General features: G+C 38.4%; 7 protein-coding genes across 26 annotated transcripts; 4 read left to right on the top strand and 3 right to left on the bottom strand.

The window, feature by feature from the left end:
- Positions 1 to 76918: 76918 nt before the first annotated feature.
- LOC129725321 (mitochondrial-processing peptidase subunit beta) lies at positions 76919 to 79063 on the bottom strand. The gene is made up of 4 exons (XM_055680975.1): positions 78848 to 79063; positions 77741 to 78607; positions 77322 to 77669; positions 76919 to 77260 (listed from the first exon to the last, which is right to left on the bottom strand). Exons 1-4 carry the CDS (start codon positions 78911 to 78913, stop codon positions 77120 to 77122), a joined length of 1422 nt encoding a protein of 473 aa, XP_055536950.1. The 5' UTR covers positions 78914 to 79063; the 3' UTR covers positions 76919 to 77119.
- Positions 79064 to 79554: 491 nt separating this feature from the next.
- On the bottom strand, positions 79555 to 81394 carry LOC129727348 (2-(3-amino-3-carboxypropyl)histidine synthase subunit 2). Its single transcript, XM_055685109.1, has 2 exons — positions 81095 to 81394; positions 79555 to 81031 (listed from the first exon to the last, which is right to left on the bottom strand). The coding sequence occupies exons 1-2, from the start codon at positions 81254 to 81256 to the stop codon at positions 79778 to 79780; spliced, it is 1416 nt and encodes a 471-aa protein (XP_055541084.1). The 5' UTR covers positions 81257 to 81394; the 3' UTR covers positions 79555 to 79777.
- A 9798-nt stretch (positions 81395 to 91192) lies between these two features.
- On the top strand, positions 91193 to 211332 carry LOC129718661 (F-actin-monooxygenase Mical). 10 transcript variants are annotated; one of them, XM_055669655.1, is made up of 20 exons: positions 91193 to 91328; positions 93063 to 93541; positions 165071 to 165413; positions 165511 to 166957; positions 167025 to 167381; positions 167555 to 167625; positions 191765 to 192013; positions 192928 to 193425; positions 193484 to 193643; positions 193707 to 194222; positions 194286 to 194401; positions 202016 to 202165; positions 202229 to 206143; positions 206203 to 206496; positions 206578 to 206610; positions 206807 to 207053; positions 207113 to 207200; positions 207258 to 207562; positions 207628 to 207821; positions 209685 to 211332. In XM_055669655.1, the coding sequence occupies exons 3-20, from the start codon at positions 165072 to 165074 to the stop codon at positions 209688 to 209690; spliced, it is 8988 nt and encodes a 2995-aa protein (XP_055525630.1). In that variant the 5' UTR covers positions 91193 to 91328; positions 93063 to 93541; position 165071; the 3' UTR covers positions 209691 to 211332. The 10 variants fall into 10 exon arrangements, 1 of the variants encoding a protein (XP_055525630.1); XR_008726993.1 differs by lacking the exons at positions 202229 to 206143; positions 206203 to 206496; positions 206578 to 206610; ... (3 more) ...; positions 207628 to 207821; positions 209685 to 211332 and adding an exon at positions 194529 to 201382 and having other exon boundaries at positions 202016 to 202155; XR_008726995.1 differs by lacking the exons at positions 202229 to 206143; positions 206203 to 206496; positions 206578 to 206610; ... (3 more) ...; positions 207628 to 207821; positions 209685 to 211332 and adding an exon at positions 194529 to 201382 and having other exon boundaries at positions 91257 to 91305; positions 202016 to 202155.
- Positions 211333 to 225552: 14220 nt separating this feature from the next.
- LOC129724857 (RYamide receptor-like) lies at positions 225553 to 534660 on the top strand. Of its 4 annotated transcripts, none has more exons than XR_008727974.1 (8): positions 225553 to 226421; positions 296247 to 297020; positions 297124 to 297237; positions 297709 to 297907; positions 518935 to 519003; positions 519458 to 519759; positions 525035 to 525123; positions 534059 to 534097. XR_008727974.1 is itself a non-coding variant. In XM_055680112.1 (8 exons), the coding sequence occupies exons 2-8, from the start codon at positions 296377 to 296379 to the stop codon at positions 534089 to 534091; spliced, it is 1386 nt and encodes a 461-aa protein (XP_055536087.1). In that variant the 5' UTR covers positions 225553 to 226421; positions 296247 to 296376; the 3' UTR covers positions 534092 to 534660. The 4 variants fall into 4 exon arrangements, 3 of the variants coding, with proteins under 3 accessions (XP_055536087.1, XP_055536096.1, XP_055536077.1); XM_055680112.1 differs by having other exon boundaries at positions 519458 to 519695; positions 534059 to 534660; XM_055680121.1 differs by having other exon boundaries at positions 519458 to 519754; positions 534059 to 534660.
- LOC129724885 (rRNA 2'-O-methyltransferase fibrillarin-like) lies at positions 486136 to 492127 on the top strand. The gene is made up of 2 exons (XM_055680164.1): positions 486136 to 486548; positions 491222 to 492127. The coding sequence occupies exons 1-2, from the start codon at positions 486275 to 486277 to the stop codon at positions 491776 to 491778; spliced, it is 831 nt and encodes a 276-aa protein (XP_055536139.1). The 5' UTR covers positions 486136 to 486274; the 3' UTR covers positions 491779 to 492127.
- LOC129724877 (toll-like receptor 4) lies at positions 523569 to 524693 on the top strand. Its single transcript, XM_055680154.1, has 2 exons — positions 523569 to 523702; positions 523764 to 524693. Exons 1-2 carry the CDS (start codon positions 523680 to 523682, stop codon positions 524638 to 524640), a joined length of 900 nt encoding a protein of 299 aa, XP_055536129.1. The 5' UTR covers positions 523569 to 523679; the 3' UTR covers positions 524641 to 524693.
- A 9892-nt stretch (positions 534661 to 544552) lies between the features above and the next one.
- LOC129724817 (putative uncharacterized protein DDB_G0282129) lies at positions 544553 to 574899 on the bottom strand. Of its 8 annotated transcripts, XM_055680023.1 has the most exons (9): positions 574777 to 574899; positions 574022 to 574717; positions 573455 to 573684; positions 562538 to 562761; positions 561180 to 561484; positions 549213 to 549520; positions 548764 to 548913; positions 547926 to 548598; positions 544553 to 547273 (listed from the first exon to the last, which is right to left on the bottom strand). In XM_055680023.1, exons 2-9 carry the CDS (start codon positions 574030 to 574032, stop codon positions 546895 to 546897), a joined length of 2280 nt encoding a protein of 759 aa, XP_055535998.1. In that variant the 5' UTR covers positions 574033 to 574717; positions 574777 to 574899; the 3' UTR covers positions 544553 to 546894. The 8 variants fall into 8 exon arrangements, with proteins under 8 accessions (XP_055535998.1, XP_055536008.1, XP_055536016.1 ...); XM_055680033.1 differs by having other exon boundaries at positions 562538 to 562758; positions 574022 to 574895; XM_055680041.1 differs by having other exon boundaries at positions 562538 to 562758; positions 573461 to 573684; positions 574022 to 574895.
- Positions 574900 to 576716: the final 1817 nt, after the last annotated feature.

Here is a 576716-nt window from a genome sequence, read left to right as displayed (position 1 = left end):
GGATTGGGATCGGGATTGGGATTGGGATTGGTATTGGTATTGGGATTGGGATTGGGATTGGGATTGGGATTGGGATTGGGATTGGGATTGGGATTGGGATTGGGATTGGGATTGGGATTGGGATTGGGATTGGGATTGGGATTGGGATTGGGATTGGGATTGAGATTGGGATTGGGATTGGGATTGGGATTGGGATTGGGATTGGGATTGGGATTGGGATTGGGATTGGGATTGGGATTGGGATTGGGATTGGGATTGGGATTGGGATTGGGATCGGGATTGGGATTGGGATTGGGATTGGGATTGGGATCGGGATTGGGATTGGGATTGGGATTGGGATTGGGATTGGGATTGGGATTGGGATTGGGATTGGGATTGGGATTGGGATTGGGATTGGGATTGGGATTGGGATTGGGATTGGGATTGGGATTGGGATTGGGATTGGGATTGGGATTGGGATTGGGATTGGGATTGGGATTGGGATTGGGATTGGGATTGGGATTGGGATTGGGATTGGGATTGGGATTGGGATTGGGATTGGGATTGGGATTGGGATTGGGATTGGGATTGGGATTGGGATTGGGATTGGGATTGGGATTGGGATTGGGATTGGGATTGGGATTGGGATTGGGATTGGGATTGGGATTGGGATTGGGATTGGGATTGGGATTGGGATTGGGATTGGGATTGGGATTGGGATTGGGATTGGGATTGGGATTGGGATTGGGATTGGGATTGGGATTGGGATTGGGATTGGGATTGGGATTGGGATTGGGATTGGGATTGGGATTGGGATTGGGATTGGGATTGGGATTGGGATTGGGATTGGGATTGGGATTGGGATTGGGATTGGGATTTGGATTGGGATTGGGATTGGGATTGGGGTTGGGATTGGGATTGGGATTGGGATTGGGATTGGGATTGGGATTGGGATTGGGATTGGGATTGGGATTGGGATTGGGATTGGGATTCTTAACATTTTTAACATTTTTAACATTTTTAACATTTTTAACATTTTTAACATTTTTAACATTTTTAACATTTTTAACATTTTTAACATTTTTAACATTTTTAACATTTTTAACATTTTTAACATTCTTAACATTTTTAACATTCTTAACATTTTTAACATTCTAAACATTTGTATTATTTTTAACATTTTTAACATTTTTAACATTGAACATTTTTAACATTTTTAAAATTTTAACATTTTTAACATTTTTAACATTTTTTTGCAATTTTTACATTTTTAACATTGAACATTTTTTACATTTTTAACATTTCTAACATTTCTAACATTTTTAACATTTTTAACATTTTTAACATTTTTAACATTTTTAACATTTTTAACATTTTAACATTTTTAACATTTTTAACATTTTTAACATTTTTAACATTTTTAGCTTTTTTAACATTTTTAACATTTGTAGCATTTTTTACATTTTCCACTGTTCCATTTTTATGAATTTCATATTAATAAATTTGAATATTAAATAATATTATAGAAATAAAGATATAAGAAAGTACATTAACAATCGTTACGTCCGAAAACTGTCGGTAAAATTCCATGTTTGATCACGCTTTAATTGTCCCCATCGATATAAGAACAATGAACAGATTAAATCCTAGCGGATAATCCGCATCACGGAGATTCAAATCGACAATAAAAAAGAGCTACAAAAAATAAAGCAATAACTAGAGCTGAATAACTCCGCTCATCCAGTGACGGTGTAAGCTGGGAACGAGAAAAAAACAAAGAAAAAACGAAACGTCACACGAGAGTCACTTCCGCTGACAGGAGGTTTAAAATTAATGTCATCACGATGATACGGGACCGACACGTGCAGCCGGATAGCCGGTTTGAAACGTCCGCACCCATCGTAGAGGTACACGTAGGCGAAAAATTTGAAGCTTCATCAGAATTGTCCAGCCATCCCTAGCGCGGAACCCCCGGATGTGTGATTTCAGAAATGGCGACCGGGTCGGCACCGGAACGTAGCAAGAGCCAGCGGCCACATCGGTCGGTGTTTGAATTCTGACACTTACTTGATTGGATAAGTTTGTTAGTGAGAATCGGGACGCGAAAGGGACGGATGCGACTGAGGGCGGGAAGTCAGGATAAACAAACATGGGCGAAAAGTTGGGCGTCTTCGTTAAATCGCATCCGCTCCCGGTATCCTTCGGTTGGTCAGTCTGCAACGGCGCCGTTCCAAAGCAATTCAGGTAATGGAATTATACACCTTCCCGTGATTGAACCACGCTGTGCTGGCGAAGAGAAACGACGGGAATCATCAAATACATTTCAGGTTTTATTGAACGTCGTCTATAAACAGTGCCGTATATTAGTTTGAAGTTGAACCACAGCACGAGCGGGGCGAAGAATTTTACACTGAAGGCTTTCGATTTAATAAATTCGATACTTCATTAAGCTATCCTTCCGATTAATTTCAAACAACGTTTAAGCTATGCGGTATAAAACCAGCAGGACAAAATTGATTCGAAACAAACATTCGGTGTAAAAGCATACAACAAAGGAACCACTAAATTGTGCAAAGTAAGGCATCCATGAATGAGTCCTGGGGAGTCCGAATTTCGTCGATTGTGACGAGGTTAGTACACCGCATACTTCCGGCGATGTTTCGGGCAGAATAATTGAAATATATCGGCAACGTGACCTGACTGCTGATAAAACCACCAAATAAATATATATGAGGCGGGATACCAACGGGGGGGGGGGGGGGGTTTCAGCTTTGTGTTGACTGAGGGACGCTGCTTCTGTGTTCTGACCCCGACCCAGGTCGGGTCTCCGATGCGATTCGAAGCGCACCACGGCTTGCATCGCGGACACATTGTTGCTCGGAAACGGTGCTAACTGATTCCGAAGCTGCATGTTATCACGCTTCGCTGCGGAATGTCGTTCCACATGTAACGGTTTCCTTACCGCGGGAGTTGACCGTGTTTCGGTCGACTAGCATCCTATCGCATCATACGGATACGGTTTCAGCAATGTTGGTTGATTGCAGGAATAGACACGCTAAATAGAATGCGATTGGAGCTGCCGTTTGAAAAAATCAATTTCAAACTTGAAGGATTTTACGCAAACTCATCTTTAAGGGTGGTAACATCCTCTCAGATTTCGGTAAACTTTGACAGTTTGATGATATCGGTTATACAAGCAACAGTTCGAAATCTTACCCAAAAACTTCTGCAATAATATTTGAAGTCAGTGAAGAAACATGCACGAGAAGACTTATTCAATATTCTGCACTGCATGGAAAAAACCTCTCGATGAAATTGTTCAAACTCTTTACCGAGTAGAGATTAACGCTAGTCTCGCTCAAGAGTATGGGAAAAAAGGTTACTTTTTACCAAAATTCTACTATTGATAATTTTATTTTACTCATTTCACATTTTTTGACGTTCAGTTTGCTAACTCGTTTTTGATCATTCCGACTTTTCTAGCACTTATTTCAACGTCTTTCGGCTTCTGACTTGCCGCTTAAGTGTTTTTACTTTTTTTATACTCTAAACTTTATACTTTATACTTTATATTTTATACTTTATACTTTATACTTTATACTTTATACTTCATACTTTATACTTTATACTTTATACTTTATACTTTATACTTTATACTTTATACTTTATACTTTATACTTTATACTTTATACTTTATACTTTATACTTTATACTTTATACTTTATACTTTATACTTTATACTTTATACTTTATACTTTATACTTTATACTTTATACTTTATACTTTATACTTTATACTTTATACTTTATACTTTATACTTTATACTTTATACTTTTTACTTTATACTTTATACTTTATACTTTATACTTTATACTTTATACTTTATACTTTATACTTTATACTTTATACTTTATACTTTATACTTTATACTTTATACTTTATACCTTATACTTTATACTTTATACTTTATACTTTATACTTTATACTTTATACTTTATACTTTATACTTTATAATTTATACTTTATACTTTATACTTTATACTTTATACTTTATACTTTATACTTTATACTTTATACTTTATACTTTATACTTTATACTTTATACTTTATACTTTATACTTTATACTTTATACTTTATACTTTATACTTTATACTTTATACTTTATACTTTATACTTTATACTTTATACTTTATACTTTATACTTTATACTTTATACTTTATACTTTATACTTTATACTTTATACTTTATACTTTATACTTTATACTTTATACTTTATACTTTATACTTTATACTTTATACTTTATACTTTATACTTTATACTTTATACTTTATACTTTATACCTTATACTTTATACTTTATACTTAATACTTTATACTTAATACTTTATACTTTATACTTTATACTTTATACTTTATACTTTATACTTTATACTTAATAATTTATACTTTATACTTATTACTTTATACCTTATACTTTATACTTTATACTTTATACTTTATACTTTATACTTTATACTTTATACTTTATACTTTATACTTTATACTTTATACTTTATACTTTATACCTTATACTTTATACTTTATACTTTATACTTTATACTTTAAACTTTATACTTTATACTTTAAACTTTATACTTTATACTTTATACTTTATACTTTATACTTTATACTTTATACTTTATACTCTATACTTTATACTTTATACTTTATACTTTATACTTTATACTTTATACCTTATACTTTATACTTTATACTCTATACTTTATACTTTATACTTTATACTTTATACTTTATACTTTATACCTTATACTTTATACTTTATACTTTATACTTTATACTTTATACTTTATACTTTATACTTTATACTTTATACTTTATACCTTATACTTTATACTTTATACTTTATACTTTATACTTTATACTTTATACTTTATACTTTATACTTTATACTTTATACTCTATACTTTATACTTTATACTTTATACTTTATACTTTATACCTTATACTTTATACTTTATACTTTATACTTTATACTTTATACTTTATACTTTATTCTTTATTCTTTATTCTTAATACTTTATACTTTATACTTTATACTTTATACTTTATACTTTTTACTTTATACTTTATACCTTATACTTTTTACTTTATACTTTTTACTTTATACTTTATACTTTATACTTTATACTTTATACTTTATACTTTATACTTTATACTTTATACTTTAAACTTTATACTTTATACTTTATACTTTATACTTTATACTTTATACTTTATACTTTATACTTTATACTTTATACTTTATACTTTATACTTTATACTTTATACTTTATACTTTATACTTTATACTTTATACTTTATACTTTATACTTTATACTTTATACTTTATACTTTATACTTTATACTTTATACTTTATACTTTATACTTTATACTTTATACTTTAAACTTTATACTTTATACTTTATACTTTATACTTTATACTTTATACTTTATACTTTATACTTTATACTTTATACTTTATACTTTATACTTTATACTTTATATTTTATACTTTATACTTTATACTTTATACTTTATACTTTATACTTTAAACTTTATACTTTATACTTTATACTTTATACTTTATACTTTATACTTTATACTTTATACTTTATACTTTATACTTTATACTTTATACTTAATACTTTATACTTTATACTTTATACTTTATACTTTATACTTTAAACTTTATACTTTATACTTTATACTTTATACTTTATACTTTATACTTTATACTTTCTACTTTATACTTTATACTTTATACTTTATACTTTATACTTTATACTTTATACTTTATACTTTATACTTTATACTTTATACTTTATACTTTATACTTTATACTTTATACTTTATACTTTATACTTTATACTTTATACTTTATACTTTATACTTTATACTTTATACTTTATACTTTATACTTTATACTTTATACTTTATACTTTATACTTTATACTTTATACTTTATACTTTATACTTTATACTTTATACTTTATACCTTATACTTTATACTTTATACTTTATACTTTATACTTTATACTTTATACTTTATACTTTATACTTTATAATTTATACTTTATACTTTATACTTTATACTTTATACTTTATACTTTATACTTTATACTTTATACTTTATACTTTATACTTTATACTTTATACTTTATACTTTATACTTTATACTTTATACTTTATACTTTATACTTTATACTTTATACTTTATACTTTATACTTTATACTTTATACTTTATACTTTATACTTCATACTTTATACTTTATACTTTATACTTTATACCTTATACTTTATACTTTATACTTTATACTTTATACTTTATACTTTATACTTTATACTTTATACTTTATACTTTATACTTTATACTTTATACTTTATACTTTATACTTTATACTTTATACTTTATACTTTATACTTTATACTTTATACTTTATACTTTATACTTTATACTTTATACTTTATACTTTATACTTTATACTTTATACTTTATACTTTATACTTTATACTTTATACTTTATACTTTATACTTTATACTTTATACTTTATACTTTATACTTTATACTTTATACTTTATACTTTATACTTTATACTTTATACTTTATACTTTATACTTTATACTTTATACTTTATACTTTATACTTTATACTTTATACTTTATACTTTATACTTTATACTATATACTATATTCCTTATACAGGTCGGACTCGATTATATAGAGACTCCATCATATATTGACTCGATTATATATAATTTTAGACTGGATTATATATAGAAGCAAAACAAATTTTTCTTGAATTTAAAATATGACTTATCTAAAGCCAATATATCGTAAGAGAATATCTGCAAAATACGTAAAGCTTGATAAAAAGGGGAAAACAGAAAAAAAAATTAAAAAAATTAAATTTGGAATATTTATAACTTTAAAAATTTTACTTTAAAACTAAAAATACTTAAACAATAATACCTGAATAAAAGCAATTTCAAAAATAAAAAACCTAAATTATTCCACATAGCGGTCAGACCCAGCCTTTCTCATTCAATTTTTTATTTGTAAAAATAGATTTACATGAACGCTTCAATCCAATAAATGTATATTCACACTTTAGGTTCTAAAATATTGATGTTGTAATCTTTACATATAAAAAATGCACTCAAGTCTGTCTGCCTGTCTGATCCATATAGGCCCGAAAACTACCGAACCGATCGACGTGAAAATTTGTATGTAGGGGTTTTTGGTGCCGATAAAGGTTCCTATGATAGTTTGAGACCTCTCCCTCTTCTGGAAGGGAGGGGTCCCATACAAATGAAACATAACTTTCTGCACAACTTAAGAACAAACCAAGCAAATGAAACCGAATTTGGCATGTGGATGTTTTAAGGGGTAACTAATATGTCCATAATAGTTGGATGAAACACAAACTTGTGCACATCTCGAGAACTAATCAACCAAATGGAACAAAATTTGGCAGGTAAATGTTTTTAGTGGTAACAAATATGTACATAATGGTTTGAAACCCGACTCCCTCTTCTATAAGGGAGGGATCCCATGAAAATGAAACACAAATTTCGCACAGCTCAAGAACCAATCAAGAAAATACAACCAAATTTGGTATGTGAATGTTTTTAGAGGTAACAAATATGTCCATAATGGTTTGACGCCCCTCCCTCTTCTGGAGGTACATGTTTCTTCACAAATTTCTGCACATCTCACGAACTAATCAACTAAATGGAACCATATTGGCAGGTGAATGTTTTTAGTGGTAACAAATATGTTCCATAATCGACCTCAGACAACATTTTGGATTGTAAGATGGCAACTTCCGGTTTCTGGAAAACAGCCGAAAATGGCCGATTTCCACCCAATATAATAATATCCGGATCTAGAATAATACACAGGAGCTAGAATCGACCACAGATAGCATTTTAAATTCTAAGATGGCGACTTCCGGTTTCTGAAAACAGCAGAAAATGACCAAATACCACCCAATATGAGTTTTTCTTTAACCAGTATGCCGTTCAAAATCCAGAAATTGTATCCAAATGCCATTATGAAATCCAAAATGGCGACTTCCGGTGTCGGAAAAACAGCGGCAAATGACCAAATACCACCCAATATGGGTATTTCCGGAACCATAATGATGCACTGGAGCCACAAATCGACTTCAGACAACATTTTGAATCGTAAGATGGCAACTTCCGGTTTCTGGAAAACAGCCTGAAATGGACGATTCCCATTAAATATTAGTATTTCTGGAACCAGAAAGATGCACAGAAGCTAAAAATTGATCACAGACACAATCTTGAATTTTAAGATGGTGACTTCCGGTGTCTGGCAAACAGCCGGAAATGACCAAATACCATTCGGAATTACGCCCAGATGACAGAAATTGATTTTACAGGCAATTTTAAAGTCCAGAATGACGACTTTCGGCTTCTGAAAAACAGTCGAAAGTGACCAAATATCACCCAATACGAGTTTTTCTTTAACCAGTATCCTAAATACCATTTTGAAATCCAAGATGGCGACTACCGGTTTGTGAAAAACAGCCTAAAATAAACAAATACTATCCAATATGAGTATCTCTGGAACCAGAATGATGCAAGGAGCTAACAATTGACCTCAGGCACCATTTTGAATTGCTAAATGGCAACTTATAGGCAACAGTCGGAAATGACCGAATAATACTCAATATGGATATTTCCGTAAACGTGATGATGCATAGAAACCAAACATTGACCCCGGACACTATTTTGAATTTGAAGACGACCACTTTTAGTTTCTGGAAAACAACCAAAAATACCTTCCAATATGGGTATTTCCGGTGTCAGATTGATGCCAGATAGTCTGCTGATACTGACAGAATACCACCCAATATGAATATATTCAGAATTAAGGCGATGTACAGAAGCCTAAAAACGAGGATGTTGTCATTTCGATAAAACCAATCATTTCAAACGATTTGTCTTTTGACTTTGATCATATCCTATGGCCGATTCGTCGTGCATTTGCAGACTTTAAACACATCGCAAGGAATCAATGAATTTAGAACGTTCAAATAGTACGACACCACATTTAAATTATGTTGAGGCCACATATATCGATCAAAGCAGGTATAGTTTTAAATAGTCTTTGAATTTCTCTTCTTTCCATAACTTTTGAGCCACATATCAAATTGTTATGAAGTTTGTTATTTGTAATTTTGAGAGATGACTCCTTCGTATGACACTAGTTATGTTCAAATAAGTCATGTAATCTTTGAGATAATAGACTTTCGTTGTTTTATGACCAATTTAATACGTAACGGTTGCTTAAGTTCGATTATAATCAAATAAAATGGGAACGTATAAGGCAGCCAAATTTTGAAACCACATGTTCAATCATAATTCATCAGTTAACGCTTAATTAGTCCGCTCATCTGATAATAATAATCAAATCGGTTGTGTAGTTTCTGAGATAATGAAGTTTCGTGATTTTCACAAGTCGGCACATTACAAATGATGTGACAGTTCGATTACAGTAAAATTCAATAGGGTCTTCTGAGGCAGCTAGACTATTCATTTGACACTAATTTTGTGGAAATCGGGTCGGCCATCTCTGAGAAAAGTGAATGAGTCCAAGTAGTCTTCGGAATATGTTCCTTTGCACCGCTGGATTTCACATTTTTAAACATAACAGGCAAAGTAATAGTCCGATTGCAAAACAAATCAATAAGGTTTTATGGGGCAATTAGACCTTCCATTTGACACTGATTTTATGAAAATCGGTACAGCCATCTCTGTGAAACATGAGTGAGATTAAACAGTCTTCAGAACACGTTTCTTTTCATAACTTTTGAACCACAAGTTCAATCTTTATAAAATTCAAAACTTAAGGGTTTTCTAGCTAGCCCGTTCATTTGAGACCAATTTTTTTCAAATCGGTTGTGTAGTTTCTGAAATATTGATGTTTCATGATTTTCACATTTTTAAACATAACCTCTAAACTAAAAATCCGATTACAATAAAATTCAATAGAGTCTTATGGGGAAACAAGACCTTTCATTTGCAATTAATTTCATGAAAATCGGTCCAGCCATCTCTGAGAAAAGTGAGTGAGAATAAAAATCTGCACATACACACACACACATACAGAAAATGCTCAGCTCATCGAGCTGAGTCGAGTGATATATGCCATTCGGCCCTTTGGAGCACTTTAATACTTTCGGTTTTGCAAGTGATTGCTATACCTTTTAGGAGAAAGGCAAGAAATGAAAAAAAAAATAGAAAAATTTATTTTTTGCCTTTCTCCTAGAAAGGTATAGCAATCACTTGCAAAACCGAAAGTATAAAAGTGCTCCAAAGGGCCAAATGGCATATATCACTCGACTAGTTCGCGAGATGTGCAGAAATTTGTACAGAAACATGTACTTCCAGAAGAGAGAGGGGCGGCGAACCATTATGGACATATCTGTTACCTCAAAAAACATTCTCATACCAAATTGGGTTGTGTTTTCTTGATTGGTTCTTGAGCTGTGCGAAAACTGTGTTTCATTTGCATGGGACCTCTCCCTCATAGAAAAGGGAGGGGTGTCAAACCATTATACACATATTTGTTACCTCTAAAAATATTCACCTGCCAAATTTGGTTCCATTCAGTTGGTTAGCTCTCAGGATGTGCAGAAATCTGTGTTTCATTTGTATGGCACCCCTCCCTTCCAAAAAAGGAGGGGTGTCAAAGCATTATGGACATATTTTTGACTACTAAAAACATTTACCTGCCAAATTTGGTTCCATTTAGTTGATTAGTTCTCGAGATGTGCAGAAATTTGTGTTTCATTTGTATGGGACCCCTCCCTTCCAGGAGAAGGAGGTGTCTCAAACTATCATTGGAACCTTTATCGGCACCAAAAACCCCTACATACAAATTTTCACGTCGAACGGTTCGGTAGTTTTCCAGCCTATATGAATCAGACAGACAGACAGACCGGACTGCATTTTTATATGTATAGATTACAAAATCAATTTTTTAGAACCTTAAGAGTTAATATACATTTATTGGATTGAAGCGTTCATGTAAATCTATTTTTACAAATAATTAGTTTGAATGAGAAAGGCTGGGTCTGACCGCTAGGTGGATTAATTTAGGTTTTTTAAATTTAAGAAATCAAATACAAAAAAGTTGCAAATCTACATATACTTTTATAATTTGGTTTAAATAATTTTTCTTTACATTTGACTGCAATTACATCAGGAATAACTACAAGATATGTATTTTTTTGTGAGAAATGTGTTTTCTGACTTTTAGGGGGATGAATCAACAACAAAATTCTTCTTATTTATTCGAAAACAACAAACCATTTATGAAAAATATATATAAAACATTTTTTTTCTTTGATTCGATTATATATAAAATTCGATTATATATAGTAAAAAAAAATCGTAGACTCTATATAATCGAGTCCGACCTGTACTGCATTCCTTACACTTCATTCCTTATTTTTTATTCCTTATACTTTATTCCTTTTTTCCGTATTCTTTATTCCTTACACATTATTCCTTTTACTTTATTCCTTATTCCTTATACTTCATTCCTTATGCTTTATTCCTTATACATCATACTTTATTCCTTAAGCTTTATACTTTATTACTTATTCCTTATACTTTATTCTTTTTTTCCGTATTCTTAATTCTCTACACATTATTCCTTATACTTTATTCCTTACACATTATTCCTTATACTTTATTCCTTATACTTTATTCCTTTTACTTTATTCCTAATACTTTATTCCTTATTAATTATACATTATTCCTTATACTTTATACTTTATTCTATATGCTTTATTCCTTATACTTTATTCAATATACTTAATTCCTTATGCTTTATTCCCTATACTTTATTTCTTATACATTATACTTTATTCCTTATACTTTATACTTTATCCCAAATACTGTATTCCTTACACGTAATTCCTTATACTTCATTCCTTATTCTTTATTCCTTATACATTATACCTTATATTTCAGTATTTGTACTTCATTCCTTTTACTTTATTCCTTACATATTATTCCTTATACTCTATTCCTTTTACTTTATTCCTTATTTCTTATACTTTATTCCTTATACCTTATTCCTTATACATTATTCTCTATTCCTTATACTTTATACTTTATTCCATATACTTTATTCCTTATACTTTATTCCTTATACTTTATTCATTATACTTTATTCGTTATACTTTATTCCTTATGCTTTTTTCCTTATGCTTTATTTCTTATACTTTATTTCTTATACCTCATTGCTTATACTTTATTCCGTATACTTCATTCCTTATACTTATTCCTTATGCTTTAATCCTTATACTTTATTCTTTATACTTTATTCCTTATACTTTATACCTCATACTTTATTTCTTATACATTATTCCTTATACTTTATTCCTTATACTTTATTCCTTATGCTTCATTTACTTTATTCTTTTTACTTGATTCCTTATACTTTATAATTTATACTTTATTCTATATGCTTTAATCCTTATACTTTATTTATATATTTTATACTTCAAATGAAATCCCGTAACGAAGTTGATTTTATTGCTATTGTTCCTTTCCTTTCGTTTCTACACTGTATTCGACCGGGATGATGCTCAGAGTTCAAAATGGAATCCAAGATGGCGGCTTCCGGTTTCTGAAAAACAGCTCAAAGTGGCCTGTTATCATGCAATATGTGTGCTCCCGGAATAGAAATGATTATCGAGATGAAACGGTTAAGCTACTTTGATGGTAATTTTCGGTTTGTGGTAAACTGCCTAAACTTATCAAATACCATTTTTCAATAGTGCAAGAGTTAGTATCCTAAAGCTGCAATTTTCCGAATGTGGGCTAGCACTTCATCAATAGAGAGCTATACGGTGGGATTTCGATTTTATCACGGTCAAAAAGACACTTACCGGTAAATCTAGCGAAACTTAAGCGAAAAATACGGAAGATGAGGAACCTAGTGCAATTCAGATAAATCGGGAGCGCTGTCTTGGTGAAAGAGCACTTTTTACTTCATCATATGCGACCGTTTCATCCTGATTTCAACATCCAATCGATCCAATAGCGTCAAAATATTGATTATTGACGTTCAAGTTAGTCAAATCATTCTATGGTTTGCGAATCCTATAACAATTCACTGGTTCAATGTTTATTTTTTGGGCCAAAGGATACTCTTCAGAGTAGCGATTGAGCTAAGGAGTTCGGTGGTGGACCCAAGATTTATCAATTGTACGAATCTCAGCAAAACGTGCAATCAATTCAAAATTTTGCGTCCGAAGTTTGACGCGTTAGTCTTTTAAATCAATTGTTAAAAAATGCGGCACCCATCGTGCGCACAATTTAAAGCTAGCTCGCTTTAAAGTGCACGATTTCATGAATTTTCTGAATATTTTTTTTTGAATTGCCGACATTTTCTCATGTTCTACAGTCGTTATGTCCTTTGCCTTGTGAAGCAGTAAAAAATGCTATACAACGTCAAAATTGAACCTTTATTTAAACTTACACTAAATTCAAAATGCACAACTGTCCAATGAGTTAAGCCTTAAATCAGCTGCAAAATCAGTAAAATGTTTCTTAAAACAAGATATTATAAAAAAAATTCTTTTAATTTTGGTAAGGGAACATCCATAAATGACGTAGCTTTTTTATAGGTTTTCTTGAATCCCCCCTCCCCCATCGTAGCATTTCGTCACAAAGTCAAGACCCCCTCTAGATAATTACGTAGCTTTATAGCAACCCCCCTCCCTCTCATGATATTTTCTGCCTGTTTTTATTATCAAAAACACATGAATGAACAAGAAAAAACAAGAAAATAGAAAAAATAACCCCAAACAGACAAAACAGGGATAGAATAAAACAATTAGGAAAAAAACATTTTTTTTTTAGTTTCATATTCGCTACGTAGCTTGGCTTGACCCCCTGCCCTCCCCCTCGTCACATTTCGTCACAAAACTGCAAACCCCCTCCTCCCCCCTCAAATGCTACGTCATTTATGAACGTTCCCTAAAACATTTCACTCGGATAAATAGTTGAAAGCGAATTATACGAGTGATAGCTCTGAGCTGCGTTTTGAATAATGTAAGAATAATTAAAGTTAAAAGTTGTTTCAAAAATTTATTTTTGCTTTGAAAGTTTAAAATCGTTTTTTTTTTTGAACAACCCTAATTTAGCAAGAGGCACCTGAAGCACACAACAGAAAAACACAAGTCTAAACTTTTACCACACAAAACAATAGCAGAATTTTTGAAAATAAAAATTTTCACTTCCGTTACGGTCGCCATGTACAATTACAACCAACCCCAATCATAACAGTACAAAAAAAACTGAAGTAAAAGTTTCCAATCGAAGCACATCCAGTCTTTCTAGAAAACCGAACGACGAGAAAACCCATCAATTGCCAGGTGAACAATCCTCCCACCCTGCTTCCCACGTCGCAGCACCCCCACAGAGCGCCAGCATCATCATGATGATTGATGGCGCTAAAGGCTTGCTGCCAATAGCCAATTACTGGCCCAATCGAAAACAATGCAACAAGCAACCACGGCACGAAATAGCTGACGCTAGCCAATTGACCAAATCGACCGCAGATATGTTTCGCGTTTAATATTTACAATCAATTAAGTGGCAGCCAGGCGCAGTTTAGTATTTGTCGATTAATTAATTAGCTCATCAGGGAGCGGAATCGCGTTCGCCAAGTGCTACGCCCGGGTGCGCTTCGTGGGCGGAGTTTGTTTGTTATTGTTTTTGTTTTCCGCCCTGCTTGCCCCAGCCAATTTCAAAACTAACAAAATGTTTCGCATTGTAATTTGTAACGCGTTTCCCGATGGCGCAAATAGAATGACTCTGATGATGGAAAACCATCGGAACAAACTGTTTCAAATGTTTTCATTTGAGCGAGGTTTCACACATTGAAGTAACTCTAGAGCATTTGTTGATAATTCATTTGTGGCTGCCAACAAATCTGATTAGTCAAATAAATGTTTACTGTGCAGCGTGATTGTTGAAAATTCAGTCTATTGTGACTGGAGTCTATGATGCATGAAAAAATTCTACTTTATATTTGAAGCTTAATTAGAAGGTCGGAAATGTTAAAATCTATTAAAGTTTTCCATGTTATACTCAATAATATTCCATGAACCCTCACCTCTACGAGTGTTGTTGCCAAGTTTTCCAATTTCAATTTTAACAGCATAATTTATGGGTTCGCCTGTGTTTGTCACGTGTGAGTTATTAACCAGTTTCGGTGAAATATTCCCAATTGAATCCTCCGCCAAATCCTAACTCAATTTACTAGCGAAAAAAGATAATCAGATGAAGTTCGATATTTCTCTTCCCAACCGGTTCACGGCAAAACAGTTCCTTCCACGCGGTACAAAAACGAAACTGCCGGCATAGTCAGCATGTGTTAACAAAGCTATTCGTCACAAATATATTTCATCCTTTCCCACTCTCAAAAAACCTATTCAGCCGAAACGAACATTTAGCATCGCAAGCCGCCTCTGTTTTTTCACTAGAAAGTTCATTAATAATTTAATAAATACTTTTGCACCGGCCAGAGAATAGAGCACTTACACTGCCGTCCATGGCGAGAGCAGCGTACCGTGACGGGAAGGGAAAGCAGATGAATAAGTGAGTAGCGATAACTTTTCGTCAACTTTCATTTAGCCATCATAATTCAATTACGCTTTGGAAGCTTAACAAACCATTTCGTTCGCCGTCAACGGTTCGGTTGGCAAAACTTCCCGTTGGCGGGGAGCGGGGGTTCCCGAAAACCGGCGGCTCTGGGAGCGGTGTGATTTTCATCGGTCGGAAGTTATTGAAAAATGCCTGTTTCCCAGCGGAAAGCACGCCAACGCCGACTTTTAGCAAATGGTCGTTACCAATTAGAGTAATTAATTTCGTAGCGGCTCGCAAAGTCGAGGTCACCCTGTCATGAAATTCGTTCCGAAACACAAGTTCTTCTGGTGCAACGATGTGTAAGCTAGTGATTGTGTGAAGTTTTCGGATGCTAAGCGGGGGAATAATTTCGGATGACAACGCAATTGCCATCGAAGTCTCCGACGAACAGCGTGTCGTAATTTTACGTTCCTACGCAATAATTGGCTATTAATTTTCTAGCTGTATGAAGTTTTAGCAGAGATCAAAACAAATAGTTCGCAACAATAGACTTAGTTCTGCTATGAAGCAACGAGCTTTTACCAATCTGCAAGCGTGAATATCACGAAAAGAGGCCAATTCAAATCGCCAGAGGTCGGTACAATCGATTGTACATGTGATGCAGTTTGTTATTGTTCAGAATTTGCAAACGACGATTCCCAACGGACATTTAAAAACGTCTAACAGAAACAAAATAAATTGCTCTGTCATAATTCATCAGCGAGTCGAGGCTTTTTGTGCTAGCGACTAGTTAGATTTGCACTGCTGAAAAAACCCTCAAGGGCAAGATTTTTTTTTAAATTTTGAAACTGCGTGACAATGCGTCTCCATAATTAGGTCTGTGATGGAGACGCATGGTGTTGCAAGTAATGAAAATCAGTTAAACTCTGAAGCATTTTCGTTAAATTATTTACTCTTTGCGAGCAGTGCAAACAAGAATCAATAGCATACAAACTTGCAAATAACCTAGCCAATTGTGCAGCAATTGTTTCTAAAAATGTTTACTCTCCACTTTGCATATTCACCGGCCATCGAGAACACTAACGACACAGGCGCTGCGCTAGTGCAACTGTCACAGCATGAAAGCAGCTCGCCAGGGATTTGTCAAATGTCACATCGCTAATGTAATGGCGCAATCTCTTTTCACTGTCCTTTTGTTTTTGTAATCTTACTTCCGAAATAACGTTGACTATTTTTGCAAGTTCAATATGAGAGCGTGCTTTAAAATGTATTCAACGTTTTTTAGTGCATGAACCAGCTTTCCAGCCTTGTCCAACCAAGTATCATTTGTGTTTTTCCGAAGGAAGATTCCTATTATGACAATAACACAATCCCAGTAGTGCTGCCCTGCCGAATGATTCATGCTGCCACCCGGAGGATGACAGAACTGATGTTTCGGGACGCAGCCGCGGCAACTGTACATAAAAGCCGGAACTGAGAAGATTTTCCACTCTGACGACAACTTCCTGGCTTATTCAGAAGCGACAAAAACAATAGAGTTGCTGCGATTATTTCCAACTATTTTGTGAATAGAAAATGTTTCTCGAAATTTCGAGCTAAGAGATGATACAAAAATTCTTTTATTTCTGAAACACTCAGTCTGTCTCAGTACAAGGAAAACCTGACCAACTCTAGCCGGTTGACATCCAAATTAGGCTTACAGCTGTTGCTGGCACAGATCCTGCTGCCAACGGAACGTAGCATTTGAGTTCGGAGCTTATACAGCAAACAAATAGCAAATAGACAGCGCGTTGAAAGGGAAGCGAAACGTAAACAAACAAGGTACCGTTTTGTCCATGTTTGTAGGCACCAGCGAGTACGAGGAAATTGCGAACTGCAGGACAGTTGGCCGGGTCACTTCCAGTCCTGTCTGACATCAGCTGTCCAGCGTATAAGGTCGAGCGTAATTCGTCCGGTACACATTAAATAGTGGCCCGAGTTTCGCTCGCAAAAATAACCCCATAAACCACTTGCAAAGTCTAGCTTATCTGTCCCATGTGGTCACGAGCAATTTTGTGTTTTTGGATATCCAGTAAAGCCACAGCAACAAACGGAACTTAAAGGGTTTCCTAACCTAACGCTACATTCTAGCCACACCAACCGTTCCGAAACATTGGCGGTTATTTCGAGGATATTCGCTACTTACTGTCCGAGGGCCATCTATGGCAGGGTCGTTCCGCTTCACTAGATTGACTGCAGTTTGAATAAGGGTTAAATTGCAAACGGGATCATGTTTACAATTGCATAAATTTACTGTCGCACACGCTGAATCTCCGTTCTCTCCGACCCCGCGCAGAGATAGTGATGCAAATTCAAACAGCAAAATTACAACGTTGAATCACATCGGTAGCGGATAGTTGCTCTGTACAGAGACCATATTGAAAGCAAAACTGCACGCCCCGATGATGATCGGTTAACGATTTAAATCGCGGAAGGAGAATGTAGCGAACGCTCGTTCACCAGCAAGGGGAGGGATAATGTCCTCAATGTTGATTCATCTTGAAAGCTGTTTAGTAGAACTATTTAAGTGATTATTTTTGTGGCGTGTGATTTTTTTTTACGAAATATCCATTTTTCCCCACATATGTTCAAGTTAACAAATTTCAATCTGTTCACGACCTGACCGGCAAATTGTGTGAGTATCACTGATTAACACAGATTATTAAATTTTACAACTATTTGAAACTAACCTTACCTGATTACATAAATTAAAAGGAGTACGAATAATACTGGTTTAACAGAAATAAAGAGATTTAACAGACGGAAATTATCAATTAAAAATTATTTATTTTTAGATTTTATAAAGTACCCAGATTTCGTATTAGGTACGTAACTAAGTTCTCGCTCCGTAGCCGCAAGGTTACAGAGTCCGCTTTGGTAAGCGGGTGGTCGTGGGTTCGAATCTTAATAGAATCAGGCCATTTGGTTGTCAAAGGACTTTAGCATGGGTATTCTCATGCTCCCCACCACGTACTCTTCCTTCAATCTGAATTCTACAGTACCTCTGTTGACTCTGCTTCTAACAAAAATAAGTCCCTATTATAATAAAACTGGTCTGATTAACAGATGAAAGTTCTCTCCAGGGAATTGTAATTAGGCGGGTTTGTTAGGAGACTCGGTATAGTAGAGCAGTGAGCTTGAAACAGAAAGGTAAAACTTATACACAAGCACGTATATGAATGATAAGCGTGTCATTTACTTCAATGCTGATACTGCCAATAATATAAAGTGCGGAGGAAACACAGTATCACAATATCACAATAGATCGAATCTCTGGTTGCAGTAATGAGTCTCCACAGAAAAACAGTTCTCGCTATTTGCTGTAAGTTCGGGTTTATTTTCACTTATTTAATTTATTTATTTATTTCGTCAATCATATATGTAGACTAGTTACATTAATTTCTAAACTATACACGAACATAAAACAAATTAATTTTGTGTCCTCAGCCTCAAGGACTTGAAATACTGTTTCAGTTTATACCGGGGCATCGTGAAGTCAATGGCTTCGCAGTGTTGATTATAAGAATTCATCATACTATTCATAGGTCAATTTTTTGCGTATTCCGTACGATGATGGTTAAGAGCAAATAAACTACGGTGTCGAAGTTGTCGAATGGGTGCATAAAAGTTCAATTTAGAAAGTAGTACTGCTGAGTCAACGTTCTGCGAAACGATATCGTTTACAAATGAAGCCATCGCGTACTCTCGCCGTTCTTTTAATGTTTGAATGTCAATCAACATGCAGCGTGCTTCATATGACGGAAGACGATGTGCGGTCCAACCTAGCTTACGAAGAGCATATAGTAGAAACTGCTTTTGTACTGATTCTATTCTTTCTTCATGTACGCCAGGACGAGGAGACCACACAATGCTACAGTATTCCAGTATTGACCTCACATAGGCAATATACAACGTTTTGATAGTGTACGGGTCTTGGAAATTATAACAGAAGCGTTTGATAAACCCTAACATGTTGTTTGCCTTGTGTATGATAGTGTTGTAGTGGTCGATGAAATTAAGTTTAGAATCTAAGATTATTCCTAAATCCCTAAGTTTATCACATTTCTTCACATTCTGATCCCCTAATGCAATTGCAATTTTGGGTGTTGTTAATTTTCTGCTAAAGGATATTACATTGCATTTTTTTACATTTACTTCAAGTAGGCTTTTCTTACACCAGATGTAAAATGTGTGGATTTCATTTTGAAATACATTGATGTCTTCTTGATTTTTTATTTCCAAAAACAGCTTCATGTCGTCGGCATATATTAGAACTTTAACATTTTTGAGGATGAAGGAAATGTCGTTTACGTACAAAATGAAAAGAAGTTGTCCTAAGTGGGAGCCTTGGGGAACACCTGAAGTAACTTGAATGGGATTTGACTTTTTTCCATTCAATTTTATTATTTGTTGCCTGTTTGTTAAATATGATTCAAGCCACTTCAGGAGACCAGACTCAATTCCAATTTTTTGCAGTTTAAAAAGTAGCATTGGTATGTCAATACGATCAAATGCTTTGCTAAAGTCTGTATAGAGAGCTTCAACATGGTTCCCATTATCCATTGCATTCAATGAGTAATCTACGAATTCAAGTAAATTTGTGGATGTAGAGCGGCCTTTGAAGAAGCCGTGTTGTTTGTCAGTTATTCGATTTTTGACTTGAGCAAATATCTTTTCATTGACAATTGCCTCAAAGAGTTTTGGAATGCAAGAGATAATAGAGATTCCACGATAATTACGTATGTCAGATTTACGCCCAGATTTGAAAATAGGCACTAAAAATGAGCTTTTCCATATATTTGGGAAGACTCCAGTTTCCAACGACATATTGGAAAAATTTTGCAAAAAGATTGCAATTTTTCTCCGAGTTATCACCAACATGTTCATCGAATTGCATTATTGATGGAAAATTGTCTGATTTTAGTTTTGTTTTGACGTAATTGAAGAAGTTCTTTGGACAAGACTTAATTTCTAGTTCAGTTTTTGTATTGAATTCTTCAAATGCATCACTGATTGCAAAGTTCAGTTGATCACATATTTCCAAGTAAATTGCTAGATTTTAACTGCTATTGTGCTTTTTGAAAATTTTGTGAGCTTTTTGTTTGCGGTTTTTTAAATTTTTTATTTGTTTGTTAAACCAGACTGGATATTTAGTGTAAGCGTGGCGTCGTTTTTTCTTCAATGGAATCTCATGAGAGATGATGTTGTACTTTGTAAAAGACGCTAACAGATGATTCGACATTTCCTTCATCTCTAAAAGTTTGTTGCCAATTGACACAGTTCAATTTGTTTTTAATATTTGCATAGTTCGCGAGTTTGAAATCAAGGACTTCCTCATACTCACAGTCGTTGGGTCTTTGATATTCATGTAAAAATAAAGAATATTCAATTGCTGTGTGAAACTTTTCGTTTTTCCACAGTGGGTTAAATGATTCGGTCACACAGAAATCTTCATGGATATTCGTTAAGAGTAGGTCCAAATAGCAATTTTCACGGTTTCTTACATGGTTAACCTGGTTCAAACCTAGTTTAGCAATTTCGTCAAACATGAAGTGCAAAGTGATGTTATCTCCAACGAACGGGAGTAGGATGCTTTCGTTTTCAGGGTCCAAGATGAAGTCAGCGGTGTTTTGATTGATTGGCAAAAGATGCCATTTTGTGCTATTGTTTTTTTTTTTGTACCACAACTTATTTTCGAGAAGCTATATAAAATGTTACGTTTTTTTTAAAAGCCAATATTATTATCTACAACGTTGCCGAAGACGTCACACCGGTCGAAGAAACCGTTTTAGCTCTCAAACTATTTGTAATCATCAGTACCTCGTTTACATTGCTTCTCAAAAATGAGAAAAAATAGCACAAAATGGCATCTTTCGACCATAGAAACATTTGCGGGAAGTATTTCTTCTCTCCTTACATTCAAATGAAACGATGGCTGAAGCGCATCGAGAGTTGAAATTTTTTCAATTGTTGTTAGAACAACATGCCGTGATAGGTTTCGTCTCTTTTTTACTTATTTATTTATTTATTTATTTACTAGCTGTCCCGTCAAACTGCGTTCCACCCATTTTCATTATTCAAATAATTTCAAACGCTTCAAATTGGTTCCACTTGCATTCAAAGATTTAACATTCGTTTTGTTTATAGTCTACAAATGCATAACTAATCAGGCATTGGATACGTTCAAACACGAAAGAACAAGTTCATTGAGCAGACAGTATATGCAGTAGGGAAAGCGAAAAATAATCGAACTGGAAATATGATACAGATTTGGAAAAACATACCGCATCCCGACGGGACTTGAACCCGCAATCGCCATGTTTCCGGCATGGTGTTTTGACCAAATTAACTGCGGGGGACGGTGGTACTGTGCCACAATCTATATCGTATCACATTCCACTGCCGACTTATTCTATTGCTCTATCCTAACTACACACATTGCTGTGCAAGCGTTAATTATAGACTGAAAGGAATGTCTCATCACACACAGAAGAGTCAGCTGATGCAGCTGAAAGAACAATCGTTTGAAATAATTAGTTTTATTGGAATCAGAACACGTTTACCTTTCAGCTTTTGTACATCACTTCGATTCTAAAAATACCCATATTGGATGACATTCGGTCATAATCAGCTGATCTCCAGAAAAAAATAATCATCAACTTAAAATTCAAAATGACGTGTGGAATCAGTTTCTGGCCTCTGGCCATCAGTTTGATACCGGAAATACCCATATTGGATGGTATTTAGTCATTATTGGCTGTTTGATAGACAACAAGACCTATCTCACCCTGAGAGGAAACATCTGGCAGGGCACTTTGTATTTTACTTCCCCACCAAGGGAGTAGGCACCAAGGTGGAGTTTCTTTCAAACACCAAGTTCCCCAAGAAGGTGCCATTGTGGCTGACAATCAGCGAGAAGGAGATGTCAAAGTTGCTCTAATGCTGTTGTTTTTTCGCTCTGGGCTGGCCGTAAACGAGGAGTTTATAGTACGAAGTGCCTGCCGGAAGTTGCGTCGTTCATCAAGAAATACCATAAGCTTCGGCCTTCTCCTGGAGCTGGCGTCGGCTCACTACTCGAAGCGATCTTTTGAGGAGATGAAGCAGCTGAATATCGATGTGGTACCCAAGTTGGCGATCCCGCCCAGCGTTCCCAAGCTGTGTCCTATCGAAAATTTCTGGGCAAGCCTGAAGCGTAAGATCTATTCCAACAATTTTGTCGCATTTTTCTGTTAACAATTTTGACGCATTTTTCTGTTAATTTCCTGTTATTAAATGGGGTTCATTTCTGTAGTATATTATCCTTGAATGCGAAACTGACACTCGATTCAATGATTTATAGCAAGCCATCTCAAGTAAAATTCAAAACACATAGTTAGACAGGTTTCACTTATTTTTGGGATCCAGTATTTTCCAGTTTCATTTTCAGCATTCTTCCAGATTATTTGAAAACTGTTAGCAAGTTTCGAACGCTTTCATTGCACATAAGAGAAAGAGAAACCTCTGGCACGAGAAGAATAAAAATTTCTTTGAAAATTATGTGCAGTCTCCAAACAGCGTATGTTTTGCTCGCAAAACAAACGAGTAGCACCCGATCCCTGACTCTCAGCGCCTTTCCGTCTCTTACATCTTTCAAATATTGGAGACGTGCACAAGAATCTGCGATGTAGCTACAATCGGACTACACTGTTGACACCGTAAATGTTTCATTTGACTTTCTGGATTACACTTTTTCTGTCCCGGACAACACCCGAAAAAAACAGAGTGTACTGTAGGAAGTTACCAACACATTCACACGTATAGTCAAAACTTGTTTGTTTTGGTTCTCGTTCCACGTGGTAAAGTCTCAGGTATTTTTTCAGCACATTTGCGAGATGGACATATGAAATGGAAATGAGACAAAATGACGATGGCGATAATGACCAAAACAAAACGAATTGACAGCTATTCCATTATTACGCATACCAATGCAACTACACTGAAAATGTTTCATTTGAAGCTGCAAAGTGTAGACCGGAACAGTGCAGCTACACCGCGAAAACGAATTCGACATTAGTAGTTAGACGATCCCGGTCATGCTTCTGCGTCATCGGTTCGGCTGTGTATTTGGTGAGAGCATATCGGTGTTACCTATTTATTTGTATTTGTATTTGTATTTGTATTTGTATTTGTCTGTATTTCATCTGACATGGGTAGTGTCTTAATGAATAAATAAAAATTTACAAAATTGTCGAACGTGAAATCTTATTTCTAAAACGACTAGAAGTTTCACTAAAGTCGTAGTGATCCTCCACAAGCATGAAAGTCCGAATCATCGAGGGTATCGCCGCATCATATGCATAGGCAGTACGGTGGAATCTTTCCTGCAGCAGTGACCGGTACCGGAGAGGACGTTGAGCCACACGAAAATCCAGCGTGGAAAGTAGTCGAGGGGAGTTAACTTCTCCATTGAGCAACTTCGCAACGAACAACGCCTGTTGAATTTTTCGCCTTTTTTCAAGTGTGTCCATGTTTAAAAGTTTGCATCTGTTTTCATATTCAGGAAGAGCTAGGGGATTTCGCCATGGAAGGTGACGTAAGGCCAGTCGAATAAATCTTCGCTGAACGCCTTCAATTCTATCGATCCAGCACGAACCAACAGGATTCCAGACAATGCAGGCGGTCTCCAGAGTTGGTCTCACCAACGCACAATACAAGGACTTCAAACAGTATGGATCATTGAAGCCTTTGGCAACTTTCGAAATGAAACCAAGTTGTCGATTGGCCTTGGCAATTATCGAGATGTAGTGGTTGTTGAATGACAGTATTGGGTCCAGAACGACTCCCAAGTCATTCATTTTCTCAACCCTTCGGAGTGAAGTCCCGCTAATGCAATAATCAAATATAATCGGTTTTTTTGAGCGATGGAACGTCATGACGAAGCATTTTGGTACGCTCACGATTAGTTTATTGCGAAAGCACCAGTCCGTGAACAGATTCAGCTGATTTTGCAAACAGTGGCAGTCTGCAATTGAACGAATCACCAAATATATTTTCAAATCATCAGCGTAAATGAGTTTGCAACCCAGACGCAATTTCGAAGCAATGTCGTTGAAAAAAAGCGTAAACAACAACGGACCTAAGTTGCTGCCTTGAGGCACTCCGGATAAATTGCAGAAACTCGAAGATACACTGGAGTCAACTTTAACACGAAGATCACGACCAGTCAGATAAGATCTAATCCACGATAACAGCCTCGAAGAAGATCCAAGACGAAACAGTTTGGCCAACAGTATATTGTGATCGATTTTGTCGAAAGCCGCCTTCAAATCTGTGTAGATTACATCCACTTGAGTTTTGTTCTCCATTGCAGTAATACAGGTGCTGGTGAAATCCAACAAATTCGTGGTAACAGATCTCCCAGGCATGAAACCGTGCTGATCATTAGAGATGTAGCTTATAGACTGGCTACGGATGACATCACTAACGATTATTTCGAATAGCTTTGACGCTGCCGATAAGCTTGTTATTCCTCGATAATTTCTTACGTTTCTCTTGTCGCCAGATTTGAACACGGGCAACATGAACGATTGCTTCCAAACTTCGGGAAAAACTCCATCGTTGAGGGAGCGGGTGAAAATGGCTGCGGGTGGCGCAGCAAAATCAAAAGCACAGCGACAGAACATCACCGACGGTATACCGTCAGGCCCCGGAGAATGAGAACTTTTCAGCTTTTTCGCAGCAGAGATAACCATTGCAGGAGTAACCACAAACGATGTCAGATTAATGCAGTCCATAGGAACGTCTGATGCAGCAGATTCAGCTTCGAGCTCAGAGGCAGGAGTTTCGTCGAACACCGATGCAAAAAATTTTGCGAAGAGCTCGCAAGATTCGGCAGAAGATTTCGCTTCAACGTCATCGAAGACCACGTTGCACGGCACGGTAGAGTTTTTTCGTTTACTATTAACGAATTTGCAGAAACTTTTCGGGTTACGTCGGAGGTTAAACTGCATTTTCATGACATAAGCTTCGTATAAAGCCGAGTTCAGCTTTCGATACGCTTTGCTGGCGCGCTGAAAACCAATTTTGCTGTCAGAAGATCGTAGCACGCGATGCTTTCGTTGGCAAGCATTTCTTTCGCGTTTAAGTTCACGTAGCAGTGGGTTACCCCAGGCAGGCGAAAAAGGCCGTCTCTTTGATGGAACGTTCATTTGCAACCATTGCTGAATAAATCGAACAAAAACTGGCAGCCATATCATTGACATTCTGACAAGCATTTAGGCATCCCAGTCAACAGTAGAGAGGTAACCACGTAATTCACCGTAATCGATCTTGCCAAAGTTCAGAATGCGCTCATTGCAAAATGGATTCCGATCGTCAACCCGGCTCGTTTGTTGAACAGGAACAGATATTTCCAACGGCGGATGAGGTGGGTCAATGGGCAGCAGTGGTGCAGCAGCAATGTCAACAGTTGTTTTGCAGTTAGAAGAGCAAAACACAAGATCAAGAGTGTGATCATATTCGTTACGATGCCAATTAGCCTGAGTCATATGCAAATATTCCATTCCGTCTAATAAAGTAGCACTTGTCGAAGATATAGTCGATGTGTCAACCAGGAGTACGTTACCATCAGTCGATTTACACCACTGCAAACGAGGTTGATTATAATCTCCGCATATCAGCACCTGGTCAGCAAACGAGGCGTGGTCACATAGCTCGTTAACAGATATCACTATAGACACTATATATATAGACCTGCGTAGTGAATGACAGCAGCACTGGAATCGCTAGAGAGATAACCACGCTGGTTTTTTATATTCTTGTTATTTGTTTGATACAAATTTTTTGTTATGTTCATTTTGGCTCGCACGTTTGACAGTTATTTTGGCTCGCTGCGATTCAGTCCGCAGGTCTATATATATAATGTTTATAATGTCACATGTTCGTCCATCAACTGGGGATCACGGCTGCGGTCAGGTGGAATGTATACAGCCCCAATCAGCAACCGATTACAAACAACCATAGCTTCAACAAACACCTGCTCCAGTATTTCACCATGACGAGTACGTACTAGAGTGGAAGTGTGACCATGATGAACTGCTATCAAAACGCCACCAAAAGTCGTTTTATTACTATTAATGCGATTGCGATCACAACGGAAAACATTGTACGATGAACCGAAGATTTGCAGGGAGTCGATGCAGTCACTCAATCCGGTCTCAGTCAGTATGATGACGTCGTAATTGCTGTCTGTGGCAGCTAGGAGCAGGTCGTCAATTTTAGTCCTTACACCTCGGACGTTTTGGTAGTAGATCCAGACACAGTCAGTGGGGGCAAGAACGGGGGCAACGGTGACGGGCTGCAACATAGGACGATTGAGTGGCTGAGAAGGAAAATTTTGAGACGGGTACTCGCCTCGTTGTCCACAGGTTTGGCTGCTGGTCGACGAGAGTTTTTTGACTGGTCCATAAACTCCCTGAATACTAGTCCTTCTAGCCAAGTCGAAGCAAGTTGAGCTCGTTCTTGTAATGACGGGTGCAATCCAATTTTGAATGAAACGAACGACATGTTCGAGACATCCTTCCCTTTCGGTACCAAACGAATCACGTCGCACGGCGAAGAAATATCAAAACACCGGGCCACAATTTTTTGCACGTCATCGGAGGAGATAAGTGGCTGAAATCCCGACAAATACAACCAAAGCTTTGGTGGACTGGCAGCAGGTACAATAGAGCCAATAGAGAGATCACTGAGGTCGATAGATCTTTTTCCGCGATCCGTTATCAATGATGTCGAGTCGTATTGTTCCACACGAGGGCGTTTTATTCCGGGTTTAGGCCAAGCTCGACGCGATGGTGTAAGCAACAGGTTAGTTTTACTACCACCTGCATTCGAATGAGACAGTGCAATACCATCGAATTTCTTGTCCAATTTATCTACCGCATCAGCTAGCAGCTGGACTTGATTTGATAAATCTTTCGAGGGATCCGTAGCAGCAGTAGAACCACCCTGGGAATTTTAATTGTCTCCCAGGTACTGTCTAACACTTCGACCATTATGCTCAGTCCGGCAATCAGTGCAAATAAACATTGCCTTACCTTGTGTGAAAAGGTCCCGGTGGGTACGACTGTTAATTCCACAACATTGTTGGCTGATGTGGAAGTATGCATCACAAAAGCCACAGCGTATCGGTTCGATCTCGTTCACATCCAATTGGCATTGTTTGCACATCTTCTTTGCCATCGTTACCGGTTGATTCGCACCAAATAATAACGTTGAAGTAGAGGCTAGTGAGATAGTTTATTTGGCGGAATTCAATGTCGATTTTTAGCGGCGTATCAATCTAATTTTCAATGTCCCACAGCACAGTATGATCACAATCGATTTAAACTATGTTAACACAAAAATAACGATTATTGAACGAATTTTACAACGAAAAACAACGATTTAAAAATCAACTATCAAACGAGCGGTGTTTACATCTACAGTACACACACATACGTATTACAAGCTGTTAAAACCAAATGAAACCATCAATGCGGAAAGGTACGAACAGGGAACAATACGAGCAAATGCACGAAAAAGTGATTCTACTGCATGACAACGGTCGGCCTCATATTGCCAAAGTCATTAAAACTTACCTGCTTAATTTACCTGCTAATGCGCCGTATTACTTGATTCATTCGACGACGTACCGTCTGACTGATCATCATTTCTACTCATATGAAGAAATAAAAAATAGCTTAAATCATGGATAGCCTCAAAATACGGACATTTTTCTAGTAACGGTATTTTAGCTCTGCTAACAACAAAGATCTTCATTCCGCGTCGAACACTCGACAGAACGGACGTGCAAAGTGGTCGTTCTATTACAATCCGGTCCGTGTGTACGAATAGCCAAACAAAAGAGTGTATTATTCGCGCTAAAGGCCAAGTAGATTGTGAGTTGTGTCGCTACGTTCTGTACCCGGCTCGCAACTTTGGCTGTATTGGTGCAAAATACCAGCTGCAGTTTTGATCTGTGCACAGTGAATAGATCTTTCTAATTCAAGGCCATCATTTGACAGTCGAGCCGTGTCGCTGTGCTGAGTGGTCTCACACCCGGCTCACTGCTGGTGGCTGTATTGGTGCTGCTGTACTGGTGCTGCTGGCTGCTTTGGGTGCAGCTTCGAACGATCGGACAACCACTGCTGGAAGGAAGAAGTAAATAGGTACGTGTTCTTGTCGGCGCTAGTGCGCTACATTTAGCGCGATGGATATAGATCCCTCGCCTCCCGTGCCACCATCCCCGAACCCCCTTGACCCTGACCCTTCTGTTACCCCCTCCCCTGTTCATTCTCCAGTCCCCCCTCGCCCCAGGCTTTACCCGGACGGATCTCAACAGGGCAGCTATACTGTTTATTTTCGTCCAAAGGCAGGAGTGAATTCAAAGCGATTAAACATACTGCAAATTTCTAAAGACCTGACGAAGGGGTACAAGGCCGTGACCGAAATTTCCAAGGTCCGACCTAACAAGCTCCGTGTCGTGGTCAGTGATCTGGCACAGGCCAATGCTATCGCTTGCTCTGAGCTCTTCACACGCGAGTATCGCGTTTACATACCCGCACGAGACGTGGAGATCGACGGTGTCATAACCGATTCGAGCCTGTCTGTCGAGTGTATCCTTAAAAGCGCAACCGGTTGCTTCAAAAATACCGAAACACAGGCGAAGATTTTGGATTGTAAGAATTTGCGGTCCATGTCTCTCGTCGGCGGTAAAAAAGTTTACACTCCGTCAGACTCGTTTCGCGTTACGTTTGCCGGATCTGCACTCCCTAGCCACGTCTCGATCGACCGGGTTCGTCTGCCTGTGCGATTGTATGTACCCCGTGTTATGAATTGCACCAATTGCAAGCAATTAGGCCACACAGCCGCCTACTGCTGCAATAAGGCACGATGTAGCAAGTGTGGGGAGACTCATGCGGAAGATTCTTGCAGTGTTAATGCTGAAAAATGTATTCACTGTGAGGAAAACCAGCATGAGCTCTCCACATGCCCGGTGTACATCCAGCGCAGAGATAAAATCAAGCGGTCACTTAAGGAGCGTTCAAAGCGTTCTTATGCTGAGATGCTGAAGAAGACCGTGACCACTTCTACCATAACATCGAACCCCTTTGATCTGTTGTCCTCTGATGAAACCGATTCTGACGATTCATCAGCGGGAACATCTTATGCCAATCCTGGGGAGTCTGGGAAGAGGAAAAATGTTTCTTCTCCTAAACTTCCCCGTAAAGGTCCTAAGATTTCCCAAAGTGTAATGAAAAGTACGAACAAACCAAACAGTGCTGCGGAAAAACCGAAGCAAACTCCTCCTGGGCTTGCAAATTTGAGGTCCCAGAAGGAGTTCCCAGCACTGCCAGGAACATCTAAAACCCCAGTTGTTCCTTTTGCACATCCAGTTGCTGAAACAAACTCTGGATTAGTGAAATTTTCTGACATTGTGGACTGGATTTTTGAAAATTTCAATGTACCCGATCCAATTAAAATTTTTCTTACAGCATTCCTCCCAACAGTTAGATCATTTTTGAAGCAGTTGACTGCCCAATGGCCCCTCCTTGCAGCGATTGTATCCTTCGATGCCTAATTCAACTGCGTATATGAAGGATTCTATCTCTGTCTCACAGTGGAATTGTAAAAGTATTATACCAAAAATTGATTCGTTTAAAGTTTTGATAAATAAAAACAAATGCGATGCATTTTCCCTTTGTGAAACTTGGCTTACTTCAAATATTGATCTCAACTTCCATGATTTTATTATTATTCGCCTTGATCGAGACACCCCATATGGAGGAGTACTTTTAGGGATTAAAAAGTGCTATTTTTTCTATCGTATTAACCTCCCCTCGAATCCAGGCATCGAAGTTGTCGCATGTCAAATGACAATACAAGGTAAAGAGCTTTGTATTGCCTCAATAAATATTCCTCCCAGAGCACAGGTTGGGCAACGGCTGCTCTTTGATTTAATAGAACTTTTTCCCTCGCCACGTTTGATTTTGGGAGACTTCAACTCTCATGGCTCGGCTTGGGGTTCCCCATACAATGATAACCGCTCCTCTTTAATCTATAACCTTTTTTGATGACTTCGACATGACTATTTTAAACAACGGTGAAATGACACGTATCCCGAAACCTCCAGCGCGCCCAAGCGCTTTGGATCTATCCTTATGTTCGACGTCGCTACGGTTGGATTGCACATGGAAGGTAATCCTTGATCCTCACGGTAGCGACCATTTGCCTATTCTTATTTCAATTAATAACGGGTCGACTCGCATGCGACCAATTGACATTCCGTATGACCTCACACGGAATGTCGATTGGAAGTTATACGAGGAAATGATTTCAAAAGCGGTCGAGTCGATTCAACATCATCCACCACTTGAAGAATACAACCTCCTCGCGGGCTTGATTCTCGACGCCGCGTTGCAAGCCCAAACGAAGAAATATCACGGCGTAACGATCAAAGAACGGCCTCCCACTCCGTGGTGGGACCAAGAGTGCTCCGATGTCTACACGCAAAGATCCGACGCGTTTAAGGCCTACCAGAAGGGAGGTATACCTGGCGACTATTTACGGTTTTCGGAGCTTAATACCAAGCTTAAAAGTTTGGCTAAAGCAAAGAAACGCGGATATTGGCGTCGGTTCGTGAACGAGACGTCGAGGGAGACATCGATGAGCACTCTTTGGAACACAGCCCGAATATTGCGGAATCGCGTAACGGTCAACGAAAGCGAGGAGTCTTCTAGTCGGTGGATATTTGATTTTGCCAGGAAAGTATGTCCGGACTCTGTTCCTGAGCAAAATATTGTTCGCGATGCGTCTCCGGGCCACGACGTGATAGAATCACCTTTTACGATGGCAGAATTTTCAGTTGCCCTCCTGTCCTGTAACAATAACGCGCCTGGGTTAGATAGAATCAAATTCAACTTGTTGAAGAATCTACCCGGCAATGCCAAGAGGCGCTTGTTGAACTTGTTCAATAAGTTCCTGGAGCAAAACATTGTACCGCAGGATTGGAGGCAAGTGAAGGTGATCGCTATCCAGAAACTTGGGAAACCAGCTTCTGATCACAACTCTTATAGGCCGATTGCAATGCTATCCTGTATCCGGAAATTGATGGAAAAAATGATACTCCGTCGTTTAGACCATTGGGTCGAATCAAATGGTCTACTATCAGATACTCAATTTGGCTTCCGCCGTGCCAAAGGGACGAATGATTGTCTTGCGTTGCTTTCAACAGATATTCAGCTGGCGTATGCTCGCAAAGAACAAATGGCGTCTGCGTTCTTGGACATTAAGGGGGCTTTTGATTCCGTTTCTATTGACATTCTTTCGGGTAAACTTCACCGACAAGGATTTTCTCCAATTTTGAACAATTTTTTGCACAATTTGTTGTCCGAAAAGCACATGCATTTTACGCACGGCGATTTGGCAACTTTTCGCATTAGCTACATGGGTCTTCCCCAGGGCTCATGTTTAAGCCCCCTTCTTTACAACTTTTATGTAAATGACATCGACGAATGTCTGGCAAATTCATGCACGATAAGACAACTTGCAGACGACAGTGTAATCTCTGTTACAGGAGCCAAAGCTGCCGGTTTGCAAGGACCATTGCAAGATACCTTGGACAATTTGTCTGCTTGGTCTTTACAGCTAGGTATCGAATTCTCTCCGGAGAAGACTGAGATAGTAGTTTTTTCTAGGAAGCATGAACCTGCTCAGCTTCAAACACAATTAATGGGTAAAACGATTTCTCAGGTTTTGGTACACAAATATCTTGGTGTCTGGTTCGACTCTAAAAGCACCTGGGGTTGTCACGTGAGGTATCTGATGAAAAAATGTCAACAAAGAGTGAATTTTCTTCGTACAATAACCGGACAATGGTGGGGAGCCCACCCAGGAGACCTTATAAGGCTTTACCAAACAACGATATTGTCTGTCATTGAGTACGGGTGTTTCTGCTTCCGCTCCGCAGCAAACACACATTTGATCAAACTGGAGCGAATACAATATCGTTGTTTGCGTATCGCCTTAGGTTGCATGCAGTCGACCCATACGATGAGTTTGGAGGTCTTAGCTGGAGTACTACCATTGAAAACCCGCTTCTGGAGCCTGTCTTCTCGTATTCTAATCAAATGTGAGGTCTTGAACCGTCCCGTGATTGAAAATTTTGAAAGGTTAATCGAACTTCATTCTCAAACCCGTTTTATGACATTGTATTTCAATCACATGTCCCAAAATATTAACCCTTCTTCGAATATTCCAAATCGTGTCGACTTATCAAATACTTCTGATTCTACTGTGTTTTTCGATACATCCATGATAGAAGAAACTCGTGGAATCCCGGATCATTTACGCGTGCAGCAGATCCCTAAAATTTTTTCCAATAAATATCGAAACATCAACTGCGACAATATGTACTACACTGACGGATCACTTCTTGATGGGTCCACTGGCTTCGGTATCTTCAATAACAATTTAACCGTCTCCCATAAGCTCGATAATCCTGCTTCTGTTTACGTCGCAGAATTAGCTGCAATTCAGTACACCCTAGGGATTATCGAAAAAATGCCCACGGACCATTATTTCATCTTTACGGACAGTCTCAGTTCCATTGAGGCTCTCCGATCGATGAAAGATGTTAAGCACTCTCCGTATTTTCTGGGGAAAATACGGGAACATCTGAGTGCTTTATCCGAAAAATCTACTCAGATTACCTTAGCATGGGTCCCTTCTTATTGCTCGATACCGGGTAATGAGAAAGCGGACTCTTTGGCTAAGGTGGGCGCAACAAACGGTGATATTTATGTAAGACCAATTGCCTTTAATGAATTTTTCGCATTTGTACGTCAGAATACGATCATCAGTTGGCAAAATTCTTGGACCAAGGGGGAACTGGGAAGGTGGTTACATTCCATAATCCCCAAGGTATCGACGAACCCGTGGTTCAAGGGGTTGGATGTAGGTCGGGATTTCATTTGCGTGATGTCCCGGCTTATGTCCAATCACTATAGATTTGACGCGCATCTCCGTCGTATTGGGCTCGGGGAAAGTGGTATCTGTGCCTGTGGTGAAGGTTATCACGACATAGAGCACGTTGTTTGGTCATGCCCTGTACACCGTGACGCCAGGTCTAGATTAATAGCTTCCCTGCAGGCCGAAGGTAGGCAGCCGGCTGTTCCTGTTCGTGATGTCTTGGCGAGCCGTGACCTATCCTACATGTCCCTTATATACGTTTTCCTGAAATCCATCCACGCCCCAGTTTAGTCCTATCCCCTTCCGCCTACATCCAACCAAACGACAAGAACACGTTAAGACCCCGGATCCGGAAACAGCAATCAGACCCGCACGATACTCCCAAGGCCCGATGGAAACAACCCAATATGCCAGTCCGTAATATCTTGACCCAGCAGCGGAACAAATTTAATATGCTGCTTACCTATGGCAATGAAAACCATCAAACAGCAAACCTGTGCTTTTAATGCAAAATATTCTAGCTTTAAGTTAGATTTAGTTTCAGCTCGTAGTCGGCAGCGAGGATAAAAAATTTGCTTTTAGTTTTTAAGATACTTTAGAAAGTAAGCTACCAGATATAATTGGCGCCGTTGAACATTGAATTGTATTTGTGCCGTGTCAAATAAACTATAGATGAAGAAAAAAAAAAAAAGATCTAGCTAACGAGGGCCAACACTTTGAATGATTTATAGGTTACTTTTTGTTTTCTTCAAAATAAAGCTGCATATTTAATAGATTTCAAAGATTTTATAGATTGTATAGAATTTAAAAGTTTCATAGAATTTAGAGGTTTTATAGATTTTTTACAATTTTTTCTTGCAAATTTTAAAGGTTTTATAGATTTTATCAATTTATTGATTTCTTAATTTTCTTTTTTACATTTTATTGATTTTATTGATTTTTTAGATTTCATGGATTACATAGGTTTCATATATTTTATAGTGTTGGGTTTAACTCCACTTCAACACGAGCTAGGGACGCTGAGCTTGCCTTGATCAAAACGCGAACGGTTTCAACAAAATTGGCGATTTTATAGATTTTGAAGATTTTAAAGATTTTATAGATTTTATAGATTTTATAGATTTTTTAGATTTTATAGATTTTATAGATTTTTTAGATTTTATAGATTTCATAGATTTTCAAGATTTTATAGATTTTATAGATTATATAGATTATATAGATTATATAGATTTTAAAGATTTTATAGATTTCATAGATTTTATAGATTTTATAGATTTTATAGATTTTATAGATTTTATAGATTTTATAGATTTTATAGATTTTATAGATTTTATAGATTTTATAGATTTTATAGATTTCATAGATTTTATAGATTTTATAGATTTTATAGATTTTATAGATTTTATAGATTTTATAGATTTTATAGATTTTATAGATTTTATAGATTTTATAGATTTTATAGATTTTATAGATTTTATAGATTTTATAGATTTTATAGATTTTATAGATTTTATAGATTTTATAGATTTTATAGATTTTATAGATTTTATAGATTTTGTAGATTTTATAAATTTCACCAATTTTATAGATTTAATAGATTTTATAGATTTTATAGATTTTATAGATTTTATAGATTTTATAGATTTTATAGATTTTATAGATTTTATAGATTTTATAGATTTTATAGATTTTATAGATTTTATAGATTTTATAGATTTTATAGATTTTATAGATTTTATAGATTTTATAGATTTTATAGATATTATAGATTTTATAGATTTCATAGATTTTATAGATTTTATAGATTTTATAGATTTTATAGATTTTATAGATTTTATAGATTTTATAGATTTTATAGATTTTATAGATTTTATAGATTTTATAGATTTTATAGATTTTATAGATTTTATAGATTTTATAGATTTTATAGATTTTATAGATTTTATAGATTTTATAGATTATATAGATTTTATAGATTTTATAGAGTAATATACTGTGTTAACTCAGACTACTTAACAGAAGCCTGCAATTCTCCTACTCATCAAAACTCGGAGGTCACCCTAATCGAACAAAACTGTAGCACATATATTTTCAATACAAAAATTATTGTGAAACAAAATATCAATATTCATTACAGTTCGATTCCTGCCACACTCGAGAAAAAAATTACGCCACATTTCAACTCACCAAACAATATGTCAATAAATTAATAAACGTGAACGCGCGACAATACAAGTTCCACATTAACTGAGCTTGTGTTGCACGATTAAATACCTCCGAATCGCAGCAGCATCATGTAAAACAGGTAAAACATGGTTGCGAAAGCTTATTGTCCGAAGCTACAATATGTCATGTTTTTCCCGCCCATTATCGACACCATTTATGCAATAGAATCGTTTCCCGTGCCCGGTTTCAACATTAATTATCGCATCGATACACAATGAAAGGTGAATTAATGAACAACTTTCTCGGCGGAGAACATCCATCCGGGCTGGCGAACGAAACCGCGCAATCCTCGGCTGACAATCAATTTAATTTTCGAGTTGTATTTTTATAATGTTTTTTTTTATGCTCTTTGAAACGAAGAACGCCGATCGCGTTGATCGTTTTAATTCTGTAATTATTCGACCTCTCTGACAAATTGTTGGTGAAAGCGCGCGAATTGATTGACTATTTGTTAATGTAATTAATTCGGTGATTAAAAGGGAGAGATAATGTTTTTTTAACATTTTAAATGTGTTATGGCAGACTGGCGTAATAGTTGGAAAGGTAGAATCTCATCCAAGATAATAATATTTATTACATTTCAGCCCCGTTTTTTCGTCGTACGCCTGTGCAATATAAGTCAATTAGAACACCCCGGGGGGTAATAATCAAGAAATAAACAAGCGCACCTGAAGTAATGAAAATCAAATGTCATTTTCACGAATGAACAAAGACACGGTCATCCCGTCAGGAGCGCGAAGCCCGCCGCCCGAAGCCACGGCAGTCTGTCTGGCCTGTAAGCCAACGACGGGATCATCCAGGACATGATGGCTCTACAAAAGCCATTAGCAGGGACCGTCGTTCATGTGCACTGTCCGCACCGACGGTGCGATGCGATGCCGAGATTCCTGCTGGGGAGTCTCTTATTTCACGGTGCATCCGTCCGTGATTTGATTCGCACTGATGACAACTTTATTATAAGTGAGCATTATTCATATTTTCCCCTATCTTACGATCGAGATAAATGGTCCGTTTCGCATGCATTCTGGTTCACCCTAAATGTCAAAGGTGGGCCATCCGAAAAACGTACTCATGTTCGGGTCATGAAATTTTAATAATACGTGAATAATATTAATCTTGTCTCCCATCGCGTTGCCATGGTCGAGCCGGTCAGCATCGGCCCTGACGGTCACATCCGTTGCACCTAAATAGAAGCGCCGAAATCTGCAGTAGTGAGACACCACGGCGGACTAAAGACACACAAAGCGGCATTGTGTAATATTTTTTAATCTTTGTCAAATTACTCACCGGAGAGTAACCGTCGGTCGTCCACTGGCAGTTCTGGATGACGTTATCCTGATGGCCGAGCATCAAAATTGCATCGGCAGTCGATGCTTGCTTATACCATGGCTTGCGTGAAACAGAAGTCCATCATTTTGGCACCGGAAATTAGGCCCCCAGCATGTAAACGCTTGAGATGTGTGACCAGAGAGAACAAAATAGAAACAAAAGCCGCTATCAATCAAATTTTCATGCTTTCGTTATCATCGCGTCGTTTCACTTTAAACATAAATTTAAACAAACTCCCATGAAGAACTTCGAAGAACGATATCAATTGCTGCAATTAAAGTCTAAGCTCTCCGCTAAGGGAAGCAATAAAATTCATATCCAGATCGTAAAATTCAGCCCACGCGTTAATCGCGCTAAATAGGAAACGGAATGCCGGCAGCGCCGCCTTCCATCTAAATCCACGCCGCGCGCCGTGTAGATTGGGAATTTGAATTGGTGCGCACTTCCGCGCCGGTTGCGAGTGAGTGGTTACGGAATGGCACTCGACCGGTTGTCCTACACAGCACCAGCACAAAACGGGGCCCGAGCTCTCGTCGAGGATAAACATCAACTTTGATTCATCAGCAATAAAAGTCAATAATTTACCCGGCAGTAAATCACACCGCTCTGCCGTTGTGCCGAAGCTGTGTATCTCGGATCTCCTGTAACCGTGATTGTGTGAGTACGAACTCGGATGTGGGACTGGTGAAACGTCGCTAAATGCTGGGCTATAACGGGGTGGAGATCCATTAATATTGTCGTTGTTCTAGTAGTAACGTTAGATCTAACGTCTTACTCAGGCTTCCAAAAGCTACAATAGACCTTTTATCACGAGGTCTAATTTCAATGATAAGCATCTGATGCTCAAATATCATATTCAAAAGAACAGCGCATTGATGTTTGCCTATTCGCGGGAACTTTGGAGACTACATTTCGTTCCACACTTTCACATAACTTTCAAACTAAACATTCATCCGCTATTTTTATTTGACTTTTTGATTAACTTCTGAAGGCTCTTTGACATGTTTCTGATGATTTTCGACAACTTTTTGATTATTTTTCGATTTCAAAAACGAAGCGTAATGTTTAAGTCTAAGTTAAGTATAGATAACTTTCAGACCACTTTCTGTTATCATTTTCAGAACTTTAGTCTTTGGCACTTTGCTATGGTCAATCTTCATAAAAACTAAACTTAACACATCTTCAGTAGCTTTTTACAGTTTTCAATTCAACTCCAGTTCAAATATGATTAAATAATAATCTCATACCGGCTTTTTCATAATATTTTTGTGGGGTAAATTTTTGAGAATTTCATAACTTTTGACATAGAATTACGTCCTACGGCAACATAGGGGTGCAAATTGAAAAACCGAAAACATCGAGAGCGTTAAGAATCCTTCATCCAACGGATTTTCTTCATTCTTACAGCAATCGATTGAAAAACTAGCTGTGCGTCCACTAAAATACGAAAAAATGATTTCGCATTTTTAAATGTACACCAATTAGAGTTGAAAACTAGGCTGGATATCAGACAAAACTTTCAGTCTCAGTCTGAATAAAACTAAACAACCAATCACCTTTATTCTCCAGCACAGCCGACACTAAAGTATACAAATGGTTTGACTTTCTAAACGATTTGTTATCGTTGTTATTTTGCTCGTTCGACCGCACAACGACACACCCACCAGAAGTAAAACTATCAGTAATCACATCAAAAAGCTAGCATGCAGAAATTTAATCTTCAATATCTATCCAAGCACTATAACAAGAACTCAAGAGGATGCTTTATTGGTACCTGGATCGACTAGCAGTAGGCAGAGCTGCGACAAGTCGCAACGCAAGTGGCGGTTACAGTCAGTTTTTTTACGCGGGGAATGCGTTTCAAATTACTATGAAACCGGATAGAAAAGACTGAATTGAATTGAAAAAATAACGTAGAAATCCATGTCAAACCGTTTGAACTTTAACTGAATATGATATGGTCATTCAAAAAGCCAAAATGCAATAAAAAACTAACCGACGTAGCACTGAAAACAAGCTTCATCATATTTATAATTTGTGATTCTGTCCGGATCTAGCGCGTTTGCTTTCAACCGTTTGGATACTGCTAATAGTTTGTTGTGCGTGTTTTGGTAGAGTGTGTTAACTTGTAATATGTGACCATAAACTAAACAAACTTACCGGAGTCACTAATTTGACACTCTAAAGGCACTTTGTAATATTAAAACCTGTTATACATATTTTCTTGTTCATCTGGCAGCATATCTTTCAACTTAATTTTCAAACAATTTTCCCGAGTTGTGTCGTTACATGCAACTGGTGGTTTATTCACAGTATCACAGATTTCTAGTTTACTAGCTCAAAAATTGTAATATAATCGCAATTAGTGAGAAACAATTCTATTTCAAGGACTTTTAGCGCCACTTTTTTTTAAGAAAATTCAACATTCATGCAATGAAACACGGTGTTGGCGGCATGCTTGGCAGGAGAAATGAAACAATGTACTTCGGGCTGGTGTATTTCGTAACAGCTTCAGTTTAGTTTTAGCTCCGGAACTAGCGTGCTTGAGTAGCTCTCTTGGAAACAGCAAACGTACAGAAGTCTGAATTTGACAGCTTCACCGCTTGTTTTCGGTGCAATCGTAAATATATGCTAATGTACTTCGCGCTCAATGTTTGTCTGTGTACCTGCAAACAGTGTGCAGCGCAGTCCGTCCTCTTTTTCAAATTCCCTCATTCTATCAAGTACACCACGCTGCGCACTAGAGCAGCCCTATACAAAAGCTGATTCCTTCTCTTTGTCCGTAAAATTTTTATCAATCGTCAATTTTTAAAAGTAATTTTCTATGACACCTTGGCTCTCGGTTCGTTTTTTTATGCTTTCCTGATAAGGCGGCATCCATAAATTACGTTACGATCATAAGGGGGAGGGTTAGTATGCTTGAGCGTTACGATTTGTTACATTGCGGAGGGGGGAGGTATCATCAGCGTTATGTAACAAAAAATCTCTGGAGAGACTCTCCAAAAACTAGCATTTCCATTAAGCAAGGTTAGGGTCAGCGTTAGCGTTACGTTTCGTTAAAAATGGGGGTGGGGGTCCGAAAATTGGATTTTTCGTTACGTAATTTATGAATGTCACCATTTCAATATTCAATTTAAGATCAGAATGATCTTTTTTCTTGACGATTTTTTGGCAATTTTTCACCACATTTCAACAACATTTTTTTATGTTCAACAAATTTGTATGCCTAATACAAGTTTGTTTTTCGATTCGAAACAGTTTTTGCTAGTTTCTAATGGTTTTAATCAACACCTTAATAACTTTTTGATGTTACTTTTCGGTATTTGAGTCTATATTTTCTTACAAAATTCTAGGTAACTTTCACCAATTCTCAGATGACTTTCGATTACCATTCTAATTACGTTTTGTCAGCAGTCTGCCGACACTTCAGTACTTTATGGGACGGCTCTTTTAAAACTTGGTGAATTTTTCCGTCAATGTTCAGCCCGCTAATCAAAGAAAATTAATTTATTATTGGGGCAACACACAGGTGTGTGTTGTTTATCTCAGCGACATGCAATTTTTATACCACACGGATTTGTTCAAACCAACATACTAAGGTAAGGCTGTTGGGGCCACGCACAAATGTGTCTAATTTTCGCAAATGTTCTCGCTTGTCCACGGAAGGGGGGAGGAGGTAATGACGATGTTCACGTGAACATGTTTTTTATCAAAAAAAATGAAAATCGGCCAACAAAATACAATGGTTTTTAGAGTTGATGTCAATCGGATTTGAAATGAATTTGAAATCATTTTATTTGTGACTTTACGTTATTCTGAAAAGATTCTTCAGACATGTTGAGAACGTTTCAAGAATTAGGATTTATTTTTGTTTTCTCTAGTTGGCAGAGGTACTTTTGAGTTTTTATGGGATAATTTGAAATCGTTTTTCATACACTTTGTTTTAATTCTTTCAGGCACGTTCAACTAAGCTCACAGCTAAATTTGGATTAAGTTTTGTGAAAGGGCTCATCTATCAATGAAACCATTTTTGGCGAAATTTACTTTTATTTAGAATCGTCCTCCAACCATTAGGCTGAATGAGAATCATTTTTCTTTTGGACTTTTCCTCTCGTTAGAACTACTTTATTAATTTAAACCAAATTTAGGATCATTTTAATTTTCGGTTTCATTCAAATCCCCTACAATACTAAAATAGGTTCTCTCGACGTTAGATTAACTTATTTGAAATCTGTTCAATGGTCAAAACATAAAAATCTCGCGTCAGCTATGAGACAGATCGCGTCTTCGATAAAGTTAAAAAAGGAGAGAATTATGTGAAGACGAATTGTTATTGTATCTTCAAGTATCACTTACACGATTGATATTACATTAAACAGATTTTAAATAAGTTAATTTAACGACGAGCTAAACCTTTTTTAGTATTGTAAGGGAATTTGGGTAAAATCGACATGCTGATATTTTACGTAGATCAGATACCTACTAATCGATTTCTGAGACTTTTTTACTCAATATAAGATATAATTTGACTACCACTTTTAGATATTAGCGCGATTCTGAGCTCAATTTTGGTTCATTTGCGTTTTTAGCATTTTCTGGTCTTTAGAAGGCGTTTTTGGCGATTCTGAGCTCAATTTGGGATCATTTTCTTTTTTGGCATTTTCTGGTCTTTAGAAGGCGTTTTTGGCGATTCTGAGCTCAATTTGGGATCATTTTCTTTTTTGGCGTTTTTGGCGATTCTGAACTCTATTTGAGATCATTTCGTTTTTGGCGTTTTCTAGCCTTTAGAAGGCGTTTTTGACGATTCTGAGCTCAATTTGGGATCATTTTTTTTTCTGCCTTTTTCTGGCCTTGAGAAGGCGTTTTTGGCGTTTCTGAGCTCAATTTGGGATCATTTTCTTTTTTGGCGTTTTCTGGCCTTTAGAAGGCGTTTTTGGCGATTCTGAGCTCAATTCGGGATCATTTTCTTTTTGGCGTGTTTGGCGATTCTGAGCTGAATTTGGGATCATTTTCTTTTTTAGCGTTTTCTGGTTTTTAGAAGGCGTTTTTGGCGATTCTGAGCTCAATTTGGGATCATTTTCTTTTTTGGCGTTTTCTGGCCTTAAGAAGGCGTTTTTGGCGAATCTGAGCTCAATTTGGGATCATTTTCTTTTTTGGCCTTTTCTGTCCTTAAGAAGGCGTTTTTGGCGATTCTGAGCTCAATTTGGGATCATTTTCTTTTTTGGCATTTTCTGGCCTTTAGAAGGCGTTTTCGACGATTTTGAGCTCAATTTGGGATCAATTTCTTTTTTAGCGTTTTCTGGCCTTGAACTAAAATTCAACGGATATGTTTTGGTTGCAAAAAAAAAATTATTTTGAGAATTATCGAAAAACACTACAACAACAAAATATTTTCTGACGTAGGACTACGTTTTACAGCAAGGCACGGTAATTTAAAAATACAACTACGGAAGAGGGATGAGATTTCAAGTGCTTATTCATCAGCCACTCTTCATCAGATTCTCGTGTTTGCAAAAATCCGACTTTTGTATACCATTCGGTGAAAGGGAAATAATTAATTTACAATGACAAGCAATAAAAAAATTAGAAAATGTGTCAACGATATATGTAGCGTAGTAATCATCATATCTAGAGCTGAGTTAAATTACTTTACGGATAAAATCACGCATTTTCAACATAAATGCGGTTCAATTCTACCATAAAAGAATCACTTCCTGGAGCCTTAGCGGAAACTTTCAGCTGGATACTCCACTGATGGTGGTCATGAATTTTCATTTCAATCTTGCTTAACATTTCCGACCTTAGTCGTGGAAATTGCCCCGCTAGATGGAACATAATTTACGATCGAGTCTGAATGATAGGATCCGCGCGCCGGTGAGGAGGCATATTATTGCAGAGTTAATCCAAAGTCGCTAGACTTCTGTGAAGGAAAAAACATTCCCGTACGATTGAGAGTACTGATAGAAATATTATTTCATCCAATCCGAATAAACGCTTTTATTGGAGTACTGAGTACTGTGAATCTCTCACCATTCTTATTTCGCAGCAATACTCGTGACAAACCTTCCACCACGGGTATGTAAACCGTACGTGTGCAGAAGTAACCTAAATATAGACTAAAATGTATGAGCTGCCAGGATCACATTAATTTTGTCATTTCATTTTGGTCGAGATGTACAGTGACGGGCGTACCGCGATTTCCCGTGCTAGTCGACAGCATTGACAATACCAGGCTAGGATGGCCTTCCTCCGGGTGATGATCTCCAGAAGCAGCACAAGACAGACGTGGCTTGCGAAGTGGTACAAAGACACATTTTTATGCTCCATCCAGATTTTGTATGTATATTGTTTTATTTATGGCACAGTGAGCGCGCGCGGTGTCCTGTGTTTTGCTATATGCGTGATGTTAGCAAGTCCGGGCAGCAAAGTTGACGCATCCTGCGAAGCTACGCGAGCTTGTGTCCGTCCCTTTTCGCTTGATGCAGATAAATGAATGCCATTTTTCTACCCGCACGATGCTTGATGAGTTTTATGCAAATGCATCACAAACCCACCGAGCGACGCGCTACCCAACGAAGCCCCGCGTTTCCCTTCCGGCCTTCAAAAAGGATACATTCGTGTAGCAATCCTGACGCCAGCCAGCAGCGCCACACGCCCCGGAGCCTGCCTTTATGAGTGTCGAAATTTGCAAGCCACCGCCGCGGAAAAATGATTTGGTTATTTCTGCTGGCTGATATTGTTGGAATTAATGTTTGCATGACTTATTCCGCTGTTTTGTCACGCGATTGTGCGACGTCAGAATCAGGACACCGAAAACAGGGCAAATTTATTCCGGCACAACACTGCGGGGTGAGTAATCTCGGTTGCACACATATTTAAGCAGAACCCGGCAGCAAAACTGGCACCAACATTATTATCATAAAATCCGGTCGATATTAGATTGGGCGTTTGATAATGTAGGCACGATTGTAAAGCAAACAAGTAATACATCGAGCAAAACTCGGCAAACTTCTGAACATTATTGGTAAGCTCTACAATCAATAAGAGCGACTTTTTCTCCGAGCAAAAGCCTCCCCAGCAGCAACAGCAGCAGATCAACTTCGTAAACTTGCTATACCAACATTGGTAAGCACCAAAATAAACTCAATTTATCTTCATAACGAATTATACATGCAGAATTAACCAACAGGTTCTAATCAAGAGCCATTTGCTTCGGAATACTTTTTCAACTAGAAGAAAGAGAGAGAAGCACTACTATATAGCAACAACGACACTAAAGAAGTCGACAGTGAAACCACCTTCAACCCACAACAGTATCAACACAGCTGGTGCACAATCCTCCGCACTTACCTCCTCCGTAAAAAGAACTTTCCCAGTTCTTTGTTTGATAGATGTTTGTTTACCCGAAGCCACCTGCACACCTTCCGCAGGAGGCCGGCCGTACGGAGACGCAGAAATGAATCACTTTGCAAGCACCCAGAGTTGTTGGGTAGACCGGGCGGTGGTGGCCGGAGGCTGATCCGAGATTGTATGGGTAAACACACAAATGCCGGTCAGAGTGTTTGTTCAGTTTACTTGGCCACTGTTGTGGTGGCACTAAAATTGTATCTCCTCACAAAAGTTACGAACGAAAACAATAAAGAATAGGTTACGTATTGCTGAATAAATTAGCCAGGTTCAGTCAGGATGAGGAAAAGTGACCAGCAGGGAGACAGAAGTTCCGGTTTTTTTTTTTGTTTTGTACTAGCCCGGTTGATGAAATATACTGTGAAAGTAAAAAACTACTATTTTCAATTCTGCCGGAGACGTCATACCTATCAAACACACCGTCCTGGCTCTCAAATTATTTTGGTTCATTAACACCATTTTCACACAGGTTTACTTTTTTTAAAAATAAGTCTTGTTAAAATATATTACTAGAAAAGCTTAAACCAAATCGAAAATGGTCGATTAACATCGATGTCTTATGTGGCTTGAAGTTGCTTTACTGATCCTGTAAATATTCCCTTTGTAGTGTCGAGGCATTTGGGTCTTGAAGTAAAACAACAAGCAGTTGGATTCGTGGCTCCAGTGGAACATTTTCATATTTGACCGAAAAAGTAGTCAAAATTACAAGATTACTCACGGCCTTCGATATTTCTGAAAGAAGATAGATTCAGGCAAGCGATTAAACGTATATTCACGAACAAAACAATGGATTTTTAGACTGAAAAACCTTAAGTCCCGTTGCCGCAAAACAATAGCGCATTGACTGGTTGCCAGCTGAAAGGTTGTTTTTGATTATTTCTGCGACCGTTCGTGCACTATCAAAACAGAAAAACGTGCAAAATGTTATGTAATTATACTGTAATAGACACGTTAAAGAAATTTTTCAATTATTTTATAACTTGGTAGTAAAACTACGGTGGGCGGTCTTACCCCACAGGGTGGTCTTACCCTGTTTACCCCTACAATACCTCAATAGTTTTTGATTTAATTCGGAAAATGTTTCAATGATTAGTTGTCGTTATGTTTCAAACGGTATTTTTAGTACTAAATATGACCTCTCACTACCTCTCCAATTTTCAATTTCCGGCATTTCCGGCACTTCTAAACTTAACTTTTCATTTATTATTTCATTTTTGACTTTCTCTAGCCTCTAGGAGCGTATCCGAATAAGGCTGGGCTTGATTTAAGATTATTGGACTTGTCTGGGCTTTAGTAGTGTTTTCGACTAGTTCCTTGATTCTTATTTGAATTTGGAACCATTTTTCAAAATGTATGGGAACTTCTTTAGCTTTCATTGGAAGCAATTTCACCGTTTCCGAATCTAGATCTAACCTATTATTATTACCTTTTCATTTAATTCAGAGAATGCGGAAGCTGAAGCGCGTCGAGAGTTAAAAATAAGCTGCACTAACTGAGACCGTGTGCCTTGATTGGTTCCGTAAAGTTGCTTTTGTTTCGATGTAAACTAAAACCCTTCGAAATCGCTGAATTCTCTTGTTGAGAATCCATGCCAAACGCAGGAACAGCTTGCGTCAGTATTAAGAGTTACTCGCCAAACCATTTCCAAACGATTAAATGCTTTGGGAATGATACAAAAACAGGAGGTGAGTGGGTTCTCTTATGACTTGAAGGTAAGGGACGTTGAGTGTCGTTTCTTTCCCGTGGGCCTGTGAACAACTGCTCCAGGGTAAAATAAGAAAGGCTTTACATCAACGAATCATGACGAGTGATGATATATAGATTCATTACAGCAACCCGAAAAAAAGGGCCCGATCACTCTACTACGTTGTCGTCTCGGCTGAATATACACGCTGCAAAAGTTATGCTGTGTATTTGACGGGACCAGATCTGAATTATTTTCCATGAACTGTTCAAACTGAACGAAACCATCACTGGGGAACGGTATCTACTTCAATTAATGTATTTTGCCAAGCTCGGCGCGAGAAACGATCACAATACGAGCAAAGGCAAAAGTGATTTTATTGCATGACAACGCTCGGCCTCATACTGCCAAAGCCGTTAAAACTCACAGACAAAAGCTCAAATGGAAAATCCTTCCTAACTCACTTTAGTCCCTAAATATTGCGCCGTCCAAATATTACTTGTTTCGTTTGGTGGCCCTTGTTCTGGCTGATGAGTTTTGCTCATAAGAAGACATCGAAGAATTGCTTGTTTCGTGTATGAAAAAATCAAAAGATGAACACTTTTATCGTAATTCGAGCTTTGCGAGAAAGATAGGACAAAATTATAGCTAGTGTTGGACAACAATATTTAGAATGATTCATGGGGAACTATTGTTTCAAAACAAATTTGCATTTATTGGCTAACGCTATCGTTTCATGCATGGTTTAGAGGTGTTTTTATGCTCGGCTTTCATCGTATTTAATCCATCTATGTTGATTTGTTTTGTATATCCAGTATTATTTCCCAAGCTTAGAAATCTATTCATGGTTATTTCTATATAAGTGAGATTTCACTGTTTCTGTGTGTTCATCATTAATTTTGATCGCCGAGTTATTATTATTGTTCTGAAATGATTTTTTTAACTTTACTGAAACTCGATACTACTACGGGTTCATTTACAGTCCTCACTATTGTTATTTTTCGAGCCTGATTTAATCATTTTTTTACATACTTATTCCTAGAACTTAAAAACGATTGCCGGCAGTTCCGCATAAAATGGATAAAATCGAATTTGAATTATCGAAAATGGGCCACAAATTATCAAACATCTCCTGAAAATTCTTCTGAAAGTCAGAATTAATACAAAAAAAAATAACTCAGAACCGCCGAAAATCATACCGGAAAGCACCAAAACTGAACTTAAACTTGACTTTTTTCTGATGATCCTTTTGGAATCAATATTGTTTCTAACGTTTTGCGACAATTTTAGATTTTATTTGAAATCACGTCTTATTGAGCCTTTGGTTCGCCAAAGATTGTTAGTTTAATTCAAGATCATTCGAGTAAGGAAGATTCCGACAGGCCGGGATGCATGTTACATGTTTCCTATGTTTACATAACAAGCCCATCGAGCCAGTTTCCTGCTGCTCAGTTTTTAGTGGCTTTCAGTTTTAAGTAAACCACCCGCCATATTAGCTCCATTTATGCGAAAATTTGAGGAATTTTCCGAGAACATTCAGCGGAAAACATCTTATCCAGCCAATCTGCATCACAAACATTTATCAACTCTGATCTACGTTAAAAGAGATTGAGTTAATCTGACGGGTGTTCCACTATAGGTTAATAAAGCAAAGGAGTCCACTATAGGTTATTTTATTACTTACGCAACATTTTTAAACCGAAAATCAAACAAATTTCTGTAGAAACTTAAAACTTATGTACATTAACCTATAGTGAACCCCTTCCCTATGGTGGACCACTCGCCAGATTAACTCATTTTTCGTGAAAATTCGAGGAATTTTCAGAAAACTTCCATCGGAAAACATCTTTTTTAGCCAGTCTGCACCCCAAACATTTATTAATTATGATTTATGTTGAGAGAAATTGAGTTAATCTGACGTGTGGTCCACTATTGGTAAATAAAGTAAAGGGGTCCACTGTAGGCTATTTTACCCTATCCAGCTTTCTCCAGTTCTATTTTAAATTCTTCCAGTTTTTTTTATTAAAACAGTTGGGCATCGTACTGCGTATACGGAAGACCGTAAAATGTGCGCTGAGTAGCTAGGATAAATTAACCTATAGTGGACCGCTTTTCTATAGTGGACCACTCGTCAGTCAGTCTGCTTTATGTTGCTCGTATGATGATGATGGTCCCGCCACATACCCCTACAAAGGTTTGAGCTGGACGATTTATCTATAGATAATTAATGTAGTCACATTTAAATCAGTTATACAAAAAAAAAAACGAACTGATTTTACCTCCAGATATAAATTTCTTCAAAAACTGATTACTTGATTCACATCGGTAAGAATGTGAAGAGCTATAGAGCTACACAAAACTAGCACAGGGTTTTCATGACCTTCAGCCAGACTAACCACAACTACTTCATGATTTTTCTCTAAGCATTGTTAAAGAATCCATTTATATCTGAATTCCGCGCGCGAGGCTCAAACTTATGTAGTCACTTTCTATTATTTTTTAAAGCTACAACAACATAAAGGAAAAAATCCATCATCACCACCGTGACGAACACAGTAGTTTTTGTTATTACATTACATATTAAAAAAGATCTAATATAAAATATGAATAAAATTTTACAACACAATCAGATCCGTTCGTAAAAACTTCGTCAGTTACATTCTTCAATAGAACAATAAATAAATAGATAGGTTCCAAAAATATATAGTTCATCCAAAATAAATCCGTTATTTAAACTTCGTCAGATAAACTCTCGTCATTTTATAAAAGTTTTAATTTTCGTTCTGTACAACAGAAACTTTCACGTGTGAAATACATTGTCTCTTGAACTCCGCAAGCGTTGGTGCACGTTTAACATGTCTTGGCATCGAATTGAAAAAAATTATACCTTTATAAAACAATGAATTTTGTGAAGCTCTTGTTAGAAAGAAAGGTGTTCTTAGTTCATCCGCGTTTCTAGTGTTATATCTATGAAAATCTCTTCCTCTTTCAATTCGATCACACAAATATTGAGGTAGCAAACCATTAATTATTTTGAAAATGAACACCATAGACAAATAAACAATTCGTTGCTTCACGGATAACCATTGCAAAGCGTCCAACATAAAGGTAGAGGAAGTTAATCTATCACAATTTAAAATCAAACGCATTATTCTATTCTGCAAACGCTGTAACCTCAATAATTGTGTGTTATTGGCCAAAAACAAAAAGGTAGGGCAAAAATCCAAATGTGGAGAGATGATTGACTTGTATAGCTGTATTTTACTACTAATCGTTAATTCGTTTTTCAAACGGCATAGAATTCCATACTTTTTGGCAATTTTCTTGATGACATTGTCAATGTGAGCGTTGAACTTTAGGTTGTCATCAATAATCACGCCAAGATATTTCATCTCCCGAACGCGACCAATTGCCTCATCATCAATCAAAACAGAGACATCGTCATTTACAACGGTGCGCGAGAAAATCATATATTTAGTTTTATCTATATTTAATTTCAATTGCTTATACTTCAACCATCTGTTTAGAGAACGTAAATCTTCGTTCAAGTGTGAAACGGCTTCTTCTACATTCTTAGCTGCAATGAATAATACGGTGTCGTCGGCAAAAAGATTGATATCACAAAAACGTAAAACTCGTCGCATGTCATTTATATACATAATGAACAAAAGGGGCCCTAATACACTTCCCTGTGGAACTCCAAGATCATTCTCCACGGGACTAGATACCGAATCATTAAAAACAGTCCGTTGAGTTCTGTCAGACAAATAGCTCTCAAACCATCTGAATGCAGTACTCGAAATTCCAAAGCGCTTGATTGTGTTCAACAATAAGGGCCTAGAAATTGTCTCAAAAGCGCGTTTTAGATCCAAAAAAACAGCAAATATTGTGTCTCTATTCTCTAAGTTGTCTTTCCATTTTGCTAGTGCTAAGTTCAACGCGGTTTCACACGAATGGCCTTCCCGGTAGCCAGATTGTTCCGGAATTAATAACGAGTTACTATTTAAATATTCTAACAGCTGACCTTTAACAACAAGTTCTAATATCTTTTCTAACGTGTGTAACATGTTGATGGGACGAAACTCTTCGGCTTTAATCGTTCCAGCAACCTTTTGAATCGGAACAACCAACGATTCTTTCCACACTTTAGGCACGTACCCAGTTAGCAATGATTTATTAATAAGGTTCAGCAGAGTGTGACCAATAACATTGAAGCAATCTTGAATGACCCTAGCATTTACATTGTCTACTCCAGCCGTTTTACCTAATGAAAAACAAATATTTTTAAGGTCATCCATTGTGATTGGGTGAAAACCATCAAATCTACTATTAACGTTAGTCGGCTGTTTTATTTCATCCGGTTCATCGACCAGTTCAATTGATTGATTGATCAATGAAACACTATTGATGAAATAATCATTGAACTTACTAGCAATTACTTGTTCGGTTTGTTCTAATGTGCCATCAAAAGTTATGGACCGCGGTTTATTATTACTAGGTTTCAATAAAGATTTCAAAATTTTCCATAACTCTTTGCTGTTGTATTGATGCTGAATAATCTTCCTCTGTATATATTCACAACGCGTCTTTTTTAACGTTTGTGAATACTTATTACGCGCGATCGTGTACTCCTTCCAATGATTCTGCCTGTTAGACCTACAAAACTTTTTGTACAATTTATCCCTCTTGCGTTTAAGGCGCAAAAGATCAAAATTGTACCAGCTGTTCGAGTTTTTCAGAGAAACTAATTTGTGTTCAACTAATTGATTCGTACACGTTTTCAAGATGTTTGTAAGAACAGCTGCCGAATCATCTAAATTACGGCCCGCGATTGGAAAATCCAAGCTTCTTTCAACAAGATTCGAAACAGCCTGTTTCGAATATTTTCTCCAGCATTTCAATTTTATTAAATCATTATAATCATTCATTATATCTAATACATTAATCATCAATGTCTCATGATCGGTTATTTTCAAGTCGGAATTCGTAACTGAACGAATAGAATCAAAATTGGAATAAACATGATCAATTAAAGTTCTACTTCGCTGAGAAATGCGCGTATATTCGTCAACACTTTGTTTTAAATTGAAAGATTCAACTAAGCGCTTCAAATGATTCGAATTTGCATCATCACGCCAGTTAATATTGAAATCACCAGCCAATATGTTCAATTTACTAAAATCAAGAAATTCCTCAAGCCAGTTTTCCAATATTTCAAGGAAACGCTGGTCACTGGTATTAGGAGAATGATATAAAACACCAAAATTACCCAACTTCATGCCACGAATTACTGTAATGCCCAAGAACCAGTTACCATCCTTAGCTTCGTTTCGGCAAAGCTCGAACTGAACCGATTCTCTGACATAAATAGCAACACCGCCAGTTTGTCTAGAGTGTGATAAACAAGCAGCAACGTTATATCCCGGAATACTATATTGATCAAATGCTTCAATATCGACAATATGTGTCTCTGATAAGAACACTAAAAGTGGACGTTTATCTTCAACAACCTGACGTAATGCAACGTAGTTTGTTGTCAACCCTGCAATATTAAAATACAGAAAATCAATGTGATTCACACTCTTCTTGGAACTTGTTTGCTATTTATTGAAACGCAAGCTGCTTCTCTTTTGATTAAAAAGTCTTTTATAAATCACGCACTCTGAACTGAATGCGGCATGGTTGACGTCCAAGTTCATTTTACGCTCTCTATTCATTTTTAAACAATTAACGCATTTCAATACAGTAGACGTGCACTCAGATGTCTTGTGCTTTTGGCTACACCTAGAGCATGTATCACAATTTTTGCAATCCATGCTCTTGTGTCCAAATTCTCCACATTTGAAGCATCTCAACACGTTTATCGCGGGAAGTACTAAGCATCGATCAAACTCTACATTCACTTGCTTAGCAGCTAATAAGCTATTATACGCTTCTAAATCAACTTCTATTACCGCGCTATACTTGTTATAAGTGAAGCGTGGATTTTCAAAGGTATTTACTACTTTTATATTATTTATTGTGATGCCTTCATTTTGACTCTTTAAATAGTCAATGAAAACATCAGGAGAAAGATTCTCGCTCATGCCCACTATTTTCAATCTTGGCACCGATGTGGGTACAACAGCGCTGTAATTTTCACCCAGATTATTTTCAATGCCATTTTTCACATTTTCAACATTTTCGCCAATAGCGCATTCAACAATAATGGAACCATCTTTACCGTTCCTAAAATTACTAACTTTGTGTGTTTTTGGATCTAAGTTAGTTTTCAAAAACTTCCGAGTTTCCTCGCAAGCTTGTTTGGACTCTTTAGGTTTAATCACAATAACCGGACGAGTCTTAGGTTTGGCCGGTTTAAAACCATTATTATTATTACTATTACTAATCATTTGACTTGTACTCGTTTTTTTACTTTTACTGTGTCTTTTAACGACTTCCGCAAATGTTGCGTCGTCATCAAAGACATCATTTTGATCGTTGTTATCATATTCAATTTTGCGCTTTTTGCCGATTTGGTCCGATTCAGAAGGAACCGGCCCATTCCGCGCGCGAGCATCTTTCATCGCAGCTATATTCTGACGCGTATTTAATTCCAAAACTGAGTTATTCAATTTTTCAAATTGCTCACAAAATAATTTTTCAAGAGACTCATTAACATTTAATCTCAACTGTTCAACACCGGCACTCAACGCGTTGTTTATCTGGGCCGATATTTGGTCTCGCATTGCAATGACCGAATCAGTGAGAGAAGATAATTTCTTCATCTCTTCTTCGATACGCTTGACGTCCGAAACCAAATGCTGCCCACCACAACACTGGTTTGATAAACATTCATCACACTTGAAGCAAAGGTTATCGTTATCTGTTATAATCTTTGCCGTTGCCTTGGTGAGTCCAGTGCACTTGTAGTGAAACAAACGTGCACAGTTGAAGCCCACACATTTCAACGGCAAATCCGATAGGACAATTGCCGTTCCACAGCCAGAACAAATCATCGCACACAACACACGTTAACACGGGACGCTATACCAACAGACATGCAGGGAAACAAGAGATAGGCAAAAAAAAATGATCACCACCGCAGCTAATGCGCTGGGGGGATTTTATTTAAACAAACTTTAATGCGAACAAGCTGCTTAAGCAACTGTTCTTGTACTTAGCCTTGTGTAGATTCACTACCGAAACACGTTAGAATATATCTACCGTGAATCACTTCACTATTTCACACGTAAAATAACGATTAAATATCACCACAAAATAACACGAACTACTCTGTTCGCCATCAAAGAGATGTGCGTAATATGTAAGCGATAGAAACATGACGTTCTTGGCAAAGTTTCTTGGCTTGAGACAACCTAAAATTTTGTCGAAGACACCTTGCAACTATCTTAATCTGATTAAAAAATAAATTTTCTTTCTCACTCTACTTACTTACTTACTTCAGCAGCCTAGAGCCCTCCCGTGCCGTATCAAGAATTTTCCTCCATTCTACTAGCGGATCTGCGAGTATCGAGACGTCTAGGAAATTGGCGACGAGTAGCCCAGGACCGACTCGTCGCCAATTTCCTAGACGTCTCGATACTCGCAGATCCGCTTCAACCTGGTCAAGCCATCTAGCATGTTGGGCCCCTCTATTCCTGGTGCCGGTGGGGTTCTTGAAGAGAACCGATTTTACCGCGCTGTCATCCGGCATCCTCACGATATGCTCGGCCCATCGTAGCCTCCCGACTTTCGTCAGGTGTGCAATGGGAATCTCTCCAAGTAGTGTCTGTAGCTCGTGGTTCATACGCCTACGCCACTCTCCGCTTTCGGTTTGTACTCTACCAAATATTGTCCGCAACACTTTCCGTTCAAATACGGCCAGTGCGCGTATGTCCTCTGTGAGCAGAGTCACGGTTTCGAGTCCATAGAAAACTGCGGGTCTAATTAGGCTTTTGTACATCGTCAGTTTCGTGCGGCGGCGTGTGCTCCTGGGTCAAAGCGTCCTGCGAAGAGCAAAGTAGGCTCGATTTCCAGCTTGAATACGTCGTTGGACCTCCTTACTTGTTTTATTGTCGGCGGTTACCAGAGATCCCAAGTATACGAACTCCTCTACCACTTCGAGTTCGTCGCCGTCCATGACCACCGTCCGTGGGAGGCGAATGTTAGTTTCCTTCGAACCTCTTCCTATCATATACTTGGTTTTCGACGCATTTATTTCTAGTCCAACTCTTCTAGCCTCCACTTTTAGTCTGGCGTAGATTACCTCCGCCGTCGCTGAGTTTCTTGTAATAATGTCCCGATCGTCTGCGAAGCCTATGAGTTGACTACTTTTGCTGAAAATCGTGCCTCTCGTTTCGATGCCCGCCCGTCGGATTACACCCTCAAGGGCAATGTTGAACAGTGTGCAGGATAATCCATCTCCGTGCCTCAACCCTCTGTGCGCTTCGAAGGGGTTCGAAAGTGTGCCCGACACGCACACGTAACACATCACTCGGTCTAAGGTAGCTTTGATAAGTCGTGTCAGTTTGTCCGGAAAACCGTAGTCGTGTATTATTTGCCATAGCTGGTCTCGATCGACTGTATCATACGCTGCCTTGAAGTCCACGAAAACATGATGTGTGGGCACGGCTCCCGGCATTTCTGAAGGATCTGCCAGAGAGTGAAAATTTGATCCGTAGTAGCGCGTGCTTGTGTGAAGCCCGCTTGATACTGCCCTACGAATTCTTTCGCTAAAGAAGATAGACGGTGGAGTAGGATCTGGGAGAGGACTTTGTAGGCAGCGTTGATCAGCGTAATGCCGCGGTAGTTGCTGCATTGTAGCCGATCGCCTTTTTTATAGACGGGGCATACAACTCCTTCCATACATTCCTCCGGTAGTCTCTCTTCCTCCCAAATCCTAGAGATTACCCAGTGGAGTGCCGTTGCTAGAGCCTCTTTTCCGTGTTTATAGAGTTCTGCTGGGAGCCTGTCCTTGCCGGCGGCTCTGTTGTTCTTAAGTGACCCAATTTCCCGTTCGATCTCCAGGATATCAGGAACTGGGACACTACTGTCGTATGTAGGTACTCCAAGGATAACTTCCCTTCCGCCTCCTTCTGTTGCTCCGCTATTGAGGTGCTCATCGAAGAACTGCTGCCGCATATCAACCACCTCGCGCTCGCTTGTGATCAGGTTTCACTCCAGGTCCCTACACATATCTGGACTCGGTGTGTAGCCTTTACGGAATTGGTTCACTTTTTCAAAAAACTGGCGTGTATCGTTAGCCCGAAACAGTTGCTCCAGGTCTTCACGATCTCTGTCCTCCTGCTGGCGCTTCTTTCTCCGCAGAATCGTGCTCAACTCATTTCGTGCTCATCGGTATTTGGCCGCGTTCTCTTTTGTGGCGATGCTTAGATAATTTTTCCTAGCTCTTTTCTTCCTCTCCATCGCTTGCTGGCATTCCCCGTCAAACCAGTCATTTTGTCGGCTCGACGATACCACACTTAGTGCCGTGGATGCGGCCTCTCCAATGGCCGAGCGTAACTTCCCCCACCCATCGTCGAGAGTCGAAGCACATAGCTCTTCCGTGGAAGGTAGTGCCTCCTCAAAAAAGCGCGCGTAGTTCTCTGCAGCCTGCGGGTTGGTCAACTGCCGGATGTTTGGCCGGGGAGGACGGTTCTGACGTGTGTGAAATACCGTGGATAGTTTTGAGCGCACATGTACTGCTACTAGGTGGTGGTCTGAGTCGATATCCGCAATGTTCCGTAATGTTTGAGAAAAATCGGCCATCAATTAGAACGTGGTCAATTTGATTTGTTGTACGGTGATCAGGTGATCTCCAGGTGGCTTTGTGGATATCTTTGCGTGGAAAGAAGGTGCTTCGTATCACTAGGCCTCGGGAAGCTGCGAAGTTGATGCATCGTCTGCCGTTGTCGTTCGTGTCGGTGTGTAGGCTGTGATGCCCTATCACCGGTCTATACATCGCTTCCCTACCAACCTGGGCGTTCATATTTCCGATGACGATTTTGATGTCCCGTGACGAGCAGCCGTCGTATGTTGCCTCCAACTGCGCGTAGAACGATTCCTTCTCGTCGTCAGGTCTACCTTCGTGCGGGCAGTGAACGTTGATGATACTGTAGTTGAAGAAACGACCTTTAATCCTCAACAGACACATCCTCTCGTTGATCGCCTTCCAATTGATCACGCGATCCTGTATTCTGCCTATTACATAAAAACCCGTTCCCAGCTCGTTGGTTGCTCCACCGCTCTGGTAGAACTGGGCCTTGCCTCCACGGACTTTCCACACTTTCTCACCTTTGCGACAGATCTCCTGCAGAGCCACGATGCCAAATTTGCGGGGTTCTAGCTGCTCGAGCAGCACCCTGTCTCCGCCCACAAAATTTAGCGACTTGCAGTTCCAGGTACCGAGTTGTCCGTTTTTCATTGCTTAGGTCCATACCGAATGCTCCGAGTTATATTTTCTTGAATGTTCGTAGTGTAATTGTTTTGGTAGGTTGCCTTACTAGGGCTACGCTACCGAGTCTCGTGATGTGGCTGCCATCTTGGGTGTAGCGTTCTAGACAACACGTTTCTTTATTCAGCCTCCCGCTCCGGGTCAGACGCTGTTATGAGCCGCCCCTAACCTGGGAAACAGACGCTCAGAAAGGCTGAGCTTTCCTCCGAAGAGGTCAGCCCACCTCCCCCTTCCCTGTCAGCATACGACCAAGGTCCCACCACGGGTTGGTTACCATGATCTTCGCTTGGTTACTCGTATCCCGGCTGGTACCACGGGGGAGTAGGGACAGGAGTTGCTGGGCAGGATGCTATGGACCACAATAGGGTCTATTTTATGCCAACTAGTACGGGTTGTACTGCAGGTACGCTCTGCCCAGCCGTTTACCAGCTCTATCTCACTCATTGGTGGATTAATCACCCATAATGTAGAATTTAAAAGATGCATTCTAAAATATCCTGAAACTTTTCCGACGTTATGTTACGTTATGGCTATAATCAACATTTGAATCACTATTTAGGTCATAATTCACACAAACGACAAAATAAAACACTGTGTAAAGGAGATATTGAGCTTTAGTGGCATTTTTGTACAAATGCTTAGTTTTCCATCACATGTAAAATGACAATATCTCAGTTTTCCGATAAAATATCAAGGATCTTTTTTCATGAAAATTTTCGTCATGAATCCCGCTTTCCAGTAAAAAATCAGTTTTTGACTGTATATTTTTTGTATTTGTTTAATAGGGTTTTTTTCTAAAAAAATTGGGAAAAATTTACTCTCTACGATGTTTAATGAGCTCTGTGAATCCAATAACTGGATGCAATGCTAAACCAAGCAATAAATATTCAAAATTAACCCTACAAAAATAAAAATAAAAATATGGAAAAAATGTGGGAATCGAAAAAATATGGAAAAATGTGGGGATCGAATAGAATTGCAAAAGAGTGGTTTCGTAGCTTAAAAAGCCATTTTTTATAAATCACGTTTGGGCAACTTGAAAACAATTTTTTAGAAAGTCAAAATGTTCTACACAAATGCTGTAAATAACATTATCTTTTAAATTTAGGGCTGAGCACCTTGACTTTTTTAATATCGATTATTTTGGGACAGCCTAATGTCGGTTAGAACTATCATGGATGGACCACTTTCTTCAGTGGACCACCCTGACAAAAAGCTGTTTATTCTCTTGATATTAGGTATAACTAGGGTAAAGCTACCTATGATGGATCACGTCCTTCAATGAATCACCGGCCAGGTTTAATTAATTCGTGCGAAAACTCGAGAGATTTCCAAAAAACTTTAAGCGGTAAACATCCTACTCAGCTATTTGTAAATTCCAATGTATATCATGAGAACAAACAGTTTTTCGTCAGGGTGGTCTACTGAAAAAGGTGGTCCATCCAAGATAGTTCTACCCTAGGTGGATAAGAGGTTTTTCGATAGAAAATTACCGAAAATCCCTCGAGTTCACTCGAGTCCACTAAAGTAGATGGTCCATCCAGAATAGATTCTTCTTTTTTTTTTCAATTTTGTAGAATTTTTTGATAACCGCTTTGATTATTTTCAAAAACATTAAGACGACTTTTCAGCATAGCTCTAGTAACTTTATGCTGCTTCTTTTGCATTTCTTCCTATCAACTTGTTTTGCCACTTTCTTGATAATTTGTCAGTAACTTTTTGGGAGTTTTTGACAACTTTTCGACAATTAAATTTTCTGAACGAAATTTAAGTTTTGACTTTTTTATTCCTTTATCGATTTTTTGTAGACCTTCACACAGCCAACTTATTATTTGTAACTTATTTTTGATTTTTGATTACTTTTGACGTAGAACGACATCTCTCAGGAAGTTCAGCTACATAGGGTTGTAAAATGAAAATCTAGAAACGGAAAAGGGGAAAAATATGTCCAATTTTAAATGCTTATAAGTCGGCTAGTTTTCAATAGATTTCCTTCGTTCTTGCAGCAATTGATGGGAAAGTCTTCTATACATGCAGATTCCGACCTCTGATTGGTCGCTAAATGCTCGTTTTCCCTTACACTATCGACAACCTAGTTAACCAGGAATGCACTCTTTGAGTGAATAAGAGTCAGTCTTTGCTCAGACCAATCATTTTACTAGTGGATGGCGACTAGTAAGGTACTAACTATAAGTAGCAGCGGGTAGCAGCATTGCGGCAACGGATATCAGCAGCGGTGATGGTGGCAGCGGTAATGGTGGCAGCGTCAACGGTAGATGCAGCGGCACTTCCCCCAGTAAAAGTTACCTTTATGCGGTAGCGGCAGCATCAGCAGTATGCGCATTGGCCTTTCTCTCATTTGTCCAATTTACCGTCAAATTTCTACGAATTTTGAAAGTAAATCTATTTGCTTCTTGATTTTGTCGAGTGATTGAAAGTTCTACGTTGAAAATATGGTAAAATTTGATGAGATGAATATGGGTACAGAGTTGAGTATAGGAGCGATTACCATAGTCTATCGTAATCATACTGTCTATCATTCAACGAATTCACGATCACTCCCAAATGCAAGAATTAAAGTGTAACAATGAACAGCTCTATGTAGCTCTACGTCGATTTTTTCTACAAAATTTTCAAAACCATTGATAGCCTGTTATTGTTTTTCAACAATTACGATGTTTGTTCAACAACTTCATGTTACATTTTAATTACTTTTTGTTTTAGTTTTTCGTAAATTTTAACTTTTATAAGAAATACTTAAACACTTACGTCGGGATATATAAAAAATTTAATTTTCGAGCAACTTTATGCTAATTCTTTGACATTCTGCCAGCTCTTTGACAACTATTACTTATCTAATAGAAAGAACAATTATTTGTCAGTTCCTTTTGAATGTCGCACAATCTTTCCGCCGCGGTCCGTAAAATGTTCGAAAACAAACCCGTAGATTAATAATTCATGTAAAATGATTTCCACGTAATTGTCCTATCATTTTCCCCGGCAGCCGCTCACTATTATCGAATATATTCGCGAAAACGCAGCACAAACTTTCTCGTTCTCGTAAATTCTCCTCCGGCAAGGTGTGCAGTTTTTATGCTGTCTTCTATTTGGTCGGCACCGACACCCGGCTAGGTGTGGGATAAAAAAATGAGTTATGCTTCCATTTCATTAAACTTTTGCCCTAAACTTTATCCGAGCTCCTTTTTATGTCATCACATCCCCTAGATTACACGTTTATTTTGAAAGTTTTCACTTTTTACCGGGCGTCCGAAACTGTTCCCAGGTTCTTGCTCGGTTTGATTGCGGGGGGGGGGGGGTTGAGTGAGGAGCAAAGTTTACGCTGCCTTTCAGGGTACCTATGCTCGGTTTCTTTCACTTTCATCGAAGCCCCGTTACAGTCGGTGCTGCTTTTTGTTTTCCCGACTTCGTGGTGCAGGAAACTTTTTGCACTGTCACAATGGTGTCCCTCTTTGCTGGAAAGTGATTTCTGACTGTTTTGCTGAAATAGTGGTTTTCTACGATATGGTTGTATCCGGATCTTGTAGGGTAACAAAAAATTTAACTTCATACTTCAGCTTAATTCTTCAAGCCATGCAAAAAAGTAGTCATGAACATTGTCTGTCCCAGATTTTGTAAAAACCATGTAAATTTATATAGTTTTTTTAAGTGTGTAAGATTCGTCGTGTTTTAGTTTTTCAATTGATGCAAGATTTTCAATCGGAGACATTAATAATTCTCTACAAAAAAAACCCTTACTGCGTATTTTTCACTATAATGACTTCCAAACAAAGCTGAAAATCATTAGCAAATCAATAGTAAACCGCTTATGTCATATTTTTCTCGGAGTCTGATAGAAAGTAAACTATGCAGTGCAATCTCGCTTTCCTCTGTGCCTTTCTCGAGTTTATCCAAATGCCGTTACAGTAATAAATCGTTTCTGTATGAGAAATTATTGTTCTTTGCGAGAGTACTGCAGAAAACAAACAGCTCCCCGTACCTGACGCTCAGAAGTACCTATATACAAGCTTCCAGGCAAGATCTTCTTCAATTCAATTTGCATAGAGAAATCAATTGAATTTATTATTCACTCAAATGGTTCCAATCCAAAGTATAACGACTGTTACGGAGCAGATTCCCCAGCAACAACCAATTATCCTGTGAGCCAACTGATGAAACCGGAGCACACTAGAACATCGATTCCGGAGCTAGTCGTACAGAAACAAATTCATGCAAGGGCCAATGAACAAAGGGATATCGTTCATTGTCTTGCTTAGTAAAGTGAGTGGTTTCCTTTCTCGTGCATTCTTATATTAGGGGTCTTCACATCGAGCTCGTATACGAATACCGAGCCGTAAACTGCGTATCTTCCATTACTCGTCAATAGAGGTGAGTATTTTTACGGCTGGGTATTTGTTTACGAGCTCGACATGAATCCCCCTATTATATTCTGTAGTACTCCGCCTATTTAATTGCATTCTGTTATACTTCATCATATTTCATTGTATTAAATTATTAGATGGAGACTTTTTACGAATATAACGAGTGTGAAACTTTTGTCGGTAGGCACGTAGAAAAAAATAATAGGAGGGTGGTATCCAAGACACGACCGCATAGTTGACGTAGGGCTACAATAATTTTAAAATTTTATGTTGAAGCTATGTTTGATTTGAGCTCGTTTTACTTTTGTAGATTGCTTGATTTATTTTAACCAATTTAAGCTTAACATTTTCCAAAAGGAAGGAATTTTGGTTCGGGTGGTAATATCAAGTATCTAGGTCGTCAGCCCAAATTCATCAAGCGACACCTCAAAAGACTAGAAACTACAACTAGTTCATTGGTGGCCATTTCTACTTTTAAGGTCGTCTTTGACCATTTGAAAAGTCAAAAAAGTCATGAAAAAAGAAACGTTCATTATTGGCATGGTTCGATTTTGGCAACAGAAAAAAATTCTGGCGTGTTGCCAAAATCGAATAGGGTCTGTATTTTGATTATTTCTTTGCAGCACTCCATCTTAGAAGAAAAAATATTCTCTTTAACACTCACAATGGTCCAGAAACCAAATTTAGGGGGAAATGTGGGTCTAGAAATCTATAGCAATGTTTTAGAGAAAAACTTTTTTTTACAAAGTTACTTAAAATTGTTGGAGCTATAAAATTGTAGAACAAGGTTTTTTATCTACAAAAATAAAAAAGTTAGATACTTGATAGCATCAAAAACTCACCCTAATTTTTGATACTTTTCAATAATATAATGATAATATGTAACAATTTGTAGAAGAAAGTTTTTCTCTAAAATATTTCTATAGAGCTCTAGACCCAAATTTCCCCCTAAATTCGGTTTCTGGACCATTGATGAATACCTTTCATTCTAATACAGCGAGTTTTCTATAATACGCGAAAAGGCAACCTTCTATAAAATATTTATTGAGTACGATTTAGTAGAAATTAAACTTCCTTCTATATCTATTTGTCTTGTTGAAATTGGCTCACTCACCGATCACAAAGCGGCAAAGATGTCACATAATTTTTTTTCCTGCAGTTACAAGCTCGATAAAAAATATCGATAACGAATTACAGTTTTAGTAGAAAATGTATATTCACAGAAAATTTTAAATTGACATAGAATTTTATGAGCATGTTAACATTCAATTCAGGTCAATTTAAACATTTTATCAGTATACAGAATTAATCAGAAAAAAAATTATCAGTTTCAAGATACCAAAGAACTACGAAGATACCAAGTTATATGTCTGTTATCTTCGAAAATAAACTGGGCTAGAGTGATGCACACCATTAGCCTTAGCAATTAATGTTTGCATAGCGTTGTTCAATTACAAGTAAGGTTATGGGAAAAAATATTTTCTTGCAAATGCTAATTCAAAAAAATTTTCAGTTGAAAAATACAAATACTAATGTCGGAACTCTAATATCAAGATGAAATGAATTTGGCTTTCCTCTATACCGCCACCGTGGGATGCAACTAGTATTGTCATATTGGACTAAATTCATTTAGCTATTCAAAGATCTGTACGGAGCATTTTGGTTTTCTATTGTCTTTTAAATACCCTATATTCCCTATATGTCTTTTAATACCCTATATCCCCCTATATTCGTCCCCCGTAGTTTAATTTGTCAAAACACCATGCCGGAGACAGGGAGATTGCGGGATCATGTCCCGTCGGGATGCGGTATATTTTTCCAAATCTGTATCATATTTCCAGTTCGCTCATTTTTCGTTCTCTCTACTTCACATACTGTCTGCTTGATAAACTTGCGTGTTAACGAAAAAAAGCCGTTTTTAAAAATAGAAATTCAGTTCGAAAAACCCTATGTTCCGTTATTTGAATAAATCTGGAAAAAGCAGAGTTTAGAGTTCAAAAAAAAAACAACGCATTTTGTTGTCCCCGGCGGCGCAGCGTATTTTGCGGCACCCGAAAAATCATATTGAATTCTGATATTTGCTGCTATACGATACAAGAAGAAAAAGGAGAAGACAATTCAAACGGCAGTTCGATTGTGTGCCACGCCCCACTGTGCGTCAACAGCAGCAATGTAGTTTTCACTTGGTTTGCCTGCACAAAAATGAATATCGAGTTTTTCTGCACTGATAGACGACGAGCAACCAGCGCATTGCTCGGTGCAGTACTGTTGCATGTGCCATCATGTTTCCTTCAAGACATCAGTTTTATTAACATTAACATATTTATTAACAGCAGAACGTAATACTGTCTGATAGTGGAGGTGGTTACGAACTTTCCGAAAAAGCTTTACCTTCAAGACATGAAAAAAGTCTAGGCTCATGGAAGCTAACATTAGTTGACCTATTGGGACGGGGAGATTCTTTCAAATTTTTTTTTTGCCACTGCTATACTGGATATCACAGCAGGCAGTTGGTGTCTATTCATGAAGTCTGTGCCAGGCGTGCTCGCATATGATTGGTGCATTGTTGGTGAAAATTCGACCTTGAAACTTTTATTCAATTTTCACTGTTTAACAATGAAGTGATAATGATAACTGAGGAATCACAAAATTGTCCATCATTTTATCAATCCAACGACATATTGACTATTGTGATCCATCATCTGGTTACATCAGTATAACCGTTTGAAATCTTTCATTCCGACGTTACATCTTGGTTTTAGTTTTCGCGGAATGTATCTCGATATAGTGCGGTTAGACGTAGTCCTACGTCAAAATAATGCTGGAGTTTTTCTAGGAATGCTCAACCCACCAACCGTCTGAGACAAAAAATCTAACCGATTCCAAATATTCGAATAATCCGTGACTGCTCGAAACCCACCAGCAGGCCGCCGCTAGGGAATTTGGATTGTGTTTGCTGTCAATTTTTTTACGGCTTTTCCGATAACCGCTCGTGCGGGGATGTCAAATGTCAAGTCCATCCAGCGGGTATTAATTTATTGCCGGCACCATTGCCAGCATCACCGTCATTGTGTTGCATTGTACCGGTACGAAAACCGGTAGGTTTGGTATTGTTTTTGTTTCGTGATTGAGTGGTAATGCAATTATCACCACACCATAAAAATAAAACAACCGCTCGACAATCTGGACTATTTGCTGCGCAATGAATATCTACATGGGTGTTAATTCAAAAACAACAAAAGTATTGAATAATTGATTGATAATCGAACTACGATGGGTTTGCGTAGTCAATCTGGCTCTATGGTAATGATTGAGGTTATGGCTCTAATTTCCAATCTCAGTTGTGTTTTTTTAGGGAAATTATGAAAACAACGAATTACGACTCGAAATTTACTATATTTTTGAGCAATATGGGCAAATTGGATTCGATTTGGACATCATTTTATACACTAGACCTTCTGTTTTCATGCAAATGAAACTATTTGCAACCAAGTTGCTCACTCGAGCGCGATGGCCGTCATAATCTTGCTTTGTTCCTACTCACATTCTGCATCGAGTAACTGCAAGCGCTGATTTACCACGATAACTATCGTGTACACCAACTCGCTAAAGTTCGAGCCTATACAAATACACTCAGGTCCTCATGTCCATCCCAAATTTGTATGACAATTCGTAGACAAGACTAAATCAAGTTTCAATAGCATAAAAACCGTTCTAAAATGTTTGAACTTTGTTCGAGTATGATAATGATCATTGTAAAGGCCAAAATTCAACATTTTATATTTCAGTATTAACACCAAATATTGGGATTTTGATGTAGAATTACGTCTTACGGCAATATAGGGATGAAATTTAAAAAAAAGAAAACAACACAAGAAAACTTCATTTCTACAGCGATCGATGGGAAAGATAGCCATGCGTCCACCAAAATGCGGAAAGTTGTGATTATGTCAACGTACATACGACACACCTTCGGAAGTTTAACTTTCAGTAGTCACGTATAAAAGCTAGCATACAGAAATTAAGTCTTCATTGTATAACCGATCACTGCAGCAGCAAGAGGATGATTAACTGGGAACTGAATCGACCAGCGATTTCAGATATCTCGCAGCCTCTTATTGCGGACGGACCAACAAAGGAAACCGGCGGACTTAACTCTGGTGGTTGTAGATCGCCTTTCATAGCCCTAGATTTTAGATCTCTCGTCTGAGCAGGAAGCACTATCATACGGGAATGTTCTTCATGAAAACAAAAATCAACCATCTTTTCGAGGAAAAATATCGTCGTTTCGTTCAAAACATGCACAACTCATAATTCATAGTATCGAGAAAAAGGGGTTTGAAAATTTGGAACTTCTAATTCTCATTGAACCTATTTGGGAGTATTGAGTATTAGGACTTGTGAAAGCACGTAAAAAGGTAAACCATGAATGATAGAGGGACCTGTTTGATGAAAAAAAAATCCACTTTCGCATATTGCTCACCCTGTATTATAATTTGCCTTAAATGGAAAACCGTTATTGAAATGAGGTCGATATCTTGTGTCGTTTTTGAGTAATGGGTAAAGTGTTCTTCCAACTCGCACAAATTTTGAGTCCGGGAGGTTCAGGAAGGTCCAGAAAATAATCATAAACTAAGCTCAAATTCGTCCAAAAGAGACCTTAAATGAAAATGTTTAACTAGGCCATCCCTGTTTTATAAACTATATCTGATTTGGCTTTTTCTCAATTCGGGAGACGTTTGCTCGCCAGGCTTCAAATGGTGAGTTGACAACCTGAAAGGAGCACCAAACATAGCTTCGGCCCTCACAAGTTATTATCTCACACCTCCACGAGTCATATGATTACACTAGACTGCCGATTGAAACATGGATACAACTGGTTGGCCCAGGCAACTCGGGCAATGTTGTCATCCGATAATAGCTAAATGAGAAGGTGCGACGCGATCATTGGCGCGTAAACCATATTCCGGCGGTAGAGGGAATGCTTCACCAACCCGAGCGTTTGTTCACCAAGATGGTGTGGCTTAAAACAGCGTCTGATCTCCATGTTAGAAGCGGTAGATCAACGTCCTGGTGGTAGCGTGGGACCCTAAACAGAGCTGACACGATTGTTCCCCTGGCGAGACAGGGGGTTGGGAAAGGCCCAACGAGCCGCCCCGGAAAACATCATGTTACCATGTTACCAACTACGCAGCCGATCAATGCAAGGATGTACAAGTTGAGGATAAAAGGCCGATTTTTCAACTACAGCATCATCAACGTGCACTGCCGACATGAAGGAAGACCCGAAGACGAGGAGAAAGCATTCTACGCGCAGCTGGAGCAGGTCTACGATAGCTGCCCACGACAGGACGTGATAGTCGTCGTTGGGGACATGATTGCTATGGTAGGACGGGCGGCATTGCAATCGGACTAGTAAGCCTGCATGCCGTGTCGAATGATAACGTCCACCGGTGCGTAAACTTTGCGGCCTACCGTAGTTCGAAGCACCTTCTTCCCCCCGCAAAGATATCCACAAATCCACCTGGAGATCACCCAACCAACAGACAGAGAACCAAATCGACCATGTTTTAATCAATGGCAGGTTCTTCTCCGACACCATCAACGTTCGCACCTACCGAAGTATAACACCCGCCGAAGTCGAACGCCGCGACCAAATATTGAGCAACTGCGGGACGCAGAGGCTGCACAAGAATACGCGCAGCAGCTGGAGGCAGCGCTACCCACGGAAGAGCAGCTTGGCGCAGCTACTCTTGAAGATGGCTGGAGGTGCATCCGATCCGCCATAGATAGCACTGCTGTAGCGCTACTAGGTACAAGGGTTCCGAATCATAGAAATGACTGGTTGGACGGGGAATGCAAAGGGTTAGTCGAGGAGAAGAACGCAGCACGGGTGAGAATGCTGCAACACCGTACGAGAGCGAACGTGGAACGATACCGACAGGCACGGAACAGCCATAACTCGATCTTCCGAAGGAAGAAGCGTCATCAAGAGGACCGAGATCGCGTAGCGATGGAAGAGCTGTACCAAGCTAACGACACTCGGAAGTTCTAAGAGAAGCTGAACAGCTCCCGTAAAGGCTTTATGCCGCAAGCCGATATGTGCAGGAGCTTGGACGGTAACCTCCCTACAGACGAGTATGAGGTGATCGAAAGGTGGAAGCAGCACTTCGAAGAGCATCTAAACGGCGATGCAGTAGAGCGCGAGGACGGTATGGCAACAGATCTTGGTGCACGAGCAGAAGACATCAGGATTCCAGCCATCATCTCCTGGAGGTGGACGAGGAGATTGGCCGGCTGAAAAACAATAAAGCTGCTGGAGTGGACCAACTTTTCAGCGAGCTACTGAAATACGGTGAAGAAACACTGGCTAGAGTCGTACACTGGGTCATTGTCAAGGTTTGGGAGGGAGAACAAGTACCGGAAGAGTAGATGGAGGGTATTTTGTTTCCCATCTACAAAAAGGGTCACAAGCTAGAGTGCTGCAATTACCGCGCAATCACTCTGCTGAACACCGCCTACAAGGTACTCTCCCAAATAACACATTCCTAGCTCTTCTACGCCAAGACGTCAAAACTTCAAACTGCATAGGGTAACGGGGGTATTTTGGCCCACATACATATTTTGGCCCACTCGATAACATTTTACGCATTTTATCTGATAATTTCAATGAATATTAGAAAACTATGCATGCAACATTGAATAACACACCTAAGAATCATACTACACTATAATTTTCGGCGAAAAACTGGCTCTAGGTAGTGTTATTTTGGAATTAGTTCTTACATATTCAAAGTCATGGCTGAGTCAACCCAAAGTCAAGAGAAAGTGGTAATATACAAGTCAACGTCCGGAAGCTATTGTAACAAATATGTATGCTTTCGAAACATTTCGTTATTGTAGTAACATCAATAAAATGTCATAGAAACAGTTTGTATACTCTAACATGTTGGAAAAAGTTGGAAAAGTGGTTAAACGCGTGGCCGAAATATGTTTGCCTCTTTCTGAAGCGAACATATTTTGGCCATGCCAAGTTTTGACATCTCTTTGTTTACCGTTCGGCCGTTGCACGTGAACAAAGAAGCAGTTTGTGACAATTTACAGGTAAATACTTCTTAATTTATCACATTTAACGATATGAAATTGGATGAGAATGCCTGTTAAACCGCTATATGCCAAATCATTTCATTTTTAGATGCCTAAAATTTACAAAAACTCACAGCAGAAGGATGTTCCCATCAAACCCACTATTTTTGCTCTAAAAATACCGATGATGATCTTAAATATAATTGGTCCGAACTATTTCCATACACGTCTCTAGATATAAAGGTGGGCCAAAGTAAAAATTTGGTGGACCAAAATATGTTTTTAGTACTTCGTAAAAATTTTGATATTTCTAGGATATTTTTCAATATATTGCATTGTTGAACGGTGTATATTAAAATAGACACTTAGCTTTCAACAATGGTATAATAGAGTAGGTATTTATGTTGAAAAATTGTGTTTGTTTTTAATGAACTGTGCGAACACTTCCCAAAGCTGGCCAAAATACCCCCGTTACCCTATTTGACCCAGAACTGTTGTGTATGTGAAAGAGGATAAATTGAACTTCACGGAAAACGTTTGTTTCATTTGAATTTACATGCAAAACATGACTAAATGATTGAATTAAAACACTCATAAAAGATTAATAAAATCATAGTTTTGACACTATTCTGAAAAAATATGCTTAAATGATACTATTTTGAAGCTATGTGCATGTGAAACATCAGAAAATAAAGGGTTTTTATGGACGTATGCATGGCCTCAACGTAGTTGTTGCTGCTATTTTGTAGATTCAATTGGTAGGTCATTGAAAAACAGGTTCTTTATTATGGTGTCGCGTTGCAAAAATAGTATTTTTTTTCGTATTGTGCAAATGTTACAAACTGTAGAAAAGTAGTATTCAGGATTTTCTTAGTACTCGATGAGCCCTTTTTTATTATATGCTAGTATGTGAAATTAGTGCATTCTACTCAAAGTTACAATAGGGTCAAAGTTATGGTATCTCGTTACGAAAATTTTATGTGTTTTTATAAAGTTACCAAAAACGAGTTTTTGTGCTTTTATCAATGTATATTGATAATACAGCATGGAATCATGATAAATAATAGTCATCTGCACAAAGTTATATCCACCTAGAAGTTAGGAGTTTGCTTATCACTGGAGTTAGATCATTACATATCCAATGGCAATGGAAACCCATGGGAAATCACTAGAATGGTTTTCAGATACTATTAAAAATGTAGAAATATCTTTGTGCTTGAAAATTAAAATGAATTATGGAAACGCGAATAGATTACAATTTCAAAGATAGTATAAAACAGTGTATTTGACTATTTTAACCTCAAATAGACTTATGCTGTTTCCTAAGCAATTGATTCAATTGCTAGGTTTAGTGTCTAGTTTTTCTTTGCTTTTTGGTGTAAATACTGCTTTAACCAACCATGTTATTTACGAAAAACACATTAATAATAATCATTGCCACTTGACAGAGAATAAAACAGAAACCAATATACTCTGGTAATGTTTTTACTTCTAGTCAAAAATTGGAAACGTATTATACCCAAACGATATACCTAAATATCAGACGATGGAAACTCGTTGATCTACAATGCTTAAACCTCCGAAACACGCAAACTATTAGGCCAATTACACTTTACTTCGTTCCTTGGGGAGCTGCTGAATTACACCTTTTCAACACACGGTGGCCTGTGGCTGACAGCCACCTTAATAAAGCTATAAAAAAAACTTTACAACATTCATTCTATCTCATCAAACTCTAGGTACATTGTAAATTAACAATATTCCTGCCAAACTCACTCAATTGCTGATGATTACGACACTACCTAAGATTTCAACACACAAGCCACAACTAACTCCTAAAAACGGATTCATTCGTGTTTTTCACATATCTTTTCTTACTTCAAGTACATTTTGATATTTTTTTCTTGAAAACCTCAACAAATTTGCAATTTGAGTGCAATTTTGAGTAAGATTGTAGCAGAAAAATTCAAACAAGACTAGTTGGTCGCCGAGGTTTCAGTAGAAGGGCCCAATGTTTCATAAAGATACAGCTATTTTTGTTTGCCAGCCGAAAAGTGGAGGTTGCGGAGTGTTAGCTTTGCATAAACTACTTGTTTCCCCTTGACTTCTAGGAAAACTGTATCAAAAAAAGGTTAAAATCTGAATGAGATAGCAAGATCGCGCCGAATGACCTATGGTAGAATATCGACCATTTTTGATTCGAATGAAACTTTGCACACGTATTTGGCTTAGCAAACTAAGCATTTTTCACAGATGGAGAGATTTTTTACACCCATGAGTTACATTCTAAAAGGGCGTATGCCTTTTGGCATAGGTTTTATTCGAAGCATTGTAGCCCAGAAACCGTTGTTTGTATAGAAAAACTGTCTGAGAATGAGTTCTAGGGAATTAAAAATGCACCATAAAAAATATCCACTGTACAAAAAAAATTGTTTTGACCAAAAAGAATTAAAAATAAACATCAAATTTCAATTTAAAAAAAAGAGTTGAATTTTTTTTTATTTTTTTTTAAAGAAACTTGACGTTAATACGCAACTTTAAAAAAAAAGTCCAGGATGGAGAAATGAAAAATAATTCTTTTATGGTAGATTAATTTTTTTATAAAAATTCTAATTCGAGCATTTTTCAAAATATTTGTATTCTGATGATTTCAAAAGATGCAGAGAGTCATTTTTAATCAAAAAGCTCTTGGTAGTAAACATTCTAAAGGCATCGGTTTTCGAGTTATTTTAAATTTAAGCTCGAAAATTTATTAATATTTCGGAAAATACACGTTTTTCTTAATTTGTCCTTGGTTCTTCAGCAAAAACCATACGTTCATTGGAATGCTTGATCAAAAATATACAATTCATTCTTTGACAACAAAACGATTGGATAAATAACTCAAGCGCTAAACCTTAGCCTACCTACACGTTCCCCCTTGCCGAATGTTTTAATAAAAATATGTCTGTCGTGCAACACTACCTACTTGTTAACTAATAATAACTGTCTGTAAAGTACGCAACCAACAACTACTGGGTTACCTATAATATCTGTTTTCGTATAAAAATACGATTGCACTACTCCAGATGTGTTAGTAACAGTTTGCATTTTGTGAAGATGAATAAAGTGAAAATGGAATACACCAAGCCCAAATGCTGTAAACCCTTTCCTGATCATCGGTGCTCATCAAGCTTACGCAAATTAAACGTAAACATTATTGCAAAATTAAAAATATTGAACAGTCAAGCTCATTTTAATACGTCTTTATCAATTTGTGATTCGTGTAGTTATTGGAATGATAGTCAAGCCACCATTCATCCCTTCATTGTTTACTATTCAGAATCTGGAACACTTTAGAATATCAGCTTCACCATAATATCGGAAGTACTCCATCATGATACTGTTGCGGTTCAGGTGTTCATTGCCAAATTAATGAGTTTTTTGAAAACAACAATAGAGTTGAAAAAAGCGATATTAATGTCTGATAGAGCTGCTTCACAATATAAAAATAGTAAAAACTTTGCAAGTCTTTGCAAGTTCAAAACTAAATATAACGTCGATGCAGAGTGGCATTTTTTGCGACTTCACATGGTAAAGGCCCATGCGATGCAATTGTTTAGCTAAAGAACATGAACATCCCATTACAAGCGCAAAAGAATTGTATGATTGGTCTAATCAGAAAAGTAATAAAAATTCATCAAAAATGTCATTTAGTTGGGTATAATATGAAGAATATGAACAAGGAGTAACAGAATGGAGCAATATTTTCAAAAATATCTATAATAATAGCTGTCACACAAAAGTATTACTCTTTTGCTCCGATTTTCAGAAAATAAGATACAAACGAAGCTGTTTTAAAATGATGACGAATCGTTTACTTATGATGTATATAAAATATAAGGTGAAACTAGTTCTGTAAAGTATCTATGTCATAAAAAATATGTTCCTAAGATAATAAAACTCGAAAAAAAAATATTTGATTCTTATATATATTTATATCACTTAGAACATTTAACTCTTTTCTTGAGAACCGTTCGCCCAATCGTTTTGTTGTCAAAAAATGAATTGTATATTTTTAATCAAGCATTCCAATGAACGTATGGTTTTTGTTGGAGAACCATGGACAAATTAAGAAAAACGTGTATTTTCCTAAATAATTATAATTTTTCGAGCTTAAATTAGAAATAACTCGAAAACCAATGCCTTTAGAATGTTTACTACCAAGAGCTTTTTGATTCAAAATGACTCTCTGCATCATTTAAAATCATCAGAATACAAATATTTTGAAAAATGTTTGAATTAGAATTTTCATAAAAAAATTAATCTACCATAAAAAAATTATTTTTCATTTCTCCATCCTGGACTTTCTTTTAAAAGTTGCGTTTTAACGTCAAGTTTCTTAAAAAAAAAAATTAAAAAAATTCAACTCTTTTTTTTAAATTGAAATTTAATGTTTATTTTTAATTTTTTTTTGTCAAAAAATTTTCCGCTCCTTGTTCCGCCTTAGGATCTGAGTAGCTCTAGTGAGTTGATGAACGGTGGAGTGACCCTGCCTAAAACCGAACTGTTCTGGGAGGAAAATATTATTTTGGTTTACGATGGTTTACGGATGGGGATCACATTAGCTAACTTTAGATTCATCGGGAATGATTGATGGAAGATCGACGACTCTAGTTAATACTTCCTAGACGGCAAGCTCGTGCGGGCTAACCATGGCATGACCCATATTGTGAGAGTTGACAAAATGCTGACCAAGTGAATTGGCTTTTTCAGATGCTGTTAAAAGGAAATGACCGGGGATTGGTGTTGGGGGTGATAGAGGGGGAATAGGTCTCGGTTTGGTTTTCAAAATTTTGGTAAGTCTCCAGAACGGCTTTCCACGGACTGAGAGGGAGCGAAGATGTTGAGAAAAATGTTTGTTTCTTAAATCCACCAACCTGGCTTTGATGATTTTGTTGAGACGATTAATATTGGTCTTCAGGTGAGGCAGGCCAGAGCGCTGGTACTGTCGTCTTATAGTATTACGGTATTGAATATATCGTTTTGTTGTGTTGTCTAGGTTCAGAGAGTTACTCACAAGACTAGAAGCCGGTACATGTAGATCCCGGGCCAGGGATAATGCCTCATCGATGGACTGAAGACAGTGGCCGATGTTTCCTGAGGACTCAAGCTAGACGCTGTAGTCTATTGCGTTGTCCACACATCGCTGGAACCGTGCTCAATCGACTCGATTGTAGTTACGTCGAGAGACTTGGAATCGGCTTCCGGACGAACACATATGATTCGCATAGATTCTCTAGGATTCCTCACATTGGATTCGTGAGCGTCCTTGAATTAAGTTCCTGAAAAAAGAATCCTCAGGAATGACCTGTATATGGCTCTAGGATTCTTGAATAAGAATCGTGAGTGGGAATTCTCCGGATCGTGTTTGGGATTCCTTTCACGATTCCGTCACCGAGTTAATCGGTATCCTGGGGATTCTTACTCAGGATTCTCTGCGTGTTAGTGAGGGTTAGCAGAGTTTCCAACTTCGACTACCACTGAGAAGTGGTCCGAACAGGTCGATGGTTGAGTGTACTCCGGATTTGCTCAACCGGGTGGGAGCGGCCGGACCTAGGATGTTGTAGTGGCCTACTTGTAGGTCGTTGAAGAGGATCAGGCCGTTTTGGTTGTGTCGACTGTTGCCCCAGGCTTGGTGTTTTGCGTTGAGGTCACCCGCAATGATGAACTGCCCCTGCCTCCGAGTCAGTTTGATGATGTCGCTTCTAAGGTTCGTTGCCGACCCGTCTCTTACGTTGACTTGCTTGGGACAGTAGGCTGCGATGATGGTAATGGGACCGGCTCCAGTGGTTACTTCTAATCCCACGGCCTCGATGACCTTAAGTTGAAAACTCGGTAGCAGATGACAGCTTATTTCACGCCGAAGAGCAATAGCCACACCTCCTCCAGAAGAATATGCTCGATCTAGCCGTACAAATCGGAAATCGGGAAGGAAGATGTTCACCGTAGGTTTGAGATGCGTCTCCGTGATAATAGCAATGTCTTTTTTGCGTACGTTGAGGAAGTCAACAAGCTCGTAATTCTTGTTCCTGATGGAGCAAGCGTTCCAGTTAGCAATCTTGATGATTTCACGGTCCATATTGGGAAGTGATCATCACCGCAGATTGCAGTTGTTCAGCTCTACTTTTGCAAGTGTGAAAAGTGTTGATGCATTCCACGACCAGTGAAAAATATTGCTCCATGGTGAGTATGGGTTCGTTGTCAGTTGTGCCAGTTGCAGCTTGGGAGAAAGTCATCGCGAACGAGTTCCCTTGGAGACCTGGTGGGGGTGAACGGCTACCAGGTTTCGTTGCTTCAGCATACGTAGAGGCAGCTGTGACTGGTTTCGTGGTGGGATTCAGCGGTAGCGGGGCGAGCAAAGGTATGAGGTATCGGGAGCCAATGGCAGGGAACTCTTTTGTGTTGTTTGGGGGCACCTTTCGGCGACCTGGTTGATTGTTGGTGGAGGCCCGCTTACGAACCTCGATGAACTCTGCTCGTTTCTGGCACGTTCTACTGGTTGCTTTGTGGGCAGCCCCACAGTTGGCGCACACCGGATCGGCGGTCTCCATCAACTGGCAGGCATCGGGAGCGTGCGTTTGGCCACACTTGATGCAACGGTACACCATATGGCAATTTTTAGTCCCGTGTCCAAACAGCAGGCAGCATTGGCTGACGTCACGATGCACTGGTTGGTAGCGCTCCCAGGCTACGATACTGTGAAAAAGTGCTTGGATGGACTGCAGGTCCGCTAGGCACGTTGAATTTTTCTCCAGGTTTACGAGATATAACTGATCACGGTACTTCCGAGTTTTGTTGTGACGCGTCATCTTATGGATCTGGATTGGTTTGAGTCCTTTTGCCTTCAGTTCATCCAACAGGGTTGTAGTAATAAAGACGATTCCCCGAATAAAATTGATATTCGAACACTTTCTTTTGTATTGAAAAGTTATTTTCCTAACACGAACATCAGAAAGGAAGAGCAAATGGTTGCAAATATAAGTTTTCTGGTATAAATACGACATCGATTGAGCTGTGAATTCATTCCGGTTTCGAACGTTGGCGAGGACAGTTGGTGGCAACAAGGAGCCCCATCAGCAATACGAATAGGTGGCATATAGGAGTCCCCAGCAAAATGGAGCATCCACAAGTCGTCACACCCGTCGATCGCAACAAGGAGCGGTCGATGGAACCAAAAAGAAAGAGACAGAAAAAGATTACCCCATGCACGTGGGCTAATAACGGCCTGTCAGCATCTACAAAATATAAAACGATAACATCAAAGGATAAACAAATCACCGAAAATCACGACAAGGGTGTCAACTTCCATGTCAGGAAGACCGCGGAGAACAACCTTGAGGGGTTTTTCGCTTCTACTTCGGGATCCGTGGCGTTTTCCAGGACAGCGAATTTGTTGTTGGCCAAAAACTTTTTAGCCGCCTGATCAGGCGTATTGTCAGGCCAAGGCCGTTTCCCCGTACTGGAATTGGTTTTTGATTTACCCATATTAGGGTTCACCGTAGCGTCGGTTTCCAACGCGAACACACAAATTTACGAACGAACGTACAAAGCAAACGGAGCGAAAATTAACTACTGTACTGCTCAACACGATAGCAGAGAATCAAATTTAGTGGTTTTACCGAAGCCCCTCTGGAAACTAACTTGGACACTAGAGGGTTAACACATTTTCAAAGTGTATTCGAACTTATTGAACACCCTGTATAATGGAAAGTTTTCGCAAACTAATCAAAGATCTACAAAACCTCGCCAAAAATGGCATAGGAATTGTGAACAAAATTTGTTAAACAGTTGTTGAACAAAATCATCGGAAAGCGTTCGAAAGCCGCTAAAAAATACGGGAAAACGTCAAAATAATGAAACAAATCTATTGACGAGCCACGTAACCGTAGTGAAAACCAAGACTTGAAAACAAAAAGGTACATCAAAAAGTAATCAATAATTTGTCAAAAACCATCAAAAACTTTTCAGCAATTGTCAACAACATGTCAAAAAACATCAATAGCGAACACAAAATCATCAGCTAAGTCTTGAGGACATTGCATTGAATTATTGAAGCCGTTGAAAAAGAAAAAATAAATAAAAATATATAGTTATTAAAAAATTGGTACAAAATTATCTAAAAGTCCTCCAAAATTTGCCCAAAATAGAAAACAGAGATGAGAATTGTTGAAAATCGTCAGTCGTTAGAATATCGTCAAAGAATCGAGGAAAATGATTAAAGAAATATTCCAACCAATTGAACAGAAATCAATTCTTCAAATGCGACTCTCGCAATTTTTGAAGAGCTGAATGGTTCAACTTACGTTTTGTCTAGTCTTGCGCCCCTCTTAACCATTCCGCCCTGGGAAGCAACGTTCACATGATGAAATGTCGTTCCAATAAAAATGAGATCAAATTTGAGTTGTCTGATGAATAGGTACATTACGTTCGAAACCTTCTAGCGAAATTTGTTGCCCCTATGCTATGTTTCCCCTATGCAAAAACATTGGGCTACACGAAAAGTAAACCAAAAAAATCGTTAAAAATGTTAATGTGATACCCCTTGAAAATCAGTATAGCATCAACATTTTTATTGATTTCTGGCTCAATCAAAATAAAAATTGACTCGTCATCTTAGCAAGTAATTAGAAAACAATAAAAAATACGGCGTACGATTTTTTATTCTTCAGTTCTGCTACCAACAATAATGTTATTCCAAGTCGGGTGAAAATTTTCAAAGATTACAATGAACTATCGAATCAGCAGTTTTTCGTTTCTGTTTATCCTAATTTGCCCCCAACTGGCAGGTGCGTGTGTGTGCTGTGCACCACGGAATATAACCCCCTCTCTGACACTGTCGACGTTTACACTCGAACCCAGCTCATCGAGCCACGGATACGCATGTAGTCGGGCAGATTCTCGACTGGACCGACGGCTGCAACGGCTGGGCAACGGTCATAGATGTACTTCATTGCAACATCACGCACGTTCTGTGCGTTGACGCTCTGAAAATATAAATTAGATTACAATAGAAATAATTTTAACCCAAAAATAGTTGATACTAACATCGATCCTCTTCTCCAACTCATGCAGGGGAATGCGCCGGTTGTAGCACAGCATCTGGCGGCCGATGTCTTCGCAGATTGGAGTCGTTCCATCCAACTGCAACAACATGTTCGTCTTCAGCAGGTTCTTTGCCCGGTCAACCTCACTTTCGGTAACCATCGTGCAGAGGCGCATCCACTCGCCCTGCAGATTGTACATCATATCCTCGCACTTAAGCGGATCGCACACGAAATAGATGCCCCACAGGCCGGTGTCCTTGTAGCACGTGTTAAACGATTGGAAGTTGTGGCAGAGGTTGTCCTGGGCCGATGCTGCGGCCAAGCGGGACGCGTTGTTGGCACCACCGCCCTGTTGATTGACAAGAAAAAACAAAGTTCAAAGAGTCAAAAGAACGTAAGGTTGAACAGGGTAAAACGCACCTGTGAGCGGTCCCACGCTCCAATCAGCGTATTAGCAACCATTAATGGGACATTGTCCTGATCGGTCCATCCGCAACCTTCAACCGCAATGGCAACATGTGCCAATGGCAAAGAATCGTCACGTACGCGGACTTCCGAGCCGGTAAACCGGCAGGGCGTCAACAGTGGCGCCTTACCATCGAAGGTGCTACCAATTTTGCCCAGATTTGATTGAGCCAGCTGTACGAGATCCCTATGCTTGACACCACCTGCAGCGGCCAGCACAATCCGTGGTGCCTTGTAGTGGGAATCGATATAAGCCTGCAGATCCGACTTGCCGATCGATTGAATATTCTTGGTCGGTCCTAGAATGGTGTTACCTAGGGGTGTTCCCTGGTAAGCCGTGGCATGCAGATGATCAAAAACGACCTCCTGCATGTTGCTTTCTACCTCCTGCATTTCCCGCAGGATAACACCACGCTCACGTTCGATTTCCGCCTCGCCGAGCTTGGAGTTCTGAATGATGTCCGAGAGAATCTCCACCGCTTTCGGGACGTCTTTGGATAAACATTTGGCGTAGAAAACGGTCTGCTCGCGAGACGTGTACGCATTCAAATGGGCGCCCATGTTTTCGACCTCCAATTCCAAATCGGTTTGGGAACGCTTAGAGGTTCCCTTGAACGCCATATGCTCCAGGAAGTGAGCGACTCCATTGTTGCGGTTGTCCTCATACCGCGAGCCAGCGTCGATCCACAGTCCGACGGTGGCGGTCTGCGAGCCGGAATCCTCACTGGCGACACGCAGTCCGCTGTCCAGCTGGGTTGTTTCGGTTGGTGGAACGTTGACCAAGGCAGCACGGAAATCGGCAGCATTCGAAGACTTCAGGCGCTGCAAGAATGAACTTGATTTGTAGTCTAACCTCACACTCAAAACAAATGCAATTCAATAAATGTTCCGAACGATTTTATGCGTAAATTCACTGAATAAATCGTCAAATCAATGTCTAAGCGTCGGTAGAAGTGTTGATACAATTTTAATTAAGACTAAGAAAAATAGTTCCGATTCCAAGAGTAAAATTACGTAATTACACAATTTATTCTTTGCGTTGCAAAATGTCTTTTACCGTACCTGAATCAGACGAGTTCCGTTGCCAGTCACCCGCAGGGTGTTGGCCATTTTCAGTAGCGATGCCATATCGGATTCCTTTTTTCCTGGTAGCAGGCAAGTGTTGTTGATACTGAAAAAATCACCAGCTCCTAACTAGATGGAAAAGTTTAGGAATATTCGTCTCGATCGTCGTTCTGCAAATCGCGCACCTTCAAAATTTCGATTTTACGTTGACAGCTGTCATCCGGAAAGGATGACATAAATCGATTAAGTTGCGTTTCTTTGATATTAAACTCGATGATTAAGGTTGTTCAACTATATAGATCGGCAAATTTAATTGCCGTGATTAGTGAAAATCTCAAACGCCTCGCATTTAATCTTCGTAATAACCTGAGAGTAAAAACCATTAAATTATCACCAGCATATTACCTTTGTTCAAAAATGTTTTTATATAATAACGTATATAATAACGTATATAATAACGTATATAATAACGTGTTTATATAAGAATATTTATTTGAGCAAAACAACCTTTTTTATTTACTGATATATTTTTTTCGAAAGAATCTTAAAGATTGATTAAATTTGTATTTTGTGGAAGTTATCCTTTGATTAACTATTTGATGTTGTAAAAATTGAAAAATTTCACCTCATAGAAACGAAATCCAATTAGACGAGAGCCATCTTCAAAAATAAAAGTTGTTTCGTATAAAATAAACTGAAATAAACCAACTGTATTTCAAAAGTTCTTTCATTTCTTGAGTGCTGTATAAAAGCTGGTTTCAAATTTAAATTTCATTCGGGTTGTTATACTCGCTTGAAAAATGCTCCTGCGATAATTTATAGTTATCTTCTGGGATAGCTAGTAAATATTTTACGAAAAAAAAGCTAGTCGTTTGTCCTTAACAACTCAAGCAAATCTTAAAACCTTTTTTTATAAAATCCAACATTTTATTTCTCTCCCAAATCGTTCTCATACTTGATAGGAATTCCCCTCCGGCCTTCCACAATTACGGCCGGAGCATCGCGGCCCAAGTTCTGCCCCAGTCCCTGCCAGCTGCGGTTCTGAAAGGCATCTCCCGAGCTTACGGTAGCCACCTCATTCCGACCTCGCAGCAACAGTTGCTGGCAGTTGTTTTCATCAACGGTTGCCTCGTTATTGCGCACAGTATTCCTCACCGACCCGGTCACTAAGCTAACGTCAGCCGCCTCGGAATCGATGGCTTTCGGATCGAACGGTCGATACAAGCTTCCAGAGGGTAGAATCTCCGCGAAATCCGTACTATACCGGGAAGGAAACTGTCCGATCCAGGCGGGGTTGAATGCCAACTCGCACTCGAATACCGATACCAGAGGTTTGAAAAAATCTCGAGACGTGAAGAGGTCATTCTCCGGGCAGCCGACCAGCACGAAGCAGTCAATTTCAGCGAAATTCGCCAACTTGGCCGAATTTATTTTCCCCACAGATATTATGTAGGTACGAATGCCACGTGCCTTCGCTAGTTGTTGAATCCTATTAACGACATCCAGATACCCACTTGCAGTCAGCGTCGCTACAACTATTCCTAAAGAGCGGGCATCTTTACATTTTTCAATGTAATAGAAACGACGACGTAACCATTTACAGTTTAACGGATCAGCCAAAACTAAGCTATCGCTGGACGGTTCATAACGGAACCATTTTTCCGCTTTTACACTATTCGAAATGTTGAAGAAGCTTTGATTGTCGTGTCCAATGAAAACACAGCACGCATCCTCGGTAGACAATCCTTCCAGTTTCCAGCTAAGATTGTTCGGTTCCTCACACGCAGCCCGCTGACAAATTGTTAAGTATTTGAAGTATTCCCTCAATTTATCCTCAATCGAATCCATACAGTAAGCAAAGCTAACATCATAGAAAACCATCAATTTGGTTTGCACATCCGGGAACTGATGCTGAAGTGCCTCCATCAAGCGATCCGCATCAAGACGAGCTCGGAGAAATACGTAATGCGTGGGCAAACGCACTGAGCGACTCAGGCATGCGTGTCCAAAATGAATTATCGCATCGGCCGAAACATGGGAAGCAGCGATTTCATCTACGCAGCAGCTGCCATAAGAAGTGTCTCCTAAAATAAAAAACTCAGCATCCTTAACCGCTTGCTCCAGCTGTTCCGATATCGTTGAACTGAACGGCAACAAGGCATCGGGGAATTGGAGACAAATCTGTAATTATATAACATTTAACGCTGGTTTAGGCTTAAGAACTACATAAGTAGAAGAGTGTACTTTTGTGTACTTCTTTGCCAATATCCAGTCACTGCACTGCTGCCGAATTTCCTCGTTCCAGATGCTCTCGATGTTGACTTCTGACGGATGCTGGTCGTCCCCTGAAATCTCCAGCTGACGTTCGAGGACCGCCGCGTCGTTTGAACTGAATGCCACTGCCATTAGATGGTCGATTTCTAAATGATTAAAAGGACGTAGTACTTTCTATATTTTGCTTTTAATTGAATAATATTAAGAAACAAGGAATCACATTTCGTTTGTTTACTAATCAGCGAACTCGACTTCGAGTCATTCACAGGGTTGAATTCTATACCGGTTGTAATTGGTTTAGCCGGGCCGATGAAATTCAATGAAATATGTACAGGTACGGCTGAAATAGACAGGTTTTGGGTTGTTTTTATGTTATCCCGCAAAATAAAATACGATGTATTTTGCGGTGAGAACAATAAACGGACAATGTTTTTTATTGTAACCATAAAAAACATGGTATTTTTACTGTAAGCTTGCAAACGATTTTTGTCATTACCATGTTTTAACATCGTTTTTCGTTGTTTCATCTACCACCGACAATATTTTTACCATGAAAAACATTGTCAGTGACTTCTAAATGTATGGGAAAAATGCCTGAAAAAATGCTGTTAAGATACATAACAACACCCCTTTTTCATTGTAAAAACGAAAAAACAATGTTTTTTATTGCTCTGGACAATGATATTTAATGTGAAATTTTACATTTGTATTTGATGATAATGTAAAATTGTCGTAATGGAAAACGTAGTTAAATTATGGTATAATTATGTACAAATACAGCAACTTTTAAGGTTTTTTGATGTTATTTGTTTCGGGATGTTAAGTTTTTACAGGAATTGGTAGGTACATAGCGTGTTGGAATTCCATTTTCTTACTTTAAATCTACCGTTTAGTGATAAAAATCTCAATTTTTAAAGTTTCCCGCTGCCTAAACTCGGGATAACTCATTGCAAATAGTATCTTGATAGGTTAAAATGCTATCTACAAATCAGCATCATCGAACAGTCATTTTAATCGCTAATCCGCTTAGGAAAAAATAAACTTTCAAACGAAGAGCAAAAGAAATCCAGCTTTCCACAAGCGGCAATGGCGGATAGTGGGCGCAACCCACCAGTGGGCTATACTAAATATCTTTTCACCGGTTTCCAACCAGTGACACTCAACTCGAAGTCCGCACTTTGCATCAGGTGGTATTTTTTACCTTAGATATCAGCAAAACCATGAGTTTTTCTTTAAGGGCTTTGCATCGAAAAATTGACGAAATCTAAAGAGTTGAAGCTTATGACTTTTGCGATGTCAATCAGTTAAAAAACAAACAGCATGCAATATTTTTTGTTGCAGAAATTAATGAAGAAGTTGTTACAGAAAGCTTTCAAGATTCATATAAATTTTTTGTTGGAAAAGATGTTAAGTAGAAAATAGTAAATTATCATGGAATTCATGTTGATTCGTCTCAATATGTTCTGCCTAATGACAATGTCTACGAAAATAATTCGGAAACAGAATAACTAAACAAGATGCTGGGAAATCAGCGTGCAAAATCGACTGGATTCCAATTTAATATGATATATTTCGAAGAACAAGGCAAAAAAGCACGACATTTCACCGATTTACCGAACTACATAATTCCGAAACTTCTCTGTTAGGTTAAATTAAAGGCTTAAATCAATCTTTAGGTGCATTTGCAGACCAGAATCAATTCAACCTTGCTTGCAATCTTAAAAAGAAAAGTGCGTGAGATGAAATGTACAAAGAAAAAAATCGTTACTTTGACATGTGATGGTATGTCCATAAAAAAGGAATTGTCTTACAGCGCAAAAGCAGATCTTTTTTATGGATTCCCAGACGAAGGTATCTGCAGGAAAATTGAGAAAAATAGTTCCAACGTACTAGCAGTTGAAGCGATAGTTGTTATAGTCACTGGAATATAAAAAAATGTATTACCTTAACTAGAAAACTAAGTGAAAACATAGATAAAATTGTGAGCGCATTGTGAATTGAAGCCAACAATTTACTAACTAGAGTACGGTTGGGAAAGTAAAAACAAGTAGAGATTCAATATAGTTTTAAATTCTAGTGTTACGCTGCTGTCGAAGAGTGCTAGCAGTATCGCCACTACCGATTGTCTTGATGAACGTACACGAAAGGACACTAAGCGAAATTTCACCCAACTTAAACTCAAGTGATTTTAATTTCGTACTGTCTAAATTTCACACTTGACTTCGAGCAGGGACACCAAATGCATTTAAATTGTTGTTTTAATTCTGCAGATACCAATTTCAATTTTACAACTAGCCGTACGTCTTTGGAAGCTTTTTCTAATAAACCGCAACTTTTGAAGAAATAATAATTATTATTAAATTTTGGATTCCCCTAAATGTCATAGGCGCATTTAACAAAAAATTTGACATCACTGCATTCGATGTTGCTCAATCGATGATGACAACAAATTTTCGCACGAACAATAAACAAAAATATATCGTAAATCTCGAAGAGTGATACATTTTGTGGACTAGCTAGAGTGCTTACTGCTTTAAGCGCAGTATGCAGTTCAAAAAGAAATTAATTTTCCTATCTCAATCCCATGTAAAACTCAGGTACTGAATCAGGCAATGAAATTTCTTCTGGCAGCTAGTACGCAGCTAAAAAGAAATCATAAACTGAAAGGGAAAAGAAAGTTCACTCGCTGTGAACACTGCTGTGAAGCAAAATGTCACCTGTTCTTATACGGAATAATGAACACTAGCATTATTCAGGTACTGAAAGTGTCAGGTAGTTGGTTGGTCGTCTCACACCCAGCGATGCCAGATTGGAAGACGTTAGCCTACATTCGAAATATTTTTCACGTTATAGTTACCGGAGAAGTTACGTGAATATTTTCCACTATCGTTTTCTAGTGGATTCTACGTGATTGTCATTTGAGTTCATCAAGGCCTGGTGAGATGAATTATCCTTTGAAACTTATTCAGTAGATGCATGCATTTCATGTGAGTTTCACGTAGAATTCATCTACTGGTAAACGACGAATTTGCTTACCTGAGTGATTTATTACGCAACATATTCTGATAATTTCTAAAACCCGTTTCCTAGCTCATAAAAATTAGAGAAATGAATGAAAATTGTACATTTCGTACATTCGTTGTTTTGCATTCGTCTCGATTAGACGCAAATTGTTTATCTCCTTTTGAGTTCGCAAAATAACAATACACGAGTTATCGTACGGGTGTTTTTTTTTTTCGATTAGTTCTTGTGTGCGATAAAAATAGCCTGCAGTATATCGGCAGAAACATCTTCTGCACACTGGTAGGGGCAGGCTACCCCGCCAGTGATCTGATACGCAGCTGATATATCAGCAAGAATAATTCTCCCGCACCGCTGTTACCCCGCTAGCAGCACGGACCACCATACGAACGAGCGAGTGGAAGTCAACTACAAGTGGCATCTACAAGGTCGCGTGTAGGACACGGCCACAATGTCGCAACACGAAGCTGGATCGTCATTGTTTGTTCTGCGAAGACGCTCGATTAATCCTACTATCAGCCGTGAGGTCGTGACTTAGACGTTCGGTGAAGTATTCACTTTAGAATTTTTATCATTATTATTATTGTTATTATTATAATTATTATTATTATTATTATTATTATAAATATTATTATTATTATTATTACTATTGTTATTAGTATTAGTATTACTGCCTTTTTTATCATTTTGATTCATTGTAGTTTGAAAAATTGTTTTTAAAATTTAATAGCTACTTGAGACCGCTTGCAGTGAGAATACTGAAAAGTGTCTTTACTGCGAGGGAACTCGGCATGAACTTTCGGCGTGTCCCGCGTACAAACAGCGCGAGGAAAAAATCAAGCGTCCCCTCAAGGAACGATCAAAGCGCTCTTTTGCAGAAATGCTTAAGAGTGCTGAGCCACCCTCGACAGGAAACATCTTTTCCTTTCTGCCAACCGATGAGGGTACATCTGACGATCCCGTCGAAGGGTGTTCATATGCCATGCCAGAAGGATCTAGGAAGAGGAGATTGATCAACTCTCCTAATCTTTCTCGCAAAGGTCGCAAGATAACCCCTAGCGGAATGACCAATAAGCCAACACAAAAAGCAAGCGGTGAAGAAAAACCGAAGCAAGTACCTCCCGGATTTAATTTTAAATCAAACCAGGAGTACCCACCGCTTCCTGGGGCACCAGAAACCCCTCGTGCACCCATTTCTCGATCAGAAGATAAAAAGAAACAGGGTTCGTAAAATTTTCTGATATTGTGGACTGGATATTTAAAACATTCAACATACCAGATCCCCCACAAAATATTCTTCTTGCCCTTCTTCCTACAGTGAAAACCTTTTTTGAAGCAACTAGCAGCAACTTGGCCCCTCATTTCAGCTATCATATCTTTCGATGACTAATACGGCGAAAGAGGTTAGGAATTTTATCACTGTTTTACAGTGGAATTGCAGAAGTATCGTCCCCAAATTCGATCTATTTTCTCATTTGATAAATACATACAATTGTGACGCATTTGCGCTCTGTGAAACCTTTCTCAATTCAAACGATCAACTCAATTTCCACGATTTTAACATTATTCGTCGTGATCGAGACTCACACGGTGGAGGGGCACTTTTAGGGATCAAAAAGTGCTATTCTTTTTTCAAAATCGACCTCCCCTCGATCTCGAATATTGAAGTCGTTGCCATTCAAACGAATATGAATGGAAAAGACCTATGCCTTGTTTCGTTATATATCCCTCCATCCGCGCGGATTGAACAGAGGCATCTCACTAATATAGCAGAGTTGCTTCCCGCGCCTTTTTTGATATTGGGAGATTTTAATTCTCACTGTTCGCTATGGGGGTCGCTGTACGACGACAACCGATCTTCTTTAATCTGTAACTTAATCGACGACTTCAATATGACACTTTTGAATACTGGGGAAGCGACACGTGTACCTAATCCTCAAGCACGTGAAAACGTGCTTGACCTATCCCTTTGCTCGACATCACTAGCGTTAGATTGCCGGTGGAAAGTAATCAACGATCCCCACGGTAGTGATCACCTACCAATCGTTATCTCAATTGCTAATGGGTCAACTCCAACGGATCCAATCAATATTGCGTATGACCTCACACGTAACATTGATTGGAAGTCTTATGAGACCATAATATCGCAAAGAATCGAGTCCCACGTGGAACTTCCTCCGGAGGAAGAATACGCGTTCCTTTCTCGCTTGATCATCGACGCCGCGACTCAAGCTCAGACGAAACCGATACCCGGGGTAACGATTAGACGGCGCCCTCCCTCCAAGTGGTGGGACAAAGAGTGCTCAGACCTGTACGCGCGAAGGTCCTCGGTGTATTTGGCCTTCCGAGAACAAGGCACTATCGATTTGCTCCGAAAGTACGATGTACTGGATAGACAGATCAAGAGCTTGATAAAAGCAAAAAAACGCGGATACTGGCGGCGGTTTGTAAACGCGTTGTCGAGGGAAACAGCGATGAGCACTCTTTGGGATACCGCCAGACGCATGCGGAATCGTAACGTTTCGAATGAGTCCGAGGAGTATTCAGATCGCTGGATACTCGATTTCGCCAAAAAGGTCTGTCCGGACTCTGTCCCCGAATAGAAGACCTTTCGCGACGCGTTTTTAGTAGCTACGGAAGAGCCTCCATTTTCGATGTTGGAATTTTCAATGACTCTCCTCTCGTGCAACAATAAAGCTCCAGGGTTGGATAGAATTACATTCAACTTGTTGAAGAATCTACCCGACTCTGCAAAAAGACGCTTGTTGAACTTGTTCAACAAGTTCCTTGAGCTAAACATTGTTCCGCACGACTGGAGGGAGGTAAAAGTCATTGCTATTCAAAAACCCGGAAAACCTGCCTCTGATCACAATTCTTATAGGCCGATTGCAATGCTCTCTTGCCTCCGGAAATTGATGGAGAAAATGATCCTCTTACGGTTAGACAAATGGGTCGAAACAAATGGTTTACTTTCAGATACTCAATTTGGCTTTCGCCGGGGCAAAGGAACGAACGATTGCCTAGCGTTGCTTCCTACCGAAATTCAACTCGCCTTTGCTCGAAAAGAGCAAATGGCATCTGCATTCTTGGACATTAAGGGGGCTTTTGACTCTGTCTCTGTTGAAGTTTTAACCGAGAAACTTCATTCGCAGGGACTTTCACCAAATTTGAATAATTTTTTGCTCAATTTGTTGTCAGAAAAGCATATGTATTTCTCACATGGTGATTCGACAACTTCCCGAAATAGTTACATGAGTCTTCCCCAGGGCTCATGTTTAAGCCCTCTCTTATATAATTTTTACGTCAATGACATCAATAAATGTCTTGCAAATTCATGCACGCTACGGCAACTTGCAGACGATAGCGTTGTATCCATTACTGGAAGCGAGGCTAACGATCTGCAAGGACCATTGCAAGATACCTTAGGCAATTTGTCTGAATGGGCTCTTAAGCTGGGTATCGAATTCTCTCCGGAGAAAACTGAGCTGGTCGTTTTATCTAGGAAGCATAACCCAGCTCAGCTGCAGCTCCTACTAACGGGTAAAACAATCACTCAGGTTTTAGTCGCTAAATATCTCGGGGTCTGGTTCGACTCTAAATGCACCTGGGCTTCCCATATTCGGTATCTGACATGAAAATGCCAACAGAGGATTAATTTTCTTCGTACGATTACCGGAACCTGGTGGGGAGCCCACCCAGGAGACCTTCTAAGGCTTTACTAAACAACGATACTGTCTGTAATTGAGTACGGGTGTTTCTGCTTCCGCTCCGCAGCAAACACACATTTGATCAAACTGGAACGAATACAATATCGTTGTTTGCGTATTGTCCTAGGTTGCATGCAATCGACCCATACGATGAGTCTTGAAGTGCTAGCGGGTATTCTTCCGTTGAAACATCGTTTTTGGAATCTCTCTTACCGGTTGCTAATTCGATGCACAGTTAAGAACCCTTTAGTAATTGAAAATTTCGAGAGGTTGGTCGACCTTCAATCTCAATCCAGATTTATAACTTTATATTTTGACTATATGGCTCAAGATATTGATCCTTCTTCATACGATTCCTCCAATGTCGCACTTTTAGATACTTCTAATAATGCTATATTCTTCGACACCACCATGAAAGAAGATATTATTGGTATCCCGGATCAATTGCGACCGCAAGAGATCCCTAAGATTTTTTCCAATAAGTTCAAACTCGTTAGTTGTGATAAAATGTTTTACACTGACGGATCTAATCTAGATGAGTCCACTGGCTTCGGTGTTTTCCACGAAAATTTTACCGCCTCCCACAAACTCGATGCTCCTGCTTCCGTGTACGTCGCAGAACTTGCTGCCATTCAGTACTCTCTTGGGATCATCGAAACCCTGCCCATAGACCACTTCTTCATCTTCACAGACAGTCTCAGTGCCATTGAGGCTCTGCGATCGATGAAGACTGTGAAGCACATCCCGTATTTCCTGGGAAAAATACGGCGGTTTTTAAGGGCATTAACAGATAAAAATTACCGGGTTACCTTAGCGTGGGTCCCTTCTCATTTTTCCATTCCGGGCAATGAAAAGCCTGACGCTTTAGCTAAGGTGGGTGCTATTGATGGCGATATTTATGTAAGAGCAATTGCTTATGATGAATTTTATAGCATTTTGCGTCAGAGAACACTCAACAGTTCGCAATCATCATGGAACTCAGATGAACTGGGACGGTGGCTACATTTCATTTTTACTAAGGTATCGACGAAAGCATGGTTCAAGGGGTTGGATGTAGGTCGGGACTTCATTCGCGTGATGTCCAGACTTATGTCCAACCACTATACGTTAAACACGCATCTCTTTCGTATAGGGCTTGTAGACAGTAATCACTGCGTTTGTGGCGATGGCTACCATGACATCGAGCATGTTGTTTGGTCGTGTACCGAACACTGTGGTGTTAGGTCTGAGCTTATAGATTCCCTTCGGGCCCGAGGAAAACAACCGAACGTACCCGTTAGAGACATTCTGGGAAGCGGTGATCTCCAGTACATGACACAGCTATACGGGTTTATAAAAAATGCTGGCATTAAAATTTGATTTCTTTTATCTATTTGATAGAATACAATTTCTGTCACAAACTGAAAGAGAATGATACACCCGGCTGGAGACACTAAAACGAAGACTCGGCATCTCTATGTTTACGCAGACACCTCAGAATAAAACTGCTCAAATAGAACATCACTGGTTAGCCACGTACAAATGAATACATTCTGTAATATAAAATAGTTAAAAACAAAATTGTAACACCCTCCTCTCACCTTAAATCCCCACTAGCTCGTAGTCGGCCGCGAGATATAAAAAATGTGCCTCCCTCTTTTCCCTGCTAATTTAGAATTTAAAAAAATGTACTTGGCTCAGTTAAACATAAATTGTATCGTGCCGTGTCAAATAAACTATTTATAAACTATTTAAAAACTGTACAATTCGTAAAACGTGATTGCTATCAGATATCATACAGGTATGCAAATTCGTCAATTCGTAAATGAATAAAACAACATAAAAACTGATAAATATTACGATATTCCCGGGGATTGTTATTGTCCGCTGCAGCTGTTTTTGTTCAGGTAACTCTTCCACCTTTGAACTGAAGCTATGTGAAATCTGTAAGCTCGAATCTCGAGTTAATTAGGATTTTTCGAAAACTCACTTAATTGCAAGCCATTCAGAAATTCTGTTTTATGTTCAGAATCAGACAACAGCTTCGCCATTCTGATTTCTGGTTATTTTCGCACGGAGAATTCACGCGATACATCCTGTTTGATGTTGTCAAGTTCATGGAGATGGTATGTGATTAACCATGGTATGCATGAGATTTTCACGTAGATGTTATGTTTGTCACATAAATCATGCAAAATGACAGAAAATGAACAAGTATAGGAACTTTCACGTAACAATAACGCGAAAAATATTTTGAAGACATCCATTTTTGTGACGACAGCGTGAAGACATTGGAGAAAACATGTGTAGATATTGAAAAATCTGTGAACGACCCGAATTTTGCATAAGTGCATTAGTGGTGACCTTTTTTTTGCTCGACAGTTTTCGATTTGCCGAAAAGTTTTTCCAGCCTTCGGGCTTCCGGTAGTAAGACATTTTTTCGCGTACCATAAAAACTTTTGAAAAAAAAAATACCTGGCATCCCTGCTCTCACACCAGATCGCGGTAAACAAGTGCGTTCAAGTGTTCTTGAAAAAAAGCAAAAATCATGCGTTCACTGACGTCAGATATCGTTACTGTGAAGCATTCTCAGCTGTCGAAATCCCGTTTGGTAAAAAGGGCAAAATTTCGTGAACCCCTTTTCTTTTCAACTGCGTACCACGCTTAAGTTTTGATCAGTTATTTGTCTGTTTAATTGAACTTTGCAAATATGAACTGTGTTTTAAATGATTCATGTCAATGATATTTTGATGTGAACACTTTTCTTTTAACTGATGACAAATGTGAAATGTTGTTTTTAAAGTCATTTGAATTATTTTCAATATGGGACAGGCAAGGTTTGGTATTTTTCCAATAATTTTCAGAACAAACTTTAAAATTTTATCAAGCCATATAAAAACTTGAACAAAATTAGATACGGAATAAACTTGAATCTTCCTAAAAGTCATATGGGACTCTTAATCTTTTATGGGTAAGAATTTTTTGTCACCTGTGAGAAATGTCATCTGAAAGAGGAAATAAACAATTTCCAAATTTGATTTACACTTTTAAAAATTTCAATATACAGTGTAAAGCGGGCCGTGTCGTTGTGTTCGTGTGTTTTCGCTTGGTGAACTTTATGACAACTGATCTTGCTGAAATGTCGACTACGCAAGCAGACGACTCATGTCACAGGGTCGAACTACAATCGCTTTGAAAAATACCCCTTAGCCAATATCGACCAGCGCTACCCACAAAGCATTCCTCACCGGTTGAACCGGTTCGCTGACTTTGACATTGTTGACATTTCCTATGTCGAATTTTACTCCCTCTTGCTAACGGCATACACCGCTAAAACTCGACAATCCCTCTTGACCGAACAGCAGTCTATCACACTCTGTTCCGTGTGCTTTGCCTACCTTGCCTGTTCGAAAATATTCGTGTCGTTATGTTTGTGGTGATCGGACGTGTGTTTGCTTCCTGCTGGCTTGCTACGTGAGCTCCTCCTTCGTCGAATGGTGACGGATTTTCCTCTTCCCGTTTTTTTTTTCGTGTGTGCTGGCACTGGCATTCGCCAAAGAAGATAATGTAGTTGGAAAAAATATTGCAACAACAACAGTGTATAGTGCTGATGATGACTCAAGTGAAAACTGCTGGCGTGGAAAGGAAAAACTTTTCCTCCCTTGGACTGCTGCTGCTGCTTTGGCTGGCGGCTACCGTGTTCTTTCCGGTGCAAAATTCGCCAGAACTCGAGTGTGTCACTGCTTTCGGGAACCGTTTGCCTGCTGGGGAGTGTTTTGTGTGCGTTTTGGTGCTGGTATTATTGTTGTTGTTTTTGGGTGGAGCGCTCGCGGTCGAAGATTTGTGCAGTTTGGAATGCTGACTCTCGGAATAGTCTTTAGGAGATGAGGAATTTTGATCGATTATGTAAAAGTGCAGACAAGGGTTATTTTTCCTTGACCGATGACCGATTGTGAAGAAATGCTAGCTGTGCTTTGAATTGAAACAATTGTGATTTTGGTAGAAGGAACAGGTTCCGAATGACGTTTGGGGCGGTGGTTAAACAGACAATTTTTTTCAGGATTAACCGTGTTTGCTATGATCCGCTGTCTGAGTTTTCATAGCTAGTGTGAGAGTCGGCCGAAGCAACAATAAATAATCTAGACTCATCTCGGCTTAGTCTATTAGTGGGGCCAGGTTTTGCCGGTCTGCCGTCATCGTTTAAATGCCACCGAAAAGTGAAACGTTATCGAGCTATTAAAATTTTCAATTACTCGACTCGGAAGTATCTTAGCGCCGGAAGCCGGTTTTCGGATTGCCTAAAATCTATTTGTGTAGAAAATCGTTTACATGGAAATCAGATTTTGTCAATCTAAAAATGAAGAGAATTGGATGTAATGTTGTTTTTCTTGAAGGTTGGCCAGAATCGAAAGATCCGGAAGGCATTTTTATGTTAACTTTTTTTTATATGAACGGCAAGATAAGTTAGAGGGATTTCACGCCAATTGATTCGGTATTTGTTACCTATCAGAATTTAGAAGAAGGTCGTGTGCTTCGGTATCGGAGATATCGTTAAATTAAGCAAATTTGAATATTCAAATCTGAAAGAAAAACACTTAATTATTCAGTAAGTTCACTTATTTTCAGTGTAAAAATTTTAGTATAAAAAAATTAATAAAAAGAATTTCAATACTCGGAACTTTTTTTCCAGTGGAAAAGTGGAGTTTTTGAACAAGTAATTTGAAAACAAAGTTTCATTGAAATTAGGAAGGGTGCACCATAGATGAGTTTGCGTGAAATCCCTCAGTCGAAACGCCAAGTGAGTCCGAGTTTATACCATGTTTTTTTTTTGCAGCAATTCCTAGATTGACTCGCTCGAGGGGGGTTAAAGCATAGTGGTGGTGCTTCGCGTCAACGTTTCTTGTACTCTACTCTCCGAATTGCCAAGTCTTCGCCGTCGTCGTCATCATCCTCGTCGTCAGTGCAAGGCGATCACGAAATAAAAATAAAAGTAAAACGAGTTTTTCTCTGTGTGGCTGCGAGCTCACGCATGCTTGGTCTAATTGGTGCGCGGGGTTCATCGCCAGTGGCAGCAGTTTGGGACCCAGTAGCAGTAGTAGTAGCAGCAGCAAAGGGCCAGTAGTGCGATTTGCACAGTGCACTTCTAAACTTCTCAACTAACCCCGGCTTCTACGACTGCCGGATATTTGCGCGAAAGTGTGCTGAATAATTTGCTTTATTTCGTTATCTAGTAACTTCAACAAATCCCAAGAAGAAGAGGTTCGCGGAAGCCGCTATCCTGGTGTCACTCCGGTACTAACATTTTTTTCTCAAGTGCGTCGTCCGTTGCGGTGTGCGAAGTTAACGGACGGAGGAAAATTCGGTGCAAAAATGAGTGTCTAAAATAGAGTCGCTTTTAAACGAGCATAATTTGCGTTTCCCGTAGAAAAAGTGACTACAAAAATGAAGTGAAAAAAGAGAAAAAATATTCCTCTATTACAACATTGTGCTGTTTGAAAGAAGAAAAAAGTATATATTCATACCAGAAACCAAGTGTGGTTTATTTTGTGTTTTTTTTTATGCTAACTCAAGCTCTTGCAGTGGATAAGCAAGCAACTGTGGTGTGTTTGATATCGTTTGAGTGTGATTTAATGCATTAGGTGCATTCTGTGGCGAGCAAAACAGCTGATAAAGGATATACTGATTGGATAGCTAATAAAACTGCTATCAGGTGAGTCATTTTATTTGAGGATAGATGATAGTGGAAGCTTGCTTCCAGATGGAGTAATTTCTATATTTAAATTATCTGGTCATCCATTACGAAAATTAAATCAAGGGTATCCACAGTCGCAATTAGTACGGAAACTTACAAGAGGAAGTGGCTATAAAGTATCTTCGATTCACTGGCGAAAGCTACGACGATAACCCATTGTTCTAGTCTGTGATCTGGCTTTATGCCATAACGACAAAACCAAGACAAAGGGTGTGAAACTGTGACATGTTCACTCTTATATGCGCAGTAGTCCAGGTTTACATCCTATTGAACGGCTTGGATTTCAAACTTTCTGTGGGGATCAATTCGAACAGAAAGTTTTTTGGCACTGTCCAAATACATATATAATATTTTAAAAATAATATTTTGAACCTCATGCTGTAAACAGCAATGAAAAGTAATTCGTATTTGCTTTCATGAGCAAATTTGTTCCTGACTATCGAGTTCAGCCCTAATAACGCTCGGTGAGACTCTACAGAGAGCCTCCGAACCAACAAGTTAGTGGATGAATCAGCCTTCTCATTTCCTTTGATGCCACAGCTACTAGGCACCGAGATAAATTGACCTGTTTTTTCTGGGTGAGCTGCCAAAACGATGGGATGCATTTCCGCTCTAGTTTGGAGTGGCTAAGGAAACAATTTAGTGTTTTACTGATCATCGTAGAAAATACAAATATTTGCTTGGCGGTCATTATTTCTAGACACGTATTCGCGCATTCTGTTATAGCGTACATTTCCGCCAGGAATACTGCTACCTCGTGTGTCCCATGGGAAAAATTATTGATTCCTGGACCTTTGAATCCAGCTCCCGCGAAATCATTTATTTTAGAACCTTCTGTAAAAGCGAAGTAAGTCTTCCTGAATTCTGAGTCCACCTTATTCCCAACTTTCTCATTCGGTTTTTAATATACTCGTTGCTTTTTATTGAATTATTTATTTGGAAATCATTCAGTATTCTTAGGTTTCCTGTTAGATTTCCTTCTTTCAGATTCGTTTTCTGATTCAGTCTAAATCACCTTTTTCCGTTTCCGGTTGAACCATGAGATGAAGTGGAAGAAGGTGAAGTATTTCATTTAAAGCCTTCGATAGAGTACTTCCTACAGTTCCACAAATCGAATCGAGGGCTTCGTAGCCGCAAGGTTACAGGATCCGCCTTTACAAGCGAGTGATCTTCGTTTCAAATCTTAGTAGAATCCAGGTTTTTCGATAGCAATGGACTTAAGCATGGGTTTATTCTGAGGCTCCCCACTAACCCTTCCTTCACGTTGAATTCCACAAACCTTGGCAAATGCCTCTTAGCAAACATAAGTTCCTCTTACAATAAAACTGGCAGACATTCAGTTGAAACCTCTCCGGGGAAATGTAATTGGCATCAATATTTACTGGAGGCAGTGAGGATCGAAGTAATAAGTGTAAAAAGGAAGGGTGAAAAAGCATACACACAAGCACGAATTATAATAATTACGTCACTTACTTTTATTTACAAGCGATATTGCTAGTAATAGTAGTACGAAATACAGCAAACTCCCGGACAATAATAAAAAAAAGGTTAAACCTTCCTGGACGCAGTGGTGAGTCCATACATAAATAAGATCCTTAGATTCTACCAAGATTAGCTTAAGTAGCTGGTTCAGCCGTTTTGGGCCACTAGGTCTGATTAGTGCCATTTTTTTTGCCCGATTCGAGTGTTCCAGTTTAGTTTCTGGTCTAGTATGATTCCAAAATTTTGAACTTTAGTTTTGTGACCTCCAGTCTTAGTTTAGGCATAACGAATTTCCTTTTTCGAGTAAAAGAAATAATATTGAGTTTTAAGAATCAGTGTAGTTTGCATTCTGTTAGAAATAACGCAGTTGTGCCTTCCTCTAACCAAGATCACTACGGTGATTGACAAACCAGTAACTTCAAAGCCTGTAAAGTCATGTTCGTGATGCCCAAAATTTGAAGCCCTATAATTAAAAAAAATCACTGCAATTAACATGGTGGCCCAGAAAAAAAAATCAAAATGGCATCTGAAGTTAATTTTACTGTGTATCATCCCGATTACGGGAATAACAATGTTGGATGGTATACGGTCGTTTTAGGATGGTTTCTAATTGGCAAATTGGATGGTATTTGACCATTTCGAACTGTTTCAAGTAACCAGAAGAAGCCTCTTTGGATTTAAAAATAGCGTCTGAAGTCGATTTTTGGCTTCGGTGTATCATTCAGATCATTTCAGGCTGTTTGTCGGAAAAATTGGTAGAAATATGTGTTACATTTGTGTGGGAACAGCCCATACCTCATAAACACATTTCCTGTTCTCTTTTAGATCCTCACACAAAGGGGTGTCGAACCACCATATAAATATTTCTTGCCTCCACATTTGGGTTCATTTGCTTGATTGATTCTCGAGTTGTGCAGGAATTTGCATTTTATTTGTATATGAGCCCTCTTTCCCAAAAGGAGAAGGGATTTCGAACTATCATAATTACCTTTTCCGGCACAAAATACCCCTACATACAAATGTTGACACCGATCGGTTCAGTAATTTCCATGTCTATAAGTATCAGACAGACAGACAGAACTGTATTTTGGTTTATCAGGTTTCCATTATTTCTCCTCAAATGTATTTCCTAAGCATCTGCATTCTCCTCGAATGTATTCTAATGTAAAAAAATCCAAAAATACCCATATTTAGCATGGTCAAATTTTCCCGGAACCGGAAGTCAACATCTTGATTTTTAAAATAACCATAAATCGACCTCATTTCGATTCTTTTCAGTTTTACCACATTATTTCCAGAATTATTTTTTTAGTATTGGATAAGAGTTATTGTTTTTGATCATTGTCAAATGCAACCATGTAAGTAATGTAACAATTAGTTTTACGGCAAATTGTGGTCGTTATTTATCAAAGACGTTGCTACCACAACTACCGTCACTGATACCCACTGTAGCTTACCTATGCGGGTACCCGATAATATTATGGGTATTCATGTCGAGCTCGTAAACAAATACCCAGCCGTAACAATACTCACCTCCATTGACGAGTAATGGAAGATACACAGTTTACGGCTGGGTATTCGTATACGAGCTCGATGTGAAGACCCCTATTAACTTTTCAATTGAGTTTTTATTTCAACCTCAAAGAGGCAAAATATGTTGTTCAATTTTATATCGGATATGATATTGATCGCATCTCAGAAATAATATGACTGGTTAAGGCAGAATCATGCTCTTATGTAGGGCTAATAGTATCTTTCCGGTTTACTTTGTATATAATTCTGTCGACCGTGCTAGGGAAAACTATCTTTAAACGACCAGTTATATCAATCGAAACCTGTGTTTCAACAAGAATTGATTGTTTGATAATTTTCAACTTTGATTATGTGTTTGATTAAGTGTCGTTTTTTTATGGGGGGGATTTGTTAGTAGCTTAAGTATTTATGATAAATATTAGTAAGTAATGAGTATGTGTGTCAAATCACAAATGGTGACTTCTCAACACTGTTAGAAATTTGTAATTTTAATTGTTAGGATTTGTTTGCTTTCGTAATTAGGGCTTATTAGGTCCCTACGAATGTAGGGATTTAAACCTACTTGTCAGAAAAGGTGAAGTAAACTTACAACTAACTTAATTGCTAACTTATTGGCTATAAAGAGAGCTTATCGTAGCAATTGAGGATTGCAACGATTTTTGTCGAAAATTGTTAATAGTTTTAATTGACATAGCTTCTAATGGTTCAACACCAGTAAGTCTATGAAATTCGAGTGTACCAAACCAAGGAGGACGCTTCGAAATTATTTTCAGAATTTTATTCTGAATCCTCTGAAGCGTTTTCTTCCTTATTGAACAGCAACTTGACCAGATCGGTACAGCATAAAGCATTGCTGGTCTAAAAATTTGTTTGTAAATCAAAAGTTTGTTTTTTAAACAAAGTTTAGAATTCCTGTTAATAAGAGGATATAAACATCTCGTATATTTGATGCACTTGGCTTGTATACTCTCAATGTGCTCTTTGAAAATAAGTTTTTTATCGTAAATTAGTCTCAAGTACTTAACCTTGTCAGACCAACTTAAAATAACCCCATTCATCTTGACAACGTGATTATTGTTTGGCTTGAAGAAAGAAGCTCTAGTCTTATGAGGAAAAATTAACATTTGAGTTTTAGAAGCATTGGGAGAGATTTTCCACTTTTGCAAGTAAGAAGAAAAAATATCTAAACTTTTCTGCAATCGACTGCATATGACAAGAAGACTTTTTCCTTTCACGGAAAAGCTTGTGTCATCGCAGAACAATGACTTTGTGCATCCTGGAGGCAAATCAGGAAGATCTGAAGTGAATATGTTGTACAGGATTGGACCCAAGACTGAACCTTGAGATACACCTGCTCTGACAGAAAATCTATCAGATTTTGAATTCTGATAGACAACCTGCAGAGTTCGATCAGTAAGATAATTTTTTAAAATGTTGATAAGGAAAATTGGAAAATTAAAAGTTTGCAATTTCGCAATCAAACCTTTATGCCAAACACTGTCAAATGCTTTTTCTATGTCTAAAAGAGCAGCTCCAGTGGAATAACCTTCAGATTTGTTAGCTCGTATAATATTAGTAACTCTGAGCAATTGATGAGTAGTGGAATGCCCATGGCGAAATCCAAACTGTTTATCTGCAAAAATTAAATTTTCGTTGATGTGTGACATCATTCTTAAGGATTGATGTATGACATCATTCTTAAGTTAAGGATAATTCTCTCAAACAGTTTACTTATTGAAGAAAGCAAACTGATTGGTTGATAGCTTGAAACTTCAGCTGGATTCTTATCCGGTTCTAAAATTGGAGTAATTTTTGCATTTTTCCATTATTTGGGAAAATATGCAATTTTGGAGCAGCAATTGAAAATTTTTACTAAAAATTCCATTGTGCTCTCAGGGAGATGTTTGATTAATATATTAAAGATTCCATCGTCACCAGGTGCTTTCATATTTTTGAAATTTTTAATAATTGCTTTAATCTCATTCAAGTTTGTTTCATTTATTTCTACAGGTAAAAAATTCTGGGAAGAAATTTGCCGTGTAACTTCATTTTCAATTGGACTCACAAAATTCAAATTTGAATTATGAACATTCTCAAACTGCTGAGCAAGTCTTTGAGCCTTTTGTTCATTGGATACAAGATATCGTTCACCATCTCTTAAAACTGGAATAGGCTTTGAAGGTTTCTTAAGAATCTTCGACAGCTTCCAAAAAGGTTTTGAATATGGTTTCAATTTTTCAACTTTAGTCTCAAAATTTTGATTTCTCAGAAAAGTAAATTTATGTTTAATCTCTTTCTGTAAATCTTTATGAATACTTTTAAAAACAGGGTCACGAGAACGTTGATATTGACGTCTGCGGACATTTTTCAACCGAATTAGAAGTTGAAGATTTTCGTCAATTATTGGTGAATCAAATTTCCTTTGAGCCTTTGGAACAGAATTATTTCTGGTATCAACAATTGCACATTTTAATGCTTCCAAAGCGGATTCAATATTCACTTCGTGTTGCAAATCAAGCTCATTATTGAAATTACTCTCAATATGAGTTTTGTATCTTTCCCAATTAGCCTTGTTATAATTAAAAACAGAGCTCATAGGGCTTAGAACTGATTTATGTGATATAGAAAAAGTTATTGGAAGATGGTCAGAATAAAAATCAGCATGTGTGATCAATTCACTACATACATGACTTTGATCTATTAGCACCAAATCAATTGTTGATGGATTCCTTACAGAAGAAAAACATGTAGGACTATTCGGAGACAAAATAGAATACTATCCAGAGGAACAATTATTGAATAAAACTACTCTGAGAATTATTTCATGATCGATGTTTAGCGTTAAAATCGTCAATTATAAAAAAATTTGAACGGTTTCTGGTGAGTTTTTGTAAATCACCTTTAAAATAATTTTTGTGCTCGCGTGTGCATTGGAATGGTAAATATTCTGCGGCAATAAATAAAATCCCAAGTTCAGTTTGAACTTCAATTCCCAAAGCTTCAATAACTTTCGTCTCAAGATGGGGAAGAGCACGATGTTTGATTCGGCGATGAATAACAATTGCAACTCCACCGCCGGAACCCTGAATCCTATCATATCGATGAACGAGAAATTATTAACTTTTTAATAAGGTACTTTATTTGTCTCCAACAGATTGTTGTTCAATTTAATATCGGGTATAATGCTGACCGCATCTCTGTGCTATCCCCGACAGTGGAAATAAAATATTCTTCTGAAACACAGTGGAAAGCTGTTTCCACACTGAACATTCGACGGCCCATAAACACTATACGCGGATTCCGGAATTTACGCGGTTTTTTTTACGCGAACTCCGGAATTTATGGTTTTTTACGCGGTATTTTTTTTTTTGCACGGATTTCGGTTTCTCTTCACTCGGATTTGCAGAATTAATGCGGCATAAAAAACGACTGTGTAGTGTAATTTGATTGCCAGCATCCCTGAACGTTTGTGTGTTGCCATAATAAGTGCCGGCTGATATATCTACTACTGATGCTGCCCGCTACCGCACAAAAGCATCTTTTTAATAGAGTAAGTGCAACTGCACCTACCGCAGCTGGGCTGCCACTATCGCTACTGAGCAGTTCCACAAAATTTTCGGAATGCCTATTTTCGGAAGGTATTGATGATTACGAATATTTCTAAGGCCAAAACGGTTTATTTGATCGGTGTGACGTCTGCGGCAAAGTTGTAGATAGTAACTTTGTCTTCCTGAATAAAAATTACACTCTGGAAAAAAATATTTTTTTACAAAAAAAAATTGAAAGAATCTATTTTTCTTATAAAGACTACAAAGAAACCGAAGAAAAATAAAAAATCAAGAGAAATCAAGAAAAAAAAAGTTATGAGTTTTTGAAAAAAATATTTTTTGCACATGGTACAATTTTTATGGGAGGACGAAATTATTATCTACAACTTTGCCAGACACCATGCCGATTAAACAAACCGTTCTAACTGTAAAAATTTTTCTAAATTCCCCAGTTTTTTTTCATTGATTAGTAAGGCAATCGACCTTCTATAAACTCACTCGCTTCAAACCTCCTTTTCCCAATAGAATGCTCGATGGAAATTAAAAATATTCCTACAGTCAAAACGGTTTGTTTGATTGGCTTCTTCGAAAAATCATAACTTTTTTTCCTGAATTCTCCATGGTACGACCGGTTTTATTGTTCAGGTAATCTTGTGTAGTTTTTATAGAAAATAAATAGGTTTGCCTAGATCAGTGGACCTTTTTGGCTCCGCGGCCCCTCTTGCCAAACGCAAAAAGCTCCGCGGCCCCCTTTGTGAAGCAGAGCTTCGCGGCCCCAAAAAAAATCAGATTCAAGTTTTGCAATACGAGGCTACGTTTTTCAGTCTTTCATCATCCTACAAGTCTAATTTTCCACTCCTTGAAAATCCGCTTTCACAGAGGTATCTAGAAAGAAATTTTCTTTACCTGTATAATTTACTTAGAGCTTCGCGGCCCCCCTAGATGAATCTCGATGACCCCTTACCGGCCGTGGGAACCATTGCTCTAAATGGTCGATCGTGTATCCGTGGAACTAACGCGTCATTTCAACACTTCGGCTGTGGAGTGGGGAGTTCGCCGCATTAACCAGAGGGGCCAGATTTTGTTGGAACCTTTTGTGAAGCTCATCTTGGTCAACCTGGCAGATGTCGGCATCTACAGTTGAAATGGGGCAAAGTCGATCATCGACGTGACATTCAGCAGCTAGGGACTGATTACGAACAGGAGGGTAGACGACGGCCACCAGTCGGCCAGCTATAACGTGGATACGAGGCGGCAAGCGACGGGTAGGGCCAATACTCCAACCATTCACGACTGGAAGACCTCGCACTTTGAGGCCGATGTATTTGCAGAAATAATAAGGAGGGTCCCCCAGAGTGCTGATCAACTTATTGCAACACTATCGCGAGTGTGCGTCGCCTTCATTCATACGATTTGGCAGCCTAGAAATGTAAGGCCATCGGCATACTGGTGCACCGACGCGATAGCCGACCTCCGCAGTGAGTGCGTGGATGCAACGTGCGCGTACCGTTGTGCAAATCCGCTAAGGCTAATGACATACTGAGGCGTCAAATGCAGCGAAGTGTTGAGCGTATTAGAAGCGGAATAAACAGAAGCGTTGGGTATAGCTTCCTATGACATACTGGAGCGAGCGTCGCAAATGCGTTGTGTTGTCATATTCCTAGATTCCAGCAGCGGTTACGTTTAAAGGAAATATGAATTCGTCCAATGAAGATTTGTTTGCTTCTTCGGTAAATCACGTTTTTAGTAAACATAGAGATTTTTTCTATATTTAAGACCAAAATAAGGCGAATATAAAGCACCTGGCGATATCGGGTTTAGTCTGACCATGCTATTACTGCACTAACCTTTTTTAAACATTTTAACATTTTGTAAACGAAAATGTATTCTATTTGCTTTTTTCAATTACCAAACCAAAACAAAGCAAATGTAAAGCACATTGCGATGAAAGATTTTGTCTGAACAAGGTATTACCGCGTAAGTATACGCGCGTCAAAACACTGCTCGTTCTGTTTCGCCACCTCTACCGACGCGTCGTTGCCGCTTGAGTATGACCGGTTTGAGCGTTTCATATAGACGTTCGAAGAAGTAGCTCGGACGCTTTTGCGACGCTTCTTGCTCCGCTTCATTTGACGCCTCAGTATGTCAATAGCCTAAGGTAACGCTTGAAAGCGCAACAAAGGCCAGTAAACGAGCCTTTTACGATAGACTATGCGACCGTACCAATACGAACCCGTGCACAGTGGGGAATCGCTGGCCATCGACCCAAAATTGAAAATGCGAATATCATTTCAATTATATTTTTCCTATAGTTGTATAATATTGAAGTGTCAGAATCAAAATTTTTAGAGTAATACAACCAATTTTGAATTTTCTGTGATTTTTTAAAGTGTTCTGAGTCAGCGTTTTTTTGCGTTTTTCTTGAAAAAAATACAATGTTGCGAAATTTGCTGGAGCCTCAAGGGTAACTTGAATCTTGATGACGTCTAAGAAAAGTTGTCTGTAAAATAGTGGAGAATAAATCCTCATCATTCGATAATGTATAATTACATTGTAATACTCAAAAAAATTAGGCGAAATCAAAAAATTACGTATTTTTTGCATAAAACAGCGTTTAAAGTTTGGACGGCAGGGTTTGGCACTATTGGCACTAGTTTTAAAAGATAGCTTGGAAAAAATGCTTTCAAATGCAACTAGTCCGATCCTGCGCAGAGTTGCGCAGAGTACCCTTCTTTTGAAGAGAAACAACGAGTGTTCGGCACATATCGGATTTTTAAAAGGTAAATTTAAATTGTACACTGCGAACCGTCAACAGAATAACAAATGGCTCACATTAGTTTATTAATAACAACGTTTTCAAACATGTTTCAGTATAATTGATCACACTATTTTCATATTTACAAGTTAAAATCATCTATATTCCGTTTTTAACGCAGTATCAAAAACTAATCATGGTTTATGTTTTGGATCACCAGCACTGAGTACCAAAACCATGTTTTAAGTTTGTATCATACCAGTCACATGTTAAAATAATCGTGTAAACCCAAACCAAAACATAATAAATCGCCTGCTAATTTCTACAATGCAAATAGTGAATTATTATTTTGATTTTAGAAACTGCATTTTGGAAACTTTTTTTGAATATATTAAAACTGTATTGAAAATGAACACAAATATGGAGATGAAGATGGAAGTGAATAAAAAGAAGAACGCGATGAAAAAAGCAAAGTAATATAGTCCCTTTTATTAAAAAAACCTAAATTAATCCACCTAGCGGTCAGACCCAGCCTTTCTCATTCAATTTTTTATTTGTAAAAATAGATTTACATGAACGCTTCAATCCAATATTGATGTTGTAATCTTTACATATAAAAATGCAGTCAAGTCTGTCTGATCCATATAGGCCCGAAAACTACCGAACCGATCGACGTGAAAATTTGTATGTAGGGGTTTTTGGTGCCGATAAAGGTTCCTATGATAGTTTGAGACCCCTCCCTCTTCTGGGAGGAGGGGGTCCCATACAAATGAAACATAAATTTCTGCACAACTCAAGAACAAACCAAGCAAATGAAACCGAATTTGGCATGTGGATGTTTTAAGGGGTAACTAATATGTCCATAATAGTTGGATGAAACACAAATTTGTGAACATCTCGAGAACTAATCAACCAAATGGAACAAAATTTGGCAGGTAAATGTTTTTAGTAGTAACAAATATGTACATAATGGTTTGAAACCCGACTCCCTCTTCTATAAGGGAGGGATCCCATGAAAATGAAACACAAATTCCGCACAGCTCAAGAACAAATCAAGAAAATACAACCAAATTTGGTATGTGAATGTTTTTAGAGGTAACAAATATATCCATGATGGTTTGACGCCCCTCCCTCTTCTGAAAGTACATGTTTCTTCACAAATTTTTGCACATCTCGCAAACTAATCAACTGAATGGAACCAAATTTGGCATGTGAATGTTTTTAGTGGTAACAAACATGTTCCATAATCGACCTCAGACAACATTTTGGATTGTAAGATGGCAACTTCCGGTTTCTGGAAAACAGCCTGAAATGGACGATTCCCATTAAATATTAGTATTTCTGGAACCAGAAAGATGCATAGAAGCTAAAAATTGATCACAGACACAATCTTGAATTTTAAGATGGTGACTTCCGGTGTCTGGCAAACAGCTGGAAATGACCAATTACCATTCAATATGAATGTTTTCGGAACCAGAATTACGCCCAGATGACAGAAATTGACTTCTCAGGCAATTTTAAAGTCCAAAATGACGACTTTCGGCTTCTGAAAAACAGTCCAAAGTGACAAAATACCACCCAATATGAGTTTTTCTTTAACCAGTATCCTAAATACCATTTTGAAATCCAAGATGGCGACTTCCGGTTTGTGAAAAACAGCCTACAATAAACAAATACTATCCAATATGAGTATCTCTGGAACCAAAATGATGCAAGGAGCTAACCATTGACCTCAGGCACCATTTTGAATTGCTAAATGGCAACTTATAGGCAACAGTCTGAAATGACCGAATAATACTCAATATGGATATTTCCGTAAACGTGATGATGCATAGAAACTAAACATTGACCCTGGACACTATTTTGAATTTGAAGACGACCACTTTTAGTTTCTGGAAAACAACCAAAAATACCTCCCAATATGGGTATTTCCGGTGTCAGATTGATGCCAGAAAGTCTGCTGATAATGACAGAATACCACCCAATATGAATATATTCAGAATTAAGGCGATGTACAGAAGCCAAATCAATGAACTTGGAACGTTCAAATAGTACGACACCACATTTAAATTATGTTGAGGCCACATATATCGATCAAAGCAGGTATAGTTTTAAATTGTCTTTGAATTTCTCTTCTTTCCATAACTTTCGAGCCACATATCAAATTGTTATGAAGTTTGTTATTTGTCAGTTTGAGAGATGACTCGTTCGTATGACACTAGTTATGTTCAAATAAGTCATGTAATCTTTGAGATAATAGACTTTCGTTGTTTTATTAACAATTTAATACATAACGGTTGCTTAAGCTCGATTATAATCAAATGAAATGGGAACGTGTAGGGCAGCCAAACTTTGAAACCACGCGTTCAATCATAATTTATCAGTTAACCCTTAACTAGCCCGCTCATCTGATAATAATAATCAAATCGGTAGTGTAGTTTCTGAGATAATGAAGTTTCGTGATTTTTACAAGTCGGCACATTACAAACGAAGTTACAGTTCGATTACAGTATAATTCAATAGGGTCTTCTGAGGCAGCTAGACCATTCATTTGACACTAATTTTGTGGAAATCGGGTCGGCCATCTCTGAGAAAAGTGAGTGAGTCCAAGTAGACTTCGGAATATGTTTCTTTGCATAGCTGGATTTCACATTTTTTAACATAACAGGCAAAGTAATAGTCCGACTGCAAAACAAATCAATAGGGTCTTATGGGACAATCAGACCTTCCATTTGACACTGATTTTATGAAAATCGGTACAGCCATCTCTGAGAAACATGAGTGAGATTAAACAGTCTTCAGAACACGTTTTTTTTTTTTCATAACTTTTGAACCACAAGTTCAATCTTCATGAAATTCAAAACTTAAGGGTTTTCTAGGTAGCCCGTTCTTTGGAGACCAATTTTGTTCAAATCGGTTGTGTAGTTTCTGAGACATTGATGTTTCATGATTTTTACATTTTTAAACATAACCTCTAAACTAAAAATCCGATTACAATGAAATTCAATAGGGTCTTATGGGGCAACAAGACCTTTCATTTGCAATTAATTTCATGAAAATCGGTCCAGCCATCTCTGAGAAAAGAGTGTGAGAATAAAAATCTGCACATATACACACACACACATACACACACACATACACACACACACACACACAGAAAATGCTCAGCTCGTCGAGCTGAGTCGAGTGTTATATGCCATTCGGCCCTTTGGAGCACTTTTATACTTTCGGTTTTGCAAGTGATTGCTATTATACCTTTCTAGGAGAAAGGCAAAAACATAAGTGATTTTCAACACAAAGCATATTTTTCAATTGATATTTTTTTTATTTTGTTTATAACTGAATGATATTTTTATGTTTTTTTTATTGCATATGAAAGTCTTTCAAGCATCATGCATTTTATTTTGCAAAACATTGGAACCGACGTAAAATTTTCCTTATATAATATATATAAAAAACATTGAAATTCCACTAGCATCAAGAGTATGCATTTTCATGCAAAAATAATATCTAATTCGGACTCAGCGTCCCAAAATTACATAAAAACCTTGTATTTTCCATGATTTAAAGACATTTTTTTGCTTGGCCAGCATTTGTATGGAGTCGCCCCACTGTGCCGTGGGGTGACGCCAAGAGGATTGTAACGGCCAAAACCAGAGGTGCGTCAGTTTGGGCAGTGGAATCACCAGCGATGTTGAAGCGAATCATGGAGGGACTCTTCCCACGCCACGAGCCAAATCCCTGGCGGTTGAGTCACCACAGCCACAGTGAGTGACGGCAGCCGCGCAGAGGTCGAGGAGGCGGTAAGAGTAGGACGATAAACTCATTGAGATCGCAAACTCCCTTAAGGTGAGCAAGGTATCGGGACCAGACGGAATCCCGAACCTGTCCATTAAGGCGGCCTTGAAAGTAGCTCTCGGGTTGTTCAGGACGATCATGCGGAAATACTTAGACGACTGCCTCTTTCCGAACAAGTGGAAGCGACAGAGACTGGTATTACTGGTGAAGGTCGGGAAACTGCCAGATTACCCATAGGCATATAGACCAATCTGCCTGCTAAACACAACAGAAAAGATTCTTGACTTGTGGGATTCACCGCGGGTAAAACCGGTCTGTCAGGCAACTAATTCGCCTTCCGTGAAGGTAGACCCACGGTGGATACTATTCTCTACGTCATCAAGAAATCCAAGGTCACACTCGAGCGTAGAAGCAGGGGCATTCACTATCGCGCAATCGTCACGCTAGACGTATAAACGCGTTCAATAGCGCCTGCTCGCGTTTCGGAGTCGCTATACGCGTAGTTGAGGATTGGATGCACTCCAGGAAACTGAACGGACCATAAGACGGAGGTCATTGAGTGAATGACCGTAAATCGAAAACGTAGAATATTGTTCCACGCAACTAGATTCGTACACGGCATTATTTGTATACTGCCGTAATCTCGCATTCGAAATAACGTAACCGCCATTTCTACTCAACGTGACGTAAATCCAACCCTACCATTCAACGACTCGAGAACTAATCAGGAAAATTAAACCAAATTTGGCATGTAGAAGTTTTTGGGAGCAGGAAATATTTCTATAGTGGTACGACACCTCTCTCTTCTCTGCAAGAGAAAGGTTCCGTACAAGTAAAACACATATATGAAACAATTTTTTTTTTTGGAAAAAAAATGATCGAAATGATGCCCAGAAGCCAAGAGTTGCCCCCAGAGACTATTTTGAATTCTAAGATGGCAAACTTCTGGTTTCCTAATAATGGACCAAAATGGTCAAATACCATCCAATATGAGAATTTCCGGAACTAGAATAATACCCAGAGGCAAGAAATTAGGGTTTTTTGGAATCCAAGATGACGACTTCTGCTCTCTGGAAAACATCCCAAAATTATAGAGTACCACTCAATATGGATATTTCCGTAATCGGGATGATGCACAAACGCGTTCAATCGACCCCAGCGATGACCGTGTTAATCTCCGTCCACGAATTCAGCTTAGCGGGGATGACATTAGCAGAGAAATTCGACGAGGTCCTATGGCGAGAAATCTTGCCTTTTTTGGACTCCGGAGGACGCACTGCTCGAATAAAATTCGCCGCGGCACAAAGTTGACTATCTACAAAACATTGATTATACTGTAGCTCTCTAAGGCCACGAAGTAGTTCCATGATCGTGGACAACTAAAGCACACTTGTTTTTGTACGGAAGAAGTGCAGATGAAAGATGGCAGAAGCCACGAATGCTATTGTATTCCAAACTAAATTTATTACCGAAAAAGTATTCTCGAATCGCGACTATTTGCCTGATTATGAAAAAAAAAATTTTTTTGAGCGACTTGTCGCATACTACGATGGATGTACGTCAATCGGTAGTAGAAACAGTGAAATTAATATCGCTGTTTCTGTTTGTTGGTAACAAAACTTAAGTTAATAAACCTTATTTCTCAAATCATACGTTCGGCAATGTTTTGTGATTATATTAATGCGTTATGTACAGATCAGTTTGTTGAAATTCGTCCTAACACTTATTATACAAACGTTTTTGGAAAAAGCTTCGTACTGAAAATTTTACTCGCTGTCGCATACGTCAGTCTGCGAGATTACGGCAGTATGTAATTGAAGTGTACCTCTCAAAGGCAGATCGAATGTTCAATGAAGAGAATATAAACAAGTAACGGACCAAGTATCAAGCCTTATTTTCTCCTGTATGGACTTCCTCACTGCGACCATAATCGTTGATCTATTGTGAGATATGCCCGGGTGTCTGCTGTATCCCGCACTTCTATTATTAGCAATACCGCTATTGAGAAGTGGTATGCTTATTATTATTTTTGATCAGTGCTTGTGTGTAATGTGCTACCCTTCCTTTTACACGCTTACTGTTCTTCTATACCGAGCCTCCTTCCTCCTGCCAAATATCGCCAATAATTCCCTGGAGAAGTTTCGTCGTGCGTCCTTCTGGCCAGTTCTATTGATAAGAGGGACTTATTTTTTGTTAAGAGGAAGTCACGCAAATGTATTGTAGATTTCAGCGTAAAGGAAGGGTAACTGGTGGGGAGCCTGAGAATAAACCCATGCTTAAAAGTCCTTTTTGACATCGAATGGCCTGATTTTACTAAAATTCGAACCCACGACCATTCGCTTGAAAAAGCGGATTCTGTAACCTTGCGGCTACGCAGCAGTATAAAGCCTTGAGGCACTTCAAAGTTTATCGTTAGCTTGAGTGATTACACTGTGCTACAGCTATTTAGAACTTCTAATGGGACCTAGTGTAGGTTCTGGGTCTTGTTGAGTGTAACATTCGCTCATACTAGAAATTTTGCAAACATCCCCAAAATCTGAAGTTATTGTCAAAATACGGTTTATTGGACCTCACTGCATACAACTTTTTTTAACTCAGTTATTTCTCGACCGATTTTCAACATTTTAGCAGTTTTGGAAAAATGATAAACAGAGCTTTCAAATATATACAGGTTTGCACTAATATCGCTGAAATAGGTTGAGTTATTAGAGTTTAAATCTATTTTTTAGACTTTTTCACGCAATTTTTCAACCAAAATTGAAATTTGCCGCCTATTTTTGTAAGAAAGATACTACCAATACACTAAAATTTTGAAAGTATATTCAATGACGAATCAAACAAAAGTGGTTTTGTGAAAATCGGTAAATATTTAGCTGAGTTATATATTTTTTATGAAAACCAGAATTTTAAGCTTCTATCGCACGATTATTTCACGGTGCTACAAATAGAGAAAAAAATGCAAGAACTTCTTAAGTAACCTAGTTTAGGCTGTAGGTCTTGTTGAGTGTAACATTCGCTCATACTACAAATTTTCCAAATACCTTTAAAATTTGAGGTTATGGTCAAAATGTAAATTCAATAGATGTTGATGAAAAAAATATCGCTTTCGCACCAAACAGCCATCGTCCGGTTTTAACCGCACTCCCCCTTCTGTGAATTCACCTGCTAACTCCCACGAAGTGCGCTTTATGATCTACGAATTGTCGAAGCAGAGAAAATTACTTCAGTGCAAAATTCGGATTTAATTTATTTTCATAAAAAAACAAGTATTTAAAGTTTATAGTCGTTTCATCGGTTTGCTCTAAAGCAGGTTTGTTATCTTGAAATTGCTCGAAAAACCATAACAAGAGTCACCTTGCTAGTAAAGTAAGTAAAGTCAGTATATCATAAAGCGGTTATCGAAAGGTTTTTTGTTTCATCAGCAAGTTTGATAATGTAACCATGCAATTCCAGTCAGACATAAAGGCCCGAACATTTGTTTGGCTCTACATAAACGGACTCTTTTCATGGTATTCACTGAAGTTGATTATTAGTAATGAGAAATGCTGGAATCATGTTTTATTGCTGTTGGTACACATGTGAAAGCTTGACGATTTTTATCTACATCAGTCATGATTAGGTCATAGAGATCTTGAAACCGCATTATACCGTTGCTCTTGGAGGGCCACAGAAAAACGATCAACAGAACCTGAACCAACTCAGCCTTGCCACCACTAAAAGGTCCCTCTGAGCTTGTAATGAGGAGAAATCACCAGCAAGAGACAGTTTCTGCGACAATCAGCAATTTCCCCTCAAAACAAATTTAAACCAACCATGCGCAAACTACTGCCGGTCGGCCCTAGCCGCCTGGTAGGCAATAGTCCGGGGCAGGCAACCACAACATCAAACAACAATGGCTGTGGTGCTGTACCTAGTCTTGTTTATCAGTGCGTTGAAATAGGCGTCACAGAGGTTTCGCTCCGGTTTCTCCGCCGCAGCTCAGCTGTCGGTGCAAAACCGTCCGATCTCTTCGATAAGATGGCAGAGATTTCATAGACCTCCCGCACCGCTCGCTTTAGCATGTGACATCGGCTAGGCAAATTGAGTACCGTTCCAGAGTGGGCGAGGTACACGTAAGGTGAAATTTAATTTGAACTACCGGTCGGACCGCGGTTTCGGATCGTTAAGCCGTAGCGGATATTGGTGCAATTACCGTCGCGCTGTGGAGTCCGGACTCGCGCAAATGACATTTGCGAAATCGTCGTCCGAGTCGAGCTTTGCGCAAGAGAAATAACTGGCAAAGATGATCTGTTTTTTTGTTGGCTCTTCGCAATGATAAAAAACCCCATGCTGAGTTTCGAGTGCTAAGCCGTCCGTAGATACTTTTCTTACGTCACTGAACGAGATTCCTTATCAGTCTGACTGATGGTGATTTCATTAGGACATGACAAAACGGTTTGTTTTAACATGTTTTTTTCGGTGAAACCAATGCCGCCTTGCGGCAAACGCTAACACCGGCCGTACAACCATTTACTTGTAGAAGAGCTGCTTCGGTTTCGGCTATCGATTTCGCCTATGTTAAACATACAAGATTGATCTGAGATTGGGCAAAGGCGGTTTTTTTTTAGATTTTTCTCTGTCGATCTAATTGACAGGCAATTACACCGCTTTTTGTTACTACAACCGTTGTGGTTTGTAGATTGGATACTGCACTGCGGTTTGATTAGAGTAAGCACACAAAGCAAACAACTTACTGCCTCTCGAGATGATGATTAAACACGGTACTAGTAATGGGTAATTAAGAGGGTTGCCCAAAGAGGACTCGTATGGATAGAGCTTAGTAGGGTTAATTGTTCACCTGCTTAACCTCTTGCATTGACTGCAAACACACATACAATTTATTATACATTGTACATTTAACATCCACCGAAAATTTGCGACTAAAGAAGTTCAGATGCAGTTTTCTCTAAACTCAACTGCTTTGCAGTAACTCAACAAAACACAAGAAAAAAAAAATTCAATCGATTCCTTCTACCTCTAGCCCCCTCTCCGTCCAGCTAATGCCACTGACATAGTTTTTCCATCCAGCTTTTTTTTTTTTCATTTTGGAACAATCATTTCGATTTCGTTCGGTTTTCCCAAACCCCTCGCGTTAAGGCATATCTCGGTCGGTCCGTCCGGCCCATCCATACTCATTCACTTTCGGGCCGCATGCCCGATCAATGTTGCAACATCCGAACGGTACCGAGTTCCCCATCCCCCCTCTTCACCCCGGCCGGTACAGATCGAAACACACGGCAAGCAAGTTAGCAAGCGCCCATACATGGGGGTTTTATTTGCCGTTTCTATTTTCGAATCGATAATGACCGCTAATGTTCGTTTTTATCTTGTCGGCGGTGTTGTTGGTGGTGGCAACGGCAGCAGGCTAGGTTGAGCGGACTCTTCGCGCTACTGGCGGCCAGGATCTGAGACAATTTTCCTCTCGCTGGAGTATCGTTTCCATCTCTCTCGCTTCCGACAGCTTCACTTTCCTTCGTTTCGACATGTTTTTCGGTGTTTCGCTTTTCAAGACCAATTTTGGCAGAGAAAGTGTGAGGTTGTGTTTGGAAGGAAGTGCAGCGTGTATTCACTCCGACGGTTTGGGCCGGTTTTGTTTTGGGCCGACCGCACCAAAATCGCCATTGTTACGCCATATGATGAGTTGCAACGGAAAGGAGGCATATTTAGCAGAAATTAAATCAATCTCGTTACACGCAACAATGAGTTGTTGTGTGTACGAAAATCGGTGGATCTATGAATGTTTCATTAAATTCTGCGCTGAAAAGTGGATACGATGCATGAGGGAGAGAGTGAGCGAAGCGATCGGTTACGCCCGGTTTTGCGAATTACTTTAATGGCTTTTTGGTGAAGAAAGTATTCACACTGGGGGAGCGCCAGAGTTCGCAGTATGACAGGGGCTTGGCCTCCGTCTCCTGGTTAGTATGCGCGTACCAATTAGTGCCAATGATGGACAGTTTGATGGGAATAAAGGTGTAAATTGGCGCGACCGGGTGTGACTTTTTGCACAACAAAGCAATAACCGGATTTTGCTGTCGGTTACCGGACAAGCTGTGTAATAGACCACTTGGCAGGAATATCGTTTTATCACATGTGGTTTCCCAATATGAGGTAAAAGCTCACAAAAAATCAATTTCCGACGTTTTACTGTCCAATTAAAGTTTTAGGTGATTTATTTTATTATCAACGCAGCATAAAAGTTTAAGATTGAACCTAAAAACGACGGTAGACAATTGTTTGCGCCATAAAAATGTATTAAGTAATAAAATGCTGTAATTTTAGGGTTGAGAGATTGCTCATGAATAACATGTAAAAAAAATGAATTAGATAAACTGAATTAGGTACAAAATCTCAAACCAGTCACGACAAAATGAGAAGTTTGACTAAAAATTCAACAGAATAACTAAACACAATAAAAAGGATATTTTAAAACATAGAGACAAGTTATAAACGAAGAATAGGTTCGATAAAATATGAATCCAGAATTACAAAAGTTCACATCAATGGACAACGTAATTCTAATTCCCTAACAAAAAAAATGAATCCAGAATAAAAAGTAGGTTAAAATCTTCAAAATCGAAAGTTACGAGAAACGCAATTAAGTATTTACAAGCATTTGACTCTAGAAATTCAAATAATTAACGAGAAAAGAGGGAGCATAGTATAACAAAGTGTCTAGCGCTAAAAAAAGGGGGTGACATTGCGCATTTCGTTTGGGGTAACTCGAACAAAACTAACTGATCGCTGGTGGGCGTTATGTTTCTTTGCGGGTTAGATGAGCCGAAGGACAAATGACAATGACAGCTCCTTTTGAGCTTACACAAAAACTGGCAGTGTATGTGACGTACTCGAAAATCGTTCGAATCGAGCTGCACAATGCCACGCCAGGTAAACCTAGAATTATCAGGGAATTTGATTTTATCTGGAACTAACTGTAAAAGTCAGGGATTTTCAAAGCAATCAAGGAATTTCACCTCTTAAACAGAATTCAATCCGAAGGATATTTTGTGCAATCGCAAATGAACCTTTTTTTTTAAATTCATCATCCTTAAATTTTGTCTTGCTCTTATTATATCGCTAATAAAAATATTTATGTAGCAGTATCTTGGTAATCATTCGATAGTCATAAATCTAAAATAAACAATTCGATAACCCGAAAAATGCAGCAAAATGTATTTCCCAAATCCTTTGGCACGAGCATAATAATTCGCTCAAATCAAATGAAATGAAGAAGCTTATAATGGATTCGATCGAAAAAGAAAAAAAAACTCAAAGAAAAACTGACCTTATTCGTAAAATGGAGACAAAGTGATGAAGCACCGTAACAAATAGGCATTCATCAATATCAGAGATAACTATATCGAATCAAACAATGTATAAAGTGATAGCGTATAGTGTAATAATTTGAAGCCAAATTGGAATAGTTAAAATAACTTCTTTCTTGAATATTATTCCAATCGATTGGAATACAGAAGAAATTACCTTTTCATTTGATTTGATTGGAAGAATATTACCTATTATTAGATGTTGTTGCTCAAACAGAGGTCATAATGTAAAACCCAGGTAAAGGTTAATTTTCCAATTACTGGTTCAGTCGAAACTCGACCATACGATGGTTAGCTTTATAAAACATTTTAATACATCGAACCCTACTGGGAAGTCACAATATGTATCACGATTTTCGGCAAACAAAATATATAGTATTTTTGAATAACAGCAATTTTCTCCGACAGCAATTTTAATTTTTCTTGCATTTAAAGTAATTAGCATGAAAAACCAGTTTCAAACTTTAATTTTGTGGTATAGTTTTTGCGATAAGCATTTTAAAACTACGAGTCCTAATGGACCGTTTTCGGCCAGTTTTCTTTTATTTTATATCTTTCTGACAAGACATAGCAAAGTCTGAAACGCAAGGATGTTTCAAGAAATAAGAAAAAAATTGCGAATCTGCAGATATACGGGCTACTTAACGCTACTTTTAGTAAATATAAATTTAAAAAAATAATTAAATAATACAATAGTCTCTGCTTAATAAATATAAATAATAGTCTCTTCTGAGTAAATGTACGAAGTGCAAGAATTCGATAAGCGATACAAAATTCGATTCTAGAACAACGTCTTCAACGTATCGGAACTAACGGAAACGTATCTGGCCAGACATTAGAAGTTGTGGGTTCGAGTCCCACCTGCTGAACTATATCTTTCGTAGTTTCTACTCTCATATTTTTCAGTTACCTTAATTTTCTATCTTCATCGCTACATTTACTCTTAACAAAAAATTTAAAAAAATAGTCATTCAATTCAAGAATACGGCGGCTGAAGCGCATCGAGAGTTAAAAAAATTGGAAATGCGGCAGGGTGGCGAAAACCTGGACAAACAAAATCCGCTGTGTAAATACATGATAATATAAAACCGCGTAAATTCCGACATCCGGTAAAAACCCGCGTAAAAGAAGATCTTAGTGTACACTAAAGTCGCTTTTTTCGCGGGGGATACGTGCCGCTTAAAAAAACGCGTAAATTCCGGAATCCGCGTATAAAAACCGCGTAAAAAGCGACCTTAGTGTACATTGAAAACGCACTGCGTGGAAAGTTTTTGGTCCGTTTTATGCCTCTCACTGGCATCACTCATTGATATCGAGAGAATGTGGCAGCTGATTTAGGGTGGAGTTAGTAAAGCAAGCTCACACGAATTTAATTAGAAATGGTTCATCATTGATACTGTTTGATAGATTTTTTTAGTTTCTGATTTTTGTTTCATATTCCTTGAATCCTTGGCATCCACCCACAACACTTGGTGCAGTACAAGTAGTGCTCATTAGGACGGGACGCTACTGAGAGACGTTAAATTGAAGAAGTTGTTCGATGAGGATCCATGCTAAACGCAGGAACAGCTTGTTTCGGTATTAAGAATTACCCGTCAAGCCATTCTCAAGCATTTGCATGGTTTGAGAATGATTCAAAAACAAGGAACTTGTGTTCTTTATGGTTTGAAGCCAAGGGATGCTTGGCGTCGTTTTTTTGCCTATGAGCAACAAATCCAGCAGCAAAATAGTAAGAGATTTCTTTATCGCATTTTGACGAGTGATGAAAAATGGATTATTACAACAAGCTGAAGAAAAAAAGTCATGGGGTCTCTTATTTATTGTTTATTATTTATTATGAGCTATTGAAACCGAATGAAACTATCACTGGAAAACGGTATCGACTCCAATTGATGTGATGAAGCCGAGAACTGCGTGAGAACAGCCACAATACGAGCAGAGGCTTAAAAGCGTGATTCTTCTGCATGACAACGCTCGGCCTCATAATGCCAAAGTCGTTAAAACTTACAAGCAAACGCTCGAAGTCTTACCTTATCCGCCATTTTCGTTAGACATTCCGCCTTCCGATTATTGATTGTTCCTTTTAGTAGTACATGATCTGCTGATCAGCAATTCCACTGAAAAATGGCTTGATACGTGAATAGCCTCCAAAGGCGAACGCTGCCATAGTAACGGTTTTCGAATTCTGCAAGAAAGATGTACAAAGCTATAGCTAGCGATGGGATGGATGAATGATTTAAAGATAGATAATTTTCAAAAGTAAAGTTGCATTTTATGCAAAAAACAGTGAGAATTTAGTTGCGCACCTAATAGACAATTGACAAGTATCGATTACAGTTTACAAGCTTGGGACGATCCATGAATGATGTCACGCAAAATTTGGAAAAAATTAACTCCCCCCCTCCCCCTTGTCACAAGTTGTCACAACTTCCTTGAACCCCCCCCCCCCCCTTAATTACGTCACGTTTTTATATCCCCCTCCCCCTTCTTTGGTTATGATTGATTGAAATCGAGAAATTTGTTAGGAATGTATTTTTTCTTAATAAGAACGATTTTAGTGAAAGAAAAACTGAAACTAGAAGGAAAAGAAGTTTATAGAAGATAACTAGAAAAGGCGTTTAGTTCTTAGTTCAAGGATGCTGCTGATGGAGTCGCACATCGACGACATAGAAAGCGGAGACATTAACTGCAGCAGCATTGCTGATTTTTGAAAAACCATCAATATTTAGTTCCTCTTCCTCAATCAATTCAATCCAAAATTCCAATCCAAATATTCTCCACATGTTACAATAACCAAGCATTTTTATTTACGTTTTGTCACAATTTTTGTATTGATTGGATTGAGAGACACTAAAAATTAATGAAATCGCGCTGTCATTCATTAATGAACATGCACGGTGAAACGGAATTAATGAACATTATGCTTTTTTAGGGAGAAAAAATTGTCATTTATTTTATCTAAAACAAATCTTAAGCAAAAAAGGGGATCGTAAATGAATGATGCAAATATTATTAATAGTTCTGAGTTGATCTCTGTGGTTAGGTATGTGACTTTTTTATTTATTTTTTTTTAGTTGAAATGTGATGTCACACTCAACCTAACCCCCCCTCCCCCATAAGTCACAAAATGTCACAATATTTGAAACCCCCTCCCCCCCCCCCTAAACGCGTGACATCATTAATAAATAGTCCCCTTCGAAACAAAACAGGTTAGGTCAGGTCTCAAACAGGTAAAATTCTAAGAAGTTCAACCTGAAGTTTAACATTTGAACCCGAACAAAGTAAGTCAGTTCTGGTCTATTTTTGTTCTATGTAACAAATTGTAACGGACCTCCTCGGAGAAAAGCCCAACCTTTCTGAGCGTCTGTTTCCCAGGCTAGGGCCGGCTCACATTAGCATCTGACCCGGAGCGGGCGGCTGAATTAAGATACGTGTTGTCTGGAACGCTATAGCTGAGATTGCAGCCCCATCACGAGACTCGGTAGCTTGGCCCTTGTAAGACAACCTCCTTTAAAAATTCCACTTCTTACAATAAAGAAAATATAACTCAGAACATTCGGCACGGCCCTAGGCAACCATAAACGGACCACGCTCATCACGGGACATTAAGATCGTTATCGGGGATATGAACGCCCAGTTTGGTAGGAAAGTGATGTAGAGGCCGGCGAAAAGGCCTCGAAGTCAACACACCGCCACGAACGACAACGGCCAACGATGCATCAACATCGCAGCTTCCTCTCGACGAGGGATGGGGCAAGCTACATTCGAACTTTAGAGAGGCCGAAACCGCGTCACTAGCTGTGGTAACGTCGAACTGACAAAACTACTGGTTTGACGGGGAACGCCAGCAAGCGATGAAGAGGAAAAACAAGCTTGAAAAAGCTATCTAAGCATCGCTACAAGAGAGAACGCAACCCAATATCGATGAGCTCTAAATGAGTTGACCACGATTCTGAGGAGAAAGAAACGCCAGCAGAAAGACAGAGATCGTGAAGAGCTGGAGCAACTGTTTCGGGCTGATAACACGCGCAAGTTTTACGAGATGGTTAACCAATTACGTAAGGCCCACACACCGAGTACAGATATGTGTAGGGACGAGGATGGAAATATGAACACAAGCGAGCGCGAGGTGCTCAACAGGGTGAAGCAGTTTTTCGATGAGCACCTTAATAGCGAAGCAACGGAAGGAGGCGGAAGGGATGTTAACCTTGAAGTGCCTACAAACGATAACAGTATCTCAGTTCCCGATATCTTGGAGATCGAACGGAAAATTGGGTTGCTGAAGAACAATCTAACCGCAGGTAAGGACCGACTACCGGCAGAGCTCTATAAATAGGGCAAAGAGGCACTAGCAACGGCACTCCACTGTGTAAATTCGAGGATTTGGGAGAAGGAAAGACCGAAGAAATGAATGGAAGGAGTTGTAGATCCCTCCTATACAAAGGGCGATCGGCTACAATGCAGCAACAACCGTGATCAACGCCACCTAACAAAATCTTCTCCTGCTCCGTCGTTTTTCTCTAACAAAACAATTCGTAGAGCAGTATTCTAGCATGATTCACTTTCGGCTGATCCTCCAGAACTGCCGAGAGTACAACGTGATGATGCACAACTACGGTTTTCGGATCAACTGTTACGTCTTATCAGAGCTACCTTGGATCAAGTGATTTGTTATGTGTGCGTTTTGAGGACACTCTCGAATCCCTCCGAAGCGCGCACAGGGTTGAGAAACGGAGATGGGCTATCGTTGTTCAACATCGTTCTTGAGAATGTAATCCTTGACGTCATTACGACGGCGGAGGCAATCTACACCAGACTAAAAGTAGGGGCTAGGAGAGTTAGACTAGAAATTGCTGCGTCCAAAACCAAGTATATAAAAAGGAGAGGCTCGAGAGGAACCAACACTCGCCTCCCACGGATAGTGACTCGAAATGGCAAACGAATTCGTATATTCAAGCTGGAAATCGGGTCTACTTTGGTCTTTGCAGGACGCTTCGATCCAGGAGCACGGCGCAGTACGAAACTAACGATATACAAAACCCTAACTAGACCAATAGTTATCTATGGACTTGAAACCATGACACTGCTGGACAAAAAATTGGAAGCAAATTTGAAAAATCAAAATAAAGCATATTCATTAAAATAAATTAACATTTTAAAAGATTAAATATGTTAATAAAATATAAAAATATGAAACAAACGACACGAGCTCTTAAAAGCCAATAGACTAGCAAAATGATAAAGAGAACCGTGCCGTGTTAAATATACTATTATTGATAAAAAAAATTAAAAACAAAGAAAATTACAATTGCATTTAGTAAAAAATAGTCAAATTAACCCAACATGATGAATCAATATATGTATATGACTACGATCGATTAAAAAAAGATTCCGGAATATCTCGGATTGTATTTAGCTTTAATCAAAATGAACATTACCCAGCGTTGATCGGCGTCACAAGAATAAATACGCAAAAATAGCACCTCGAGTAAAGTGCTGACGTTAGCCAGTTATGATGATTGGTGGGTCGTTAAATCACTTAAATCGATAGAGAGGAGATAGCAATTGGCGGAAAATTCGACAACCTATCAGCGAGTGTGCCCATAATATAGTAAGCCCACGCGTGTTGTGCCGCAAACCGAGCGGCATGTTTTTCGCCCTATCGCGTGCAAATGCCACTTGGCACAGCGCAGCATCTATTTTCGGCTGCCCTCGTCATTTCGCACCTACAGGAGCTAAATCTGGAAGACCGATCCGGCATGAGTCATGCCCACACGCGAGAGCAGCGGTAGACGCAAAGTGACGATCTAGTTCTTTGGGTCAAACCTGAACTTTCCTCCCGCAACAGGCGAAGTGCAGCAGTCGCAGTGATTTCGTCTACTTCTTTTGCGTGTTTTTCTCACAACAGCAGCCGCCTGTGGGTCGCGCAAGGTATTTTTAAATCGTCGCCAACCAAAAAAATAAACTAGCGCAAGCGATTTCAACTATTTGACATGATTTCTTCTTGCGTGTTGTGATGCAGTTCTCTATCTGCAACGTGGTGAAACTTGGGGTGGTGACAAAAAAAAAACAGATAACTTCAGGAAGGATTAATTTATCATATATTTCATAACATTCATAAAGCTTATTGCCTCATTCTCAATAAATGATAATCTACTAGTGAACGGGGCAATCAATTTGCTTTTATTGCTGAGAATTATTCCCATTGTTTAGTTCGAAATGCTTGGTTAACGAAAAAAAGAGCAATTAATTTATTTTTAACGCAATGCTTCAAACTGTTGCAGCCCCGAAATCGCCCCGCAGCGACTTGAAGTGAAGTGAAGGCGATGACCGAGTAACCCTGTCACTTTCAGTTCGCCATTGCAAGGTGATGCTTTCGGTTTTCCGAGCTCTCAAGTAACGAAATATTGTCTCGCAGTCTGCGCAAGTGGTAGTAGTAGTAGTAGTTCAGATTACATTCCTTTCGGTGCCGTTTGATGTGCTATAAAATGCACTACAATTCCGATGTTTCGCCTGCACCTGACAGACATCGAAATTGCCGATTTCTCTTTACCATCGTTTCGTCCAATATCGGACAGAATGATTTGCTGATGACAAGGGTCTGTATCCACTTCCCCAATGGCACTAAACTTCCAATCGTGATTGACAGGAAAACACCTGTCTATCCAGCAGTCAGTAACTGCTGTTATTCACTGTTATAACAGTCGCAAATTATGCAGCCAAAGGTCAATTCCGCCAGTCTGCTGGGGAAATTTCCACTCCCTTACCTTACTGTAAAAAAGGTGACGATTGTTTTGCGCTTCCACAGCACTATCACCTGGCCGGAGGGTCCGGTAGGGAGTAATTTTCAGCCAGCGCGCCGACTTAATGACCAATGCTTTTACTGCAATATTGCTGCTGTTCCCTTGTTTCGCTGCGCTTCGCCTCACCCCGTCATTTATATGCTCATCCGGCATTCCGATGTGGCTGTTTTTATGTTGTTTTTCGCGCCGGCACAAAGATTCGTTGAATACATGAATACAATACATGAGCATCACATGTTTTCACTTCACAGACCACCCCAACCCAGCTCCGCAGTGCAGTTTAACAGCGAACGAACGCACCATCAATCGATATCGAATGCGTCACGGACATGTTTATTATTCATAATTGACGAGCAAAATGTCGAAATTTGGGTGGTTGCAAGTGCGCACGTAAGCTAAATGGGCACGGGTTACTATCGGTCGAACATAAAATTTATTGTCAGTTGTAGTTGCAGTCATATTATTATTATCGTCGGTTTTGTACCTAATTTCTCTTGTTTTTTCACGTTTCGTGCATTAGCATTATCAATGGAGCCGACTCTAACTCGAAGCAGAACTTTTCTCTATTATATATTTTAACTACCACTGGAAAATAGAAGCCTAATCCGCGGCTACCACCTTCTCGAAATACGTTTCTATATGTACTTTCCAGCTGGAAACTTCCAGCTAACGTTAATTTCCCTTGAAGTTTACTCCGTTGGTGTTCTGTATCCGTATAATAAATTACTCCAACTGCAGCGGATACGAGAACGGCTTTACTATCCATTTTCTATGCCAGAATGATGCGATTGATTTTCTTACATAAAGGGGGAACAATGTATATCTGGTAGGCACCGTCCTCTATGCAGCTATGATTTTCCTATTTATTGTGTCTTGTGCTACAGACACAACATAAGAAGCTTGTTTGATGAAATCAATATCATACCATTTGTTCGAATAGTCAAATAATAATGGCACGAAGAATATAATAGGACTCTCTTGCTCACATTATGTTGACTCTTTAGTCTAGATTGGTATGAATATTGAAATCGTTTCAATGTCAAAAATGCCAAAAAGTTGACAAACTCAAAAATATGCTCGGAGATGTTTAAAGATATTCAAAAAAAGCTACTTTCTAATAGAAAGATGGGAAAGATCAATTCACTCAGAAAATAGATGGAAAGTTTACTTTTTCATCAGATTGAGATAGACGCGTAATGTCTTCAGTAAAGTTTTGGGTGATATCAAAACTAGAAACTTAGCTGAAGACATCATGTTTCTATCTCTTACATATTACGAGCTCAATATGTTCATATGTATGCACTAAAATCCCAAAGTTCGTTCTAACTTTTTTCCCAGATTTTTGCGATCTCTCACACCTTCTACAAAGTTATCAGCCATCCAAAAATACATGTTTTTGCTGAACATTGTAATTTTATTGTTTTATTTTTATTTCGATATTCTTGGGAGTACTTGCACCGTAACGATCTTCAAATCAACTCTTGCCATTCTTCAGTGGCAGTTCCATGCGACGAAATAACTATCTTTAGACTAGCAATTGAATGTAGGTACAAACTTTTGTCTGTTAGAGTCTGAGGCTTTTCGATTATGGCTAACTTTGATGGCTTTTAAACGTATTAAATAAATTTATGACTCTGCAATGGATTTTCTCCGAGTTTTGTATTTTTGAAACAAGTACTGGATATACAAGAATGTATTTACAATAACAATCAGTGATGTTTAAAATATGCTATTGATTTTTTCACTTGCGGGTAATTTTGATAACCAGTGCATGAATAATGAATGAAAATATAAGAATGGTTTCCATTTGTATGTATTTTGAAATATATTGAGAGGATATTTTGTGGTCGGGAGAGGTCCCGTTAGATTTTAGTATACAAAAATTTTATGCGTAGATTTTCACTTTTTTCTTCCTTCCTAATAATTTACGTCTTCCTAATAGTTCACGTTTGTGATTCCAATGAGAGCTATCCACATTCTTCGTTGGTGCAGGGTTCTGGTATTTTTTGATCGTCTGGTTCTCACAAGTGGGGCTATCTTTATGAAAATTTTGGATATTACAGTCATACCTCGATATAAGGCAGCCTCGATGTAACGTAACTTTTTAAGATGCATTGAGGTATAAATTGCTTAAAAAAATATTTGTAGTAAGTTTTGAAACCAATGAAACCAATGCGAAAATTGTTCTAAATGGGCATAAGCAAGGTTTAAAAATACTAATAAGGAGATGGGAAATAGGCTTTCACGCATCCTTCAGTAACAATTTACATTCTTGCATCAGTTAAAAAAAAATTTTTCTGCTTGTTGAAATTTCTCTAAACGGGCATGAATCCAAAAAGATGCACATTTAAGGGTTTCAGCAAATTTATTCAGAAGGCTAAGGGTTCCTGGTTGTTATACAGTTTGGTATGGCGTGAATTCACCTATTCCAAAGCTGCGGCCTTCAAGAAAATTGTTCAGAAGGTCATGTGAAAAACTTTGCTGGAGGCCCGAGCTTTCTAAGAGGATGTATAGGTTGATCAAGGTCAAAATACAAACAATTGCGTGCACGCCAGCACCACATAGTGGTGGAAATCCGTACTTAACTTTCCACCATACAGAGTCCCTTGACCTTTTGAACAACTTTAATTAAGGGTTAATATCTACCAAATGCTCAAAAAAACAAGGCTTTTTTCATAATTTTTTATAGGACATTTGAGATGTAAGGTTTATAAATGTAAGATTAATAACAGCATAACCACATGATGAATAATAATAACCAATATGTTGTTGGATAGATAAAATGTATAACAATTTTGTAATATGCTAATTACCACTCTAATTTCATTGCTAAGCGGTAAAATTGATTAAAAATTTCAATAACAAATTTACGTCAATAGTGAACCAATTACATGCGAGCATTCCTAGCACAGACAACGTGAATGGACACCATCCGTTCCCTGTGATATTCCCTGTATCAATTTCGAAATAAAAATTGACAGAGTCTCCCCGTCCCAATAGGTCAATTTATTTTTGCTTCCATGAGCTTAGACTAATATGATGTCTCGAAGGTAAAAGTTTTCCTAAAAGTTTGAAACAATACCCATCCTTGAACAATTTCTAAACCTGCGTGTTAGGTTCTGAAGAACCTAATAAAAACTGATGTCTTGAAAGAAAACATGCCGGTAAAAGCAACAGTACCAGTGGAGTAAAGAACCGCAGGTCTCTCGTCGTCTATGATTGCAGTGGTACTCTTCTATTCGTACATTTCAGCGGTACACTTCTATTCGTACTGCAGCGGTACTATTCGTATTGCAGTGGTACACTTTTGTTCGTACATTTCTATTTGTATGCAATTGAGGAAAAACTGCAATGCTGCTGTTGATGGTGATTGAAAGTTTATCTCATAAATATGATTGCCATAAATTACTCAACATGAATTGTAAATTTTTGCAACGGATATTTATTTAATTTTATCTTCGATATTCACTAAATAATCTTGACCGGATAGTATCGAAAGAGTAGATTCCTAAATATATACATTTATAGAAGAGTAAGAGCCTGCGAATGCTTGTGATTTTTTTTGTTTATTTAGTGTTTAGTGTTTACATTTCAAAATTGTTAGATGATATATGATTATTCTAAGCTTTACCATAATAAACGTATATTTCCTGTCTCCGTAATACAGCGAATGTAGTTGTAGGCAAATAAAAAAATTGCCGAGCAAAAAAAAAATGTAATTGTGGATTGCTACGATTTTTTGCTGGAACTTGTTAATAATTTTGTTTAAAATATTTTCTTCTGTTTGCTAATTGATGAACCTTTGTAAGGGCTTCCATATTATTCTGAAAGTAAGATCCATACTATAGATTTGATTTAATTACAGTTAAATAAGACAAAACCATTTATTATGATAACGTAAGTATTATTGGATTTGGTTTTTGAGGATATAGAGTTAATTCTGACTTTGACGCATTACGAGAAATTCTTTGTGCTTCTTCAACAAGCACGATATGCTTGTGCCTTGTCAAATACATATTTTTTGCACAAAAAAAATACTACAGGCATAATATCGCCAAATATAAATGATATTCTTTTGAGTGTTGTTGAATATATTCCAAAAATTGATTTCCAGGGAGGCTGAAAATAAAAATACGTACAGTCGCTGAGCAAACACATTGATTCCGTCTGCAGACTCTGTATATTTTGTAACAAAAAATCCCATATTTACAGTGTTTAGTCCCACGTCACCATTTCATACAACCCTAGGGCTGTATACCTTGTAGTATTTTTGTTACAAAATGGCGGCTGTGCAGCGATTCCCGTGAACCGTTTTTTTTAGTTGTTCCGCGGCGAGCAGTAGAAGTCGTGCCCAACTCCACCACAACCAAAACTAGAACAAAAAAAATTTCACTATCTACATAAGTGTCGCTAGTGAAGTACACATGATAATATTTTTAGAATTTTTCTTCGCAAAATGGCAACGTTTGAAAAAAAATTTCTGTTTCGACAAAAAAAATCGACTTTGATTGTTTATAACTTTAGTTGTTGTTAATCAATCGCTAAAATAGATAATCTAATGAAGAAGCTACAGTTAAAATTTCAAGTCAATCGGATGTAAAGTTTTTCAGTTCTACTGCTCGCCGATTTTGAAAACATGGTTTTGAGAAACATTGAATAAAAGTTGTTCAGTAAAAATTGATTTAAACGAACTTTGAGTATAGATCTGTACTTGGGCGATGTAGATTTTGATTCTTGGATAGTTTCAGCATAATTTAGGCCAATAAGAAAAATGACGAAAAAAAATTTTGTTTTGGTAGATATTACCCCTTAAGACCGCATCTTTCTAGAGAATATGAATCACGGGATAAATTGTGGTCAAAATATGAAAAATTGCGTTCAAACTAATGCCCCGTAGCGACATAATTCTGCACAGTGCTGTCCATCAACCAAAAGCCCTTTCGCGTTTTGATGCAATGGAATTGCAAAATGTTATGTGATGTGTCACTAATGGTTTAGGTTGAGAAAATAACATACAATTTTTTTCCATCAAAACTATTTCACATATAGTTTACTAGCTTGTCGAAAACGGTTTTTTTTGTCAAAAATTTTCCAAAAAATTGTTGAAAATAAGTCAAAAAACCTTTTTATGCGATTGTGTATGCTTTGATCTGGTTTAATTTTTCTTTTGAGGTCTTTCAAATATAATTTTATACTTACTCTTCTTACGAGAATAAAGTAAACAAACCGAGAGATTTGACGAAAGAATTAACAGTATTAGTTGTTTACTACATCTTTGAGCTAAATTATGCCATTTTTGTGTAATAAACAATTCGATCGAAAATACACCGACAAAACATTTGACGACATTTATTTAGCTCTGGACTATACTTGTCTTTTTTAAAAATATTCACACCAATCGTAAAATTTTCTTTATTCTGCTAAAAATGAATGAAATACACGTACGGAAATCCAGGAGCCTGTATATCGTGATTTACTAAAAATAAATTAAGGTCTAGCTTTTTGTTTTCTTTTTCTACACTGGGAGGTATTTGGTGAAAACGAAAATTTACTCGTCTCAAATGTCATCATCATTTGATTTCGAACGGAAATTAAGTTTAAATACACTATGAATTGCAATCATTTATATGTTGTTGGATGGATAAAATGTAGAATTATTTTGTGATGCCTTAATGACCACTGGCAGTGTGAATTAGTGTTTGAAATCTATTGTCTCAAGGTAGATTTTTTGTTCGAAATTACTTCAAACTGATATCTTGTGTATCTCTTTAGTGGTGCCTTAAAATTCAAGAGTTTGGGGCACGTATTCTTCGACTGATTAAAATGGGTGCCACTGATTAAGCCGTTGTTTACCCTACATGCTTCACTTTCCGGACATCAATTCTCATTTTTTATTGATATGTGTCAACGAGCCACCAACCTAGGCTTCTTTCTTTCACAGAGTGGCGAAAAACTGAAAAATCGGGAAATTTCAGGGAATTCATTTCTCGAACAAGAAAAACAAAAAAAAGAACAATCAGCCAAATAGCGATTTTTTAAACTGCTCACTTATCACCCCGTGGTAATATGAGCCAATCTCGAGATATAGCATTTTTACAAAAATGGTTATAAATTTCGTAATTAGTTTTTCGTAAAAATGCTATATCTCGAGATTGGCTCATATTACCACGGGGTGATAAGTGTTACGTAAAATTTTCCGAGAAACACGATGAAACCTTCAAATTTAAAATAAACTCAGCTACATTTGCCGAAAAATGCAAATTTAGTTTTAAAATAGAGCAAGATCGCGCGAAATGACCTATGGTCGAATATCGACCATTTTTGATTTGAATGAAACTTTGCACACGTATTTGGCTTAGCAAACTGAGAATTTTTCACAGATGGAGAGATTTTTTACACCCATGAGTTACATTCTAAAAGGGCGTATGCCTTTTGGCATAGGTTTTATTCGAAGCATTGTAGCCCAGAAACCGTTGGTTGTATAGTAAAACTGTCCGAGAATGAGTTGTAGGGAATTAAAAATGCACCATAAAAAAATAAACACTGTACAAAAAAAATTTTTTGACCAAAAAAAATTAAAAATAAACATTAAATTTCAATTTACAAAAAAAAAGAGTTGATTTTTTTTTATTTTTTTTAAAGAAACGACGTTAATACGCAACTTTAAAAAAAAAGTCCAGGATGGAGAAATGAAAAATAATTTTTTTATGGTAGATTAGTTTTTTCATAAAAATTCTTATTAAAACATTTTTCAAAATATTTGTATTTTGATGACTTTAAAAGATGCAGAGAGTCATTTTGAATCAAAAAGCTCTTGGTAGTAAACATTCTAAAGGCATCGGTTTTCGAGTTATTTTAAATTTAAGCTCAATAAATTATTAATATTTCGGAAAATACACGTTTTTTCTTTTAATTTGTCCATTGTTCTCCATCAAAAACCATACGTTCATTGGAATGCTTGATCAAAAATATACAATTCATTCTTTGACAACAAAACGATTGGGCGAACGGTTCTCAAGAAAAGAGTTAAATGTTCTAAGTGATATAAATATATATAAGAATCAAATATTTATTTTCGAGTTTTATTATCTTAGGAACATGTTTTTTTATGACATAGATACTTAGAATGTTTACTACCAAGAGCTTTTTGATTCAAAATGACTCTCTGCATCTTTTAAAATCATCAGAATACAAATATTTTGAAAAATGTTTGAATTAGAATTTTCATGAAAAAATTAATCTACCATAAAAAAAATATTTCTCATTTCTCCATCCTGGACTTTTTTTTAAAAGTTGCGTATTAACGCCAAGTTTCTTTAAAAAAAAATCAACTCTTTTTTTTTTAATTGAATTTTAATATTTATTTTTAATTTTTTTTGGTCAAAAAATTTTTTTTGTGCAAGTATATTTTTTTATGGTGCATTTTTAATTCCCTACAACTCATTCTCAGACAGCTTTTCTATACAACCAACGGTTTCTGGGCCACAATGCTTCGAATACAACCTATGCCAAAAGGCATACGCCCTTCTAGAATGTAACTCATGGGTGTAAAAAATCTCTCCACCTGTGAAAAATGCTTAGTTTGCTAAGCCAAATACGTGTGCAAAGTTTCATTCGAATCAAAAATGGTCGATTAAATTTTCGCGTATTTCCAGGCGATTTGAAATGATTTTGCTCAATAGAAAAATAATCTATCTGGCAACACTTCCGGTCAAAAATAATATTTTTTCTGGATTCCTTGGTTTATTTTCTTCAAAATTCACTCATCACTATTTTTCGGGTGTCTCACGGCTATAAACTATAAAATAAATTAATTACGAAATTTACAACTATTTTCGTGAAAATGTTATGTCTCGAGATTGGCTCATATTACCTCGGGATGATAGTTGTTTCTTACGTGAAATTTTCCAAGAACCACGATGAAATTATCAAATTTAAAATGCAAATGGCTGCATTTGCCGAAAAATGTAAATTTAGTTTTCAAATACAAAAATAATCTATCTGGCAAAACTTCTAGTCAAAAAATTTAATTTTTTTTGGATTCCTTGGTTTATTTTCTTTAAAAATCATCTATCAGTATTTTGCGTACGTCCTACATCTATGAATTGTAAGAAAAAGAAAAACGGAATTTAAAAAAAAAATTGCCTGACTTTGTCACAAGGAGGGGGGTCCCACAGAGCGGGGGGTATTCCAATCGACACCAAAATTGGGATTTTTTCATAGTGAACCTCGATGAATGATTCCCCCTGCTTTGAGCCAAATCCGTGATGGTCGTGTCCAAGTGGCATGTACACTTCGTATGGAATGACCCATACAGTTGTTAAAAGGATTTCGTTGCTGCGTTTGTATACGTCGCGCTTTTTGTGCTGAATACTAAAAATATCAGGGAAATATGTAAATGTTATACTTCTGGGAACATCATGGAACTTAATTTTGGAAACTTTTTCACTAGCCAGTTGCACGAGGTCAATGAAGTCTGGTCGAAAAAATCGGAAAAAAAATTTACCCTAAAGCTCAAATTGCCCTGAAAAGATTTTAGCTTTTCAACCATTCCTGTGAATTTTGGTGCCCATAGTGTATCAAAGTACCACAGAGTAATTGCTCGCTGGGTTCGTTACTTCTACGTTGGCTTATGGAAAAAACTCATTTAAGTCACCGAAAAAGTCATTTCTACTAGGGGTACCGACATTCACCGGGGTGGTTTCAAAGCTATAATCTTTCATTTTTCCAGCTTTGAGCGCTAGCGCAAAATCTGTGTTTATCGGTGTAATTTATTAACAATTATTGATCTATCCTTTTAACTACTTAAATTTAAGTTAAGCATTATGACTTATTTTAAGAGCTATGCATAATAATGTCTTTTCGAATGTTTTAAGTGCAATTGAGTCTTACTGTGCTGAATTGACGAATGTTATATAGTTTTTCGATTTGATGCTTCACTCAACAGTTTTGTATCAAAACGAAGGCTCACATAGTTTGGAAAACATTGAATCACAATCTGATCTAATCCGAAGCCCCAGTCGCGTTTAGAAGTGTGTTTTTGCTATCCAATAGCATCTTAAGGCCAGTTTACACAATTTTACTGCGCTGCAGTCTGTTGCCTGTTCATAAGGTGTGATTATATATCTTCATTACGTGACGCGGCAGTAAGCCATCGGTCCATTGCTAAACTGTAACCAATTTCCGATTACAAACGTTGTGTAGCTTTTGTTAGACCGACGGCGCGTCAAGTTCGGGTACGAAACCATCGGAAAGCCCCTCACAGCAGCAGCATTATAGCGTGATCCACATAGTGAAAAAAAAGAGCAAAAAGTATCTTACGACTGCTCTCTTTATTATTGTTTTTTTTTTCGTACTGACGGCATGAAAGGGCAAACCGCCGGCCGACCAGTGAGTGTACCACACTGAATTTACTGGATCAATAGTGATGCACTGAATCCATTAGCTATCTGTCTCAATGGTGAGGTTATGTCAAAATGATGGGGTGCGAGATTATTTCTTCCTTACCGCCAGAAAAAAGCAGCGGTAATTTAACCATCGATTAATATTACAAATTAACACACCTATGAAAGTGTGTTATCTCATGCATTATACACGTGGTTTCGTTTCCGGTTGCATCGGAATCGATGAAATTTGGAGTAGTATCAACTATGACTCATCAAATTTAATGTTACCGGGCTTCATTACACGGTTTCAAAGCAAAAAAAAAATCAATCAACAGTTATATATGCACTGAAAATTCCATCTATCTTCGCGCTAGTTTAGCAAAAATGCCATGATCTGCATGGCTTTGCCACTACTTATTTGCGGCCGATGGAGGAAGGAAAGAAAAACATGCCTCCAGGTCACATCCGCTGCAGTACACCAGCCGACGAAGTGAGAGTGACGCACATATGGATGATGGGCACACGTTCGTAAGAGTTTTCCTCTGTGCACACATCTGCATGCGGTCTATCCACACAATGCATGTCGGTAGATACTCTAAATTTGTTTACATTGCGCTGATCGTGTTCTGTCTGTCTGTCTCTCTCTCGCCCTCTATTAGTTTCGATCCGAATCAGCGATGGGTATCTGCGCAGGTAATCCCCCTTCGTAAGCTTTTTAATGGTATGATAATAATATGCACGCATATCGATACATAACAGTCTCACGCGAACTGGAACAACTGCTATTTTTTTTTTGCTCTCTTTATCTCTGTTTGGTCGAGACCAGGCCCAACCAGGTGGGCGTCAAAGGTGGGGTTATTTGTTTGTGTGTATTTAGTATGCACCGCTTTCTGTTTTTGTTTTCATTGGAACTGCTGTATTCATCTGTTGTTATTTTCTCCTCTTTTTTTTCAGGTACATACGACACACTATAACGCGGCACCGTGGTGAATTATGACTGCTGTTGGATAGGTAATAATTTATTCGTGCTTCGATTTCGGACTAATGCCGAACAATGGGCATTTTCGAGCAGCGTAGAGATTCCATCACGTTCATTAATCCGCTCGAAGTTATCAGTTAGAGGTTGGGGTGAATCAACGCTTGGGCCGTGGACTATCAATCATTTTTCGGCCAGTAGAAATATTAAACATGAGCCTTAAAATTGATATGCAAACATTATTCTGCTGAAGTCGCACGTCTTTGAATAAAAAACAGTCAATATTTTAATGAGCTTTTTTGGCTATTCAATAAGGCTCTGCTAAATGAAATTACGAAGCGAAATTTCATGGAGATCCGAAAAGGGGAAAGTTATTTGTTGAGTCTTCAAATGATTAAGGCCTAATTTTTTTAACGAAAAGGACTAGTTCTGTCTCCATTAGGGTGGGGAAAAATTATCGATTTTCCAGAACCATGCTTTTTTGGTTCCTTTTGGGGACCCAAACAACCCTAAACTTACCGGAAGTCAATTGGTTATGTCTCCACTTGGCGCATTGCATTTCAAATTTGTATGGAAATTTATATGGGAAAACCTACTTTTTTGCATTTACCTTTCTAGAGAGCTCAACAACACTCTAATAACGCACTACATTTTAGTAAAGTATAGTATTTTAGATGCCTAACAACTTTGCCGAAGACACTGAAGAGCTAGGATGTCCATAAGAAGAGCTATAGCTGTTCAAAGTTGAGTATGTCGATTTAAATGCAGAAAATCTTGTTTGTCAGCTGGATCAAGTAAACAAATGTAGGTCAACATTCTAGGCGTAGGTAGAATCTACAACGTGTTTCCGAGGAAACTTCTGATGGAAATCTGTCTAACGCCGGTACACTGGCAGTGTTGGCAGAAAAAATGATTTGCAACATAAATTTCGACATACTCAACTTCGAACAGCTCCAGTATTTTTTTGGAACACCCTAGCTCTTTGATGTCTTCGGCCAAGTTGTTGGGCATCAAAAAACCTACCTAAGTCATGAAACCTATGGTTTGAACCACTTTGAGCTCTTTATAATGGAAAAAAGGCAAAACGTTGGTTTTACCATACAAATCTCCATATAAAATTGAAATGCAATGCGCCAAGCGGAGACAAAACCAATCGACTTCCGAAATTTAGGATTGTTAGCGGCCCCAAAAAGAACAAAAAAAACTTGGTTCTGGCCTTCTGCTATCAAGTTTCGTTTTTTCCATATAACTATTCCCCACCCTAATCTCCATCTACGTTTCTGGTAGTACGCGACAAAATGTAAATTTTGTGCACAAAAAAATATTTCAAAGCTCTGCTCCAATTTCATGAATTATTTTTGTAAAGCTTATTCCAACTTCATCGTATGGATGATTTGAGTTACAGCATAGAAGCAGGGATGTATATGGCAGGTTTTTGTTTACAGAGAGGAGTACTCAAAATGATGAATTGCATCCACTTGTTTGCAGCTAAACTGTGTTGACTCCCAGTAGAATGAACAGCCACTAGCAAAACACGCACCGAGAATCCAAGAATCGCGTCATGGTGGAAAGATTTCTTCCGCAGAAAACTCAACCGCAATGAGTCAAGTGTTTTTCTCGCCGCTGCAGAGCTGTTATCCAGGAAAATAATCGCCTTTGTCGGAGGAAATTGCTTGCAGATGACGACGATCATCATCTATATTACCGGCTGCAATGGACGCAAACGGGGCATAGCGTGAATGAACAGCGCAAAATTCCAACATTCCTCTCATTCCGGCCGCTTGCTTCAACGAAACCTTCGTACGGCAATAACAACCGCTTAATAGTGTTGCCATCATCATCATAAGCTTAAAACCGAGAGTGCGGATTGTCCTGAACTAGATAATGGCGCCGTCTTGCATCGTCATTTCTGCCGCGGTTGGCTGACAATAAAATCGAATATATCTAAACACAATGGCGTGGGTTGCATGGAATCTGTATCGAGGAGACCTATTCTGCTGAGATCTTTTCCAGCGCCCATAATGGAAGTCACCTGCTCTCGAGACTAAACTAAACACGCAAGTGGATGGACAGAGCTGTGGAGAATGGAGCTGCCCCCGCAGACTCGAAGCCACTCGGCGGCTCAGTGGCACCATTAGAGCGAACCTGCCAAGGACTAACCAGTCGTCAGTCGGTGGCGGGCAGCAGTCGCACCTCCGCACGGCAATATGCATAATATCCCAGCGCAAGTAGTTTTCGGCATCGCCGCATTGGGCACTTGAAACGGAAAGCGAATTGTGCACTGCAATTCAGGTCAACCGGTGTTACAGCAACATTAGCTGCTGCTTTTAGAGATGGGCCTTACGCTGTGGAGGAAGTTTGTTTTCAGTGTCAAACCTAGCGGCGCTGGTACGAGAGAAAAACGTACTTGAAAAATGATAAATGAAATCTTAATAGTGACGTCTCATTGTTACTTTAGTCTTTGTTTTGGGAAAAATCAACATAACTTTGCAAACAAATGCTGCTCAGGCTATGGCAGGCGTTACCAATACTAAATGTTGGATTCAAACCTCGAAGTACTAGTTGAAGTGGCAAATTCTAGTTAATAAAAATCGCAAATAATACATTTCACCCATCGACCAAAAAATGTGTTGGAAAAACAGTAACTACGCAATGCCAAATATCACGCAGGGGTTTGTATTGTGCAATGCGGCGTAGAAAATAGCCGCCGCTCCACCGGCGTCGTGTGCACTTAGCAGTCTCGTACAATATCAAAAATATACATCAGTGAAATAATTTCCCAATCTTGTGTGTGCGTGTGCATGCCACCCGAATTAGACGTTGGCAAGCGGGACTAATTGGCAGCATACCGTAATTAGGTTTGCGCTAGTTGAATTATATCCTTCACAACCTACATTTTTTATACGCCTTTGCACGGTTATCAAGTAGATTAAACAGCGACCAAAAAAAAAAAAACGCGGCAGACCAGACAGCAATAAACTTCCGGGAAAATGATCACCATTTTCATACCTCGCTGCTTATCGATAATGCGTGCAGATGTGTGCATCGAAAACAAAAACAAAGTTATTGGGCACTCTCGGTTGATGTGGCAGCTCTAGCCCCAGACCATGGGATTTGAGTGTGGGTGTGGGTGGGCAAGCTTGAGTGGGCACTAGGTTTGTTTTTGAGGTTGTAGTCTATCATGAGCCACCGGCTCTCCGAAACGGTTGTTACCACAGTTGTGATATACACGATCGGCTATTTTTGTTACACTCGTAACGGAAAGTGTCGGTTCCGGTTTGCTGGGCGAGGTGCGGCACCACTGTTGTGTTCAGTGAAAAGTTAAAAGTTCGTAGCGGGTACAAAAATTATTACTGCTTTTACAACGCTGAGAGCAGCACACATCCGGTAAAGCGTTGCTAGTGCTACGCCTCACCGATGATAAATTTGAGAATTTTCGGAGCTCTTCTTGTGCACTTTGTTTGAATAATAGTCATAAAATGCTGACGCATAATATTTTGATAATGTAGAGACAGCCTAATTAAAAACTTCTTTTTTAATCAGCATTCCAAGTGCCTAACTGTTGTTGGAATGTTTACTGTATGATATTGAATTTCATATATTTTGCATTAAAACTAGCTTACTTCGCCCGTTTTAATGCAAAATTAAAAAAACGGTTAAGGTACTAAAAATACTCGTACAGAAAAAATATTGCGTACATTATTTCAATTGGTTCGTCTCTCATTCTCAAGCAGCACTGTTAACAAGGCGCTAACGAAACACGCTACGGCGTCTCTCGAAATAAACTTGCTACAAGTTTCTCTGAGAACAAACTTGTTTCAAGTTGCCAAGAGGTCGTTTAAGACCCTCCAAGTGTGGTTTAACAAGCTATCGATATTGATCACAAATGTTTTACATTTTGAAAAAAAAAAAACGGCAGGGAGTAGGTTTAGAGGTTTAGAAGGTTTAGAGTAAGCGATGTAAATAATGGCAGTTAATTTGTCTTGACAAGCACGTTTTTACACATATTATTAAGCATGACGTACTCTCGTAGTCGGAATAATGTCGTTTGGTTTCCCTCCGTTGACCCGTACGATTGCGTACGGCCTCCGCAGTACATTTTATATAACAAGAGGTAAATATTACAACAATGACCCTCGTTGAATGGCGAGTCTATTGCTGATTGGAAGCCTACCTGATGAAAAATAATGACCAATTCATCAAAACTTATAACCATCCGTACCTTTAAACCACACGAGAAAAAATATACTTTAAGAAAGTCAATAAAGCTGCTTTTAAACACGTTTGAAAATGATTATAAGCGTTTCACACATAGAAAAATATTGTAACAAATTCAAAGCGCAGAAAATTCATATTCTAACAAATTTGAATTACCAAAATGAGGCTTGAATGCGTATGTGCCGATACAGTACCTCGATACAAGGCAACCTCGATATAATGTAACTTTCACCTCGATATAAAAAAAATATTTCTTTTTGCTTCTGAAAACACTTCTAAATGGTCATGAGAAAGGTTCAAAAATACTGATAGGTTGTGGAAAATAGGTTTTCGAGCATCTTTGAGTAACCATTAACATTCTTGCATAAATTTTTGAAAAATATTTTTGCTTCGATATAATGTAACGAAAATAAAAATAAAGTTGCCTTATATCGAGGTATGACTGTAATAGCTTTTCGAACCGCGACGTCAATTTTATATGGTCATACATTCAGGGCCGGATTTAGACGGTGGGGGGCCCGGGGCAAATTTGTTTGTGAGGCCCTTTTTTCTTATAACATTTAGAGGTAACGTTCTAAAAAGGTGACGAGTAAAAAAAGGTCGCCCCAGGACTAGGAGGGCTCTTTGAATCGGGAGGCCCGGGGCATTTGTCCCCTTTGCCCCCTCTCAAATCCGGGCCTGCATACATTATTATGAAATAAAAAAAAAACAGATTGAACTTACATTAATGGCGTCGATTGCGAAAAGCGGTTGGTGCGGATCAGTCGAAACTTTCTGAAATTTAGAAAATCTATACCGATTGTCTTAGCAGAGTGATTGAGAAATCAAAGAAATAGTTATCGGTTTCCGTTATACTCTACTAGAAAATTTTTTGGAAATAAATATTGAAATTCAGTCCGCGCAAATATATATTTCGACTGTGACATACAGTCTTCCTCAGTGCTTATGTGGACTGGTAAAGAGCAAAGCGTAAATCCTGTTTTTTATTGTAGTAGGTAAAAATGAAATTTAGCACTCTTAATTGGAGTTAGGTAGGGAATTATGCGGTCGATTGCTTACCGTAACATGTCTGGGGTTTTTGGGAAGCAGATTGAATAGCCATGAGGGGTGATTACCTGCGTCTTTGTTGAGAAGCGTACATGTGTGTTGTTTATAAATTTCTAAACTTCTGAAATTTAGAAAATCTATACCGATTGTCTTAGCAGAGTGATTGAGAAATCAAAGAAATAGTTATCGGTTTCCGTTATACTCTACTAGAAAATTTTTTGGAAATAAATATTGAAATTCAGTCCGCGCAAATATATATTTCGACTGTGACATACAGTCTTCCTCAGTGCTTATGTGGACTGGTAAAGAGCAAAGCGTAAATCCTGTTTTTTATTGTAGTAGGTAAAAATGAAATTTAGCACTCTTAATTGGAGTTAGGTAGGGAATTATGCGGTCGATTGCTTACCGTAACATGTCTGGGGTTTTTGGGAAGCAGATTGAATAGCCATGAGGGGTGATTACCTGCGTCTTTGTTGAGAAGCGTACATGTGTGTTGTTTATAAATTTCTAAACTTTCAGCTACGTCTAATTTCCATAAATTATTAACGGGGCGGAGGAGGTGAATGTTATCCGAAGTTAGTGGATGTTCCTCGTTAAAAATATGTTCAGCCACTTTTGATTTGAAAAGGTGTGGTGGGGCATTTTTTGAAACTTTACTTGCTTTTGTCACTTCTGCGAAATGTTCTTTGAAACGTATCCCTAGGTTACGTTTAGTTTGTCCAATGTAAACCATGTCACAGTGACTGCATGCAATTTTATAAATTCCAGCTTTGTTCAGGGTATCAATAGGGTCTTTTTTTTTCTCGCTTGTTTTTCCGTCGGTCTAGTTCCGCCACTGTTGTGGCCAATCACCGACGCCCAGGGAGGCGACTCCACACCCAGGACCCTAACTCACGACCCGATTATTAACGGACCGGCGCCAACGGCTTTACTTCCTCATGCGATGGAAGGCGTGATCCCAGAGATTTTTCGCCTCAGAAAATCTCCCGGTGTCGGCTAGGATTGAATCTAGACCAGTTGGGTTGGTTGTGAGTGGATCACGCCACCTCATAACCATCGACACCTATGTCGGCGGTGGGATTCCGACCCAGGCGAGCGTGGTTGACGGAGACGTTACCAACCACACTAGGCCCCCGCTCCAATAGGGTCTTTGGTAGACCCCAATTTTGTTTTGAGTTGGGTATTTCTACTAGTGTAGACAATATCCATCCCAAATTTCCTAAATTTTGAACGAAGTGGGCGTGTCAAGTTAACGTCATATTCAACGGCTACCCTTTTCAGATCTTCTGTTATTGGGGTGAGTGTTGTAAAAGATTTCCGAATTTGAGCACGCTTCTTTTTATCAACAATGGCTTGAATGAAACTTTCATTGTAGCCATTAAGTTTAGCAATTTCGAAAATATATTCCAGTTCCTTTTGCTTGGCTACTTCACTTAGAGGTAAAGTTTCCATGCGGTGGATCATATGATGGAAGGATGCCATTTTATGCTGGAAGGGATGGTTTGAAGTGTTAGGTATTACCCGTTTTGTATTCGTGGGTTACCGATAAATTTCAAATTCCAAGTCCGTAGACTTTCTGTCTACAACGACGTCCAAGAAAGGGAGTCTGTTGTAAGGTTCTTTCTCAATTGTGAAGTTTATATTTTTATGGGTATTATTAAGGGATATGAAAAAAGTTTCAAGATCCGCCCTTTTCAAAATACAAAAAATATCATCCACATCATCCACCATCGAATCGTTAAGATGTTCCTCTTCTCTAATGTACTTTCTATATTTGCCATGAAGAGCTCACATAGAAAGGGAGAAAGAGGATTCCCCATTGGTGCCCCTTTAGTCTGTTTGTAAATTTACCACGAAATGTGAAGTAGTTTTCTTTCATGCAAAGGCGTGAAAGTTTCAACAAACTGTCAACTTTCTTTTTCCAAGTATTATCAGAATATTGGGAAAGAAGCCAGTCCTCTAAAAGGTTTAAGGTTTTATTCACTGGAACGCTAGGAAATAAGGCCGTAACGTCAAATGAAACCATTATCTCATCAGATTGGATATTACCCGAGGATCTTAAATTTTCAACGAAATCTTCGGTGCTCTTTACTGATCGACTTGGAAATTTCTTGGAAATGGCTTGAAATTCTTTTACCAGCCGTTTAGCCAATTTTTCTGTGGGAGCCCCTACCGCTGAGATAATTTCTCTCATTTCATTTCCAGGTTTGTGAATTTTGGGGAGACCCTTTATTCTTGGAAGAACTGGATTTGAAACACGAAGATTTTGTAACGCATTACCCAAAACGGGTTTGCATCCTTTTATTGTATTTTCGACACGTTTTACCATATCAGCAAGAGGATTAAAACGCAGTTGCCAATATGGACCTTTATCAATTTTTTGGGTTATTTGTTCATCATAGTCAGACTTGTCCATAATGACGGTTTTGTTCCCCTTATCTGCTTTTAAATAGAAAACAGGTTTTTTACGTAATTCCTCAACTGTCTTTATATCAGACGAAGTTTTATGACGTGGCAGTGTCTTAGTAATTTTTGAAAAAATTTGGCGTACTTCACCAGTTTGTTCTGTGGATAGTTTACAACTGTCCATCCCAGCTTCTCTATCGATGATCGATTGTTCAATATTTATACACAACACTCATGCACACTTCTCAACAAAGACGCAAGTAATCACCCCTCATGGCTATTCAATCTGCTTCCCAAAAACCCCAGACATGTTACGGTAACCAATCGACCGCATAATTCCCTGCCTAACTCCAATTGAGAGTGCTAAATTTTCATTTTTACCTACTACAAATAAAAAACAGGATTCACGCTTTGTTCTTTATCAGTCCACATCAGCACTGAGGAAGACTGTATGTCACAGTCGAAATATATATTTGCGCGGACTCAATTTCAATATTTATTTCCAAAAAATTTTCTAGTAGAGTATAACGGAAACCGATAACTATTTCTTTGAATTAGTTATGCTCCAATCAAGACCCGCAGAGTAAATTGCTGACTCAATTTTAATGAAGTGTAAATTCCAAATTTAGCATACGTATTCTTTGTACAAAGGGGTGGAACATATAAACATTGAAAAAGAGGAAGAGAACCCCATGAGAAGAAGGAGAGAATCCTAATTGATAAAGGAATCAAGCTTTTTCGTGCTCTATAGGAATTTTATAATTGATATCGAAGAGGCCCTTGGTCATGGGATCATGGGTCCTGGCCTTTAGAAGGGGTTTTGGAGATTCTGAGCTTAATTTGAGATCATTCTATATTCTGATCTCTTCTGGCCTTCAGAGTGGCTTTGCGGCGATTCTTAGCTCAATTGGGGATTATTTTCTGTTTCGGTTTTTTCTGGCCTTTAGAATGGTTTTTCGGCGATTCTGAGCTCAATTTGAGATGGTTTTCTACTTCATCCTTTTTTGACCTTCAGAAGGGCTTTCCGGCGATTCTGAGCTTAATTTAGGATCACTTTATATTTCGACCTTTTTCTGGCCTTTAAAAGGGGTTTTCGGCCATTCGAGGCCACTCTGAGATCATTTACTAATTTGGGATTATTTTCCATTTCGACCTTTTCTGACCTTCAGAAAGGTTTTTCAGCCATTCTGAGCTTAATATGGGATCGTTTTCTATTTTGGCTTTTCTGGCCTTTAGAATGGGTTTTCGGCTATTTTGAACCTATTTTGGGATCATTTTCTTTATTTTGGCCTTTTTGACCTTCAGAAGGGTTTTCGGTGATTCTGAGCCTAATTTGGGATCATTTTTTGTTTCGACCTTTTCTGACATTTAGAAGGGGTTTTCGGCCATTCTGAGTTTAATTTGTGATCATTTTCTATTTTAGCTTTTTCTGGCCTTCAGAAGGGCTTTTCGGCAATTCTGAGCTGAATTTGGAATCATTTTCTATTTCGACCTTTTCTGGCCTTTAGAAGGGTCATCCGGCAATTCGAGGCAATTTGTGATCATCTACTAATTTGATCTTTTTTTTGGCCTTTAAGAAAGTTTATCGGCCATTCTGAGGTAAATTATGGATAATTTTCTATTTCGGCCTTTTCTGGCCTTCAGAAGAGGTTTTCGGCAATTCTTAGCCTAATTTGGGATCATTTCCGGTTCTGGTTTTTAAAAGGAGTTTTCAGCTATTTTGAGCCTAATTTGGGATCATTTCCTATTTTGGCTTTTTCTGGCCTTTAGAAGAGTTTTTCGGTCATTCGAGGCCACTGTGGGGTCATTTACTAATTCGGCCTTTGAAAAGGTTTTTCGGCCATTCTGAGCTTAATTCGGGATCATTTTCTATTTTGGCCTTTTCTGGCCTTAAGAAGAGGTTTTCGGCCATTCTGAGCTTAATTTGGGATCATTTTCTATTATGGCTTTTTCTGGTCAGCTCAGTTTTGGATCATATTTTATTTCGGCCTATTCGGGCCTTCTGAAGGATTTTTCGGCGATTATGAGCTTAATTTAAGGTAATTTTCTATTTCAACCTTTTCTGGCCTTCAGAAGGGTTTTTAGGCCATTCGAGGCTTTTTTTCTATTATTATAGAGACCTATCATAATTTCCGAATGGCTTCACTTATTAACAAATATATATGCAGCACTCCGAAAAATTTATCGTACTCAAAATCTGTAACTCTATTTCGCACTTCCGATAACCTGAAAAATTGTGGTCTTCAGCAAAGTTGTTCAGGTGGTTAAAGGCTTTTAGATGGTGTAAATTTTGATTCAAAACGGGGAACGTGCCGTTGTAAGCCATGGTTTGCTAGCCGTTCTACTGATACCGGGTTTCGAGAATCCCACCATTTTGAGAGTTGCCATCTTCAGCAAAGTTTTGAACTTAATCTATCTCGAGAATCGCACTACTTAGAAAGTTGCCGTCTTCAGCAAAGTTGTTTGGGAGACCGATTATTTGGTGTACAGTTTATTTTGAAATTCAGCAGCTACGTGGACTTTAGTTAGGTTGTGCAAGAGAGCAGTAGTTTATTAGATATACAATTTGGTATCGCATTCTGCAGTTACATGGCGTCAGTATACACGTTGTTTTGAATATTTTGAATTAAATTTATCTCGTGAACCTAACTTCTTTAGAAAGCTGCAGTTGCTCAAAAGGTCAAGGATATCTGTTTAGAGCAAGATCGCGCAAAATGACCTATGGTCGAATATCGACCATTTTTGATTTGAATGAAACTTTGCACACGTATTTGGCTTAGCAAACTGAGCATTTTTCACAGATGGAGAGATTTTTTACACCCATGAGTTACATTCTGAAAGGGCGTATGCCTTTTGGCATAGGTTTTATTCGAAGCATTGTAGCCCAGAAACCGTTGGTTGTATAGGAAAACTGTCAGAGAAAGAATTGTAAGGAATTAAAAATGCACCATAAAAAAATATACACTGTACAAAAAAATTTGTTTTGATCAAAAAAAATTAAAAATAAACATTAAATTTCAATTGAAAAAAAGAGTTGAATTTTTTTTTTTATTTTTTTTTAAAGAAACTTGACGTTAATACGCAACTTTAAAAAAAAGTCTAGGATGTAGAAATGAAAAATAATTTTTTTATGGTGGATCAATTTTTCTATGAAAATTCTAATTCAAACATTTTTCAAAATATTTGTATTCTGATGATTTTAAAAGATGCAGAGAGTCATTTTGAATCAAAAAGCTCTTGGTAGTAAACATTCTAAAGGCATCGGTTTTCGAGTTATTTTAAATTTAAGCTCAATAAATTATTAATATTTCGGAAAATACACGTTTTTTTAATTTGTCCATGGTTCTCCAGCAAAAACCATACGTTCATTGGAATGCTTGATCAAAAATATACAATTCATTCTTTGACAACAAAACGATTGGATGAAAAACTCAAGCGCTAAACCTTAGCCTACCTACACGTTCTCCCTTGCCGAATGTTTTATAAAAAAACATGTTTGTCGTGCAACACTACCTACTTGTTTACTAATAATAACTGTTTGTAAAGTACGCAACCAATATCTACTGGGTTACCTATAATATCTGTTTTCGTTTATAAATACGATTGCACTACTCCAGATGTGTTAGTAACAGTTTGCATTTTGTGAAGATGAATAAAGTGAAAATGGAATACACCAAGCCCAAATGCTGTAAACCCTTTCCTGATCATCGATGCTCATCAAGCTTACGCAAATTAAACGAAAACTTTATTGCAAAATTAAAAATATTGAAAAGTCAAGCTCATTTTAATACTTCTTTATCAATTTGTGATTCGTGTAGTTATTGGAATGATAGTCAAGTCACCATTCATCCCTTTAAATAAAAGTAACTAAAAAACCTGTAAACTTCAAACCGTTTAAATGTTAAGATCTGGTTGATCTACAAACTTAACAGACACAACTCAACTTTATGTAACGCCGACGAATTTAACTGCGTCATGTGACATGGGGCAATGTGTAAATAAAATATTCAAACCTCTCCAGACTTCTTTGGAAGAACCTGAGATTTATTAATGAATCAATCTTCAGTTAAAGCTATGAATCAATATAGGAGCTCATGGATATTTTTGGAGTACAGCAACAGTTTGTGACTGATTCAATCAGAGTACGGAGATCGCTCTTAAGGCCATCTTTATCGTTTAGCTACTAAATATACTATATTTTATCTTGTGGAACTAAAACCCAATTAAAATGCTAGTGACTTAATGATTTTTCGTATGCTGAATGAGTTATTACCTCGTTTATTGAAAGTGAAACTGGACACTTGTGTAATGCAGTAATTGCTTGTAGATAAAACATATAACATATAATATGTTATAGTCACAATTATCTTTTAGTTCAAAGACCAACGGTTGAATTAGCAGATTTCAACAAACGTTGACGGTTGAAAACATTTAAAGCCGCATTTATTTCAGTGTGAAAATCGTTTGACAATCACTTTTCCGCAATACTACTTCGAGCTCGTCTCGGCTAGTGATTTTGCACCGAAAAATTGAACCCCTGCCCGCGCGGGGCACCGTTTTGCCTTTCCCTGGCATGTACTTTACGCGTCGCACCTCTCTTGCTACGAGTGACTGCGAGTGAATGAAAAACAGTGAAATTTCACCGGGAAATCAGCAGGAATAATTGCTGATCACTTGAGCCGCCGCTGCCAACCATTTTATTTATAGGCGACGACTTAGCGAGCTGTCGGAAGTTTTCTGCATGAGAAATCCTACCGGGCACCAACAAAACCGCCCATCCATCCGTCCATCCGTCCAACCGGTGATGCCGTTCGTCGTTTTTCAATTATGGCGTACTAAATTTACGGTATCGCTAGGCACGACAAGTTTAAGTGTCGTAACTAATAGAGAACAACCGGCGACGGCGATGACGGTGACGCCCTCCTTGATGGATTATGGTGCGAGAAATAGGGGTGTTACTTTTGGCAGTATTATTGACAAAGCTGCCGTAAAAATAGGCAATTAAAATAACTAGGATGTTGCGCCTCTGGTAGTTATAAGATGAGCTTCGACTAACAAGCCAGGCATCTTATGTTCAAAGCTTAGCTGAGAAATATCATAGTGTTAGCTCTGTTGTAAACGAACAGAAGGTCAAGTTTGGGAATCGAAACGTAGTTCCTAAGCTTGGCTTTGCCTTATATATAGACGATACGCTTCTATTTTTGGAGACCAGAGCGCTTAGAAATTTTCCTTTGAAAGCTAGATTCAATGGAGACATGTTTAATATTTCAAGAAGAACAGAAATAGCTTGATGTACGCTTACAGTCCAGTCAGCGGAAAGATAATATACATTAATGATATAGGATGAGCAAGAAGCTCATAAATTGATTCTAAATATAATTCTATGCCACTGATATTCTGTTCCTTTAAAAATACTTTGATCAACAGGTCTTCAGCTGAAGGAAACCAACAACTCAATTCTCATCCAATCCATCCAGAGGTACGGCCAAAATTACGATATATGTGAAAGTTTGGCTAATGGCGATAGACGGACGGCACTTCGGAACACGTCACCGCCGTTGTTGTTACTTGTTTCGAATAAACATACGACATTAACGAGTCGTGAAAAGTGCTAAAAGGGCCACCAATAAAAAAATCCATCTGTGTACAATAAATAAAATGCGCGTAGCAAATAAAACGGCACAGAGCGTTGATAGAATGTGTCACACACTAAGAGCGGCACTCGCAACCCCCCCCCCCCCCCCGGTCTGTGTGGGGTCGGAGAGTTTTCAAAACTTTCGCTGTTCCGTTCGTTGTCGGTGTCAATGGCCTCCCCGGCGAAATTGCGTTTGATACCGAGATATTATTTCGGCTGCATTCATTGCACGCCCCGGATGGCCCAATTGCTCTGCAAGTGTGTGGAATTCGTATGATTCACAGTTTAATTTTTATGTGAGACAATGACGAGGTTGACGACTGATTTGGTAAATATAAAACTTTTTAACGCAGTGATGCATAAAACTTTGATCGACAAATTGCGCTGTAGCTTTCTTTTTTACGACTTATTCGATTCATGCTTAACGCTGCATCGATCGATCTAATGAGACTCTTTTCAAGTGATGCAACACTAATGATTGGTTAATAAATGTTATTCACACCTTCAATGACTTAAATAACATTCAAGCTTCGAACCAATCAGATCAAATTGCGAATTCTCCTACTTCAACGTCATAACTGACCATTTTTTACTTAATTTTTGTCATCGTTTTCTAAATGATTTTTAACATAATTTATAACATCACTTTGAGAACGATTTTTAGCATAACTTAGCAAATCTTTTGATATGATCTTTTGATATTATTTTGTTTACGTTATTTTGTTCATGTGTTTATGCCAGTTTTGATATCACGTTGGGCTGTTTGTGATTTTTTTCCGTCTTGGGTATTTTCGTCACAGCGACCAATTTTTTATATGTTTTGTCACAGCTGTTTGTGATACTTATGTTGGCATCTTTTTAAAATGTTTTTTGACATCAATTTTCTTTTTTTTACATAATTTTTTTGTCATTTTTGCATTATTTTCGACATCTTTTTTCAAATTTTTGCATCATTTCTGACATATCATCATTTATATATTTTCATTTTTTTGCCTTTCTATTATCATTGTGGAAGAGAATACAATTTTTTTACAGTAAGTGAAAACGCTGATAATATCAGAAAATTGAGTAAAGTTTAGCTTTAATATCACTGAAGTCAAACATTCTTTAAAAGCAAATTTAATCCTCTAGTGCCCAGTGCAGCCTCTAGACGGTCGTCAGTTAAATCTCTAAAAAGCTCCAGTCAATACTTAAAAATGTTCATAGAGATACATAGTGTTTTTTTCGTAGCCGTCTAAAAATTAATTTGGGCGCTAGAAGGTTAAGGTTCTCTAATATTTACATGATTTTTTGAAATTGTTATTATCCCTAATAAAAAATTAGTTTCACTAAATTTTGTACAATATTGAGAATAGTTTATGTTTTTATTTAATTCTACTACCATTTTTTTTGTACGCCTTTTTACCATCGGTTTCAATCGTATTTTTGAGATCCGCTCTGTGAAATTTTTGACACTTTAGACATTCAGTATCTTAACGTTATTTTTGTCAAAATTAATTATATAATAATTTTTGCCCTGTTCTTGGCATCTTTTTCGATATTATTGAGTGTTTTTTTTTAATGCATTGATGCTGACATTATTTTTAACATAATTTTTTTCATCACAACACACACTACCCGTCATAAGTTTGGAATAGCATCACAAAAAATTTAGCGTCAAAAATATGGACAGATTCATGTAACTATACTTGTGATTCCAACAACCTAGAGAGTAGTGGTCTTTAGCAAAGTTGTTCAGGAGGTCAAGGATTTGTGGTCAGCTGACAGTATGATTCGGAATCAAGTCGCAATGCGGCGCTAGTGTGCATGTAGATTTAAGTATTTTGAGGCTAACTTATCTCGAAAATCGCATTATTTAGAGAGTTGCGGTCTTCAACAAAATTGTTAAGAACCTTCAGGATAGTTGTTATACAGTTTGTGTGAAATAGGATGTGCATAAAGTGTTACGTGTTTTGAACTAAATTTATCTCGTGAATCCAACCACTAAGAAAGCTGCAGTCTTCAGGAAACTTGTTCAGAAGGTCACGGTATTTTCGTTTATGAACAGTTTGGATGGAAATAAGACCACTACTTAGCGCTTAGTTTTGAGTTTTTTTAAGTTTTTTTTAATTTCTCAGTGATTATATTTTTTCAGAAGAAATTATGCAATTCGAAGTACAGTGCTTTTTCGATTTTATTAACATTCATTTGTATCACTACTCGCTAAATTCATGCTCGGTTTCCCCACGCTTTCTATTTTTTGCTTTTATCACGCATCCTCAAAAGAATTCTAAATCAAGGTAACGAATAAGGCAACCAAGTGTCTTATCTATTACAATTAATTTGTATTAAGATTTTGCGAAAAATGAATCGTAAAGGCGAATTTCATTGACTTTGGAGCAAAAATTATGTGATATTCGAGCAGTTGAGTAAGAAGATCTATTCAAAACTCAAATTTCTGAGCAGTTTGGTGTTCATAGAACGTCGATTTGAAAATAATAAAATCTGTGGTTCGCAGAGCCAAGCATGAGTCCCTTTAAACGTTGCTAGAATAGAAAGAATAAAATCAAATTATTGCTGAAAGTATAATAGCCTTGAGAAAGTACACGAAAGCGCAATGGAGAAAAATATGAAAAACTAGCTTTTTTTGTTTATTCATTTGAATCTTGAATTTATATTCCATTGAGCTATGAAAGTGCATTGTTTTACTCAAAATATCATCAATTAAAATTGTATCAAACAAAAGAAAACGATTTTTATCATTTCGCCAAATTCACGGTTAAATATTTTTTGACCGTGATAAAATCGGAAAAGCATTGTAGTTTGTTTCTATATCTTTTTAATGATTGATTTTCAATTCCCAGTGTTCATTTTAAAAAAGTGCTTCATTTGACACAGCCTCCTTTGCCGAAGACTGCAACATTCTAGAAAAAAACCGTTGCGATATAATACGAAGAATTGCGTGCTCACTGATCTTCTAATCAACTTTGCAGAAGACCGCAATTTTCTAAAAAGTCTAAACCGTGAGAGAGTTAAGGTCGAAATGCGAAAAATTGCATTCACTGTTCACCAACCAGAGGCCTTCGAATTATAAAAGATGTCTTCTGAACAACTTTGCTGAAGACCGCAGCTTTTTAGGGGGTCAGAATCGTTAGATAGGTTAATTATACGAAAAACCTCGAGCATACTAGAGCCACATAGCGGTGGAATTCTGCACTAAAATTCACACAAACCAAAAGTTTTCAACATTCTGAACAACTTTGCTGAAACCCGTAGCTTTCTACGAAAACGGGATCGTGAGAAATACGAAGAATTGTGTGCCCACTTACGCCATAGAGCGGTAAAATTTAGTATTATACTGACCACCATCCTGAAAACCTTGAACTCTTGAACAACTTTGCTGAAGATCGTAACTTTCTGAGTAGTCGGAATCATGAAATAATTCAAGGTCAAAAAACGACGAATTTCGCTTTCAGTATCGCGGCGCAGTGGTGGAATTTCGCACCTTACTGTCCTGTATTCAAGAGCTCTTGATCTTATGAACGATTTTGCAGAAAACTGCATCCTAAAAGCCTTGAGTATTTGAACAACTTTACTGAAGATCGTAACTTTTTAAGTAGTCGTGAGATAAGTTAAGTGAAGTGAAAAAGAGCTTCAGGTTGAAGGTTAAGCTAAATAAATAAAAAAAGGTAATTCTGTTAGTAGAATAAGATAATACAACAAAAACACGCTGTTTTCGACATTAGTTTTGACTTTGTTTTGGAAATGATTTTCTTCACTATTTTTAACATCATTTTTGACAAAAAAATAATCTGTCACTTTTGATAGCAGTTTTGAATTAATTTTTGAAATACCTGATATAATATTTATCATCTTTTCAAAATTTTTTTTTATTTCTAAATATTTCGATGCTGTTTTGTCATTGTTCGCATGGACATTGTTTGTGATAGTATTTCTAACATAATTTTTATCGTGAATATTTGCATCATGCTTTAAGTTTTTTTTTAAATTATTTCTGACATATTTTTGATTTTCTTTTTGTTATGATTTTAAATATAATTTTTGACCTTATTTTCGACATTATTATTGTCTTTTTTATCTCTTGACTTTACAGACAGTTTTGCCACTTATTGTCTGTCGTCATCTCTTATCATTATTAATCGTTTGCTGCCAATTCTGCATGAAATTGTTAACATCGTTTCTGGCTTTGCATATTTGGTTTCGTGTTCTTTATCATTTTTTACACTGAAATTGATTTTCACGTAATTTTCTCGACCTTCTGAACTACTTTGCTGAAGACCGCAGCCTTCTAGGTGGTCGAAACCGTGTGATAAGTTAAGGTCAAAGTACGGAAAATCACGTGCACACTAGCTTCACAGATCGGTGGAATTCGTTACTGAAGTGTCCACCAACCAGAAGTACTTGACATTTTGAACAACTTTGTCGAAGACCGTAGCTTTCTAGGGGGTCGAAATCGTGAGAAAAGCTCAAGTCAAAACATAAAAAATTGTGTGCACACTAACGCCACTTAGCGGTGAAATTCAGTACTACGCTGTCTACTGATTCTGAACAACTATGCTGTAGACCGCAGTTTTCTAGAAGGTCAAAACTGTGAGAAAAGATGAGGTCAAGATACCAAAAATCACGTGAACATCAGTGCTACTTAGCGGTGGGATTCTGCACCAAAATCTCCACCAACCAAAAGTTTTAAATATTCTGGACAACTTTGGTGAAGACTTCAGTTTTCTAGGAGGTCGGAATCGTGAGAAAAGCTAAAGTCGATGTATGATGAGTTGCGTGCACACTAACGCCACATAGCGGAGAAATTCGGCACTAAGCGGGCCACCGTCCTGAAGCCCCTGAATTTTTGAACAACTTTTGAAAGATCGTTATTTTCTAAGAAGTCGAAATCGTGAGATAAGTTAAATGAAGTGAAAATGAGCTGAAGGTTGAAAGTTGAACAAAATGAATATACAAAAGTAATTCTGTTGGTAGAATGAAAAAATACAACAAAAATTTCCTAGTTTCGATGTTATTTTTGACTACTTTCGAAAATTATTTTCTTAATAATTTTGAACCTAATTCTTGACAAAAAAAAATTCCGTTACTGTTGATAGCATTTTCGACATTATTTTTGATATATCTGAGATTATTTTGATTATCTTTTTTTAAGATATATTCATTTATTTTTTAATATTTTGTCTTTTTGCCGTTTTTGTCATTTTTTACATCAACAATGTTTGTGATATTATTTGTAACATAATTTCTGGCGTAGATACATCATTCCTTAAACTGTTTTTACATTATTTCTGACATTTTTTTGTTTTGTTTTGTTATTATTTCTGATATCTTTCTGACTTCATTCGTCTTTTTTATCTTTTCTGACTTTTCAGACAGTTTGTTTTTTTGTCATTTATCGTCATCTTTTAGTATTTTTTATCGTTTTCTGCAAATTTTGTATAAAATTGTTAACATCATTTCTGGCTTTGCATATTTGGCTTCGAATTTTTTCTTGCGCTGAAATTGATTTTGATTTTTTTCTCGACCTTCTGAAAAACTTTGATGAGGACCGCAACTTTCTAGCTGCTCGAAGTAGTGAGATAAGTTTGAGCCAAAATACGAAGAATTGTGGGAAGAAAAGTGGGCACCACTTCGCCCCATAACGGTGGAATTCTACACTGAAGTGTCCACCAACCAGAAATACTTGGCATTCTGAACAACTTTGTTGAAGATTGCAGTTTTTTAGGAGGTCGTAATCATGAGAGAAGTTAAAAGGTAAAATAAGAAGAATAGCAAGCGAATTAAGTACTAAGCTATCCACTATCTTGAAACCCCTGACCTTTTGAACAGCTTTACTGAAGATCGTAACTTTCAAGTAGTCAGAATCGTGAGATAAGTTTGGGTTGGAAAACGATTAATATCGTGCTCACTAGCGCCACGTAGTGGTGGAATTTCGCACATAACTCCAGCTTCCAGAACGCTTGACCGTATGAACAATTTTGCTGAGGACTGTTACTTTCTAGATCGTCGCAAACACGAGATATCTGTTTATTCCAAGTGCAGCAAAACTTTTTGGAGGTTGCTACAATATTTAAACTGGACGGTGCAATACTGATTGAAGCAGATCCAAACTTATTTTGTATTTTGTCTTATGTTTTATTTTTTTCATTCGTGCCATATTTTACATCGACATCTATTTTGATATCATTTTTACAACGGTTTTGATATGAATTTCGTCATAATTTTTGGCATTCGTTTTTAAACCAACTTTTACTTTATGTTGATAATATTTTTAGTAATAATTTTTATATAATTTTTTACATAATTTTTCTTATCATTTGAAACATAGTTTTCATCATGTTTTTCGCCATAATGTTTAGCATCATTTCATTTGACTCCGTTTTGACACAGATTTCAAATAATTTTTGGTATCAATTTCAATTTAACTTTCGACGTCAACTTTGATATAATGATATAATAATTTTAGCAAATATGTTGACACCGATTTAGAGAACATATATAGTATAATTTTTCATGTCTTTTTTCATATCATTCTCAACAAAGTTTTGCACATCATTTAAAATTATATTGAACTTCGTTTTTGGCGTTATTTTCAACTTCGTTTGTTATATTTGACTTCATTTTTTTAAACATTTTTCAGTTCTGTTGTTTTATTGTGATTTTTTTCGTGTTTGTTATATTTGACATTTTCTTCATGTATTAATTTGTTTTAATCATATTTCATGTCATTTATTTATCATAATTTTTGACGGTGGCTTGAAACAGCCACGATGGAAAGAAACACCAGATTAACAACTAAAGTCAGTACTAAAAATCAGAACGAAACCCAAAAAGAGACAAAATATGATTGGGACGTCACAATTACGCAACTGCAAAAAGAACAAAACAAATACAAAACAGCTCCGTTGTTGGGTGTAATCTTCAGCTGTATGTGAGCTCTCATGAATAGCTTATCCATGAGGTTGCTATAGTAAAAAGAGAGCCCAGTCGTCAGCATAGAGTCGCACCGCAGTACTTTTCCGAAGCCTGATCATGATCTATAATTTTTGGCATTGTACAGGACCCCGACTTACAAAAAAAATTTAAGCTTAAATGAATTCTGAAAAGGCTTTACAACAGTAAGCCAAAAGGCAAAAGTTAAGCATAAGAAGAAGATTTAATAGGTTCATTGAGAAAAAGCAAAATGTGTAATAAACAAAAAAAAAAAAAAACAGGCAAAATTTAATCAGTTTGAATCACAGCGTAATTAAGTAAAAATAACCTCAAGAGTTTGTTGTTTAATATTTCATAATCGAAAAGGTCGGTCCCTTTGATCACAAAAATTTCGAGCTGCTCGTAATTTATAGAACAATTTTCATTGTTTTTCAACTTAAACGACCGAACCGAGAAAAAAAACACCTAACGCTCGAATTGAGGTCACCATCAATCATACCAAATTACATAGTCAAAGTACAGTTCAATAGCGATGAAAACAACCGTCGGCGTCTGTCGGCTAGGATCTAGGTCCAGCAGTGGCCGGCCGGTGCATACCTTTTAAGGAGCAAACCGACCCAGAGAAAATACACTGTGCAAGCCAAGCGGCGCAGACTTTGGGGCTACGCGCTTCATCGCAAAAATCGGGTCGATAAACACCTCGAAAAATTGATGTGCTGCTACTGCTGCGTTCGGGGGGAGATGACGAGAAACGATGTGCAATTTTGTCAAAACCTGCCAAAGTGATATGATGGGAGGGGGTGGGGACTGTCAGCAATTTAGAAGAAAAATTGCCCAGCCTTCGAAAGTGCAGTCGACTGGCTCGTGGATTAGTATGCACAATGTTCACCTTAGTGTGCTACGGAGGAGGGTTTTGTTGTTTCGAAAGGTCAATTACATGACATAAAAGTAAAGTAGAAATTTCACTTTACACCATAGGTAAAATTTGTTATGTACGTAGGAGTTGCGAAGCATATTGGGTCTCTGACATGCTTTTTGCGTACTTAGTTTAAAGTTGAGAATAGATTTTTTATTTGCGCAAGCACAAACAACCTGCGCTTCGAATTACGGAATCAGATTATTTTAGGAAGCGGGAATCATTCATAACAAGTTACTGAAAAAGGTAACAGCTAGAACCGGTTTATTTGTCATCTCTGTTCCGCGAACTATCCAGTGCGTAAGAAAACGTCGCGACGATGGCTCAAGACTTTTTCTCACAATTTTTCTATAGCGTCACAAATTTGCTTTGAATATTTAATCAGTTACGAATTGCAGCATCGTAACGATATTGCTTTTTGGTATAAAAGCGTAACTTCAACTGTGCCGATGATATTACGAGACAATTATTTAATCGATCGTTTTGTGTTTTTGCGCATCTTTAAATTGTCATTGAATGTGGCAGAGGCTGGTAACGCCTTGGTCGCGGTCGCGGCCGCGGTCGGTCACTAACCTCCACGCTGAGTGGTCTGGTGACTCAGCTGTCACACTGAGCTGCGCCTCCCAAGATAGGCAATAAAATTAACAGAAGTTGATTGCCAAACCGCAGTCGTAAATCTTGGTCGCTTGGATATGAATATAAATATCGGTAATAAATACCAACTAGGTATCGCAATTACACAAAAAAACGATGTAGAAAAGTATTTCATTTCATAGTATTGTATTTCTGTGGTTGCGTCTGCCGAAAAATTAAAAATCCAAATTAATCCACCGAACTAGTATTTTGTTACCACCTGTCGTAGTCCAGTAGTGAACTGATTTAAATACTTTCTCCTGCTGGCTCGTAAACCGCAGCTCGCGCGTGTGTTTGTGTGTCGACGACTATCGTAAAGTCACGGTGATTTAGTGTAACATGAGCTACTCCTTCACACCCGATATACAAAAACAAATCACATAGCCGTAGACTATCGGGACGGAACGATAGAAGAGCACAGCACCACGATTGAGCTTTAAGTTCCCCTCGGAAACGTTTTGAATTTCAATCCGATATAGTAACTTTTCGCTTGGCTTAGGAGAAACATAGCTTGTCTATGCGCCGGTAGTGAGAGATGTCAATCCGCGCGGAAGGTTATCCGGTGATATTTAGCTAATTGGCCATCAAAACTTACGTTTGCTGGACATTGATAACACATCTTTGCTAATTAATTTCCTTCTTTATTTTGTTCAATCTGTCAAGGTCAAATTTGATCAAAATATAAAAATTGGATAAACAACACTATTTTACGCAAGTAATACACTAAAAATATGTAATAACATTTTTTAGCAGAAGTGGTTACTGAGGCATCGGAGATAGTGGGTTCGAGTCCCGTCTGGATGAGAAAAATTTTTCTAAGTCTATGTCACACTTTCTGTCCTTGTTAATTTTTCGCAGTTACATACAGGTCTACTTTATTAAATTCTGAACTATTTTCAAATAATATACCTACCTTTAGTTGTTGACGATCGTATTACGAGCAGACACGCAGTTATCCAATTGGGACTTTACGGAGAGAACACTCTCAAAGGATTATTTCTTATTAAAAATCTGTCTTGCAAAACGACAAATGGATCTGTCTGCACAGAACTTCATCGAAATTAAAACATACTAGTACCTAATTGTGACCGTCAAAAAGCGAGAATGTTGGTCAATAAACCACTGCCAATCGATGCAATGCTGATCATGATCAACCAACCCCGCATGGTACAGGGATTGCCAAAGGAATAAAAAAACGATAACAACAATTACTCTGGTACCTACTCTAGAAGTGGGTGCTTACACAAAAAAAAACAACTCTCATCACGAACCACGAGCCGAGAAGAATAGAAACACGAGGTACTTATTACCGCAATCAATTGTGACCTGCTGTGGCTGGCAATTTTTTCGGACCATAGAAGAAAGATGAGTGAGTACACACCTCGGTGCAATTGTAGTTTTAGACGCGCCGGCGGTGGCGTGAAATGTCGGCTAGCTGGTGGCGGCGGCGTTGGCGAGTCGCGCACTCGTTAGCCAGGCGCTATTACGCAACTATGACACGGTGTGAAATAGAAAGGAATTGTCGATTTGGCGAAACAAGTATTGCAAAACTTTAACACGCTGGTGTGAACATTCAATTTTCGTTGGATTTCCCCCCTTTCTGTTGGTCTATTGCAATTTTTTATGATAATCTTCACGATTCACTGGGTTTCAATTGATAAATGAAAAAAGTAATCTGAACAGCACAGCCAGGAAGTGCCGAACTTTTCTCCTTCAGGTTTAACCTCTGCTAATTGTACTACGCTTCAGACCGTGTATACTACATAGTAGTACATCAGAGTATACAAAAAGTGCATATATACAGAAGTATCGCGCACAAAAAAACCGAAAGAACAGCTCCAGAGGGCAACGTTCCAGACATAAAGAGAAGATCTCACATTCATCCACTTCCGCTTTGTAACCTCTACCGCCTTCCGCGGCGGCTTCAATCACGCACAAGAGTAAATTCAGTGGAAATAAACACGAGCTTGGTACGAGTAGACTCAAAGAAAGAAAGAAAGAAAGAAGCAGTATCCACTCAGTGTCTGTCATGTAGACCATCTTCACATCATACTAGTGGCAACAACTAAAGCCAATGCTAATAATAATAATCGTTCCTACATTCATTGTTCTCAGTTATAAGCCTAATTCGGACTAAATTTCACCCACCTTTTATGGTTATTTGTTTAGTGCCAGTCAATCATCAAACTAAGGGACCGCGAGGGTCTTCAAGCGATTGACTACTGAGAATGAAGATGTCAATTGGACGGCCGGTCGGTCGGTCGTGATTCGCAATGGTAGCGTGCCATTATTAATCGCTGTGGGCATTGATAGCGTGTCCGATCAGTCAACGTTTTGCCTTAATAGGACACCGCCTCCCTGCCGTCCACTCGCAGGAAGCTGGTAGGGTCCGGTGAAGCCGCGGTGATAGACGCCATTAGACGACCACCACGAGCACGTTTTGCCGGTTGCTGCACGACTTGCGGCGGATGTCATCAGCAGCGTAGATAGCGAAGAAGAGAGTATTCGCGTATCGTCGTGTACAGTAAAAGCGAAAGCAAATCGCCCGGTAGCCCCACGCGCGAGGATGTAGGCTTATTATGGTCAGACAAGGTGACAGTCGATGCTTATTGACGAGTTTCGATTGTACGAATATATTAGATCTCGGTAAAGTCCGGTTGACTGTGATCTTCCGGCTGTGGAGGCCAGTCGAGTGCCGGGTGAAGGTCTTGACAATCGGAACTATGATAGTTGTAGGTAATATTACTGACCATTATTGTGCTGTTAGATTATCCCTGCCTGCTTCGTCAATTCTTATTGTTATGTTGTTTAAGGCGTATGCTTTCATCCGCTTATTTGATTAATTTTGAAAACAGTTTTGAGCAGTTCTTAGTTACCTTAGTTTTATTACGTTCTGCTACCTTTTTTATTTTTTGAGCTCATTTCTAATTTATACAACAGTTTTATCTTTGTTGTCATTACTTTGGCTTTATTTTTATTCGGAGAAATTTAACTATTGAAAAATTTTCGAAAAATCATCGGTCACTAAAGCCTAAAAGGTTATCATTTTCACTTTGCTTATATAAATGCAGTATTTTTTTTTCTTCTTCTGTGTTGGTATTTCGCTAGGCGCTTCAAATTTATCTCTTTACTAGAGTGGATCCATTGTCTGTGGATTTACAAAATTATTTTACCAAATACGATGCTGCAAAAAAAAAATTCATAGCATATTATGAATTATTTCCAGTTTATACTTTCTCGAATTATTAATCGAAAAATGTCGATCTCCACAAATGTTTTGTCGTGTATTATTGTCCTCTGTCTTTGCATGTTTCCTCTCAATTTCGAGAGGCTTCTGAAACTTTTTTCTTTCTCAATATTTTTTGAATTTTCTTCTCTTTTGGATTGGTCAATTTCGTTCATTTATTGATATGGCGACATCCATAAATTACGTAACGCAAAAAACCCAATTTTTGGACCCCCAATCACCCATTTGTAACGAAACGTAACGGCAACACCTACCCTCATAAGAAATTACGTAACTTTGCAGAAATTTTTTTTTTTGATAAAAATGCCCATTTTTGGAGAATTTCCAGAGATTTTTCGTTACGTAACGCTGAACTCACCTCCCTCCCTTCCCTATGTAACAAATCGTAACGCTCAGCGTTACGTCATTTATGGATGCCGCCTATAACGAAATTAGATAATATTTTCTATAATTTTATAATACGTTTCTTTTTGATTGTTTTAATTTTTTTTTTTTTTTTGAATGAACCTTTTTTTTCGAAGTTCTTTTTATGTCCTCGCTCAGCGAAATATTCATTTTCTTCTATTTTTCTTTATGTTTTATTTGAAAATTACTTCAACATTTTCTTTATTTTTCGGACTAACTTGATTTGTTCCTCGTAATACATGTAAAATATATACTTCTCATGTTTGTTTTTGTTTGCCAACATTTTTCCTTTCGTCCTCTTTTAATCTTTAAATTTTTGGAAATGATTTTTTGCACATTTTCTGCCATTGATGGTTTCTAATTATTTTTATCCTTTGTCCTTCTCAATTTGATTTTTTAAACCGCTTTTTCAATATATTTTTTTCTTTCATTTGTTTGTAAATGCGCTTCTAATATTGTCGTTTTGAGATCGATTTTCTCTGAATTCATATAGTTATTCTACAAAATACAGCATTACAAAAAAAATAGTTGAATTTAAGGACTTTTCTACTTATTTTTTACATTTATGGTTATGATTCATCGCTGCTAGGTTCTGAAGGGTTTTGAAATTATTAAATTTTTATCTAAATTCCTCTTCATTTTTTTATTCTTTCTGTGATTTATTTGTAGTTCATTTCAGTTATTTGATGATATCATGAAAAATTCTCCATATTTTCTATTCTTTTATCATATGTTTTTGACGTAGGACTCCGTCTTACGTTAGTAGAGTGGCATGCTGTGCAAAAAATAAAGTGAAAATGTGCCCTTGAAAATGCATATTATGTTAACATTAAATACAGAGCTAATTTAATGCCCAAGCTTTTGTATGTCTTTTCAATAGGACACCTATAAAATGTCCAATGGCAATGACGCAGTTCCAGTGGTAGTAAAATCGAAATTTTTCCAAGTATTTTGCTAATTGACCAGGAAAACAACTATCAGTGTCCTTCTACACATCATATTCCAACTTTCCAGTACATACTTTTACTAAACGCAATCTATTTTTATTAGAAAATATGTTTTTTCTATATAACTCCATTGAGTCTTATACCCAGACGTCCATGTGCCCGTGATGTTTATTTTGACAACTTATGAACATTAGGACGAGAGCCGTGTAATCTAGAGCGAATGCGCACAATACTCATTAGAGTAACTCAAGGTTGCAAAAATTTGGTTTTCTCATACAAATCTTCACACAAATTTGAAATGCAATGCGCCAAGTGGAGCCACTTCCAATAAGATTAGGATTCGTGAGGTCTCAAATAAAATCAGTAAAATTTTGTTCTGGCTCTGTGCTATCAAGTTTTAACATTTCTATATAACTATTTCAATACACATAGTCAAGCAACGACATCTAGTGCAGATATGATTGGAATAATCTATAGTTTCTATAATTCTTTAAGAGATAGCAATACACAAACAGTCGCGCCCACTGGTATTATTGATTTGCAGGAATTAGCGGCGGTTTCTCATTTCAAACCAGTAGAAAAATGGACTAAAAATCAGTTGGAAAAGCAGCGGCTAACCAATCACGGATTCGCTTTTCTTTTCGATATTCGTTCGCTGTTTATTTCGTACCGATATTGTAAGCTGCTCCGCCTTTTTTCATGTTATGTCATTTTCCCAGTTTCGCAAGAAGCGAACAGATTTTTTCCGTAAAGGGGACACGATTGTACGAAAAGTGTCTCTGTGTTGGCAAACAGTGGAACCACACCAATGGAGCTCTCCGTCAAGCAACAAATTAGCACGTTGTATCGTGTTGCGGTAAGGGAACAGCACTCGCAACTACGCATCAGTATATTACGCTGTTGAATCCTGCGAGTGCGGCTTAATGATAACAAAATACTGTTCTGAGTTCGAAATACTGCTGTGAAGTAGAACTATAGCCATCTTTCTCAAAACGTTTCAATATTTTATATGAAATGTAATAAATCTTCTAAAACGAAACCAGCATTTTTTTAAAGTGAGTGATCCTCTTCTAGACGCAGCCATTACCATTTTCGTTCACAAGAAAAATTAAGCGGTCCTTGTCAAGACCATGGCATATACAACTGAAAAATTTGCGATGAATAATAATTTACGTAGTCCTACGTCATTCATGCGGTCGTATCTTGGATACCATCCTCTGCAGTTTGGTTCTTATGTTTTGAATATTGTTTAATTTTGTCGTTCATCTGTGTTTATTTCATTGTAACTTTCACAAGTTTTGTGTCGTTTTTTTTATTCATGCTCGTTTTCTTCTCATTGTTTATATTCAATATTTTTATTTTCAATTTTTTCCCGTTTTTCGTATATTCTTGGTTTTTTTTTGCAATATATAAGGAATGAATTCTTATCTTGTTGGTTTATAATTGTCAACATTTCGTAATTTATACAGGTTCTTCTAATCTGCTCATTTCCGAATACTATGTGGATTTTTTTTACATTTTTACCGCTTTTTGACTATGTTTTTATATTTGGTTTATCTCTTTTTAAACTATCGTTTTCTTTTTTCTTGTAGTTTTTCATTAAATTTGCTCGAGAATACTTGATCTCTCCAACATTTTACCAAATGATGATTTTCCCCAATTCTTCAAATGAATTTCTTTATTTTAAATATTTCTGTAAAACCACATATTATTATTAGTTTTTTTTTTTCAGGTTTGCTACTGTACATTTTTTTTGTTATCTATTCTTTAGCATTGTTGCGGGGGCCTAGTGTGGTTGGTAACGTCTCCGCCAACCACGCTCGACGCCTGGGTTCGAATCCCACCGCCGACATAGGTGTCGATGGTTGTGAGGTGGCGTGATCCACTCACAACCAACCCAACTGGTCTAGATTTAATCCTAGCCTACACCGGGAGATTTTCTGAGGCGAAAAATCTCTGGGATCACGCCTTCCATCGCATGAGGAAGTAAAGCCGTTGGCGCCGGTCCGTTGATAAACGGGTCGTGAGTTAGGGTCCTGGGTGTGGAGTCGCTTCCCTGGGCGTCGGTGATTGGCCACAACAGTGGCGGAACTAGACCGACGGAAAATAAGCGAGAATAAAAAAAATTCTTTAGCATTATCCAGGGTGGTTTTTATTCGACAAATTCGTGACGCGTAAAAAACAGAAAAGTTATTAAAAACTACTCAAAAAATACTGCGTTATGTTTTATAATCGACGTAAAAAACTCGATTTGTGAAAATTTTTCGTGATGTCTGCCAAATATATTATAGAAAAAGATTTAAAAATCAACTTTATTTCTTCTATGAATAGAGATGAAAACAAGAGGAAAAAATACCAGAAGGGTTTGATGCAAAGCAACGACCGCAAATTGACGTAGAACTACATAAGAATTTTTGTTACATTACTTCTAACTTGAGAAAGCAAAAATTTTAATATCTCTTACATTTGATTCAAATAATATTACTAAAACTCAGTGAGGTACTCTGATGACAAAGGAACGCTGTTTTCACACTCAAAAATAGACACGACTGGCAGATTATGATTACCAGTATCTTAAAACGTTTGTGTGTGCCACAACACAGTAGAGCTTTCCACGAAAAAGAAGTGCCGGCCAAGGCAGCTTTTTATTAAATGTGCCGCTGCATCTATTACTGACGTTGCTACCACTACCGCTGCTAATACTCGCTGCGCTGCTGCTATCCACTGCCGCTACTCCTGCTACTCGTTGCTACTGAGTTAGGGCCATCCATCAGTAAAATGCTTCGTTTGAGCAGATCTTGTATAACCCTAATTGTACATTTCCGGTTCTGATAAGGGGCCGTTCCCAAAATCGTGGTCATAAAGAGGGGGACGAGGGGGGGGGGGGTTGTCAAAAGACCACGAAAGACCACGCACGGGGGTGGGGTGGTTAACGAAATGACCACGTGGTCTTTTTTCCTGACAAATAATTTATTGTTGCCATCCAGTCAAGAATGAAGCTTTTGCATTTTAGAAATATAGAATGTACTGAAAGTTTAATAATAAAAATGTAAAAAATTTAAGCGAATTTTTGGCACTTGACAAATAAAAAGACCACGTGATTAAAGTCGCAAGGAGTGAGGAGGGGGGGGTTGCTGAAAGACCATGGGGGGTAGGGGGGGTATAAAAAGCGATCAAAATATGACCACATGGTTTAGGAACGGCCCCTAACACTGTGAATAATTGTTCAAACTGAAGTGTCAAACTGAAAAGGGGGCCACAGGTAAAGCAAGTTCATAAAATCGACCTTTTTGGAGAATAAAAAAACAACATTCCAAAATTCTCTTACAAATCATCGCGTATGTTCAGGGATCTGCCCACTGTAATTTATAAGACTTATAGACTTATGATTGATAAACATAATAGCCGAAATAATCATATTTTCAATCTATCGTCATTTTTTTACTGTTCCAAGGTTCTATAGTAAAATTAAAATTTTCTCGCAGTTTTATTTCAATAACTGACGATTTTAAATGCATAGTCCTTTGTGTTCCAATTTCAGAAAATATTATAATTCACGGTTATTTATAAACATTTTGTTAATTTTTCCCCGTTTTTTGTTTTTGGCTCATTTTGTCACTTGCGCCATTATTCATAAACGGTTTTCCTCGTTTTATAATTTCAAATCTTTTTCTTTCATGAGCTAATTTTCAAATAATTTTGTAGTTTACTTTGCTTATATTTTTAAATTTATATTAATTCGGTCTTCCAATTTTATTTTACTTAAATATATTTTTTTTCACTTTTTTATGCTGCCGAAGAAAACCTTCGCCAATCCACATCTTTGATAAAGACCTAGCTTGAGCTTGAGTTTGACGACCGCACATTTCGTAGTTGCTCCTCCGTGATCGGCTAGTGAAGTTGCACAAGGAACCATTTATATAACTACTTGGGATTAGTTTGCCATCTTTAGTGTACAACAATTCAGTAGCTAACGCTTTGTATGGAACGATAACGGGGCCATCGTTAGGGTGAGGATGGATGTTGTGAGGAAGGAGATGCAACAGTCGTTGTTGACGTAGGCCGAGTTCACCTCTGCATATCCACAACTGCGACGGAAAGGAAGGACTGTGTCACCGTGGTACGTGACATTGTCGGACAATGTTGCGCGCGACGCTGACTCATTGCGAAAACGAACGATGAGTATCTCTCTTGTCACACCTTGCGGGCCTGCTATTCACGCGAATACTATTCGGCACCAGAAGCATCCAAATGTTTAAATATTTGTCTATTATTATTCCCGAGTACTCAAAAAAACAAATGCTCAAAAAAGTAAATGCACAGGGGCGAATTTTAAAATGTATAAGCGGTATTATGAAAGTAACCGGGGCGATCTTCGGCGAAACGGTCAGACCGTTGCAACTTTTTACAATAAAATTCGAAGCTTTTGTTCAACTTATTGAGATTGACTGTAGAAAAGTAGGTTAAAGAGAATATTACTATAATTTTTTGTAAGATTTGGACCACTGCGACCATTTTTTTGATCTATTGTGGTACATTACTATTACTACTATTACTATAATACTTGTCTTCTAACTAAACTTTTAAATCTAGAATAAACTAATATTAAGAACTGTCTGTACGATTTTATCGAAGACCAGTAGGTAAATAAATAACTAAATAAAGGAGGGTTACAGTTAAAAACAGATTGCCAGAAAATGGTGAAATGTTATGCATATTTCTACGTAATTTCAAAATTATGTTATGTTTTATATTCTAAGATTTAGTTTCCGAGTCCTTAGCAATGAGTAATGCGCCATTTTATATATTTCTATGCATCCCAACAACTCGATCAGATTAACATAACCGCCAACAGCTGAACTTTCTCAAACACCAAAGTTGTTTATTTGTGGATATAACATGCCTTTAGTAAAAAGCAAGATGTAACTTGTTTTAGTGTAGTTTTTCTAAACCGTATACTGCCGGTACCCGTATAACTGTCCCATAATGAGAAGAAACATGTTGAGAAAACGGCGATTTAATATTATCCGTGAATTTTCGAATTTCCAGCAATTACATCCAGAACCAATGACCATAACAGTTTCATGGCAGCACAAGTTCATCGTTGAGAACAAAAAAACATGGATGGAATTGGTTTTACGTTATATAACTTGAAAAAAGGAAAAAATGGGACAAAATATGCGGGGACATTTCAAATGTACTCGCATATTTTGTCCCATCACATATAAATTCCACCAGCAACCGGTAGTATCATTGGCAACGTAGATTGTACTACAGAAAAACAACATTAGTCTAGTTAATTAAATGACATACTTCTATATGCCTAAAATAATCGGATATACACTAATCTGGAGCAAAATTATATGTTTGCAGTTTGAACCACTATGCAGTGGGACTGTAATGCGGGTACTTTCAATATGGGACAAAAACAACTTGGTATTTTCTCCATGTTTTTCCATACAAAAGCATCAAGTTTAATTTTTTTCCAGAAAATATGATAACAATTAAGTCGATTCCCGATGATAACTCAAAAGTGACCAAAATCAGTATGGGACAGTTATGCGGGTACCGGCAGTATATTTTAAACAATTAACTTGCAAAATTTTATTTCTATTATTGGGGGACCGAAGTACCACACATTTTTTAAGCAAAGATATATCCAACGTCAACTCAGGAACGAATAGTACTTGGTATCCCCGCTTCTTTTCCTTCTCCTATTCGCAATTGCATCATTGATCAAACAATGTTAGATTATAACTTATTTAATTCACACAGCTTAATTATTAGTTGGTGCGTTAAATCAGATTAGATTAGTAACTTTTCAACACGCAACAAATTACCCTAATTGTGTCCTAAACTAAATGAATTTATTCAAAATCATGTAATTTGACAACGCTTCGATTTATAAATTTTGTTTATTAGTGTCATGTTGCAATGAATGTTCTGCTTCATGCATCCCCGAACTCACGTGACTTTCGTGACAACATTCATTCCGTCCCTTATACCATATGGTGTCGAAAATCACTTCCGCTGGGGCTGTTGGTTAAGCTTCTTTGTTGATAAACAACGCAGATAATATTGAAGAGGAGTCACACAGCAGGCAAACCGACTAGTCGGCTGTGTGTGTATGTTTGTGTGTAAACTTCGAAGCGCCGCGCTGCAAGCTGTCATGATGTGTTGCAGCTTGTGTTTCACCTTCACAGTTCAAGCAACGGTGTTTTTCGATCATTTCACCACCATGGTCGTATCTGTCTGTTGTCGGTCGGTCACGAAGATAAGCCTGCATTATAATGTATGGAGGATTTTTTTTTTGTTTGATAAATATGACTAGTTTAGTATATTCTTGAAGGTTCTTACTTGTCTTAATCTCAGCTGAATGTCATTGTATTACTTTACGTACAATGGCACCGCATTCAACTAGAGTCGGGGAAGTTGCGCTGTCTCACGGCCACGGTCGTCACACCTTTCTGGGTGTTTTATTGCGCGACAATCAACGTATGGTACGGCAGTCAACGGTTTTGCTAAATATGGTCAAAAGTCCGAACGAAAGCGCACCACGAACCCGTCAAGGCGGACGCTTGAAGGGGAGGAATTGGCAAAGCGGCTTCAGATAAGGTTTGAATTTTTGTGATATTCGTGCGGTGGCCAGCGTTATGGTATTGGTTACACACAATGAGGAGCCCAAACCAGCGAAGGGGAAAAGCTCTTTCTATATTTGTCACTTACCCCGCTCGGTGATGTCTTTGTTAATGTCGATTTAGATAAGCATCGGCGTTTTGTTGCACTCACGGCTGAGCTCCGTTATGACCATCGGAGGTCACCCGGTGTTCGGTCGTATGTTAGTGACCCCACAGCTCATACATCACCGATTGGTCAAAAGTGTGTAGAAAACACCAAATAATTTCGTCAGCGACGACGTGTTCGTCTTCTTGCAATTTTCATGTCTCCCGGCTCACGAGTGAACGTTTTAGTGAATGATTCTTGCCGAAGAGTGTGTGACTGTCGCGTGTGGTGGACCTCCGCTGTGGGTGGGAGGACTCCGCCTGGTCAGTTGCAGTTGATGCGTGATCGCGAGTGGGTGTTGTTTTTGTTGTGTGCAAATGTTGGCAGAATCGAAAAACGTTAGCGTTATTATGAGTCACTTCATGTAACCAAAACAAAACCGAGAAGTGCCCTAAGCCTTTCGCCTCGCCTGGAACACAGCTGAGAAGGAAAAAGGTGTATTAGTGTTATCCACGCGCGTAATTCGTTGCTTGGAAGGTTAACGTAAAGCCAATTATCGTAGAGGATTGGGTTTAATCTTGTTGTTTTTTTTTTTTACTCCGCTTATATTGTTCTTGAAATAATGGGGTCAGGTATATTCTAATGACGAAACAATGTGTGTGAACCTAAATAGAAATTTAGTGTTGAATATGATCTACATTTTTTACTAACGAAAACTCTGTTTTCTTTTTCCAGAATGAATCCCGCCATCAGTGAACACGAGGCAGCTTCGCTGGCCGCAGAAATGTTTGATCATTTCTGTGCCGCGACCACAATGCGACAGATACTCGGCCTGTACCGAAACATGTGTGATATCCTGGGGCTGAGGCCCGGTCCGTTGAACGAGTTCTATCCCAAGTTCAAGGCGAAAATACGCAACTGGAAGGCGCAGGCACTGTGGAAAAAGTTTGACGCCCGCGCCTCGCATCGTGTGTACAACAAGGGAACCGCCGCCAGCGGTACCCGTGTTCTAGTCATCGGCGCAGGACCCTGCGGTCTGCGCACGGCAATCGAAGCCCAGCTGCTCGGCGCCAAAGTGGTAAGTCAATCTCTCCCCTATCTTTGCACTTACTTTAAGCTCTCGGATATTGATTCCCGAAATTCGTTCGCCATTCGTTTTAACCTCGTTTCCCTAGGTTGTTGTTGAAAAGCGTGATAGGATTACGAGAAACAACGTTCTACATCTGTGGCCATTTCTAATCACCGATCTCAAGGCACTCGGAGCGAAAAAATTCTACGGTAAGTTCTGTGCCGGTTCCATCGATCACATCTCGATCCGGCAGCTGCAGTGCATTCTGCTCAAGGTAGCCCTGCTGTTGGGCGTAGAGATTCACGAGGGTGTTTCGTTCATCCGCGAGATCGAACCGAAGGACGGCTGCGGATGGCGGGCAGCCGTCTCGCCAGAAGATCACGCCGTATCCCACTATGAGTTCGATGTGCTGATCGGTGCCGACGGTAAGCGCAACACCTTGGAAGGGTTCAAGCGGAAGGAGTTCCGCGGTAAGCTAGCAATCGCTATCACTGCCAACTTCATCAACAAGAAAACTGAAGCAGAAGCCAAAGTTGAGGAAATCAGCGGAGTGGCGTTCATATTCAACCAATCGTTCTTTAAAGAACTGTACCAAACCACAGGCATAGACCTGGAGAACATCGTGTACTACAAAGACGAAACGCACTACTTCGTGATGACGGCGAAAAAACACAGCCTTCTGGATAAGGGTGTCATCATTCAGGACTACGCCGACCCAGCGGAGTTGCTTTCGTCGGCAAACGTAGACTCGTCCAAGCTGCTGGACTACGCCCGCGAAGCGGCCAATTTCTCCACCAAATATCAGATGCCGAATCTCGAATTCGCAGTTAACCATTACGGCAAGCCGGACGTAGCGATGTTCGATTTCACCTCCATGTTTGCCGCCGATAACTCGTGTAAGGTTACCGTTCGAAAGAATTATCGTCTGCTCTCTTGCCTGGTGGGTGACAGCCTACTGGAACCGTTCTGGCCAACGGGGTCCGGCTGTGCCCGAGGTTTCCTATCCAGCATGGACGCAGCGTACGCGATAAAGTTGTTCTCCAACTCTAAAAACAGCCTCCTAGCAGTGCTAGCGCAGCGTGAGTCCATCTATCGGCTGCTAGCGCAAACAACCCCGGAGAACCTACAACGGGATATTGGAGCATACACACTGGATCCCAGCACCCGGTATCCGAACCTTAACAAATCATCGGTCAACATGATCCAGGTGAAGCATTTGCTGGATACCGACGACCCGGCCTTGCTAGAGCAAACCTTCCTGGATACCAATTCGCTTACGGCCGGTCCGGAAGTTTCCATTACCAAACGCAAGCGGCGTACCAACGATACCGTTCCGCTGGGAACGGTACTGCTGCGATGGATCAAATCCCAGCTGAAGGATAGTGCTTTCGTGCAGGACCTCACGGAGGCTGCTCAGTGCTTCATCAACGGTCGCGTTCTGTGCACTTTGATCAACCGCTACCGGCCGGACTTGGTCAACCTCGAGGAGCTCGAAGTGTGCACCGCAGAGGAATGTAACGAGCATGCGTTTGCGATTCTGGAAGATCACCTTGGTAAGTTTAGTAACCCCGTCGAACTCGGGATGTTGAATGTATTTCTAACAAAGTGAACTACCTGTAGGAATTCCCCGTATCATGTCCGGCCAGGACTCGATAACATTGGCCGGAGTCGACTCGAAGCTGTGGCTGAATTATCTCGAACAGATTTGCGAGGTGTTCCGCGGTGAAATTCCACACGTCAAACATCCCAAGCTGGATTATGCCGAGTTCAAGCAGAAGCAGCAGATCAACAGCATGGAGGAGTTCGCGAAGCTGCGGCGGTTCGCCGCCAATCGAATGGCCGCCATCAACGAGCCACCGGCTACTCCCGGCAGCACCCCAGCTGGTACTGCCCGGAAGTCTTCCAACTACTTTCACACCAACGAAGAGGAACGTATCAAGCGCAGTCGCAAGGTGCTGGGCGCAGAATCTAGTCCAAGTAATATTCTCTGTAGTTTAGTGTGTGGAAGTATTGTGCTAAAGAAACTTTTTTATTCTCTCAATTCCTCGCCCACTCGGTACGCTACTGATACGTCTTCTGACTGTGTTGACTTGAACTGAACCTCCCGATAAAAAAAAACTACCCGTACCACACACACCAAACCTCCACAGTGGCTTCACCACAAACTGATACCACGAAGCGAGCCAAAAAACGTCGTAGCTATGAGAAGTTTGGAAATATTGTAAGTATTACGAGCGTCGGCCGATTCTTGGTCGCCGTCTGTCTCGTCCATTTCGCATTTCAGCCACCATTCGCGCGGATGGTCGGTTTCGATCGATTCTTCCCAGAACATCGCTCCCACGGACAGCTCGTCGCTGCCAGTGGCCAGTAGTGTGATTAGCACAATTCTAGCCAAACATCACTAGCATTACCACCCCGACACGAACACCGCACCATCACCAACCTCAAACTCAACCCCGAACCTTCAATTTTCCATACTCTACGTGCGTACGAGCTTGCTAATGCATGTACAGGTGCTTTTGTAGATTGTAACCAACTTGTTGTAGCGAACTATCTGTAGTTGTAATAGTGATAATTGTAGTACTAGTTCAGTTTAGTAGCATTAACTCATTCCGCATTCTAGTGCATGATCAACTCATTTCAAATCCTCGCTTCCCATACTCGTACTATGCGCTTCGTGTGTTTTGAAAAACCGTTCGTACGAACGCTCTATATTTTCTATTCAAACCAGGATGTGAACGGTAATCTTACTATAAGGTCCGATAGCGATAGTTCTACAGAAAAAGAGCCTACCGAAATCCCTCTCATCAACCAATCAGAACTTTCCACTCTCACTGATGATACCCCTAACGCCGCTACGGTCATTTCTGGTACGACAGAATGTACTTCTCCGAGCGGCTGTACACATAATTCTAACAACGAATGTAACATACCTGGCACGAACAACAACAACAACACTAGTAGCACCCCAACCAAGACGGTCACATCCAACCGAAGAAGTCGTCAGCCCTGGCACAGCTACTCTCGGCTGATTCCACTACTTCTAGCACTACTTATGATTCCTTTAGGGTTATACCTGTACCACACTACCGTTAGCCGAATCGAGCGGTTAGTTAACAGTTACCTACTGTCACTACTAGACTTAAGTGATTAAAAATACTGTTTTGTGAATCGCACTAATCGAACGACAACGACAGACAAGGACACCAATTGCCGTACTGTGAAGCATTCTAATGTGTACATGAAATGATAAAACTGCAAACGAACTTAGTTCCGCGGACTAACTATGTGTAGAAAGCTACTAACCTACGCTTAACTGTCGATTAGAGGATTTTTTGTAAATATGTAACGATCCTCCACCCAGGGAGGAGGCTTATTTTATCAACCGAATCCTGCGAGCGTGCGATAGGGTAGAGGAACTGCAATGTGAGTCTTGTATATATCTGTTTCCTAGAGTTAAGGTTGATATATATTTTATTTTTAAATAAATCGATTCAGAGCAAATTTCGTTCGTTATCTCGGAAAATCCCCGGTTTATATTCATGATGAGTCACTGTCCAAATTTCTTGTGTGTTGTGATACAATATTCCTAAAAAATCTAGAGAGCAATCCCAATAAATCCAATTATTAAAAATTTGATATAAACTATCGAACAGCTTTTTGGCAGCTTATAAGAGTTCCCAACTACAATTGCTGTCATAAAAGCCAAAACACAGTTTCCACAATTGATAGTGTAATTGAAATACAATATTTTCCATTAAACCAAATATGCATTAAAGATTTTGACTATCTTTTGTATTAAAGTGTGATGAATTGATCATATACTTTTTTTAAACTTTATTATATTTTTTAAACACATTATTCAGTTTCAGAAATAAAAGTAGTCAAGATTTAGTATTTATTATGCAACATGGAATTTATGATATTTGCCCCCCTTTTGTGTCTGTGTTGAACATGGAAAAAAATTAAATCTAATTTCTAGTTTCTCACGTTTTCTCGTACTTAATCAATCTGAGATGCGTCGCTTCAACAAAATAAATGGCTTCAATGTTAGTTTTTTCCTCCAATAAATTTATTATTAAACAGAGGAGTGAAAAAATGTTATGCTCAAGGTTACTGGCTGACGAAAAAAATCACGTTTATAGAGTCTAAAAACGATACCGTTATTCCATGATGTGAATTTGAAATTTTGGTACAGAAAAATCGAAAACAACCAAGCGTACCCTTTTCAACGAAGCTGATGGAGACGCTCGTGAAATTGCAAATAATTATTTGCCTTCTTTGCAATAAAGCTAATGTAGATTTCGTTCTACAAATTTCAACTTGACCCTGCGGAAAATGTTCTGATTAAAGAAGCGAGGACTTTATGTAATATTGACTGTCTACTTAGGTATTGTATAGCAAGCTGGCAGTGCAAACGATATGAAAGTATTTTAACATTTTGTATAAATCTTCAGTTATCGCCTATCCGTACAGATGTGTACATTTTTCGTAACATCTATTTTGCTATACTTTGAAGAGGTAGTTCGAGTTTGTCTGTACAGAACCGAAATTCCCTTGGAAGAATCGTCCCGTATACAGTTCGACGTGACCAATGCACAGTGGTCCAAAACGGCAAAAAGTGAAACTTAAATCCATAGCACCTTTCTCCTTCATCCCAGCTTAATGATGTCCTCAAACAATTATATGTATGATTGGCCCACATAATCTCAAACTGTCTAAAGTTATGGTAAGTTTACTATATTTAAAATAAAAAAAAACTCTTGTGTTAAGCATCTCTTAAATGGAATGGCTCTAGAAGATTTAAAAATTTAAAACTTTGCTGAACAACCAAATTTCCTATCTTCATTGGTTACAAAATTATACAAAAATGTAGTTATTTTTGGAGAGTTTTAAATGAATTTCGGTGGGTTTTCCGTACTATTTAAAACAAATTTGTTGACGTTTCGGTCTTCTTGTTGTTTGTTTCGACCATCTTCAGAAAACAAATTCTCTATCGTGATCCCTTTAATGAGTTTCTTTAGTTAAGAAAACCCACCAGAGGGATCACAATTGGGATCACAATTTGTTTTCTGAAGTTAGTCGAAAAAAAGACCAAGTAGACCAAAACGTTAACAAATTTGTTTTGAATTGTACGGAAAACTCATCAAAATTCAATTAAAACACGACAAAAAAAACCACACGATGATCAGAGCCCGAAAAAATATAATCTAGTTTTTTGCACTTAACTTTTGTTAGTTCTCAAAATTATCGAAAAAACAAACTTGAATAAGCCACTGAGGAAAAATCCTGGAGATGTGTGGTCTTCTGCGAAAATATGTGCTTTGAGTGCCCTAATAATTCCTCCAAACGACGTTTTCCTGCAAACAAACAAAAGTTGAGTATAAAAAAAACAAATTTTAGGTAACTTCCATATAACAGACTTTATAGGATTTTGTTTGTTCATCAAAGTTTCAAACTTTTGAATTTTCTACAACTTTGCCGAATAAACTATTACTCTATCTCTTAACACAAAAAGTTAGTGTTTATTTTTAGTATAGTAAACTTACCATAACTTTTGACAACTTGAAATTATGCGGGTCATTCCTACAATCGATTGTTCCAGACACCATTAACCGTTATGTACTCGGCAATTTCAACACACGTAAGTACTCGGCAGGGTGCCCGTGTACCCACCAAAATGAAATGTTTCTTACTTCTTCAATTCTTGACCGATTTTTGATCATGACTCGTCAAAAGATCGAAAAAATTGTTTTTTTTATTATACATTACCTAAAGAGCTGATTCTTCAGGTAATGTATAATATGGTTCCCGTAAATCCGGATCTTCAGAACCATGTTCAAGATTGGGTATCTGCTCCCAAATGGCCCTTTCGGACAACTTATCAGATGGGCTCAAAATGAATGAAAATCAACTCCTGGAGTGATCTCATGAATTTTGATGTTGGTCGGTTTTGTTGACAATTGTACTAATTTGTCTCGCCGGAACATGCTCCCGGAGATCCGGATTTACAAGAACCAGATGTGGTCACCGTTTCAAGTCGGTCTCGGATTCTAAGAGTAGACAAATTTTCCAATCTTTTGACAGGCCAAGATCGAAAATCGGTCAAGGAATGACAAAGCACGAAGCATTTCATTTTGTGGGTACCCGGGTACTTATGTACTTATGGGGTAAAAAAATTCGAAGCCTTCTCCTTTGACTCCGCCCCCTGCTGCTGTGAACAGTCTGATGATGGGAAATGGTTTTTTCCACTAGCTAGGAGCATTCCATAAATTTCAGTTGGCATAGTTGAGGTTATCCTTGTTTTTTTAAAGCAATAAAGCCTGCAAACCCTGGTCTACCTGGTGACCCGTACAGACATGTACGGTTTTCGTAACAATTCATTTGCTATCTATGGTGCTGAATATTTATGTCTTATTTCAGCACAAGCTGCAACCGAAAATTTTCCTAATTTGAGTATCTACGAAAGGAAACCGTTTATATAAATTAGTTTTACTTAATCTTATTATTCATATTTATATATATTATTACTTACATACTTTGTTGGCCGACGGACCGTCCACCGGTCTAGGGCAGAACGAATTAGATATCCAGCTTCTTCTGCCTTGGGCAACTGTTCTCCAGTTACCTCGTAAACCAGCAGATCGTGCATGTTCTTCCACTGTGCACATCGAGCGAGTGGAAGGCCTAGCACGGAGTTGACGGCCTCTCCCTGTTTCTGCGGAGCAGAGTTTTGGTGACTCCCTTGTCAGGCATTCTGGCTACATGTCCAGCTCGCTGAAACCTGCCACACTGTATCACCATGTTTGTATACCTCTTGCTGCTCGTGATTCATGCGCCTACGTCAAACTCCATCTTCCAATTTACATTTCCATTCCATTTACAAATTCATGTCCGTTACGGGGCACCGGAAGGATCATCGTTCTATATAACGCTAGTTTTGTGCGAGTTTGCAAAAAACGGGACCTTAACCTTAGGATAAACAAATTCTTTGACCATCTCAAATCGTTCCCCGTCAATCCCCACCAGGGAAAAAAATGTACCGAGCGATGACAGTTTTTTGATGGCATCCGAGAGTGTCGCTCTATGACAGTGTTGGTGTTGGCAAAATAAAGACAGCCGGCAGATAAAATATATTGCGACTATAACCTTGCCGTTTAGTTCCCCATATACGAATGTTTTTTTTCTTTTCTGTTCACCTTATCCCCATGTCGACGATAGCATGTATGGTTGCATATAACATTCGGTATGCGATACACACATCCTTCAGTGCACAACCGCTCTATTACCGAGTTTGCTTTTCTTTGCACGAAGGCTGTCGGTGAGTTGCCGAGAAGTCCTTACGCTACTTCTTCCCACAGCCTTTTTTAACAGCCGTCACCCGACATCCATCATAGGCAAATAGAAAAAGAGAGGGAAAATGTCTCCGGAGGATTCGGGCTGTTACCGAAACGCGCTGTTTGTGTAGTGCGGACACATACGTCGGTATAAAAAACAGCTTCTTCTCTTTTCTACTTTCGCAACCCCGAAAACATCCTCCAAATAATGCCAATTCGACACACGGAGTACATTTTTCGTTTTCCTTTGTGATGCTCTATTGCCAATACGTTCTCAATGTACCCTCAGAATGCCAGCGCGAATTGGTATCACGAACAAATAGCAACAGCAAGCACATCCTTAGAAGACAGTAGAAAAAAGACTTACCATTGACATGCCTGATCCCCACTATCCCTTTCAGCTACCGAGGTATTTTGTTTTAGCAGAGTGACTGATAAGTTCCAACCTTGCCGCCTTTCTCTTGAAGGCCTGCTTCATGGTCCTACGGTCGCTACTGATGATATCAATGTCTCCCATGTCGTGTTGTGTTTGAGATACGACACACAAATCAACTTAGAATTACTACAGCCTGTCTCTTGTTGGGGTTATTCAATTTGATGGTATAAAGCGGTAAATTTGAGTGATAATTTTCTTCAACATTTTTTTTTTTTGAATAATTGGTAACGAAAACGAGAATCATCTTGCGTCATATGCAAATAGGAATTCGCGATGACAAGACGTCAACCAAATACCGGGTGTCACTATAGTGATAACACCAATGGCGTATTCTCGGTTATCATCTCTGTAGTACAAGAATCAAAAATTGCAAAGAAATGTTTTTTTTGTCATTCCGTCTTCTTTGAAACCCCGCCTCCATTAAGAGTTTCGCCTAATAATTGACCTTGTTCTGATTGATCGTAATATGCGTTCAACAAGGCCTCACATTTGTCAGTGGTACAACATTATCCAATCAACTGCTGCAAAAATGAAGGAAATCCGTCCGAAAACTGACTGAATTTGATAATTTTCGTGACGCTCTCGAAGTTTTGATTCTCATTTGACCCCTCTTTCTCAGAAGTTGCCGTAACGTTCAGTTTTAAAAAATTGGTTTAGTTTTCCTGAAAAAGTAATAAAAATCGAAAACAAACTACACATAATGATTTTTAACATAATTCATACCGTGGAATGGGGTCTAATTGATCACCTAAAAATTCGTGGTAAAAAATATAGATCGAAAGAAACTGATTTTACAACGCTAGATAATGTTAGCGTGTCCTCAAACACAACTTTTATGAGAATTACGTACCTGTCAATTTTAACCCTAGAATACCTGGGGCTGTTTTTTTTATATTTTCGTTAAGTTTTTCAACCTTCGTCAAACTCAATCAAGTGTGATCGAACAATTCTCAATATCAATGCCAAAAAGTCAATCGATTTATATTTTCCAGTTGAACAATTATCATTTGTTATGTACATATCGAATAATAGCACATTTCCAATAGAATCCATGGATTTCATGGGTGATCAATTTCACACCGATTTATTTAGTGGGACCTTATTTATTTTATGGAATAAACGATATAAATTTCTCTCATAGTCAGAGAAGTGTTCAGGGGTAGGTAGAGTTAGTAACTGAGCTTTGGGCAACATTCTGGAAATATCGATATTCGGTGACATTCGCCCAGATTTCGGAAAAATCGTTCAAAATACACCATCATAGAAGCGTTTCTTGCACATTAAAATTACATGCGCTTGATTAGTTCTTGAGTTATGTAGAAATTTCCGTTTTATTTGTATTAAACCACCTTAAAACGTTTTTTGTCCCAAAAACCTTCACATGGTTCTATTGACTCCATTAGTTCTCGAGTTATGCAAAAATTTGTGCTTTATTTGTATGGGAACCCTTTCTGCCAAAGGAGGGAGGGGCGTCGAGCCCCTATAGAATTATTTCTAGATCCCAAGACCTCTACATACCAATTTGGTTCCATTGGTTTGATTAGTTTTCGAGTTATGCAGAAATGTGAGCAGGAAATGGTGTCATTTCGCTAATATCTTAAAGTGGTAGTCAAATTATATCTTACATTGAGTAAAAAAGTCTCAGGAATCGAATGGTCTGATCTACGTAAAATGTCAGCAGATAAACCTATTTTTGTATTGTAAGGGAATTGGGGCAAAATCGACATTTTGCTTACAATTTATGTTGATCAGACACCTACCATTTGATTTCTGAGACTTTTTTGCTCAATGTAAGATATAATTTGACTACCACTTTAAGATATTAGCGAATTACCATTAATACTCAGAAATAATCGATATTATTTTGCTTTGTAAAATATACTAAAACTATGCCAAAACCGGTTTCGTAGAATCACCGTTTTGAGCTCAGTTTTTGTTCGATTGAAGATCTGTTTTTTTTTTTAAAGATTGGTAAAAAGATGCTAATATGTGGACAAACTCTTATAATTTCGATATTTGGTCTTAAAACAAAATGGCCTCGAAAAAACCTCAAAAAACTCCAGTTTCTCAAAAATTCAAAATGGCGCCATTGTTGCCCCTTAAGTTGAAATATGTTCAAACTCCGGGAAATTTATTTTCGCATCAAACTTCATCAAAAAATCTTACATAGAAGCCAAGGCAAAAAAAATGTTGCACTGTGTAATTGAGCTTTGATGTCAGCTTCATTACATTTCTACTGATCCATTGTTAAAAAATCATTGAAAGTCTCCTTCCTAAAAAGCATTTCGTTTCCCACATCAACGAAAATTAGGCACTACCTTGTTCACACTCAGCTCAGCAGCTGACACTTACTCCACACCTTAAGATGCTCGCCAGTAATCCGATTATCTTCAAAAGTCAAGAATACACGATAAAATTAAGACGAATGATGATTCCTTTGATTCAGCATGTTAGTCTAATTCCATTACATATATATTTCAATTACATGCGCACTGCCAGCTGGTAGAACATCGGTTATTACAGACAAAGTTGAATCGTCGTGGCTCTCCACCGTCACCGCCGCCGTCGCCGTCGCATGGAAGTTCGTTCCGCTCGCTGTCTGTCGTCAGCGCTTCGTGCAGCACTCATTCAATGTTAATTGCTTCTAGTGCTTCGCTGCCTACGCCTGATATACCTAGCGACCGAGCGCGCGAGCATGCACGGCAATGCAATGCAATCGGCAACGGCGCGGCGGCGGACACACATTCAATGCAAATAAAGAGGCTTATTTCGCTAAACTGTATAATGCAACGGGAAATTTTTGTTCAACACTTTTTCTGCCCTGCCGTTCTAAGATACCTCGCTTGCAGAATGAGGAGGGGGAATCAAACAACACACGGGTTTCAAAGGGAGTGTATTTACTTGATTCTTGTCTTTAGCCTGAGGAGGAGAATTCAGAGCAGCGCCGATATTGTATACAGTATAACCTACTTACTTTGCAAATAAGTAAAGAAAAACGAATTGAGCCTGTCTGTTTTTTTGGTTTGAAGTTACAACGGTGGATGTAATCTGTGGTATGCTGGTTGGCTCGTGTACACAATAAGGTAGTGAATCATTACAATGCAAGAGGCTTGAGGTGGGAGTGGGGTGAGCGTGTTCCTCGAAAGAAAATAACGCGCAATCACCTGCTATGGTGATAATTGCAAACAATGTTTATCGGTGCAAATGCCGCATTTAATTGGCAGCCGGGTGTTGTGTGCGTTTGCTACTAATCCTTCCAGGAATGTCGTTGTTTTATCGATAAGGTTAGATTAGCTGGCTTGGCTAGAGAATGATTTACTCACTTCAACGGTGCGATTGTGCAACCTGACTCAGCGTCTGTTTAAACAATCCTCATTACTAAATCGATTAAACAAGTGCAATTTCCGGCGCACCAAAATTCCAAAACTACTTGAAATTCGCAGCCAACCCGTCCGTAAATCGCTCCACATTGCATCGCCGCCATGCTTGGTTTGTTTCAGCGCAGAGCGGAGCGGTCAACCGGATGACGTAAATTATTAGTCTTACCGCACATATATGCTTCCACCCGGTGCACCCGAGGAGTATGCCTCCGGCTTCGTGACAACCAACCGCCGTTGGCTGTGGAGGCTGCGGAGGCCGGGGTCTATTTTCTAAGCCGGTTTTTTCGTGTGTGCTTTCGCCCGTTTAGTGGCGTCCTTTCACTTATTAGCTAACTCCTCCAGCAAATCTACATTATTGTCTCGTAAAGCTGCTACGAGACCTCGGGAGCGTTCACAGGTGACGTTGCAATACCACCAACAGCAACAACAGGTCGGGGGCTTGAATAACACAACCTGCGCTGAACTTCCTGAAGTCGCATCACTTGACAATCGATGCATGCCTCGAAGCGTGTTTTATGATATACCGAAAGTTTATAGCCAATTATAGCTGCATTAGTTAATAACATACGAACGTAATAAAATACTTCCATCGCTTCGTGGGGTGGTGAAGGCGATGGACGAAGGGATTGTGTGCTGTGTCATCCATCGTTATGGTGAGGCATTTCACGATCAAGTTCGGGTCAACTGCCATTCCGTTGCCAAATTGACCTTGTAGAAGCGGTGATTGTAGGCGACGTGCTTGCCCAACATTCGTCAGCGAGTAATCCTCCAGGGGTAGACCCTGTGCGAAGCTACTTATTTTTTTGAGCGGCTATTAAAGCTGTCTTGCTTTCGAGGCAAAAATTGTCCAACAAAAGGCGCTAAACGTGCCCCACAGCTTAGGCTAGCATTTTTGTGTATGATTTAAACTGATTGTGCGCTACTTGAGTAGTGTACCATCAGAGCTTCAATTTACGCCGTCTAAATGATGTGCAAACGTTGCAGTGGTAGCAGCGAATTGTGTGCTGCATTGCTGCAATAGCGGAGAAATCTTTGAGGACACGCAGTAAATCGTTTTGTTTTTAATCCATCGCGCAATAATCGTAATCAAAAATCCATTAAAAACTGACTTCGGTGCACTTGTTATCCTATAGAGCAGCACAGAGTAATATTTAATTATGTGGAAATAACTGTTCTCAGCCTCCTCGACGAAATACTGGCTTTGTTTGTGGTGACGTAAATTTATCGTTCGTTGAACCATTGATTTTTGGACGACTTTTCTCTTGGTTGTTATCCTTAATCTAGAATTATATTAATTACAATAATAAGGTGGTCAAGCTTTGCCAATCGAAAAAATAGGGTAAAAATTAAGGATCAGTAGAAACTCATGCTTGCCTTCGCATGAACATTAAATTATGGCAGACTACACCAAGACGGCGTTTGAACAGAATAGTCTGTAGCTACAAAATCCTTTAACAATAGGTTATTTGTACATGTTATCAGGAATTCATCATTTTAATTAATGTTCCTTTTATTCGACGGGTGGTGGTTCAAATTTTAAGCCACGCCAATTATGTTGGTAACAAGCTCATCAATTAGCTAAGTTAAATTTAAAAATCATTTTGATTGTTTTAGCGCCAACTTCAAGATAAATTATGAATTCGAGTGTTATTTTTATTTTCATCATACTTTTTCCAACATCAATATTGATTATGAGCATTTTCATTAAAAAAGCATGATTCGGCAGCCCAAGCAACGAATTCATGGCCGCCTGGTTTTATTCCATTTTTTTAGGCTTTATTACAGCAACAAGGAGAGGTGGTTCGATGAAAATATCAATTTTCAGAACATTCAAGAACGGGTAACCTGACTCAATGATTATAATGTAGTGAAAAGGGATCGAAAGAACAATGTTTGATGCGCTCACACCACTCACTCTCATAACGGGTTACGTTGTAATAAAGATATGAGTGCGGGAGAATATTTAAGATGAGGAATAGGAGAGAACAACGTAAGAGATGAAATGTTTCCTTGTTATCTTTAGCGATACCGCTTACTGTGCGACGCGCATACTGTTTAAATAAACCGTCGCGAAGTTCAGTCGAAGATCAATTCGAGAACAGTATTCGAATTGTTATTTATCGCATGCTGTAGAAAGTGGGGTTGTCTATAGAAATCGCTTCTTTCGAATTTAGTTTAGCGGTAGGTATAAAAACTTTTGTCTTTCCGAAAAAGTCCCCATGACTTTTATCGAGCTTAATCTCCTTCCCAGAACTAGGTATAGTCACAAAATTCCATCCTCACAAACAGACATATAATCGAAGCAGCCTTCTGTTGCGTAGTCTGAAATAGTATATTTTCTCGATATACTTTCACCGAAATAGACTGCTGATACAAGACACCTTGTTTCCTGCAAAAACAAACAACACGCTTGGCACAGACTTCATGAGTAGACACCAATCGCCTGCTGTGATATTCATAATATCAACGATCAGCGGGAAAAATTTGAGAGAATCTTCCCATACCAATAGGTTAACTGTTTTCTTCTATCCACGAAAAATGTCCCAGTTTTAATACTTTTTTTCAAATTGTCATTTTTGATTTGGCTGAAACTTTGCATAGACGTTTCTATAGGCAAAAGATGCCGTTTTGTGCTATTGGTTGAATTTTTTGGAACACGACTCATTTCACACAGCTATTAAAAATGATATTTTGAGAAGGTATTGATGATTACAAATATTTTTAGGGCCAAAACAGTTTGTTTGATCGGTGTGACGTCTTCGGCAAAATTGTAGATAATAATTTTGTCTTTCCGGAAAAAAAACATACACCTAAGAAGAAATTATTTACTTAAAAAAAAATCAAAAAAAAATTAAAACATAACTCACTAAAAAGCTCATTTTTTAAAAATCTAAATTTTTTCATATAAAAACTACAAAAAATTACCTAAGCAACGCAATCAGTCCAATCTCGGTGAAATCAAGGAAAAAAAGGTTATGGTTTTTTAAAAAAACCTATCTTCAACATTGCCAAAAAGACTATGCCAATCAAACAAGTCGTTTTGACCATAAAAATATTTTTAACTCCCCATAGAGTGCTCTATTGGAAATTAAAAATATCTCTACAGCCAAAACGGTTTGAATGGTTGGCATAGTGTCTTCGGCCAAGTTGTAGAAAACAATTTTGTCCTTTCAGAAAAAATATATATCCCGAAAAAATAACTTTTTTCCATTAATTTCTCCATGATCGGACCAATTGCATTGTTTAGGTAATCTTTGTAGTTTTTATAAAAAAATAAATTTTTAAAAAATGAGCTAATTTAGATAATTATTTTTTATTTTTTTTTTCAATGATGAAATAATTTTTTATTGAGTGTATGTTTTTTCGGAAAGACAAAATTATTATCTACAACTTTACCGACGTCATACCGATCAAACAAACCGTTTTGGCCCTAAAAATATTTGTAATCATCAATACCTTTCCCAATATAGCATTTTTCAATAGCTTCTCAAAAATGAGTCGTATTCCAAAAAATTAAACCAATAGCACAAAATGGCTTTCTTGCCTATAGAAACGTCTATGCATAGTTTCAGCTAAATCTAACATGGTCGATTAATGAAGCTGCCCGTTTTTTGTGGAATTTCTCCTATACTATTTTGATGTCCCAATGGGAAAGCTTTTTCGAGGAGTTCGTAATAATTTTATAATAATCTTAATCAGACAATTTACCGATCTGCTGTTAAAATGTTAATAAAACTGATGTCTTAAAGGAAAACATGCTAGTACAAGCAACAGTACTGTGTAACCATGTATGAGTAGAGCGCAGATCACTCGTCGTCTACCAGTGCAGTGTAACTTGCTTTCCCTTTGTGTGCAGCCAAGTGAAAACTACATTGTCACTGTCGACATACGGTGGGGCGGATCAGGCTCACACGTTGGTATCGTGTCGCGACCTGGAAGACAATCGAATTGTCTTCTTCTTTTTGTGTCGAAGAAAATGCGGCACACTCAGTCGCGCAACTACATTGTTGCATATTGAACATATTGCAGTCGTGCGTCCGGGAACAACAAAATCCTGTACGTGTCGGTGGAGCCAGATAGCAGGAGGTGCAGTGCTCTCCCAAGCTCGCAACAGTATATCACGGTGTTGGGTGTTCTTCCAGAGCATATTACGTGATGAGGCTCAATAGCTCGAAATTCGATTGACCTGAAAATTTTCATAAGGATTTTTATGGAGAAAACGAAGGGTTAAATTCTGCTAACCGAAACTCGAAGGTAAAATCTTTCTCATGTATTCATGTAAAAAGAATTTCATTTCATTTGTTCGTCATTTTTTGGAGCAAACATTAAAAATATATCTTGGTCTCAATTTGGAAGGCACAATTGACTCTATGTATAAAGAAATTAAAAAAAAATATGTTATTTTTTATATTTGAATAAATTTGATTTGAAAACATGACAAAAATTGTAATAATATTATATCTTTTGCATATAAAAGCACACATATTTATTTTTTGGTATTTTCTCCTAAAACTAGAAACAGTTACCTTTAATTTGATCCAAAGAGATCGAAAATCGATCAACTGATTCAAAAGTTATGAATTTTTGAAAATAAAACATCAAATAAAGCCGTTTTTATGGTCACCATATTTCGGAACTGATCCAAAAAGTCCACATAAAAAGCGAGTAATGAAAATGTGCATATTGCAGTTGTGCGGCCGGGGGACAACAAAATCCTGTACGTGTCGGTAGAGGTAGATAGCAGGAGGTGCAGTGCACTCTCAGGCACGCAACAGTATATCACGGTGTTGGGTGTTCTGCCAGAATATGTTATGTGATTGCAATTGAACGGATTTTTTCTTTTTTTTTTTTTCGTTTTGATTCTCGGTTCTGCCTTTCGTTCTTTTCGTTATTCTGCTATTGCAATTCACGTTGAGCCTTGTTGGGTTATACCATACGAAGCGCCCGAACTACTTGGACACGACCTTCACGAACTTTTTTTCCTGTATGGACTTCCCCACTACGATCAGAATCGTAAATCTATTGTGAGATATACCCGGGTGTCTGCTGTATCCAGCACTCCTATTATTAACAATACCACTATTAAGAAGTTGCATGCTTATTATTATTGGCTTGTGTGTAATGTGATACTCTTCCTTTACACGCTTACTGTTCTACTATACCGATGCTCGTTTCTCTTGCCAAATATCACCAATTATAAATCCCTGGAAAAGTTTCGTTGTGCGTCCTTCTCTGGCTAGTTCTAATAATAAGAGAGACCTCAGTTTTTGGTAAGAGGAAGTCACGTAAAGGTGTTTTAAATTTCAGTGTAAAGGAAGGAAAGTAGTGGAGAGTCTGAGAATGAACCCATACTTAAAGTTGCTTGACAAAGCGGACTCTGTAGCCTTCCGGCTACGCAGCCCCCCTACACGGACTTGGCTCAAAACGTGAAAAGTTAATCAGCTGAGATCACTAGAATCCTGGTTTTAATGTCGAATGGAGTACACATCTCTCCTTTAACCTTTTTCTGGGAGGGCCCCGTCTTTGCTGGAAAAACGCATTGTCTAAAAGTTTTGTTTTATTTATATCAGAATTGCCAAAACAGTTTCAAATTCCTCAATTTTCATCAAAGAGTCATATTTATTTGAAATTATTTATCAACTTTTAAACTCAAAAAACAACTTTGGAAATCATTTTTAGTATTTTTCTGGTTTTGAAGGAATCCAAAAAAATCTTACTTTTTTGCACCAGTGTTGCCAGGTTTTTATATTTCAATTGATTCCCAGAAACTAAATTTATCAACATACGAAACAACAATTTGCTTACTTTTTGGACAATTTACTTTCGCGTGATACTATTTTGAACGTGAAAACCGTTGTAGAATTCGTTCTCATAAGAATGAAATCGATACTAGAAGGAATGTCACTACGCATGAATCAAATTTCAGTAATCAAAGTAGATCTATTGAAACGGCTTTCTAATATATTTTAATTTCTCGCTGCACTTCGTAACCATCACAGATATCTCGCTTATATTGCAAATATTTACCTCCCAGTTATTAGTTGCGTCTTGTAAATTGTTTTCTTTAAATTGTTTTCGTAAATACGCTGTATCTCGAGATTGACTCATCAGGTTAATAAGTGTTTCTTACGTAAAATTCTCCGATGAACACAATGAAAATAAAATTCACCAAATTAAAATACAATCCGCGTCTACATTTCTGGTCGAAACGACTTGTTTTCATCAGAAAGCACCAACCAGTTTATTTTCGAACGTCTTATGTCTATAAAATTAAAGAAAAAAAAAAGTGGTTTTTACAGATCACACAGAACGAAATACCCAGCCGATACCTAAATCGGGATGTTTCCGAGAAAATCATAGATGATAAAAAACTTCCTTATCGCGAGTATCAATGATTAACATGTTCTGAAGCCAAAAAGTCAATTTGTATTTTTAAATATCGAACTCTGTAAATTCGTTCACACAACAATTTCTAGTCGACACTCTTCAAAAAAAAAAACTTTTCCCCTAATTATTACCATGCGTAACTCTTGAACCCATTGGAGCGATAAACAAACGTTACGCAATCGGCTAGCCAACGGCGCGGAAGTCCCATTACGTATGCGTGGCGACCCTCGATAGTATTAGTGATGGTAGTGAGGACCAAAACAGCTGATGATGGTCGACGACGAGTGGGAGGGCAGCAGCGGTAAAAGCCAACCATCATCGAATGGAAAAGCGCACTCTTGTCCGCCTGTATCTAATTAGGTGGCACGCCAACAAGCTTTTTTTTGCTTTTTCTCTTCACTAAACTCAGTCTCACTAGCGTCACTCAACGCAGTGCTGCTGCAGTCCTTATCACTGCTGACCGCAGCCAAGGGTTGATGGTTCGGTGTTGGCATTATGTCAAAAAATACCAACGGACCGACCGAACAGTAACCGACATTGGATGCATTCCCCCTGGAAAACTGCCCAGCCAATGGTCGGTGCATGCAACAAGGAACGTAAACAATAAGCATAAACAATAGCCCTTTGCGCTTAGCTGAACTCCAGCTAGAGTGAAGGTACACTATTAAACAGGTAGCCTATTTGCAGCCAAGAACAAGACGTATGTATGATACGCACGCGAGGACTAGTCGTTCGCTCGTTCGGTTGGTTGGTCAGTTTAATAAGTCGTTTTGTTTGCTCGAATAAATTAATTGGCTCCTGGCGTCGGTTATTTGTTGACTGTGTGTTTCGATTTGTAGTTCGATTGCTCTGCAATTGTCAAACCGGATCCACTTTTTTAATCACAGTCGAAAATTGGTCTATTATTTCATAGCTGCTATCGGTTATCAGCAGGTAGAATACTGGAGGGAGCGCTCGAGAGGTGATGACGTGAACCAATGATTGTGGCACGTTATATCACAGATGCTAGCGGTATACTACTGTACTGACTACTGGCAAACCGAACCGTCTATACAAAGTCATTGACCGTTACGCATCGACTAAGCTCTCGGCTCGCCGCCGCCCCGCTCGCTACTGTCGGCTGTGTAGTTGGGTGATGTACTGCTGCATGAGCAGCCGCCTGATGATTGTGTGCCGGGCCGGCTGCTGTGCTAAGCCGCTGCCTTTCATCACCAGAGTACTAATAGAGACGAATGCATTCGGATCGGAGAAATGCACTGTATAATACGTACGGTTGTTGTTCGACGGATTCTACAACTTCATTCCTGCACGATGTTAACTGCACACGCAGTTCATACTAGGGGGAGCGATAAAGCGCTCCGATCGGTTCATATTTCTTTGTTCTTAACGACGAGCACGCGTAAAACGGGTTCACATCGTTATTGTGTAATGGACAAATTATTATCAGTAACAATCGCAGCACGGCCTGGGTCCAAATTTATTTACCCGATTGCGTCGTAAATTATTAGGACGAACAAATTTTCAATTCCAGCATCGTCACTGGAGAGGTCGAACTTTTGGTTCAGCTGTTCCCATATGGAACATGCTTGCTGGTACGGATTAGAAATGGCTGAATAATCGGATTTTTCTGTGTAGTAATCACAAATCAAGGAATGCTTTTTTACTCATTCAAGTTTCCCTTCTCTAGAAATATAAATCGTTCTTGATGACTTATCGCGATATTTTTTGATCGACTTAGCAAATTATATGTTTATAATCCCCCTCGTTTAAAGTATATGACTTTCTCTGTCAACAACCGATTTAACTTTGATGGTAAAAATCATTGCTTAGTGCGCTGTTAAATTATTAACATAAGCAAATGCAACCATTAATCATTTACGTCATTTACGAATTTGACTAATAGCCAGCGTCTACTCATTTTATGAAAATAACAACAATTTGCCTAAAACTCTGTAGAATAGTTGCAGAAAATTTACAGCAGACACATCATGCAAATGTCAAAAAGATATTAATTTTAAAAGTATGGATCAGATTGGCATGCCAAGATGATAATTATAATTAACGATTCGAAACATTGTCACGAACATGAAATGAAATAGATAGCTCCAATGTATAGATAAAATGCGGTAGTTTATGCATTTTAAGCTAAACCGATTCAAAGCAGCGCAATGTAATTAAGTAAATGCTCCGGGAACTGTCGAGCATTGCATTAAGCAAATCATGGCACAGTTTTTCTCAAGCTGCATTTCAAAAAGTTTATTTTTATGTTTACGTGCAAAAAAAAAATGTAATGTATCCTCTACGTATTATAAACATAGGCACTATATCAAATTTTATTTAAAATGCTGAAACATTCAAACATTCTTGATTCTGATAAAACTTTGTGCTAGATTTTTACTAGACGACAAATGACTTTTCTACAGGTATTTGGATCATTCTGACTCAACCTTTTTTTTAAGGTTGTATACAATGTTGACAAGTTAAAAAAAAAATGACTACTAGACATGGTGAATTTCCAAAAAATATAGGTTTCTGATAATTTCTTAAATTTACTTGTGTAAAATGAATGACATTGAGAAACTTTTAAAACTTATTACAAGATAGTACATAAATAAAATTTTAAATTTGTTGTGTGAATTTACTCATGGGAAACGTTGAGTATCGAAATTTTATTGAACTTTAAAACCGATTACATATCTTGTAAACAAAATGATACCACACCTTCCCCCTTTGGAAAGAATAATACATCAGCGCGTATACATTACACGAACATTCTAAACTGTTTCGTTCAATATGGGTATTTTCTGAATCGAGATGATGCCCAGAGACCGAAAATCAACTACAGACTTTGAAATTCAAAATGGTGACTCCCAATTTATAGAAAACAACCTAAAATGAACGAAAATCTGCCGAAACTAAAAGCAATCATTTAGAAAGGGAAATAAAGGGAAATTCTTACTGAAACGTAGTGTTTTCCGTAACATATTGCAAGAAAGTTGAGAGGTTGATGATTTGATGGTCTGAAGCGGTAAATTCTAGTAATAATTCTTTCTTTCTCTCTTTTTTCAATGAAAACCAAAATCATCCCGCGTTCTTCAAACCTTTGTTTGAGTTTTCTTATATTGGCGCAGACTTTTTGTAAATTAGCCGACTTTCGCCTGCCCGGGTGTAATTTTTTGAATCACGAATATTTTTTTTACCGTGAAACGTAATTCTACGTCAACTACATTGTCACAGACTCTCGTAATTCTATGTTAATTTTGCGGTCGTATCTCATACACAACCTTGTAATATTTTTTTCCTAAAATTTTTTCAAAGTTGTGATATTCTTTCGATTTTGACGTTTTGCTCTATTTTTTTTTTCACTGTCAAAATATATTTTGTTTGTTATCCAGTAATTTACATTGGAATTATGTTAATTTTTTTTTAGTTTGGTATTTAAAATTATCGTTTTCGAAAAATTTAGTTAAACATTTTTATCGTTATCATTTATATTTAATTTAAGTTGGAAATGTTTTATAAAACCACATTAGATAATAGTTCCGTTTGTATTAAAATAAATGACAATTTACTCATTTAATTTTTTTTATAAATATAGCTAAGTTCATCCAGACAAAGATCATTGTTCTAATTTTTTTTTTAATTAAAAAATATTGCTGAAAAATTTATATTAATCAAAACACTTGTATATATGTCGAGTTACGTTTAGTTAATTCAACTATTAATGAAAAATTAACGTTCTTTTATCTAACAATTCAGAATGCAATGTAAATGAATGAAAATTGAAGACATAGTAATTTTTGAACTTTTTCAAAAACTATATTTTTTATATGTGAATTAAACGTTTTGCGGGTGAATAACGATTTCTCATTTAATTTGAATCAGAAATGCTCTACGTGAGCTCATCACAAAGTGAAGTCGTTTTCGAGATATGTTATGAAACGTTTCTTTTTCCTTTTTTTATAACAAACGCCCGTTTTACATGTTTTTCGTTTTATATTAATTATCTGAAACTTTTAAAAAAGAATTCAACAGCCCATCGCCTACAAACTATTTCTAGCAGTAGAGCAATTGCGCAAAAAATGTCCCAGTTTCAGTTTATATTTTCATTTGTCTATTTTGATTTGGTCGAAACTTTGCATCTTTTACCCATATTCTATGGGTAAAAGATGCCATTTTGTGCTATAGGTTATTTTCTTTTTGAATAACGACTCGTTTTTGAGAAGCTATATAAAAATGCTGTGTAAAAAAAGTATTGATGAATATAAATATTTTTAGAGCCAAAACGATTTACTTGATTGGACTGACGTCTTTGGCAAAGTTGTAAATAATAAGTTTGTATTTTGTATATTTAATGAATTAAAAATAAAATAATAATGAATAATAAGAGATTGCCTAAACATTGATGACTATCCGATCATAAAGGAATGAGAACTAAAAAAATTTAAAATTGTTTAAAAAAAGAAAAAATCAAAGGCAGAACGTTTGAATTGATAGGTATTACGTCTTCAACAAAGTTGTAGACAGTAATAATGTCACAACGTGAGACAAAAGATTACAAAGAAAAAAAATTACAAATTGAATATTTCGAAAAACTCACATTCTGTTAATCTGAGTTTTTTTTTTTCATTTTTTTATAGTTCATTTTTTTGGTATGACAGAATTATTATCTACAACGTTGCCGAAGACACCAAACCGATCAAACGAACCGTTTAAATATTAAAAATGTTTTCAATAATAAGCACTCAACGCAGGAAATTGTCGCAACGTTCGATTCATTTCAACACAAAATCCGGGACATCAAGCTTTGGGATAAGTTTTTATTTCTTTAAAGTTTTTTCTCGAAAAAAAAATTATTTTGAGGTGTGCATTTTTCTCAAAAATACAAAATTATTGTCAACAACTTTTCCGAAGACGTCACACCAATCAAACATTCTGTTTTGGCTCTAATAATATTTGTAATAATCAATACGTTTTCTACATATAATTATTCATAGCTTCTCAAAAACGAGTCATGATCAGGCATTTCAAAAGTGCAGCCATTTTTGTACTGTCTTCTAAAAATACTTTTTCTGGTGCTGTGTGTTTGCGATAGCCAACCGCGCTAGCAGTCGAGTAATCAGTGTTCTTCATGTGTCAATTAGGAATTATTTGGAGGATGTCTTCGAGGAAGAAAAAGGCTGGTTTTTATATAGACATTCGTGTCAGCACTACACATACAGTGCGTTACGGCAACAGCCCGAATTCACCGGACACATTTTTCTCCCTTTTTTATTTGCGTATGATGAATGTCGTGTGACGGCTTATAAATAAACAAGAAATTTCGGTTTTAAAGAATATTTTTAATGCCAGGATTTCTAACAGCCAAATTTCAATCGCTTTGCCCCCCTACTTCCATTTTAAGTCTGACTGAGCTGAAATTCTACATAAAGGGTTTTCCGGGTAGGTGAACATTTTGTATAGGGTTTTTTGACGTAGTACTACGTCTTTATTTACTCTACTAGGGTACATTATGTGAAAACTGAGGTGAGTTTTTTGTTGGCAGAATGGAATGCTAATAACTCTCGTACAACCGTCTTGAATTCAATAACTAATACGTCATTGTAAAGCTCAAATATACAAAATTTTTTAAAACATATATGTAATTATCGCCACCATTTTATTGTTAAATGGTTGAAAATACGGAAAAGATTCAAGATCAAATACCCATATAAATTTTCCATACCATGGACATTAGACTGGGACACGGTTATATGGGAAAAAGCGATGGTGTTATTTTTTCGCTTCTTATGTCCTTATGTTTCCTATAACAACTGTGTAACCATTCAGATCGATCGGTGAAACGCCCGATTTGCGCCCGATTTTTAAAACTTCCATACGATTTTATATTGGAAAAACCACTTTTTCAAAACTTTTTTTATAGAAATGTCCAGTTGGCTTCTAAAAATATATCAATACATGATATTTATAGGGAATTTTCCTGGGAAAAACTCTTCTGAAGATCGCAAGGCGCTACCTAGCTTGTGAAAAAAGATATTCACCCCAGACTGATTGAATATCTGACGAACGCCTCACCATTTAATTTTACTAGCTTACATTTATCTTGGAGGCTTCCCCGAAGATACTATGAGCAAAAACCACACTTTGAAAATTAATTCCGCGCGAAATTATTTCTCATAGGTACTTAAGCAAGTTTGCAATAGCAGCATGCTGTAGCAGTGTTGCTGGAAAAATTCAATGGTGAGCCGTTTGTCAGACATTCAATCAGTTTGGAGTGAAAAGCTGTTTCTACAAGCATCGTAGCGTCTTACGGTCTTCAAAAGAGTTTTTCTCAGGAAAATTTCCTACAAATATCATGTATTAATTTTATTTAGAGCCAACTTGACATCTCTAGAGAATAAGTATTGAAAAAGTGGATTTTCCCATATAAAATCGTATGGAAACTTTAAAAACTGGGCGCAAATCGGGCGTTTCACCGATCGGTCTGAAAAGTTACACAGTTGTTATGGGACCTATAAGGAACACGAAAAGTGCATAGGAGCTAACATTTATTTTTTGTCCCACCCTAATGGACATATCCGCCTTAATCTGACATCCAAGAAGGTATATGAAATGATAGACTAAACAATCGGCATTGTATTCGAGTATAACTTGTAGCGAAACTACATGTGGTTCAGCGATGAACCAACAAACCCGTTCGGAAGGCAAAGGACCGTCATCGTATTCAGTTGTTGGCCTGTGCACAAATGGTTTTCAATTTTCATAGCACGTTTTGTTCGCTATTCTTTGTACTGATGAGTTATTTTCCAAACACGAACATCAGAAATGTAGAGCGTTACGAGTACACTTTTATTGACTAGCAATGCCAACCAAATGAAGGTTATGTAACGTCTTCGTTATGTGAAATTTTTGTCAGCTCGCGTCTTGTTATTTTCTTAGTCAATTGTGCTTCCTTTCCCTCGTAGTAAAAAGTAATTTTGCGATTCATAATTTCTCCACCACAGACTTCAGAAAGATAGTCTTAATGATTGCCAGTAAACTTGCATTGGCTAACAATGCAAACCGCGCAACACATTTGGCCACAATTTTCACATCGACTAATAATATATAACTCCTTCGTTCTGTGGAATTTTTGTTGGTAGATGTTTGTGGTGCAACGTTCATTGCAAAATTCGTTTTGTTTTCTTTATACTGAAGAGTTGTTTCTCTAACGCAGACATCAGAGACTTAATGATTGCAAGTACTACTAATCGCATTTGAGCCAAACATTTGCAGAAACCATTAGTACTTTTGTCGGAATCCTATCAATGTATTTTTGGCTCTATTCTTTATTTTATGTTTCCTTTTTTGATAAGTAATAAGAGTATCAGAATTTTGAATGCAGGAAATTCCATACTAGAAACTAGAAACAGTCAGTGCATTTTATATTGGATCAAACAGTCTCTATTGTTTGAAAAATTTCGCTGAGAATGCAATTGTATGTAATTGGTTTAGGGCTTCTTTTTTTTTCAGCATATTCCTACCGTACGTAGTGCGCTAGCCATTGAATACGAATCTCAAAATCAACGTTATTGATGAAAAGAATTTCAGCTCCGCCACGACTGTTCAAATTGAAACCGAATGACAGCTGCAGTAAAATAAAATCAGTTTTCAGCAGCCAAATGACTTTAACTTGATAAAACTGGTTTGAAAATTTCCGGACATGCAAAGCATATTTCGGGTTTTTTACTCGAAACATTGAATCCAAAAGGCATAAAATTTACATGGCATATAATTAACATAAAGCTCTGCGATTTTAAAGGTATAGATTAAGGTTCACCATTCAAGAAATCGAATGTGACTCGAATTAATTACTTGTATGAGTATATCTTACTTTTCAAGTATGCTGAAGCTTAAGCTAGAGTTAAAAGACTTGAACATATTTAGCATTATAACTGCGGAATTATTTTGGGAGTCAAGTCGCGGATAATCTGATCCCTTCTAGAATATATTTTCCAATAATTTTTTTTCCAACTCTTTTGATTATTAATTCAAGCTTCCGATTTCAATTCAATAGTAATACTAGTCGAACCGTTCTAAGCTGTTATGAGTCCCGTGAAACTCGGTTCCGTTTCATTACCTTCAGCGTAGAGTCTTTTCCACTGCCTAACGCCCGCTCGTATCGATTCCATTGTGTTAGAATTACATATGACAGTCATCTTACAGATAAGAACGCGCCTCAGACAATCACTTGTAAATAAATAAACGCGGAAGAAGAAACTGGTTTGTTTGTTAGAGCAGAGAATGTAAACTATTACGGCTAGAGAGAGAGAGAGAGAGTGAGTGAAGGAAAGTCGACAACGGCTCCTCCAATTGCTTCGAAACAAATTGGAATGCACGCTTTGATGTATCATATCTCTTTGTATGCCTCTATAATACTTAGCTATTACTATCAGCAACTAAATCACTAAGCATAAGCCGGTAGGATGGTGAATCCCCGTGAACAGCAACAACAAACAGTCGTTGTGGACCAAGTGTACCATAGTTGTTAGTGTTAATTTTTTCTCTCGACGTTTTCCTCATTTTTTTCGCTCCCAACATTCTTTCGTTCATTATTTGCATGCTGAATAAATTTGATTTTTTTTTTAAAAACTGCATATCAGAGTTTTTGCTAGTACTTGCACATCCATCTTACCCTCACTCTATGCTCATTAGTTTACAGTAGGCCTCCCCCCTCTCCTCTTCCTAGCAGCAATTCATAATCATTGGCATTTTCAAACAACAATAATAACGGGGTTCTAGACTGAGGTTCACATAAGTATATCACCATTCCGCCACCAGGAGGAACGCACCCGCCGTTTTCAGGAGATCGAAGCGAACCGGCTCGATCGGCAGACCAAGCGGCGGCTCGCCCGGGCCCAGCAGACCCAGAACTTCTACACCAGCCTCCACATGCTGCAGGCGAACACTTTCCTGCGCGAAAGTGACAGCTCTAGCGCGTTCGAGGACTATTCGCTCTTTCTGTACCGCCAGTCGGCGCCCGAGTTCAACGATCGCGTCAAAGAGATGGAACGGAAGATCCTCTATCCCGTAAGCGATGCGCGTGTTTTTTGTCGAAGCATGGCGTGCGCCGCACCTCTTGACTAAACGAACAACAAACAAATTGAGAATGTCACTCGCTCGCGAGCTGGAGTTTTTTGTTTTTGTTATTTTTTGTTCGCGAACTAACCGCGTGTTGATTGTTGATGTTCATTCTGTCGTTCGTTGGAGTGTTGTGATTTTTGTTCGCAAAAAAGGCCCGTTTGAAAATCTACCAAACTGCCTCTTACTAGCGTAGTTAACTAGGCAGCGCTGAAATGTTGAAACGTAAACATATGTTTAATATTTATGAGAGAACAACTAAACGATCGTGTGCGATTCACCTCACACAGAGCGGCACAGCAACGCCGCGTGCGGTGAATTCATGTTTTTTGAGGAACATGTGTGCGTGTTTGTTTGATTTTGACAACTTGCTTCCAAACACCGGGCCCAGAAATAGCTTCAGTGCGTACATGCCTTTGATGAAATTAGAGACAGCCGTTCGTTGTAGTGAAATCCAGACCTAGCGCTCCGGCGTTGTAAAACAGCACAGTTAATTGCAGATTTTTTTCATTCTCAACTGGTACTAACCTAGAACTAGAACTAGAACAAAAGAACTTAATTTTATTAATCTCCGCATGCTCCCCAAAATTTACTCGTTCCTACTTTGGTTTGGTTTCACGTTCATGTCCGTTTTATAGACTGTAAATAGCTAACCGCTTACTAGAGTAGTGATATGGCACCTCCTCCCACCTCAACCTGAATAACGATCGAACCCTAACCGCTAACCGCATGGGCGCGAACGTGCGCCTCCGCATTGCAGCCACTGTGTTGATCCTCGTCGCGTGCGTGTCGCTGTCGAAACCGAGCTACACACACGAACTATTCGCCAAATCTATTCTTTTTCCACCTCCTCCCAAAATCAGGATCGCGATCGAGGCCTAGCGGCGGCCTATCCGCGAAGTCTCGTCGCCGCAAACGACGGGGAACAGTTTAGCGATCGGATCAAATCGATGGAGCAGCGAATCGTCGGCAAACAACCGACCGTCACCGAGAAGAAACCGAAAGATCTGCTGCGGGCGATCGGTAAGATCGACAGCAACGATTGGAATGTGAAGGAGATCGAGAAGAAGATCGAACTGTCGAAGAAGGCAACCGACATTGGCAAGAGCCGTGAACGCGTTCCGAAGTGGAACCGTGAGCAATTTTTAGCCCGCCAGAATAAGCTCACCCAGCAGCCCGAGGACGAAAAGTACAAGGAGTTCGATAGTTCGCTGAAAGCGATCGACAAACAGCTGAAGGAGGGACACAACTTGGATCTCGGCGAGCGAGGCAAGAATAAGGTGGCTTCCATTGCCGGTCAGTTGCTCAGCACTAAGCAACAGCAGCGACAGCAGCAGCAACAGCAACATAATCAGAAATCGGTAATGATAAAATCTCCTTATGTGATAGATCATTTTGCTAATATAATTTTATTTACAGACCTCAAAAGCCGCTCTGGTGCTAACGTCTACGGGTGTTGCGGAAAAGTGCCACTTCTGCAAACAGCGCGTCTATTTGATGGAAAAAATTTCTGCGGAAGGACTTACCTTGCATCGATCCTGTCTAAAGTGCCATCACTGCCATACAAACTTACGACTTGGTAAGTGAAAATTTGAAATAAAAAAATGAACTTCTTTTTATCTTGATTTCTAACATTTTCTAGGTGGCTACGCGTTCGATCGGGACGATCCGGAGGGAAAGTTCTACTGCACTCAGCACTTCAAGCTGCCATCGAAAACCTTCAAACCTCTGCCCAAGCGGTCCCTACCGCGAACGCCCCAGGCAAACGCAGGGAACGCAGCGATCGCGGTTGCCACCACGCAACCTTCTACACCCGACTCGAAATCATCCAACTTCGATCTGCTGGATCGCGGTGAAACACCGGAGCGGATCGAGTTCGAAAACGCCGACGAATCGATCTCGGACAGCGAAGCGGCCATGGAAGTTATCGACGAAAACGAGTGGACCGATCGGAACTTCGGTACCGAGTCGGACGAATCCGACGAGGACATGTCCAGCTCGGATGAGTCGGACAGCGAGAGTGATTCGGACTACGAGGAAGCGGCAGGATCGCCGCTGGGTGCGCAGACGCTCCAGCTGGCATCCGAGTGGATCAGTGACAAGCGGTTCTCCAACATGGTTGACAGTGATGATGATTTCTATGGTTACTCCAGTGAAGGTCCCTGTCAAATGTGATACAAGTTTCGACAGTGAGATTGATTTGTTTTCTTTCCTTCGTTAGATGACGAAGCAGACTCCCAAACGGAAGGCGAAGAATTCGCCCGAGCGCGCGAGATTCGAATGCAGGAGGTAAAGCTGATGCCGCCACCGACCCTACCAACGGATACCGAAACCGAGGTACGTCTCCGCACTCCGCAAGCCACCTCTGTAACATTCATTTGGTGACGGAAACTCTTTAATGCATTTACTCTTTTTCTTTTTCTTATTATTATACCCCTTGAACCGATCACGCAATGATTGACAGGTTGCCTCTAAACAACAGCCACAAGTAGTCCCCACTGTAGCTCCTAATCAGCCCAGTAATGCCCTTTGCACTGTACCTAATCAAACCCCCAGCAAGGCACCTTCTCTCATTAACCCGCCGCAGCCGGCGGAATCCGCCGAGGACAAAGCGCTTAGGGAGAAAATGCTCCAGAAGCTTAGCATTCGCGAGCAGTGGCTTCATTCAACATCATCATCACCGGTGCAGGCCGAACCTGTCGTCCCTGCGGCCGACGTTCAAAAGCCCAAAACTTCCTTCTTCGGGGGTCTCATGAACAGTCTCAGCACACTGATCAAGTCCGACAAACAGCCACCGAAAACATCTCCTCCCCCTCAAGTTGCTCAAGATTCACCCCCTGGCATGCAGGTTACCCCTCGGGTAGACGATTCATTCTCATCTCTTTCGCCTTCACTCCGCCAGTTAGCCGTGTCATCTCCGAAACCTCCGCCCTCACCGACACCTTCATTGAAAAAGTCAAAACATGGAGATGTTCCTCCTTCCCCGACGCTATCATTGAAGAAACAAAAACAGCTTGAAGTTCCTTCCTCACCAACACCATCTCTTAAGAAACACAAGAAGCACAAGCATACAGCAAGTCCATCTCCAACGCCATCTACCGGTAGTCAAAATCTCTCTGAGGACGGAACGTTCAGTGCTAGTAGCGGTCGCAGTACGCCACATTCCAAACGACGCTCGCACTCAAAAACGGCAGAAGTCCGCCAGGACACGGACGAATTCCTAGATCAAATCAAGCAAGATCAAGCAGCTTTGGATCAACGGATGAAAAAAGTTGAAGCCAAGAAATTCAAGACCAACATGCAATCCATTAAATCGGCTGTCGAAGGTTCCCGAATAGTGGGTGTCAAAAGCGAAAAGGATGTTTCCAAATTTTTTGGCGGTCCAAAGAAAGATTCGGTTGATCAAAAAGCCAAACCACTCCCCAACAAAGACGTGTCAGTCCTACAAGGGGTCAATCTGTCGAAATACTTCCCTAGCGCAGGCAGCTCTGCTCCTCCCAGCGCAAAGGCAAGCATTGGAACACCCTCTTCAGTTTCTAGCGTAGAAAGTTCTCCCATGTTAGGTCGCAAGAAACCCACTGATGTGGAACTTATGAAATATTTTGGCCCCAGCACGGCGAAATCATCGCCGTCTACTCCGTCGTCCCTTAATTCACCTGCTATTTCACGCAAAAGCAGTATAGAATCCCCTGGAACCGTTCGAAAACAGACCGCGGCGATCACTTCTACTACTGCTTCAAAAACCCCAGCCATATTGGCTCCCAAGCCTCCAATGGTTCCCCTTCCCCCAAAGAAAAACGTTCTAGCTTTCCAACCAATCAAAAAATCCAAAACCGAATCCGTTCTCCCGGCCGCTGTACCGACAAAGAACGTACTCGCTTTTCAACCGGTAGCGAAACCACCAAAACCGTCCTCTCCAAAACCTCTACCTAAAGCCAGGTCTTCACCACCTAAACAGGCTCACTCATCTCCTCCAAAATCCCCCAAAGAGGATGATGCATTATTCGACAACCTGCTGAAATCCCTTCCCGATCAAGCTTCCTCAAGCATCGAAGACAACTTGTTATTCGTTGATCTGTTAAGCAAGGTAGATGATTCCCCAAAAGCTGGCCGTAAAACTTACCCCCTGGTAAAAGCCAGCACGCCCCCAAAACAGCGATCACTAGATGAACAGATTTTCGACGACCTGCTCGGAGAAGTCGACGATTCTTTGATCGAAAATTTTGAGGAAATAGTAGGTCTTCCCAGCAAAAAGCCAAGCCCCAAACTAGCCAAAAAGAAAACCTCCCCTAAGCGATCGCCCAAAGTTTCGCCAAAGCATTCGCCCCCGTCGGTAAAGAAAAGTGCAGCGGTTAAACCACCCAAAATGACCCTCAAACGACCGCCGTTCAAAATCGCTGTTCCTGTGAAGATGCAGGAAACTCTGGAGGAAATCTACCTCTCTAGTTTATCCAAGTTAGATACACGCTCGATGTCCATGACCAGTTTGAGCTCCGTCGCTAGTAAATCCAGTGACGGTGCGGGTGACCACCAAGGTAAGATTGAGGAAGCATTCGAGCAGCTACTGCTGCCGGAAGCGTTCCCAGTGGTGGTTCACCAGCCCGAACCGATCAAGACTCAGCCCTTTCAGGCCCCCCAGCGTGCGAGCACGACGACGAAGTCCCCACCGACTGGTGGCAACCGGAAAGACGAGAAAGCTTCTAACAAAACGCCATCGCCGTCGCAGCCGTCGACGAAGCTACCGGAGAGGACCTTGGCAGTACAGGTATTGCCGCTAGATATGAAACCTGCGACGCCGAATTTGTCCAAAAAGATCGCTCCGAAGTCCGCTTTACCGTGTGTACAAAATGTAGGAACCAATGCCGTAACCGGAAAACAATCTGTCACACCACTGTTTTCGCAATCGAATAAAACTGCAGTAAATGTTAATCTGAACAATCGTATTAGTAACTTCGAAGATTTGCTGGATGGCGTGGATAGTGCGGAACATGTTGAGTTGGATGATTTGCTGTGTGAGTTGAACATTGTCGAAAAGACTACAAAACCTGCGGTTGTTCAAAAGACCACAAACCTGGTTTCCCCGAAACAAACGCCGAAAATCATCAGCAATGAGTCTGTTGAGGCAATACCTACTCCCCCGACAACTCCAAGTGTAGTTAGAAAGGTGACTTCTGTGAAGACAACTAAAGAATTGTCGACATCAGTGAACAATCAAGCTCTACCAAATGTTTCTAAATTGCCCAATCCTTCTGTCATAGCTTCAACGATTCCCATGCCGGAATCTAGTGATCAGCCAGCGATCAAGTCCACTCCACTCAGCACTCCAACTGCATTCAGAGAACCGTTGAACCAGAAGTTGGTGACGGGAGCTCCAAATGTTTCTAAATTGCCCACTTCTTCTGTGCCAATTTCAACGAATCCCAAGCCGCTACTGGCATGTAGTGATCAGCCAGCGATCAAGTCCACTCCACCCAGCACTCCAACTGCGTTCAGAAAACCGTTGAACCAGAAAACGGTGACTGAGGCTCCAACTCCAACCGTGGTACAGCAACCAAAGGTTGTACCAATTCAGGAATCGCAAGCTCTTGAAACACCAAAACTAATTCGAAAAATTACTGTTCTCGAACAATCCAAGTTACCAGTGTCTTCTCCTGCTGCCGTGCGTAGAGCTCAAAATCCTGAAAAATCAACGCCAACTCCGATCAGGAAAATTGAAGCATCTGCGCCGAGTAATGACATTAAACCACAACTCGATAAGCTGGAGACTTCTGCTAAAGCTCAAGTGATTACTAGAGCTCAGGAACCCAAAATGCCTCTCACACCAACCGCAACAGAAAGACAACATATTGAAGCTAGAGTTACTCCTGCGGAAAAACCGATTCAAAATCTGCCCAAACCTGTTGCAATACGATCCGAGCGAAAGCTTTCAAAGGACGACATCTGCTTCGAAGAACTACGTGTGAAGCATGAGACCATCTTCAGCCAACAGCAGTCGGCTTCTAACACGGCACGAGATAATTTCTTCAAAGAGCTAACCCCTGCCGAGGTTTCCCCTCCCATGGTCGAAACTAAACCCGTAGAAGTTCCACGTACTCTTTCCGAGTTCCGCAGTACGATTCTGGTGAAACGCGAAACTAGAGACAAACCAGACAGCGATATCACGCCCGTAATGCGCAAAAAGATCAACGAACTAGTGATGGAAATTATGCCGGGCGCTAACCTAGAAGACCTAGTTGACGAGGTTCCCATCCCAGCCGAGCGTAAGAAATCATCGTTCCAGAAAATGTACAACAAGTTGCAGCGGGCAAAAACAATTGCCGTTCCGGAAGGGTCTGCGCTGAAGGATCTGCTAACACCAACGAAAGGTGACGAATATAAAATGGAGCTCATTCGAGAGAACCACTCCACGGCAAACGAGCGTATTCAAATCAACTTGGAGCGTACGGCCCAGATAAAGGAGAAATACATCAAGCAGAAGGCGCCGACTCCTCCGAAACCGTCCACTAGTCCAACCAAGCAGATTCAGCCGTCGCTGGAGAAAAAAGGTTCCTTTAAAATACAACCAACTGTTAAACCTGAGGAAGAGCGCACAGCGCTTAACAAATCTCTACAGGACGGAACTTCAAAACAGAATCCTCCGCCACCCGTGACATATTTGGATATAACGCCAGTTCCTCCAGTTCGAAAGGGTTCCCAAAAATCGCGTTCTCCAAGCATTGTTCCTGAAACACTGAAAGCAGCTGAACGTAAAGTCTCCCTGAAAATGCCCATTCCCGTGGATGTTGATCGGGAAGTTAGCATTCTAAGTCGCGATACCACTAAGCGAACGCCGAACGCAGTCATTGATTTTGAAGATTTACTGAACAGCATTGATAGCACGGAAGTGGTTGACTTGGATGACCTTCTCGGTGAAGATACTTCCGCCAGTACTGTAGACAAGGTTACCACAAAAGACAAAGATATTCCTAAAGAACAGCCGAAAATTGTTGAGAAGAGTTCATCTTCTCCGGTTAAAACCGATAATCTGCCTCGAAACCAGTCGGCTAAGTACAATCTATCCGAGGAACAATTTAATCAAACATCCAAAGAGCTGTTGGAGAAGTTCTTGAAATCGAAAATACCTCCCAAGCAAGAGGATGACAATAAACCAACCATGATCACTTCTCTGACTGAAGTAACCAGTCTTCTAGAGGAAGTAAAACCGTCAGAACTCTCCAGCGTCGTTTCGAAGGAAAAACCCAAATCGAACAGTTCAGATCTAATTAATTCCTCCACTTCGCTAAACGAACTCTGCACCCTACCGGACATCGTTAGTATGACTCGCAAGGAACCGGCTGGCGAAGTACCGCACCCTAAAGTGGCGGTGTCAACCCACACTGAAAAGATCGAGCAACCGATAAAACATTTCCCACAAGAAATTCAAGTCTACACTCTGCACACAGCCGGAGGAGACGAAAAACCTGCCGAACCGCAACCCTCCACCAGTGGTGTAACGGGTAATTACGCTCATATCCTGCGTGACATCACCTCCGGATTGGTGGGGGCCGACTTTGCCGCCCCCGTTATGTACGAACCCCCGCCTGCCATGGACACAAAACCAAAATCGAACTTCACCACCTACAAGAAAATCCTGGAGGAAAGGGCGCACGAATCGCCGGAGCAGCCAATGCGACCATTACGCAAACCGAAACCTGATCGTAGCGTTTCACCACTGTTCAAGCCGTTCGACAACTCGATCTGCATTGATCCCCACCGGGCGAAGAGATCCGCTAGCATTGAGAATATAGCCATTGATCAAGTTTTTGTGAAACAAGATGACAAGGTTGTTGACACCTTTTACGTTGTCCCGGAACAGCGTCCGCAGCTCAAGCGTAGTTCGAAATCGTTCGATCGGTTAGCCGTACCGTCAACCTCAAAAGCAGTTGCGCGTCAACAGAAGAAGTCTCTCGATGAACTTCGTGACTATGGCTTTGATGTCGAACCTCCTGCGTCCTCGAGACATCTAGTCAACCCAAGACTACGTCACTTCCACCTCGATGAATCCGAAGAAGATCTTTCAAGCCTGAAAGAGTATCGTAAGCGGGAGTATGTCAGAAAGTGTAAATCAACAGCAGATACAACGAAGCTCGAAGTAGATGCTACTCGAGTTGACATTGATCGGGAGTCACCCATTCCTCGAAGCACAGATTTCTCTAAATGGGAAGCTATCCTAGATCGCGGTGTTCCATACTACCAAGAGCCTACGGTGCACAGGAAGGAAGATGTGAAAACGTTGGAGCGAAAGCTGGACGATTTGAAAACAGAGTGCAGACCTCGTCGCAAGATCACTGGCAAAGACGCTATCCCTAAAGATTACGATCCGGAAGAATACGTACCACGTATCAATCGTCGTGTGCTGGATTCGTTCGAGATTCCTGATCCCGATCTCCCTAGATCATACGATCCGGAAGAGTATGTTCCAAGAGCTCAACGTACCAAACCGCAGCGGTCGTCCGCCTACGAAATTGACGTTCCGATCAGCCGAGTTGCCGGAAAGTACTACCCGGAAACACTGCATCTGGACGACATCCCTCACACACTGCCCAGATCCAAAACATCCACACATGTTCCGTTCAGTTCGTCAAAATCCTACGAATTACCAGCTCGCGACGTAGCCAGAACTCAACTTACTCACCGCCGAAATATCGGTGGAAGCCGCACACAGCAGTTACACGAAAAAGCCAACAAATTCATTCGATCCCAAATTACCAAAAATGACCCAAACCCGTACATTCGGGCGTTGGCGGACAGTGATGACGATGATTATCATCCTATCACAAGCTCCAGCTCATATCGTGCTCCCATTACGACCAGTGCCTTCCATCCCACGTCGACTTACGGTTCATCCAATTCGGCTGCACTGAGCCGCATCACCGCCAAAGCCATCACTCAACCGTCCCGTATGACTCATTACACTCGGAGGGACCTCCCGTCTTCGTCGTCCACAAGCGCTCGCTCCTATCACCGAGGGGGTGAATCTTCCAACCGTCGGGAGAATTGTACAATTTCCTAAATTCACAGCCCCTACGAAAATGTTTCGTAACATATAGTTTCATCTTTCGGCCTGCAACTTCGAAATCACATCTGTAGTAGACTTAAACCAACAAACCAAATCACTCCCAGTAGGATCATCATTTTCACATTGATACACATTCGTAAACGAACAACATCGAAACTTGCAACACCCCACCCTCCCTTAAGTAATGCACTCACGGATATCTGGGTACGATTTAAGCTGAAATGAAGCAAAAATAAAGACAGACTGATAGAAAGCAAGAGGTAAAAAAGCTGTGTGAGTTTGTTTGGCAGTTGGCGTTGTTTTGCTGTCTCGTTTTGACTTGCGCGATGACTTTTTGCATTAATTCCGTTCGCAGCTAATCGTCTAAACTCTAAATCAAAATCGAGCTCTAACTTCAACAGCGTTTCTCGACAATCATGATCGTCGTGCCAGCTAACATCAACCGAATTCTCGTAATTAACCTGTAACATCGATCACATTCAGTTACAGTTATATTCTAAAATCTCACACATTATCAGCACGCTGTACAGAAATTAAACAACAACAAAAACATCGCAAAATAATCGACTCATTCAAATGCATATATATACACTAATAAAACTGTTGAGCCTTCTTTCGATTAAATCGTACCCGAAGGCAGCGATCCTTCCAGTGTGGTTTGATTTGTGTTTCAATTTTTTGTTTTTTGTTTCTACTAACAACGTCGGTGTTCGTACTCTGCTTAACCTCAACCACACACACACCTACACCCACACATACAAGTGTCGCTTCTAACTCTGCTCAGTCGATTCGTAATTCGTACCGCAACGTTACAGTTATTATTATTGTTTTTCACCCTCCACGATTGCGGACTTCATGGATTTAGCTAAGCTCTGTTTCGACTCTTTTTCCAGGGTGCATCCGACTCGGAATCGTGCTCGGAGGAGATAAACTCGGCCACGGAAATTTCTACCGATTCGGAGTTTGACCACGAACCAAGCCACCGACTGCCGCCGCGGATTTTCATCGACGATACGCACCTGAAGCGACCGGCTAAGGTGCAGGTATGTTAAATTTATCCCCTCATCCAGGATTATTACTAACAGTCCTCACTTCCACCCTTCCAGGTTAAACAAATGACAATCGAAAACGGTGTCCGGATGCGGCGGCAATTCCCTGGAGCCGGAAACGCACGCCACCACACAGCAGCGGACAGTCGCGAACAGCAGCACCGAACTTCGAACGATCCGTACCACTTCCAGACCAACCGAAAGGACATCCATCTGGAGTTCAAACCGCTGGTCGAGGTGGACCCCAGCATCAAACTGAGCCAACACCGTGCTCCACTCGCGATCCCCCGGCCCGGTGATTACACGCTCAGCAAAACCGCTAGCACGGAGGGCATTGCCTCGAAGAAGAGCTTGGAGCTGAAGAAGAAGTACCTGCTCGGAGAGTCGCTTACTGGCAGCGGAGTGTTGAAGAGTGGTTCCGCGTCAGCGTTGGATTCCAAGTTCAAAAGCTTCCACTCGAACATTACCGAGTGCCAGAAGTTGCTTCATCCTGCGCCTGAGGTTAGTCCAGCGATGCAGACTTTCCTCCAGAAGACGGCATCGGTTGGACAGATGGAATCGGCTGTCCCCACGCTGCTTTCGCTGAGAAAAGAGGCTCTAATGGCAGCTGGCCGAAACGACGAGAAGGAAAATGTGTACGACGGAAAGATTGGCGGCGGAGGTTTAAAACGTTATGCGGAGACCATAAACGCGACGCTGGTGGAAAACAAACTGAACGAGATGAAAAAGGAAGACCAGCAGCGGGATGATTGCAAGAAGGATGACAGACCGAACAACAATGAAGAGCTGTTGATCGAAACGATTAGTTTGATAACACCGGAGAAGATGAGAAAACGTGACGACGAGGAGGAGGAAAATAAAAATGTTGAGCGGAACAAGGTGAATGAGGTGCATGATGATGATAAGATTGTGGAGATTAAGAATATTTCCAACTTGAAACATATGTTTATTGATTTGACGGGGGATTCTCCGAACTGTGATAGATCGTTAGTGGAGACCACGCTGAACTTTACTATGACTCCTCCTTCGGCTAAGGAGACGAAAACTTTACTGCAAACCAATGGTGCTTTGAAAAATAGCGTTCCGGACATTATCAGCAGCATCCAGATGGATAGCAATGATAATAAGGTTCCCGAAGATGTTGTCGATGATGATAACCAGGAGGAAAGAACGAGGAGCCCAGCGCATGAAACATCAATACAGGTTCCGGATGTTCCTTGGAGTAATGATGCTGAGGATGATGATGATTCTGAGTCGGATAGCATTTCCGAGTCCGCCTCCAGTACGTCCAGTGTTGACGATATTCCTCATTTCATCCTCGACTCCACGACTAGCCCCGAAACGCAAAATACCGATGAGAGGTTTGTGCCAAGGGTAGAAATTCGGGATACGACCGGTGAATTGATGCAGATAGACAGCTTGATGATTATCGATGGAAAGTACATAGGAGATCCTGAGGATCTTAAATTATTGGAAAAGTTACCTCCGGATACTAAAATTGCTGCGGAAATTTCGCAGCAGGAAATGAATTTGGATAGTATTATGGTGTCGGAAGAAGTTCACGAGGAGCAACAGGAGGAAATAAAAACGCCAACAACTCCCGTTGAGGAAACACCGGACGAAAGCCCGGCGCCTATACCATTACCAGTACTCGAACTCGAACCGAACGTGGAGCATCTGGCACCATCACCAGCCTCGAAACCTTCTAGTCCTACCCAGCCGAAGCCGGATCTCAAATTTGACACCCGCAATGAGAACAAGCTGGAATCGTTGATCAACCTTCCGTTGGTGCTCGACCAGATTGCAACCGATCAACCCGTACAGAAACCACGCCACCTCAATTTCACTGCCCCGCGGAAATCACCGGACACGGATGCTGAGAAAACTCCTCTGGCGCCCACACAACTGCTGCCACAGCTAGCCAAAGCGGAATGTGATGGTGGTTCCGAATCGGAAACCGAAATGAATACGCAAAATCTTACCGAAACGGAACTTTCCGACTGGGCGGCCGATGATGCCGTGTCGGAAAACTTTGTGGATATCGAATTTGCACTTAACTCCAACAAAGGAACTATCAAGCGAAATAAACCGAAGCATGGTCGCTTACAGCAGAAGAAGCTTATTGCGCAAACGGTTCCACTGGGGCCCAAGCTTCCGAAGCAACCGGTGCGGGAAGTTCCAGAATCCGAGGATGGTATTATGAAGAATTTGGCTGTCGAGGATATTGAATTTATGGATACGGGATCTGAGGAGGAAAGTTGTATAGAAAGTTATTCCACGACGAACCGGCGAATGTTGAAGAATCGAGGCTATGTGGAGTTTGTGGACCCCGGCAAGGATTCGCGAAAAGTTTTGCATACTGTTGGAAATGGTCAGAGCTACGTGGCTGCTTTGACAAGCAAATCCAGAGTTGTGGAGGCTATTAATAAGCAGGTAGCTGGCGTGGATTATATTGAACAGGGTGCCTATCTTCTTAATAACTCAAAAGACGACTCCCAGACTCCCATGAATGAGGTACAACCTTCAGAAATAACGTTCGGTGCTCTAGCGGCCTTCGGCTTACTGGGAAATGAGCATTCCCAACCGATGCAACAACAGCAGCAGCCGGATAGTTTTAACGATATCGAAGAAGATAGTTTGCTAATAGTGACTTCCTCGCAGGGAACAGCGACCACTACTGAGGAGAGCGACGCTCCCACCATTGTGGCTGGTACCACGGAAAAGACAACAGCTGGATCAGCGGGCAGTAGTGGAAGGTGCAGTGTAAGCTCCTTCGGTTCCAAGCAAGTGGAAGCGGATAAGTCATCAAGTAGCCCCGTTCGGAAGGTTTCAACAGAATCCAGTTCCGCTGGCAAGCGCGGCAGCTTGGATAGAAACAGTCGTAAGGATTCCCTCAAGAATAGTATCGAGGATATTGGCTACGATGAGTACGTGAAGCGATTGCAGCAAAAGATTGCCCAAATCAGCAACGCTAGGGATTCACTGGAGGTGAAGAAAAGCAAGCGGAAATCATCCAAGGGTGAGCTGGGACAAGAAGTCATCGCCTCTGAGATCCCAACCTCTCTGCCGGAGCCGATTAAAAAGCCCATCACTAGTAGTATTTACACTGAACAAAGTGCAATTGAGGTGCCAAAGAGCGTGGAAAAGAAAATCGAGGAAATTACCAAGGAACGCGTCAAGCAAAAAGATATCATTCACGATCTAGTCATGGATAAGCTGCAAACAAAGAAACAATTGAACGCGGAAAAGCGTATGAATCGCATCCGCAACCGAACCAATGCTCTTAGCCAATCGCCAGTAACTCCGAACAGTCAGTCACAACCAAGTCCCATTTCGACGGACGCTTTTCCGTCCTACCAACCGATCGCTCCGGAACGACGAAACCGACTAATAGGAACGGAACAGCCAGAAACACCGAAGGTTTCACTGTACAGTTCAGTATCGTTCAAGCATCCCGCCACGGTCTCACAGCAGATCTTGCCGAATAAGGAGAATATCGCCTTCAACACTCCTGCCTCTGCCATATACAACGCCACTGTAACGCCACGAAATGCCGCAAAGTCCCCGGATGAAACGCTAACACTGACGGAGCAACTTCGCGAAGAAGCTCGAGCCCGCGCTCGCTTGAAATCGAACCAAGATTTGGGCCTCTCCCCAGAGGATCGCGTTTTACTGCTGCGCAAGAAGTTCCACATCAACCTGCGCGAGCTCAATGATCAGGAAACTCCACAACAACAGCAGCAGAACAAATCCGACGACCTGAAGTTCAAGGAGCGTCACCACGGTTCCGCTAAGCTGATGACATCTAAAAGTGTAAACGATGTCTCGATGCTGAAAAACCTCAGCAACGATCCAGATTTCATTTCGCCATGTTTAGACACTAACAGTGCCAACGCAACTGCGGCTGCGCTGTTCGTGGGAAACAAACTGAACGATTACGTTTCCGATCCGAATCTGACGCAGAGTCCTAGTGTAAGTATTCTGACTACCCTTCGTTAGCGGAATAAATTCAATGTTTTTTTTCCTGACAGACAAATCCAAACGGCGCAAGCGATGCAATTCGGCTGCGAACACGCAACAAGTGCAAGGACCGCGAGCGGCGCAAAAGTATTATCGAGAAAGTTTCGGACTTTTTCAACAGTCGCAAAAAGGACAGCTCCAGTGGTGGCAGCGGTAGCAAGGACTCTTCGCCCACGAAGGACGGCAAAAAGGAGGCCAACAGCAGTAGCACTACCACTAGTGACAATCAGCAGACCACCAGTAGCAGCAGTAGTGGCGGCTTTCTGAGGTTTAAAATCTCACCGAAGCTGAAGGACAAATCGAAGGTAAGTTCCCTGGACAGTGGGTGCAAGCTAACTCGAAAATTTGTGACTCATATACGTGTATTTCTGTTCGCCTGTTTTCAGTCTTGCTTTGACATGCGGAATATTGGGTTTGGTGTAAGGAAACTTTCTCTTTCGCTATTCTGATTTAACTTTGTGTTTTTCCTATTGTTACTAATTACTCAACATTCATCGAAATTAACGTAGATTGTAGTGCGTAGCTGTTCACCCTTTCTAGTGCTTAGTTGTTAGCCACATTCTAACTCCTACGTAAAAAATGCACTCATGACTTGTTTTAATATCATTTTACCAGCCAAAGGAGGGTTCGCCATACGAACGCTGCGTTTCGGAAGCCTGCTTGAAGAACGCCAACGCACCACAGCAGTCCTCTAGTACTGCTAGTCCTTCGACTGGCCGAGAAGTCACAACCGAATCGAGCAGTTCGCCCGTTATCTCATCCACGTCGGGCAATCGCTTCACGCCGATTGGCCGCAAGGAGGCAGAAGAGCTGGAGCCGCCACCGATTCCGCCGTTGCCACTCAATTACCAGAGATCCGATGGTAGGTTGGATTAGACTGTCGTCTTATAATAATTTAACGTCTACCTATTTTTGTTAAAGATGAAAGTTGCACCACTAACGAGCCAAAGAACGAATTGAAAAAAATACGTGCAATCTCCAAGGCCTCCCGACAAGCAGAATTGAAAAGGTATATCATTTCCACTTATCAACACGGTAAAAATTATAGACGGCTGTTAATTCGCAGACTGAGAATTGCTCAAGAGATACAACGAGAACAGGAAGAGATCGAGGTGAAGATAAAGGATCTGGAAACGCGGGGCGTTGAGATCGAGAAGGAGCTGCGGGGTGAGAGCGAATCGCTGGAGAAGAATATCGAAAACCTTGGCGCGAACGACGAAGGCCTCGTTAAGGAGTGGCTGGAGATAATGCGTAGCATTACGCGGCTGAAGGTGCGCGACGAAGAGCTAACCATCCGGCAGCAGGAGCTTCAGCTCGAGCACCGCCATGCGCAGCTAAAGGAGGAACTCAATATGCGGCTGTCGTGCAGTAGTGAGTGTAGTTCTTCGCGTTTTACGTCAATGTCATTATCAAATCTTTGCTTTTTTCGTTTGCAGAACTCGACAAAAACTCCTCCGATGTGGCCGCCGAAGGTGCTATCCTAAACGAGATGCTGGAAATCGTCGCCAAGCGGCAAGCGTTGAGGCCTTCGCTGGATGCGGCCGTGGCAGCAGCTGCGGCAGCCGCCTCGGCCGTCGGACTGCCCCATCCCGTGGCGTCCACCTCGACTCGCATGACCACGGACACAGATGTAAGCAACAGCAATGCTGGCAGTAGCGAACGTAGAGCGATTGTTGTAGATAGTGGTCCGGGTGGAGCCAGTAGTGCTAGATCTGTGTACTGTCGAACCGGATCCGGCCGCAGCGCAGCATGCTATTGCGCGCTGGTCGCGCTCGGTTCGATACTGCTTAGCGTGGCCGCTAGTGTGTGTTACTATCAGTTTTATTTGGATTTCTATGATTTTTTAAGTTTCTTATAAGTGTACATAGTTATCGTGGAATTATTTATCAAGCGTAAAAAGTTTTGCCCTTTTATCGCAGTTTTGAACATGCATGTGCAAACATTTATTTTTTCATGGGTTGAGATTTATATACATAAATCGTTGAAATGTATATTCATTTTTTCGGTATTTATTTCTAACATGAATGATTTCCTTCAGCATATTAAAAGTGGTTCAGGAATGTTTATATTCATTCTATCGAACGAAATATCTACTAAATTTAGATAGAGTGAGAGCGGACCCACAACACCACAGAGAACTGCTGAGTTTCCATTCAATATTTTTACACAAACTAGTAGAACAATTTGCTGTATTATTCTCTAACGCCAAAGTTACAAAGAAAAGCAATTTAAAAAATATCTCTAAATATTAATTTAGAAATGCTTCTGGCCTAAAGTAAAACATTCTAGGAAACGCTTCGCTCTTAGAGTCCTGCATTGCTTTAAATCGTAAAACGATATAAAATAGGTCACCAACTTCCTATGCAATGTATATATGTTGCTTTTGCTTTAATATAAATTTTGATCAAATATTTCCGCAGCAAAAAAATAAATTGTTAAGTTCCGGAAGCGAAGATATCCGAAACTAGTAATGAGGAAATAACTCCAGGGATGCAGTTTTAGTTCATTCATTTGGCGTCATCGAAAAAAATCGTTTGTCCAATGAAGTTTGATCTCTTTTTGTTTTCGAACGGATTAGTTCATAGTGGATCTTCTCGTCAAGCAAATCGGGACAATTGACGACAGTAAATGATTTTTTTTCCACATTTTCTATCGATTTAATACTAGCAGCGTATTTTCTGACTGGAATAAGGCCGATACAAATATCATTTTCATTTTATGTCACCACCCCCTTCAAAAATGTTGAAAATTTGAAGGGGAAGAATCATCAAAAGACAAGCCAAATGATTAATAATGATAATAATGTGGTATTTCTCAACACACTTTTGCATACAAGTTACAAACGTCGTAACCTGCACACAATTTTGTATGAAAGCTATTCCTTTTTTTTCTTCCCAGTGTTATTTATGTTTTGCCCTCCCCTTAGCTAACTTTGATAACCGTTGATATAAAAACTATCCAAAATTTGTATCAGCCTAAGTTGTCAACTCTACTACAGACACTATTCTATACCGCTAAATGAATGGAAACGGTCGTAGGTTACTGGACACCGTATAGATGGCCATATTTTACCATATCCTAGCAGACAAAGTTTTTAAAATGAAACATGTTCTTTTTAAACCATTAACTACTATATAAACCTAATAAAACTTGACTTGTTGAACTTGTATGTTCTTCATCTTAATGTTATTAATCAAACATTTTCATCAAATGAATAGTAAACACGTAGAATTAACCCCTCCGAAGTGGCCAACAGCTCACGGAAGCAGCATTTAATATCCGTTTCATTTTGCATTTTTACTTGATTAGGATTAAGCAGCACTACTATTTGTATATAAACTGTTTTTTTTTTTTTTTGTTTTTTTTTTTTCATTAACTTTGCACAATAAAACTATAATTATCACACTACTTAACCGTTGTTCCGTTTTATTTCGTTGCATGCGCGAAAGCATATTCCTATGACTGATGATTAATACTACTTTTTGTTTTTCAGATATAAAAACAAACGAACAATGTGATTTTCTAGGATACGTACTGCAACCGGATTGGATTCTCCAGTGAGCAGCATGAATAGGTCGGTCGGATGTAGTTGATAGATTTATTTTCATAGGAAAAACTAAGAACAAAAAACATACCCAGGAGCACTATCAAATAGTGCTACACAACAGTGAATCATCGTGCAGGGCAACAGTGACCCCGTACCGCGATCTATAGCCACCGACGGTGGCAGTAAAAGTTGAAGTTTGATTTTCCCATGAACTGTGCCCATATCTTTATTAACTCTAACTGCCTAGCAATTGACACAGTTTAGTGCGTTTTTTGGGTCTATAAAACTGCTGTGTGTGTACTTTTAATGCACTAGGTATACTATAATATGTACATCTCATCTCATGCGCTAAATTTGCATGTAAGGCAAGGCGCAAAAAAATCACCACAAATCTGCCAGAGAACAAACGAACGAGCCACAGATTGTAGAAGAGAGCAATAGACAAATTTTTATAGAAGTATATTTTTTGCCCAGTTTTGCAATCCTTTTTTCCGTTGTTGGATAGCTTAATTATGTTTTATTGTGTTGACCGCGTAAACTCTGCATGACATGTCTTTTGTTTGATGGTTCCGTAATTTACTTTCATTTTTTTTATAATTATGTTTGATTATTTTTTTGAGTGAAACAAGCCTAAAATGCAATATCGTCGACTATCAGTTCGAAACATACGCACACAGACCGACAGATAAGTAACATTAAAATTCGTTTGGATCATTAGGTAGGGAACGCACAGATCGGAAAAATGCAGGGTAACGGCAAAGCCACCAAGATTATTCGGAGAAGAAAACAAGCAAAAAATCATGCAAACCTCTAACTAGAAATTCTCCCGCATATGTAGTTTATTCGTTCCGCGATCACCAGTTTCAGGATATGATGACTTTCCGGTAACAGTGACAGTATTACGTATTTTTTTATAGCGAACAAAATAAATACCTTTTTAAAAAAAACACTAACACTAACTGAAAAGCGAGAGGTGATTAGCACTAACTTGTTTAAAATTGAAAAAGTTTTGGCGGCGAAGCAGAAAAACAAATTAAAATTGAAAGAGAAAATTATTGAATAACCTTAGCATTCTAGCGAACAGATGAAAATTTAACTTTTTGATACCTATGAAAACGCAATCGTGTTAGCAAGTTTGAAGCAATTGTGTGTTAAACGCGTAAGCTAAATTATATGAAGTAAAGAGAAGCGAACTCCGTTCCGTCTTGGGCTTAGACAGCAATATTTTACGTTCTGATAATAGGCAGAGTAAAAATGAAAAACAAATAAAAAAACAGCTTATAAAGACTTTCCGACCTCTGCAAAGTAGACTAGAAACAAACAGTTTGGACCCGAATTAAAATATTCATTTTAGAGTAAACCGCTCTGTACCAGTTCTTTAGGGGAGAGCATCGGTGTTACGAAGTGCTAACTGAACTTAATCGTATTGTAAATAGATTAACACACACACCCACGAAAGTAATATGGAAAACTAATCGAATAAACCACAACAACAACAAAATACCATGATGATGCAAGAAGATTACTACCAAGACAGCTTTAAAATCTTTAAGCAAAGAATAATAAAATAACAGAATGTGTTTATGAAGCGGAATGATGGTGCGTTCTATGTTACTCGCTAAAACAGTTCGAAGATCAAGCAGGAAGCTGATACTCAAGGATGTTGAGGACGCTGCAGCAGGCGAAAATCCTCATGGATATAATTGAGGTAATTTGCTTTTTTTAAATTTATCTTTTTGCTGTCAATTTGTACTCCAGAATTGGTCTTACAAACGCCTTAAAATCATGAATAAAGTTAATTTTCCAGCTACCGTGAGGCGCCTTAATTCTGCGCGGCTCCTAATTCTGCGCACTTCGTATCAAAATGTTGATGCCGTTTAGTGAAACAGGAAACATAAGCAGAAAGTTGACATTTAATATGTAGGAAATCACTTCCAAACATCATTTTTGAAAATCTGCTTTTAATTGATATTTTTTCAACATTTTAATACAAGCTGCGCAGAATTAAGAGTTGCGCAGAATTAGGGCGTTTTACGGTATTTATGTAATAGCAGGAAAGACCATCACCTTTTCAAAGCCCCTGTGGGACTCGAAAAAGTCCCACGTTCCAACCGAAATCACACAACACTTGACATTCTCCATCGTATCACGGAGAAAAATCTAACTGGTTTGTTTTCAACATATTCTTGGTTGATGTATGAACAAAAAAATATTGTTGCTTCAAATCAGGATTGTATGATTACAAATTAATATTCTAGTTTGAAACTAATATAATCAGCCGTTTCAAATTAGGTGCACAGTTTTTGTTGAATCGATATATAATGTTTATTGTTATTACCTAAGAATTTGTTTATTTTGAATTGAAATTTATTTTGATACAACAATAAAAACGGTGTTTTTTTAAATCTGTTGTAAATAATATCTTGTTTCAGATTAAAATAAACCGTCATTGTTGTTTGTTTTCACTTGGCTTTGTAAGTTATCGATACTAAAATACTTGATATCTTGAAAAAAAATCGATACCAAAATTTTCGATTTTAGTATCGTCTATCTCTATCTGTCATAACTCAACGTGTTTTTCCTGTTTTTCCTGTCTTTTCACAGCGACTTGTGGTTTGTGTAAAAAAATCCTGCCCGCGTTCAATACGACGTAATTTTGCTGGTGTTATTGGTAACTCTAGAGCGTGCCGTTTAACTACACGGATAAAACCAGATATCGACAACATCAGTGGTGTAAGTATTTTTTCTCTGCGAGCTTGTTTCTTTTTCTCAAATCATCTACTGTTCTGCAGTTACGCAGTCTTGCACAATGTCAGAATCGTTTCCATCGGATGTTCCAAAACGCGATGATATCAGTAACAGTCAGAATCTTGACATAGAATATCTGGATGGCCATTCGCGATTCGTTCACTGGGCTGACAATGAGATTATACAGTTGCTACAGTCGTTCAAAGTATCAACGGAAGTTATACAGAAGTTCGTGGGTAAGAGTTTGTAAAACAATTGTTCCTACAAAAACCTACTAAAATGTTATTACAGTCAACGAATACAGTATTATGTAATATAGAGAAGCATAAATTTAATGCAGTAAACTTAAACGTTTTGCACAACAGATCAAACATTACGAAATATTTACGTATGTGCAATTATTACAATGTCAGTATAGATATAGAAGATGTAATGATCAGGATATGAATAAATATTTTTTAATTAAGAGTTATCAGTGTATTGAAAAAAAAATGCGATTACCAGACCAAAACAATCGCTGCAACAAGCCGTTGCAGTTATTATTTTGGTGAAAATTGCGCGATGAAAATTTTTAATAAGGAAAATGTTGAGAAATAAAAATATGCAAAACTTTGTTCAAAATAATCAAAAATTTTGGTTATTATCAACAAAAAAATGTCAATTATAAACGACAAAATTGATTGTTTCCAACCAAATTTTGTTTTCTTAAAAAAAAAACGCTTTGGTTGAAACTACCGTGGTTTTTATTTGTAGTTAACGGTGGTCAAAAATAAAAACTTTTTTTTGTTTGGATCAACCTTGTATTTTGTTAAAACAATCTGCACTTGCTAGTTCATGATAAAACGAATAATTTATTTATTTCAAACAACCGCTATTGTGATGTTACCCAAAAGTTTGTTTGTCGCTATTTAAAACTAAGAATCTGTTGAGTTAACATGAGATTTGGTTGTTTTTACCAATTTTTTTTCTCCGTGTAGCTTCAATCAATTTTGTCAGCTTCCTCGGAAAGCCATTTTCGTCAAGAATTTTCCATAGCTCTTGCAGGTTTATTGTGTCGTATGCGGCTTTGCAATCGACGAAAAGATAGTGTGCAGGGACTTTAAACTCGCGACACTCTTGGGGGATCTGCTGCAGTGTAAAGATTTGGTCAGTCGTAGGCCTTCTTTGCATGAAGCCGGCTTGGTAACTTTGTAGGCGGTGTTCAGGACTGTGAGCGCTCGATAGTTCTCGCAGTCTAGTTTGTCGCCCTTCTTGCAGATAACCCCTTCTCTCCACTCCTCAGCTAGGATTTGTGTTTCTGTTCTGTTTGGTAGTCTCCAGGTGCATCTATGGTGGAGTCTTTGCTGAAAAAAGATGTTACGTATGGAAGTGGCAAAGTCGTTTAGTCTGAAGCCATTTTCATTCATCAGTTAGTATGCACTGAATCGTCGAATCACCTATACTCCTCCCCCTGGCCAACCTAATCGTTGTTTGTAATCCCCGATGATGATCTTGACATGTTTTGGGCAGCGGTCGTGGTCTCAAAAATCCCGGACACTACCAGGACATAGGATGAACATTGCGTTACTTGGAACACTTCCGTTTTTGATGATCCTAAGAAATTCCCTTCCGAGGAAGGAAGCCCGGTACCCTGTCAGCAGTTGTCAGTTGGTTACCCGATCTTTCTACTGGTTTTTCGCACATCAAATTCGCGTTGACGGTGTTGCTGATATTTGTTTGGTTTTTGCATGCGAAAAAAAAGGAAGGAAATATTTTTGCTTTTGTCATCACGCACATTTTGACAATTGCATATGAGAGTTCACGTAGGTGCGAACAGCCTTCGAAATCTCTTTCAACGCGAATAACCCGAATGGTACCGCGAGAAGTTAGAGGTTCGGTAGTTGGAAGGGTAAGGATCACTGATGGGAGTAGTACAGTTGGAGACATTTAAGCCTAAATCAGAAAAACGTATGGCAAATCCAGATGGCGTCGCTCGAATTTTAATGATTCCTGTGAAAAGGTTTCTTTCCTTTGGGTTCATTTAACAATATCCAATAGCTGAAACATTTGGATATGTTGGCGCTAAATAAGTGAAATTTATAGTAAACTATCATTAGACAACATTAGACGAAGGTCCTTTTAATCTAACTTTACTCTTGGTTTGGAATCTTACAACAGAATTATTATGGTACATTTTATGTCTAGCTATTATAATTATAATAGTCAGCTATCATCGAACGACTTCAAAGCAATGTTTTTGATACCTGAACACTTTGTTTCCCCTTATCCCAGATGCTAAGAAGGATTTCTGTAAAATGTTGATTTTAAAAGAAAATTGAATTGAAACTTAGGATGGGACTCATATGCCTTTATTTTCAAACAAACAGGCAAGGTCAAGTGTTTTTCCAGTATTTTTCAGAACAAACTTTAAAATTTTTTTCAAGGCATACGAAAATTTGAACAAAATTAAAAAATTGCCCAAAAGTCATAAGGGATTCTAATGCTTTTATGGGCAGTATAGCACAATATAATTTCAATTTGTAATTAGTTCTCTTCAGTTGAAGGTCCTTATTCGGCAAGGCGTGAAAAAATGTGATGGGTAGGTATTAGTTATAACCAGCTAGCTGGCATCCCGCCATGTTTCGAGGACTAACATCTCAGCGTGTGTGTAAACGAGATAGCATACCACCGCAACTTTTCATACGCCTAACATAGCATCTGTCGGATCCTAACGGAGCAAATAAAATAGAGATGTCAGCTAGCTGGTTATAACGCATTCCGTTTCAATTTATAGTAAGCTTTATACGTGTTCAGGAGGAAGTTTTATCTGTCTGATTAAAATCCAAAAGAAGACTATTTGAAGCCTATTTTATCCCAGTCTGGCAATTTATAGCGAGCTTTCCTATTTCAGTGTAACTTTCTTTTGTCATTTTATGGTTATTATTCAATCCAATTTATTGTGTTTGAAAGATTTGTTTGATATCGTTATACACATTTGTTTTACACTCAAGTGTGCAAAACAAAACTTGCAGAACGTTGATAAATGGTACAAAAACAATGTCATCTCTAGCTACCAGAAAACATCATTATCAATAGTTTCTATTATATTTTTCTGTTTAAAAGAAGTTGTTGAAGAATTTTGTTTTTAAACACATTTGGGCGAAGTGCACCCCTTTCTACGGGATAGGAGGGGAGGGGTGTCCAGTTTTTTTGTACCCCAACATTCCCAGTTATCACATACAGAAACGGAACATGTTTTTCTCATCTCAGTTATTCGTAAAAAAATCCAAAGTACTGTTCGATAAAACGAACGCCTGGCCCATAATGGGTTAGTCCACGATTTTATTTTATATTTACTTATGAGAAGATATTCTCAGTTGATGCTGAAGAAGTGGAGACAGACACGACATCACGATGAACAGGCTGAAACCCACACCTTTCGTTCCTACTTATAGTAAACTATTCCTGAACATCCTTTTCTTACTTCACTCTAGGTAAAAAATCTCATGCGACATCTCTGTGTTTGTTTTTAATTTAGACTTAAAATGGGAATGAATGTTCCACAAATCAAATTTATAGTAAACTTCCAATTCAGCCAATTCAATTCTGCCAATTCAGCAGAATGTCCTTTATAACTGTTTAGGTTCGACATCCTGCCTCAACTCCCTAAGCTCGGTTTCACCTATAATAGTATGCAACATTGCACGCCAGCTTGCGTTCAATATGGTTCGCTCTAGATTGCATGCAAGAGTCAACGCAATTTTATGTTTGATTGAATAGGGATGTACAACCAATACTGTACAGATGATTTTCGATATGGGCAATTCTCACTGGTATCAAGCCCACTAATTGTGCTCTACAAAATTCAATATCAATGAGCTTAAATAATTCGAAATGATATAAAATGATATAATAATTGAAACTATTTGCTACGGTTTACTTTCTTGGCCGTTTTATAACAATTTCAAGTCTTATTAGAGATATATTTTATTTAACTTTAAAATTTAAAATTTTAATAATAAAAAAATCGGCTCTGCGGTTTTTGCATAAATTTTATAATACTTTCAGATGCGAATTTCTTTGATTTGGTCTCACGATTTAATTTGAGTGTAACTTGAGGTATTTTCTTGGGTTTTTCGATTTTTGGTGCACGCTCAGTCATTTTGAGTTAATTAACGATCAACATTTTTAGCTCCCCTCGTACAGTAAATGTTTTCAACTATTATGGAGGTCCATTAAAGGCAGACAGTGTGTGCAGCTGGGGAAGCGAAAAATGAGCGAACTGGAAATATGATACAGATTTTAAAAAAAATATACCACGTCCAGACGGGACTTGAACCCGCAATCTCTCTGTCTCCGGCATGGTGTTTTGACCAATTAAACTTCTGGAACGGTAGTACTGTTCCACGCTCTATATTCGTATTTCATTCCGGTTTGAGCTTTTGGAGTGCACCTCTGTTGATCAGTGTAAGCGGATTGACAAATATGATGCTCTCGTCTGGATGCGGTACCGTGCTGGATCGAAACCCGTACAGTATCGAAAACCGTACACCTTGATGTTTTTCTTCAGTTTTAAGCATTATAAAAATGAAAATTCATATGATAGTTACATGTACATATCCGTTGAGCTGTTGGCCTTCTGTTAAATCAAACTATGCGCCAGTAGGCCATGAAATAAGAATATTAAAAATGAAAAATCAATCGTGTATCGGTTTCAGTTGTCATTTCGTTGTATCGTTAGTGAATTTACTAAGGAAACGTTTTTCAGATAAAAACGATTTTCAAGCGGGATATAAGTGTTTTACTCTGTCAATCTTTTTAAAATTGATGGAAAAGGTAAGTCTTTGTCATTTTTGAGCTGTATATTGTCTGGTAAATAGTGTAAATTGTGATTTTTCTACAAAAACTGTGCCGTACGGATTTTGATTCTTGTTATTTGCTTGAATCGAAATCCGTACAGCTTGTGTATCATGCATATATTGTTGAACTTTCTTCTTGTTTTCAGCATATTATAGAAGAAAACAAGTATAAATATACGGCAAACAATTGCGAACGAGCTGTGACTGAGGTGCGCAAGGGAAAGTCGTACCGGGAAGCTTCGAGAGGTTCCGGCGTTCCGGTTACTCCGAAACGCTACGAAAATTGCACTATTTCAGCTGATACAAAAAAATAGAAACTTTAGAAACCAATTGATCGCGTGTATGCGGATTTCGATTCAAAAGTGTACGGGTTTTGATTCAGGCAAAAAACTGTGTGCGGATTTCGATTCAAAACATGTTCTATTTAAACATGATTTTTTTCAAGTTTCGGAGTGATTTTAATCATTTTGCTTGAAAATAGTGATAAAATATAAGTAGACCTACAAGTAAACATGTCAGTTAAAAGCGATAGGGAACAACGGGCAAGACGGTCACCCTAAGGAAATCATTCATTATTTTGCTCAAAACACAACATTGCAACCAACGATATTCATAATATTCGACATCGACTAGTGCTTTTCATAAAATAATGCAAACCTTTCCTTTTTAGAGTGATTTTATATTAGTTTTCACCATGGGCGCAACTACGGGGGGGCTAGGGGGGGCTGAAGCCTGAATTTCCCAGAGAATGATTGTATTCAATATATATACATTCCATACTACTTATCAGAGCATCAAAATCAACACAAATTGAGATGTCGTCATTCATTGGCTAAGAACTAGTTCTGCACCCAGGATCGATTCTCAACCCTTGCTCTCTTACTCACTTTACCAGTCAGACGAGAGCTGTAGTAACTCGTGCTGTATCAAGAAGTCGCCAGTTTACTCGGTTTTGGGCTGTGTTTCACCAGTTCCCCAGACGTCTCATCACTCGCAAGTCTCTTTCGATCTGGTCGAGCCATCATGCACGCTGCGCCCCTTAATTTCTTGTGCCGGTAGGGTTGCTGAAAAGAAGTGATTTCACATGGTTGTCGTCCGGCATTCTTAAGATGTGACCGGCCCACCGCAACCTATTGTCTTTCGCCAGGTGTGCAATGGGGTTCTCTCCAAGCAGCAATTGTAACTCATGGTTCATGCGCTGTAGCCATTATCCGTCGTCCGCTTGTGCTCCTCCGTAGATAGTCACCTTCTGTTCGCCGATAGGCACCTTCTGTTCGAAAATATCAAAAGGACTTCCATAGATGACTACCGGTTATCAGGGTTTTGTAGTTTTTTGTATCGAAGTGGTCATGTCCGATCATCACCGTGATTGGTGCGTACGTTTGTAATGTCTGAGAAGAACGGGCCGTCGTTGAGAACGTGGTCAATTTGTTTTGCTGTACGTTGGTCGAGGAAAGAAGTGATTTTGGCTGTGCGGGCCGATAACCGGCTTATATAAGGCTATCCTTCCGTTCATGTCCCCAACGACGATCTTGATATCTCTACGCGAGCAGCTATCGTAGAGTTTCTCCAGCTGTGCGTAGAACGCTTCTTTCCCTGCATCAGGTCTTCCTTCGTGAGGGCAGTGCACATCGGGAATAGTGTGGTTGTGGAACCGGCTCTTAATTCTCAACAAACACAACCTGTTGCTGATTGCCTGCCGCTTTGGTGGTACTGTGCCTTGCGGCGTCAAATCCACCGTTCCTTCTCTCCTTTCAGGCAAAGCTCCTGGAGCGCGACGATGTCGAAGTGGCGGGGTTCTTGCTGATCCAGCAGAATTCGGTCGACATCCGGGTCGTTAAGCGATCTACTGTTACATGTACTGAGCTTCTAATCGTCGTCCTTATTTCGTCGGCTGGGTCATTGCCGATTGTTCCGGTTCGTTTTGAATTCTTGATTCTCCGTAGTATGTTTATTTTAGTATGCTGCCTCACTAGGGCTGCGATACCTAGTCTCGCGACGGAGCTGCCGCCATGGATGTAGCTGGCGAGACACCGCATTTCATAGTTCAACCATCCGGTCCGGATCAGTCGCTGTTTGAGCCGCCCCTAGCCTGTGGGGTAGACGCGCAGACAAGCTGCTCCCCAAGTAGCAAAATTTGTTTCGATAATGAACTTTGTGCATCACAGCAACAAATTCTTATGCGAAATTAAGTTGCAGTTACATCTCAGTTTCATATACAATGACAAAAAAAGCGCAGGAGATGGAGCCAATTGCAACATTTTCGTTGTTTCAACACAAGTTTCAAGAATGAAACCGCAATGTGTATGAACTTATGCATGGAATTCGATAACAACATGGTAAATGCTGCATTGCAAGTTCATGGCTCAGTTTTGAAAATTGCTTCCCTTACCATGCCAATGCAATGGTCTTAAACAGTTTTTAATTTTGCTTCTTCAATTCATCAGTACCTTAGCGTGATAATGAAATTCAAAGCAATTTATCATATTTCGTTTAGAGACCCACACTTTTTGGACGACTTCTAGTCCAAGCACCCAAAAGTTACAACGCAGTAAATAAGCTCATCTCAAAAACAAATATAAGGCGAACGATCGAGCAAAAGTTGCTGTTACATGGCTTCTGAACATGACAGCAACTTTTAGAAGTATTTTTGTGTGTTTGTTTTTTGTATCTCGCAAGCATCACGTTGGCAACCTATATGCTCCACCCACTAGATCTATTCAGTGATGGTTAGGTTTTCAAATGCCGTTTATACGTTTCAACAACAAATCTATCCTCGCGAATTACGTTGTTGGTGTGAAGATTTTTGAAGCAGCGATGCAACTTCAGTTGTTGCTTGTTTCTTTACAATTGCATCGTAGTAACAAAAAATGTTTCTTAAAACCTCGGAATTTCATTAGCGCAACAAATGATCACAATTTATTTTTTATTATGTTTCAATTGTTGCTTGGGTCTCTAGGAGAACAACTACCCCACCGGTTTACCGGTTTTCCCTTGGTTGCTCGTATCCAGGTTGGTACCACGTGGAGGTAGGAATAGGGCAATATGCCTTGAACCACACTGGGGTCTATTTTCTTCTAACTAGTACGGGTGAACTGTTAAAAAGCACTGCCCAGCCGTTTACCAAATCTAGCTCTCCTCAATATCGAATCATTGTTGCTGAAAGAGCTTGGCGTTGACGATGTGTTCAAGATATTCAGTACATCTTCGGAGATTCTAACCCGAAGTGATTTTTTTCTGTTTTACGATACTATTTTAAGCGTTATTAAATAAGCATATTCAAACTCTTTTTTCTCTTTTTTAAGTGACATACATGAAAACTAGCCCCCCCTAGAAATTTTCCATAGTTGCGCCCATGGTTTTCACTAAAATAAAAACAGTCTCGAAACACCACTATTTCACAACGTGCATATGAAACGGACCGACTGTGCTGGTAAGACGGCCCTATGAAAGACTATAGCAAATTTCTTTTCTATACGGGACGACGCGCTGCGCAAAAAAAGCACGTGTTTAAAACTTACCGTCCGCTGCGCCGATGGAATCATTCACATCATTTACATGTAGCATATTTACAGGTTTTAACAACGTTTCTAATGATGATTTTTATTTCAAATGAGAGGTAATGACTTTAAGTCTCATCTCACGTGCTAAGAATGCTGAAAGAAACAATATTAAATGGTGCTACCGTCGTTTTCTCAGACTGCCCATTTTGCGAACACAACGACTGACCGTCTTGCCCAAGAGGCAAACAATTTTTTGGATCGATGTGATTTCCAAAATACTACACGGTATACAGCCCTAGGGTTGTATGAAATGGTGACGTGGGACTAAACAATAATTGTAATTAGGGGATTTTTTGTTACAAAATATACAGAGCCTGCAGACAGAATCAAGGTGTATGCTCAGCGACTGTACGTATTTTTATTTTCAGCCTCCCCTGGAAATCAATTTTTTGAAATATATTCAACAACACTCGAAAGAATATCGTATATATTTGGCGATATTAGTATTAGCCTGTAGTATTCTTTTGTGCAAAAAACATGTATTTGACAAGGCAGAAGCATATCATTCTTGTTGAAAAAGCACCAAGAATTTCTCGTGATGCGTCAAAGTCAGAATTAACTTTTTGTCCTCGAAAACCAAATCCAATAATACTTACGTTATTTTAATAAAAGTTTTGTCTTATTTAACTCTGATTAAATCAAATCTATTATATGGTTCTTACTTTCGAAATAATATAGAAGCCCTTACGAAGGTTAATTAATTGGCAAATATAAGAAGATATGTCTAACAAAATTATTAAAAAGTTCCAGCAAAAAACCATAACAATCAACAATTCCATTTTTTTTTGCTTGACAATTTTTTTCATTTACCTACAACTACATTCGCTGTATTACGAAGACTGCTAATATACATACGTTTATTATGGTAAAGCTTTGAATAATAATATATCATCTAACAATTTTGAAATGTAAAAAGAGATTCTAATGAATCTTAGTAAATAAACCAAAAATTCACAATCATTCGCAGACTCTTACTCTTCTATAAATGTGTATATGTAGAATTTACTCTTTCGATACTATCCGGTCACGATCATTTAGTGAATTTCGAAGATAAAATTGAATAAATATCCGTTGCAAATATTTACAATTCTTGTTGAATAATTTATGGTTATCATAATTATGAGATAAACTTTCAATCACCATCAACAGCAGCATTGCAGTTTTTCCTCAATTGCACACGAATAGAAATGTACGCACAAAAGTGTACCAGTGCATTATGAATAGTACCGCTGCAGTACAAATAGAAGTGTACCGCTGAAATGTACGAATAGAAGAGTATTGCTGCAATCATAGACGACGAGAGACCTGCGGTTCTTTACTCCACTGGTACTGTCGCTTTCACCGGCATGTCTTCTTTCAAGACATCAATTTTTATGAGGTTTTGATAGCAGGTTTAGAAATTGTTCAAGAATGGAGATTGTTTCAAACTTTTCGGAAAACTTTTACCTTCGAGACATCATTTTAGTCTAAGCTCATCGAAGCAAAAATAAATTGACCTATTGGGACGGGACTCTGTCAATTTTTATATCGATATTGATACAGAGAATATCACGGGGAACGGATGGTGTCCATTCACGTCGTCTGTGCTAGGGATGCGCGCATGTAATTGGTTCATTGTTCGCGAAAGTTTCCCTGTAACTTTTTATCAATTTTCACCGTTGAGCAGTGAAGTAATAATGATAACTAGCGTTTTAAAAAATTGTTACACATTTAATCTATCCAACAACATATTGGTTATTGTTATCCATCATGTGGTTATGCTGTTATTAACGTTTGAAATCTGACGCAACATTTGCCAGTTTCATTTCCAATTTTACAGAATGCATCCCAGTATAGTAAACAAAGACGTAGTCCCACGTCAAAAATCATATTTTCACTAAACTATCTTCACCCACATGTTTCAAAAATGCTTAAATATTCCAATGTAATTGAAAATTATATTTTTCTGAAGTTTTACCGCAGCAGTAGTTTAAATTCGGGACGGCAAAAACTACATCACATTGCTTTGCTGTTGAGGGTGAGCTTATTTTTATTATTTCTCAAATAACTAACTATTGTTTCAATCTACATAATATCTCGAAACTCACAGAATGCTGTTGGTATGTAACTGGCATAAATGATTTGTGTTAATTTCAATGGTTTATAAAGAAATGAGCAACGGACCATCTTACCCGCCCTGTCCGTGTTGCCCGTTGTTCCCCTATGTGATTTCTTGTTTTTATATTGACCGTCGAAGATTATCATGTGCTTAGCTGTACGGATTTCGATCCAGCACGGTATATTCTTCCAAGTATGTATATAAAATAGATTCCGAAACCGAGTCAAAAGCGATTTTCTATTAGTTTTGAAATTATAAAAATATGCGTTTGAAAAAAAATTGTCAAAAACGATTAATTATCTCTATTCGAGGTCGAAAAATCCGCGTGGATTATTGTAAAAACTACGAAAAATATTTAGGATGTTTCCTTTATTCAGCTAAAAACGACTCTTCTCATAGCGGATAACAGGGAAATTAGAAGAAAATGAAATGGAAACAAATTTAGCTTAAAATCACTGAATTTCAGTTTGCCGAGAAATCAGAAAAAGAAATCTATAATCATACTTTAAACTCAATTTCAACTCAATGGAATATTAATTTTTTTTTATTTCCAAAGGCTTGAAATGATAGAAAATAATTTCAAAGAATCGTCGCGCTGAGCTTCGGCAGAAGCAGCGAAAATTATTCCGAATTAAATTCAGCCTCTATAAAAAATACTCTGGAGGCAAAATCAGAAACTGACGCTACAAAATACCGAAAATCTAAACCAAAAAGAGAAAAAAACGAATATCGAATCGTTTAGTTAAACAGTTTAGTTGAACTATTGATTAATATTTCAAAGTCTGAAATATATTATAAATTTGCTATTTCTCGAAATTATCGAGTAACCAAAAAATTGTAGGATAGCTTCGGACTTTGACTCGGATAGACAAAGATGAAATCAGACAAATGTAATTAAAAAAGAATATTTTATTGGAAAACACGCTTATCAGCCTCTTAAGGAATAATTGGCAGTGCCTACTTCTTTAAAAATGCTCTTAATATAAAATGGATGATGATGAAGTGGGGGCACCAAATCAATTTTCGTCTACAGCTCTAACCACCCTTCGTCCGCCCCTGCGATAGTTAAAGAATTGGTAAAAAATTATAGAAAGTGACTAGGACATTTTCTGCACGTTTCACGGAACACTATCCGTGCTTTTCAGCGGTTCCGAAAAGCCCCAAGTGTGCCTTTTGTGTCTGGTGGTGTAAGACCTTGTTGGGCCGGGTTGCATTCCTCACAGGCTCGGGAGAGACTGTTAGTGTCAGCAGGATCGTAGCTTTAGCCCCGCAATTGTCTCTTTCTGAAATATTTCTGAATAATTCTCCCAACTTTGAGCAAAATCTCTGATGGTAAATGAACATAAAGCAACGAACATCGGAATTTTCATCGTAATTCAAGTGTTATCTTTTGGGTTGACTTTTCTTCATTAGAGCCTCAGCTATTGCATCTGTTTTCATCACCACGATGCGTCCTTTGAAGTTACTTGATTACGATTCGAAATTGTAGTTTTTGTGAGTGCTAGTATTGTTTTTGCCATCTCATGTTGGAACTTTTTCTCTTATTTTGCATGCAATTCAGTTGCTTTATGAGTTCTATCTTCAGCTTGTCACCTAGCTTTACTCCTTTTACCTGTAGAAAAGTAATAAAAAACAACCAACTTTAGTGCGTCTCTCGCTTTGCTCAGTCTCTCGAACGTAATCAAAACCGACTGACTATATGATTTCCTCCCACCCGAGCACAAAAACTGCCAAATCTAAAAGCTTTCACCTTGGGCGAAAACACAACCAGGCGCTTCCATTGACGCCAGCTTCCTCCACAGTCTGTGTCCATCGATAGCTGGTTTTGTTTTTGTTCATTTTCTCATTTGCGTCTTTTTTTTCCGAAAGAAAATAAAAACAACCAACCAAATAAAGACGTTTCACCCTGAACACCCGGAACGGATGCGTGCGACGATGATGGTGATTCCCTCAGCTTTCATGGTCCCAGAAGAATATCGATCAGCCGGGAAAGATTTACGACCCCCTGCCAACGATGGCAGATAACAGCCGGACGACCAGCCGTTACCTGTCGCACTTGTAGGACAGAAGCCCAGGCTAATTGCCCGCCATAAAGACAAATATTGGAGTTATCATGCGGACGTTGATTACTTTATGTATTTATCACAGCCCCACCAAAAGAGCGCCGTCGTGTTATTAGCATAATTGGTGGCGGTGTTGGCCGTGATAAACGCGTTGTCGCTTTTCCGCCCTGGGGCTGTAACTTCGGATGAATGAATAAAAAAGGGTTCCCCAGCAGAAGGATATCAATGAATGACTCAACGTACGTATTTCGCGCCAAAACTATTCACAATGTGCTGTGGAAAAACCAGTAGATTTCTCCTCCACAAACCCTGTCGGTTGGCGGTCTCTTTTGCTCGGAGTAGGCCGACCAGAGTATCGCGGAAGCGCATGCGTATCGGAACCGCCAGCAGCCGGCAGGACCGTTAAATGCTGGCAGTGGATTTCCGCGCGGAACAGCCAGGAACAATCTGCGGATCGTGAACGTTTGGCGCCCAGCTGGAATACAATGTTTAGTTTGCGTTTAGCCTTTGACCGGTGCTGTCGCGAATCAAAGAACGGGTTAACGTCACCGGAAGGAGACGGAGATAACTTTGGGAATTCAAAGCACACAAGTTCAGAAGCAAGAGTTGATTTCGTGACAATCTGCTGTGATAGCTTCTGAACAACAGCTTCACACGCTAGATGCAAATCAGTGTCCAGTGTTGGTGGTGCATTTGCAGATAGGATCGGGGAACCTTATCGCCGGAATACTTGATCCACGTGCATGTCCAACTCCTCAGGGGGGCATTTGCTGGGAATAGTGACACGTTTCGGATTGGTGTCTGTGTGGAATTTAGATTGTGAATTGTGATAGCTTGTGGCACAACGTATGCAAATTCTAGTTTCAACAGCAGCAACAGCGTAAGGAATAAACATCCAAACCGCACCGAGAGTTGTGTGGCAAAAACAAGAAAAAACAAGTTGAAGCCACTCAGATTGAAACGGTGCAGCTGGAGTTCTGAAAGTGCAATCAACAACAGAGTTCATCATTGGCCAGAACGGAAAGTGGTCTACGGATTGTCACACCGGCAAGCTGCCGGGTTTCCGCCCAAAAGATATCATCCTTTCCGAAGTGGTACTCAGGGTGAATACTAATTCGAAAGTGGCCTCGTGATAGTGCGAAGGTGTGGTAGGAAAAAAGTGGTTGTTTTTCATTTAGTAAAACGTTGGAACGAGAGCGAAATTGAATTAAGGTGTGATCCTGTTTCTGGCCAAGTGCTGTGCGGTTATTTGGTTCTTAACAGACGTGCGTGCTTGTGGTTTGGTCTGCTGATACTAGGCTCGATAGTTTTTACATCGTGACTCTCGGAGCAGCTAATCAAGGTTCGGGTTGAGAATCTTTTATCTACTGCTGGTGAGTTTGATTGGAAAATCTCCTGATTAATTTCTAATACTTGAGAGGTTCCAAAATACTTTAAAAGTTTTGTGTTATTCAGTGAAGTATAAACAATTGTTTTTAATGCTTGTAATTACAAATTGCAAAGCATGTTATTAAAGAATTGTTTACATTCATTATACTGTTAAAATAATTAAAAACTAGGTAATTGAATTGGTTGAATAAATTTAAAATACTTAGTCATAATATGTATTAAAATTGACACTATTTTTCGTGGTGTGAATTTAGGAAACCTGGTGCACCAAAATGAAAATAACTCTGCGTACCCTTTGAAAAAATAATAATGGAGACGCCGTATCTGCCAATATTAGGTGATCAAATTTTTTTTTGAGAATTAGCGTACTGAATGAGAACTTCAGCGATTTGCAGGTTTCTAGTGATAACCTTGACATACTTGTCATTTTCCGGAAAAGTAGTGTTTGGAATACAAAGATTTTAATCTTCATAATTTATTTCTTTAATTTGAAGGATTTCTCAATAATTTATTATTGGTATTTTTCTAAAAGTATTTTGTGTGACATTTCTACTGCAAATGTCTCCATGAGAAAACAAACTAAATTATTTGAGTTTTATGGTGCCCTGAGACTTCATGCGCAAGGCTTCATAAGAACGCACTGATATTAAAAAGCTGAATAAGCAACTTTTTCGAGCTGACAATATATTATTAACTGTCGGACGACGTAAAACAACTTGTTGATGTTTATTTTCACCTTTCACTATATTTTATTGATTTTGTAACGTTAATTGGGATTATTTCTAAATTTGGCAATTTTACGATAATGGATTTTGGTGTTTTTTTTTTTCATAGAGATTAAGTGCTTTTTCGGCAAGTTTTAAAAAAAGTTTCCCTCAGGTTTGTTGTACGATTTTTTGCGACTACTTCTTAAACGCTTTATAACAACATTTCGGAGATTGATTTTCGACGATTTTATGATAACTTCTAGGTGACTTTTCCAGCTTTTCTTTGACGATATTTTTCACAAATTCCAATAACTTTTGCGGCTTTTGGATGAATTTCAAATGCTTTCGCAATTTTGTACAAAATTTTTCTTACCTTTCCTTTATACAGTTTGGATGGTTTTTTGGCGAATGTTGCGATTATTTTTCATATTTTGAGCGACTTTGACTGAGTTAAAAAATATGATATACGCTGAAGTCCGAAAAATCGTATTTTGACCATAGCTTCAGATTTTGGGGGTGTTTGGAAAGTTTCTAGTATGAGCGAATGTTACACACAACAAGACCTACAACCTAGACTAGGTCACTTCAGAAGTTCTAAATCGCTGTAGCACAGTGTTATTGATAAACTTGTAAAAACTTTTGATGGTTTTTTGATTTTTTAAACCTTTGGAATGACTTTTATTCGTTAGCAAACTTTGATATCCCTTTTGACGCATCTATAACAACATTTACAGGCTCTTGGCAACTTATTGACACCTTTTTGAATTATCAGCTTTTTTCCACTTTCTTGACAATGTTTAAATAATTTGGTAAAAAGTCACAACTGTACAATAAATATAGATATTATTTTAAATAATTTTATAAAGTTTTCAAAACAATTTATTGAGTAATTTTTCTAATTAGTTAGTAGTGTGTGTAATGTGATACTCTTCCTTACACGCTTACTGTTCTACTATACCGATACTCGCTCCTCTTGCCAAATATCGCCAATTGTAATTTCCTGGAGAAGTTTCGTCGTGCGTCCTTCTGGCCAGTTTTATTGATAAGAGGGACTTATTTTTTGTTAAGAGGACGTTTCGCAAAGGTATTGTAGATTTCAGCTTAAAGGAAGCGTAACTGGTGGGGAGCCTGAGAATAAACTTATGCTTAAGACAACTTATTAAGTAATTTGTGAACATTTACTGACTTTTTATACGTATTAGAAAATTTGTTTTTATTTGTTGGTTTCAAGTGCTTTCTGGCGAATTTTAAATTTATTGTGTTAAACTTTAACGGCGTTGCGACGACTTTTTTGACGAAACAAAGTCACCTGTCAGACTGAGAAACTACAAACAAATTAATTTCAAGGGACTAAACACGTTGAAGAAAATAACCAAAAATATTTAGCACGAATCCGAAGGTATAAAAAAATCGATGAGCTTCTACGACACTCAAATTTTTAAAACTATGCTTTTTGTAACGTTATTTTGATAATAACGTTGGTGTTTGACGACTTTTAATGAATTAATAATTACTTTGAACAGTCTTTTGATTTGTACGACTTTTCGATGAATTTTCGGGATGTTTTCATTATATTTTAGGCAGCTTTTGTTATTAGTATTTTTTTCGGGACATTTCCGGTTGTTTTTACAATTTTTTGACGATTTCTCCCAAATAATTTTTAATTTTTTTAATTTCTAAGATGTTTCAACAATGTTATTGAGTTTTTGGGGGATTCCCATTTTTCCGGACTATTTTTGTCATTTGTTGATTATTTTTAGACGATGAGATTAAGATTTCGATTTTCTTCCATCGGACAGATTTTTTTTAACTCCTCAAAAGTTTTTGAAGATTTTTGTCCGGCTGTTATTGTTCGACAGTTGTTTTTATTCTTCGTATTTTTTGTTCTCAAATTCTTTACAACTTTAAATTTTTTAACTTTCAGGCACTTTTTGACAATTTTTTTTTAAATTTTTTGATTTAATTTTTTTTTCTCAAGCGTTTGACCTTTCGCCCAATTTTTGTTGACTTTTTAATAACTTTACAACTATTTGATAACTCTTACCATAATTCAAAAATTTCATGATGCCTTTAATTTATCTTTTACTTTAAACACGTTTTAACATCTTTTAAGATTTTTTTTACGAATCGAGTTGAATTTTCAATTTTTTCCCGATGTTTGGATGTCTTTAAGTCTAGTTTTCACATGTTTTTATGCTTTTCGAAACGGATTTTTAATTAGATTTTACCGATTTGTAAGCTTTTTGATAATTTTTGGACGCACTTAAAAAAAACAGGTTGTGCACTATTTGACAACACTTTTGAAAAATGTAATAAATTTTAAACAATTTTTTGGCGATTGTTATTATTTCTTATTTTCAACTACTATACTACTGATTTAATGATTTTTAACAATTTATACTAACTTTTTGATGATTTTTCTGCATCCTAAGTCAATTTATGAATTGTCAAAAGCGTTTGAAGGATTTATGTTTTCACGATTTTTGCAGTTTTTTTGTAGGGAGTCCAAACATGGATAAAATACAAGCAAAAAATGTCATCATCGAATTTAAAAACCGACATTTTGTTTATTTACCCAAAATAATAACCTGTGCAAAATTTCAGCCTTAATTCATAGATGATTAAGGGGTGCCCCAAAGCGCTTAAAATTTCAGTGTTTTGACCCCCGAAAATTATCATTCCTAATAGAAAATTATGTTTAGGATGCCTAATATATATTAAAATGATTTACATGTGGTTTGATGAATCATTTCAATGTTTATTAGGCATCTTGAACTAGATTTTCTATTGGGGATGACCATTTTCGAGGGTGAAACACCAAAACTTTGACCACTTTGAGGCACCCCTAAATCATGTCCGATTGAGCTTAAATTCTACACAGATCATTTCTTTAGGCCAATAAACGAAACGTACATGGTCGGTGACATGGCCATTTTCTCTGCCACCCTAGCGCTCACCGTTACGGGAACTAAAACGAATAACGGCAATAAAAAATCATACAGCTCACCCGTTTTAATGTTGACAGTTGTCATAACGATGGGCGCCCTTTTTCACTCTCTATGTATAGGCTCACTAGGTTATTGGTGATTTTTGAATCATTTATCGAAAATAATAACTGTTGATCACTGTTCTAACGACCTTTTTTTCATTACTTGGACAATGAGGATTCTTCGAAAGTGTTTCAATAACTTTCAAGTTTTTCACGTTTTTTCAAAACTTCTATAACATTTACTGTGTTTTTCCTGTTTCGAAAACTTTTTGACGTCGTTTGAAGAACGTTTTGAGAAGTTTTCTAATACTTACATTATTTCGTGACAATTTTCGAAGATTTTCGATTAATTTTGAAAGATTCTTTAAAATAATGTTTGATGATATTTCGACACGAACTCTCAGCAACACTTCTCCAGTTTTTTTTTTTTTTATTCTCGTTTATTTTCCGTCGGTCTAGTTCCGCCACTGTTGTGGCCAATCACCGACGCCCAGGGAGGCGACTCCACACCCAGGATCCTAACTCACGACCCGTTTATTAACGGACCGGCGCCAACGGCTTTACTTCCTCATGCGATGGAAGGCGTGATCCCAGAGATTTTTCGCCTCAGAAAATCTCCCGGTGTCGGCTAGGATTGAATCTAGACCAGTTGGGTTGGTTGTGAGTGGATCACGCCACCTCACAACCATCGACACCTATGTCGGCGGTGGGATTCGAACCCAGGCGTCGAGCGTGGTTGACGGAGACGTTACCAACCACACTAGGCCCCCGCTCTGCTTCTCCAGTTTATTTTTACACTTTTTTTTATTTTATTACTAATTTTAGACACTTTCTGTATCAAAAAAACTTTTGGTGAATTTATAGTAAATTGTACAATTCACATTCTTTTAAGCATTTAATAACTTTGTCGAATTACGCGGTTGTTTTCACTCGTTGCATCTTCTGCCGGGATTGGTATAGCAATTGGTTCTTTGCTTCTAGCTTCACCGGCTAGTCGATCTGCTGAGACGTTGCCGTGCTCTCCGGCGTGGCCTGGTATCCAGTAAAACTCTATGGGTCTATTTCGTTTTGCATTTTTTCTATTTTCTAAATCCATGGATGTTTTGATTTACCCGCTTCAAGTACCAATAAACAGCTTGCAGAATCCGATAAAAAATTAATATTTTGTTTGTACAGGTGTGCTGCGTGAGTGCCATTGTGATTACGCTAATGCCGAGAAAACACTGCACTGTTGGGGGAGGCCAACCGTATAGACCTGCACCAACTGTCGTGACGTTCTTTGAGCCGTCGGTGTGAAGGGTCGTGTATCGTTGCTAGTTATCTGGGCGATTTTTCGACGACTCCTAAGAAACGTCTTTTTGGTGACCCTTCAAAGATTTTTGCACGATTTCAATACAACATTTCGACGATTTCGATTTTCTCTCTATGTTGAGGTGCCTTTTTCCTTTTTGACGATTTTCTTATAAAAATTATAATAACTTTGACGACTTTTTAGCAATTTTCGATGACATTGTTACGCCTCATGGTAATTTTTTCGTGACTTTTAGAGGAGACTTTCGACTAGTAGAAACTTATTGATTATTATTTTGGGACGCTTTTTGAGATTTACTTGATTTTCGAAGACTTTTCGACAACCATTGAACGACCTATCGAAAATTTCCTCACGTTTATTGACAACTTTGTAGTTTTTTAAAAGCTTTTTTTAAACTTGTTAGCGTTTATTTAACTTAAGTATTGTTTTTTTTTTGACGTATATTTTTGACACCTTTCTAAGAACTTTGATTTTCCATTCATAGCTTTTCAAATATTCCTGTGCAATTTGGTGCATCCAGCCTCTATAAAAACTTGTCAACCTACATCAGAGTGTCGCTTAGTAATTGTTCACCGGGTTCGTCGCTTCAATGTTGTGTTTACGAGAAAACACATTTAAGTCTATAAAAATCACAGGAGGGTTGTGTGCAAAGCCACGACCGCAAGGATGAAGTAGAATACTTTTACAAGAAAGAAAACCCGGCTGCTTGCGTGTCAGTCATTTTTTAATTTGTTGTTCAATTCAATATCGGATAAGATACCGATCACATCTTGGCGTTATCACTGACAGTGCGAATAAAGTATTCCTTGTCATAAAATAAACAGTGAAAAGCTGATTAAACACTCAAAACTAGAAGGCTCATGTGTTGTCAAAATGAGTCAACTTTTCATTGAATGCATTAACTAGTGCCCGCTATCGCACAGAGACTGAATTTCACTAAAGTGCCTCACTGCATCAGCTGCTATCGATGCTAAGCCCGCTGCAACTGCTACGCTATCCGTACCCATGCCAATGTTTTGGCCGCTTTACGCTGCTATTGGTATCCGCTGTCCCTGCATCAGCTGGCCCAGCTGCGATCGATGCTGAGATCCGCTGCAACTAGTGCACTATCCATTGCTATGCCACAGCTGTGGCCGCTATCCGCCTGGTATCCACTGCACTGCTACTGCTGCTGCTAAGGGATAACTGCTGTTGTCACTGTCTAGAACTATTATGAGCGGCTTCGACTGAAACAGGCTCTTATATAGGGATGAAAAACCTATCGATAGTAGTAGGAAATCATCGATAACTATCGATAGCCATTTCAGTCGATAATTCCCATCCTTACTGTTATACAGACAAATAGCAAATTTAAAATGGCAAGGTTTATGATTCTGTCGACCGTGCTTGGGAAGCAATCATATTAACGACTAATCAGATAAGTCAAATTTCGCCGTTGCCCCCCCCCCCCAATCGCTGGCATTGGTGCAGAATTTTTTTTCAATAACTCTAATAACGTTTGCGCTGAAAAAATGGACAAAAACTGCCAATTTTTCATTCGTTTACCTTTGCACACACTGACGAAACTACGCATGCAGCATCAATCATATTGACCGATGAGTCTTCAGAAAAAATTTGATTTGCCCGTTTAAATAACGGTACCCACGTCGCGTCGAAAACAGACATCGTGCGGCAGTTCGTGGACACCGGATACGCCCGTTCCGGCATCTACAACATCTTGGCACTATTGGACAACAATCAGAGCATTGAAAGAAAGCCCAGTTCCGGACGGCCGACGACCCTGAGCGACAAGAAGCTCCAAAGAATGCTGAAGAGGAAGACCGAGGGAAAAGTGGCTACATCGCTGCGAGCGCTTGGCCATACATGTTAGGAAGCAGTCCCGTTCACTAGTCTCGGAGCTGCAAGCAATGACGCAACGGCAGCGCCTGAATAAGATGGTCAAACAGATTTTCCCGGCAATTCACGACGTGGCGGTGGTGATGGACGACGAGACCTGTCTCACTCTGGATGGCAACGACTGGTATGGCACTTTGTATTTTACTTCCCACACGAAAGAAGTAAGCACTAAGGTGAAATTTCTTTTACACACCAAGTTCCCCAAGACGGTGCTGCTGTGGCTGACAATCAGCGTGAAGGGGATGTCAAAGCTGCTCTTCTTTTGCTCCGGACTGGCCGAGAACGGGGGAATTTATGGTACGAAGTACCTGCCAGAAGTAGCGTCGTTCACCAAAAAATACCATAAGGCCGAAGACACGGTTTTTTGGCCGGATCTGGAGACGGCTCACTATTCGAGGCGATTATTTGAGGAGATGGAACGGCTAAATTTCGATGTGGCTAAATGTCGAAGATTTCTGGCAAGCCTGAAGCGTAAGATCTACTCCAACAATTTTGTCGCGAAATTTGAGGAGGAATTGATAAATAAAATGAAAAAAGAATTTAAAAACATCCCTAAACGCATGTTTTTATCCGCCATGGCGAACGTTCCGGTTAACTGCCGAAATTCCGCACGCAAGATCGTAGATTTTTTTCTGCACGTTAGCTAGCATAATCACATAGGAAATTAATCAAACCTAATTATCTCTCTTAGTTATTTTTTTACCACCATCCGAAAAAAATCCATTTTTTTAACGCATACGTTAGCTCGAAACGACATTTTTAGCCCATCGAAACATCTGTGTAAAATATCAGCCAGATCAAAAATAATTGATTGAAATGCCTGCCCTATGTTGCGTGGAATTGCACAGGTTTTTCAGTTGATCCACTAAGGACATTGCAGCGGCAAAAGTACCGGGCAAACCCACCTGCATCAACTAGCTTAGTATTGGAATCGAGCATTGACAATTACTTACCTTAATTCTCTAATAACCTCACAGGAAATACGGTTCATGGAAGATAGTGCATTTGCCTTCGCGTTGTCCTCGCTGCATCCTGCCAACGTAATACGCTTGTCGTTAGACGAGTTAAAGTGCAAAACCGGAGCTTTCGTATTTTTTTATGACGTGAAAAGTTTTGATGGAGAGGTGGAAGTCTGGTATCGAAATTGCAGCATGAGTCATGCATGAGAGCAGACGGTAAGAATTAGGAAGAACGGGATCTTAAGACTTGCGCGCTGAAGCCCGTTCGTTCTTACCTGCGACTGAGAAAGCAATTAAAATTGAACTTGCTTCACCATGTAAAACAAGCACGATTGAGCTCTCGTTCTGCACATTACGTTGGGTGAAAACCTGGCTGAGGTCAACAATGGTTGAGTGCTCTCTGCTGGCTGAGTGTTCATCGGCAGATGGTTAACAACAATCGTAGAAAATTTACTGAATTAGCGCTGGAGCGATTTGCGGAGGAAAAAAGGAAGATGTTTTTTAGTTAACGACGTTGTTATTGTTATCTTTCTACGGTAGATTTAGTGTAAATTAAATTACAGTTTAGTTCAATTTAGTGTTAGTCTAGTCTAGTCTGGTCTACACTAACACAGCCAGTACTTGAAAACTTTTACCACTGACCAATAACGACGCCGGCCACGACCAAAAGGCGGTACTACTTGGGAAGGAAAGGGATGGTGATACTCGTTTTGTTTAGAGACCGCGGATACCACTGCATTTCTACGAGCATTACAGGATAGGAGTTGCTTTAATAAGGTACAGCTCTGGTAACTTTATGATAACTGATGCATATTACGCGAAGTACAAATTTGAAAGTTCAGAAGCCTATTGCGCGATCAAAACCGTTATTTGTTGTAGTGAGATGGGGTGAGACAAATTCAGGATTTGCTATGGTGAGCAATGGGGAACGAGAACGTATGCTGAATCTGAATCCGTTGTTTGAATATATGTACTAGCAAACCGATGAATTTTTATCGAGTTAGTTTGATTTGTACTTTTAATAAGTTCTACCAACAACGCGATACAGATCTGCAGAAATCCACCTGCCGTACTGCCCTAATATTAAACATAATTATAGAAAAATACTAAGCTAGAAAAAGAACGCTCTCACCATCTACAATTCGATCCAGATCCTATTCAGTCAATCCTTATTTTGTGTCCTTAATCGATCATACTCATCTGTCGAGTATCACTCAGCTTGGATAAATTAAAGAGAAAAATTCTTAGGACATTCGTTGGCTCCTGTAGCGAAAACTTTTTCTTATGGCGGTTTCGATTACTTCCTAAGTTTTAAGAGGCATTTTAATCTGCTTGATCTTCATGCACTTTGACTAATACTGCGACCTGCGTGTTGACTAATATCGGCTGTTTCTTCAAATACGGAAGGCAACGTTGGCGGTTTTGGTGAAAGCTAACTTTATATTACACTGTTTCAACCAAAAACAATAAATTAAAAATATTTAGCGAGAATATTGTGACGCAGTAGAAAAATTGCGCCCGTCCGCGTTCGTGCTTTACTTCGATCTCCACAGTTTAGTTTATTTTAGTGTTAGTAAAAAAATTAAATTTTTCACTTCTAAAATTTTGAAGAACTTCCCCCCCCCCCCCCCCTATACGAAATTCTGGCTACGCCCATGGCCACACTTTCAACTGTACTGGAAGCTGAGAAAATCCAGTTCATTTGTACTATTTCTGACAAAAACTTGTTCCATTGGAACATAGTGGTTTATTTAATAAACTCGTGACAAAACAACTGCCTGCATTGACTCTGTTTATATTAGTTCTGAACTACTATCTCCCTTGTCAATGAAACTTATAGATTGCGAGATCACGCTAATTGTATCGTTACTGAGCCTGTTACAAAGTTTAGTCTAATCTTTTTAAGCCGTTTGAAAAATCTGTACTTATCCTTACTTCTTCACAAAAACCTGTAAACTGTACAGTAAAGAAGACGCGAATGACCCTTAAGGTTAAAGCGTCTATAATTAAAAATAAAAAAAAAGTACAGTAAAGAATCTGTACCGAAAAAACGAAATTATCTGTACATTTCCAGAAAAATTCGTACAATTGGGAACAATGATCTGACGAGCTCGAGTTGATGCATAATAATTACATGGATATGAGAGAAGCCTCCATTGACACATCTAAGATTACTGAAACATATCCGATTACAGCAATCGGAGATCTAGAATCCGTGAAATTTATCAACGATGAGCGAGATGTAATTTTCTTGTTTTGATTTGCTTACTTTTCTTGGGACATTAGGTGAGCCACTCCGATTTGTAATTTGACCATATTTTAATTTGATACAAACTTAGCAGCCAACTGTGTTAACGTACAAGGTACTTTTCTCCCGACCCGAAATGCCAACTTACAATTACTTACTTGTTAGGTCAGTATCGAATCTCGAGACCTACTGGCAGGCATCTTGGGGCAGGAGACTCAAGGTTCATTTTTTTATTAGAGGAGGGGAGTTGCTGTGACGTGACGTACTTCTCCTGAGGGGTCGTCAATGTGTGACAAAATGTGACAAGGAGGGGAAGAGGAGTAAAATTTAATCAAAATTTGAGTGACGTGCTTATTTTTTTTTCTCTAGTTTTTTGTGTATATGTTTTTGAAAAAAACCAAATTATTAGAAATTTTACCAAATACACCGATCAAAAAGCCAAAATGTTCAAAAGATTTGTTATCATCAATCCTTTTTTACAGAAGCCCTCTTCGAAAATGAGTCATTTACCGATAGTACAAACTGCCATCTTAGGACCATCTGTGCAAAGTTTCAGCCATATCAAAAACGACGAAACAAAAATTGAAGAGGCTGTATATGAGACACGACCGCAAATTCAACGTAAAATCACTACAGTCAGTCTTACGCCAATATATTTTTTTGCGATAGGTTAGGGAATACATCGATTGGAATTAATGATTAAATTTGATGGTCTAAAGTGGTTAATTTTGGAAATGATTCTCTTTCAACTCTCTTTAACACTAGTCTCACGAGTCACCTCTCGTCGGTCAAATTCTGCATCCAAAACAAGGCTATTTTCCAATAGTTGCTCCAAGTATCAAGGAAACCCGTTGAAAACAGACTGAGTTATTGTCATATAAAAGTGAACAGTTTTCATGACGCTCTAGATGTTATCAGTATTTCAATTTGCACCCCTATTTCAGAATGTTGCCGTAAGACGTATTTCTACGTCGAAAAATAGTAAAATTCGGACATTTTTCGTGATTTAGTTTCCTGAAGAAACTGGATAACAAAATGGATAATATTTATTGTTCTTAGTTTACTATTACGTTTTTTTATTTGAAAATTTCTTGACGACTCCTAGCAATAATCATTGCACTGCTTTTTTGCACTAATGAATTTTTATCATTAGTTTCAAAGATTTTTTGGATGATTTTCTAATCTCTTGACGGCTGTTGACCTCTGGAGGATTTCTCGACTGCTGGAAACTTTACATACATAAATATAAATAATACATAATTTTATTAACGATTTTCGGTTATTATAAGACTTTTTTAATGTTTTTTGAGCGGGTTTTGCATTTAACCCGAACAATTTTCGATGACTGATGAACACTTTTTCCTATATATGAATTTTTATGAATTTCTTAATGTTTTTTTTAATCTGGATATTTTTCCAATCCTTCTTAATGTTCTTAGGCGATCTTTCATTAATTGTTCCTTCAACTTATTTATAATTATCCGATTTTTTTTTGTTCACTTCCTAACAATTTTATTTTTTGACTTTTTAACGATTTTTGAACTATTTTTTTGAGGAGTTGGCGCCAACATTTTGCCAGTTGTTGATGCGTTTTTTTATTTCTGATATCTTTTCGGCACTATTTTATTGTCTTTCTCGGAAATTGACAACGATTTGCAACAATCCTTCTATAACTTTTTTTCGAATGGCTTTTATGAGAATATATTTACGTTTTCCAATAGCACTGAATAGTTCTTTGGCGACTTTTGACAAGCTCTTAACAACTTTTAACTCTTTGTTGATTTTTATTTTGTATGACTGTTTGATAACTTTTGATTCTACATATTTAAGAAAGTTTTCCAAGCTTTTTGAACACACTCTTGACAAATTAGGTCATAATGTTTTTCACGGTTTTCTGATTTTTATATAGGGTATCGAACGTCTTCGTCAGTGGTTTTCTTCGGCAGTTTTTTTGCAGCAATCTTATGCAAAAAAGGGCTGAACCACTGACGAAGACGTTCGTTACCCTATCAGCTGAAAGCAATTTTCTTAGCAAAACGTGATTTTTAAAATCTCCCATATACCTTTCATGAGCAAAATGTCATTAATGGCAATACGAGCAGTTTTTCATTCTTCATTTAAAAATCGAAGGAAATAATAAACATTTTTTTAAAATCAGGTTTTGCTAAAAAAAAAACGCGGCTTTTTCAAATGATATATAAAAAATGGTATAGCCTGAGGACCCAATTGCAATGATTTCGAATGAAGTTGTTAGCTTCTTTTCATAACTTTGAGACCCTTTCCTTTTCTTTTTTTTTTCAAAACTTATCAAAACACTTCTCCACCGTTATAACTGGCCAGTTATACACGCACTAAAAGTCAAAGCTTAACAATGGCAATTTCATGCTTCTCTCAAGTATGTGACAATTATTTAGTGTCACATACTTGAGAGAAGCATGAAATTGCCATTGTTAAGCTTTGACTTTTAGTGCTTTATCCCGAATTAAAGAAAATCCTGATCGCTGTCCAGCCCGACAGGAATCAATTTTTCTTTCAAAGCTCTACTCAAAATCTGCTGAATTTCTGACTTTCTCAAGAAGGCAAGAATATCTAGCAGTCGTTTGCGCTACTTTCCTTCTCACAGTGCGAAACGCTGCTTCCTACAAGCCACCCACCAGCAGCGCTAGAATTGAACGAGAGCTCGACGAGTATCAAAAACATAAGCCCTCCTAATCCAAGTGACAATAAAGCCGGGCAATAAAAAATCGACTTACCGACTCAAGAGCGTTCGGTCGATTGGAAAGGAACCTTCGCAGCAGGCCAGGCGTCATTCTATTGTTTTACGGAATAACTAATCACCGTACGGACTTTCGAACCACGCAATCGGGGGTGCTTGTTTGGCAGCACTAATTACTATACGAGTGGCACTTTCTTAACCACTCTGGTGATCGATCCAATCAGTGAACGCAACACACGATTACACACGTCTCGTTAGCCTGGCTGGCAGCCACTCACGTCTGTAGTTATTCAATTATCACGATTTACACTCACACTCATTTGTTCCATTTATTAAATCATCCACTTTTTCACTCACTCACTTTTCTTGCATACCCCCATTATCATTATATCTTTGCCGCTCGTTGGCGTTGATGATGCACTTTTAGCTAGTGGCTTTGTTTTAAACTACGAGACACTGGGTGCGGTGTGATCTACTTTTTGTGTGCTCGGGGCACGGAAATTGTTTAAACCTTTTTTAACGCGCGTTTTCCCCCCGAAAACTATGCTCTCTGGAGCTGGTTTTGTTGCCGTGGAAATGTAAGTTGCTGCATGCGGTTGTTGTGTCGTACTGCTGCGCCCTGTTTGCAGTTGCTGTTTGCTTTGTTTTGCCAGCAGCTGATGTGTGTCTGTGTCTCTGCACTGCTGCAAGGATGCTCAGAATGGCTTGCATTCCACTGTCGACAGTTTAGAACAACTCGTCAACGACGCCGCGGGGAGTCGGGGAATATTTGCCCTCAGGGAAGGTGACGAGCAGGAGGAAGGGCGGTAGGCGGTTATGGTTGCATTCCAGGATATGAGGGGAAAAGCGTATCTGTAGTGTGTACAGTATGTAAAAACAGTTTATGCACTTCTCTAGTGAATTGCATTTTTTGTGCTTTTCTATCAATTTTTTCTATGAATGAATATTTTAATTACAAAACCTTCCACCATACAATTACCAACCTCAATAGAACAACTAGTGTCTACAATGTTTACTTTCGAAAAAATGACAGGGGTGGCTAAATACACGACAAAATGGGAAGAAGGTTGATAAACTTTTTTCACATACTGTTGCTGTGACGATGGCTCCATGTGCCCCGGATGAGGTTCTACGCTTTCATCTCGAATGCGGAATTCAGTTTCTTTCTTTTAACGGAAATACAGTGCTCATGTTTTAATGATATCGAAATGCAAAATCTCTGAGCTATTCCAAAAGTAACTCAGCGTAGCAAAAGTGCTTGAGCCAAGAGATTTATAACTCCCAAAGCAATTTAGAATTCAAATGCCAATCAGTGACTTGCTGACAATGGAAATGAGCATTTGCAGAGTGCAAACCACATTCATAGGCATATTTCCCATGTTCGGCAAAGCGAAAGAGCTGCGTCAGTTTTTCACTGCAATGCAATGATGTGCGGTTGCTTACCTTGAAAATTACTTTCGGAACTAAACTTTTTTTTCGTCAGGTTGATGTTTTCGCTCTAGTGTTATGTAAATAACTTTTCGAAAACTTTCTTAAAACACGCTGATGGTGCAAAACCGAAAAGTTTCGATTGACGGGTTCAACTAGGGCATTATGTAAATCTTAACTTATGTCGATTCCCTGTGACTGAGCTAGTGGAAATTTCGCTATGCATCGAAGCAAATATCTTATAACTATCTTGTGGTGGTTTCGGGCTTCGGTAACATATTGTACAACAGATCTGCCATGTTCATCTTTTTTTCAGAAACTCGTTTTGAACTTTGATTTACCCTCAGTTTGATTAGGCTGATTTAGAAGCTTTAATTGCTACCGGAAAATAAGTCATCTATATATCGTTACAAACATGCTGCAATCTCAAGTGATAAGTTGACAGAGAAAACAAGAACTGGGTGAAATGAAAAGTCAGAGAAATAAAAAGCAGGTAAGCAAATTTAAAGAAGAATATGAAATAATAGCAAACTTAACAACCTAGTGTGTTTCTAAAATAATTCCAAAGAGCATCATACAAAAAATGTGAATACAAAAACTAGTCACTCAAATACAAACAAATACAAAAACGACATTTAAAATACGAAATAAAATATTTACAAAACCTTCGAAGATGGATGAAATTTTCAAAAACTTAGAATGAACATTTTAGCTATGAGATTTAATTTTAACAAATATAGATTGAATTCATATAAAAAATAGTCTGAGCCAAGTATTTGAAACTGTTAGGTATTTATGAAAATTATAACCACTGTACCACTGTATGTATTTATTTTTGTATTTATTTCATTAGAAATTAACACCAATTTCATGTTTTTTTTTGGATTTTTTGTTTTTTACTTTTAACCTTTTAGTCAGCCTTTCGATGGCCTGCAGTAAAATTACTTACAAAAACATTTTTTTAATATTTATCAAGGATTAATAATGATTTTACTTGAAATTGAAATTCACTCGTTTCGTCATGTGAATTAGAAATCTAAAGTTATTTTTCATGGATAGTTTAGAATTCCCTTAATTTTATCAAGCAGATTTGGAAAAAACACGTTTCCTTTTTTGACGCAGATTTTGAAGTCTCCGTAGATAATCTGTGAATAAACATTTTCATCACTCCTACTTCAAATCTCAAAGCTATACTGAATACTGAATAGGTTATGGGCCCAGGACGCATCGGCCGCAATTACCTATCGGCTCCCTCATCGATTGCCTTCGTCAAATAGCTAAATAAATTGCCGTTTTCCAACAGGACTTCCATCCAGAACTTTCGATTTCCAAAATTATTGCCGTCGAACAGCCAGAGCTTCTCTTCAGACATCTTGAAAGTCTTTAACGATCTTGAAATAAAAACATAACTTCCTTACGATGCTTTACGAACTAAATACATTTGTTGTCTTATGACTTACATTTCAGAGTTTTTGTAAAGTGGGTAATGTATGTAATTTTACGAGGATGCGAAAGATGAACAAAGACAGAAGCTGTGATTTATGTAGACATACAACATTTTTTTTAGAAAAATCTTCGATGTCTTCGTCATACATTATGGCCAGTTAAACTACTGGGAAGGTAATCTCCCCTAAGAATAATGTGACAGGCATCTCTCAGTTACAAAAATAACTTCAACAAGGCAGTGTGTGTCATTCTGTGCCGAACACGCATCAGTATCGGACGTGTTTGGTGATCGCTCCGATAGAATATGAAACAAAAGACGTGTGAACAAGTGTTGGCATTGTTTGCCTGGTCGAGTGAAATAAATCCGGGTTCAAGGTCGCGCCTTTGTGCAACTGTTTCGCATCGTGACTGCCAGCTGGTGCGTAAGCCGATTTGGCTGCTGGCTGAATTGTGCTACAGCAGTGGACGAGACACAAAAGAAGAAAAAGAAGAAGCCATCAGTTGACAGTTGAGTTGTATCGCTGTGTGGAGTGATCTCACACCTGGCTCGCTGCTGGTGGCTGTTTGGTGCTGCTGTATTGGAGCTGGCTGTAACGGCTGCAACTTCGAACGATCGGACAACCAACCTTACTGGAAGGGAGAAGTGAAAAGGTACGTGCTCTTGTCGGCGCTAGTGCGCTAGACTTAGCGGGATGGATGTAGATCCCTCGCCTCCCGCGCCACCATCCCCGAACCCCTCTGACCCTGACCCTTCTGTTACCCCCTCCCCTGTTCATTCTTCAGTCCCCCCTCGCCCCAGGCTTTACTCAGATGGAGCCCAGGGCAGCTATACTGTCTATTTTCGGCCAAAGGCGGGACCGAAATGTTTTGAAACAGTTGAACATTTTGCAGATTTCTAAAGACCTGATGAAGGAGTACAAGGGTATAGCTTGCTCTGAGCTCTTCACACGCGAGTATCGCGTTTACATACCCGCACGAGACGTGGAGATCGACGGTGTCATAACCGATTCGAGTCTGTCCGTCGAGTGTATATTGCAAAATGCCAAAGGGTGCTTCAAGAACAACACATGTCCCGATGTAAAGGTGCTCGACTGCAAGCAACTGCGGTCAGCATCGATCATCGGTGGCAAAACAGTATACACTCCGTCAGACTCGTTTCGAGTTACGTTCGCCGGGTCAGCACTACCAAGCCACGTCTCGATCCACCGGGTTCGTCTCCCTGTGCGATTATATGTGCCTCGCGTCATGAACTGCCTGAATTGTAAGCAGTTAGGCCACACCGCCGCCTACTGCTGCAATAAGGCACGTTGTGGCAAGTGTGGGGAGAATCATGCGGATGATTCCTGCAGTAAAAATGCTGAAAAATGCATTCACTGTGGGGAGAGTCAGCATGAGCTCTCGACATGTGCGGTGTACATGCAGCGCAGGGATAAAATAAAGAGGTCTCTCAAAGAGCGTTCGAAGCGTTCGTACGCTGAGATGCTGAAGAAGACCATTACCACTTCTCCCATTACATCAAACCCTTTTGATCTGTTGTCCTCTGATGAAACCGATTCTGACGATTCACCAGCGGGAACATCTTACGCCAATCCTGGGGAGTCTAGAAAGAGGAAAAATATTTCCTCTCCTAAACTTCCCAGAAAAGGTCCTAAGATTTCTCAAAGTGAAATGAAAGTTACAAACAAACCAAACAGTGCTGCGGAAAAACCGAAGCAAACTCCTCCTGGGCTTGCAAATTTAAAGTCCCAGAAGGAGTTCCCAGCACTGCCAGGAACATCTAAAACCCCAGTTGTTCCTTTTGCACTCCCAGTTGATGAAACAAACTCTGGATTAGTGAAATTTTCTGACATTGTGGACTGGATTTTTGAAACTTTCAATGTACCCGATCCAATTAAAATTTTTCTTACAGCATTCCTCCCAACAGTTAGATCATTTTTGAAGCAGTTGACTGCCCAATGGCCCCTCCTTGCAGCGATTGTATCCTTCGATGCCTAATTCAACTGCGTATATGAAGGATTCTATCTCTGTCTTACAGTGGAATTGTAGAAGTATTTTACCAAAAATTGATTCGTTTGAAGTTTTGATAAATAAAAACAAATGCGATGCATTTTCCCTTTGTGAAACTTGGCTTACTTCAAATGTTGATCTCAACTTCCATGATTTTAATATTATTCGCCTTGATCGAGACACCCCATATGGAGGAGTACTTTTAGGGATTAAAAAGTGCTATTCTTTCTATCGTATTAACCTCCCCTCGATTCCAGGCATCGAAGTTGTCGCATGTCAAATGACAATACATGGTAAAGAGCTTTGTATTGCCTCAATATATATTCTCGACGCCGCGTTGCAAGCCCAAACGGCTTTCTTTCGATGTTCTGATCGTTGTCCAATAGTGTCAAGATGTTGTAGATGCCAGAACCGGCATACCCGGCGTCCACAAAGTGCCGCACGATGTCCGTTTTTGACGCGGCGGGGTACCGTTCTTTGAACGCTCACACTTCTGAACGGAGTAGCTTCACCTTTTTCGCCATCACAGTTAGAGTTTGACTGATAGAGCTGTCAATTTTTTTTGCTAACTCATGGGTTACTATGATTGATGATGCATGAGTAGTTTCGTTAGTGCGATTAAAGGTAAACCCATGAAAAATCGGACCGTTTGGACCAGAAAGGTTAAATTTCGACTCATCCTACCAAAACACGATGTGTGATTTAGTTGCCCCCTAGCCTAAGAACTTTTGAAAATTCAGTTCTTGTTAAAGTGTGTCGCTTTTAAAGTAAAGTTTCTTGTGTACCTAGGTGGTCGATTTTGCTTCCGTTTGCCGAAGAAAACATGCCACTTTGCTGAATCTTCAAGCAGTATAACGCTCTAAACATACAGTATTGAAAACACGAAGATGATTTTCGAACGAAAATATAAAATTATTAGTTTGCCCAGCGCAGTCTCCTACAGGGTGACAAAAAAGTCCGGTCACACAGGAAAATCTCAAAATTTCATAGCTTTATTCAGTATCTCATAAAGATACTTCACAGACGATATCTCAGAATTACACCACCTTTCTCTGATCGAACCAGCTTCAAACGTCTCGAAAAGTCGTCGCAAGCGGCGCGCACCTGCTCCATCGGCATCTCGTCCCAGATTTTCGTGATAACTCGCTTAAATTGCTCCAAATTTGTTATTTTATAGTCGTTCAGCTTCGACATCATGTATCCCCACACGAAATAATCCAGTGGATTCAGATCCGGAGACGACGGAAGCCATTCGTTCTTCGAAATGAAATCGGTCAAGTTTTCCTCACACCACGCCTGAACAACCTTTGCGGTGTGGGATGGGGCGCAATCTTGCTGGAAGCAGTAGTAATCGTCTTCAAACAATAGTTCAGCTTGAGGCAGAACATTTTTATTCAAAACCGTGTCCAGGTAGTACGCTGCGTTGATTTTGACCCCTTTATCGATAAAAATAAGAGGCAGTTTACCTCTCTTGCAAATTGCTCCCCAAACCATCACTGGCGTCTTATTTTGGAACCGGGAAACGTTCATCTTGTCCGCGGGAGCTCAATGGAGGCTCACAATCCAAACTCGATCATTTTGGCGATTGACTGTTTGTTCCAAAATGAACAGCTTCTCGTCCGAAAAAATAATCTCGTCATCTGCGCGCCAACCGAGCAACTCCCGCGACCGTTGGTACCTCTTGTCCTTTGTAGCTTTGGTAACCCCATGAACCACCTGTTTTTGTACGGTGTAAGTTTTAAATCCTTGCGCAGAAGCAGGCGGATCGATTCTCGGTTCATTTTAAGGTTCCTGGCCAGCTTCCGTGCAGATTGGGCGGGATTCCGGCGAATCCGGTCTCGTATAATCTTTTTCAGCCTTGGAGCTCTCACAGACCTTGGTCATCCAGATCATGCCTTGTCTTCGGTGCCTCCGGTCTCTAGGTACCGATTTATGGTCCGGTACACGAATTTCCGGTTGAATCCGAGCGGTGTTAGGTGTTTGAATATGTGTCTGGGTTTGTACCCTTTCACATATTGAGCGATAACAGCTGCTCTTAACTCTGCCATGGCTCACAACTCAATGTAAACGAACTGCACAGAAACGAAACTCTGCCACTTTGGGCAGCAAAGTTAACCCTTTCATTTGACATATAGATAGAACCAGAGAGATGCAACGTGTAGGCTACAGGCGACCCCAAAAAAGTGTGACCGGACTTTTTTGTCACCGTGTAATTTAAATCATTTAGAAATTCTATGGAACATTGTAAAAATATATGTTACAAAGTATCATCCAAAGAGTAAAACAGATTTATGAAACGTCGTACAACCAGCGTGAAATGCTAGTCCAGCTTCTACTCGAGAAAACCTGATGATAAACATACCACGAAGATTGAATATGGTTATACAAAACAAAGGACAAGCCACAAAATTTTGAAAGTGAGTTTTGTAACGTAAAAGGTCACTTTACTAACGATATGTAGAGAAATGAAGTTTATTTGGAATGGTTTGTATATATATTTCAATAGTGTATTTATTTTTTTCGCCACCTAAAAAACTTTCGGAACCACCGTCACAGCAAAATTACAGTTATTTCTCCGTTACTTCTTGAAAGAGAGTGCCTGATGATCGTAATGACGTAACATAACATCATAACACAACTTAAATCAGTGCGCAAATATGGAGAATTAATCAAAAATGCAAGTGAATTTATTATTTTCTCCATGACTGTATATGTTGTTGTTGCTTTTTTTCCATATATTATCACAACTGAATCCTCTATCCATTCATCAAAAAAGACACTGAAAAATAAATCTAATACATTAAAAACATCATTCTTCACGTGGATATCCAAATTTACAATCTTTTATAAGGTTTTGGAGTTTACGCGGTTTTGTTTCTGTATATCCGTGGAGTATATGCGGTTTTTCAACGCGTATTTTGGAGTTAAGGAGAGTTAGTTTTCCGCGAATTTCGAAAAAAATTTACAAGGTGTACAAGCGGAATTTGGGGTCAACGCGGCTGAGTTTTACGCTGATCTCGAAATGTCCGTCTTTTTACGGATTTCGTAATACAAGCACTAAACACCGAGGAGTTTTCACGCAAGTTTCGTGAAACACGCCATTTTTAGCGCATATTTCGGAATTTTTGCAACTTGCGGTCTCCATAGTTTCGCATTATTTAACGTGGATCTGGAAAGTTCGATATTTATACGCGAATTTCGAGGTTGAGGTATATTTTTATGTGGATTTCGAAATCAACGCAGTAATGCATGAGGTTACTAATGCGTATTTCGAAAATCAGGTGGTTTTTTAAGCAGACTTCATAGTATACGCGATTTCACCAGCGGATTTTGGAATCCACGCATTTGTTTTTTTTGTGTGTGTGTTTGCTCGGCTCAGACCTGACAGATCCAACTCGCCGGCATTTGTTTTTAACATGGATTTTGAAGGTTACGAGACTTAATTCTTTGCGAATTATTGAGCTTAGAAGGTTTTTACACTTTTTTCGGTGTTTACGCCGTATTTATAATCCGAGTTTCGGAATTAACGTGTTTTAGGCGAATTTCGGAATTTACAAGTTTTTTCACAAAGATTTCACGCCTTTTTAGGCAAATTTTGAAGTTTACGCTCCTTAGATTAATGCGAACTTCGCTGCCGCTATTCGCATAACAGTTATATGTAAAAGTCCTATGTTTTCTTGTTTTTTTGCGGAAATGGGTTCATTTTGGCATGCTCTACAAGAGAAGCCATTAAAATCGAGGTTGTGGGAATCAAACCTCACTTTTTCAATGGCTATTTCTGGAAAACATGCCAAAATGAACCCATTTTCGCAAAATTTACACAGGACTCGCAACTTTTACATAGGACTATTATGCGGATAGCGGCAGTTCGGTATTTAACTGTTCTTTTTACATGAATTCAGCAGTGAATCGAATGCCGTGACTAGAGCGTGTTGCTTAGGTTGATTTCAGTCTCATATCGTTTTTAAGCAAATTACCCGTTCCTACGAGGTTTCATTGTGGTTTGCATTTTTTACTATCAAATGTGAAAAAATTATCATATGCGAAGTATATTATCTCAGAAGTTTCTGAACAACTGAAAACAATCTATCTGTAATTGCAAGCTGAAAGCTTCAACAGACCCAAAAATAACTCAAAAAACTAACTTCCATTCACTCCTCCGTGCCATTGCCAAGCTAAAACGGGTGTGACAAAAATACATATTAGATGCTCCAAGATACCATCTCTGCTTTAAACCGTTGAGAACTTACTCTATCCACCTGACCACAGGGGGCTACCATCGTCGCTGCAACTGCTGCAACCGAGGAGGCTAAGGGCGCTAAGTGGCAACCGACCGCAATCGTTCCAGTCCAACATAATGCCTTTTAACACCAGCCCAGCAAAAAACGACGATGGGACACAAAACGTTGGTTTCTCATCCATTCACTCACTTCGCCCATTCATTAACTCATTTGTGCCGGAATTATGTCACACACTTAATACTACTAGCGTCGTACCTGAGCTGAGCGTCGCTAACTAATCACAGGCACAGGTAATGATGATGGATGTGATGAGATAAAGACTCCGACAACTGCAACGGGGCACCGAATTGCACCAAAAGGTGGACATGAAATTTTAAATCTCATCACAGCAAGAAACGGCCGAGTAGTGTGTGATAATTTTAAAGGGTCTATCGAGTAAATTTCTAGATTAGGGACCAATTAGCAGGGTAGCCTGCTTTGTGTTGCTTCCCAGAGTCATGCTTTTCAATTTGGGCGGTTTGTTGCAGTTGCCCAGTTAAATACGTAACGATCGCCTGGTACGAGATGCACTCAGTTAACAGTCAATTACGCAAATAACGGGAAACCACCAGAAACTCAGCTGGAGTACTTGAGTGATGGCGCTGAGCTGTGCTTTGATGACCATCGAATGATGCTTCGTGCGTCGTAATCGTTGAGATGCTTAATTGAATTTTCCAGCAAAGTTGCTGATGGGCGCTTATCGTAAGCTGAAAGAGGGTTCTACGGAACATTCGTTCCGTATTCCGTATATATATATATTTTTTTTATATAACTTCGTGCCAGAAATTTAAAATTCTCAGTTAGAAATGTTGAAATTTAAAAATTATGTCCGATTAAATCTCAAGTTATTTGTTATTCGCTTTACACCAGCTTCGACAAATAATCTGTGAGCATTTGATTCAAATCGTTCCTACTGTAGCAGTTTATTGGCTTATGTTTTCCTAATGAGTCATTTGTAAGCAACGGTTTCGAATTATACACGTGCAAGAAACACGAACGCACACAAATACAGCTAGCATAAAGGTAATCAAATAAATATAACATCCATTCTTATGTGTGTATTACATAAACAAACATCATTCATGGTTTCCGCTGTTGTTGCCATTTACAGATGTTAGTTTTAGGCAACCGGAGCTGCTTTCATCTTCTAGGATAAACTCGCGGCTCATTCAACTCATAACTCAAATCGAAGTCATCAATTTCACGCCGTCAACGATTCGGCGTTGGTTTATCGAATCTTATCTCGACGAATATACAAGCGGTAAAATTGAAGAGTTATTTATTGCCTTCAACGGTAATTATTATGTACTGCTGTACAGACTCGCGACCATTTGGCTACTAGAAAATAAATAATCATTTGCCAGAAAAAAAACCGTTTCATCTCAATCGTGTGAAATAGCAGGGAACGTCGGAGGGAAAATTTATTGTATCCGCGGGATATCACCCTACCCCACCGCCACAGCACCCATCACGATGCAGATTTTTTCTCCCTGCCTACCTACTGTTGTGAAAAAGTTAAAGCACTATACCGCCTCTCTCTCTGTGTGTGTCGGTAATTTTAAACACCACAAACTGACAGCAGCACGCCTCCGCTTTGTTTGGGCAATAAACACGTGATTGGAGTAAGAACTTTCCATCCTGCCTGAATGGTATGTGGCGCGGTTTACTTACCAAAATGTAATGTAGGACCGCGGAGATATTCGAACCGATTTCAAAGAACCCCTCTCGGAATCAGTTTGATCAAAATACCTACCGAAACCCACAGGTGATTTCAGGTGGTTCGATCGGAAACCAGACGCTCTCACATCGGATCGGGTTGCATGTTTTATTTATGTGTACACACGAGCGAAAAAAATAAATAAAACAATAAAACGCACTGCGTCTTTATTGGTACGAAGCAAAAAAAATGTCGGTGAAGTTTGACAATGTGCAGATGTAGCGATGTAGGAATCTACGCGGCTTTTCCCGAAACCGATAGCGCCTATTTCGCTCCTTAACGTATTGATTACTTTATAGAAGTAAGAGGAAAACGTAGCAGAAGTAAGCGAATTTATCATGCCGGTTTTTCATTGTTGTTGCTATCATCAACCGAGTGCTATGAAAACCGTTTGTCTGAGGTGCTCTCTGCGAGTGAACGGTTGTGCAATTATGCCTGGAGATATAATCCACTTCAGCACATTCTTGGAAGTTGACAGATGGAGAGCAATTGAAAAATGTTATTGTTGACGTTCACGTGGACCTTTCCTTCGAGAAATCGTTCTTAGAAGTACTGGAAGTAATTCGAAACGAACATTCAGTAATATGAGGTTTCAATCAATTTGGAGATTAGTATTATGCTAATATAAAACAATAGGCGGCAGTAACAGTAGATTTCCATGTAATGATGGATAGAGATAAATCATAAATAAGGTGGAACAGGCAGAAAAGGATTCCATCACGAAACGTCAACTTTGATATTTCAAGTATGATTAAATCAGTTGAAGATATCAATTGAATTGATTGCTAGTCATGTTTTTGATTAGGTTCAGCTGCTATGGGCTTCGACTTTGATTGAAACAAAATTTGTTAACAATATGGCTCAGCTGAGAGTGGCAAAAAAACATACGAATTTCTTATAACTGCTACTTTTACATTGCTGATATTTAAATATGAATTGTGGGATTTTTTATAATTAATATTCTTCCAGAACTAATCCTTGTTTTGCAGCAGATGTGAGCAAAAAATATTTACAATCAACAGAAATCTGTGTAATTCTGTGTTCCAACCACATTCAAATGTTTGCAGAAGTATAACTGATTTGAACCTTTGCAACATGTTACTTTACACATACCACAATAAACAAGATCCATTAAGCGAATAACCAAGAAGTTACTAAGTTGGAAGATAAAACAATTGAAAATTCAAAAACTTTTAAAATAAAAGAAAAATTAATCTTAGAGGTAAGTAAAAAAAGTCGAGGCTTCGAATACTTAATAAGAAGTCAAAAGTTTGGGCTTAAGCTTGACGACCGCATGTTTTATACTTGATCCTCCGTAATGGATTTGAGTTAGTGAAGTTGCACAGAAAACCACTTAGATAGCTATTTAGGACTAATATACTATTTTCAATGTACAACAATTCAATAATTTCCACATTAGAATAGGGATAGGTAGGGTTGTTAGTGTAACAGTCATAATTTTCGGAGACCGAGTTTTCCTTTACACCTCCACGACTGCAACGGAGAAGGAGATTTGTGTTAAGATCACCGTCATAAGTGACGATCACTGGCGTAGCGTGGTGGGGGCGGCTTTGGGTTATGGCTGTAGTATGCAAGTTTCGAGAACTTCTCACTGTACGCTGACGTATTAAATTATTGTGACAGCGGCCTGAATTCCAACACAAAAAAATGTGGACTATCAAAATTGTAGCTACCCATCGTCAATTTTCCAGGTTTTACGAGATCTCGCTCGAATTTCTAACGTAAAAAGACCTGAATTCTACTTACAAGTCAAATAGTCAAACTGGTTCAACCAAGTCATCAGAGTCGACAGATAAAAAAGTCAATAAATCAAAACAAATAAATAAAAAAAACATATTTAAAAAGTTCAAATATCAAAATGTTAAAGAAAAAAAAAATCGAAGGAATTTTTTAATATGAAAATCGGAAATTTCGGATGTGTGCGAGTCTCACTAAAAATAATTCACTGAAGTCTAAAAGTTAAAAAGTCAGAAAGTCTAATTATCTAGTAGTTTAGAAATCTAAAGGTCTAGACTTATGAAAATTCAAAATTTGAAAATCTAAAAGTCTAAATGTCTAAATGTCTAAATATCTAAAACTATAAACTTCTCAAAGTATAAATGTCTTTAAGTCTAAGAGTTTCAAAACCTGGAATTATAAATGTCTATACATCTTAACATTTGGAAGTTATAAATCAAAAGGTCTATGAGTCTAAAAGTCTGAAAGTCTAATAATCAAAATTAAAAAAGGCAAAAAATAGAAGTTTTCAGAACCACTCTGCTGTGGGAGCACAATTACCGCGATAGTTCTCTTAAATGTACTTTCACGGCTCCGGTTTTTGAGTACGAGTAATACTCTCTTCGACAAAGTGGTAGTACTATTTGAGGACTTTAAATTCGACATACAAAGTTGACCAAAAAACTGCTTATTGAATGAGCTATCGGCTTGCAATAAAAATGAGCGTTTACATCCTTGTCTATAATTTTTAAAGTTTTCAAATCAAAACATTTAAACGTGTTCATATTTTTATTAATTTTATCATCCGAAATCACAAACAGCAGTTAGCAGGAAACAAATTCCTCAAACACTTTTGCATTATGAACCATAATTGCTGGGAGGATTTGACTGGTTAGAAAATGTTCCAGCAAAGTTTTGAAGGAACAAATCAGTACAAAAGCATTTAAAACACTTGCGCCAGCCGAAATCAAAATCGTAAAACACTTTCACACAAATTTCGACAGATCTAACGTCGCAGGAGACGTGGAGATCAGTGGTGCCATAACCGATTCGAGTGTCTGTTGAGTGTGTTTTAGAAAGCGGTATGGGCTGCTTCAAAAATACTGCTTTCCCAGACACTAAGATACTAGACTGCAAGCAATTGCGGTCCGTGTCACTCGTTGGCCGTACAGAAGTATACACTCTGATGTAGACCTTTTTACTTCTAAGTTTAGTAAAGCGGGCAATGTATGTAGTTTCGCGGGAATGCGAAGATGAACGGGAATAGAAGGTGTGACTAGACTTAGAAAAAATTTTCCCTGGTCCAGACGGGACTCGAACCTTGCAATCTCCGTTGTCTCCGGCAAGGTGTTTTGGAGACAACGGAGATTGCGGGTTCGAGTCCCGTCCGGACGAGAGAAATTTTTTTCTAAGTCTAGTCACACCTTCTATTCCCGTTCATCTTCGCATTCCCGCGAAACTACATACATTGCCCGCTTTACTAAACTTAAAATGTAAGTTAATATGACAAAAACTGAAATTAGTTCGTAAAGCTTTTTACTTCTGTTTTTTTTTTTTGAACTTTTGGGATTGTAAAATTAATTAATTTCTTGACGGCTTCTATTTAAAGACTTTTTATTGATTTTTTGAAAATTTGGCGCCTGATATTTATACTTCTTGACGCCTTGACTTTTTACATTATTGATATAATCTTACAATTTTTCTTTTTTCTAAATTATTGATTATATAATGTTTTTGATTGGACTTTATTTATTTATTAACATATGTAACGTAAGGCAATGCCTTTTAATATGTTACAAAAAGATTTATCATTGATTGGCTGTCTATCTTTCATGTAGCTTCTAACTTAAAAAACTATTTATTTGTATTAGTTTGTTTTGTGTTTTCTCTTATTTTTAATTCTTTAATTTAATTTGTACTGTTAAGCCATGCCAGCAAATTGCGCTTGAAGACTGCCAAGTTTGTAAAAGATTTGATTGAAGACGGTAACGAGTTCCAATGAACAATGCCTCTAACAAAAAGTGCTGAGCTATAGTCAAAGGTACTATAATGCGGTACACAAAAAAATTCTTGTTCGGAGATTTCTTACAGGCGTCAAGTTCGAAAAAAGATACGCAGGTTTCTTGTCATATTGATTTAAAAAATTGCAAGACAGGATCTGTAGTTATAAAAATGTGAGAAACTGCAACCTAGTAGAGCTGCATGACGATGTGAAACATGCGAATATCTGGGAAGATTATAAACATATCTTACACACGCATTTAGAGCCATACGAAGCTTATTTAAAACACCCACAGCAGAATTAGCGAAAAGGGAATCACCATAAATGAAATGAGGGAGTATTAATAATTTGAATAACCGCAGCTTTGTTGTAATATGTAAGTATTTCGTAACTAAATTCAGATGTTTCAACGCGCCATAAATCTTTCCACATTGGGCATTAATGTGGGCATCCCATTTAGGCTGACATGCGAAAATAACTCCTAAGTTGTTTACCTTATCTACGAAATGAATTTGCTCACCCTGAAAATATAATTTCGGAGGAGTGAGTAAAACTTTGGAAAACAGTATAACTTTAGTTTTCTGGGGGTTAACAAATAGAAGGTTTGTATTCGACCATAACGATATTTTGTTCAAGTCGTGGTTTATTTTTATAGCAACATCATTAATGTCATAGTTATGGTTAGTACAACAGTAAACCTGAACGTCATCCGCGAACAAGTGAATCGAGCAATAATCTAGGCTAGTAGACAAGTCATTAATGAAAAGTGAAAATAAAAGTGGACCAAGGACTAATCCTTGTGGGACGCCAGATAAAATTGGCTGAAAGGAAGACAGAACATGATTACAGAAAACAGCTTGGTATCTTTCCGTAAGGTATGACCTAATTAACTTTATTGCCATTGTAGAGAAATCAAATGAAGATGATTGCTTATTTAAGAGTTTACTATGGGAAACACGATCGAACGCCTTTGCAAAATCTATCAAAAGTAGAATAGCGATCCCCTTTCTATCTACCGCCTGTGCAATGTCATTATGAACCTTAAGTAATGCACTTTCAGTACTATGATGTTTCCGAAACCCTGACTGAAAAGGGCTGAGCAAACTCGTTTCTTGAATGTGATCCGTAATTTGTGCTTCGATCAATTTTTCAAATGCTTTAGACAGCGCGCTAAGAAGACTAATGGGTCTAGAGTTCGCGATGTCGGATACATTATTTTTCTTCTTTAAAGAAATTACTTTCACTAACTTCCAATCCCTGGGATACTTTGAAGTGCACAGGATAGTGTTAAACAAGTGATTAATAACTGGCAAGATCCAAGGCAACATTATTTTAATAAACGCGATTGGAATATTATCCGGTCCACCTGCATTTGACCTGATTGAAAAAATTGCATTTATGACTTCGTCGAAAGTAACGTGTCGAAAACCAAATCTATTGAAGTCGTGACTATTTTAGTTTCGATACTACTGCACTTAATGAAGCCTGCCAATCTATAAATTAAAATGAAGCGTTGAGTATTAATGATCCTGATATTATTGCTCAACTGCTCAACACTCATCTGTGTTATTTACACAACAATTTTATACCATTGAGAGCAAGTAGGACAAAATCGAATCCGTGGTTTACCAGTGATATAGAAGTACCAATCATCAATAGAAATGGTAGCAAGAGGGATTGATCCGCGCAAAAATTGGAAATAAAATACATATTGATTTCTTGTGCGGTATACTCAACATTCTCAGTTTCATCATTCTTAGTCACACCAAGCTTTCTAATATTGTTCCACAGCTGCTTACAGGGAACATCTGTCCTGAATTTACTTCTTTCATACTCCTGTTTAGCCCTCTTGATCAAGTCATTGACAACATTCCGGACACGTTTGTATAGGGTCAAATTTCTATAAGCCAGATTTCTATTGATGATTGGTACTTCTATATCACTGGTAAACCACGGATTCGATTTTGTCCTACTTGCTCTCAATGGTATAAAATTGTTGTGTAAATAACACAGATGAGTGTTGAGCAGTTGAGCAATAATATCAGGATCATTAATACTCAACGCTTCATTTTAATTTATAGATTGGCAGGCTTCATTAAGTGCAGTAGTATCGAAACTAAAATAGTCACGATAAAATGTTGCCTGCGTACGAGTTTCAGGCAGTACATCCAACGAACAGAACAGTAAGTCATGGTTAGATACACCAGGTAGAGAAATTTTATTCTGCCTAGATATTACGTGCGGGGAGTCAGAAATGATCAGATCAAGTAAAGAACAGCCAGTATTGAAGACAAAAGTCGGTTCTAAATTAATGCATGTACAAGAAGTAGCATCAAGCATATGCCGAAAACGTTTACCTCTACTCGAGTTCTTAACTAAATCGGTGTTAAAATCACCAACAAAGAAACAGAGATCATACTTTGAAACAAATTCATCAAAGTGCTGCAGTAAGACGTTTGAGCAATCATTATTTGGAGGATTGTAGTAAACTCCTAACAATATTTTTTTATCACCGCATTTTAAATCAAGTAGTAAGAAGTAAGAGTAGTAAGTAAGTAATGATCTTCAGACCGACGGGTCACGGACTTTCTCTCTTTTAGGTTCTTGATTTTGAAATTTTATATTATTTTTTTGAAAATTTTGATAATTTTAATCTAACTTTTCGCCTTATTAACTGTGTGACTGTTAGACATTTTTTTTCTAAAAGGGTTTGTAGAGTCAAACAGTCAAGGAGTTTATGACTTTATAACTGACTGACAGTTTAATTAATGGATCTTTGCATTTTTGACAACAAGTTGATCTTCTTGACTACTTTATTTCTCATCTTTTTGACTGTTTGACTTGAATTTTATTGTTTTTTTTATTTTATGACAATTGAATTTTTTAATTTCGTTTCATTCGACTTTCTGGTTAACTTTTGTAACCTCTGTAACTGTTTCACTTTTTGGATTTATGAGTTTTGAACTGTTTGTTTGTAACTATTTGATTTTTGTTTAAGAAAGAAATAAGGAAGATGTAGAAAGAAATTATTAAGTAAAGGAACGAAATGAAAATATAAGGAAGTCAAAGAACTTAAAGGTAAAGAAAGTAAAAAAGTGTCAAACGAAAGAGAGAACGAAGGTAGAAAAGAAAAAAATTCAAAAATATATAAATTAAATATTAAATTAAATATAATAAATATAAATAAATTAATATTGAAAAGTAGCAAAAATACTCAACTGGAAAGAAGAAAGCGAGGAATACTAAATATAGATAAATAAGTCGAAAAACGTCTGAGTGCCTCAAAGTTACAAAAGGCTAAAACAGTGTCTTGAAAACAGAAGCCAATCGTAATAAAACTAAATAAAAAGTCACTAAGACGAAACGCCACAAAGTTTAAACGGTAAAGAGTCTACAGACGGTAAAATTTGTAGATTTTTTACCGTTTAAACTTTGTGGCGCTTCGTGTCATTTTTTCCAGTAAATAAACGTTGACTAATCAGATCAAGCGAATTTTGCGCTTCAACAAGGATTGATCATTTTCAATAATATAGTAAGTTGCTTGTCATGGTTGGGGCTTGACAATTTTTCAAATTTTGAGGTGAAATTTTCTCGGATGTCGTGACTGAAGGAAAAGATAATTCAGTACGTTCTGAGACACGAAAATAAATTAAAATTTATAACTTTACAAATTTGAAACTGTAAATTAACTCAAGAGAAAACATTAACGCTTTAATCATCAGGTTTTTATTTCATCCTGAAAAGGACAATTTGTTGTTCAATTCAATATCGGATAAGATACCGATCACATCTTGACGTTATCACTGACAGTGCAAATAAAGTATTTCTTGTGATAAAATAAACAGAGAAAAGCTGATTTAACACTCAAAACTAGACGGCTCATGTGTTGTCAAAATGTGTCAACTTTTCATCGAATGCACTAACTAGTGCCCGCTATCGCACAGAGACTGCATTTCACTAAAGTGCCTCACTGCATCAGCTGCTATCGATGCTGATACCCGCTTGTGGCCGCTATACGCTGCCATTGGTATCCGCTGTCCCTGAATCAGCTGGCCCAGCTGCTATCGATGCTAAGATACGCTGCAACTAGTGCGCTATCCATTGCTATGCCACAGCTGTGGCCGCTATCCGCTATTGCTGGTATCCACTGCACTGCTACTGCTGCTGCTAAGGTACGGCTGCTGTTGTCGCTGTCTAGGACTACATATGAGCGGCTTCGGCTGAAACAGGCTCTTATATAGGCCAAATAGCATATTTTAAATTGCAACGTATATGATTCTGTCGACCGTGCTTGGGAAGCAATCATATAACGACCAATCAGAGGTCGAATTTTTCGTTTTGATAAGGCTTGACTATTTTCAATAGTACAATAGTTTGAATAATAAAATTACAATTATCTTCATTTGGGAAGAATCTTAGAAGACTTTCCAATCTATTGCTGTAAGAACGAAGAAAACCCATCGAATACTAACCGGTTTATTAGCATTTGAAATTGGACATATTTTTCATTTTTTTCGGTTTTAGATTTTCATTTTACATCTCTATGTAGCCGAACTTCCTGAGAGAAGTATTCTACTTCAAAAAAGCAAAGCCTTGGTGCTACATTCCGATCGGAACTAGTCCTTCTGTTTATCTGTACACAGACTTCGCAGCCGACTGTTTAGTGTACAGTAGAATTGCGAGGCTAGCGCCATGATCCTACTGACACTAACAGTGTCTCCCGAGCCGAGACTCGAACCTACGACGACTGGCTTGTGAGGCCAGCATCGTACCTCGAGACCATCTGGGAGAGGTAAAATTACAATCAAAAAGTCAAAAATCCATAAAACTAAATAGTGAAACAGTTACAAAAGTTAATCTGAAAGTCGAAAGATATAAAATTCAAAAAATCAAACGTCATTAAACTAAAAATCCAAAAAAGTTCCGAAGCCATGAAATCAAACAGTCAAAACGCTGAGAAATAATGTAGTCAAGAAGATCGAAAGCCAAAAAGTCAAAAATGCAAACCGATTAACAGTAAAAAAATCAAGTCTTCAAATCATAAAATCGCAAAGTCGAAAATTCAGAAAGTTAAACAGCCAAACAGATTAAAAGTTAAATAACCAGAAATTAAAATAGAAGATATAAATTTAAAGAGTTAAATTAAAAATATTCAAAGTATAAACTTTTTAAAAATCGGAAAATTTAAATTTCTAAAATAAAAACAAATTTCAAAAGTCAATCAATTAATTAATTATGAAACAAAAAAGTCGGAGAGAGGAAAAATCATTAAGTCAAGTCGTCAAGAAGCAACCAAAAGTCATGAAATAGAAACCGTCAAAAAGTTGAAAAAAAACTAAAATAAAAAAGTCTACATCGGGCTGTATACTTTTATATTGCCAACGAGTGCCACAGACCGCAATTGCTTGCAATCTAGTATCTTAACATTGAGGAAAGCGGTATTTTTTTAAGAAGCCGATACCGCATTAAAAATACTCTCAACAGACACTCGAATTGGCCACTCACGATAATTATATATCAAGGATCCAGGCTAGTGTAAAACAGGATCCCTCACGCTTTTGGGATTTCGTGAAGAAGCGAAAATCATCTTCTCGCATTCCATCCAACGTATATCTTAACGATGTTCCGTCCAGCTCTAATTTGGAAGCAGCAAACCATTTCGCTCTTTATTTCGAAAGTGTTTTCAGTAAGTCATCACCAGTACCACGTCACAACCGTTTCGCCCACATTCCCTCACAAGACCAGTTTACATCAGACGAAGTGAGGATTGCCATCGATAACCTCAACTCTGAAAAAGGACCCGGAGCTGATGGCATTCCACCGCCCCAAGCAACAATTGAAACATAATAAAAAAATAAATTGTGATCATTTGTTGCACTAATGAAATTCCGAGGTTTTAAGAAACATTTTTTGTTACTACGATGAAATTGTAAAGAAACAAGCAACAACTAAAGTTGCATCGCTGCTTCAAAAATCTTCACACCAACAACGTAATTCGCGAGGTTAGATTTGTTGTTGAAACGTATAAACGGCATTTGAAAACCTAACCTTCACTGAATAGATCTAGTGGGTGGAGCATACAGGTTGCCAACGTGATGCTTGCGAGATACAAAAAAACAAACACACAAAAATACTTCTAAAAGTTGCTGTCATGTTCTGAAGCCATGTAACAGCAACTTTTGCTCAATCGTTCGCCTTATATTTGTTTTTGAGATGAGGTTATTCACTGCGTTGTAACTCTTGAGTGCTTGGACTAGAAGTCGTCCAAAAAGTGTGGGTCTCTAAACGATATGATAAATTGCTTTGAATTTCATTATCACGCTCAGGTACTGATGGATTGAAGAAGCAAAATTAAAAACTGGTAATGACCATTGCATTGGCATGATAAGGGAAGCAATATTTAAAACTGAGCCATGAACTTGCAAGGCAGCATTTACCATGTTGTTATCAAATTCCATGCATAAGTTCATACACATTGCGGTTTCATTCTTGAAACTTGTGTTGAAACAACGAAAATGTTGCAATTGGCTCCACCTCCTGCGCTTTTTTTGTCATTGTGTATGAAACTGAGATGTAACTGCAACTTAATTTCGCATAAGAATTTGTTGCTGTGATGCAGGGGCTGTTCCTGAAAAAATGCTGTGCAGAACTGTCAGCTCCAACCGAGTAACAAACTACCGTGGTGTTTCCATTTTATGTTGTTTGGGCAAAGTCTTTGAGAAACTTGTGCACAACGTGCTATATACGGCATCAGCTCCTCTCATCTCCGACAGCCAGCACGGTTTTAGGAGACATCGGTCAACTACAACAAACTTGATGTGCTATGTTACCACACTATCACGGGAAATGGAAATGACGCGGTGTATGTTGATTTTGCGAGAGCATTCGATACCGTTCCTCACTACCATCTCATCGAAAAAATAAAGCATATTGGCTTTCCAGAATGGATTTTGTCATATTTATCCGGCCGCACCTCATATGTTGTAGTCAACTCAGATCGATCCCGCTCATTTTGTATCACGTCTGGCGTGCCCCAAGGTAGTGTACTTGGACCGTTGTTATTCAACATCTATGTGAATGATCTGTACCTACTCATTTCCTCTATCAAACTCTCTTTCGCCGATGACCTGAAAATATTTTGTGTAGTTGCGTCTACGGATGACCACACTGCCCTTCAGGAAGACATCAACATTTTGCTGATTTGGTGCGATGGTAACGGAATGCGTGTCAACGATACTAAATGCAAAATTACACGCTCTACCAATCCAGTTCATCACCGGTACAGTATAGGAGCTAATGCGCTCCAACGTGTCTCGTCTATCTGCGATCTTGGTGTGACGATTGACAAAGAGCTTAACTTCAATGACCATATCGGGATTATGACTGCCAAAGCTTTTTTTCTGTTCTGGGATTTACTCGTCGTCACGCTTCTGAATTCATGGACATTTTTGCTATTAAGTCACTCTATTGCACGTTGCTCCGCAGCATTCTGGAGTACGCTTCGCCTGTTTGGTCCCCGCCAGAGATGTCAGATTTACAGACAAATCTGTATTATACAGACTTTCTGTGTTGCGATACAGACACGCATAAGCCTACAGATTTTATACAGACATTTAGTATAATACAGATATTACACAGATATCTGATATTCTACATAATGGTTTTACCAGTATACACAAAAAAACGAACACAAAAACCAAAAGTCACTGTAGCCGTTGCTGGAAAAAGTGAACTAGGAACTGAACACTTTGCTGAACATATTAATCTTGCGTTTTTGAGAGTGAAATCATGACAACGGGAATCGAGTCAGGCTATCGGGGTTTTTATCGGCCCCGTGGGCACTATCTGCCTGTTTCGCCCCCAGTAACAAACAGCTGATTGTCTCGATCGATTGCCATGCAGGTTATATTGGTGAAAAGACCGTTTGTTCTATTCGGAGCAATATCCAACGTTGAAGAATTGCTTAAAATGTCCCAAACCTTGAAGGTACAATTTTTATAACCGTGAGACTTCTGCCATCATGTATCAGTTTAGCTACATTACGACGAACGACGATTTTTATCACGGGAAAGTCTCTTACTTCTATGTGTTACTTAGATTTAAAAGATAAATTAGTTATCGATTAATCGACCAACTATGATAGACTCGAAAGTTATACAGTCAAACTGTAAAAAATACTAAGAAATCACAAATTCAAAAAAAAAGTCAAAAAAAAAAGATCAAAAAGACAAAAAATATAGTCAAAAGGTCCACTAATAAAAAATCAAACAGTTAAGAAGTCAGAAACTCAATTCAAAAAGTCTAACAGTTACAGAATTGATAAAACAAAAATTATAAGTAGAAAAAATCGTGAAGCAGAAAAATAAAAAAAAGGAATCGAAACACTAAAAAATAGCGAAAATCCCAAAGAAATAAGCTTAGAACTTGTAAAATATAAATAATCAAGATGACAAAAAATAATAAAATCAGAAAAAAAACAAACTGTCAAAATTGTAAAAAGTCAAGGTATCAAGTGGTAGATTAAAATCAAAAGCCAAAACTTCAAGAAATCAACAAGTAAAAAGTCATGAACTCAGAAAGCAAAGCAGGCAATAAGTTTATATACTAAAATTTCAAAAATAAAAAGTCCAAAATTGAAGAACCAAAAGAGTCGAAAATTCACAAAGCTAGGGTGAAAGAAAAGCATTTAAAATTTGAAAAAGTGAAAATGTTAAAAAAGTTAAATATCTAGTAGCCAAAACATTAGTAAGTAAATGCAATCACAACTCAAAAAGAAAAAAAAGTCAAAGAGGTCGAATAGTTAACAAAAAAAAAATTCAATGCTCTTTGTTTATGAGCAGCATTGTCCTTCAAGAGACCAATCTATTCCAAATACGTTTATGGCAGGGAAACAATTTTCAGCAGATTTCAACAGAAGTGTAAAAATCAGTGCATTTCTGTTTAGTAGAAAAACAATACCGGCGGTGTTATTTTTGGCACCAACACCACTTGTCCAATCCAGCATTAAACGTACTTATCTGCTTACCGGAAGTTCCATTGTGGGGTAAAGTTTTTCGAAACGTTTCGCCCACCTGATCCGGTAAGCACGTGTGCCACTACCAAAGTAGTGTTGTTTGCTCCAATGCCCTTCGTATGCGAAAAATGTCTCCATGTTTAGCTAGCTCTTGGGAAGTGGTTGAAAATCCAACATTCTGACTAAGTTTCACTAGCACGCATGGGAAATTGTTGCTCATCGGGTAGTTTCGCATCCAACACCGTAAACTGATACAATTTATTTATGAAGTCGTGTTATCTCAATCGAATAAATAACTTTCTTTTAATTGAAATTACATTTAAATTAGGCATTTGTTTAAAAAGAACTCATTAGCAGGCGAACGCTTAAAAATCGTTAACACAGACTTTTTAAGAGGTAAGTTTTGTAATAGATCTTGAAAATGTTAGTAAAACTTTTTCCGCTCCTTTTCTGGTGATTAAAATACAGCTCGTACCAATTTGGCTCCTCTAAACGGTAAACGGTTGCAAACGTGGCCGATGAATTTTGTTGGGAATTAAGAGCCAAGCAAATACGCTTCTCATTGTAAACATTGTCGGGGGAGATTTCTTGCTCAAATTCCGCAGGTCCGATAGCAGGAGATTTATCTTTGCCTCACACTGCGGATAAAGTTAGGGCAGGTGCTAGGTGCGTGCGCGCTAAAATGATTATATCCCGAGAATCTATGCGGACATGTAGCATGGCATCAGGTGGCCATTCATCTTCTGGGAAAGTCATTTTCTCGCGATTCAAAGTACCTGTGGGTCTTGGCATCATTTTGGGCACTCATGAATAAATAATTTGCGAAACTTTTCCAGTGCAATCGATAGATGTCTGTGCTTCCACAGTAACGCCAGTCATGATTCGATACTGTTATTGGTTTCGTGGGGAAAAAAATGTCGATTTGGTTTTCTTTTCGGCAATTTTTCGATTCTGAATTAGTAAACCATGACGAATAAAAGAGCATTTTTACGATGCAATATCATGGAATGCTTTTTTTTTCTTCACCTATCGTTTATTTGCAGAGCCGGATTAACGATTGTGGGGGCCCGGGGCCCAGTTTACAGTGGGGGCCCCAGAATAAAACAAACCCGTTTTTTTATCGTACGAGTTAAAAACACTTATTTCTCATTGAAAAGTTACCAAAAATTTGCTAGAATTTTTTCTTACGAGTTTTTTTTTGCAGAGAACTTATTGATTGAATAATCAACATTCAGCTCCTTCAGAATATTGTACTCTCAACTTAACAATGCTAAGTTTGTTAGCCTTTCACTCTTCATAGTCGTACGCAACCTATTTTCAATCAGTTTCATCTTCGATAAAGACCTTTCTCCAGTTGCGTTCGAGATCATTAGGCTCAAATAAATAAATGTATGCAACTGCTCGAAATCCGGAATTTTTTTCTTGATATCTGAAAAATAAAAACCTACCGCAATTCGAAAAAAATGCGATCCGCAAGCAAAAATTTGTACACAATTTGAGAAAGACTGCGCAAATATAAGGCTACGCTGGCAATAATCTACAGAACCTAGGAAAAAACTAGGGATAAGCGGGGTAAGACCGCCCCCTTAAGCAATTCTGTTTATAGAAAAAAAAGTTGCGGCTGCAATTTCATTTTTTCTTCGCTAAAAGGTTTTTCTATTCAATACCCGCATTCAAAAAATAAGAACTGAAATATTTTTGTTTATTTCTCAATTTTTAAAAAGTTTTTTTTTCAATTTTTAAAAATTCATTGAAAATGTGCAGATCTTTTTCATGCGGGGTAAGCCCGCCCACCAGCGGGGTAAGATTGCCCACCATTTTTTGAGGATAAACAATATTTTTAGGGCCGAAACGGTTGATTTTATCGGTATAGTGTCTCTGACAAAGTTGTGGATGGTATTTTTTTTTTCTTTTTAAATAAAATATACACTGTGAAAAATCTGAAAAAAAAATTCTAAGTTTCAACTTATTTTGTTTTCTGATTATTCAAGTTCAAATCAATGTTTAGGTAACTTTTTTGGTTTTCAAAATAAATAGATTTTTCAGAATTGGGGGTTTTCAAGATATTGAATTCATAATATACCTATCTTTAAGCTAAAAATTAAAACTCATTAAACCTGTCTGTATGATTCTTTTGAAGACTTATTATGTATAGAAAAATACTAATAATTATTCTTTCGTTTATTTATATTTTCAATTTTCTGTTTTTTTTTTTTTTTTTGAAGAACAAAATTATCAACGACTCTATACACCGAACAAACCGTCAAAAAAAAAATTTTCAGAAAAATTTAGCTATTAATATTTCTATTACTCCATGATCCAACAACCATAAAATTTTAGCTTACCTTTTGTAGATTTTACAGGCAAAAACATATTTTTTCAAATAAATTTGAAAAAAAAAATATATTTTCAATTCTATTTTTATATCTTTTCTTTAAATTTTTCTAGAGTGTGTATTTTTTTCGGAAGTAAAAAACTACTATTTTCAATTCTGCCGGAGACGTCATACCAATCAAACAAACCGTCATGGCTCTAAAATTATTTTGGTTCATTAACACCATTTTCACACAGTTTTACTTTTTTCAAAAATAAGTCTTGTTAAAATATATTACTAGAAAAGCTTCAACCAAATCGAAAATGGTCGATTAACATCGATGTCTTATGTGGCTTGAAGTTCCTTTACTGATCCTGTAAATATTCCCTTTGTAGTGTCGAGGCATTTGGGTCGTGAAGTAAAACAACAAGCAGTTGGATACGTGGCGGTTTTATCCCTTGTATAGTGGGCGACTTTACCCCCAGTGGAACATTTTCATGTTTGACCGAAAAAGTAGTCAAAATTACAAGATTACTCACGGCCTTCGATATTCCCGAAAGAAGATAGATTCAGGCAAGCGATTAAACGTATATTCACGAACAAAACAATAGATTTTTAGACTGAAAAACCTTAAGTCCCGTTGCCGCAAAACAATAGCGCATTGACTGGTTGCCAGCTGAAAGGTTGTTTTTGATTATTTCTGCGACCGTTCGCGCACTATCAAAACAGAAAAACGTGCAAAATGTTATGTAATTATACTGTGATAGACACGTTAAAGAAATTTTTCAATTATTTTATAACTTGGTAGTAAAACTACAGTGGGCGGTCTTACCCCGCAGGGCGGTCTTACCCTGTTTACCCCTACACACTTCTGCAGGTCAGTAAAATCTGCACACGGACTCTGAAAATCTGCATTTTGCAACGCAAATCTAGTATCCCTGATTCGGATAGGTAAACTTATTTTCGGAATCAACAGCAATGTATTAAAAAAACTTGTGGATTATCTTCTTTCCTGCTTGATTTCCCATGCGCGCTGGTTCGATTCAAATGGTGTGTTAATGTGTGTCATTCCAAGAGAATCGAAGGTGAAATCTTATGGATGTGGTTGTGATATTGGCGCTCGCGAAAAAATAACACTGAAGGAAAGTTTCAGATTGAAATGGTCTGTTCAAATTTTCTTACTGTAAATTGAACTTTTGATTGAATCTCATTTTTGATAGAGAAAAGAACTTTTTCTCGTTTTGTGGGGGCCCCAAAAATGTGGGGGCCCGGGCCCCCTGGGCCCCCCCCCTTAAATCCGGCTCTGTTTATTTGACACGGCACAAATACAATTTAATGTTTAACGGCGCCAATTATATCTGATGACTTAAAATCTTTAAGCAAATTTTTTATCCTCGCTGCCGACTACGAGCTGAAATTAAGTCTATCTTAAAACTAGCATGTATTATTCAATCAGTGTTTTGTAGTTGAATGGTCGTCTGATGAGCATCGAATGAATATGCAGCATGTATGGATTTGTTCTGCTAAGCCACGATGTTGTGAGCTGGGACAGGGGCTTGTAATCCTCGGGTCCTGGAAGTATTGTGCGGGGTTCAGTCATGGGAAGCTTGTTGAAAGCTATTTCTGAATCCAAACAATATTATGAAATATAGTTAATGATTTTATATCCTGCCAGTGTTTGCACATGTTAGGTATATCTCAGTGGAAGATGATCAAATTGAGTTCCATGGGTTCCGAAAACAATGTTCCATAATTAATTACCACTGTCAGTTCATAAACCTAACAGGTGACACAAAAGTACCAAACTTGACGGTAATGTAATTTAATCGTAGCTTGGAGCTAAGGCATACATATCCTATTTCGCTTTCCATACTAAACATTGTTCGCAGGCCCATCAAATGTAACACTATATAATTATGTTTTCAAGTGTATGTATACATACTTCAAAGTTGGCTCGTTATTATTTAGAGCACGTAGATGCGGAGACAACGTAAATCTGATCCCTCAACCGTCGACCTGGTCGCGGCAATTCGAAATAAACTGGGATCCGGGAGTGAACTTTAATTCAATTAAACTTCGAGCCGTTTTTTTTTCTGTAGCACGTCTAGGACTGAAAAGAGAACATTGCCATCATCGCTGGCGTTGTCTAGGGTACGAAAGTTTCTCCTGTTTTGCTCCACGATCGGTAGAAGACGTCCTTCACTGTCTGGAAGGCTTTTTGATTTACTTTGGGGGTCAGTAAAGGTATTAGATACATTCTAGATTCTACTTAGACAGAGACGTTTGAAGAATAAACTTTTAGTTTGAAACCAAATAACCAACTGACACCAAAAGGCGTCTCTGTTCCGGTGATGATACATACCGCCACTTTCTCATCACAAGGCAAATAGGAAGCAAACCAACATCTGCAAATTAATATTGTTTATGTAGATTGCCCGAAACTTAATGACCCGAAGTGCCATCTGGTGGTGGATGACATCCTCACAAACCTCTTCCTGTTAATGTGTCAGAGATTTAATTAAACTTCGTAACATTTGACGTCTTGGCATGGGCAATAAGAATCCCATCCCAGGATGATGCGCACAAATTTGTACGAGATTTCTCTTTTTGCCCTGCTCTAACTTTGTTACACGGCGAAAGTTTCATTTTAATTAAATCAACCCTTTTCTGCCAGGCTTTCCCCTTCTTGAAAAAAGCAGGTTCGAATGAATTATCAGCATATTTGCACTGATTGGCTTACACCTGGATATTGAGAAAATATGTGGGAAGAATCTAACGAATGAAAGTATGCATTTTCTGCAAGTGTACAAGGCATGTTTTGATAGATTTGAGGTATCTGCATAATTTCTCGGGTCGTTTTTTGTTTTCCGACAGAAACTAAAAGCTAAACATGCCGCTTTTTTATGGTTAGTTAAAATCATTAATTTGAACTTTAAATTTTTAAATACAATTGAAATGGTTTCGCGCACCTGCCATCAGAACCATGGTTGATTACTACTAGTCTTTTTTGATATTTTGAACTTCTGCCTTTATGACTCTCTAGTATTTGACTTTTAAAATTTTTAAGGTTTTCGGATTTTGAATTTGATATTTTTGTTTTATATTAAGATTTTTTAATATTTTGATCTTTTGATATTTTGACATTTGTTTTTTTTTTTAATTTGGTCTTTTTGATAATGTAATGTTTTGATTTTTGACAGTTAACAACTTCTAACTTTTAACATTTTTGTCTTTTTAGCATTTTTAACTTTTTGCTTCATTGTGATTTTTACTTTTCAATTTTTGATTTTTAAATTATTGACTTTCTATATTTTTCTTTTCTCTCTTATCTTATTCACTTTTTAACATTCTCATTTGCTGAATTTTTGGTTTAAAAAGAAAAAAATTCGTAGTTCTAAAATTATTCTGAATGATTTTTTAACGTTTTGAAGTATAAATTCATGTTTTTTTTTATTTCAGCTTCTGTACTTTAAAAATTTCAACTTTTTGATTTTCTGACCTACTTTTTGGCTGATGACTTTTTGATTATATAAATAATCCAATGGTTGCCTTCCAAAGAACCATGTCTGCCGAAGTGCGTTTGATTTCTCGAAAGCACAGTCAGCCGGGGTTGAGATTGAGTCATCCAATCCGTGACTTGTCGGCCATCTCTTCCGGGTCAGAAGACTAGTCTTTCTTGGATAAGTATTCAATGAAACTTATTCACAATGGCACAATCTCACCCCGGTTTACGGTACTCAGGATTGGTAATATGTAGACAAACGTTCGAATACTTGGATGCTTCGGGTGGTGGATGGTTTTCGAAAGCTTAAACTACGCACCTAGTTCGCATAAAATCGCGATGTTCGTTTTCGTATCGGCTAGCTTCGAGCTTAACACTGTTCGATAACGTCACTTACCACGGTGACAAAACAACGCAAACCTTACATTCCACCGCAATCGTGGAGATGCAGACAGTAATTCGGTCTCGATTCGACTGTTTAGGGTTAGGTCTATATTTATCGTGTTTAATCTAAATCCTATACACTGTATATTAGGGTGGCAATGACTATGTAGAAAAAAGTTCATCATCGAATTTCAAAAACCGACCATGTACATTTTGTTCATTGGTCTAAAAAAATGATCTGTCCAGAATTTCAGCTCAATCGGACATGATTTGGGGGTGCCTCAAAGCACTCAAATTTGTGATTTTTCGACTTTCGAAAATCTACCAAGGGGGGAGGTCATGAAATTGGAAAAATCAATTTTTTTTTGGGTTATATACCTTTTTGGTCGAGAAAAATGAGTGAAGTTTGAATTTATTTTTAAGTGCATAGCACCATTTTCATTGCATCAAAAAGGTATTTTTCTGAAAGCACAGTTTATCAACAACAAGAAAATACGTTTGATTTTGAGATATACCAATTATTACTGGAGTAATGGTCGTTTCCCCGAAACGCTATTTTTTTGCAGAGGCTTGCGGTGATCCTGATAGAGACTCAGCGGATCAACCGAAATCAAAAAACTCATATTATTTCATTAGTTTAGAAGTGTGCCGGGTCCTTGAATGATCGCTTTTATGAGTATTTTGTTTTCAGTGCAAACGGGAACGTTTTTCCCAAAAAATGCACGTTTTGAGCGCAAAAAATTGCATTAAAAAATTTTTGCGGCAAAATGTAACTGTATGTTTCAAAAAGCGATCATTCAAGGACCGGCGAATTTTATAACGAAAATTTAAAAAAAAAGATGAAGGAAATCGGTTCAGTAGTTTTCCCGCAATCAGGATCACGGCAAAGTCATTTTCCGGAAAAAACTATTCCGAGATAATCGCGAGTAAAGTTTCAAGTTTAGCTTATGCGGCCGTGGCGAGGCGCGTTGCAACTCGCTCTAACTTTCTTCCTATTGCTCAGATCTTTATGAAAATTTGTGGAAATGCTCTCAAGATGTTGTATTTGAAGATAATGTAATAATTTTTTTCCGGTTTTTGAAAACTCAAAAGGTATATAACCCCTTAAAAATGCATAAAACGTCGAGATCTGGTGTTATCCCGAAAAAAAATGTCCATGAATCGACCTTCTTAATGAGCTACCCTAATGAAAATCAAGTTTAAGATTACTAATGAACATTGAAATAATCAACATCTGGTTTGGAACGAGTTCAGTCATTTCAAAAGCCAGTTGAGGCATTCCATGGAAAATAAATAAAAATAAATATTTGCTTTAGGATGTCCTTTCCGATTTCGCTGAAACTTTGCACAGTTGTTCCCAGTTGATAAAGAGGTCATGTTGACTCACGACTGCTGTTTCAGAAAGGCCTATCCGAAAATGTGACTGATGAATAAAATATTTTGTATCAAAAAAACGACTTGTTTGATTGAAATGGTGTCTTCAGCAAAGTTGTAGGTAATAAAATTGAAATTCTAAAAAAAACATGTATACCGTTTTTCACACATTGAAGACGACAATATGTACTACTATCTGTCAAAATTTGGTATTGGTAAAATGAAAAATAAAAAAAGTTATGAACATTTGAATAGTTTATCATTTTCACTCAGAACTTATTTTTGAGAATTTTTTCTGTTGTTGTTATAAATAATCGCTAAGAGCATGATACAAATCTAACGCGCTGTTTTTGTGGTATAATTAACTATTTAATCTATTATACCTGCCATGCTATCATACCGACCTATATTAGCCAAATAGCTGCTATAACTACACACAAAAGTTTAACTTATTATTCGAACTGAATTTCTATTTTTAACAACGGCTTTTACCCGTTAACATTCGAGTTCAATAAGCAGACAATGTGTGCAGTAGGGAAAACAGAAAATAAGCGAACCCGCAATCTCCCAAATTGAACCCGCAAATCCGCAATCCCGGAGATTGCGGTTTCAAGTCCCGTCTGGATGCGGTATAATTTTCCAAATCTGTATCATCTTTCTAGTTCGCTTATTTTTCGCTTTCCGTATTAGATTTAAAAAAAATACTTTTTGAGATATTTTAGACTTTGTGAAAATTTGAAATATTCGGCCCAGAAAAAAAAATATTTTTATTTTATTACCTACAACTCTGCTGAAGACACCATTTCCATCAAGCAAGTCGTTCTTCTGATGCAAAATATTCCATTCATCAGTCACATTTTTTGATAGGCCCTTTTGAAACAGCAGTTGTGAGTTCACCTGGAGAACTGATAGTACAGAACGACCTCTTCATCAACGGGAAACAACTGTGCAAAGTTTCAGCGAAATCGGAAATGGTCGATCAGAGTCGATTCGCGAAGTAGCGTGGACTTGCTCAGTTCTAAAATATGCCATATTAATCCTTCGGTTACCCAGAAGTTCCAGAAGGTCGACTTTCATTCAAATTTTTTTTTTCGTGATAACACCAGATCTCGACGTTTTATGCATTTTTAAGTCATTCAACATAAAAAAATTCGTTTTTCCCTGGTTGGTACATTTTGGTGGGTCGAAAAATTACAACTTTGAGCGCTTTGTACAGATCATTTTTTTGGGCCAAAGAACAAAATGTACATGGTCGGTTTTCGAAATTTGACATGACCCTTTCCACTGTCACCCTAATGTAAATCTTTTAAAGAAGTGCGTTTACTTTCTTGAGGGTACACTTCATTATTCGCGGTTTTTCGCAACGTCGCACAATGCGTTGAGTCATAGACAAAAATCGTTTTTCTTTCTTTTTTATTTGGATGCACCAGGTACTCAGAAGTGTTCACAGATATCTCTTGGGTTGTGAACAAGTGTTGGTAAGCTTTGGGAAGCATCACAAATACTAATACAAGCATAGCAAGCATCAGCGTCCAGAGGAATCATAAGTTTCACATTTCGTGCTAAATTATCGCGCGTTTTCTAAACGTTGGTAAAACTGAATTACTTCGTGTATTCCAACAAAATAAAATGGAAAATAACGATCAAGGTTATTGCAATATATTTCATTGGTAGAGAGACTTGGTTTCAATTGTGTGTATGATTAATCGGTATGATGAGTTGGTGAAGGTAATAAACCTTGAAAAAACGCGAACTCAAACTTTTGTTAGCGTTTTAAAAAAAGTTCCACCGAGTTCCTCTCTAAAACATATATCAAAAGTTTGTTTGAAGTGTCCTCTACAAAATATATAAAAATTAGCTGCAACTTCCTGCAACTTTACGAGATTTTTTATTTTGTTTATGTCAATGCCGATCGCTCGTGAACCGGCAGATTTTTGAGAAGTGGTTTAACTGCAATGTAAGCAAAAGAACATCATGTGTATTTCGATATTTGACATCGTCTCTACCAGAAGACACAGTTGAGCATGTTAATAAAAAAATTGCACAAGTTTTCTGCTGTATAACATTCGAATTTGAACTCGAAATGGGAGAAATGTAATAGAATAAAAAAGCATTTCATGGAAAAGCATGAAATTTGGTTGAAGTCACCGCTTGCTCTTCCTCGATTCGGAGAGAATAATAATTATGAATAAAACCACATTTCTTCTCGTGGGCGTCCTTAGAAACTTTTTGAAAGCTGCTCACTAGAATTAAAAAACGACGAGTTGCAGAACTAGTTGAAAATAACTCCCCAGAAGAACTAGTATTTGCTGCACCCGTTTCGAACAACTATTCCAATTCGTCTGAAGATGACCTAAAACTTGACTTGATAATATAATATGCATCATGAAGAATTTTAAAATTATTTATTACTCTGGTAATTAAATATATAACAAATAATAAAAATATTACATAGAAGAATATCTGAAATAATACCTAAAATAATATTTTTTTTCGTTATAATTGCGCTTAAGTCACTTTTGCAATTATGTAGAAGTAAGTGAAACATAGAAACCGCAGTTTTCGTTACAATGTACAACTTTTACAAAGAGATTAACGGTTTCTGGTATAGGATGAGTGCGTTGGTGTTTGGGACAGTTTTGTGATTGAGTGAATCACATAAGACCCTTATGAATTTAGTAGCTCTGAAGATAACGAACAACTTTCCTTGTTACATCAACATGTTTTATCGACAAAATCGTGTAGTTTTGATTTTTGTCCCGTCTTACCCTACATTCAAAGCACTGTGCGTCGTTCGATTCCTTTACCACGGTGACACAAACCCTTACTTTCGGCCGCAATCGTGGAAGTAAACTCAGTCTCAAGCATGCTTGTCATTCTCCTCAGTATGTGGAAAGAGCGGAGAAAAAGTTCACCGCGCTCTTCTCTTTCAGTACGTGCCTGCGTTTAGCAAATGCTTTCACCACACTGCTTCTTGCTCCACTCCAAAGTGTCTCAACAAACTCACAGAGAGACAAACACACTTCCAGCTCACCCCACATCTGATAGAAACAAGAGGGGTGAATCACTCTACAGAACAAATGCAGAAGTACACCACAGTGTCCACTGGCGAGTAGTCCGGAATACTGCGGTGTACTTCTGCGTTTCTCTGTAGAGCCTACCGGGCAAAAGTGTAGTTCTCGTGTTGCTACATCGCGAAAACGAATTCAACCAGGGTAAACTCGACCTGAACGAGCAACGCAGTCTATTCTTTTCTCCCAATCTCTTTTCCTCTTCTGCCATGCTCAAGAAACAAACTGTAAAACGCACCGCAGATATCTCTGCTGTGTAAGCATTGTGCATGATGTCCATACGTGTGAGGAAGTACACCATAGTTCATTGTCTCGCAAGTGAGAGATTCCAGATTTCACCGCAGTGCTTTCAGGAGGCTCAGCAGATAAAAATTGTCTGTCGCTCTCTTCTAGCATGTGCGTTGATTTGCTCTTTAGTGTGAGAGCAGTTGTTTTCGCAGAGCAAGCTGTTCTCCTGCACTCTAGAGGTTTTCTGAGGAGAAAAGACAAGCATGGTCTCCAGCAACAACGATTGTTACACTTCCTTCCTTATAAACTCCTTCTTTACTCTTACGACCGTAAGGACGTAGCCGGCGCCGTTATAGATCTATACACAGCGGCAGCTACTGAATTGTTGTATGTATATATAAGATGGTAAACTAATCTATGGTAGCCATATACGTGGTCCAACTGCAACTTCACTAGCTTAAATCCATCACGGAGAAGCAACTACAAAATGAGCACTGAGCAGTCGTCAAGCTCTCAAGCTTTCAATTTTTCAACTTGTTTATTTTTTGTTCTTTTGACTTCTTGGGCTCTTCACTTTTTAATTTTTACTTTATTTGGCTTTTTGGTTGAACGACTTCATGAATCAAATACTTCATATCTGTTGACTTCTGAACCTATCAACTTTAATTTTTTGAATTTTTTATTTTTTTTTTGCTTGTTTGTTATTCGACTTTTCGACATTTTAACCTGTTGATTTTGTGGTGTTTTAACTCTTTGATAATTTGCTTTTTGGCCCACTTGAATTACAGTGAAGTCTTTTTTTACACGGTTTTATTTTACACGGTTCTTTTTTACGACGATTTTCCAAATAACGCGATTTTTTTTACGTCGTTCTCTCAAATAACGCGGTTTTATTTTACACGTTTTTTTTGCACGATTTTTCATCTTCGCGTAAAATTATTACAGTAAGTAACACTTTTACACGGTTTTATTTTACAGGGTTCTTTTTTACGACGTTTTTCCAAATAACGCGGTTTTTTGCGACATTTTTCCAAATAACGCACGGTACGTAGAATCGTGTAAAAAAGAACTATACTCTACAAAGTTTTCGACTTTTAGACCTTCGTGCTTTTTGACTTTAATGGACTTAATGGCTTTATGGTTTATAACTTTATGACTTTTATCTTTTTATGTTTGGATTTTTTGACTATTATCTTTTATCTTTTTATGTTTGGATTTTTTGACTAATAGACTATTTATTTTTTATCTCTACTTTTTGACTCGATTTATGATTTTTTGTGACTTTTAACTATGTGCCTTTTTCGATTTTGGACATTGCTCCTTTTTGCTTTTTTTATATTCTAACTTTTTTAAATCTTTGATATATTGAGGTTTATTTTTTGATTTAGATTTTTGTTTGTAGACCCATAGACTTTAATTTTTGAGCTAGTTAATGTTGAAACTTTTTGATATTCTATTTGACTGTTTGATTACTTGACCCTTAGATTTTGAAACTGTTTTTCGCTAGACATTTTTGAATTCTGCTTTTTTGGCATGCTGAATCTTTTTATTTTCAAACCTTTGTGCTATGTTATTTTTCGGGCATTTAATTTTTGGTTTTTAAACCGTTTTGATTATTTAAATAAACTTGACTTTAAGTGTGTCGTTTTTTCTTTGATGTTTTTCATTTGAACTTTTCCATTTTAGATGTTTTTTATTTTCTTAATCATAACTTTTCAACTTTTTTCAGTCTTCCCGTATTTTTTTGTGTTTTTTATTTTAACTTTTCGATTGTTTTCTATTTTATTTTTTATCTTTGGTTTTTTGTTGATTTTCCGGTAAAAATGTTTTTGACTTTCGGTAAAAAAATGTTTGTTTTCGGTATTTGAATTTTTAACTCTTTGAATTTTTCACGTACACGGTTGCTAGAATCATAGATTTCTACCGAAATTTTGAGTTTTAGATTTTTCAATTTCATCTCATTCACTTTTTAACTCTACCCGTACTCCAGTAGTTTTCTTGTTGTGTTTTCTCTTAGTTACTGTTTTCCAAATGAATATTTATGAATTTTTACTTATTTTTTTATATTTAACCATTTTACTTTGTTTTTTTTTACATATAATGTTTTCATTTTGTTAGTTCCTTATTTTCTCTATCCTTTTCCCTGTTACCTTTTTTAATTTTTAATTCGAACCCTGACTTCTTCATAGTTTCACATTTTTTCTTTGCTTTAATGTTTTTGGTAATTTGTTTTTAATTCTTGTACTTGTTTTCTCTCTCTATTAATACTTACATTAGCTCTTTTTACATTTTTTCGTTTTAACATTCTGATTTCTGTCTTTGATATTTTTGACCCTTCGATTTTTTTATGTTTGATGTGTTTTTAATTTCAATTTTTTAACTGTTCTAATATTTGATTGCTTGACTATTTGATTTTGACTATTTGGCTGATTTGAAGACCTGTTTGAGTTTTTACTCTTGAATTATTTGCTTTTTTGCCCACTTGACATTTAAAGTATTTGACATTATTACATTTTGCAATTTTAAATTTATTTACTTTTCGATTTATTGACTCTAGAACTTTCTGTTGACTTTTTCAAAAACAAAAAAAATCTGTTTGGCTTCTTGATTTTCTAAAATTTCAGCATTTTAAATATCTAAATTTTAGAAGATTTACCTTTCTTTGTTTAACTTCTTGATTTCTTTGGCTTCTGATTCGCAGACTTCTAGACTTTTAGAAATGCTATCAGTTCCTCAATTTTTAGATTCGTTTACATCTCGATTTTTTAATCATTGAACTTTTAGAATTTTGGATTTTTTTACGTACTGACTTTTTGAGTTTTTGATTTTTAGACCTTTAAACTATTCAATATCTTTTTCTGCATGTTTTCATGTTTTGACTTCTTTGGTTTATTCTTTGACTTTTTCTCTCTAGGATTTAAATTTTTGATCTTGGAAAAAACTTAGCAATCCATGCTTCGCGAAAAGACGTCTTTTTTCCGCGTCCACGTTTTATTGGAAAATTGATGAAATTCGATGGAAAAAGTGAAAATGTGAACATTTGAAATAGGACCGGTGCCAAGTGAGGAAAAACGAGATTGATCAACGTTGTGCCAGTCATAATCCAGTGGATTTGCATAATGATAGTTCCTGAAGCAGCAACTCCATCCGGTGGCGGAGCGCTATTCCTTGAAAGTACCAACCATCACCAAGGAAACGATGTAATTATTTGTGTGCGAGTGGTGAAAAAGTAACGAAATGTTTTATTCGCTGCATGCTGACTCGATATACCTATAAGATAAGTGCATTGTGTTAATATTTTCAAAAATGTTTATTTATAATATGAGTGACTGCGCGGGAATATTTATGTTATATGTAATTTTTTCGAAGGTTAGTGCTTTTTTAACCAAGTAAATTTTCCACCCAACTGGTCTCGAGGTGCGATGCTGGCATGACGGGCCACATGCGTGTGCTCGACTCTCGGCTCGGGAGGGACTGTAGGTGTCGGTGGGATCATGGCGCTGGCCCCGCAATTGTCCTGTACATTTGACGGTTGATTATGGGGTATGTGTGTGATGGACGGAGGGTCGGGTTCCGAGTCCAAATGTGACAACACGGCTTTGCTTTTTTCGATTTTCCTAAGTTTGCATATAACTTAAAGCCGCGATCCAGATTCTCATGACTTAAGAAAAGTGTCATGTGTTTTAGAGCAAGCGAGTATTCACTAATGTTATACTTGGAGCAAAACTCGTCATACAGCAGACATGTAGAGTCTAAATGAATGCAAAAATGTAAATGTAATTCATTTTTTTAAAGTAATACGTTTGAAACAGCACTACTTTTGATCATTTTTGGTTATAATTAATCGATCAAACTTTGTTTGTATCTTAGGTGTGTTTTTTCTTTTTTATTCCTGTTTACTAATCCATATTTCTTCCAGAGAGCGAGTAATGGCGCTATAACCATAAGCTAAAAATGCTAGGACTAGAGTTAGTACTCAAGTTCCAACCGTAACAGTTGAAGCGAGTAAAGGCGCTATATCCTTGGTTTTGAAACCCGAACATAAGCAGGAAATACCTATGTTCCATCCCAGCAGATTGGTCAACAAAGGAGTGTACTTTCTTAGCTTTATCACTCCCAACGAATTGGGTATATTACTTCTTACATACGGATCAGTTGGTACGGATTGTCCCCGATCTTAGATTATATTATATTATATTACGCTACACAGCAGGCCTGGCCGTTGACAAGAAAAATGTATGGAAATCATTTTTTAAAAAAAAATGGTGGATATCATTTTCCAGGATCCTTTCAAGTACTGGCTGTGTTAGTGTAGACTAGACTAGACTAGACTAGACTAGACTAGACTAGACTAGACTAGGATTTAAATTTTTGATCTTGGAGCCTTCCAAACTTTTTAAGTATTTTTCATTTCCACTTTGTTACTTTTATCTTTCGATTTTTTTGACATTTTAGCACTTTGAATCTTTGAGTTTTGAATTTTTGAATGTTTTTGGTTTCCGTATTTTTTGATATTCAACTTCGCAACCTTTTGACGCGCATCTCCGTCGTGTTGGGCTCGGGGAAAGTGGTATCTGTGCCTGTGGTGAAGGTTATCACGACATAGAGCACGTTGTTTGGTCATGCCCTGTACACCGTGACGCCAGGTCTAGATTAATAGCTTCCCTGCAGGCCGAAGGTAGGCAGCCGGCTGTTCCTGTTTGTGATGTCTTGGCGAGCCGTGACCTATCCTACATGTCCCTTATATACGTTTTCCTGAAATCCATCCACGCCCCAGTTTAGTCCTATCCCCTTCCGCCTACATCCAACCAAACGACAAGAACACGTTAAGACCCCGGATCCGGAAACAGAAATCAGACCCGCACGATACTCTCAAGGCCCGATGGAAACAACCCAATATGCCAGTCCGTAATATCTTGGCCCAGCAGCGGAACAAATTTAATATGCTGCTTACCTATGGCAATGAAAACCATCAAACAGCAAACCTGTGCTTTTAATGCAAAATATTCTAGTATTAAGTTAGATTTAGTTTCAGCTCGTAGTCGGCAGCGAGGATAAAAAATTTGCTTTTAGTTATTAAGATACTTTAGAAAGTAAACTACCAGATATAATTGGCGCCGTTAAACATTGAATTGTATTTGTGCCGTGTCAAATAAATTATAGATGAAGAAAAAAAAAAACTTCGCAACTTTTCCTTTTTTTTTTGAATTCTCAACTGTTTGATTTCTTTTACCTTTTTATACTCTTTTTTTGTTAACTGTTTGCAATTTAAGTATTTCTGAAATTTTACTTATGTTTTCTTTTTCTCTTTTAGAAATGTTTTCATTTTCTTACTTTTTTCTTTCCTCTCACTTTTTGTCCTTTTGACTTCTTCATAGTTTCATGTTTTTAGTTTTTTATTTCTATTTACTTTTTACTTTTCATTTCTCTCTCAATTCACAAAAAAACTTTTTCGACGTAAACTTTAAAACTGCAAGAATCTTTGGTTTTTGTACTTTCAAACCCTTAAACGACCCTTGTCGACTTCTCAACTTGCCAAATCTTTTTTTTTTTGTTAGGGAATTAGAATTACGTTGGTCATTGATGAGAACTTTTGTAATAAAAGCCAACATCTTTGATATTAGGATTTTCTAACTTCATGACATTAACACTTTTACCTTACCAGAAATATTTGAGTATTTCTGATTTTTTTTCTAATTACAGTTTTTACATTTCACCACTTTGTTCTTCTGATAATGTTTTCATTTTCTCACTTCTTGACTTTTCTTTTCCCACTCACTTTTTACCTTTAACCGTTTTTCAATTCAAACTCTGATTTCTTCATATTTTTACATCTTTACTGTACTTTTAAGTTTTGGGTATTTTTTGTGCATTTTCTCCCTTTCTTGTCTTCGATATTTTCAGGCCTTCGATATTTGGACTTTTTGACTCGTTGATTTAGAGTCTTTCAAATTCTTGACTTTTTTCCATGTTTGGATTTGTAACATTTGTAACATTTTGATACTTTTTGATTATTCATAATACTCAAATTCAGCAAGCCGTGCATGACGACAAAATCAATGACCAAAGCTCCGGAAAACAAGGAAGATCTTGAAAAACAACCAGGATTTAAAGAAATAGTTGAAAAAAGTGTGTGAGAAATGTGGTGCAAGTGTTGTACGAGATTTGATGGGTAGGGTTAAGACCTAGTTGCGAACATTTATATCCGACTTGAAGATTTTTTTTTTTCGTAGTTTTGGTGATATTTGTTGTATTTTTTCGAGTACGGTCTAAGAACTATGAACTAAGTGACGAAGAAGGTGGCTGTTCTTGAAACAACAGACAAATGCTGTACAATATGAGTTAAACATTATGAAAAAAATACGTGTGAATAAATAATCCTACATAAAATGGATCCAGTTGTCTGCTCATAAATGGTGTACAATCGTCCCGAAACGAAATTGGAGCGGAAAATGATACCCAGCTTTAGAAACAAATGCTTAACAACATTTGCTTCGCAATCAAAGTTTGAAAAGATGATTTGACGAAACTTTTGCATTGCTTAATGAAGTCTTCAAGGCTTTGAGCACAGTATCATTTCTCTGCCAAGCCAACACATTTTTCTTTGAAAATTAGTAAACTGATCGCTTGGAGACTGCAAGGAAAGGCTGCTAGTTCTAAAAAAAAGCCGGGAAAGAAGACACTCTCACAGCAGATTAATTTGTCTGTTTCGTGATTGTTTCCTAGGAAGCAGCCTGTGATTATATTATTCCAAGCATTTCTAAAGTATTTGCGTACCTACTGTTGAAATACGGATGCAGCACAGCACCTTCCGCGAACCGAACGACCGACGACGGGATAGCAACAGCGAAATGGTGACGTGACTGTGCAAAAATATGACGGACGACATCGTCGTTTTCGTTGATTTTCCGATGACACCGAAGAATTAGGTATATGAGGCTATCAGTCGATGATGAGGCAAAAATATGCGCACGAAATAGAAAGAGCTTAAGTTGATTTAAATTTTTCGTTTCTCATTGTGTCTCGTGTTGTAGAGCCTAACCTTTGAGCGGACTTATCACTTGATCCTAATTTTCAATTTACAGCTTAAATTATTTCTCGCCATTTTGCGCTACTTGTTTTAGGTTATGACCAACGAAATTTAAAGGACTGTGTGTGTATAATGCACAGGGGGAGAATAGTTTGATTTACGTACATTCAACTAAGAGGTTCTTTATCGTCATCATCAATTCGCTTTGCAAGCTAGAAACAGGTCACGAAAATGGCAAACTCTTTTGTACTCTGCGATGGAGGTTATTAAAGTGAACAATAGGCTAATCTACCTCCTTCAACCAGGTTATGTGCCTTTGAGCAACATTTCGTAACGCGAAACTAGGCGTTACAGAATTCAAACAGGAAAGGGATTTTTGGCAGATTTGGGTCACTGCATAGTGCTAAAGTGTCGTATCGGAAGTTACTCAGCCGTAATGACGGAAAATTTAGGCAATTAAAATTAAATGAACCTTTTTTGCACCACTTGAGATTGTTTCAAGGGGAACCAGTGTTTTCGGCTTCAATTGCAAGGGTTTCCTATTTGTTTCCATGGTTATCCTTCTCCATCTCCTCTGGTTATAATACTCCTCGCGAAAGTTTGAGGTTAGATTCCACTCACTACTCCCAAATAATCTGGTCGACTTTCATTACAAGAAATCAATTTTTCCCGAACTATTCGCTCAATGCTAGGACATTTACAAAGGAAGATAGAAATTTCAACGCCAGGAATGTTCGGACAGCAATCGAAACCGTGCCCATTTCGACCTTCACACGGTCGTTGTTGGTTCATGGCTCAAGTTATGTACAAATCTGCTCATATCAATATCAAACCTCCTAATAAATCTTACCATTTTTATTCGAGCGCGACAGTAAGCTGCAGCCTATTTTTACCCGAGACTTTGTTTGTGGGGCTTTCACTGAAGGGTGTTTTTCACACAATTGCATTCACTCTCACTTTTACTACGGATGGTAAACAAATCTAATTATATAATCATTTTTGTGTGGCTTCATACTGTTAATAAAATATTCAAGTGTCAAGACATAATTCTTAGAAAAAGAACAAAACCCGCATAAAAATAAGCTAGCGAATGACGAAAATATTATACAAATGCAACGAGTTTGACAGTTGTTTGTTTGCTTCACTTTCATCCGATTTGCACAGTGCAAAGTACACCAATACAAGCATCATTGATGAATTCTATGGATTCTTGCTCGGCAACACCAACATACCGATCTTTGAAAATGCCGGTTCCTACAATAGTATTATTTTTTTCTCAGCCGTCGTGAAAAAGTGAAATTTAATTCGCATGTGATAGAAAATGACAAAATCGGTGAAGCCTGGAAAAAGAAAAAAAAAATATAATAACTCCAAATTGAGCTCACTGAACAACGCTTCAAACGAATTTGAATACACCGAACTTTCTTAAACTCACCAAAACTGCAACCCAACGTTATTGACCAATCACCCGGAGGATGATAAAATAGTTAACTTTTTTGTTGACTCCAAAAAGAATGCGATTAACTGTTTCTCGGAAAGTTATGTCAAATGTTGCGCAAAACCAGGTCTTACAAGAAAAGTTAGAGCATTCTCCCGAAAGCTCATTACGCCAGAAAGTTTATAATTCGATTGATGTCCTTTTCTCGCATCAATTGCTTGCATAATACCCTTCTTCAGAGTAGATTACCACCGGTTTCTCGCTTTCCGACCTAATAAACCCACTCTTCAAATAAAAACCACTTTACGCTACTCTTAACTCCAATTGTAAATCACGTCGCGCGATTCCCTCCAAAGTAAATATATGTTTTGCTTCGCTTCAATTGTCGCTTTCCAGTGGAGCGAAGCAAAATTTAATATATATCAAATTTTCACATTTGTGCAGCGACTGACCCTGCGGCTTACGGACAAGATTAGTCGGTCCCCCGTCTTGGCTGGATACTAGTAGCAGCTACTTACTAGCTTACTTCCCACTAGCTTGCAGCATACCGAAACGGATAGCGAACATAAGCTTTTGCCGAACGAACGCGCAAAGGGCGTATCATTGGCTTGGCCCGGCTCTGGCAGGACAATCCTTGTATACTTTTCTTGGTACATGACATCATGGGGTGTAATTTTTCATTTCCTGTGTTTGCTCTCGACTGCTTCTGCTGCTGCTGCTGCCCCTGTTCCGTCATTGTGACAGTGCCGAGTGACGAGTTTGTTCAGTGATAAACTTTGAACTTTTTCGATCGGAACGACGAAAAGATGGGACTTCTTCCTTCGTTTTGTCGCTTTAATTCGTATCCAATGAGGAGGTTTACCAATGCGGGTTTGTGTCCAAAACGAGCTGAGTAGGAAATGCTGACTGATAGAGAAATATTCTTTTTGAGTCATATTTTTCTTACAGCGGCATAACTATTATATGGCGACCGTCACCGTGAGTTGTAGGTAGAAAACTTGAATACTTTTTAAAGCATCTCTTTCACAGAAAACTAATAGAATACAATTATTCACCTTAATGTGGCAAACGTAGAAACTTTTCCATTCCAGTAAATTATCAGGACAGTGCATTATACACCGGAACATGAGTCGGAAACAGTTTGTTAGATTGCAATTAGTGCAATTCAATGGAACACAACTCCAATAAAATGAGGTTTACGGTTGTGACTAAAACCTTAATTACTTTGAATTAAATACTGGTTTGGGATTTTCTGAAACTTCTGAAACTAACTATCTCTTCTAACAGTAAAACTACTCGATTTGTTTCTTATTTATTTTCCTCAGTCTGACCGATTCAGCCATGTGGGCAGGCTAAAAAAACTTAACTTCAGCAGATTGCTGGGGAATGTTCTTTCGAGCGGAAACAGAAGGGCAGTAACTTTTATGATGTAAATATTGGCATTTTTATGATAATACGAGAGAAGCTGCGATAAACATGTGCTGATGTTTTTTATGGACAAAGATTGATTTTTTTGTGTTGTTGTTGTTCTGGCAGCTAGCTTCTATGATGACGTCATCAAATAGTAAACCAGTTTACTTCTCTGCCCCAATTGCCAACTGATCCTGTTTTTTTTTTATTTCGATTCGAACATCGATTGAAAGTGTTATCACCAAATCAATTTCATGTTAATTAAATTCGAGCCTCTGTTGCTTTACATTTCGTTTTTTTGCCTCACCGGAAAGCGCTTGCTATCCATCGCCACCAGTTTCGGTGCAAACAATCAGTGAAAATAAATACCTCTCCGCCTGGTACCTAGTGAACTTTCGATTGATTGTTGGTTTTTCCTTTGTAAGCCAAACAAATATATCCGACTGTTTCTTGCCGGTGCCAATCGGCGTGATGTTGGCGCCTAGTGGATTGAGGTTTCACCTGTGCCGAGAGAATAAACGATTTACCTGTGTGCGCTTTGAGATACACATTTGCTTGATCCGATATTCAAATAATGCTTTTGATACATGGTACGAAAATATTAAAAAGTATAGAATATTCAAATCAGCTTGGCGCGGATCAGCGCAGATTGCCGGAAGGATTTCAGCGTTCACTCAGGGCTGCGTGACCTTCGGCAATATTTTCCACTGGTGATAAATTCAGTGTGAAAACGCTGTCACTTAGCGAGGAAGATATCATTTATAAAGTAAGTATCCTTCGTTATACAAGCTATTGAAGTGTGATTTGAAATATTGCGCTGATAACGCGGGTTATTTGAGCTTGCTGTTTAATTTGGAGTGAACGATGGTGAAAAAATAACAAATTTCCTATATAAAAACCTGAAGCTACTTTGGTCACATGAACGAACCAATTCAATAGAAACACACCCCGCCAAGTGCACCTACAGGAATAAAATAGACCCCAAACGTGGTTTTTAGCCTCTTATCCAGCCACTCCTAACCCAACCTCCACGCGGTGCCAGCTGGGATACGATCAACCAAGGGAAGATCGGATAACCTACCTCGGTGGGAACTTGGTTGTATGCTGACAGGGAAGGAGGGCTTTTCCGAGTTTCCGAGCGTCTGTCCTCCATGTTGGGAGCGGCTCAAAACGGCGTCTGTACTCCAGGTTAGGTGCGGCCGATTATCGTCCTTATGCCAACGTGGGACTCTAAACAGTGTTGTGCACGATGGTCCTCCGGCGAGACAGCGGGTTGGTGCGCAGGCCTTACAGGCCGCCACCGTAAAACACTCACAAGTAATGAATGAGGAACAAAGAAATTCGGACTGGAACAATCGGCACAGACCCATGCAACGAAAACGGACTAACGATTAGAAACTCGGGATGTGGAACTGCCTATCTCTCAATTTCCAAGGGAGCAGTGCTCTTCGAAGTTTTGAAATCCCGCAGGTTCGACGACGTAGTGCTGCAGGAATGGCCATGCAAACTACCAGAGCTGTGGTAACACAACTGAGCTGGGAACAGCTCTTATAGTGATGGGCGAGATGCGGAAACGGGTGATTGGGTGGTGGCCAATCAGCCCTCGCATGTGCAGATTGAGAATCAAGGGCCGATTCTTCAACATCAGCATCATAAACGTTCACAGCCCTCACCTCGGAAGTACCTAAGGCGACAAGGATGAACTCTACGCGCAGTTGTGAGTACGACCACTGCCCAAAACATGATAGCAAGATCGTCATCAACGATTTAAACGCTCAGGTCGGCCAGGGGGAGGAATACAAACTGGTGATTGGAGGGTTCAGCGCGCACTAGCGGACCAACGAGATGGGCCTAAGACTCGTCGACTTTGCCGCCTCCAAAAACATGACCGTGTGTAGTACCTGCTTCCAGCACAACCTCCTACACAAGCACACCTGGATCACCAAATCAGACGGAAACACAAATCGACCATGTTCTGATTGTTTGTCGGCACTTCTCAGACATCATCGACGTCAGATCCTATAGGAGCGCTTTCGTCGACTCGGACCACTATCTGGCGATGGTTAAGAACAGCATTGGGTACCGACACCCGCTCCGGTTAGATCTCGCGCGACTGAAGCAACCTAACATCACCGAAAACTACGCGCATTCGCTGCGCTGCCGGAAGAGGACCAGCTGGAGGAAGGTCCTCTCGAGGACTGTTGGAACACAATTAAAACAGCCATCAACAGCGTAGCGGAGAACGTCATCGGACATGTGGGACGAACCCAACGGAAGGAGTGTTTCGTAGGCGAATGTAGGAGGGTGATGGACGAGGAGAATGCAGCGAGGGCGGCTAAGATGCGCAGTGCCACTCGTCAGAATGTGGAGAGACACCGACAGAAAAAGATGCAACGAACCCAAATTTTCCAGGAGAAGAAGCGCCTCCTGAAGGAGGAGGAGTTTGCAAAGCTGGAACAGCTGCATCATTCTCAGGAAACGCGAAAGTTCTACCAGAAACTCCACGCATCCCGCAGAGGCTTTGTGCCGCGAGCCGAAATGTGCCGGGATAAAGGTGGTAGCATTCTGACGGACGATCGTGAGGTGACCGAAAGGTGGAAGAAGCACTTCGACGAACACCTGAATGGCGCCAAGGCAAAGGACCATGGCAGCGAAGCAAGCGATCTCGTCTATGCGGCAAACGTAGAAAGTGTGCCAGCCCCAACGATAGGCGAAGTTAAGGATGCCATCAAGCAACTGAAAAACAATAAATCGGCTGAGAAGAAGGGCCTCGGAGCGGAGCTTATTAGGATGGGCCCAGAAAAGCTGGCCACTTGTTTGCACCAACTGATTGCAAGAATTTGGGATACAGAACAGCTACCGAGTGAGTGGAATGATGGGGTTATCTACCCTATCTATGAAAAGGCGACAAATTGGACTGTGGGAACTATCGTGCGATCACCGTCCTGAATGCCGCCTACCAAGTGCTGTCCCCAATCATTTTTCGCCGCATCTCACCCTTAGCCAACAGATTTGTGGGAAGTTATCAGGCAGGCTTCGTGGAAGGACGATCTACGACGGACCAAATCTTCACCATACGGCAGATCCTCCAGAAATGCCGTGAATACCTATTTATCGACTTTAAAGCCGCTTTTGACACTATCGACCGGAAAAAGAAAACGGCTTTTCGGAGAAGCTGATTAGACTGATAAAGGCTACGGTGGATGAGACGCAGTGCTGTGTGCGGATTTCAGGTGGATTGTCTGGTCCATTTGATTCCCGCAAGGGGCTTCGACAGGGTGGTGGCCTCTCCTGCCTGTTATTCAACATTGCGCCACAGGGTGTAATGAATCGAGCGAACATCAACACGCGGGGTACGATATTCAACAAACCCAGTGAATTCGTTTGCTTTGCTGACGACATGGACATTGTAGGCAGAAGGCAGAACAACAGCGGCGGTAGCAGAACAGTACACCAGACCAAAACGGGAAGCAGCGAGGATTGGCTGGTAGTTAAAAACGTCTTAAACGAAGTATATGCTAGTCGGCAGAACCGAAGCTAACCGATAACGCCTAGGCAGTAGCATTACCATCGACGGGTTGAGGTACCTCGACGAGTTTATCTATCTTGGCCCGCTGGTAACTGAGGACAATGATACCAGCCATGAGATCTGGAGGCGTGTTATCAGCGGAAGTCGCGCCTACTATGGCCTCCAAAAGTAATTGCGGTCGAACGGACTAAGACCTGTTCAAAACGCTCATAACACCGGTTGTTTTCTACAGGCATGGAGCGTGGACAATGCTCGAGGAAGATCTGCCAGTGCTCGGAATTTACAAGTTACCCTTGAGGCTCCAGCAAATTTCGCAACATTGCATTTTTTTTTTTTCAAGAAAAACGCTAAAAAACGCTGACTCAGTACACTTTGAAAAACCATAGAAAATTCAAATTTTGTCATAAAGCTCTAAAAATTTGGATTCTGACACTTCAATAGTATACAACTATACTTCAAGATACAATTGAAATGAAATTCGCATTTTCATTTTTGGGTCGATGGCCAGCGATTCCCCACTGTGCGGCGGCGTGCAGGAGAACAGAATATGGAGGCGGAGGATGAACCATGAGCTCACGCTGCTTTACGGCGAACCTGGTATTAGGTGGTAGCTAAAGGTGGTTAAAGCTAACCGGATTCACTGGGCAGGGCTTGCTGCTAGAATGCCGGACAACTACCCCGCTAGGGTGGTGTTTGCCTCGTATCAAATAGGAAGAAGACGACCAAGGGCGCAACGAGCAAGATGGATACGCCAGGTGGAGCGGAATCTGACGGGAAGTACACGGCAGCCAATAACCGAGTGAATTAAAGAAACTTTGTGAATCAGGGCATATCATTATGACGGAATGCCAAATAAATATTAACTGTAGTGTATTTTGCACAGGTTAGGGCAATACGAACAGATGGACCATTGCTCATTTGAGCATGAGCATGAGCATGAGCATGATTGACCGCCTGCGGTTGCTACTCAGTTTTTGCCAGAGCAGCTGTATTTACACAGAGAACCAACGGATCCATCCATGACATCCATCCTCAATGTGTAAAAACTGGTGACCTTAATCTTTTTAATAGGCAATACCAGCGCCGGCCGCATACGAATGCAGGTCAATGAAGGAGTGTGTACAGTGCTTTTTCGATTTTATCACGGTCAAAAAAAATTTTACCGTGAATTTGGCGAAACCGTGAATTTAGCGAAATGATAAAAATTAATTTTTTTGTGTTGGATTCAATTGAAATTTATGATATTTTGAGTAAAATGATACACTTGCATAGTTGAATGGAATATAAGTCCAAGACACAAATGAATAAACAAGAAAAGGTAAGTTTTTGATATTTTTCTCCATTAAATTTTCGCGGACTTTTTCATGGCTATTATACATACAATATCAATATGAATTGTACTGCTTATTCTTTAGCATAGCTAGCAGGGTCTAATGCTTGTTTATGTGAAATTGTGGAAACGCTAGATTTTATAATTTTTAAAACCACGCTCTATGTGGACCAAACTGTAGGGATTTTTAGGTTGTTAACAGATCTTCTTTCTCAACTGCTCGAATAATACGTGATTTTTGCTTCAAAGTCGATGAAATACGTATTTCACGGTTCATTTTTCTCAAAGTTATGACACAAATTATTTGTAACAGATATGATTTGGTTGCCTCAGAAAATTGATCAAATGAATTGAGTTCATAAAACTATACACATGCAAGGACACAAGGCACAAATGAAAATGATGTTTCGAATACATTTTCTGCAACTGAAAGTACATCATTCTTATTTGAATATTTTTTTTAAAGTGTGATAAAAACGAAAAAAAAACCGTGAGAAAATCGAGCGTGAATTTGGCGAGTAGTGATAAAAACGACTGTTGATAAAAGCGAAAAAGCACTGTATAGGAATATGTTAACGTGATACTCGCTTCATTGGAAGCCGAGAACACCTCTGCACTTCTACGAGAAATCACTGGGATGTTGGAAAAAAGGGCTAGGGTTTGCAGCAGGATTCGTTTTGGTAAACAATGCACACTGGGGAATCGCTGGCCATCAGCCAAAAAGATTTTTTTTCGTTAGCTGTTTCATAATATTTTTCCTTTATTGCTATAACATTCAAGTCTCTAAATCCAAAATTTGGGCACAATATCATGAAATCTGAATTTTTTATGATTTTTCAAAGCTTGGCAAACTGACGTTTTTTGTCTTTTTTTTTGAAAAAAAGTACATTGCTTTGAAACACTCTGTAGCTTTAATGATAGCTTGAATTCTTTTGACGTCAAAGGAAAAGTTGTTGTAAATATTGTGCAAAACAAACCCTTTTCATTAGATATTGTATAATTTGGTTATTGCAGGACTGACACTAAAAAATTTTTTAAAAAACGTAATTTTTTGTAGAAAAGTATCTTAAAAGTTTAGTTGCCGCAGTTTGCCACGGTTGTGACTGCATTCAAAATTTAGGTAAAAACGTAAGCTTTCGAATGCATAATGTCCGCTGTAGCGCAAAACTGCGTAAATTGTCACTTTAGTGAAAAAAGTGATAGCAGATTTTTTTAGTTTTTATTTTTGAAGTTGAAACTTCATCCAAGATTAATTTTAATCATAACCATGATACCCCATTAATGAAAATTTATGATATCGTACTCAATCCGTAAGGATAAAACATAAATTTGGGCAGAAATCACAAAATTTATCAATGAAAAGTTTTAAAATAGGTGTTAAACAAGAAAACAGTAAACAAATCTTTATGAAATTTCAATTATGTCAAACTTTATCACTTTCTGCAAATTTAAAACAATATTAAAAATATTCAGCCCTTTTCAATTTATGATCATAAAACTATTTAAACTAATTGAAGTGTCAAATACTAGCAGCAAATTCATACCATCAAACTCCGGCTAACAATAGTCCGTTTACAGATTGCTTTTGCTTCGCACTCATTTGCATACAAAAGTAAAGCACACAGTTTGCTGTATGAGGAAAAGCAAAGAACATTCGTCGCCTTCCGCATCTTTTCGTATTCATTTAGATCGTTATGTGATTTCAGTGTCTTGGTTTTCAAATTCATAAATTCGGTAAATTTTATTATGGAGCCTTCAACTTCAGCGGCACCACCTAATTTAATGTCTAGTAAAGGTATGTTTAGACTATCTGATATTTTCATCTGATTCGAGCTGATATATCGAATGCAATGTTGGTTCACGTTTACACCTATTCGATATTGTGATTCGACATGCCGTTCGATGTGTCGAATGGAATAGGAACGTTTCTATTTTTCGTTCGGCTCCAAGAACATAGCAACCTTTGAATTTTTTCCAGTTTTTTGTTTTGGCTTTCCATACCAAACATCATTTACGTTTTTGTGTGCTGGCAAACATTGAAAAGAAAAAAGGATTCATTTGACATTCATTTGGCAGTTCTTCCTTTCGACTTGTGCAAGCAGTGTGAACACCGCCATACGAACAGATTCGACAAAGCATGTCGAACGGTAAATCTAGCAGACTCGAACTTCGCAGTGGTCAAAATCAGACCGACATGTCTAATAGTCTAAACGTACCTTAAGTTGCCGATTCATGGATTTATACATGTGTTTACATGTCCTCTTCAACCATAGAAACCGAATTAGAGAGACAACATTTATATGAAACAATGAAACATCGAAAATCACAAGAAGAAATGAAAATAGCAGCGAGAGAATTTTTCCCTGCTGATAAGTATAATGAATTTCAAATTCTCTGGAAATAATTCAACACAAGATTTAAGCGATCACAGCGGAAGATGGTGATGATGATGATGACTTTTTCAATTTGTAATTAGTTTGTATTACTTATGTTGTCTCAGTTTATTAAAAATATATATATATATATATATATATATATATATATATATATTTAGGCAAAATTTGTTTAGTTTGAGGGGTCGTTCATAAATAACGTTTTTTTCCAATGGGTAGGACGCCCGGTGGCACTACTTGTGGTCAAAGATCATATAATTCTATAAAAAAGGAAATAAGTGCCAAAACGTATTAAAAATTGGATTTCGTGCTCTATGGACGGCTTCAAACAAAAAATGGATGCCAAATTCGTGTTCAGCGCCCTAAAATTATGTAAATACCAAGTTTTTGTCGCATTTATCGACACTTTTTTTGCTTGGCCAGCCTTTGTATGGAGTCGCCCCACTGTGCGATGCTCTGAACTCGAGCCCCGGTGCGGTCATAATAACATAATCGAATATTCGGACATCTCCTTATGATGTCATTTATGGCAAATTAGAAGTGTAGTATAGAGAAGATATACAAGTAAAGCGGAGTGTTTGATTGATGGTTTCCAACTAATTCACATACGCGTATTATCAACTCGCGACATTCAGAGTGTTGAGAATAAAACACCGGACTCATTAGGGAAAACAGTATGAATTGGTATATATTTTTTCGCATATTTCTCACGTTTATGTAATTATACTGGGAACAATCGCAAAAGCGCTCGATATCGTTATTTGAACTGGAAACTACGCGCTACTTGGTTGTTTCGCTCATAGAACGTAAATTATGTACGATCGCGTGTAAAGAAATATTTTCAAACTCGAGTGTTGTCTCTCGTAATTATTGCCCTCTGTCGACGCAAAGCTTACCTATGAATTGTGAAAGCCGGCAAAGCTTCATGCATCCAACACAAGAATCCAAAAAAATGCAAACGCATATAAGAGGGTCAACACAGTCCCAAATTATTGCGGATTCGTGCTACTTCGACACAAAACCTAGTCAAAATTATCGAAAAATGTCTATATAAGCTCCTTAAAAGCTGGAAAAATCGAAAAATAAAAACACCAAATCTTAAAGAAATAATTTTATTCAATTCACTTAACTCAACTAGTCAAAAAATATCAATCGATGAACTATAGTCGAAAAATATCGATCGTTACATTATCGCCTCACATCCCTACCAATAATGGCCAAACGGTTCACGTTTCGCAGTACTCAAATTTCCAATTAGACCCGGTTTGCAAAAACCTTTGCATAAAATGGCAACCAACTCCAAATAAACAAAATACTCCATGAATAAAACAGAATACTTAGCGTAAATTTCCTATCCTTGATTGAAAGCTAATAATAAATATTTTACTGCAATCACATCACGTAGTTATTTGGCGTTTCCTTTCATTCGACTAGAAACAAAAACATAGCATAGCACACATCGATGAGTGAGAACGTTTCTACGGTGTGGCAGTGTGTGTGCAGCGAAACTTGTAGTTAATAACAAAGATGTGGATTCTCTCAATTGCAATTTTGTCATAATCCCTAGTAAATCACTTAACTCTGAACAAATCTGTATATTCGGAAGCTGTGACTTCGAACTGATCACAACTTGGAGGCATTCTGGGCCATATAACTTCAATTTTATATCACTACCAGCAAAATCCATAACTCGCGAACGTATCACTACCGACAGATAGAGCTCAAAATTCAATATTTGTTCAAAAGCTAAAAAAATCATGAAATAAAGCTTGACAAAATACCCACAAAATTATGTCAAAGTTTTAGTTATTTGAATCTAGAAAATATTTGAAAAGATTCTAGAAAACTAGCTTATAATTAATATTTCACGGAAGATAGAAAAAATCTACTCAAAATCCGAAAAAGAACAACTCAACTACAGTAACTATTCGCTAACTGGGCACGCTTTAACTGGGCTTTTTTTCAACTGGGCGCGATAATTTTGTAGTTGTGGCATCTCTATTTGGCGATCAACTTGAGAACGCAAGCCTTTCATCAAGTTGTCGCGAAGCAGCGTTATCCATTGAACTCCCCCTCGGCGTTGAGATGATATCCTAGTTAGCGAGCGAGATCTTCAGAGGGAGAGATAAGTGATGAAAAAAAAAACGCTGGTTTGGCAACTAGGTTTCACATATCAGAGGTGCCAGATCTCTTCTCAAAGCGCAATGTTCACTAACTTTTTTATTCGGCTCGTATAACTGATGGTGACGGTAGAAGTCCTAGGGAATAATAAAGTGCATCACAAAAACCGTGAAGATGTTAAATTTTATGTTTATATTTAATTTTATATACTTTCATCATTATTCTGTAGACCATACAAAGGGTTTGTGAACCACCAGTTAAAAATCACTGTGATGAAGCAACTTTGGAGCATTCTCAATTCATGTTTGAGCAATAAAACATGAAAAACGTGTAAAAATAAATATATTCTTTATTTAACCTTTTTGCAATACCTTTCAATGTGTTGCCTTTCTTGTTCGTTTGGCTCACAACCAGGGTTGATAATTCCTGACACTCTTGAGTGAAAGTGAAAAAAAGCATCCATAAACGTTATTTTTTTACAATCCTTTCAAAGTTCTCCCTTCCCGCTTTTTGCATGGAAGTGAACTGTCAAAACACCTCATTATATTTCATGCGATGGAAGCAAGACAACAAAATCAGTTTATCAGTTAACGAAGATTGTCAAGGCATCGGTCAGTGTCAGTGAAAAAGTGTTTCGGTGAGGTTCATTTTGGTTGAGTGGACTGTTTGTTTTTCTTTTTCGCTTTGAAGTGAAGATCATTTGGTTAGATTTGTCGTCAAATTTTATTCCGTAACCGTGAACGATGCGCGCGATCTATTTCATCTGAGTATAACAGCACGTTACTAGGACGAAAATCTAGTGTATCTGAAAGAGTGCTGCGATCATTGGAAGTGAAAATTGAAAATGATTGGCTATAATTTTCGAAGAATTTTGCTGGGGAAAATTACTTTTATCAGCACTGCTCACAACACTCTCTTCGCATATCTCTCCCTCTGAGTATTGCTAATTTCAATAACTGGGAAGTGCTCGTCGCCCAGTTAGCGAACAGTTGCTGTATTGTCAAAATTATAAATAAACGTTTTTGTATATATGAACACACTGCACTTATCTTATACATCGAGTCAGCATTCAGCGAACAAAGCATTCCGTTACTTCTTTCACCACTCGCACGCAAACTATTACACCGTTTCCTTGGTGATGGTTATCACTTTCGAGGAAAAGCGTTCCGTCACCGGATGAAGTGGCGCTCCACCACCGGGTGAATAATCATTATACAATCTTACTTGCACAACGTTGACTAATCTTCACACATTCATAATTGCAGGTTCCCGGTCACTTCTTCTCTCACTAGGCACCAGTTTGCAGCTTTTATTTCGAACTGCATAACAATATTCATTACTACCTTTACCTTATTTATAGCACACTTTTTTCTCTGCAGATGAAACTTTACGGTCCAAAACCAGTGATAAAAGGAAAAGATCCACGCACAACAGCAAAGAAAATGATGATTAAAATTCTCTCCAAGTTCTTAAGCACTTTAGCACGTTAAACCGGAAAATATTTGCGAATTTTCTAGTCAGACACAAAAAAATCGCAAGCGAAATCGTTTTTTACATCCACTCGCGGTCGCAGCTTGCTACGCTCTCCCGGAGAACATACTCGGCAAGATGGACCATTGCTCATTTCTGCATAAACTATTGAAATTTACCCAAACTATTCATGCCAGTCGCAAACCAACAGAATTTTGTGAATTTCGAGGTATTTATATATTGAAACAATAGTTAGTTATTTTAGAAATAATCAAACTATGCTATTGGGATGTGTAAGAAAGATTCCGGTTGCTACCGTTCATAACTGAAATTCGAATTTCAACATGTAAAAAAAATAAGAAGAGATTTGAGAAAAAATATGGAAAATGTTCGTTATTTTGTGCTGAAATAAAATAGATGAATTTATATGAGACTAGTTTATGAAATGTCAGTAGTAGTTGGTGTGCTGCTTTCTGCGGCTGAAAACATGAATATAAATAAGTTTTTACAACAACTATGCAGCTCTTGCTCAGATGTGTCACTCTCTTCCCCAACAAGTCACCGCATAAAGTCATCAAAACAGATAATCCACACGATCACACATCCACTCCCTTACTATCGTAACCCAATTCATCCCCGTCAGTTACGGGAAGTGTTAATTTTCTCATTTCATTCAAAGAAAAGAGCGGCTGAAGCGCATCGGGGGTTGAAAAAAAGTTTAGGGAAGTGACTCTAAGTAAAACAACGGGCCGTGATTGGTTTCGTCACTTTGAGTACAGTAATTTCGATGTTGACGCCTCCCCGCGTAAAAGAAGGCCAAAAACCCTCAAATTGGAGGAATCGCTCGACGGGGATCCATATCAAAATCAAACGCAGGAACAGCTTGCCTTGGTATTGAGAGATACCCCCAGGCCATTTCCAAGCGATTGCATGCTTTCGGAATGATTCAAAAAACAAAGAACTTGGGTTCCTTATGACTTGAAGCCAAGGGACGTTGAGAGTCGTTTTTTTACCTAAGAACAACTGCGCCAAATTCATCAGAGATCCGGTGGAACGATTTTGAACCATAAATAATGTCTGGTAATAATGTTTGAGTTGAAGAGAGAATGGATGAAAGTGACGAAAAAGTCGGCTTCACTATTGCGCAAAATGTTATGAGGGATCAAGGGAAAGGGGCGGGCTTTCAGCGATGGATAGGTAATTGCAGCAGCGAACTTAATGATGGCATTTTCTTACCTTTAGAAATCTTCAGTCAAAATTATTTTTTAAAGTATCTTAAGAAATGGTCATGTTTCGGAAAAAAGTACGAACAATGAACTATAATACAACGTATTATATATAACGTTTTTTATTTATAACGTTTTTTAACAGATTAGTTGATAGAAAACAAATATTAGGTTACGTTGATAGCGTGGCAATGCGTACAAACAGTTGACTACAGTTAAGATCTGAAAATGGAAAAAGGAAAAAAGAATGGAACAGTACAGCCCGGTTTCTCTAACTTGGCAAAAGAATAGTATGATTAACTTTTTTGTACGGAGAAAACCTCGTGGAAACCGAGGAATAAAATGATTTGATTGCATTCACATGTTATATTTTTAATTATATTTTAGAGCTTATTAAAATCATATGTGTCGAGTTTGACTTCACATTCTTTCGTTATTATTAAAATCGGTTCCTCTCATTTATATATTTTGATTACTTTTTCCGTATATAATCATTTTTACATATATTCTTCTACTTTCTTGCTCATTTAAGGCTCATCTGCTATCACATGTGATGAGAGAACGATAACGACCTTACCCGTGACAGCCAATTCGCCCTAAGTAGTCACGTGGGACTCATTAATATTAATCATCGGCCGAGATTGAACTTTTTCGTGCCCAAGATGAGCAATTTGATGTATACTCTTCAGTACTCGGACTACTTCAACAAATCGTGGCGCAATGATACGACACCAAGCGAAGAGACCACCCTAGTGGCCGGTACCAGTGTGGGTCAGTTCAATGAAACGTATGAAATTTATGCCCCCAACTATCCGTACGTTTCCTCCACCGAGGAGCAAAACTATATCGAACAGCTTAGCGAGCGGCTCAAGAATGGCTCCAACCATACGCTGTACGGAATCGGCCACCCAGTTTACCCGGTGGGCGAATGTAGCACCACCTATTGGGCTGGACTGTACTTCGAAATCACTAGCTACTTCCTGTATGTGTTAATATTCGTGACGGCCGTCATCGGCAACTCCATCGTGCTGTTCATCGTGCAGTCAAATCCTCGGATGCGCACCGTCACCAATTACTTCATCACCAATTTGGCCGTCGGCGATCTGCTCATGACACTGTTCTGTGTCCCTTTCACGTTCATTTCCTCGTTCGTCCTACAGTACTGGCCGTTCGGATTGGTGATGTGCCGGTTGGTCAACTACACGCAGGCCGTCTCCGTCCTGGTTAGCGCCTACACGCTGGTGGCCATCAGTGGCGACCGGTACATCGCCATCATGTGGCCGCTAAAGCCTCGGATTACAAAAACGTAAGCTGTGCAGAAAAATTTATTAAAATCTTGTCAGCATTCAGTTCCGGTTTGATTTTTTTATTCTTTTCTCTCTCTCTCTTTGTGTTTCTCCTTCCGGCAGATGTTCCAAAGTTTTAATAGGAATCGTGTGGATTATAGCGTTGATTACGGCGGCACCCATCGCCATCTTCTCGACGCTCATTCGGCCAACCGAGTGGCACACGGTTTGCGATCTGTAAGTACTATTCGAAACAGTCCAAGTGTAGTTCGTTTGGGGAAACGAGGGAATATTTGATGCTGCTGAACACCGCCTCACAAAAACTATATCATTCCGCTCCCTCTTTCCACAATTCCAATCCCATTAGATTCATTATTTTGAGAAATAGTTCCCATAGCATTAAGATTGCACCTCTTATTCTCTAGGACCACGTTTATCATAAAACATGATCAAATAACATTTCAGAAAGAAGCAAATAACAACAAGAACATTTACACCCAATTTAACGTGTACCGGAAAAACCGCCAATACCGCATCCAAATGGCAATCGTCCCCAAAGTTCACAAGTCAAACCGAATCCATTCCGCTTCGCTTATCAGTCGACTGTCATCAAAAGCATTTTTGTCCGGAAACAAATGTCATAAATCTCCGGAACAAGTCCGAGTCCAATGTGCTTCAAATGGGTTCCTCCCATTATCTCTTCCGCAGACCAATTTGCAAAGAAATGTGGCCCTCGAAGGAGCAGGAAAGCTACTACACCACCACCCTGCTGATGACGCAGTTCGTGATACCCCTGCTGGTGCTGATCTACACGTACACCCGGATTGCCATCGTGGTCTGGGGCAAGCGGCCACCAGGCGAGGCGGAAAACTCCCGAGACCAGCGGATGGCTAAATCGAAGCGCAAGGTTGGTGAAACAACATATTTACTATTATATTTCATCTCCTGGGCTCATTCCGTCTACTTCTCATCAGCAGAAGTGGAGTTTTATGAAGCGCACATGCAGGAAAAATAACGATCGCATTTAGTTAATAAACGACGAATTTGCGCGCTGCTCCATCGACGACGGCAAATCGAGGGGAGCTGAATAAATGGGGATAAATTGTCGATCCATATTAACGCTTCTGTTTTGCGCACGTAATTTGGCGCGGCGGCAGCAGAACCTAGTGATTATATGCCATCATTCACCGCTGACAGGTGGGAGAGCGAATAATTGCATCGCACATGTCAGCTGGTGTTTAATTTTCACTCAAAAATAGGGTGGTTTACCGGTAAAACAAAAACCTGTAAAACCGATATTTTTTTCAATACCGAAATACCGGTATTAGAGAGGCGAAAAACCGGTAGTTTCGGTATTTTTCTTTAAATTGGAAAAAAAAACTTGTCTTAATATTCACAAATCATTGTTAGGCTAATGAATGCTACTCACTTAGGTAGGCTTTACAAATCGCATGACGATGTATATTTATAATAAATACATTTATACAGAAGCAACATGAAATATTAATTTACCCTTACCTATTTAACAATTTTTGTTATCTTTTTGTTTGTCCTGCTTGGATTCAGACGATGTGTCTGTGTGTATCGATAATATGTTAAAAAACTTTATATCAATAAAGCAAAACATTTATTTTTTAAGTAGAACAGCTAATCTCTTTACACACTCATACTCACAGAGGCAACGCGTGGGTTTTGAACCTACCAGTTCAACTACAAATTACGAAAATCATAGTTTGACGCAGCAATCATGTCAGCGAAAAAACGCAAGTTATTATTCATTTTGTGCCATTAAAAGTAAAACTAAAAAAATAATAAATAAATATAAATTGGGATTAGGAATTTATTTTTGTTGATAATAAGTGTTTACAGGATGAAATAATCAACCAATGAAGAATTTCATCCTAAAAATTACTGCTCCTTGAAAAAGTAAAATTTAAATAGTTGTAGCATGGTCAAAGCTTCGTCGCCCGTACCGCAGCGGGTTTTTATTAGCAACTAGCTGAATGTACCCGGCCGCACTCGTGTCAAAGTTTCTGCTTTTTCTATAATTTTCCATATTTTTACCAACCTCTCATTTCAAATATTTATTTCTATTTCAGTTACAAACTTGTTCATATGCCACATTTTTCGTTTCTACATCAGGAGCTAAAGTAATAAAATAATTATAATAATAAATAATTTGGACGAACTGTTTAAGGAGCATCGAACAAAATTAAAAAGTATTTACCTTCGATTCATTCGGATTCGTAAAAGAGTAAATTCTGGTCAGATCGTTATTCCTTCTTTTTTTCTTCATTAATATACTCTTCTCAACAGTTTCAAATATTATTTTGCTACGAATTTTAAAGTTATTCACTAATTTGAAACTAAGTTTTGCGATGTGAAAGATAATTTAAATAAAAATTTTCATGTTATTTTTTATTATTACATTAGTTTTGAAATTATGTTCTTCGTAATCATATCACTAGATTCATTTATTGCAGTTTTTAAAACACTGTTATACATTGTTGTATCTGGATAGTATACCACAAGAGATCAAAACAACGATCGTAGAGGTCTTAATCTTACAAAAAAATCTGGATCGTAATGAAGCATAGGTACTCATAAATGCAAAAACATACGCATGCAGCGACACGTCCATACATAGATACAACCTGAGACGCTAAACAAAAAATAAATTTCAAATCCAAATTTATGTAGGTAACGTTTTCGGCAGTGGCTTACTTCGGCAGGTTTTTGCATAAGACGGCGGCAGAAAACCTGCCGAAGAAAACCACTACCGGAGAGGTTCGACACCCTATATCTTTAATTGTTTTTCAGTTTTATTTTAAAATAGTACAGAGAAAATGACTTGGGTTTTTTTTTTTTGCGGACAATCATCATTACTTCCCTAAACTATGATTTTAAGAATTTTGTAGTTGAAAAAGTAGGTTTAAAGACCGCGAGTCACCCCTGGTTTGTATTAATCCGAAAAAAATTAAAAATACCGGTTTTTTACCGCTTTTTACCGGTTTTACCGGTTTTTATTTTTATGAATACCGAAATACCGGTTTTTCGAAAAGTCGGTAATACCGACCACCCTCTCAAAAAGCTCTAATTGTTGTTCAAATGACATGGATTACGGCAGAGTTACTACACAAAAGCAATCGGTAACGCTGCTACCAAAAACGGGCCACGGATATGACAGCCGGTACATGTGAAAATAGAACTAACAGCTTGAAAAGACATCAAGTAGGCGACGATGAAATATTTTGCATGTACCGAATGTTTTTACTTCATTAGGTCATAAATATTCATGAACTCTGATTATGTAAATAACAATTATCCTAAGTGCGACAGTATACATTGTGCCTCAACCTGGAAGTGTGCAGTTCATAAATTTGTTACCTCCAATAATTCCTAGCATAATGGGTTATTTATGACTATCTCCAATAGAAGAAAGAAAACACGGAACGATAATGATCGGTTGAATTTAAGCAATAAACAAAGGTTAGTATAATAAACCATCAGACATTAGCAGGAATCTGTGCAGTCGTTTTTGTGTTACTTATCTCTCGCTAGCACTTACGATTATCTTAACAATCCACCCTTTCCTCGTCATTGTTATTTCTCTCCGCACTGCAGAAACCCAGCATGGAACGTGAGGAATAATGGGCAAATCCTGTAAAATCGAACTTTGCTTCCTACATTGGACAGCAGTCCAGTTGAGACCCGGTTGAGCGACCGTCCGTCTTCCGGTGATTAATGTACTGAAACACTAAATACACGTACATGCACTGGATAACGCTAGTTTTTTTTCCGTAAGTGCACAGCACATGATGCAATAGATGTTGTAGCTCCGAAAAGCAGAACAGTGCTGGGTGTCTTATTGGGGTCGACTAGTCAGCCTATAGGATAGAGAGAAGACATAGAACTCACCGTTATGGTAACTGTCACACCAAAACGGCGGGTTACCCCGCCAAAATAAGCTTCGCGATGTTATTTTGCGTGACTTTTTCAATATTATATGTTTAGGGACCCAAACACATCTCACGTAACAGGAATGAAACCATGTGGCAGTGAAGCGTATATCAAACATGTTTAAATTTGATATGTGTTAGAGTCACATTCCGATTCGGAACTTGACCTTCTGTTTACTATACACAGACTTCGCAGCCAACCGTTAAGTATACAGGACAATTGCAGGGCTAGCGCTACGATCCTACTAACACTAACAGTCTCTCCCGAGTCAAGACTCGAACCTAGGATGAATGGCTTGTTAGGCTAGCATCGAACCTCGAGAGCTGGGATTCGAAAAACATTACCATCCTTTTTTTTTTAAATTGTACTTGCATACAAGTTGTTACGTAAACTAGCTGTCCCTTTTTTCATCGCAACTTGATTGCAATACTTTGCGTCAAAGCTTTCGAAACTTTAAAGGCCTTCCAGCCGTTTTGGTGTGAGCTTAATGGAAGTGAGTGTCACGGCGTCTCTCTTTTCTATAGGCTTTCTAGGGTCGACCCAACTTTTTAGTCTGCTGAATAAAAAAAAGGTTACGTTTTGCGTCTGTGGTGCGCCCAGGCAAACAAACGTGCAGCGTAAAACAATTTTCTTTTTGAGTGCTTTATGGGTTACCGTAATGGTTTTGTTGGAGGCGATAGGTGAACGCAAAACTACGCATGTTATGGTAAAGCTGTCTATGATAACTAAGATTAAACTATTTGCCACTAAGCAGTTTTGAAACAAATTAATTTATCCACAGAAAAACCTAAATTAATCCACCTAGCGGTCAGACTCAGCCTTTCTCATTCAAACTTATCATTTGTAAAAATAGATTTACATGAACGCTTCAATCCAATAAGTGTGTATTCACTTTTTGGGTTCTAAAATAATGATGTTGTAATAGACGTATAAAATATGAAATTTAACGTAATGCAAATGCTCAAGAAATAGCGAAATAAAAGAAATGACTCTTATTTTCGAACAATTCAATCACGAGCGATACCGGAAACATTCAAATGGTACGATACCACATTTAAATTATATTATGGCCACATATATTGATCAAAGCAGGTACAGTTTTAAATAGCCTATGAATTTCTTTTCTTTCCATAACTTTTGAACCACATATCAAGTTGTTATGAAGTTTGTTATTTGTATGTTTGAGAGATGACTCGTTCGTATGACACTAGTTATGTTCAAATAAGTCGTGTATTCTTTGAGATAATAGAATTTCGTTGTTTTATTAACAATTTAATACATAACGGTTGCTTAGTTCGATTATAATCAAATGAAATGGAAACGTATAGGGCAGCCAAACTTTGAAACCACGTGTTAAATCAGAATTCATCAGTTAACCTTTAACTAGCCCGTTCATCTGATAAAAATATTGATCAAATCGGTTTTGTAGTTTCTGAGATAATGAAGTTTCGTGATTTTCACAATTCGGTACACTACAGACGAAGTTACAGTTCGATTACAGTAAAATTCAATACTGTGTTATGAGTCAGCTAGACCTAGAACATTAGTGAAATTAAACAGTCTTCAGAAGACGTTTCTTTTCATAACTTTTGAACCACATGTTCAATCTATATAAAATTCAAAAGTTAAGGGTTTTTTAAGATAGCCCGTTCATTTGATACCAATTATATTGAAATCGGTTGTGTGGTTTCTGAGATATTGATGTTTCGTGATTTTTACATTTTTAAACATAACCTCTAAAATAAAAATCCAATTACAATGAAATTTAATAGGCTCTTATGGGGCAACTAGAACTTTCATTTGCATATAATTTCATGAAAATCGGTCCAGCCATCTCTGAGAAAGATGAGTGAAAATAAAAATCTGCACATGCACACACACACACACACACATACAGAAAATGCTCAGCTCGTCGAACTGAGTCGAGTGATATATGCCATTCGGCCCTTTGGAGCACTTTCATATCTTCGGTTTTGCAAGTGATTGCTATACCTTTCTAGAAGAAAGGCAAAAAGTTAAAAAAAATTATTAATTAGGAGAAAAATATTCGTGCTGAAGAAATAGCGAAATAAAAGAAATGACTTCAAATTTCGTACACTTCAATCACGGGTAATACCGGGAGCGTACGAATAGCACAATACCAAATTTAAATTTTGTTGAGGCCATATGTTTTGATCAAAGCAGTTACAGTTTTAAATAGTCTTTGAATTTTGTTTCTTTTTATAACTCTTGAACCACATATCAAATTGCTATGAAATTTTTTACTTGTGAGTTTGAGAGACAACCCGGGGGAGCCTATAGGAAAGGCAAACTTTTCATTTGACACTAAGATTGTTGAATTCAGTCCAGCCATTTTTGAGAAAACGAGTGAAATTGAAAAGTCACCGGAACATGTTTCTTTTCACAATTTTTGAACCACGCATTTAATCACTATAAAATTCATCAATCAATATTCAACTAGCCCGTTCATTTGATACCAATATTGTTCAAATCGGTTGTGTAGTTTCTGAGTTAATGAAGTTTCGTGATTTTCATATTTTGATACATTACAGACAAAGTAATAGATCGATTACATTGAAATTCAATAGGGTGTTATGAGGCAGCTAGACCTTTCATTTGAAACTAATTTCGTGGAAATCGGTTCAGCCATCTCTGAGAAAAGTGAGTGAGCTTAAGTAGTTTTCGGAATATGTTTCTTTTCAAAGCTGGATTTCACATTTTTAAACATAACAGGCAAAGTAATAGTCCGATTGCAAAAAAAAATCAATAGGGTCTTATGGGGTAACTAGACCTTCCAAATGACACTGATTTTGTGGAAATCGGTTCAGCCATCTCTGAGAAACATGAGTGAGATTAAACAGTCTCCAGAACACGTTTCTTCAAATAACTTCTGAACCACGCAATCAATCTTCATGAAACTCAAAAGTTAAGGGTTTTTAAGTAGCTCGTTCAATTAAAACCAATTTTGTTAAAATCCGTTGAGTAGTTTCTGAGATAATGATGTTTCGTGATTTTCACATTTTTAAACATAACCTCTAAACTTAAAATCCGATTGCAATGAAATTCAATAGGGTCTTATACGGCAACTAGCCCTCTCATTTGCAATTGATTTCATGAAGATCGGTCCAGCCATCTCTGAGAAAATCGAGTGAGATTGGGAGAGCGTTACATACACACACACATACACACACACACACATACACACACACATACACACACACATACAGAAAATGCTCTGCTCGTCAAACTAAGTCGATTGATATACGAGATTCGACCCTTTGGAGCACTTTTATACCTTTGGTTTTTCCAGTGATTGCTATACCTTTCTAGGAGAAAGGCAAAATGGAAATTCACATCAAATCCGACATAATGCAAATCCAATCAAATTGAAATTCAAAAGTTATCTTAGCCATATATAATTCAATTCAAATCGAATTCAAATACCAACCAAATTCAAATCAACTCCAATTCAAATCAAATTTCATTCCAATCGAATCCGTATCTAATTAAAATCCAATCAAAATACAATCCAAATTCAAACCAAATGCCATCCGAACTCACAAATAATCTACTGACTGATGTGAATCCAAATACAATTCAAATCTTATCCTAATCTCCGAGTCAAAATCCTATGCGAATTTTATGCAAATTTAAACCAAAATCAATTCAGAATTCATCCAAATCCAGGTTAAATTCAATCTAAACCTAATCCGATCTTAATTCAAGTCAAATCCATTCCAAATACAATTTAAACCCAATTCAAATCGAAAACCTAATCCAATCAAAAGCCAGCAAAAATTCAATACCATTCAAATTAAATCTAAATCCTATGCAAAATAAATCCAAATCTAATAGAAATTAAGCAAAAACCAATCCAAATCCGCTCAAAATCTTATTTGAAATCCAAATCCAATCAAAATCCGCTCTAAATCCTATCTAAATCTAATACAAATCCAAATCTAAATTAACATCCGCGTCAAATCCATTCCAAATCCACGTAAAATAATATCCAAACTCAATCAAAATCCACTATAAATGTAATCCAAATCCAAATTCACATCCACGTCAAATCCAATCTAAAACCAATCCAAATCTAATTCAAATCCTATTCAAATGCTATCCAAATCAGATCTTAATTCAATCTAATTTCTATTAAAATCCAAATCCAATCCAAATCCAATCCAAATCCAATCCAAATTCATTCCAAATCCAATCCAAATAATATCCAAACCCAATCAAAACCCGCTATAAATGTAATCCAAATCCAAATTCACATCCGCGTCACATCCAATCTAAATCAAATCCAAATCTAATTCAAATCCTATTCAAATGCTATCCAAATTAGACCTAAATTCAATCAAATTTCGATTCAAATCCAAATCTAATCCAAATCCAATCCACATCCACTCCGAATCCAATTCCAATTTAATCGAAATACAATCCAAATTCAAATCCAAATCTAAATAAAATTCAATCCAATTGCAATCCAACAGTATTCTAAATCCAATCTCAATCCAATCCAAATCCAATCCAAATCCAATTCAAATCCAATCCAAATCCAATCCAAATCCAATCCAAATCCAATCCAAATCCAATCCAAATCCAATCCAAATCCAATCCAAATCCAATCACAATCCAAATCCAATACAAATATAATCCAAATACAATCCAAATCCATTCCAAATCCAAATCCAATCCACATCCACTCCGAATTTAATCCCAATTCAATCCAAATCCAATCCAAATTCAAATCCAAATCCAAATAATATCCAATCCAAATCCAATCCAAATCCAATCCAAATCCAAATCCAATCCAAATCCAAATCCAATCCCAATCCAATCCAAATCCAATCCATATCCAATCCAAATCCAATCCAAATCGAATCCAAATCCAATCCAAATCCAATCCAAATCCAATCTAAATCCAATCCAAATCCAAATCCAAATCCAAATCCAATCCAAATCCAATCCAAATCTAATCCAAATTCAATCGAAAATCAATCCAAGTCAAATCCAAATCCAAATCCAAATCCAATCCAAATCCAATCCAAATCCAATCCAAATCCAATCCAAATCCAATCCAAATCCAATCCAAATCCAATCCAAATCCAATCCAAATCCAATCCAAATCCAATCCAAATCCAATCCAAATCCAATCCAAATCCAATCCAAATCCAATCCAAATCCAATCCAAATCCAATCCGAATCCAATCCAAATCCAATCCAAATCCAATCCAAATCCAATCCAAATCCAATCCAAATCCAATCCAAATCCAATCCAAATCCAATCCAAATCCAATCCAAATCCAATCCAAATCCAATCCAAATCCAATCCAAATCCAATCTAAATTCAATCCAAATCCAATCCAAAACCAATCCAAGTCAAATCCAAATCCAATCCAAATCCAGATTAAATCTAATTCAAATCCAATCCAATTACAATCCAAATCCAATTCCAATCCAAAATCAATCGAAATCCATTCCCATTTCAATTCGAATACCATCCAAATCTAATCTAAAATTCAATCCAATTCCTTTCCAGATCCTATCCAACCTGAGTCCAAACCTTATCCAAATCTAATCCAATCCAAATCAGATCCGAAGTCAAATCCAATATAAATCCAAATCCAATTCAGAATAAATTCAAATCTTGTGCAAATTTTACTCAAATATATACCAAATCAAATATCATTAATTTGTATTGTGCCGTGTCAAATAAATGTTGTGAAAAAAAATCAAATCCAAACAAAATCCAAATCCAATCCATTTTGAATTCAAATCTTATCCAAAATCAAGCCAAAACCAATCCTAATTGTGTGTGTGTGTTTTCAATTCATCTCCCACTGGCCGGCAGTGCTTTTATGGAAAAAAAAACCTATCTGTATCTATTTATATTTGAAGCTGATTTATACTTTATTTTTTTAATATATTACATAATATAAAGATGCAAATATTTTTAGCCCTGGAGATGAAAGGTGACAGCTCTAGTGTTCATCCAACGACCCATTTCAAGAATGCCTGGTAATACACGTACATTCCGAGATCGCCTTCATAAACACTAAACCCCGCATGAATACGTTGTTATATCTATTGGACATAACATTGTATTCACACTTCCAGACTAATTTACATTAGTGGCTCGTATTTAATATTAATTGATGTCTTTAATACAGCGTAGAACGATCTTACCAACTTCTCCCTAAAGAAATTCCTCGCTGTTAGTGTACAGATTCGAATCAGCCCAACTTTTCCATGGCAGCTAATTCGTTTACCCGACACCAAACGGCGGTAGCGCTGCTAGCGTATCAAATTTCACTTCTTGGTCGATGAGTTTTGTGGCTGGTTCAAGTGATCCTCAAAAAAAAACTATAACACTTCGAAAATATAACGATACTTATCCTGTCCAGAACGGTCTGTCAATGCTCTTCTCCACTTTTCTGTATATCAGGGGATCCGGGACTTTGCGGTTTCACCAATTAATTCATTATTATTCCGCGGGAAACAGCCTTAATCACTATAATTTTACGTTGAGGCAGAACGCGCACAACACTTAGTTGACCTTGTTGCCAGTCAGTGGTGGAAAAAACCAAGCCAAAACCAATCCTAATTCAAGTAAAATCCAATACTAATTCAATAAAAATCTTTTCGAAATTCAATTTCGATCTAAATCCAAGCCCAATCCAAATCCAATTCAAATCGAATTCAAATCGAATTCAAATCAAATTCAAATCCAGTCCAAATCTAATCCAGATTCCAAAAATTGAAAACCACATCTAGGTTTTGAACTCAATTCGTTGTTATTTTCAGTTATATACTTAATACGATTGATTTTTTAGCCCTAGAAGCTTTTTCAACGTTTACTGATTGTTTTATTTGATTTGGAAGAGTTTGCTTCAGCTTAAACTAGAAATATTGAATTTTTTATTAGTTTTCCACTTATGTTTGCTTAGTTTTTCATATGCTTACAAAGTAGTTTCGTTTTCCAACCTCGTGCTAACACTTACTCATCCTTCTTTTCGCTTCCCCTCGCCTAAATGTATAATTTCCTTATTAACTTCACTACTTTTCATTATTTTATTTCTTAGTTTCAGGTTTTCAGTGAAATTTACTTACAGTAAATAAATAAATTTTTAATATGCAGAAACTCCCTTCATCTACACCAGTGATTCTCAACCTTTTTTATCCGCATACCCCTTGACGATATTTTTATATCGATTGTACCCTGACTTGGAATGTTCTCGCAGAGAGGGAGAGAGTACACTAAAGTCGCTTTTTACACGAGGGGATACGTGCCGCGAAAAAGGAAATCGCGTAAAAAACCGCGTAAATTCCGAAATTCGCGTAAAAAATGACGCGTAAATTCCGGAAATCCGCGTAAATTCCGGCATCCGAGCAAAAGAATTCCGCAATCCACGTAAGAAAAAAATACCGCGTAAATTCCGGAGCCCGCGTAAAAATAGCCGCGTAAAAAAACTGCGTCAAAAGCTACCTTAGTGTAGTGGTAGATTATATTGTGGTATTCAAGGTCAGGTTTCAATTTGAACTATGGTTATGATTGCTACAGTCATATATTAAGAGCAAAATTGAACAACAAATAGCTTTGTCCGCCATTACTGATTTTTCTTTTGCGTACCCCCTTTCGAGTACCCCCAGGGGTACGCGTACCCCAGGTTGAGAACCGCTGATCTACACTAATTAATTGGATTCACGACTGATAATTTCAACAAATTTAGCTTTAATAAACTGGCTTATAATTCACGCTCAATTGTATGTTTTTATTATTATTCTTCTGACTGATCTTCTTTACGATTCGTTGTCAAATATGACATTTCCAAGCAATTGGGACCTATTACTACTATTCTAGCCATAGTTGCCCCAGGTTCTGTGGAGCTTGCTATAAACATGTGACAACTGTAGGTTGTTGAGTCTTACGATATGTTTTTGTTCATTCGAAATCATTTTTTTCAGTCTTTTTCAGCCTAAACTTATAAAATAAAATTTTTATTTTTCTATTTTGAGCTTTTATGGTTGAAAGTTTCTTTTGTGATTTTTTTTACGTATTTTACCTTTAAAGACATGTTTTTGTGATTCAAAGTTTAATTTATGTTTTAAGTGTTTTGGCCTGTAGAAGCATTTTACCGGTCGAAGCTCACATTAAGTTCATATCATCAACATTCTTATTTATGGGAATTTATTTGAGCCAATAATTTAAAGATTCGTACGATAATGTGCTCTATTATCTATATTATTAATAAAATATGATGAACATTTCAGGGCGATGCTGAACCTAATTTGGAATTATTCACATTTGGCTTTTTTGGTCTTAAGAAATTAAAAACAATTACGAAATCATTTTCTTCGTTCGTCCTCTCTAGTCTTTAGGAGCATTGTTAGTGGCTTCGAGGCCTTACTGAAGACTATTCTATTTTATGGCCTTCCTGGCCTTAAAAAGTTTCCCTTAGCGCTGCTGAATTTTGTGTAGAAATATTTAATTTATCAACCTTCTGTGGCATTGCGAAAGTTCTTTTTTGTGTGTGTTCGATCCCAAATTAGAATTATTTTGTTTCAACATGTACGGAAAGGAGTAAATAATTTTCGCGTGTGAAAATTTAATATTGTTCGAAAAGCCAGCTATGAAATAGTTACCTTCATATAATTTTTATTCTCCTGTAAGCTGTAAACTAGTTATGATAAAGTCATGGTATGAAACCATCAATTTCTATAAATAGAAAACTTCTAGTCCTATAGCAAAATAAGGACTGAAATTTTAAACCAGATTTTTGTTTGACCTTTCCTAAAACATTCGATACCTGTTGCGGTCTGTAAGCTACTTATACTGTACAAACAAGAACCTATTCCTTCTAGGTGGAATATTTTTTCTTATCCTAAAAAAAGGTCATTCTATAACATCTTTTCACCATAGAAAACCGACATTGAAGCATGAGTTTTTTTCTGCATTTCTGACTCACTACATTCTTTCGCTGCGTATTCAGCCGGTCACTGTCAAGTCGAACCCAGCTCGCCAGCACTCACTTAACGTGCAAATTTATGAACTTCCGGTCCCACCTAATAGTGACATAATCAAAAAGGCGACGCGACGCGACGGACGGATCTTTCCGAATTTTCCTTTCATTTTTGCATGTTTCTTTTTTTTTCGTTTCGCTGTAATTTAGCATGCCAGCCGATGCCGCCGCCGCTTTAGTTTGTTTGCCAAGTTTCGTCTCCGGCGCTGCTACTGCTGCTGGTTGACCGTGAAAGCCTCACACCGCTACTGCATCCCACGGAAAACGCTTTACGAACTGTGAAATGCGAAGCGTCACAATATTTGAGATCATAATAGGTTTCTTCTCCACAGATAACTAAAAGATAGTTGAATTATTAAAATTAATGTTGGGCAGTTGAAAAGAAGCGATTACGCTTCCACTACGATTCAATTCAAGAAACTGGAAATGTTGGCCAATGATAACCAAACTCACATTGACAAGTAAATCAAAATGTCGTCAACGCAGGCTGAAATTATCACTGCTATTATCGGAAAATATCGCACAGCAGCGCACTGTTGAATGGGTATTTTTTCCTTTGCCGACGATTTCGTGTGGGAAAAAAGTTGAAGAGGTTGTTTATAAGACACGACCGCAGAGGTAGCGTAGAATACGACAGCCTGTCTTATGCCAATGTATTTCTTGGAATAGGTTTGGGAATACACTGAATTGGGGTTAATTCTTCAGATAAACTTTGAGGTTAATTGTGTTTGTCAATGCCATTTATTGACAAGTGAATATTTTTTCAACATGGCAAATTTTTTATTTAGTTTTGAATGATTCACAGTGATAATCAAATTCTACATGAGGTAATTTGTTAGCAATTACACTACCCGTCACAAGTTTGGAATCGCTTTACTGAGTATTGCAACACCCAGTTTGAATATTGCAACGCCTCCCGAAAAGTTTAGCATCACCTGGAATAGGCGGATATCTCGTGTTTTTGACAACCTAGAGAAGTTGCGGTTTTCAGCAAACTTGTTCCGAAGGTCAAAGGCTACTGTATGGTGGCCAATTCAGTGTGAAATTTCACCGCTATGTGGTGCTAGTGGGCACACAATGAGTCGTATTTTGAACTTAACTAATCTCACAATTCCGACCTACCAGAAAGTTGCGGTGCTCAGCAAACTTGTTCAGACGGCTAAAGGCTTCTACATGGTAAACAATTTAATACTGAATTACGCCGCTATGCGGCGCTAGGGTGCATGCAGTTTTTCATATTTAGGCTTCAACTTATCGCGTGATCATTACTACCCATATAGTTGCGGTGTTCGGCTTGTGCCACCAGTTCTGGTCAAGCACATTACAGTTACAGTTACAGAAATTTGCCCATTTTGAGTGATGCTAAACTTATCGGGGTGTTGCAATATTCAAACTGGGTGTTGCAATCAGGGTTGATATTTGTTGACACTCTTGAGTGAAAGTGAAAAAAAGCATCCATAAACGTTATTTTTTTACAATCCTTTCAGAGTTCTCCTTTCCCGCTTTTTGCATGGAAGTGAACTGTCAAAACACCTCATTATATTTCATGCGATGGAAGCAAGACAACAAAATCAGTTTATCAGTTAACGAAGATTGTCAAGGCATCGGTCAGTGTCAGTGAAAAAGTGTTTCGGTGAGGTTTATTTTGGTTGAGTGGACTGTTTGTTTTTCTTTTTCGCTTTGAAGTGAAGATCATTTGGTTGGATTTCCGTAACCGTGAACGATGCGCGCGATCTATTTCATCTGAGTATAACAGCACGTCACTAGGACGATAATCTAGTGTATCTGAAAGAGTGCTGCGATCAATAGAAGTGAAAATTGAAAATGATTAGCTGTAATTTTCGAAGAATTTTGCTGGGGAAAATGACTTTTATCAGCACTGGTTGCAATACTCAGTGAAGCGAGTCTAAACTTATGACGGGTAGTGTATATATGAAAATTTCAACCGCTATACTGCTAGCCACGCACGCTATATAGCAAGCCACGCACTCTAGCTACACGCTCTATAGACATGCACAGACACGCTAGACATTCACACGCTATATAGCAAACCACGCACGCTATATAGCAAGCCACACGCGCTATAAACATGCACACACGCGCTACAGGCATGCATACACGCCATAAACATACACACACGCTTTAAAGCAAGCCACACACCTTATATATTAGGGACACACGCTTCAAACATTCACACACGCATACACCCTGTATATACATAAGCTGGATGATGGTGGTTTCTCAATCCACCTGGCGGTGCGAGTCTCTTTCAGTTTCGGGTTGTATTTGCCCGACGATATCTGAATCGGATTACCGCTGGTGGGGTCCAATTCAGATCGAAGGGGAGCCGAACTGAAAGAGGTAGGACTGCAGCTAACCACTACCACCGCCGCTGTTGCCCGCTGCTGATCCACGCTGCCTTCGCCTACTGCCATCGGTGTTGATGTCCGATGGTGCTGCCTGCTGCTAGTAAACTGATTTGCTTGAGGAGAAACAGTCTCTTATATAGTTCAAAGAGTGCATTCCCGGCCAACTAGGTACTCCATTCTGTCGTCCTATTTAGGGAAAGGCAGCAAGCAACCAATCAAAAATCGACATTTGCGTTTCGACGTTGTTCAACAATTTTCAATATTACAATAGTTTGAACAATCGGATTACAATTTTCTGCATTTGGACGGGTGCGCAAATGATTTTCCAATCGATTAGTGCAAAAATGACAGAAATCGGTTGGAAACTGACTGGGTTTAAAACGTTTGAAATTGGACAATTTTTGTGACGCTCACGATGTTTTCGGTTTTGAAATTGGATCCCTGTATTGAAATTGGGTCCCTGTAATTGTTGCCGTAAGACGTATTCTACGTCAAAAAAGAAAACAGTGCTGCTTGGCGGTTGTTTCCTGACGCCAACATGCCCAGTGGCGCGTGTTGCGAATAATATTGAAGATAACCACCATCGGTAGCAGCAGCAGTCAGTAGCAGCTGCCACCTTTGCCGGAGAATGGGAGGCGTGAAATGATTAGATTATTATGATTATTAGAGGTTGGCGCCTTGTTGGCCACACTCTCTCCCTTTCCCATCTATCGGTGCTGGATGAGCATCTAATTAGGCAGAAGGTAACGCCAATGTGTCTGCAATTTCCGGTGTATCGGTTTGTTATGTTTTGTATTAATAGACGGTAACATTTCTTTGTCTTTTTCTCTACAATAAAATGTAGTCGAATGTGATTTAAAGCCCGCGGGAAGCACCACTCCTCCCGCAAGAGCGGTTGAAAAAAGACCGCTGATGAGAATGTTAAGAAGACACTGAGCAGGTCCTAATTAAATTATATACCAGTACATAAATGTAAGCCCTAATTGATGTCAGAAAAGCGGCTTTATTTTTATATGTACTAATATTCGTTCATCCTGAATTTTCATGATTTTGTTTCAAGGTCGATATTAACTCTGTATAACAGTGATTTCGAAATGGAAAATATGAGGTTTTTATAGAACAAGGTTTTTTTTGAAAATCATTCGTGGATTTCCAGCAACAATAATAGGTTTACTGGAATGTATGATTCATATAACGCAATTTGTTCTTTGACAGCAGAAAGATTGGATGAATAATTCAGAATTTTCGGCTATGTTTTAATGCACAGCGATTTATTTGCATGGATTGAATGATTAAAAAGACGAAGATAATTCGCAATTTGACAGAATCATGACTCATAATAGCGTTATGGAAACGATAAATAGCATGAGCTAACAAAAGCATTTTCATAGCTCATATTCATGACTGTTAAAGCGTTACAAATGCCTGTCAACATTGGCACGCCTGCAAGCGTATTTTGTTCACAACACAAGATACGAGCGGCAAAATATTCCTTCGGAAATAAAACAGAAGCATCTGGATTCTTGGAAACCTAAAATGACTGAAGATGGATGGATATTCGTGATGAAGGTTACTGAAATTGGTGCAATTATAAATGAGTAAGAGTTTTTATCAGAGAAAGTAACTAAGTTAAAGTGCCTCGTAAAAATAGCTTAACTCAGTAGGTACCAACGTTTGGCTGATAAACCTCATTAGATGCAAAAGATTGGCTTCATTTTTGAATAGAGTTAATACAAACAACTATAGAAATTTTGTTCATTATTTCTAGTTAAACAATCATGATTTTCATAATCCAGAATTATGAATAGAGATTCTGTCAATCAGAAGAACTCAGTATTTGGAAAAATGTTTCTGTAGATTACGAACAAATATGTCAAGTTTGTACAAAAACATAAGAATTAAAACTTCAACACTGATAATGAGACGGTAGTAACATCAGCTATGATCATTACTGTCAACTGAATTTATTAATGACTTAATAAAACATTAATTAGTATAAAATAAAAAAAACAACATCGAATGTCATTTTCAAACCGCACGCCAAAGGCAACAAAGGCAGATTTTGTATTTTCGATTTTTTTATGTTTGCCGCCCGGTGAGAGTGATGTTTCCTAGAAGCGCAGTACTGCTGCTGTACGGGGCACCTCATGGCCTAACCTGGCGGCTGTACAGAAATTCGAGACAAAAACTATAGCGAACGAAGAGCCCCATCGAATGAAGATCAAGCTGGCAAGTTCGAGAAGTATGTTTAACAACCGACAACGCGAATCGGTAATAACAACCCGGTCGACGAGTTCAGACTAAACAACGAGACTACAAAAAAAGACCACAGATGATGTAAACCGCATCTTAGCCCCAGATCCGAGACGAAATGCATGCTGCATGCTCCAGCTCCACCGACTTATGTTGCGGTTTGCGCTGAGGTTTTATTTCGTTTGGGAGCAGCAGCTTGTAAAAATAACCTGATGCGAGCTCACCGCACTAACTACAAGAAAATAATGGAAATGAATACTCACACGGTCCCGGCGTGAAACGGCCACGCTGGGATTGATGTGGTGGAAAGCTGACCAAATTCCAGCCTCAACCGCCTCTCGTCAGTTTTGTTTGCTTGACCAATTAAAAGATTCAAGCGTTAGATTCGGATCAACATGATCCGTGAGGTAAAATATTAGAAAAAATTTTCACAGTACTCTGACAATCGAAACCAATCATGCCTGGCTGGATAGTTATTATTAAAATCGACTGCCGATGATACCCACTATTCAAAACCCGTGAAAGCGAATTTGTAATTACTTAAGAGTTTTGTAGATACCTTCGCGATGCCACAGCCACTTCTGCGACTCTGCACTTGATGCCATAATACATGCCGGGGGCTTCGCATAAAAACCGAGCAACCGAGCTGGATATAGGCTTTCGGGCTTGGTGTGAACCGAACATAAAAAATATGCCATCTATTTAGCCCCCGAGTGGTGTGGTGGCGCCTTCCATGCTGCTGCTGGCTTGGGTGGAGTAAGTGAGGCTGCCTTCCTTTTTAGATGGGTATCAAACAATGGACCTCACCGCTAGCGGCGGCTCTTAAATCAAAGTTGCAATCTGCTGCTTGCTGGCCGAACCCTAATGCTGCTGCTACTCCATCGTAGGAACACTAATATTCGAGAAAGATCGATTGACGGGATAAGCAGAACTGCGAAAGTTACCATAATTGTTATTAAACCAGACACCATTATACGGATTGCGTAACATTATGACGCCTTTATCGGTGCCAGTGCCGGTGGGAGATTTTCGTAACATTGGAAAAATTTGCTGCTCGTCGTTGACATCGTCACACCTTTGTTCTAGCCTTAGACCTGCATTGGGAAGAAACTCGATTTTATATTTTTATCGATAGTCGTGGATCGTGATTCGAACTCATTTGCGCTCTGCAGAGCCATGAACTTCAGAAAGTCGTTTCAATTTGACTAGAATGGTATATTTACTAGAGCTGTTAACTACTAAGTTGATTAAATTTTAATTACGTCGATTCAGCAATTAAAAACACGGATAATAATGATGATTATTTGATTTGAATGCTTCACTTCCTCACGTAGAGTAGCTTTGCAAATTTCTTCTCTCGGTTGTTTGTTTCCAGTGGAAACGGAATACCCGTATATCGTAGTTAGATTTTAACGCTTACGGTTTCGCCTGTATCAGTGAAACTGCTTGCTCCAGGTTGTAAAGTTCATTTTCAGTTTACCTTTCCAAGCAGTAAATGCGTACATTCTAACTTTTAATGGCTTGGTAAATAGTATTTCGTAAGATGCTAATTTACCTGCCCAAATAAATACTGCTGGTTCGATAGAGAAGTTTGAAGTTTGTAAGCAGGATTTACGCCTCACTTGTTAGTTGTTTTCCATTCAGTAATCCTTACACAAATACACTGGAGTCGCTTTTTACGCGGGGTTTGTTTTTTTATTCTCGCTTATTTTCCGTCGGTCTAGTTCCGCCACTGTTGTGGCCAATCACCGACGCCAAGGGAGGCGACTCCACACCCAGGACCCTAACTCACGACCCGTTTATTAACGAACCGGCGCCAACGGCTTTACTTCCTCATGCGATGGAAGGCGTGATCCCAGAGATTTTTCGCCTCAGAAAATCTCCCGGTGTCGGCTAGGATTGAATCTAGACCAGTTGGGTTGGTTGTGAGTGGATCACGCCACCTCACAACCATCGACACCTATGTCGGCGGTGGGATTCGAACCCAGGCGTCGAGCGTGGTTGGCGGAGACGTTACCAACCACACTAGGCCCCCACTCTTCACGCGGGTTGTTTTTATGTGTTTTTTTTTAAACGGGATATTTCTACAAAAACGCGGATTATTTTTACTCGATTCGGAAGATTATTTGTACGCGGCATAAAATAAGTTCAGTATAAATATATTTAATCTAATCTTTTAAATGCGGTACAACCAACCGCGTAAAAAGCGACCCCAGTGTAAAGTGACGATCGTTTTCGTTTTTAGTAGGTTTGAACCCCTACGAATAGTGAGTCCTAATTGTGAAAGTGTACAATTCAAATAACAAGTTTCCAACAGTGTTGAGAAGTCACCATTTGTGATTGGTCACATAACGTCAGAGCCGGATTTATGATTGTGGGGGCCCGGGGCCCAGTTTAAAGTGGGGGCCCCAAAATGTCTCCAACTCCTCGAAAACCGGAAATTTTTTCTTGATATCTGAAAAAACCTATCGCAATTTCAAAAAAAACACACAAGATTTTTCACACAATTTGAGAAAGACTGCGCAAATATAAGGCGACCCTGACAATAATCTATCACTGAAAGAAATCGACACGACATTATAAAGTATTTTGCACTTGAATTCACCCTACTGGTCAAAACATATAGAATTCATATGCGAAACACTTTAGAATTATTCATCGTGCAACACCTTATTTTCAAAAGGAAAACACTTTCAATTCTGGTGTTATGACATATAGACATAAAGTGTTTGGATTTTGAATCTCAAATGAATGTTTACCGAGCTTCGCTCCCGAAGCCGATTTTTTTATTTATAAAATTAAAATTTCACTATAAAAATTCATCACCAAATATAAACTATCCTTTTTTGTTGGAGAAGCCTGTTACATTAGTTTGATTTAAATAATTGATATTTTAGTAAACAAATACTTGCCTCTAGCGTAAAGATGTTTTCATCGAAATCTTTGTGATCTTGTGCTGGAAGGACGAAATAAGATTAGAATTCGATTCTTTTACGTGACATAAATCACTTACCTTCCAAAAACTTACAGATGTAGTCTGGAAAATCCTCAAACTTCTGAGCCGTATGACACTCGTTGACTTTTCATCTGTCGCCATTTTTCTACTTTTCAGCCCAAACGGCACATCATTTGACATATAAAAACAAAACAAATCAACTGAAACTGTTTCGCACATGATAATCACTGTAATAAAACAGTGGGGCAGATTCAAGTGCAATTCACTTGAAAGAGATGTTGGAATCTTACGTAAATGAAAGTGTTTCGCACATGATAATCACTGTGATGAAACAGTGGGGCAGATTCAAGTGCAATTCACCTGAAAGGGATGTTGGAATCATACGTAAGTGGAGTACGGCTCATGGATGTAAGTTGATGTGTGCGACAACTTGAAACGAAAGTGGAAAATGATTGAATTCGATGAAAGAAATTCTACAAGTAACAATGCAGAGTCATTTTCATATCCAATTGATGAAACACTTGGATGGAGCGTGCCCAGTTTTTCCAGTGTACAGAAACTAGGAAAAAACTACACACATCTGCAGATCAATGAAATCTCCACACGGACACATCCCTGATTCGGACAAGTAAGCAACAGCAATGCATTAAAAAAACTTGTAAGTTATTTTCTTTTTCTGCTTGAGAGATGGTTCCACTCAAATGGAGTGTTATTGTGTGTCATTCCAAGCACAGATAACAGACATCCAAGCTAGAACAAAAAACTCCAGAAATCGTGTGTAAGATTTCAAATTCTTACTCGTTTGGAAAGCTAACAACATCTTTCTGCAACTCGCGGTTCTAATCACTTTAGTGATGGCAGCGCTGTATTCTAGTCAAAGCTACCAGACGCATGAAAATTCTCACAGATTTCAAATTAGATTAAAGACTCGCTGTTTTTGCAACGATATAACACTGATTTTGTGAGGTTTGGGTTTTTTTTTCAAATTAACACTAAAACAAACAAATTACGACTGCTCCACAGTCTACAATAAAAGACGGCAACCCTTCTTATTGCGATAATATCGATAAGAGCTGGAAAACTACGAATTTCATCAAATCGTTAACCAAAATTGGGTTCTTAGCGCCACCATACTGCATTTTGCAACATGTCAAAAAAACCGTTGCATCTTTTTACACATGAAGCGAAATAAGCTAGGATATCTGTTTCTGTGTTCAGCGATGCCAGATTGGAAGACATGTCTTCAAATCAAAGACATTTACCCTGTGAAGACCCTGCGGTGAAGACATCCTTGTTTGTGAAGACAAATGGAAGACATCGAAAACTATGTGAAGACATTAATAAATATGTGATTATGACCCGCATTTTGTAGAGGTGGTGACTTTTTTTTTGGACGCCAGTTTTCGGTTTGCCGGCAATTGAAAAAAATGACCTGGTATTTCAAGAGAAACCAAGGTGAACTTCTATGGATATCAATTGGCGCTCGCGAAAAAATAACACTGAAGAAAAGTTTCAGATTGAAACACACAAGTTTTTTAATGCATTGCTGTTGCTTACTTGTTCAAGATTTTTAGAGTCCAAGTGCAGATTTTGTTGATCTGCAAATGTGTGTAGTTTTTTCTTAGTTTCTGTGGATTATTGTCAGGGTCGCCTTACATTTGCGCAGTCTTTCTCAAGTTGTGTGCAAATTTTTGTGTGTCTATGGATCGCAATTTTTTTTAAATTGCGGTATGTTTTTTTTCAGTTATCAAGAAAAAATTTCTGGTTTTCGAGCAGTTTCTGCAACTTTAAAAAACATCAATTCCTCTGTTGACCTCACACGAAATGTCGATTGGAAGTTATACGAGGAAATGATTTCAAAAGCGGTCGAGTCGATTCAACATCATTCACCACTTGAAGAATACAACCTCCTCGCGGGCTTGATTCTCGACGCCGCGTTGCAAGCCCAAACGAAGAAATATCCCGGCGTAACGATCAAAGAACGGCCTCCCACTCCGTGGTGGGACCAAGAGTGCTCCGATGTCTACACGCAAAGATCCGACGCGTTTAAGGCCTACCAGACGGGAGGTATACCTGGCGACTATTTACGGTATTCGGAGCTTGATACCAAGCTTAAAAGCTTGGCTAAAGCAAAGAAACGTGGATATTGGCGTCGGTTCGTGAACGAGACGTCGAGGGAGACATCGATGAGCACTCTTTGGAACACAGCCCGAAGAATGCGGAATCGCGTAACGGTCAACGAAAGCGAGGAGTCTTCAAGTAGGTGGATATTTGATTTTGCCAGGAAAGTATGTCCGGACTCTGTTCCTGAGCAAAATATTGTTCGCGATGCGTCTCCGGGCCACGACGCGATAGAATCACCTTTTACGATGGCAGAACTTTCAGTTGCCCTCCTGTCCTGTAACAATAACGCGCCTGGATTAGATAGAATCAAATTCAACTTGTTGAAGAATCTACCCGGCAATGCCAAGAGGCGCTTGTTGAACTTGTTCAATAAGTTCCTGGAGCAAAACATTGTACCGCAGGATTGGAGGCAAGTGAAGGTGATCGCCATCCAAAAACCAGGGAAACCAGCTTCTAATCACAACTCTTATAGGCCGATTGCAATGCTATCCTGTATCCGGAAATTGATGGAAAAAATGATACTCCGTCGTTTAGACCACTGGGTCGAATCAAATGGTCTACTATCAGAAACTCAATTTGGCTTCCGCCGTGCCAAAGGGACGAATGATTGTCTTGCGTTGCTTTCAACAGATATTCAGCTGGCGTATGCTCGTAAAGAACAAATGGCGTCTGCGTTCTTGGACATTAAGGGGGCTTTTGATTCCGTTTCTATTGACATTCTTTCGGGTAAACTTCACCGACAAGGATTTTCTCCAATTTTGAACAATTTTTTGCACAACTTGTTGTCCGAAAAGCACATGCATTTTACGCATGGCGATTTGGCAACTTTTCGCATTAGCTACATGGGTCTTCCCCAGGGCTCATGTTTAAGCCCCCTTCTTTACAACTTTTATGTAAATGACATCGACGAATGTCTGGCAAATTCATGCACGATAAGACAACTTGCAGACGACAGTGTAATCTCTGTTACAGGAGCCAAAGCTGCCGATTTGCAAGGACCATTGCAAGATACCTTGGACAATTTGTCTGCTTGGGCTTTACAGCTAGGTATCGAATTCTCTCCGGAGAAGACTGAGATAGTAGTTTTTTCTAGGAAGCATGAACCTGCTCAGCTTCAAACACAATTAATGGGTAAAACGATTTCTCAGGTTTTGGTACACAAATATCTTGGTGTCTGGTTCGACTCTAAAGGCACCTGGGGTTGTCACGTGAGGTATCTGATGAAAAAATGTCAACAAAGAGTGAATTTTCTTCGTACAATAACCGGACAATGGTGGGGAGCCCATCCAGGAGACCTTATAAGGCTTTACCAAACAACGATATTGTCTGTTATTGAATACGGGTGTTTCTGCTTCCGCTCCGCAGCAAACACACATTTGATCAAACTGGAGCGAATACAATATCGTTGTTTGCGTATCGCCTTAGGTTGCATGCAGTCGACCCATACGATGAGTTTGGAGGTTTTAGCTGGAGTACTACCATTGAAAAACCGCTTCTGGAGCCTGTCTTCTCGTATTCTAATCAAATGTGAGGTCTTGAACCGTCCCGTGATTGAAAATTTTGAAAGGTTAATCGAACTTAATTCTCAAACCCGTTTTATGACATTGTATTTCAATCACATGTCCCAAAATATTAACCCTTCTTCGAATATTCCAAATCGTGTCGACTTATCAAATACTTCTGATTCTACTGTGTTTTTCGATACATCCATGATAGAAGAAACTCGTGGAATCCCGGATCATTTACGCGTGCAGCAGATCCCTAAAATTTTTTCCAATAAATATCGAAACATCAACTGCGACAATATGTACTACACTGACGGATCACTTCTTGATGGGTCCACTGGCTTCGGTATCTTCAATAACAATTTAACCGTCTCCCATAAGCTCGATAATCCTGCTTCTGTTTACGTCGCAGAATTAGCTGCAATTCAGTACACCCTAGGGATTATCGAAAAAATGCCCACGGACCATTATTTCATCTTTACGGACAGTCTCAGTTCCATTGAGGCTCTCCGATCGATGAAAGATGTTAAGCACTCTCCGTATTTCCTGGGGAAAATACGGGAACATCTGAGTGCTTTATCCGAAAAATCTACTCAGATTACCTTAGCGTGGGTCCCTTCTCACTGCTCGATACCGGGTAATGAGAAAGCGGACTCTTTGGCTAAGGTGGGCGCAACAAACGGTGATATTTATGAAAGACCAATTGCCTTTAATGAATTTTTCGCACTTGTACGTCAGAATACGATCATCAGTTGGCAAAATGCTTGGACCAGAGGGGAATTGGGAAGGTGGTTACATTCCATAATCCCCAAAGTATCGACGAACCCGTGGTTCAAGGGGTTGGATGTAGGTCGGGATTTCATTTGCGTGATGTCCCGGCTTATGTCCAATCACTATAGATTTGACGCGCTTCTCCGTCGTGTTGGGCTCGGGGAAAGTGGTATCTGTGCCTGTGGTGAAGGTTATCACGACATAGAGCATGTGGTTTGGTCATGCCCTGTACACCGTGACGCCAGGTCTAAATTAATAGCTTCCCTGCAGGCCGAGGGTAGACAGCCGGCTGTTCCTGTTCGTGATGTCTTGGCGAGCCGTGACCTATCCTACATGTCCCTTATATACGTTTTCCTGAAATCCATCCACGCCCCAGTCTAGTCCCGTTCCCCTCCGTCTACACCCAACAAAACGACAAGAACACGTTTGAACCTTAAGCACAAAACCAGCAACCAGACCCCGCACAACAGAACCAGGACCCAAGGACTACGAGCCTCTGTCCCAACTCACGACATCGTGGCTCAGCAGAACGAATCCATACATGCCATTCGACGATTATCAGACGACCATTGAACAACAAAACACTGATTGGAAATCCCATGCTAGTTTTAAGTTAGACTTAATTTCAGCTCGTAGTCGGCAGCGAGGATAAAAAATTTGCTTTAGTTTTTAAGTCATCAGATATAATTGGCGCCGTTAAACATTAAATTGTATTTGTGCCGTGTCAAATAAATGTTATGTGAAGAAAAAAAAAAAAAATTCCTCTGTTCAATTTTTTTTTGCTGTAAATCGATCTTTTGATTGATTCTCATTTTTGATAGAGAAAAAACTTTTTCTCAATTAGTGGGGGCCCCAAAAATGTGGGGCCCCCCCCTTAAATTCGGCTCTGCACAACGTTAATATTTATTGAAAGTTAAATTATTATTATTTATGCTACTAACAACCCCTTCCCCTTAAAAAAAATATTTCCAAAAATTAGTGGAATGAAAAAGCATTTCGTGAAGCGAATCCACAGCTTATTTTAACAAAATGAACATCAAGCAAGCAGGAAGCAGATGCAAAACTCAATCGTAATTCGAGAAGATGAGGTGGGATTTAAATTGATTGCATGTTTTTTAAGGCGGTAGGAAATTTTCTATCAAACACCTGAGAAGATAAATCAGAGAGTGGGGTTGAATTGCTAGACCCGACCCACCCCAGTCTCCATCTCTAGTATTGTATGCTCCCTGTAACAACCGTGAGGTATTAATTCAGGGAGCCGGCTTTTTCGTTTGATGCACCCTCTTTTTAGATTTATCTAACTATCAGGAGAGAAGAAGTTAGCTTACTCCAGCGTTTCGATGGTAATCCTGTTGATTAGTGCCTTGTAGTGCTTGGACTATCCGGCAGTCTCGTTGTCCGCTCTCAGATGGCCTCGTCCGCGCACATTCTACCACCCAAATTTTCCGGGAGTTGTGCAAGATTTGCACGCCGCCAGTATATCGCTCCTCACCTGCGTGAAACGAGGGCATATGAAAAACATATGCTCCGTAAATTTCTCCGCAGCTGAGCATTCGGAGTATCACGCGAATCTGCGTGGCCAAATCAATCCAGATACTGCCTGAAGTAACCATAACCTGACAGAATTTTTGTCAGATGGAAGTTGATTTCACCATGTCGCCTCGCGACCCATCCGGATACACCCTTATGAGTCTGAGCGTTTATCTGCCCTTGGTGTAGTTGGACCAATTTCCCTGTCACCTGACCATCAAGGATGATCGTTCGGTGTTCAGTATACCTTTTATGTCACGTCCATCGAAGCATTTTGCATCTTCTTTGACGATGATACTCATAGGCACCATGCCAGGCAAAACGCATACTACTTTTTATGACACCGTGCGATACGCGCTCGCAACTCTCAGGCACATGTCGTGCTTTCCAGTTTACCTCTGTAAAAGGTAGTACCTACTTAGACCATACTGGTGCTCTATACCCGAGTATGGGTGCAGTCACGCTGGCGAGCAATTTACGCCGTATATCACTGAACTATTAGCTATCATACCAATAATACCGCGATAGCCGTTGGAGCCATCTTGCAGGCATAATCGACGTGGCTACCAAAGGTGAGCTTGATGTCGACAGTCACATCTAAGTGGTTCAAAACCGCTTCGCGCAACCACCGGCACTAATTTTCGCCTCCTGCTCCGATTTGCAATTGTTTACCACAATGACCTACGCTCAGCTCCAGCGTCATGGAACGCTTCCAATCTTCTATGAGTTTTATAGATCCATTTATGACCTCGCCACAGAATTCTAAAGTTAGATCGTCCGTAAAGCCAACAATCACAACTCTGGGAGGGAGCTTCAGTTTCAGCCCACCATTATACATAGCATTCCACAGTGCCGGACCCAGAATGGAACCTTGCGGTACTCTTGCAATGACTGAGACGCATTTCTGACCCGTCGTCTGTGTTGTATACAAGTATACGATAAGACTCCGTAGCGCAACGTTTGATTACTATCTCGGCTATCTTAGTAACAGAGAGGATAGCATTCACCTACCCTTGCGGAAAACAAACAGGTTGCTAGATACACCATTTTCCCCTTCCACCAGTCTATTGAGGATAATCCTCTCAAGCACCTCGCTCACTGTGTCCATATTCCGATGGACAGCTGCTGGTTTCCCGACCTTCGGCAGCTGGAACAGTCTCTCGCGCTTCCACTTATCCGGGAAGTAGTCATCACCCCACGAATTCGTGTTAGTACTATAGACCGTTCCGATAATTATAAATACACTTACGATCAACCGTCATTTCAAATAACGTGCAGTATTCAACCAAACGTTGGCTGCGTCCTGTTGTTTACATCCAGAAGAAACAGATGCTGTCATTTTTTCTAACATTTAGTGCGAAATTTTGAAAATGCGTGGCCTTTCTCCCGAGCAAAGAAAGCGAATTGTGCACAAATGGGGCACCGTGAGTGGTCTTTCTATAAGAAAATTAGCCAGAGAAGAAGGTATAAGTGTCGGAGCAGTTCAAACCGCATTGCGGAAGTATTGTTAAGAGTGCACATTTACTAATGCCCCAAGACGTGGTAGAAAACCCGGGCCTGTTGATCCCACAATGGACAAAAAGGTTAAGGAATACTACAAGCGGCATCCTTCAGTATCAGTACGAGATGTGGCGAGAAAGCTTGGAACCTCGGCGAGTAACGTTATGCGTGCCAAGGGAAGAATGGGTCTGCAGACCCGTCGGAAGCAGAAGCAGCCAAAACGAAATCCAAAACAAGCTGAATCTGTGAAACCGAGAGCTCGGAAGCTTTATGACAAACTTCTGACCAAAAAATGGGGTGTGTTATCATGGATGACGAAACCTACATAAAACTGGACTATAAGACTCTGCCTGGACCGCAATTTCATACATCACCGAAGAGAAAGGATGTCCCTGGACCAGTGAAAGCCATTTACACCGAAAAATTCGGCAAGAAGGTGATGGTTTGGCAGGCCATTTGTGAATGTAGGAAAATATCTCGTCCATTCATTACGAACGACACAATGAATGGTAAAATTTACGTGGAAGAGTGTTTGCAGAAAAGGTTGTTACCCATGGTTAAGCAGCATAACAATCCTCCAATCTTTTGGCCCGTTCATGCTTCCTGCCATTACTCTAAGGATGCACTAGGGTGGTATAAAACAAATAATGTCACATGTGTCCCAAAGGAGATGAATCCTCCAAACTGCCCTGAAATTCGTCCTATTGAAACTTTTTGGGCTTTGACCAAGGCAAAGCTGAGGAAATATGTCAAACCAGCGGACAATGTTGAAAAATTTAAAAAAGATTGGCTTAAAGTGGTAAAAATGGTCGAAGAACACACTGTGCAAAAGCCTATGAGTAGTGTTAAGAGAAAAGTTAGAGAACTCGCGTATCCTACGAAAAATAATCCCAACTTGAATTGAAACTGGAAAGAAAACACTTATTATCTATATTTCAGAATAAAATGACCCGAAAAATCCTGTATTTTTTGTTTTATTCAAGAAAGAAGATGTATTTATAATTTTCGGAACAGTCTATAGCGCATAGTCTGTCGAAGCAAGATCTTTTGCTTGTTGTAATTGAGCGTAGCTTTTTCAGATGCGAATGTGGAAGGGCACTCCTCTCTTGCTGCAATTTACGCATCATACGGAGGCACGCTCTGAGATGGTCTGCTATCGCATAAGTCCAGTAATATACCGGCCGCCTTTCGTTTCTAGGTTGCCAAATCCCAGCGTTGCAAATCGAGCGAGAAGCAAAACCTTGTTTCTCCTTTCTGCTTGAGAACGAGACATATGCTACGCTTCTCAAGTCTTTTGCACACACGCTTTGGAGATACGCTTTCTTCTTCATGCATTCCCCTGAGTGGCAGCAAGCACGCACCGACAAGAACAAACTCTTTCGTATTGCTTCTCAGCTACCGTAAAAGAGTACGCGAGTTCCTGCTAGTGAGTAGGAGTACTCGACTAAAATTGCTTGACTAGGAGGAGTGCTTGAAAAACTGTGCTCGAAAACGAAAATGCTTTCTTCCCGACATGCATCGACAGCCGACAGTGGGGCAACGTTAGGGTATCGGACTGCTTCGGTAAGTTTTTTACAGCAGTCTAATGCAAAACCAGCCGAAGCGAACCGCTGCCGACATAGTGCGATACCCTATCATTTTTTTCCCTCTGCAACCATCGTAAAGCATCTTGAATCAACTGTCTTCGGCTGGTCGTTCTCGCGAGTTGGGGAGTAGGTATACACGAGTACACACGAGAAGAGTAGACGGGAGTGTGTGCATATGATCTCGGGAGTAAGAAAGAAAGCAGGAAAGAACGAGAAATAGCTTGAATGGAGAATTCTCTACTGTGTGAAAGCGACGACACCGAGAACCTCACATGAGGTATTGTATGCTGCTTACGAGCGAGACTAACAACACTGCCAAATCCTAGGCATGGTGGCCTCGCACGCCCGCGATGGTACAGCAATTAGTTGATCAGTTGATCAACACTCAGGTGGAACTCCCCACCTTCGTGTTCCCTTCTAAATTATTCTCCAAATACATCGGCATCAAAGTGCGATGTCCTCCAGCCACCGATGGTTAAAGTATTGGCTCTACCTGTCGCTAGCCGCCTCTCGTTGTGGTCTTAGCGTGCCGGCCTGTTGTCGCTATTAATTTGACCGTCGTCTACCCTCCAGTTCGTGATCAGTCCCAGGCTGCAAAACGTCACATCAATAACCTGTTACAACCCCGACCCCTATCTGTTACCCGACACCTATCCGACTAGCAGATTGAAATACCCAAAACTGAATAAAAAGACAACAGGTGTGGTGTTAACGTTTCATATTACTCAATTTGTCGGTTTACATTGCTTTACATTGAGGGCATCACTCGTGCCTCCTAACTTCTATGATCTTTCCTTAGCTATCTCACACATTTTGCTTATCGTTACTACTCACGGTACTGTGTCTTCGATCTCACTAGGAATCCGAGTCAGGTTACGCAGAACGCACCGATAGCGAGGCGCTCTTGTTGCTTGCCGCCGAGCCTTCCGCTCACGACGAGTGTGTGCTGACTGCTGCTGAGCTTTCCGCCCGCAGCGTGATCGTAGAACGACTCCAATGGTTATCGAGTCCGCAAACCAAGTGGGAGCTCCGCTGCCAATCTCCGAAATGGTGCAGATCCAAACCGCCGTGATGACGAGATTAAGACTGCAAATGAGATATGCAAAGAGAAAAGCCATGTGGCCCCGGAAAATTAGCCACGGTTTAAGTTCGCTCTAATTGCACCACTTACTTCGCGTACGAAGGCTTTTTGATTCTGAATAGCTCTAGTTCAGTTAGAGTACAGCTTCCTGTTCGCTTTAAAGCGCCAACGTCGTATTGGGTTCCTCGGTGCAACAATTTCTCTCTAGCCGACCCCGCGATCGTGATATGCAGTGCGTATGGAGAGCTCGCTCTTCGATTGCCTGATTCGACCGTGCTAGGTGTGTCGATGTTTGCTTGCGTCCCTGTTCGTAGGAGTTTGTTAATACCGAGGCCAAAACGATCATGGTTGGTGCAATTTCTTACCGGTTCTTTTGATGTCGAATGATGTCGAATGATGAGAATTTGCGGTCACCGTTTAGACTTTACACGTGCACTGAGGGATGGGAGTTGACCATCGGCGGCATCCACGTGTGTTGGAGGTTTGACCGTTTCCTCACTTCCAAAAACACCGGACTTCGCCACCAAATTGCTCACTTCGCTACCCGCGAACTAGATTTCACCGCTGCTCTGCTATTCTAATGGGTATCGGATTTGATCGCAGTTTCGTGACACAAGGTTCACGATTTCGCAATGGCGGCCTGTCTGTTCACGAACTAGTTTCTGGCTAATCGTAAAGATCTTATCACTTTGAGCAGCGATAAAACTGTGAATTGAATGTGCACCAGCGACATACGACACGAAATTCTTCGCAATCTTTATGCGTGTTAATTTTCTAACCGCACCAATATTCGCTGTTTGACACTGATGACGGACGCACCTTCTTGTGAGACGATCTGTCGGCGACTCGCCTGGCTATTGATCAAGCTATTCTGCTTCCCCTGTCTGGCTGACTGCTTCTCCGTGTGCGTGCGCTCGCGCGGCGGAAGGCAATCGGCAATCCAATTTAATGGCCGGCTCACTTTGCAAGCAAGTAGCCCCGCGGCGTAATCAGATGTTACGACTGGGCGTCACCTTTCAGGTTGCACGTTCCGTAAATACTACTGGTTTTTGGCTTAGTTTAATTCTTTAATTCGGTTAACATTTCTAATTCTAGCTTTGTATTTAATTGAACGATGGTATCGTCACTAATAATTTCTTAACTATCAAAACAAATCTAACAAACCGACTCCACACTGTAAGCGCTCTTATCGCTGATGTTTACCAGATCCAAGTTGAGTGTCGCCAAAGCTTCTAATAGGATCCGGCCCCTCGGGTTCGTACAGTGACTTCCCCACTCGACAGCGCATACGTTCAAGTCACCTGCGACAACCGTCGACGGGCTTCCGTTGATACTTGGTCGACCATCTGGGTGAACCTTTCAATATACCAACGCTACGGAGCATAGCAGTAGAATACTCCATCCACTTTGGCAATTACGTATCCCTAGTTCGAGGTAGGCACAATTTTCTGCTCCAGGAAACTGCCTATCGTCCATATGACCACCTTACCTTGCTTGGTATAGCAGCTGCTGTGCCGCATAGCAGTGGTTCAGGTTTGATTGCATCGTCCTCACGCCTGGATTTATCGGAAATCTTTGCAACCTGTCGCTAAATGGCTTCATCTCCACACCTTCTGCAAAGCATAGACTGGTCGTCTCTGCACGATCAGGTTTTATGCCCGCTTTCAAAGAACCTGAAGCAGACATCAGGTTGCTGGAGCGTACTCAGGGGGCATACCGACCAATCGACCTTTAGTCTGGCCATCTTCAGGGCTTTGTTGCTCTCCTCTAATGCAAGTGTAGTGGTGGCTACCTGAGTCCCTTCTGGGCCCTAACGGAAGCGGATAGCCTCGGTGGTAACCACCCCTCCACACTGTAAGTCGAATGTCACCTCTTAGGTGAGTACCCGAACATGCCACACCTTTTGGGCTACTGTTTTATAGGAAGAAAAATCTTTCCTCTTTGCGGAGTAACAAGGTTTTTCACCGGTACGAGACCAACGGATTGTCCTAAAATCCGCGCCAAGGTCTCTGAGCTGGCCATCACCTCTAATGGCCTTCAAGACTACAGCGTACTTAGACGCATCAGTCTTGAGAATGAGCGCGTCGCCCCTACTCTTTGCCCTCCTCTCGTGCGTTTTTCACGCTTGTCCTGTTTTTGCCGCTTTGTGTTTCCTAAGGTAGTCCATGAACTCTTCTCTTTCGTGGGCCGAGTTGGCCCAGTTGACGAGCCAGTCTCTAAGCTTAGCTCCATCAACCGTCTCTTTGTGCTCGCGGAAGTCGTGTCCCCCGAAGACTGCCTTGTCCTCTTTGCGGAGTAAACCTCAGCGAAAGTTAGCACGTCCGTTTGCACGCATTTGGAAGCGGCAGTGCGGAATCAATGGACGTGGAACGTACTCAAATGCCTGCCAGGATTTACGGGACGGAGACCTCTGCAACCGATTACCACCGCACCATACCACCATCACTGAGAGAGCTCGGTGCAGGTGCCAGCCCTACGTCGTGGCATAGAAATGTGTAACGACTCATATCCTCAACACTGTGACCAGTTGTCATAATTGGAGCCATACTGCTATTGGTCTCTATAGGCGGGTTAGTGCATTTGGGTGATGGGAGCGGCCCTACTCGCTGAAATATTTCATCAGAGTATGACAGTTTGTTACAAAGATGAAAATCTAGTGTAGGTATTTGAAAGGATACTGCGTTATTTAAAAGTGAAAATTGTAAATGACCCAGTGTCACAAAAATTCACTTTTTCTTGGTTTCTATGTATAATTTTTTGATGTATTTTGATGCAGAAACCAATTTTCTCGAGTTTGAACACATTTAACATTAAGGGCAACAATGGCGCCATTTTGAATCTTTGAGAAATCGAAAATTTTCAATGTTTTTCGATGCTATTTTGTTTTAAAGCCAAATATCAACGTTCTAAAAGTTCATCCACATAATAATATTTTCTTTCCCTTCCTCAAATAATGATCTTAAATCAGACAAAAACTGATTTTAAAACGGTGATTCCACGAAAACCGTTTTGGCATGGTTTAAATACATTCTACAAAGCATAATATTGTCAAGGATGTAGAGCATTAAAGGATCCGCTAATATCTAAATGTGGTAGTCAAATTATGTCTTATATCAAGGAAAAAAGTATCAGAAATCGATTGGTAAGTGACTGATCCACGTAAAATGTCAGCAACATGTCAATTTCACCCCAATTTTCATATAATACTGAAATAATTTTACCTAGACGTAAGATTAACTTATTTGAAATTTGTTTAGTTATATCAAAAGTGTAAACGACGCTCAAAGATACAATAACAATTTGTCTTCACATGCTCCTCCCCCTTTAACGGGGAGAGCTTCGAGACAGAATCATGGCGTCTACTTTAAATTTGATTCATATAAAATGGTGTTTGTTCTTAACAATATCAGTCATTTTTTCACAAGTAAGAGTATATTACGCCACAATAAAACCACCAAAGTGTCAAAGCGGTTTTTTACCATATGTTTCAGCTTGATTCATCACGTTTTAAATGTGTGAAAAAATTTCCAGCAGTCACTGTTGGCGTCACTTCACAGTGATCCAATACAGCAAAAAGTGGAACTTAATTCCGTAGCGCCTTTCACCTTCATCCAAGCTAAATGGCGTCTTCGAAACAATTGTTTGCATGAATTACTCGCATAATCGCAAATTGTTAAAAATTATGAAAAGTTTACTCTATTAAAAATAAAAAAACAAACTTTTTTTTGTTAAGAGATAGAGGAATGATTTATTCAAAAAAGTTGTAAGAAATTCAAAAATATGAAACTTTGTTGAACAAATAAAAATCCTGTCTTCATTCGGGACAAAGTTATAAAGTATCTTCTGGGTTGGGTTTCGGCTACGCAGTCTTTCACGGATTCAAAACGGGTGTTTTCTACTGCCCGACGTTTCGGCCAGGGGTTTTGGCCTTCTTCAAGGGAAACTATTAATAACATTTATTATAAAACTATTTTTTAAAGAACAATATAATGGGGACTCACTAGATAATCGTTTTTTCGTCAAAGTGTCTGTTTTCTGTCGAATAGCATTGTTGAGTTTAATCGCTTATCTGCATCTAAATTGATTGAATTTTTAAACTGTTTTACAAACTAAACTAATTTGAAAAACTTACAATAATTAAATTTTTAATTGTTTATTTTTTTTTGTTGCGAACTAATGTGCACTAATCACTGCCGTACCGCACTGCACTATTTACACTGTATACCTATCTGCAATTTGTTTCGTTAAGTTTTGAGTACTAGCTTAGGGTGAAAAGGGGCAAGCGGAATCATGATGTCAATACTTTTTTTTGAAGTTATGGCGGCATCCATAAATTACGTAACGCTCATAGGGGGTAGGGGGAGTATGCTTGGGCGTTACGATTTGTTACACAGGGGAGGGGGGAGGTGAGTTCAGCGTTACGTAACGAAAAATCTCTGGAGAGACTCTCAAAAACGAGCATTTTTATCAAGGAAATCTTTCTGCACGTAATTTTTATGGGGGGAAGGTGTTGGCGTTACGTTTCGTTACACATGGGGGGAGGGGGTCCAAAAATTGGGTTTTTTGCGTTACGTAATTTATGGATGTCGCCTAAGCTGAAGTACTTTAAACTCTTGTTGGTCCCAATCCACTCATACTAGAGTATGGCGAGCATATGTTACAGTAGGTTTTCATATATTTAAAATACTAACATTTTTGTGCTAGGAGAAAAAGGAACGGTTTGTTTGGCAAAGTTTTAGAACGTGCAAAAATATGAAACTTCGCTGAACAAACTAAATTCCTATCTTCATTGAGTACAGAGTTGCAGACTATTTTAAATAAAAGTAAAGTAAATAAGCAAAGTAAGTAAATAAAAATTAGTTCTTTGTACATAACTTTTGTTAGCTACATTTCACAAGAAACCGTTGTTCTAAATAAGCATTTGTGCATACAAAACACACGATTTTGTTGGAGACCACACATCTCCAAGACTATTCCTTACAAAGTTATAGCATATTTTAGCTTATTTTTTCGATTGCTCGGATTAAGGTCAAAATGTATGTTTCATGAAATTACCAAAACTTTTGCGGTGGAAGAAAATTATTTTAAAAACCTAAATTAATCCACCTAGCGGTCAGACCCAGCCTTTCTCATTCAAAATTTTGATTGTAAAAATAGATTTACATGAACGCTTCAATCCAATAAATGTATATTCACTCTTTAGGTTCTAAAATATTGATGTTATAATCTATATATATAAAAATGTAGTCTGGTCTGTCTGTCTGATCCATATAGGCTCGAAAACAACCGAACCGATCGACGTGAAAATTTGTATGTAGGGGTTTTTGGTGCCGATAAAGGTTCCTATGATAGTTTAAGACCCCTCTCTTTCCTGGAAGGAAAGGTTCCACACAAATGAAACACAAATTTCTGCACATCTCGAAAACTGATCAATTAAATGGAACCAAATTTGGCTGGTGAATGTTTTTAGTGGTAAAAAATATGTCCATAATGTTTTGATACTCCTCCTTCTTTTGAAAGGGAGGGATGCCATACAAATGAAACACAAATTTCTGCACGTCTCGAGAACTAACCGAGTAAATGGAACCAAATTGAGCATGTGAATGTTTTTAGGGGTAACAAATATGTCCATAATGGTTCGACACCCCTCCCTTTTCTGTAAGGGAGGGGTTCCATACAAATGAAACACAAATTTCTGCACATCTCGAGAGCTAAACAACTAAATGGAACCAAATTTGGCAGGTGAATGTTTTTAGAGTTCCATAATCGACCTCAGGGAACATATGCTTCCAGAAGAGGGAGGAGCGTCGAACCATTAAAGACATATTTGTTCCCTCTAAAATTATTCAACCAGAATGATGCCAAAGATTATCATGAAAAATAAAGGTTTTTTTTTTCTATTTACACACATACAGATGTATTATGCTGATGTATGTTAGGAAAATTGAGTTTTTGTGACACAATAAACTTTTAAGTAGTTCTGGACATACGTCGGATTACTCGGGAAAATTATGACACTTTTGATTGTCTTTGGACGTTGAAATTCCTAGCTGTTCTAGGACTTTTTCGGGTTGGAAATTTTCTAGACTTCCCTAGGTGGGGACATCCTCATGAGTGTCATGTTAAGTTCACGGTTTACCTGTGCTTTGCTTGCTGAGTTCGGTGGGAATGGCCTTGTTGGGACTGTAGCAATTTAGCTGTGGGCTATATTGGGTGTTGGCTTAATTCAGATGTGAATAATGTCGAATTGATTAAATAAGAAAAAAATAGAACTAAATAAAAACTAACTAAAATAATTAGAACTTGGTAATTTTGGTCGTAGTACGGCTTAGAAATTTGTGTTTAAATTTTTTTTTATTCAGTAATACTGCCGCTTAAGCATTGGAATATTATGGAGGATTTTATATCTGTATCGACAAAACCAGTCCGTTTTTTTTTTTTTGCTTTCTGGTTCAATTGAAGTAATAACTAATTATCTAATAGATAAATCGTCTACCTCAAATCTTTGTAGGGGTAAGAGGCGGGACCATCATCATCATCACCATTTTGAATTTAAAGACGACCACTTTTAGTTTCTTGAAAACAACCAAAATAACTAAATACCTCCCAAAATGGGTATTTCCGGTGTCAGATTGATATCAGAAAATCTGCTGAAAATGACCGAATACCACCCAATATGGACGAATTCAGAATTAATGCGATGTTCAGAAGCCAAAAGTCTAAGATGTTGTCATTTCGATAAAACCAATCATTTCAAACGGTTTTTGACTTTGATCGTATCCTATGGCCGATTCGCAAGGAATCGCAAAGAATCAATGAATTTTTATAACTTTCAAGCCACATATCAAATTGTTATGAAGTTTGTTATTTGTAAGTTCGAGAGAAGACTCGTTCATATGACTCTAGTTATGTTCAAATAAGTCATGTAATCTTTGAGATAATAAACTGTAGTTGTTCTATTAACAATTTAATACATAGCGGTTGCTTAAGTTCGATTATAATCAAATGGAATGGGAACGTATAGGGCAGCCAACCACGTGTTCAATCATAATTCATCAGTTAACCCTAAACTAGCCCGCTCATCTGATAATAATATTGATCAAATCGGTTGTGTAGTTTCTGAGATAATGAAATTTCGTGATTTTCACATTTCGGTACATTACAGACGAAGTTACAAATCGGTTACAGTTAAATTCAGCCAGCTAGACTTATTAATTGACACTAATTTTGTGGAAATCAGGTCAGCCATCTCTGAGAAAAGTGAGTGAGTCCAAGTAGTATTCGGAATATGTTTTTTTTGATAGCTGGAATTCACATTTTTAAACATAACAGGCAAAGTAATAGTCCGGTTGCAAAACAAATCAATAGGGTCTTATGGGGCAACTAGACCTTCCATTTGACACTGATTTTATTAAAATCGGTCCAGCCATCTCTGAGAAACATGAGTGAGATTAAACAGTCTTCAGAACACGTTTCTTTTCATAACTTTTGAACCACAAGTTCAATCTTTATAAAATTCAAAATTTAAGAGTACTTCAAGTAGCCCGTTCATTTGAAACCAATTTTGTTCAAATCGGTTGTGTAGTTTTTGAGATAATGATGTTTCACGATTTTTACATTTTGATACATAACCTCTAAACTAATAAGCCGATTACAATAAAATTCAATAGGGTCTTATGGGACAACAAGACCTTTCATTTGCAATTAATTTCATGAAAATCGGTCCAGCCATCTCTGAGAAAAGTGAGTGAGAATCAAAATCTGCACACATACATACACACACACACACACACACACACACACACACACACACCTTTGGAGCACTTTTATACTTTCGGTTTTGTAAGTGATTGCTAAACCTTTCTAGGAGAAAGGCAAAACATCCTTAAAAAGGTTAGCATCGACTTTGTTCGGTTGTGGGCCCAATATGCAATGCTCAGCTTATTTCTATTGAACTGTGACTGCATGCCTTCCTCACACCTTTTATCACGTTCGATAGATAAATTGAACACATGGTTAATCGGTTGAAAAAAAAAATCAAGGAGAACAGAAAATATTTCACCTAGTTTTGAAACGGTTTTACATTGTGCTTAATTAATTAACATAGCTTGAATACAATGCATTTTTGCTTATAATTTTGTGAAGTCTAAGACATTGCTAAGTTCAATACTGGGATCTGTGAAGACATCCTCCAAATAAATTGACCTTTTATTTCTTCTTTTATTCAACATATTCTTGAACAAAGGCTACGTTCAAAAACTGCTTCTCAAATAATCATCTGCGTAACGAATATATTTCAAATGCTATTGAATGCGTTCAAACTCATTAGACAACTGTCGCGAACAAGTATCAAGAAAAGCTATCTACATACCGTAAACCGGAGTGAGATTGTGCCAGTTAATAATACCTTCTACATGCAGCGCTCCGGTTATATATAATTCAGCTGCAGCTGAGAACGTAAGTTTTTTTATTGATTCCACGATTCCTCAATCAATTTATAGGTATCTACGCGTTCGATTATTGCAATACAAAACTAAAAAATACTATGCGGCTACAAAGGGGTATAACGAACAAAAAATAATGTATTGAAATAATACGTATCTAAAGAGTGAAAACTGGTTCAACCGATCAAGAAATGGCCTAAATACAAATATAAGTAGAAAACGATCAATCACGACTTCAGACAACAAAAAAACTGAAGCTGGAAACAGCTACAAGCAAAATAAATCGCGTAAAACTTTTTTCTATAGTGGTATACGAATATGTGTAAGCTCCAACCTTGATATTTTTCGTGTGCTTCAAACAGTTGTGAGAACAATCTTCACGAAAAAAAACACCAACAAAGCACATCTTTTCGCCCACAAAAACATAAATCGTACGAAAATCGGCAGAAGAAAAAATTCACTACAATGCAAATTGTCCCTAAACGGTGGAGACACACAGAGCATCACCGTTGCCAGCACCAGTTATCGATGTCTTACGATTCTGGTGCCATCTGCTGCTGAAAATGACAAGTAAAGTCAATGCGCGAGCAAAAAGCTAGAAGCCCGGTTGTACGTCAATAAATTTTATGCGAGTGTGCGATTTTACCCTTATTGGATCGTAACACAAATCGATACCAACGATCCAGCTGCGAACCGAGGACTGCACTGCAAGCGTTTTGCATAGTGGGTCCTGTTTATTCGTGGAAAAATTTTAAAGTCTGCTCAACAAAACAAAGTAAAACTTCTTTTCCATCCACTGTGAGTTGGTTCACAATCTTGACAGGGCTGTTTTGGCTGGTGTTTTCGTACTACATACTGCAAAAGATGCAGTCTTATACAAAAAAGCTACCCTAACCTGTTCCGATACTATGCCGTAAGGAAAGAATGAAGCGATTATGATAATTCTGCTGTACTTTACATATCAAAAGAAGAAGCCTCCAAGGTTGCGGTCAAAGAACGTTATTATACTGAAATCCCCGATGGTAAACTGAAACGCAGGGTAAGTGGAAACGGAAACTGTAAAGTTTCACCGGAAATTACAAATTGCCGCTTGTTTAGTGCACTGTTCCTCATAATGCACCTTTTGACTGCCGTGACGGGAAATTTGAAACGCCTCGTGCCTCTGTTACATATGAAACAAACAAGTTTTTCTAGTCGAGCAATTTTTTAGAACAATAACTTCATCCCTATAATTGGTAGTCAGGTATATCTATTCTCCCCCTGTCGTAAAAATTTGCAATATTAAACAAATTCTACCTTTCAAATGAGCTAATATAAGCCGATTAGATTCAAAAGTAAGTGTTTCAGAATATTATCCAAAGTTAAACTTTGACAAAAAATCGTTTTACCGTACCCTAGTTTCCTGTGTGGAGGTGTACTAGTCCTTGTCTGAAATCCTCTATAATAACATAGATTATAAATAGTTATTCCCGATTTGTACAACCATAAAATAATATCTCAGATTTGATCCAAAATTGCAGATTCAACATTTAAAAACCACTTACCTAGCAAAACATGTGACTCCTCCGAATAACCGAAATAGTCTATCAAGTACATCTCGAAAAAACAAAAACGTACAACTCCACGCAGTGATCGCGAACCCTTCGGCTTGAGCTCGGTTGACGGACAACCACTGCAGATAAGGGCAAATATAAGCAAATATTATGACAGATATCGTTATTGCTTCGTCAAAACCAGGCGGGTGGTCTGCTTGAGGTTATGCGACTATCGATTCCCGCCCGTACATGGCGACCACTGATGAACGTCCATCGGTGTGTGGTTATGATTGATTGCCCATTTTTTTCATTTTCGGCTTTCAATGCTGCAGCTTAAACAAATAACAGCGTCGTTGCATCTTCAATAAACCTGAAGCATCTCACACACGTAGAATTCACGCCAATAATCTCCCAGCTTCCACATGAGAGATGTATGGAAATTATCGCCGCTCTAATGTGAACAGCAATGGAAAGCGCATCAGTTCTATACTATAATAGTCTTATCAACAGGTGCGTGCCTGCAACCAGAGCAAAAGCAGAGCAGAGCTAGAATGCATAAAAAGGGCCTGTACGAGTATGCATTTATGCCAGCGGGTGTTTATCTTCGTTTTTTTTCGCCCTCAATTCCGGTTTGTCGATGTATGTTGTGCTTCCTGTTGGCACGGATGCTCACTGCATCGCATGATGCCATTTATTTCCAGATAAGCATAAGCACCATGGGTGCATCTGCGGAATCCGCCCGAACGTGCAGCAGCGTTCCCAAAATGGAACGTGCCCTAGGGTAAAGTGGCTACTTCATTCTGATATTTATATTTTATAATTAGTAATCGTAATTCCATAGCAGATCGAAATCATGCTAATTAAATGGTATTATTCAATCATTCGCATAATTGGAACGGATGGTATGTTGAAAAGGGGAAAATCGTGCTGTTGACCTTACCAACGAGATCATACTGAATCCATTTTGTTCCTCGATAGCTCGATAGAGGAAGGCTAACGAGATTAACGGTCGGTGCAGCGGAATTCAATTTTCGCGTGTATCGTGCATTAGTATGCATCGTGCCAGTCGATTTAACGAATTTGCTTCGTTACTAGTGATGGGTTCCAAAACATGAGCCCAGGTCTGTCGCTTAGCCAAACTTTCGGAAAGTAAAGATTGATTTGTTCCAGATTTTCCGGGCCACATCACTTTCAACATTCTACTTAAATAAAATGTCAGCTCATTCAGTACACGCCACCGACCGACCGTGTCGGTGCGACTAGTCTGCAGATTATTTTTTGTCTTCTACTTTTTCAATGTCCGGTCAAACCTCCCACTTTGATGAAACTGTGCCCCGGATAATAAACCGCATCGAATTTCACTAATCCCACCTAATGGGCCGTGATGATTAGTTTAATTATGAAGGTCATTATGTGCATGTGATTGAGGGTCGTGTCCCGAGCCAAAAACACAATCACCGAAGTTAGGGCGCTGGTCCCCGACTCGTGGGTCGTCACCACTTGAACGGTTATAGTTGTGGCTGACGGACGACGGTTTCTGGTGGCACGGTCAGAGGAGGTGATGATGATGTGCGGCTTTATTGAACCTCGCACGGTTGGCAGCGACTGCGAGAAAACAAAAATTGATAGCAAAATAAAAAAAGAAAACAACCGGTCATGTCAAGTCGACACGGGGTCAAAAGCGTGTTGTCATCGCCATAAAGTCATTCTGGGTTTGACTTGAGGGCGATAGCGCAATGGATTAAGGTGGCCACCGGTGGAACCGATAGGAAATTATATTGTTTGGCAATTTAATGAATTAGGGTGAAGATCCTCTTCATGTGGTATACCTATGTCACTCAATTAGAGCTCTTTTATATAACCCGATTCATAAATTGACAATGCCATCGATTACAGATAATTAAAGTCTAAATATCATTTAATTTTATCTCTCAGCACATCTTAGCATATTAAATTTATTAAATCCTCGTATGTATCAGCGGTCATTATATAATATTATTCTCAGGATTTTTCACTTTTTAGTTCCTTATTTATCTGAAAAAAATTATATTTTATTAAGAATTTAGCTTTCTTCATGCTATCCGTTTTTGATTTTTATTCCTTATCAGAGATTAGAGTCATTGGAGTGACGTACGCTTTTTTGTTTTTTCATACAACTAACTAATTAGTTTATTTCATTTTGTTTCTAAGTGCTCCTGAATTCTCGAAATTTACTGCTTAATTTGTCTAACATCCGATTTCTATCAAAACGTTCGTCCTTCACTCCTTAGTTTTTTTTATGTTCATGAGAAAATTTTTTGAATTATACATCAATATTTTTAATTTTCTTCACCAATAAATAATTAATACTGTTAACAGGTTGAACAGATAATTTCTCTCCATTTACTTCAACTTTACTGTGTCTTATTTTCCTTAAGTCTCCCAATTTAGCTTTGCATATGTATTTAATTTCTTCATTTGTTTCATTATGGACAAATCTTTATCAAATTTCCTGTGTGACTTGTTATCTTTTGTGTTGTTTTCTTTCGTTTTTAATAAGAAAAATATAACAAGTTTTCCTTTGTTTTGTCATATTTTTCCAATTACTGCATATTTTCATTCATTAATAAATTCAACGTAATGTATAGTTTTCACTCAATAACTTATTTTGTATTAATCCTTTTCTAAAATTTTTGCTTAATGCTGTACTCATTATTCATTTTCTGGGAGATATTCACCGTAGTCTTTTTATTGCAGTATTAAGCTTAACTTTTATTGTCTATAGCTTTCTGATAACTTTTTTGTCAATTTCATGTATTGTTTCTTTTTGAACAAGTCAAGAGAAGGCGTCTAGGAAGGTTACATGAAATAATTATTATTACCTTTTGAATTTGGTGGTAGAACTTAATGGAAACTTTTTGATTTCTTCGATTTTTGATATTTAAATTCTTTCCTTGAACTCCGAGCAATTTTTACTCTAGCTAGTTTTCTTTTTTGTCGTGCTCGCTACTAGTCTTGAATAGATTCGTTTTATACTCTTCTGCTTAGGCCGTTACAAATTTTATTTTCATTTTATGTCACCCTCCACCTCAAACCGTTTTGTTAATTTCATTGGTTTTCCGACAGCATTAATGCCTTATTTAGCAACAAACAAGTCAGGTGACAGCGAGAGTGTCGTCGGAAGGCAAGCGAAATAAATACTAATAATAATGAAGTGTTATTTTTCAACATTTATTTGAGTGCAAGTTACAAACGTCGTAACTTGCACACAAACTTTGATCAAAGATTTTTTTTTCGTCTCAGTGTCATTTATTTTTTGCCACCCCCTTTGCTAACTTTGATAACCTTGGACATAAAAGGAATTCGAAATTTCTAGCAGCCTTATTGAAAAAGCAAAAAACAGCAAAGCCTTGGGGCTTTATTCCGCTACGGAACTTGACCTTCGGTTTATGATACACAGACTTTGCAGCCAACTGTTTAATACTGTACAGGAAAATTGCGGAGCTACACAGTAAGAAAACTTTATGTCGAACCGCATATAATGAATTGCCTCCATCACTTATGATAGGAAAATTCATAATATTCCACGCAAATTTAAATGATATTACACATAATCTTCAAACAAAATCGTGGTTTACGTCATAAGCAACTAAAATTTAAATGATAATGCATATAACTTTTAAACAAAATCGAGGCTTACTTCAGAAACAACTGAAATTTAAATGAGGAAATATTTTACTTAACATGTAATATGAATTCAGAATATTTTACTCTGTAGTATGTACCTCGAGACCAACTGGAAAGACATTGTTCTTAGCGATGTATTTTGGTTATGCTTTGTATTTGATCTGAGGATGCTAATATGTCTATTTTTGTTCTTGAACTCATTTTTTTCGTTAATGGGTTTTCTCTCTATTACGTTGTCTATTTTCGTTCATTTATTTCATTTTACACCATTTTGTTATAATTTTTTATCACTATTTTTTGTTTTGTTTTTTGTTCTACTTCTGTAGTTTTCTTCATATTGTTTATTCATAGTACCATTTCTTCTTATTTACGAAACTCATTGCTTTGTCTATTACCATGAAATCTTCTATCTCATTTTATTTTATCTTTTCTCTAGAACACAAAATATTTCGTGTTTTTTTGAAAATTTTCATTTTTGTTTATACTTCTATCATTTTTTCTTTCTCTCTCTCATTCTGTCTCTCTCCTTCCCTGTCTTTATTTTCACTCTTTCTCTTTCTCTCTCTCTCTCTCTTTTTTATCTCTCTCTCCTTCTTTCTCTTACTCGTTTCCACGCTCTCTCTATCCTTTCTTGCTTCGTTTTTTTCTCTTTGCTTTACTGTTTATTTATTGTACCATTTTTTCTTATTTTCGGTACTCTGATTTGTCGTTTTTTGTAAAAAATACCTTCATTTCACTTTATTTTTTCACCAAAACACGAAAAGTATAGAGTGTTGTTGTTGTTTTTTGTTTCTTAAAATCTGCATTTTTGTTTATACTCTCTCTCCTTTCCTCGGTCTTTTTTTTTTCCCGCTCTCTATGTCTCTCGCTTTGTCTTGCTTTCTCTCTTTCTCTCTCTCGCTCTCTTTCTCCCTCTTTCTCTTTCTCTCTCTATCTATCTCTATCTCTATCTCTCTCTATCTATCTTTTTCTCTCTCTATCTCTATATATCTCTCTCTATCTCTATCTCTATCTCTATCTCTATCTCTATCTCTATCTCTATCTCTATCTCTATCTCTATCTCTATCTCTATCTCTATCTCTATCTCTATCTCTATCTCTATCTCTATCTCTATCTCTATCTCTATCTCTATCTCTATGTCTCTCGCTTTGTCTTGCTTTCTCTCTTTCTCTCTCTCGCTCTCTTTCTCCCTCTTTCTCTTTCTCTCTCTATCTATCTCTATCTCTATCTCTCTCTATCTCAATATCTTTTTCTCTCTCTATCTCTATATATCTCTCTCTATCTCTATCTCTATCTCTATCTCTATCTCTATCTCTATCTCTATCTCTATCTCTATCTCTATCTATATCTCTATCTCTATCTCTATCTCTATCTCTATCTCTATCTCTATCTCTATCTCTATCTCTATCTCTATCCCTATCCCTATCTCTATCTCTATCTCTATCTCTATCTCTATCTCTATCTCTATCTCTATCTCTATCTCTATCTCTATCTCTATCTCTATCTCTATCTCTATCTCTATCTCTATCTCTATCTCTATCTCTATCTCTATCTCTATCTCTATCTCTATCTCTATCTCTATCTCTATCTCTATCTCTATCTCTATCTCTATCCCTATCTCTACCTCTATCTCTATCTCTATCTCTATCTCTATCTCTATCTCTATCTCTATCTCTATCTCTATCTCTATCTCTATCTCTATCTCTATCTCTATCTCTATCTCTATCTCTATCTCTATCTCTATCTCTATCTCTATCTCTATCTCTATCTCTATCTCTATCTCTATCTCTATCTCTATCTCTATCTCTATCTCTATCTCTATCTCTATCTCTATCTCTATCTCTATCTCTATCTCTATCTCTATCTCTATCTCTATCTCTATCTCTATCTCTATCTCTATCTCTATCTCTATCTCTATCTCTATCTCTATCTCTATCTCTATCTCTGTCTCTATCTCTATCTCTATCTCTATCTCTATCTCTATCTCTATCTCTATCTCTATCTCTATCTCTATCTCTATCTCTATCTCTCTCTCTATCTCTATCTCTATCTCTATCTCTATCTCTATCTCTATCTCTATCTCTATTTCTATTTCTATTTCTATCTCTATCTCTATCTCTATCTCTATCTCTATCTCTATCTCTATCTCTATCTCTATCTCTATCTCTATCTCTATCTCTATCTCTATCTCTATCTCTATCTCTATCTCTATCTCTATCTCTATCTCTATCTCTATCTCTATCTCTATCTCTATCTCTATCTCTATCTCTATCTCTATCTCTATCTCTATCTCTATCTCTATCTCTATCTCTATCTCTATCTCTATCTCTATCTCTATCTCTATCTCTATCTCTATCTCTATCTCTATCTCTATCTCTATCTCTATCTCTATCTCTATCTCTATCTCTATCTCTATCTCTATCTCTATCTCTATCTCTATCTCTATCTCTATCTCTATCTCTATCTCTATCTCTATCTCTATCTCTATCTCTATCTCTATCTCTATCTCTATCTCTATCTCTATCTCTATCTCTATCTCTATCTCTATCTCTATCTCTATCTCTATCTCTATCTCTATCTCTATCTCTATCTCTATCTCTATCTCTATCTCTATCTCTATCTCTATCTCTATCTCTATCTCTATCTCTATCTCTATCTCTATCTCTATCTCTATCTCTATCTCTATCTCTATCTCTATCTCTATCTCTATCTCTATCTCTATCTCTATCTCTATATCTATATCTATATCTATCTCTACCTCTATCTCTATCTCTATCTCTATCTCTATCTCTATCTCTATCTCTATCTCTATCTCTATCTCTATCTCTATCTCTATCTCTATCTCTATCTCTATCTCTATCTCTATCTCTATCTCTATCTCTATCTCTATCTCTATCTCTATCTCTATCTCTATCTCTATCTCTATCTCTATCTCTATCTCTATCTCTATCTCTATCTCTATCTCTATCTCTATCTCTATCTCTATCTCTATCTCTATCTCTATCTCTATCTCTATCTCTATCTCTATCTCTATCTCTATCTCTATCTCTATCTCTATCTCTATCTCTATCTCTATCTCTATCTCTATCTCTATCTCTATCTCTATCTCTATCTCTATCTCTATCTCTATCTCTATCTCTATCTCTATCTCTATCTCTATCTCTATCTCTATCTCTATCTCTATCTCTATCTCTATCTCTATCTCTATCTCTATCTCTATCTCTATCTCTATCTCTATCTCTATCTCTATCTCTATCTCTATCTCTATCTCTATCTCTATCTCTATTTCTCTCTCTCTCTTTCTGTTTCTCTGTCTGTTTCTTTCTCTCCTTCTCTCTCTATCTCTCTCTTTCTTTCTTTTCTTCTCTTTCGCTTTTTTCTCTGTCGCTCTATCTTTTTCCCTATCCCTCTCTCTTTTCCCCCTTTCTCTCTCTCTCTCTCTCTCTTTTCTTTTCGCTCTATCCTTCTCCGCCTCGTATTGTTTTCTCTGTGCTTGTTTTATTTCTCTTCGTAGAGAAATGTGATTCATTCAAGTTCATCTCTCATTCTGTTCATTCTGTTTTCCGATTTAAGCTTAACTATTTTCACTTTTTCCACGCTTGTTTTCGTTTTCGTCTTTTATTAAGAACAATTTTATCTAAAGTTTTTTTTATCGCTTTTTAATTTCCTGTGCGATTTTTCGTATCATTTGTTTAATTCTCTTCCGATTTTCAATTAGCAAATCTAACATGTTTTCCATGCCCTATCTTAGGACTCATAACTCTATTTATTCAGTTTTTTTTTTTCATTTTTTGAACACCTATTTGTCAACTCATAAATTCAAAATAAAATAATATTTTGCCTTTAATAAGGCTGAAACAAATTTCGAACTCTTTTTATGTATAAGGTTATCAAAGTTAGCAAAGGGGGTGGCAAAAAATAAATAACACCGAGACGAAAAAAAAGAAATATCTTTGATCAAAGTTTGTGCGCAAGTTATGACGTTTGTAACTTGCACTCAAATAAATGTTGAAAAATAACACTTCATTATTATTAGTATTTATTTCGCTTGCCTTTCGACGACACTCTCGCTGTCACCTGACTTGTTTGTTGCTAAATTAAGCATTTATGCTGTCGGAAAACCAATGAAATGAACAAAACGGTTTGAGCTTTTCTATCTTCCCCTTCCAATATTCAAGTTTCCTCTTCCAATATTCAAGGTTTTTGAAGGGGGGGGGGGGGTGACATGAAATGAAAATAAAATTTGTAACGGCCTTACTTATTTTTTTAAATCGCATTTTGTTTAACAAAATGCCATACTGATATTATATTTGATTACCGCAATTCTAACTTCTCGCATTTTTTTCGTTACTCTCATTTTTTCTAGTTTTTCCTTTTCTGTGACTCATTTTTTAATTAGTTTTTTTATTATTCTATCATATTGTCTATTCTAATCATTTCTTTTTATTTCCTTTTGATTGTAATTGTTGTTATTCATTCTCTTGTGTTACTTCTACCCCTTTTATCTCATCTTGCTTTCTTTTTTTAGTTTTTTTTCAATTGGTTTTCAATTTTCGCTTTAATATATTCCATACGAAGTGTACATGCCACTTGGACACGACCATCACAGATTTTGCTCAAAGCTGGGAGAACTATTCATCTACTGTCACTTTGGAAAAATCCCAAATTTGGTGTCGATTGGAATACCCCCCGCTCTCTAGGATTCCCCTCTTCATTGTAAAGTCACGCAATTTTTGTCAAAAATCTCTTTTTTCTTTTTCTCACAATTCATAGACGTAAAATGTCCGAAAAATACTGATAGATGATTTTTGAAGGAAATAAACCAAGGAATCCAGAGAAAATATAAGTTTTGACCGGAAGTGTTGCCAGATAAATTATTGTTGTCTTTGAAAACTAAATTTATATTTTTCGGCAAATGCAGCCATTTTTATTTTAAATTTGATAATTTCATCGTGTTCCTTGGAAAATTTCAAATAAGAAACAACTATCATCCCGAGGTAATATGAGCCAATCTCGAGATATAACATTTTTACGAAGAAAGTTGTGAACTTCGTGATTATTTTGTTTTATAATTTATAGACGTAAGACACCCAAAAAATAGTGATAGATGAATTATGAAGAAAATAAACCAAGGAATCCAGAAAAAATATTGTTTTTGACCGAAAGTGTTGCCAGATACATTATTTTTGTATTTTAATTTTAAATTTGCATTTTTCGGCAAATGCAGCTAATTTTATTTTAAATTTGATGGTTTCATCGTATTTATCGGAAAATTTTACATAAGAAGCACTTACCACTCCGGGGTAATATGAGCCAATCTTAAGATATAACATTTTTACGAAAAATTAATTACGAAATTTAGAACTATTTTCGTAAAAATGCTATATCTCTAGATTGGCTAATATCACCTCGGGATGATAGTTGTTTCTTATGTGAAATTTTCCAAGGAACACGATGAAATTGTCAAATTTTAAATAAAATTAGCTGCATTTGCCGAAAAATGTAAATTTAGTTTTGAAATACAAAAATAATCCATCTGGCAACACTTCTGGTCAAAAATAATAATTTTTCTGGATTCCTTGGTTCATTTTCTTCAAAATTCAGCATCACTATTTTTCGAGTGTCTCACGTCTATAAATTATAAAAAAAATGAATTACGAAGTTTAAAACTTTTTTCGTAAAAATGTTATATCTCGAGATTGGCTCATATTACCTCGGGATGAAAGTTGTTTCTTATGTGAAATTTTCCAAGGAACATGATGAAATTATCAAATTTAAAATAAAAATGGCTGCATTTGCCGGAAAATGTAAATTTAGTTTTCAAATACAGATGAATAATTCTCCCAACTTTGAGCAAAATCTGTGATGGTCGTGTCCAAGTTTGTGCTTTTTCGTGGTCACTTCGTATGGAATGACACATACCTCTTTTTGTATTTGTAGTTGTTTTTTTTTTTCTCCTAGATTTGTTTTGAATTCTCTCTAGTTTCCCATATTATAAATGTTTTTGCATTTCTCATTTACCTTCTCTAAATATTGTGTTCTTTCATCGTGCATCAAGCCACTATTTTTTCTTAATTTTTGTTATCTATTTTACTTCTCCTGTGTTATATCTTCTCATTTGTTTTTTTTTCTCGTTTAATTTTTAATCAACTGAAATATTATGGGTTTACTTACCTACATATATTCGTTGTGCTATTTTATAAGATTAATTGTTCTACTTCTCCAGCTTTTCCAATTTAATTCTAAATATTATTTGAATTTGAATATAACTGAGAAGTTCTCTGGTTGCTTCGTCAATTTATGTGAAATGTTTCCTCTCATTTGATTTTATCTTGACCGCATTCATAAATTCTCACATCTTGTTCGTTTTTCTGCTCTTATTTTTTCTCATTATTTAAAACTTTCTATGTTTCAATTATAGTTTCTTTTATTTTTCAATTTTTTTTTAATATTTTTATTTTTATGAATACATATTTTTGTTTTAATTTTTCTCATTTTTTCCAATTTTGCTCCTCTAATTCCTCTCTTTCTCTATCTTTTTGAACGAACTTTTTTGTGTAATCACTCTAAGTTTAAACTTAATGTCATTTACTGATCTTTTTGTTTTGACGTAGAACTAAGTTTTTCTTTAGCCTACCACAAAGGGATGTAAATAGGAAAACTATTAACGAAAAGGGGACGAAATATGTCCCTTTTTAAATGCTTATAAATCGGTTTGTTTTCAACCGATTTCCTTCATTTTTGCAGCAATTGTGTGGAAAATTATACACGCATCCACCCAAATGTAGAAAATTTTTGATTGATTATGCAAACTGTTGTACTATTGATAATTGTCAAGCCTTGTTTGAACGAGAATTACGTCCTCTGATTGGTCGTTATATGATTGCTTCCCAAGCACGGTCGACAGAATCATATACCTTGCAATTGAAAACATGCTATTTGGCCTATATAAGAGCCTGTTTCAGCCGAAGCCGCTCATAATAGTTCTGGACAGCGACAAGTTGTCAACAGCAGTCGTCCTTCCTTAGCAGCAGCACTAGCCCTGTGGTTGGTCACGACGTCTCAGGAGCAGCGCGGTTCTTCTCAGCGTGTGTCGCCAGACTGCCATTATTCCCCTGTGTTAGGGCAACATGAAGATCGTCATCACCAAATCCAATTTTGAACAGCAAAATGCCTTTTTTCAAGGCAAATAAACAAATAATTGAAGGGTGAAAATTTCCTAGCATCAACACAAGCAAACATTCTTCGCGGAATCCTAGCAATCAAATTCTGTTGTAGTTTTAATTAGTTTATACCCCCACTGTTGGGACAGCACAAAGGCTGCGATCAACATAACCGATTTTGAATAACAAACTGCCCTGTTAGAACGCGTTCACAAAGGCAGTTAATTCGAATATGCAGAGCTAATATGAAGTCGATTCAATCAATCAGCATTAACAGAATTTCGTCGTCTCCCAGCTGCCAAGTTGCAACATGATGCAACACGCAACAACGAGCAAACGAAATCGCTTGATGTTACAAACCGCAATAAGATACGGGTTAAAACTGTTGCGTGTGTGAGAGCACCATCGGTGTTTATTCGCTGGAAACAAATATCAAATGCGAATTGTGGAATAATTCGTCTAAAGAATATTAGAGAATTAGACAATTGAACAGAAAGGCGTGGCCTATTACGTAGCACCCTTCGGCTATAAAAGAGTGTTTCTGGGAAAACAAGCTACATTCATTAGTCGGAAGGTGAACTGGATGGACCGTCCACAACGTTGACAGCAGTAGCAGCAGATATCGGCACTCAGCAGTTGCAGTAACAGACCATAGCAGCGGGTCGCGCCTGTGGCTGCCTTCAAATTAAGCACTTGCCCTGTGGTTGGTCACCATATCTCAGGAACAGCGCGGTTCTTCTCGCTTCTCAGCGTGTGTCGTCAGACTGCCGTTGCCATCAGCAAATCCAATTTTGAGCAGAAAAATGCTTTTCTCAAGGCAAATAAACAAATATTTGAAGGTTAATAATTTAAGAGCGGGGGCCTAGTGTGGTTGGTAACATCTCTGCCAACCACGCTCGACGCCTGGGTTCGAAACCCACCGCCGACATAGGTATCGATGGTTGTGAGGTGGCGTGATCCACTCACAACCAACCAAACTGGTCTAGATTCAATCCTAGCCGATACCGGGAGATTTTCTGAGGCGAAAAATCTCTGGGATCACGCCTTCCATCGCATGAGGAAGTAAAGCCGTTGGCGCCGGTCCGTTAATCAACGGGTCGTGAGTTAGGGTCCTGGTGGAGTCGCCTCCCGGGCGTCGGTGATTGGCACAACAACAGTGGCGGAACTAGACCGACGGAAAACAAGCGAGAATAAAAAAAAAAAAAATAATTTTTTGACAACTCAAGCGAGCAATCTGTGCTGGATAGTAGCAATTTAAATCTGTAGCAGCCGTCTAATTTACAGAATGTGAAACAGCTTTCGGGGCATCCACATACCACGTGGACAACTTAGGGGGGGGGGGTTGTGTAATGTTCACGGCCCTTACGGAAAAAAAAGAATTTATATGGGCATTTGTCCAGGGGGGGGGGTGGAAATCGTCGAAAAACTGTCCACGTGGTATGTGGATGTCCCCTTTATAGCTCGTGTTTTCAGTGTCTTTATTACCCCACTGTTAAGGCAGCACAAAGCAAGCATTAGTAGACTTTGATTCATTAATGAAACACCAACAACAATGCATTTGCTAATAGAGTGCGTAGTTCTACGTCAGTTATGCGGTCGTGTCTTGGATACAACCTCCTACTTTTTGATTTAGTCGGTTTATGACAGTTTTAGCTCAAGTTTTGTTTTTTGATTCTTCTACTTATTCTTCTGTTCATTCATTCCTTTTGTCTCCTTATTCTTCTCGTTGTCAATGTGTTTTTGTTTTCGTTGCTCTATTTTTTTTTCAGTTTTATTTTTGGGAGCCTTTTTTTTTGTTCTATTTTGATATTTGTACTTCGAATCCTTTTTTTCTTCACTTTTTTACTTTTTTTAATTTTGTTCGTTTTTTTCTTATCTCCAAACTATTTTAATTTGTTTACCTGTGTGAATGCTTGTTCCTCATTTTGCTTCTTATCTTTGTATTTATATATTCTTTTTGTTGTACGTTAGCGTCTCATTTTTGTTTTATTTTGTAATTTGTGCTTCATATATTTTTTATTACTATTTTACATTTTTATTTCTGTTCGGTTTTTTATTTTGAGTATTTTTCTTCGTTAATCCTTGCTGTTTTTTTGTTTTTCTCTTTAACGTTTATTTTGATAAATACCAGACCTGTCATTCTCTTCAACATGTGGGAAGATCAACGGTGAATATTCACCGTGCATTCCTTGCCTAGCATGGGTACAACACTTTTTGTTGTCAAGCTACTCAGATACACACGATCCGCTGCTCTCTTCAAATGAGTGTCGCTTTGCCCACCAGTGCTTATAAAATTTTTCAAGTAACATATCTTATCATACTCTCTATTTTCTTATGTTTCGTTCTATGTATCATTGTTCTCTCTGATGCATCTGTTGCATTTATTCAATGTATTTAAAAATTTATTTTCTTGTTTGTTTACTTGTTTATTCAAGTTATTTTTTTCATAGATTCTTCTGCACTTTTTTCTTCTCAGGTTTTTAATTTATTTAGCTCTATATTCTTCTTTTCATTTTACATGTTGTGTCATTTTTCTTTCTCTTTTTTTGTTATTTCCTATTTTTTTATGTTCTTTCCAACTATTCAAATTTGATGGCTACTCAGTCAACCACATAACGTATATCAATGAATGATAATTATCGTAAATATATCTCAACGAAGTCTAAATCGTATACAATTCTTGATATCATGGCCAGAAGTTGTTTTTTTATCGTATATCATGCTGGAAGCTGACTGATTTACGATTTTAGGTGTGGAATCGTCAGACAATATGAAATAAATCGCTTTCAGCCGCATATTATCGTATATCGATACTTATATCAATGAAAACATACTATTATTCCCCAGTACATAAATTACCTCCAGCACAGTACGCATATGCTGTTTTCGCGCATCTTATGCGAGTTTTCATGATATTTATGAGTACGGATGTTTCTAACAAAACACGACTATGCGTGTAAAAATGTTGACTGGGTATTTTCATTACTTTTGTTTATTTCTCTGCGTTAGCTCTCTATTTCTCTCTCCTTCTATCTGACTTTCTCTTTTGTTCTCTCATTATTCTAGAAAATTTTTGCTTTGTTTCTTTTCCTATTAGTATGATCAAATTTCTCAGCTATCGTTAGGTAAATATTCCAAAGAATTTGTCTCATTTACTTTTTGCTTTCTATATTTGTGCTTTTCTTTTTGTCTCTATATTTGTGCTTAGTTTTCGTCGATTTTTCCCTACGTTAATTCCTACATTCTTTCTCGCTTTCTAACTAGTTTCAGAAAGTGTGCTTCTTCGCGTTTTGTATTTGGATTTATTATATATTTTTTTCTTATGTCTATGTTTCTCTCAAGAAATAGTCTTTTTCTCTGTTTCAAAACTTTGAATTCAGTCCTTATGATTTTTTACTTTTCTAGTTTTTTTATCTCATAATTTATTCGTCATTTTTTGTTCGTTTTTGTACATGTTTGTCCTTTTAAATTACCTTCAATCCATCACATTCAACTTCTTCTTACCTTTTTTCTCATTACTCTTCTTTCCATTTATTTAATGTTCAATCTTCCCTGTTTTTCCTTTATTCATCATTCACTACCTAGTTTTTCTCCGATAAGTTTGTTTGAAAAAACAGTTTATTCCAATTATTCACTTAGTGTCTGCTACAAAATGCAATATGTTTTTCACACAACCATAGGAACGAAAGATGCATATTGTATCGAATGCATTCAAGTGGAAATCTCCAGCTAAAAAATATGACTCACAGCACGGGCAATCCATTTCCATTAATAGCATGTCAATCTTGCATGATCTGTTTGATAACAAATCATCCGAGATGATTTGATTGATTTCCCCTTCCACCAGTGGAAAATTCTACTTCGCGCAGCATGTATCTACTGCAGCAGCTTCATATATTTTGGCTATCATCTTTGCGATTTTCTTTCAATTCTACTTTTTTCATATGTTTCCTGGGATTTGACTCTACTTTTGGTGAAGGTACTTTTTCTAACGCAGATATTTCCGAATGTACGATTGGAGAAACTTCTTTCAGACTCTTTCTCCAGTACCAACTTTCGTCTCGCAACGTCATAACTTTCGGTAGTTTTTCAATGGATAGAGACGAACCAATACTTTGCATATCAGTTCATCAATTTCCAATCACTAAAAGTGGAAACCAGACCTTAAACTTTCTTGGATTAAAAACCGCTCGCAGCTATTTGGTGACCGGTCACCCTACCCTCAGATGGACTTGAAACAAGGTCGCGTGGTGAAAGGATGCCCAACTTGTGCTGCTAAAGTAAACACTACAGCCATACCCTTCAGTCTGCTGTGGGGGTTGCACAGGTGATGGGCATCATGATCGTGTTGAAGATTCGTATAATGCGACAACAAGAGAGGACACAAACAAAAGAAAAGTTTTACAATGACAATGGCGCGGATCCATTGCGGGCCTTATTGGTCGGATTGCCACAGCAGAAGCTATCCGCCGCGACGTGAGTGTCACTTGACATTCCAAGAGGTTAAACCAAATACGTGTACGGTCGGCCAGAGGGGCCATACGCTTATTACGATAGAGCCCAGCGGCGGCGGCCGGCGGTGCGACATTTGATTATGCTGTTTATTGACCCGAAAGTGCTGTAAAACTTTACGCTCCGCAGATTGGCGAAGGACTAATGAAGTGGTAAGTTGCGGTTATTGAAGCGGCCGATTGAAATCTTTTCTGCGTTGCAGGCGTCGTCACTCCTTTCGTTAGCGCCGTCAAGGTTTAGATTCTCGTGCAATGATGTCGGCAAGGTTTATATGTCATTTCGATGATTGCACTAAACGAATAATGGTCGAAGTGATACTTTGCTCTTAGCTTATTTTTTTCCGTTTACAATAGTTTACAATCGCATTAATAACTACGAATTAGTCACTCGTTGCTACCTGATACATAAATCAAATCTCCATCAAAACAAATTTCAATTCTTTTTCTAATCGGGCATAAAATTATGGATTATAAAAAGGCCGGCAACTGGCCAGAAACAGCTCCGTTTTCACGGGCTTTTGTGAAATGACGAAAGAAAGACTTGATTTCCATGACATGCAAACTGTGCTTTGTTAGGCAATCTTTTTCGGCTTTAAGTATTAAACAACTACGCCGTGACATGCAATGTGATTTTGTGATCGTTTTGACGGTCGATTTATGCTAGCGGTTACTTTTTATTGTGTGCGTGTAATGCTTGCTAAATTCGGCCATAATAGTTTGCATACTGAGTCAACACTATCAAAAATGTCAAGAAAAAGATGTCGGAAAAAATTTAAAAAAAATAACAACACTCTTTACATTACTGCACTCTGGGCATTGTGGTACAAATTGTAAAAACAGCAGTTGCATCGCGGTTTATTCATTTACCGGCTCGCCATCGCACCCCGGATAAAAGTAAATAACACAGTAGGAGTGCTAAGCCAGGAAAACCCCTTCGTCCGAAGAGTTGTAATCAATTGTGGGATACTCTTTGTCGCAGCTGTTACCGTTTTAAAGAGTCATTTAATTTAACGCAATCCAATCTAGAGTTTCCTAGTGCAGCTGTCCAGTTGGATGGAGGTGTAAAACAATTTGCTTAATTGAATCGTTCCAAAGACCAAATTGTTTTTCCCTTTTTTTCAAGAAACGATTCCTTCGGGCACTTGAACGCATTCGGGATTCCTGCACTTTATCCCCACACGTTGCGTGTGGAAATGGTGAAAGTAACGCCCCCACCATTAATAATTTGTGATAATCAAGTGGAGCGACACGAAAAAGATAGCAGATTGTCAATTCCCGACGGTGCCGAGAATGTGATACAAGAGTAAATCCACTTCATGTTAATCGTTTTTGGTCCCCCGAAAAAAAAAAAAGATCCATTAATCATAAATTGCGCCTGCTGCTGCGACTCGTCCACTCGTCGTCCACTTTGGCATATTTCGCTTAAACTGTGGGGTAAAAAGGTGGGCCCTATTGATCGACTGTCACTTGGGTGTTGCTTTTTATGTGGGTTTCAGTTTCTGAATGGGGTCTCTATACAGTATGCTTGCGTTAAAAACAAAATAAGGGATAATGACAGCAGAAAATTAGTGTACGATATTCGTGATTTCAAACAACTCCTTCGCTTGTCCTGTATCTGACAAGGCTGCGATAAAATCGGGAGCTTTTATTAAGTTGTTTTTGTGTGTACTCTTGGTAACAATTCTTCCGGGCAGTAAATCAAAGGCTCTGCATAAAATAGCGATAAAACGGTTCCTCATTATAGTAACGAAGTGCCTCGGCTAAAAATGGCGCAAAATAGTGAGAAAACGACGCACTCTGTTTTGTTGTGACGTGACAAATGACCATTTATTATTGGGTGCGACAGTGTTATTGTTGGTTTATTGTAATTTTGAGGCCAATGAAAGTGGGTGTTATAATATACATTCAAAATAGGCTGCGGCTGCTGGAAAGTGAGTGGAGATATGTAACTCACCCGGGAGATATCCGGCATTTTGGTGGGACATGAACGCGAAGACAGAAATGTTTTTCGCCGGTTTCTGAACCGCGTGGACACATTTTGGTCAATTTTTTTACCCCCTTTTCCTCTGCGTGGCCTACCGTGCTTTTTTGGTTCGTCCATTTTGGATGGTATTTGCCATTGAGAGTGTCATAATTGAAGCATATGGATGTGCAGGCCATTTTATGACAAGTAATCTAGTTTAGTTAAATTGGAATATTTCGAATCAATTGGTTTGGTAAGTAATGTCGAACTATGACAGTATAATTTATTTCTATTAAGTCAAATTTTTGAGCTTACGTTCAATAATTTTCCTAGCTTTTGGACTGAAATTATTTTATAAATTTTGTTTTTCAATAATAACGTGACACGAATCCATGCCCTAATTACGATAGTATTTTTGGAAATATGTAAAAAATAGGTGATTGAACCATATTAATAATTTATGCTATCTGCTTACGGTGACTGCATGAAGTTTAAATTCCGTTTCACGAAATCATGCCATTAATTAACTCACTGAAATGTCAAAACCTACTTTAGCCAAAATTGATTACCAATTTCGATCTCTTGTGTACCAGTATAGATCAAGATACGGGTTCAAATTTATTTTCATTCAGGGGCCGGATGCCCAGAGGCGTGAATTTGTATAACAAAGATCGCACTACCAACCTTGGAGGATCCACATCAGTACCTTCTAACTAACGCTAACTTCTTTCCATGAGACTTGTAGATTAAGCAGACGGTTCATTAGAATACCATTTTGACATCTCCAGCCTCCTTCACATCAAAAACTGTTTATTCTTCTACCCTAAGGGCATCTTCAGCGGTGGTCTATTTTTGAAACAACTTTATACTAGATTTACACCAGCGAAACCTGAATAGAACCAGCTAATATAGACCAATTTTTCGTTCTCCGCACCGGTCTTGTATATCTTGTTGTTTTTAACCGCTGACATCTGTTACACTGTCAACAATTCAATACCCCATGCTATCAGTTAATGAGACTTATTATAATAAAAAACACTCAATATTTAACAAACGGAAATTCGATAATTTTTACGCTTACTTACCTTACCAAACAGTCCCAAGCCGTGTTGTGGCCTTTGCTGTACGTAAGAGTCGTCTCCATTCCACTCGGTCCATGGCTGCAGTTCGCCAGCTCTGCAGTCTGCGTAGGGTCCGCAGGTCGTCTTCCACCTGATCGATCCACCTTGCCCGCTGTGCACCTCTCCGTCTCGTCCCTGACGGATTGGTTTAAGAACCATCTTTACCGGGCTGTCGTCTGACATCCTTACAACATGCCCAGCCCACCGCAGCCTGCCTATCTTAGCGGTGTGGACGATAGATGGCTCCCCAAGCAGCTCCTGCAGTTCGTGGTTCATTCGCCTTCTCCACACTCCGTTGTCTATCTGCAGTCCACCGAAAATGGTACGCAGTACCTTCCGCTCGAACACCGCAAGGGCGCGTTGGTCCTCCACAAGCATAGTCCATGTCTCATGCCCGTAGAGGACTACCCAAGTAACACGGTTAGTCTTTAATAAGTTTAGTTAACAACTCAAAAAGCGCAAGGGGCGGAGCCAATATTATTAAGTATAACTACCGGTTTGTTCTGACTGTACAACACTTTATCACACTATTACTGATGGATATTTTTATAGCACTTGTAACGGGGACTTTTCGGTATGCCGAGGAACACGTCTAAACACGTTGAGTACTTGATAATAAAAAGAGACCAGCTCTTGTCTATTTGACACTTTTATAGAGGGTTTATCTGTTACCGACGTTACCCCTTTTCGATCGTGCAAATGCACTGAAAGAAATAAATATCTGATAGGGTTGGATATGACAACTCTTCCCCCTTCAATTTAAGTTTACAAATAGTTCTTGTAATTGACAATGATCAATTAAGTTTAGCTCATTGACAGTGATCAATTTAAATTTACACATTTCAATTTAAATTTAGAGAATTTGATTTAAACAATTTTGCTCAAAAAAACTTTAAAATTAGAATTTTTCTTAAAAGGCTAGCATTCAGAAGGAATCATTATTTCCTGTTATAAAATTTTGAGATGATAGGCAAATCAACTACTTATAGTAAAAAAAATCATTATTTAAATAATTCGATCTTGTCCGTTTGGACCTTCGCAGTTCTCGTTGGGGAGAATCTCCATCCTCCGTTTTCTTCCGCTTCTTCTCTCTTTGTATTTCCTCTGGAGGAAAACCGTAAAATTCCGCTTCCGTCCCTTCATCGAATCGCCCTACGTTCTGGTTCGGTAAACACGTAGAAATCACCACGTTCGGCCGAACTTTAGTCGTATCTGTTTTGGGCTTCCTAAGTTGATTCCTATGCGCGAAAACCTCCACGCTTCCAATATAAATCTGAAAGATATTTTGAGAGTACTTTTTAGAAAATGTTGCTTTTATCTATCTAGCCTGATTGCAAGGGTTGTGGTTCTTATACCACATCTCTTCTCCCTCAATCAGACTATCCAAAGGGTCAGTAGACTCCTTCGGATCACAACCAACATATATTGGCGGGTGTTTTTCATCATTGTTTTGAGTTGGAATAGTATTATTAGTAGTAGGAAGTACCATATTATTTTTATATCGCTTTTTAGGGTTAATCAAATCAATTAATGTCTTGGGAGTGTAGGAAAAAACCCTTTGAGATGGAAAGTGTCCCTCAGTTGTAGCACAGTAATTTCTATAATTTATTGAAAATAAACTTATTTGGTTTTCAATGTCCAGTTCTTTATATTCCGACTCAAGTAAAAATCTTTTTAAAACTTCTTTCACCGTCCTTACCAACCTTTCAGTCTGGCCATTACTAGCAGGGTTATAAGGTGGACTTTTCATAACTTTGATTCCTTGTTTTTCCAAAAAATGGACAAAAAAATATGAATTAAAAGGCGGACCCCCGTCCGAAACCAAAATATCTGGCAACCCAAACCGTGCGAAAAATGCTACGAGTTTCTTTATCACCTTGTCGCAATCCGTACCTGTCTTCATCCATTCAATTTCAACCCATTTGGAGAAACTGTCCACAATCAACAAAAAGGTGTGATGTGAAAAATGGAAAAAATCAATGTGAATTCTGGTGAAAGGTTTTGTTGTTGGTATCCACCTAGAAGTAATTTTTTGAGTCTTCGTTACAGCCATGCCATTACAAGCATCTCATTTAGAAACGTATCGCTCAATATCTGTATTAATCCCAAACCAATATACCGTTCGTCTTGCCAGTTGTTTCATCTTAACCATACCTGCGTGGTTGGCATGAAGTAAATTCAATATTTCTTTTTGTAAAACCTGCGGTATTATTACCCTGTCCTGAAATAGCAAACAATCGTCTATAATTTCTAAATCATTTTTGTTTGAAAATACATTGATAAAACGTTTGTCTACCTTTTTCGGCCAACCTTCACGCATAAATACAGTTATATTTTGCAAAAATTCATCGTTCTTTGTCTCACTGGCAACCTTGGAATAGTCAATTGGAATATTTTTACTGAAATTAATACTCTTGACCATTACAGCGTCTAATTCCATTGGTACCATTTGGTTCCATGGAAAACGCGAACAAAAATCGGCGTTTCCCATTTTATTAGAAGGTCTATATTGTATCTCAAAATCGTAGATTGATGGTTCTAAAATGTAGCGCTGTAATCTGGTCACATATATTGAATGTTTCCCAAATTTGCCGAAAATACCAACTAAAGGTTTGTGATCAGTAAATACACAAAATTTTGCCCATAGAGATATTTGTGAAACTTTTTTATTGTACAGACAAGAGCCAAAGCTTCTAAATGAAGAATCGGATAAGATTGTTGAGCCTTATTTAATGAAAAAGACGTAAAACAAATAGGTTTTTCTACACCATCTATTAAATGTGATATAACTCCACCTAGCCCATATCCAGAAGCATCAGACACGACGACCAGAGGTTTTCGTGGGTCATAAAACTCCAGAAACTCAGTAGTTAACAACGCGCTTTTGCTTTTCTCAAAAGCTTGCGTACACCTATTATCCCAAACAAATTTTACATCTTTCCTCAAAAGATTATACAAGAAATATAATTTGGAAGATAAATTAGGGATAAATTTGTGGTAATAATTGATTAAACCTAAAAATGATTTTAGCTCTGTTATATTCTTTGGTGTTTTAGCATTCTGGATAGTAGAAATTTTGTCAGGGCATGGCGAAAGTCCCTTATCGCTAATAATATGTCCAAGAAAATTTAAATTTGGTACAAAAAATTTGCATTTTTCAAAATTTATCTTTATGTTAGAATTTTGCAACCTCTCCAATACTAAATTTAGTTTTTTAATGCAGTCCTCCAAATCGGTTCCAGCAATTAAAACATCATCTAAATAGCAAAAAACATTATCAATCCCCTCTAGTATTTGGTCCATCACCTGCTGAAATATCGATGCACTAGACGATGCACCCTGGGGCAATCTGTTACACACATAAAGCCCCTTTATAGTATTTAAACCCATAAATTTTCTAGATCTTTCGGAAAGTGTTAGTTGCGTATAAGCCCCTTCTAAGTCTAATGCACAGAATATTTTGCAACCAGAAAGCCTAGCAAAAAGATCTTGTGCTACAGGTAATGGGCAAGTATTAGGAATGATGCATTTATTGATCGACACTTTACAATCTATAACCAATCTTATCTCATTATTTTTTTTCAGAACCGCCATTATTGGAGATGCCCACTCGCTTGTTTTCACAGGAGTAATAACCTTTTCATTCTCAAGTTTGTCCAAATAATTTAAAACTTTCTCCCTTAATCTGTAGGGAACGTCGTAGACCTTCTTAAAAATCGGATTATCAGTTTTCAAGACCAAATCAGCCTCAAAACCCTTACTGGGAACAGAAAAATCCTTTTTAAACACATTAAAATATTTTTGTCCAATACTCTGTATCTCGGCAAACCGTTCTGTATTCAAAGAAACATTGTTGACAGTCAATTTTCCCGAAAGAAAAAATTCTCCAATCTGAGAAAAATACGTCCAACCATGGGCGTCCCAACAAAGGTATAAAATCATTACTGCAATCCAACACAAATAATTGCAATTGTGCGTGTTTTTCTTTAAGCTTAACTGAAACAATTGCTACCCCATTAATTTTAAGTTTTTCTCCATTCACAACAATTAATTCTTTGGTAGACTTCAGTAAATTATTGTTATAATCAGAGAAAAATTGATTTTTACCGATAACTGAAACAGAAGACCCACAGTCTATTTCCATTATTAAAGATTTTCCATTAATTTCTAACTCGGTTAAACATGGTTTATTGAAATTATTATTTGTAGAAACTAGCATGCATTGAAGTTCACCTGTATTATCCTCTTCCTCTTCACTATCAGTATCCTGAGTCCACATGCGCATAAATTGTTTGCTGATACAGCTTGGTCCTGGTGCATCCATATTAGTTGCTTTCCCATTATCCGATTTCACCGTACTGATTGAGTTCAAATCGCTAGGTCCTGGTTCCTCCATGTTGATCGTGTTTACAGCATCCTTTCTAGAATTCTTTAGCTTGAAGCACTTCCTTTTCAACTGCCCCTTTTACCGCAAAAATCGCAAAAGCGGTTTTCAAAGCGTTGCTCGCCTTGTCTTCTGCGCCACTCTGCAGGCTTAAAGCTGACCTGTTTATTCCACGAACCGTTTCCTCTAGCTTGGTTACTATTAAAATATCGCCTGTACCCTAGACGATTTCTCACAGGAACCCTACTTGCCGAAGCTTGAAATTGCCCCGATCTAGACTCATCACGTACGAAACCAGATTCCGACCTTCCATTTTGCCTGACTGAACCTATTTGGTCTTCTTGTATACCGATTCGTAGAGTTCTAGCGCTGTTACCCGCCATTTCCCACGTAGCAATTATGTTTTCTGCTGACGTCAAAGTTAAATTTTGCTCTTTCAATAAAACCGATTGCAGCTTGCTATCACTCAAACCAGCTACAATGCGTTCCCGTGTAGCGGCTTCTTTGAAAGTACCGAAATTGCAAAATTCCGCCTGGAGCTTCACAGCCAGGACGAAATCTTCCGCGGTTTCACCAGGATGTTGCTAACGATTATTAAATTTATATCGTTGAATCAATTTCGTATCGGTTTTATCAAAACGTGATTTCAATCTGTCTATCATTGTTTCATACGAAACATCTGACAAACTAGCTGTAGGAAACAGTAGCTTCAGTTCAGAAAAAACAATTGAGCCACTTAATGTAATGAAATGTGATTTTTTAGCTTCATCTGTAATCTTGTTCATGTCGAAAAAATAACCAAGACGCTCAATCCAGTTGGCGAAAGAAGCGCCTCTACGGTAAGGCTCTATCATAGCGGCCATGTTTAATTGCGCCATTTTGGTCCAATTCCTCCACTATGCTGAGAATTTTTTGACTGATGCTTATAGATGCGAAAGACGTGCCGGATTTCCTCCTAAAACTCTCCAACAAGCCTCAATCCTGGACTCGAAACAGTTTACTGATTATTTTAGCGGTGATCACTGTTGAACAAAACGACGCCTGACGCTACTAATGCAATGGCGTCTTTCCTCTATCGCTCACACTGAACTTGAAAAAGCCTCTTTTGTTCTACCTTTCGCTTTACTTTGCACTGTCACGCGTATCGATCAATTTCAGATTTTCTTCGTCGCCAAATAATTAAGTATAACTACCGGTTTGTTCTGACTGTTCAACACTTTATCAAACTATTACTGATGGATATTTTTATAGCACTTGTAACGGGGACTTTTCGGTATGCCGAGGAACACGTCTAAACACGTTGAGTACTTGATAATAATAAGAGATCAGCTCTTGTCTATTTGACACTTTTATAGAGGGTTTATCTGTTACCGACGTTACCCCTTTTCGATCGTGCAAATGCACTGAAAGAAATAAATATCTGATAGGGTTGGATATGACAAATATAAAACATATATTCAACTTCAAATGAATTGTTCATACGACTTATATAAAACAACTTTATAACGACTATAACCACCACTCTTACATTTCCAGTCCCAACAATTGGTGGCCTGTTATTAGTAGGTCATGAGCAAATTGCACGAATGAGTTGAAATTTCACTCGCTGATGATTGTTTCTAATACATACAAAACAGATGACCCACGAAAATAATCATGGCTCTTCATTTGAAAAATTATCAAGACAATCCATTGATAGAATAGGGTGTTGGTATAGTGATTAAATACAATAAATCTACGTGCGATTTCAGATTTGTCGTGAATATTTACCTTGTACTTCGTTAAAATTTACGCGCTTCGAAAATGCCACAATATGATAGTAATCAATATCATATATTTTTTCAAATTTGAAATAAAGAAAAAAGTAACAGATGAACTCTAGAGAAATGAGCCTCAGGTATATATTTTCGATAGGATTATATTATGAAACGTGCCTTTAGTACAGAAAAATGGTGTTGAATATTATTTTAGCACGCCGCTTGCGCTAACGAGGCAGCCATGTTGATTATTCACATTCGTTGAATGAGTACACCGATTGCCCAAAGATTTTGTTATATAACGGACAAACCACTATCTATAAAGTTTATTTCGGTAAAAATTTCACAAAATAATTGAAAAAAATGTACATTGAAACATCAAGGTGAACTAAGATGGCATGCACTAATTATTTGAACTTTCTTGCTCTTTTAGCAAACCAAACGTGGAGTAATTTCTGCCACAATTTGGAGATGGAATCGTGAAACCAATAAAGCAAGGCTATATAAAGCTACTACAACCTATAAAAAAATCGCCGTCACCATCTTGATTATTTTAGTTGAGAAAATAATATAAAAATTCTTCTAACTAAACCACGGATTGAGTAATATATTTTGAAATTTAAGTAAAACAGAAATATTCAAACATTGATCTGAGGTTATTAACGACGATCGAAATAATAATAATAAAACCGAAGATCGTTGAGCAAGACAAAAAAGAGAATTGAAACAAATCATGGCCGATCAGAGCAAACGATTTTCTTGTTTTAAGTAAATTGAATGATAAATTTATTAAATATAATTTACTGTCAAATTTATTATTTATGTTTAATCATACATAAATTCCCTGGGTGTTTAAATATTTTATATAATTTTGAATATTATAACAGTATTTTTGATCTGCACTGTATTTGATGAAGAAGAAATAGTTCACACCATAAAATCACATTTACAACTGATTTAAAACTGAACTACAACTTTTGCGGCCATTTTTCAATTTTGTCTCCACTATACGTTTTGCTGTCAAACACATATTCACCACTGTTGTCTCTCTTGCATTGGCGATAGTCGACGGCAAAGTATTTGGGAGAGTACCTTGTAGGCGGCGTTCAACAGAGTGATTGCCCGGTAATTGCAGCACTCCAGTTTATCGCCCTTTTTGTAGATGGGACACACAATACCCTCCATCCACTCCTCCGGTACTCGTTCTTCCTCCCAAACCTTGACAATGACCCAGTGCACGGCTCGAGCCAGTGTTTCTCCACCGTATTTCAATAGCTCTCTGTGAAGTTGGTCCACTCCAGCAGCTTTGTTGTTTTTCAGCCGACCAATCTCCTCCTCCACCTCCAGAAGATCGGGGGCTGGAATTCTGATGTCTTCTGCTCGTGCACCAAGATCAGTTGCCATACCGTCCTCGCGCTCTACTGCATCGCCGTTTAGATGCTCGTCGAATGCTGCCTCCACCTTTCGATCACCTCACACTCGTCAGTAAGGAGGTTGCCGTCCAAGCTCCTGCACATATCGGCTTGCGGCACGAAGCCTTTACGGGAGCTGTTCAGCTTCTCGTAGAACTTCCGAGTGTCGTTAGCTTGGTACAGCTCTTCCATCGCTACGCGATCTCGGTCCTCTTGCTGGCGCTTCTTCCTTCGGAGGACTGAGTTTTGGCTGTTCCGTGCCTGCCGGTATCGTTCCACGTTCGCTCTCGTGCGGTGTTGCAGCATTCTCGCCCGTTCTGCATTCTTCTCCTCGACTAACCGTTTGCATTCGCCGTCAAACCAGTCATTTCTATGATTCGGGGCCCTTGTACCTAGTAGCGATACAGCAGTGCTACCTATGGCGGATCGGATGCTCCTCCAGCCATCTTCAAGGGTAGCTGCGCCAAGCTGCTCTTCCGCGGGTAGCACTGCCTCCAGCTGCTGCGCGTATTCCTGTGCAGCCTCGGCGTCCCGCAGTTGCTCAATATTTGGTCGCGGCGTTCGACTTCGGCGGGTGTTATACACCGTCGATAGTTTTGAGCGCATGCACACAGCTACTAGGTAGTGGTCCGAATCTATATTCGCACTGCGGTAGGTGCGAACGTTGATGATGTCGGAGAAGAACCTGCCGTCGATTAGAACGTGGTCGATTTGGTTCTCTGTCTGTTGGTCGGGTGATCTCCAGGTGGATTTGTGGATATCTTTGCGGGGGAAGAAGGTACTTCGGACTACCATACCACGGGAGGCCGCAAAGTTTACGCACCGATGCCGTTATCATTAGACACGGCATGCAGGCTATCTGGTCCGATTACCGGTCTGTACATTGCCTCCCGGCCTACCTTAGCATTCATGTCCCCAATAACGATTTTCACGTCCCGTCGCGGGCAGCTATCGTAGACCTGCTCCAGCTGCGCGTAGAACGCTTCCTTCTCGTCGTCGGGTCTTCCTTCATGTGGGCAGTGCACGTTGATGATGCTGTAATTGAAGAACCGGCCCTTTATCCTCAACTTGCACATCCTTGCGTTGATCGGCTGCCACCCCATCACGCGTTGGCGCATCTTACCCAGTACTATGAAGCCGGTTCCCAGCTCGCTGGTTATGCCACAGCTCTGGTAGAAAGAAGCCGTCCGGTGCCCGCTTCTCCATACCTCCATACCTGTCCTGTCCAACAAAGTTCCTGCAGCGCTACGACTTCGAAGTTGCGTGGATGTAGCTCGTCATAGATTATCCTGTCGCATCCTGGAAAGCAGAGCGATTTGCAGTTCCATGTCCCAAGTTTCCAATCGTAGTCCTTATTTCGTTGCCTAGGTCTATGCCGATTGTTCCGATCCGTATTATCTCTTACGTTGTTTGTAACATGTTGTTTTCCGGGACGGCTTGTTGGGCCTTCCCCAACCCCCTGTCTCGCCGGGGGACCATCGTGTCAGCTCTGTTTAGAGTCCCACGCTGCCACCAGGACGTTGATCAGCCGCTCCTTACATCGAGATCAGACGCTGTTTTGAGCCGCACCATCTTGGTGAACAGACGCTCAGGTTGGCGAAGCATTTCCTCTACCGCCGGAATATGGTTTACGCGCCAATGATTGCGTCGCACCTTCTCACTTAGCTAGTGTCGGATGACAACATTGCCCAGGCAACACCAACCAGTTGTATCCATGTTCCAACCGGCAGTCTAGTGTAATTATATGACTCGCGGAGGTGTAAGATAGGAACTTGTGAGGGCCGAAGCTATGTTTGACGCTCCTTCCAGGTTGTCAACTCACCATTTGTTGCCCATGCCCATAATTGCCCATAATTTTTACGCACATTAAACGATTACTTTGGCAAGACACTTTATATCCACAAGACTTTATGGATTTGACGGTTTGACCCGAGCGTCAGTGACATTTCTCAGGATGGATTGGTATGATCGAAAAATTCCCGCTACGAGTAGGGCTTCGGAGGATAGCGAAAAATATTTGATCACGTAGATGTTCATCTTCCGTTTTCGTCTCATCAATCTTTTAAAATCTTGCAGTTCTTCAAACTTGGTTTGGGTTTTGAGGATATTGGGTGGCATTGCGCAGCTCGATTCGAACGATTTTCGCTATTTTCGAGTAGGTCACATACTGCCAGTTATGCTTCAAGCTTATCTAACCGGCTCATCTAACCCGCAAAGTCGGATAATACGGAAAACGAAACATAACATAACATAATAACATAAAGCCCCCCAGCGATCATTTAGTTTTGTTCGAGTTGCTCGAAACGAAATGCGCAATGTCACCCCAGCATTTTGAACGTTTTCAGTTCAGTGTCTTCTAGGAACATTTTTCTGCCTCTTAAGTTTTTCTCTAGTCCCAATACAATTAAGGCGACGGTTATGGTCTTTCGAAATTCCCCCTTTTGCTGGTCGGTTTCCTTGATGCCAAAAACGACAAACCTTTTCATATTCTGCTTCAGAAAAGCCACAAAAATGAATTGTGAGTTGTCATAAAAAATCTTTGTTTTCTTTATTCCCCAACACTCGCAAAACGCTTATTTGGAAATAGCCAAAAATGAGGCATTCAATTGAAATATGAAATTTTACCCACCTATTGGCAGCGTACAAAAGGGTTTTAGAACGATCTATTTTTTGTTCCAAAAAGTGACAAAAATAGACCAAAATGTATACCAGTTTCAAATTTTTTCAATTTAGATCTGGTATAAAACAAAATTTACACCACCGGTGCAGCAGTGAATTTAAGTTTGTTCCAAAATAATAGAACAAAAAAACGATTTGGACCATCGCTGAAGATGCCCTAAGTAGGTCAAATTGGCTATAGAAGATGTTTCCCGATGGAAGCTTTAAGAAAAGCTCTCGAATTTTTTACATGAATTGAGTTATTCTGTCGGGTGGTCCACTATAGGTTAAGCGTCTACTGTAGGTTGCTATACCCTTAATCGCAAATTCTCATAAACTCCTCTTGTGATTCCGTTGCAGATTAGCTGGATAGGGGGGAACCACCTTGGATATATCACGTCCCTAGTAGACTACCGGCCAGACTAACTCGATGGGTTTCCAGAAAACTTTCATCAGGAAATTTCTTATCCAGCTAATCTGCATTAGAATCGCAAGAAACTTTTGTAAATTTTAATTTATAAAAAAAAAACAGTTTTTCGTCAAGGAAATGGTTCATCCAAGGTCCAAGCTCTACCGTAAGATATTTCCCAATGGAAGTTTTCTTTAAAACCCTCGAGTTTTCGCATTAATTGAGTTCGGTGGTCCACTAAGGGAAGTGGTCCAACCAAGGCAGTTCTAAATTTCCTAGCAAATCTAAATTTCCAAATAAGATGTTTGAAAAGAACTGCTCAAAACTTGTAGGGTAGAACTTCCTTGGAAGGAGCACCTGATTCAATGGACCATCCTGACGAACAACTGTGTATTCTCCGTAAATTATTTTCAGAAAACTTGCATCGGGAAACATCTTTTCCAGCCAATCTGCAACACAAACATTTATAAGTTCCGATTTAAGTAAAGAGAAATCAAATTAAAAACCCGTCAAGGTGGTCCATATTAGGTAAATTAGGAAAAGAGCTTCGCTATAAATTGATTCTCCCTACAAATGTTTCTCGTGATTCTGGTGCAGAAAACCTGGATAAAATGGGGTAAACTGATTTATAGTGAACTCCTTTATATCATTGACCTATAATGGATCGCTCTTCAGATTACCTCCATTTCTCTTAACATAAATTGGGGTTTAAAAATGTTTATGCTGTCTATCCGAATATCAAAAAATATTTCGTATCACTTCTAGGGGGATTGATCGCTGAATCGTCCATTTTAAAAGAAATCAGCAAAATAAAACATTAAGCGGTGGTCCACTGAAGGACGTGGGCCATTCTAGGTAGGCGTGCGTTCAGTATGCGGTACCAACTTGTTCAAAAACGCGTTTTGTTGATTAAATTCAAGATGATGGCGAACTCAAGATGGCACCCAAAATTTCGAACACTTTATATAAAAGCCGTTGATGTTTCCTTCATAATGACGTGCTGTTTGCAGAGGGTGTTGGAAAAAAAATTTAAAATATAACCCGATGGAAACATTGAATTTTTACTTTTCTAAAAACTTGTTGAATAAGTGCAATCATTATTTTTTACCACGTTTAATCAAACTAACACAAACTAATCAATTTTAAAAGACCTCATTTTACAGCGAGAATTACCCAGTTTCATTATGAATCGAGCCAAGTATCAAACAGTGGAGGGTGGTATCCAAGACACGACCGCAAAATTGACGTAGGACTACAATAATTTTATATTTTTATTTTGAAGCTATGTTTGATTTGAGCTCGTTTTACTTTTGTAGTTTGCTTAAATAATCGATATTATTTTGCTTTGTGAAAAATATACTGAAACTATGCCAAACCCGGTTTCGTAGAATCACCGTTTTGAGCTCAGTTTTTGTCCGTTTTAAGATCTGTTTTTTTTTTTTCAAAAGATGGGTAAAAAGATGCTAATATGTGGACAAACTCTTAGAATTTTGATATTTGGCCTCAAAACAAAATGGCGTCGAAAAAACCACAAAAATTACCGGTTTCTCAAAAATTTAAAATGGCGCCATTGTTGCCCCTTAAGTTGAAATATGTTCAAACTCGGGGGGATTCAGTTTTGCATAAAAATACCCAAAAAAGTTATATATAGAAGCCAAGGCAGAAAAAAGACAATTTTTGTTGCACTGTGATCATTTCTTTACAGTACTCTATCTTAGAAGAAAAAAAATTCTCTTTAACACAATGGTCCAGAAACCAAATTTAGGGGGAAATTTGGATCTAGAGCCTATAGCAATGTTTTAGAGAAATTTTTTTTTACAAAGTTACTTAAAATTATTTGAGCTATAAAATTGTAAAACAAAGCTTTCTATCTACAAAAATAAAAAAGTTAGATACTTGATAGCATCGAAACTTTTGGTCACCCCAATTTTTGATACTTTTTCAATAAGCGCTTTATCAACTGCAACACTTTGTAGAAGAAAGTTTTTCTCTAAAATATTGCTATAGAGCTCTAGACCCAAATTTTCCCCCTAAATTTGGTTTCTGGACCATTGATGAATACCTTTCATTCTAATACAGCAAATTTTCTTTAATACGCGAAAAGGCAACCTTCAATAAAATATTTAATTGAGTACGATTTAGTAGAAATTAAACTTCCTTCTGTATCTATTTTATTATATATTGTGAAAGATGGCTCACTCACCGATCACAAAGCGGCAAAGCAGTCACATCAATTTTTTCCTACAGTTACAAATTCGTGGAAAAAATATAGATAACGAATTACAGTTTTAGTAGAAAATGTATATTCACAGAAAGTTTGAAATTGACATAGAATTTTATGAACATGTTAACATTCAATTCAGGTCAATTTAAACATTTTAGCGGTATACAAAATCAATTAGAAATAGTAGGAGGGTGGTATCCAAGACACGACCGCAGAGTTGACGTAGGACTACAATAATTTTATAATTTTATTTTGAAGCTATGTTTGATTTGAGCTCGTGTTACTTTTATAGTTTGCTTGATTTATTTTAACCAATTTAAGCTCAACATCTTTCAAAAGGAAGGTCTTTTGGTTCGGGTGTTAATATCAAGTATCTAGGTCGTCAGCCCAAATTCATCAAGACACACTTCAAAAGACTTGGAACTAAAACTAGTTCATTGGTGGCCATTTCTACTGTTAAGGTCGTCTCTAACCATTTAAAAAGTCAAAAAGGTCATGAAAAAAGAACCGTTCGTTATTGGCATGGTTCGATTTTGGCAACAGGAAAAATTCTGTCGTGTTGCCAAAATCGAACGGGGTCTGTATTTTGATTATTTCTCTGCAGCACTCTATCTTAGAAGAGAAAATATTCTCTTTAACATTCACAATGGTCTATAAACCAAAGTTAGAGGTAAATTTGGGTCTAGAGCTCTATACCAATGTTTTAGAGAAAAACTTTTTTACAAAGTTACTTAAAATTATTGAAGCTATAAAATTGTAGAACAAAGCTTTCTATCTACAAAAATAAAAAAGTTAGATACTTGATAGCATCGAAACTTTTGGTCACCCAATTTTTGATACTTTTTCAATAAGCGCTTTATCATATGCAACAACTTTGTAGAAGAAAGTTTTTCTCTAAAATTTTGCTATAGAGCTCTAGACCCCAATTTCCCCCTAAATTTAGTTTCTGGATCATTGTTGAATACCTTGCATTCTAATACAGCGAATTTTCTTTAATACGCGAAAAGGCAACCTTCTATACAAAATTCAATTGAGTACGATTTAGTAGAAATGAAACTTCCGTCTATATCTATTTGTCTTGTTGAAGTTGGCTCACTCACCGATCACAAAGCGGCAAATATGTCACATAAATTATTTTCCTGCAGTTACAAGCTCGTGGAAAAATATCGATAACAGTTTTAGTAGAAAATGTATATTCAGAAAGTTTGAAATTGACATATAATTTTATGAACAATTCAATTCAGGTCACTTTAAACATTTTATCAGTATACAGAATCAGTCAAAATAAATTGATCAGTTTCAAGATACCAAAGAACAACGAAGATACCATATTTGAAAGTTATATGTCTGTTATCTTCGAAAATAAACTGGGCTAGAATGATTCACAACATTAGCCTAAGCAATTAATGTTTGCATAGCGTTGTTCAATTACAAGTAAGATTATGGAAAGTAATATTCTCTTGCAAATGCTAATTCGAAAAAATTTTCAATTGAAAAATACCAATACTAATGTCGGAACTCTAGTATCAAGATGAAATGAATTTGGTGTGCCTCTATACCGCCACCGCGGGATGCAACTAGTATTGTCATATTGGACTAAATTCATTTAGCTAGTAAAATATAATCATCAGTACAGCTCGTTTAACTACCTATTCAAATATCTGTACGGAGCATTTTGGTTTTCTATTGTCTTTTAAATACCATATATTCAGTTATTTAAATGAATCTAGAAAAACCAGAGTGTAGAGTTTAAAAATAAACAACGCATTTTGTTGTCCCCGGCGGCGGCATCCGAAAAATCATATTGAATTCTTATATTTGCTGCTATACGAAACAAAAAGAAGAAGAAGACAATTTAAACGGCAATTCGATTGTGTTCCACGCCCCACTGTGCGTTAACAGCGGCAATGTAGTTTCCACTTGGCTTGACTGTACAAAAATTAATTTCGAGTTTTCTGCACTGATAGACGACGAGTAGGGCCAGCGCTCTGTTCATACATTGCTCGGTGCAGTACTGTTGCCTGTGCCGTCATATTCTCCTTCAAGACATCAGTTTTATTAACATTAACATATTTATTAACAGCAGAACGTAATACTGTCTGATAGTGGAGGTGATAACGAACTTTCCGAAAAAGCTTCACCTTCAAGACATCAGAATAGTCTAGGCTCATGGAAGCTAACATCAGTTGACCTATTGGGACGGGGAGATTCTGTCAAATTTTTTTGCCACTGCTATACAGAATATTACAGCAGGCAGTTGGTGTCTATTCATGAAGTCTGTGCCAGGCGTGCTCGTATATGATTGGTACATTGTTAGTGGAAATTCGACCTTGAAACTTTTATTCAATTTTCACTGCTTAACAATGAAGTGATAATGAAAATTGAAGAATCACAAAATTGTCCATCATTTTATCAACCCAACGACATATTGACTATTGTGATCCATCATGTGGTTACATCAGTATAACCGTTTGAAATCTTTCATTCCGACGTTACATCTTGGTTTTAGTTTTCGCGGAATGTATCTCGATATAGTGCGGTTAGACGTAGTCCTACGTCAAAAATTTGATCGGTTTCAAGATACCAAAGAACAACGAAGATACCATATTTGAAAGTTATATGTCTGTTATCTTCGAAAATAAACTGGCAAGAGTCAGGACAACATCAGCCTCAGCCAAGCATGGAAATTTTCACTCACTAGCAATATTTCATGCAAATGTGTTCTTTGATTCATCAGGTATCTTTCAATTGTTTCCACTCGCGTACAAGTTTTCCATAGAAACGCTGCTGATTGATTCTCGCTTTTAAAAGTTCCGAATACCATAGAAGGAGACTTTATGATTCAAACACGATAGTATTTATTGTATCCAAGTTCACTTGCATTCAACAGTATCGCGAGAAGCTTTGAGATATTATCGCCAGTGATACAAAATTATGAATCCAAATGAACGTTAGATTGCGTTCAACTGTTTGCTTACCGGAGCAACTAAGTATCATCAATGCTTACGGCTTACGTAGTATGGTGCATTAGCATGTGATAATTGAAATCACTAAGAATCATCGCGGTATATCACGGTGAAAGCACGATGTGGAGTAGCCGAATTACGCCTGCAAGCAACCAGCATTTGAAAGAATCGCTGCGATCGCTCGATTGCAATCGTTTACGATTCTTTCGTGAAACACTCGCTATATGTTGCTCGCTCCACCTAAAACAGGCAATACTGAAACAAAATCATCAAAGAAAGCTATAATATATTTCTTTGCTATAAGTTGTCTCTTGCTAGCGTGAGAATGTGTAACTTTTAATAGCGATGGTTTGCTGGGATTGAAAGCTTATGAATAGCAATACCCAAATGATTGTTATGCGATACGATTTTTTCCATCCTTGGCCTCAGCAATTAATGTTTGCCTAGCGTTGTTCATTTACAAGTAAGGTTATAGAGAGTAATATTTTCTTGCAAATGCTAATTCAAAACAATTTTCAATTGAAAAATACAAATACTAATATTGGAACTCTAATATCAAGATGAAATAAATTTGGGTTTCCTCTATACCGCCACCGCGGAATGTAACTACTATTGTCATATTAAACTAAATTCATTTAGCTAGTAAAATATAATCATCAGTACAGCTCGTTTAACTACCTATTCAAAGATCTGTACGGAGCATTTTGGTTTTCTATTGTCTTTTAAATACCCTATATTCAGTTCTTTAATTAAATCTGAAAAAAGCAGAGTGTAGAATTCAAAAATAAACAACGCATTTTGTTGTCCCCGGCGGCGCAGCGTATTTTGCGGCACCCGAAAAATCATATTGAATTCTGATATTTGCTGCTACACGAAACAAGAAGAAGAAGAAGAAGACGATTCAAACGGTAATTCGATTGTGTTCCACGACCTACTGTGCGTCAACAGCGGCAATGTAGTTTTCACTTGCCTTGACTGCACAAAAATGAATATCAAGTTTTTCTGCACTGACGACGAGTAACCAGCGCTCTGTTCATACATTGCTCGGTGCAGTACTGTTGCCTGTGCCATCACATTCTCCTTCAAGACATCAGTTTTATTAACATTAATATATTTATTAACAGCAGAACGTAATCTTAGACAGTGATAGTGGAGGTGTTACGAACTTTCCGAAAAAGCTTCACCATCAAGACATCAAAATAATCTAGGCTCATGGAAGCAAGTTGACATTAGTTGACCTATTGGGACGAGGAGATTCTGTCAAATTTTTTTTGCCACTGCTATACAGGATATCACAGCAGGCAGTTGGTGTCTATTCATGAATACTGTGCCAGGCGTGCTCGTATATGATTGGAACATTGACGGTGACAATTCGACCTTGAAACTTTTATGAAATTTTCACTGTTTAACAATGAAGTGATAACGAAAATTGAAGAATCACAAAATTGTCCATCATTTTATCAATCCAACGACATATTGATTGTTGTGTTCCATCATGTGGTTACATCAGTATAACCGTTTGAAATCTTTCATTCCGACGTTACATCTTGGTTTTAGTTTTCGCGGAATGTATCTCGATATAGTGCGGTTAGATGTAGTCCTAAGTCAAAAAAAATATACCACAGATAAACACACGTACCACTCGATGACGATTATTTAGTACAGTAAAAATAACGATTTTTTGCCTTTCTCCTAGAAAGGTATAGCAATCACTTGCAAAACCGAAAGTATAAAAGTGCTCCAAAGGGCCGAATGGCATATATCACTCGACTCAGCTCGACGAGCTGAGCATTTTCTGTGTGTGTGTGTGTGTATGTGCAGATTTTTATTCTAACTCACTTTTCTCAGAGATGGCTAGACCGATTTTCATGAAATCAATTGCAAATGAAAGGTCTTGTTGTCCCACAAGACCCTATTAAATTTTCTTGTAATTGGATTTTTAGTTTAGAGGTTATGTATCAAAATGTGAAAATCACGAAACATCATTATCTCGAAAACTACACAACCGATTTGAACAAAATTGATTTCAAATGAACGGGCTACCTTATAAACCCTTAACTTTTGAAATTTATGAAGATTGAACTTGTGGTTCAAAAGTTATGCATAGAAACGTGTTCTGAAGACTGTTTAATCTCACTCATGTTTCTCAGAGATGGCTGGACCGATTTTCATAAAATCAGTGTCAAATGGAAGGTCTAGTTGCCCCATAAGACCCTATTGATTTGTTTTGCAATCAGATTACTTTGCCTGTTATTTTTAAAAATGTGAAATCAGGCTATGAAAAGGAACATATTCCGAAGACTACTTGGACTCACTCACTTTTCTCAAAGATGGCTGACCTGATTTCCACAAAATTAGTGTCAAATGAAATGTATAGCTGCCTCATAACACCCTATTGAATTTTACTGTAAGCGGACTGTAACTTCGTCTGTAATGTATCGAAATGTGAAAATCACGAAACTTCATTATCTCAAAAACTACACAACCGATTTGAACAATATTGATATAATATGAACGAGCTAGTTAAGGGGTAACTGATGAATTATGATTGAACACGTGATTTAAAAGTTTGGCTGCCTTATACGTTCCCATTTCATTTAATTATAATCGAATTGTATTAAATTGTTATGTAATAAATTGTTAATAAAACAGCGGAAGACTATTATCTCAAAGATTACATGACTCATTTGAACATAACTAGTGTCATACGAACGAGTTATCTCTCGAACTTACAAATAACAAACTTCATAACAATTCGATATGTGGCTCAAAAGTTATGGAAAGCGAAGAAATTCAAAGACTATTTAAAACTATACCTGCTTTGATCGATATATGTGGCCTCAACATAATTTAAATGTGGTATCGTACCATTTGAACGTTCCAATTTAATTGATTCCTTGCGATGTGTTAAAAGTCTGCAAATGCACGACGAATCGGCCATAGGATAAGATCAAAGTCAAATAACAAATCGTTTGAAATGATTGGGTTTATCGAAATGGCAATATCCTCGACTTTCGGCTTCTGTACAGCGTCTTAAGTCTGAATATATTCATATTGGGTGGTATTCGGTCATTTTTAGCAGATTTTCTGGCATCAATCTGACGCCGGAAATACCCATATTGGGAGGTATTTAGTTATTTTGGTTGTTTTCCAGAAACTAAAAGTGGTTGTCTTTAAATTCAAAATGGTGTCCAGGGTCAATGTTTGGTTTCTATGCATCATCTCGATTACAGAAATATTCATCTTGAGTATTATTCGGTCATTTTCGACTTTTTCCTAAAAGTTGCCATTTAGCAATTCAAAATGGTGCCTGAGGTCAATTGTTAACTCATTGCATCATTCTAGTTCCAGATATACTCATATTGGATGGTATTTGGTGATTTTAGGCTGTTTTTCACAAACCGGAAGTCGCCATCTTGGATTTCAAAATGGTATTTGAGATAATTTCTAACCTCTGAGCGTCATTCTGGTTGAAGAAACACCCATATTGGGTGTTATTCCATCATTTTCGGCTGTTTCCCAGGAACCGGAAGTCGCCAACCTAGAATCCAAAATGGGATGTGTGGTCGATTTCAGCTGCTGTGTATCATTCTAGATCCGGAGATACTCATGTCAGACGGAAATCGGCCATTTTTGGCTGTTTTTCCAGAAACTAGAAGTTGCCATCCTACAATTCATAGTGGTGTTCTTGCAACATTCTGGCTCCGGAGACACTCATATTGGGTGGTATTTGGTCACTTTGGGTTGTTTTCCAGAAACCGAAAGTCGTCATTTTGAACTTTAAAATTGCCTGTGAAATCAATTTCTGTCATCTGGGCGTAATTCTGGTTCCGAAAACATTCATATTGAATGGTATTTGGTCATTTCCGGCTGTTTGCCAGACACCGGAAGTCACCATCTTAAAATTCAAGATTGTGTCTGTGATCAATTAGCTTCTGTGCATCTTTCTGGTTCCGGAGATACTCATATTTAACGGGAATCGTCCATTTTAGGCTGTTTTCCAGAAACCGGAAGTTGCTATCTTACAATCCAAAATGTTGCCTAAGGTCGATTATGGAACATATTTTTTACCACTTCGGCCTATATGGATCAGGCAGACAGACAGACCGGATTGCATTTTTATATGTATAGATTACAACATCAATATTTTTTAAGAGTAAATATACATTTATTGGATTGAAGCGTTCATGTAAATCTATTTTTACAAATTAAAGTTTGAATGAGAAAGGCTGGGTCTGACCGCTAGGTGGATGAATTTAGGTTTTTTAAATTTTGTTTAACATGCAGTAATACCGCTTGTGTCGTTACAACCGCGCATAGTCATTAGCAAAGACAAAAACCGTCAGTATTACCACTGTGACTGGTATGGGCAAAAACGAAAATAGGTTTTAAGTAGTTACTAACAGTAAGCTCACATGGTGTAACGTTTCAAATAAGGACGAAGATATTTCAGTATTTTTTTTCGAAGATGCACGTCTGTTCGTCTGTGGTTACACGCTTGTATGGGACAATAAACACAGAATTGAAAAAATAATTTTATTATTTGTGATATCAAAAAATGTTACTTTTGAGTACCTTTCACTTAAATTTTATGTTTTCCAAGCGCTGATTTCAAGGCTATCTTGGATAAAATTTGTCTTGTAAAGTTCAAACAAGTTTTATCCAAGCGCATCTGTTTTTTTTTTTTTTTTTTTTTTGAGAATGCAATAAGTAAGTGTGAACTTACCGCGATACTAAAAAATCTTCTTAGTCATGCACAATAAGTTGTAGTTTCCAAGGCCTATGTCATGGATGAAGAAATCGGCCATTTTTGGCTGTTTTTCCAGAAACTAGAAGTTGCCATCCTACAATTCATAGTGGTGTTCTTGCAACATTCTGGCTCCGGAGACACTCATATTGGGTGGTATTTGGTCACTTTGGGTTGTTTTCCAGAAACCGAAAGTCGTCATTTTGAACTTTAAAATTGCCTGTGAAATCAATTTCTGTCATCTGGGCGTAATTCTGGTTCCGAAAACATTCATATTGAATGGTATTTGGTCATTTCCGGCTGTTTGCCAGACACCGGAAGTCACCATCTTAAAATTCAAGATTGTGTCTGTGATCAATTAGCTTCTGTGCATCTTTCTGGTTCCGGAGATACTCATATTTAACGGGAATCGTCCATTTTAGGCTGTTTTCCAGAAACCGGAAGTTGCTATCTTACAATCCAAAATGTTGCCTAAGGTCGATTATGGAACATATTTTTTACCACTAAAACATTCACCTGCCAAATTTGTTCCATTTAGTTGGTTAGCTCTCGAGATGTGCAGAAATTTGTGTTTCATTTGTATGGCATCCCTCCCTTCCAAAAGTAGGAAGGATGTCAAAACATTATGGACATATTTTTTACCCCTTAAAACATCCACATGCCAAATTCGGTTTCATTTGCTTGGTTTGTTCTTGAGTTGTGCAGAAATTTATGTTTCATTTGTATGGGACCCCTCCCTTCCACAAAAGGGAGGGGTCTCAAACTATCATGGAAACCTTTATCGGCACCAAAAACCCCTACATACAAATTTTCACGCCGATCGGTTCGGCCTATATGGATCAGGCAGACAGACAGACCGGATTGCATTTTTATATGTATAGATTACAACATCAATATTTTTTAAGAGTAAATATACATTTATTGGATTGAAGCGTTCATGTAAATCTATTTTTACAAATTAAAGTTTGAATGAGAAAGGCTGGGTCTGACCGCTAGGTGGATGAATTTAGGTTTTTTAAATTTTGTTTAACATGCAGTAATACCGCTTGTGTCGTTACAACCGCGCATAGTCATTAGCAAAGACAAAAACCGTCAGTATTACCACTGTGACTGGTATGGGCAAAAACGAAAATAGGTTTTAAGTAGTTACTAACAGTAAGCTCACATGGTGTAACGTTTCAAATAAGGACGAAGATATTTCAGTATTTTTTTTCGAAGATGCACGTCTGTTCGTCTGTGGTTACACGCTTGTATGGGACAATAAACACAGAATTGAAAAAATAATTTTATTATTTGTGATATCAAAAAATGTTACTTTTGAGTACCTTTCACTTAAATTTTATGTTTTCCAAGCGCTGATTTCAAGGCTATCTTGGATAAAATTTGTCTTGTAAAGTTCAAACAAGTTTTATCCAAGCGCATCTGTTTTTTTTTTTTTTTTTTTTTTTTGAGAATGCAATAAGTAAGTGTGAACTTACCGCGATACTAAAAAATCTTCTTAGTCATGCACAATAAGTTGTAGTTTCCAAGGCCTATGTCATGGATGAAGAAATCTTTTAAGGAGTCCCAAACGACCAAGCGAAATCGAAGACAGCAGACCCTGTGAATGCCATGTGTTCCGCCTGGTTCGTTCAACAAACAATAAAACGAGCTGCGCTTCGTGTATTCAAGGTCCAAAAGGCACCAAACCAACGTAATCAACAAAGCAGGGTGGCCAAACGCCGCGCAAGGAAGCTGTATCGTGATTCGTGAGTGGTTAACGAAACCGATGTGTGTGGTTATTAGGGTGGGGAATCGTTATACGAAAAAAAAGAAACTTGATAGCAGAAAGCCAGAACCAAGTTTTTTTTGTTCTATTTGGGACCCCAAACAATCCTAAATTTATCGGAAGTCAATTGGTTTTGTCTCCGCTTGGCGCATTGCATTTCAAATTTATATGGAGATTTGTATGGAAAAACCAACTTTTTTGCATTTTCCATTCGAAAGAGCTCAAAATGGCTCAAACCATAGGTTCCATAACTTAAAATGGTAGGTTTTAATATGCCCAACAACTTGGTCGAAGACACTAAAGAGCTAGGGTATCCCAAAAAATATACTAAAGCTGTTCAAAGTTAAATATGTCGAAATTTATGTTGCAAATCATTTTTTCTGCCAACACTGCCAGTGTACTGGCGTCAGTCAGATTTCCATCAGAAGTAACCTCTGAAACACGTTGTAGATTCTACCTAAGCCTAGACCTGAATTTGTTTGCTTGATCCAGCTGGGTGTATGGATATGTTGGCAGAAAACAAGATTTTCTGCATTTAAATCGACATACGCAATTTTGAACTGCTATAGCTCTTCTTACGGACATCCTAGCTTTTCAGTGTCTTCTGCAAAGTTGTTAGGCATCTAAAATACTCTACTTTAACATAATGTAGTGCATTATTAGAGCATTATTGAGCGCTATAGAAAGGTAAATACAAAAAAGTAGGTTTTCCCATATACATTTTCTTACAAATTTTAAATGCAAAGCGCCAAGCGGGGACAAAACCAATCGACTTCAGGTAAGTTTAGGGTTGTTTGGGGCCCCAAAAGAAACCAAAAAAACTTGGTTCTGGAAAATCGATCACTTTGCCCCACCCTAGAGGTTATCCTACATCAAGGCAGACGCAAAGCAGATACCGGGCCTGGAGTTCTACGTTGCCATATCACAGTTTGATGTTCCGGAAGACATAAGGAGGAAGAAAGTGGACAAATTCTCCAAAAATTTGCATAAAAATACTTGCCCTGGCAGGCCATATGCCAAGGCGATAAATTGAGTAAATCGTACATCACAACGGGTACCATCAACAGCGAAATTCACCGCACCGAGTGCCTCCGGAAGCGTCTGTTGCCCTTCCTGCGATCCCACGGCGGCGATACATTATTTTAACCGGCATCATGTCATTATGCGCGATCGACGTTGGATTGGTACAATAACGTTGTTTTTGTACCTAAAACCGCCAACCCCCCGAATGCAATTCCTCCGGTGGAAAGATTTTGGGTCATCATGAAGGCCAACATTTTTACATGTTCCGATTTCAAACTTTCATTCTACATTCCCCTTTCCTATAAAAGGCTACTGAAAGACATAGTTCTACATCAAAAGAAATGTGCACCCAATTTGTAAAACTCTCCGAATTGATTGCAAAATTTTCAAGGTTTTGAGCAGCTCCTGAATGTCATCATGGGGGGAACAATTCTTGAACACATCCTTTAGCAGGCGCCTTCTTAATTTTATGATGAATTTAAGCCAGTTTCGTTACAGTTTGGGAGAATAACAAAATTTATACCCGGCTCAAAGCGATGAGCCCTCAAAACTTTTTCAAGTGCATCGTAAACCTAATATTGTTACTTGGATAATGATATTTCAGCGTAGGTTTCAGTAGTGATAAACGACGGATGAGAAGCTGCGGGTGCAATCAAAATAACTATTATTTTCAGTTCTGCAGCTTTGTGGTGCTATTGATTTCAAAAACGAATTTTATAAAATTTTATTGATTGCCATTGCGTTCACAAGCTCTTATTTATTTTACACACAATAAAGTGTAAAAAGCATAACGCAACAGTTATCCAACAGATTTGAAAGCTCCACACGATTTTGAGACGCCAGTAAACATTTTATTATTGAACTGGTTTTTGACATCCTAAATCATCGTGGAAGTACTTTACCGACAGAAATACTGGCGCAACTTTTACTTCGATTATGTCACTTCTAAGAAATTGATCAGATATGTTTGACCTTGAGGGAAATATGGAATAAAGCCTAACGTAATAGTTAGGATTGCAAAGTTTTCTCGAATCCACAAAAATATTCGAATTTCTATGCCGCTGCAGACATTCAACTTTTTCCATCCCTCCAGCTAAACCAAACTGCTTCTGCCGAGTGAGCTTGGTGGAGATGGCATGCAATTTGCATAGTGGAGAGGCGAAACATCGTGCCCTCCGCTTCCCGAGCAAACTATTGCTATTTTCCCAAACAAACCTCATCATCTTCATAGTTAGTCTCAGAAATGCCGTCGTCAGTGGGAAGAACTGCAGCTTCTCGGAGCCTGCGGGCAGAAAGCGCAGCGCATTCGAATTCTCGTAATTTTTCTGCGGCATAACTGAACTGCCGGAGTTCGGATCGTGTATCGTACCTACGACGAATTTGTTGCAAAAGTCGTGTTGAACAACCCCGAATGCGATGTCCCGTTCCACGAGCGCTTCTCTGGCATGCATCTTTATTCTCTACAGGGAAGCATTAATTTTCATTTATCGCTTATGTAATCCGCTTGCTATCACAGTTCGTATTTGGTTAGACCGGTGTAACCCAACTGATGGCTGGTTCTGCGAGGATCCGTCAGCTTGGCAAAAACAGCACGGGGCTCTGGCAAGGGTTTCGCGAGCCTTTACCGAGCAGAGCGCGGTTCAATAGATAATTATTTAAAGGCTTGCGCAACAGTGCCCGGCCTGGATCGGCCTTTCCTTTTTTATCGCTCCCCGCTGCTTCTCAATTTTGAAGCGGGTTTGCATTCGATTGTCCGACATCGGGGGATTCCCGCGAAGCCCCTCGAGCGTCTAGACGCTGGCTGTCCCGCTAGGTATCATCAAGACCGGCGGCACCGTGGCCGCGTGTGCACACATTTTTTTTCTTTGCTGCACAAACCGTTCGAAATAAGTTGTAAGCCGTGAGTGAGCCGGTGATTGATTAGTTCCATCAGTCGGAAAGCTAGTAACCAAGCAATGACTTTTTGCAGATCACACAAGAAAATGTGTCACTTGTTTTTTTCGATGTAGATTTCTTTTGTCGATAAGAAAACACTTCAACTCATTAAGATAGCATGACTGTGCGAATCGAAACACTGGCACGCCCTCGGTTTCGTAGAAATGCTTCGCAATCTACTCGAAAGATACACCAGAGTCTCAAAGACAATCGAAAGTTAATTAGATAACCTTGACTGACGTCTTTAAACAGATAAACATCAACAATCCGGGACTTCAGTAAGGGCAGCAAGGCTAGATTATGCTTCACAGAATTAATTTCGTAAGTAATTCGATTCACCGCCATTAGCTTCTGATAAAAATAATGTCTTATTATTTTATAATTTACCCTTAGATTACAACGGATTGTTTGCTAGTTGTTTTCTAACGTGCAATCAAACTTGTTGATTGTCCTTTAACAAATAATTTGGAATGGTATTTACCTATATTCCTATTAAATAAATACGCATTTAAACACTATATTACATTATAGAATTGACTCGTCCAATAATATTTTTTTCAAACATCAATCTCCCATACGCCCTATTGCAAAACAACAGCCGGTTAAGAAACACAATCAAAAGTTCGCATAAATCACTCACGCATGCATGGAATCATCCCGAAGAAAACTTCGACAATGCGTTCCGGGAAGCTCCACTAAGCATAAATCTTCCAATTTTTCGTAATAAAATTGAAACCCTCGTCAGCAAAGTGGCATATAATGGTGCAGAATGCGCATTCCACCAAGGATGCGAAGGATTGTTTTTGTAATCAAGTTTCCGTCGAGTTAATATCGGTACCCCACCAAATGTACTGTTTGATAACCGGAAATCCGCAGTCAGACAACGACAAGAAAGAAAACAGCAAAATATGTTTATCATTTACTGCGAATCCCATGTTTGCGAAACTTTTTAACGCAACACGAAGTTTTTGACAAGTTTTGGGTTGAAAATATAACTTTATCAGCGATAAGGTTCCTACATTGGGTACGATATGTGGACGTTCCAAGCAACTGATACTTCTACTAGCAAATTGAGCTAGGATTTTGTAATATAGAGTGTCGGACAAAACAATAAGACCACCTCTCACCACAAAAAGAGCCCAAATCCAGTGTTTCAATTCATCAATAATTCTTTATTTGTCTTTTTCGAAGAAATATAACATATCCACTTTTAAAAGGAAAAAAGAAAAAAAGAAAATGCATTTATAAGGACCAAAATAACGCATCAAAAATATAAGACAAGCTCAAAATTCATGCCTGAAAGAGCTTCCTTCTCTTTTCTGCGCTTATATTTTGTTGTACAACTTTGTTTCGGATGACATTCCCCACCCTATTCGGCAAAGAATCGACCAGCTTTTGACAAGTGCTGACAGGTACCGCATACCAGACTGCTTGGATTATGTTTCAAACTACGCATGTCCGAGAAACAACTAATTTTTCTCCAAAAACAGTCAAAATAATATATAATTTTATATTTTTTGACAACATTTGTCGACTTTTCGCAGGAATCAGCGCGTCTAGTTAGAACTGTTGACTTCTGCTGCGTCAAACTCTGTGTGACGTGTTGTCACACTAGTACAAGTGCTCGTCGCAGGGTATCGCATATGCTTTATTACACCACAATATATCTAACTAATGGTAGCAGTGGTCATAGGCTCCTACAAGGATGCTCTAAGAAACCTACCTGGATCCTACAAAAAACTTAAAAAAAGAGATAAAAGTAAAAAATAATTACTAGTAAATAAAAAACAAAAAAGATGTATAAAACAAACATTGAGGTACAATAAAAAAGAGAAAAAATAATATAGGCCCCGTTCGATTTTAACAACACGTCCAATTTTTTTATGCCAAAACCGAACCATGCCAAAAACGAAAGGTTTTCCATTATATTTTTTTACTGTTTAGGTGGCCTATGATGACTTAGACTCAAGATATGGCCACCAATGGACTAGCTCTTGGATTCCAAGTTGTTATAGGAGTCGCTTGATGGGTTTTGGCTCAATCATCTCAAAGTATCCGGAATACAACCGAATCTAGACACTTTATTTGTAATTAAAGGTAAGATACAGTTCTAAGCACTGCTTTGATCATGGCCGTTATATTACCGAAACATGTTCCGGCCCTTAATATATCCGGAGCCAGTTGGCCGATTCCGATTATCCTCCTCGGCAACATGAAGGACCATAATACCTTTCATTTGGCGATTATTGAACTTAAATTTGTCAAAGGAAAAACAAGAAAACTAAAAAACATGAATAAAAAAACCGCTCGTTTTTGGTAAATATGCTAAAATCAAACAGTGCCAAAATTGAACGTTGAAATAATAATTGTCAAATGTTTACTAAAAATAGAAGATCAAATAGTCAAAACCTATACTACTAAATTATTCAACCAATATCTTTGCAGTCCAAAAAGAAATTGTGTTAGATTAATCGCTTATTTCAATAAATATATGTTTTCATTAAAAACTGAAATTTTTTCAACTTAATTTTGAAATATCTCAAAAACTGATGTGGGTCGCTAATGGAAGAGGGAAAAATGGTTCACTACAGTGAGCGAATCAGAGCGGTTCCGCTTACTAAGGTGAACTAGTTCTTTTTAACAGCTTACTCGCTCTTTTCATTCTACTTTTTGACGTAGGACTACGTCTTTGTTTTCTATACTAGATTACATTTTGTAAAATTGAAAATGAAACTGGCAAATGTTGCGTCAGATTTCAAACGATTATAGCAAGCGAACGACTTAATGCATCTTAGTCATCTATATGTCGGTGGATAGATAAAATGTGTAACAATTGTTTGATATAGTATTTAACATTGTTGCTTTACTGCTTAGTGGTGAAAAAAGGTGAAAAGTTTCAAGGTCAAGCTTTCCCATACCTTTTTCTTGCTATTATCTTGTTTCCCGAGCACGGATAACAATAACATGGACGGAATAAATTCCACTGCCTACATATTCTGACTCAACAAAGTGTTTCGTTCCGTTTGTCTTTCTCTAAGCTGCGTGGCCACGCCCTCATGGCAAAAATCTACGCTGAACTCGATACAAAAGAATGCGTGTAGAAAATTCAGCTTCAGTCTAGTTTGTCACACAATAGCGAGTGGATTATAGCTGTTAGAGGTACGCGACATTGAGAAACGAGAGCTGCATACGAGTCAACTTCTAGACACTGCGAAACATGTTACCTTTATTTTGCATATTTCTTATGTAAAATTGGTCAATAAATCGATTGGTGATAGTTTTATTTCGTGCAAGGCACGGAAAATGGTCTATTTTGCCCCTTTTCACCCTATTTTTGCGTATTTTTGGGAATATAGGCCTTTTCCCGTGCCCTGCACAGGATGAAATTATCACTGATCGACTTATTGACCAGTTCTACATAAGAAATGCTATATTTCAGGTTTCCAGCTCAGCGACATTAATTTAGTGGGAATTTGGGTCCTTTTTATTCCCAGTGTGCAACCCCTAGGGCTGTATACCTTGTAGTATTTTCTATCGATATATCTAATTTCCTATCAGACACCGCAAGCGAGGGCCATGTGAAAGCTTTACACCCCACTTTTCAAGCGCAAAGCCGCTTGCGAAAACGGCAATAGAACTTCTAGCAACCCGCTGCCTGTCGCACTGGCTGTCTGCTCTGCTATGCATAAGCCATCCACCAACCAGCCTCGAGAGCAGCAAAAAAATTAACTTGTCATGGTTCACACACAGGTACAGTGACTGGCTAACGCCGAGTACGCACACGAAAGTAACATGAAAAGAGCGAAAGAACTGGTTCACTGATCTTCTGAATCTCCATAAATGCAGGCAATCCGCTCGCGAGTTGATCAGAAGAGTCAGTTCTTTGAAAGAACGAAATCTTTTGATCGCTCTCAGGAGAACTGGTTCTTCCGATGAACAGGCTCTTTTGATCAACTCGCAGGCAATCCGCTCACGTTCAAAAAGGGAACCAAGAGTTGAATTGATATTCGCTTCAGTCCGGTAGGCATCGGACAGCACCGTTCGGATTTAAAATGTTGGAAGTGCTAAAAGAATTTGAAAATTATCCTTCAAATAAGAAATCACTCTCATTTCTCCATACTTGATTGTTCAGTGAAAGTTTTGTTATAACTTAAAGTTTTGTTTAAATACGGAATGTTGGGGCTGCAGTGGACTGTGACTGCGCCGGTCGGTAAACGTTGCTTGCGTTCCCAGCGGGAATCAAGCCGGATGGGAGCAGGACCCTTTCGTTCCTTCCCAGGAGGGCAACTAGATTGGCCGGACTCCTTTGATCGGCTTCGCCTCATGAAGCCGCGACGTGATTGGCCTGGTCTAGCCCACTTGGCTAGCAGCAATCAAACTCGAAGATATGAGCCTTGAAAAAGACTCTCAAAAAACTCTTCAATTTCAATTAACTCTTACGGGTGGAGACAGAGGACAGAATGTTCGGCGGTCAGGTGCAAACACAGAACTACTGTTTACACGAATTTATTCATTTTTCTCTTCTTCTTATTCTTAATATCTATTCTTCGCGTTAAAGTTCTTCGCGGTGACGCAACTTTGCCCACCGATGCTACTGCTACTGCAGCTACTGTTATTGCTGCTATTGTTCTCCTTTCACTGTCTGCTTTCTACTGCTTATCGTATCGCGGTTGGAAAAATACTAATAAATGCTGCCGCATCTGTTTCTCTTTTATATCATTCCGCAGTGCTAAAGTATACAAAGGGGCGGGGCTGAATCTCACACCGCTGTTTACCTACTGCGACGCAATTAGTGGATATAAAGCGTTCGCTCGCTGCCACTCTGTCGCTTCAGTTCGAACAGGTTGGACTGAACATTCTCCCCCAGGCAAGAAGTGGAAATTGCAGAAGAAGACTCATTATCAGCTATCGGCAAAGGTGCAAGTTTGTGTATCGGCCTTTGAAACGTACCCGTTTTTGTCTGGACATCAACCACTCTTACCAAATCGTCGGCTCCAGGATAAACCTTCACAACACGTCCCAGTCTCCAGCATTGAGGGGGAAGATTATCTTCCTTTAGCACGACAATCATTCCAGGTCGAATGTTGTTCCTTTTGTTGGTCCACTTTCCACTTACTTGCAGCTCGGTGACATACTCCTTAGACCATCGCTTCCAAAAGTGTTCGCGCAACTGCTGTATGCGCTGCCAGTGCGATAGTCGATTGGTCGGAAGATGCATCAATGATGGTTCGGGAATAGCCAAAAGTGGACGGTTTATGATGAAATGTCCAGGAGTTAGCACTTCCGGTTCCGTTGGGTCGCTTGATAAGGAATACAATGGTCTCGAATTCAGTATTGCTTCAATCTGACATAACAGGGTGGAAAGTCCGAAGAGTGTCAATGAAGTAGATTGATACACTTTCTTTAGTACTGTCTTTACGCTCTTCACTCCAGCTTCCCAAAGCCCACCAAAGTGTGGCGCGTTTGGGGGTATCGTTCTCCAGTCAATCTGCTTCGCTTGACAGTACTCGAAGATCTTGTTCTGGGTGGCTTCCTCCTTGAAGAGTAGATACAGATCCCGCAAAGCTGATCTTGCACCGATGAAATTTGTTCCGTTGTCGCTGAACACTTCCTTCGGAAAGCCTCGCCGGGATACGAAGCGCTGAAATGAGGCCAGGAATGAATCTGCTGACAAATCTTCCACTGCTTCCAGATGCATGGCCTTCGTGACCATGCATACAAAGACACAGATGTAACCCTTTATTGAAGTGGCTTTCCGTCCAGGTTGCTTCACGTAGATTGGACCTGCAAAGTCAAGTCCAACTCTCTCAAAGGCTGGTGCAGAGGTGACACGGTATGACGGCAAATCCCCCATTTGTTGATCGATCGTAGTAGGCTTCATTCGGAAGCAAGTGACACAACCTCTCAACACCTTTCTGATGGTAGATCTTGCGTTGATCAACCAAAACTGTTGTCGTAGAAGATATTGAACGCTGCTGCATCCAGTGTGGAGATTCTCGCGATGTATATCGGCGATTAAACCACGAACGATGGGACTCTTGTCAGGTAATATCAACTGATGTTTCACTTCGAATGGTAGATCAGAATGGCTAAGTCGACCACCCACTCGCAGTAGATCATTGTGCAGAAACGGTTTCAAGTTATTTAGACGATGGTTGAACTCTCCTGACCTAATGCACTCGATCTCCTTGGAGAACTCCTGATGCTGGACAGCTCCAACGATAGAATGCAATGCCGTTCGAAGTTCTGGTAAGGTGAGGTACGCTGAAAGCAACCGGTCTTCCTTCTTCTTTCTAGTATTCGATATGAAGCGTAGCACGTATGCCAAAATCCGCTGCGTTTTCCGGAAGGAGCTATACTTTGTCAAGAGTGGGAATTCTTCGTAGTTCATCACTGGCAAAGCTGCCAGCTGGACCCTCAACTCTGGAATCTCGACATCCGTAAGAGTAATTGGTTCCTCTTCTTGGTAGTCGACGGTACGCAAAAAGTGAGGTCCATTCCACCAGAGGTCATTTTCTGCTAATTCCTTGGCAGCTTGTCCTCGTGACACACTGTCCGCTGGATTCTGGTCGGTCCGAACGTACTTCCAGACAATATGCTTGTGGGACGTAATCTCTGCAACTCTGTGGCGAACAAACACTTGAAGACTATCAAGTGGCTTTCGTAGCCATGCCAGTACAACCTGACTATCAGACCACAATATCGTAGACGTGAAGTTCATTTCTAATGCTTCTTTAACCTTACTATTTAACCTTGTTAGAAGTCGAGCGACTAGTAACTCTTTTCTCGGAATCGTCACAGGTGTGATCGGTGCTATTTTAGACTTCGCGCTGACTAGCCTCAATGATGCTCTGCCATCAGGAAAAATCGACCTCACGTATACGCTAGCACCGTATGCCTTCTGGGAGGCATCGGCGAACCCATGAAGCTCGTAGTGGATAGCTTCGCTTGATATAACTTGGCGTGGAATCCGAATCTGCTCACAAGATGGCAGCGATGTCAAAAAGCTTTCCCATTGGTACAGAAGGCCATCGTCCAACGGATCGTCCCATTTCAGCTTACAAATCCATAGATTTTGCATCAGAATCTTCGCCACTACTACCACAGGAGAAATAAGACCAAGAGGATCGAAAATCTTGGCGATTTCGGACAGAACTTGTCGCTTTGTTGGTTCTTTGATCTTCTCTGGAGATTGCGATCGGAACAGGAATTCATCAGTAGAAGGGTTCCACATTAAACCCAATGTTTTTATAATGTCGTTGATACCGCTGTCACCAAGTGGAACGCATCGCTCTCTGTCTTCATTGGGAATAGGATCCAAAAGGCTATCATCGTTGGAAGACCACTTGTGTAGATGCATCCCACCGGATTTCAGTAGGCCTATCAGTTGGTCCCGAAGTTCACACGCTTCTCCATAATCGTCGGAACCAAACAGTGCATCATCGATGTAAAAATTCCTTTCCACGATCATCGCTGCGAGAGGAAATCTGTGTCGTTCATCGCGAGCTAATTGAAGAAGAGCCCGCGTTGCCAAGAATGGGGCCGCCGCTGTACCATATGTCACTGTTGATAACTCGAGGACTCGCAGAGGATCTTGAGGGGACTTCCGCCAGAAAATCCGCTGTAATGGAGTGAAGGCGGGGTCGATCAGCATCTGACGATACATTTTTGATACGTCTGCACTCAAAACGTATCGAAACTTTCGAAAGCGAAGAATTATGGACAGCAAATCGCTCTGCACTGTAGCACCGACCATCATCACGTCATTAAGTGATAATCCAAACACCTTGGCCGATGCGTTGAACACAACTCGACATTTGGTAGTCGTTTTTGAGGGACGTAAAACAGCATGATGAGGAAGATAAAACTTCAATATTCCAGGGGGGTCATCATGCTCCTTGATCTCGTGGCAATGCCCAAGAGTCTCGTACTCATCCAAGAAGGCGTCGTACTGGACTTTCAAATCTGGGTTACGTTGTAGCTTCGATTCCAACATGTAAAATCTCCGCAAGGCCATAGAACGAGAATCTGCCAGCTGGGGAGCGTTGTCCTTCAGCGGTAGATGGAGGATAAAACGACCACTGTCGTCTCGACGATATGTTGCAGTGAAGTGTGCTTCGCACTGCTCCTTCTCGCTCAAAGGAACCATCTCTGGTGAAACGCTTTCCACTTCCCAAAATTTATGCATAAGCTCTTCCATTGGATCGACGCTAACAGCGCAGGAGTTCATCGCAAGGTTTGAACAGGACCTCTCGAGCAGCTTACCACCCACTAACCATCCCAGTTGGGAGTCATGAAGGCTAGGTAGGTCGTCGTTTAGTTTAAAGCACCCTGGTTTCATTATATCATAGAACCAGTCCATGCCAATAAGCAAATCAATTTGGCTGGGTTCATGGAACGACGGATCAGCCAGTTTTAGACCTTGTGGCAGTTCCCAATTGTCCAAATTTATCTTCACCGATGGAATGCGACCGGTGATTTTCGGTGAGACCAAGCAATTCACGAGGAATGAGTAGTCATTACATCTAGAGCGGACATTTATGGTGCATTTTTGTTTTATAGTTGATCTCACACTGCCAATGCCTGTTATCGGGACACTTACTTCTTCCACTTTAATCCCAAGAGTAGCGACCAATGATTGCGTTACAAAACTCACTTGGGATCCGCAGTCTAACAGGGCTTTGCACAAACGAGAGCGCTGATGTTGATCATCCACTTGAACAAGGGCGGTTAGTAAGATCACCTGACTCGCCAAATTCATCGGGTTGTTAGTGTGTACTGCCGTAACCAATGGCTGGGTCTCCGGTTTCTTATTGGACTCCGGTGCTTTACTGGAGCCAGGAATTCCAATCGCAGAATTTGGGTTAGACTGCGAATGCTTCTCTTCACTGCTCTCACTCGAAGGCCTCGTCGAGCTGGCATTACCCTCCAAGTGCAACAATGTATGATGCTTCTTGTTGCACCTAAAGCAAGACTTTTTCGATGGACAGTTCTTCACGCTGTGTCCACGCCTCAAGCAGTTAAAACAGATGTTCCTCTCTTTAACTTTGGACAGCCGTTCACTCGTGGAAAGGCTGTTAAACGACGAACACTTGAACGTAGGATGTCTTTCTCCACACATCTCACAATGTGGATCCGATGTCGAAGAGGCCGTTACGGTGTTGGCCTTCGAAACTGCAAATTTCCCTGTTAGTTGTTTGGCTGTTCCTCGCTGGGACCGAGATTCTTCGTTTGAACCCTGACATCTCTCCAGAACTGAGACGCGGTCCTTCAAAAACTTGATGGTGTTTTCGTAGGTGGGAAGCTCGCCTCGCTTTATTGTTGATTCCCACTCTTTCTTCGTTGTCGCATCCCAAGAACGAGCGACAAGATGAACGACAATTAGCTCCGACACACCTGTGAATTGCTGGTTGAGGAACTTGAGATTCTCCACGTGACCGCTAATACTTTCGACCAGTGTTCTCAGATCGGCATAATCATCCTTCGGTATTTTCTTTGTTCCGAGTAAGCCAGCGATGTGAATGTCGATCATTCGCCTTTTATCCTCGAAACGCTCCTCTAAAAGTTTCCAGGCGTGTTCGTAGTTCCCGTCGCTAATCGTCTTCACATCGATAAGCCCCATTGCGTCACCAACGAGAGCCTTCTCAAGATGGTACAGCTTTATGCGTGGTGCTTCGTTGGTACGGTCTACGGCGTCGCGAAACATGATTTTAAATTTTTCCCAGTTCTCGTATCTTCCGTCAAACGTGGGAATCGCACGAGGAAGGGACTGCTGGATTACCACCGGTTGCTGATTCCCAGTGACTGGGGCCATTTGTTGGAGCTGATTCTGTGGAGGTGCTGTCAGATTCCCGAGCCAGGTTTCGAGAATAGTTGATACCTCTTCATGTAACGTTTCAAAACTCAAGTACTTTGCATCCTGCTCTTCTCGTTTGTTGATTGGAAGACTGGCCACAACTTGCTGATGTAACTGGTGATATTCGGTGTATGCGGTTTCCACCTTCTTGATATAGACCTTTACTTGAGCAGGAGTTAGTTCAGTCTGATCCGCTTCGGCTCGAGCCAAGATGTTCTTGATTCGAGTGACATTTCCTTGAGCCATTCCACGCATGTGGACCAGCGTATTCAATGCAGCTTCTGCCTCTTCATTGCCCTTATTGGTTTTGGCTGGCGTATGCAACGTCGTCATTTTCACACTTCACTTTTAGTCTCTTTGGTTGTTTAACTTTCACTTATGAGTTCTTTGAGTGTTTTTAGCGTTGTTTCACTTTCAATCTCCGTGTTTGCCTCCGACCTCCAACATCCATCCCACACTCCGATGTAACAGTTCGCAATCGCCGGGTGACGAATCAAAAGATGAACCGAATACGCTCACGGTTGAGTATCCGGTTCGAAGGACCAAAAAATATGTTGGGGCTGCAGTGGACTGTGACTGCACCGGTCGGTAAACGTTGCTTGCGTTCCCAGCGGGAATCAAGCCGGATGGGAGCAGGACCCTTTCGTTCCTTCCCAGGAGGGCAACTAGATTGGCCGGACTCCTTTGATCGGCTTCGCCTCATGAAGCCGCGACGTGATTGGCCTGGTCTAGCCCACTTGGCTAGCAGCAATCAAACTCGAAGATATGAGCCTTGAAAAAGACTCTCAAAAAACTCTTCAATTTCAATTAACTCTTACGGGTGGAGACAGAGGACAGAATGTTCGGCGGTCAGGTGCAAACACAGAACTACTGTTTACACGAATTTATTCATTTTTCTCTTCTTCTTATTCTTAATATCTATTCTTCGCGTTAAAGTTCTTCGCGGTGACGCAACTTTGCCCACCGATGCTACTGCTACTGCAGCTACTGTTATTGCTGCTATTGTTCTCCTTTCACTGTCTGCTTTCTACTGCTTATCGTATCGCGGTTGGAAAAATACTAATAAATGCTGCCGCATCTGTTTCTCTTTTATATCATTCCGCAGTGCTAAAGTATACAAAGGGGCGGGGCTGAATCTCACACCGCTGTTTACCTACTGCGACGCAATTAGTGGATATAAAGCGTTCGCTCGCTGCCACTCTGTCGCTTCAGTTCGAACAGGTTGGACTGAACACGGAAAAACTCAACTCTTTTGACGTAGAAATATATCTTCTGTAACATCTGCATTAAAAAATCGACTTTTCTTTGAATTTTTGTGAAAAAATACTATGACAGATAATTCAGTTTGATAAATTTCCCATGGAAGGTAATTATAATGGCTTGCTTGTAAAAAATTCTACGTCCTTGCAAGCAGTCTTCCGGTAGTTGATCGGAACATTCACCATGGCGGACAAAAACATGCCTACAGGCATCTTTCTTCGTTATAATAATCAATTCCTCCTCAGTTTTCACAACAAAATTGTTGGAGTAATCTTTCGCTTCAGGTTTCGTTCAAAAATTCTCAATGGGGCTCAGCTGAGGGACATTGGGCAGGTTTTGCCGACTTGGGTACCACATCGATATTCAGCCGATCCATCTCCTTCAACGATCGCTTGGAGTAGTGGGGCGACACCAGATTCGGCCAGAACACCGCATATTCGGCCTCATGGTATCTCTTGATGAACGACACAACATTCGGAAGGCACTTTTCCGTTCACGGCCAGTCCGGGTTAGACATACCCTTCTTGATAATCAGCTCAGCCACAGCAGTATCTTCTTGGGGAACTTCACCTTGGAGCTCACTTCCTTCGTGGGAAAAGCAAAATATGAAGTGCCCTGCCAGTCGTTGTTGCCATAATATTTACAAAACGGCTTGAACTATATTTTTCTTCCCCCTCCAATTTTCGACATTTTTATAGAGGAAGGGGGTCTGATAGACGTAAATAAAAAAAAAATTTGTATCGGCTTAAGTTTTTTCCTACTTTTGTGTTGTTGTTTTCTAGCAATTTTGTTTTGTAAGTATTGTTCTTAAATGTATTTTATTATTTTCTAATGTTTTAATTCTCTTGCTATTTGTTTTAGACTTTCTTTTTCTTTTATAATTCCTCTTTTTTCAAGTTATTTCTTGATAATTTCCTTATTCACTATAATAAATATTTTTGGTTTCATGCTTCCGGTTTTTGTTTAATTTTTTTAATATTATTCTTACATTTTCATTATTTAATTTTTGTGTGGAGCAAAACCATGCGCAAAAATCTATTCGACTCGTTTTCATTTGAATGAAACTTTGGACACGCAACTAATTTTAAAGAAAAATCGTCTGAAAATGAATAGTAGGAAACGTAAACTCCCTTGTAAAAAATATACACCGTGAAATTTTTCTACAACATTAACAATATACACTAAACATTAATTCACAAAAATTGTTGAAGAGGTTGTTTATAAAACACGACCGCAAGTTAAACGTAGAATCACGACCAGTCTTATGTCAATGTATTTTTTTGCAATAGTTAGGAAATACACTCGATTGGGGTTAATCAATTTAGTGGTATAAAGCGGTCACTTTTTGGAGAAAATTCTGCTTCAATTCTTTTTTTTTTATTGATTGGTAACCTTGAAGAGAAGCGTTGATTTTGAATTATCATTTACCGATGACACGGGATCATTACACTGTGCGACAGCGATTAGGAACTTCTGAAGTAACCTAGTGTAGCTTATAGGTCTTGTTAAGTGTAACATTCGCTCAAAGTAGAAATTTTCAAACACTCCTAAAATTTGATGTTATGGTCAAAATATCGTTTACTGGACCTCTGCGCATAATTTTTTTTTTAAATCGGTCATTTCTCTACTGATTTGCAATATTTTAGCTGTTTTGGAAAGGGAAAAAACAAAACTTTCGAAATATATACAAGTTTAATTTCACCAAAACATGTTGAGTTATTTGAGATTGAATCTAATTGGTTATACTATTTCACACAACTTTATAATTTAATTCATAATTGGTCGCTTATTTTTGCAGGAAAAGTACTACAAATACACTAATACGTTGAAAGTATCCTCAATAACGAATCAAATAGAAGTGGTTTTGTGAAAATCGGTTGATATTTGGCTGAGTTATATATTTTTAAGTAAAACAGAATTTTTGGCCTATCGCACAATTTTTCCACGATGCTACAAATGGAAAAAAAACGCAAGAACCACTTATATGATTTAGCAAAGGTTGTAACTCTAGTCGAGTGTTACTTGCGCCCATGTTTTAAGTTTTTCAAATACCCAAAACATTCTCAGTTAAACCCCGTTTTTGGACCTTAGCTCACATTTTTATTTTTCATTTGTAGCACAGTGTTATAGTTCGCTTGTTATGCGCCGCTACGTACACACTGTGAGCAAGGAAACAAGACTTAACGATCAAAACACACGCTAACGACACACTCACAGATAACAGGTCCGCCGGTTGGTCCGTCTTCTATGGAACAATGCTGCTCTGTAAAATATGAAGTGTCCTGCCAGTCGTTGCCATCCATAATCAAATAGGGTAAAGACCCCACAATTTGCCCACTTTATTCGAGTACCCAATATTCTCACACCTATTTTTTTAATTGTTCGCAATGTAGTGTCAACTCTTAGAACCGTGTTTGAACATAAAAAAGAATTAGCTGAGATTGAAAACAAATTATTATTTGGCATAATTCTATAACAAACCCCGTAAACAATTTGTTGATAAGTGGGTGGGCGAATTATGGGGTCCTTACCCTATTTCTTCGGGTATTGGCGATTTTTTTCAAATAATGCAAAAAATCGAAACAAAAATGTTGGAGCCGTAGTGCCTTTAACATGGTTGTTTTTTTAATTACTCTCCATTATATGGAAATTGGAATTGGAATTTGCACATGAAACCATTTTATTAGGCAAAGTTATAGCGCATTTTGGCAATGTACAGAAAACTTCACAAAAGTTCATTTAAACAGGCAGATGGAAGTACAGTGTCTTCAACAAAGTTGTTTCATGTGCTACAACTTTGCCGAACAAAGTGCATAGAGAAATGCAAAAATAGAATAAGTAAAATTCGCTTCTTAATTTTAAGTGGATGAATCACAAAATTGCAACTTTTATAATATGGATCAACTTTGCTAAAGGCACTTCCTTACTTTACTTTACTTTTACTTTGTTGGCTAACGGACCGTTCACCGGTCTTGGGCCGAACGAATTTGAGATGTCCAGCTACTTCTGTCTTGGGCAGCCGTTCTCCAGTCTCCTCGTACACCAGCAGATCGTGCATCTTCTTCCACCGCGCACATCCACCGCGTGCGAGGCCTACCACGAAGCCGACGGCCTCTTCCTGGTTCACTACTGAAAATAGTTTTGGCGGCTCTCTTGTCAGGCATTCTGGCTACATTTCCAGTCCACTGAAGCCTGCCCCGCTGTATTACCTCCACTATATCAGCATGTTTGTATACCTGGTACAACTCGTGATTCATGCGTCTGCGCCATACTTCCAGTTTACCGCCAAGTATCGATCGCAGAACTCAAAAACTCCGAGCACTCGTCGATCAGCTTCCTTCAGCGTCCATGCTTCATGTCCGTAAAGGGCCACCGGGAGTATCAGCGTCCTATACAGCGCTAGTTTTGTGCGAGTTTGCAAACTACGGGATCTTAGCTGGTTACGTAGTCCGTAGAAGGCCCTGTTCGCAGCTGCAACTCGTCGTTTCACTTCACGGCTCATATCGTTGTCACATGTCACAAGTGTACCAAGATAAACGAATTCGTCAACCACTTCAAATCGTTCCCCAGCTACCATGTACTTCGTTTTGGCAGAGTTAATGACAAGTCCCAATCTCGCTGCTTCTCTCTTAAAAGGTACGAAGGCCTCCTCCACGGCCTTACGGTTGATACCGATGATATCGATGTCGTCCGCAAAACCAAGAAGCATGTGAGATTTCGTGATGATCGTACCGTTTCTTTCGATGTTTGCTCTTCGTACTGCACCCTCAAGAGCGATGTTAAACAGTAAGTTGGAGAGCGCATCCCCCTGCTTCAGTCCATCCAACGTTACGAATGCGGCTGATGTTTCGCCAGCTATCCGCACGCACGATTTCGATCCCTCCAGAGTCATACGACTCAGCTTAATTAGTTTCGTGGGGAAACCGTGTTCCAGCATGATCTGCCACAGCTCGTTTCTTTTCACTGAGTCGTATGCCGCCGTGAAGTCCACAAACAGATGGTGTGTCGGTAAGTTGTACTCCCGGAACTTATCGAGGGTCTGTCGCAGGGTGAAGATTTGATCCGTCGTGGAACGCCCCTGCTGAAAACCAGCCTGGTATTCGCCAACAAAGGATTCCGTTCACGGTCTCAATCTGAAAAACAGGATACGGGAGAGCACTTTATATGCGGAGTTGAGCAACGTTATGCCTCGATAGTTGCCACAATCCAATCGATGGCCACTCTTATAGATAGGGCATATGAGGCCTTCCAACCAGTCGTTCGGCATTTGTTCATCCGCCTATCTGGTGGATCGCATAGTACAGCTGAAGGCACTAGGGCACCAAAATAAATTTGTTTTTGGGTCAAAATAATTCCTATCACGTTTTTGCAATTTCGGAAACAGTGTGTGACGTACTGAAACCTGATTGGTTTGACACCAAAGAATGAATAATCTGTAACATTGCTTTTATTATTTTCAATTTACTAGGTACATAAATTAAAAATCTGAACTAAAAATGTAGTCAAATTATGAATTTTAAATTCAAAGATCCATATTCGAAATTTAAAATGTGAAATATTAAACCATGATGTTTATAACCCAGGATACTCTCATTACGGAAATATAGTCTAAACAACTGAAACCGCACCAGAAAAAAACCCTCAAGTGGTAGACCAAATGCAACCGGATCGCACACATTGGAAAGAGAAGCACAAAAAAAAACAACGAAATAAATATTTTATTTCTCTAGCCTCTGCGGCCTTTTCCGAACCGTCCCAACGATATTAGAAATTCGTCAACGAGAAAACCCTAAGCTTAGACACAAGGAAGAAACTTGGGTTCCACTCAAGCAAGACGACGGGTCGCCATTCCAGACGCAACGTAACCCCTTTTTCGATTCGGTTTGTTGATTTAGCAGCTTGGTTCATTCATTTAACGATTACGCAGGGATTTAGTTTCTTCGTTCCATCCAGTGACGGGTTGAAATTTAACTGTAAACTTTGTCTGGGTAAATGTTTGACATTCATCTACGAGCGGGAACATTCTAGTCGCGAAGGAGAAATGTTTATTGCGCACCCAGCCAGGATCAAGCCTGTACTCAGTAAACAGCGAAAGCTACATATTCGGGGAAATCTCAATATACTTTTAATTGACAAGAGAAGCGTCACACTTAATTGCTTTTTGCTCTCAACATCTAAATAGCTGTGAAGTAGAGTTTAGGAATTCAGCCTGAATTGAAAATAATTCATCGGAGATCAAAAAATAAGTTCACCATGCAATACTCGAACACAATCGAACATTCTTGTTCGGGCAACCATTCAACTGCTCTTTGAACAGAGGGAAAGTTATTCTACTCCCAGAAAGCAACTGTTTCACTGCTGTTCGTATCCATAGTGCGTCCACACCAGGGCAGCATACGGAAATCGAAACGATCCAGCAGCCAGCCAAAGGTACACTTTACTCACATTTCATCGCTCGACCTTTGTCGAACCTCGGGCAGGAGCCTGTTATGAAACTTTACAGCAAGCAGGCCCCCCAAAATGGAATCACGCCGCCGTCGTCGTCGTCGCCGCCGCCACTGGGAGCAGATGCACCTCGCGCTTCGCTTAGCGGCAGGCAATTCGTGCACCGGTAGGCACATCAGACAACAACGAAACCCGCGTGTAGCACATTCACCTGAACTTTCCTGATCTGCCAGATTTTTATGTAACTACCTGCGACCCGTTGCGCCATTTGCCGTCATCTCCACCGCGAGCAGACACAATCGTGGGATGGTTTGACCGTAAAAAAAGCTCTCTTGACGGTGTTGTTATTACTGTACACGGTATACCCATCCGGATTGCGCGAAACGGAGAATCCAGGATTCGAGTGAGGCATAGCCGTAGGCAAGGTTTGGACTCGGGGTGAATCTCTAGATCAAGCTGGTAAGGACCATCTGACACTCCCGTGCGCACGGCTCTGTAGTCTCCGGTGTATGATGACGATGCGGTACTTCGTAAAAGTGCTTATCGATGTATCGATGGCAATTATTAACACCGAGGTACATACAGTGCAAACTTCGTCCATAGAAATGCGATGTGGCTGCTTTCGGGAAGAGCCAGTTCGTCACCATAGGGAGAAATTTAAATTAAAATTGAATGAAAGCTTAGCACCCATTTAACGGCTGTTAATTGAACAACTTTCAATTGCAGTTGATTGTTTTCATTGAGCGCGCTTCGCGCTTCTGCTCTGTATCGGGGAAATACAATTTTACGCGAAATTCAAATGAGAACTGTTGTAATTAATCAATTCGGAATTGATTTTTGTTTTAAGCAGCATACCACAAAAGGCTAGTAATTACGTCCCGAACATAAAAACTAACTTTCCCATTCTAATTGAAGCAGGGTCATAATTTCTGCAGTCGTGAGCTTCTTGGGGAGAAACCCGCCAGTCACGAAAATCGCATTTCGAAGCTAAGCTTCATAACGCCTCCCATCAATATCGGCGCTATCCACGGGGATTTGTGAATCAACATGGCTTCGAGTGGCCCATCAAGTGACTGAAGGAGGGAGGAGAAAATTCTCATCGCATCGCTCGAACTCGGTGACGAAAGCGTCCTGCCTCGACTTCCCATGATTTACAGTGCCTCTTCTGAAGCCATCCATCATTCCGTGCTCTTCAAAATTAATTTCTTGCTACTTCTCGAAGACAAATGGCTTTGAACGGTGATTGTTTTTTTTTTTTTTCTAATGCTTCGCGCAACTCAACAACAAGAGGTCATAGTGCGGTAGCACTCGATAAGGTGTTAGTTGTCATTCATCTTAAGACCAACACCCGGCGAAGACTCGGCCTGGGGCCACCTAAACAACTTAGCACAGTAGGCAATGTAAGCACCAAGCTCTAAAGTTTTCCGATGGATTACCGCTCCTTAAACAATACAAAACCGTGCTGTTGTCTCGTGCTGGCAGCGATTTTGTGACGCCTGTGGCTAATTGATATACTGACACTCGAGACTGTATTTGCAGAAGCTCTAAAGCTGTTCGTGCGCTGGCTTGGGCTCTTAGTAGAAACGATATCAACTCTTCAAACAGCAGCAACAGCAGTAACAGTTCTTCTGCGTTGGACATAGTATATCAAAGCATTTAACTTGAGAGAGAAAAAATGCAAAGTAAAACAAAGCACTTTGGCATTGCATACCGCTAAGGTATGGTCATCTTTCTAAGCACCGTTTGGGCAACTAACTTAAGCGTTTTTTCTGCTGTTTCTGCTACCGAATTTAGTAGCAGAAGACGAAAAAAAAACTAGGACACTGAATGAACTTTTTTTCCGACAGCTCTGCGTGACAATCGAGGGTAAATGCAGAGACAAGTAATTTCGTCATTGACCCGCCGTCGGTGATTACTATGCGGGCGAATGTCGAATTCATTAGCTAAATCTAAATTCAAAATACTTTTGCAATGAGTGGAAGAAAAAATGTTTTCTATTCCATGTGAACGAATTAGATGTGGATAGGTCAGGTCATAAACATTGTTCAAGATGTCGACTGCATTCTGCTGGATGAATTCGCTAAATCAAGTTTAAGACTAGACCTAGAACCTAGAAACATCCGAAACCTCGGGCTCAATGCTCGCAACTGATTTTCAAATTCGATTTATAATAAATGTATTTTTTCTCACTTTAAAAAAAAAGTTTTTTTCATGTTTACAAATTTTTCGCACTGCCAACGAATAGCTATGCAAGATATATTTTATTCATATTCGATCGTAATCTATTCTCGATGCACATTTTGATTAATTTGTTTAAAGAAAATGTTTTCCTCCTGAAAACTGTAGAGCACTTCTCCACAGCTTTATAAATTTCACCGAAGGTGTCGACGTCGTCTGCGTAGCCTAGAAGCATAAAAACTTCGTGATGATGGTGCCGCTACTCTGCTCATCTACTCTTCTTATAGCAGCTTCGATGGCTACGTTCAACAGCAGACTCGAGAGGTCCAATGTCACAAACGCGTCCGAAATTTCGCTTGCTCAATCTGTTTTCGCGTAGCAGCTTAATAAGTTTTGTTGGCAATCTGCCACAGCGTTCCACTGAATCGTACGCCGCACATAGGAGTAAATCAAGTAAAAACCTGATCAAAAGTCAAAAAAGCAAAAGTTTATTAACCATGTTCTCCATAGTCTCATTTTGAAGTGTGATACCTACTGAATCTTTCGACAACTTATGAGCATCCGGAAGTATTGTTAACCTTTGTTACAGCTGATTGAAATCGATGAAATTTTAGTTTTCTGTTGTTGCATTCGAAGCTCTCGTACCGTTCACTGTTTCTCAAAACTATCAAGTGCAACGTAATGATTTATTATCAAACCAACTATGGTTATTGTCAAAGAAGGTTAGTTTCTTCAATCTTCAAACTTAAAAGACTAATAAACAGTTTCGATATTGCCAGGGAACATTTTAATAAACACAAAAATGCTGTAAATGAGTTTTTTTATATGTCATAATATATGAAGTAAGTTAAGTATCAATGAGTTTCAATGTAAACAGTCAATTGCAAATGAAAGCCTGTATGTTTCTGGTCAATCTGGTGGTATTAGAATATCCGAACCAATCCGAACTCGTGAGATACATCATTTTGAAAATCATCTGAAAAATTCAATTTTTCAACTTTCGGCAATGTTTTTGCGTTAGTTCCAAGACATAGATACATCAAAGTTTGCAGATTATGTCCTTAAAACTGCTTAGCTCTACATTTGGCTTTACCCTTGGTATCCAATGACTCCTACTTTGCATAAAATATAAAAAAAAGGTCGAACTTTTTCGTCCGTAGCAATGCAAATGTTGCGAGTGAAATGTTCGTACACGGGCAATGATGATAATACTAGTGACTCTTCAGATTCTTCTGAGTACTCAGATTGAATAATAAACAAATCACTGTTAGCCCCGCACCTCACTGATCTAAAAAACTGTGATATATTGCATTCATAAAGGCTCAGCCATACATTGTAGAAAAGAAACTACCATTGAATCCAAACCACATCATCAGAAAAGTAACAAATCGTTCGAAGGTGGGTTGTTTCATTAAAATTTTCAGTCACATCTATTTATTATACTATATTTTCGATCCGTTGGGGTACATCCACATTCTACGTGGACAGCTGGGGGGAGGTCCACGGTCCATAAATATTTTCAGAATTTATATGGGCAGTTGTCCACGAAGGGGGATGGGGAGGGGGGTCAAAATCGTCAAATACTTGTCCACGTGGAATGTGGATGGCCCCTTATATGTTTCCAGTCCAAAAATCCTTCAAAATAATTTTGATCAGGTTTGATCTTCTATGTGCTCCACTGTGCGCCACTTGTCTATAAATAGATTATGTGTCTGCAAATTTTGTTTTCGAGACTTATCGAGGATCTGTCTCAAAGTGAACATTTGGTCCGTTGTAGATCATCCCGCTCGAAAACTGGTACTCACCAACATAGGCTTCCTGCAACGGCTCTTGTCTATGGATCAGGATAACGATTGCAGTAAAAAAATGAACAAAAATTGCAGATTTTTCATGGGTTTACTTTCTACTCACTGACGAAACTACCCACAACCCCAACTACTCCATTCAGCAGTGTGCGCGTTAAAAGAACGGTACCTCGTCGCAACAAAACGGACGTCGTGCGGCAGTTCGTGGACACCGGATACGCCCGTTCCGGCACCTACAATTTTTTGGCACAATTGGACAGCAATTAAGAGCATCGAAAAATAGCCCGGTTCCGGACGGCCGACGACCCTGAACGACAAGAAGCTCCAAAGGATCCTAAAGAGGAAGACCGAGAGAAAAGTGGTTACAGCGGGAGGTTCGGTGCAACCGGCCAAACTGTAAAAAAGTACCTGGCGAGTCATGTCCCGTTCACTGTTCTCGGAGCTGCAGCCAAAGAAGCGTCGGCAGTGGCTAATTAAGACAATCAAGTCGATTTTCCCGGCCAATTGCGACGTGTCGATGGTGAAGGACGACAAGACCTGTGTCACTCTGGATGGCAACGACTGGCGGGGCAATTCGTATTTTACTTTCCCACGAAGAAGGTTAGCAATGAGGAGCAGTTTATTTCACACAAAAAGCTCCCCAACTTTTTGGGGCCACCTCCTTCAGCACCTTCGTGGTCCTGTGGGAGACAATCAACGAGAAAGGGGTGTCAGAGCCGCTTTTCTTTCACTACGGACTGGCCGTGAAGGGGGAAAGTTTATAGTACGAAGTACCTGCAGGAAGTTCGTCGTTCATCAAGAAATACCATAAGGACGAAAACGCGGTGTTTTGACCGATTCTGGCATTGACCCATTACTCGAAGCAATCGTTGGAGAAGATGGAACGGTTGAATATCGATATGGTACCCAAGTTGGCGAGCCCGCCCAACGTCCTCAAGTTGAGTACCACGAAGATTGCTTGACAAACCTGAAGTGTGAGATCTACTCTAACAATTTTGTCACGACAACTGACGACAAATCGATAAACAAAACAAACAAAAACTTAGAACATGCCCACCCGCATGTTTTCGTTCCCCATGGAGGAATTTCCGGTTAAGTGCCGGAGGCCGCTCGCAAGGGCGTAGAATTTTAGAAAATTAGAGTGGGAGAGAATTTCGTATACGGAATGCAGAATTATGCCGGGATAGTTACTACAATCGAGTCTTATAATAGGCTCTATCATAGAATATAAATTTCTGTTTTCTTTTTCCTTCTTTTCTGTTTTCTATACTCTATGTTCTGTTTTCTGTTATCTGTTATCTTTTGGTCTCTTCTTAATTTGGAATATTTAAAATATATTTATAACCTGAAAATCTATGTTTTATGGATATTTTTTTATATAAAACATAGCGGCTGTGATATTATAAATTCAAAATAAATAATATATAATAATATTTGAAAAATAGTAATCAGATAATAACAAATGAAACAAATGGAAAATGGAAAAAAATGAAAGCAGCAGTAGTAGTAAAAAGTGTGTTATAAAATTCAAAAAAAAAAAAATAAATAAATGAATCAAAAGAGGTATATAGCAAAGAAATAAATTAAATGCATAAAACAGAAAATTTGAAACAGAGCTCAAGTAAATAGCATAGCATTTTTATTTGCCCTTTCTATTATATTATTGTGTGCTCTTAGTTATTTTTTTATTTATTTTCATTTCTTTTTTCCATTCTCTCTTCTCTATTTGCTATTCTAGATTGTTTTTTTTTAAATCTTTTATTTTCTGTCTTGTTTTTTTTTTCAATTTCTGAGTTTGTATTCTTATTTGCTTGCTTTCTGATGTTTAGTAACCTATTTTCGAATAATGGGAAATCTGGAAGTCCAGATGTATTCGTGTTTTTTGGTATTAGGCAAATAAGCAGTTCCACAAAAAATGTCCCAGTTTCAAATTTTTTTTTTCATTGTCATTTTTCATTTGCATAGACGTTTCTTTGGGCACAAGCTGCCATTCTATGCTATTGATTTAATTTTTTAAAACACGACTGATTTTTGAGAAGCTATTGAAAATTGCTTTTTTGGGAAGGTATTGATGATTACAAATATTTTCAGAGGCAAAACGGTTTGTGTGATCAGTGTGACGTCTTCGGCAGAGTTGTAGATAATTTTTTTTTTCGAAAAAATATACACTAAAAAAAATTTTTTTTTGAAACTTGTGTTTTTTGCGTGGGATCGGACGTCAACCGCGTCAAAGTCGCTGAGCATCGCATGTCTGATATCTCGAAAGGGGCTAGGCGCAGCCTAACATTAGATAACGAAAAGAAAGAAGAGGAAAATAAAGCCCAGGAATGACAACTTTACAGCGCAGGGATGGCTGACTGAAGGTAAAAAAAAAAATATTAGGGGCTTTGTTATTGCGATTCTAAAGATTTAAAGCATATTGAAACTTAGAACGCGTTTTTCTCAAAACCAGGTTTTCAAAATCGGCGAGCAGTAGAACTGAAAAAGTTTACATCCGATTGACATGAAATTTTAACTGTAGCTTTTTCATTAGATTATCTAGTGAAGTACACACGATTTTGGTAATTGATTAGCAACAACAAAAGTTATAAACAATAAAAGTCGATTTTTTTGTCTAAAAAATTTTTTTTTTCAAACCGTTGCCATTTTGCGAAGAAAGATTCTAAAAATATAATCATGTGTACTTCACTAGCGCAACTTATGTAGATAATGAAAACAATTTTGTTCTGGTTATAGGCACGACTTCTACTGCTCGCCGCGGAACAGCTTTTGAAAAAAAGCGTTTCACGGCATTCGCTGCACAGCCGCCATTTTGTAAAAAAATAGCAATAATTTTTTTTTTTTTCATTCTCCAAGAGTTCCTTAATCCAATGATATATTATTTATGTACCTTACATCTCAACTGTCCTTTAAAAAAATCATGAAAAAAGCTTTGTTTTTTTGAGCATTTGGTAGATATTATCCCTCGAAGCTCTTTAGTTGATTTGCCATTGCGAGAAAAAAATAAGTAGAAGACAAAAAAGTCAAATGAAATATAGAAAACTTTTAGTAAAAATTATTTAAGAACACACAAAAATATAAAAAGGGGACATAAAAAATGCTATGCTCTGGTATCATTCACTTAAGCTTTATTTTATATTCTCTGTTTTCTATATTTCATTTGTTTTTTATTATTAACTGTTAGTAAGTTTCTTTTTTCTATTTTTTTTTGTTTTGAATTATCCAATGACTATTTTAATCACCACTGTTTATTTACATGTCTCTGTTATTTGGAATCATTTTTTTTTTTCGACCTTTTCTGGCCTTTAGAAGGGGTTTTCGGCTATTCTGAGCTTAATTTGGGATCATTTTCTATATTGACTTTTTCTGGCCTTAGAAGGGGTTTTCGGCTATTCTGAGCATAATTTGGAATCATTTTCTATTTCGACCTTTTATGGCCTTCAGAGGGAGTTTTCGACCATTCTGAGCTTAATTTGGGATCATTTTCTATTTTGACCTTTTCTGGCCTATAGAAGGGGTTTTCGGCTATTCTGGTCTTGATTTGGAATCATTTTCTATATTGACTTTTTCTGGCCTTTAGAAGGGGCTTTCGGCTATTCTGAGCATAATTTGGAAACATTTTCTATTTCAGCCTTTTCTGGCCTTTGGAAGGGGTTTTCGGCTATTCTGAGCTTAATTTGGGATCATTTTTTATTTCGGCCTTTTCTGGCCTTTGAAAGGGGTTTTCGGCCATTTTGAGCTTAATTTGGGATCATATTCTATTTCGGCCTTTTCTGGCCTTTGAAAGAGGTTTTCGGCGATTCTGAGCTTAATTTGGGATCATTTTCTATTTCGGCCTTTTCTGGCCTTTAGAACGGGTTTTCAGCCATTCTGAGCCTGATTTGGGATCATTTTCTACTTCGGCCTTTTCTGGCCTTTAGAAGGGGGTTTCGGCTATTCTGAACTGAATTTGGGATCATTTTCTATTTCGGCATTTTCTTGCCTTTGAAAGGGGTTTTCGGCCATTCTGAGCTTAATTGGGGATCATTTTCTATTTCGGCCTTTTATGGCCTTTGTAAGGGGTTTTCGGCCATTCTGAGCTTAATTTGGGATCATTTTCTATTTCGGCCTCTTCTGGCCTTTATTGGCCTTTTCCTGCCTTTAGAAGGGGCTTTCGGCTATTCTGAGCTTAATTTGGAATCATTTTCTATTTCGGCCTTTTATGGCCTTTGGAAGGGGTTTTCGGCCATTCTGAGCTTAATTGTGGATCATTTTCTATTTCGGCCTTTTCTGGCCTTTGAAGGGGTTTCGGCTATTCTGAGCTTAATTTGGGATCATTTTCTATTTCGGCCTTTTCTGGCCTTTATTGGCCTTTTCTGGCCTTTGGAAGGGGTTTTCAGCTATTCTGAGCTGAATTTGTTATCGTTTTCTATTTCGGCCTTTTCTGGCCTTTAGAAGGAGTTTTCGGCCATTCTGAACTTAATTTGGGATCATTTTTTATTTCGGCCTTTTCTGGCCTTTCGAAGAGGTTTTCGGCCATTCTGAGCTTAGTGAGGATCATCTCTATTTCGGACTTTTCTGGCCTTTGAAAGGGGTTCTCGGCGATTCTGAGCTTAATTTGGGATCATTTTCTATTTCCGCCTTTTCTGGCCTTTAGAACGGGTTTTCAGCCATTCTGAGCCTGATTTGGGATCATTTTCTACTTCGGCCTTTTCTGGCCTTTAGAAGGGGGTTTCGGCTATTCTGAACTGAATTTGGGATCATTTTCTATTTCGGCATTTTCTTGCCTTTGAAAGGGGTTTTCGGCCATTCTGAGCTTAATTTGGGATCATTTTCTATTTCGGCCTTTTATGGCCTTTGTAAGGGGTTTTCGGCCATTCTGAGCTTAATTTGGGATCATTTTCTATTTCGGCCTCTTCTGGCCTTTATTGGCCTTTTCCTGCCTTTAGAAGGGGCTTTCGGCTATTCTGAGCTTAATTTGGAATCATTTTCTATTTCGGCCTTTTATGGCCTTTGGAAGGGGTTTTCGGCCATTCTGAGCTTAATTTGGGATCATTTTCTATTTCGGCCTTTTCTGGCCTTTAGAAGGGGTTTTCGGCTATTCTGAGCTTAATTGTGGATCATTCTCTATTTCGGCCTTTTCTGGCCTTCAGAAGGGGTTTTCGGCCATTCTGAGCTTAATTGGGGATCATTTTCTATTTCGGCCTTTTCTGGCCTTTAGAATGGTTTTCGGCTATTCTGAGCTTAATTTGGGATCATTTTCTATTTCGGCCTTTTCTGGCCTTTATTGGCCTTTTCTGGCCTTTGGAAGGGGTTTTCAGCTATTCTGAACTGAATTTGTTATCGTTTTCTATTTCGGCCTTTCCTGGCCTTTAGAAGGAGTTTTCGGCCATTCTGAGCTTAATTTGGGATCATTTTTTATTTCGGCCTTTTCTGGCCTTTAGAAGAGGTTTTCGGCCATTCTGAGCTTAGTGAGGATCATCTCTATTTCGGACTTTTCTGGCCTTCAGAAGAGCTTTCGGCCATTCTGAGCTTAATATGGAATCATTTTCTATTTCGGCCTTTTCTGGCCTTTAGAAGCGGTTTCGGCTATTTTCTGTTCCGAATGTTTTATCTTCTATTCGCTAGTTTCTTTTAAAATTTTTCAATATCTCATATTTTCATATTTCATTTTCTATGAAATATCTTCAATTTTATTCTACTCTTTCACTTGTTTCGTGGTGTTTCCATGGTTTCCGATTTGGGGAAATTCTGGAAATCTAAGTAACAGAAACTTGAAACTGAAATATGGCAAACGGATAGAAAAATATTGATTACAGAAAAGAAAACAGAAAAACAAATCATTGTTATTAGAAATTAACAGATGAGAAGTGAACAAAAAAATAATTGAAAGACGGAAAGTCTGTTCACTTTCTTCTATGCGGAGACGAATGAATTGAGAGTTTTAAATTCTCTCTTAAGTTTTATTTATTTTACTTTTTGACTTTTTTTTACTTATTTATATTTTTAATATATCAATTTTCTGTTTTCTATTTACTTCGTGAATAAATGAAGCATCTGATTAAAAGTATAGTTTATCTTCATTTTTTGTCCTTTTTTTGTTAACCATATTCTATACGAAGGTTGCAGTATATCATACGCTATAGTTTCAAAATAAAAATATGCTGATTTCCAGATTCATTTCCTTTTTTCCGCGATAATAAATCTTCTTTAAATTTTCGAAGTAATATACCTTCTCCCGCTATGGCTGTTCATATTCGTTTCACTCGTCGTAAAACCGAACTGACGACTCCTTGACAGACAGGCGTCTGGTCATAAATCATGACTGAAGCATCAATTGCATCATCGGGGAGCCCTCGAAGCGCAAAAATCGTCACTCGGAGCCGTCAACGTTGTTAGCCATAGTTTGGAAAATCAGCACCGAAAGCAGCCCTTTCGTCACTTCGTTCATCATAACCGCCATCATCATCAGCAGCATTATTATTATCATCATCACCGCCTGCATCAAAAACAACTGAAGAACCGGGCGGCCCCTCGCTTCTCAGTGGCCCTAGTCTAGGGCATTTTAGTTTCATGGTTACTCCGTGTTTTTTATAATCAATCTGATTGCTTAGAACAGGTTGACTACAGCCTAATCCAGACACTCGGAACGTTCTTCATATTTGATAGGAGTCAATTGATAAAGTCATCGCGTCTACATTAAGTCTGTAAGAGAACCTGCTATAATTCGATTGCTTTATCAGCTAATGAGACCAGTATCTAGCCTAAGAAAACATTCAAAACATAAAATAGGTTGTCATAAGTAACAACCTTTTCTGCTCGGTTCAGTGCGCGGGTGAGAGACCCTCAAGGCGAATTGGTTCACCATCCCGCTTTGATTTGGCTGGCACAAGATAGCAAAACATGTCACTCAAAACTGTTTATTTATTGGTGATTTCCTTTTATTTTTATTTTGTCGGTCTGACCCAGGGAACATCTGAGAAGACGGCTAAATGGACAGTTGTAGGTCGCCTGCGGGTCGGCAGATAAGCACGAACAATTTGCTACGAAGCTACGGGGGTTACATAAAAGTAATTGGCCGTGGGAATATCTCCGATAAATGGTGCGGTTCATCATCCAACCGGGCAGAAGTAATTTTCGCGCGTTTTCGATGCCTCCTTGTTTGGCGATAGAGCACCGGGGAAGACTAGACACTTTTCAGACAACTTTTACCCAAAGTCGAAACTAAACGGTGCGGGAAAATTTTTTGACGGGTTTGAAGTAGCTGGGTTAAGACTTTCGGTATGTCTCTCTCTCTCTCTCTTTTTGATGAAAAGGTGATTTGATAGTGAGTCTCAAAAGCGGAACGTTTGAACGAGAACCAAATGCACTTGCTTTTTGCAACCACCGATGACGCATGGCTTATCGAGGTGCTCATGATCTTGATCACGCAACACTAACTACCATTACGGTGGTCGCTTCAACTTCTGTCCTACTACTGGGGCCAGGAAGGGGGCCTCCTCGATTACCGGCGCACAGTGTGTCCAAATCGAGAAACGGACGGCAAAACTATTTTTTCATTTTTTATGTTATCCATATATTCTAGAAAGTTGTTTCGTTTACTGCTGCCCTTCATATGCTTTAATGGCATTAGTTACAAATTTCGCCGTATAGAGGGCGCCATACCTAACTTTTGAACGTGACTTGCTAGACGAATAGTTTCTTCTGCAAAGTTGTGTAAAATTTGATTACAAAACTGTTTGCTGAATACATCAAACCTCTAGAAATTGAGATTTCAGAGCTACAAGACGTTTTCTAAAAAGGCTTTTTGAAAGCAGTTTTTCATCCATATGTTCAACTCTAAGGCCTAAAACATGACTGTTTATAATTGAGAGTGACGTGGTAAATCAAGATGAAAAATTTCTAGTGATATATTGGTTATTATATACAGTTTTCATGAATAAAACCTGGAAAAAAGTGTTTTTGAAGGCTTTTTTTATTTGAGTTGAAACTCGAAAAGGCGCAAACGAATCCAAGCTTCTATGAAGCCATTCGATAGAGTACCTTTCTGACTAACAGAAAAACACAAAACTACAGTGGGTTATTTGTAGTTTTGAATATCTGGCCAACTGAAGTTACCGATTTTTACATGCATTTGAACGCTCTTTATAGCACAAAGGCCGGCGCGTACACTACGTTTCTGTTTCTATGCCCAACGAACAGACACCACAATGGGGCTAAATCTAGAAACGAACGGAAATGGGAAATTTTGAAGTCCAATGTTATTAGTATCTTCTAGTAAGTTGATTCGTTTACTGTTGTCCTTTATATGCTTCAATGCAACCCGCTTCAATTTTCACCATATAGGGGGCGCCACACCTAGCTTTTGAACGTGACTTGATAGACGAATAGTTTCTTCTGCAAAGTTGTGCAAAATTTTATTACAAAACTGTTTGCTGAGTAACTTGAACCTCTACGAATTAAGATTTCAGAGATACAGCACCTTTTACAAAAAAAAATATTTTAAAAACAAACCTCAATATTTAGAGGTTCAAAGTATTCAGCAAACAGTTTTGTAATGAAATTCTGCACAACTTTGCAGAAGAAACTATTCGTCTATCAAATCACGTTCAAAAGTTAGGTATGGCGCCCCCTATATGGTGAAAATTAAAGCGGGTTGCATTGAAGCATATGAAGGACAACTGTAAACGAAACAACTTTCTAGAAGATACTGATAACATTGGACCTTAAAATTCCCTATTTCCGTCCGTTTCTAGATTTAGCCCCGCTGTGGTGTCTGTTCGTTGGGCATAGAAACAGAAACGTAGTGTACGCGCCGGCCTTTGTGCTATAAAGAGCGCACAAATGCATGTAAAAATCGGTAACTTCAGTTGGCCATATATTCAAAACTACAAATAACCCACTGTAGTTTTGTGTTTTTCTGTTAGTCAGAAAGGTACTCTATCGAATGGCTTCATAGAAGCTTGGATTCGTTTGCGCCTTTTCGAGTTTCAACTCAAATAAAAAAAGCCTTTAAAATCACTTTTTTCCAGGTTTTATTCATGAATACTGTATATAATAACCAATATATCACTAGAAATTTTTCATCTTAATTTACCACGTCACTCTCAATTATAAACAGTCATGTTTTAGGCCTTAGAGTGGAACATATGGATGAAAAACTGCTTTCAAAAAGCTTTTTTAGAAAACGTCTTGTAGCTCTGAAATCTCAATTTCTAGAGGTTTGATGTATTCAGCAAACAGTTTTGTAATCAAATTTTACACAACTTTGCAAAAGAAACTATTCGTCTAGCAAGTCACGTTCAAAAGTTAGGTATGGCGCCCTCTATACGGCGAAATATGTAACTAATTCCATTAAAGCATATGAAGGACAGCAGTAAACGAAGCAACTTTTTTAGAAGATATGGATAACATAGGACTTGAAAAAACAGTTTTGCCGTCCGTTTCTCGATTTGGACACACTGTGCGGCGTCGGTTGCGACTTTTTTTTAGCGTTGTGGTTACCCGTAATCGGCGAATCGTTGATCATGGGGATCAACGTGGGGAGGCCTGCGCTGGCGAGGATTAGCAAGACGCCCAAAACCAGCGGAATTGGAATTTAATGACAATAAGTACCGCGTGCTGCTGCGACTAAAGCGAGTTTCGTGCGAAAAAAGTTCCCACTGAGAAGAGAAGAAGGGTGGAGGAGGATGAATGTGCAAAAGGAAAAGTAGAAAGTTATGTAACCGTTCGGCAAATAGTCAATGTGATCGCGTGTAGGACTGCCTCCCCCGCCCGCTTCATCCCAGAAATGGTGATCATTTGCGGGACGCAGTGGGCGACGGCAGAGCAGAGATAATAGTTCTCCATAATTTACCCGCTGCATTCCGCCGAGCTGTCGAACAGTCAGTTACGGTAGCATTTTATGCGATTTACCCGGTGGATCTGGATACCGTGGATCCGACCTTTACCAAATGGTTTATGCAACGGCATCAATCAACCAATTTATTGTAATTGTTTAGCGCAGTTTAAGAATAAAAGTTGTTATGAAACTGCGTTTTATTGCTTGTGGTCATAATTTCGTATTTTAAAAGTAAGCATAACGCTTCTTCTATATGCAGTAATGACGAGGTTTGTTGCGAATAAACTGCAACTTTGGTGAATCGAAGTCCTAGTTTAGCGCTTTTTTCCCAATGCTGCGAAAATGGCTCTTCCCAGGAAAAAAATTTGTTTTTGCACCCTGAGCTACCCTGAGTATAGTTATTATTCATCAAAACAGATCAATAATCTACTTGCATACAAATAGGAAAGTTGATTATCAATTAACGGAAAATGAATGAAAATGATTCTGTCACTGAAATAGAAGGTGAAACAGAACAGAGAAAATCGATTTGCTGGCTTTGAATCGGATGATATTGAAATTGTTTAATCCAAGTACAACATCAAACAACTTGCGAAAACTTTTAATTAACTCTTCCAGTATGACAGAAATTGTTGTAAAAGAAATCTGTTGTAACACCACAACCGGAAAAATAATACCTTCATTTGAAACCGAAGAATAAAACACGAGTTATGGTTAACCAGAAACAAATTCCTACACCACCCGCTGGGGTTTCAATTATAAGCAACACTTCACCACACCCAATATATTAACGATTTACATAGTTGGGTCGTGGGTGGTTGCCTGTTTTGATCAGGCCGCTGCTACTCTGCTGTGGAGAACTGCTGGCTTCTTACGCAGAACCGAGAATGGGAACCACAACATGCAGCAATAAGCATTAAGGCAGACGACTGTAGCCAAACAGACTGTCGAGTGTATATTAGCATTTGCGTATGGAAAACGCGCTTCCAGAAGAAGTGATGCAATTATGTAAATATTTCAATTGACACGGCACCGGGAAATGTTTCGTTACCGTTTATTCGCTAGATATTGCTTGCTTTCAACGACTAGAGCGGCATCGTTTTCCCCGCCCTTCGTTTCAATTACACCGTTTCGAGTCGTTATACCAACACCAGTTTGCTCTCAAATAGCAATACACAAATTGCTATCTGAGCCATCAATATAAAATGAGTGACACGATTAACATTACCTATAAATATATTAATTTAAAATTTGTTCGCGTTCATCTTGCAAAACATTTCCTTAATCGAATGATTTAACATCTCTTTTCAGGTAAGTTTCCATGGAATACCAACTCGCCAATAAGCCAAATTGACGTTTGCCGCGGTACATCGGACGGTAAGATCTAGATAAAAAACATTAAATTACCCACTTGACATTTGCGAACACATTGTGCATTTCGCGTGAGCCGCTAGTAGCTGAGGGTCGCCTCGGTTTCAAAAAAGAAAAAGAGCGAAATACGTACGACCGTGTCTAGGTCTTATGTAAAGCAACTGTGCGCAAATTTCCAGCTGTTTTCTTTTGATTCGTTAAACGGTTGATAGCCCTGCCCTCAATCATCATCACGCGCGCGCCACCGCACCGAAGCCAGTAAAACTTAAGTCGGGCAAATGGACTTGTGACCTGTGTGCCGCTCTCTGGAGCAATCGCTATCTGCGTCACCATCAGCATCATTACCGCGTCGTTTTGTCGTTCGCATGCAAACGTTTGGCTGCGATCTACAAGGGAAAACCAAAATTTGCCTAACATTTCCCCACGTGATAGTCAAATCAACCAGCAAAAGTGGCCGATTCACTGACAGCAACGAAAACAACGACTTATCCGCGGTCGGCCCAGGCAAGTGAAAATGCCAAAAAAATGAGTAATGAGATGAAATTGCGGTCCACCTTGGCTTGGATATTACGGCGTGCGAAAATGAAGAAACTCGAGCGTCAATGTAAATAAACTTGCCGCGACCGGAGGCGACCATCCATGCAATCCGTGGAGACTCACGAAACAAAAGAGGTTCTAAGCTATGGTCGTATTGATAACAATGCAACGGTAAATGATCCAGTAAAAATGATTAGTGTATATTTTGTTAAGTTAATTTGACACGTGCAGTCCACAATCGTTTGAAGATGGTTGACAGTTGTACTGCTAATTACAGTTAAACTTTAAAGTCTATTTTAAACCAAAAACGTTTGGTGTGCACCATTTAACCTTGTTCAACCTTTTTATCTTTTTTGCTAATTGACATATCTTCATGTTTAACTTTGAAACTTTTATTTTTTTTTTTGTTTTGAACTATCAGCTTATAACATTTTCTAAAATAGGAACAAGGAGAAAATATGTCCAATTTCAAATTCTTATAAGTCGGTTAATTTTCAACGGAGAAAAGTTCTTGCAGCAATCGACTCGAAAATCATCTACGCCCAAATGTAGAAACTTGTAGTTCGATTTTTCGAACTATTGTACTATTGAAAATTGTCAAGCCTTGTTGACACGCAGAATTCGACCTCTGATTGGTAGCCTAATGCTTGCTTTCTCTAACACGGTCGACAAAGTATTATGTCTTGTTAGCCGGTAATGCACTTTTAGGACTATGGCCCTAAAAGCCTACTTCTGTTCAAACTAACCCAGAAACTAATGATCGACTTTGGGGTTAAAGTCCCTCTAAAAGAAATTAATCAAACCAATCATTTTACTAGTGGATGGTGGGAAGGACGGTCCCACCTTAGTAGCAGCTGATAGCAACAGTGAAATAAATAACAGTAACCGATAAAAAAAAAAAAAAAAAAAAAAAAAAAAAAAAAAACATTATACTAGTAAATGGTGGGACGCATACGGAAACTTCCACTGGTGAAGCTTTGACTTGTTATGGCAACAACACAACTAATCTGGATCCTGGTAATCAAAATATGCCGGCCATCTAATTTGTATTGTGAAAGCAGCTTTTCACAGTGTTGTCCTTAATCCCCGCTGTTGGCGTAGCACAGAGGAGATGCATCATCAACGATTTGATATTAAACTACAAATTGGTCTTGTAAGGACAAAACAATTGAATGGGTAAATATTTAATATTTTCTCGTTTTGCGCTTGAACTGACTTTCAGAACATAAATTCCGTTGTACTTATGAGGTGCTTTTTGCCTTTTTTTGACTACTTTCCAGATATTGGAAGTCGCCATTTTAGATTTTTAAATGGTGTCTGGGGTCGATTTCCAGCCTGTGGGCATCATTGCGGGTTCGAAAATACCCACATTGAGCGGTATTCAATACCATAAATTTCGAAATGTCCGTATAGACCGTTCCGATAATTACAAATACACTTACGATCAACCGTCATTTCAAATAACGTGCAGTATTCAACCAAACGTTGGCTGCGTCCTGTTGTTTACATCCAAAAGAAACAGATGCTGTCATTTTTTCTAACATTTAGTGCGAAATTTTGAAAATGCGTGGCCTTTCTCCCGAGCAAAGAAAGCGAATTGTGCACAAATGGGGCACCGTGAGTGGTCTTTCTATAAGAAAATTAGCCAGAGAAGAAGGTATAAGTGTCGGAGCAGTTCAAACCGCATTGCGGAAGTTTTGTGAAGAGTGCACATCCACTGATGCCCCAAGACGTGATAGAAAACCCGGGCCTGTTGATCCCACAATGGACAAAAAGGTTAAGGAATACTACAAGCGGCATCCTTCAGTATCAGTACGAGATGTGGCAAGAAAGCTTGGAACCTCGGCGAGTAATGTTATGCGTGCCAAGGGAAGAATGGGTCTGCAGACCCGTCGGAAGCAGAAGCAGCCAAAACGAAATCCAAAACAAGCTGCATCTGTGAAACAGAGAGCTCGGAAGCTTTATGACAAACTTCTGACCAAAAAAATGGGGTGTGTTATCATGGATGACGAAACCTACATAAAACTGGACTATAAGACTCTGCCAGGACCGCAATTTTATACATCACCGAAGGGACCAGTGAAAGCCATTTACACCGAAAAATTCGGCAAGAAGGTAATGGTTTGGCAGGCCATTTGTTAATGTGGGAAAATATCTCGTCCATTCATTACGAACGACACAATGAATGGTAAAATTTACGTGGAAGAGTGTTTGCAGAAAAGGTTGTTACCCATGGTTAGGCAGCATAACATTCCTCCAATCTTTTGGCCCGATCTTACTTCCTGCCATTACTCTAAGGATGCACTAGGGTGGTATAAAACAAATAATGTCACATGTGTCCCAAAGGAGATGAAGCCTCCAAACTGCCATGAAATTCGCCCTATTGAAACTTTTTGGGCTTTGACCAAGGCAAAGCTGAGGAAATATGTCAAACCAGCGGACAATGTTGGAAAATTTAAAAAAGATTGGCTTAAAGTGGTAAAAATGGTCGGAGAACACACTGTGCAAAAGCTTATGAGTAGTGTTAAGAGAAAAGTTAGAGAACTCGCGTATCCTACGAAAAATAATCCCAACTTGAATTGAAACTGGAAAGAAAACACTTATTATCTACATTTCAGAATAAAATGACCCGAAAAATCCTGTATTTTTTGTTTAATTCAAGAAAAAAGATGTATTTATAATTTTCGGAGCAGTCTATAAATCGACCCCATATGCTACTTTGAATTTTTTCAGCGTCACCACTTTATTTCCAAAATTATTTTATTAGTGTTGGATAGAAGTAGTTTTTATTGATCGCTCTAATGTAACAAACAGTCTTATGCAATTCTACGTCAACCCTGCTTTTTATATTTTTTGCTTTTTACCCAACTGTTACATTTCAAACTGGAAAAATCAAGTTTTGCTCTAGAGCTTGAACTGGATAAAATGAAAGCTTTGGTCATTCTCGTGAATTTTGGTGGTCCTAGCAAAGATAACTTTTTCAGAGACCTAAATAATGTTTCCCGTAAACAAACGTATGAGCGACGAACCAGACAAACAACTATTCTATGGTCATTGGATGCACTTTCTGCATTCACTCGGGGCACCAAAATTCACAGGAACTTGTTTTGATCTTTGTGGCAACTTGTTTTCACTTTTTTCGAGTAGCGTTATTTTTTAAATTATCGTTCCAATTTGTTTCATCCCAGCGTACCTTTCGTTTTACCTTCTTTCCTATTTTCGAATTCGATACCATTATAAAACTTTTTTTTCCACTAACTTTTTCTAAGTATTGTTTTCTTTTCTTCTTTTTTTGATATTTGACTTTTTCTATAAACCCCTCTTTTTTCATTGTGCACTGTTTTACTTATTCATTCTTCTATCATTATTTTTGGACGATTATTACCTTGTCTACTCCCAAGTCTCTCACCTTTAAATCTTTTTGTTCGTTTGTTTGTTTTTTCATTACCATCTGTCATCATTTTGAAAGAGTTTTGATCATTTTGCCTTTTTTATCTTCTAACTTCACTTTACTTTATTTTCTCTTTTAGTTCTATCGAAATGAACCTTCTTTACTATTATTTTTGGAACACGATTCATTTTCGAGAAACTTTTGAAAAATGCTATTTTGGAAAGGTATTGATAATTACAAATATCTTTCGGGGCCAAAACGGTTTGTTTGATCGGTGTGACGTCTTTAGCAATGTTGTAGAGAACAATTTTGTCTTTTCGAAAAAAATATATACTCTAAAGAAATGATTTTTTTTAAGTTAAAAGAAAAATTAAAAAATAATTATCTAAAAAAGCTCATTTTTTGAAAATCTTTTTTTTTTCATAAAAACTACGAAAATAATGCCACGGTTCAATCATTTTTTTAAATTTTTTCCGAGGAGCAGTTTTTTTTAAGGACAAAATTGTTATCTACAACTTTGCCGAAGACACTATGCCAATCATTCTGACCGTTTTGGCTGTAGAAATATTTTTAATTTCTTGTAGAACATTCTATGGGAAATTAAATATATTTTTACAGTCAAAACGATTTGTTTGATTGACATAGTTTCTTTGACTAACTTGTAGATAATCATTTTGTCCTTTCGTAAAAAATGCACCCTGTGAAAAAAAATATTTTTTTTCTTGATTTCTTCATGATTGGACCGGTTGCATTGTTCCGGTAATTTTTTGTAGTTTTCATAAAACTAAGTTAGATTTTTACTAAATGAACTTTTATAGGAAATTAATTTTTAATTTTTCTTTTAACTATTTTTCAAAAATAAATAATTCATTTTAGAGTGTATATTTTTTTCGGAAAGACAAAACTATTATCTACAACTTCGTCAAAAACGCCACACCAATCAAACAAACCGTTTTGGCCCTAATAATATTTTTAATCGTCAATACCTTTTCAAAATAGCATTTTTCAATAGCTTCTCAAAAATGAGTCGTATTCTAAAGCCAATAGCACAAAATGGCATCTTTTGTCTTTAGAAACGTCTATGCAAAGTTTCAGTCAAATCAAAATGGACAATTTAAACAAATATTAAAACTGGGCCATGGAACTGCTCTTCGGATTTCTTAATCATCTAACATTAAATTTTGTACCTTTTAAACTTTTCTTCCTTTTTAGCTGATTGTCAAAGTCTGTTGTCTGTTACTATTTTTCATTTCAACCTTTTATAATTTCACGAATATAACATGTCTCTTCTAGGCCTTCTGCCAAGAAATATAATTTTGTAACAAATTCAAGTTAGTACTTGTACCATTTTACCGTTTAGATGTTCTATATATTTCGATTTTTTCCTTTTACCTTTTCGCTTCTTTTACTTCCTGCGTTCTATTTTAGATCTTTTTGTTACCTCTCAATCTTTTAGTTTACTGATTTAAACTTTTTTTCTCTTAACTATTTCAGATTTATAGAGGTATTGTTTTACCTTTTACGTTTTATAACTCTATTAATATTCAATGTTACTTTTCATTTTTAATCTTTTATCTCTTTGTTTTTTTGTTAACCTTTTGTGCTCTATGCCTCTACATCATTAACACTTTCATGATTGATTTATTATCTCTTTAATTTTTCTTTCAACTTGTTTCATATCCTTGTGTTTTAACTTTTTTCTCGTACCTTTCTTTTTATCTTCATTTTTATTATTGACCTTGATATTATTTTTGAATACATCTTTTCCAACTACATATTATTTTTCGTTTTAGAAATGTTTCCTTTTTTGTACCTTTATATGTATTTTTATTTTGAAATTTAATTTTCCACTTATAAACCTTTAATTTTGTTCACCTTTAGACCAATTTACTATCTTCTTTTCACGATTCTATCTATCTATATTCGCACGATTATTACCTACTCTACTTCGGAGTCCTCCGCTTTTGAACCTTTTTTCTATTGCGTTTGTTTATGCAGCTTCATCTTTCATTATTTTAAAACAGTTTTTGGCATTTTCTCATTTTATTTTTTAACTTTGCTTTCAATTTACTTTTGAGCAATTCTCGCTGAAACTAGGCCACTAGATGCACAAGGTCTTTCAAATTTGATATAAATGCACACAGTTATTAGATATAGAGAAAAAATGCTAATGCCATTTTTGTTTGATCGTATTTGTTGACCCCTTGGTTACCAAGGGGCGAAACAGTTTTCAGAAAAGTTGAGATTTTAGCAATTCTTGATGCATTATTTGAGCTATATCTCTAGAATTCGTAATGTGAAGAACTACAAGTAGCACTTTTCTGTAAAGAGGAATGATAGGGCTTTCATTTGAAGTGATAAGAATTTAGGCCGCCATCTTGGATTATATCAGAAAAATGCAATTTTGACCGTGTTCGCAACTACCGATTTTCAATCTGAGACCAGCATTGGAAAGCTGAGAAAAATTCTATAAGATGCAAGAAAAAAATTTGGTGAGCATCAGTGTTAACCCATCAGTTGAAGCTATTTCCAAGATGAGTTTCAAAATATTCATCGTACATCGCGCGATCAACGCAGTAACCTGTCTACTGAGACCAAGTGGATGCACATGTTATGTCCATATATCATAATCGATTGATGCTACAACTAGTACGCCACTACTGTTTTCTAAGTTTAGTGAGAATAATGAGTACAACACTAGCATGTGTGATACTAACAAAGCGATAGGTTTTTTTTAATACTGAGCAGTTCCACAAAAAATGTCCCAGTTTTAATATTTCATTTGAATTGTCATTTTTAATTTGGCTGAAACTTTGCATAGACGTTTCTATAGGCAAAAAACGTCATTTTATGCTATTGGTTTAATATTTTGGAGCACGACTCATTTTTGAGAAGCTACTGAAAATGCTATTTTGGGAAGGTATTTTTGATTACAAATATTTTTAGGGCCATAACGGTTTGTTTGATCGGTATGACGTCTTCGATAAAGTTGTAGATACTACTTTTGTCTTTCCGAAAAAAATATACACTCTGTAACTTTTTTTTGGTTGCATTGTTTCAGTAATTTTTTTTAGTTCTTTAAAAAAAAAGATTTAAAAAAAATGAGCGTTTTAGACAGATATCGGCTCTATTATCGTCAGATTTTACCTATTATCGCCCCGGGGGGTAAATGATGTCCTAGAGCGTTGAATTTTTGCATGATGGTTTTTTATAATGCAGATTCTCTTCCTGCAAAAGATTTGTTCTCTATGTCTTCATTGGCCTCCCGGGCGATAGTAGCTGAAACCTGGCGATAAATCACATTTTTCTCTTACCGTAAACTGGGATGACTTTGATCACTTTTTTGATTGTATCTCAAATATTTTCAGAATATACTGAAAACAATATTATTCGATATTTTCAAAATAAGTACTGGCATGCATTGAAAAAGATTCAGTCACTACTTCAAAAGATTAGCAACATTTTTGCTGTTTTTAAATATGCTCTAAAAATTTTACACCAATCATCATTCCGGGGTGACTTTGATCACTTCATTATTTTGATGAATTTGGTGTAACACTTTGCTACTTTCACTAAATTGAACAGCCTTAAACGGCTTAAACGAGTTTATAAATATGGAAAGCAATTTGGGGGCCATTCACATTCTACGTGAACAGTTTATAATGGCGAATGTACAAGATTCATACAAAATTTTTAGAATATATATGAATTGTTATCCACTGAGAGAGAAGGTGGTCTAAAATCACCAAAAACTAGTCCACGAGGAATATGACTTATGAAATTGGCCAAATTTGCATGTTACTCCACGTCTTGGGTTGTTGTTAATAAGAAATATGTAATACGCTGTGGAGAATATTGGGACTCAACATTGCCTTTGAGGAAAAACTTGCAAAAATAACAATAAAATGTATTGTTATAATATTTGTTCATCTTAAGAACTAATCTGGGAACAAAATAAAAAAACTTTACATATTGCAACTTGTTGTTTTGAATCTGTTTGAACCGATTGTTTGTATGCAACAAAAATCGCCAAAAATACACTTTATTTTCAATTAATATTTTAGCATGAAAAACACTCTTTAAATAGCAGGAAATTCATGAGTAGTAGCAATGCGAACATATATCCACGCATTCAGTGAAGATTACGACAAGTCCCAAGCACTACGAGCGCTTTTTTGCCACATTTTCAAAAAAGAGGTACAGTGATCAAAGTCACCCCGGTGATCAAAGTCACCCCAGTTTACGGTACCTTTTTTCAATAAAAAAAATCATTTTAAAGTGTATATTTTTTCGGAGAGACAAAAATATAAACTACAACTTTATCGAAGGCGTCATACCGATCAAACAAACCGTTATGGCCCTAAAATTATTTGTAATCATAAATACCTTCCCATAATAGCATTTTCAGTAGCTTCTTAAAAATGAGTCGTACTCCAAAAAATTAAACCAATAGCATAAAATGACATTTTTTGCCTATAGAAACGTCTATGCAAAGTTTCAGCCAAATTAAAAATGACAATTCAAATGAAATATTAAAACTGGGACATTTTTTGTGGAACTGCTCAGTATTAAAAAAAAACAATCGCTTTGTTAGTATCACACATGCTAGTGTTGTACTCATTATTCTCACTAAACTTAAAAAACAGTAGTGGCGTACTAGTTGTAGCATCAATCGATTATGATATATGGACATATATGGACATAACATGTGCATCCACTTGGTCTCAGTAGACAGGTTCAGAGCTGCGGAAAGTCAATATCATACTACTGACAATACGCCAAAATGATGCAACACCAGAATCAGCCAACTACGATGCATGGTTCATTACAAAAGAGTTTGCGATGTTACAATGATTCTCTTGGCGTCAACTCTCACTCTCATTTTTTTCTTGGCATCTTTCTCGATCATTCGGGTATGGCTGTACTGAGATTGAACTAGCAGAAATATCAAGTTCATTTTGACAGCATGATGTTATGAGGATAGCAAACATAAAATCAATGATTTTTCTTCAATTGATATGTATGATATTGATATATGGTCGGCGTGCGATCAGACCGAACTAAGCGCCGTTTACTCAGATTGAGTTATTGACACCCAGTGGATATGAGAAGTAATAATCTATCTATTATGAAGTAGCGAATCGTTTGAGCATTTGATAATGATATTATAACAAAAAATTCTCTGTAACAGCTTGTACACAGCAATTGCGGCGGTAAATGTTTTTCAACGCTTGGTTCGGTTTGGCTGCACGCCGACTAGAAGCATTGTCAATAAACAACTATTGTTTTGTAACTGAGCGTATTTTAGTTTGGTACATTTTGAATCTGTATTATCATTTATTTTTATTCTTAGTAGAGAATATGCTTCTTCATAACACCAATTGTAATAAAAAGAATTCTATTAATATTTTTCAAATGATCTCATATCTGAAAAATAATATTGCATTTTTATTTGTTTTTTGACAGTATGAGTTTATTAATTTAATTCTTGAATATTGTGCTCGTTGTAGGTTAAACTAAAGACAGTGTCAGTTCGCGGCAAAAAATGAATCGCGGTTGGCAAAACAGGAAACTTTTAAATATGTATGGATATGTATATTTATATACAGATCCTGTTAAATTTTGGCACGGTTCAACTTTGAAACTGTTCAATTTCGGTTCGTAACGGTTTTGCTTCTCCTAGTTTTCATTCATATTTTCTTTTAACGAAGAGGATGGCCGGAGTTAATCGACTGGTTTCGGATATTTGGCCGGAATATGTTTCAGTAACATGGTAACGATGATTAAAGCAGTGCTTAGAAGTGCTTAAAATCCTACCATGCCTCTCATTGAAAAATGTAAAAATGCGGACCTGTTCCGGTTGTGTTCCGAATACTCGGGGTTGTTGTGCCAGCCCACCAAGCGACACCTATAACCACAGGTTTGAAATTATAAACCTAGTTCATTGTGGCCATATCTTGAGTTGGGATCGTCACGGACCGCAAAGCAGATCAAATTAAAAAAATCCTGATAGCAACAAACTTCAAGCTGGCACTGACATAATCACGCTACTAAAACGATTTTTGATATTCCAAAAATCACCTTGATTTGCATTGCAGTGATATTTCCCAGTGAACTCTGTATATTCACGACGATTGACAATGCGAACCCGAAAATGGCAACAAAAGAGACAAGATATTGAATCACTTGTCGGATCTCCACGCTTACTGTGATGGTTGCTGGCTATTCATGACAGAAAAAAACGAGTGCGATGATATTTTCTCCCTCGTCATAGTCAGCATGTTGCTTGGATTAATCGCAGCTCTGGACAGGTTACTGCGTTGATCGCGCGATGTACGATGAATATTTTGAAACTCAACTTGGAAATAGCTTCAATTGATGGGTTAACACTGATGCTCACCAAATTTTTTTCTTGCATCTTATAGCAGCATATATCTTTTTCTCAGCTTTCCAATGCTGGTCTCAGATCAAAATTCGGTAGTTGCGAACACGGTCAAAATTGCATTTTTCTGATATAATCAAAGAAGGCGGCCAAATTCAAGATGGCGGCCTAAATTCTGATCACTTCAAATGAAAGCCCTATCATTCCTCTTTACAGAAAAGTGCTACTTGTAGTACTTCACATTACGAATTCTAGAGATATAGCTCAAATAATACATCAAGAATTGCTAAAATTTCAACTTTTCTGGAAACTGTCTCGCCCCTTGGTGACCAAGGGGTCAACAAATTCGATCAAACAAAAATGGCATTATCATTTTTTCTCTATTTCTAATAACTATGTGCATTTATATCAAATTTGAAAGACCTTGTGCACCTAGTGGCCTAGTTTCAGCGAGAATTGCTCTTTTTCATTTTTTTACATATGATCGTTATGCAGCCAAGTCGGTTCAAGTACCAGAAACATTATTTCGAGTGAATCGCATTCATTCGAGTTTTTCTGCAAGCTTTTACAGATTTTTCACCATAGATTATTGATTATTTCATTCCCTGGTGTTAAAAACTCAATTTAATCTGAACCTTTCTTAACACTTTTTTCGTTGGTTTTTACTTTTTATTACTTTTTCATATTTCATATTTTACCCTCAAACCTTTTCATCAGTTTATCTCTGCAGCCTTGCAGTATTGAACTTGATAATTTTTCCACTTATATGCTTTTCACCTTTCGCTTTTTGACGTTGAATTAAAAAGCGAAAGGTAACTTATATGTATAAATATATGTTGTCGTAAGACGTAATGGGTGTAAATTGAAAAACCGAAAACACCGAGAGCGTCACGAAAATTGTCCACTGTCAAATGCTTAATACTCAGTAAGTTTCCAATCGGTTGTCTTAATACTAACAGCAATCGGTTGGAAAATTAGCTATACGTCCACCAAAATGTGTGATGTGTGATTTCCACAAAGACACGCCAACTGGGAGTTTAACTCTCAGTAGTAACAAATCAAAACTAGCATGCAGAAACTTAGTCTTCATTGTACAACCGATTAGAGCAGCAAGAGGACGGTTGATTCTTACTGCAACCTGGCTCTACCCACAGCAGCTGTTTTGAACGCAGCAAGAAGGCAGGCGCCTTATTTGATCGCAGCTTTCCACAGCAGACGGACTAACCGGTGGACCGCAGCACTGCACAGTATTGCTAAACATGTCCGGACATGTTAAAAATTTTGTCCGGATCTGTTGCGTCGCGTTTGCTTTTGGCCATTTGACCACTGCTCATTACCCAAGTAACACACAAAACATGTTAGGAAATTAGTTACAATGAAAGTAGTCGTATAAGTGTACTAGAAGCGCATTTCGAAAACAATTTCGTTTTTGCAGGTTTTGGAGATGACTACGTTTTTTCATAAGACATTACACCATCTAATAACAACGCTATGAACCTGTAAAGGGCTTTTCCATAGGACAAAGGTCATAGTATTCAGCATCCAACGTAAAATACTTGATCAAATTAATATTTGAATTATTTAAAATATTTCCATATTTATTCGAAGCGGGTCGAAATGCGCCATCAGTTGATAAACAAATCGCTTGCAGTGTAACCAATATCACTCTAACTTTTGTTGTCGTATATTTAAAACGTTTTCTAGTTGTGTAAGATTGTATGTCCAGATAACGTTGAAACTATGCGAAACAATTTTAATATTCAAACGAAAAAAAAACAACTCATTTTTGAAGGTCGAATATTATTTTTTATCATTAATTGAAAATCAAATAAAACTGCCACTGATAAAAACGATTGTCGATCTAGTTGCACTGCACAAAACAACAAATTTGCGCATGCGCTGTTTAGCAGTTGTCAAAGCAACAGATTCGCGCATTGCCGTAGGTTAGTACTCGAGATGTATTTTGCCACTTCATTCTATCAATTGCTTTCATGTTGTTATGTAATACTTCATATATTATCGGTACTTGTTCTATAGCAGCCTTCAATTTTTGTGCTTTTTGGTTAGGTAACGTCAACTATTCTATAACAACGCGTGTTCCTTGGGTAGGGTAGCAATGACCATGTGGTAAAAATTTCATCATCGAACTCCAAAAATCGACTATGTATATTTTGTTCATCGGCCCAAAAAAATGAAAAAAAGTCCTGTGCAAAATTTCAGCTCAATCGGACATGATTTAGGTGTGCCCCAAAATGTTCAAAGCTATATGATTTTTTATCTCTCGAAAATCTACCAAGGGGGGAGTTTATAAAATTAGGAAAATCAAAAATTTTATTTGCCAAATGACTTTAAATTTATAAACCGTCGAGATCTGATGTTATCTGGAAAAAAAAATCAAGTCATGTCCGATTGTGCTGAAATTTTGCACAGGCCATTTTTTAATTTTTTTGGGCCAATGAACAAACTATACATGGTCGATTTTTTTAATTTGACATGATCGTTTTCGCTGCCACCCTACTGGTCATAGCTGATCGTTACGTCTTGTTTGCTTGCTTGCAGCGTGTGTGGAGCGGAGAATAATTTCTTATTCTAGAATCATCTCGTGTCACCCGTAAATGTATGTTAACCGTGTCTTTTAAACAACCTCTTCACCATGACCTTTCATCTTTTCATATTTTTTTTTCTGCTCTAAGCTTGATTAATTTTACCATTATATTATATATTTTTTTTATTATTTTGTGTTTTACATTTTGACCTAATTACCAATTTTTGGATCATCTGACATTATATTTTTTATACAATTTAATTTTTTTATCTTTTACTGTTTTTCTACACTTTTTATCACTTTTTTACTTGTATATATTTCTTGAATTTGTATTTGGAAAATTTGAAATGCATTTTCTATCTGCAATTTCCAATATTCAGAACCTTCTTGGTTTAAAATCACCGACTTTATCAACAGTTTTCTCTCATTCATTGTAGTTTTTACCTTTCCCACTGAAATGCTTCTTTTCATTCTTTCCATTTTTTTACCTCCGAACTGACCTTTCGAAGTATATGTTTTTACCTTTTTTGGTTTCCATAACTTAAAAGTTTACCTTTATGTATTTAATTTCAATCCTAATTTGACCGGTTTATCTATTTCCATTTTTATTCCTAAACCTTTTTATCTTATAGTTATTTTCACGACATTATCCTCTTACTTGTATACCTTGTGTCTTTCAATATATTTTTGTTTTTTTTTTGTTTTCACTTTCTTACCAATTTTTTTTGCTCCATTTTTTCACATTTTACTTTTTCAACTTCAACTCTGTCACCTTTTAAGTTTTTAATTTGTACATTTTTCTCTCTTTAGCATTGTGATGTTTACTTTTAACTCCCTTATTTTTTTGTATTTTTTTTCCACCACGTTGATTTTTTTTTTTCTATTTATTATATTGTTTTCTCGCAGGTTTTAGAGTTGTGATGGCCCAGGGGCCAAGTAACTCACGGGGGGCCTTCTTTTAAGTTGTCGGAATTTCAAAAAAGGAATATATCATATAGAAAATATAATTTAAAGAAAACTTGTGGAGCATTGTGTTAGTTTTCCTAAATTTTCAGTTTGTATGAGTTGTTTTGTAACATTGATGAAACTAGCATTTATCTTCTGCGTACATTATTGTTTGATTGTACAAGATCTAAGACATTCAACAAAAAGTTTCAACGCTCCTTTTACAAACCAACAAAAAAAAGACGGAAAATGAGTTATCAAAAATATAAAAAGGTTCCTAGGTTAGCAGCACAGCTAAACGTTAGTCCCAATCGAAACCTGCGCATGCACTGATCGGTAATTTATTTATTTTTTCCCGTTTGCGCAGCTGCCGGGTCTGTACCAAGCGCAACATTGTTAATACTCAACCTGGGCCTGATTTAGACTCTGAAGAGGACTCGTTCGAGCAGATGAATCGATCTGCTCTGCCCCGTGCCGAACGCGAAAACCTTTCACATTGCAAACGCAATAATAAACACGTGTGCAGATGTGCTTCTGGGACCCACTCTCTTGTAGCCATTTTATGTTCTCCAGTGTTCAGCTGCGACGAGGCGACTGGAATTTTCTCGTACTGAGGAGGATCCTCTTCTCCCGCTTACTGCCGCCAGTTGTTGGATGCTTCAAAATAACGATAACGTTTGATGGCGATGTGGCAGCTAACAAGTGTGATCGTTTTACCATACATTGAAGTGCCGGCCAGCCCTCGTTAGCCGGTTTTTATTACTTAACCGTAAGAGCACTGCCGTTGTTCCATGGAACAGCTATTACGATAGGGTGACTTAGGTGAAATGCTATTGCCAACAGTCATAAGGATTATATCGGGTGTATAAAAGCTAACTATTGTCCAAATGGCAGCAGCAATGCTTAAATTGGCAGTCCCATCCGCCAGAATGGATCACTCATTTGTTGTTAACTGCTATCGGGAGGGGGTATGGGTTTGTGTTTGTTTCTCCAAATGCTTTGCCAAAGTTCGGACGCCCTGATTGCAGTCAGTCGGAGTAGCAAACCCATCTGGAGGCCAAAAGAACGGAGAACGTGATTGGAAGCGATTGCGTCACCTATAGCTTTCGAACCCCGTTCGATGTTGGCGGTCCATGGGAAGCGCAGAGCTGCTGCACCTGTTAATTTGATTTTATGATTCTACTGGACGGCTGGCGTGATTGGCATCCATTACCTTCTAACTGTCTCTCTCTCACTCGGTCAGGGGGAATTTGTGAAGATCTATTCGAGTGAATCGAATTGTTTATTTTAGAATAGGGAAACCGTTTTAACCCGTAAAGACCCGGGACGGAACTTGTTTTTTGGAAATGCTCGTTCTCAGCACTGGAACGGCCGATTTGGGAAAACTTGGACTTTTATTCAAGGGGAATAGTTGCTCTAAGTTTTGGTAAAGGTGCCACCCCTCTGGACCCCTCCCCGTTTTTGGGAGTCGCAAATATGTCTGTGTTTTTTTCTAATTTTTCAAACAGATTGAGCAAACACAGGGAATTTTCATACGTATCAATTGCTCCATGTATCAAATCATGTCAGGTGGATGAAATATGGTATGTTAGAGTGAATTTTAGAGTTTCCAAATTATTTCAGTACAAAATCACAAAACTACGTATTTTTATAAAAAATCAAATAAGAAAATCGTTCTTCAAATTTTAGGCTCTACATTTTCGAAATAAGGTCTTTTGAATCAATACGCGATGAAATATTTTTTTAATCATGCAAATATTTTGAGAAAAACGAGTTTAAACTCACTAAAGAACGTATTTTCATGGAAACCTGATTTTCTCAGTCTCCCACAGTTGGTTTCAACTTGGCTCTTCAATTTTCAAGCTCCATATTTTTAGAGTTTCGTCTTCTGAATCTTACCAAAACTTAGAGCAACTATTCCCCTTGAATAAAAGTCCAAGTTTTCCCAAATCGGCCGTTCCAGTGCTGAGAACGAGCATTTTCAAAAAAAAAGTTCCGTCCCGGGTCTTTACGGGTTAAACTCTAGGATTTGCTTTTTTGCGGCCGGAAAATTTTGCTATGTCTTCATTTGCATAAATTATCTACTGGCATAACCGGGCGCAATAAGCTTTTAAATGTATACAAATAGCTTTATTACGACAACCGGTTGATAAAAAAAATAATTCGAAATAGTCTGGAACGTGAAGTTTCAATATTTTAGATTTTAGGTCAATTCGGTCAACTTACTGGAATTTGCTTTTACTGGAATTTACTGGATTCTGGTGTTTGAAGGTTTCATCCTTACATATTCTGTTTTATTTATGGATTTCTACCTTATTTCGTAATCAATTTTAAGAAAGTGCAATTGCTACTTCAGTTTTGATTCTTTTATTTCGGATATCGCAGTTTTGACAATGATTTTTTGCATTAAGTTTCCACATTCTTTTTGTAACCTTTTGTTTTAAGTTTTGTGCATTGTCTTTTAATTTCACTTCGTTTTAATAAGTCTCTCATCGAAAGCGTTTTTCTTTCATTTTTGTTGGAAAATGCAAACCACAAAACTTTTAAAACGGTTACTGTTTTCAATTGTATCGATTCAACGGGGAAAAGTTGGAAATTACAATGGTTGTTGCAGTTTTAATAACTCAATTAGCATGAGCATGAGCATGAGCATGAGCATGAGCATGATTGACCGCCCGCGGTTGCTACTCCGTTATTGCCAGATCAGCTGTAATAACACAGAGAACCAGCGGATGATGTTTGGGATTAACATTCATCCTCAATGTGTTAAAACTGGTGACCTTAATCTTTATATTAGGCAATACCAGCGCCGGCCGCATCCGAATGCAGGTCAAAGAAGGAGTATGTATAGAAACATGTTGACGTGATACTCGCTTTGTTGGAAGCCGAGAACACCTCTGCACTTCCACGAGAAATCACTGGGATGTTGGAGGTGAGGGAAGGGTTTGCAGCTGGGTTCGTTTTGGTAAACGATGCGCTGATTTCGAGCACCGGGTTCATAACAACTAATATCGCGCCTATGAAATAATTATATTCACCGCGAAAATTAAAACGGGTTCCGAACTCATTCTGTTTGATGATGTAACACTGAAAAAACGAAACGCACGCGACCTATAATTGAACGCACACTGGACCTATAATTGAGTTGATCCCGGACCTACAATTGAATTGAGACAACTCAAATGTTCGGACATCTCCTTACGAGGTCATAATGTAACTGTAACCGTATGTAACCGTGAAACCGAAACGTTTCTTTCATTGATTTATATTAGTCAACTATATAATGTTACTAAAGCTACGAATCACGAAAGTTGTATCCACGTTGATGCCCCTCCACTCCTATGTTGTGTTGAAGTGACCCTTTTGGCTACCAACAACTATTACGCGTTGATGGTCAATCTGTAGAAAATACGATCTCATGGATGGTATCGACGCGGAGTATCCAGATATTTGGTCACCAGCACATCTGGCTTTATGCCTAATAAATTTCTCGTATACTGTTCGTCTATTTTAAAAAAAAAACTATTTCATGATTTGAGACCGAATAAAACACGAAAGACCATGGAAAAATGTGTGTGGTTTACTTGGAAGAAATACAAAATTTATAATTTCGTTCATGGAATCGAATTAAACCAACAAGCAATAAGTATGTTGTTGGGGCCACGTACACGTGTGCGTGGTTTGTATCATAAAATATACAATTTCTATATAGCGCTTGAACGAGTCCGTTGATACGATGAGTAACCTGTGACACCTTTTAAGTATGAAAACTGGCAGAGTTGCATGCGTTCAAAGCCTTATAATTTGAAAAATGCAAATATACAACCATACATAATACAAACAGTGTTTATTATTTTTTTTTTTTTTAAATAGTTTATTTGACACGGCACGATACAATTTATGTTTAACTGAGCCAAGTACATTTTTTTTTAAATTCTAAATAAGCAGGGAAAAGAGGGAGGCCTTTTCTTTATTCTCGCGGCCGACTACGAGCTAGTGGGGATTTAAGGTGAGAGGAGGGGAGTTACAATTTTGATTTCAACTATATTGAGTTATACGATTTATTTATTTGTACATGGCTAAGCAGTGATGTTCTATTTGAGCAGTTTGGACTGAGGTGTCTGCGTGAACATGAAGATGCCGAGTCTTCGTTTGGGTGTCTCCAGCTTAGTGTATCATCTTCTTTCAGCGTGTAGCGGGAATGGTAATCTAACAAATAGATAGAAGAGTTTCATATTTTATTACCAGCGTGTTTTATGAACACGTATAGCTGTGTCATGTACTGGAGATCACCGCTTCCCAGAATGTCTCTAACGGGTACGTTCGGTTGTTTTCCTCGGGCCCGAAGGGAATCTATAAGCTCAGACCTAACACCACAGTATTCGGTACACGACCAAACAACATGCTCGATGTCATGGTAGCCATCGCCACAAACGCAGTGATTACTGTCTACAAGCCCTATACGAAAGAGATGCGTGTTTAACGTATAGTGATTGGACATAAGTCTGGACATCACGCGAATGAAGTCCCGACCTACATCCAACCCCTTGAACCATGCTTTCGTCGATACCTTAGGAAAAATGGAATGTAGCCACCGTCCCAGTTCATCTGAGTTCCATGATGATTGCCAACTGTTGAGTGTTCTCTGACGCAAAATGCTATAAAATTCATCAAAAGCAATTGGTCTTTCATAAATATCGCCGTCAATAGCACCCACCTTAGCTAAAGAGTCAGCCTTTTCGTTACCCGGAATCGAGCAATGAGAAGGGACCCACGCTAAGGTAACCCGGTAATTTTTATCTGTTAAAGCACTTAAAAACCGCCGTATTTTCCCCAGGAAATACAGGGTGTGCTTCACAGGCTTCATTGATCGCAGAGCCTCAATGGCACTGAGACTATCTGTGAAGATGAAGTAGTGGTCTATGGGTAGGGTTTCGATGATTCCAAGAGAGTACTGAATAGCAGCAAGTTCTGCGACGTACACGGAAGCAGGAGCATCGAGTTTGTAGGAGGCGGTAAAATTTTCGTGGAAAACACCGAAGCCAGTGGACTCATCTAGATTAGATCCGTCAGTGTAAAAGCTTTTATCATAACTAACATGTTTAAACTTATTGGAAAAAATCTTAGGGATCTCTTGGGGTCGCAATTGATCCGGGATACCAGAAATGTCTTGTTTCATGGTGGTGTCGAAGAATATAGCATTATTAGAAGTAGCTAAAAGTGCGACATTGGAGGAACCGTATGAAGAAGGATTAATATCTTGAGCCATATAGTCAAAATATAAAGTCATAAATCTGGATTGAGATTGAAGGTCGACCAACCTCTCGAAATTTTCAATTACTAATGGGTTCATAACTGTGCATCGAATTAGCAACCGGTAAGAGAGATTCCAAAAACGATGTTTCAACGGAAGAATACCCGCTAGCACTTCAAGACTCATCGTATGGGTCGACTGCATGCAACCCAAGGCAATACGCAAACAACGATATTGTATTCTCTCTAATTTTATAATGTGCGTGTTCGCGGCGGAGCGAAAGCAGAAACAGCCGTACTCAAGAACTGACAATATCGTTGTTTGGTATAACCTTAGAAGGTCTCCTGGGTGAGCACCCCACCAAGTTCCGGTAATCGTACGAAGAAAATTAATCCTCTGTTGGCATTTTTGTGTCAGATACCTAATATGACAAGCCCAGGTGCATTTGGAGTCGAACCAGACCCCGAGATATTTAGCGACTAAAACCTGAGAGATCGTTTTACCCGTTAGTAGGAGCTGCAGCTGAGCTGGGTTATGCTTCCTAGAAAAAACGACCAGCTCAGTTTTCTCCGGAGAGAATTCGATACCCAGCTTAAGAGCCCATTCAGACAAATTGTCTAAGGTATCTTGCAATGGTCCTTGCAGGTCGCTAGCCTTGCCACCAGTAATGGATACAACGCTATCGTCTGCAAGTTGCCTTAGCGTGCATGAATTTGCAAGACATTCATCGATGTCATTGACGTAAAAATTATATAAGAGGAACTTAAACATGAGCCCTGGGGGAGGCCCATGTAACTAATTCGGGAAGTTGTCGAATCGCCATGTGAGAAATACATATGCTTTTCTGACAACAAATTGAGCAAAAAGTTATTCAAATATGGTGAAAGTCCCTGCGAATGAAGTTTCGCGCTTAAAACTTCTACAGAGACAGAGTCAAAAGCCCCCTTAATATCCATGAACGCAGAAGCCATTTGCTCTTTTCGAGCAAAGGCTAGTTGAATTTCAGTAGAAAGCAACGCTAGGCAATCGTTCGTCCCTTTGCCCCGGCGAAAGCCAAATTGAGTATCTGAAAGTAACCCGTTTGTTTCGACCCATTTGTCTAACCGTAAGAGGATCATTTTCTCCATTAATTTCCGGAGGCAAGAGAGCATCGCAATCGGCCTATATGAATTGTGATCAGAGGCAGGTTTCCCGGGTTTCCGAATAGCAATGACTTTTACCTCCCTCCAGTCATGCGGAACAATATTTAGCTCAAGAAACTTGTTGAATAAATTCAACAAGCGTCTTTTTGCAGAGTCGGGTAGGTTCTTCAACAGGTTGAATTTTATTCTATCTAACCCTGGAGCCTTATTGTTGCACGACAGGAGAGCCATTGAAAATTCCAACATCGAAAATGGAGGCTCTTCCGTAGTTACTAATAACGCGTCGCGAAAGGTTTTCTGTTCCGGTACAGAGTCTGGACAGACCTTTTTGGCAAAATCGAGTATCCAGCGATCTGAATACTCCTCGCTTTCATTCGAAACGTCACGGTTCCGCATGCGCCTGGCGGTATCCCAAAGAGTGCTCATCGCTGTTTCCCTGGACAACGCGTTTACGAACCGCCGCCAGTACCCGCGTTTTTTCGCCTTTACTAAGCTCTTCATCTGCCTGCCCAGTGCCTCGTACTTTCGAAGCAGGTTGACAGTGCCGTACTCCCGGTAGTCCTTATACGCCGCGGACCTTCGCGCGTACAGCTCAGAGCACTCTTTGTCCCACCATTTGTTGGGAGGGCGCTGTCTAATCGTTACCCCGGGTATCGGTTTCGTCTGAGCTTGAGTCGCGGCGTCGATTATCAAGCCAGCTAAGAACGCGTATTCTTCCTCCGGAGGAAGTTCCTCGTGAGTCTCGATTGATTGCGCTATAATAGACTCATAACACTTCCAATCAATATTACGTGTAAGGTCGTAGGAAATATTGATTGGGTTCGGGGGAGTTGAACCATTAGCAATTGATATAACGATTGGAAGATGATCACTACCGTGGGGATCGTTGATTACTTTCCACCGGCAATCTAGCGCTAGTGATGTCGAGCAGAGGGATAGGTCAAGCACGCTTTCACGTGCTGGAGGATTAGGTACACGTGTCGCTTCCCCAGTATTCAAAACTGTCATATTGAAGTCGTCGATCAAGTTACAGATTAAAGAAGATCGGTTGTCGTCGTACAGCGACCCCCATAGCGAACAGTGAGAATTAAAATCTCCCAATATCAAAAAAGGCGCGGGAAGCAACTCTGCTATATCAGTGAGATGCTTCTGTTCAATCCGCGCGGATGGAGGCATATATAACGAAACAAGGCATAGGTCTTTTCCATCCATATTCGTTTGAATGGCAACGACTTCAATATTCGAGATCGAGGAGAGGTCGATTCGGAAGAAGGAATAGCACTTTTTAATCCCTAAAAGTACCCCTCCACCGTGTGAATCTCGATCTCGACGAATAATGTTAAAATCGTGGAAATTGAGTTGATCGTTTGAATTGAGAAAGGTTTCACAGAGCGCAAATGCGTCACAATTGTATGTATTTATTAAATGAGAAAATAGATCGAATTTGGGGATGATACTTCTGCAATTCCACTGTAATACAGTGATAAAATTCCTAACCTCTTTCGCCGTATTAGTCATCGAAAGATATGATAGCTGAAATGAGGGGCCAAGTTGCTGCTAGTTGCATCAAAAAGGTTTTCACTGTAGGAAGAAGGGCAAGAAGAATATTTTGTAGGGGATCTGGTATGTTGAATGTTTTAAATATCCAGTCCACAATATCAGAAAATTTTATGAACCCTGTTTCTATTTTATCTTCTGATCGAGAAATGGGTGCCCGAGGGGTTTTTGGTGCCCCAGGAAGCGGTGGGTACTCCTGGTTTGATTTAAAATTAAAACCGGGAGGTACTTGCTTCGGTTTTTCTTCACCGCTTCCTTTTTGTGTTGGCTTATTGGTCATTCCGCTAGGGGTTATCTTGCGACCTTTGCGAGAAAGATTAGGAGAGTTGATCATTCTCCTCTTCCTAGATCCTTCTGGCATGGCATAAGAACACCCTTCGACGGGATCGTCAGATGTACCCTCATCGGTTGGCAAAAAGGAAAAGATGTTTCCTGTCGAGGGTGGCTCAGCACTCTTCAGCATTTCTGCGAAAGAGCGCTTTGATCGTTCCTTGAGGGAACGCTTTATTTTTTCCTCGCGCTGTTTGTACGCGGGACACGCCGAAAGGTCATGCCGAGTTCCCTCGCAGTAAAGACACTTTTCAGTATCCTCACTGCAAGCGGTCTCAGCATGATTGCCTCCGCACTTGCTGCAGCGTGCCTTGTTGCAGCAGTAGGTGGCTGTATGACCTAACTGCTTGCAGTTTTGGCAATGCATGACCCGCGGTACGAACAGGCGTACAGGCAGACGAACCCTGTCCAAAGAGATGTAGTTCGGCAGTGCGGATCCGGCGAATGTTACACGGAAGGAATCCGAAGGGAAGAATTTCTTCTTCCCTTCTTCGATGGATACTGAATGCAATTGCTTGACATCCAGTATCTTTACATCTTGAATCAGGGGGTTTTTGAAGCAGCCAACCCCGTGACGCAAAATGTCATCGACCGTGAGGCTTCCTTCGGTAACCACACCGTCGATCTCCACGTCCTTGGCAGGGATGTACACGCGGTACTCGTAGCTAGCAATTGCGTTTGCTTGCTTCAAGCTACTCACAACAACTCGCAGTTTGTTCGGTCTAACCTTTGTAATTTCGGTTACGTCCGAAAACTGTTTTGCCAGGTCCTTGCCGATTTGAATTATATTTAGAGGCTTCTTTATGGGCCTGAAGTAAACTACGAACGGACCTTTCGAAGCATCTGGGTAAGCTTTCACCCGTGTTGCCGGTACCCTTGGTACGGGGCTAGGTAGCGGGGAAGGTAGAGGGGAATTGATGGGGGAGATCTCAATCTCTTCCCCAGTTGTTTCCACATCCAGGAATAGTTGCACCTGCATGTCGTCCATTTTGCGGGAGCGTTACGCTCTACCGCACACAAACGATAAATATTCGAATGTGGGGGGGGGGGTCAAATAGTTGCTATTAAATTTTAAAAACAATTTTTCAAACTACAATGGATCAAAATTAAAAAAAAGGCAGTAATACTAATACTAATAACAATAGTAATAATAATAATAATAATAATAATAATAATAATAGTAATAATAATTATAATAATAACAATAATAATACTATTAATAATAATGATAAAAATTCTAAAGTGAATACTTCACCGAACGTCTAAGTCACGACCTCACGGCTGATAGTAGGATTAATCGAGCGTCTCCGCAGAACAAACAATGACGATCCAGCTTCGTGTTGTGACACAGTGGCCGTATCCTACACGCGACCTTGTAGATGCCACTTGTAGTTGACTTCCACTCGCTCGATCGTATGGTGGTCCGTGCTGCTAGCGGGGTAACAGCGGTGCGGGAGAATTATTCTTGCTGATATATCAGCTGCGTATCGGATCACTGGCGGGGTAGCCTGCCCCTACCAGTGTGCAGAAGATGTTTCTGCCGATAAACTACCGGCTATTGTTATCGCGCAGCACAAGAAATAATCGACAAAAAAACACCCGTACGATAACTCGTGTATTGTTATTTTGCAAACTCAAACGGAGATGAACAATTTGCGTCTAATCGAGACGAAAGCAAAACAACCTCAAACAGTGTTTATTTACAAAGGGCCAAATCAATCACAATCCGAGTATACATGAGCTAGTTTCATTTCCACCTATAAGATTACAATATGGTGAGCTGAGAGAAAAGTTTATTTGTAACAATATTTGCGCAAAAGCTAGAAAAATCATAAATTGCAAAACGGTAACGATCATATATTTCCTAATCTTGCGCGCGGTAAATAAATATTTGACTATATAGTTAGACAATCGATATATAAGTGGAGCGGAATATTTAACTGACCGATTCTGGCTCATTCATATTTACTAACGTTCTGCTTATCACGTTCAAAGATTTTTAGCACGCGCTCATTACGGAAAATAGTACATCTCGGTAAGCCGAGCTCGAGCGATTGATCGAACGGCTCAAGAAAATGAACCACGGTTCTTTGCACGCTAAAACGGATGGTTCGCCCGAGACCGAAGTTTACCGAAACAGCACGATCCATCAATCTCGCGAATAATTGTTAACTATGAGGCGTTTATTGAGACGGTGAGTGACCGGTTCAGAGCCGCTTTCGGTAAAGAACTGTTTAGCCCACTTCTACTTCAGATTGCATGTAAAAGAACACAAACTAACATTTTTTTAATTTTTGTAAACACAAGGTAAATAATGAGGACTTATTCGTTGTTTTTCTGGTATCTATCCGCATTCTCTAGAGCAGCATGAATCAAATGACTTCACAAACAAATACATACAGGTAATGCAGAAATTCTGAGCTTTGGCAAAAAATGAATTAAACAACTTAAATCTTCAAGATTTGTATTCACTGTCCTAATGGGCTGTAAAGCTCCCGTCTTATTTGTATAAATTATTGACACACTTCCGTATAAATTGATGAGAAAGTTGATGACATAAAAAAGTTAGATATGTCAGCGAAAATAAGATAGTGAAGTCTACCGCTGAATGTTTCTTACTAATCAATATTGCAATTTTATTTTTCACTTGTACTTAAACTTGTGTCGACGGGAAGCATGAGTTAGTTTCCGCTTGTCAATATTCGATCTAAACAATGTAACCAGAAAACTTATATTTGTTTTTGTAGTACAAATCTTTTTACTTTTGTCCTGTGTCAAAATGTCATACGGTCATATGCCGTCTAAGAGAGAGAGAGAGATAGACGATGAAAAAATCACCAATTTGGCAACTGGGTTTTACATGTCAAAGGTGCCAGATCTCTTCTCAAAACGCAAAGTTGAATGACTTTTCGTTTGATTCGTATAACCGGTGGTGACGATGAAAGTACTGGGGAGTAATAAAGTGCATCGCAAAAACCGTTAAGGTGTTTAATTCTATGTTTATGTTTAATTTTAAATGCTTTCACCAAAACAATAGATAATTACTTTGTTAGCTATAAAAGACTTGTCAACCTCCGGCTAAAAATCACTGTGATAATGCAATTTTGAAACATTCTTATTAATTGTCTAGCAATAGACCTCTCCAATCGTGCATGTATTGGTGCACTTTACACCGCGTGAGTCGGATGGAAAACGACGCAATCAAAGTGCTGTCAAAATACTTGCATTGATTGCGGAATTTTTATTTACTTTCGCTGACTTGAAAGCTACTTTATTCCTACGCGGATTGTGTGACTTGTTTATGGATAGTATCTTACAAAATGAATATTTAATTTACAGTACCGAGTAACCAAAACTAAGCAAATTGAAAAATATATAGACTATATTTTTCGATCTACTTAACCCCGGTGAAGTAAAGCAAGAATCATTCATGAGGCAAACACAACTATATTGCACGCTTAGCCTTGAGGCTAATAGCGGTCTCGATCAACGAGATTAGTTGAGAGAATTCGTTATCGATATTGTTTTTGGCACATTTTGCATGTGTAAGATAAGTACAACGATACCCCGTGATCCAGTGCTGAGTCGAGAAAATTTCCAGCTCGAAAAGTTTTTCGACTCGATTGGGAATCGAACCCGATATCACAACCGTGTGGAGAGCAAACCGACCGACATCGGTAACCACAGAGCCACGGGGACCATAAGGCAAACAACCCGAATTAAGTGTTTGTGACTAAGTTGTCAGAAAGCTCTATAGGACAAGAAAAACGTATGGAAATAAACATGTTCTATATTGTATATATTGTATATTGTTGTTATCTTTCTTTTTCGTTTGGCTCACAACATTCTCTCTGTCTATTTCTCCATCTAAGTTTTGCTAGTGCAAATAGACTTGTGCGATTTTTATACTGACAGTGGCAGCTTTTTAGTGGTTCCAGCTTCCAGCTCGTATCAACTAGCTGGCATCTCTATCTTATTTGCTTTGCTTCATCGCAGCTAACATCGCAGCGGATCCACGATGTGTGGGCCCCACTGACACTGACAGACAGCATAACATAGCGTATGAAAAGTGGCGGCGATCTCGTTTACACATTGAGATGTCAGCCCTTGAAACATGGTGCGATTTCAGCTAACTGGTTCGTATGCATAAAAGAATATCGATACAAATATCGCGGTTTTTAGTATCGATACAGCTAAACATCGGATTCTCGTGTATCGATCTAAAAAATCGAAATATCGTCTCAAAAGTATCGATATTTCCGATACCGATACAATATCGCCCATTGCTAATCCAGATATGCACACTACCACCACGAAACTGCGAAACAAAGAACCGCGAGACAATAACACAATCTAAAGTTTTCTGAACAATTTAACCAATTCCGCTAGAACAATCATAATTTCACCGATAAAACGCACTAAATCGATTTCACTACACTCGATTCCCGTTTCGTCCAATTTTTCTCCCGAAAGCTAGGTATATGAATTTTTCATCACCTCTCGACGTTCAATTTTCCAACTTGTTCAACTCTTTCTACACATACAACACACAGTGATGAGAAGCAAACTAAAACCCGCAGTTTTAATAACTCAATTAGCGCCTAAAAATAATGTAATAAGTGAAACTGTGTCATAACATTTAGCAATTTCTGGCACGTGAAGACATTAGTAACCCTCAATCACGATGACAAAAAATGAAACAACAGAGTTTAGTCATCATCCCGTAATCACCATTGCAATGTTGCAGCCATGTCAAATTGCGAAACAGTAAGATGATACTGATCCGGCACGAATTGTGTTTGTTCGATACTCTTAACGATCGGACTCGCAGTTCATTTCATTCACCGGCATTCCGTCTGCTGTTGCTGCTGTTTACGTTTGGTAGAAAACAAGCGAAACGATAAAAAAGTTCGCACATGCCGGCGCCAAATCGGTAACAGTGTTGATAATTGTGGGCAAAATTAGAAACTAAACTGGCTCTAGGAACTCAATTCTAATTTGCACCCTCCACACTATTTACCCATTGTTCAGCCCGCCGGTAAAACATAAATTGGCCATAATTTATTGAACGCCTATCTGTTCACACATTGAGTTCATTTCGGCCAATAGATACCTTCGAACGGATGTTGATTTTTGGAAAAGATGATTCGTCGTTAGGATAAATCAATAGTTAACAACAATAGATTAACGTTAAAATAAGCGATCGGTGAATTTTCTAATTTTGAAAGCCTTTTTCCGCCCAAATTGAGGATTTTGTTCATGATAGAGGAGTTTTGTCTATCGAATCACTCAATTTCAATTATAAAGATTTTTCTGAGTAAATCCATGCCAATTGACTCATAGTCGAATGTTGCCCATTTTTGATTCGAATGAAACTTAGCACACGTTTTTGACTTGGGAAATTGAGCATTTTCCGCGGGTGGAAAAACTTGTGAGACTCAAGAGCAGAGCTGATATTTTTCAGCGCTTTTGCATGAAAGTGGCAAGTGGCAAGTGGAAAGTGGCAGCAACCACCATAAATGTTATACCATGCCAAGGAAACATTTCACTATGATGCAATGTTAATACTCATTTCCTTCATTGTTGTTTTTTTTTATTTATTCGTGAAAAAGAAACTCAAGTCGAACGCAGTCACAGTGAAAATATGTTCGTTTATTTTTCCCCGTTTGAAATTTTTGGAAAACGTATCAATCTGAGTTTTACTGTATAGTGGCATTACGCGACTAGTGGTGGATAGGGAAAAGACTATTCCAAAAGAAACCGGCACCGGAAAGTCCGTTCTTGGATAAGTTTTGGCGTTTCATTTCGATAACACTTATCTTTAATTTTCAGATTTCAGTTTACAGTCAAAGTAACGGCGTTGATCCTTTGGTTGGATTTTCACCTAATTTTATTGCGTGATGCGCTTGAAATATTTCATGGGAGTATAACAGCTACTTACATGGATGAGAATCTAATGTTATTAAAAGGGTACTGCGTTAATTGGAGGTTAAAATTTCGCCAGTGAAAATAATTTCTATTAGGACTCCTCAAGAGTAAACAGGCAATTGCATTTCGGCATACACTGTTTTTCAAACCATTGTAGCTCAGAAACCTCAGAAACTGTCAAAGAAGGAATTGTAGGGAACTAATAACGCTTTGTTTAAAAAATATACACCACAAAAAATGTGAATCATCACTAAATTCCAGTTTATAAAACAATCAATGTAACATTTTTTTATTTTTTTCTGTAAAAATTTAAAAAGAATATAGAAAAAAAAATTTGACGTAGAATTACGTCTTATGGCAATATAGTGGTACAAATTGAAAAACCAAAATCATCGAGAGCGTCACAAAAATTGTTCACTTTCGAATGCTTAAAACTTAGTCGGTTTCCATCGGATTTAGGAAAATTGTGTTTTTGTAACACTATCTTTACCAAACAGACCCGAGCCGTGGTGGCTCGTGCTGTATCAAGAAATTGTCGCCATGTTGCTCGGTCTTGGGCTGCCAGTTCCCCTGGCGTCTTATCACCCACAAGTCTCCTTCGATCTGGTCAAGCCATCGTGCACGCTGCGCCCCTCTATTTCTGGTACCGGTAGGGTTGCTGAAGAGAAGTGATTTCACAGGGTTGTCCCCTGTCGTCCGTCGTCCGTCTGTACAGGATGAGGAATAATTATTCGTATTTTTTGTTTCAGTGTATAACTAAGATTTGACAGATGCTGAAATGAGCTTGCCTATGCAATTTTTAACCTTGGCTGTGTGTGAACAAAACCACCAAAACAGTGTGCATTAAGTGTCATAATGAAGTCAAGTCCATTACGCAATGCGGTGATCGAGTTGTATGAACAAGGAAAGCGTCCAGTAAGTATCGCTAGTATGTTAAAAATGCCTATATAAACCATTAGAGACGCTCTAAAACGATATAATGAGCTGAGAAATTTCGAGGACCGTACAGGAAGAGGCAGAAAAAAACCACCAGGACCCCTGGGAACCGGATAATTATTCGTCACCGGATTAACCGTGATTCTAGAAGGTCAATTCGAAAAATGGCAAAATCAATAAAAATTGACCCGAAATCTGTACGAATTATTCTTTACAAGATTTTAGGATTACGTTGTTACAAATTTTCAAAGAATGATTACCCAAATGACAGGATGAAAGAAAATCAGTACCGAAAATCGAAGATTCTGTTGAAAAAATCTATCGATGGACGCCATCGCACAATTTTATTCACCGATGAGAAAATTTTCACTGTGGAGCAATTTAATAACCACCAAAATGACCGTCAGCTTTTACCTAAGTGCTCTTCTAAGCGTATGAACGTAGCTCCAGTTTCGGTGAGGGTTTGGGCGGGGATTACGGCTACCGGTAAAACCCCCTTAACATTTATTGAAAAGGGTGTAAAAATCAATTAATTTGTTTACCAAAAGCACAGTGGCACCTTGGGCACATGTACATTTCGGTTAAACTAAATGGACATTACAACAAGATTGGGCTCCATCGCATGGAGCGAAAAAAACACTGTAACTCTGTAGTAGACTTTTTATGAGATTTTCAACTAAAGATGAATGTCCTTCAAACTCTCCTGATTTAAATCCAATGGACTATTCCGTTTGGTCTATTCTTGAATCCAGAGCCTGTACCAAACCACACAAACCATTGGATCATTTGATGCTAGTCTAACTAAACCTGGGATGCCATATCTGTGAAAGAACTATTGTCCATCGTCGATAATTTCTCTAAACGATTAAATGCGTGCGTGGAAGCCAAGGATGGACATTTCGAGTCCGTGATGTAAATAGTACAAACCATGCTGATGTATCTACATTTTGTGTAAATATGTTGTTGTTTAATATTGAAAGAATAAAGTTATGACTAAAACATTCAACACGGATAATTTTTCCTCACTCTGTACTTCACCGTAGATAGTCTGCAGCACCTTGTGGTCTAGTATAGTCTAGCCTACACTAACACAGCTAGTACTTGAAAGGATCCTGGAAAATGATATCAATCATTTTAGTCCGCAGCACCTTCTATTTGAAAACTCCAAGAGCGTTAAGGTCCTCCACGAGAAGCGTTGTTGTCTCGCATCCGTAGAGGACTATCGGTCTTATCAGGGTTTTGTAAAGTGTCAACTTCGTACGTCGTTGCACTCGACTCAATCAAAGTGTCTTCCGAGGTGAAAGGTAGACACGATTTTCACCCTGGATGCGTCTCTGGATCTCGTTGCTGGTGTTATTGTCGGCGGTCACCAGTGACCTCAAATACACGAACTCGTCGACCACCTCAAGCTCATCGCCGTCTACAGAAACTTGAGTTGGATTCTCCTTGGAGCCTCTCGCTCGCATGTATTTCGGCGCATTTATGCGCAGTCCGATTCGTCCGGCTTCGGCTTTCAGTCGAGCGTAAGTTTTCTCCGCCGTAGCAAATCCGCGAAACCCAGAAGCTGAACAGACCTTGTGATCATACGACGTTGTTAAACAGCAAATAGGATAGTCCATCACCTTGTCTTAACCTTCTACGTGATTCAAAAAGGCTCGAGAGTATCTCCAAAACACATACGTAGTGCCATGGTTGCCTTATTCAATCGAGTCAGTTTATCCGGAAATCTGTTGTCGTGCATGATCTGCCACAACTGTTCTCTATCGACTGTATCATAGACCGCCGTGAAGGAAATAGAGATATAATGTGTGGGCACGTTTTATTCGCGACATTTCTGTAAGATCTGTCGGATTGAGAAGATCTGGTCCGTGGTGGCACGGGCACCCATGCTCCTGGCCCACGAAACTCCTGGTTAAGGAGTCCGTCTTTGCCTGCGGCTTTAGTGTTCTTAACCTTCCCAAAACATCCAGAACTTCATGAACATCGGGGGCTGGTATTCGGTCATCTGCTGCTGGTGCTCCTAGGTCAGTTCCTGCTCCGCTTCTGTTTGCTGTATCGCCATTCAGGTACCTATCGAAGTACTCCTTCCAGCTGTCGACCACCTCGCTGGCATTCGTGAGAAGGTTCCCATTCGCGTCGTTTCACATGTCGGTTTGGACGCTAACTATTGTACTATTGTATAATGCATAACCTTATTAAACGCATATTCCGACGAATTACTAAAGCCCACCGGTAGAATAACTCTTGGTTTAGTCATCATTGCCTATAGGATCACTGCTGCAATAGGATGATTTACTAGAAGGTGAATAGACCAGCAGCAAGCAATGCTGCGAAAAGTCGCATTGCAGCAGGCGGCGATTTCGAACATAATATATTTGTATGGTTTTTGCTGCAGCTCTCATTTCTTCGATTGCAGCCTTCAATAGCGGACGGACCTCACTAGTGATTGAAGATCACCTTCACCAGCGTTAAATTTCAGATCTCCCGTCTGTGTGGGAAGCACCGTCATACAGCCATGTCTGTAGCACTACTAAACATGTCAGAACATGTTAGTGATTCTGTCCGGATCTAGTGCATTACTTTTCAGCCGTTTAGATTATACTAATAGTTAGTTGTGCGTGTGCTGATAGCGTGTATTCACTTGTAATATGTGTTGTTTGCTTTCCAGCAGTTTAGGAAGAAATAATAACAGAATTAGAACCATACCGTGTCATCGAGAAATGACAATTCGCAATGACGGTAAATTAAACTAACTTACCGGTGTCAGTATTGGCACTTTTTAGCGCCTAAAAATTATTCAATTGAAGTAGTTGTTGTTTTGCTGCCACTCGCTAGAACGTTGCTAATAATGATAAAAAAAGAGTTTTTTTTTAAACAATTCTCCTTCTTAAAGTTCCACCCAAACTGCTTTATAACTCCAAATAAATGATTTCGGGGCGCTAAAAAGAGCCGTTGGTGTTGTCACAAGAGTGGCACCCGGCAAGTTTGTTAATTTCTGGTCATTGTGAATTGCCATTTGCATATGACGCGGGATTTTTTTATCTGTGTGGACTCATCAGTGCGACTATTTTGATCTATCTGATATTGTAGTTTTTGTAGTAGAAATAAATGGAAACATAAACCTATTCTCAATAATCTATCTGATATTGCCCAGGTGTTTTCTGTATTCGGCACTTAATATTATGGGCAGTATCATTATTGAAGTAAATGATACGCTTTACCTTTATATCCGTGCTTGTGTGTGAGAGTTTACCCTTTCGTTTTTAGCTTCTGCTCTACTATACCGAGCATCTTTCTATTCTACCAATATCGCCAAATTACAATTCCCTGGAGTGAGACTACACCTAACGTTCCTCTCTGGCCAGGTTAATTATAAGAGACTTATTATGTCAAGAGGAAGGAGTCTTATCGAAACCTCGTTACCCGTGCCAATATCGCCAATTACAATTCCCTGGAGAGGATAAATATTCCTGAGATCAGTTTTATTAAAAGAAGAACTTATTTTGTAAAGAGGAAAGAGTCTTATCGAAACCTCGTTCCTCCAGCGAAGACCGCGCCATAATTACAGTTCCTTGAAGAGAACTATTATACGTTACTCAGACCAGTTTGATTATAGAAGGGACTTATTTTCATTTGGATGAAAGTCGGTTGGGGTACTATAGAATTCAGCTTGAAGGAAGGGTATGTAGTGGAGAGCCTGATAATAAACCCATGGTAAAATCCTTTGACAACCAAATGACCTGATTCTACTAAGATTCTAACCCACGAGCACCCGCTTATCTCGCTCCCGAGGCGGGATGATTGTTGTGTCATTGTTATTTCTGGCGGCATTTTTCCCCAATTATCAAATTTTTTCCAGAAATGTGACGTTGCATGAAACTGTGGTCACACATTTCATATTTTGTTGTATAGGAAAATTCAATATTGCTTCGAAAACGTGTTTGTAGGCTTCAGTACGAATTGAAACCCTATTAAGGGCGATTGTAATGTGTACTTGGCAGAAGAAATGAAACAATTTACTTCGATCTAGTGTAATTCGTAGCAACTATAATCTAGCTTTAGCTTCGAAAAAGGGTATTTGGCCTGCTCTTCTGGCAATAGCAAAAGTACGAAGTTTGAACATTGCCTTCTTTTTACTTATTTTCGGTGCCATTCTAACATCATGCTTGTTAACGGATATTCAATAAACGAAAAACTATTATACTTCGCGGACAACGTTCGTCTGTATACCTACAAACAGTCTGCAACGCAGTCCGTCTCTTTCTTCAAATTTCTTCATTCCATTACCTACGCCGTCTGATTTTTGCGTTAGTTCTCTCTGTAGGTATTTAAGGGGTTATATAACTTTTGCGTGACAAAAAAACAAAGTTTGGAGTTTTTTTCAAGCATGTAGCACCTTTTTTATGGAATAAAAGTAGTAGTATTCTGAAAGTTCTGCCAATCATCAACAGGTCCTTGTGCCTGCTGCTGTACCTGCTCCACTTAGCACCATATTCAATAAATCTTTTGCTCTAAAAAAGTTCTCTGAGGAAGCATATGTTTCCGGTTTTTAAAAGTGGTGATCGACAAAACTCAAAAACTAAGGTGGAATAACTAATTTGTCAGTCGCGTCTAAACTATTTGAGATCATTGTAAGCTCTATTGTGTTGAACTTCACACGCAACTACACTTCTTCAGACTAGCATGGTTCTGCTCCTGGATGATCTGTTGCAATAAATCTGATGAATTTCACGTCGAATCGCCTTCAGGAACTCGAACGAAACGTACAGGTTGACGTTATTTACACTGACCTCAAAGCTGCCTTCGACTGAATTGATCATCGAATACTGCTGAACAAAATGTCCCGTCTTGGCGCTTCATCACAGGTCGTTAAGTGGCTAGAATCATTCCTGTGCAATAAAATTTTGCAAGTTTTTCTTTGATCTGGTGTATCGTCTGCGTTCACGAACATGTCTGGTGTACCACAGGGTAGTAACCTAGGACCGCTTCTTATCATTATTTTCTTCAACAATGTCGCCGATGCACTTGGGGTTGGTTGCAGATAAATTTACGCCGATGGTTTGAAAATATATTTGAAGACTTGCACCATCAAAGATTGTTATCCTCTGCAACCATTTTTGAATGCCTTTATGACGTGGTTTGAACTAAATTCTCTAATTTTAAGTACTGCAATATATGAAGTGATACAATTTCACCACATTAAAATGCCAATATTTATCAATTATACTGTCGATGTTCGATAAACGGAATTGTCGGAAAAAGCTGCTACCGATAATAAAACATCCCGCGTTATCTGCAGTTGGCAATTCGCAATGGCAAGGAATTGAACATGTTTTTATTGTGTGTCACTATTGTCCAGGAAAGTGTTTTGCCGAATATCCAAGCTGCATTGCTCCCGAAGAAAACGGGAATAAAGACCATCCTTTTAAGGACGACCACACGCTTCACACTATCAAATAATTCATCCCAGTCGAGTGTATGCTGAAACCTATAGCAAGAAATACATTGACATAGTGACAGGTGAGCTGTTATAATTCCATGTCAATCTTGCGGTCGTGTCTTCTAAACAACCTCTTCAACTGTTTTCGTTGAAACTTGACATTATTCCGAAACTTTTGTTAAAAGGTCAGTACTTGAAAGGTCGATTTTGAAGAATTTCTTTGTAATTTCATCCTTTTTAAGAAAAATCAAATTCCAAAGATGCAATATGATTCTAATGGTTATTTTTAATCGTAAAGTTTTTTGTGATTACCTTTATAAATGCATCCGTTCTAGCGATACTTCAAAATTAAGTTTAAATGAAAATAATTTTTACACTTTTTTCCTGGTTTTCCAACTACAAACATGGATTCAAAGAAATGTATGATCAGAATTGTACATTTTTGTCTTAAATTCATCTCGATTTCACTAATTTCAATATTAGTACATTCTAAATTCAAAGCAGCGATAGCGATAAAAATAATAAATGGGTCCAATCGGGATCTAGATCACAAGGGCGGTAAAATACTCTTTTAACATGACTAATGCGTAAAAATCTTTTTCAGCTCAAACAAGCTTTGCATTCTTGCACCAGTAAAATGAAATTAGAAAAAAAACAGGCAACGGTACGAAAATAATAAATGGACTACCGTAGGAACCTCTATTATATTCAAGATTAAATCGCCTGTTTCACTCTCCAGTGCTTCATTTCTATATTTATCCATGAAAGGCTGTTATTTATTAGATTTCGGTGTATTGTGCTGAAAAATGCTCACCCTCTCGAGCGGCAGTTACGAAAAACTCATCTCGGATCCTTAATCTCCGCAAAATACAGGCTAAACCTTCCTCTTCGTCCCACATGCACCAGCAACGAGAGTTCGGCTTTATTATTGCATCTTATCTGTGCATTTTCCCGATAGGTAGTTATTCAAACTTATGAATATTTAACTTTTGCTCAATGTGAATACCGAAGGATTGCAGTCCGTGTTCCATGATCGAAGTTGAGTCAACAAGCAGATAATGAAGAATTTTAGAGCCGGCACTCGTATATCCTTGCAATGAGTGGAATTACAATTTAAAATATTATTCATGTCGAGCTCGTAAACAAATACCCAGCCGTAAAAATACTCACCTCTATTGACGAGTAATGGAAGATACACAGTTTACGGCTGGGTATTCGTATACGAGCTCGATGTGAAGACCCCTAATATTTCTCAATTACTTCCCTCCAAAGTCATAAGAAGTGTGTCACGTCATGAGACTCGTATTCATATGACAGATCGAAACGCGGCGTCGCGTTGAATTCGATCAACCAACGATATTTACGAAGATAGACATCGAAACGGGATTGAATATCGCGAGTGGGCGCGAGACGTCGGAAAGAAAGAATAATATTTTATTTTATTTTAAAATTTACGAGACAGGATTCAGTTTGCATATGATGCACCGTCCGTCAGCGCCGGACAGCGAAACGGATGTCGCGAGGATGGGATATTATATTTTATTTGCATTTCACTGGCTGCTGTACCAATTTCGCGTGAATAATCATCGTCGTTCGCTTCGCTGCTGCTTTGTCACGTTTACTTGTTGTATTCAGGTAAGAAGAGATAGGGCCCTGCGATGACAGTAACACCTCGACCCTCGAGAGACACTTGCATTGCTACCGTCGTCGGTCGGGCAGCATTTCCCATCCACTTACCGTCGATGATATAATATGCAAATCACGAGCGGGTCATTGGGTATTGTTACTTTCGAGATGTGGTTTAAATTGGGTGACAGTTATTATCGTGTTATTATTTCTTGTGAAGTGTTGCCTGAAGCACTCTGCCTGGTTCGATGCTAAGCTATTGGATGACAATTATCGGTAATTGAAAGTGAAAGCTTTTGATAATTTTATTTTGTTATTGCGATGCGCTTTGTACGGAACAGGGGAATAAAATAAGACGCGAGAGGCACGTGGTTTAATGCAGCTTCACATGGAACTTAATAAAAAAATGCGCTAATTTCCCACAATATTGCTGAGGTTTCACACCATCCCAATATGCAAAATGATGACAACTACACCAAACGCAAATGTTGCGAACACTGTTCATGATGTGGTCGATATGCGGCCCAATGGAATTTCGATGCCTGCCACTCATTTAGAACCTCAAACTCCAACCAACCCAGAATGGACGTATACCTGGCTTCTGCTGCTGCTATTATTCCTCCAACGGTAGTGACAACCACGGGATGACACAACGTATCCACCGTTTGGCACCAAGCGGTGATGCTGTGCCATACCGGCCGGACCAAGCCGTTGAAATTGTTGTTGCCGTTGTGGTTCTTTTCATGGCAGCGCAGAATTTCACAACCCGTCAACCCGGTGGTGCTCAGTGGTGAACAGTATTGTTTTTCCTGGTGCGGTTTGCTGCACCGTCATCTTGCGCAGTTAACTGATTCAATTATCACACGAAGCTCTTCAAAGGATGTAACGTTAAATAAAACTTTGTGATAAAACATAAAGTTTGAATTGCTTTCAGAACACTTAAAAAATGTTCACTGCCGTTGAATGTTGCTTCCAATGCAGTAGAATAATTCGTGTCATTAACTGAAATCGTTTACGCTGAGCTCAAAATGAATAAATTCTTCACTGTTGTGGTCTTCATCAACAAGCTCAAATCAATAACTTGCGGTTGGTAAATTTCGTCACTCGATTTGTCGTCGTCATCGTCGTCAATGTCATAACAGCTCAGAATTGGTGAAAGGATGATTTCGATATAAACGGCGTTAAATTACGTGCGGTTATGACCAACGGCTTCTCAGCCCGCAGCATCATCATCGGTTGGCAAACGGCTGCAATTGTTGATTGCTCAGACATACACACACACAGTCCCTATCTTTTGGTGGTACTCTGCGATAGTTGTTTTGGGGGTACCTTTACTGGAGTCAGACTCCGGGGGCCCGAAGTTTGTTTGCATAATAGTAACCTCACAGATAATCCGTATACTTTACGCAGTGGCCACATTAATGCGCGTCTCGAATTAATCTATGTCGAACATATCGTTATTTATGCGTCGCTGCCGCGCTTGAAACCCCGTTGACCCTTTCGATTGCTTGAGAGCTTAGCTCCCTGCTGGTATCTACGGTTCGGTTCATGACGGTCTGCAGAAGTCATAAGCCGATAGGTTTAACGATCGAAACACTATCAACTGCAGGTACCCAGCAGAGGGTCTTCACGATTTAATCGCTTTGCATTGATTTTGCTTTAAACGGCGCTCATTTTTTTGTCTGCTGTTGCTGCAGAAACGAACTTTCAATGTTTTCACATCAATCACGCGCGGTACAGCCAGTGACAGACGATTTGATGGGATGATGACTTGAAAGTGGTTTTTACCTTTCATTGGCCGGCATCAGATATGGTAATAATGTTCACTGTGGATCGATTTGACAGGTCTGTATCATTTCTTAATTTACGGGGATGATTGGGAAAATTTACCCATTTTCTGCTGGGGAATGTTACTCTTTGTACATATAAAGTATTGAAATATCTATTTGAATCGTTTAAGGTGGAAAAATTTGATAATAACTATGAATAAATTTAATTGAAAAATGCGATCACATCCATGTGACCAATCCACGAAAAGATCAGATATGTGGAAGTGTTCATGATTCTAATTTTAATTTTGTGACCGCAACTAAAGTTTTTTGAGCAATGAAAAACAAACACGGCTCAAGAAGTTTTTAAACCAAAAGACCAAAAATCGACGTTTTACGAATATCTAAGACATTGGACAAATATTGCTGTATATTAACCATTTTTAATTTATTCATGTTAACTCTCAAAGAGGGTAATTAACCAGAGACTTTGCGCACGCTCTTATGTGCCCAATATGACTATTTCAATACAACAGCTTTAAGATGAACCTCGGTGAAGGCTATTTATTCAGTATCATCGTTGACACTGCTACATATTTACACTCATCTACACTGTGAACGCATTGGTGTAAAATGGTTAAGCAGACCATGGTATTGTTTTATATTTCTTGATGCCATAAAATTCAACAGATTGATCACTATAAACATTCTCTATAATAAAATAAACATTTTTATATTTTTTGTAGTATCGGCTCCTAACAAAGGCTTGAGATTAATAATGAGTACAAACTAAATGTTTATTCGTAGAAATCTGACATCCTCGGTACCACGTTGATAACTTTGAAAGAAACCGCTGTTCTCCTATGTTTATTCAAATGCGGTATGATTATCTAATCCTAAAACCTCTAAAAGCACACTTTACAATTGAAAACACATCCACATTGCCTCCACAAGCACACTTTACAATTGAAAACACATCCACAGTGCCTCCACAATTATGGGTCAGCCAAAATTATGGGTCACTTTTCCGCAAATACGTCAATTCTCACGAAACTGAACAATTTTCAATTGCAGTGGTATTTTTTATAACTCACTTGTAACCTTATAAGATCACCTGGAGTTGCACACTGAGAATAATTTACTATTCTCGGGCAGTACTGACAAAAACCCATTTCAATAGCGAAATTCTTCTAAAACTATAACCAATTGTTTTCAATTTTCAACTCCAATGTGTACACAGCATCCTTTCAGAAACACTAGATTTTCATCCTTGTCAGGAGTTGTCATACTCCGATGAGATATTCCATGCGCATCGTTTATGGTCTCGCAATAAAATTTGCTGAAAATCCATCAGATAATTTTCTGTTTTTTCAGTGAAACGAAAGGAAAAATCAAACAGCAAGCGTTAACAAAATATAACGCTAAAATTGATCCAAAAACAAACTTTCCGGAGTCAGTACAGACAGAACAAACTCGAGGGATTTCCAGAAAACTTTTATCTTATCCAGCAAATTTGCTTCACAATCACGAGAAACATTTGTGAATCCAAATTTAATTCAAGCGAATAAACAATTTTTCGTCAGGGCAGTCCACTGAAGCAAGTGGTCCACCCAAAGCAGTTTTACACAAAACCAGAGGTAGAACTGCCTCGAATGGACCATTTACTTCAGGGGGTTGGTCCCCCTGGAGTGAAAAACGGTTTATTCTCTTGATAAAGAGTAAAATAACCTATAGTGGACCCCTTTCCTATAGTGAACCACTCGTCAGATTAACTCAATTTCTTTTAACATAAATCGAAATATATAAATGTTTCTCGCGAGTTCGGTGCAGATTGGCTAGATAACATGTTTCCCGCAGGATATTTTATGAAAATCCCTCGACTTTTCGCATAAATTGAGTTATACCATTTTCTGCAGGAGATGCTATATGGAATCACGTGATATCTAAACTTTTAATAAAAATTAACAACTATACCTGAAACTTTTAACGATGAAACTATTTAAAACGGTTGGAGAGCGAATCGATCTTCAATATGCAATAGAGTTTGTGCCAATTATGCACGTGGTTGCTAAATAATAACAGGGTAAATTGGCTTCTGGTGCACCCCGTTTGTTCGTTCCTTGTCAAGATGCTTTCTAAAGCTTATCGCCAACACTACATTAACTCTGACGATAAGCTTTAAAAAGCATCTTGACAAGGAACGAACAAATAATATTTTCCCCTGAAGATGTCACTGACCAGTGACGAAACGTCGGATAGTATAAAATAAGTCGTTTCAATTTTTTGTGACTGCTCAAACGAAAATATAACATAGGTACACAACATCCCAACAGTTGAAAACTCAGCAGAAATTACTGAAGTAGTTATGATTAAGGTCTTTTTTATTACATAATGTCGAAAAAAATAAGAATAACCCACCCTAAACAGGTGAAATACCTAAAACAAGAAAAATATCTTCAAGCGCTGTTTTCTCAACTCGATTATTTTCCAGATGGGACTGATATGCGATTATAGGCAGTAAAGGTTAATAAAACCTCTATGAATAATTTTCCCTGACCTTGAATGTTTTCGAGGTAAAAACTGATTTCTTTGGCGGTTAAGCTGGCGGGTGGTTCACTAGAGGAGGAAGTCCACTATCGGTTAATTTACCCTAAATTGGAATTTACACATGTTTCTCTCGATTCTAATGCAGATTAGGGCAGAACTACCTTGGATGAACCACTTTCTTTAGTACACCACCCTGATGAAAAACTGTTTAATCTTCTGATATAAATCGGAATTTAAAAAATTTTCTCCTGATTCTGATGCAGGTTAGCTGAATAAGATGTTTCTCGATAGAATCTTTATAAAAATCTTTCGATCTTTCGCATAAATTGAGTTAATCTGACCGGTGGTTCACTAAAGGGCGTGTTCCATCCAAAGTAGTTTTACCCTAAATTCAAAAAATATTAAAAGGATGAAAACTAAATGAACACATTTCCACTGCTAATGAAAATGGGAACATCTTATCCAGCCAAACTGCATCACAAACATATTCAAATTCCATTTCATGCTAAGAGAAATTGAGATAATCTGACCACTATAGGTTAATTTACTCTAAGCAAGCGTGACGGAACAACAGGGTCGGCGTCACATTATTTTCCCGAACGGGTAGTAAGGAACAGATCTACCGATACCTGAACATAATTTTACGAAAAATCGACAGTGCATCAACAATAGGGTGCCAGTGGACTGTAAAAGAGGAATAAGAGTATTGAATTTCGTTCAGTAGTAATACTTGCATTAAAAAAATGAACATTTTTCGGAATGTGATAGAAAAACCCAAGACAGATAATTAATTTTAATGAATTTCCCATGGAAGGTAATTATTACTTGTAAAAGAAATTCAGCGTCCTTGCGAGTGGCCTTCCGGGAGTTTACCGGAACATTCGCCATGAAGGACGGAAACATGCGTGTAGGCATATTTTTGAGTTCTTTCTCCGTCTTATTTATCAATTCCTCCTCAATTTTCGCGACAAAATTGTTGAAGTAGGTCTTACGCTTCTGGTTTTCCCAGAAACTCTGGATGGGTACCACATTGATTTTCAGCCGCTCCATCTCCTCCAATGCCTGCTTCAGGTGGTGGGCCGATACCAGATCCGGCCAGGGCACCGCGTCTTCGCCCTTATGGTATTTCTTAATGAACGACGCAACTTCCAGCAGACGCTTCGTACTATAAATTTTCCCGTTCACGGCCAGTACGGAGCTTCTTGCTGATTGTCAGCCACAGCAGCACCTTCCTTGGCAACTTAGTGTGTGAGATGAACTTTAAAAAAAATACTGAGTGCCCTGCCAGTAGTTGCCATCCAGGGTGAGATGGGTTTCGGCGTCGACCACCACGTCGCGATTTGCCGGAAAAATCGACTTAACCTTCTTATTCAGCGGCTGAGATAGCGGAACAAGAATAACCGGCGTCCCTTTTCCGTGCGATGTCCGACTTCGACGCGGTAGGGTAACGTTCTTTGAGCGCGCACACTTCTGATCGGAGTAGCTTCGCTGTTCTCGGCATCACGATTAAAGTTCGAGTCAATTTTTTTCTGCTGACTCATGGGTTACTATGATTGATGCTGCATGGGTAGTTCCTTCAGTGCGTGTAAAGGTAAACCACAAAAAATCGTCAATTTTTGAGCATTTCAGGATAAGTTACACTGATTAACTGTGATTTGTGGTATCTGTAAAATCAGGAAAAAATCCAGCTTACATATATATAGAACGCCACGTAATTGAGCCGGTTCCAATCAATTGCAATCTTTAAATAGTTTTTGATTCGACACAAATCAGAAGAACAATTTTTTCGTAACAAAAAGCCTGGTATTGATTAATCAGAGAAAACAAACAAATTTGAGAACAATCAAAACAATAATCCTTTTTCCTGAGAAACTTTACAACTTACATAAATCTGTAACCTCTCGCCAAAGATGACTAAAACAAGATACCTGACTAACAGTTTTTTCATACATTTTGCCCACGACACCTCTACAACGGTTAGTGCTGCCATCTGATGACTTAAATGCGCGTTAAACTGGATATTAGCAAAATCGATTTTTCGTGCATAATCCGCCAGATGAAAATAAAATTAGAAAATTAGATGGCCGCACCGTGCAAGGATATTGAAAATTAGATGGCAACACCACATAATGATATTGAAAAAAAAATTTAACCTTTCGCCACCTTGCCATCATCATCAAATTACCAGTATACAAATTAGTTCGACTTTCGTTCGCGCGCTTGCAAGCTTGATTTTTAGTTTCCTTCTAGCCTTTTTTGCATTCCATGCTCGCCTCAATTTTTTGAAGTTTTCTAGTAATTCCTGGCCTAATTTAAAATTTTTTAGAGTAGTGAGGGGCAAAAGTACGCACGGGGTAAAAGTACGCATTGGCCTTTCCGAAGCATACGAGTAAAATAAACTGACATTGTATGAGTTTGCAGTATTAAAACGTCAGTTAATCACACATATAAACACATAAGATTTCGTTTAAATGGGGCGAAGCTATGAAGAAAGTTGTGTTTTGAGCTTTTTTGATCTAATTTTCTTAGTTTTGGGAACTATGATTGACCCATTCGGAAACTACAGAAACTCGAAAACAACAAAACTCAAAAATCTCTTGTATAATTGTGGTTTGTAGGGTGAATTTGTATTGCCGGAAATATTTTGATGTTTGTCATAAAACTTAAACCAGTTGGAAAATTCGTTGTGGGGCAAAAGTACACTTAAACCGCGGGGCAAAAGTACGCACTAAGTGCTATTAACCGTAATGAAAAATGTGTTTAATAACAATGTTTTTATACAGAAATTAAAAAAAAATTAATAGTGATATGCGGATGTGCTCCGAAACTGAGGAATATTATGGTTTCATGATTTTTTAAATGGAATCTTACAACCATTTTAATAGTTTTGATGATATGCCTTCAAAATGGTCCTTCCGGAATAGATAGGAGCTTCTAGAAGCCAAAGAAACAATGAAAAATACAAGGCCGAATACCATCCAATATTTATTCTCGCAACTGGGATGATGTCCACAGATTGGAAAATGACCCAGACGCCATTTTGAATTTCAAGATATCGACTTCCGGTTTCTATTCTACCATTTTTGATTCCAAAAAGCGACTTCCGGTTTATGGAAAACAACAAAATGTGATCAAATACTAGGTAATATGAGTATTTTCGGAATCGGGATGATGCTCTGAGACCAATCAATGACCCCAGACGCCATTTTGGCTCCCAAGATGTCGACTTCCGGTTTCTAGGAAACAACCCAGAATGGTCGAGTACCCTCCAATATGTGTATATCTTGAAATCAAATGACGCCCTGAGACCGGAAGTCGACAGGCACCATATTCAAATTCTAGATGGTGACTTCTGGTTCGTCTAGTGTCGTATTCAGGTCTCTTGGCACTACTCATATGTGATGGTATTTGGTCTATTTTGAATGTTTTCCAGAAACCGTAAGTCATCATCTTGAATTTAAAAATCGCGACCTGGAATTTATTTCTGGTGTCTGCGCATCATCCCGATCCCTGGACTACTCATTTTAGTTTTCGGCCATTTTAGGTTGTGTTCTGGAAACCGGATGTCACCATCTTGGAATTCAAGATGGCGTCTGGGATCGTTTCCAGGTCTCTTGGCATCATTTTGATTCCGAAATAATTCAAATGGGGTGGTATTTGGTCAATTTTTACTGTTTACCACAAACCGGAAGTCACCATCTTTAATTCAAAAATAACGTCTAAAGTTGATTTTTGATCTCAGAGCATCAATTCGGTTCCGAAAATACCAGTATTGGATGGTATTCAACCATTTTTGGTTGCTTTTCGGAAACCGGAAGTCGCTTTTTTGGAATCAAATATGGCATCTTGAGTCGTTTCAGGGTCTCTGTGTATCACCCCGGTTTCGAAAATAAAGTGAAATCTCATCTGGAAGGTCCATTTTTGGGATATATCACCAAAACACCCAAACATATCCCCAGAAAACCGAATTTCCGGAAGTAAGAAAATTATTTCGGGGCATCGCTCTAACGCAGCTAAAAAGAATCAGTGCAGAACCAGCGAAAAACAATTAACTTTTTTAAGCATAGTGTAATAAATACACTGTTCATACAGTGCGAACTTTTTCCCCGTAAACTGCGTACTTTTGCCACGCATGCTGGGTAAAAGTTCGCATCTTAGTATTTTTTAAAAAAAGTGAAATTCTCATGCTACAAAAAAAGACTCTGGTAATACATTCTTAAGACGAAAGGTTCATGTACCGCTTGGAAACAAAAATGAATTTTATGATAATTGTTTGCAATAGTTATGTTGCAAAAACAATTAAGTGCGTACTTTTGCCCCTCACTACTCTATTGTTTTTCACTTTTGGTAGATTTAACGATTTGGAGCCAAATTTTCGATCAACTCCTTTTTGGTGTTTTAGACCTCCAGACACATTTTTCTGAGCTTAAATTTATTTCTATTTATATCCGTTTCTAATCTGTGTAAACGTTTTCAACGATTCTTCGCATGTTCAAGCCCGATCATAAGAAATTACACAATAGACATCGCTACAGGTCGAATTTCGTCACATCTCGTTTCATTCATACCAGTAAATTTGAGCACAATTGCCCTAAAAAGCATGATTTGCCTTTTTCTGACAAGGGCAATTCTGAGCCTAATTCGAGACTTATTTTTTATTTTACTTTTTCGAGCTTAAATCGCACTGTGGTTCAAAAAGACAAAAAGTGGAACTTAATTTCATCGCGTGTTTTGCCTACATCCTAACGTAATGTTGTATTTGGAACAATCGGTATAATCTCAATGTGTCAAAAGTTATTTGAAGCATTATCTAACAAAACTTTAAGAAAACTAAACTTTTTTTTAACAAAGTTACTTAAATTTAACGGAGCTATAACATTGTAGAATAAGTTTTTCTTCTATCTACGAGGATAAAAAAGTTAGATACTTGATTCCTTCGAAAATTTAGGTCACCCTAATGTTTGATAATTTTTCAATAAACACTTTAACATATCTAACAACATGTAGAAGAACATTTTTCTCTATAATATTGCTATAAAACTTTAGATCCAATAAAAAAAATAATTTTTTGATTTGAAGATTTTCTGACATGTAGTTAAACGTTTAAAAATTGTCGTAAAAATATTATTTCTAGTTATTTTGAAAAGACTTCTGATTTTTTTCCGACTTTTGCTCGGAGACTGATTTAAACTGTACCCTGTCGGAGTTGATAAGAAACCTACCAAATTCATTACCTTTTTGTTCGCTTTGAGTGAAGTTTGAGTGAAGAGGATAAGCTTTTGAATAAGTAAGGTGGCAAATAGAAAGAATGTTTTTGAAAAGCATTCAGCTAGCAATAATAAACTTAAAGAAAGAAAGAATGAGTAGTATATGCTAAGGATTGGAAGCATAAAATTCATCAGAATGGAAAATATGAAAAAAACTAAATATGTTTGAAAACAAATATAAAAAGGCTGTGACAACAAATATTTAAATTAGAAGATAAAATAGAAAAATAAATTATAAAATTAGATAAATAAATTAGAATTTTGGAAAATATAAAAAAGAAAATATAAGGCAACGTAAAACTAAAATAACATAATAAAGACCAGTAGCAGTTAAAGATTTCAAAAATATCAATGCGTTGCTTAGGTAAAGGTTATCAGTCGATTTTTTTTTATTTCATAGTGCGCTTGCAATAAGCAATTTGAAAATAATATTGATGATCGAACACATTTCTTACATTGAACTAATTGAGAATTCTTCTCCAACTATCAATAAAGAACGTTGCTACCAATGGCTCAACTTGAAAGCACCGGCGGTCCATAATAATTTGAAAGCAAATATCGTCGAAAGCCACGATTAGTGTAAAACTTTAAATACGTTTCTTGCTAAAATGTTCAATTACATTTTCGACCATTTTCAATTATTGAGGTGTAAATCACAAACGCACGAGTCACCGATAATTTTATGTAACTCGTCCACTTCCCCTCCCGCAGTAATAGTGTGTTGTGGTTTACGCTGCGTAAGTGCTATGCATTTTTCACAAAAAAAAAACATGTCCAATACCTCCTACCGAACGACAGCTGAAGGGTTATCTTGGGCGCAGCGATTCGACCTAGTTTTCGACATACTACAGTAACCCCCTTTGGGGATGTTCACTCTTCTCCAGCAACCGCTCGGATGAACCTAGAGTAAGTTTCGATTGTGAGATTTTTCCGCAGACTAGGTTGTCATTGAATTGTTTGGAGGTAGCTACATAGTAATTTTTCTTCACCCACACGCGCGTTGAAGTGATGGCCATTGTGCGTTCGAGTCGAGAGATAATTGAGCCCTCCATCCGTGTTTTGCGGGATGCGTGTACGCGATATGACCGAGCAACACGCGGAATATGGGTCTTACCTGACCAATTGTCCAGCAATTGTTGCGTTACGTTTTCGAAACAACGCTAACGGATATGTGGAGAGGAATGGATGGCGTAATTATGGTATTTTTTTCCTTTTAAAGTATTTACCCGCCAGCAGATATTTGGCCGACTAGCGAGCCGCTCACTAATCGCAGTTTAGTGAAGATGATTTAACAACGTCTTTGGCGGCAGTGTAGTAAAATTTAGAAGGGATGATGAAATTGGCTGAATATCATTGAGCGAACGTGCGATGTCCGTCGACGAGGTGGTGATTTTTTGCTATGCAAAATTGATGACCATCGATGATCCCTCACTGCTCCCAACAGCTGGCGTAACTATCGTTTTCCTGTTGGATTATTCAGAAGCCATTTGTTCGTAACCTCTTGCTATAAATTATTCTGAGAGAATTAGAATGTTCGTGCAGATGGTGGGAAACCCGCTCGGCCTATGAAAGGAAATTAACCCAGTGCTGACTACCCGATTATTGCAACCTTTAAAATTGAATAGGCTGCACATGTTTGATAAAATAAAATGGTTTGCACCGGAGCTTATTATGGAAATCGATTCGCTCGGTCTGCTGGGTTGCCAACACTTGCCCTCACCCTATCTGCTAATGGAATCATCAATCGCATCAAAGCAAGAAAGACGACCAACAGTCTAACGATCTGTGAGTAGTCGCCGAGTACACGGACTAATGCGAAACCTCCTCCGCTGAAGCTTCGTCTCAATAGTCGTAATGTGGTAATTATTCATGTATACCGGTGCTGACAGTCGAGCTATTTCTCTATTTCACCACGACGACGACGCGACGGTGAGTTTATCCTCCACTTTGTTTACCAGTAATCGCCACGTAGATTGGGTTATATTTGCGGGGATATTTTTGAGCTTTTACTCTGTTTATAGCTGTGTAAACATAGCTGAAAGGTCCTCAGACCTTAAACGATTCAATTATGCAAGATGATTTGTGGAATTGTTTTGGACGGTTGGCGGTTGTTGTCAGCATCCTCTCAGTTTTCAATGAAACCTTGTGAGTTTGCTACAATCGGTATTTTCGGCGATTCATCCAAAAACTTGAGTTCTCTCAGTTACTATTTTAAAAGCTTCGATTGATAAGAAAAAAATAAAAAATTAATTGCTGTTTTGCCAACTTCATAAATCAGTTTGTGTAAAATATCTGTATCGTTCGGAAAAATTAAAAATTCAAAACATTGATGTTGCATGTTTAACGTAAATCATCGCTTCCGGCAATTATCTTTACCTTTCGCATTAATTCGGAAAAAAGTTTCATTGTGCTTACACAGAACCTGCGCCAGTTTGTGGCTGGGCAGACTTACTGTATTATACACGCAGTGACAGTATGCCTATGAAGCTCGCATCGAAATCGCGCGAAAAAAATTGATGTTTTTAAAAACAAATTACTTAAACACTTCATGAACGTTAGAGAGCGAGGGTGCGAGCCCCCGAGATCGAGATTCGACGGCTTGCCATCCAATTTGCCGTTCAATCCCTGGTCAGTATGCGTCGCACCATCAACCTGTCGGAGGCAGTCAGCTTCATTTTGCGAAGACTATAAATACAAATTAAACTTCGTACTACCAAGCAAAACTCATTAACGCAGCGTAAATTGAGCTCGAAATTAGAAAACTGACTATCTGGTGGTAGTCCTTTCTTGATTACCCGTTTTCGTTTGACTCTTTTCGAGCCTAGATTTGACATTTCAATTACACTTGCGATTGTCAGCGAAATAAAAAGCCACAACACGGACCAGTAATTTACGTTCGGTTTGGCTGCAAGTGGCGTTTTCAATCGGCTAGCGGCGAATTGCAACAGTTCCGGCATCCGCGTGGTGCGGTCAGGCAGTGCAACGATTATTGTTTAAATTTACGCTTATTGCCTTTTGCCGCTGCGGTCTTGCATATAGCACGCGGATTGCGACGCACCAAAACAGCTCGCAGGTTAGTGGCTGCATCGGCTGCGGTGTTAATGGAATTAATAAATATAAAAAACTTAATTCATTCCCTGCGGTGGTGAATAGTCCATAAATACAAAATCCTCCATTACTTGATGTACCTCTCAAAATATTTTTGAAAAATTTTCTTAAAACTTGGTTTTGCCAAAGCTCAAGGCTACTCATTTTTAAGATGAGTCTATCTCGAAAATGCGTCTAAAAAACTCTCTCAAAACAAACAAAATGCATCCTCATCTGTTAAAGTTTCCAAAAGGGAACTCCACCATTTGCAACAATAGTCGACGGTTGGCATGTGTCTATTTCTCATCGAGTAGTGCAGAAAACTGCACTTCAATTGCACCGACTAAAACAAACAATAGTTTGTCATAGACGGACCGATTCGTGGAACAAAAAACATTCGCCTTCAACTCTTTTAACCCTTTCCGTCCGAGACCACACAATTGTATAGGTATAAAATGACGGATAACAAAACCTAAATCGAAGCAATTCCTATTTAAAAACACTTGCTTGATCCGGTTTCTTATTTTTCGTAGTAGTTGCGATGCTGACACTAGCGTTGTGACCAATAAAACAATGAATAGGACGTTCAAAGAGCGAGAGGGAAGGTTTTGTTTAAGTCACCTTCTGCCTACTCAATTATACGGGCCCGGTCGGAAAGGGTTAAAGGTCACAAGAATGTAATTGCAAACGAACACCTGATCAAAGAAGACATGGTTAGAGCTACGATACCATTTCATAATTTTGAAACATCGGCTTGAACCATAAAATCAGAGCTGCAAGGACAAAAACTATCGATTTAGTTACTGGTTTGAGATTGAGTGCACTTCTCTGGGTAAATAAAAAAAAGATATGTGAAAATTTACAGCGCATTTATCAGCGATAAAATCTCATCAACGTTACGATCGTGGAGAAGAATTCGAAAGTAATGCCCTCGGAGCAGATCAGAAAAATAAATTTTTAACGTCTTCGTGTTACGTCCTTTTGTCATCTTCGGTCGTTCTCTAGCTCGTAATTTGGTCAATTTCATACGTAGGTCATAAGATGATTGTGCTGATTGAATGAGTCTGTTGGGATAATATTGGTCCCGGCTTATTATGCGGCGGCGGCGGCAGTTTGACAGGTTTTTGCTGCTTTCCCTTTCGCCGGGCTGGCGAGTTGAGTATGAATTTTTGCCTATCGCGATTCCATTTATCGTACTTAACCTTTGCTTGATTTGGTATGATGGGTGAGGAGGGACAGTGAATCTAAACTTTGGATTCCAAGTGCAATATTGGTAAATCTACCAAGCCCAAAACAGGGTCGGCTCACCAGCTATCATTCTTACCTGCTGTCAGATTTAATTACAGCTTGTACATTTCCAACCGAGAATGAATGAAAGAGATTGCCGCCGGCGAGAATAAGCCTTCGTAGAAAAGGTGTATGCTTGCGAAAATGGCAATTCTGTTGAACAGAGACTAAGCTGGCCCCGTTAGTTGAGGGAGAAAGAAAGTGATTAAAAAACAACTACTTTAGTGCCACGCAAAGAGATTTATTTGATTTAAAGAGCTAAATTTTGGCTAATATTCCGAAGATACCTCACCAGAAGATTTGTGACAGTAATTAAACAGTTATTGATGGCCTATTTATACTTAAATTATTCCGATTAACGTGCCTTTGTGCAACTGTTCTACTTGTTCCACGCGAGAAAAAATCTCAATGTTATATTGGAGAGTAACACACAGTAAATCGATAGAAGATTGCACCTCTGTATCGGTATTTTTACGAGCTTCTAACCACAAACTGTTCCAAATGAAAACAAAGTACGATCATGAACAGTAGGTTAGCAAATCAACAATAAACACCTAACATAAATTTATAGCACAAACCACAAGCTTTGGCTGTCTCAATGACGAAGTGCCGACTTCGGCTTCTTTTCAGGAGGGTAATATTTCACACAACTGAGTATTAACAAACATTCTCAAGCCTAAGTTAGTTGCTCACTTAACTTACCGAACGATTTGAATATTTTTTTATTACCTTGTTCATTTGAAATTTGGGGTAGGTTTTGGTTTTTTTCATAAATTTGATATAGAACTCCGAAAATTATAAATCATGCAGCCCAATTTCATATCGTTTTTGCCATGATACCTATTTCAGACATCGATGCTTGAAAACCCAAGTAAGTATATGCAAAAATCCTAAACTTTAAGCGTACAAAAAACTAGAAGAAAATCCAAATAACCTGACGAATTGAGCGCCAAATTTATTTGGCAATAATTTAAAAAAAAAAATCGGTGAAAATGATCTCAACTTACGCTTGAAATCACTAAAAAAATTAGCCATACAGCTCAACCTGAAAAAATGAAAGACTATAACTTTTTAACCGTTTCACATAGGAGTAAATACGTTTAAAACCTGATCATAAGTGAAAAATTCAAAGTAAATCAACTTTGTATTGTAGTGTTTCATTTTGAAGTGTGATGTATGCTTGATCACTTGACAGCTCATCAACATCCAAAAGTTATGTTTATGGTCTTAACGAGAATGCGTCTTGAACTGTCGTACAGATCAGACGTTTTTTCGGTTGCTTGTGGACTGGTCTTTGACTGCCTATAGCTTCAAAGTTTGTGTTTTGTCAGTGTGTTTTTTATAGACTACCTGAAAGTTATTTCCCATCAGTCTTTCTCAAGACTACCTACTTTTGAATTTAACATTTGTTTTAACTTTTTTCGTATCACCTGAAATGGCTGGACGGAAAAAGGAACCTCGCATCGCTGCGGGGAGGAAAAGAGAGGCATCTCTTTCTGACACTTCGAGTGTCTGTAGTGACAACCCTTTTGATATTTTGCCTGAGCAAGAAGCTGGTGAAATGGAAGTTATTAATAATGAAACTATACAAAATATAAAATCTTTAAAAAAGGGGAAAGTTCCACCTATTTCGGTAACTATTTCTTCTGAATTTAATATATTCAAAAAGGAACTTTCAACGTTTGTTTCTGACGTTAAAGTTACCTATCAAATTGGCCGTAGAAGTGAATGCCGCTTATTAGCCGACTCAGTAAAGGGTCGTGATCGTCTTGTTCAGTATTTAACTGACAAGATGTACAATTTTTTTACATATGACACCAAGAACGCCAAGCCGTTCAAGGTTGTCTTGAAAGGTCTCACCAACGATCAAACCGTTGATGAGATCAAACTTACTTTAACAGAATTACTTGGCATAGCCCCTACCCAAGTAATTCTAATGAAACAAAAATCATGAGGCGAAAACAGTCAGAGAACTGGAATTTCCCTTGTTAATTATTTAATTCATTTTAACCGCAATGAGGTCAACAACTTAAATTTTTTTGAAAAAGCAAGTGCTTTGTATAATGTGCGTGTAAAGTGGGAAATTTATAGGAAGTATGGCGGAGGTGAAAAGCATATCACCCAATGCCGTACTTGCCAACGTTATGGCCATGGTTCCAAATTCTGTAACATGGACCAAAAATGTCTTAATTGTGGAGACTCTTCTCACAAAAAGGACACATGTCCTGTGAAAGAGAGTAAAAATTTTCGCTGTGCGAATTGTAACGGCAACCATATGTCAAATTTTTATCAATGCCCAGTCCGTTTAGCAATTGTTAAGGCAAGGCAAGGTAAACAAAATTCAATTTCTCAATTAAAACCAACTTCAAAACAAAATTCTCCAAGCGTACCAGTGACGCATAGTTTACCTACTCCTTTGCATACCCGTTTAACTTATGCACAGGTTACAGGTAGTTCGAACATTATACCGCCTAGTGTTGGTAGTTCGAAAATGACCGTTAATATGGGTAAGCAAAACACGCTAGAAAATAATTGTACACCTATTACTCCAGCTAATATTGCTGCCGAAAATATTTTTTCTAATGTCAACTGCCTGGGGCCTATTACGGCAGGTAAACTTTCTTTTTTGCAACAGGCAATGTTCGATCTTATGAACGCCATGTTGCAGGCAAAATCAATGTTTGAAGCCATTCAAATAGGCACAAATTTTACTATTAAAATTGTTTCTAATTTAAAATTTAGCAATGATTTTAAATAAAACAATTAAAATATTAAATTGGAATGCTCGCTCATTGAAGGCCAATGAGAATGAGCTTTTTAATTTTTTAACAGTAAATAATGTGCATATTGCAATTATTACTGAAACATTTTTGAAACCTAACATAAAATTAAAATATGATCCCAATTACGTGGTTCATAGATATGATAGGATTCAGGGTTCCGGCGGTGGAGTTGCAATTGTTATTCATCGCCGAATCAAACATCGTGCTCTTCCCCATCTTGAGACGAAAGTTATTGAAACTTTGGGAATTGAAGTTCAAACTGAACTTGGGATTTTATTTATTGCCGCAGCATATTTACCATTTCAATGCACACGCGAGCTCAAAAATTATTTTAAAGGTGATTTACAAAAACTCACCAGAAATCGTTCGAAATTTTTCATAATCGGCGATTTTAACGCTAAACATCGTTCATGGAATAATTCTCAAAGTAATTCCAATGGCAAAATTTTATTCAATGATTGTTCTTCAGGATACTATTCTATTTTGTCTCCGAATAGTCCTACATGCTTTTCTTCTGTAAGAAACCCTTCAACAATTGATTTGGTGCTAACAGATCAAAGTCATGTATGTAGTGATTTGATCACACATGCTGACTTTGATTCTGACCATCTTCCAATAACTTTTTCTTTATCACATGAATCAGTTTAAAACCCTATGAGCTCTGTTTTTAATTATAACAAGGCTAATTGGGAAAGATACAAAACTCATATTGAGAGAAATTTCAATAATGAGCTTGATTTGCAAAACAAAGTGAATATTGATTCCGCTTTGGAAGCATTAAAATGTGCAATTGTTGATGCCAGGAATTATTCTGTTCCAAAGGCTCAAGTGAAATTTGATACACCAATAATTGACGAAAATCTTCAACTTCTAATTCGTTTGAAAAATGTCCGCAGACGTCAATATCAACGTTCTCGTGACCCTGTTTTCAAAACTTTTTATAAAGATTTACAGAAAGAGATTAAACATAGATTTACTCTTCTGAGAAATCAAAATTTTGAGACTAAAGTTGAAAAATTGAAACCATATTCAAAACCATTTTGGAAGCTGTCGAAGATTCTTAAGAAACCTTCAAAGCCTATTCCAGTTTTAAAAGATGGTGAACGTTTTCTTGTATCCAATGAACAAAAGGCTCAAAGACTTGCTCAGCAGTTTGAGAGTGTTCATAACTCAAATTTGAATTTTGTGAGTCCAATTGAAAATGAAGTCACACGTCAATTTGATTTAATTTCTTCCCAGAATTTTTTACCTGCAGAAATAATTGAAACTAACTTGAATGAGATTAAATCAATTATTAAAAATTTCAAAAATATGAAAGCACCTGGTGACGATGGAATCTTTAATATACTAATCAAACATCTCCCTGAGAGCACAATGGAATTTTTAGTGAAAATTTTCAATTGCTGCTTCAAAATTGCATATTTTCCCAAATTATGGAAAAATGCAAAAATTACTCCCATTTTAAAACCGGATAAGAACCCAGCTGAAGTTTCAAGTTATCGACCAATCAGTTTGCTTTCTTCAATAAGTAAACTGTTTGAGAGAATTATTCTTAACAGAATGATGTCACACATCAACGAAAATTCAATTTTTGCAAATGAACAGTTTGGATTTCGCCATGGGCATTCCACAACTCATCAATTGCTCAGAGTTACTAATATGATACGAGCTAACAAATCTGGAGGTTATTCCACTGGAGCTGCTCTTTTAGACATAGAAAAAGCATTCGACAGTGTTTGGCATAAAGGTTTGATTGCGAAATTGCAAACTTTTAATTTTCCAATTTTCCTAATCAAAATTTTAAAAAATTATCTTACTGATCGAACTCTGCAGGTTGTCTATCAGAATTCGAAATCTGATAGATTTCCTGTCAGAGCAGGTGTACCTCAAGGTTCAGTCTTGGGTCCAGTCCTGTACAACATATTCACTTCAGATCTTCCTGATTTGCCTCCAGGATGCACAAATTCATTGTTCTGCGATGACACAAGCATTTCCGTAAAAGGAAAAAGTCTTCGTGTCATATGCAGTCGATTGCAGAAAAGTTTAGATATTTTTTCTTCCTACTTGCAAAAGTGGAAAATCTCTCCCAATGCTTCTTAAACTCAAATGATAATTTTTCCGCATAAGCCTAGGGCTTCTTTCCTCAAACCAAACAATAATCACGTTGTCAAGATGAATGGGGTTATTTTAAGTTGGTCTGACAAGGTTAAGTACTTGGGACTAATTTATGATAAAAAACTTATTTTCAAAGAGCACATTGAGAGTATACAAGCCAAGTGCATCAAATATACGAGATGTTTATATCCTCTCATTAACAGGAATTCTAAACTTTGTTTAAAGAACAAACTTTTGATTTACAAACAAATTTTTAGACCAGCAATGCTTTATGCTGTACCGATCTGGTCAAGTTGCTGTTCAACAAGAAAGAAAACACTCCAAAGGATTCAGAATAAAATTCTGAAAATGATTTTGAAGCGTCCTCCTTGGTTTGGTACACTCGAATTACATAGACTTACTGGTGTTGAACCATTAGAAGCTATGTCAAATAAAATTATTAACAATTTTCGACAAAAATCGTTGCAATCCTCAATTGCTACGATAAGCTCTCTTTATAGCCAATAAGTTAGCAATTAAGTTAGTTGTAAGTTTACTTCCCCTTTTCTGACAAGTAGGTTTAAATCCCTACGAATGATAAGTCCTAATTTCGAAAGCAAACAAATCCGAACAATTAAAATTACAAATTTCTAACAGTGTTGAGAAGTCACCATTTGTGATTGGACACACATACTCATTATTTACTAATATTTATCATAAATACTTAAGCTACTAACAAATCCCCCCTTAAAAAAAAAAAAAATGGTCTTAACGAGAGGTTTGAACCGACCGCAATTCAACAGTTTTTTGTGGATGATAATGACGCTTTGATACCGTGAGCTAAAATATAACGTTCCGAAGATAAACAAGTGATTTTTTAATTAAACAACGATGGAGATTGTTGAAGAATGTTAATCGAACAGAAATGTGTACTCATCATGTATGCTAGTCTCTCCAAATATCCAGGTGTTTGTCAAATCAATATAATAAAACCCAAAATCTTTGTTTTTATAAGTTAACTCAAAATGGGAGAAGTTATGTTTCCGGTAAAATCCGGTTGAACGGCTTATATTACGAGAAAGTGCTGATATTTTTGGTTATAATGGCGAAGGAAAACCTTCCGGATGCTTCTGGTTTCATGTTTTATCGCTATGTGGAAATAATCAAGAAATTCTTATATTTTCGCTTTTTGGATAGTTTTAGCCTTGGTTACCCAAATGAAACTTTGTCAAACGACTGAAATGTGTACTGAAAAGTCATTTCATGATAAATTCAAGTATTTGGATGAATTTTGACCCGACTATGACTGAATTTAAATTTCATTATTAGAAATGTCATCCATTACTTTAAGGTGGGTTACTCCATGCAAGAAATTATCCAAATCCAATCATTTGCTTTTATTATCACAATATGATACGTTTTCAGTGCAAAATTTTTTTTTAAATAATTATGATCAGGTTTGATGTTCTAATTGTTCCACTGTGCGTTTATGTAAATTTTTGGCAGGCTCGGAAGTGCTTTAAAAGGCCACAGATAAATTGCTCGCGTCGCATCTAGGTTGGCTTACGGGAAAATTACATATGAGCTTTTGAAAATGTTACGCGCTCCCGACTTGGCTATGGGCATCAACATTCAGGTTAACTATTTGAATAGTAAATCTGTTAGATTGCCTGTTAGAATTGGTATACTTCAAGGAAGTATCTTCTTCTCTGCTCTGATCTTCCTGATTTACCACCAGGATAGAAGATTGTGAGAAATCTTTGTTTTGTAATGATACAAGCATTTCCGTGAAGGAAAAAGCCTTCGTGTCTTATGCAGTAGGCTGCAATAAAGTTTAGATATATTTTCTTCATATTTGCAGAAATGGAAACACAATTAATCATTGCCCTCATAAACCAATTCTTTTCTCAAATCCGCTAATAATCAAGTTGTTCAGATAAACGGTACAATTTCGGTCTGATCGAGTTAAATACTTAGGGCTAATTTATGATAAAAATCTTACTTTCAAGGAGCACATTGAGAATATCCAAACAAAGTGCAATAAATATATAAAATGTTTGTATCCTCTTATCAACAGAAATTCTAGACTGTCTCAAGAATAAACTGTTGATTCACAAACACAAAAATTTATACCAGCAATGTTATATGCAGTCGCCATCTGGACAAGCTGTTGTACAACCAGGAAGAAGATGGATTCGGAATAAACTTCTGAAAATGAAAAGAAAAAAGAGAAAATTATAGCTTTTTTAAAAATTCCTGTTTTTTAATAATTCCTGTGAATCCGAATACTAAAAAGATTCAAAGTCATAAAGGTATAAAAATGAACAGCGCAAATTTTAAAGGCGTAAAGTAAGAACAGGAATGCTGGATGCGAAAAATTCGAAATTAGTGAACTGACAAAAGCATGAAATGTGAAAATCAAAAGCATAAAATGTCTTTGTTTAAAAGCTATCAAGTAACAAGTCTAATAGTGTAATAGCCGTCATAGTGTTGAATAGTTAAGAATCGTCTGGTAATCGAAAAATAAAAAAGTAGAAAATAGTAGAAATGTTGAGAAATTGTTCAAGAAGCTTAAGAGTCACAATGTAAAGAATCTGCAAGTTAAATAGTCGAGAAGTGTGAAAAATTTAGACCGAGCGATCAGCAAATCGAAAACTCAGATTCCCTTAGAATTCACAGGCGGAATATAAAAAATCGAAATATCAATCGGTCTTAAATAGTTAAACCTTGTAGACGTTTCAGACTTTAGATTTTTCGGGCTTCTGCCTTTTAACTTGTAGAAATTTCAATTTTTTGTGTTAGAACTGTTGCTACCAGCTTGAAATAAAAAAAAAACCAAGCGTCAAAAAACCGAAAGGAATCGGTGAAAATATGAAGGCTGAATATCAAAACAATGAAAAATTTAAAAACTGAAACGTTGGAAGGTTGGACTATTAAAATAGAAAATTTAAAAAACGGAGGATTAAAAAGGCGATAAGTATCGAAAAAATCAAGCGATCCATAAGTCAAAACATACAAATCGCCCAAAAAGTATAAAATCGCAAATCGCCGAAAACGCAAGTTTCTAGAAGTCTAAAAATTTAAAAGTTTAAAAAGGTCGATAAAAGGTAATATTATAGATCAAAATCAAAAAATTTATATTAAAATGCGAAAACAAAAAGTAGTAAAAATCAACAGGGGAAAAAATGATAAATTTTGACAGTCCAAAAAAAAAATTGAGGAATCTATTCATATTAACCCTCTAGTGCCCAGTGCCGCCTTTAGACGGTCTTCAGTTGAACCTCTAAAAAGCTTCAATAAGAATTTAAAAAATGTTTATGAAGCCTCATAGTGATTTTTTCGAAGTCCGTCTAAAAATTAATTTGGGCACCAGAGGGTTAATATGAAAAATTCGAATGTTTGATAGTTGAAAAGTTTACAAAATATAATCCCAACACTACAAGAATCGAAATTAAAAAAACGAAAATCGAAAAAAGCGATGACAGCTTTTTGATGATATTCGAGAGCGTTTTTCTGTAACAGTGGTGGTTTTAGTCGTAAACGAGAAATCGAAATATGAAGATAACAAATAGCGAACAACGTACTTTTCTTCGCTTAGCTTAGCTTGACTGACTGCACATACCAATGGTTGCACTCTGTGATTGATCCGAATCAGTAAAATTGCACAGTGAATCAATTGAAGGATCAATAACGACGCCGGCCACGTACTTGCAATCAAGTGGGAAGAGGGAAGGGATGTTAGTGTAACCCTTGCTATTTGGAGACCATGTAAAACTCTGCATCTCCACAAAGGTCACAGGAAGGAGGTTTTTGTTAGTAGGGAAGAACTCGTTAGATCAGGTTTACTCTGATGAGTAATGCGATCATACATATAATTCATACCCGACTCTATTGAGCTTCTTTCGGTTTATTCTCTGTTCAGTCGACTGATTAAAGATGCAAACTTAGATTATTGAGATTTGTACTGGTTTAAATTAACAAAGGTTAATAAAGATGTAGGGCCATGCGCGAGTTTGTGCTCTATTTCATTAGAGCGAAAATTGTTTTTTGATCATGATAACAGAATAACTATTACATATTATAAACGTCATTGATTAGGCTTTCAGAATAACGTGTGGTTATGTGGCTTTATAGGTGAAAAAAGAAGATAAAGAATAACAAAAAGAAGAAAAAGAGAAAAAAATTAAACTTTACGGGTGGGCATTTTTTTACTCTCAGGAGTTCCCCGGCTGGGTCCTTGTTTTTCAGGTGTTTGAATAACGATCTTTGAGCCCTTGATCATATCTAGAGTTGATGTCCAGATACCGAAACATGAAGAAACCATTTTTAAATCCAAGATGGCAATGGCCGGAAAGCTTTTGGGAGATTCCTCAGAGCACTACCGGTTTTATCAGGGTTTGGTACAGCGTCAACCTCGTGCGTCGTCGCACTCGACTCGAAGTGTCGTCCGAAATGAAAAGTATTCATGATTTCTAGCCTGAATGCATCTCTGGATCTCTTTGCTGGTGTACATACACGAACTCGTCGACCACCTGAAGCTCCTCGCCGTGTACAGTGACTTGAGTTGGAAGGCTGATGTTGTTCTTCTTGGAATCTCTCACTCGCCATTCGTCCAGCTTCGGTTTTTAGTCGGGCGTTGAGTTTCCTCCAGCATCGCAAAGTTACGTGTTATGATGTCGAAGTCATTCGCGAAGCCTGGAAGCTGAACCCCGTCCATTGGATCACACCCTCAAGGGCGATGTTAAACGGCAAACAGGAAAGTCCATCACCTTGTCTTAACCCTCTGCGCGATTCAAAGAGGCTCGAAAGTATCCCCGAAACACGCCGGTAGCACATCACTAGCGCCATGGTGGCCTTGATCAGTCGAGTTAGTTTATCCGGAAATCCGTTGTCGTGCATGATCTGCCATAACTGTTCTCGATCGACTGTATCATAGGCCGCCGTGAAGTTGATGAAGTTGTGATGTGTGGGCACGTTGTACTCGCGACATTTCTGTTGGATTGAGAATATCTAGTGGCACGGGCTCCCTTGAAGCCCGTTTGATACTGGCCCACGAACCTCCTGGTTAAAAGTGATGGACGATTTCATTCGGAATACGATCTGTGAGAGTATTTTGTGGACGGCATTAATAAGCGAGATACCTCGGTATTTACGGCGCTCCAGCTTCTCGCCCTTCTTGTGGATGGGGTAAACGACTTCCTCCATCCACTCGTCTGGCAATTTTTCCTGCTCCCTAATCCTGGAAATGACCCATTGCAGCGCTCTAACCAGTGCCTCTTTCCCATGTTTGAAGAGCTCGCTCAGCAGTCCGTCTCTCCCTGCAACTTTGTTACTCCTAAGCTTCCTGATCTCACACAAAGCTGCATGACCATAAAGGGCTGGTACTCGGTCATCTGCTGCTGGTGCTCCTAGATCAGTTCCTGCTCCACTCCTGTTTTTAGTATCGCCATTCAGGTGTCCATCAAAGTACACCTTCCAACTGTCGACCACCTCGCTGGCATCCGTCCGCATCGTTGCACATGTTGGCTTGCGGCACATAGCCTCTGCCAGATTAGTTTACCTTCTCATAGCACTTCCGCGTATCACTGGCACGGTGCAGCTGCTCCGGCTCCTCATATTCACGATCCTCTTGCTGGCGCTCCTTTCGTCGGAGAATAGTGGTCATGTTGTCCCTTGCCCGTTTGTAATTAGTCTCGTTCTCTCTTGTTGACCTGCTCAGGTATATCACCCACGTTCGGTACTTCTTATTCACCGCTGCCTCGCACGCCCCGTCTTACCAGTTGTTCCTGCCACTCGGTGCTTTCACTCCTAGTGTCGCCGTCGTGGTTTCTCCGATAGCTGCGCGTCCTCGAGAGGCAATGTGCCAAGCCCCTCCGCCGTGGGTAGTGCCGCCTCGAGCTGTTGTGCGTATTCGCTCCGCAGCCTGGGAGCCCTGTAGCTGCTTGACGTTAAGCCGCGTGGTTCGGCGATATTGCGCATGCTATACGGTCGAAAGTTTTGAGCGCAAAGATACTGCAACTAGGTAGTGATCCGAGCCAATATCCGCACCGCGATTGGTGCGTACGTATGTAATGCCTGAGAAGAACCGGTCGTCGATGAGAACATGGTAAATTTGGTTTACTGTACGTTGGTCAGGTGATCTTCAGGTGGTTTTGTGGATTTCCTTTCGGGAAAAAAAGGTACTTCGGACTACCAGCCCCCGGGAAGATGCGGTTTTTCAGCTGTGCGTAGAACGACTCATTCTCTACATCGGGTCTTCCTTCGTGAGAGCAGTGCACATTGTAGATCCGGCCTATCACTCTCAACCAACACAATCTGCTGATCACCTGCCACTAAATCACCCGACTCTGCATCCTGCCAAGCAATATAAAGTCGGTACCCAGCTCATTGGTTGTACCGTCGCTCTGGTAGTACTGTGCCCTCCGTACCTTCTCTCCTTTCCGGCAAAAACTCCTGGAGCGCAACGACGTCGAAGTGGTGGGGCTCTAGCTGATCCAGCAGAATCCGGTCGCCACTCGGGGCATTCAGTTCCTTGTACCGAGCTTCCAATCGTCGTCCTTATTTCGTCGCCTAGGTCGTTGCCGATTGTTCCGGTTTGTATTCAATTCTTGGTTGCTCGTAGTATTTTAATTTTTCGACATGCTGCCTTTTTATGGCTGCGGATGCCTAGTCTCGCAACGGGATTGCAGTCTTGGGTGTAGCTTGCGAGACATCGCATTTTATAAATCAGCCGTCCGCTCCGGATCAGACGCTGTTCGAGCCGCCCTAACATGTAGAACACTCACCAAGTTTCCAACGCTTCACCGATCTTCCCTTGGTTGCTCGTATCCCAGCCGGTACCACGTGGAGGTAGGGATAGGAGTTGCTGGGCATTATGCTTTGAACCACACTGCACAGTGGTCTAATAAGGCACAAAGTTGTACGCTATGCAAGCGCCTTCATCTTTATCCGAGGTTAGTAGTGTCTTCGGAACAATTGTTTGTATGAATGACCCGCATAATCGCAAATCGTCAAAAATAATTGTAAGTTTACTATACGAAAAATAAAGAAACTAACTCTTTTGTGTTAAGAGATAAAGCAATAGTTTATTCAGGAAAGTTGTAGGAGATTCAAAAATAAGAAACTTTGTAGAACATATGAAAATCCTATCTTCATTCAGTACAAATTTATAAAGTATCACGGTGCTCCCACAGACCGTTATTATAAAAAAATGCACCAAAGAATCTGAGTATGCCATTCGATTCGTTATGACGTCCAGAATCTATGGTCAAAATTTCAAAATCATCGTACGGTACATTTCTGAGTAATGCCCTTTTGAAGGTCGGGAAGTACTAAAACGTGATAAAAAATCGACGAAATACTTGTTGTAAAGCACGTTTTTCAACCACCATTTCATGCAATAACTTCCAAAATAGTTTCTACACATTCCAAGTATTATATTTCAAGACATTAGCAATTCGTGAAAAGATTTATTTGAAAATCCCACAGTGCACAGTGGTCTAATCGCTTTAGATTTGACTGTGAAAAATTGGTTTTATGTACTAAATGTCTTCAGCAAAATTGTTTCATGGAACTAGACCTTATTTTTGGCGTTTTTGGTTTTTCGATCAATCCACCTAACAGTTAGATAAAAAAAAATATTTTTTCTAATTTTCAATATACCAGGTTGCTTCCTTCTGCAAAGTTGTGGGAAAGTTTGAAAGAAAAACAATTACTCAATACTGCGATCTGCTATCTGTACGTTGGACACAACAAAATAGAGTTTGTTGTGGAACACCCCTTTTCAAAATCAGTTTTTCGTCTATATTTTTGTCTATAATGGTCAAAACAATTAATTTTACAAAGTCTTGAGGGAAGCTTAGTTGAATGAATAAAATCTTAGAACATTTTGCATTGTTTTGACCATTACAGACAAAATTATAGACTAAAAATTGATTTTTGTAGGGGTGTTCCACAAAAAACTTTATTTTGTCGTGTCCAACGAACAGATAGGACATCGCAGTATTCAGCAATTATTTTTCTTTCAAATTTTTCCTCAACTTTGCTGAAGAAAGCAACCTGGTGTATTGAAATTTAGAAAAAATATATTTTACCTAACTGTTAGGTGGATTGATTGAAAAACTGAAAACGCTAAAAGTAAGGCCTTGTTCTATGAAACAATTTTGCTGAAGACATTGAGTACATAAAATCAATTTTTCACAGTCAATTTAAAGCGATCACGATTTTTCGAATTAAGACCACTGTGCATTGCGGAATTTTTGAATAAATCTTTTCACCAATTGTTAATTTCTCAATGGAATGTGTAGAAACTATTTTTGAAGTTATTTCATTAAATGGTGGTTGAAAAACTTGCTTTACAATAAGTATTTCGTCGTTTTGCCTTTCTCCTAAAAAGGTATAGCAATCACTGGAAAAACCAAAGGTATAAAAGTGCCTAATGGCCGAATGTCATATACCACTCGACCCCTTTCGACGAACTGAGCATTTTCTGTATGTATGTATGTATGTGTGTGTGTGTATGTGCAACTTTTTTTTCTCACTCACTTTTCTCAGAGATGGCTGGACCGATTTTCATAAAATTAATTGCAAATCAAAGGTCTAGTTGCGCCATAGGTTGCTATTGAATTTCATTGTAATCGGATTTTTAGTTTAGAGGTTATGTATCAAAATGTAAAAATCACGAAACATCAATATCTCAGAAACCACACAATCGATTTCAATAAAACTAGTTTCAAAAGATCGGGCTGTCTCCAAAACTCTTAACTTTTAAATTTCGTTATGATTGAACTTATGGTTCAAAAGTTATGTAAAGAAAAGTTATCCTGAGGTTGTTTAAACTCACTCATTTTTCTCAGAGATGGCTGAAGGGATTTTCACAAAACTAGTGTGAAATGAAAGGTCTAGTTGCCCCATAAGTTGCTATTGAATTTCATTGCAATCGGTTTGTAACTTTGCCCGTTGTTCTTAAAAATGTGAAACCATTTAATGAAAGTAAACATATTGACTTTCTCCTAACGATCACTGGCTAATTAAAAGGCAGAAAAGTGATCCAAATGGCCGAATGTTATATACTACTCGACCCAGTTCGACGAATCGAGCATTTTCTGCATACATGCATGTATAGGTGGATATGTTTGTGTGTGGGTGTGTACGTGTGTATGTGCACCTTCTTTTCGCACTCACTTTTCTCAGAGATGGTCTGACCGATTCTTTCTATCTTGGTGTCAAATGAAGGGTCTATTTGCCGCTAAGGTTGCTATTGAATTTCATTGTAATCAAACTTTTAGTTTTGGCGCTGCGTCAGAATGTGAAAAACGCTCTTATATCTCAGAAGCTATGAACATAGTTGTATTCAAATTAATGGGCTTTTAAACCCTTTAACAATGAATTTCCTCAAGTTTAAACATGTGGTTTGAAAGTTATAAATAGAAAGAAACGTAACCCGCAGACTGTTTAAAACTATAGCTACGATCAAAATATGTGGCCTCAACATCATTTAAATTCGATATTGTACTATTTCAATGTTTGCAGCCTTGCTCGGATTGAAGTTGAAATTAAAAGTCATTCCTATCATTTCGCTTTTTGCCTTTCTCCTAGAAAGGTATAGCAATCACTGCAAAAACTAAAGGTATAAAAGTGCTCAAAAGGGCCGAATGTCGTTAATCACTCGACTCAGTTCGACGAACTGAGCATTTTCTGCACGCTCTCTCAATCTCACCCGATTTTCTCAGAGATGGCTGAACCGATTTCAATGAAATTAATTGCAAATAAAAGGTCTAGTTGCCCTATAAGACCCTATTGAATTTTATTGTAATCGGATTTTTAGTTTAGAGATTATGTATCAAAATGTAAAAATCACGAAACATCAATATCTCAGAAACTATACAACCGATTTGTACAAAATTAGTTTCAAATGAACGGGCTACCTAAACAATCACTAACTTTTGCATTTTGTGGTTCAGAAGTTATGAAAAGAAACGTGTTCTGGAGACTATTTAATCTCACTCATGTTTCTCAGAGATGGCTGACCCGATTTTCACAGAATTAGTATCAAATGAAAGGTCTAGCTGCCTCATAACACCCTATTGAATTTTGCTGTAATCGGACTGTAACTTCGTCTGTAATGTATCGAAATGTGAAAATCACGAAACTTCATTATCTTAGAAACTACACAACCGATTTGAACAATATTGATACCAGATGAACGGGCTAGTTAAGGGTTAACTGATGAATTATGATTGAACCCGTGGTTTTAAAGTTTGGCTGCCCTATACGTTACCTTCTCATTTGATTGTAATCAAACTTAAGCAACCGTTATGTTTTAATTTGTGAAACAACGAAAGTCTATTATCTCAAGTATTACACGATTTATTTGAACATAACTAGTATCATACAAACGAGTCATCTCTCAACAAATAACAAACTTCATAACAATTCGATATAAAGTTCAAAAGTTTTGGAAAGAAAAGAAAATCAAAGACTATTGAAAACTATACCTAATTCGATCGATATATGTAGCTTCAACATAATTTCAATGTGGTATCGTACTATCTGGACGTTTCGCTCGTGATTAAATTGTTCGAAATTTAGAGTCCTTTCTTTTATTTCGCTATTTCTTAAGCACTAACAATACGTCAAATTTCATATTTTATACTTCAATTACAACATCAATATTTTGGAACCCAAAGAGTGAATATACCTTTATTGGATTTAAGCATTCATGTAAATCTATTTTTATAAATAATAAGTTTGAATGAGAAAGGCTGAGTCTGACCGCTAGGTGGATTAATTTAGGTTTTTAACAACGGTCTGTGGGAGCACCGTGGTATATTATATGGGATTCACTTAAAGTTTAGTTTTTTGTGCTTAACTTTTTAGTTACATTTTACGAGAAAACATTGTTCTAGAGAAGAATTTGGGCATACAAAAACACGTTTTTGTTGGAGACCACACATCTCCAGGACTTTGCCTTACAATGTTATATCATATTTTAACTTATTTTTTCTGTCTTTGGCAAAAATGTGTGTTTTGTGTGTTCTAACAAATCCCCCGAATAACATCGTAAAATGCAACTAAAAAAAATTAAGTACAAGAAACTAAATGGTTTTTAAGGCCAGCATCGCACCTCGGGACCAGCTGGGGAAGCTAAAAACGCTCAAATAACGTTTTTTTCGTAAGCAGGCTGACCCTGTAGGCTGTAAACTGATGTCTAAAGTTTGATAGAGTAGATAAGTATGGCACACCATTGTTTCAAAAAATGGTTTGTTTAGACTAAATTGACATTTTCAACATGTTCGGGAAAAAGAGAAACAAAATTCTAAAAATAAATTTTCTATGTGATTATTTGCTGTAAGTAAAATTTATTAACGTTCATTATTCTTAACGAATTATCTCAACATCTGAAAAAATGTGTCAATGTAAAATTTATTGTGATACGATTCGTATGAGCAGAACCTTTCGCTTGAAAATAACCAATAAAATAATTGCACTGAAAATTAATAAACTTAAATATTAGAGATGCACCGAATAGCACTATTCGGCCTTTCGCCGAATACCGAATAACCTGTTTTCCATTATTCGGTGAGCCGAATATTCGGCCGAATATTCGGCCGTATATTCGGCTGAACACAACGTTGATCGTATGATAACAAAATAACCAAATGGTCATTGTTTGAAGTTTAAATTGTTTCTTTCGCTTTCCAATTGTTCATGTACGAAAACGATTGAAAATTGTCCGAACTATTGCACAAGAAATAATTAATTTTGCACCTATGGAATAAGGTACGCTAATCCGTAGCGCACCTACTTTTGTTCTTATTTGAGTTGTTTAAAAATAATGTTTATGAGGATTATGGTTAACACAATTTAGAAGTTTGTATTACAACTACATTGTGAGTGTTTTTGAAAAAAAAAATAAATAAAATGCGAGAAATGAACGAGAACTGAGGATTTGACTTTGGCTCAGAAAAAATATACTTCATCCGGACAAGAAATTAACTATTATGTGGAGATTTCGGATCGTGTTCCGTTTTAATGAGATATATTCCCTTCTGAGCCCAAGTTACATCTTCAGTTTTCGTTTACCCCCGTTCATAAAACTTTGCACTATACTTTTATATTATTTTCTGATAATCATTAGCCACTATTCGGCTTATTCGGCATATTCGGCCGAATAATAAACTTACTATTCGGCGAGCCGAACATTCGGCAAAATCCAATTTTTGCTAATATTCGGCGACCGAATATTCGGTGCATCTCTATTAAATATATTGTCCATTGGAACTTTCTGCATTCTTTATACATAAGCAATTCCTTAAACAACTTTTTTTAATGAAACTAGAAAAATTTTCATTATCATTCTCGATCTCGATTCTTTTTACGATCCAATTTAAAATAATTGATTTAATAGATCAGATCCAACCAACTAGTCTCAAGTAAGGGGCTATTCACAAACCACGAGGACAGCTTGTAATGCCCACGGCCCATACAGAATTTTTAGAATTTATAAGAGCAGTTGTCCACGGGGGTGCGGGGGGGTTGAAAATCGTTTAAAATCTTTTTTTTTATTCTCGCTTATTTTTCGTCGGTCTAGTTCCGCCACTGTTGTGGCCAATCACCGACGCCCAGGGAGACGACTCCACACCCAGGACCCTAACTCACGACCCGTTTATTAACGGACCGGCGCCAACGGCTTCACTTCCTCATGCGATGGAAGGCGTGATCCCAGAGATTTTTCGCCTCAGAAAATCTCCCGGTGTCGGCTAGGATTGAATCTAGACCAGTTGGGTTGGTTGTGAGTGGATCACGCCACCTCACAACCATCGACACCTATGTCGGCGGTGGGATTCGAACCCAGGCGTCGAGCGTGGTTGACGGAGACGTTACCAACCACACTAGGGCCCCGCTATCGTTTAAAATCTGTCGTGGTATGTATATGGCCCCATAACCTAACAACAAGTGCTAATATTGGCTCCCGAGTAAGGTCAGGTACCGATACCGATATGCTTTGCATTGTACAAAACGTACCGTAATGGCTAGAACTAATGTCAAACCTTTAAAACAAGGGTCTAGGATACCTCTATCAAGGGTTTAACTACCATTTTGCTAAATAATTATTCCATTCTTTTATTAGAATAAATATTGCATGTTTCTATTCACCCCAAAATGGGGCGAATAGAAACACTCATCAGTCGAGTTTTGTTCTGATGAAAGATTTGAATTTTACACTGAAGAAAAAAAAACAATTACATCATCATGCAAAAAAAGTTAAAAAGTATTCAAATACCGGAAATGTATGGTTTCGACATAGAGTAAACATGTATGCCATCTTATTTTATTTTATTGACATTTTATGTCAGACATCACTCAGCAAATAAATCAAACTTTTGTGAACTTTGTTCCTTTTTTTGGGTCTTTTTGTTTGTAAGTCCTGAGCAAATAACAAAGAATGTACCAAACTTGGTTCAGGCATCCTTTTACATGGAAAATGTGATTGCATTTTTCAAATTTTTGGTTTTGCGTAAAAATATTCGCTATTGCGTTGTTTCTATTCGCCCCGCAAATTTGCCAACCGGGAGTTTTCCTTGAAACCTAAGCAAACGGTTGATAAACACCTTAGGGCAATCCTCAAATTTACTATAGAAACTCTAAACGCTTTACCAACGACCCAGTACAGCATAGGAAAAAGCTCAAAGTTAAACAAAATGGCTTCCATAGGCAAAGTTGTTGGCACCTGGAAACGCTCTGAACTCGAGTCTCCATTTTGATTTTTGAAGTAGAATACTTCTCTCAGGAAGTTCGGCTACATAGGGATGTGAAATGAAAATCTAAAACCAAAAAATATGTCCAATTTCAAATGTTAATAAATCGGTTAGTATTCGATGGATTTCCTTCGTTCTTGCAGCAATAGATTGGAAAATCGTCTAAGATTCTTTTCAAAAGAAATAATTGTAATTTTTTTATTCACTCTATTGTACTATTGAAAATAGTCAAGCCTTGTCAAAACGAGAAATTCGACCTCTGATTGGTCGTTAAATGATTGCTTCCCAAGCACGGTCGACAGGATCATATACCTTGCAATTGAAAACATGCTATTTGGCATATTTAAGAGCCTGTTTCAGCCGAAGCCGCTCATAATAGTTCTGGACAGCGACAACAGCAGTCGTTCTTCCTTAGCAGCAGCACTAGCCCTGTGGTTGGTCACCACGTCTCAGGAGCAGCGCGGTTCTTCTCAGCGTGTGTTGCCAGACTGCCATTACTCCCCCCGTGTTGGGGCAGCATGAAGATTGCCATCAGGAAATCCAATTTTGAATATCAAAATGCCTTTTTCAAGGCAAATAAACAAGTCATTGAGAGTTAATAATTTTTTGACAACACAAGCAAGCATTCTTTGTTGGATCCTAGCAATTTAAATCTGTCGCGCCCGTCTAATTCACTGAATGTGAAATAGCTTCCACAGTACATGTTGTCCGTGTATCTTAATTCCCCCACTGTTAGGGCAGCTCAAAGGTTGCGATCAGCAACCGATTTTGAACCGCAAAATGCCTTTTTCAAGGCATATAACCAAGTAGTTGAAGGTATGGCATCAACACAAGCAGACATTCTGTGCGAGATGCAACCAAATTCTGTTGTAGTTGTCTAATTTTTACCTTATTGAGTTAACCTCCCACTGTTGGGGCAGCGCAAAGGCTGTGATCTGCATAACCGATTTTGAAAAACAAACTGCCCTGTGAGAACGCATTCACAAAAGCAGTTAGTTCGACTATGCAGAGCTAATATAAAGTCGATTCAATCAATCAGCATGAACAGAATTTCGTCGTCATTCATCAGTCGGATGGTGAGCTGGATCAACCGTCCACAACGTTGACAGCAGTAGCAGCAGATATCAGTACTCAGCAGTAACAGAGGATAGCAGCGGGTTGCCCCTGTGGCTGCTTTCAAATTGAACAAATCACTTGCCCTGTGGTTGGTCATCACGTCTCAGGCCTCTGCTAGGCTGAACGTCAACGCTAGCGATCGGGCGAGATTTTTGCCGTACATCAGCCGGCACTTCCTCTAATGGAAAAGTTGGATCATTTTATTCAGAAGAATATTACTGTCGGTAATATTACAGAGATGCGATTGCATTATATACGAGATGGAATTGAACAATTGTTCTTTTGAGGACAAATAAAACACTTAATTTGAAGAGTTAATAGCTTTGGGTACCAATAGCAGTATGGTAGCAGCCTCAGCGGTAGGTGCAGCCGGCACTTCCCTGAGGCCGATGTTATAAGGAAGTAAATGGAAGCGGCATGGCGAAACAGTTCGGGTGTGCTTAGACGCGCGTCATTTTTTGTTGTTGATATTATTCCCCACATGAAACGACGCGCTTTCGTACGATAGCGGCGGCATTAGCGGTAGATGCATTTGCCAACACTTACTCCAGTAAAGCCGTGTCTAATTTTTAAGGTGAAAACACCTTTCTATTGTGTTGGCCGTGCGCATTAGGCCTCTGCCAGGCCAAACGCGAAAAGCGGCGCGACCCGATTTGCCCGGCCGTAGGTTAATGTACAGCCGTAAGTAGAGCTGTGTAAAAGTATTCTACTTCAACCTTGCGGTCGTGGCTTTGCACACAACCCTTCTGTGATTTTTTTTAACAAACAACTGTTTCTATTCACCCCGTTTTACGGTACTCAGCTAGTACCCCGCCAATTGGATTTGTTAGGTGGAAATGAGGCCTTTTTTATCTGTTTTATTCCCTGGAGCTCCTAAGCTGGATCTTTATTTATTTTGACCAGTGGTGGGCACCATTCCGCTAAATCACTAATTCGCTAATTAGCGACGCTAAAATTCAGTTAGCGATTTCGCTAATTTTTGAGCTGGTTAGCGAAACTGTTAGCGTCGCTAAAATTTTGGCCTTCGAAACGCTAATCGCTAATTCGCTAAATTGTGTGGAGAAGCGACAATAGAAATATTTAGAAAAACTGTGAACTGCTGATGACGTACGTAAATTTCTTCGAAAGATGAACATACTTTACTGCGAAAGTTACTTTTGTCAGTTTTTTTACCCTAGAATGGAGTTCCAGTTATCGTACAAGCCACAGGAGCATTTTTAAGAACAAGCACAAGGTCTAGATTGAATTTTTGGCACACCAAGAACTTTGGTAAATTGCAATGCGCTCGAAATTATGAGAACTTTGGTTCTACTTTTTCGATTTAGATAATAATTGAATTTTCATGAAAACATTCCTAAGAGTATCTATTTTCAATGCAAGCTAAATAACTTTTGTTATTCTTGTTTTTACAAAATCAAATATGAATACCGTTTCGTGAACCTCTTACTGTAAATAGCTTCAAAAAGTAATTGATTTCGTTTGTTTAACCAAAACAGATCAAAGTGGTCCAAATCTCACAAAACATGAGCAATAAATATAGTGATATGACTATTTACATATTAAAAAGTTAGCGATTAGCGAAAGTTCCGCTAATGTGGGTTTAGCGTTTAGCGTTTAGCGATTATCGAGCTAAATTTTCCGGTTAGCGACTTAGCGATTAGCGTCGCTAAATTTTCGGTTAGCGGTGCCCACCACTGATTTTGACACATTAGAGGCAGCGTTGCCAGGTCATTTTTTTAAAAATCTGGAAAAGGCAAAATAAAAATCTGGAAAAAATCTGGCAGTCATTTCGTGGGGTGAAAGGTTAATTTTTCGGATAAAAGTCCTGGGGTACGCAAAATTTTAGGTGATGAAATTGCAAAATTTCGCGCCAAAATTGAAGTGATGACCTTTTTGCGGAACAGAGAAAATAAAATCTGGATAAAATCTGGATCATCCATGAAAAATCTGGATAATTGGACATCAAAGCTGTCTACCTAGATACATGTTCAAAAATCTGGATATTCCAGCTAAATCTGGATACCTGGCAACGCTGATTAGAGGTAATATAAAGCGTAGGAGAAACAGGTGGACAGCCACTGAAAGGAAAAGGGAGGAGCTGAATTGCGAACAAGTCCATGTATAATGACTGCTTTTCATACTTGTATGAAAATATCTCATAGTGAATTAAAACTATGTATTTTAATTGATGAAAGTTTATTCCGTTCTTCTATATAAAAGCGACAACGCCTGAAAAAAAAAAACGCATTGATTTTTTGACGGATATTCTCCATACATAACTCCTACGTACTCCTCTCTATCCTGTTTATTGTCTAGCACATTATCGCTACAATAATAAAACCTATAAACATTATATAATCCTCCCCCCACATTAAATCGCAATCCGCCAACGCAGGTTTGAAATTTTTCTGGTCTCCCGCTGATAGGTGGTAAAATTCCGAAAATAACTTTTCTTTCTTTGTTTTCACACTGCACACGCGTTATCAATTCGCAACTCCGAGCTAAAGCACTTCGCCACCATGACGGGAAGTGTCATAAATCACCTTCAAACCAATATGTAATGTAGGCCACAGCAAGCTCATATGCATCATCAAACGCGCGTTCGCTGATATCCGCATGGAATTCGAGAGTGCGGCCAGCTAACGCCGAACCACGTGCGTCAATACTTACAGCTGAAATCCCACAGCCTCCCACAATCCCACAACCCACTGATCTACTACTACTGGCAGTGGACTGGCAGTAAAAGCACACAAGAAAAAAGGGAAAAACTCTTCCTTTCTTTCGAAGGCAACCTACGAAGCCTTGGCAGATAATTCCTCTCTCCCGCTTGAGCCGGCAGCCGGCAGAAGCTCTCTCTTACTCTCTCGATCACGAGTTGCAGCAATTTGTGGGTCCCAAGAGATAAAGTGAACGCAAATGTTTACAATCGCGGCGCTTCACGAAATTGCGGTTCCCCGGCGCGTCGCTGGTCGTGTGCCTCTCACGGATGCGCGCGCGCGCCCGATCTTCGACATGCGCTGAGGCTGGCGCAAATCCGAGCAGTGCTTTTTGTTTTTTTTTATGTTTTGTTTTGTTTGATCGGTCGCATGATCCCTCCCTTCCCCGTTTGTAAGTTGATACTGCTGATGATGAGTCCGAAAGCCTTCTCCGGCTGGCATGATCTCTTCGCTCGGTGAAGATTTTGGACTCTTTCTCTCGCTCTTGCGGGTGCTGTGCTGTGGGCACCTTTTTGGGGTCCCAAACTCTCTGCACAGTACGACAGCAGCTCCTTCATTTACCTCCATTATTATTAGGGTATTAAGAGTATAAATTTGATTACACCGCACCGAGTCACCGTCAGTCATCTGTTTGCATTTCACGGATCAACATCACCAACTGAAGCTAGAAACAAAATAACAGTTGGCAAGTGCAAATCTGCGTTCAGTACCCGTGATTAGTCGATCCTGATTCCGTGCACGTTATTTGTCGAAGGATGAGAGCCTTTGTACTGGTGAGCTGCTGTTTGGCCCTGGCTTCCGCACGACCGGAAGCGGGTTACTCATACAACCGTCCGTCATCGGGCGGAGGCTCTCACGGAGGCGGCGGCGGCGGCGGTGGTGGCTACTCCGGTGGCCACGGAGGCGGCCACGGCGGTGGTTCCTCGTTTAGCTCCGGCGGAGGATCGTTCGGTGGTGGCTCGTTTGGCGGTGGCTCGTTCGGAGGTGGCAGCAGCGGATTTTCGTCCTTCGGCGGAAGTGGTTTCGGAGGTGTGTGATAAGTCTGTTGTTATGAATTTGCGATAGTGACTTTCTGGAGCCTACAAAGTAGTGAAGTGCATTCGTTTTGGTTTTGAGGGACAAAAATGAACGTTTCTGATTTTAATGTGACAATGAACATAGTGTCAACTAAACAACTTCAATTAGTTAAAAGAAATTAACAACTTATGAAAGTGCAATGATTTTTCCCAACATGGACTGTAGAGGGTAATGAGACTTGGCTGATCAAAATCAGTTTAAAAAAAATTGACTAGAATACATGTCTAAGAACAAAATAGGTTGAGGTTATTGTGGTTTACAGTTCTATTTAAACCGGTAATCTGACATGATGTGTTGATTGACGAAATTAGTACCACGCTGAGGGGTAACTTAATATCATCAATGTCGCGAAACCAAATTAATCACTAGGCAAATTGCTAATAAACTAGCAATCTGTCACAGAACATTTTTGCTGCGGTAAACCCAGCCACATGAAACGCTTCGGGTTAAATTACATACGCTCCTGCCATGGAACGCCACAGCTTGCGCCCCGGGTGCGAAGCTCTGAACCGAAATTGATCCGGTTATTGGAAATTATAATAACCTTGTTTGCCCCCGTTTCTGTTATTATCGAATACAGTTTGCGATGTCGGTTCGATGTGCCTCCTGTGTGTATAGCTCATCATTGAATTTAGGCGAGATCAAAAGGAGTTGGGCGTCGAATCAGGAAGGATATAGCAAACATCCTTGCTTCATTCTGGCCTCTTTTTTTAAATTGGAATCGTTCGTTCAACTCATATTTTCACTTTCATTGAATCTTTTACAGCACAAAACAGTTTGATTAAAGGGAAAGTTATGATTAGATCGAAAATCAGCTCAATGGTTAACCCAACTATTTCATTTTTGACTGCAGTTTATTGACTTTGCTGAAATGCTATCAGAAGCAAAGTTTGCGATTTGGAATGATGCGTTCGATTAAGTGAAGCAACAATTATAACATAATTGTGGATGAATTTAAACTTTGTTGAATGCCGGAGCAAACTACCCGAAGTTTTCATAATTTTTGGAACAGAAACTGTCGAAGTGTTTCCAAGCGTTGTGAAGGAAGTTAGGCAAAATTCTGCTATATCAGAATGCTCCTACTTGTTTTTTTTTTTTTTTGAACAATACACAATCGCATTTTTTTGTATAAATTCATAAAACATGATTTAAAGAAGCCTAACCGTAAATACCGTCGCACTGTGTGGTGATAAAATTTATAACGCGTGGGAAAAAATCCTTTACATCTTTTTAGAAAAAAGAATTTGTTATTGAAATAAATGTTTTCATAAATTATTTCAAAGATTTTATGTGCAATTTTTATAAAGACGCTACATGTGGTTCATGTATTCCAGTAAAGTTAAAAAAACTTAAACTACTGTCCAAAAAATTGTATTTGCCTATTCAAATTAAAACATGAGATATGTGAGTTGTTAAGTCTAATCTCAGAAAATTGGGCCGAAACTAATTGACGAAATCATAACATTGAGAACGTGAAAAACGCTTGTTGTCGTGATTCGAGTTATTGAACCAAAATAATCAAAACTGGTTTTCAGTTTTCATGCATTTTACACTACATAATACATGTCGGACTCGATTATTCCGGAGACTCGATTATCCGGAAACTCGATTATCCGGAATTCGATTATCCGGAATTTTAGACTCGATTATCCGGAATTTTATTTTTTTGGTGTCCGTTTTTAATTTTCATTTGCCTTTATCATTCCTTCTGGCATATTTGTTACCATTTAAGTCACTTCTGGCATGTTTGAGACATGTTCGAATTAAGTGAAAATAATCAATGTCCAATTTATTTATTTTGCTTCTCAAGATTTTATCGCTTTTCGCATCAGAAATAACTTCTGGTTACGCCACTGCATCATATAAGTAAAATAAAAAAAAAAATATTTATTTTATGCTCGTTTATCGCAAAATTTCAGTATTTTTTGTGTGATTCGATTATCCGGAATGAAATTTTTTTCGATGTTCCGGATAATCGAGTCCGACCTGTATTGGAAAACATATTGGAGAAAAAACTCGACTTTGCTAGCGGCATGGCCTAGCGAGGAGTTTTGAATTTAGGTTCTTCCTTATAACGGTAAACATTATAAATTGCTCAGTACATAATCAGTATCTTCGACTGCCAGGTTATCTTTGATAAACCTAGCTTTAGAAGAACTCTTTGGTATTTATTTTCCTGCTTTATTCATATGTTTCATTCAAGCTCACGCTGAACTGGATTTCCCATCGGTACACCATAAGTTTGTTTGTAGTTAAGATTCCAAAATGTGGAATTTATTTGTATTCATGAAAAATCGAGATTATCTGCAACTTTGAAAGTCGTCCCTGTGTTAGAAAAGTAGCTGAACTTCTGAAAAACATTTGTTTAGAAGTACAGATAATGATTTTTATGAATAATGACTACTTTCAAGAATTTTCAATCTACTTAAACCAGCCGTCTCCAGCTTCGTATGTTCACAAATATGATAAACCAAGTTCGTGTCATCTAATGATCTATTCTTTTACAACATATATATTACTAAACAAGCTTTCTCGTTAATGAAATTATAAAAAAAAAAATATTTTAAAAACTAGCTATTTTTATTTTGCAATATTTTAGACTGCAATAATTTACACTATGATTTACACTGCATATATTTCGAGATTGTCACATTTTAAAATTAATGCAAAGAAACTCTACTGATATTCATAATATTTCGCTATTCGAGGCATTTATGAGTTCTATCGAACCGAATTTTGGAAATTAATATATGCGTGTCTTGGGCACACTTTTGTACTCTTAAGATCCTTTTTTTATTTAGAATTTTTTCAACTAATCAGTTTGTTTATTAAGTTGACATTTTCTCTTCGCCATCCGTTTAAAAGAAAAAAAATAACAGTAAGTGGGTATCCCATGGGCGCACCTTTTTTATTGAAAATAGATTTAATTCAGAAATGAAAAATAATTACAGTCTACTGGAAAATATATCGATATAAAATAAAATACTCCCAAAACTTTGTTTCCAATGAAAATCAAAAAAAAATATTTTTCCGTTTGAAAAATTATACTTTTTCAATATACTGGATGCGAATTCTGTTGAATTGGTCCGTATCCAGCAATTATTCAGCCAATGATCAAGCCGTTCCTCACACTCTTTTCTGTTGCAATATTCTGCTTCTACTCTTATTTTTTATTAGTTCCTTAAAGCATAAAAATATTTTTCAGCAATCAACACTATTATTTTACAGTGCTTATTTTTCGAGATTTACGCAATTGTTATTTCAAGCCATGAAACTATGTTACTGAACAGGAGCTTATTCATTTGTCAATATTTCGTATTCTGAGAAATTAATGAGTTTTATCGAACCGATTTTCCAGAAATTGATATCTGCGTGTTTTACGCCTTATTACCTTATTTTGTTTCGCAATATTTCATATTACTCAGTTTGTTAACTATGTAACCAGTTGAAAAAAAGGAGAGAGAAAAGATGAGTAAGTGAATATCCCATGGGCGCACTTTTTCTTTGTGCATAGATTTAATCCTGAAACGGAAAGTAATTACATCATTCATATGTACAGTACCACACTCAACAAATTTTGTTTTCAATGCTGTTCCTAAAATTATAACATTTTTTTTCAATGTACCGGATGCGAATTCTGTTGAATTGGTCCGTATCTGCTTATTTCAATGCGTTTTAATGAGCAGTTTTTCATTGCTTATTCCTTTTTGAATTATATCCATTTAAAAAAAAATCTTTTCGATTCAGTAGTTTTTATGTCCAAGAAAATCTCTTCTTCATTCACATCAGTAAAATACTAAAACTCCTAAAAAAATTATATAGGAGTTATAACAATGACTGGCCCACAAGAGCCCACAAGTCACGGTGATGCATGAAGTAAATTTTACTCTAACATTTTATAAATACTAAGTTTACTGTTTTCTATTGTGGTACGATCTTTTTAGACAATTTTGCTCACCTCGCATTTTTAATTTGTGCTGAGCTTGCTGCTATATAACAGTAGGAACATACTGAAAAGGACGAAGCATCTCGATAAATGGAAGATGAAGAGCACAAAACAGGAAGAATAACGTTCTACACCGGAAAGGGTATTTCTTTGAAATAAACTAGCACTTCGAAACAGGATATTTTTAATTGCTACGATTTGTTTCCTACAAAAAACGTACCACTGTTTCTTATTCAAACAAAGTTTTTTACAAAATTTCAATTCATAAGTGACGAATGGAAGCTGTTGATGTCTAACAGTATTATATTATGTAAGTTTTCGGTCCACATCGATAACAATTTAGAGATTTGTTGGTTTGACTCGCCTTGAATATTTATGAAATACTTAGTAGTACAGTTGCAAATCCATGTACATGAAAACATGGAACAAAAGAGTGAAACATTCTGCTCCACTAGAAGATGAAGAGAACGGTACAAGAAAGATAACTTCTTGTGTTGGCGAGAAAGAAATTTTGAAAAAAAAGAAACACTAAAATTAAACATTTTAATGTCAGTGAGCTTCAAATCGAAAAATAGTTTAGCTTCAGATAACAAATGAATCTCAATTCGTTTTGGTGATGGTTTTTCCTCATTAGTAACAATCTACACTCAACACGCATATCCCCTTCCAACCCGCACAGGATCATCCTCGTTCAGCTCCGGTGGCGCCAGCTTCGTAGGCAGCAGCTACGGAGGCGGCGGAGGCGGTGGCGGTTACAGCGGAGGCCAAGCCATTATTCAGAAGCACATCTACGTGCACGTACCACCCCCAGAGCCGGAGGAGGTCCGCATCCAGCGACCAATTTCGGTAGCCCCGGCCCAGAAGCACTACAAGATCATCTTCATCAAGGCTCCGTCCGCTCCGGCCTACCAGGCACCCCAGATCCCGGTGCAGCCACAGAACGAAGAAAAGACCCTGGTTTACGTACTGGTTAAGAAACCCGATGATCAGCAAGACATCATCATCCCCACCCCGGCACCAACGCAACCCAGCAAACCCGAGGTCTACTTCATTAAGTACAAGACCCAGAAGGAATCGTCCGGTGGATACTCCGGCAACGTTGGAGCCAGCTTTGGTGCCGATATTAGCGGTTCTGTTGGCGGTGGTCACGATAGCGGACATGCGGAAGATATCGGTAGCGGACACTCGGCTCCAGCTGCCCAGTACGGACCGCCCGGCAAATCTGGACCCTACTAAACGAATCGCGGACCACGTAGCTAGTCGAACAAACAGTAAAAACCGAGAAAAAAAACACGAAATAATTCACAAACAAACGAGAACTAACAAAACGCATTCACTACCCAACAGCTGGACGCTGTTGAGATTCTTGCTAGAGTACTTCCGGTTTCGCGGAAGACAATCTCAGCCGAAAAATCGGAAGGCCAGTAGCCTCTGTTGTACATAGTTCTTTTCCTTCACGAAGAATACAAGGAAAGTTTTCTTAGGACGTAGGATTATTTTTTAAAGCTTACTATATTTGTAATCTTGTTTTATTATTAGATAAAAAAGCAATTACAACGGTGACAAATTTTAGAAAAAAAAACAATTCAGAATTTTTTTCTTGATGATGACCTATCTTGACATATTAGTTACACAATCAGCCTCGAATAGTTATCCCAGGGCGACGTCGTGCCGTAATTTTTGCACTCCAATTGCTGCTGTGTGTCTGATTGACGAGTTCGCTGCTAATAATATATTATTTACGCATGGTTCGGATTCGCAAACGGGGTTTGTTTGCGAAACGAGAAGAAAAAAATAATCACAATAAAATGTCGATGATCGTAACAGTTTTTTTTTTTTGTTGTATTGTCGCTTCGGGCCCAATTAGCTTAACCATATAGCAGCAGTGCATTGAGAGAGTAAATAAATTGCATGTTCACTTTTCACTCGCTAATTTGCGCAACTCTTTTCTGGGCCGCGGGTGTTGTGTAACCGTTTCTTTCTTTTGCCAGGCGATGATGACGACGATGGCTGATGCCTGCTCAAGACCCCTTTATCTGACTTTATTTGCTTTACATCTCTTAACTGCAGCACAATTCACACCAGCTTTGAACTATCTTGGGCGGGGTCGGATTTTTTTGTGTTGCACTCTATTTCTGCTACCGTGCTGTCGTTTTTAGTTCATCAAAAAGTCAAATGCAGATGTCGAATTGAAAGCATGTAGACAGGCTTGAGCCGATTACTTCATATGCAGCTTTTAGACGTAGAAGAGAATAGAAAATCCAGCCTAACAAAAACTGTAGTACAGTGCTCAAAGTTATTTACTAATCTGCAACGTCAATAAAAACTGAATGAAAAAAAATTATGCGGATGTTGTAAAAAATCTGAAACAGAAGGACAACAAAACCAGTTGTAAAAATTTTGAAGTACACCCTAGACCAGCGGTTCTCAACCTTGGGGGACGCGAATGCCTTTAGGGGGTACGCGAAAAAAGGACAAAGCAATTTTTCTTTATTATACTTAATTTGTTCAATCTTGCTCTCAAAATATGACTGTAGCAAGCAAACAAACTACGGTTTAATTTGAACCCTCAACTAGTCTTCCACAACATGATCTATCACCTTTCTCTTTCACTCGGCGTGAACAAATCAACCCGCGCGGCACGCAGATAAAATAAAAGGTTAAGAAAAGCTGCCGTAGACTAAACAAATAAAATGACATCTTCAAATTGCTATTTTTTTCGTTTGCATTAAATCTAACTCTTTCACTGTTAATTTTATTAACATTTTCGCAACGATTCCCTGAGTGTCAGAAGAAAAGAGGTGAGAATGCAGAAAAAGCAAAGAGAAAAACGGAGTAAAAATGTTCTTAATGACAAAAAATAGAGAAGTAATCCGATAGAGTTGTAGGCAAATATAAAAGAATAAAGGAAAAAAAAATATAGACGATTGGAAATTATAATGAAAACAACACTCAAAAGGAAACAATATAATAAGAAAAATAAAGTTAATTTTAAAAGGTACAAGGTTCAAACTAGCAGGATGGAAGTAAAAAGTTGAAACGAAAACATGTGAAGGACAAAAGTTAAGGGACAAAAATAGATACCACAAGAATGGTAGAATTAATAAACAAAAATTGCAAAAGATAAACTGAAAAAAAAATCAAAAAGAAGGAAAAATTTAAAAGGTTGAATATGTAGACGGTTGAATATGTAAAACAAGCGACAAAGAACAAAAGTTTAAAAGCAAAAATGATATAAGTGAAAAGCTAGTATGTACCCGTATGAAAAATAAAAAGTGACAAAATAGTTAATTATTAGTTAACAAAATATTAAACTAGTGAAAATATAAAAAATAAGAAGGTTCTAAAGCAACAATAAAATGCGAAGAGGAAAAAAATGGAAATAAGAAGTTAAAAAGGTAACATTGTAAAATCAAAAAGTTAGGAGATGAAATTATGAAATCGTAGAGAAATTCAAAACTATCCATAAAATCTAAACGGTAAGAGGAATTGTGAAATAAGGTAAAAAGCTAAAAACATAAAAAAATGAAAAGTAGAAAAATGAAAAACCATAAAAAAGGAAGGCATGAAAGAAATTGCTAAATCATGTGAATAGATTAGATAGTGAAAGGTTAAATAGATAAAAAGGTACTTAACAGGTGTCACAAGTTCAAGGTGAAACCTAGAATCCAGTTCAATGTTGTAAAATGAAATGTAGCCGAAAAAAAAAACAAAAGTGTCCAAAGTTAAAGAGATACAATTGGGAAAGGTTCTGCCGTGTCAAATATACCATTATTGATTAAAAAAATGTGAAAGGTTCAAAAATTAAAACCAACAAGGAAAAAAAACGGTAAGAAAAAAACAGATAAAATCGGAAAAAAGGTGAAGGTGCAAAAATGGCAAAAGAAAATAGATGGTAAAGTGAAATGATTACTGAGTTAATAAACAATCCATTAAGGTAAAAAAGCAAATAAAATGTTAAAATATCAATTAGTTCGAAGATAAAAAAAAACCTAACTAGTTAGAATAAAGAGCAAGTAAAAATCTCAAAAAATACACAGATAAAATAAAAAAAAAACATGAAAGTAAAAAAATTAAAAAATAAATGAAATGAAAAAAATTAATAAAAAAAACAAATAGACAAGCTAAACAAAAAGAAACAGTGAAGACGTGAACGTGTAATGAAGCAAAAATAAAACGGGTTCCAAATCAAAAGATGAGGGAGCTGCGTAGCCGCAAGGTTACAGAGTCCGCTTTGTCGAGCGAATGGTCGTGGGTTCGAATCTTAGTAGAATCCGGCCATTATATGTCAAAAAGGACTTTAAGCATATGTGTTTATTCTCAGGTTCCCCACCAGTTACTTTTCCTTTACGCTGAAATCTACAATACCTTTGCGTGACTTCCTCTTAACAAAAAATAAGTCCCTCTTATCAATAGAACTGGCCAGAAGGACGCATGACGAAACTTTTCCAGGGAATTATAATTGGTGATATTTGGCAGGAGGAACGAGGCTCGGTATAGGAGAACAGTAAGCGTGTAGAAGTAAGGGTAGCACATTACACACAAGCACTGATAAAAAATTATAATAATAAGCATGCCACTTCTCAACAGCGGTATTGCTAATAATAGAAGTGCGGGATACAGCAGACACCCGGGCATATCTCACAATAGATCAACGATTCTGGTCGCAGTGAGGAAGTCCATACAGGAAAAAAATCGAAAGATATAGACGTTAAAAGTTTACATCCGGGAAAAGGGAATTAAGGAAAAAATAGAAAGGTATACAGGACCGAACTGAAAAGCGAAAGATTAGAAGGTACGAAGAAAAAAATACTCAAAAGAAAAAGAAGATAATGTGTAAATGTGTAAGAAGGATTAAACTATAACAAAAACAATAAAAAAATTAAACAAAAATAGAGGCAGAAAGTTCAAATAATATTTATAATATATTCGGAGTTAAACGTAGGAGATGTAACAAGTAAGAGAATAGGATTTTTTAATTGAAGTTGTAAAACTTATGGAAAGGTCAAAGAATAAAAAAGGAGTTATGAAAACAAGTAGCAAGATTTTAAAAATAAAATGGAATTGAAAAACTAGAAAACATCAAAAGAAAAATAAAATATTATAAAAAAGTGAAATAATTTATTGAAGGTAACAATAGATTTTAAATTCTTTTATTTTAATTTTTTTTAAATGAGAGCAAAAAAATTAAAAAGTATGACAATGAAGAGGTGAAACAGTAAAAACAAAAGGCTAGAAAAGATAAGGAGCAAAAAGAACCGTCAAAAGATATAGACGTACAAAATAACTCGGAGTGAAAGGGACAAAAAACATTGTGAAAAAGACGAAAATTAGAAGCTAAAAAATAAAAGAAATTAAATGGTAAAACATGTAAGCGGTAAAAATGTGAAAATGTGGTTAAGGAAAAAGCTAAAAAGGTCTTAAATCAAAAACAGAAAGGTTCAACCTGGGCGATAAGGTTGAACTAGGAAAAAGAAGAAAAATAAAAAGTTCAAAGGTAGCCAATAATTCGAAAAAGAATAAATAATTTTAAAATGACTTGAAAATAACACTAAGAAGGACAATACACAGGACATAACACAGATGCTTATTAAAAAGATGTTCGACTATAACAAAAAAATGATTAAATAAAACTGGAATGAAGGTAGGAAAGGAAAAGGAGGCAAAAAGCTTTAAAAGTAGTAATTGTACAAGAGGTGTGAAAAGTATGAGGATAAAGTTGTTGAGCGATATGAAAACAAACGAAAAAGTTTAAATGAGGGATAATAATAAAATATGAAAAGGTGAGCAAGTTATAAGATAAAAACATTTAAGAGAAAATGAAAAAGAAGCGAAAAATAAGCGGACTGGAAATATGACACAGATTTAGAAAAAGATACCGCATCCAGCTGGGACTTGAACCCGTAATCTCCCTGGGACACAAATCAAAACTTTTGCTTGAAAAGTAATAATATAAAAAGGTTTAAATTGAAATGCCAAATATAAGTTAGAACATTGTAACTTATTTAATTCAAGATTAAAATAAAGAAAAAAACAGATATGAAATAAAAAGAAGTAAAAACATATAAAGAAACAAAAAAAACTTATATAAACAAGAAGTTGAAAAATAGAAATAACAGCAAAGGAAAGCTACAGTAAATTTAAAAAATAAAAATAAATAGTAAAATGGTATAATAAGTGAAAAATGGAAAAACGGTAAAAAGGAGTGAATAATATAAAAAAGTTTAAATTTAAAGGCCAAATATAAGTTAGAACATTGTAACTTATTTATAACAAGATTTAAATAAGAAAAAACAGGAGTGAAAAAAAAAAGAAGTAAAAACATATAAAGAAACAAAAAATAAACTTAAACAAACAAGAAGTTGAAAAATAGAAATAACAGCAAAGGAAAGCTATAGTAAATTTAAAATATAAAAATAAATAGTAAAATGGTATAATACGTGAAAAACGGTAAAAGGGTGAGAATGTAAGAAAACAAAACTAAAAAAAAGAATAAAAAAGTACTACAAGTTTAGCTGGTGTCGAGAGGTGAAAAAAATAAAATGAAAAACTTTCAAAAGGCACAAAGGTATTAAGATTAAATAATATAATATTAGAAAAAAAGGGAAAAAAGAGTAAATATTAAAAAATAAAAAACAAAAATTAAAGGCAAAAATTAAAGGCAAAAATTAAAGGCAAAATACGTGACTTTTTAAAATGTATTGAAATCTAAAATAAATGATACAGCAACTATTTTTGGGCCAAAAATAAAAATGTTTGTAGTAAGTTTTGAAACCAACGCGAAAATTGTCCATAATGGGCATAAGAAAGGTTTAAAAATACTGATAGCTGATGGGAAATAGGTTTTCGCGCATCTTTGAGTAACCTTTTGTATCTCAGTATTTCCTCTTGTATTTTGTATTTCAGTACCCAGTGCCCTTCAGGCATACAGTATAAAAAACCTCTTGTATCAGTTTAAAAAAATATTATTTTTGCTTCTGAAAATATTTCTAAATCGGCATGAGAAATGTTTAGAAATACTGATAGGTGATGGGAAATAGGTTTTCGCGCATCTTTGAGTAACCATTAACATTCTTACATAAATAAAAAAAAAATTTTTTTTTGTTTCGATATAACAACTCGATATAACGTAACGAAAATAAAAATAAAGTTGCCTTATATTGAGGTATGACTGTATAAATCTAAATTATTAAAACAAAGAATCATAACTGAGTTGATAGATAATCCTTTAAAAAAATAAAAAGGTTCACCAGATAAAATTTGAGAATATCAATAGATTAAAAAACTAACAACATGTAGAAAGGTAACAAGTTAAAATAGTTAGCGAATAAATATGTATAAAGATATACAGATAAAATAATACAATAATAAAATGTGAAGAAATATAGATGTAAAATAATTAAAGAAAAATAAGCAGAAGAGATGAAATAAACAAGCGGCAAAGAAGTCAAAATGTAATAGAGCAAGAATAGAAAAGAGTTTCAAATGAAAAAATATACATAGAAGTAAAAAGTTTATATAAATAAAAAGGACCAAGGATGCCAAGAAAAGATAGAAAAACAGTGGTTGAAGGGTATTTGGGAAAAATTGAATTTGAAAGTAACAACAAAATGACATTTAGAAAAAAAAACAGGATAATAAGGATGAACTCCAATAAAACCAATAAATAAATTAAATAATAATGGAGGTATGAGAAGACAAGTAGGCAAAAAATTCTGAAATTATATATGTTTTTTAAGCGAAACGTAAGAGATTTGAAAAGTAAAAGAAGAGTTGTAAAATGATATAAAATTAGAAAAGTAAAACGTTAAAGAAGTAAAGAGTTTGGAAGGCCAAAAAAATAAAATGATCGAAGGTGCGATATTTACAAATAAAAATATAAAAAGAAAAATGAAAATGAAAATGTAAAAAAGTAACAGGAAAGAGGACAAAGAAAGTGAAAAGAAAAATCAAAAGAATGAAAATGTTGAAAAAAAACAAAGTTACACAGGTGTATCATTGCTAAATGAAAAGAAAATAAAAGGTAAACAAGTGAAAAAGTCAAAAGAGAAACGGCAAAGAAGTGCAAGAAAGAAACAAAAAATATACCAAATGGCACGAAGGTTACAAGCGAAGTATGGTAGTGAAAAGTGAAAAAAGTAACAAATTTAAGTTAAACAAAGCTTAATACGTGTAAAGGTGTTAGGACAAAAGGCAATATGCTGAAACAATAAGACATTTTAACATTTAACATCATTAAAAAGTGAAATAATATATATTAAAGATAACAAGAGAACATAATAAAAAGAAAAAAAAACTACATGGATAGCATTGAAAAAAAATTAGGTGTGGAAAGATGAAGAGATTAAACAGCGAAGAATTAAAAAGGTTAAAATAAGAAAAATATGATATAAGAAATGTAAAAAAGTGAAAATCAAAATGTTAGAAAAATAAAAACTAATCAACAGTTTCCAATATAAGATATAAAGTATTGGACAAAACATTAACTCTCACACCAATTAAAAAAAAACAAATTAAGTTTTGACTGCCAATTCAAATATAGCACAGAGGGTTTCGAATACACTTCGAAGATGTATTGAAGAAAAAATGAAAATACAAAATGTTCTTTTCTGAGTCAATTATTTTTAAGGCAATGTTTATTGGGAACCTCATCGGAAAACGTGAGCTCCTCACTTGCAAAAATACTTAACTACGACGTAGCGGTACACCTTCATCGTGCGCGGTGAATAAACAACAAATGACAGCAAGTCGACACCTCGCGCATCGGTATTGGTAAGCCTATATATGAGGCTGAAGTTGGCACTAATTTCAATGCACATGGTGCGCACCTACACAACGATGAAAAGTTGTATTCGAACTTATTGAACACCCTGTGTAAGCGAAGCCTAGCGGCGAGCACTAAAACTTCAAACCTTAACTTTAAAAAATTCTAACGCAATCAAAATAACCAACTTTAGCAAGACACACTGATAGCTGTCAAAAGTCAGAGTAATCAAGAAGTATGTAAGGTTTTAATTCTTGCGCGCATAAATGCACAGAAATACAGTTGATAGTTGTTAGTAAAATGATCGAGGCAGACAGCAGCCAACGCGAAACCGCAAAGGGACGATCCAAAAGCTTCGTGTTTAATACCCTTCACGACCGCAGAAAATCCGAAACGAATGGAGGCGAAGGATGACTGTGCGAGCTTCCATGATAGATCCTTTTAAGGGCTTGAAAGAAGATCCGGGACGAACTGAGCTTGTTCGAGAGTTCAGCGGCGGCTGCTGGATCAGGAGCTTAGCGTTAAACGCCATGGCTAGAGTTCGTGGGGGCCACATCGATTGGATCGGTCCGAAGAAAGAAAAACAGTGGCGAATTATACTTTGGTCGGATGTGACGAAGGTAAATCTAATCGGCTCGGACGGGAAAACTTGGGTCTATCACCCAATATACCACGTCACAGTATACCACGAAGACATTCAAGCATGGAGGAGCATTATGGTGTGGCTCCTCTAGTACTTGCTGGATGAGATCATAAATTAGTATCTCTACCCCCAAATCCTAAGGGATGTTACGCTTTCACACGCCGAGTGGGAGATGCCCTTGATGAAACAGTTCATGAAGGGCAACAATCTGAAGCACACCACCAATACCGCCAAAAAGTGGTCCCAAGATAACAGAGTCGAGTTGAGTGGCCAGCGCAGACATTGAATCTGGACCCTATAGTACTAACCCTAAAAGCTTTTCACGCTACGAATTCTCTTGTTTTTATTTTTTCAACCATGAATTTTAAAACCGGTCCTAATTTTTGTCGCTTCATTTTAGTTGTTAGCTTGTTAGGTATGCTAAAAATACTTTTCCTGATTGATGATTAGGTGTGTATACAGTTGTTATATATTTTTTCGAACAATGCAAATAAATTATTATAATTGGATTGGATTATTTTTTCTCAAAATTTTGTCTCAGTTTGTTTTGATTACAGAGTTCGTAGAAGAGGAGAGGTTTATTCTGTATAATCTACCCTATTTGAAGCAGAAGCATTATCTATCGAATATATATCCTTCCAGGGAAGCAAACAAACCAGTCCAAAGTTTCATTCGAACCAATCGACAGTGTCTCATTGAAAAATAGCCGTTGGGTTGCCCGAGAGTAATTTTCCAGGCAAAACAACATCAACAACTGATAGCATATATATGATGACAAGCACAGAAGCCTCATCTGGGAAAATCCTCCATGAAAAGATATTGACCCTTCCAGCTAAGTCACCGTGCACCGTGCGTGTAGAGAGCGCTGTAACTGGATGAAAGAATGATGCGTATTTAAATGGCTTGTGGCCGTTCATCAACATCTGTACGAGGAACGAAACGAATCAATTGATAGCGTAAATTACACAGCATTTTTCATGAATATGAGTTGGCACAAAGTGAAGTCCCGCACCCACAATGGATTTTTGTTTGATCGGTATGTCTTTATGCTACCACACACAATATTAAATGATGTGTATCATGCAAAGAGTAGCGCAACTACCGCAGATGAGAATGAAATAAATTAAATTAAAAAACTGAACACTCAAATTAACATTCCTGTTTCTAACAATCCTTTATGTTGCGAAACATGCTGTAAAAAATCTCCAAGTTATTGAATAAAAATCAATTGTTTACTCAAGCAACGATCCTGAAGTCTTAAAGTGTACTACAAGCACAAAACTGGGGTTTTATGTATATCGTAACAGATTTCTAAACTAAAAAACTATTTCGTTACACATGAATTATACATAAAATTATTTTGTTGCTACTGAACAATGAAAGACACTTCGACGTGCTGGGAAAAAACGTTCCGAGACTAGTTTAATCTCTCTATTAACTTAGTTTAATAGACTTTTCACGCTCGCGAATGGGAAGTTTCCGTCTGCACGAAGCTTCGATATCTGTGTCCCGCTCACAAAAAAAACGATTTTATCACAGTTTGGTGCCGACTCCCTTCTCCGCAGTCTCTCGAAAAACTGCACCATCGCAAAAAGGAAGTCGCAGCTCAGTTACGTTATGATGAGTCATAATCGTCCACGTTTACCTTCTCCGACCGTCTCTTGCACACAGAGCCACGAAACCCACCGGACGACGACGCCATCAACCACTTTCATCTTCAACGCCGGCTCTTTGCCACAAACGGATCTCGCGTGACGTGACGCGAGAAACGACCTCGGTTCGCTATAAGGGCCCCAAGAGGGGAACCAGTTTCTGGGCCTCCCACGAGTTCGACTTTCTTCCATTCCTGTTGCTTCGGACCCCGAGGTTCGCCTGTCTGCTGCTCGTGTTGTTTGAAGCTCTCTTGACTGTGTATTTAATTTTCGCACGTTACAGTTATACTTAGCTCTCTACCGGTGGCGGAGGCTGTGAACGGATTGACAGGCCCGGTAAACAACGCAACAGGAAGGGAAAGACGCGCTCGATTAGATCATACGCCGGGTGCTTCTCCCCGCGGTGTGAAGCAGCAGCAGAAGCATTGTTTTGCTAAGGTTTAGTAGTCCATCTAGCAGGGTGATTCTTCAATGATGATAATAATAATTAGGACGATGGTGATGATTATATAGCTTAAATTAAAAGTCGTTCAGTATCATATAGGGACAGAGGATAAAAAGATGGCTGTATGAATCTAACCGAATGAAGTTCCTTATTTATTAATAAAAACCCATGGAGAGTGATGAAGAAACTAGGACTACAATAAGGTAAAAATTAGACAATATGCAGTGATTGTAAAGAGTAAAACAAGACGAATCTCTCACTATTAAAAATTCATACGAAATTTACCTTCGTATACTTAAAACTACTATAACACCGATTCTGTGATGTTTCCACCATCAAACAGCCGAGAAAAGACAACCGGTAAGCTCAATCCCATAATCACTATCCTCGAACCGCGAGCTGCTTCGCTCCTCCGGTCTGAGAAGCGTTTGACTTTGCGGCGCTGCATCTTGCAGCTCTAGAGACGAGCTTCTCGAACAGAGGCGGTCATTGCGCATTGCCGTTCGCTGCACCATCGAACGGGAAGAAACCTATCGCGAAAAGCTAACCTGAGAGGCGCTTCTTCAGCAGACCCGACTTTTACGGCCATTCCGTGTTTGTTTATGCGGAAGAAAACCGCGGCGATAGAAAGAAAAAAAAAAGCTCAGAAGAGTGACATCAACCAGCAGCAGCACACAATAACAATTAACAACTGCTCGATGACTCTTAATGGAGCGAGCACAAACAAACGGAAAATACCTAGCTGGTTGCCAGTTTGTGCAGGATAAGTTTAACAATTCGAACAACATATTAAAAACTAATATTGGTATTGATCAACTTAGCGTGTAAAACATCAAAATCCAATCCATCAATCTTCCGAACCACACCATAATTCATTCCAGCACATGGCGACCCTGCATCGATCGCACGTGCTGTTACGATTACCCTGCCTGGTGGCGCTTTGCCTCTCTCACAATAATCACAACCGAATGTGTTTACATAATAATAAATGCGAGAAGTTTAAAATTAACACATGTTAGTTTACCGTTTTATGGCACCTCTTTTAAAGTGGCAATTTGCGGGAATGTAACACTTTTGTAGTAGCGAGTGGATACTTTTTCGCAGCTATACAATGTTATGCGGCGGGACGATACACGCCAGAGATTAGCCACCAGAATTCGCAACGATAGTTTATTTACATTTGCGACAATAAATTTGTGCATGTTACATAAAATTCAGAAGCCGCGGTGGTTTACGCGCGTCGAAGATTCATGGACATCATTAAACTTTGGTTGTTGTTTCTGCTGGATTCTGTGTACAAATTGGAAGGAATTGTTTTTCATTAAAACAAACTGAAATCAATTTTTTTTTTGGTACAGAAACCTCTACCACCATGAGGTGCAATCTGTGCTTGTTAGCATTCCAGTTTTTCAAGCTGACGTAAGAAGAGCTGTCTATAAAGAGTACAAACATTTTTTTACAGCATTCACCATTGAGACGTAAAACAGCAGGATAATCTTATAATCATTCACAGATGACCAGTTTCGAAAATGATTTTTTGGGTTTGTTGAAAAACCAAGTTAAACCCGCTGGCGGGTTAATACTTGCTGTAACGAAGCAGAACCTTTCGCTAGGATTATGTTGGCTTTAGCTGCTTTGGTAAAAGAACTTACCAACCTGTTTGAGTGCCATAGCGTTTTTTTGTGGCCAGCATTTTGGTTACTGGCCTGGGCGTACTCTGCAAAAAAAAAGTTCTAATGCGGATAAGTTAAGAAAATCAATTCACTTTCTGTGCGATATTAAAAGTGAAACAGATTCTTTATACAAAATACAACCATTTTCGCCATTACTTGGTCTATACTTTAACCAGGGATCAGCGGAAACACTCTGACAACACGGTACTAGGTATGGTCACTGTATAACTAGCCTAGCAAATTAGAAAAACATCGAACTGGCAGCTCTAATATCCAAATCGAAACATCTCAGCTAGCACGTGACTCTTCTAGTCCGTGAAAAAATTGAGCAGTTGAACTTTTTCGTAAAAGTTGTTGAGGAGATGAATTGCATTCATGAAAAAACACAAAATTAAAACGTAAGTTTATTTCGAGTTCTTTAAATGTACAATGTGAACAAGCTCAACCGTCTCAAAATGAATTTCAACGTCCGTCCGAATTAAATTTTTTTGCAAAAACTACACAATATTGGCTAAACATTGATAGTTGTTTGAACCAGCTTGCTTGTTTGTTTTTTTTTTTTTTTTTGATAAGCTTTATATTTTTTGATAAGATTTTTTATTGAGACAAATAATTTTTAATATTCTTTTTTTATTTCTTCAAACTATTTTCTTTACGTTGCATGTTTTCTCGTAGAGACAAAATTATTCCCTACAACTTTTCGAATTCGATCAATCCAACCGTTCTAAAATATTTTTAATCTTCCATACCACTTTTACATCAACCTTTTTCAAAAAAAGTCGAGAAAAATACTAAAAGCGCGAAATGACACCTTTAGCCCAAAGGATCATCTGTGCAAAGGTTCGAGCAGATCAAGAAAATTGCGATTGAAATGGTTTCATTAAATTAACCGAGCGATTTCCAGTAATCGAAAGACACTATTTTGTATTTCAAAATGACGTGTGGAGACAATTTCCGGATTTTGGGCATCATTTCGATTACGAGAGTACTCATATTGGATGGTATTTGACCTTTTTAAGCTTCTGAAGTTTTTTTCCGGCCTCTGAGCCCCAACTCGGTTTTGGAAATAACCGTGCTGGGTGGTATTCGGCCATTTTAAGCTGTTTTCCAGAAACTAGAAGCCACCATCCTGGAATTCTAAATGGCAAGTAGAGTTCTGACCTCTGGATATCATCCCATTTTCAAAAATACTTATGTTTGATGGTATTTAGTCTTGTTTACTTACAGCTCTAATGGGTCGAAATCTACGTCCAAACGAAGGCTCGAAATTTTTCGAAAGAGCGATGGTGAGCACCAAAACATCAAAATTCCCAGCATTTTGGTAGACGCATGGCTAATTTTCCAATCGATCACCGCGAGAATAAAGCATATCCGTTGAAAACTGACTGAGTTATAAGCATTTGAAATCGGACAACTTTCGTTAGGCTCTCGACGTTTTCGGTTTATCAATTTGCCGTAAGACGTAATTCTACGTCAAAACTCCATAACATTCCGCATAATAAATATTCAAGTCACACTTTTTGCAATATTCAAGCTGTTTATAATTATTTTTACACTTGTTTTCTAGTATCGTGATGTTTTCTTTTTGTTTTAGTATAATTAAATATTTCAATAATAGATTTGATTTCCACCAACTTTGGCAGAACATTTTCAATACCTAAAATTCCCTTCTCATGCTCTATAAGTTGTACCTTGAACGGTACACAATAGCCATTTATCTTTTCAAACACAACGAAGAAAGAAAATTACTTGAATATGTAAAGTCAAACTGGGAAGAAAAGAGACTAAATAGAGATTTACCATCAAAAAATTCTTGTTCGCCAAAAATGTTGGCCTTGAAAAATTTTTTTTTCTGTATGGACTTCCTCACTGCAACCAGAATCTTAAATCCACTGTGAGATATGCCCGGGTGTCTACTGTATCCCGCACTTCTATTATTAGCATTACCGCAATTGAGCATGCCTATTATTATTGTTTATCAGTGCTTGTGTGTAATGTGATACTCTTCCTTTTATACGCTTACTGTTCTACTATACCGATGCTCGTTTCTCTTACCAAATATCACAAATTACAATTCCCTGGAGAAGTTTCGTCGTGCGTCCTTCTGGCCAGTTTTATTAATAAGAGGGACTTATGTTTGTTTTCTTGCGGGTTTGTAACTATTGAAAGAATGAAAAAATGATCGATGAATATTTTACCACATCGCACAAATGAACTGCGTTTTACTCTTTTTTCGTTTATAATCTTCACCAACTTTCCGTGGTGAGTTTCATTTAGAGAGAGTGATTAGAGATGAGGAGATAACGCGAGAAGAGTTCGAAGGCTGTAAGTATGTCATTATAGCGTTTGTGAAGACAAGCTTTGAGCTTGACGAACTTTTGCTTTCTCAGCACCATTCACTTTTGTTGTCACTTAAACTCACTTTACCAGTAAACATATAAAATTTCAACAATTTTGCCGAAATTTTTAATGAATAATATCCTGTAGTGCCGCTAGGATGTAGATTGTAAATCTCGTGAAACATCAAAAAATTTATTCTTTCAATTTTAATTTTTTTTATTTCAAATTAATTAGTCTTGACGCTTAACTAGTAATTATTAACATTCTAGCTTTAAGTTAGATTTAATTTCAGCTCGTAGTCGGCAGCGAGGATAAAAAATTTGCTTCTAGTTATTAAGATACTTTAGAAAGTAAGCTACCAGATATAATTGGCGTCGTTAAAGAGAAAAGATAGGGGATAAAACTCGGACGGAAAACCTCTATTATAGGTGATAATTACATGATTTTGAAAACTGTCATGCAAAAACAATGGAAGAATCATAAAAATAGATACAACACTTTTATGGTAACATGAAAATAAACAAATTGAAAAAACTAATATTTTGAAGTAGAATACTTCTCTCAGGAAGTTCGGCTACATAGGGATGTGAAATGAAAATCTAAAACCGAAAAAAGTGAAAAATATGTCCAATTTCAAATGCTAATAAATCGGTTAGTTTTCGATGGATTTCTTTCGTTCTTGCAGCAATAGATTGGAAAATCTTCTAAGATTCTTCCCAAAAGAAGATAATTGTAATTTTATTATTCACACTATTGTACTATTGAAAACAGTTAAGTCTTGTCAAAACGGAAAATTCGACCTCTGATTGGTCGTTATATGATTGCTTCCCAAGCACGCTCGACAGAATTATATACCTTGCAATTGAAAACATGCTATTTGGCCTATATAAGAGCCTGTTTCAGCCGAAGCCGCTCATAATAGTTCTAGACAGCGACAACAGCAGTCGTCCCCCCTTAGCAGCAGCACTAGCAGTGCAGTGGATACCAGCGATGGCGGGAAGCGGCCACAGCTGTGGCGTAGCAATGGATAGCGCACTAGTTGCAGCGGATTCCAGCAACGATAGCAGCTGGGCCAACTGATGCAGGGTTAGTAAATACTAATGGCAGCGTATAGCGGCCACAACTGTGGCATGGCTATGGATAGCGAACTAGTTGCAGCGGATCTCAGCATCGATATCGGCTGATGTAGTGAGGAACTTTAGTGAAATGCAGTCTCTGTGCGATAGTGGGCACTAGTAAATGCATTCAATGAAAAGTTGACTCATTTTGACAACACGTGAGCCGTTTAGTTTTGAGTGTTAAATCAGCTTTTCATAGGTGTCGATGGTTGTGAGGTGGCGTGATCCACTCACAACCAACCCAACTGGTCTATATTCAATCCTAGCCGACACCGGGAGATTTTCTGAGGCGAAAAATCTCTGGGATCACGCCTTCCATCGCATGAGGAAGTAAAGCCGTTGGCGCCGGTCCGTTAATAAACGGGTCGTGAGTTAGGGTCCTGGGTGTGGAGTCGCCTCCCTGGGCGTCGGTGATTGGCCACAACAGTGGCGGAACTAGACCGACGGAAAATAAGCGAGAATTAAAAAAAAAAATCAGCTTTTCACTGTTTATTTTATCACAACGAATACTTTATACGTATGTGATCGGCATCTTATCCGATACTAAAATGAACAACAAATTGTCCTTTTCAGGATGAAATAAAAACCTGATGAATAAAGCGTTAATGTTTTCTCTTGAGTTAATTTACATTTTTAACTTTGTAAAAGTTATAAATTTTACCTTATTTCCGTGTCTCAGAACGTACTGAATTATCTTTTCCTTCAGTCATGAGCACGACATCCGAAAAAATTTCATCTCAAAATTTAAAAATTGTCAAGCCCTAACCATGACAAGCAACTTACTATATTATTGAAAATGGTCAATCCTTGTTGAAGCGTAAAATTCGATTGATCTGATTTGTCAACGTTTATTTACTAGAAAAATGACTGACACGCAAGCAGCCGGGTTATCTTTCTTGTGAAAGTATTCTACTTCAACTTGCGGTCGTGGCTTTGCACACAACCCTCCTGTCATTTTTTTTTTCAATAGGAAATATGAATGCACATCAAGTTCCTGACACGTATGAGTGATATCAATAACAAGAATTTCTGTCAGAAGATCATATCTTTTAGTAAACTTTGATTCGAGTTACAGTGTTTCATACATTTAATCTGGGATGAAATGCGATCGAAGTTGTTGGTCCAACTTGTGATAATTTTGAGAGGCGTTTGCGGGCCGTAATCAAAGCAAAGACGAAAGATTTGAATCGAACTGATTCAATTGTAACGTTATCACTTTACTATGATAATAAAAAAGAACCAGTAATATTTCTTAGATTACTCCGTTTTAATTCTATGGCATAAATAAAGTGTATCAATTTCACGGTGTCACCCTGTAAAATCTGTAATTTTTTTTACTTTAAAAAGAACAAACAAAATTTATTATTATATTTAATTTATCGTACAGATTATAATCTAGGAGGGAGACACGAATACCACACATATAACTTATCGACACAAAGTTATCAACGCAAGAAAATTTACGGTCGAAAAAATTATCAGAAAAACTGCATTTCGGCTGTCACCATGACGCATGACCCGAACGACGTTTTTGTTGACACTTTGTATTTTGTGAAACGAAAATCAACATTCGAACGTGACTTTCTTGACGAAGAACTGCGTTTTTCGGAAAAAAAAATTTAGTGTGGGTGACATGAACTATTGTACTTTTGAAAAATTCGAGCCATATTTTAAACCCAGATTGACACTCTTACGTCCGACGGGGTACCCGGTGACCCACAAATTGCAATTCTTGTAATTTTGACAATTTTAATTTGATTTTAATAGCTTTATCACTAAAAGATTCAGCAACTTATCTGCTTTGAAATCAGTACCAGTGCGCCCCGAAAGAATTTTCTCATTCCCGGGGATACGTTCTGAAACTGAGAATTCTTATGAACATTTGATAATATTCGTACAATGAATGAAATCGGAATGATGTTAAGATACGAATATCATAATGGCGACTTCCAGCCATCAAATTTCAATACCATCGAATATGGGTATTTCCGACCTCGGGATTATGTCCAGAGTTCCGAAATCAACTGCCGACGCTATTTTGAAATTCGAGATGATCAGCCAAAATTGATCTAAATTGACGAAAAGGTGCCCAGAGACCTGGAAACGACGCTAGCGGTCATTTTGAATATCAAAATAGCGACCTCCGGTTTTTTGGTAGAGATTGAAAAATGGTCGAATACTACTCAAAATGGGTATTTCCGGAATCGGGATGATGCCTAGAGACCGGAAATCAATTTCACACGCCATTATGAAATTCAAGGTGCTGACTTCAGGTTGTCTGGTGTTGTTTTGAGGTCTCTGAGTAGCATCTCGATTCCGAAAGTATTCATATTAGTTGGCACTTGGTCGAATTTGGCTGTTTGCCGGAAAACGGAAGTCACCATCTTGGAATTCAAAATGTCGTTTCAAGTTAATTTACGGAAATTAACTCCGGCACCTGGGTATCATCCCAACTCCGGAAACACCCATATTCGATAGTATTTGCCAATTTTGGTTCTCTTCCAGAAACCGGAAGTCGCCATTTTGAAAATTAAAATGGCCTGTGTGGTAGTTTTTAGGTCTCTGGACATTGTCTCGATTCCGAAACTACTCATATGAGGTGGTTTTTGGTCAATTTTTGTTTTTCCGGAAACCGTAAGTCACTTTCTCAAATTTCAAAATGACATTATCCTGATTCCGGAAATTTTAATATTCGGTCAATTTTGGTTCTTTTCCAGATACCGGAAATCACCATTTTGGAATCCAAAATGGCATACGATCTCTAGATATCATTCCAGTTCTGATAATAGCCCCGGTGGAATATGTTCCAGAGGGTCCATCTTGAGGCCATATCACTGTGTCAACCAATACCATAAAAATGGCCTGCGGAAGCGATTTTATAAACTTTGAACCGAAAATTGCAAAATTCTGTTCAAATATTCATTAAATTCCTAAGTTTCAGAACATATACCCGAAAAACCGGATATCCGGCAATGATTTCAAAGCACCGCTGACTCTGATTTCAAAGAAGAAAAGTTATTGAATCTTTTAGTGCTAAATCTATCGAAGTCGGATGGAAATTGTCAAAGTTACAAGAATTTCTTTGAGATGTCACTGAGTCTATCACTTTTGATTTCAGTGAACTAACCTAAAAAAGTACCCTGGTACTCCGTCGAACGATAAACTGTTAATCAGAACACTATCCAACATGGCTATTATCAGAACCGAAATGATATCTAGAAGCCAGAAATCGACCCCAGATACCATTTTGAATTCGAAGCTGAAGACGTATGGTTTCTAGAAAACCGCCTAAAATCCCCGAATCTCACACAATATCGGTATTTCCAATCGAGATGATGAAATTTAAGACGGCTACCCGAAAATGAACAAATACCATCTATTATGGTTATTTCTGGAACCAAAATGATACTCGGGGACCGGAAATCGACTCCAGATGTCATTTTTAAACACAATATGATTACTGCTGTTTTCTGAAACAACAGCCAAAAATGGTCGATTACCACCTAATATGAGTACAATGTATTTTCAATTTTATCAACATTCGCTTTTATCACCACTCACTAAACTCGCGCTCGATTTTTTCACATTTTCTTTTTCGATGATAACCCTTCTTCAAAGGAATTCTAAATCAAGAATAACTGAGTTTCAGTTGTAAAAAGAGCATTGAAAACATTTATTCTCACATGTGCCATGAACTCAACATAATTGCTCATTTTTCTGGGAAGGACAACCAGCTGTCATATCTGTTACAATTTATTTGTATCCTTATTTTATGAAAAATGAATTGTAAAAAGCGTAAAGCTCAAATTGCCGAGCAGTTTGGTGTTCATAACCCGTCGATTTGAAAATAATAAAACCTAGTGGTTCAACAATGCAATGGGCAGAACAAATCGAAATAATATTGCATGTGTAATTGCTTTGATAAAGTTTGCGAAAATGGCATGGACAAAAATATTATAAACTAACTTATTTTTTGTTTATTCGTTTGAATCTTGAGCTTATATTCCTTTGGACTTAGAAAGTGCATTATTTTATTAAAAATATCATTAATTTAAATTGTATCCAACAAAAAAAGTTCGATTTTTATAATTACGCTAAATTCAGGGTTATTTACGATAGATATTATATTCAGTTACAACCAATCTATTGGAGTTTACAGCGGTGTGTCTGCGCAAATGGAGCAGGGCCATTAAATTGACACCATCTGTTCGGATTTCAAAGCGGACTTCAACTGGGTCAACCATCAAATACTGCTCGCTAAGTTTGACAAACTAGATGTGTCACTTAGCTTGCTACTGTGGCTAAGCTCTTGTCCACATTCTAGTAAATTCAACATTAAGTTCTCATTCTTTGTTGGTTCCGAATACCACAAGGTAGCATTTTAGGCCCGCAGCTTTTGTCAATCGGTACCCCAAAATACACTGTTATCAGTTTCATTCGCTAAATAACAGACTTTTGTTTATGTTTACTGCATTGACGATGCGCATTTAAGACGGTAAACGGTAGTTTGAAACCCATACTATAAGTTCAAACTAACAGTTTGGAGTGAATATGTACTAAATTCTTTTATTTGAAATATTTGCCGTATTCTACCATAGTAAAATCCTGACGCTCGTCTGCTCTATGAATAACTGTATCTATTAATTGGTTTAGCACCACTTGAACAACGTCCCAAGGATATCTCATGAAACACCGTCCATTTTGGGGTGGTTTTGACTACCTACTTTTCCAATTACACTGCCTATTTCGACCACGTTTGATTCTTTTTATTCATAACTAACCGACACTGTGAACATCAATATCTCAATGTAATTTATATTCTGAGTAACTTCTGAATCAACAAAGGTAGACAACGTCTGAATCTGAAAAAGGTTAAAATAAAGCATCTATTCAAATCCATTTTTTAAATAAAGTTGCAAGTCTGAGCATAACATTAGAATTTATTTAAAAAATTAAGATTATGTTGAAGTGGGACTTCGCAGATTCTGAAAAAGTATCCAAAAGTGAACAAGTAGCATCTCATCTGATTCGATTCACCAATCTTCAAGTTTCTAAGTGGTATGCTGCACTTGATACGTTTGATCTTTTTTGGTCATCAATTGAAGTTTCTCGCCAAACATGTGAAAAGGGCCAATGTGCCATATGTAAACAAGCCAAATTTTATCGTTTTTTGATTAATACAAGCAAAATCTGCCCTTACCAATAAGCTTTATTGATAAAAGAATTTACTCTTAATCAAACAATCTTATTTGTACGGGTAGATTAAGCTTGTATTTATTGAAAAACGTGAAATTGTGGCTTGTTTACATATGGCACATGGGCCCTTTTCACATTCTGGCGAGGTTTCTGTTTTTGCTTCACTTTTTGCGCTTCGAGCGGGGAGTCTCGTTGCTTTAGTGAACCTATATATTAGAGAAATGACGAGACACTCACCGTTAAGGCAACTATCAACATCAAAACGGATAACGGCAATGCAAAATTATACAGCTCGCCCGTTTTGATGTTGACAGTTGCCTTAACGGTGAGTGTCTCGGCGTCTCTCTGGTGTATGGCTGACTACGTTGCTTACAAGTTTTTGAGGGCTAAAATGAATTTTTCTTTCCCAAGCCAGTTTGCTGAGTTCGAGAAGTTTACTTTGATCTTTGTTGTCTTTTTTTTTTCGAGCAAACACGCTTGTAACCAGCCAAGCGTTAAGTCATCTTGTATGAAACTTTAATCACAATAGCAGTCTCCCAGCCAACGCTGGGCAACTGCCAGCGGATAACGTTGAGCACCATTTTTTTCTCGCAGGTCCGAGTGAAAAACGGATATGACCACTTTAGTTCAATTTATTCTCCAACGGAGAATAGCTAATATTAACGTTGTAATTTGAGCACATTGTCCATCCATATTAATTTCCTACTGTCGGTTGCTTTTCCTTTGTGATCAATTTTTTTACCGTGGAAAAGTCGGTGATGCAAAGCGAATTCCTACTAGGTGGATCGTTCTCTGCATCATTCCGTTCGCCCACAAATGGGCAGATGAAGTTCATCTAGATTGAAGGAAGCGTTCGTTTAATAATGGAAATAGTTTTCCCCCTTGTTATTATGTAAGCACAATTGTTGGTTAGTGTGTTGGACGTCGCTCGTTGTCATGATGTCGCAGCGGCCAAAAGGTGAAATGCCTTTTTCCGGAGCGCCTTCTGGTGCCTCTAGTGGTTGATTGAGTTGATCGTTGCCACCCGGTCTCATTCTGGTTCCAACAGGAGAAACTTTTTGAAGCACAGCTTCATTATTGGCAATTTGTGATTGAGTTTCCTCCGATTGACAAGCTCGTTACGGGTACAAAACATTTGCACCGTCGAAGCCGGATGCTTTTTGGCAGTTTTCACAAAGGTTTTCAATCGATGGTTGATTTAATTGCTTGTTTGTTTTTGTTAATAACAGTTTTAACTTTCGAATGTTTCGAGAAAATTGCGTTACTGAGCCAAAATGTGCCGAGGAAAAAATACGAAAAAGTCTACAGTTCACACCGATCCGACCTTATTCCATATATTTTGACCACAAATGTCAAACGATAGCATGCCTGTGCATTAAGACGACAGTCACTTCACTCGCAGATTATGCCGCGGCGGAGTCGCGAAGCAGTTGCGTTTTAGCCTTTCTTTTTTCGCCGAGAAATTGCAGTACCGACCTACGTGAGATGATAGTAAAACCGACCGAAGGTTAAGTAAGCGAGGTCTTTGTGTGTTTTTATTATGTTATCTGCGGCGAATCTTGCATAATGTAGAGTAGGAGAAAATGGGGTTTCAGGTTTTACCGCAAAAAAATTTAGGATCACAAGAGGAGTCATTAGAAAAGATTAATAAAATATACTCAACAATCATGGCTTTTCCTGTCTCCCCTAAGTCATAGTATGAAGTTGACCGTGGTTGGTCAAATAAGAGAAAAACCAACGAAATGGCGTGAAAGGCAAAGGTTAAACGAATGAAATTGAGAAAAGGACCGGTCGCACCGGTGCACAGTGGGGAATCGCTGGCCATCAGCCAAACATTTTTTTTTCTCGTTAGCTGTTTCATAATATTTTTCCTTTATTGCTATAACATTCAAGTGTCTAAATCCAAAATTTGGGCGCAATATCATAAAATTTAAATTTTTTATGACTATTCAAAGCTTGGCGAACTTGCGTTTTTTGTCTTTTTTTTTTTTTTGAAAAAAGATACATTACTTCGAAACGCTCTGTAGCTTCAATGATAGCTTGGATTTTTTTGACGTCAAAGGAAAAGTTGTTGTGAATTTTGTGCAAAACAAACCCTTTCCATTAGATATTGTAAAATTTGGTTATAGTAGGCCTGACACCAAAAAAAATTTAAAAAAATGTGATTTTTTGTAGAAAAGTAGTTTAATAGTTTAGTTGCCGCAGTTTGCCACAGTTGTGACTACATTCAAAATTTAGGTAAAATCGTAAGCTTTCAAATGCATACTGTCCGCTGCTGCGCTAAACTGCGCAAATTGTCACTTTTGTGAAAAAGGCGATAACAGATTTTGTTAGTTTTTATTTTTAAAGTTGAAATTGCATCCAGGATTAATTTAAATCATAACCATGATACCCCATTAATGGAAATTTATGATATCGTACTCAATCCGTATGGATGAAATATAAATTTGGGCAAAAATCACAAAATTTATCAATGAAAAGTTATAAAATAAGTGTTAAACAAGAAAACAGTTAACAAATCTTTATGAAATTTTAATTATGTCAAACTTTATAATTTTCTGCAAATTTGAAACAACATTAAAAACATTCAGCCCTTTTCAATTTATGATCATGAATTTCGCTAAACTGATTGAAGTGTCAAATATTAGCAGCAAATTCATACCATCAAACTCCGGCTAACAATAGTCTGTTCGAAGATTGCGTTTGCTTCGCACTAGTTTGCACACAAAAGTTAAGCACACATTTTGCTTTATGAGAAAAAAAAAAAACAAAGAGCATTCGTCGCCCTCCGCATCTTTTCGGATTCATTTAGAACGTTGTGTCATTCCAGTGTCTTGGTTTTCAAATTCATAAATTCGTTAGATTTTATTATGGAGCCTTCAACTTCAGCGGCACCACCTAATTCAATGTCTAGTAAGTTGTCAAATCATGGTTTTACACATGTATTTAAATGTCCTCTTTCAACCATAGAAACCGGATTAGAAAGACAACATATATATAAAACAATGAAAAATCGAAAAACACTAGAAGAAATGCAAATTGCAGCGAAAGAAATTTTTCCTGCTGATAAGTATAATGAATTTCAAATTTTCTGGAAACAATTCAACACAAGATTCAAGCGATCACAGCGGAAGATGATGATGACTTTATCAATTTGTAATTAGTTTGTATTACTTATGTTGTTTTAGTTTATTTAAAAAAATATATATATTTAGGCAAAATTTGTTTAGTTCGAGGGGTCGTCCCTAAATTACGTATTTTTTTTTTTCAATTGGGAGGACGCCCAGTGGCACTACTTGTGGTCGAAGATCATATAATTCTATAAAAAAGGAAAAAAGTGCCAAAAAATATTTAAAATTGGGTTTCGTGCTTTATGGACGGCCCCAAACGAAAAATGGATGCCAAATTCATGTTCAGCGCCCCAAAATTATGTAAATACCAAGTTTTTGTCGCATTTATCGACATTTTTTTTGCTTGGCCAGCCTCTGTATGGAGTCGCCCCACTGTGTGGTGGCGTCACGGCTATTAAAGTGAAACGATTAACCTCGGTAATATACTAAAAACTTAATGCAGGTGGGCGCAAAAATGTTACACATTTATATTGCCCGAGTTTTTGGGCTAATGCAGACTACTGTTCAGTTTTTTTTTCTTGCGATAAACCTGCAGCTTGCAGTAACTTTCGATGTTTATGTTGTAGAAAAAACAATTATTTGCTATCTAGAATTACAGTTCTCGGCAGTTCGGTGTCTTTTCGATTCAAGACAGTAATAAAACTGGCAAAAGAAAATAATTTCAACATGAAAGAACCCTACATACGAGAAATGGCAGCTGAGTTCTTTTTGTAGTGTGAAGATTGTCCTTGAAAAAAAAATGCAACACTTTTTGTCTGTAAAAATTGCATGGGCCCAATAGCAAAAATCTGGACGATCTCAAAGGGTAAGCTTCACCAGGAAGAAGGAAGATGTTCAGATACGACCATAGGATTGGAAGAAAAAGTAGATGAAAGTATGTGAAAAAGATGGCGCAAGTGTTGGACTGGATTTGGTGAAAAGCACCAGGGAGGATCTATCTGTCAAACATCGTGTAACCAACATATCTGGCAACATGGCGTCTGTTTGTTTTAATTTTTGTTCTTTTGGTCATGAAATTGATCGATGTAAAATAATACCGTTTTTTTTTTGGCACGTTTCTTATCAAAACTCGAAAAATTGCGGAAAACTTTCATGAATAATGCATTGTGTAGTAAATTTTTTCCCCATTCTTGTTAATAGTTACAAACGTCATGGGCCAGAGTTGATCTGCGATAACGCACACATATATGAAATTAGACAGCAGTGAATCCCCTTTGAGTAGCGCTAAGTCCAAGATGCGAGCATTTTGCCTGGGAGAGAAGGCTGAATAGAAAATCTGGTGATGGTGCACTTCACAATCGAAGATGAGGCAAACTAACTACTGTCAAAATTTCTGCTACAATTGCGAAATATGTTTTGCTTTTATCAGATTGACAGCTAGATTATGCCTACGAAAATTGCGCGATTGTTGTTTTCTCTTGTGTTTCATGTTGAATATTTGATCCGCAGTACACTGCCTATAATCGCATATCAGTCCCATCTAGAAAATCATCGAGTTGAGAAAACAGCATTTGAAAATATTTTTCTTGTTTTGGGTATTTCAGCTGTTTGGGGTGGGTTATTCCTATTTTACGACATGTTGTAATGAAACAGACCTTAATCATAACTTCTTCATTAAAGAATTGCCTTTTTCGTGAATATCAAATCAAAAATAAGGAAGAGACTGATATGCGATTATTTTGGCCATCGAGTAGCAAAATAATCGCATACCAGTCTCTCTTTCAACCGCTCGGTGTAGGAGTAGTCATATTTTTCTCAAGTATTTTGAATATGGGCATACGTTCATGGTCGCAGACAGATTCTGAATATGCTCTATGGAGAATGACGGAGACGTCCACCCATTACTTACCCCGACTTTAAGGTCGTCGTTGGAAAAGCAAAACACAAGGTTGAAGTCTTGGATATGCTACTGAATAATTTCCTTTCTTACGTTTTCAGTGTTTTCGAATTACGTGCAATACGTATTATTCCGCATTAGCCCGTGCATTTAGCATATTGGAAAAGTAGTATTGAGAAAGGGAAGTTTCCAATTTCATTACAACAGTGACTTGACGGGGGACGACGGCGATGAAAAGACGTACAAGCTGTTTTTCGCAAAGCAACTAAAAACGATTTCTTCTGAGTTCTGACAATTTCAACTTGAATGATCATTTAAAGTGAGCAGATCATCCACAGGAAATTAACCCCTTACAGAAAGCAACATTGCTCAAGGCTGTTATGCCTCTGATTGATAAAATCAATAACCTTTCGGGAACGAACTTTCAGAAAAAGTCGCAGTTCCAGTGTCTACTTAAAATTAACTTTTGTTTGGAATTTATTTGGAACAACCTTGCATTTATTAATTATTTGATGAATTTTTATCAGTAAAAATCCTGAAAAACAGCACAAAATATTTGTTATATGGATTGAAGTAAAAAATATGACCATACTTAGGAAAAACATTTGGTGGGACTGATATGCGATTATTTTTATGATGGGACAATTTGACATTTTTCTCTGACTTTTTCAAACAAAACATACTTTTTTGTTTCCTCAATCGATAGTAGAGCAAGAAAGAGATGGAATCTGATATTTAACTCAAAAACGATTAAAATCCATATGGGACTGGTTTGAGATTATAGGCAGTACAGCAAACAATAGGTTTTATAATTTAATTCGAATTCCACCCGCCATAGAAAGAGAAAAATTCAATTATAAGTAATGCAATCTGTAATTAGTGTGCCTGCTATTGATAAATGTTGGAGTATGTTTGTTTCATATTCAATTATAATCATCAATATGAATTCTTATATCCTGAATCAAAATTACCGAAATTCATATCTCCTTTCAGTGTAGCAGAAGCAATGAAATGGTACACAAAAGATAAAATTCAATTGATTTATGTTCCTGACTGGATGACTGACTGACAGACAAGTTGGCGATGAATACAAATCGATAAACGTAGATGAATACCCAGTTGAGCGAAAATTTGCCACAATAATGAACGAATTCAGTCACAAAGCAGGCGGTGGTGATTGAAGGCAATGTTTTACCCACCCGACTACTCCCCGGGTGCCTCCTCTATCGTCGCGTCGCCCGTTCAATGTGCCAGAATGAACGTAATTCATAATTGTATTACCGAGTTGCAACAATACAAAAAGCTTCAGTGCATTTACTTCGGTTTGCACGTTGCAATAAATTTCGCAACAGTAGTGGCTTTTTGGAAATTGTTTTGACAGTTTTGACAGTGACCAAAGTTCGATAATTAAACTGCTCTGTGCGGCAATTGTGCGCTGTCAAAATATAATGAGTGATGATAGTGTCATGCATCCTTGCATTAACTGTATTGACTTTAATGTGTTGACCTCCTCGAATTTACTTCAAAAAGCATCTACACACAAAAAGCAAACATCTAATTCTCAATTTAACTTTTCTCCATTCTTTTTTTCAGATGATCAAAATGATGGTCACCGTAGTAATCGTGTTCACCATCTGCTGGCTGCCGTTCAACTTCCTAATGGTGAGAGCCAAAAAGGTTCCCTAATGAATTGAATAAACTGCCAATCGGCTTGCCACCGAACGCCGAACGTCCCACGGTTCACTACAGCGAATCGGAAATAGACGTTTTTAACGTGATTAAATCTTGTCCAGAATGTTGAACCAGTTTTCTAATTCGATCCAAATGTGAGAAGTAACATTTCAACAGAATTCGAAGCTTGTTTGCTATTCCAATAAACATTTTCGTTCGAACAGTGAAAGAGAGATGAAGATCCTTCATCACAACGGCCAGTGTGTCAATGGTGGTCTCCATATATAGGAGTTTTGAGCAGAGAAGTGCGAAACGGCAACTCGATACGTGCTACTGTGTCCTTTCAATTCTCTTTGTCCGAACCATAGTAGTAGGCAGTGTGTTACTAAATGCCGTGCAATTTTAACCCCTCCACCTTTTCCTTCTCACTTTTGTATACCCGTAGGTCATAGATGTCGACACGTCCTGGGACCTGTTGCCGTACATCTGGTTCGCATTCCACTGGCTGGCGATGTCGCACAGTTGCTACAACCCTATCATCTACTGCTACATGAACGCCCGCTTCCGGTCCGGATTTATCCTGGTGCTGCACGGCGTTCCTGGGCTGCAGCAGTTGTGCTGCTGCATCCGGCACAAACCGAACGCTCTGGCACGAAACGCCGGCTCCAGTGTGGCCCTCGCCGGTGAGATGAATGGAATTTACCGTGACAGTGCACTACTGTCGAGAAAGGCTAGAGTGCGAGTTAGGTGCCACCAAAATAACAAATCCACTCTGTTCTACTGTTTCCAAGTTTGTTGTACTGTACGAGTTGGTGTTACTTCTATTTTTTGGTTTATTTTTCCCCATTAGCGCCACGTCATTTAGTTCGCGATTCGCGCTCACAGGCTTTGCTAGGCTTATTTGTATCTATATAGTTGTGATGCTTTCGATGTGTATTCTTGACACAAGATAGTGTGGACATACTACTGATTACCTCCGGTGTCATTCAATTGATCAGAGCTGACAGCAAAAGGAACTGTTATTCGTATTTCTATTCGCATGATATTAGGTTTAAGTTATTTATTTTAGAGTGCAGCAGTAACTGTCAATTTTTTATGATATTTTGTCAATTTCTTGAGCTTTAAAACTTGACTATCACGCTTTTAGTACAATTTTTAGGGCTAACCTTTAAACAATTTTTAAAGGTGCATTTTGGTGCGTTTTTGACGACTTTTTAACAATTTCTTAGTGAATTGTTGCTATTAAGTGAGCCACTGATTTCTCGTTGTTTGTCAATAAATGGAGCCAGCAATAAGTGCTAGTCGATTTTGACACATCTAAAACGTGTTGAACACGTGTTATGAAGTCATATACTTTTAGTTGCATGAAAATGACCGGTTTTGTAATAAATAACCGTCAGCCGTCGAAAACGGCGGCTGAAGCGCATCGAGAGTTACAAAAAGTTTACGGAAATGCTACTCTAGGTGAAACAAGTGATTGGTTTCATTACTTTAAGGACGGTCATTTCAATGTTGACAACGGTTCTCGTGAAGAAAGGCCTGATGGGGATCCATTCAAAACACAGGAACAGCTTGCTTCGGTATCGGGAATTACTCCCGATTACTTCAAGCCGGCTTGTAAACGATCCACACTTTCGTTTGATTTCGCCTCGTTAGTGTGCGTCACAGTAGGCTTTTGCTCGTGAATGTATAACGACAGTTGGTCAATTGACATTCGCGTTCATAAGAGATGCACACTGGCATTCGTTTGGCAAGGTGACATTCTCCGTACTCGAAAACCCCTATGCAAAGTTGGTAGCAAACCTCAGAGGAGACAGGATCGTTGTTGCCTGCTCCACTGTTAAGTTGTCCGACTTTATAAAAGCAAACAGACGCGCATTGTTTTAGCTACACGGCTTATGTAGGGCTTCGGTTCGATTCTATGCCTTGAAAACAATCGCCAGCAGGGAAGTAGCTGAAGCAAGCTTCCTACACCGCCGGATGTCAGCACCTCCGTCTGCACGCGGCGCACGGGTCGAAGAAGCTGCCCCACAAGACCTGATCCATCGGGCAAAACTATATCCGGATGGATATCCGGGCCCCTGGGTTGTCTTCCTTCGGCCCAAAGAAAAGGCATTGGATACAATGCAGGTTTGTAGGGATTTTAATATTGCATGCTACCCTGTGGGACTAATAGCGGCCTCGATCAACTAAATTAGTTGAGAGAATTCGTTATCAATATTGTTTTTGGCACATTTTGCATATTGTAAGATAAGTACAACGATACACCGTGCCCCAGGGCTGCGTCAAGAAAATTTACAGCTCGGAAAGATCCTCGACCTGACCGTGGACCACCGAATCAGATGTGTAGGCAGCCTTGACCGAAATCACTAAGGCGATATCCATGAATAACGTAACGCCAAAAACCCAATTTTTGGACTCCCACCCGCCATATGTAACGAAACATAACGCCAACACTTACTCTGTCATAAAAATTACGTAACGCTTGCGCTGTAGAAGAATTTGCTTGATAAAAATGCTCGTTTTTGGAGAGTCTCTCCAGAGTTTTTGTGTTATGTAACGCTATTCTTACCTCCCCCCTCCCCTATGTAACAAATCGTAATGCTCAAGGATACCTCCCTATGAGCTTCACGTAATTTATGGATGCCGCCTAAAGTTCGCCTCAATGAACTGCGTGTTTTTGACATGCCTCAAGCAAGCAAATGAGATTGCTGCTTGTGAACTTTTCACGCTGGAATACCACGTGTATATTCTTGCTCGTGCTATGGAGATCGACGGTGTGGTCACCGACTCGAGTCTGACCGTCGAGGATATGCTGAAGAATGGACCTGGCCGTTTTAAAGATTCCAGCCTTCAGCCGCTAAAGATACTTGATTGCAAGCAATTGCACTCAGTATCGCTCGACAAGGGTGTAAAAACTGGCACTCAATCAGACTTTTTTCACGTGACTTTCGCCGGGACTGCTCTGTCGAGCTATGTGCTCGTAAACCAGGTGCGTCTACCCGTGCGCTTGTTTATACCGCGGGTAGTGAACTGCCTCAAGTGCAAGCAGTTGGGTCAGTGCTGTAGTAATCTAGCAGTTCGTTAGAGGTTGATGACAACGTAGACGAGCCGAGATCACGAGTTCGATCAGGAGGGATTTAGATGGCACAAAAGTATAACGTGCGATCCAAGAGTTTAATTGTTACCAACACCTGCTCAGCGGTAGGCCACTCATCGCGTTCGAGGTTAGAGGCCATAAGTTGGCGGTGAACTGCGAATCAATCAGAGGTTTGGAATTTTCGCACTAGCCTGATCTGCGATTGTGGATATCGCATCCTACACATCCGAATTCAGGACCGGGACGGCTGCTGATCACTTGCTGGACTGCGAACAGGACGATTGATAAACGCTGGCGGGAAATGGGTCAGGAATTTTGCGTAAAGTTGTGTCCTGGTAATGATGGACCGTGGTTGATCAAGAATCCACTGTTGAAGGTGCTTGCTTAGAATCAGTAGCCAACGCAGTTGCACCAAAAGAGGTGAATGAAACTAACGCTACGGAAGTAGCAGATGCAGTTCCAGTAGCAATGTTGTCGTAAGGAATTGTTACCGGAGTGACTGGTAGAACGGAAGCGCTGGGAGGTAACCAAACAGCGGAGTTGGCTGGAGTGTCGGAGAATTCTCTGGAAACAATCCCCTGTGGCCATGTAACAGGTCTTAAGGCAGTGGCTTTGTGTTCCGAAGATGCGGGCGCCGAGCTTTACCGAAGTGACTAAAACAGTCGCTTCTTATTTTCGGCAAAGAGACAACTTTGATTGAGTCTTGTGTCGCTAATCCATCTCTGTCCAGTTTTCCAACGGCATAAACTGTCATGGTGGGATGAAAACGTGAAAGGTACACCCAAAACAAATCAGGTGGAGTATTAGCCAAAAGCTGATCAACGAGAACAGTGACAACCACGCTCCCGAAGGAAGAAACAACACATTCAACACTTTTAGTCACAGGCAGCTAAATGAGTCATAATGACCCGATAAATAGGTGAAGTTAGATTAGCGTGGATATTAGAACGAACTGGAACTCGCGTGATGATGCTCTTGATCCGGATAAAATGATTCAAAAGCGGGAGGCTTATGATTAGAGCCGCATAGGTAAACAAAATATCTGAGCGGAAAAACCTTGCCAATTAAATGACTCGAATCACTACACTACGTCATAAAATTACCCTTTTATGCGCTTAGCACGGAACACAGGTAACTGAAAAAAAAACACAAACAACGCAAAAATATTTAAAAAAAAAAACTATACAATATTAAAAAACACGTCACGCATACTGAACGATTGTACGATCTTCTAGAATCAACTTGTGTTCTAAACTTAGTTTTGTTAATAGTAAAAATTTAAAAATTACTTACAAAATGTTACAAATTATAGCAAGTTTTGTAAGGTTTTTGACAGAAAAAATCAGAATTAGAAAGTACAATATTTTATTAATTGAATAACAAATTTTCAAATCGTTTGATCGGGTACCTACAGCTCTGTTTCATCCGCTTCTATAAACCGGCTTATCAGTAGTTGCAATTCTCTAAAAGTCGACAAAAACATGTTGATAAGCTCGACACACTCTACGACAATCGAAACAGTCAGAGTCGAACAGAGTAACAGTCAAAGTCAAGTTTAGCCCATCAAATGGATCGTTTGTGTGTCTTATTGTAAGATTTTCAGCAAAAAATGAAATAAAGCCAACAATAAAATTTTCCACAATATTTGCAGAACTTTGCTGGTCCTAGTTCTCGGTGCTTTAGCAGCTCCATCTCCAGCCGAACTGAGCTGTACAAAACATGGTACCGATCCGGAATGTATTATCAGCAACATAACCTTCGAGTCAACAAACCCCGAAGAGTACATTTTTCCAAAGGAGATCGCAATTCAACTAGCGAATTGCACTATGGAGTGTTTCTCACCAGAACTAGCCGCAAGATTGTCGGAGGTCACCACCGAACTATCAATTCTTGACGGTGTCGCACCGAAATTATACGTAAAGCCTAGTCTTAAAAAGATCACCTGTCTACGAGCCGCCACTAGTACTGTGCTAATCGATCCCGTCGAAAATCATAACCTAGAATTACTGGACCTTGAAGGAGTTTTGACTGCTATTCCGGAGAATATTCACTATCTTAAAAAGCTGCAAGTCCTAGATTTGTGTCAAAACCAAATAGACCACGTGAAACTGGATGCCTTCCAAGGATTGAACCACCTTAGAAAGATTAACCTAGGACACAATCGCATCCAATCGGTAGATTCCACAGGCAACACGATCAACCTGCCGGCCCTAACCGAACTGTTTTTGCACGGTAATCAACTCACAGCATTGGACTTAACTCACCTCAAGGCGGACAATCTCCAGCGGTTCTATGTGTCGGAAAATCAGCTCACACGAATTGATTCGAACTTTCCCCACCAATTTCCCAACCTGGTGCGAACAGATTTATTCCGTAACAAGTGGATCTGCGAGTGGCTAGAGGAAACGTTACGAACACTGAACGCTAGCAAAGTGGAAACTCATAGCTATCTTCCGAGCAAGATTTGCGATGAAAGGGGATCGGTAAAAGTGGACGTAGTTGATTGTGAAAGCGCAATAGATATTTAGAAATAAGGTTATCAACAGGAATAAGAAAATAAAGTCTTTTGCTGTTTTGACAATTTTTGCTGCAACATAACATGACACTGGAGGTTAGACATTAGTATGAATTTATATTCAAAAACTCTAAGTAGAATAGAACGACTTGAACGTTATTTTCAGTAATTTCTTGCTGTTCGCACCAAAACTGCGTTCTTGTGCGCAAAATTGTATTAACCGAACAACTATCCTCTCCTAGAACATTTGAGATTGCATTCAGGAAAAAAAAGTTACAACGGTATTGATCGATCTACTTAGAAGATTTATTCGCTTGCCGCATCTAGGACGGCACGCTGCAATCATAACAACGATCCGTAAGCCTGGGAAACGATCTGACAGTGTGTTCTGACTTTCTTCCAAACAGGAATCGATGAAATATCGCATCTGCATCGAGTTAACACATGCACCACATACATAAGCACCCGGCGGAAAACGGCTCTCAACGTGCAGCAGGTGAGATTCATTTGTTCAGTTTAACTATTGTTAACAATTTATCTAACTCTCTACAAACGACTAGATGTAACAAATTAGCTTCAGTTTCCATACTGGTCAATTAATTTTCTACCTATTCTTTACTTGTGCAAACTATTAATTCGGTTGACTGCCACCATGGTAAATCTTTTCATGGCATTTTTACCTTTTCTGGACTAGTTTAAAAATTATTCTATTATTTAGTGGCAGCTAGTTAGAGTTGCAAAGAATTCAGTTTTTATATGGGATAAACCACAGCCCATGTATCACGTTGCAGATTTTCGACAGCACTGTTTACTGTTATTTTCTTAGACGCCACCAAGCCACAACGAACTTGATTAAATGTCAGTTATGGTAATTGAAATTGTCAGAGCCATGAACGCAAACCCCTAACATCAAGCTACTAGATGCTTTTCACTGATTTAGGTTGTGTTCATGGTGGGTTTTACAGTAATTATATCTTGGGTTGTTATTTATAGCAGATTTTGATGCATTTTTGGTTGGCTGATCGGTATAAATATAAATAACATAGTTAGAGAAAGTTAGAATTTATAAAACATCTCCAGAGGATTCTACTTCGTATTTTTGATATTAAAACGCAGAATTTCTCGGGTTACACGGATTCATCAGTTTCGAGTTTTAGAGATTTATACACGGAAAACGAAAAGTACCCAAATTCATGTCGATTTCACTCAACGGAGTCGTTCCGTGCAGGAAGCCAATTTTGAATAATTGAAGATTGATTTAATAGTAGGTGTATAGAACTCAGTGTAATAATACTTCAAAAATACTCAACGTTGAGTTCACTCTTTTATACTTTATCTTGGGTAGTTTCATTCGATTGATTTAACATTATTTGGAAATAGAAAATAATTGAAAAACAATCTATAAAATCTATCATAGTATTTATTCAAGTACCTTCCAATTGGGGATCACTGGCTTCATCAATTTCCCCTGTTAGCGCCTAAACTTTGGCTTCTTATCAAAACACCGCCATTGAGTAAGAACATGTTTAAAATCTATTAAGTTTAAATGACTCAGCGTTCGCATTACAAAATTACCCAACACGTAAGTTGTATAATGTTTACACCATTTCAGGTAGTTTGTACCCACCGGTTGGGTAGATTTTGTTTTCCGTGTAGAAATAGGGATTGTAGAAAATAGGTATCTAGAGAATTAGAAAGAGTTAATACTGTTGGAATAGTAGGAATGAAATTTAGAGACATCAGAGATTTCGGCAATTTCAATTTTCTGGGTTTGTAATTGAAAGATTTTAGTACCGTTTTGACTCAAACTTAGAACAGTCTCAAACTTTTAACACTTTGAAATAAAAACCACCTTATTATAGCTAGAGTAATCAAAAGTATGATTATTATATACCTATCCTTTACCCTTTACCCAGTGATGTATAGCTCTTCACTGTAGGACCACTTCCAGGGAACCAGCAGGCGTTGAAAAAAGTGACAGTCAGTATTGAGACGGTTTGCCTATCTTTCTCTTAGTGATTACATTAAAGTGTTCGGAATTTGAATCAAAGCCGAGTTCTGAATTCTCGTTAATTTAATAAACAAAACAAGTTCGAGTCTATATAAATAGCACCTAATTGCAACAAAAATTAAATAACCAACATGTTAAACCTTCAAGATCGACGAGAAAACTTCTTTATAGATTAAGTTTAGTAAAGCGGGCAATGTATGTAGTTTCGCGAGAATGCGAAGATGAACGGGAATAGAAGGTGTGACTAGGATTAGAAAAAAATTTCCCTCGTCCAGGCGGGACACGAATCCGCAATCTCCGTTGTCTCCGGCAAGGTGTTTTGGCCAATTAAACTACTGGGTAAGGGTAACTCTTCCTAAGACCAATGTCGAATCACCCTCTACTATTGTGTTCCCGCATCTCAGCACGCCGCGATGAAACTGCACACACTGCCCTGTGGAAGTTTATTTCTGTCAACTTCTTTATAGTTGAATTTTAGTGCAAGAAGTTTTATCATAGCTTAGGTGTTCGAAATTTGATGCACTACGGTATTTTTAGTAAGATTGTAGGTTTTAAAAATTTTTGGATCTTGAAATATAAAAAAATGTGGAATACATACTTGAATTTAAGAACTCTGATATTTTAGGTTAAAGGGAGTTTAAAATTATGGGAATTCAAATTAATGGGATTTCAAAATTCTGGAATTTTCGGGTATTGAGGTTTGGTTTCGAGGTCTAACAAGCCAGTTTTCGAACCCCTGCTAGAAAGACACTGTTACTTACTTTACTTTTACTTTTAAGGCGACAGACCGATTATCGATCCAGTGCCGAATCCAGAATACGTCGCCATGTCCCTCGGTCTTGGGCTGCTATCCCCCAATCGCCCCTAACACCTATTTCGCGTGCATCCTCGTCGACAGCACACATCCAACGAGTGCGGGGTCTACCCCGAAGTCGACGACCTCTATCGGGATTCCTGCTAAATATAGCCTTCGCTTGACGCTCATCCGGCATTCTCGCTACATGCCCAGCCCACTGAAGCCTGCCATGTTTTATCCGCTTGACTATATCCGCCGATTTGTATGCCTGGTACACTTCATGGTTCATACGTCTGCGCCAAACACCATTTTCTAGCCCTAATCTCGCAGCTTCCCTCCTGAGAGGTCCGAAGGCCCCTTCCACAGCTCTACGGTTGATACCAATAATGTCGATATCGTCCGCAAAACCGAGAAGCATGTGCGACTTCGTAATGATGGTGCCGCTTCTTTGCACACCAGCCCTCCGTATAGCACCTTCCAATGCGATGTTGAACAATAAGTTAAGCTTCAAACCATATAACGTCACGAACGAGTCCGATATCTCACCGGCTATCCTGACGTTTGATGTAGAACCTTCAAGGGTGGCACGTATCAGCCTAATCAGCTTTGTTGGGAAGCCATGTTCGATCATAATCTGCCATAACTCATTTCTCTTAACTGAATCGTACGCTGCCTTGAAGTCTATGAACAGATGGTGCGTCTGCAAGTTGAATTCTCGAAATTTATCGAGGATTTGTCGCAAGGTAAACATTTGGCCCGTCGTGGAGCGTCCCCCTCGAAAACCGCATTGGTACTCGCCAACAAAGGTCTCCTGCAACGGCCTCAGTCTGTGGAACAGGATGCGGTAGAGAATTTTGTACACGGTATTGAGAAGAGTTATGCCCCGATAATTGCTACAGTCCAGGCGATGACTGTGATTTTTTGTAGATCGGGCATATGAGACCCTCCAACCAGTCCGAGGGCATTTCTTCATCAGACCACACTCTCAGCATGATCCGATGGATGGCACGATACAGCTGTTCGCTCCCGACTTTGAAGAGTTCGGCAGGAATGCCGTCCTTCCCGGCTCTTTCACTGCTTTCTTCACCTCGTCCATGGATGATGGATCCACAGCTTGACTATCATCCTCAATAGTCACCCTGCTCCTTTCAACTCCACTGTTTCCCTCACCGTTCAACAGCACACTGAAGTGTTCCTTCCAACACCTGGCCTCCTCTGCTTTATCGGTTATCAGGTTCTCCTCCCTATCGTTGCACATGACAGGGGCTGACACGTTTCGATTCCTGATTCCGTTAACCTTCTTGTAGAAGCTCCTCGTATCGTGCCTGAAGAAGCAACCTTCCGCCTCCGCAAGAATACGCTCCCAATGCTGTCATTTCTTCCGGCGATGCACAGTGGTCCAATAAGGCAAAAAGTGGAACTTAATTCCATAGCGCCTTTCAACTTCATCCTAGCTTAATAGTGTCTTCGGAGCAATTGTTTGTATGAATGACCCGCATAATTGCAAATTGTCAAAAAATATGAAAAGTTTACTATACTAAAAATAAATAAATAACTTTTTTGTGTTAAGAGATAGAAGAATAGTTAATTCAGAAAAGTTGTAGAAAATTCAAAAATATGAAAATTTGTTGAACAAATAAAAATCCTATCTCTTTTCGGTACAAAGTTATAAAGTACACTACATGGAACTTATTTAAAAGTTAGTTTTTTGTACTTAACTTTTGTTAGATGCATTTTACACGAAAGTGTAGTTCGGAGGAATTGTTATGGCACACAAAACACACATTTTTGCCGCAGACCATATATCTCCAGGACTTTTCCTTACAAAGTTATATCATATTTTAGCTTTTTTTTTCGATAACTTCAAGAACGTATAGGTTAAAAAGGGGCAAGTGGAATCACGATGTCAATACTTTTCCTTGAAGTTAAGCTGAAGTACTATAAACTTCTTTAGGTTCCATTTGTCCCAATCCACCCATTTTAGAGTACGGCGAGCATATGTCACAGTAGGTTTTCATATATCAAAAATACTAACTTTTTTGTGTTAGGAGATAGAGGAATGGTTTATTCGGCAAAGTTTTAGAACGTACAAAAATATGAAACTTTGTTGAACAAACAAAATTTCTATCTTCATTGGGAACAGAGTAACAGAGTGTTTCATGTAAAAGTTACTTAATGGTTAGTTTTTTGTATTTAATTTTTGTTAGTTACATTTCACAAGAAAACGTTGTTCTAAAGAAGCATTTGGGCATACAAAACACACGTTTTTGTTGAAGGCCACACATCTCCAGGACTTATCCTTACAAAGATATAGCACATTTCAGCATATTTTTTCGATAATTTTAAGAACGTATAAAGGAAAAAGGGGCAAGTGGAATCATGATGTCAATTCTTTTTCTCAAAGTTTAGCTCAAGTGCTCAAAACTACTATAAGTTTCATCCGTCCCAATCCACCTAATCTTTATTCTATACGTTGTTGAAGTTATCGAAAAAATATGCTGAAATGCGCTATAACTTTGTAAGGAAAAGTCGTGGAGATGTGTGGCCTTCAACAAAAACGTGTGTTTTGTATGCCCAAATGCTTCTTTAGAACAACGTTTTCTTGTAAAATCTAACTAACAAAAGTTAAATACAAAAAACTAACTTTTAAGTAACTTTTACATGAAATATTCTGTAACTCTGTTCCCAATGAAGATAGAAATTTTGTTTGTTCAACAAAGTTTCATATTTTTGTACGTTCTAAAACTTTGCCGAATAAACTACTCCTCTATCTCTTAACACAAAAAAGATAGTATTTTTAATATATGAAAACCTACTGTGACATATGCTCGCCGTACTCTAAAATGGGTGGATTGGGACAAATGGAACTTAAAGAAGTTTATAGTACTTCAGCTTAACTTCAAGGAAAAGTATTGACATCATGATTCCACTTGCCCCTTTTTAACCTATACGTTCTTGAAGTTATCGGAAAAATAAGCTAAAATATGATATAACTTTGTAAGGAAAAGTCCTGGAGATATATGGTCTTCGGCAAAAATGTGTGTTTTGTGTGCCATAACAATTCCTCCGAACTACACTTTCGTGTAAAATGCATCTAACAAAAGTTAAGTACAAAAAACTAACTTTTAAATAAGTTCCATGTAGTGTACTTTATAACTTTGTACCGAAAAGAGATAGGATTTTCATTTGTTCAACAAAGTTTCATATTTTTGAATTTCCTACAACTTTGCTGAATTAACTATTCTTCTATCTCTTAACACAAAAAAGTTAATTTTTTTATTTTTAGTATGGTAAACTTTTCATATTTTTTGATAATTTGCGATTATGTGGGTCATTCATACAAACAATTGCTCCGAACACACTATTAAGCTAGGATGAAGTTGAAAGGGGCTATGGAATTAAGTTCCACTTTTTGCCTTATTGGACCACTGTGCGATGGTGTCTCTTTTTAGCGGCTCTTGCATCTCGATATCTACACACGCTCTGACGAGTCACAGTCGTGGCCAACATGTGACCCCTGGCGCGGTTCTTCTCCTCCGTCACTCGCTTGCACTCAGCGTCAAACCACTCATTGGACGCAGCTGCCGATCGAACTGTGGATGTGTCCCCACTGTTCATTCAGGTTCCCTTCAACTCTTTCCTCAATCCGTTCATCAACCTTCTGCGAGTACTCTGCAGCCACTCCTTCAGTTGATAGCCGCTGGATGTTCAACTGCATCATCCTCGTTGCCTTGGATTTCAACACGTTGGACAGCCGGGCGCGGATTTTGGCTACTACGAGATAGTGATCCGAGTCAACGTTCGGTCCTCTGAACGACCTCACGTCTGTAACATCTGAAAAGTGCCGTCCATCAATCAGAACGCAGTCAATTTAAGAGCAAAGCTCTTTATTCGGGTGCATCCAGGTGTGCTTAGGGACCATTCATTAATGATGTCACGCGTATAGGGGGGGAGGGGGTTTCAATTATTGTGAAATTTTGTGACATATGGGGGAGGGGGGGTTAGCTTGTGTGTGACATCACATTTCAACCAAAAAAAATAAATAAAAAAGTCACATACCTAACCACAGAGATCAACTCAGAACTATTTATAATATTTGCATCATTCATTTATAGTTCTACGATCCCCTTTTTTGCTTAAGATTTGTTTTAGATGAAATAAATGACAATTTTTTTCTCCTTAAAAAAGCATAATGTTCTTTAATTCCGTTTCAACGTGCATGTTCATTTGTGAATGACAGCGCAATTTCATCAATTTTAAGTGTCTCTCAATCCAATCAATACAAAAATTGTGACGAAACGTAAATAAAAATGCTTGGTTATTGTAACATGTGGAGAATATTTGGATTGCGAATTGATTGAAGAAGAGGAACTAAATATTGATGGTTTTTCAAAAATCAGCAATGATGCTGCAGTTAATGTCTCGGCTTTCTATGTCGTCGATATGCGACTCCATCAGCAGCATCCTTGAACTAAGAACTAAACGCCTTTTCTAGTTATCTTCTATAATCTTCTTTTCCTTTTAGTTTCAGTTTTTTTTCAGTAAAATCGTTCTTATTAAGAAAAAATACATTCCTAACAAATTTCTCGATTTCAAGCAATTATCACCAAAGAAGGGGGAGAGGGATATAAAAACGTGACATAATTAAGGGGGGGGGGGTCAAGGAACTTGTAACAACTTGTGACAAGGGGGAGGGGGGGGAGTTATTTTTTCCCAAATTTTGCGTGACATTAATGGATCGTCCCTTACGTATGTTCCGGCGTACAAAATAAGTGCTACAGATAGCCATCCCCCTAGCTGCAGTAAAATGAACAAGCCTCAGGGCATTGTCGTTTGTAGTACATTGGAAGCTTTCCCTACCAGTTACGGGGCGGAAGAAGTCTTCCTGCCCGACCTGTGCATTTGCATCTCCGATGACAATCTTTATATCGTGTCCTGGGCACTCATTGTATGTCTTTTCCAGGAGCTCATAGAACTCCTCTTTTTCGTCATCGGGTTTCTCGTTGGTCGGTGCGTACACATTTATTAGGCTGTAGTTGAAGAGTTTGCCCTTAATTCTCAACACGGTCAATACGGTCACTGATCGTCCTCCATCTAATGACACGCTTCATCTGTTTTCCAATCAGCACGAAACCGACTCCTCTTTCTGCTTTCACGCCGCCGCTATAGTAGATGTGGTACTTAAATGAAGTGTCCGCAATAGGATCTACTGCTCGGCATTCGCGTTCTCCCGATTTCGGCCACCGCACCTCTTGGATAGCTGCAACCTCCACATTCACCTTCCGCAGCTCTCTAGCCAGGATACTTGCGCGTGCCGGTTCGAGTAGAGTCCTAACATTCCAAGTACCGAGTTTCCAATAATCGTTGTCCTTTCTCGTTTGCCTAGGTCCATGCCGATTATTCCGTTCCGTATTTATATCTGGATTGTTCGTAGTATTTGATATTCGGTATGCTGCCTTACTAGGGCTGCGATACCTAGTCTCGCGACGGGGCTGCCGGCTTTGATATAGCTGGCGGGAAACAGCCGCGTACGTTCCCCCTTCCCAGTCAGCATACGACCAAAGTTTCCACCGGGGGTTGGTTACCCAATCTCCGCTAAGGTTAAACGTATCCCGGTCGGCACCACGTGGAGGTTGGGATAGGAGTTGCTGGACAGAGGTGAATGACCACAATAGGATCTCAAGTGACACGTGTCCAACCATTCGTTAACCGAAATCTGATACAAATTTTGATATGTGTTTAACACTAGTAGAATCATTTCTGTTATAATTTCTGTTATTTGAACACCCAACAGGATCAAATTAAAAACACAGCCTGTAAGGTTTTTCCCGTAACAAACTAACAGCTCCTCCTCCATATTTGTTTTTTTTTTCTGATCAAGACGCTATTATAAACATATTATATAACAGTTTTACCAGCCATTCATAATGTATACACAACTTCAACTTATCATTCCGATTTGAAACATCAATTCGAGTGGATTAGAACTTAATGTTTTTCTTGTAATTTATTTATGACTGATTTATAATTTTTTTCGAAAAAGACGTTGCAGGAGTTACTTGGGAGTAGCGACCATTGATATGAGTAGTCAGGCTAAGTTAAGCTAAAAACAGTATTCAAAAATATGAGAAATATTGAGATATCTGGGCTTTAGACATTATAATTTTAGAATTTAATATAGAAAGGTTACTTTAAGGATTTATGGAATATAGGGTCAAATTGACACATTTTAAAACGTGTGGATTTTAGAATGTAGGATTTCAGACTTCTCTTAATGAAGAATTTTTGAACGTTTCGTAATTTTAAACTCCTTTTCAGAATATTCAGTAAATTATAACATTAGGATGATATATTTTAGGATGATCCCCATTTCAGTACATATATTTATTTTCACTTTAGTTGAAACGGAAACTCAATTATAATTGATTTAACTTAAATGAGAAAAACCAACGATATGACATATGACAAAACTTTTAATTGATATAATATGGATCCGATGATTAAGTACAGTTAAACACAGATTCGAATGTGGATCAAACACACCCCGTAATGTAGTAGCAAACCTATTCCACTTGCCAGCCCATTTGCCTAATTAGTGCTTAATTTCTTGTTCCTAATCACCAGGTCCAATCAACCGAAACTTCCCTGCTTCGGTGATATCATCATCATCATCATCATCAACAGCAGCTAAACTACGACTAAACGGGTGGCAGTGGAACGGTGGTAAACGGCCTAAACTCTGCACAGGAAAAACGGACTCCAGGGGGGATGGGAAGGCACACTAGCAGCAACAGAAGCAGCAGCCTATTCCTGCTCACCGTCGGTGATCACTGACATTGACCCAACGTTCCAGACGGAAACCTCTGAATGCAGTAACCATTCACTCGAAAAACGGAATTTTGCTCAGCTCAGTAAACGCGCGCTGCTGTGCCGAGTTCAGGCGCCAGTCGAAACCTCCAAGCAGATCCTTGCAATTGTGAACATAATTATACTTGAAACTATTTTCAGATGAACGATATTTTCGTCTAGGAGACATTCCATGCGAGCGTTAATTTAAACATTAAGCGACAAATAATAAACGAACGTAAAATGGTTAACGAGATATAGTAAACCATAGAGAAAAAATTAGATACAATTTAACTCAAAATTCACAGTGAAGAACAGAAAAACAGTTGCTATTTGTAAAACATGCAGTGAGCTCGAATTCTCCTTTCTTAATAAATTTCACGAATGATGTTTGTTGAAACTGTTCCATCCGAATGCCTTTTAAAGCTTAAGTACATCAAAATTTGACGAATTGCTCAACTGATACGTCGTTAAAGTTGATAATACATTTCCGATTCCAGTGCGTTTTTCGATGTGTAACAAAGCTACATATATCGTCAATTTGCATATTATTGCCACATTGATTCCCGGAGCGACTTTCAGTCGTTTTGGGCGATTTGATATTCGTTCGTTATGCGCTTTACCAGTGAAAAGGAACAAAACTGGAATAAGTGGAGCATTGATGACAGTAGACATCAAACCGTGTGATTGGTACTAAACCGTTATGCTTCTCGGCACAAAGGGGAAAAAACGACTTTGTTAAGCGAAACAGAAAGAAGATGGGTGATAACTGTTAAGTATGCCACTGGAAGACCCAGTCCAGACCAAGACAATGTGTTACGATGGACGTGCTCCTTCCGAAGGACAGTGTGGAATGCATACTAAAAATGTAGCTATCAACATAAAAGTCATCCTTACTTGAGCTTTCCTTGATGTAGGAAAAAATAGGAAACTGCTCTTAAAGAGAATCGTTTGGGTCACAAATCAAAATTCGTGTGCTCCTGCTGAAAAGGGTAATAATCGTCAAATTTCATTCGTATGAAAGTCCACAATCGTGATATAGAATCGCGTTATGCCTTTTTTCCTTTCACTTATTGCCAGAGAAGCTCGTTTGACCACTATACGTAAATTTTAGGATTTTTTAAAATATTGTATTTCACTACACCAGAACTTTGTGTAGACATTCAAAAAACCTTCTGTTTTATATTAAAAAAAAGGAGAGTCACGTGGTACCCACTTCTATTCCATCAAACTTAGGGAAGTTGTGCCGTGTCAAATAAATGATAAGTGAAAAAAAAACTTAGGGAAATGGCTCATTCCTCCCATCTTCCCGATTATTCTTTTTCATTTAAACGCAAACAAAAATTACATCAGAACATGCATGCAAGTCTCTATAACTTGTATGCGAGTCCCCTGGCTAAGTATTAACTGAATTAGTCGGAAGCTCCATCCTAGCAAAAGCAAACAAAGCCTAAAGCAGGTATTAGACGAAGCAAATATTTGCTCTTTTTCAATACAGATTTTATTTTGTGGAAATAAAAATCGTACCAAAAATAGCAAATATTTGCTTCATCTAATACCTGCTTAACAATTAAAATTACAAATTTCTAACAGTGATGAGAAGTTACCATTTGTGATTGGGCACACATACTCATTATTTACTAATATTTATCATAAATGTGTTGTCAATAATGTCCAAATCCTTTCTTTTTTTTTGGGAACATTTTTCCTAATTGAGCCTGGCCGATGATGTTGGTTAAACTTTAGCTTCAGCTAGGCAATCACGAATAACTTATTAAAAATGCTTGTAAAAAATTTATCAGTATGAAATGAACCCTAGAATCATTTAACATCATGGAAAAACGACTATTCTTGAAAAAAGTTATTTGTTTTTAAATGCTCCAAAACTTAACTCTTAAGCCTGGGCCTTTTTTTTTCAAAAATCAACTTAATCAAATTAGCGCATGATGGAAAATGATCAAATATCAACTCATTAACACACTATAAAAGCCACTGAATACTTTTTCAAGCAAAAGGAAAATAAACGAAGCAGAGCTATTCACGCTAATCAATAAAAAAGGGTTTCAAAATATAGACCCTTTTTATTGAATGGTTTTCACTTCCACCCAAGGGGTTGGGTATTGATTCGTCATTTACACAGAAACGGCAGTAACAGGTTTCGAGTAGAACGACGCCATTCTAGTCTATCTCATACTTGAAGTGGAGTGGAAAAAGCTTAAAATATAATAGCTATACAACATGCATACCGTTGTTAATTAATGAAGTCGTAGGAAAACATGATTTAAGTTAATGCTTGATTTAAATACACCATCACCATCACCAACTAGTGCATCATTATCCAACTGGTTCAATTACTAACCGCACTCATATTTTTGTTCGGTAAGAATAAATGTGCGTTTGAATTGTCGTAGTTTAAGAGTTATTCTAAAAATTCTAAGCTAAAATCTACGTATCTGATTAAAATGACGTCAAGGAAGAAAAAAGGTATGTCGAGGAAGAAACTACCGTATGCCGGGGTGAGATTGTGCCAAAAAAGGATACGTTTTTGTGCCTTAGCTTGTAATGCACACAATTAGGCAATGAGTTTGATCCAAATCACGTCAATGCACACTTAAATTAACAACTGCCGCAAGTATGGTTAAGTTACAATAAACTATAATTTTGCTAAAAATTCGATGAACTTTAGCCTAATCTCACCCCTTCTATGGGGTGAGATTGTGCCAAAAACAAAAAGTTGAATTTAATACCTGTTAAATGAACAGTAGCGCATCTTAGCAATGGGCAAGATCGATCCGATTTTTGCAAAATCGATTTATTCTAGTCGATTCATTGATTTTTTGAATCGATTTTTCTTCGCGCGATCTTCTGCTGAATCGATCCTTTGGATGGCAAGATCGTTTTTTTCCGCCTGAAAAATAAATGTGTGCAAAACGGATTGAAAACAATAGTGATTGCATTTATTGTTGCTAACGTAATCTGCGGCCGAATTCCGAGAACACTTTTCTTTGAAGCTAAAAAAAATTTCTTTGTTGATAGTATACGAAATTTTTTTCTTCTCTCCGAAGAAGTGTGTGCTCGGAATTCGGACACTGATCTGAAAAATGTGTCAATTTTTTACCGGGAGGTCCATAGTTGAAGAATGGGCTAAAATTCAATAGACATGAAACCGAGAAAAACGCACTTCAAATGTTTTTGTTGGTTTAAACAATTGTCTACGTCCATGACAACTTTTTTCATGAGTATGTCACCACCCCCATTTCCAGCATATCCAGCTTTTCACGAACGGTAATGGCGTATAGTGCACGCAGCCCATTTTGACGTTTTCTGTAGGTCAGGAAAGCTGGATAACCTTGTCGTCGAGTTGAAAAAGAACAATCCGCAGCTAAATTAAGTCCCTCCAGTATTTTTAACGCAGGAACCATTTTTTGCCTTTGTAAACGCGACATCAATAGACAAACCCGTATGAAATTTGGCTAATACGCATGCGTTGTGAAATATATCAAGGATTAGGGGTGAGTAAAACGGCTCTTTTGCAAGAGCGGCTCTAAACCGACTCATGGTTCACAATGATTCACGAGCGTTGACAGTTCGTGTTGTCTCAGTAAACTTCGGGTTCGCGCGAACCAAACAGTTCTGGTGCGCCCAAAGAACCGTGATTCTTTTTCGTGAGCCGTTCGTTCTTTCGCTCTTTCCTAAGAACCGGTTCATATGAACGGCTCGTGAGCCGTTCGCCCATACCTAGCGAGGATGAAAAGAACGACGAGACAAGTTTGCACCTCGAACTGAATATAAATTAGCAGACCACAAGACCGTCTCGAAAGTTTGCCATATATTGTATACAATCATTACTATCTGATTGGTGTACATTGGGGTGGCAATGGAAATTGACTTTGACAGTTTTATTTAGAAGTAGTGTTCAAAATTTCGCCTTCACGAACAGTTAGCAAAATTCGATTTTTCGGATAACACCCGACCTCGACGTTTTATACATTTCTAATAACCAGTTCACATGATACAAGATACGCGATATCACGTGATATCTGCTATAGTGTGAACAAGGTATAAGACATTTGGCACAAAAAAAAACTATTACAAACTGTGCTTTTCTTCATAAGTCGAGAAAGTGAAATTTAGACCAAATACTCCTGAATTCCGATTTAGCTGAAATTTTGCATTGCATTGGATATTGAATTTACCATTTTGGATATTAGCCAACATTATTTCATATTTGCTACCTCTGCAAGTGCACTTTTTGAAAATTGGCTTCCGTAGGGATGTTGTTTACTATCGTTGTGGGTGTTTACTATCAAGCACCAATTTTTTATTTAGGTAGAAAAGGCATATGCGCTTATTTTTCAACTATGAGTAGCGGGGTACTCGTTAACTCAAATATTGCAAAAGTTGAATTAAATGGTCGTGTATATGCCGTGCTGTATTCTGTTCTGCATGGTGTCGCGCTCGCCATTTTTGTTTATTTGAGTTTGTTCTGCGGATGTTCCGATTTTTTTATGAATTGGGTTGTTCAGCTATATCAGTTTTTCATAGCATCTGAATGATCTGAATTTTCCAAGTAAAAGGTGATTTAAAAAAATTCTATCATTGTCCTTCGCTTTTTGAATCACGATTTAAAACTTCTTGAAATCTGCTCGAAACCGCTACAATGACAGTTAGCCCATCTACCAACTGTCATTGTAACGATTTAGAGCGAATTTTTATTTTTCATTTAGAAACCGAAGGAAAATGATATAAAGTTTGAAGAAATCACGTTTTGCTTAAAAAATATTACACTCTTTTGGATGATATATAAAAATCGGAAATCCGTGAATAACTAAATAACCCAATTAGAGTCAGATTTTTTTTAGACGGTTTTTTTATACGCGGATTTTTTTTCGAGTTTTTTTACGCGGATTTTTGAGTTAACGCGGTTTTTTTACGCGACACCGCGCTTATTCAAAACAATTTTCGCGAATTTCCGAATTAACGTGGGTTTGGAACCAGAAACGTTTAAGTGTTTATATAGTAAAAGACTTAGTCCAAAAAATACCCTCCGCCCACCGAAAGATCCGGAATGACCGTCAAAGAGGACAATTTTGAATACTGGTTCTAGAGCGTCTCGCGTTTTTTCTAAAGCCCTCCTTGCTGGACTACTTTACGCGGGTTTAAAAAAAACGTGTTATTTTACGCGGATTTTTAAATTAGCGAGGTTGTTTTTTACGCGGATTTTTGAATGAGCGCGTTTTTTTTTACGCGGATTTTCGAATTACCGCGGTTTTTATGCGTTTTTTTACGAGGTACGTATCCCCCGCGTAAAAAAAACCTGACCGTATACAGGTTTGAATTGCTCTTAGTGCATCCGAAACAATAGACCATTTCACGAACTGACAGGTGTCACGGATCCTGCTGATGTTCTTGATGCTTTCACGTGCATTATGTCAGCGGTTCCAAACTTTCTGTCAAAATTTCGTTCATGAATCAAGTTCCCAAACGTCTCGTGAAATGGTCTATGGGATGAGCGACAGCGAAAACTTTTAGTAGAAAAAAAAACGCTAAGAGTACACGCGGTTAAAGAAGATGGCAATAAACTAAAAAAGCCGTATCGTTAGTAGATGTTGTGTACGAAAACTCGACGAACATGATTAATAAACCAGAAAACGCAAACAAAACAAAATCTCCATAAATATAGCCAAAAAAAGTCGTAAAAAGCTTATACCGAACAAAAATCGATTTTTGGTAAATCGATTTTTCAGGCTCGATTTTCCTACGAATCGATTTTATTGATTTTGATTAATCGATGCAGGAGAATCGATTTTTGTTCAAAGATCGCCCATTGCTAGCGCATCTACGAATAATCCACATGAATAAAATGATAAAACAGTAAGTATAGGGACGACCATAAACAACGTGGACTATTAGGGGCTGTAGGGGGTTGACCAGAAACTACGTTTCATATGAATTATAAAAAAATGTATTACTGGATCAAATCGATATCTGGAGTCAGGGCCGGCGGTTGATGTGGGTAGTATGGGTAGTACTACCCACTCGGAAAATATCCCTGTTGGTATTTACCCACACGGAATTATCGGACAAAACCAAAAAAATGTAATGTTTTAATGGTTTTGAATGGTACTGTAAGTGAAGCCTTACCAGAAGTCCGATTAAGTTTGAATTTTGGAAGGAGATTTGTTGACAAATCTGTTGAGCCTTAACGTTTGCATTAAAAAATGCAAAAATATTGCCGATTTGGTATGGGTTTGGTAACAACCCAATGATAATAACCCACGAGTCAGCAGAAGAAAATTAACTCCAACTCTACCCGTGATAGCGAAAACAGTAAAACTATTTAATTCAGAAGTGTGCGCGTTCAAAGAACGGTACCCCGCCACGTGAAAAACGAATATCGGGGACATTGGGGATACGCCCGCTCCGGCATCTACAATATCTTGGCACTATTGGACAACAATCAAAGCATCGAAAGAGAGCCCGACGACCGTGAGCGATAAGAAGCTCCAAAAGATGCTGAAGACCGGTCAAGCTGTGAAAATTAGCTGGCGAACATGGATGGCAACGACTGGCGGGGCACTTTGTAATTTACTAGATTTCAAAATCAAAGCGGCTCTTCTTTCGCTCCGTACAGGCCGTAAACGGGGAAATTTATAGTAAGAAATGCCTGCCGGTAGTTGCGTCGTTCATCAAGAAATACGATAAGGGCGAAAACGCGTTGTACTGGCCAAATCTGCCGCCGGCTTACTACTTAGAGCATTTGTTGGAGGCGAAGGAGTGTCCCCTAGCTGCGCCCCATCGAGAGTTTCTGGGAAAAACTGAAGTTTAAGACCTACTCCAACAATTTTGTCTCGAAAACTGAGGGAAAATAAATAAATCGAACGAAGAGAGAATACAAAAACTTGCCTACACGCATGTTTTCGCCCGCCATGTCGATTATTCCGGTTAACTGCCAGAAGACCACCCATGAACCTTACCTGTTTCTTACTACCCACTCGGGAAAATAGTGTGACGCCAGCCCTGTCTGGAGTAACCAGTTATTAGAACATGGCTAATAGACAGTCTCTTTACACATAGTGCGTCTCCAGGTAGCTTAGAAAGGGAGAACGTTAGGACATAAAGCCTGAGAAGACTTTTCGTTTTAAAAATTATGTGTCATTGACCATTGTATTTTCCATTAGAGATCTCAAAACCGCTGGAAACGTACCCACAACCCTCCTTCCTCGCTTTAAAAGTCATCAGTTCGTATAGAATAGGTGTACAAAACTTTGTTACATTCCATAAGTAATATCAATCATTGTAAATTTCCATCGAACAGTTGAGAACAGTAAGCTTCTTAAGCTTTTAGTCATTATTTTAAATAATATCATAGCTAGACAACATACCCTATGCTGTGGAGAAAAAAAAACATACCCTATGTAAACAGGTATTTTGGTGTATACTGATATAATTTTGTCGTGAATGTGAATTCCGCACACTGTACCGTTCTTTATAGCTTGGGACAATCTCACCCCAAAAGGGCTCGAAAAGTGTACAGTTTGGAAAAACATTATTTTCTGAGCCAACACAGGTTCAATGCATAATATTTCCTCAACACATTGGAGACGACATCCTAACGTATCAACTGAGCAGTAAATTGATGTGATTTCTTGATCGGGTTGGTTTCCCTGGGACATTTTTGGATAACGTTATTTGCGCATGTTTTTCACCCTGTACTTTGAAACATTATTTAAGTGAAACAGTTCACTGATATTATCTATATTTTATTTGAAGTTGTGAATGAATATGTCACGTTTCATAAAGTATTGAATTTGAGATATTAGGTTCTAGAAATCTCAAGTAATTTAACATACAAACATTTCCCGTTTTGGCACAATCTCACCCCCGTGGCCTAATTGAGATCAAGAAATCTCATCAACTTACGGGGTGAGCCCCGGCAGACGGTATTATATAAAATCTGATCGATCTTTTTCCACTGAGATTTCAAAGTTGCGTTCTTCTACGATGCACCTTTTTGTGCCGAATGCTGAAAAATATCAGGGGATTCTTGTTATATTTCAGGAAGGAATTTGATTTTAAAAAAATTTTCACCATTCTGTTCAAAATGTTTATTTTATGAGTGCAGAGGATAGGAATTCAAGAGTGAGTGCGATACACAATCGACCCAAACTTGGCTGACACCGAGAGATTTTCTGTGGCGAAAAATCTCTAGGATCACACCTTCCATCGCATGAGAAAGTAAAGCTGTTGGCGTTAATTTACGAGTCGCGCCTTTTCGTTAATCAGGGTCCTAGGTGGAATCGCGCCTCTCTGGGCGTCGATGATTGACACAATAGCAGTGGCAGAACTAGATCGACGGAAAAGAGCGAGAATAAAAATAAATACCTTAGATATTTAAACTTGTGCCTTGAACTTGTACATCACTTTTTCATCAACCAGAAAGAAAAACATTTCAGTCTACGTTACATGGAGGGAGGGGGTAATTGAGACAGTAACGTAACTGTGAAGTTTACTCAAAATTAAAAATTTGGTTGTTCAACGTTACGTTACAAGACCTTCAATGATCTGGCAAGGAATCTTTTTCTTTGGTTATTTCTCCATGTTTGCCATAGCAAGTTCATAAGAAAGAGGATTTCTCATAGACGCTCCTTTTGTTTGTTTGTAAAATTTCTCTCGAAATGAATACTAATTGCCTCCCATGCACAGTCGGGTTAACTTTACGTAACTGCGCGCTTAATTTTTTCAATCTATGTCACATCCTTGAGAGAAAAGCCAATCTTTCGAAAGATTCATGGCTACTTTTACTGGGATACATGAAGAGCGTCTTGACATCAAATCTGGTGAAAATATTTCGTCAGTGTCGATACCCCCTGAAGATTTAAAATTTTCAACTAAATTGCTGTGCTTTTAGCAGTTCAACTAGTAAATTTGTTCGGCATTGATCGAAATTCTTTGACCAATCATTTTGCCAATTTTTTCGTTGGTGCCCCCGCAGCAGAAACAATATTTCTCATTTCATTACCCGGTTTATGCACTTTTGGAAGATCCTTCATCCAATGCATCTCCAAGAACGGGTTGGCATTCTTTAATGTGTTTTCCCTTGTCAGCTTTTAAATAAAATATAGGTTTGTCACGTAGATCTTCATGAGTGCTGAAATATGTTTAGGTTTCCACACAAAAGTACATTAAAGGGCTATATACCTTTTTGCTCGAGAAAAAAGAGTTGGATTTTTTTCAAGTGTGTAGCACCTTTTCTATTGCATAAAAGCTGCAACTTTCTTAAAGTTCTGTTAATCAACCACAAAAAAAAAACACGTTTGTTTATAAGAAATACCAATTATTTGTGGAGTTACGGCCGTTTCCCCCAAACGCTATATTTTTGCTGAGGTTTGAGGTGTTTACGATAGAGACCCAGCAAATCGACTGAAATAAAAAAAAAATGATATTATTTCATTAGTTTAGAAGTGTGCAGTATATCTGAACGATCATTTGCTTTCAGTGCAAACGGGGACGTTTTTGCCCGAAAAAACATGTGTCGAGCGCTAAAAATTGCATCTTTTTTTTGGCAAATTCAAACTTCGTGTATCAAAAAACGATCTTTCAACGACTGGGGAACTTATAACGAACATTTAAAAAAAAAAGATTAAAAAAAATCGGTTCAGTAGTTTTACCGCAATCGTGAACACGGCAAAAACATTCTTGGGAAACACCATTTCGAAATAAACGTATTAGGTATTAGGTTTCAAGTTTAGCTTGAGCAGCTGTGACGAGGTGCGCTTAAAATCGCTCTAACTTCCTCCCTATTGCTCGGATCTTTATGAAAGTTTGATATCAATCTATGGTTGATTTTGCAAAATGTCAAAAAGCAAGATCAGGTAAAACTCTAACTGGGTGACAAATATAAGTTTTCAGGCACTGACTCTTTTAAATGGTATAATAAACACTTTCTCCTATTCCTTCTGGAAACCTGTATTTTGTAAGTTCAGTTTGTCCAATCTCATATTTATTCAAATTTTCTTTTTGTTCACTTCTGGAAACTGTTGTAGTTGTCTGTGTTGTCTGTGTAGTTCCCATACGGTTCGGTGCGATTAAAGAACTAGCATTTCTTTTCCCTTGAAATTTATTTTAATGAGGGAATTCCACTGCTTACTCCACGTTCCTACAGCTTATATAACATTATCTTATTCATACCGGTTCTTAGTCGAAATAAACTGCTTATGTCTCTCGAAGGTATGGTTTTCGGAATATGCCTTCTTCCTTACACAGCAATCGTTTAAAATGGTGTAATTGCTTTATTATTGTTTTGAATATTTGCCTTTAATGATTTTACAGTCTACTGTTAAGTATTTAAAAAAATAGTACCGCTTGCATTTCCTCTTCCTCTGCTCTACTACCATACAGAAAAATAGGATCATATCTGTTGGTGCTCTCATCATCATTAAGCAGCTTCTAAAATAATTCGTCGCGGTGCTATTCAATCTTTCGTTCGTTAAAGTTCATGTAACTTTCCATCAACGTCTAAAACCGATATATACACTATACACAACAGTTGAAACTTTTTCGCCTTCGGAACGGCTTTTTCTCTCGAGATAACGCGCATGTGATTACGAATTTTGTACCCTTCACCGTATCCCAATTCGGGGCATCTTTTGGATGCCCCAGGCTTGTTCTAAAATAAAATAGTAGACAACGGAATAAATAAGGAAACGTTACAACATTTTTGTCTTCGAACGAACCGTAAAACTATTAATCTCTAGGTTACTGTAAAATGTAGATACATATAGAGGTATATTTACAACCTATTGTTGAAAATGTGGTATCGAAGATTCCAATCTGCTAACCGCGTAATTTAAATAAGTTTTGGTTACGTATGGTTTATATGCAGTGTTGAGTTACTTTTGAGCCCGTTGTGGAGCAAGCCTTTTCTTCACATGTAAACCATTAACGCAAATGGAATGAAAGCTTCTTAAGTATAGTACGAAATATATAAAAACCTTGCAAGGCTCAGCGTAATTTCAACTACTCTTTGACCATTTCAATCATCTTCTTGCTGCCATTTATGTTATTGCTTTTGATTTAGCCTAACCTAGATGATCTAGGTCATATTCTGGTACTTTTCAAAAAAAAACGGTAATCGTTATTATTTCGAATAAACTGCGGATGTGCTTCATCATATAAGTTTGTTAGGGTTATCCTATAAATGGTAGAAAAATGTGCTCTATTAACCGCCTCTTGGCGGTTTCGTTTTCTATCATATTTATGGGTCGGAACGTTTCACAGGGAAATTGTTGGCAATGGCACTTCTGGTTTCTACTTTTTCTACTTTTCCTTTGATCAGCCAACTATTCCAGTACGTGCTCCAGGAGGAATAGAACATTTTGACGAGCTTCCTTCGTGTTGGTCGATACGTTGGTAAATGGTTACTGTAGGCTATTGTCGAACGAACGGGGACATACATACATCATAGAGCTTTATCAGCTGTTTGCAGATTTCAAGCAGCGTATTATTAAGTAAAACACGACAATAAAACATTCCCGACAGTTTCGAATTATAAATCAAGATAAAATAAGGCTACGAGCTCTCAAATTAGCGACTCAATTACACGTCGGAGCTATGACGAAAGCAGGAAGTTAGAGAAGCCAAGTGTCAAAAAGAATAAAATAAAAAAGCTTAAAACAAGAATAACAAGCCGAAAATTAGACGAAGAATAAAATATCAGCTACACGACAAAAAAAAATGAAAAAACTATAAAATACGAGAACGATAGAATATACCTAAAACTATCACATAATACATTACAGTTACATTGTATTATGCCATTCAAAACATTCAAAAATTTGCTGACTCATAAGCAGCTATTATTAACATGAGAATTGAACAAACTACTAACATTCCGAAAATAGCATAATTTGCAGGAAGTTTTCAGAATATTTCATTGTTGCCTAATTTCAGTTTAAGCCTTGGTAGTTTCAGCTCTTTCAGTTACAGTCCTGATATATTTTTTCCACGAATTTGGATGTCGCCTTGCAAGAGTTCGAACCATAAAATTATTGAAACAGTTTTGTAAAATTTATAAACAAAATAACCGAAAAGGCGTAGCGCTTAGATCACCATCAGAAAACCGAGAAGAACAGCTATGCGTCGATTCCGGTGTGCAATAAAAAAATCAACGATAGAATCTCGCTTAGGTTTCAAGTTTCCACATAAGCCTGATATCTAATATCCGTGGTGACCAACAGCAACTCATAGAACGTAACCAACTGTTTTTCGGTTTATCACGTGTCACTGCCTAACACAAAAGCCTACCTGTTCACAGCTGATCGATTTGGCCTGTGGGAAAAACTGTGCTTCCTGTCTCTATAAAAAGCTCCGATTTCGTGAACGGCAACTGATCTAACGCGGGAATGATCAGATAACATAGCCCTGCTTGTAACCATTTCCCAACGTGGCTAACAAATACGGAAAACTACCCAAGCAACCGGGGCCAAAATAATACCAACTATTACAAAGAACAAAACAAATTCGTCATTTTCGTAAAGTGATGAAACAAAACCCACTACAGAACGAAGGTAGCGCGTCAAAATGGTAGGATCCCTCCTGTCGGACTGGCTTTCCTACAAATCCGTCACCGGACCCGTCACACTGATGCCCCCGCTGGTTAGATGCACGTAGGTCGGCGTCACAAGACTCTGCACCTGGGCGGCTTTTTGTGGCTTTGGAGAAGCAGCTTTCGGCAGCTGGTGAAGCGTCGGTACAGTTACAATACCAGGCGAGGCGTTGTTGCTATTGCGCAGAAAGAACGATCCGGTAGTTGACTGCTGCTGTTGGACATCGTTGACGCCGTTGTTAGTCGCCAGGAGCCCACCCGGAGTCGCTAACGGGGCCTGGTGGTGAACAACGATGGATCCGTGATGCTGCTGTTGTTGGTGCGTTGAAACCATCGGCGTTACCTGCGGGACCTGTTCTTTGAGAGTGCTTACAATATTTTCCAAACTGTTCGCGATTGTGTGGGTAATGAAAAAGTAATATCGAAGAGTGTGGAGAAAGTGCATACGTAAAAAGAGATGAACAGAGAAGTCCTGGTTAGAGCTACTACTATATACACGAAGGCGCGAGCCATGCCGCTTGACTTCTATGCTGTTTGGCGTTGGCATTGCAGGGGCGTAATCATGGAATTGTTTAAACTAATCGACGCATGAAATGCTCATGTCTTCACGAGATCGCACTTGTTGACTGTTAATAATAGATGCATCACGCGAAACATGGAACGCCAAACTACCTTCATCGCAAACGGTATAGACCCAAGTACACGGCGCACAGTGGACAAGCCTTTCGAAAACTGCCAGCGATAGTTTAAAAATCCCATTTTTATGTAAGCTCGGAATAGAATGATTGAATACGAAATTTAAGTCATAAAAATGAGGCTTTTTCGCTGACTTTTCAAACATATTTACAACTTTCTAATTACATATGAAATGATTTAGTAGTGGTTGTTTGCATTTTCGTGTTTTGTGTGGTGATAAAAACTAGTGTTACTAACAGTGATTGGCTATTTACAGGTACGATAGCTTGTCCACTGTGCGATCATCACTCATCACAACAAGGCAAGCAGCATTGACGAGAGCGCCAAAAAACGGAGGCTTACGCTGTGATCCGGTTTTCCGACTCCTGCTTCGAGGCCAGCGCATCCTGCAGCTCTCGTCTCAATTTAAACGCGTCCTTCTCCAACAACAACACCTGATCGTTCGAGGGGTCCGCATGCATTTCCTCACTAAAACCGCCACCACCATTAAACGCCGAGCCAAAATTATTCTCACCAAACTTTCGCATGTTGCTTCCGTTGCTGTAGCGCAGTTCGCCGCTAGCGTCCGCAAAGTTATTGCTGTAAAACTCGTCGGCATTGCTGATCCGGCCATAGTTCAAATGCAAACTGTTTCTCCGAAGCTTGTTAGCAGCTGCTTGCGATCCGGCGGCACTGTTGCCCCCCGTCGGTAAACCCTGCACGAAGGAGTCCCGCTCTCGAAGGGCCGCAAACTGCTGTTGCTGCTGCTGATGGTTAAGCTGTGCCTTCAAATTAATAACCTCATTCTCCAACTTCAGCATCCGGTCGACAATCTGGTTCATTTCGGAGCGAACCGAATGGATAGACTTTTTCATTTCTTCCGATTCTTTTTGCAGCCGAAAATTGGCCTCATTCAGCGCCCACGAGCGCTCCTCGATCATGGTCTTCATACGCTCCATCAGAGCTTCCTCGCGGACACGGGACACTTCTCGAATCTCTCGGATAACATCCGTCACAATGCCGGGCGTGTAGTTGCCTAAAATTAGAGCAGACATGAGCTTTCACAGCACCTTGAAGCTGGCAAAAAAAACTTAAACATAACAACCAACTTACGATTGATTATGGTCAAACGCATCCAACTCTAAACCTAACCGGCTAAAGTACACATGACGTAAAAAAGAATGCTACACTATGAATGTACCTTGAGAGTGATAAGTCGGTGCGGGGCTCTGCAACCCAAAGCTATTGTAACGCATTCCTACCGGCTGACTGTTAGTGCTCAGGCCGCTCATGCTGTCTCTACGGTGACTAAGGCCCCAGTGCGAGGTATGCTTCAAAGCTTCCATCTCCACTAAACGCGTTCAGGCGCGGTCGGTTTGGTTTTTTTTGTTTTTTGGTTTTCGAAAACACAAAGCAGAGGGCAGGATAAAATGGCATAGACAGAGGAGGGGGGTTCGTAAAGATAGACAGGATTGGACAAAAAGAGATGAAAAAATATGGATTAGCTATGTTTATGTGGAAGAAATAACAAAAAAAAACTGCTTCCAAAAAGCGTGCGGTGCAAGTTTACACGTGTACCTAAAGTTTGGTGATTTACACTCCGAAATACAGCCCATCACACAAAAATTAAGCCACACAAAATTTACCTACCTTTGGTTTCATGTAAATTACGACATATCTTCTTATTGGTATCGTGCAGCTTGCTTATCTCCTTCAGCAACACCAGGACCAAATTGTTCTGATTGTTGCTGGTATTTCCGCTGGACATGCCGCCGATGAATCCACCTCCGTTGTTACCCCCGGGAGTGCCACCAGCGCTGCCATTGTTGTTGAGCGATGTGCTGGCGTTCAGCATGTTGAGGTCCGCCAGTAGGGCTTCCGCCATCTCCTGCTTCGATTTGGCACAACTGTTCTTCGATTCGTTGTCCGATGAGTCATTAATGTAGGGGTCCGTCATTCTGGAAGAAGAAATGATAAAAAATTAACAGCTCAAATACAATACAATTTGTATAAATTTTCAACTGCCGTTTATTCTACCGTCTTCAAAGTTTCATTGCGTGTTTGATGTATCATCACCCAATACAATGTAACACCACAAATATGTCTTGAATAGAACAATACCGAACAATAATGTTGCATCATTACAATGTATTTCAGCATACATTTAAACATGATCACGATATGTCGGATTTCGGTCAGCGACACACAATCAGTTTGAATCGCATCTTCTACTGCATTATATTTGTCACATTTCAACTCAAAAAGCCGGTCATCAACTTTCTAAGACGTTGCGGGCGGCTTCAAACTTCTGAACTGAATCCCGATGCGGGGAAACGACTGGTTGTTCTGGATCTTCTGCTTCTACCTGTTGTTCATGAGATTCTGCTGGTTAATTTTCATGACCAGCTGGTAACTCCAGGATGTCTTGAACTATTGGGTTTTCAAACGGTGCATCGACTGGATCTTCTGAAACTTCCGGAAGAACAGGTGGTTGTGTTGTTGTCTCAAGTATGGTTGCTACTGTACAGAATAAAATCCGAATTCCTACTGCTGACCTAATCCACTTACTGGCAGTGTATACCATGCACAGTGGTACGAGAGCTCGAAAACGTGAACTTAATTCATTTGCTCTCCAAATAATGGTTTTATTGACATACTATCTCCCGAAGATATCTAGTACACTAAAGTCGCGGGTTTTTTTTTACGCGGATTCCGGAATTTACGCGGTTTTTTTACGCGGATTCCGGAATTTACGCGGTTTTTTTTACGCGGCACGTATCCCCCGCGTGAAAAGCGACTTTAGTGTATATAAAAAGGCTCAAATCATGACAAAAAAATTTAATTCGAAACTCAACCGCTATTGGCGCTGCAACATCTAACTTTTTAGCCTTACGTTTTAGAGAAATGGTGTCTTCAGCAAAGTTATAGATAAAGTTATTACAAAAAACTTTGTCGAAGACACTTTTCTTCTAACTCTTCTTGATTCGGATATATGACCTCTCTTATTAGACTTGTTTTTAAAATTAGTTTTTCTCGAATATACAAAAAAATACAAAAAACTGTAACATTTAGAAGGTAATAATGTGTAACATATTTTTGTATATCATTGAAACACACAACTTTGTAGAAGACACAAAATAAATAGCTTCCACATAAACCAAGTTACTGCCAAAAAATGTTAAAAAAGCATCATTTTTTGTACACACCAAGAGCACAAAATAGCAGAAACTAGCAGACGAAACCTGCATAGAATGATATATTATCATAATCATTCTACGAAATCACTCTGATCGTTTGCCCTTTCCGGTATCTTCATTGCCTAAGTTTTGTTTCAAAAACAGCCTTACTCAACGTTTTCGATGACAATACACGTCAAACGTTGGTCAGATTATTGATCACTGCATACTTTTTCCAAATTAAAAATGTTGTATCATCTATTGCATTGTTCTAATAATTAAATTATATTTTTATGTTTCAATTTTGCTAAAATAAATGTATAAAAAATATAAAGTTGAAAAATGATCATCAGAATTAGCATTATCCTCCTAATTAACATCTAGCCTGCATTTTACATCACCGCAGAGCTCATTAGGTGGCTTGTCTCGCAAACTGCTAATAACTGGATCTTTTGATTCCAGAAAACGGTGTAGTAAATCAACATTTAAAGCTGTTCTAGAAAACTTTTCGGTGTGGTCTAATCTGTATCTATTAAGGTAATAATTATTTTTCTTTTTCAAATATTTCAGCAAGTTCACCATACCTCTTGATGACTTTGTTCCGGCTTTCTTGTGCCTTCTCGGATAGCCAATAGGCCAATAGGGACTAGGAAATGCCTACAAGATTTACAGTACTGAAAAAAAACGAAAGAGTGAGATCGATTCTTTGCGTGAAATTGTCCAATGCTATTATTGGTTCAAGTTTATGATATATTCGCCCAGCAATTGCACTATGAACTGTCTTTTTGAATTTCATATCAGGCAATGAAGATACTAAAAGGGACAAACGATCAAAGTGATTTCGTAGAGTGATTATGATAATATTTCATTTTATGCAGGTTTCGTCTGCTAGTTTTAGCTATTTTGTGTTCATGGTGTGTACAAAAAAAGATGCTTTTTTAACATTTTTGGCAATAACTTGGTTTGTGTGGAAGCTATCTATTTTGTGTCTTCTACAAAGTTGTGTGTTTCAATATTGTTCAAATATATGTTGAACAATATTACCTTCTAAATGTTACAGTTTTTTGTATATTCGAGTAAAACTAATTTTAAAAACAAGTCTAAAACCGTTATATCCGGAGTGATTCGCGATTAGGGCTCAACTAACAAAATGTAAACAAACGATTTTATTACACTATTGAGTTTGAAAAGACTTACGAAATTCATGAGAAGAATCCTTTCTTTTGTATAAATCGATAAAATTATTTAAATCAAGCTTTTAGTGAAGGGCGATAAAGCAGTTTACCCAAAACAAAATATACTTTGGAACTAGGCCCTTTACATTGTTTTGGAGCAACGGGCTTATTTGCGAAATACTTCGTAAACAGGCGAGAGTAAAAGGCGGATCAACTTTTGTTTTCAAAATAAAGGCGCATTTGAGAGGCGCAACTGGAAAAAAAATAAAAACAAGGCGAAAGAAAGATGGGCGTATCTCGTTGTCAGAATGCTTTAAGGCGAAATAGAGGTGGGCGAATCTCGTTGTCAGAATGCTTTAAGGCTCATTAGAGAAAGGTTAGAAGAAAAGTGCAGATTTAAGCCATAAATGCACAAATGTAATGTAGTATTGTTAGGAAACTATAAGCCAAATATATTTTACGTCGATTTTTGGTATTGATGTTAATGTTAGTCACTTCCTTTGAAATTACGATTGGAAAATGTACTTGCAAATTTTCAAACTGATATTCCCCAATGTTTATCTTTTGCCAGTTGCGCCCTTATCGCAAATCACTCCGGATATATAAAAAAAAGAGTTAGAAGAAAAAGTGTCCTCGACAAAGTTTTTTTTTAATAACTTTATCTATAACTTTGCTGAAGACACCATTTCTTTAAAACGTAAGGCTAAAAAGTTAGATTTTGCAGCGCCACTAACGGTTGAGTTTCGAACTAAAACTTATGGTCATAATTTGATCCTTTTTATATACTAAATATCTTCGGAAGATAGTATGTCAATGAAACCATTATTTGGAGAGCAAATGAATTAAGTTCACGTTTTTGAGCTCTCGTACCACTGTGCCATGGAGTAGACTTTTTTCCTGTTAAATTGCTCATTCTGTTGATGATTCACGTTGGCTGATTGCAGTTGTGATGTTTTAAGTTCGGTGAGGATTGTCCGCAGTGTACGGCTTGCTGTTGAACGGAATGTTTAAAGGAATTGTTGGAGCGTCTTGATAATTGGCTCACCCTCGTTAATTTAAAGTAACGAACGGCCCACTGTAGCGTTCGCAGATGCTGGATTTTATGCTTCTTGCAGAACGCGGCAAAGTGATCCAAGGTGAACTGTGAACCGTTGTCCGATACTACAGCTTCTGGATCTCCGGATCGCGAGATCTGTTCATCCAGGAATGAAATAACTGCTGAAGTGGTAAAAGATTGAACGATTTTGACTTCGAGCCATTTCGAATGCGCATCGATAACTATCAGGAAATATTGGTCAAAGAGCTGTTCAGCGAAATCAATATTTGTTCACACCCCGCTGGTCCTCCTGCGATATAGTGGGGTTGGTCGCTGGCCCTGCAAGCCCGCACCGTTAATATAAAAAAAACAGCAACGAACGCAATAACATTAATTACGGACCGGAACAATCGGCCAAGACCTAGATAACGAAAACGGATTAACAATTGGATACTTAGAACATGGAACTGCCTATATCTAAACGTTCTAGGAAGTACCCACGTGCTTTCAGAGGAGTTGAAGACCCGCAAGTTCAATATCGTAGCACTGCATGAGGTATGCTGAAGGGACGATGGTGCGTACATACAGGGATGGTCATACCATCTACCAGAGTTGTGGAAGCTCACATGTGATAGTGATGGGCGAGATGCAGAAGCGAGTGATCGGTGAGTGACCGATCAGGCCTAGAATGTGCGGGTTGAGGATTAAAGGCCGTTTCTTCAACATTAGTATTATTAATGTGCATAGCCCACACCTCGGAAGCACCAATGATTACAAAGACGTATTTTACGCGAAGTCATCATCTTCAACGCACGCTCAGGTCAAGACGAGGAGCTTAGACCAGTGATTGGATGTTTCAGTGCACACCAATGACGAATGAAACTGGCCTTAGACTAATTGACTTTGCCATCTCCAAGAACATGGTCATACGTAGCACCATCCAGCAGAGCCTCCGGCATAGATTCAGCAGGAGACCAAATAGAACAGAAACACAAATAGACCACATTTTAATAGATGGTCGGCACTTCTCGGGCCTTATCGACGTCAGAGCACATCGAGGCGCTAACATCGATTCAGACCTCGGTACCCAAAACCAATCCGTTGTGAATAGCATATGGTACCGTCGCCCGTCACAGCATAATCTCGCGCAACTGAAGCAATACGATGTCGCAGCACAGTACGCGTCATCGCTAGAAGCTGCGCTGCCAGAAGAGGGTGAGCCTGAAGAAGCCCCTCCAGATGATCGCTAGAACGCCGTCAACAACTATGAGCAGTGCTGCGAAAGAAGTCCTAGGACACGTATAACCGAATCGGCATGACGAGTGGTTCGACGAAGAATGCCGGCAGATATTGGACGAGAAGAGCGCGAGCAACAATGCTGCGTAGAGCCACTCGCAAAAATGTGGAACGATATAAACTTAGACTAAGGCAGCAAGTCCAACTCTTCAAGAAAGAAAAATTCCGCCAGGAAGAGGACGACTGCGAAGAACTCGAGCAGCTGCACCGAACACGCGAAACACGAAAATTCTACCAAAACTCAACGCGGGCAGAGGCTTTGTCCCACGAGCCGAATTGTGTAGGGATAAGGATGGAGTAATTTTGTCGAATGATCGTGAGGTAATCAACAGGTGGAGGTAGCACTACGATGAACACCTGAACGGCGTGCAAGCAGGAGACCACAATAGGAGTGGAGGAGAACGAATGCCGAAGATGTGCCACCCCCAGCAACAAGTGAAGTTAAGGATGCGATCCGGCAACTCAAGGAAAACAAATCTGCTCAAAAAAGCGGAGCTTATAAAAATATAAATATAAGCTACCCTGCAAAATGGGTGTTCGCTTCAAATCAGATGAGAACAAGAAGGCGAGGGACGCAAAGAACGAGAAGGGTGGACCAGATGGAACACGATCTGCAGAGCACCGGGTGCCCACGGAATTGGAAGCTGGCAGCCCGGGACCGAGTAAATTGGCGAAACTACGTTATGGAGGCCATGTCTTAGGACGTACGGCCATTTAATCAAATCGCCCCCACGGGTTGGTTGCTTGCGGCCATAACTGTGGAACCTTCGATGGTGTTATTAAATCTTCCTTTCACGACAGCAAGAGTTTCACGGAAAGGATAGAATTGTCGTACTCAATTGTTTTCGTTACTGGCACCAGCGTCAGTGAATTCTGTTGCAAGAAGGCTCGCTATTGGCTCTTTCGGTTTCTGACGGTGATTGGGGATGCACGAGCACGGTGCTCCCACAGACCGTTATTATAAAATAAAATGCACCAAAGAATCTGAGTACACCATTCGATTCGTTATGACGTCCAGAATCTCTGGTCAAAATTTCAAAATCATCGTACGGTACATTTTTGAGTAATACCCTTTTGAAGGTCGTAAAGTACAAAAAAGTGATATAAAAACGACGAAATACTTATTGTAAAGCACGTTTTCAACCACCATTTCATGAAATAACTTCCGAAATAGTTTCTACACATTCCAAGGGTTATATTTCAAGACATTAACAATTGGTGGAAAGATTTATTAGAAAATACCACAGTGCACAGTGGTCTAAACTCGAAAAATCGTGATCGTTCTAGATTTGACTGTGAAAAACTAACTTTATGTACTCAATGTCTTCTGCGATATTGTTTCATAGAACAAGGCCTTACTTCTGGCGTTTTTAGTTTTTCGATCAATCCACCTAAAAGTTAGATGAAAAAATATTTTTTTCCAATTTTCAATATACCAGATAGCTTCCTTCAGCAAAGTTGTGGAAAATTTCGAAAGATAAACAATTGCTGAATCTGCGATTTCCTATATGTACGTTGGACACGACAAAATAGAGTTTTTTGTAGAACACCTCTCTTGAAAATCAGTTTTTTGTCTATAACTATTTCTATGATTGTCAAAACAATAAATTTCATAAAGTTTTGAGAGAATCTTAGTTGAATGAATGAAATCTAAGAACATTTTGCATTGTTTTGACCATTACAAACAAAATTATAGACAAAAACCTAATTTTGAGGAGAGGTGTTCCACAAAAAACTCTATTTTGTCGTGTCCAACGTACAGATAGGACATCGCTGTATTCAGCAATTGTTTTTCTTTTGAAATTCTCCACAACTTTGCTGAAGGAAGCTATCTGGTATATTGAAAATTAGAGAAATTATTTTTTTTATCTGTTAGGTGGATTGATCGAAAAACTAAAAACGCCAAAAGTAAGGCCTTGTTCTATGAAACAATTTTGCTGAAGACATTGAGTACATAAATTCTATTTTTCACAGTCAAATCTAGATGATCACGATTTTTCGAGTTTAGACCACTGTGCACTGTGGGATTTTCAAATAAATCTTTTCATCAATTGTCAATGTCTTGAAATATAACCCTTGGAATATGTAGAAACTATTTTGGAAGTTATTTCATGAAATGGTGGGTAAATACGTGCTTTACAATAAGTATTTCGTCGTTTTTATATCACTTTTTTGTACTTTACGACCTTCAAAAGGGCATTACTCAAAAATGTACCGTACGATGATTTTGAAGTTTTGACCAGAGATTCTGGACGTCATAACGAATCGAATGGTGTACTCAGATTCTTTGGTGCATTTTATTTTATAATAACGGTCTGTGGGAGCACCGTGCGAGCCTTTAATAAGCACCGACTCGCGAAAGTAACCAGCGTTTTTTCGAGCGCCCCAAAACTGATCGTTTGCCCAAAACCGAAGTCTACCGAAACACTACGATTTTGTGTGTATTATACATATTGTTTTCGATCTCTGTCAATGTACTCATTGCGCAACTGTTGCGTTATCCTTTTGACACATTTGTTGTGCAAAGCCAGGCGGGTGTTGATTGTTATCAGCTGCTTGACTCGTCATCTACTTCAAGTCAAAGGTACGCATCGGGCAAGTCAATGATGCTGAAGAAATTATTCACTGCCGCTGCATAAAGGTTGTACGGTTGTACGGAAACACAAAAAAAGATTTGGTAAATTTCACTCATCCAACCAATCGCTTCTAACTTTAAAAAGTTGAAGTCTGCTTCTGCATATGTCTCGTCATCCATAACGAGGCATCGTGGTTTTGTCAACATCTGGGTGTAGAGCTTCCGTGCACGTGTTTTCGCCACCGTATTCAGCCGTATTCTGCCGTTCATTGCGATTCGGCGCCTTCTGAACTTTTGGATTTTCGAGGTATGAGCGCAAAATTTCTTTACGCCTCTTCTTTTCTTCCGACTTCATCTTCGCAACGATTGCACTAGCAGCTAAGGGCAACTCGCACCGTGTCCACAAAAACACATTGAACAAGCAAGTGTTCAATAGAAAATATCCAATGATTAAAAAGTTACAGCCATTTGAAAATGATGCAATTTGATTCCGTACTCTCTTTAGATTGCGTAGTCGAAAGTTGGAAGCACTAATACCGAGTGCTGAACATTCCAAACAACTGCTTCAACTTCTTCACGGATTCCTCGAAATAAGAGTCCCAGGGATGCGCCGGCACTTGTTGTGTACGGTCAGACTGAGGCTTTGTAATAGGAGACAGTTCCTAGCTGCATCGTCCAGCCTTGGGCCGTCATTCAGGAAAAGGTCTTCATATTTCTGGAATACAAGGTAACAAAACTCACGTCGGATGCCAACGATTCAATGATTAACTCGGGGCTGTCCGAAAGCCGGGCCAGTGTTTCTTGATTGCTGGAACATTCCATCACGGCCAAGACATGAAAGTTTTGTTTCATCATCTGCCGGTTCGGCTTGCGAATAATTTTCATTCTCAGTCTTGATTCCACCCACATGCGGTGCCATTCTTTCAACCCTTCAGGTTTCAAGAAGGTGTATGTGGTTTCTTTAATTCTGTAGTCAAATTGTTACATCCAAATTACATCCGGAATAATTGAAAGAACTAGACGGACTGTTTTTAGGATATTAATTATATTGTCAGTTCTGTTAGTTTGGAAGACAAATCAGGAATGAAAATTTTTTTCATACTGCTTACTTGTCACCGCAGACGCGGTTACTTTGATGCTACCATTGCACACTGCTGCAAAAAAGTGATCTAAATTATTTTTACCCTAGCAAATCGATTTTAGACCCGCAGTGTTTTCAGGACAGTTATTCCATTAGTCCGTTATTCATTCTCCATGTTTTGGAAGTTTTAATTCTGTGATTATTCCACTCAACAGTGAGAAACGAATTTTACTCGTCTCATTTTGGAATATAAAAATCCACTTTGTCCGGCAAAGTTGTAGCACATTTTAAAAGAAACAACTTTGGTGAAGACATCATACTTGTTTCTAAATATTAAAATGAACTTTTGTGGAGTTTTCTATAGATCACCCTTTAAAATCAATTGTTTTCAATTTAACTTTTTATAGTGATTTTCTACAATTTTTCAACTTTTATGAAACAAACAATTTTTTTGGAAGAAAGTTTATTTCTATCTCACATATGTTCATATCTTTGGTTATTGACGATTTTTACTAAAAGAATGCATTACACTACATTAATTACTTTTACTCGAAAAATTGATTTGGGAGCCGTAGAGCCTTTGGTACAGTTGTTTTTTTTTTTTTTAAATTATTCTCCATTTTATACAAGTTGGAATTTTGTGATTAATTTACCTAAAAATAAAAAAACAATACTTATTTTACTCATTTTTGCACATAAAAATTCACTTTGTTGAGTAAAGTTGTAGCCCATTTTATAAAAACAACTTTGTCGAAGACACCATACTTCTATCTGTCAATTTAAACTAACTATTGTGTATAAATATATTTCAATTGGCAGATATAAGTATAGTGTTATTGACAAAGTTGTTTCTTATAGAATATGCTACAACTTTGTCGAACAAAGTGAATTTTTATATGCATAAATGAAAAAAGTAAAATTCGTTTCTTAACAGGTGGGCTAGTCAAACTATGGCAACTTTTTTAAAATGGAGAAACATTTGCTGTTGCTTCAAGCAACTAAGTCTACACAAACTTTCGGAGATTGAAAAAATCTTGTATTTGAAAATATTGTCAAAAACATGCTAACAAGCGCTTTGCTAGATAAGAAGTACTTTCATAATACAAAATTCTCTGACTCTGGCATTTTCATCAAAATATCTTTTCATCCCTCATTATTTTCAAACGAAAAAGGTTTCAAAGTAGAATATCAAACCCAACTTTGATTATAAACTAAAGCTCGTTGTCGGAAATCTAGTCTCAAGCCTTATAATATCAAGCCAACTTATATAACCTTATATATCAAGCCATTAACTATTTCCTTTCTTCAATGGAACTCGAGTTATTAAGAGATTGTGTAACTGATTAGAACATATTAGTCTCAATAATGACGAAAGGCTGTTTGAAACCTTTTATTCAATTACATAATTGAAATTGGAATTCATAACTGAACAAATGGTAACCAATTATCCATATACATTAAAGTCGCTTTTTACGCGGGGGATACATGTCACGTAAAAAAACCGCGTAAATTCCGGAATCCGCGTAAAAAAGAACCAGCGTTAATTTTGCATTCCGAGTGAAGGGAAACCGAAATCCGTGCAAAAAAATACCGCGTAAATTCAGGAATCCGCGTAAAAAAACCGCGTAAATTCCGGAGTCCGCGTAAAAAAAACCGCGTAAATTCCGGAATCCGCGTAAAAAGAAACCCGCGTAAAAAGCGACCTTAGTGTACTCCCAAGAGAAAAGATATATTGTAACTCATTGAGGTTCAGTAAAAAATGCTGTCAAAAACGCGACAAAATTGCGAGCCACCTTTCTTGCAATTGTCAATAAAATTCATGTGAATCATTATCTAACAGTACAACTGAACAGAGTTGAAGCAGAAAAAAAAACACTTGCAGTCGAAACGTTTTCGGCTTAAAAACAAGTTTTCACCGTTAGCGTAACGAGTAAATCGTATCATTAGTTGATAAACATTTTTTTATGGATACTATTCTCGCTTCCACGATTCAAAAAAAGATGTTATCAAGAGTTTTTATTGCGGCTAAGTACGCATAGTATACACACTGCCTTTGGCGGTTTACGTCTTGCTGATGCACACACTTTAGCCACTCCGAATCGTATAATTTAGATAATTAGCTTCGTTATGCTAAGCTCCGTCAAGCATCATCCAGTGTAAGGTTTCTGTTGATAGTCGCCGTTCGTTTGAAGGATGAAGGATCGACATTCGGTCATTATCCAAGGTCGAGTACCACAAGAATACAAATTCTTATCATTCTTTGTTAACTTGTTCAGGTAAGCACAGCTCATACTATCTAGCAGCGGTGCGGTGAGCGGAAAGAATTTAGCGTTGCGACACCACTCGCTAATTAGCACTTACCGTTTGGCTGTAGTGAGTAGTCTGACCATCACCAAATCACTGGGGGGTGAGGGGGCTTTCAAATCACAAAGTTGAACGTACAGAGACAAATCACGTCACCGCCAGGTCAGATCGATCGATTGCTCAACAGGTAATAATTTGCGATTGTGGTGAATCACACACTTGATCACACAATTTACTAAGTAATTCACTATTTCCAGTGCAACTTGTTGCCGCAGTTGTTGTTGTTGTTCATCAGTTATGCACGCACATACCAACCGACAACCGATTATACCTATCAACTTTGATTCAGGTGTTATTTTTCATTTTCTATTTTCCTAAATACCGCACAATGATTAATAGCAAACCCCGATGTGTTATATTTCGCAGCGCAAACACTTCTGCTCACTTGCGTTACCATAATGGCAATAATCGAAGCCGAGCTGGCGGGCCCGTCATCAGTGCGCGCGCCTTGTGTGCTCGCCGTGTTCCTCAAAGGAAACTCAAATAATACATGAATCAATTTTTCCGAGTTCATTTACCACGCACGCTTCTTCGCTCACATGCACGGTGGGTATGTAATGTGTGTATACCAACCAATCGGGTGCACTCGCGTAAGCTGGCATTATCGACGATTTCCTTCTGCTAGCCCGCAAATGATGATTTCGCACTGAGGCGTCCGTTATTTTTCTTTATGCATTTTTTTTAACTTTGATCGAAAAGACAATGATAGCGGCGTGGCTGTCCAGCACAGCATCAGCACAGACGCTATTTGGGTCACCGTAAATGAGCTCTCAAGAAGCAGCGGCTCGTGATCGCTTGTTGAATTTAGGGGAGGAACAAAATTGGTGTCGCCTACCGAAGAGACGCTTTCTTTTCGTTGATTTTCCCTGCGAACGGAAATGAAGATGAACTCGCTTGGAAGAATATTTACTTACACGCGTTGTGAGCTGAGCAGATCGTGGAATGACGAACCGGAATTCTGCTGCTGCAGGGCAGCCTTTCGTCCGTACAGCTGACCGATGGGTGGAGTTTGCTGATTTTGGCTTGGGTGATGATTAATCCGAGGCGGCAAACTGGCAAACTCGCTGCCGTCGTTAGCCACCAGACAGGAGCCGAAGCGGTGATACTGGTGCGGCAAAAACTGCTGCGGTATGATATTCGGCACAGGTGACTGCTGCTGTTGGATTGGCGAAAAGAGACCCGATGTGGAGGAGGACAGATGTGATCCGTCGATGTAATTCTGAAAAATAAAAACAGACATTGAAATGCGACGACTTTTTGATAAGCACCGCGCTAAGCTTACGAATGCGAACAATGCGCGGGGTTTGGGTAGGTGGATTCTGACCGACACTAGTGAGGTCAGCGGAATTTATGGCATGCGAAAAACGCGACTGACGATAACGTTGCTTAAAATACGCGCTGTGAATTAAGCGAATTTGTAGTTGGCGAGCTCCACAAGCCCAAAACGATGAATTTTTAAAGTTAAGTAGCTTTGTAGGTGTGAGTTGGGAGCGGCCCATTTGTTGTACACCATGGACGACTTTTTATCGACATTTTGAGGACTTTTTTTCTCTATTTGCTGATTTTTGTCGATTTTATAACAATCTACGATAGCTTTTTGGCATTTTTTTTAAATTTTCGCATATTTTTTTGTGAATTACTGAAAAAAGTTTAGCACTTTTTACCTCTGCTTATGCATATTATCGCAGCATTTTTCTCTTGCTATAACTTTTGAATGTTTTTTATCACTATTTTACAATTTGTGTATGATTTTTTGTCACTTTAACAATTTTTTAACAGTTTTTTATGCAATAATAAACAACTTTTAGGTGACAATTCAACTGTTTAAAACTTGTTATCAATTATTGAAAACGATGTTTTAAACAAAGTTGACAGCTTTTAGAGATTTTTTTTGGTGTCTGGCAATGTTGAACGTTTAAGGCTTAAACTTTAAGCAGTACTAGGTTATTGAAAACTGTTTGATGACCCGATAACCTCTGCCAATTTTCAACAACTTTTAATGATTTCATCAATTTTCGAAAATTGCTACAGTTGTCGCATTTTGCAACCCCACAAGTGATTAAATTTTGACATCAACAGTCGTCAATTTTAATTGCCCGGCGTCCAACGCGCCGATGCCACTAGACAAACAACCACACATAGCTCCAAACGCGTCACGAATGCAAATGCTAACCCCATCCGTGACTAGAAAACCAAGTCGTCCCGCCATTCAATTGACCAAGACATTAGCCCACATACTTGGCCACATACATTCGCACAAACACTCACTCACCAAATTGGGCGGCAGCGACAGCGGTTCGGCAAAGCTTCCCTTCAGTGTGGGGCTATCCAGCTGATCGGATGAATCCTGACCCGGGCCTCCGCTCTCCAGACCGCGTATGGCATTGGCCAACCAGACATCCAAATGTTTCGACGGGTTGAACATCGGCTGCTGTTGGTCCAGGTTGTGGGAGTGCTCCTTCGGTGACTTCCGCTGGCGGTTCAAGTTATTCTCTGCTGGGTTTAACCCCGATTGGAGCGCGAGTTTCGTAGGGGAAAAAAGAGGAAACAAAAACAAACATCATTAATTATTCAACAGGCAAACAGACAGAGTTGCTGGCGGGTCGCTTTGTCGTATCGAAGCAACCTGACAGAGACGATTTTGAGTGAGCTAAACTTCTTCCCTCAATGTATTAGTGCGTCTGCATCGATATACTAAACCATCAATACATACCGTTTTCCCCTGTAATTTTTTTTCGTACAAGGACATTTGATTCGCCACTGGTTTTTATTTGCACAGATTGATCGCTGATTCACGCAAATGTAATAAATATGCCCCATCGGACGACGTGCTGCTCGCTCTGATTCTTCCACCAGCGCGCGGCTCTCGACTGAACTCAACCGAAAGCCAGCGTACAAAGTTTGAAAAACAAGCGGCGCAGCGCCGTTGAAGCACAAGCGCAAGCACATAGACAGGGGACGGACTTGAATTTAGCATTTATAACCGAAATGTTATTATTTGCATTTTGGTATCTATTTCTACACGTTCATAAAATCAAAACTTGTTCCAGTGCGTGGTTTATTTGAGCTACGCTCGTCGTACCGTAGTGGGCCCGGGGTTGGTGTGGAACATGAGATAAGGTTTCAGGTCTTGTGTTACGCGTTGGACGGGGGCGTTTATCAGGAGGGATAAAGCGCCTAGTCCAGTTGAATTTATATCTTTATATACGGTTGATAAACTTCCGACCAAATTAGACTGATAATTATAACACTGCATTTTATTAGACTATCAATTATAGAGGAAATTAAAAAAAAGACATTCAAAATCGGCAAGAGAAAACTTGTTTACATTTTTACGATGCCGATTAATTACCGAAGAAAATCGAGAAAAATTTATCACCCATTTTCTGGCAGCAATAAATTTCGCTGGATGTCATCGAGTTGAGAAGATAAGCCATAAGCCAAGTTTTATTTGGATCTCTGATGGCACAATATTTGAAAGAAACTAGCGAAGCGTATAGCGGTCGCGGTTGGAAAAGCTGTGGAATGTTTGACGTTATTGACCTGGAAGCTCTCCTCAAAGTTCTGGCCGTTAACCTCCACGTGCGCGTTGGAAAGTTGAAGATGTCACGAAACTTTATCTTCGCGCGAGACTGGATTTGCAATTTGAATAATGTGTCCCAGATCATTTTTCACTTGGGTTTTATATGAACAGAGTTATCTGCAAGTTTTTTTCCCAAAAGAGTTTTGAACAAACCAAAGTGGTTGTTCAAAACAGTTTTAGGCAACTAAATTATCTGTTTAAAAAATTATTTTTCAGAACAAATCTGGGATGACCAATTTTTTTAATTCTACGTTTTTATTATTTATTGCTTCGTCTTCGTACAGACATCGTAAGAATACACTACCTATTCTCAATTCTTCTTTTTAAACATTCTTAGAAATAGTATAGTCATGATAGACATCAACGTCGTTGAAGGCCCTCAGGCAAGAGTAAAGTGGATTGTTCTGGCTATACGCAGTTCTGTGTATAGGAGCCAAACAAGAAGAGGTCTTCGGTGGAATTTCATTAAAGGGGTAATATTCACCAAGCGCTCAAAAAACAAGGCTTTTTTCATGATTTTTTTTCAAATTTTGGAGCATAAAAGTTGATCGGTAAAACTAGATTTAAACGAACTTTGAGATTAGATCTGTACTTGGGCGATGTAGATTTTGATTCTAGTTTTAACATGATTTAGGCCAAAAAAATGACAAGAAAAATTTTTTTCTGGTGGATATTACCCCTTAAGTAATTGAGGGCAGTTGATGCTACCGTCGAATATGTGGAAAATAGACATTATCGGGATCCTCTGTCGCCTTACTTTCAACCTTTCCAAATTGAGCGAGCCGGAGGAGGTAAAGAGAAGGTAAATTGCGTAGTACAAACCTAATGAACAGCCTCTGTATCCGTTCAATTTTGATGGTGAGCGAAGTATGAAACGGAGCCCAAATAAGAGCAGCGTTTTCCAGAAGGCTACGAACAAGAATGCAGTACAGTGTCTTCAGAGCATAGATATCCGTGAAAGGCCAGGCCTATCACCGGATGTATCCAAGATCACGTTAGAGAGAATGGAAATGGTGATCCTGCAAATCTTCAGGTCATCTGCAAACAACTAACTTTACGAAAGCGCATCGATTGGTTAAGTACGAACGGATCCTTCAAATCAGCCAATCAGGTAAACCTAATGCTCTTAGTTTGTGGCAGGAACGCACGTGTGGTACCGTGTCGAATGCTTTGGCAAAGTCAATATAGACGGAGTCAACACGATTGCGTAGTTCTATCTCTCGAAGCAGCATATTTGTGTAGCACATCAAATCGTGTTGTGGAGCGACGTTGGACGAATCCGTGTTAACATTCCGAGATCAATAATGACCAATGCCTTCTGAATGTCATCTGATGTGAAGTTGAGCAGAGGGAAATTCTAGTAATGTTTCACCTTACCACAGGAGGTGCTCTTGGCAAACAAATTATCGACCTCATTGGGAGCATTCACTATTGTTCTATCCAAAGAAATGAAGAGTTCTTCGGCTGTCTTCGGATTTATAGTTGAAGGAATGCTTGCGGGCCTTGTGAACCTTATTGCGTAGAGTAGGAAGTTCAACGTTCCACCAAGACTTTCACTGTCATAAGCGGATTCCAATATATCGTGCTGAGAAGGTCGTTCAAGAAGATAAGGGCGAAGTTCTTAAAGTCCAGCAGCAAACGGTCGGGTACGCATGAGTCAACGTCAAAGTTAGGAGTTAAGGTCTATGGTATATATCGATTAGAGATGGTCGGGTACGGGTATTTTTACCCGAAACCCGAATGCCAAAAAATATTTCACGGGTTCGAGTCGGGTACGGGTGATTTAAAACACGGCCTCGGGTTCAGGTCAGGTACGGGTTTGAAAAATTCTCAACTGCTCGGGTACGGGTCGGGTACGAGTAATTCAATTTTCGTGCGTTATGGGAATTTAATTATTAATTTTTCAAGCCTAGGTGTTTTAAAATAGTCTTGGTCTGGGAGGGAGAAAAATAGTGAATTTGAACCAGGAGAAAAAAGCATTTTTTAGTAGCATGTATTGCAATAACGTGATAGTATCGCCTTACTTGAAAGAATATTCAACTCAAGCGTTTTTGTATTGTGTGGTTAAACAAAACTCTAGTGCCCAGTGCCACTTTTAGACACGCTTCAGTCGAACCTCTAAAAAGCTTTGATAAATATTTAAAAAATGTTAATAAAGGTTCATAGTGATTTTACCGAGGTCGGTCTGAAAAATAATTTGGGCACTAGAGGGTTTAGCTTGCGCTTTCTGGATTTTCGGTCCAAGCCGGCTTTCTTTGGAAATTTAAGGAATTGCTTAACCATTGCTTCTGTTTCATGTAGCGACAATTTTTTAGTTGAACCGATAACGTCATCAGTGATTTTTGTGGATGAATGATTGCATTTTTCTAAACCGTGGACTTACCCGAAAAATATTGAATATGATAAAATCCATACACGCAATGAAATTATCAATATTTTCTGACTGTCTGATTTCTGTCCTTTGGTAAGCTACGAGTTTTGAAAGTTTGCCGATTTTTTTCAAAGGTATTTTTGTTGTTTAAACGTGTAAGCAATATTCGCAAGTTAACTCTTTTCGGAATATCTCCTACGTAATTATTACCCGGGTATCGAAAAAAATGTCGTTTGGTAACAATTTCGAACTATACACTTCATCACGGTTGAATGTTGAGTTTCGTTTCAGAAAATAGTGAGATATGAAATTGTAAAATTATTGCAACTGCTTCTGACCGCGAAAAATCTGCCTTTTTTTCGAAAGTCTGCGCAAATATATAAATAAGCTCAATAAAATGACTCAGAAAATCTGTGTTTTGCAGACATTTTTGCACATTTATGATGTCACTAAAAACTTTGTTCGAGCCATGCTCGGGTTAAAGCAGGAGGATAGTTACACGCTATCAAAAAACGACGAATGTGCGTGTCATCTGTTTTGATAAATTTTGAGTGTAGTACATATTCGTTTCTCCCTCCCAGGTCTTGATTTGCACTGTGACCAGGGACACCGCATGCAAATATCTGTATTATACCGAATTTTAGATTCTAGGTTGCTGCGATGTGCACATAAAACTCGTCGTTTATTTTAAACTCTACCAGACATGCATTTTTCTCCGTATTGTTCTAGTAAAGTAAATTAACATATAGTGAACTCCTTCCGTCCTCATAGTGGACCACCCGCCAGATTGATTCATTTTATGGGAAAACTCGAGTGATTTTTAAAAAAACACTTCTATCGGGAAACATCTTGTCCAGCCAGTCTGCATCACACACATAGGTTAATAAAATAAAGGGGTCCACTATAGGTTAATTTACCCTATTTTTCTTATTATTCTGATCTGGTTCATTGTAAGGCTATTATGAATTTGAGAAAAAAATTATTGAATTTTTATTAATCTCTCGAAAACAGAATAAAAATTTTCAGCAATTTATATTAATCATACGTATGCAAAAAAAAAATAAATAATTGGGTTGTTTTGCTGTATCAGTTTTTTCTGTGAGCTGGATTTTCTAAGCAAAACGTGATTTTCAAAAAATTTCTATCGTTATCATTTAATTTTCATATCACGAATTGAAACTACTCGAAATCGCTACAATGACAGTTCGCCCACATAACAACTGTCATTGTAGCGATTTGGAGCGATTTTTATTTTTCATTTAAAAATCGAAGGACAATGATATCAAATTTTAAAAAATCACTAAAAATTGCTCAGAAAATAACACTCTTTTACCTGATATATAAAAATCAGAAATCGATGAGTAGCTAAACAACCCAATTGAAATCCCCGATCAATTTTGACATGAGCTAACTAACACGAAAAATGGAACCCAAATGCTCTGTACACAGTTATGAATAGATAATTTTTAAGCGCGATAAAAATGGTCAAATTTTTCAACGTCAGACTGGCGGACAGGTGCTAAGCTGGATTCTAGGAGAACCAATATATTACCTGCAAGTCTGGATTCGGGTCGGGTACGGGTAACAAATTTCCCATACCCGACCATCTCTAATATCGATGTTGAGTAAAGCAGTTCTTTTTGTTTCAAAATTTCAGCTCAATCAGACTTTGAGTGGTGGATCGTGAAAGCGGTTAAAGTTTCATTTTTTTGACCGATGAAAAAAATGCACAGAAATTGTCGATATGAAATTGTTGAATTTTTTTTAAGCCAAGTGACTTAAAAATGTATAATAATTCGAGATCTGGTGTTGTCCATTGTTTTCGGCATTTCTAAGACAAATGGCATTAAATAAATCGATATCGGAAATTTTATGCTTTATCTCATTGGTCGAAAAAGTTAAACTTTGACCGCTTTAAGGCTCCACAACCCAAATTTCGATTGAGCTGAGGCACGAACTCTGGAAATCTGATCACAAAAGCTATGTTAATTTTCTAGACCTTTGCCTACAAGCAGAGGCGACGCGTGGCCAAGTGGGCTACCGGTTCAACCAATTTTTGCTACATTGAAAATATAGTATTGTGAAGAAAGATTGGACAAATTTCATTTATTTATATGGCAAAGGAATCCTACTGTCTATTATGAGCGCTAATTGTCGATAATTTCTTCGTAGAAAAATGATATCTGCTTCATTTCATAGAGGAAATCTGTTTTCCACAGCTATTATCATGATTGTCATTAACTATGACCGATTCTGGCCCTATTACAGCCACAAATAACTCTTGATCCATCGAAGAACTGATAAAGTTCGTTCAACGGATGCCGTTGTGTTAGGCAATGCCAGATTATTCTGCCAGCCGAAGCGTTTCAAAAAATTTTTTTGCAGGTTTTTTTCTAACGACAGTCGAAGTTAGGTATATTATTAGTTAGGTTTTTGCCTCTAAGCTCTTCAAGTGAGTAAAGAACCTAGCTTTGTTTATCTCTAGAACTAGAAAGTAATTAGCGCGTAAAAGACAAACGTGTACTATACGGGCTATACGACGTTCAAGTTTTCGAATGAACAAAATGGATGAAAAGGCTTGAATGAAAACCAAAGAACACCACCACACCCAGAAAAATAATGAATGAATCTGCTACGAAAGCTCTGAAGATTGAAATCTGCGTACTCTCGCGGCCACATGGTCTCTCTCGAATTTCAACGATGTCGAGAGAAGAAACAGAAAGGCAAAACGAAACAGGTGAAAAGACACTGAAGAGAGGGTGTATAATGAATGTCTTCTCTCGTTGCTATCGGCTTTTCGTTCAACAATGAGTTTGAACCAAAAATGTCATTTTTACGCAAGGCGTTGCATTAGTAGTGGTGAACATAGCAGACTGCGTTTGCCCTGTCGCAGAGAAGTGTTTGAACGACTCTCGGTTCAAATGAAAGGCCTGAACAAACGGTAGTCATTACTGAGTGTGGGTTGCGTTGCGTGTGAGTTGTATGGCGTAGTTTGAAGTGTAACCCATCAGGTTACATTCTTTGCGGCGAATAAGATTCCACTAAGTTGAAAACAGAATAAGCATGTTCGGGATAACATTACAATTACAAATAAATTACTTTCGATGATTTTTCATCCACTCCAACAATGTGAAACGGTTAACTTTTTGTCTGAGATTGTCTACCTGTCCTATGAACAGTTTGAACAGGTGGACGAGACGCCTCTGCCTACAAGAAGAGATTTAAAATACATAACTCCCCGTACGTGCGAAGAAAACAACGACCGCCCGGATTTAAGTCTGTTGGTAGATTGATTTTATCCAACAAATTTGACCTAAATCTAACTTTCCTAACCGAGGATTGACGGTGAGAAACAATTCCCTTCTCTGAATTTTTCTTTGTCATTCTCTATCTTTTCAATTCTTGGCCCTGTTTCTGTCACATAAAAAGGAAACTTTATCACTTCTCTTGTTTTTGTCGCCTACTTATTTCACTGTCATGCGACCGTCAGCGTTTCTCCCGCGAAACAAGGTGTTTAGTATCAGTACTACATTCCGGTGAAGGAATATCGAGAATATATACTATTTCAGATTACGCAACAGAAGACTGCTTTGAATGTCTGTCTGTGGGAATGGAATTTTGTGACTCTACCTGATTCTGGGAAAGAGGCTGCTGCACGATGAAGCTGAAATTTTCATGAGACTTTTTCCTAGAAGACAAAGCTTTTGATACCTACTGCCGAACAAAATTCGGAAAACCGATTTTCATTGACACCTTACTGTTTATGTTATGCGATAAACAATTCTAATGTTATTCTAGAATTAACCATAGACTGAACTACGCTACGGTTCATTCAAACAGCACGTGCGTTGTGCGATAAACGATATCACTAAGAAAAGCAAGAAAACACTTCATGTGTTACGCTGTTCTCACCTATTCACTCTCTTTAATATTATCTCGCACTCATATCTCCCGTTTAATCCCGTTTTGCTTAAATTACTTTCTCTTCAATATTCTAAAATTTTACATTTTTTATCATAAATTCTTGAAATTACTTCATTTATCTTTCCACACACAACATCGCACGCTAGTCTGTGGGGCTAAAACTAAATAAATTACTGAATCTTTTGGTGCTCAAACTATCGAAATCGGATGAAAATTACAGAAGTTGCAGAAATTTCAATCGCAGTTCAAGAATAAATCGTTTAATAGTCAGACACGTAAATTATTATTTTTTCATCCAATTCATTTGTTCACAGAAAATTCTGACTGCTTTTTTCGATTTTGAACAAGGTTTTGCAATGAGCACTGCCCCTAGTGCTGATTTGGTGAAACTTTGGGGCCGAACGACGAACATTTGTAGGGCAAACCAGAATCTAAAATGTATTATTGTGTTATCAAAATAAGTCACAATCAGAGCGTCACAATCAGAACGAATTTTCTGGAATAATGCTTTACAATTCTGGTAAAATCTAGATGAGTTTATGTTTTGTAACTGATTTGAAGTTTTGCATCATGGGCTATTATAATGTAGGATTGTTTAAAATAACTTCTTCGGTCGAAGCATTGGCAGCCAAATTTACATCTCTTATTAGTTTCATTATTAGAGCTAGCTGAAGTAGTTTTCATAAGAAAATATCAAAAATCAAGGGTGTGTATCGGTAAAACACAGGAGCAGCTTTTAAAATTATTCTAAGTAAAAAACTCTGAATATTGAAAGGTTTACCAATGATTGAGGTAATAGCTCGAACCAGGATCAGTTTTTGCATGGTGCGAATCAAGATCAATCATTTTATAACAATACTTATTACTTGTTCTATTTGACTGTCGATGATAGCTCATTCCGGTTCTTTTTGACACTCCCACAGTTTGAATCCATTTCTCCTTTCCAGCGAACAGTTTTCCTAACAAAATCCCTAATCTGCTAACTAGAAGTGCTCTCACAAACTGATAGTTCTTTTTTTTTTTCATTTCATTTTCCTTTTTTTGTTTTTTTTTTTTTTTCAAAATATGTAGGCATAATTTTCTATTTATTTGTTTCAAGGTCTACTGTGAATTTTCTGGAAAAAGCTCCTAACGGAGGGAAGGTGTGTAGCCGCAAGGTTACAGAGTCCGCTTTGTCAAGCGGATGGACGTGGGTTCGAATCTTAGTAGAACCAGGCCATCCGATGTCACAAAGGACTTAAGCATGGGTTTATTCTCAGGTTACCCTTCCTTTACGCTGAAATCTACAATACCTTTGCGTGACTTTCTTTTAACAAAAAATAAGTCCCTCTTATCAATAAAACTGGCCAGAAGGACGCACGACAAAACTTCTCCAGGGAATTATAATTGGTGATATTTGGCAAGAGGAACGAGTATCGGTATAGTAGAACAGTAAGTGTGTAAGGAAGAGTATCACATTACACACAAGCACTGATGAACAATAATAATAAGCATGCCACTTCTCAATAGCGGTATTGCTATTAACAGAAGTGCGGGATACAGCAGACACCCGGGCTTATCTCACAATAGATCTACGATTCTGGTCGCAGTGAGGAAGTCCATACAGGAAAAAAAAACTCCTAACGGAATACAATTCAACTCGAACTCAGACTCGAAGTGCTGTTTCCAAACGTTCATGAGTTCATAGTTTTGATATGCATTTATTCATGGCTTTATAAAATTATCGCTAGATAGCTTTATGAGCGTTTATGGGTTTATGTATTAATGGATATGGCCTGTGGATTCATAGATCAATGGATTGATAGATTTCTTGATTCACGAACTATTGGAATATATGCAATCGTGTGATTATGAATTTATCGACTCAAGAAGCTCTGAATTTGTAGGATGTTACATTCGACGGTTCACATTTATTCGGGGAAAAAAATCGTTTTAAAAAAATATAAAAAATCCTCTGAAAAAAAGTGGATAGAGCAACCTAGATATTACTAATTAACTAAAAATGCTTGAAAACGTCCCTGGAATCCAGAAAAAAAAAGAAAAATAATCTTAAATTTTTACTAAAAAAAAGAGAGAAAATTCAGCGTAATGGTTGAAAAATCCTTCTCAATGAAAGAAAAGCTCAAAGCTTTCAAAATTTTACTAAAAGTGGTTCCATAGGTGAATGAGACGAAAGACAAAACTGATTACACAAATTTAGTTATAAAGAGTTAAAACATAGTTTATGTTAAAAACTGACCTCAAAAAACTCAAAGGATACTCCCTGCTAACGAGAGAAAACAAAAAATATCTTTTATTCTTAAAAGCTTCTTAAGTCTTAAATTTTCTTGGGATATAAATCCATAGTGGTGGAAGAAAAAAGAATGAAAATAGTAGAATCTGCCAAGTCAAGTTTTTAATACAAAGTTCATAATGTTCAGAATAACATGAAACGTAACAATTTAGAATGCCATCTAAAAAAGTTTCGTTCCTGTTAGTGACAGAAAGAAAAAGGTTATACTGAATTCCAGTACAATGGTATGAATTGGAAATATAGAATTCGGACTAATAACATCGAAAAACCAGTCAAAATTAATTAGTAAATTAATCACTTCGAAACATGTTTTTAGCTATCTACATGGTGGAATCGAAAGATTCAAGCAGAACCGAAACTTCTTTTATAAACATAACGAGGTTTGGCAAATGCTGCCACCTAATTTATTTAACTTTTTATTGCTAAATAAACCGCAGTCATTTTGCGCAGCAAAAAAAGTACGAACAGAATTACAATAATTAAGAGATTTGTGTGAATCCATTTTTTTTTTCTAAATACAACGAAACATTGAATCACACCTAATATAACTTGAATAATTCGTACGTCGATCGGATCTCCATAACTGGAAACATCCACTTAACACAATTCCACGACATACGACTCATCGTTGACGATTTCGACAACCAGACCAGAACACAGATATCACACGGAAGAGCTCTCACCACACCGCACAGCACGGGGCACCCGACAAGCAAACAAGAAAAAAACCCGGTGTGATGAAAGGTGCGCACGCGTAGGTGTGTGTTGGTAATCATCCAACGATATCCAATCTTCCGACTGCGTTTGCGTCTTATAATTGTCCCCTTTTTCCCTCTCTCTTGTTTGACTTCGAATGAAAGAAAAATTAAAACCTCAAGAGATAACACAATTTGGTTCGTCACATCGACATCGAGAAAAGCTGGGGGCAGAATTTATAACAGCGGCGAAGAGCCGCATATTGTCGGTGTATGCGTGCTTCGAATGGTAATTCAATTAATTAGCATAACTATTTTCTCACCGTTACCGTTGTTGCGCTGTTGACTGGGGTTGTTTTCACTACTGCTATTGTTCCCAGGCTGAGAGGTTTCCCGCTGGAATGGTGAGGATAGTAACCGCTGATGCTGCTGTTGCTGCTGCTGTGAATCAAAATCTGATATCGTGACCCCGGTCACTGAGCCGCTGCTTTCCAGCCGTAGGTCCGACAGACTAGAGACTGTTATTTCATCGAAGCTGGTAGCAGAAAAATTGCTGGTTCAGAAACAGGGAGAGAATGGAAAATAGAAAAGAGAATCAAGCAACGGTTGGGTACTAAGCGCACGGCAAAGAAAGGCATTAACAGCGAGGAGAATTATGCGTTTATGCAATTACACAAATGCGAGAAGGAAGGCAGACCAACGAAGCTTCAGAAACGCATGTAGGTTTACCAGCAGAATACATAAGCGTAGCCAAGCATTTTTTTACGAAAACGAATAAAACAATGAATGTATCTTAGCTACAAAAGTAAGTTTGCGTTTAACACCGCCCGTTCTACTTTCTTTAGCTACGCCCCTGCTGTTTACCCGTAACACCTGACAAACTAATTTACCTTTTCTCCATGACAATTCGCTCTGCCGAACGGGAGTATTACTTAATGCGTTTTTGTGTTGCTGGTCCAACAACATACATAGATTATGTTCCCCTAAAACTAGCGAACAGCTGTCTCCACCGTTATTGGTACAGTTTATCGTTTAACAGGTGTCAATAATGATGAATAGCTGAGCTGTGCTCGCAAGATGAAACACTGTTTAACTTTACATACTTTACTCACGACGTAGCCCACTAAAAAGCACCATTTTCTGTTAATTGGCAGTATCTCGAACTGGAATTATTTGCATTAACAATGCCATTGGGTTTCGCCGTTCTGTCCCACAGGAACTTTATCGAACTTAGTTACTCTTCTCAAACAGCAATCCTTTCCAATGAACCTTGAATCCACATCAACACGCAAAAGCACATCTAGCATGCATACTACACTCGTCACTCGATAGCCGGATAGGCGACCATCGATCCAATAGCTTTAACACTAGCGGACAAATTCTACGCCGCAGTCCTCCACCAAATACCGAAAGTTAAACGAGATTAGAGGAACACCTCGCCTCGCTCGCTGCTACCAAGGCACATTGTCTCACAACAAATAAAATCACAATAATTCAGTCTTCCACAGCTCGGCACTAATTAAAAGTCGATCGAGTTTCCTGTCCGCGCCCGTGTTTGCGACAATACATGAAAACACAACACCAAACTACAAGAAGAAAACGGTGAAAATAGTGGCAACAACCAGCCAGAGGACCGTATACCAACCGACGGGGGATCGGAACAAACACAGCAAAATAAAATATCACTCTTGACACAAATTTCTTGCTTGATTCCGTTTTCGTATCGTATTTTGTGTTTCTCTGCACTGCTACTGACTACGGACGACGTTCACAAAAACAACTGAACGTTTTGCTGTCAAACGAAGCAGCTGGGTTGCACGCTTAGCACAGACAACTGATTTTAGGCTAGGTTGGGAGCAAAACGATATTTTCATGTATTTAAAAGAAGATTCTGAATGACCGTAAAAAATAAATATCAAATCAACGGTCGTAACTACTCGTATCTGCTCTTAATCAGTAATCATTGAAATTGTCTACTTGCAACAAATACGCACAAATAATTCTTATGTTCTTTTTTACGTCTACATCGGTTTCAAGTTTATAAATATCAAAAGTTTGTAACGTTTCGACGAAAACTGTTCTTTTAAAGCCCAATTTCATGAACAGTATTTCACTGTCCCGAACTAGGTCCCAAACCTAAATCGAGCAATAACAAGACACGCAGCTCCTTGAATGTGACTGTCAACTACAATAGCATTGGCCGATACCGTATCGATACCTTCGGTATCGATACCGCGGGGCCTGAATATCGGAATTTTTAATCGATGCAACTGACGCTGATATTAAGCTGGATCGATCCTTTCCCCAGATATTTTTCCATACTGGAGGGAAACTATAAAATCGGAGAATTTACGGATACGACCAATTGCCTGAATGTCTTAAACAAGCAGCGCGGAAATTTAACTCTTTTTGTAAAAGTCACCAACAGATTGCATATACCCGCGCACTTCTAAGATGATTTTCATGCCTCTTGCGAGAAAAATTGTTTCGCAATTGACAATACTGTCTATGCAGAGCAAAACCGGAATCGCCGCGTCACTCACCTGACAAGCATTTTGTGGTGAATGGCTTAGTATTCCAATAATTATACAGCAGTCTTTTTATGCGGGGGTTTCGTCTCAAATTTTTGTTAAAACGCGTAAAATATGACTAAATTGAGTTGAAAAGATTACCAAGAAAACCTTTCTAAAATCTTTTTGCTTATTCAAAAGAGAGTGATCAGTTTAAAGACAAAAATGCAACATTTTCACCAGAAATTGTGATTTGTTTGTAAAACGGATAACTCTAAACATAAAACAGAAGCCTTACTTAAATTAGGTCGATGTCTTGTACCGTTTTGAAGCACTGCAGAATGTTTCTTGTTCCCTATTTGAAAATTTCTTAACATTGTTAAACTGTATCTTCTTTTTTCAAAAAGTCATCTCCTTAACACTGCAAGGCCATAAAACGCCAGAGCTTTTGTGCTGCCCGAAATTCCAAATCAGGCAGCAGACGCGCTTATGCTATTGCACTGATTTGTATGTGACATTTAATTCCCATTAGGTCTATTGACCGCAGGGATACCAAATGTGCAGATTTGTCTGCAAAACTCAGATTTTTTATTCGCACATAATTGCAGTTTTTCCATAATTTCTGTGTTTTTGTCAGAGTTTCTTTATACTTGCGCAGACTTTTTCAAAATCTTTGCAGATTTCTGCAGCCTTTGCCTACGCAAACGCATTTTTTTTAAATCACGGCCAATTTTTTTTTTCAAATTTCAAGCAGATTTTGTCAGTTTTTCGAGCAGTTGCAAACTTTCTTCAAAAACATCTGCCATCTCTGACTGACCGTAATGAATATAAAAAAAATTGCCGCTTTTCATAGACCTGTTTTAAGTAGCAGGTAGAATATCGATACATCTGAAATCGATGCTCCGCGTTTGATATCGACCTGGTATCGATGCGACCTGAAAAAAAATATCGATCCTCGAGTATCGATACTTTTGCAGATTTTGGCCAATGCTAAACTACAACCTTGCCCCCAACCAGAGCTGCCAGATTCTATTTTGAAAACTCTGTATGCACTCGTAAAAAAACTGTATTTTTC

This window comes from Wyeomyia smithii, chromosome 1, assembly GCF_029784165.1.
Source record: "Wyeomyia smithii strain HCP4-BCI-WySm-NY-G18 chromosome 1, ASM2978416v1, whole genome shotgun sequence".
NCBI classification, from domain to species: Eukaryota; Metazoa; Arthropoda; class Insecta; order Diptera; family Culicidae; genus Wyeomyia; species Wyeomyia smithii.
Note: the sequence above shows the minus strand (reverse complement) of the source record. Positions and strands in the feature narration are given on the sequence as shown.

Coding starts and splice junctions, on each gene's coding strand:
- LOC129725321 (XM_055680975.1), bottom strand. CDS start 78,913: ATGGCATCGCTACTGAAAATGGCCAACACCCTGCGGGTGACTGGCAAC. Junction 78,608..78,847: donor ACGGAACTCGTCTGATTCAG/GTACGGTAAAAG, acceptor TCATTCTTGCAG/CGCCTGAAGTCTTCGAATGC. Junction 77,670..77,740: donor GAGCGTGGGACCGCTCACAG/GTGCGTTTTACC, acceptor GTCAATCAACAG/GGCGGTGGTGCCAACAACGC.
- LOC129727348 (XM_055685109.1), bottom strand. CDS start 81,256: ATGGCAGTGGCATTCAGTTCAAACGACGCGGCGGTCCTCGAACGTCAG. Junction 81,032..81,094: donor TGGCAAAGAAGTACACAAAA/GTACACTCTTCT, acceptor ATATAATTACAG/ATTTGTCTCCAATTCCCCGA.
- LOC129718661 (XM_055669655.1), top strand. CDS start 165,072: ATGAATCCCGCCATCAGTGAACACGAGGCAGCTTCGCTGGCCGCAGAA. Junction 166,958..167,024: donor GATTCTGGAAGATCACCTTG/GTAAGTTTAGTA, acceptor AACTACCTGTAG/GAATTCCCCGTATCATGTCC. Junction 206,497..206,577: donor AGCTGAAGGACAAATCGAAG/GTAAGTTCCCTG, acceptor GCCTGTTTTCAG/TCTTGCTTTGACATGCGGAA.
- LOC129724857 (XM_055680102.1), top strand. CDS start 296,377: ATGAGCAATTTGATGTATACTCTTCAGTACTCGGACTACTTCAACAAA. Junction 297,238..297,708: donor TGGCACACGGTTTGCGATCT/GTAAGTACTATT, acceptor TCTCTTCCGCAG/ACCAATTTGCAAAGAAATGT. Junction 297,908..518,934: donor TGGCTAAATCGAAGCGCAAG/GTTGGTGAAACA, acceptor TCTTTTTTTCAG/ATGATCAAAATGATGGTCAC.
- LOC129724885 (XM_055680164.1), top strand. CDS start 486,275: ATGAGAGCCTTTGTACTGGTGAGCTGCTGTTTGGCCCTGGCTTCCGCA. Junction 486,549..491,221: donor CGGCGGAAGTGGTTTCGGAG/GTGTGTGATAAG, acceptor CAACCCGCACAG/GATCATCCTCGTTCAGCTCC.
- LOC129724877 (XM_055680154.1), top strand. CDS start 523,680: ATGGATCGTTTGTGTGTCTTATT. Junction 523,703..523,763: donor GATCGTTTGTGTGTCTTATT/GTAAGATTTTCA, acceptor CAATATTTGCAG/AACTTTGCTGGTCCTAGTTC.
- LOC129724817 (XM_055680023.1), bottom strand. Junction 549,521..561,179: donor CTGCTCAGCTCACAACGCGT/GTAAGTAAATAT, acceptor TTCTTCTTCCAG/AATGACGGACCCCTACATTA. Junction 547,274..547,925: donor TCGGAAAACCGGATCACAGC/GTAAGCCTCCGT, acceptor AATCGCGAACAG/TTTGGAAAATATTGTAAGCA.